At 42.0% G+C, this 576,716-nt stretch overlaps 6 protein-coding genes and 3 long non-coding RNA genes across 47 annotated transcripts; 3 read left to right on the plus strand and 6 right to left on the minus strand.

The window, feature by feature from the left end:
* Nucleotides 1-11,901: 11,901 nt before the first annotated feature.
* On the minus strand, nucleotides 11,902-17,478 carry LOC121232567. Of its 3 annotated transcripts, none has more exons than XR_005931230.1 (3): nucleotides 16,443-17,478; nucleotides 14,157-16,182; nucleotides 11,902-12,336 (listed from the first exon to the last, which is right to left on the minus strand). It is a non-coding gene; the product is annotated as an uncharacterized LOC121232567 (long non-coding RNA). The 3 variants fall into 3 exon arrangements; XR_005931229.1 differs by lacking the exon at nucleotides 11,902-12,336 and having other exon boundaries at nucleotides 13,674-15,397; nucleotides 16,126-16,182; XR_005931228.1 differs by lacking the exon at nucleotides 11,902-12,336 and having other exon boundaries at nucleotides 13,674-14,428; nucleotides 14,657-16,182.
* Nucleotides 17,479-228,401: 210,923 nt separating this feature from the next.
* On the minus strand, nucleotides 228,402-234,981 carry LOC115334682. Its single transcript, XR_003921219.1, has 3 exons — nucleotides 234,920-234,981; nucleotides 234,399-234,468; nucleotides 228,402-228,608 (listed from the first exon to the last, which is right to left on the minus strand). It is a non-coding gene; the product is annotated as an uncharacterized LOC115334682 (long non-coding RNA).
* A 141-nt stretch (nucleotides 234,982-235,122) lies between these two features.
* EGFL6 (EGF like domain multiple 6) lies at nucleotides 235,123-277,424 on the plus strand. The gene is made up of 12 exons (XM_029999173.1): nucleotides 235,123-235,270; nucleotides 241,182-241,294; nucleotides 243,445-243,537; nucleotides 246,408-246,527; nucleotides 250,297-250,416; nucleotides 253,190-253,324; nucleotides 255,084-255,206; nucleotides 263,266-263,592; nucleotides 271,925-272,005; nucleotides 273,914-274,000; nucleotides 275,357-275,622; nucleotides 276,785-277,424. The coding sequence occupies exons 1-12, from the start codon at nucleotides 235,200-235,202 to the stop codon at nucleotides 276,878-276,880; spliced, it is 1,632 nt and encodes a 543-aa protein (XP_029855033.1). The 5' UTR covers nucleotides 235,123-235,199; the 3' UTR covers nucleotides 276,881-277,424.
* A 7,830-nt stretch (nucleotides 277,425-285,254) lies between these two features.
* Nucleotides 285,255-318,324, plus strand: LOC115334508 (ras-related protein Rab-9A). Of its 17 annotated transcripts, XM_041119461.1 has the most exons (5): nucleotides 307,566-307,882; nucleotides 308,950-309,152; nucleotides 310,343-310,432; nucleotides 312,463-312,495; nucleotides 315,479-318,324. In XM_041119461.1, the coding sequence occupies exon 5, from the start codon at nucleotides 315,513-315,515 to the stop codon at nucleotides 316,116-316,118; it is 606 nt and encodes a 201-aa protein (XP_040975395.1). In that variant the 5' UTR covers nucleotides 307,566-307,882; nucleotides 308,950-309,152; nucleotides 310,343-310,432; nucleotides 312,463-312,495; nucleotides 315,479-315,512; the 3' UTR covers nucleotides 316,119-318,324. The 17 variants fall into 17 exon arrangements, with proteins under 17 accessions (XP_029854559.1, XP_029854556.1, XP_029854557.1 ...); XM_041119460.1 differs by lacking the exon at nucleotides 310,343-310,432; XM_029998696.2 differs by lacking the exons at nucleotides 307,566-307,882; nucleotides 308,950-309,152; nucleotides 310,343-310,432; nucleotides 312,463-312,495; nucleotides 315,479-318,324 and adding exons at nucleotides 285,505-285,771; nucleotides 292,586-292,658; nucleotides 297,578-304,826.
* Nucleotides 318,325-321,595: 3,271 nt separating this feature from the next.
* TRAPPC2 (trafficking protein particle complex subunit 2) lies at nucleotides 321,596-326,875 on the minus strand. 2 transcript variants are annotated; one of them, XM_029999329.2, is made up of 5 exons: nucleotides 326,819-326,875; nucleotides 326,096-326,205; nucleotides 323,857-324,001; nucleotides 322,963-323,048; nucleotides 321,596-322,272 (listed from the first exon to the last, which is right to left on the minus strand). In XM_029999329.2, the coding sequence occupies exons 2-5, from the start codon at nucleotides 326,186-326,188 to the stop codon at nucleotides 322,174-322,176; spliced, it is 423 nt and encodes a 140-aa protein (XP_029855189.1). In that variant the 5' UTR covers nucleotides 326,189-326,205; nucleotides 326,819-326,875; the 3' UTR covers nucleotides 321,596-322,173. The 2 variants fall into 2 exon arrangements, with proteins under 2 accessions (XP_029855189.1, XP_029855190.1); XM_029999330.2 differs by lacking the exon at nucleotides 326,819-326,875 and adding an exon at nucleotides 326,511-326,599.
* Nucleotides 326,876-326,957: 82 nt separating this feature from the next.
* On the plus strand, nucleotides 326,958-365,290 carry OFD1 (OFD1 centriole and centriolar satellite protein). Of its 10 annotated transcripts, none has more exons than XM_029999313.2 (23): nucleotides 326,958-327,025; nucleotides 327,248-327,349; nucleotides 329,970-330,170; nucleotides 331,018-331,086; nucleotides 331,171-331,198; nucleotides 331,999-332,106; nucleotides 332,844-332,980; nucleotides 334,744-334,917; nucleotides 336,897-337,003; nucleotides 337,902-338,021; nucleotides 340,493-340,566; nucleotides 341,254-341,345; nucleotides 341,495-341,684; nucleotides 342,347-342,477; nucleotides 342,858-342,969; nucleotides 344,411-345,022; nucleotides 349,609-349,741; nucleotides 354,224-354,324; nucleotides 357,847-357,966; nucleotides 359,076-359,224; nucleotides 360,177-360,335; nucleotides 360,968-361,038; nucleotides 362,033-362,205. In XM_029999313.2, exons 2-23 carry the CDS (start codon nucleotides 327,254-327,256, stop codon nucleotides 362,076-362,078), a joined length of 3,030 nt encoding a protein of 1,009 aa, XP_029855173.1. In that variant the 5' UTR covers nucleotides 326,958-327,025; nucleotides 327,248-327,253; the 3' UTR covers nucleotides 362,079-362,205. The 10 variants fall into 10 exon arrangements, with proteins under 10 accessions (XP_029855173.1, XP_029855174.1, XP_040975377.1 ...); XM_029999314.2 differs by lacking the exon at nucleotides 326,958-327,025 and adding an exon at nucleotides 362,212-365,290 and having other exon boundaries at nucleotides 327,126-327,349; nucleotides 362,033-362,084; XM_041119443.1 differs by lacking the exon at nucleotides 326,958-327,025 and adding an exon at nucleotides 362,283-365,290 and having other exon boundaries at nucleotides 327,126-327,349; nucleotides 362,033-362,084.
* GPM6B (glycoprotein M6B) lies at nucleotides 363,334-476,119 on the minus strand. 7 transcript variants are annotated; one of them, XM_029999327.2, is made up of 8 exons: nucleotides 475,894-476,119; nucleotides 388,060-388,179; nucleotides 377,101-377,287; nucleotides 373,303-373,459; nucleotides 369,925-370,096; nucleotides 367,939-368,012; nucleotides 367,567-367,632; nucleotides 363,334-365,203 (listed from the first exon to the last, which is right to left on the minus strand). In XM_029999327.2, the coding sequence occupies exons 1-8, from the start codon at nucleotides 475,895-475,897 to the stop codon at nucleotides 365,054-365,056; spliced, it is 930 nt and encodes a 309-aa protein (XP_029855187.1). In that variant the 5' UTR covers nucleotides 475,898-476,119; the 3' UTR covers nucleotides 363,334-365,053. The 7 variants fall into 7 exon arrangements, with proteins under 7 accessions (XP_029855187.1, XP_029855182.1, XP_029855181.1 ...); XM_029999322.2 differs by lacking the exon at nucleotides 475,894-476,119 and adding an exon at nucleotides 395,485-395,771 and having other exon boundaries at nucleotides 363,334-366,861; XM_029999321.2 differs by lacking the exon at nucleotides 475,894-476,119 and adding an exon at nucleotides 395,485-395,767.
* A 16,031-nt stretch (nucleotides 476,120-492,150) lies between these two features.
* Nucleotides 492,151-519,888, minus strand: GEMIN8 (gem nuclear organelle associated protein 8). 5 transcript variants are annotated; one of them, XM_029999101.2, is made up of 5 exons: nucleotides 519,735-519,888; nucleotides 518,853-518,900; nucleotides 515,197-515,233; nucleotides 511,963-512,389; nucleotides 492,151-494,174 (listed from the first exon to the last, which is right to left on the minus strand). In XM_029999101.2, the coding sequence occupies exons 3-5, from the start codon at nucleotides 515,197-515,199 to the stop codon at nucleotides 493,924-493,926; spliced, it is 681 nt and encodes a 226-aa protein (XP_029854961.1). In that variant the 5' UTR covers nucleotides 515,200-515,233; nucleotides 518,853-518,900; nucleotides 519,735-519,888; the 3' UTR covers nucleotides 492,151-493,923. The 5 variants fall into 5 exon arrangements, with proteins under 5 accessions (XP_029854961.1, XP_029854958.1, XP_029854959.1 ...); XM_029999098.2 differs by having other exon boundaries at nucleotides 518,849-518,900; nucleotides 519,735-519,887; XM_029999099.2 differs by having other exon boundaries at nucleotides 518,849-518,900; nucleotides 519,813-519,872.
* Nucleotides 510,735-511,956, minus strand: LOC121232560. The gene is made up of 2 exons (XR_005931213.1): nucleotides 511,352-511,956; nucleotides 510,735-510,907 (listed from the first exon to the last, which is right to left on the minus strand). It is a non-coding gene; the product is annotated as an uncharacterized LOC121232560 (long non-coding RNA).
* Nucleotides 519,889-576,716: the final 56,828 nt, after the last annotated feature.

Raw genomic sequence — 576,716 nt, forward strand, 5'->3', positions numbered from 1 at the left:
TCCAGCTAATTACTACTAGGCCCCAGCTCATGTTCCTCAATAAAAAAAAAAACTTTAATGCTCCGGGCTATAAAGGTCTGCAACTGAAATCACAGCTCAGCTGGTGGCAGGGTTCCTATTACCCACAGAGTCCCATAAAATCATGAGGACGTCTACTGTCCCGTCTTACACCTGCTTCTGGTGCACTGAACAACTCTGTCCTTGGTTTGTCTCTTGACTGGATTGCTTTGTGCTGGCTTCTGCACAGGCACTCTTAAAAATGAAACCCATTTGACTTCCAAGAAAACCAATTTAGATGTAATGATCTTCTGTTAATACAAGGTTTAGCCACGTCTAAATAGCTCATACCTGTTTGGCTATCAGGTATTGCGGTGAAGCTCTGGTTTTAATCACCAGGAAGTCTTCCTGTTATAGTTTCATGTTTAGCTTTGAACAAAGGAATTAGGATTCCTTGCACATATGGTCACTTCCCACTGTGCTCTTGAAACACAGATGTTTTGTCCAGCTGCATGCTCATATGGCTGCTGGCATTCATTTTCTGGAATGAGTTTTGTTCTAGTATAACAATAATACATCAAAGTGGGCCCACCTTTCCTTATCCTTTTCATAGAACTGCCCACTTCTGAAGACTGTATTTCCCACCAGTCAGGAAATGCAGGTGCCTAAAGAAAAGCTTGTTTCTGCTCTACCACCAAGATGGGATGAGGTTATATGAATTTCATCCTTTAGACTCCCAAGCTTCACAGAACTCCTTCTCATGTCCAGGACCTATTTCTACTGCAAAAACTTTTGGGAAGATTTACTATTAGAGGTTTTATACCCTGTCATTTTGCCATTTTTTTCATTCACCAAAATAACATTAATAACAGTAAACAAAAAACCGATGGAGGACTGTGTTCTGCATTGGTCCCCAGTAGGGATGGAAAGGCAATGTGACCTGCTGGTAATGGTGTAGACATGGTTAAGTCTTCCTTGCACTGGTGTAGTAAATCAGGCAGCTGAATTCTGCACTTGTGCTCATCTGGAGGGCTGGGACATGAGCAGCCCATAGCAGAGGGAGTTACAATAGTTGAGGCATGAAAAATACACTGCTACTTCTTGTGGTGTCCCTTGCCTCTTAGCTTTGCTAGGTAGAATCCTACATCCAAGTGATCTGTGGAAAAGGCATGTGTGGAAGGGCACCTAAATCCTAAATCATTTGCTTTCTATCGCAATGACATCTTCTATGCATATTGCAAAAGGGCTACATTAACTAGGACAAGCAAGGAGAGAGGAAGCTGTGTATCTAAATGTTTTGTGGCTTCCTGATGTTTTAGCAGAACTGTAGGGCCAGAATCTGCTTGAATATCAAGGGCAAATATTGCCTACCCTGATCAGCTGGTGGCTGATGCACTGTAGGGTGTTTTGCTATGCAAGATGTAAAAGTAGTCAGCAGCAATGATTGCTGAAATCATTTGAACCAGTCTTAGAACAAGATGATGGAGGAAAAGCCATCCCCAAAAGTCTATATGACAAGCAATGTTTTACCAGGGACATTTCTACAGTTTGACTCCCTCCACTCCTGTATTGCTCCCCAGTTATTCACCAGATCCAGCTGCCGTCTCTAGTCTTTTGTTATGGGGGTAAGCTGACGGCTGCATGCCAGCAGCAAATGATAGCTGTCCCTTGCCCAAGCTGCTGAAAGAGGCGTCGGATGGGCTAACAGCTCCTGCAGCACCTGTATGGAGGGGTGGTGTGACAAGGCAAGCCTCAGGTCTTGTTCCTTTTACAGCCAGACGTTGCTGAGGGAAATGCCAAAGCAAAGTCTGTTTTGCTCTGTATTCACAGATATGTTTTGTTATAAAAAGACTCCAGGTTTCCAGGTCCCGGTCTTTGGCCATATGACATCCCAAAGCTAGCACATTGCCAGTGCAATGTCTTCTTTGTCTGTTTACAAGGCAGGAGACACGAGCTTTTCAAAGGTATTTTGCTTACAATGAAAATGTACTTTCTAGTAGTTTTTCCATTCCTTGTGTTGAAAAACGCTTACAGCTATAATGGGCACTGTGTTTAGTGTGAGGCGCCCTTTAAATAAACCTGAAGTAAATGATGTTCATTCCAGTTCCTCTCACTATGTAGATAAAGTATATATTATTCAAAAAGCAAGTCAGCTTTCATTATGGTGACATGAATAAAAACACAAGGGAACGTATTACTCTACCAAACCCCAGAACCTAGGAGGCCAGTTCTGCGGAAGGTTTTTGTTTCAGATTTTAAAGGACCAAATATTTCAGCTAAACCTCCGGCTGGAGTTTGTGTATTTACATAAATTCCTTTTCTTTCCCCTGGAGCCTGACCCTGTTTCCTGAGGCTTGGGTGAGGGACAGGCTTGCTTTTTCTAGCTTTTGAAAGGCTTGTCTTTGCGCTCCTGCTTTCTTATTAAATATAAATCAGAGACCCTTAAAGTCAGTCTGCACCACTTCCACTTGGTAGAAGATTCCTACTTAAAGACCCTTTTCTCCGTCCTTAGAAATGAGTGTTCCTTAAATTACATGTTTTCATTAACAAATCACTTGCATAATACTAATGCTCCCCACTCAAATCCCTATATATCATGTGGCTTTGAGACTGCAGCAGGCTGGGGTCTTCTGGCTCCATTATTTATGTCTCTCACATATGAATAATAACTTCGCTGACACAAATTCATCTAATGGAGGCAACTTTATGCTCAATAAATATTGTGAATTCTTGCTGAGTATCACACACAGTAAGAATCTCCCCCTGTACTTCCCACCAAAGGAGAGAAGCTCTCTTGTGCGTGGAAATCACTTTAAGCCCCGCTCGGGTTTCAACCTGTCACTCTGTGCACTCAAGTGAGTGCAAGCCCTGTCCTGATACAAATTGGAAATGAAGGATGTTGACAAAAATTTCAGCTATGTGAGTAATGATTTATGACTGGTTTTGCCCAGGCACCTCAACAATGTTCATGAATAAAGCATTGGGGTTTGTGGTAGCAAATAACTCATTAGAAAGACAATTTCAACTTGAGTAGAGATTACTAAGAAAAGAAAAAGGAAAGGCCAGTACATTTTATGAATCAACATGCACTTCAGTTTCCCTTCTTTAAATATCTCTCGCAACGTGTAAAATTTGGGTCATGTCTTAAACCATAGGCACCTGCCTGTGGCATGTTGCCAATGCACAGTGCTGCTGTCAGCAGATTGTTTCTGCAGGGTTTTGGAGCATACTTTATATATTTAAATAGTTTGCTATGTGTGACTGGCAGATGTAGTATCACTATGTAGCTTTTACAGAAGAGCAAAATTCTCTTGTTTGTTGTCTAGCTGTCAACTGGAAGCTCCTTTTGTCATTAATAAGCATAATAGTTTGTACTGTGACCACGTCTGAGAGTCCCATTTTTGGGTTGGAACCCACTGTGATGTCCAAATATGAAACACATTCACATGACCCTGTAAGCTTCATGAGTTTTCCCTGTTCTGGACAGTCTTTATTATATAGAGAAACTTTTATTAGATGATAATATGCTAGAGAAAAGAAGGCCTGTTGTAGGCAGATGCTACATGATACTGAAAAGGTTTTGTACAGAACTCCTAAAATATCACTCTACCTCTGAAAAGAAAAACAAAATTTCCCTTGCCCTCAGAAAATAAAATTAAAATCTTTGAAATTATTGATGTGTCCATGTGCACCCTTGAAAATATGGCCTGTCCCAGACTTAAAGCCAAGTGTGTTCTCTTAAATCCTAGCATTTCTGTAGCATCTGCTAGCATCTGCAAAGCCAAACACCAAAAGCCCCACCCTGCAGGAAAATGGTCCCCCCAGATGCCCTTTCATTCCAGACATACCCATTCAGACACTCCTTTCACAGCCTTTTAATCAAATCAGCCCTTACAATCTTCCTTTCACATCACCACCCAGTCTGTCACGCACATACAAGCCAATTTTACACTGCAATTGTCCTCTGATTTCTGAGCATCGCATCAACCCCATTTTCACTCTAAAAAGCAAAATCCCTTTTTTAGACTGCATGAAGCTGAGAGGACTTTGTATAACCTGCATGTTGAGGAGGGAGCAGAAGATGCAATTACAGCAGAGCATGGAAGCTCCTAGTAGGAAGATTTTCTTCTGCTTTGAACTTTGTTTCCACCTTTCTTCAACCCCAGTTTGCAGGTGCAAGAAGGCATAAGTAGCTCTAAAGAGCAGTGGCAGATGTAAGGAAACCTAAATACTCTGCATGTGATCCTGCATCCCACATTTAGGAGATGCAGACCAGAATTTGAAGGGAGGCCTTAAAGTTTTTGGCGCCTAGAGCCATTTTTGCTCACTTTGAGTCCTGTTCACAAGAATAGTGCTCAGAAGGTTTTCATGTTTCTGCTTTCTACTATTAAAATCAGTGAGTACTAGGATGCCTTTACAACCTTCTGACCCTTTTATGTGGTGAATGGGGTCCAAACTGGGACAGTGACCCTTGTGCCCAGCTTTGCCATTTCTTCTTTGGGAACGGCTTGTTTTTCTAATGTGAGCATAAAATATGGTGTGGTGTTATTGTAGGTTTGCACACTGATGTGGCTAGTGACTTAATCAGAAACTGGGAACACTAATACTGCCCTGTGGTATATTCCTGCCAAGATGTAGTCTGAAAAACACAGATAAGGGAAATCATATGTGATGGATATGCAAAGAAGTTTTCGTAGCAATAACAAGCACATAAAAGCTCTCCAACTGATGCTCTAACAAGGAAATAGTTGATGAGAAGTGCTAATAGCACTGACGGAGTGAAATCAGAGAGAGCCTCATAGGCAAAATAAATTACATGAGCAGAATAAATGTCTGTTTTAAGCAGTTTCCAGACTATCTGGGAGTTCGAAAACCTTGACATAAATGGCTTTCTTGACATCAGCAGTGTACCTTCTGCTTAACACCACCAATGCTACTCCCTTGTATTTTAGCAACATACCAGTGCAGTTCATAACATAAAAGAGCAGTCATTATATGCAGTTCTGCATCGCGGTCCCTCTGAAGCTCTAGTCACACCTGAAAATGAAAGCAGTTCTCTTGACCCTGGAGGGAAATGAAGGTCTTGAGAGCCTGGAGTCTGCACGGTCATGACAGCGATGGCAATGGCAATGTGCTGGCTTCAGACGGCTGGTGTATGAGGTCAGCCGTGGGGTGCAGTGGGGCTACACAACCATAGGGAATCAGAGCAGGGCAGATGTGAAGGACACGGCTGTACCCTCCTGTCTCGGGATGCTCCCTGGCCAACCATGCCCCTTGGATGCCCAATAACCTCAGCAGGAGCGTGGACAGTGATAAATAGTTGTGAATCTTATACTGCAAGCCTACTGCAAAACATCAGGTTGAGTGAGCTGTACCACTCCAGAAATATTCTCAAAAAATTACTGAGGCATACCTCTTGGTTTAGTGAGCAGCCTAAGTGAGTCTGACCATGTATGGGATCCCAGGATCTCCATCTTCTCAATGCTTTTCCAGAGACCACAGCCCAGACTTCACCACTCTTGGCTACTGCGGGTTAATACAGCTATGTCATGTTCAACCAAATCAGCTGTCACATCAGCTCTCCATTTTCATGCAAACAGCCAACAATAGTTATTTCCACTTGCAGCACTCACCAGCTAAATCAAATTTTCCTCTAATATTTTAACACCAAGGTCATTTCGTTGACAGTAGCTAAAGGAAGCAAATTCTGAATTCTAAATAAACATTTTCTATCACATGAATGGGATCCTCTTGTTTATGCAGTTCACATTTAAAGCATCTCTAACAAATCATCAAATCTGTGATTTCTTTTCTGGTATGGATGACCTATCTTACATTGTAAGCTGCCTGTTTCACTGCATCCCACATGAGACAACATCAATTTAAAATATCACCTTTCTGCAACAGCACTCAATCATTTCTATGTATCTGTATGATTTTTACTAAATCAGTGGCTATGACTGGAAAGTCAGATGATTTCTTACTAGAGAAATACTAATGCTCTGTTATAACAATGCTGATTGCATTACTGGTGTTGGAGCTGTGCACAAAGCAAGTATTGTGCATTTCTTGTCAACTTAAGAATGGTAAACAAAAGACCAGGTTCTCTTTAAGCAGATATATGCTAGTAGTCATCTTAATGTTCTGCCTGACCGCCACTAAACTTAATGATAAGCAGACCGCTAAATTAGGTGGGTGTCTCTTAATCTCTTCTGGCAAAAATGTTCCGCTTGGTATAAATAATTAAATGCCCAAACAGGGATTTCAGTCTAACTATTCTGCCTCCCAAGCGAGTGCCTTCCCAAGCTAATCTTCTTGTGTGACCCAATAGCATTTAATTATTTATGCCAAGCAGAACAGTTTAGCTAGGAGAGCCTGCAATAGCGTGCCTGTCTACCAGCACTCTACAGCTCACGAGTTCCCATGTGCCGCTCAGGGTGGAAAGTCTATACAGTCCCATCCCTGCTTCTGTGTGCGGAAAGTATGGGAAGAGTTGTCACACTGCATGTGTGGGCTTCCCCACCGCTGCTGGGCTTAAGGTGGCATCGCATTCCTTTTATCCTCCTGTAAGTTTCTGCACTGGGTCCCAGAGGTGAAGCAGCCAAGGTTTGTGATTCCCACTTGTGCTCAAGCACGAGCTGTTGGCAAGGATGAGTATATGCACGTGTAGAGGGAGCAGCATAGATACCTCAATGATTTCACGGATGGAAACACGGACCCTGAGAGATCTGGCTTGCTTCCATGGTTATGTGCAGCTGAGCAGCAACGCGGAGATGTAAGACATCCATCAGACATCTGAATCCCCCTGGGGATGTGGCCCATGACTCATAACACTGCTCAGATGCTGACTCCCGTGTATGTTTTCAGCACCGGCCCTGTACCATGAGTAGCCACCCAAGCCTATTAGGGGTGTTGAATGAATTAGGTTTTGCTTGACAGGTGAGGAAAGAGGAATGTGGCCCCTTCTCAAATAACACTAATCGCATTTATCTAACCTGTCATATACAATGACAAATAATACAATATTATCAATAGTATTATACTACATCAGTCTTGGTGTAATAGAACAAAAATGAGCTGAACCAGAGAAGGACAGCAGCTGGCTATGTAGAACTGCGCAGTAGCAGCATTTTCTGCTTCCATTTAGGTTACACGAACAGTTAGTTTATTTCCTAACTTTCTTCATTCCCTTGTAGAGGAAGAGATCAAAAGACAGCAGATAAAATGACCCCACTGCTTTAATAAATTGGTGTCTTTTTTAACATTAACATTTTCATGGCACTTTACAAAAGGTCTCAGCACTGGGCTCTTTGGCACTTTGGTGTTAAAAGAGAGAGAAAAAGAGAAGGGATTTTGTTGCTTTTTTTTTTTTTCTCCTTTCCTTTTCCCTTCACATTTTCTTCCCCTTTACCTGGTTCTTGCTATCTAACCACCACTTCAGGTCTGCTGAATGCATCTAACGACAATGTTACTAATACATAATGTCTCAACACGCCCTCTCGTAAAACTACCAAAGTTACCAAGCAGAAATGTATAGGGCTAGATTGCAGTCCACCCTGTAAGCTCATTATATGGCAAGAGAGGGAGGGAGGTGATGCCTTCTCCCCTTCCTGCCAAGGGGGAAGGGGAAGGACCTGGCACAGCCCCATGGATGCAGCCCATACCGGGGGGGCTGGCAGGGCTCCCTGCCTCATGAGCGTGCTAAGGGATGGGGCAGCCATCGTGCCATTGAGCTTTACAAGCTGCTTTTCATAAAGAGACCTCACAGACCTGCCAAATCCAGGCAGTGCCTTTTGGTGCGGCCAAGGGCTGAGGCTCGCTCTGCTCCTTGCCCAGGGTCGTGCTGATCACCAGGGGAGGCCACAAGCTCTGCGTAGTGCATCGCCCACGTTGCGTGGGCAGCATGGGCTACAACTGCCTAAAAGTTCCCATTTGCCCTTGTGACCTGTGGCACCCTACAACATTTCTAAACATTTCTACAACATTCCGAAAACACTGGGCTGGCACCCTACCTTGGATGTCCCTCCTACCAGTAGCTGGTGTGACAGAAGCACACGTGATATGTGGGAGTAGACCAGGTAGGGAATAGCATGATTCTCCTGCCCTGTGCTGCAAGCAAGGAGCCTGGGCTAAAGGCAGTCTGAGATCAGCCAGCACACCTCAAACCTTGCTCAAAGGCTGCACCCAAATGTGGCTATGTCATGTAGATGAGGGGCAAGCTCAAATCTGTGCACCTTCTCACCATACAATATAGACGCAGTCAAGGTAGCTCTATATAAATAACATTTAAATAAAGCAAAGCCAAAGACCCTGAGCTTGCAGTTTTCTTACATATCCTCCTTTCGCGCATCAAAGCAAAGAGGCGACAGCTTCTGCACGTCACTGTGAATAACACTCTGTAGAAGCACCCCCCACTTCCTCCATACCAGAAACAAGAATGAGCCAAACACTAGAGTTACTTTCTCTTTCCCACCTCTCTTTGCTAATTTTCGGCGATGGGCAAAGGCCTGAAAATCAGTGGCACGTCTGTCTTCATGCTTGCGCTCCCCTTCTACAGCACACATGAGAAGACATGTTGCTATTTACTTGTGAGGCAATACACCCGTTGCGAGCCTGCTCCCCGCTCCCTGGAATACCTATAAGGCGGGAAATGCAATTAATTCTGGAAGGAATCCTTCCCGCTGGCAGGCAGCCAGAGATAGCAGAGCCGTAATAGCTTTTGGGCAGCCACAGCACAGAAATTACAGCCATTCACCAAGGACACTCCCTCTGAGCTTCTGCTTTCTTGAAGAAATTGCAAATAATATCACTTGGATTCAGATAGCCGGAGGGGGAAACTCAGGCACCGATGAAGCATGAAACAGCCTGGCCCGAGACCTAAAATAATCCTGCATAAAAATCCACAGCTGCCCGTTGTTAAAAATAAAAACAGAACCATAACCCTCCTCTGCTCTCCATCAATGAATTTCCTTTTGTTCCCCTTCTCCCATGGCCTGCCCTCCCCTTCCAACGCGGCTGCCTGCACCCTGCCAGATGCCCTCCCTCCACCCCGCAGCATCCCGGGGACCGGGTGCCAAAGGGTGGCTGCCTCCTCGGGACGGGGACCGCGGTGCCCGGCTGACGGCAGAGATGGTGGCCCCCGGTACGGGCAGCACCCACAGCTGCTCTCGTCACCGGCGTTTTGGGCTCCTCTGAGCACAATCCGTTTCGGCGCAGGGCATCCCCCCCCGGGGGATGTCGCCTGCTCGGGTTCGAGGCGTCTGGCTGCAGAGAAGCGGTGCAGAAACAGCCCGCGCCTCCGGCCAGGCGCTGCGTGGTCTCTTCTCAAGAGGTTGGCTGGTGTGTGGTGTCACAGACAACGTGGGGTTTGGCAGGAGGAAAATTCCAAATTTTTCTTGACCTCCCATCTTCATTTTCCAGAAAAGTCTCAGCTTTGAATCTCATCAGAGATTCAAAGCAATTATATCTTTGTTTCGGTATTCCGAACCGGACATCGTGGCTAAAATGCGTGATGGGAAGCAACCAGGAAGGAGAAGATGCAACAAAGTCCAGCAAGAATTAAGGTTAATAATGCCAATTCATTGATGGACTAAACTCTGATCCTTTTCTCACATTAAGTAACTGCTCACTCCACAAATTGGCCCATTAAACTAGCCATGGAGGAGGATGCAATGCCTCTTGAAAAAGAGAACACTGTAAGAGTCTAATCCATGAGATGACATACAAAAGCAAATGTCATACAACGGCACCCTGACGAAAGGGCCTTGCTGAGAGCAAGAGGCTGCTTTGAAGGAGGAAGGCTGGCAGAGTCCTATCTGTACAGAATATCTGCCCATCTTGTAATTCATATTATTGGCCAGAACAAAATCAGTTTCACTAACGGCCAGAACAAAATCAGTTTCACTGCCTTTGCCATTGCAGGTGTGCACAGTAACCTTGTCTCAGAGCCTTTACGATCCAAACTGATAAGAGACATCAGGAAGAAGGTGGGAGATGATACTCTCCTCTGTGTAAGGAATCTCAAAACCAGTTGGGATGTCCTCAGTCTTGTGACTGAGTCCTGCCTCCTAGCTCAGCAACTTCCTCATCAGATCATTTTTTTCTATAGAAATACATCACTGCATCTAATAACACCTTGCATTTCTCTAGCCTCCTCCATGCAAAGATCACAAAATAGCTCCCAAAGGAAGGGAATCACCTCACTGAACATGGCCAACTGCAGTGCAGATGTCTAAGCCTGAGCTAGGTCTCAGCCAGCAGAAAACCAGTTAATACAGTCAGCGGAGCACTGCCTACCAGCTCCACAATGGGATTCACCTCATCCCCTGACGACTCACAAGGCACTGGAAAGAAATCCTCATGGTGTTACATCTGCTGAGCATCCTCTACAGCCGCAGGCAGCCCTGCTCACAGCGGCTCTGGTGCAGTCCTGCTGGGTAAGGTCAGAGGAAGATAAGGTGCCTGCAGGGAAAGGCTTTGCCCCCTGCTTCCCCGGGACTGCCCAGGAGTAGAAAGCAAGGGAACGGCTTATTTCAGAATGACAGGTTTGGTCAAACTCCCTCTTTGGCTGCTCAGGAATCCGCTGTTTCTGGAAGCCACCAGGCACTGCATGCGTTCCCTGCCTCTGCCTCTGCTCCTGGGGTGCTGTGATGGTACAAAGGTAAAGAAAGGCAGTGGCTGAAAGAGTCTTGCGTAAGTATGAAGTCAGGGACACCGTACATTACCCAAGTTAGAGTGGGTAACCTCTTCATGAATTTTATCTATACTGTTGTGGTGCAAATTCCTTATCTAGCAGGCTGTCTGAGAGATGGTGGTCTGCGTCCCTACCCACAAGAGTCAGTACTGGCCTCCTGCTCTGCTCCTCGGTACCACCGCAGAAAGCAAAGCCTTCCTTTTCACCACTTAACTCTTCAGTGGCAGATGACATGCATGAGACGATGTACGTGCACACGCAATGCAATTGCACGTATATATACACATGCCCTGCACAGAAAACCAAGACCCAAGGCTTACGTAGTGGCATGAAAAGTAAATAGCTCTTGATACAAATAATATATGCTGTGTGTGTTCTCTGCCTCAGTTTCTTCACTATACTCAGACAGGGCAAAGTGACTTGCAGTGACCTCAGATTTGCCTTTACAACTCGTGTTTTGCATTCTCTGAGTTCAGGGACCCTGTTATAACTCCCCCCTCAAAATGCAAGCTTGGCTTTCCCATCCTCCTGGCTAAGGCTTCCCAGTTGTTTCTGCGATCCTTCCCTCTGATTATCCATTAACACCTGGCATTGTGCTGCTTCTGGTAACTTTCCACTCTTTTAAACCACACTCCTCACACACAACCTGGAAAAACTGGTTTGTATAAGCTTTGGCTAACCCTTTGTGCCAAGCCTATTTCTAACTCAATAGCTGCACATTATGATTTAAAGGCCAAGGATTGTTCCCAGCAGAGGAGTTAAAGAACATTTGGGGAGGAGAGGAGAGAGGGGAATTCGGGCTCGAGGTTACATTTGGCTAAAAACTTCCTATAAAGTATATGTTAAGATTCATATCATTCATTTACAGGGAGCTATTTGCAAGGAAGTGCACCAGGTGTACTAGCGTGTCATTACTAGCTAGAAAGCTTTTATTTGGCTTGGGATTGAGCTGTTCCAAAAACAGGTGGCTGGTGGCCGATCACGCGCTTGAGCAGGGAATCACTATTAATACTGTTATTAGGGACAAGTCGTGCGCTCACAGGATAAAGGCTGGAATAAGTCTGCGTAAACTGTGTGTGGAATGGTGCCAGCGGAGACCGAGTCTTGCTGTGGTTTTACAGTCCTGAGCCACTTGCCTTCACTCTCTCTACTTAAACACAAAGTCTGAGTCAACACTAAAAATCAAACAACAGACGTGTTACCGTATTTACAGGAGAGGTATTTGCCTTGGTCAGACAGGCACCGTTCATTTAGCAGAGTTTGCACCATCGTACAGGCGAGCCGAGTTCTCTGCGCGCTTGGCTACGGCGAAGCAGAAACCGGTCCTTCTGCTGTAGGAAGCACTCACAAGGAAACACAGCTAGAGGTTCACAGGATGCTGGTGAAGGGATGTCTGCGTGGGATGCAAGTAGCCTACAAAAGGCTACAAACACGCCGAATTCAAGGCAGGAAGCATCTGTGGGGGTCACCGAGGAGCCATGGAGAACTCAATCCATTTGACGTTCTCTGAGTCATGACATTTTTCAACGAAGTATAGGGCTAGCTTTTCACTAAAAATATTTCTACCTCTCTTTCATTTTATTCTTCTGTCATTGGTACTGCACTTGTTCAAATTAGATCCTATGTCAAGCAAACTGTCTTCAAAACTAAGGAAAAAAAGAAAAAAACAATTTGAATCTGAAACACAGGGGGGATCTAGACCTGTACCTATTAGATGCCTGAAGCTTGAGTGCTTTCAGTCTCTTGAGAGGCAAATGGCCTGGCATGGAGAGAGCAGACTTCAGAGTCACAGAGGGAGCGTGATCTGGAGGAAGTCTGGTAGCTGTGCAACTAAACCTCTGTGAAGTTCTCCAAGATGTTTCAAACTGGACACAAAAATAAGTGAAAGCATCCATTCCTTTAGCCATTCAGTTTTTTACCTTTAGACCCTTAACCTTTCTAATTTAGACATTTTCAACAGGCTTGCTTTTCTCTCCCATTCTGTCCCGTTTTAATCAAGCTGTGAGAACAGTCATGGCTAAGCACCAGCACAGCCCATAATACACTCCCGATTCTTCTGTGCAAGTTGTCCCATCAATGACCAGGCTGTAACCATTAGTGTTTGACTCTCAGGTTTTTAATTCAAGAAACATGCCTGGGCATTTTTATTTCTTGATAGTGGTGCTGTCTGTATTAAGTAGTACTGTCGCTGCTCAGGGTTAAACTGTCCATCCTTCCAATGCAATTAGCACCAGGAGCCAAGCAGTCTTTATCTGGGAAAAATGGGAGAAATGACCTGACATTAGGACAAAGGAAATTCAGGTTCCCCTCTCAGCTCTGAGTGAAAACCATTCTCTAGAAATGAACAAAGATTGCAACAAACAATAAATCCCTAGTCACCTTTAAAACAAATCTGGAGATAGCACCAGAAAATGTATTGCACAGAGCAAGCCTAAGCTGAGGTCAAGACGATCGAGTACATTTTTTCCATTTCTCACTTCCGTGGGTCTGTAGCACATGAGATCACCTTCCTTTTTATAAATAATATAAACTTCTGCATTGACTATGGTTTCCCCAAGGTCCACAGACTATACGCTTCTCAGAACTGATCTTAAGTTAACCCTGCGCTGCAAACGTGTCCTAGATTTGTTCAAGTTCTCCCATTTTTGATTCCCTGATTAGAACTATATCAGGAATGGATTCTTCTCCTTGTGTATAGTACAATCTTCATTATATAATGAAGACGTTGTTAAATCAGCAAGACTGTGCATACACAAAAAATAAATTAAGAGGTCAGTGAATAATGATGGATCCTGTCAGAAGGCTTCTTAAGAGAAGAAAAGCTATCAAGTAAGGCAAGAAAGCATAAGCTCTTATTCTAAAAAACCCAGCTTCTTTAAACAAGGCTGTTAGAAATCAACAGCAACAGCACAGAAACAGCAACAGCATCTATAATGGAGGTGGTACTGTTTTATGCATGTGAGGGCTATCTGACTTGATAAAAGTTTCACCCAAACCAGTCTCTTTTTATTAAGACTTGCAGAACAAAAAGAACACATCAGGGAGCCTAAAGTGATTTTGCTTTGAGTATATAGCGAAAGTGGCAGTATCTATGACTTGGTTTGTTTCCATAGGATTGTCAGTTTTGTACCTCAAAGAAGTAAGTGGGAAGAAGGTGACTGACTACATTTATTAGCTGTTATTTGGACAGGACACCTGTGCCCAGGATGTACAAGGTAGCATAGACACAGAGATCAGACACTGAGATCGGGGCATAGCAGGAGAGCAACAACTCAGATTCGGCTAAAACTCAGCATGATCAAAATCGGCGTGGAAACTAAAGGCGGTCATATTCAAAATCTGGAAAATAGATTGAAATCGGCTAAATAAAACTGGTGCTGGGTAACACACCGTTCCTGTAAGCTAATAATTCTGGTTTTGTTGTTGGTTTGGCTTCACAGGGGGCTGCTTTGATAATAGGAGTCACCCTGATGTCAGTAAACGCAGTTTCAGTATCTGACCTATGTTAGCTGCTAAGCCAAGGTGGTGACACAAAGGGATGGGCTGCACTGCAAGAAACATCTTGCAACACAGCGCTGAGGACACTTTCGGATCAAGATCAAAGGTAAAGCTTTAGTTTCAAATCACAGGCTTCCCATTCACATAAAAGATGTCTTGCAGAGAAGTCTTTACTAATTCAGTGCTTCATTCATTATATAGCCTGTTATCGTCCTTAGAAGTGCAGGTTCCATGATAAGCCTTTACAAATATATCTGATTATTAAGATACAATCATTACTCTATTTAAAATACTACTTCAAACAGGAGACTAGGAATAACTCACAGTATTCCTTGGTCTATTTCAGAGCCCAGCCTTTGCGAAGCATGGCCCTTGCACCTGAAATAACACCTGGCAGGCTGTCAGCTCAGTTGTCAAACATCATCACGACTGCTAAGGGCTATATTGACACAAGAATGAAGCGCTCACCTATTCCTTCCCACTGACTGCACACTAGCTGCTAGCCAGGCAGCCCCAGACAGTGGACAGGCCAGACACGGTTTGGGAACCGCAGATGCTAGTCTGATGTGAGCCACGAGTGTCCTTAGTGCCCCATCACAGCATATTTGACTTGTGCCAGAGGAACATAGCCCTTCTTGCTCACAATCTGCGCAGTGCTACTGCAGGTGGCTAGTGGAAGAACATGTACGAACAGCAGGATGTACATGGAATATCTGAAAACATGAGCTTGGACCAGAATAAAAATAATAGCCACATCCTTTCCGTGATCGACATCAAACCCAAAATGGAATGTACCTTTCAGAAATGATTGTTTGCCTTTATAGAAGTACATTTTGAGTCTCAAAACGCTACAGCCAGACTGAAATTCTAGAAATCAGATGCAATATCTGCTGTCTCAGTTCTGTACCCCATTCACGGATATACTTAAACATCTTGAAAACGTGTTTATCAAACCTAATATTTGTGATACAGGGCTCTAGCTTAAAATGAAAGGCTCGCCATTCACATAGCTGCAACTTGCAGAGAGCTCTTTATTCAGTGCTTCATTCATTAAGTTGCACGCGGTAGTCATTACAGGCAATTGTCTGCTAGTGCTACCCACACCTCGGCTGTTTGTGCAATATGAGTCACTCGCTGCGAGCTGCAATTCCAAGCAGAATTTCTTCATCCTGCAGTAACCACATACTTTGTTCCAGATTACCTCCTTTCCTTTTGAGTAGACAGAATTAGTAAAGTGCAATTAGTGATAATGCCATTTGTCCCCAGGCTGATAATTTTTCTTAAGCATTTATTCTTTCCAGTACCTCATATATTACATCAATAAAGCCGCCGGAGTACTGAATGTAGCATGTAATAGGCACAGACCCCAGAAGAAAGATGCATCCATCTCTCCTGCTGAAAGGAGGCCCACCAGACTTTGATTCAATATGTAAAAATATTTCTATGCAGATATCATGGAGTTCAGCCTAATTCCACTGCTCTTTTGTGAAAATAACTTGCTACGCTTTATCGGGAGGGAACAGATTATTCTGCACCTTTCTCTTTCTCTCCCAGTGCTGGAGTACGATGCTGGAGGAAAACAGACAATGCCTTGTGCTTTTCCTAAAACTAACTATTTGCCAGCCTTCGTTCTAAAACTCTGGGTGTTGGAGACAGCAGACTATCAGGCAGTTCATCTTCAGTTTCTGGTTAGACGCCATCTCTCTCCCTTTCCGTTTACTCCAAATATAAACAAAGTGGATGGATGTTTTTACTGAGCAAATCATTCCTAACACCTCAAATAAATGGGAGGGTGACTTTTCCTACTTTCCTCATGAGTAGAGTAGGGTAAAATACCTTTACATCCTTCTTGTGAAGCCACATTTCAGCTTTTTTATGATATTCTGACTCAGACTCAAACAATATATAGATTTATGTGGTGTTAATACACATTGTACCTCTTAATCCTGGCATCTGTCCTCACACAGATGCTTTTGGATAGCATTCTTTTAACCCTGTGGGTAAATTACAGAAAAGAAATCACAGTGCTCAGCTGATCTGTGTGTTTCCTTGGGCTTCCCCCCCCCCCGCCCCGAACTCTTCACTACAAAAGTACAAAAGCAATATTTGAAAGACAGATTTGCTCATGTGAAAAACTGAACCTGAAGATCAGCAATCTGTTCCCAGGTGGCAAAACACACCCGCTCCTCTGAGACGGTTGGGACTGGCCCATGAATGAAACTGCCCTTACCAACAGATAAGGCTGAAACCAAACCTGAAAATTTGCTCAAAACAAGGTGAACCGAGTACAGCTCTCATAATCTCTACCAAAGTGACATCATGATGGGAGGGGCAGTACTTTATCTGCGGTTCATCTTGAAAAGCATGTTAGCAGCAGAATTGCCACAGCTTCATCATTCCTTCATTTTTTTCCCTCTGTCAAATCACCCACAGTTTTGATGCAGAACAAGCATGTTCAGCAAGGACGGGTGGCTTTTACCAGTTTATCTCATGTTCCAAGGGTGCACACTGTTCTCTTCTTTAATCCTCTAAGGGAGGGTGGCAGTGCCTCGCAGAAGTAGATTGGCAGAAACAGAAGAATGAAGGAGGTTTTCTTTCCAAAAGTCACGTCCAAAAGGAGAATTACAGCTGTGCAGCACACAGCCAAACCGAGAGCTCCGCTGCCGCTGAAAAAAACTCCCGCTACGTGGCAGCTGGGTGGCAGAGCCATCTTCCTCCCTTAGAGCCTGCCCAGCCCTCTCATCACTGCCAGCGTCCCCTCCCTGTGGACCCCAAAACAGTCGTGCCCCGCACCAGATCTTCGCAGCTCCCCAGAGGAGCACTCCCTCCGGGCAGCCCGGAGGTGTTGGTGAGTATCAGCAGCATGGGGTGGATCACCATGGGGAAACAGCCTGCTCCAAATGCAGATGGGATCATCCATCCGCAGCCCAGCATGTCATTACGCCAAGATTCATTCTTGGTAGCTAAGGTGGTTTCGCTTGTGTAAGGAAACCAAGCACAAGTTCAGAGGTCCCGAGGGGTACCGGTGCCCGCCTCACACCAGGTTCGTAATGTTAATCAGAACCATCAGCTCCGCCTGTGGCTCCTTTTGCCTTCCTTACCTTGCGGTCATACTACAGTGCCCCGGCACTGCCGGGCTTTGACAGCAGGGTACCCAGGGGCAGCTACCGCATGGCAAAACCAGACTTTTTTTTTTTTTTGGCATGGAAGAGAAAGCAAACTGTAACTTGGAGAGATTTTTAATCTGGAGAGTCACTGAAACAAAACCCACTGGTGTAATTAAAACTGGTGAGTCCTGGCCCAGTTGGGGATAAATGGGAGGGACTGTAGGCAGTTCTGTGGGCTGAAGCTGTGCACTGCAGACAGATGTGTGCCAGCTGCTCACGCCGACCGGTCCGGGTGGTCCCTGCCAGGTCACTTCTGTGGGGAAGAAGGATTGCTGGACAAGTCAGATGTCCTCTGATGCAATCACACCTATTTACAAAGAATATAGTTTCAAATCTCCTTCAACCAGCCCTCAGCCATAACAAGTGCTCCCAGTTTTACTTTTCCAAGCCCATACCATCAGTCCTGGTCCAGGCAATGCCGGTGCTTGGGTTTTGTTTCTCTGTTTCTCAAGCATTTACTCTGTCTGTGAACGGGGAAAAAAAGAAACCCACGTCTCTTTCCCCTTTTCTGCCTCCCAGCGTCAGTGAAAACACTTTACCCACAATACAAGTTCAGGAATAACCTCAAATATACTTTTAAGTTTAGGCAGCAATTTAAGTGTGTTTTGGCTACGGGCCAAGCTGGGCAGGGAGGGCAGGATTCCTCTATCTGACTGCAGACGGTTACAAAGCGGGCACTGGTATCTGCATTAGTCACTCCGACTCCTCTTTATAGCAGAGAGGAGCAAATGTTTCCAGGGAAGGATTCATCTGACCTACTATTACACTGACCTATTATAGGTGAGATTAATCACACCCCTGAGATGTACTTCTCTCCCCGGTTGCAGAGGGAGCCCAGGGCAATTAGCTCAGCTGCTTTACAGACGTCTAAGGTCATCTGAAATGAACCTCTGCTGGGGAATCAGGCCTCAGATACAGCGGACCTCAGATATCTCTTACTTACCCTAATGTTGCTGAGGTGTCACCTTTTTGTATTTTGTTATGCTCCCATAATTTGCTGCGTCTATTCAGCCTGGTCTGAATACTACTAAGTCTCTGGTGCTTCCATACTGCCATTTTTGTGCCCCCCTACAGAGAAGGCTGCATTTATCGATAGGGTGAAATCTCTGAGCCTTACCTAGACAGACTTGTTGTGATGCTCTGGTGGCACATGAATGTTCCTGGGAACCAAGAACAAAAGGTGACAAGAAAGTGCAAAGCTAGCGCGGTGATTACTGATGTGTCAGGTAACACAGCACAGCCGGTAGCAAAGGAGAGATGTCCCCTGTGTAACTAATGACTGTCCCTGTAAATAAACCCTCAGGGAAAGGCACTCTGCACCTAAAGACTCCTCATTTCTGCCACTTACATTGGTTGGCTCAAGAAAACATTGCCATTCCTGACATACCTCTCACTGCACGTACCCTTAGGCCATCGCAGCTGTAATGACACTATACTACTGCTAAATCTTTTGGATGTGACCACACGCCCAGTGCGGGATCTTTTTCTCAAGAGCAGAGAAGGTGGAGGGAGACAAATGACACTCCCTACACAATGCTTGCAAGGAAAGGTGCATGTGGAGGTGATACCGGGGGAACAGTTAGGGCTCGGGAGCAATAGCCATTGCAGGTAAAGGCCTCTCTTCGTCAGTTAATTCACTCAGAGGAAGAAAAAAGAAACACGTAGAGGAAGAAAAAAGTAGTAGCAAAGGCTGGGACAGAGGACGTGAGGGTATTGACATGTGGAGAAGCTTTGACTGTTGAGAGAAATACACATTTCCATGAACTCCAGACCATGAAGCTGGAAAACTTCTGCTTGGGGCATCCTTTGGTCCAGTTACTGGACTGTGCAAGGCATTGCCAAGCCCAGCACCACCAGTGCCCACTGCTCCTTCTTTGGGGGAGCATTTCTGATTGTGCTTATTCGCAGCAACATTGAGAGAGGCCATCAGGGTAGGTCAGTAACGCTCCGTCACGTGCAAGGCACACAGGAATATAGCAACTCCTGCCCTGGGAGAGCTGTACTGACATTGCAAGGCAGGGTAATGTGGGCAAGAGAAAGCCCTGATTCATCCTTCCACAGCAGCTCCTTTACGAGTACTGCGCCCCAGCTTCAGACACCCTCTGCTGTCCCGTCTGCAAGCTGGTCCTTGCTCATTGCTGTAAAGCCTCCTTAGGGCTTCAGGAATGGGAGTGCTGCAAGAGCAACGCAGCCCATTATGAAAGAGTGGCCACAGCCGCTCACGAGATCACACTCCTCAGGCACCCCTGCAAGGATTTCTCTTCAAAGAGCAAGACATTTCAGCCATCTTGCAATAAGCTGCATTGGAAAATATCTGGTATTTCCTAACAGCTTTTTTTCAGCACACATCTTGTTGGGTTTTGATGTGTTTGATCTTGCTTGATTATTTGTTTCCATTCTACCAGCAATTTTATTATAACTCTTCTGATTTTGAAGTGCTTCTTTCTGACCAAACCTCTCCCTTGATTTCACTACACAGCTTTCCAGCTTTAATCTCTAAATGAGTTTGATGCAAGATATTTTTATCTGCTGGTGTTTAAAAGAGTCAAAGGAGTCAACATGTTGGGCTTTTTTTCCTTTCCTGAAAAATGCCGGTTCAATACAACTAGATTTGGGTTTGTGTTTTAATGGAAATCCTCTTGTAGAAGAGCTCTACAAGAATAGAAGATGTAATCAGTAGCCATTGAGAATAAATGTTGCTTGTAAATAACATCATCCTAGGCAGTTTTCTTCCTCCCAGGAATTAAAGACAAAGCAAGATGCAGTCCTGTCTCCATAAATACTGCTTTTTTTCAGCTTATTTAGAATACCCTGTATAAGTTTCAGCATCTATATTTCTTCACCTCTTTGGAGATTACAACAAAGCAGCTGTTAGCAGAGGTTGCCACATGTTTCCTGATGGAGTAAAATGTCTCCCTATGTGATGGCTCAGCTTTTTATCACTGGATTCTTTATTGCTATTTATTTTTTTTGTAGAATGCAGTTGTCTGATCACTATGAAGGGAGAGAGAAAAGTTCTGTGCCTTGATAAACTCAGTTGCACTCAGAAATGCTGTCAGCAGCAAGAGTATTGCAGAACAATGGCCACAGTGGGGGTCAAGGTCTTATTCTCACTCTACATACCCGCTGTTTTGTGCATCAACAAATAAGGAGACTGGGTAGAGTAGACTGGATATCTGACAAGCAGGTTATACTTGGATGAAGAAGACAGGAAAAGGAAATAGCATTCAACATTTATTTTATTAAATTGTCCCGCCTCCTACATGCTGATTCACCAGAAATGGTTGCAAGAGTATCCTGATGTCATCATTGTCCTTGCAACCTTAAAAAAATCCAGTTATCCAGGAACTCAGTTAGCCATGGGGAGGCAAAAAGTAAATTAGTGCAGTGTATGTCTATATTAATCCGATGTTGAAAGTATATGCAGTATGACCTCTAGCGCAGTTAGACATAGACACTAGATGTGCATTTAAAAACAGATGTTAGCGCTGAACTAATAAAAACCATGCCCAACAAGAATCTTGCCAATCACTGTGTAAGAAACGTGGCCTCCAGCAAATTAAAGGTTATACAGCGTGACATGGATCTTATAAGGCTGTCTGCCCCCATGTTGGGGGGTGCACACCCCGCTGCTTCCGAGCTGGGGGGCGGAGGAGGTGCAGACAGTGCGGCACCCCACAGTGCTCTGGTGGGGTCCTCAGCCCACCCAGACACAGGGCAGCACTATTGCATTTAGGAGGGACACTGTGCAACTTGAAGGGAAAAGAAGTCAGGCTGAATAGCTACATCTATTTCTGACCTGTGTGCACAAAACTTTTATGCTCCCCCTGCCCCAGCTATATCAGCTGGCCTGAAAAAAAGCTTTAAACTTTCTTCGCAGGGCTTGCTTCTAAGTCTTTAGGCCATCAAAGCTCCATCAATACTACTGCTTTAATGGCAGAGTCATTGTCCATCTTTTTTTAATTAATGGGGATGGCAGGAAAAAGTGTCAAATGCCAGGTTTGAAATGCCACTATCACCAGAAATTCCTCAACTGACCAGTGGTGTGGAAAGAGACAACTAATTCAAGACAGCAGGAAGGTGGTGGTAAGAGCTTATGAAGACTTTCAAGTGTCTAGTAATTTCTGGCGTTTCCATTTTTAAAAGGTCCTGATTTTAAGAATATGCAATTCCCCAATGTCCGAATTTCATGAAACTTTAAAAACTCTAGATGAAATACAGTAAAACTGAAGCAGTGAGAGATCATACCCTTTTTTAAAAAAAATGCTGTCAATATCACTGCATGTGTACGTTTGTTCTTACTACAGAACAAATGCAGCTTTACTAGCCTGGGTAACTCATGCACAGCACTGCCCTGTGCCAGAGAGACATAGGGTTTTTTTCTCCCCTGAACTAAAAGAACAAAGTGCCTAATATACCACTGGGGACAGATGTTATATTCATTTTAGAGCTGAGAGAAGTGAGGTTGCTAAGTATGTCAGTGATGAAATTGGGAACGTTCATCCTGGCTCCACACTTACTTTCTAATCGCCTCTTCCCAGTTCAAAAGGCAGCATCCAATTTATAACTCTTTTTGAAGAGGTACAGCATGCTCTTTACATCTTCCACCACTGTCACACCAGCACATAAACTGCAGCAGCAACATAGCTGCTCTACTGCAAGTATCTGCCGTTGCTGTGAGGGCCCTAACGGGCATCCATCATCTGACTCCTAAAATATTGATAAACACACCGTGGTTCTTCAGTTACTAGGCTGAGAGAGTGTTTTGTAAACGGCCATACCTGCAGGTGCGGATCTTTTAATGAGTGATCCTGCTCTGTTCAGCGGGGTGCTGTGGCTGTGTGCGTACCCCACGGAGAGGGTGCGGGAGGTGCAGGGATCCCTGTGCTGAAAGCCCAGCAGTGCCACCTCTCAGCTGCATCGCTTCTCTGGGGAAGCACTTTGTGGACAGCCTGTGGAGGTCTGCCTGGGCTGTGTCAGTCTGCGTAAAGCCTCCGTGCCCCAGGCAGCACGCCCTGGTCATACCAGGGGCCAGGTTTTCATTTTGCTACCTACATTCAGGGCACTCTGTTCTGGAGGGCAGCGCCAGAACCATTCTTGGTACAGAGGGCAAAGAGAATTAGAGGAATATTTCCCACCCTCCTAATCATCTTCTTAGGTCCAGCTGGTTGGAAACTTCAGTGCAGTTACAGTAGTTTATATTCGAGGGAAGGCAGATGCCCGCTCATACCTACCATGGATGAGATAATAGTCAGGGGAACAAAGCGTATTCTGCGCTTGACAGCTGTAGGGAGGGAAAGGGTTCGAAGCTCTTGCCTGACCACTTGGGGATGAACATCAGAACAGATTGTCAAGGAAATGATGGTATCTGCCTTGTGTTGATGGAGCCTTTTGGTCATTATTCTGCTTCAGAGAGAGTATTTTGTGAAAGGGAAGAAGAAAATATCTGTTCTCGTCCCTCGGAGGTCAAAGGCAATGGGAAAACTTGACAAGGACATGAAGACACATGAAACAGAAGCATGGTTAAGATTTTCCAGCTGAACTGTTCCGAGGAGTGTCTCATCTGAGTAGTTTGTTGAATGGTCTAAGAGACCTAATCTTACTAAAGTTTTGGCAAAAGAAGACATTTCTCTCACTTTTCTTAGAAAGGAAATAACTAGCTCAACAAAAAGTACAAATGAGAGAAACATCCAAAAGGAAAGGTCATGCATATGAACATGCTTATTGATACCCTATGAAACAGTTATGGTATACCATTTTTTTTTTAAATGGTGGCAAATAGCTTTTATGAAGCTGTACTCTGCTGGGTTTGGGGAACTGTTTAAGGTCTAGGAGGAGTTCTGGACAAGTGAGGGATGCTGTACTGGCATTGCCTGGATTTACAGCAGGTACGTTACCTTCACTACAGGTTTGTCTCACACTTAGTCTTTCCATAGAGACTTCACACAGATATTCACCCACCTTCACACTAGTGTCAGAGCTACAAAAAGCAAACTCCTCCATTTTATTTTGAGATTAAGGTTAGGCTCTTTTATTGCACGTTGTTGTCATAACACAGATGCATTGAGTTTTTGCAGCAAAGAGCACCTACGCAACTTTGAACACCAGAGTCCTTCAATCCTTTTCCATAACTGTACATTAACCAGCCTGTCCTTCCCATGTTTAGACTCCTGTTCAGACATGCCATGTCCTCATGTCCTTAAGTGAAATGAATTCATGTCTGCATCCACATCCATCCTGCCAGCTTTTTCAGGCTTGGCAGAGCCTTGAAGAAAATCGGTCTGTGGACCAGATTTTCCCTATTCTGAAACTCTCCAGTTACTGCACTGTTAATAGCTATGGCAATTATTTAATATATCCAGAAACCAATAGTGATGCTTTTATTTAATAATTCTACCTTACCATCTGATTAGCCTATTCTTAAAGTATTTCCTTATTAACCAGATTACAAAGAGCGTTACTTAATTTTTCCAGCTGACAGTTAGCATGTTGACACTGTCCCTGCTTAGTAACAGAAGTCACATGAGATTATCAGGAGCAGGAAGCAAACACATTTCTGCGAAGAGTGAGAAGAGGTCTGGCTTTGTTAGCAGTCCCAGAGCAGAGTCTCGCCCCTATTGACTGCTCTCCTCTGAGCTTTCTTGCATCAGCAACAGCCCTCTCGAATTTCTCCATCTCTTTTCAGATCTGATCCAAAAACCTCTTTGCGTTGCAACTAGCCAGTTACCATTTTAATCTTCTCATCCTTTCTTTGCATGTTCTCAAAAATACTGATTAAATCAGTAAAGCTTTTGGAGATATAATTTGAAAGCACAATACCAAATAAAACTGCACTGCCCTTGGTCTCACGCTAAATTAGGAAATTGTGTAAAACTGGCAGTCAAACAGAAGGGTATTTGAACTGCTCTTATCTCAAACCTAGAATAAGGACATCGTCAGGGACAGTTGTTGCTGGGAAGTCAGTGCTTGTCCTCATTTTAACTGACAATACACTACAATACCAAATTTGAATATGCTGAGAGCATGAATGATCTAACAGTAAGAAGGGCACCAACTATTCTCAGTGGCTTGAATGGAAATAGCAGGTGTCTGGTACTTTTCTGGCCCTAAGACTGTAATCAGTCACAGATAATTGATTACTTTCAGATCCAGAAAGTGATTTGCAGGGGATTATATTTTCAGTGTACTGTACTAGCTTAACATTAGCTGCACAGGAGGAACCATATTTCTGAAGCACCAACCATACAGCCAGTCATTTTTGATCATTTGAGCCATCCCTGTACCCAGTACAGTCGTATGTTCAAAATTCTGGGCAAATACTAATTATGCCTTCTAATTGCAACACAGCTGCTTCCATTCCCTCTATTAAACTCTATTCATCCCTTATTATTAAACAAAATGTAGGGCAGGAAAATAGAAAGACATTTTCCTATGCATCTGTCTCTTTCAGGACAAATTCCTTTCCTGAACAAGTACAGCCATGTCTATAATCATATATAATATAGAGTATCACAAGACTACTCACATTCATTCTGAAGACCTCTCTAGCAGTGTTTCTCCTGTTTTGTCAAAACGAGTATGACTGCACATTAAGCACAGCATGACTCACAGGCAGAGCAATATGGAAAACTGCCCTTTTGGAGGCTTATCTAGCTCCACAGAAGTGCCTGGAAAGAACCTCACCAGCTTTAGTAATGGTTTAAGAGCCGGAATCAGTTACCAAGAAGATAAGCGCTAATATAACATAGCAACATGCAACCAGTGACTAAGTCTGGGAAGCAAATGGGAGTCCTGCCACAGCGGGACCAGCATGGAGCAGCCCCAGCCCTTCTCCTGCCAACCAGGCACGGGGAGAGGTGCTTGTCTGGACCACTCCAGGAGTTGTTTCACTCTTTAACCCAGCTCAAAATCATTGCAGCAGAAAAGGTGGCCATTTTTCTGCGGGTGAATGAGTTAATCTAGCTCACGTAAGCTCACCTGTCAGCTCACGTATCTCCATCAGCCCAAGAGATGGCTAGGTTGTGTGGATGAAGAAGGTGGCGGTGTGAAGGAGGGGAAGTGAGACTTACCCCCTTCGGTAACAATCAGCTCTTAAATCGGCTCAGCTACATATGTCATGGCAGCCTCAGTTCTCAATCTAATTAAATAGAGATAACCAAGACAGTTCTCAATCTAATTAAACAGAGGTAACCAAGAGAGTTCTCAACTTTATCAGGAGAAAAAAAAAAACCAAAACAACCAAACACTCAGAACCTGTGAGAAGTTGTTTATAAGCACTGGTCTGATACTCTCTCTGTTCCTTCTCATTGATTTATCTACAGAAATGTATACAAGGTCGTTCACATTAATGTCCATGGAAAAGTATCTGTCCTAGCAAAAGGCTGTCATAAATGTATTCATGTACAAGAATCAGCTAGGAAATGACCTTTTATGGAGCTGATGGTCTCTTTGTGAAAAATGCCATTTTGTCTTTCTCAAAGTTGTTCTCGTCAAATTTAGGGAATAATTTGTGCTGAAATCAAATGCCAAGGGGTGTTCCGTGGAAGCCTAGGTTTAACTCCAGAGCCATTCCCTGAAAGCGGAGCTGTCTGCCACCCTGGAAAAAAGTGGTCCCTACCAGGCAAAGCAACTGGGTTAATCCCTTCCATGCCTCTGTCTCCAGTTAGGTCTGAAGACGAGTCGGGGAAGATGCTACACGCCTGTGTATCCTCTCTGGAGGGGCCGTCACTTGCTTCTTCAGCATGGGGTGGGTGAGGAACCTGCCGCTGCAAAGACAGGTCCCAGTGGGCAGAGGAGGGCTCTGCAACCTGGTCTCCCAGAAGAGTGCCCTACCCGGCAGGCGCTTTCGTAGGAGGTATGTTTGCATTTCCTCATCCGCTCTGTAGATGATGATTAAATCTGGCTTGTCTGTTCCAACAACCAGCTTTCCATCAGAAACAACCTGGCTGGGAAATTAACGGCTTTGTCTGAAGCTGAACAAGATATTTTGCTCAGCCCACAGACCAAAAAAAAGAAGAAAAAAAAAAAAAAAAAGCCCAACAAATTGAGCTGAGATGGACTAAATTATTTTTTCCCCTCAATTTTTTGGTTCAGCTGCCACACTGAAAAATCAATTATTTTCATAGCTCTACATCAGTCACTCCTATTTATAGAAATTCTAGTCATACAATCTGAGAACAGATTTCCCCTGCTGTTACATTGGCTTTAGCTTCCAGGGAAGCCAATGTAGATGAACTCTTTGGGAAAAATAAGTCCCTGGAGTAGAGCGCCTGACACTCCCCTACCATGAATAACAAACAGCAAGTGTTAGAACGATTAGTCACAGTGAACAGTTTATGCGAAATAACCACTGATTGAAATTTCCTTGCTTAAAAGAATTCAGAAATCTAACCAGTTCCAACTGCTATGACCTGTTGAAAGGACTTCTTGGGTTTTGACAGTAGACAAAAGTGTGTGCTGCTTTAATTTTAGTAGGTTTTATATGGTGCAACCCCCATACTGGGGATAGAGTTATCTGGTTATACTGGTATAGTTAATTCACCTGTAAAAAAATGCGTTAATTTATACAGGTTAGGCATCTTAAAACTGATCTGTGATTGGATTTTGTTTCCTGCACAGCCTCAAAGTCAACCAAAGTCAACAAATACGGCATTGCCTGTCTGTAGTAGCACTCTCCAGGACAGTACCACGCAAGCCCTGGTATTTCCAGTGAAAAATTACTGTATCCCTGGGGTTCAGAGCATCCCTGGAAGCTCATTTACCCATCTGCAGCACTGGCAGATCTTAACTTTTTTAGAGCCTCCCGTTAGCCTGGCTGGCCTTGCAATGATGGCAGCGGGCAGAATAGAGAGCTACGGCCCCTCTGGGCTCTCCTGCCTTTGAAGCAGCTGGGACTGGTGGTCAGGCTGGACCAGGCCAAGGGCTGCTGCCTACCAGAGACAATTTGTAGGCCAACTACCAAGTCCTGGGGTCATCGCTGAAGCTGCTTCCAGTGTGCGATAACAGCCATTGCATTGTGCGGCTGTGTTCAGGGTTGTATCACTGTTAGCTGAGTCCTCTCATAAAAGCCAACATTCCCCCAGAACTACATTTATGCTAGTTTATAGCCATGTGGGTACCGGGCCTAAAAGTTCATGTAGGTGATGTGTTGTACTTGTGTTGGCTTTCTATTTGTACTAATCCGTAAGAAGAGGCTTAGACCCCAGTCTAAGAATGCTTATTTTCTATTATTTTCTATTGTTCTATTTAAAATGAAGCAAAAAACCACCTCAACCAAACTAAACCATAAAACTCTCCATTAAGTCAAATAAAGGTTGATTGATGTGGCCTTTTGCAGCTGTTCACACCTTTAGAAGTCGCCTGCTTGGTTTACACTGGTTCACCTTCCTCGGAAGGCAGTGCCCCTCTTCTGAAATACATTTGAACTGAGATCTTCATCACGGGCAGCTCTGCGTAGTGAGCAGGAAACGAGCTGCATCCAGCAAATGATTTTATTTCATTACAAGTAGCATACCCAGAAAGCATTACGTTGGTTGTGCCTCTGTCAGTCATTGCCCAGAGGGTTCAATTAGTGCTAGGGAGGTTACCTGCTGACCTTTCGTTTTTCTCTACGCTTGGATTTTCATTCTGACTGATGAAGCCACGTGTCAGTATAATTTCACCAGCATTTGTAACAGGGTGCCTGCTGCAACCTCCACCTTACATTAGCCTCGTATTCTTCTCCTTTGATCTTTGACTGAAGCGTGCCACAACATCAAGCTAGAAAAAACAACCATTTCCTTCTTTGATCTGCACCCTCATGACCTGATGAGGAGAGTAAGTCTGCATTTTATAACATTATGGCCAAATCCCTTATGTGCCTAAGTCATTCCCATGGGGCTTTCATTCAATAGGACCTGACTTGTGGGAATTACACCTCACCTACACCAGTTCAGCCCCCCCATGTCTGGAGTCAGACAAATAACTGACCAAGCCTGCAACTGTAATAATGCAGTCTATCTTACAGAAAATGATCAAATGATTTGACAAAATTCAACTCAGTAGGCTAAAGATCAGTCTCACATATTATTTGACAATATGTTAAAACGCAGTGATAAAATATTTAAACATGAGCCTACAGTAGCCTCACAATGGAAGGCAAGTTCATTTCATCTTTCTGGCAGAAAAGAGTAGGAATAGCATTGTTGGAAAATATATCCCTAAAAGCTTATTTCTGTCACCCTAAGAATGGAACAACTGAACTGAACAAAGAGAGTCAAAGGGCTTATGGAGCAAAGGGATAGATCCTGGGATGCAAGTTACATTTATTGTTTTGTGCTATTTGTCTTAAATTCTCCCAATAGGTTCACTTGGACAGTGTTGGCAGGTAGTGAAAGAAGTTGTTGGGGTCTCCTTAAAGACAGTTTCTTGATTTTATTCTTTTTAATTTATTTATACCCTTGCCTTATTCAGGTTTTTTTTTTCTTAAGATGTCAGTTTTGATACCAGGTGACCTCAGATGGCAAGGCTCAGATTTTTAAGGCTATTTAGACTGTTTTCCATTTAGCTTTGTAAGACTAAGTAGCTTTCAATGGGACATAGGAGATGAAATGTCTAAGAAATGATGAAAATGGGACTCTGTTGTCAAAATCACTCGGGTCATGCAATGTTTTTATGATTTGTGGTTTTAAGAGCCTTTGGAAATGAGACCTTGATTTTGCTTTGTGTTAATACAGCACCCATCAAAAAGGGACCCTAGTCTATGATTGCTGCTGCTATGATACAACTGAAAAAAATGCTATGAGGAGGAAAGTTTTAAAATGTAAATCTTAAAGGTTCAAGTTTGTAAATAAATAAAGACTAAAACCCAATGCAGTAATATTTTCAAATCTTGAGGTCTTAAAATTCGTATCTCATACTTGATGTCTGATTTATGGAAACTGAATGCTTAGGGTTAGCGGTCCTGCTTTGCAGTGATCAGGCTGAGGTTCACAATGTGACTGAGGGGGTTCAAGAGGAGAGCTACACCTAACTGTGAGTTCTAATCACACCCAGACAGAAATAACCAGTTCTGCTTTTCCTGAGGTTTTCATCTTTGTTAGTTTTCCTCACGCAGCTCTCTTTCTGAGCTGGTCTCTGACCTGCTTCAAAATAACCAGGGCAAATGCACCACCTAAAAATTCAGTGATATTCTGCCTCATCCTTCCAGTTAACAACACCTTTCCAAGGGTGTCTTACAGTGCCTTAATAGTCTTCGCAGAACACCTAATGTGTTGTTTAAGCTAAACCAGTCCCCACTTAATCAGTCTAGCCAGTTTGCAAATCAATTCTCTGCCCACCACTAACATCGCTGCATCTAAAAGTTGTCGTAAAAATCTCTTTTAATGGTAACCCCAAGCTGGGGTCTTTCCATAGCTTCAAAGGCATGATGTCCCAATCTGAATTCCTTTGAAATATCTAATTTGAATAATAAACTACAGAAGCACCAGCATATTCAGGTTGTTATCAGTTAGCTCTGACCAGTAGAAACTTTGAAGTGTTAATTGTCTAGCTGGACAAAGCCGCAGACTTTACTGGTTTTGCAGGAAGCAAAACTTAACCCTTTTACAGCTTACTGAAGAGAGAAAATTTTAATAAAGAACTCAGAAAAATCCTAGGCATTATACACAAGACCCAAAGTGTTCGCAGAGATATAATGGGAAAAAAATTAAAATCCACCTTTTTTCATTTTTTATTTCCACAGAAACAATAGTTAGAGCCCATGACTACATTGGAGACCACAAAGTTTGCTTGCACAGTGACCTGCACGTTGCACTTCTTGTTCAGTCTGTACAGCACAAGCAGGAGGATGAGCTGATATTTATATGATGCATGCACTGAAATATGTTTGAATCTGTTGTTGGCTGCACAGTTGGCTTGATGGTGCCTCTTGGATGCTCTTCTCTTTGCTGCAGGTTCCCTCTCTGTAAAACTGAGATATCATCCTTCCCTGTGAGACGTAAGGATGAAAAAGCTCAAAAGAGAGCTTGGTACTATCGTTCATGATGGTTTGACATAAAGAATTACAGGGGTACACCTGTGTATGTAACAGAGGGCTGCTTTCCTGGAGTATTTCTGTGGGACTTGTTCTTCGAGAGGTTCCCACGTGCAGGGCATCCACCCCTCCTTCACGGTCACCCCTCATGGTTTCCCCCATTGCGGGCTTCAAGCTGCTCCAGCTGCGAGCGGGTAGCAATAACTGAGGCCTTCCCATAGGGAAAAGCAGACAAACAAACAAAACCCACACACGTGCTGTTCCTTGGCGCAGCCCTCGCCGTCTCCCCGCACCACCCAGCTGCTGGGGCTGGGGTGGGAGGCTCGTGCGGGGCGCGCACGGCTGCCGCTGCCCGGGGACAAAGAAACGTGGATGGGTGCCCTTGCCATAATCAGCTGGGCCAGCCGTACTTCTGAGGCAGAGCCATCGCTGGTCGTATCGCACCTTGGCTGTTGCTCTTGCTTCTTTTTCCCTTCTCTCTGGACAACCTGCCCAAGTATGCAATTGCCTGCTCTTCCCAGTGGTCACCTCCCATAGCTGCCTTTCAGCCCCTTGTCCCAGCAGAGCCCCACCACCCTCCGAGATGTCACCACACTGAAGTTTTACCCCACTTGGTGACACTGCACCGTGCTGTTACTCACCTGATCTCATCAGGAAGCAATAAACTCCGTCAGGAGTTTTGCTCGGAGAAAAAATTGGCCTTCCTCTTTCCCTCAAAGCGGTATCATTCAGCTTCAGTGACCTGATGGCATCTTTGTCCACACCAGCCTTTTTCAGCACAATTTGGAGGGTTGTGCCCTACCTTAAGTACATCTACTAGTGTGAGTAACAGGGATCGCTACACAGAGAGAGAGCACCAACATTTTTGCTACCAGACGATCTGCTCTAAGGACTCAAAACCCTTGTGTGAAAAACAGAGGAACTAGAAGTCAGGCATAGCCTGCTGACGGCTCTCACAACACCGTTACCATTTTTTCTTGCTAAACGACAGGGGTTTTGCATTCAGGAATTAACTCAGTTTAGTCCCAAATGATCCGGGCTTGGATTTCTCAGCACACCCTGCCACGACACAGTTGCCAGTTTAACATGGTCATCTGGCCATACTGAGAAATCTCTTACTTCTTGCAGGGAACAGTAAAGTCTCCCCACTCCCGCAGTGTTTTTTTCAAAGGATGAAAAAAACGTTATTTTCCTTTCTCCTCCGTCCATTATACCATCTGACAGGATGCAGAGTTCGCAATTCCTGACTCAAGTGACCTCTATATTCCCATTACCCATGGCTCCGTCTTACGGGATTTGCAGAGCTGTGCTTGTATCTAAAAGCAGTTTCTAAATCCTTGAATGGTACTAGTAAGGATTAATGGGAACGTCACTTTCCAGCAATTATCAGAAATCAAAACGTACCCTTCTGCAAAGGGCTACTACAAGGCCTAGACGTTTTTAAAAATGCAAGAATAAACTCTCAGTTTCTAATGAGGAGTTAAAAATAGAAGAGGTTTTGCAGCCCAGTAAATGACCTTGAGTGATCGCCTATCCGGGCTCCGAAGTTTCTTAAGTATTTCTTTGGAACAACCCACGCTCCGTTTACTCGGGGAACCCACGCGCCCGCCGTCCTCCGCGGACCGTCGAAGACGCTCGCTGCGCAGGCGTACGTCACAGCGCAAGCAGCTGCAGAGGCGCCGCGAGCGACAACCCAAGAAGGGTGAAGAAGTCCCCGAGCGCGCTGCTGGGGTCGGGAGCGGAGCAGCGGCCGTCGGGAAGGGGGCAGCTCAAGCCTGCCTGTGGGCAGGGCGGGCGGAGGTGGGGAGCACGGCCGGCAGAAGTCAGTTCTCGTTTCCAAAAGCTGGGAGCTAGGGAAAGGCAAATCGGCTGGCCCGGCACCGGGACCATAAGAATCCTTTCCTTCCTGCTTGAATTCAGAGGAATAGACACAGTTTTATAATTCGCAGTGCTGCACTATTATACCCAGTGCATTTTTGTGTTTGTATCGATGTATCTATTGCAATCTAGTGAACTAACTTTTTCCTCCCTTGTGTGACCTTTTGTTACTCCTGCTCTCAAAACACATTCAGTGTCTGCTATGGCCTGGCTTCAATCATCCCTCTGGGCAATGGAGGGAGTTCAATCAACTGCAGTAAGATTTGGACGCCACCATACAGCGTACAGAGAAGAATACCTGGCAAATGGCGTACGTGAGCCCAGAGCCAAAGGGAGACTCCTGCAGCCGGGGCAGTCACCGGCATACGTCCCCTCCACTTCGGGGCTCTGCGGGGAGAGCGAGCCGTCGGCTCCCTGCCACGGTGAAATGCCATCGTGCAAGCAGAGAGCTTTGTCGTCCCTCTGGTCGAAGCGGGTTCCTCTCTGCAGCAGCGTGTCTCCAAACCGCTGCCCCTAAACAGCGCAGCTGACCTCGGGTCCAGCCCTCTCCCAGCGTCTTTACCTGACGGACCTCTGGGAGAGGGATTAAATCGGGTCACTTGGCAGGGAAGGAGTATGCGCTACATGGCAGGTGAAGGACTGCAGTTTTGCATCTTCTCGTAGGGCCTTTCAACATGCTGGCACCCGCAGGTAGCTGAGCAGCGGCTTGCTCCCGGTTGTAGCACTTCTCCACTCCTTTGCCACCTCGGGTCTCACAAGACTGGAACTGCTGAGGAGCAGGGTCACGTCACTCAGCTGCGTCAGCTGCACGGGACCGTGAACAAAGAGCGAGGTGGCACTGCCGCAAATATCTGAGACGTGGTAAGTCTTGAGCAGAGCCTCGGCGGGACCTGTCCCCCGTTTTTTTTTTTGCATTTGCACAGCATAGGTGTGCAGCGCAAGGAGCCGCAGCACGGCAAGTCGGGCAGCTGTACGGCGCGGGCTCCCAGGAGGTGCGTGCAGTGTGTGTGGGGGGAGGCAGGAGCAGAGCAGGTTTGGGAGCCAGAGTATGAGGTTGGTTTGTCGGGTGAGATGGAGTTGGTCTCATGGAATAGCGACGGGCTGGCTTGAGGGAAGGGTGGGGTTAGCTGGCAGGTTGGAGTCGCAGTTTGGGAAGACGTTTGGTTTTGAAAGGAAAGCATAAGATGTTTTCGAGAGGGTTTATTGGGATCCTAAAGGTGGCCACTACACTGTTATGGGGAACTTTTAGTAGAACTTGATGAGTAGGTTTTGTATCCACACACAGACACTTCCAGCTTTTGGATTATACTGTCCTCATTGCACATGAGGTGAAAGAACTAATATAAACATCCTAATACGTGCAAAAAGATAATGCTTCTTTAGACTGTCTTTGCTTCATCAGTAAAAGAGGCTGTGATATTGGCACCTGGAGAAACTAAAATGAATTTCCAGGGCTCTGAAACCAGAAGTGCAATAAATTTACAAAGCCCCAGCAGCAAAGGTTCCCCAGCAACCCAAGAGGTGCATCCCATCTGACCTCAATAGAGACTTCTGTTACCTGAGCTCAAATCAACTCATATAATGACATTGCAGCTTTGTTGTAGCACAGTTCCAGGGAGACAGACCTCTTGCCTTTTATTACTCATCTCATGTTGTCACAAATGTTTTGTAACAGCTTACTTTTGCTCTAATTAGGGAAAAAAATCCAAGCCTTCAGAGCAGGCTGGTCTGAAAGTGCAGACTACTATGTGTGGAGATTCACAAGCCCTGCAGGCCTAACAAAGCCAATAAATCAGAGCTCACAAACCAGCTTTGTGCTGACATGATTTATCTTCCAGGGCTGACCTGCCTGGATACGATTTTATAATGATGGCAGCTTGAGTTGTGAACAACAGGCTAAAAGAAGCCATTCACACTGGTGAATCTGAGACTGAGTATTTATTTTATTATAAGCCCAGCACCAATCTGTGAGATAAATCTAAAATGCATGCAGGTAGCTGATCGGTGCAGGTGAATCAAAGGCCCAAGATTTGTCAAAAAGGACTTTCCCTCCCATCCCCCCAAACATTATCTCTAGTAGTTAAATAGTCTTAGAAGGAAAGTAACAGAGACATCAGATGCTGCAATGCCTGGAGGTGGTGGATACTCAGATTGAAAGAAGTAACCACGTGCATGCCCTGAAGTAGCTCACCATGGAGTTCATGTCAACACTGACCATAAACATCAGTAAGGAATACTGTACACGTGATTTTTAGCGCAAGTGTGTTTGCAGTATTCAGAGGCTGTCTGGCTGTCTCCACAATGCAGGAGCCAGTGATAACTCAATTCTGAGTGTTATAAAAAATAATAAACCACCTCGACTAGTGTTATAAAAAATAATAAACCACCTCCACTAGGGTCATTGCTATGGAAGCATTGTCTTTTTCTGAGACAAATGAAAATAAAGGTGGTGTTCTTCAGAAAGATGTGCTTTCTTAGTAACAAAGTTTTTGTTGTTTTCCTTTCTTCTGCTTCAAATTCAGTCCACAGAATCTTACTTATGGTTGTAGGAATTCCATCTGATACTGACAGGAACATGAGCATCCTGAAAAGCTTAAAATAAAGGATGGTTTTAAAAGTGGGGCATGTAGAAGGGGATTATTTTTTTCATTAGTGAAGGCAGATCTAAACCACCAGAACCACAGCAGCCTGAAACCCTGGTGGATTTTCAGGTCCTTGTTTTCTCTTTTCAGAAACAGAAAGAGAAAAAAAGAGAAATGAACACAGTGCTGCATTCAGAAAAACATAACTTTGAACCAAATATGCATTACTTCTTATTTGTGGGCATATGAAGGAATTTAATCTTAAAAAGAAAGAGGCAGCAACTCTAAATGCATAGGTTCTAAAAACTGTGATCATTTTCTTTGCACTGAGATGCAGATGTTTTTACTACGATATTATATGGGAATTCTATAGTCCACAGAGAGATGAAAGATTACCCGTGTCACACAAAAATGTGTTTCATTGGCATCCTAGAAGCTCTGTGCTACTTATAGAAATGAACGTCATAAACAGGTCTTAAGCATCAGATAAGCACTGACTGTCAAAGCATTCAGATACATGTCAGTAGTCTTTGCTCAACCATATTCAGAGACCAAATTATTCATATAAGGAAATGCTTGTTTACTGGAATGCTCATTATTGTTTCACATCGAAGTCTACCTACTATAGAGCATAGCTAGTATAGTCTAGCTCCTATATATAAGGAAATGCTTTTTAAACAGTTTTACAAATGCTTAAAGTGATAAATGTAATCAGTTAATGAGGTTATCCTTCATCTCCACTTCTGCATCTACTTTAGCCTCTAAGGTTCAGAAAGTCAACACAGAGCAAGGAGCCATGTTCAAGAGCCCTCTTTAAGGACATTTAAAATATTGCTGTGATTAGTGCTTTGGGAATAATTAAGAACAAAAAGAAAACTTTAAAACACATTTAACTTGTTTGCTTTCAACACAGTGTTTACAGAAAACTTGCATCCTCAAAAAATTTGTTTTTTCAGATGTGCTTGGTTAATGTCTATGTAACTATTTACTTGTAATTGGTCACAGAAGTCTGGTAATACAATTCCTCTGCACTGACTCGGTGAAAGTACTAACTCTTACAGAGCAAATATCCACATGGGTAAACTTCAAATCCAGCATCTGTGAATATTTATGAAGGCAAATTTGAATCTTACCATATTTACTCTGCCTGTAAAATATGCAAGCCTAGCTGTCGAAAATACCTTTACAAATTCAAACAAATATTTGAAAGGTTTTTTTCTTTCTTTGGCTGTACTTGGGGCAAAACTAGATCATTAGGCAGATGCCATTACATACACCAGCTCTGAGATCTTCTCCAGACTGCTGTCAGTCTCTCTGACCTTGGGCCCTCTGGCTGGACCAATTTGTAATTGGGCTTCAGTCTAAGTGATCCATTACAGTAAAGAGTCAAACTACTTATGCTGCCATCATGGCTGGCTTAAAGAACATTTCAATGTCAAACTAGTAAGGCTGTTACCCTGCTTCAAAGAGAACAGCGTTATACCAAAAAGATAATCAGAGACATGTTCTAGTGAAAAGTAGATTCATGATGGAAAAATCTCCCTATCTTTCTTCGACACCTGGTTTGGAATTGGGAAATTCCAAAATGTTTCACTTCCCGGTGAACAGACACCATGCTCTACGGTATCCTGGGAGCCTACTGGTGAATTGGCTTGAAGGGCAGGATTATCAGATTGAGACAATTGTCTCAAGAAGTGGAGCATACAAGACAAGAGGGAAAGGGGATGAAAATGAGTATTTGTCTAGGTGATAGAAGTCCAACTGAGTCTGAGAGTCCTACTGTCTATGTGAGAAGATCAGCCCAGGTACATGGGGTCCAGCTGCCCCAGGTCTTCTGTTTGTGCGCAGATGAGTTCTGCATCAGATCAGTGGTGACGGGTGCCAGCGAAGTGCAATGGGCTCAGTGTGCCTGCTCTGGTACGTGCAACGATCACAGCGTGTTCCAGGTGCACTGGGCATGGTGAACGCAGACAGGCTTAATGTCTCTTACACAGCGAGTCTCCTATGTCTGGGATATATTGGTCTCATTGTGCATGAGATGTGGGATGCCAGGGATGCTAGGCATCCAAAAATATGGTGGGTTACTATTCAAAGCCATACCCAGCATGTCAGAGTTAGTTGGCAGGAAACTGTTACAGAAATACTAACTAAAGAGAGTTCAGAAATGAAAAATACTACCTAAGGCTCCACAGCTACTCAATGACATTTTCGTTTTCCCCTCATCCTCCAGGACCATTGCCACTTTGTCTCCTGGGGAGTGTGCACTGTAGCTAGAAAGCCTGGAAAATGACTGCAAGTCAAAGACCGTTTTCATGAAGACAATTTGCAGAAAACAAAGAACAATAACTATAATAAGTGATTGTGGTAGAAAACCCGGGTTTATTTTCAAAGCCAACACTCTTATATCTTGTTTCATAATGCAGTTGCTATCAATTGCATATGGATGAGGACATGGAGGAAATCAGAGGTGAGGCAATCAAGTACAAAAATTTCTATGATCTTCTGAGAATTTCTATCAGTTTTTCAGTTTGTTTTACAAAAGGCTGTGGAATAATTCCAAGTGACAAAAATCTACATCCTAAGTTAGAATTGATACTGTACAACAGAAAGTGAATAACTGGAACAAAAAAGATACTCTCTCTCTCTCTCTCTGAAATCCTTGTGCTATAGTGATTGCTGCAGACACTGAGTAAACAGTAGCCAGGAATAGATCACATGGCAGAGCACCCCACTTTCTTTAACGATCCTTCATTGACACTGTGCTTTTTTAATTAGTAGATATTTTGTGGATAAGATAGATGCACTTGGAAAAGTTGACTAACGAATAATTGGAAGAAGTGGATAATTTATCATAATTTTTTATGTATTTTAAATAAATGCAATTTTAGAACAATTAGCTTTCCATATTCACGTGTTCTTCTCTCTCCCAGTGGTTGTCTCTTGTTTACTGCTGAGGCTCCTGTCCTTCACTGAGGTCTACGCATGGAGACCTTTGTGCCTTCCTGAGCACCCAGTGATTAACACACTCTGATTAAAATATTTCTGACTTAGAAAACCAACCACAGTCAATGATCTGCCCAAGCACGTGTCAGTGCAAAATTGGAAGGTTAACCTTACTTTCAGGTAAGAAAGATGGAGAAAATTTTAAATTATAAAAATACTTACCCATTTATATTTAAAAAAAAACCCAAACTGAATCCCATCTGTAAAGCAGCTTAGCTGCCTAACCTCCATGGAAATAACCTGTGGAAATATCTTAACAACTCTCTGTCTTTCCTCTTCCACACCCTCCAACTTCCAGGGAACTTGGTATCCAAAAGCCTTAGAAAATCCCAGTTGGCTTCTATCTTGACTTTGGGCTTAAAAATATCTCTGAAAGTTTCAGCTATGCCTATTCCCATTTGTACAGCAAAAAGCAGAATGAGACCTCAGTCCTCTGCTCACAGTCATTCATTGTTGAGGTGGAAGCAGAAGAGGGAGAGAAAGAAATGCCTCTTATTTAAGGGAATAGGGCTTGGATGGGCTCACCGCTGCCTAATCAACAGTTGCAATTGCAATGCAGCTCCATATGGGCTGGCACGCAAAGCTCAAGTGGCAAAAATGGATCTTACTCCGGCTGTATTATACCGCCGAACATTTTGATATGGGTTCCTCATTAACCAGTGACGGGTTAATGGCACCTAATTAAAGCAGGGGACAGCAAGAAGAATGGAGCGGTTGAGGAATTAGATACCGCAGAGCGTCCTGTCGTGCTGCTTGCCTTGACTGTGCGTTGTTGGTTGGGGTGACTAATAACACAAACCCAGGAATTAACTCTCCCAGCTGATGCTATTGTTTCTGGCAGAAAGCTCGCCTGTCACAAGGATTAATTCAATCTATACTGTTATTTAGTCAGCAACAACAGATGCTCATCCAGATATCTCAGCAGAAGAAGATGGCTCCACTCAACACCAGCGCTTGCGTGACACCTCGGGAGGGTCATTTCGCTGTCAGCTTCTGGTCCTCAGCACCCCTTCACGTCTCGTGCTCTCTTTATACGCATTTTATTCTGTGTGTGCGTGTGACATTTAAGATAGATATTTGGCAATAACATCTCGAAGAAAGCAGTACCCCTTCTGTGAAAATGCGGAAGATCATTCAGATGAGGAAAATGGAAAGTTGAGGAGAAACAAGTGATTTGTTCTCCTCCTGCCATGTCTCCCCCGCAAAAGCTGCCTGGCCAGCCATCCTGTCCCTTCAGCAAAGGAAGTAGGACTGCCAGCAGCCAGTTTTTCCGCCATGGTAAATGTCACTGCTGTCCTTTGATCAGGTCCTCAGCTCCCCTCAATAGCTGGCTGCCAGCCCACCACGCACAAAGGGCCTGCTCCATCCCTCATCGCCTCTGCCAGCCCCAGGAAGGTTTGGCTCGACTCAAATCCATGGAGTAAACCCGGTGCAAGTGCGAGGGGAAGGAGGCTTGGTATTATCAAATGAGTTAAAACAACTGTCGGGGTTTAACCCCAGCCAGCAAATCAGCACCACGCACTCACTTCCCCCCCCACCCAGTGGGATGGGGGAGAAAATCAGGAAAAAAAGTAAAACTTGTGGGTTGAGATATGAACGGTTTAATAGAACAGAAAAGAAGAAACTAGTAATGATAACACTAATAAAATGACAATAGTAATAATAAAAGGACTGGAATATACAAGTGATGCACAATGCAGTTGCTCACCACCTGCTGACCAACACCCAGTTAGTCCCCGAGTGGCGATACCCCCAGCCCCACTCCCCCCAGTTTATATACTGGACATGACGTCCCATGGTATGGAATACCCCGTTGGCCAGTTTGGGTCAGCTGTCCTGGCTGTGTCTTGTGCCAACTTCTCGTGCCCCTCCAGCCTTCTCGCTGGCTGGACATCAGAAGCTGAAAAATCCTTGACTTTAGACTCAACATTACTTAGCAACAACTGAAAACATCAGCGTTATCAACATTCTTCTCATACCTAGCTGAAAAACATAGTGCTGTACCAGCTGCTAGGAAGACAATTAACTCTATCCCAGCTGAAACCAGGACAACAACTCCAGGCCTGGCGTTTGGGGCTGCTGCATGTGGTGCCTCAGCTTCAAATTCCTCCGCACGTCTGAGACGGCTGTGTACCCCCGTGGCCGACAGACAGGATTTTTGCGGGCCGTAGTCTGCCTGGCAAGACCCAGCTCATGAGGGAAATTGCTTGAGGTCACACACTGATTCTCTGCTTTTAATAAAAATAATTCCCAGCCCAGGTGCTGGACTGAAGCTGGGTCACCAGGGATCTGCCATGTATGCTGAGCAGCTCCTGGCATCCCTCACATGTCCTCCTTGGCTGGGAGACCTTCTGGTGGGAGGAAGCTATGAGGACTGAGAGCCTCCCGCTGGGAAGCCATTGGGATAGGAAGGGATAAAACCTCCCACGAGTTTTATTTGGAGAGGCTTTTGCAGACCGTGCTATTTAAGGAGCAAGGCTCGGTTCCCCTGAGAGACCCCTTGGTCCATCCGACAGCCGTGCGCTGTCCCTGGGAAACCTCCGAGGTGCATGTCCCGCCGATTACTGCCTGCCAGATGGGGACAGGGTGGAAGGATATTGCAAAAAGCAAGACTAGATGTTTCCTTCCCTCACAGCAGGAGATGGCTGAGCACGGGAGAACTAGAAAAGGTGCAGAGAGCGAGATGTGCGATTAGGCGTAGGGGAAGGCAACGGTACTAGGAAAGACTAAACAGGCTGGGATTGCTGAGGCTGGAAAGGAGTCAAGGGAGGGATGGCTGGGGTGTATAAAACCTAAAAAGCTGTGGAGAAGGTGGGTGGGGAATAGCTGCCCCCTCCTGCCTCAGCACAGAACTAAGGGCACCCTTTGAAATTAGCAGGCAGCGAGCTTAAAACAAATAGAGGAAGTCCTCCTTCACACAGTGGAAATTAAACTGGAACTCATTGTTACAGGATGCTGCCAAGGCCAAAGCCCAACTGGATCCCAGAAGGGTTCTACGAGGGCTGCACCAGGGATGCTGCTGAACCTCGCAGCCTGCCTCAGCTCAGCAAGTCTGCCAGGCACAGGCAGCCAGATGCTGCACCAGGAGAGGGGAAGGATCACCCGAGAATGACCCGCATTTCCTACTCCCTTTCCCGAGTGTTTCTGGGAACATTAGGGAACTCCTCGTACCCGGCCAAAGTCCTGGAGACGGAGCACGGGGTCACCTGCACTATTGTTCTGACCCGGTCTTGCAGTTCTTTTGCATTCGTATAACAAATTAGGGGCATTGTCTTCTGAAGTGAACAGAGGCAGGCAAAGACGTTTGAGAAACTATTGCGCTTGCCAAAAATACCTTTCGGGGGACTACAATTGCTGTGAGTGATTTAGCCTGAATTCAGAAAACAGTGTTGCTACCAAAGAAAATACACGAAGAGAAGAACAGTGAAGTACCAGAACCACTCGTGTCAACCTGAATGATTTTTTTTTTTTTCCAGGAACATCAGCGTGAGCTAAAATCCTGACCTTCTTAAAATTAATTGTAACGAAACAAGCATTCTGTTAGGTTGAACACAGTTTGGGGGACAGCCTTGAGATCTTTCTTTTTCATGTTGCTAAAAGGAAAGAGGGAAGCTATAGTAAGAGCTCAAACAAGTGTGAAGCCCAGTGGCTACTCTGGGGAAAAAGAGTATTTGCACAGCTCCTCTGTGTTTGTATTTGCGAGCTCCCTTTTTGTGCTGGGAATTACAGCCATGTGCTTAGGCGTCCAACCTCGCCCCGCCTTTCCGGGATGTCTTTTACGGGAACGATGCCCGACACCGAAAGTGCTGTCGCGCGGAGTCCGTCCCAGCACAACCTGAAGGAGCTGCCGTGGGCGCTCCGCCAGCCACGGGCACGGGGACACGGGGAGGCTGGGATGGCGGGGCCGCACGCCTCCGGGTGCCAGCAGGCGGGAGCAGGGCTGGCCGGGGAGCGAGAAACCCGGCAGCGCGGCACTCGCTGAAGTAGAGCTATCTTCCCGGCCAAAGGACCGCAGGGATTTCCCGAGCGAGGGGAGGCTGCAGCCTCCTCCTTTCGAGGGTAAAGACCCCTCCGGGGGAGGCTGCGCGAGGCCGCGGAGCTCCGTCCCCCACGGTACGGGATTTCACAAGCCGGGGGGGGCTTCGTCGGCTCGGCTGCCAGCGGAGCCTTTGACGAGGACGTCGCGCTTCGCGACGCCTGCGCTGCTGCCCATAGCAAACACCAGGCGTAGGCGTTTCGCAGGGGAGAGGCCAAGGGAACAAAACTTATTTTTATGGACTGACGAAGGCTGCCAGGCGGGCTGCCGACCCAGCTGGGAGCCAGCAAGTGTCTTCTGGGGGCCTGCGGGCATAGACTGCGGATATGAGCGTCTGGGGAGAAATCCCCACCTTTGCTTTGAAACTACAGAGAGGCAAGTGACCCCTTACCCTTCGGTGTGAGAGAAGAAAGGTGATAATTCAATCCTCCAGGCAAAAGATGAGTGGAAGGCAATATGCATCCACACCAGAAGAACTCCTGAAGACATTCCCATCACCAAAATTATCAGCCAACTCAGAGCTGTCCGAACGGGAAGAATCACCAGGGTTTCCAACCCTAATTACCCGCTGGCTGAAACAATGACATAATCAGCGGGGGGTGAATCGCATTAGTGGTCATATCCTGAGAAGAAGAACTGGATGCTAGAAGTATCCTACTGAACTATAAACTACTTATAACAGCACTCTGCAAGAGTATTTACAAACACACTCCTGTTCAAAGCCGGACATGTTGTTTCAGAGGAACTGAAGAAACCAAAACAAGAAAAGAAATTATGTTGACAAGTGGGTTTTACTATAACGATGCCTTTGTTAAGCCTATAAAGAGGGCATCTATTGGCACCATCCGTTATCCATTGGAAAGTAGGGGATGGAGCAAACTAGTGAAATGATGGAACAGTCCAGATTTACATCAGCTAGCAATGACATTTCACCGGAAAAGCCAGAAAAGTCACAGGTTTAGCTAGCTAATCATGTGGAGCCTTGTGTAATCACATTAAGACCAAAGGGATCCTTCCATTGACTGCAGGAGGCAATAAATCAGGCCAGCAATTAAGAAAAAGAGCTGGAGCATCTTTGGCATTTGTTAATCACCACCAAGCAGATGAACTTTCTCCGTGCTCTTCCTCCTTGAAACCAGAGCACGGTGCCGAGCGCTCTGGCTGTCCTCCAGCAGAGCACTCTGACACGGGTAATCCAGCCGAAGCCCACGGGCCAGCTCAGGTGTTTAATGGTAAACACAAGTTTAAATGTGTTGCTGGATTAAGGCCAAGAGCGTTAGCACCTTGCAGCCCGCAGCTCTCTGCATCCCGAGGACGGTATTGCGATATGCCGTGCGGGCGGCAGTTTCTCAGCCCGCGGGTCGCTCCCTGGTGGTGCCCGAGATGCGGGGAGGTCCTGCGCAAAATATCATTGCTGTGGTTTTGTTCGGAGCTCGGCGTTTCCTATACACACAGAATGGGAAAGCAAACAGAAGAAAACCAGAGAAGTTTAACCTGGTTTGACTGGTTTGTTTGTAAATAAGAAGTATGTGGCAACACAGTGTTAAATGATCCCAATTTTCTCAGCGAGGGGGAGGTTTGTCCTTGGATTACAATTTTTCAGTCATTTGTGTTATCAGAAGTAATTAAAAATCAAACTGTAAGTAATTTCCTGTTGACTGACTCGTCACATGCCGGTCGAATCTCTGGAGGCTGTAGCTGTTCCTGTAAAAGAAAGAAGAAGAAAGCCTCGCTGGATTGTGAAAGCAGGTGAAAAAAAACTCAGAATTATTCCTTCTGCTCCCAGAATAGTAACCAGAATTAGACTATGACCTTTCCAGAGTGATGGGTGTAATTAAGGAAATCAAAGCTACTGCTATATCTCCAAGGCAAAAAAAAAAAAAAAAAAAAAAAAAAGTTTTGATCACATTTACTTCTTTTTATAAACCATGAAAGCCAGGATGTTCAGTGTTTAGACTGATGCTCCCCCTGCAAAAGAGGAAATGCACTACTGAACATAAAAAGGAATATGGGGCAAAAAAAACCCTGAATGAAATATCAGCTCCAATATACCTTTCTGATGTTTCGGCTTTCATAGTATTCAAATGTAGAGGTTATTTTCACCTCCTCCGCTGCCTCATGAATTCCCTCAGGGATTGTGATTTGAGCTTCAAACAGGGAAAAAAAAAATATTCTTTTTTATCATGGAAGCTGATAAAATGGACAGAGACAAGAAAAGCTCCTTTTGTTCTGATCTTTCAGGCCTCAAAACATATTTCAATTCATGCAAATATGTACTTAAACCTCTTAGAAAAGCAACGGTATACATTCTATTTACCTTTTTAAAAAATGCATTTTGATTTTAATATTACATGTATTATTTTCCTTTCTGGTATAGAAAAATGTTGCTGTTTTTATTTAGACAATGTCTGTTATTTCTGTCCTCTGTTACATGTTATTTATTGAAGCTTAAGAGGTTACAGTCTCTTACAGAAATCCTTCTTAGCATGTGGATTATTGATCTTATAATCCATAATAATGTTGTCTATTCTGTCACCCAGCTGCCAGCCATAAACACTAAAAATACACATGCTAAAATTTGTTGTGAGGTTACACTCAGAGAAATCCCAAAACAATTAACATGGTCAATGAATGGCATTTCTAAATAAATACTGTGATTTCTCTTAAAAAATGCCTAAGACAGTACACCATATTACTGGATTTATGGTCTCCTAAATTTCAGTTTTAAAAACAAAACAATTCTTCAGTCATGCAGACACCCTTTAATATTAACCTTGCTTTCATTGTGTACTTGTAGTATCATTTTAAATTATTTTCTTTTTGCACTTTTGAAGAAAGCACTTCTTTGGCTCAGGTTACTTTGAAGGGCTCAACCAAAACTGTAATGTAGGATAGTTAGACTAAACAGGAAAGTTGTAGCAGGGCTTCAGATTCTGCACCTCGCACTTAATCTCTGCCACGGGCAAGAGAGACATCCTGGATTTACAGTCCTGATTTTGAGGCTAGCTTGTGATGCCACCACCTGCCCAATTTCAGGTTGCTCCAGCGCGGATCTGGAAGACCCTCCCAATCTGTCCACATGGGCAAATTTTGCCATCGGAGGGGATGATGCTTCTCGGAGGGCTGCTGCAGGGTCACCCGTGGGAGGTTAGGCATCTCTCTGTTCAAACCCCATGTCCCTGCAGGTTGATGGGGTGTTGCAACCCGCACATCCAACTTTCAGTTTGGTCCCAAATCTGGATTTTTTTGCAAGTGCGGGCTAAATGTAAAGTTATCCCAAAAGCGAGCAGAATTCAGGTTTTGACAGTAAGCCTGCACAAGATTTCAGCTTCACGGAGATGTGAAGGGCACACTGAGCCACCTTCTAATGTCAGGTCCAGCTGCGATGCTGAGACCCTATGTCCGAGCAGTCGTCAGCGCCCTGTCCAGCACCACGCTCATTTATTTCCCTGCTTCTGGTGCTCTTCGAGTTAAAAAACAACCCACGAGCTGAGGAAAAAAAACCAAACCGTCCCAGTGACGATAGCCTCGCGGAGAGGCTGTTGTTTACTTGCATCCAACCCAGGAACTGGGTCATTTTTGAAAGCCTGAAAGCCCCAGCTGTGAGGAGGCTGCATCTCCCCGTGCCCGGGGCTTTGCAGCATCCCCGCTCACCCTGGTAGCCGGGAGGACCTCAGGACGCGGGACCGTGATGATCCCCATGCTGGCGGGTTTGGTTCGTGCCCCGTTGCGCACCGCTGGGTACGGTTCGGGGTCCGTGAGCCCCCCGATGCCCCGCAGCACCCCGAGGGTCAGCCTGGGAGCTCCCGACAAGGCACGGCTCCTCCGCTCAGCAAAGCAGAGCCTTGTGGCAGGGGAAGAGCAGGCACGGTTCCCGAGAGTAGCAGTTGCTCCTGGGCTTTCTTCCGGGGGTTTACGGGTTGCTAATTTGAAAGGTGCGGTCAAGGCTTCAGTAAAACACCCCGCTGAAGTTCCAGCAGTAGGCAAAACTGAAGAGACTACCCGAGTCTGCATGAAACCCATTCAAGTTTAGAAAACTTACGTATCCCAGTCTTATCATCTGTAGCAACACGTGGCTGTGGATAATGCCTGATTTATTCACATTATTTTTTGTTGGTTTAGCTGTTATAGTATGTGCCTCATAAATCGTCTGTGGTTGGGGAAAGTCCCTAAAATCACTTCTACCCTGGAAAAGACCCAAACCAGGTACCAATTTTTTCCTGCAAGCCAATAAATAATTTCTTCTGGCAAACCTGAATAGCTGGTTAGGTGGGTCCTGCCCCTGGCCATCAGTTCCCCCCTTCAGAGGCAGTTTCTCCTCGCCTGCACAGCACCTCCAGCTCACAGCGGTTTCCAAGCCCGTGGCCGTCATCCCACCATCCCTGCACTCCTGCAGTGCGCGTCGGGTCTTGGACGGGGCAGCACAGGACTGGTGAAGGACCTTACAGCTCAGACAGTTAGTCTACAAAAGTTTCAGATTCTTATTTTTCAGATAGATTGTGAAGTTCATTCATCTTTTTTTCACAGGGAAGAAAGATATGTCTTCACAGAAAATGTACATGCCTGCCCACTCCCACTTCGTAACTTTTTAGCCCATCGATTTCAACCATGCTTGATGGGGTGAAATTTGGTAGGATAATGCTCCTAAATATGTTGATTTTCTCAAAGTTTCAAAAAAAGGCATGGAAGATGGACCCAGTCAGTTCTTGTACTGGGAGATGAATGAGCCCAACTTGTATTAAATGGCAGAGAGTTCATACAGGAGAGCTATCATGACTGTCATAAATGTCAAAAATGCTTCGGTTAGAAATTGCACTGCATTGGATAGCTGAGACACAAAGCTTTAGGAAACCAGGCATCATTAGTCCTGCTGCTCGAGGACTTAGGCATTTGGGAAAGGGACACTGGGGAACAGGCTTACACAGGGATGGTCACTGACTTGGGTTGATTATGTCAGGAGACTGGCTCTGCTTGTGACAGATGAGGCAGAGGCAGTTGACGTAGCACTTTAATATACTATTCTGGCAAGTAAGAAAATGAATACTTGTAAAGAATGTATCGTGGTTTTGGTGGAGACTTTTATACATCTGCATAAATACTGCCAAGGTTTTTAAATCTAAAATACATGTATACTAGAGGGAGACCATATTCCCATTTCTCATTCATAACTTGTCTATATATCCCCCTTAGACACATAACCATGTTTTCTCCGCCAAATCCTTCCCTGTACTTGTGGATCAATTAGTATTATTTCTATACTGTCCCCATCCATATTCTTTCATTTTACAAAATCACAGAAGAGGAAATAAATCACATAAAACCCGCATTCAGCATGGTCGTATCACGATGGTTATGTTGCTATGGAAACATCTGTGTGAAGAGACTATGATGCTCTTGGAGATTAGCATTTTATCCCAGATTTCCAATTATGTCATCAGACTGGATTTGCAGTGGTCTAAACTGACATAACCACAAGAAAATGAAGTAATTTATTAACAGGTAAAGATCTGAGCTAGCAATTATTTGCGAAAAAAACCTAATAATTTACATGATGGGGAAGCTGAACCTAAAACTGCTGCTGCCCCATGCACATTTGAAAGGGTGGATTAAGTTCTGCTTGAATGACCCTGGAATAATTCTTGTTTCCTAATGAGTCCTAGGATTCAAGAGAGCAGCTGGGAGGCACCCGTTCTCTGACTTAGGCTGAGTTTAACGGGATAGGGTACTAACTGTGGTGCTGTGGCAGGGGTACGGCTGTTAGCACAGTCTACGCTGCGGCACGGGTGCCTGCCCAGGTTGTCCTCACGATGTCTGTGCGTGCTCAGACCTCGCCGTGCTCAGTCAAACCAGCTAGCTCCACGCCGTGTGCCTGGGCGTTATTCCACGTACAGCAGCCGTTCTTCCGCTCGTAGTCCCGTTGTTCCTCATGGTCAGTGTCCCCTCAACCTTCTCAGAAGCACTCCAGGTGTGACTGGGTTGTTTTCATCCGCCTGTTTCTGCTGGTGTCATGTGCTGAGTCACAGGCATTGAAGGTATATAGCAGCGATGTATCTGCAAAATACGTTGCAAAGTTTTGTGTAGTAGGTTTTTTGTACTGGCAAAACAATTGCATTTGATGTACGGCACAATCTCTCAAGAAAAGATGGACTCCGCTTTGCTTCCTTTCAATAAACCGCATAGCCTTTATGGAAGCAAAGTTCTTCAACACCACAAAGCAAAAAGAATTCATATGTAGCAAACCATCAAGGATATAAATTAAATTTACAAATGTGGCAGAACTATTTAAGAGGCTAAAAGTAAAATGTAAATAGTAAGAGGTGGGGCACAAGACTTAGTTTTGATCACATATATGAATGTCCTGGTGTTGGTAATAAAGCAGCATATTAATGACAGCATCAAAGCCCTTCAAAACAGACAAAAATATAACACTTCTTATATGAAGCATGGTATCAGTTCCTCTTCAGGAAAGATTCAGCTATGTTATTAAAAATTATCATAAAAAATCATGCTGATAAGTTCTAAGGACATAGCTTGGTATTTTCAAAGCTGAGATCCCAGAGTGAGGAACCTGAAGCAGAAGTGCACCTTCTTCAGTCTCCTGGCCCCATCCGCCCCGTGTATCCCAGAGCCCAGGCTGTGGGTCAGCTAAGGAGCCGGCTGCGGGCTGGACCAGGGACCAGGCTGGAGCACCAGCCTGAGTCTACTTACCGTCTCAGCCCATCCTTGCTGTGTGGGCACGGGATTGCTCTGGCAGGTCCAGCAAAATAGGGAGTTTTGTGCAAAATACATATATGCTTTCACATCTTTTGAAATATCATCCGATATTATGTATATGCTTGAATATAGCTGTAGATCTGTAGTACAATGATCTGAATTTGGATACACTGATGCCATATTTTACAGCACCCAAGCTTGTCCATGTCTAGCGAGTCCTACTGAAATGGGTGACTGCAGGCAGACCCTGAGGATTAACTCAAATCCAATAATTGCAGGGTGACTCCACCTACACCTATGAGTAAAACAGCCAGTCCTGAAAAACTTAATATGCAATTCCTTCAGAAGCCAATGGTACACCAAATAGGGTTGGCTCCAATGGTGTCACTTGTAAGAAATAACCTTTTTACCAATTAAACTTGAGATATTGAAAGTTTTAAATCAAAGGATCTAGTTTTCCTATTCCACTCACTCAACAAAACACGCTTCCGCCACACCTCACTGTAAATTACGTCCAGATTAAGTGCATGCCATTATTTTGAACATATTTCTCTAAAAAAGATGACAAGGAGTGGGAGAGTAGAGAATACTAAGAAGAAGCTGAAAATGAGGAGAGAAACTGTGGCTTTGCCTTTTTCTGCTCCATTAGGCAACAAAATGTGACAGGAGTTTCTTGTGAACTGTGTTACATATTATTTGCTACCGTGCCGGGTAAGGGAGGTGATCACAACAATATGCCCTTTGTGTCATCCGGACTGTACGGGGACTGGTAGGAACAGGGAGGAGGCAAATTATTTGTTTGCAAGCCAAAGTGAATGTGGTGCCAGTGCGATGAATTTATAACTGAAGGCACACAAACAGGGAAAGCTCCCATCAGATTCTATAGACCCCTTTGCTTTCTGTAGAGATTTTTCATCTGCCTGTGCACCAAAAGTTTTCTTTCAGTGCTGACGTTATGGTGACTCCCACCACAGATGTCTAATTTCTCCATCAGACTGGTGACCTTGTAGGAACAGGGGATACTAGCAGCAGACTCCAAAAGGTTATGGGAAGAGTGCTTCACATTTTACTTGCTTGATTTATTTCCAGCAGTAGCAGCAGAGTTCATTCTCCTGTTCATTATAATGCTGTAAATTCAATTGCAATTGTTTTTATTAATAATGTAAATAAGGTAACTAATTTTCCTCATGGCCCTGGTCTTGAGTTAAAATTTACATGAATAGATCATTGTATTCGGGGAGAGTACCCTTCAATGAGTCCATGAAAAATTATCTGTTTTTTCTTGTGAGGAACTGACTGTAGGACTGGCGATTGGCTTTGTATTTTGGGTAGCATCATTCCTATTCAGCCTGAGATTCAGATACTAAGCGGAATCTTTTGCAGCTTCTTAAGATGCCTGATGAATTAAACAGACATTCATAAAATGTCCAAAATTTAAATTCAATTAAATATATAATGTCTCCACGTAAGATATTTACATTACTCAAGGGCAATTAAGATAATGGTCATGGAAGATGGATAGTCTGCTACTTTTACTAGGCTTACTTTGGTTTCGAATCAACGCTATTCTTACCAAATAAGGCATCTTACGCCCAACATTTCAGCTATGCATTTGAAGGAAACAAGTCATTCCCATTAATCTTTGGAATGCACAAAAAAGACATGAGCAAAATGTTAGAAGGGTTAGGAAATGTTATTTTCATCCTGTCTTTTCTGTATTGTCTGCACTAGGATGATCCCTCCTTCTCACTGACACTGTTGGATGAACTCTTTGCAAAAGGGCATTTCTGTTTCAATAGCGACTGAGTGATATGGCCAAGCATGACAGTTTACTCCCTGCCAAGTTTGTATTTTCAGCTCAGTGGAGAAAAAGAAAATCCTTTCTTTTCAGCTAAGGTTCTCAAAATATTTGTTGTTTCCAAAATTCAGCCAGCATGACCCATGTTAAAGCCATACACAAACTAAAAGATAAGTTAAATCAGCCACCTGCAAAATTTCCACCAAAACTGCAAATGGGGAAAACACTTGCCTGATATGTGCTGGCATGAAACAGCTACTAGAGTGCACCCTTCTTTCTGATGCTAGCACATTTTAGTATTCCTGCCAACCGCATAGTAACCTCAAGGGCACCTTGAAAAAAAACAGAAACTGTTTAAAAAATCAGTGGTAAAAATACCCCTCTGCCAAAACAAAATAAATATTACTATTGTTGGAAAGGGTTGGTTTGTTTTCCTTTTTTAATTAATTTTTTAAAAGCAATTAATAGTCTAGGGATTTAAAGGGAAACAAAAATAGGGTTACATGTGCTCACAGTATGGTGTATCTTGCCATCTCAAAGGTTCCCAAACAGCTGGTCCACAGAGACTTGACGGGTCACATAGTTTTGACGCTTCCCTCTGTCTCCTACTGCTAAATCTCATTTGTAATACCTAAAAATACACATCTTGCTTTCCCAGTATAGCTTTCCCATGTAAATGGACTTGCTGCGTTACCCCAGGACGTGGTGATGTTCTGCAGGGTGGGAGAACGGGAGATGTGATCGCCAACTGGAAGGGAGACAGTTTCTGAACAGAAGGGGAGGATTTCCCTGAGATAATGTTTCTGTTCAGCTGGAAAATGATCAAGGACCCTGTGACTAAATAGTATTCAGAGTGGTTTCAGGCACCTCTGCGAGAGGAAATCTGCCCCCGTGGCCAGGGCGTTGGGCTCGGCAGTCCTCCTGGGAGGCAAGAAAGGGCTGAGGTGTCTGTGCCTGGGGCATTTCATGCTTATGTCAGCCCACCACTGGTTAAAAAACTGCAGCAGCCCGGAGAACTAAGACCCCTTACAGAGCACCTCAGGGAGTGCCATTGCCTGGAAGGGATATTTAAAGTTCTGCTCCAATCAGCTCATTCTTCGTTTTAGATATTTTGAGGACATAAGTATCTTGTTACAATAAAACACCAGTGACTTTAAAAGATGCTTCCAGTGACACATGCTATTTTTAGCACACAATTTTGCTTTAACTTGTTATTGTTTATAATGATCTTAGACTTCCCAAAGCACGCCCAGGCCTTTGGCAAAACTGTTTGCGTGCACAGAAATTTCTATAAGAATAATGTCCATTTCTCTCCATGAAGATTTAGTGCTGTCCTTTGCAAGAGTGTTGCTGGGGAAACAGTGACTCTTAGTCATATTTCACATGATGCCTAGAATTAATCTGTTAGCGATTCAGACTGGATGGCTCTTTCACTTGGTGCATCTGTTAAAAAAGTTCTTCAGATAGATAATTTATCTACACGTGTATTTTGAACAAAACAGAATCACATGTTAGGCCTCACTGACAGTTATTTTCCTTGAAAGTGATTTTTCATTTAACGTGCCCCAAAAGAGTTACATTTGGTCAGTCCCCTAGAGACAGTGTTTTAAATAGATTTATTACTATCTCTTAACCTCAGTTAATTTATATAAAAATATCTAGATTTCTAAAGAATGTTCTCTCAGCAGTTAGGTTGATTGCACTTTAAAGCATTTCTTATTTTATTACCTAAGCAACACGTGTGGAGGGAAAGAAAGTGGAATAGCTTACTGCCAAGGACAGAGTTGATAGAGATGGTGTGAACATGAAAATGAAGTTGTATCCATGCATTCAGTGAAGGAAAATAACCAGCATTCAGGTGAACTAGAAACTGGCAGTCAAGGAGAAGTCAATCTGTGTGAACTCGTCAGCATCAGATTGAAACTGGTTGTTGATTGTTTTGCTTCACATCTGGACTGTACAGATTCATGACTGAAGAGACTCCCGTATTTTCACCTCACTGTGAATCTCACAGTGAGATTCATTGAGTTCAAGCTCACCTAAGAAAAGTACACACCAGTTAACTGGGTCTCTGAATCTAACCTGCAATTTTAGTCAAAGCATTAGAAACTCCAGTGTCAGGGAACACTATCTCCCCCTGAGAAAATGAGCTACCATTACCCTGTAAGTCAAAAGAGGCAGTTGCAATGAGATAGTTGCCAGTAAACAGGGGGAACAGCTCTAATTTGATGAGGTAGTGATGCACGAGTCATCTGTGTCTTAGCGTGCGGACATAAGGGCTAGGGAGAGAGGAGAAAAAGGAATTCTGAATAAGAAATCTGTTAAGCTGGAGAACTGCATAAAAACGCAGTTTCTCTTTCAGAGAACCAAATGAAGATGGCCTCCGTAGACCTGAACTTTCTGATCACAGGGATACAGGTGTTCTTTCTGCTGCGTGACCTCACTCACTAAATCACCTTCAAGCTTTTTATAGACGTCCCTCTTCATACCCCACAGAAGTTGTTCCTATCAGATAAGGCAAGAAAACTTTTGCAGAGGTTTACAGACCATAGCAGCTTAGACATCATTCACAACCAAAAAGTGAGGCATCTGCTATTCTACTCAGGCACTTCACAAAAAATTAAGTACTCTTCCAAATAAGGACAGTTAACAGAATGAATTGCATTAGTCTTTCATCTCATCTAGATAGTTTTCATTATTAAGCAAAGAGTCATTAGCCTCTTACTACCAGCATAGTATCAATCACTTGTGCCAAAGAATTGGATTAAGGACACTTATGAACTCCTTGGCTTGCTCCCAATGTTTTTCAGTGCCCTCCGAGTAGGTGCAGTCAGGAGCAGGAAAAATTTACAGCTCACCCAAAGACTTCTCAGTGTTTCAGACCTATGAAAACAATGCTTTCTCTGCAAGACAGCGTTATCGTTTTTGTAAATGTTATTTTTAAAATTAGTATACTAAAAATAACACAGTACAGTCTAGTAGCAGAATACTCATTTTAGTTCCTTTATAAATGTGATACATTTTTCCAAATTAGAGACATTCTTGTCAGTCCAGAATAACTCGAAAGGTAGTTTGAGCTCGTTTGGAGACAGGTATATGAAAATGAATCTGACTCTACAGTTAAAAGCTAGAAGTCCAGAATTTGACCAGATATAGTCCAGCCCTACAAATGTTAGCATTTTTTTATACTGACACCTTGCAGCTAAATATGCAGATTTAAGCCTTAATGAAGCCTATAGAAACCAGTGGAAGTTCTTTCCACTGGATTTGTTCCTAAGTCTTTGAATAATTTAGAGTGTAAGTAGAATCAGATAAAAGGATATGGATGCTGGATTAGGCAAGCAGCAGATTACAAAACAGCATTAGCATTTGCCCTTTGCAAAGGTTGAATTATGTTCCTATCTTAAATATTGCATTGTCTATTCATGCTCCCATGGGGACTATCCATTTACAAATTTTGGCTGAAAGTGACAACAGGACCAGAATACTGTCAGAAAGAATTTTTTATTTTTTTCCCTCATGGTATGCTAGAACTTCAGGGCAGACGTTATTACAAATAAATAGCTCGGAAGGGTGTTGAAGAGTCATATGTCATAAGCAGTCCTGGAACAAAGTAGAATGCTTCATCCAATAATAAAGTAATTTAAAATTAAATGGAAGTGATATGTGTGTATTAAACTCTCCAGATTTCATGAAACTTGCACCTTGCTCGGTCCCATTACAAAGACAGCGCTCAGAGCAGCTTCAGTGGCCAGTTTCCCAGAGTGCACAAATCTTTTAAGAGCAACTAATTGCTTCATACATTTTCTTTCTTAAGCCACTGCAAAAGCAGAGGAAGCAAAATGTTCCTGATTTTGTTTCAATTTGAAACTCAGAGGAAGTTTAGGATATCTGGGGAGGGAGTCCTCCTATCTCAGATTAGACATCTGCCATGTGGATATATGAATTAGTGACCCTAGACTCTGTCTGTAGTCAGAGGTAAAAAAGTTCTTCATCTAACCTCTCTTGAGCAGGTACTATAGGATATGTCGGATATCACTACGGAAGTATCTGTTTCTTTCCACTGATCTGTGAAGAGAGTAGAGGCACCTGGCTCCTCTGTAGACACCTAGACTGCAAGGCGGTCGCATTCTCTCAGATGAATCCCAAGCTAGGCTGTTCTACTCTCCCATTAACAGCTTTGGGACTTCAGCTCTTTCTGGACCTCATGCAAGAATCACTTCGCTGGTGATGCAAAACAAATGAATTTCCCTATAAAGCCCAATTTGTCAGCTAGTGTGAATTAGCAAAGCCTTTACAGATTAAAAAGAACCCCACCCACCTGTTTTTATGGGCCACTAGTCATTTTTCACAGCTTCAACTGTGCTCAGAATTTCTTGTGCGAAAAATGAGTAAATGTAAAGGAAGGGAATGTGTAGATGCAGCTAAGCATGGGCTTGTAACCTCTGGAGAACCAAGGAGAAGGAGATAGAGTCAGGTATAGTACTGCAGGTGTGAATTACCTGCCAGAAATATCTTCAACTCTTGTTCACCACGAAGACTTTTACATACCACAAATGTGTGGTGAATTCCCTGAGCTTGATATACTATGCTATCACTGAAAATAAATAATACTGAATGATTCTAGATGACTCCCATAATCCCTTTGCAGGATTCAGAGTCGGTATCTCACAGCATACAGTGGACGTCGAAAAAGAGGAACCAGAGTATAGCTTTCCAGTAATGGGCATTTATGTGCTTATAAGAAACATGACTGGAACAAGCATAACTGAATGCAAGAAATTGCATGCAGATAGCAGCCTGGAAACAGCTGGGGAAAAAAAGCATAAGGGAAAATGAAACCATATTTTGGCACTCAACCATTGCATTGCAGAGACATTCTTTAAGTTTGCATGCAAAAGGAAAAAGCAAGCAGTATTATGCAAAGTAGTAGGTTCAAATATACAGTTTTGCTTGTTATTTGGTACAGTTACAAACTTCTTTTCACGGTTGCTTTATGCTCTTGGAGCAGGCCACTACAAATATTCTCACTATAGATATGTGGTAAGTAACCATTATAAAAAATTATTCTATGTTACCATTATAATACTATGTTTTAAGAGGCAGAGTAATACTTGTTAAGATAAATAAGTACCTCATAGATACATGAGAGAATAATATTTGTAATTAACATTGTCCATGCAAAATACTATAGATAGTGGAATTACAAAGCAAATCAAATTGTTCTGCATAACGGAATAGCTACTGAATTGTAAGGTGAAATTAAAGTAGAGGATTAAAAACCAAGGAGAAGATAAAAATAAAATTAGCAGCGCGCTTATTAAAGAACACATTTGGTAATAAAACGACTGTGTGTAAGGTGGCCGTCAGGTGCCCCCAAAGCCATCCTTCCTCCAGGCTGACCCAGCCCAGCTCCCCCAGCCTCTCCTGTGGGGCAAGTGCTCCAGCCCCTACTGCCTTGGGGGGCTCTCCCCTGAGCTCCCTCCAGTTTGTCCATGTCTTTCCTGCACTGGGGGCCCCAAACTGGATGCAATACTCTAGGGCTGGTCTTACAAGTGTTGCGCAGAAGAAATAAATTGCTTCCTTGGCCTATCGAATACACTTCTGTTGATACAGCTGAGGATGCTCTTCACCTTCATCGCTGCCAGGGCTCCCTGCTGGATCGTGTTTGGCCTAAAAGCCACCAGAACACCCGGGTCCTATCCAGAAGAGATGCTCCCTGGCCTAGCCCATACCAATGCAGGGGGTTAGTCCATGCCAAGTGCTGGGCTTTGCATTCGTCCTGGCTGAACGTCGTAAGGGTCCTCTTGGCCCATTCGTAGTGCTGGTCTGCCCTGTCCTCAAGCATATTTACTGGTCTCACCAGTCTGGCTTCATCAACAGACTCACCGAGGGTGCACGCTGTCATGTCCTCCAGGTCACTGATAAATGTATTAAAAATCGTCAATAGGTCCCAGGAGAGACCCCTGAGGATCTCCGTTTGTAACCAGTCTCCAGGTGGAGCGTGAACCATTAACCACCACCCTCTGAGCCCAACCCTGCAACCAGTTTTTCAAATGTCTAGTAGTCTGCTCAATTACTGCTGTTATAATTACTATTCTCTTCCACAAACCACCTCCCTCTGTGATTTCAGGACCACCATTGCAGATCTGAATAACAAAAATCAAGGTTTGCCACTACTTTTTACTACTAGTGACACCCCATAAAAACCACAGCTGTTAGAGACTGAACAGTAACTTATTCTCCCTTCAGCAGCAGACCCATTCACCAACCTTTCTTTGCTGAATTCTCATGGATATAGCTCACTGATGCATTTTTGCCAGAAGTAAAGCCAGTTTAAGACATTCTTGCCTCCTTTCCTACTGCCTCTTAACTATTAAGATGGCTTGCTGCCCTTGGCTGTGCTGGTATTGCTCTTTGTGGAACTCACTGAGGGCGTAGTAACAGTAATGTGGAGATGGGACCTAGAGTGAAGGTGGGACAAAGAGCTGGAAATGTCTGAAACTGGCATTCCACAAGAGAAAAACATACCACTGAATACTACATACTAGCCTCACTCCCAGCTTACCTGAAACAAAACCAGACAAACACACACAGTGTCTATAAGGTGATTTTCAGCTCCCAGGATTGTTTTCCAAATCTTGCCTGGCGATAGTAACAGTAAATATAAAACTCCATCCTGAATTCTTCTGTTCCCTGTACCATCCCTCCAGTAGCATTCAGGTCAGAATGAAACACAAGTGCTGGAAAACTCTCCAAGTTTGAGCTAATTTTCACAAAAAACTCCCCAAACCAAATGTTATTCAAGTTCCTGAACGGGACATTGAATAGTGAAGCTGGTGAACACACAAAAAAAGCATGACATCATCCTAACACTTGTATTTGTTCAACTCTCTCTGAGGGAACATTTGTGTTTTTTCAATAGTAAGGGTGCCATGGCTCTCAGGAGGGACAGAAGCTGTTTTCTCAGCGACCAGCAACCAAGGTTCATTTCTACTTTTCAGAAATGCCCTTTCAGTTCCTGATGGCAGTTATGTGCCAAAGGGGCCCAGCAGGCCTTTTTGGAGACTGTCACTGGTGTTCGAGGAATGTTGGAGCACTTCCTCTCCCTGAAATGCCTCTTTCCATTTCTTGAAACTGCTAAATCATCTCTGCCAGCAATGATTTATGCCTAGAGCTCATAAAATTATTCTGAGTCACAAATCACTTTCCATCCCATCGGACCAAATTGGACCCAGGGGGAATGATCATATAGTGTGGCTATGCTTTCTGGAGAAAAGTCTAAGACAGAGAGATAATAGTACACTCTCTTCTCAAGCAGTCTGTTCTCCTATATCCTCACAACTATTTTCACCTGAAGGCCTCTTGGGGTTGAAGTTTTAAGAAGCAAGGGTTGTCTACCTGAATGGCTCTTTCTGATGACTCAGAGGGACACTCTCAAGTCAATATCTTTTCTTTTAATTGTATACACATTTTTCATCAAAATGTAACTTTGATTAAGGTGTGTTAGTGAAATAATGGTGACCTTTCTTGAGGATAAAGAGAGTTAGGGGAGACATTGTTCATTTGACAAATTAAGAGCCCTCAATACTTGTTCCTTTGTCGTAAGCACATGTATATGTGGCCAGAAGGGTTTATTCAAGGCCTGAATCTAAAGTTTGTTGTAAGAGAGACCTGTTGCCATGTTAAAATGTGGCAATGAAAGGACTCCCAAGTAATGGAAAGATCAGAATCAGAGACCAATGAGGATAAATTAGATTAAGCTGGATGTGGATAGACTTTCTTTCTATACAAAAACATGCATAATTTTCCTTACAATAATTCATAGGATATAATGGCAAATTCAACCATTTTCTAGTGACGTGGAAATGTACTGCTTTATGCATACAAAGTGAACACAGTTTTCTGTGTCCACGGAGTTGCTGAATACCTTTTGTGTACTACACCAAATGCTAGTGATGGAAACAGAAATATCACACCGAAGTTGTGTGCAAAGGGAACTTCGCTCAGTCACAACCACTGGATTACACGCAATATGCTTGCACAGTCAAACTGCTTCACAAGAGTTGAGCATCACTACTGTAGATCAGCCGTTAACTTCCTTAACACTTAAATTCATGACCCCATCCACCCTATATTGGAGAGGAGAGGAGAGGAGAGGAGAGGAGAGGAGAGGAGAGGAGAGGAGAGGAGAGGAGAGGAGAGGAGAGGAGAGGAGAGGGGAGGAGAGGGGAGGAGAGGAGAGGAGAGGAGAGGAGAGGAGAGGAGAGGAGAGGAGAGGAGAGGAGAGGAGAGGAGGCAGAAGAGGCAGAAGCTGGGTTTATGCCACCAATCTGCCAACTCAGAGAATGCAGATTAACATTAACATCCCACCTACCCTTTGTTGCACACCCATGGTAAGGACCAGAACATGGGTGCAGGGTGAAAGGAGAAAAGAGTGAGTTGGAAAGAAACAAGGGAATAGCTCAGATAATTCAGATTCCTTAGGAAAAAAAAAAAAGGCAAGCAACAATATACTGCTCAATTATAGCAGTAAGTATAGCTGCGGAGGCTGACATCTCTACATCACACATGTAAGTACTACAAGAAGCAATTATGAAGAGCTAGGAAAGTACTTCCAGATATAACAATAGTTTGTTAAAGTCCATCTGGTGGTAAGCCAGCAAGAGGGAGTGTCAGTATGTGCCTAGAGAAAGTGATTAAAACATAAACAGGATGTGATGGAGGAGGTGGATAATCTGAAAGAATCATAGTAATGCAGAGTTTCATTAGTTAGCTTTTCTGATACAGCAGCTATATTTTGCTTACTGCCAGCTGCTGTATCGCTCTCCAGCCCAAACATATCCCTGATATTTAACTGTAAGTCTTCTAAAGCATAATTATTACTGTTTGTTAACTGAATGACACAAAGGGGAACAAATTAGAAGCCTAAGGTCTCAGTGGCCATCCCACTGCGGATAGGAGGCCACTAACACCTGACAGCATGGGCTGTGCTCCCACATTAGGTGATGCATGCATGGATATATAGCTCTATAGAACTTGCCCCCTGCTTCCCTCATATAGACTGAGGCAACATCCACCAGGTCTTCCTGAGGAAGCCCTAAATGCCCAAGCACACCTGCAAGAGCACCTCACTTCTCCAAATTCTCAAACAGGATAACGTAGCATGGAAACTGCTACCCATCATGACTGGGTAAAGTATGTCATTACTGGCCATTGGAGATAAAAGGGAATCTTCATCGTTCACCCAAACAGCCTTTAGAGATTCACATTAGCATTCATGATCACCATTTTTGCAGCTTTTGTTATCCAACACACCCCTCCCCGAAAAGCATGGTCTTTATCCTCATTGTCATCTACGCTACCCCTTATACATAAAATGTGCCGCCCTCCCCCATCCTCCAGTAGTCAGTGGATGTCTTGGGTTTTTTTGGAGCTCTCCACAGGTTTCATTTCTTTCCCCACTAGCCTTGGCCAGCTGTCTTATGGCACCATTAAAAGAATAATCCTCATCACCCATGCTCACATGCCTAGAACTGTCTTTTTGTGCCTTTAAGCCCTGTCTTAGACTCTCAGCCATCACGTGTGTGGAAAAAATGTCTAACCCTCCTCTCCTCTCCTCTCCTCTCCTCTCCTCTCCTCTCCTCTCCTCTCCTCTCCTCTCCTCTCCTCTCCTCTCCTCTCCTCTCCTCTCCTCTCCTCTCCTCTCCTCTCCTCTCCTCTCCTCTCCTCTCCTCTCCTGCCGCAGGTAACATTATTCTAAAAGTTATCAGAAGAATGTCAGCTATCTTCAATTAAACTAAAACCTATCATCATGACCACATCTTGTTGATGAAGGAGGTATCAAGGCTTAATGGAGATGGATGCTCCCATCTCTCCCCTTCTCCTGTATTCTGCTGTTGTACATTTTGTCAAAATCCATCTCTGTTCTGGCTTTATGGTGTCCCAGTGATGCTACTTTGGCATGTTGAACATCCTGGCTGGGGTCTGCACCTGCATCCTTTCTGTTTTTAGAGAGACAGATGCAAGAAAAACTGTTTTCATAAAGCAGTTCTTACATCTGGGTCTAGGCTGCTTACAACAGCAGCAGCAAACATCTATCACCAGCACTTTAAAGCGAGTGTGTTGCCTTAGATGAAATGTTGAAAGATTGTCTAGAGCTTAATAAAGCCACTACATTAACAGTAAACTATTCTAGTAATTAAAAGCATTTCCAGAGATGAAAGACTATAGAAAATGTCTTCTACCAAGTTAATTTTCATTCTTTTCCACTTTGATTCAGCTGAGTGTAGCCAAAATAAAGATATAAAAGGTAGACATAGAGGGGAAGATGAGATAAGTCAAGAAAGAAGTGACTGGTAATGGATCAATTCTGCACTGACCATTCGCAACCAATCAGTATTTTTTACTCATTTTGCAAAACTGATCTTCCCGTTTCAGTTCCAAAGCTATAAATCTGATTTTCACTTTAAAGATTGCTGAAAACCACAGTGCAAAAGTTTATCTTCACCATTAAAAAGGTAACTAACACAGCTATCATGAGATAGAAATGCAGTGAAGTCAAGGCAATTTTAGTTTTAGCATGAGGCAAACTTGCCGAGGTAGGCCTCAGGCAGGAGAATAGAGCTGATCTTGTTGTGATAATTGTCTTCACTGTGCTTTTATATCATGGTAATTCACACATGTTAGTTATCATATTGACTAAAAAAGAATAAAATTAAAAAGATGGGGGGAAAAAAGAAAGAATCATTTATAGCAGAGGAGCCCTGAGGAGCAGCATCACAAATGGATTCTCGCTTAACTTGCTGGTGGTTTTCCACTGCTCCTTGCCTCTGTTAATTTATTTTCCATCCATGGGCTATCAGAGTGTATCCAGGGAGCTGCATGCGCCTAGACCTACCCCAGCAGTCCAGTAGCAGTAAAACTGTTAATAATGCGTTCCTTTTTTTTCCATGTTTCTGAGTGACCTATGATGTTTGGCAACTCTGTATTCATGATTCACGAAAAGATATCTGTCCAAGGAAAAGCTTCATGACATGTCTTAGATTTTCTTTTATCATGATTCTCCTCCAGTTTTCTGTGGGGGTAGGGAGGGTGGGAAAGTCTGTCTGAATGCCTTGTGTTCACTGAGAGATTGTTACAGCATGCCAAGATTTTACAGGGGTGAAAATATTCCAGGAAGTTGTTATTTATCAATTCCCAAGGAAATTAGCTCACAGAATACAAAAATAAGCCTTAAGTAAATGAAAGTAAACAAAGTAATAAATGCCAAGGGGCATGTCATTTTGCTTTTATTTTCTGTTTCTGTTACACCGACACAAAAACCATCATCAGTTCTCGTCCTCTGTCCCATATGAACCCAGAACTGTGCAGGTTGCTCTGAAAAAACTCAAATCTGAGCTGTAAACATGGAGCCTAACAGCTCCCGCAACTGCTTCTTAAACAGTTGGAAATCACTGCTGCTTTTCATCCTAGCGTTACTGCAGTTCCTCATGACCTTGGTATTTATCATTTAAAAATGCACTCACAGTTTCATTACGATGCTGAAGCAGGGAGTTTCTCATAGTGTTTTACTCAAAGCTCCTTTGATGACTATTTTGGGTTCATCAAGGGGGTGTTCCTCTCTTTATCTGGCTCAAGTTCATGGAGCAAACAGCTGAGACACTTAAAAAGTCTGACGCTTCACACTTCTTCTTATTGCCTATTGAGTTAAAGCAACATCTCCACAGAAGAGTCAACAGTACTGGACACATACCCTTGCTGCAAGTGCAGCTCAGATACTCCATTTCACGGTCTGGTCTGCTTTCATCAGCAGGTTAAACTAATCCACCTGCATGTGAATTGCTGCACCTGCTGGGTGGTCTCCACTGGCTCTGCAGGTGTGTGTTGGGAAACTGGGAACCACAACACTGGAAAACACCCCGGAAGAAGTTGCTGGAAATCATTCTTCATGTTGGTAGCCCAGCTGGGAGATCCAGAGCAGAGGGTTGGGACTGTTTCACCTTGCCCAACAGCATGTCCCAACCTGGCCATCCTGGTCTTACACCGATATAACTGCCTCCCTGCCTGATGCTGTATGTATTTTACAGCCTCCTCTCTCCACGGACTTGGTTAATTTAGGGCAAAAACTCAGCGTAGTTGCCTTCCAAGAAAGTAAATACAGGAAGGTCGCACAAAGCGCGGGTTGTTTTTTAACGTGTCCTCATGACAATCCCCATGCGGGAATTCAGCTGGCCAGAGATGTCCAGGTGGCCTCTTGCCGAGCTGCAGGCTGTGAGATGAGTGGGCAGGGCTGCCCTGCCTCTGCGTGCAGAGACCCCCGGCGAGGGCAGCCGTCACGGCGCAGGGGACCAGCTCACCCCTTCCTGCACGGCAGCACCCTCCAGGATGCTGCTGCCCCTGGCAGCACTTGCACATCCCAGCTGGGATGCAGCGGGAGGCAGGACTGGCACCAGCGCCTGAGGTCCTGCTGCATTAGAGGCTGAAATTCGCTGCTGCAGTAAAAGAGACTGCAGCAGACAACATCCCGCTTCCCTCCTTTTCCCAAGAGATTAAAAATCATCCAATGCCTGTTCCCTGTGATTCACTTGTTGAAACGCCTTTGTCGATTCTCAGGAGAGAGAAACAAGATCACTAGAGCAAGGATTGCTCAATGGGAAAAAAATTGCACCCAGGGGAAGTGGAGCTGGAAGAGAGGACGAAACCCTGTCAATGCTCTATCCTTCCTGCAGAGCTCTGTCCTGTCAAGTTTTAAAGACTAGAAAAGAGAAATGCCTGCTGTGGGAAAAAGGATGTAAAACAGTTACACTTCTCCATCTTGATCGCCACCACACATGGGTGGACAGATGCTTCAAAACAATAGCGATAACGTCTTGTTAATAAGGCTCATATCTCCTAAATATCCCTGAAGTGGGTAATTTATGAAGGTACAGAACAGGGAGCCAAAGAACTTTTTATTTGCTGTACTATAATGAGCTATCTGGGCTATGTGATTAGCTATACGATAGCAGCGCTATCCAAAAAGTAGTTTAAAGGTATTCAATGGCTTAGCAGACCAACAGTAGCCATACGTTGCCAGATGATACGCAGAACTCAACAACAATTTAAATGAAACAGTTTTGGGAGGACAATACAGATGCAGTAACACAAAGCAATGTTGTGACTACTACATTTTCAAAGAGTATTGACAAATACCGAACACTCTCCAAATCACACTGGAGCCTTTTGTTTCAGACATTGTTTTGCTCAGCCTGAAGTTTTTCCCAATTTGTCCAAAACATGTTCACGGAATTGATTTCAGTTCCTCCAGAATGTTTCTTATTTATTTTTTAGGCAGCGTCAATAAACCAGAAGAATTAAAATTTCTCGCACAGTTTGAGCCATAAGCATCCTGTGAGGTGCCAAGTGAGAGCTATGGGTATTCAGCATCTCATAGCACAAAGCCCTGCAAGTGTCATGTTTCTAAGTGGTTCCTTTGGGAAACTTGAGAGGTTCTCCTTCTGGTTACTGCTGGGAACATGATAAAAGGCAAACGAATGTCTAGAAATAAAAAATTACCAAGTCAGCACGGGTCCTTTCAAGGCTTTGGGTTGGCTCAGCTGTAGAGTTGAGTAGAGTTGGAGGAGCTGGGCAGAGCCATTTGTCAGAAGTGAGAGACAGGGAGGAGGCTGTGAGGTACGTGCAAAAGCTCTGGGGAAAAGAGGGATGTCAGATAAAGAGAAAAAATAACCTCTGTGGGTAGTGGAGGAACTCAGACCGCTACAGGTTAGTCATTAAACTCAGAACAAGTTTTAACCCATGAGTCTTGTGAGCTATAGGTTTGCTTAGTTTTGTCTTGCACTCTCCTTCTCCTCTCCTAAGGATGCAAGTTGATCAGTTAGTGAGGAGGCAGTTTCTCTAACTGATGAGAGGCAAAAATTTCTAATTACCTCCATGTCCTGTGTTAACTAACTTGGACATTAACATCGATAAAATTCTGGCATGAACATCACTCAAGACGATTGCTCTTCCACGCAATCAAATGCTCCCAAATTACCCACAGAGCAATGTTGTCTTAGCAAGGGGCATATTCTTTACCATAATCGCCTCTTGCTTTGTCTCTCACCAGTTTTGACTAGAGAAGGCATCACCGTTATGGAGCATGAAACCACAAGAACTTCTGCAGCAGCACCAGTCGGCACAGGGACATGGCGCTGTGCCACACCACGGGTCGGAGCAAGCCACGGTGGGTACGGCAGCGGGGGCCAGGCAGCAGCGGGGGCAGCTCCACCTGAGAGACGAGCCCTGGAAAGCCGGAGGCGAGCCTTGGGCCACCGTTCTCTCTCCAAATGTGATGAGGGAGAGGGAGAAAATATTTTAAATCAGCCAGCAAAATGAAGGCATTGTAGAGCTGGGAAGAGATGTGTGCACTGCACCCTTTTAATGGGTGTCAATATTCTTTTCCTGTTATGTCCTCTTGCAAGCCAAAGCAGATTTTTCTTCTGTGTTCAGCAGATGCAGCTGAGGATTCATAGGGCTGTGTGGGCTCTGCACTTTCGTGGGTACATGCACGTATGCACACACCTTTCATTTTCTACATTAATACTGTATAAAACTCACAATGCAGGGTGCTGCTGAAAAGCTACCACGTATTCTCCAGTGCATACAGCATATTCAGCCATCTTTAAACACTTCTACTCCTGTTACCTTAGTAACAGCCCAAGGGAAATCCCTAAGTAATTAATCAAGCTGCTTAGCTGTTTAAGGTTTCTTATGAGGGAGGCTGTTGTCTAGCTTCTTTCTCACTGCTGGCAAAAATTCTATATTTAGAAAAGAAATGGCACACGGGCTGATTTAGGGAGCATCCTTTGTCTGTTATATGGGTGAAGGAGAGTGAGTGCCCATGTGTACCTTGTTAAGCCAGTTATTTGGCATGTGCGTACATGCTTAGTAACTGACACTGCAAGTAGTAGCTGAAGCATGAACCTCAAAGCATTTAGAGGTGCAGCTGGCAGGCTGGATTTCTTCAAACATTTCAATGTCCTTTCTGAGAGACCATCCTGGTTTCTCCCTCCAGTGCAACATTCAGAAATCACTTCCAGGTTCACTGGGTACGTAACCAAGTCAGACTGCAAGAAACCACTAGGATCATTTAGTCTGAGTTCCCATACAACCCATCCTATAGAAATTCACTGTTTTGTTTTCGTTTGTTTTTTTCTGCAGAAGGCAGTCTTCTTCCTTTGTACACTAAAGAGCATTACTGAGCTTGCTAGATTGTGGAGACCATAATGCCTGCCTTACAGAAAGATGTATCTGATGATCCTTTCCTCTAAAAACTTAATTCAGAGGCAACTGGAGAAAACTCTATGGGATATGGACTGTCCTTTCTCCTTTTAGGATAGCAGCTAACATAATAACATCAACTATTTTTCATGGTCTGGATCGCTAAGGATTTTCCCTTGGAGCTGTGGTTCCATGCAGAGTAACTGCAAACCAATTCACTTTCTTGAGTTACCTCCCAAGGTCATGCAGAGGAGCAGTCCATGGCCATCACAACAAAAGCATTACTTGGTCAGGTCACTAACTTTTCAATACAGCACTTTTCCTTCAAGAGGTACAAATCCAACAACAACAACAAACACCCCAAAATCTTCATAGGAACTTGCATCTTGGATCATTTTTCTTTAGCAAGTCTTTGCAGACTCTGCTGGCTGAGAGGCAGATCCCACCTGAGGAGAGCCAGCACGTGGAGTTTAGGGCATCGACCAGAGAAGAGGATGATGGTGAGGCAAGCCCTTGCTCTTCCTGAGCAAGCCTTGAGCTTCGCCACTCAATATCCTCTCTCAGTACTCTCAATACAGTGATACCAGCTAAAGGGTCTCTCCCATGTGTCATGACAGCCTTTGAAAGACTTGCGTTGTCTTTGTATGAGATAGGAAAATTTTTGAAGTCTCAAAAATGCTCAGAGGAGGAGATAACAGCAGCAGATGCCTTTCTGTGGCCTGTGTCATGCCAGAAGGATGCTGTTTAACCTCATTTTGCAAACTGAGCCTTGGCAGTACTGGGCCCCACGCTGACCTGCATGCTCTGCTCTTTAAGGCTCAGAGATTTGCATCTGTTTCACCAGCAGACACCATTTTATTTTTTGATTAGTCAGTCCTGGAGTAGTAAAGCACTTTATGCCTCTTAGAGACCATTTCTAACATCAGCGAAACCTAAGAAAAGAAGTTTACTCTAATAAAGCAACGGACATTTGAAAAACGAGAGGCAAAAGCTACAAAGCAGGAAAAATATATACCAGTAAAATGGAGTTACCAGTTACACTTAAACATTATAGTAGGTTTCTCCTAAATGCTCAGGGTCTCAGCTGACCTGGTGGTGGGCCAGCTGCCCTCTCCCCTCCATCTGTGTAGCATTTTGAGCTCTCCACAGCCCCCTCTCAAAACGCTCTCATGGCTTTCCTCTAGCAAAACCACAGTTCCTTATACTAAATACAGCTGTGGCAACTCTCAGCTTTCTCCTCCCATTTTCTCAGAGATTCATTTCTGAAATACTAACAGTGAAAGCAAAACACAGCTTATTTTCCCCTCCCCTAGGACTTTGCCTTTCCACTGCTATGCTGTGCCTGAACTAGCACATTTCTTCTACTTTAACCAGTCTTCTTGCTGGTTATGACTTTGCGGCATGGCTACAACCCTGTGTAAACTTTACGAGAAGGGTTCATTCTATAAGCAAGTTACCTAATCTCTCAGGATAAGATTCACCACACTAAATTTTATCTGTTTCTAAGTTAGGTAGCTAGTCTCAGTCATCATGGTGAAATGGAGACCTGGATGAACAGGGATGATGTGCCCGTTCAGCCTTTGCCTGTTTCTCTTCTCTGACTGAAGAGAAGACCTTAGTGACTGAGGCATGAGAGGCACCGACATTTCAGGTCCTTCAAGTTAGGTGAGATGAACCTCACCGGTGAACCCTAGGACCTATAGGAGCTTTCCCTGAGACCACACATTGCACCAGACATGACTTTTAATTATTCCACACTTAGCCCTCAAGGATTTAGTCCACTCTGTTCCACACCGGTGGAATAGGTGTTACAGTAGCATAAAAATATACAGTTAGTATTAATAACAATAGCAATGTGTTTGATGTTTATGTTTCTAAGGACAGTTTTCTCAATGTGGGAGTCATTCTTGGAGTAGACTCTTCCTCCATGAGTCTAATACAAAGGTCAAACATCCATGAGTTTTCAGAAGACCTGCAGTCATTTTGCTGTTGTCTGAAACTGGAGAAATATATATTCTTAATTGGGTTGTGCATTCTCACTGACCTCCCATATATACAGGGATGTGTATACCAACTCACAGGACTAATGGTATGGTGATGCAGAAAACTATGATTAGCAGTATCTGCTGCTGCCTGCTAAGGGCGGTTCACCTATGCTCAGATTGGGCTGCAAATTGTCTTGAAAATGAGTCTCCTTTGCCTTTTCCTTTCCCTTTTTCTTTTGATTTGATCTATATCTCACAGAAAGTGAAAGTGCTTGCTTTTGCACTCTGCAAACGAATACTAATGAGGTCATTAAACTTTGATGACTATCCATTTATGTGGCACACCTTCGGACAAAGCTACGTTTTGGTCTTGGGGGAAGGCAGTTTTTCAGCTCCAAACGCCAGACAGATTGTAGCCAGGCAACGCTTCGCTGGGCAGAAGGCTCGCTCAATGAGGCTGATTAGGAATTCACCTGCTGAAATTAGAAGGGAAATTAAGCATTTTGGAAAGAGAGAGGGGAAAAAAGAAATTGAAAAAAAAAAAAAAAGAAAAAAAAGCCAGCAGCAAGGGCTTGTCTTGCAGGAGTCAGCAAGGCACAAAGGAGAAGTGAGCAGTAAAAGCAGGGAGGAATAGGGCACTGCATAGGGCTTTGCTCTCACCATGAGAAAAGCCCTGGCCTACGGAGGAAACTGAAACAAGGAAATCTGTGCGGGTTTTGTCCAGATATCCACATCTCCTGTGTTAACTACATAAAGGATGATCAGAGCCTTGGCAATTTTTCGGAGTTGGTGTGTCTATCTGCTTGGGCTAGCACACTGTCTGAGGGGGGTGGCTTGTACACCAGCACTGCAGAAATCACAAGCTCTTGCAAGAGAAACCGGGATGTTAGCAGGCAGGAGGCAGATGCACCCTAACGTCCTGTTTCTGTGAAAGGGTCACAGGCAGACAGACAGACAGACAGTGTCCAGCACTCAGGCAAGGCAAGGAACAATGCTGCGCGGGCTGCAGTGGTTAGGGAGCTAAGAAGTTACCTAATTAGGCACTCTGGATTTTCATTTAAAGCTCATTGGAAACAAATGATCTTTGTTCTTTTTCCTGTAGGGATCAGAGGATTAGATCCCATACATAAACTGTGCCTTTGACAAACAAAAGAAAAATCAATATATAACATGACAGGTGTCTCACCAGTGGAATATGAAAACACAGCGCACCCCAGCAGAGGCTGCTTTTGCAGAAATGGCTAGTCATCAATCTTTGCCATCCTGCTCTCAGAAATGTGATGTAGGCTGTGAGGCTTATAACGGAGGATCACTAAACCTCTTGATTAAAATAAGAATGTTTATTTTTTTTCAAGACTGAGTTCAGGGGAAAAGAGACCCTGAGTGTCTTAAAATGGCTGCAGCTTTCCTCCAGCCTCCCTCCCGCAGACTCTCGCCCACGTGCAGCTCACCCTGCAGTCGTTCCACTCCTCATCGATTTTCCTTTTCTCTTCTGAGTGTAAATCAATATGTCGGCAACTGGAGGTAAAATCACAGCATCTCTAATGAGGAACGTGGGAGTGACAGAGTTCCTAAATCCTAATTCAGAAAACCCTTTGAAAATAGCCTTAATTTCAAGCGTGCGCTAAAATACATTGCTGTCAGTGATCTCAGTGAACTGTGAGCCCTTACGGAAACCACGGGACTTTGGGGAACGGATCCAGAATTAATGTCCTGGGGGAGGATCAGTAGTGGTGCTGCTCAGGCAGCCCTGCTGAACACGTCCGTGCCCGGCAGGAGACACTGCGCACGTACCACAGCTGGGCGACAGTGATTCACTGGGACAGGCTCCGGGTTAAAGACTTTTCCCCTAACCAAAGACAGACATCCAAACGGCAGTCTTGGGCAAGTCAGGCTCTTTGCTGTCCCTTGTAAATCACATGCAGGATCTTGTGAAGCCACTGAAAAAGCATTTGTGTGGGAGAAACACTTAGCATATCCTCTCTCATAAAGGCTTTCCATCACTGTTAACAGAGTCAAGGTCAGAGCTGGTCTTCTAGGTGGTGGAGGGGAAGTGTAGAATCCCAACCCCAAAGAGCTAGCTTCACTAGTCTATCCACAATCAGTAACTAATTGTAGCAAAATAACAGGCCTATTCAAATAACATCAACCCCTACATCCCCATTTAAGACACATAGTTAAAGAACACTCCAATCTTTTTCATTTTACAGCATCTTCACCTTGGATGATGGCTTGGAAAACCAGTCTGGCTGGAGTTCCTGGTGCGTCTCAGGCTGTACACTGACCTGAGATATCGTCCCAGGAGCACAGCCCACCAGTGCAATGCATTCACATCCATATACTTGCTATGTGTGCGCTGGGACATGATGAACTTCAGTTCTGGAAAGAGGTGCTGCAATAAGGTATGTTAAGGGAGAAAACTGACTATTTCCATTGTGACTCACCTGTTGAAAAACAATTTCAGAAAACCACAGAGGTCTGATTTGTGGACAGTCACATGTGAAGTGTTCAGAAATCATTTCAGGAGCCTTAGAGCATGACGGAGAGCAGAGCCACGCAAGCGGATTGCAGTGGTCAGCACACGCGATTACATCTGGGAATTGTGTGTGACCCCCCCCCCAGCTGATGAAGAACCACTATGCAAGGCAGAAAGGACACTCCAGAGGAAGAAGCTAGAGGCTACTCCAGAGGAAAGGGAAGAGCTGTTATTGTGACATGCAAAAAAAAAAATTAAAAAAAAATCAAAAGATGCCCCCAGAGGTCCCTTAATAGTAGTTGAAGACAATGGTAGTGAGCAGAAGAAAAAAGGATGTGAAGAAGCAGAATATCCAGGTGAGACTCAAGTTTCTGAAATCAGTCACCACTTTTGTGTTTGATGTTTTCCATATTCTTCAAAGAAAATGACACATTTGACTAGAGTACTCATGAAATCTACAACCACATCTACATTTGTTTACTTGCACATTCACTTTTTTGACTCCAGATGTTTTCACAGATCCGTACTCGGGAGTCACCGCCGAAGCTGTCCGTACAGATTCCCAGCCCATACCCTCGCCTGCCCCACCAGGTACCTGGGCCAGCAGCATCCCGTTCTGCCCTCACACAAACAGGTGGAAAAAAGTGCTCCGTTTCCCCAGTACTGTTTTCCCCTTAGATAACATTAGCCGCGAGACCGAGCACCAGCTCCTAGTATTGCTGCTACGCAGATGAGGAAAGGGCTGGCCCCCAGGTACCAAGGGCCACCCGTGACCACAGCACGTGCCAACTAACCGTCACCCAACTCTGCCTAGCCACCTCCTAGTTAGGAAGCAATTCAGACACTTAAACATTAGCAGCCAGTGACACTGTAAATGCTGTTTGTGGTCTGAGACAATCAAATGGCAAATACAACAAGGAATCTACAGAAGATCCGGGCTCTTTTGGAGCGACAGAAGATAGGTTATGGCACCTAAAATAGCACTATATGCCCACATTAGGCCCTTTCTTACTGTCAAGAAACTTCCATTGCCCCTCCCTTAGAAGGAGGAATGAGCTTGTTGCAAATTTATCTGACAGGATCTTGTACGTCTTCTGCAGCGACAGCCTAGATTTAGCAAAGATGACACACAATTTCTGTGCTGTATTCACTGAAAATGCTGATTAAAGAAAAACCAGAGGAGTGAGAGAGAACCCCTTGGGGAAAATCAAAGTTTTTCAGCAGCCTGTATGTTGTTTATCCTGATATTAACTGCGATATCTTTAATACTGCCCACATTCTAAGTTTGCAGAGTGCCACTGATTTTCTCCTTGATGAGATACAATTACATCTAAATTGTCTGGTGAAAAGATGTGAGTTTGTGCAGCTGGGCTTGAGAGCACATGCAGACACAAGAGGCAGTTCGATACCATGGAATAAGATGGATGCATCTTCTAAGTGATCAAAAGTAAAATAGCTCATCATGGTTCTACTTCAATTGCTCGCTCTAAACCCAGGGGGTAATAATCCCATTGAGATGCATGAGATTGTTCACTTCCCAAAGCTGCGGCTTCATGCCTTCTGCAAATTCGGCAAGACGTTACTATATTGGTTTTGCTCAATTCCCACGTAACCCACAGCGAGGGAGGCAGAGCACAGTTCCATGGCAGAGTCACCAGAAGCTCCTCCGCGTGAAACAAGAACTTAACAGATGTCTCCCGTTGTCCATCCCGGCAGTCACAAGACGTGCCATGCCCTGCCTGCCCCTGACCCGCAGACGCCCCGGAGTTGTCCTCCACTTCCATGGCTAAATCCTGCCCTTGAGCTGCGGCAGGCACAGGCTCGCGCAGCGTCGCGTTGGGGCACGGCGAGGGCTTCGCCAGGGGCAGCGCCTCTCAGCTGCCCACCGCTGCGGTGGGCTGAGGCTCTAGGAAAAGCCCTTCTTGACGTTTTCTGAAGCCGGAGGACTTTTTGCCACAGCCGGGTTTCCCATCTCTCAGCTCTCACAAGGGCATTTCCTGGCTCCCCATAGGCAGCCGAGGGTTGAATTCTCATCCAACAGCAACAACACGCGTATTAACTCCATCCCGGAGCCTTGAAAGGACTTGCTGGGTGTAGATCCTGTGGCAGTGCTGCTGCCTCGCTTCACCAACACGCTCCACCAGTTGAAAACACGGCCGCAGCTAAATGCGAGGTCATTGCTGTGGTCCTCCGGATGGGTTTGTCATGACTCTTTGTTGTTGTTGCTGCTGCTGTTGGCAATTCATTTCCTCCCCCGAAGGTGACCGCAGGACGTAAATTTACTGTACCTGTTAATTCACTGCCACTACGAGGCCAAACGTCCTTCTTCTTCCTCCTCCACGCCCCCACGTCCCATTTGTGGTCCGTCTGTGTGACTGATCCTCTTCTGCCACAGCCTTAGTATCTGCCTTTCCCACTACAGCATTTCTTACTTTTTTTCTACAAAGAAAAAAGTGTCTTCCTCACACCTTCAGTAAGATAACTTTCTCGTGTCTGCCACCTCCCCAGCTTTTACTCTCCCTACAAAGTAAATACACTTCGCACTCCCCCAGAAGGGCACAATAGCTGTGAAGAAACGAGTTCTTTTTCCTTAGATTTGGCAGTCAGATACTATAAGTACTCATGCCTGTTTTTCCCCCGGTGAGGAAACAACTACAAAGTGGCTAAAGCTGCTGTGCTGGCTGGCTGCAGCTCATGGCTTACCTGCATCTCCATTTCTAATTAAACAGGTTTTTCTCAATGAGGTTACAAAAAAAAATTAAAATCTGCAGAAAGAAGAGGAAGTGTTCATGGCTTGAGTTTGGTGGGTTGGGGGTGCCTCTTTATTTGTGCCTGTTTACCTGCTTTTGATGACAGGCTGGGGCCGGGTACAGTCAGAGCGATGGAGAAGGCAGCACGGGGCATCTCCACCGCGCTCCTGGTACGTAAGCAGAAGTGGCGGCTGGGCAGGGTGGAGGCTGCAGAAGGAGCTGCAGCTGCCTTCTCCTCCACCACGCACCTGCCCCTGCAAGAGAAAATGCAGGCATACAACAGGGCAGGTTTTAAGATTTCCCTGGGGAAACCTTAAGGTAAACATGAACGTTGCGCCCTGGTCTTGCCTTCACTTCGGTCCTGCCAAATAACCTCGGTTACGTTCATCCTCTTTCCCTCCTCACGCCTGTCTCATCTGTTTGGCGTGCAAGCTCAGCAGAGAAGAGCCTGCGTCACCACTGTGGTGCAAATCATTAATACTTGCCGAAGCAAGAAATCTCCAGGAATTTCCATGTCTTTGCTGGTCTCCCTGACATCTGTAAAATGCAAAGGAGGTGCAGGCTCCTGCCAGGGCGCTTGGGAGCGCAGAGATGCTGAAGGATCACATCCTCCGCTCTCTTCTGAAAGGCCATGGCTGATGGAATTAGCTTTTAATGACAGACAATTGTACTTAAAATACAAAAGAGGCAACAGCAGGGTTGTTTTCCCCTGCTACATTGGGAGATGCCGTTGGGCTTGTCCTAACACTTCACAGCCTGGTTCATCAGCTGCGCCCTGGTCCGAGAGCGAGGGAACCATCCCACGCTGTGCCCGCGGGGCTGGGATGTGGAACATGACCTTTACGGACCAGCTGATTTTGCCTCTTCAAAAGGGAACCCACAGGCCTGTTGTAACACTTTTAATTAACTTTTTGTGCTCAGAAATTCTCAGCTGACTTTGAAGGAAATAGGCCAGTTTATACAAGTGATGAATTTGGCCCCAAGAACATAAACAGTTATCTCAAAAATGTCAGTCTTCAGTAATTTCTCTGGACATGTCCTCACAGTGAACCAGACAACACCAGAAACGATCTCAGCCTTTTGAATGTCAGTGTGGGTGATGAATTAATTATCAGGAATTGTACGATCTTTTGTTAAGCATAAAAGATTATTTACAGCAAGCTATTTTAAGTTTGAGCTGTAATGGGAACAGTCTGACTCACCTGCACTGCCTCTTATAAAATCAATCCAAGTATCTAACGTGGTCATCACCTTTGTAGATGTTTTACGTGGAGGAGGAATACTTTTTAAAACTTGGCAACAGCAGTTATTAGCTGCAAATATGATCCTTCCAGGAGTGTTTGTGTACTGAATTTATTAAGGTTATTTTAAACTTGGATAATATCTTCAGCATCCTCCTCTGTATATTACACCTGTCTTTATCCAGGAATGCAGCTGGACTTCTCATCCTGGTCTTCAAGTCATGGTAACTCTGCACAACCAAATCAATAAATGCAGGTGGAGTTACGATGAAGCAGTATTCACATGATGATTCACAATTTAGGGTATCAGCTCATTTACTTCGACAGTGTCATTTTCAAAGGCCTTAGTCAAATGAAAGCCATTGCTTCTGAAGAAGGAGAGAGATGATTTTGCAACATTGTTTGATGCTTTTGAGATTCATATTTCAGGAAAACAACGGAGGACATTTGATCAAGGTGTAGTTTTGGCCGGTCCCTGCCTCCTGAAGGTACTGAGCACTGAAACCAGCCCGCTGCAGACGCAGGCAGCGGCGCACAGCGAAGCTCACCACGGCGCAGGTTTCTGTATTTCTGCTTTAAGTACGCTCAGTCGTACGCATCTGGTCTCTCCTGCGAGCGAATCTGTATGAGTCATCATAGCAATGAGTTGCAATGAAAAGAGACTGGCCTCTATTGTAGATGGCAATTCTACTGACTTAGAGGAGAGACATACAAAAGCCCTTCGTGGTCCCCTATTTCAAAGGGAATCTCTGAACAGGAGACGAAGGAGTTTTACAGACACACTGAGCAACTATAAAGCTGATTTTTCTAAATTACCTAGAAGCATAAGTATTGGCAGCCGGAAATATATTTAACCCCTCCATGTTCTCCCCCAATTCTTTCAGTCATTAATCCCATACAAATTAAACAGATGTACATAATCCTGCAAACATCTTATTTAATTCAAAACAGTATCTGTTTCCTTTTAAGGCAAAGTGAAGTATGTGCCAAAGATGCAGGACTAATTTCTTCTGTTGGAAAACATCCTTTTCCCCAGGCATGCAAGGATTTCAGTTGATAATAATTTTTTCTTTCCCTGCTTCAGTATGGCATGCTTACTAAGGTCTAACCTTCCTTCTCTGTACGAAAAGCATTATACACAATGCAAACATGACAATTCTGTCTCTCAACTAGTTTTCCTGTCAACCATTTAAAAACACAGTTTCCTTTAATGACAATCTCGGTCACCCAGCAGCATCTTTCACCAGAACAGCGTTAGGTACTGGTTTCCTGAGAGTCATTTCTGTCTGTATGAGAGTGTTCAAACAAAGTCTGACATGCAGCCAGATAAGGCAAGATACATACGAATTTTTTTTATTATCGTGTCTGTCTGAATAACAGTGCAAAAGATGCTGAGCATCAGGAGCATTGCAGTTGTGAGAAAAGATGACATCCCTAGGCCTAAGTGGGATTCGGCTGCAGGGCCCCTGCATTATAGAAAAGGGAAATGTAGCCACAGCAGTGTTTCTCATTAAACCCATGGCCTTGAGAACAGCTATTTAACATAATTTATTTTGGAGAGCAAAGAGATCAATAATTCAGAAACATCTATTTGCAGTCTTTCATGTCTCCCATTCAGTTTGGGAACATACTTATTAACCTGAAGCTATTTAAACAAAAAAACAAAACAAAACAAAACATAGCCCACAAAATTTTACCCAACTTTATTTTCAGGAATCCAGAGAGGGATCTGTCAAGGGAAACGACATCTGTTTTGAGCTAGGGAAAGGCATGTGTTACACATGAGCGGAGCTTGTCAGCGCCACGTGACTGAAACGCTCTGGTTCGGTTACGTGACATTTCACAGTCCTTGAACACAGCGCACACGTTGGTGGATGCACACACAGAGCCAGCAATTGGAGTGCTCGTAATGGAGAGGAGAGTATATAAATATTCTTTCTTTACATTTCACAAACCACTCAGACAAAAGAAACAGAAAGGGTCTTGATAAGAGAAAAGAAAGCAGAGTGAGATAGGAAGAAATTGCCAATAGAGCAGAGTTAATAGCACAAGTTGTCCTTTCTTCTCTGGCAGTGCTGTCCTCCATTATTCACAGACAAGAATCAGAGCAGGCATAAAACATCATCAAGTAAGATTACTATATGCTGCGCCTGATGGTGCGAATTACACCTAAACCTCTGGGCTGTCTCAGCTTTCCCAGTACAAGCCAGACCTTCCCTCTTCCTATTTTAGAGATACCACTGTGCCATTTACAAAAACATGAGCACTGCATGTTCTCATCCGCTACAGCCCCTCTTCTGTTACCTATAATAAAGTTTATATACCCAGGCCATCTGGTCTTTTAGCATTTGATATTCGTAGGGATAAACGGAGCAAAAAGAGAGAGAGATTTCATATCATGCCCAGGTGTGCAATTTCTTCTTTGAATGCTGGAAGCTGCACATAGGCAGCTACTGCTAGAAAAGCCACAAGAACAAAAGGAAGAGAGGGAGCGGAGCAGAGGTAAGTCAAGTGGATTCCTTGTTGCTTTGCGATGGCAATGAGAAATGAAAGCAAATACTGGGAAACTGGAGTTACTGTGGACAAGGTAGATTCCTCACAGGCGCTGTGCCTGGGATGGACAGCATCTCTCCAGAAACACGGAGGTGAACCTTGAAGCAGTAGTTGAAGAGGATTTTGGTCCTCAGCCTTCTGGTGATTCATCACCCTCTACCCATCTGCTCCTCCTGCGGCTGGGCTGGCAGAGGTCCACACACACTAGTGTCTCGGGCAAAATCCAGTATTAGACTGAAGCGGTGATTTGAGCTGAGGCAGCGATGCTCTGGCAGAGGGGCAGAGCAGGCAGCTGGCAGGGACTCTCTCTGCAAGATTTCCCACAGATGATGGGCCAGCACCCAAACACACTCTCCCCGGCTCAGGCCCCAGTATACCTGCCCCTGTTTGACAGGACAGGGCTTCTTACCCCCAGTGTCCGAAGCCCACAGGCCATTCCTGAATAAACACAGAATATTTGTTGCTCCAGTATAAATGTATCCTGAAAAGCCATACTGCAATTCTGTCTTGCTGAGCTGAGGTCTCAAAAACATCAGGTCTGATCCAAAGCCTGTGAAATAATAATAACAACAACAAGGAGAGTCTTATAGGCCTTCACTGGGTCTAGAATGAATTACACGTTGTTATATATGGGATCAAGCTATTGAAAAAGGCAGGATAACTGCCCTGCAAGAACAGTTTCATCCTGCTCACCCGATTTCCTGGACCTTTTCAACCAGTTCAGATCAAAGAGGTTGCAAAAGATGTGAGGCAAAAGGCTTCCTCTGCACAGCTCTGACTCTCCCGTGCCCACGGACACAGACAAACCCTGCCGGAGCCCCCAGGCACCCCATGCAGATCCCCAGCTCTGTCGGGTGCCTGGCCGACGCTGAATTGGTGGCTGCGAAGCCTTCTCGGAGCCTCCGTGTTTTCAGGAAAAATGATTTTGATTTGCCCAGTTGCTAAAATAAACATTTCCTCTCACCTCCCCAATATCCACTAAAATGGAAATTGGACTGAAGCCTGGTATTATGTATAACCTACAAAAGGAAAAGCAGGCTTCCGAAATTATTACACATCTTCATTTTGAAGTGTTATGCCTTATTTCACACCACAATAAAATGTATGCTGCTGCTTCAAATTTCAAGAGTAGGTTGAACAATTTAAATACACTTGCAATCTGTATTAAGTAGGAGAAGAAAAGAGAAGATTGTATATCTACTTGTTTGTTTTGCGTTCAGCTTATTGCTGGCGCAGTGTGACTGACTTCAGCATCTAACATGTGACTTTGTGCCCATAAGTCGGTTATTTTATTTCAGCTGTTCTCCATATTTGGGCTATATTTCTGATGTGTTTGATGGGAAAATATATGTATGTACACATATGCATACATACATGTTTGTATGCATCCTGTTCCCCACCTATTAGTCTTATAAACCTATGGGGAGGAAGGAAAATTGTTTGGGTTTTTTTGGTGAGGCTGCAGTAATTAGAACTATTGCAATTACAAACAAAGTAGAGGATTCAGTCCTTTCACGGATCAGACACATCTCTGTGGCCGTCCTATGAGCACAAAAATAGCATCCTCTGAAAAACAATAGGTTTCTCAGCTATGTACAAGGCTACTTTGTGGCTGGCCGGTGCTCAGCACCCTCTGCGCTACAGGCAACAAACAGCTGCTTCTTCCCACAGGTTTGGACTTTGTCTCGGATCCTGATTGGCACCTTCAGGCATTTTCCTGTCAAATAATGTTGTTGATGAGCTCAGGCTCTCTGCAAGACTAGCACTGTTAGGGATATTATTCAAGGATGGGAGGAGAGGTGCAGTTGTGCAGTGGCTCAGCCCTCTCTACTGCTCGCTTCTACTCCTTCCCCCCTTCCCTAGTGCCAGCTTGTATTCCAGTGGGACCTGGTCAGGCCAACATTGTGCCCCACACCCCAAGGTGCTAATTAAAAAAAAAAGGCAGATTCACAAGATATAATGGATCTGCTCCAGCTTTTGCTATGACAAAGCATGCTGCTATCAATCAATCAGAGTTGTTCTTTGGGGTGCAAATGGAAGAGGGCAGAAATGCACCTTTTTTTTCGCAAGCTGGTTGTAAAAGCCCACCTGAGGGGTGTGAGCTGTGAGTGCGGGTGGGTTTGTAAGGGTGGGGAAGCCCCACGCCAATGCCTGCTCAGGTCTCCTCGCAGCAGCCGCTGCAGGGCTGCCACGCAGCCCAGAGCGGTCCAGATCCCTGCGGACAGACCAGAGCCACCGGTGGGTCCCTGCAGTCCCATCCCACCTCGGCAACAGACGAGAAAGCTAAGGGAAAAAGAAGAAGAAGAGAAGAAAAGGAAGAAAAGGGAGACAGGCTCGCCACGCACCAGTGTCTGACTGATAAGTCCAGTACTGGACTTGCTCAGGTAGATCTAATTCGCCATTGTGAAGTGTAGGCAGACAGACGTGTACAAAGCAGCGTGAAATATGCCTGGAAGGAAAGAATTTGAACCTGCTCTGACTGCCATGCGTGCAGCATGGATGTATGAGCTGCGCAGCGGTGACCATCAGATGCGTCGCTTTCTCCGTGCCTGCGAGGAGGTACCACGCACGTAAACTGCAATGTGCAGGGCTGTGCCTGCCCAGGGGTGCAACTCTCCCAGAGGCTGCTTCGCGCGAGGCAGTTTGGGTTTTTTTCTGAAAGTCCGGCTGTGGTGGTGTACGACATAGATGAATTTCTGGTTTCACTGCTTTTAACGTACAAACTCTGTTTTGGTTGGGAGGTAGCTCTAACTGCAGCGTTGTGCTGGTTTTGGTTGGGGTAGGGTTAATTTTCATCATAGTAGCCAGTATGGGCTTGTGGTTTGGATTTGTGCTGAAACCAGTGTTGATAACACAGGGATGTTTTCATCACTGCTGAGCAGGGCTTACACAGAGCCAAGGGCTGTTCTGCTCCTCACCCCACCCCACCAGCGAGGAGACTGGGGGGGCACAAGGAATTGGGAGGGGACACAGCCGGGACAGCTGACCCCGACTGACCCAAGGGATATCCCAGACCATAGGACGTCATGATCAGCAGATAAAGCTGGGGGAAGAAGGAGGAAGGGCGGAGACATTCAGAGAGATGGTATTCATCTTCCCAAGTCCCCGTTAGGTGTGCTGGAGCCCTGCTGTCCTGGAGATGGCTGAACACCTGCCTGCCCATGGGAAGCGGTGAATGAATTCCTTGCTTTGCTTTGCTTGTGTGCGCAGCTTTTGCTTTCCCTATTAAACTGTCTTTATCTCAACCCATGAGTTTTCTCACTTTTCCGATTCTCTCCCCCATCCCACTGGATAGGGAGCAAGCAAGCGACTGCGTGGGGCTGAGTTGCCGGCTGGGGTTAAACCACAACAAGCATGAATGATGGGGAGGGGAAAAAAGGCAGCCAGGTACTGCTAGTGCAGGATGTAACCTGGAGCAGGACCTCCCTGTTGACTGGTGCTTCTGGAGAAGACTGGGTGACCAGTATTCCCCCTTCCTCAGGGCTGCTCCTTCATGCCATAAGTAAACCCACATCTATTTCAGGAAGCAGTCCAGAGGCTGTTTTTTGCCAGCTCCCAGAGGGGACACCTTCTCACGCAGAGTCTATTCAGACCTAAGGGATGAGTAGAGCAGATGCACAGGGTGATGCGGCTGAGACAACCTGCCTGCAAGTGAAAGGTGAGGGTCACTCGCTGGAGAAGTACAAGGTCCAACAAAAAGGAGGGGCCGTGCTCCAGCTGGGGAAGCCAGACCCACAGCCGTCACAGCATCATGAAGGTGCTGAGTTCTGCACACACATACACACTCCCCCACTCCAATTTCTTTTAGGGAAGCAAAGGCTAAGAAAGCTTATAGGTTTGAAAGCATTGCAGTAATAATCTATTAACAGAGATAAGCCATTTGACTGTTGATTTCCTCCAAATCTGTTTATCCACCACTAGCATTCAGTAGAGGGAAATGCTCATAATATTCAGAAGGGACAGCTGTTATTTTATTGTATTGGAGGGAAAGTTCATTATATGTCATTAACTGCTTATCTTGGTTATGAGTTTTGAGGTAGTATATGGTATATGGTGTGTGAGGCAATATGCCTGAATCCTTGAGAGATCAGCAAAGACTAGAGACTCGGCAACACTCTAAAAAAACCCCTCAGTTTTAGGTAGTTAGAGTAGTCAAACAAGCTAACAAAACTCATGAAAATTAAATATGAAATTTGAGCTTAATTTGAGCTTAATTTGAATGTGGTTTTCCACCTTTCTTTACCACAAACATACAGTGTCTGTCCCAGTCCAGTGCCTGGGCTTTAAAAAGGCTGCTGGCAAATTAAAGAAGTTTCAGGGAAGCGCCACAAAAGTGATTCCTGGCAGTGTGCCAGAGAGATTAAATTAAACTCAGTCTATTTAGTTTATCAAAGAAAAGCTTTGCGGACGATTTGAGCGGGTGCGGACTTACAGGGAATGGGAGAGGACCAAGGAAGACGGAGCCCACTTTCCAGAGCCCTGCCGGCTCCACAGGAGCTCACGCGTGCCCAGGCGGCCAGCCCACGCACCACTGGCCACTGGCAGCTGCTTCGTGGCCTTGGGGACCAGGACTGAAGCTGCGGGACAGGGGAGCAGTAGGGACTGTGAACCCGGGCGCTGATGTGGCAAAAGCCAGCAGCTAGAGTCTGAAGACAGAAAATGTCAGACCACAGATAAAGCAAGTTTTCCAACGCGAGTTGCAGCAAGCCACTGGGGCAGCGTACTTAGAGCTGCGTTGGAATTTCTGTCCTTTTGTCCACAAATCAGGCTTGGGTTTCTTTCATTAAAGTTACAAGCACAATCAGAAATTATGGTTCCGACCAAAAAGAGATTGAATGAAAATCTTTGGCCTCTGTCATGCAGAAAGTCAGCACAGAGGGTTGTCCTGATCTATACAGCCCGGGAGTCTAAAGCATTCCTTCATAAGAGCATAGGCAGGTGCAGCCAGGACAACGTGCAGCATATGACCAAAAAGAAATAATTTATTCTCTGTGATACCGGATGAATAGATTTTCACACCATTCAGATCCATTTTTTTTACCCATCCACCATATGCCAGGAACTGGAAAGGAGTGTGCAGAGCGAGCCTGCATCTGCTTCCTCCTTCACGCTGTGCCTGCTTTTTATAAAAGTCCTTCCCTGGAAAGCGGCAGAAGGCACCGCCGACAGCACTTCCCAGGGTCTGGGCGAACACTCCTTCAGGGGATGCACAGTGGTGGGAGCCGGTGCAAACGCACCAGAAAGAGCCGCAAGACCATGGCATAGGTGATACACAAGTGCCTCGCAGCACAGCCGGAACAGGGAAAGTTGACAAAAGAGGAACATCTTCTTCAAAAACGAGAAGAAAACGTTCATCTTGCTAATTCTCCTGTGTGGGAATAAATAAGTACAAGTCTTGACAGTGAGTTGGTTCTGGATCCAGGCAATCCACCTTTCTCTCACTGCTCACAAGCACACTTTAAGAAGAGGAGAGTAAAGCAACTTGTGGCAAAGGTCAGCTTTTATTACAGCACTGTTTACCATGCAGGCTATATTAAAATTGTAGTCTCATAAACAACACTCGCAACTATCGCCTTTTTCTTGGCTGGAGTATTCATCCAGCTTTACCCACATCTCTGCTCAGGGTCAACTGGAAGCCATCGAACTATCAGACTGCTTTGTTTATTCAGCTTTTACATTTCTTCAGCTTTTATCTCACATCATTGGGCCGTATGTCCAGCAGTTTTTAGAGGGTGCTTGCAGTCGACGCATTGGTATGTGTCATGGTTGTTTTGAGTAATGATGGCATATTACCATGCTTATAAACATTAGCTTGCTTGCAAAACTGCTTCAAATTTTACTGTCAAAGAACCTGCCAACTCACTAGTTTTTTTATAAAGCAATGATGGTATTAGTACAGCATCAGCAAAAGGAGTGGTGTATCATTCACAGCATTCACACTTAGTTCAGGTGACTAATTATAAACGATAAATACTTCAAAATCAATTTGTGACAGACTTACAAGCACCTTGTCTCGGGCGCTATAGCCCATTTCCCCTGGCACTTCCACAACATCAGTGAATGGGAAACTCGTCACCCAATAAACTCTGCAATTATTCTTCAACCAGATCGAGAATTACTACTTAAGTGCATTACTATTACTACACAATAAATAGGATTAGGTCATCAAGTTTGCTTTCTGTGTCCAGCATTGCATGTATGACAGGGTTTATTTTCTAAACAAAAGACTGTTTGTCAGTGTTACTTTTGCTCTAACGCATGCAAAGCCAACTGTGTAAACACAGAAGTATTTCCGTACCACCTAGCTGCTCTGTGGTGCTCCGAAGCGGAGAGGAGATGGTCCTCTCTCAGCTCCCAAATTGCATCTAGCAAGGCAGTAATTCGCGCTGGAAATCCCAGCCCGGCTCGTCACTTGTCAGTCCAGAAAGTATTCAAGGGGAGTATATCGTGTCATAATTTGTTCAGCTAAGTTTCTGGGCACCAAGACAGCCAGATGGTTAATTCCACTATTTTTTTTTTTTTTTTAAAAAGGCGGAGCAGGGGGGAGGGAAGTCCCTTGGCACCAGGTTCTGGTGCAGCAGGCTGAGCCCCGGCGCAGCAGTTGGGATTGTTGACCCAGTGAATGTGCCCAAAGATCCTTTTGAGCCACACAAAACCGTTCAGTTTTGCCATTAGCATATCAGAGGTGGAGCGGTGGTGGGAAATGGCGCAGGCGACAAAGCCGGGAGCTCGGTGGCTTTGTCTGACTGCAGCTTAGGGCGGCAGAAAAAAAAAAAAATTTATAATTGGCCATTTGCCGTGCAGTGACAGACAGATGTTGACATTTTTCTCCCTTGGCTGATCAAACCCCACCCTCGTCCCCGGGTCCGGAGGAATGCTGCCGTCTGCCCCATTCAGGCAGGCGGATTTCTGCCCCCTCTCCGGAGTGACGGGGCCGGTATTTGCATACAAACAGGTATAACCCGCGCAGAGAAAATGGAGAGGGTGAGAGAGATTGCCTCTGACTTGTTTTTTTCTTTTTTTCGTCACACTCTAAATCGGATCTCAAATAAGGTTTTAATTGCGATTCGAAGGGGCAGGCCATGTACATCAGTTAAATGCTGCACCCTAGATCACCTTTGCCCCATGGAAAATCTATGGGAAGAGGCCAACCTGCCTCAGACAGCCTTCCTTCGCTTCCTTGCCAGAAAGAGAGGTTTGAGGGCCCCATAGACTGCACAGAGAGTTCCCACTCCCACACACTGTACCATTCCCAGAGGGAGAAGTCCATTTTGCATCGATGGCAAAAGGCGACCGGGCAGTGTATACTACTGACATGGAATTAGCTCCCGCGCAGCCATCACCCTTCTGCTCTCATTCATCAGATGCACTTCCCACAAGCTGGGCCTTCACCTAGCTTTTGGCTATTTCCAGTAACAAATCATGGTTTCATAATGTTTTGGTTCTGCTTTAAAAGGCCATCATGAAGCCTGTACCTAATGCATCTGTTTAGAACATGCTTATGAGGGCAATGAGCCCATTAAATGCTGTCTGGAGCACAGAAAGTCAAGTCCGCATTTGAAGTCCACAGCTGAGCTTGGATTTAGGGTTTAATGTTGTCAGATTCGGCTTCTTAGGAGACCAAGGTCCCTGTCCTCAGCCTGACTGATGCGGAGGGGACGCCGTCTCGCTCCTGCTGGCCATGTTTACTTCGGAGCAGAGAAAGCCTCGGCTTGTAGAAAGGGCCTTTACACCATTCTGTATCTCAAAGTCAACTGACTCACCCAGCCTGGACAAAGCAACCACAGAGAGCTAAAGCTCTGCTAACTCACGCCTCAGGCCAGGCTGAGCCACTTGAGAGGTGAAAAGGCTTAAGTGGCCCCAAACATCCAGGGGTAGGGGGAATCAGACCTGTCAGCACACAGTTCAGCTCCTAGCTCAGCAGGTACTGGTGTCTTGGGAGGGTCTTGAGATTCAGGGCTGAGGTGCAAATCCACATTTAGCTTCAAAGATTTGTGCATGGTTGTTAAGTCCTTCGTTTGTTTACAGATATAATGCACTAAGTGAATATAAAACTAGATTTCAGTATGCTGGATAAATTATTTATTGCAAATTCATTGTAAATTCATGTAGTTCCTAGTAATTAGCCTAACCAAAGTGCAGTGGATATGAACAGTCATCATTCTTCTGCCTTGTCCCAAAGGAAAGATGCAACCCCAGCTGCCATTCATCATGGAGCACAGATCTCACATGCACAGTATCTCTTTACACATATATCTACAATCACATCTTGGAAATGAGCTTTTATTTGCTTCAGATGCACGGGGTCCTCAGAGAAGTTTATTCTGCTTTATGCTGGGTTCTTGCACTTTTACTAGGGCTCTGCAATGCAATCATTTCTCCATGGAGGCATTACTGTGTGGTAATTGTTCAGTTCTTTCTACACCAGAATACATGCTCTACAGCCAAAAGGGCCCCTTCTCAGCCGATCCAGACCCTGGGCTGGATCAGACTTACAACTTCTTATCACATATAAATAGTGAAAATATGCCTTGCTCTGCCCTACAGCACCAGGGTTATTAGATTCTCAGCTAAAGTCACCCCTTACAAGAGGCTTCATAGCAGTTACAGAGGTCCAAATTTGGCCTTGCAGAATTTTGACTGTGGGAGGAAAGGGTTGGGAAGGAAAGAGCAGTCTGACTCAAATCCCACAGAGAGATAGGTAGGTTTAGAAAGGAGTAGGGAGCTTGAAAGTTAACTTGATATTCAGTGGTCACTGTATCTAAATCAGAACTACTTTTCAGCTGTGGTGGAGTCTATTATAAACAGGAAACTCAATCCCTTCCCCATTGCCATCCCAATAGGGGTATTTGAAGACAACACTCATATTTTCCATTTAAACTCATAATCTTAGAGTTCAGTCTAGGTTATGTTCTGTGTTGGGAAGGGAATATTTGTACTTACACAGTTTATTGATCTGGTCTTAAGTTATTGCACTTACAAAAGTAATGAAAACAGGCTTTAAAAAAACAGAACAAGCAACCTTTAATAACCATTAACTTTAAAGTGATATCATACAATTCAAATTAGCAATGATGTTGGTGTGACACCTAAATATAAGTTTAGCTAGACATTTACAGCTGCCTTCTGTTCACATTAATAAGCCAAATTTACACTCAAGCAAACCAAACTCCCCTATACAGACGCAGACACTGCAGCATCTACTTGTTTTTTCTGAAAATAGCTGTAAACAAGTATGAGAATCTGGACAAAAAGATGGGCAAGAAAACCTTCTTTTAAAAACATCTTGCAGCTGTTGAAATTAATGCACCTTCCTTTTACACCTGTAGCAATGCAGTGCAAGAATCCCTTGCTTGATATGCGCAGTAAGGAAATGCTGCGCTCTTCACATTTCAGTGTCAAGGTTGTGTTATGACCCTGTATTCGTTGTATATGTCACCTTGCTGCAAAGGAATTAAAAATAAGACTTTCTAATGAGGGTGACAGAAACGTTAATAGCTGGCTTGATCTGAATTCAGATTAAGGAAGGACAATGGCTGATTTTTAACTAAGCAGCTGCTAAAGAAATCCCCAGATCAGCTCCTGTGCTTGTAGGAAATCTCTTAATGCTTGCTAAGAGGGAGCCTTGGAAGATCATTTAAAATGTGGCTGCTTTTCCAGGGCTCACCTCAACCATGCAAGGCTCCTCTGCTGCTGCTGCCGCCGCCTGCGGACCCAGACCCGCTCTCCCGTGGTCTCTCCCTCCCCAGCCCCGGCATTACGCAGTCTCCTGCTTATGGGGAAGGGCCTGGGGAGGGTCTCTCTCTGGCACTTTTCATAGGACCAGTCTTCCTTTGGCAACTCCTCCAGCAACCGCTCGGTTTTGTCAGGGAGCCGGCTTGACAGTCCGTCTGTCCGTTGTCTCCCCCCCTCCGCCCCCGTATAATTTGGCATTTCAAGTACAACCAGCAGCAACCACGATGAAAGAAGTACAGCGCTGGTTCATTTTAAGGTGACCACCTCATCATACATTTTTCAGGCACAAAAGCCTCTTTTTAGCACAGGAGGTGATCTGTGGCTTAAAAGCCCTTGCTTGATCAAACCCCTTCGTTTTCCGTGTTCATGGAGATGCAGCACGAGGAGCTGAAATCCCTTAACAAACTCAGTGCTGGAGGGTGGAAAGGCAATGAGCACACTAGCATGGGGGAAAGAGCTTGCTATACTCGATAATCAATGCCCAAAGGCTGGCGGAAGACAGCTAAATTATCACACATGAAATTCCCGTCTCCCTGGAGATGAGTTTTTCTGCTGAGGAGGCAGGAAGGATCAGTCACACTGCTCCTTTGAAGCATTTCTGGTACATACATAGATGAGACTGAAATCTGCACAGGGAGGACTCCTGCAGCACAGGGATGAGTGATTTCCACTGCAAGGCACCGGGCAAAGGCAGGCTTGGGTCGTCAGGCCCTCGGTAAGAAAGCCTCCTCTTGGATGGGACAGCGGGGGACTTTCCATTTTCTATTTTCTTCCTGTTGTGCTCCATAAGAGACCACGGGTACAAGGAAGATATGACAGCTGAAGAGGAGAGACCCAGACCGCCTTTCTCAGCCCCATGCTCCTACGACCTTCAGCAGAAAGGTCTCCAGAACCGAGCTGCTGAAACGGTGTGGTGATGGGAGGAGAGAGGTCTTGCTTTGCAGCCAACCCACTTGCCAGCCTTTCTCTTAAAGGTTCCTGCTTTATAGACGTCAGTCCTGGTCTGAACCACAACGATGACCAGTAATGGGTTTTCTTATTGTGTCTGAGCAGCATTTTTCCCTTCCCGTCTTCCAACATATTTACACAGACCTGTGACGTGGGAGACTTTAAAGTCCATAAAGCTGAACTGTGAAAACCACAGTCTGCTGGAAAAAGAAATCCCTGCCAGCATAACTGTATTTTTCCCCTTTTGGCCAAATGGGTAAGGAAGCGAGAGCTGCACTTGTTTTGATGGCAGAGATCCTGCAGGTGCCTTGGTGAGGATGGGGGGACACACAAGCCCTGCTCAGGCTCCTTTCTGAGATCCCAGCCAAGAAGAAAGCTGCCTCACACAACTGCTGAAGAAAAGAGCACATCCAGATTCAGTTATCTTCATGGCAGCATCTGCTAGAAAATACATGCAGAGCTAAACTTCAGCTGGGAAAAAATATTTTTAAAAGTTTGTGAACAAATGCCATTTGTTCATTAATGACATTTGCCTGTTAGTAACTTCTGGAATAAGAAATGTTTTCATTCTCCGTCTCTGCATTTTCTTCCTCCCTTTTGAGCCAACAGGAACTGAACCTGTAAGTCAAAATAGCTTTCTGTCTCCAAACAGACTGAGTCAGTACCGTGGTTTTAAAGAGATAGGGGAATGCTATTGACAGTTATGAGGCAAGAGACAGAATTTCCTGAAAAAAATGGGTTGCGATGCCATAAAACAGATACTGGAGCTTCAGAGCTAATCTTCACTTAAAGAAAACGTTACTGCTGTATGAATCAACCGGGCTGCTTCCACAGCTGATACGGCTGTGAGAATGTTTGCCTTTAAAGATGTAAAATGCTTTCTCACTTCACAGCTCTTGCACACCACTATTGCAGGAGCAAAATGAAAGGATAACATTCTGCCTCCGCGTTTTGTACTATTAGCTCTCCCCCTTCACGAGAAGATAGATTCTTTCAAACAAACCTGCCTACTGCCACACGTGTCTCTATCTCTGAATCTACTGTGGATATGGGAAATGCATTTACATACCTGCATTGCAATGGCATCTGCGTCTGTGCAGAGCAGTGCTTGTGGCGTATGTAACGGGAGAGAGATTGCCAACACCCAAAGCATCGCTGCTCATTTGTCGACATAGCTCTTCAGAGAAAAAGGTTAATTTTGACACTGATCCAACAGATTGTGGAGTCGGTCGGGGTCTTGTTCGTTCCGCCGTATAAAATGGCCCAGAAGAGGTGTGCCGGGGCGGTAACCCGTGCGGGGATTACGCTTATGGGACCGGGGTCTGAATCGCTCGGCAGCCGTGCCTGGGGTTGGCTTCACAGAGGTGGCGTTTCCACCTAATAGCTGGCTGCAGAAAACAGGCCAGTTATGTCAACCTTAAAAACGAGGGGGAATTCAGCGGTGAAGGTGACAACCTTAAAAACGAGGGGGAATTTAGCGGTGAAGGTGACATCTGTTACACAATAAAAATATTCAAAGAAGCAGTTTGGAATTTGGGGTAAAACAATTTGGTTTTCCCCACTTTACATCTCTTCTTTTATTTACTCCCTGCCATCTACAAAGACAAACCGCTCTGGAAAGCCGGTTGCCCCTAAAAAAATTAAATCCTGGGACGGTGTGAGAGATCAGGTCCCTTTGGGGTCAGAAGAAACGAGGGCAACAAACCACGCTGAGTAATCTTGGGGCTGGCAACGCCAGCCGGGATGACCCGGTCGCCGACTCTTTGCGCCTTGCTCTGCTCACTGAGCAGACCCAAGAAACAGCGTAAGCCCACCCAAAACTGCCCAGCTGAATTCAGAGCACAGCCCTGCTCTACTCAATCTAATTTTATCGGGACTGAATAAAATCACAGCTGGTTTAGATCTAAGGACCTCACGACGTGTTTGGAAGGCAGACAAGATACTCAGCAAAAAAAAAACCTGGTAGGGACAAGAGGAATCCAGAAGCAGCAGAAATGTTTAGGATGCCTTATTTGGCAAACAGGCTGCAGCCCCAGGAGGCTTCAAAGAAGCCGAGGCTATGGCAATCCCTCGGTCTGCATAGATAATGTTACCTTACACCAGAAAAAGAAACCTCGCCTATTTCGATGTTATTCAAAAAAAGGTCCAGATACCACTTTAAAGGGAAATTTCCAGGATGGAAATATTTTAGGTGCTCCACATTGATTACCAAACTGCACTTTGGGTGATGAAAGGCATTGGAAATTTAAAAGTCAACATTTTTTCATTATTTATTGTATCTGCTTTTCTCTGCTGCCATGAGGTTAGGCAATTAAACAAAACAGTTTATCATGGGGCTTCAATCAATTTTCCTCTCAGGTTCTCATGCATGGAGATTATGTTGAAGTGCTTAGCTTGTAAATACTGCAGGGTAATGTTTATTTGTTTAAAAGTGCTTTCATAAAACCCTGGAATGCTTTGTTAACCCTAGATCACTTATGAACAAACAACCATCCTCAGACTATGTCTTTTTACATATATATATATGATGGTTTAATCCTGTACTTAAAAGTGATTTTATAAAAAGTCCTGTGGTCCTTCAAATGCTTCCACTAACTTTTTTCTCACTAACCAACACACAGAGGTCACTTCTCTTCCTCTGCAGTCACTTTTCCATAGAATCCACTTCCCTCTTCCCATTTATTTTTAATACTAGCAGTTTCATCCACAGGAATATATTTGTTATAGAAACAAACCCCGATACTGCTGGAAACCAGAAACGGCTCTAAAAGGCAGTTGTGGCGGAAGAGTTTCCTGTCAGAAAATAGGTACAGCTTTAGCAGCAACCACTACTGCACACTGGCTTTGATGTTGTTCAGATTTATTTGCTTATTTTATTTTTTCTTCATATTTATTTATTTATTCCGTCATGGTGCTCAGCTGTCTGAGAGAGCCGCAGGGTTACGACCATGAGGGCTGCCACCATGGCTGGGTCTATGGGTTCTTTTATCTGGCTCTACAGTCAATCTTCCACGCATTTGTCAGTGTGGAGGTTGGTAGGTATCTTCTGGGCATCTTCTTTGTGTCCTAACATATTCTCGTCTGGTGCTGCTGGCTTCTTTTAAGGCCAGAAAGTTTTGTGAGCAACAGAATTGAGAGATTTGGCTCCCCCATCATATATTTTAATGAATGTGTTAGAAAATTAATAGCCCTGAGATATTTCTGCCAGCTGAAATTGGCCAGTGGGTCTAAGTACGAAGCACACCTGCGCATACAAGGCACGTCTGCACCAGGCTGATTCTTGGTAGGAAACCAAACTGAAGATACATGTTTCCAAGCCCCTCAGTCAGTCGGTCCCTTCACACGGTCAACCCTGCCCCTCTCCTCGGCAGAGTCCCCAGCCCTTTCTGGGTGTCCGTGGAACAAAAAGCCTGAAGATCATCCCCTTCCCGGCCACTCTCCCGGGGATTCCTGCGGAATTGCCGTGTGGGAAGGAAGATGCTCCAGTTGCCCAGTGACACAGCCTGCGCTCTGATAGCCAACTGGCTTGTCTAAGGAGACCGATACGACCTCCCACTGATGTCCTCCTTTCAGAAGGACAAGAGGAAATGGCCTCAAGTTGAGGCAAGGGAGATTTAGGTTAGATATTAGGAAAAATTTCTTTACTGAGAGGGTTGTTAAACATTGGAATGGGCTACCCAGGGAAGTGGTTGAGTCATCATCCCTGGAGATATTCAAAAAGCGAGTGGACAGGGTACTTAAGGACATGGTTTAGTGGGCATGGTTAATGGTTGGACTCGATGATCTTGAAGGTCTTTTCCAACCTAAATGATTCCATCATTCTATGATTCTATGATCTGAGGAGACGTGAGGCTGGCCCACCCTTCCCGTCTGCCATTGCCCCGCGGCGCTGCTGTTAACCACAGTCGGGGAATGAGGGCACTGGGAGCAAGAGCTGGCCCCCTCGTAAGCCCAGCAAGGACCCAAATGTTCTCTCAGAGGGATCCCTCCACCACTTGCCTCGCTCCTAGATGGCCACTGCTGGGGCTGGACAGCCACCAGCGTTAAACTGCAAAACACTGTTGAGGAGGGAGCACCAAGTGGACATGAAATCACGAATTCAGGTGGCGGTTTGCTCTTTTTTTGCCTCATAAAACTACCACTGTGAGGATCCACTGCCCATTACTTGGTGACAGTCTTTCCTGAAATGCAGTTAATTGCAAACAGAGATGGGAAATGATGTGCTTTGGTCCTGGATTTCAGGGTCCTCCTCGGTTGACGCTGCTCAGAAAGCAGACCCCGCCGCGGCCCACCTCCTTGTACAAACCTGCCTTCATGCAACTACGGAGACAGTGCGGAGGTAGGCATCCCAAAAGCAAACGAAAAAACACTGCAGTGAACGCGCTGCCGCTGCGCAAGCACGAAGGCCAAAGGCTGCAGCATTGTCAAACGCGTGGGTGTTTCGGTGTCGCCTCTGATGTTTTGGCGAAGGAAACTCATGCTCTCTGCCTTGCGGCTTTCTATTGGAAAGGTGGTTGGTTTCCTCCTAAAACTGTTCTGATACCACGTGGTGGTTACCTGAGAAAGCCTCATTCATAAACTCTGGGTGGGTAATCGGGGAGGGGGGGAGGTCTGTTTTTCTCCCCGTAGAGAGAAGGCTCTTACAGTTCTGCTTTGTTCTGGACTAAACAAGAGGAACAGCGCACATGTGGTCTTCATTAGTGACGCTCCTTTGAAATGTCTCCAAGTCCTTGGGTTGTAACTTTAGCACACAAAGGGGTGGGGGAGCAAAGAAGGGAGGAAGGGAAGGAGGGAAGAATGAGGCTGCTGGAGCCATCCCTCTGAAATCCAGACATGGACAGACTTTTTCTTTTTTTCCTCCCCCCGCCCCCCCGCCTTTCTTTCTTGTTCTTTTCTTTCTTTCCCCCCACAGGCACAGAATTGTTCTTAACCTTCTGAACTGGGAAAATATATTTAAAAAAAAATCCACCACTCTTCTGTCAAAGCAAAACCATGATGAATAATCTCTTCTAAATTACAAGCATTAAATGACAGAGTGAAACAGTTATCATTTCATTGCTCTTTATGCATATGTGCTTGCATATATGTTTTTGTGGTTGTGTGAAGCCTGTGAGTCTCCAGCAGCCTGGAGTTTAAAAAATGCTTTTGAAGGAGTGGTTAGAGAGCAAGCAGGAGAGTGGGGACTGATCTGGCAAGCTGAAGTAATGGATGTTGATTCCCGCTCATTAGGAACCATGTCACAGAACTGCAGCCTGATCAACATACCTTCCCTCCAACTGCCTGGTGCTTCCTCATGCTTTAAAACTGTACACCTCTTCTCCTTCCCGGGAACGCTAATGAAGAAGGAAGTAATTTGGAAAAAGCCATACTAACTCTGCATATATTATTTTTCTGTGGTGGTGCCCATCAATTAATAGCATTTGGATTTCAGCCCCCTTAAATTCACAGCTGCACACACATGGCTTTCCATACCGGAAATCAATTAGAAACTGATGAAAGCTAAAGAATATTAGCAGAAAAATAACCAACAGCAAATACAAAGTGTGTCAATTAAACCCAGGGGCGATTTGGATCCCTCCCCGCAGCCTGCGGGAAATGAGAATATTTCACGGCACTGAGAAAATGACACCCACATTTCTGGTAGTGAATGGCTGCTGCAGCATCCCTTTTACCCCTGTGTGGGTTTGGGAACATCGATGTGTCCAGCTGGCCAGACGTAAAGCATGAAACTCTCTTACACGCTCACCCACCCCCTTTCCCACTCATGCTGCTTCCCCGGGGAGCCTGAATTTCCCAGGTAACGGACATTCAGGTGAGAAGGATGACAGCCCTGTCGCACAGGCTGGACTGAAAACTTGCCGACACGGGCGAGGCTCACTCGCACAAGTGCAGGAAGGCAACAGCCCAGACCTGCATCAGAAACAGCTCTCCTTCCGTGGCAGGGTCGGAGGAGACCGCCAGGTCAGTCTATAGGAACAGCTTCTCTCTGCGCAGTCCTCGCCATAACTGCTGGAACAGAGATATTTCTGCCCAAGCGAAAACTACTGTTAGTGATTGCAGGACAGTCTACTCAGAGCTGCGGTTCGCAGTCGTAAGCTGGGGGGTTGATGCCTGGGCTTCTCCACAGTCTCTCAGAAGGCGTTTTGCCTTTGTAGTCCTTTTTGTCCATCCTTTCCTTTCTACCAGTATTATAATATACAGCAATATATCAAGGGTATATCATGCTGTAATAGCACTATTGCCAAAAGCACAGTCCAGACACTGTTTAACAAATGAGCCTTGTACAACGGAAGGAATGCCATACGTAGCTATGAGTTACTCAACTGGGCAATGCTTTTCGCCTTGCCTACAAAAGCATTTGCCATTTAACATCAACATGAGGCTGCATAACATCACTCGGTTTAGCATATAAGAATGCTGGAGTCTCGGGTTAAATCACATGGCGTCAAAGTGGATCTTTGGCAAATGCTGCTTTGGTCCATCTGCACCTGCCCAGCGCTGTGTACAGAGGTGACATGGCCAGTCCTCTGCTTCTCCTTGAGCACAGGGCAGAGGGGCTCCGGCACTTGGGCAGAGCTGGGCTCTCATCATCCTCCACAGGGCTTCTTGCTGACTGTGAAACCATCTTGTGAAATGTCAGAATGTGCCAAGGGTGCACGAGTGAATGGTACAGGCTATTATTTCATGCTCACAATATATTAATCCAGAAAAAAAATACTTTGCTGGCCTTCATTAAGCACAAGCGCTCACAGGCTAGATATTAAGATGTGGGAGTCACCTCCTCTTGTTCCTCTTTCTGTACAGGGTAATAAAATGCAGGAAGATATTACTCTCCCTGTGACCCAAAACCTGTTATCTATAGAATGAAATACTGAAAACTCCCTAACTTTCAGGTGGGCAGATAACTTTCTTTAAGATATTAAAAAAATGCTTAGAAGAACGGGTGTAGTGTTTTGAAGCATGATTATGACTAATCACATATTTTAGGAAATCAGTGCACAAACAGCCTCACTCTAATCTCCCAGCAGGTTCACAGCAAGGCCGCTCTCCCAGTTGATAACCAGGGAGATCAGAATCAGGCCCAAGACAGTCATTTTTATACCACTTGGTATCCTAGTAATGGCTACAAAAAGGGAATATAAACCTTTTGTCTCTGTACTTCTACAGACACATTTCCTGTGTATTTATTGCACTCCATTCACAGGCATTTCTAAAAGCCTGGGATCACTCCTGCTCCTGTAGCTCTTTAAATACTCGTTCGTGGCAGAAAAACAGCTCTGAACAACACAGGTTTCCCATTGCCTGCTTCTTATCTCACCTTCCCCAGCCTAATCCTCTCATAATGCCATTGGCTTCAATAGACACAACCCTGATGAATGACACTGTAAATAAGATCAAATCAGACTATAGCCCATGTTGTTCTATGAAAAGACATGCAAAATAGTTGAAGATAGCCAACTGAAATCTTCTATGCAATAACAGAACTAGATATCTTTTTATTCTAATTAGTCAAAAAGGTTGGCTTAGGTAAACGCCAATTACCAAATAAGTCAAATGGATTAGCATCAATATACACCTGAAAGTCAGTAAACAGGTTAATACAAGCTCAACATGTATGATGCTGGTTTGTTTCAGACCAGGTCACTAATGGCCACAGATACAACTGCATGTTCACCTTGGAGGTGTGGTCCCAGATGGGCACTCCTTACCCATTTTCAGTACCAGGTAAAATGTGCCATATAAAATATTGCTGTACTCCACCTGCGCTCTTAGAGCTCTTGCTTTCCTGGTTGGCCAAGTGGCCCACTTCCTAATGCACATGGGCTCCTATAAAAAACCTGTGTGTTTGCCAGAGCCTCCTGATGCAAAGGCAAGGAGTTTTGGTGAGCAAGGGGTTAGAAAAATTTAAAATTCAGATCGTGAGAAGTAATAAAGTAGTTCAGCATTTCAGTCTATCTTTGAGAGTAAACTCATGAACCATTCTTTTGATTCCTTTCCTGTTGCATGTAAAATAATCCAAGCAAAACGGAAAATGTGCTCTAAAAAAGGCTCTAGTAGCAAGACCTTAAAAGCTAAAGCTCATACATTCATCACAAAAGTTCACAAAGTAAATCTGTCAGTGTTGTTGCAAACTGTGCTGGCCGCCAGACAGCTTTTTTTTTACTTTTACTGAGGATTATATCTGTAGCGTGCAGAGGTACACTTTAGATTAGCATGCACTGAATGATGAATCACATTATATTTCAGAAGACCACATATTTTTTGAGATATATGCATGGCTCTGTTTGTATAAGTATACCGATGATGTCAGTTCTTCCCTGTGTTATTTTGAATATTTCTGTTGCCTATAGGGACTAGAAATTGCAGATGCAGGCAGAGATTTTTTTTCTGAGTTAAATAAACATTCTCAACCAGTTCGAAGTTCGGTTTCAGGTTTCAAGTTCAAATTGGTTCTTATGTTATCCATATGTTTGCCCACTCTTAACAATAGAGACTTTCTATAAGCTATATAAATTTCCTTTAATAAAATGCTCTGATCTAAATTTTTGTAATGTGATGACTGATTTCACATGTCAAATTGAACGTATGTTATTTTCAGAAAGTAAGGGCTTAGCACATTCTAAAACTTAAGCACCTAATTGTGTCTCAAGTGGGAAATCCGAATACCATCAAGCTCTTTACAAAAATCACTTCTTCCTTCTGTAATGGGGCTGTTCATAGTAGAAACACAAAATTATTGCTTTCTCCAGGCATTTTGGAGGCACTTATTTTTACTACATGGTTCATGATATGCCTAACATATATTTAGTGTTTATTAACCTGAAAAAAATACATTCGTTATTGAGCATTTTGAGACCCACTGATAGAAAAATTGCTACAAAAGAGCCTGGAATTAATAACAATAACAATAAGCTGCGAGTGCCAAATAATCATTCAGATCTTACCATCCCATCCATGAAAATGGGAATAACTTATCTAACCCATTCATTGCTTTCTATACTTCCAGCATGTTTCTCATGCTGACTTTTTCTCTGTGATAAAACAGCCTCAGCCTTTCCAGTGTCTCTTCAAGGGGACTGTAAAAGTCCTTGCGTTCTGCCTCTGCACCTTTCCTCCTTCTCCTCTTCTGCAGGGTTCCTTCTGCCCCAGGACCGAGCACGGTGTCACAGCTGTAGCCACTGCTGTCTCTAAAGGCCCCGTGATATTGTCCCATCATGATTCCACTTTCCCGAGTAGCTGCATTGAATTTACACAGCTTTAAAGGTCTAGTTTTTGAACGTGCCACGGCATTAATGGTGATAAATTGAAGCAAGGCCTTAGAGAAGGACATGTCAATGTGCAAGGGCTTGCTTGATCAGAGGTGTGGAAAGGCTGGGCACGTGAAAGCACCTCTCCTCCTCCTCCTCTCCACGTCCCCGAGGGAGAAGCTCGCCGAGCACACATACAGCACAGCCCCTAGAGCTGCTCCCGCAGCTGCATCCCAGGGAGACTCCAAACGGACCGCGTGAAGACGAATGGACCAAAGGGACCATGGCTCGGGGAAGCTGGTGCTGAAAGGGGCCCCGTGAGGTGAGGAGAGAGGTTTTGCCATGGGTGTTGGAGAGGGTCAGCAGAATGCAGTGAGTTTTTCCACGCGTGGCAGAGCTGAAGGCGAATACAGGTATGGGAGAGGGAGCGAACGTGAACACGACGAGGCACTGCACTGTTTGCCTTTACAATGCACTGTCAACAGTGACTGCTCGTAGGCAGATGCCAAAATATTGGTTTCACATACTATTCAGAAATGAACCTGCATTTTTCTGGTTTAAATTGTCTTTAAACGTGGGAGAGAATAGTTGCCTCCTGGCTGCAAGTTTATTAACCAAGACAGTAATAATGCCGCTAACCCCCAGACCTGCAAGGTTAGTTAAAAATATGAGCCCTGCAGGTTTCACTGGGTTAGGAGAATTCAAGGATCCTATATCTGTGATAAAAATCTACTTATTTACAAAAACCACCTAATGCTCAGTTTCCTTGAAGACAGCAGGCATCAAAGAGCAAGAAACCTTCTCTTTCCTCGCTGCGCCAAGGCCCTTTCGCGGTCAGCACTTTGTCCAAAAGCTCTCTGCATCTTCTAGGTGATATTCCCAGGCCATGTTTTCTATATGCAGTGTTGCTACTTTCTTTCTCTGACATGTCTGCTGCTTCACTTTCTTTCCTTTCTTCTCATTTGCTCATGAATCATCATTAAACAACAGCCACCAAAACACCATATGCCGTGGAGATGTCATTGCTTTGGACTGCGTGTTCCTGTGTTGGGGCGGAGAGCACGCCGGTTTCTGCTGCCTTGTTCTACCATGATTTTGTAAGCTGTTTCTTGACACTGTCTTAAAGGATGAGGGCTGCACCCTTCCACTTGTATTTTTCACCGAGGTTTGGTGCAAACCAGCAACCAGAGTCTTGAAAACACCTATTTAATGAGTTTTGGCATCCCCGGACAAGCAAATGGAACGGCAGGCTGTACTCTGTTTTCCTATGCTACCTGAACCTGTAGCTGAACTGCAAATAGTGTTTATCCTAATAACAATCTGCAAAGTGCAACACTATGTTGTCATAATTGGAGGATCAAAAGGTAGAGGAACTCTGGCACGTTGGCCTTCTCAAGATGCTGCTCACACCAGTAGGCTGGATATATTGGATCACTTTTTGCCTCTCTTCTAATTACTGTTCTGTGCTGCATTGCAAAGCAACAAATGAGGCATTGCTCCCTTGTTGGTCACATTTTACTCGACTGGTTATCACCATTTGACATCATAAAAAAATAACTATGGTAAAACTAGAAGCTACACTGGATAAGTTAATTATATTTAATGAAACAGGCGACTTTGAATGTTCCAGGAGCTCCGGTTTTGTGACAGCAACTGCTCATAAAGATCCTTCCCCTATGCAAGCAACAGTAATTTTTATTTACAGTGTGTACCTTTGAGGAAAAGATTTCCTTCTTTCCCATTTCTCTCTCTCTTTCATTAAAGACCACCTGAAGACAAAAAGGCTAAAATATTTGAAAGGAACCTGTGTCAGTCTCCCTTTAATGAACTGTGCAGGCTCCTTTGTGGTAAGATAATTTCAATTATACAGAAGTCAAGCTTCAGCGAATTCTCAGCTCTTCTAAATGAGGTAATGGTGCAACTTCCCAGGTAGTGATTTTCTGATGCCTGAGAACTGTGTTTGGATAAATAACTCAAAATAAAAGCTCCCACGAGTGTTGATGGCTGGTTCTGCAGCAGTAACTTCAGCATCCCATATGCATTTACCTTTCCCCAGAAATCTAGCAAATTAGGTCACTGGCAGAAACACTTGTCAGAATACCAAACTGCAAACAAATGCTGCTTAATATTCACAGAAGGCAGATGTTACATTTGGAATTGATAGCATGCATACAAGAAACCTGATTCCAGATGTTATGCCTATGCAGCGAGAGGAAGAAAAGTGTAACATGACCTCCATACCCAGTCAAGCCAGCTCTGAATCAGACTGAATAGTTGCAACTGAGTACTGGCAAGCATGGATTCTTTTTGGTGGAATTAGAACATAATTTTTGGACCAAAAATGACAAAATTGCAGGAAAAAGGCAAAATCTGCAAACAGAAAGGAAGAGATATAATGCAAGTGAAGATTCATTTGATGATGTGAAATTTTAAGAGCAGCTGAGTAAATAACATAAGACGATTCTAAATGTTCTTCCTCATATTATAATTAATTAAGGTTTAACACCAACCAGAAATGAAAGACAGTGCTTTAATATAACTTACAGGGAGATAATGTAGAATGTGTTCAGATTTAGTCTAAAATAATGAGTATCTCTTATCAAAGGCTCAGTGTTTGGGTTACAAGATGCTTCAGAGCAAGAGGCTCTGCTCATATTTAGAAGTGCTGAAAGCTTCCAAGCATTTTCAGTGTGATTCTGGGCCCTGACAGCCTAAGTCCATGGTGATCAGCAGCTGTGGCTATCTTGTGAGTGCTCTTATGAAAATACATTACCATTCACTTGAGAACTGAAATTGAAACTCTCTGTTTTAAAGGCCCTTTCAACCTGAGTGATAAAATCCCAGAAAAAAACTAAGCCAGCCCAGTAAACCCAAATTCTTGAGAACTGTAGGGGTTTAGATTCAAGATTCTGGGGCGTTTTCACATTTTAAATATCAGTTGCCCTCATGCAATATGCAGCAGACAGAAAATAGCCAAGACTGCAGTAGCCAAGGAATTCCCAACTCCAAAACACTCCCCGGGCTACATTGCATCCACTCTTGTGCCCAGCAGCTAGGGGCAATAGTGACGCTGCACACAGGACAGCCAAAAATTGGCAGCAAGAGCTGGAACATATAACAGGAGTGGTTGCCAGAGTCACCCGTGGTGCCAGCAACCTTACAGAAAATGTGCTTGTGTCAGAGGGAGCCTGCTGGGCTACACCTGTTGTACCAGTATAGCCAGTCTCTGTTCCCAGAGGCCCCAGAGCCCACTCATTTACGGTGAGTCAGTGGAAGAAGACAAAGCAAATTATATACAAACCAAAAGAAGTAGGAAAGAGCTGTGTTTTGTGTACCCTCATAAGCAGTAACGAATGGAGGACAGAGACCTTATGTCTATAAGAGACATAAGTACTCATGAACTCTGGCAGTAAAGCATTATGCACAACCTCCTGAAAAGGAGATGTGGGAAAAGTCAAAAAACAGTAGCCATATTGCTCCCCATTTGGAAGTAGCCCAAAGGAAATAAATGCAGCAAGTATATTCAAGCAAGCAACAGTTCTCCCCCCTTGTTTTCCACTTGGAGGGAGAACCGCAGTGACCTGGTATGCACAGAGCATCCTTAATCCTTCTCTGGTCTTGTATTCAGTGGACAGACAAAGCTGCATCAGGATGAATTAGCTTCACACTGGTGAGAGCTTGTTTTCTTCTGAATATACGGTGTTCACCATTCACTTTTGAGGCACTGTGCTGGGGCACCGTTTCTGTGGCTGACTCTTTCCCTAGTAGGAGTATTTCTTCTGCATGTATGATTGCTGTTCCTTAGTTACTATCCGTGATAACCAGCTAAAAAATAACTTTGTGCTCTCTAGTCAGTTTTCAGCCTAGCAGTTCCTTCCAGTTTGTTTTCTGGGTACACGTACGTGGCCAGCACAAGGGAAGGGCATTGGAAAGGCCAGACTGGAAGGCAGGAGAAAGACCATGACTCCTTCTTTTGATGGCAGTACTGTTTCATGCCTGCTTAAAATGTTCATCAGGTAACAGCCTGCACCTTAGGTTGTGGTTTCCTTAGCTGTGAAGTGAATCTAATGGCCCTGAAACAGGTAAATGTATCCGTCCTCCAAATTATCCCTCTTTTACCTCTTCCTCTCCCACGCTCTCAGCTACGTGGTCTGTCACGTCCCAGTTTCTCAGGATGACGACTCAGGTTTGCCGATTCCGAGGTCAGGATCAAGGTGAAATGACAGCAGGGATCCTTTAACTCACAAAACTCAACTTTTATTCACTCTCAACAAGAATTGGCATGAAACTACACCACTAAACTGTGTAACGTGCTAACTATGCTTCACCAAACATATACTACAGGCCTTGCTTATTTGGGGATCAGTTCAGGGAAGACAATAAGGAGAGCCCTCCTGTTGGGTCAGGAGGTTCAGAGCAGACCCCCTCGCTTTCCAGACTCCTTCTCACAGAGGAGCCGAGGGGCGGCTGGATCTGCTCCTAGTCCCAGACTTGGTCGACGGTTTATGTCTGAAGGGATGAGATGTAGGGATTACGGGGGGAAAAAAAAGAGAGACAGAGAAAAGAGAAAGATTTCACTGGTCCTGGGTCTAGTGTTGGTCCAGTCAGCCGAAGGGTCCAGTTCTGGTGGTCATGCGCACGTGGGGCTTCAGTTCATGTCCTTTTATCATCTCCTTGCCCCTCCTTCAGGCGGGCACTCAAACTCGTTAGGCTAATTAGGGGTCATGTGCAATTTGTGCTTCCAGAACCTTCGGGAGATGGATCAGTGGGCTCGGGGGTCGTTTGGGGAGGAACTTCTCCCTCCCTGCAAGTACAACCAGTCTTGGACCTTTGGCCATATATGGTGAGCTGCCCCGCTCAGCCTATCAGAACACAGAACCGCGCACCCTCCGGCCCGCCCTCCGTGCCCTACTGCCAATCAACTTCTTCGGTTCGTTGCTAGGCAGAGTTCGTTGTTCTCCAGAACGTGCCATTACTCAGAACTTGCCCCACCACAACGTTTGAGACATTAACTCCTGCAGTCTCTGACATGGTCCCACCTTAGTCTTCATCACAGCTTTGGGGCTCACTGGACCTTCCATAAACCCATCCAGTTCATTAGCTCAGCACAAAGTTGCTGGGTGGATTATGTTGGGTGGAAAGAGGGAGCTGGTGGGCTGCCTCCACTCACAGGTGGTCTGGCCAGACTCAAGGCAAGGGAAGTGGCAGGATCATTAAGGTAAGAGCAGGACTTGCCAGTTTGGACAGTAGGAGCTTAAGTTCAGTTCACTGCCTCTCCTGAAAGCCTTAGATAAACCGCATAAAGTAATACGTAACTCCCACAAGTATCTAAAATTCAACCACTGCCTCCACTTTGAGCCAAGGAGCTGACTTACCTTGGGCTTCTACCCCTGCTCAGAAGCATTCAACTCTTAAGTCAAGCAGGGATGAACCCAACTACAGAACCAACTTTCAGCAGGAATTGGCCTCCTCATCAGGTTGCAGAAGCAGGCTTACGTTTTCTTGTGTACTCTTTGACTCCTGGACTCTTCTTGATTCTTGGTTGCACAGTGACAAATAGTCTTCCCTTTGCCCAGGTGACTATAAGTCTTGTCTGAAAACCTGAGAGTCAATTGCCTTCTAGTGGAAGATGACGACCTAGAAAGTAAGGTCTCTTGATTCCCATGGAAGTGTCATTGTTGCAAAAAGGGTCTTTCTCTTCCCCATACTACCCCTAGAAAAAGCTGGATTGTCTTGAGTTACCTGGTCTGCAGCTTGGAGGCAGCCATCCATCCAAGGCCCTATGGTCAACTTTAGCCCAAGCTGGTACTGCATTGACTCATTCCATCAGATCCTAGCTTTAACGTTTCTGCACAGAGGTGGCATGCAAGATCCTTGCCCTGTTTCATTACTCAAAAGCATTACGGAATTCGTGAGGTTTTGAGCCTTGAGAAAAAATGAATGAGCCAGCTTTTTAGCAGTTTGGTAAAACTCCTTCATTGTGTTTTGCTGGAATTCCTCTACTTGCTGAAAAGACATCCAGCAATGACAAATTGCAGAGGACTGCTGTTAATGGAGAGCTTTCTCCTCAGCAGCACAGGCTAGATGGGCTGCACCAAGCTTGCATCAGCTCCTGACATTAACTTCCCACAAACTATCTATGCAATGGCGAAACCTTCAAGGTAGTTAGCAGCTCAAGCTGAGCAAATCCAAAAGCTCAGCTAAACCTCCGGAGTGAAAACTGCAGCTAACATCATGGCTTAAGCAGAAAGGAATTTTGTAGCAGAGGATAATGCCTCCCTCTCTGCAGGGGAGAGCTCTCCCGGGGATAGCGCACAGACCATGGAATGAACTTCCTCAGGAACTTACAACTGACCACAGCAAAGCATGCTTTTTTTTGACCTTGCTGTCTCTAAGGTAAACACGTATCACCATTAAAAAACAGGAAAAGAAAAACCACAGTAAAAGCCTAACTACCTTACTAAGCCAAATCACCGTACTGAAACATAACACCTCCCCTGAAGAATGGGCTCCACACGACAGATTTCAGCGGCACCAAAGGCACAAGCGTAAGTACTTTGACATTACAGAGATGAAGGAGAAGCAAGGTAAAGCTTCATTTAATACCTCTGCATTGCAATATACCTGCAGTATCAGATTTGAAGGGATGCAGATCTGCATGTATGTGAGATTCTCACACACCGGAAGAATCCAGAAGTTTTAAGAAAATAAAGTCACAAAGCACACAGTAAGTTCACGAGCCGTTCTAACAATGCTTTGCCTTGAAAAGGTATGCTTTGAAACGGTCACTGTCTGTGCACAAATGGAACAACCAGTATTTTTCTCTAGTGCGCTCTGGACAAAATATAAACTCTTTCTCTGGATTGCCAGTATTGCTAGTATTGCCAGTACATAAGCTCTTCGAGATGCAGAACCTTATGTCTAACAGGAAAAAAATTATGCCTGACCAAGGTCTACCTTATTACACTAAAAAAAGCACCACTAGACTCCTTTGTTCATGGATGATGAGGCAATTTTTCCTCTGAAAACAGAAAAGTATTTTGTTTGAAAAAAATAAAAATTGACAGATTAATGGATGAATGACAGCATGAGGAGACTAGGAATTTGCATATGAACTCCTACTCCTTGAGGTTTGTGTTAGATTGGGCAAGAGCAAGTAAAAAAAAATGCCCACTTTAATTTGTTGTTGGAAAATAAAGAGTTTCTACCTTTTAAGTTTTCCAGGTGTGGGGGTTTTTTTCACTGCTGCAGCTGCGTACAAGAGTTTCTTGCTTTCTATTGAACAGGTGTTGACTTTTGCTAATGGATTTGTATAGCCGTACTCTGTCAACACATCAGTATTACTCAGTGTTTCAAGAAATGGACTGACTGAGACTTGGAGCCACATTCAGAGACATTTTAATTCAAACCTCCAATTGCTTTTAAGAAGCCATATCTAAAAGCTCCCTTCCAAGACACTGGAATGTGAAGTATGTGGGAAATGTTATCTTATTGGCCTCATGTCTGCCAGTGATTGTGAAACAGCTTCATTATTCTGGGAAAAAACAACTATGATTCCAGGCAAAGAGATTCATGTAAACTTGTTAAATCTTTAGGGAATACAAATAATACAGAGCCTGGAGAAAATCTTTAATGCTCCATCATGTGAAGATAGGATTGGTGTGAAAGACTGCCATTTGTAAACACTTTGTATAAAAACATGCACTTAGAATAACCGTATATCTAGTACAGCTTGTTGGACCTAATTCATCTTCAGATCATTTGTGCACACACTTAGAGCTAGAAATTCAATCCTGGGTGCTTCTCAGGTCTTCATTTCAGTCACTTCTAGATGGCCCCAGAGAATGGTATAGTAGGTACATCCACTCTGCATCATGCAGTGCTTGTGAAGAGATACTAGCTGTGGAGCTAGGCTTGAGGGTTACCATACTTTTGCCTGGGAAATCCCAGCATCCTTCATCACAGAAGAGAGAGATTTCCCTGACAGACACTCAAACAAATATTTCTGTACAAGTATTTCCTTTTCAGGCTAGGTGTAAAGCAAATAAGCAGTGAGAATTTTTGCTCAGAGAGCTAATGCAGGTCTTAAATGAAATGAACTTTTCTCTGGGCGTAATTTTAAAGTTCTCTTAATATTTACACAGTCAAGTAAAAGCTATGTTATGCTGTGGAGCTATTTCCACTTCAGTAGTTTGATCTTTTCAGGGGTGTTAGGACATAATTTGGGAAGTTTCCCAAATTTGCCTTGAAAATCATGTTGAGCTCCATATCAGCTACACAATGTCAATACACAATGCATTACGTACATGCTGGTTGCTGGCCAGCTGTCATTTTAAACGAGTAGTTCAGGGAAAAGCAATTTTGGTGAGGGCTGACCACAGCTGGCTTGACATTAGACTAAATTTTCAGGATTTAGCATTGCCAAGCCTCCAAAGTCTTAAAGACTTACTTAACATTATTTTAAACTTTGTCAGACTCAACAGCTTCAGAAAATAAAGTGGGGGTGAAGGATCCTAGCATGTCAAATCCCTGCATATATAACTCCATGTATTTAATTCGCTTATTGAATACATGTATTTTATACTATATCTGGGTTTTGCACAATGATTTGAGTATAATTCTTATTCTTGCCACAAAGTAAGTGTGGTAGCTGAAATGCTTCCTTGAACAGATGTGACCACCACACAATGTAAATATTGCCAAATGTTGCCTCTTGGCCTTTGGAAGACCATTAAAGGAATATAAATCTGCAGAGAATAGTGTGGCTATACAGTGTAACTAAGCTTGTAGTACACTAAAAATGGTCTGGACTTGTCAGAAAGAAGCTGTAATGGAGAAATTAGAAGGTAGGGTGTTTTAATCACCTTCTGCACATGGGTATTTCACCCCCAAATACACCAAAGTAGATACTACTAAGATTTTTGTGATTTAAAATATGGCCCTGCAGGAAATAGTAGTTGAAACAGAATTATAGATCACTGTTTTCTGGTAGGGATTCTAGCACCATTTCCAGCTTCAGCTTAATTTCACTTAATTCTTCAGGAAAAAAGTCCTATTTGAAACCATTTGACTGGAATATGTCAAACAAAGTACAGTGTTTATAAAGACATTAAGTTGTTCTAACTTTAAAATAATATTCCTGCATTATACAAAACTTTCTGTAAGTCATAAAATGTTGGAAGAAAATCAGAACTCTATTTCTTTTAGAGATTTGTTCAGAAACAGTTCAGTACAGGTCTCGATGCATCATTTTCCAATGACCTCTAGTGAGCAATAATATTTAAAAGACTTCCAAATAATAATACTTTTCTCTCCTACACAGTTTATAGCTTCAAATGTTAATTGATCTTTTTAAACTGTGAAGGAGACTTTGGAAAAACTGTTGTCCTCGTGTACAGACTGAATGAGAAACAGGCATATCTTCCAGTAAATCAATAACCAAGCTGTGACAAGAACTCAGAAATACTAAGCTCAGAACTTGGCAGATGTCTTCTGTCCAAAAGGACAAGAGAAAAAAAAGATCTGAACAATATATCTGAAAATACATTTCAAATACATTCAACAAGAGATACACGGTGACTAAGAAAGCAATTACAATTAAAGCATGTCAATAGTTAATAATTAATGATTAAAGTGTGGCATATCATTTACTTTCCCAACATTGCATCTTAAGAACTCACAAAAATCAGTACATCATCATGTAGTTAACAATGCAAAGAGCCTTAAATATGACTTTTCCTAATTTTTGAATGCCTAACTCCTGAGCTTTTTAATATTCTTACTCCAAAAGCTTAATCATATCACATAAGTAAAGAAGAAGTGATTGATTCAGGAAGTTACTGATGCAAAGGACTGTCAAAATTTAAAAAATATGCAGTCATTTACATTCATTAGGATAGCCATGAAAATTTCACAGACGCAGAAATGTTACATCAGTTCTCGTGTGGATGGACATGTCAACAGCAACTGGGTGAAGAAGAGCTCCCACCCCTCTGCTGCCCCTCCAGCCCATTCCCCCTCCAGCAGGGAAGCTATCGCTCCGGGAGGAAGCTGGGTGATCATTGAGGAAGACTCTGCTTCCTCCCAAAGACGCAACAGTGGTGCAGACTCAGGCAGGGTAACGGTAGCTGGAATAATCATACGTTTAGAACTTCTCTCAGAGTGGATCACATCTTCATGCAGAGTTGGTATGGTGCACACACCTCCATTTCTCATTGCAAACATTTTTCTGACTACCTCAGTAGCTTCCTTGAGAAAGTAATATTGGGAAAGCTGCAAATGGGATTTTCAGTTTTTGCAAGCTTTATTTAGCAGTGAAAAATAAGGAGGAGAGCTCAGAAACAGTGTCAGAGTGCAGTATGGTCTGACCAGGTTCTTCTTTATATTCTGCACAGAGAGGGCTTAATGTTTAATACCACATTTACATATCTGAAGATACGTGATGTTACTCAGGTTTTTGATTTAGCAGAGTGATACATCAATGTGCTGAAATCAGAATACAAGCACAATATAGCAATTGCGACATACAATTGGATCACAATACACATGTGATTGCCATTTCCAGTCTCTATGCTCACTTTCATGATGTCAGGCATCCCCAGTCACTGGGAAGGAATACATGGGTTGAAGCCAGTTCAAGCATGTTGCTCTCTTTGAAGTTCATTTTATTGATCGTTCAGTTTTCATACTCTGTCCTGAGCCGTGTATATACACTTTCCCCATACTGGTCTCACTAAATTAAGAAGACACTCACACTCTTCTGATTAACTCAGGCAAAACTCAGTGTATCAGCTGATCCACTCAACTGATACAGCCCTTTATCAAAAACAAACGGCACCCTCCAGTCCCCTTTGTGTTGAGATGAGGTCAGCTGTTACGTGCAATAGCTGTGGTCACTCCCTACATTCTTCCCTGGGCTCCATGAGCACATCGCCTGCCCCCTGAGCCTTCTTCCATTGTAGGGGTTCATCCATCAGTCCCAAGCACATGATGCCAAAGAGCTCATCAGAGATAATCAGCAATTGCTGCATAGACTACAGCTAGGAAATAATTGAAATATCGTAATTGCTCTAGTGCCATGAAGCCAATTCCAAAAACAAGGGTCAGGCTTCACTTGAAAGTGATTTTGTAAGTTATTCTGTGGGATGGGGACTAGAGAAAGAGAAGTATAGAAAGCAAACACCCTCCTCCCCTGTCCAGAGCATAAGTGTTATTTTTTTTTCTAAAATGAAGTAGAGAAGAAAAGTAATTGCATGGAATCCTTTTCCTTTATTCCCCTCATTTTTCCATTTTTACCTAGTAAATGCATTTAACACAATCATGACTCAGGAAAAATATGCCTGGACTTTGTAAGTGCAGTATGCCCCTCTTCCTGCAGCTAGCAGGGGATATCAGTTTTCCAGCCACGGCTGAACGATGCCCGCTGCGTTTGGCTTCGGAGGGCCGAAACGGAGCGCCTGGGCTCACTGTACTGCTCTCCCCATTTTCAGAAAGCTTGACTTATGCATCACAGAGCCTCCTTCTACATCACACTAAGAGCAGAATCTTATTTTGGTGTGTGCTTACACAGCGACTTGCCCGGAGGAAAACCCTTAGAAAGAGGAATGGTACTAAACCCATGCTCTCACATTTGCTAAGGTTGGGACTGTTAGAATATCTGGATTTTTAGATCTAAAGCCAGAAGAAAACACACAAATAAAGCTTTTTTTTTCCCCTTTGGATCAAAATGAATTAAAAGCTTCCTTTTTCTTGCCAAATAAAGCAAAAAACCAGAAGGTGGATGGAACACTTGAAGGTTTTCCATGCAATCTAAAAAAAACAACCTTATTGTTTTTGAAAGGCATTTGTAAGAAAGGCAAAAGAGCAGAAGGTTTAAGTTGAGAAAGCTGTTGGACAGTAGCTGTAATCTCGCTCAGTAATTCAGTGATTTTTAGACTCTTTGCCCAGGGCTTAAGAGATCTAGGTCCATCTTATTCCCTGCCTGTGACAGTGTGAATTTACATCTCTCACCTCCCAAAAAAGGATTTTAACCACCAAGCCATAGGATATATGCTGGATTGCTTCTTTTCTGTTGCAGTCGTCTTAGGTTTGATCATGCTTAGTCTTTTCAGCCAAAAGTGGGTGAGAATAACACCTTAGGCTACTGGCAGGAGTCTTAAGGCGACGTGGCCACAGGTAGTAGGAGGAAACTCCGGCCCCCAGGCTGCATGTCCCCACTTGGGTTCCAGCTGAAGGAGTGTGCAAGGCGTGAGACACCGGACTTCTAGTTCCTGGTCAGCTGCACCTCTAACCACGTACGTGAAGCACAACTGTAACCATCGGAGAGCAAAAGTTTGCACACACGTGTTTACACAGCTGAATAGTCCAGAAGCGTGGTTTTACAGGCACAAAGAGGACTTGAATCCAGCTCTCCCAGATGAAGAATGAGTTGATCCAAGGGGACATTCAACTTATTTTTAATAGCCAAAAGTAACAATCCAATTCACCTTCAATTCATAACTTTTTTCAGGAAAGCATATTTTTCAGTAAATTATTGAAAAAAATGTAATTTCATCCAGCTCTATGCCTGGCATTGTGCTGATATGCAAAATCACATTATACAATGCATTAGAGCAGAATATCTGATGGTTCAAGAAATAATGATGGAGAAGAGAACCGTAACAACAGCTGTTTTATAAGCTTCTCCTTGATAAATATGAATGGGCAATATAACAATGTATATATATCCTGGCTAATAATTTTCATGTCCTAGCTATCCATCTTCTATCTGGGAGAATATTGACCCAACGGTCTTCCCCAAAACCCAAATATTGCTATTCTTCTGCATTGTTATCAAGTTAATTAGGGAATAGGGTAATTCTCCCACTTCAGTACTTCCATCTGTTTCTGATTTACTAGTTTCACATATTATGAAAATGCGCCAGACAGCAGCTCCGTCCAATATGTTTCATGTTCACAGTATATATATGAAAGATGGTTTAGTATCAGTAATTAAGCATTTACTGGCCTTCGTTTTAGCTCAATATTTCTTCTGTGGAGGGGAAAAGATCCAGCTCCTGAACAATTTGTCACAGTGACTCTGCAGCATGCATATGGCATAAGGAAAATTGCGTTTCAGCCCCCCACTGGGGCGTGCCAGTGAATTGCTAAATGATAAAATCCTGATTCATATAAAACAGTCTTGTTTACATGATTATGTTCCTAGAGGTTCCAAAAAATATCTAGATTGCATCATGCTTTATCTTGTCCAAATATTTAGTCAAAGGCAGCCCCTATCTCAAAGAGCTTATACCCAACATAGATAAGAGAAGGAGCAGAGGAGGCTACAGCGTGCTGGGCAGGGAGAGGCCAGGCAGCAGATTTCCCCCAGTAAGCAAGAAATCTGTGGCACTGCCTCAATCCCAAGTCATTGCTCTAATGACAGAAAAATCCAGCTGCCTACAAGGCTAACAACGTTTCCAGCTATACAGTTTCCTGTACACAGTAATACTTTAGGTTTGAAGAAAAAAAAAGGAAAGAAAAGGAAATACCACAGATTAAAAATACGGTCAATTGCTACATGACACACACAAAAGAATATGCTGTCTTTCATAGGGCTGGAATGAAACGGCAGCCCAAATCATTGTAGACAAAGGAAAAGACACCTACACAAAAACAGTAATCAATGGATTTCTGGAGTCATTGGTCCCCAGGGTCGGGAGCTGTCCCAGTCTTACTGGTGATTTTCTGTCACGGGTAAAATGAGGCATCAGAATGAGGCAAAATAGTCCACAGGATGCAGAGTATTTATAGGGTCATATGGGGAAGCAGAGGAAATGCCTTTGTATAAGAAGGCAGCCTACACTGAAGAAACCAGGTGACAAAACAGAGACCTGCTTAGGAGTGTACACTCTTCTCATACTCTTTTAAGTTACAGTACTTACACTCTTTTTCATTTCTATGACCTCAGAGGACCAAGTGTTATATGGTATGTTACAATGTTTCTGGCTCATATAGAATACTAAAATGCCCAGAATTAGATTGCATGGTGTACCTTATCAGCAGCTGATAAAACACAAAAACTAGTCTAAATCATCTGATGTTGAACTTTTTTTTTTTTTTTTTTTTTTAAGTCAAATTGCGACATAAAGGAATTCTTCTGCTTCTTCTCCCCTACTAGCTGCCAATTACATTGAAGACCTTGAAAGGCCCCAGACAGACTGGTGGGTCTGCAAACTCATACTCAAACACAACTGGTATTTGTCAAAGTGAGTACTGTAGTTATGAGAAGTATACATTCCTTGCAGATGTCTTATCCATATAAGGAATATTTTTATCTGACAGTGGCACACTAATAAATATTAGGATTAAGCAGTCCTCCAAATTGCAAGAGATCACCTGAATATCTATGCTTACCAGAACCTTACTCTCTGAAAGAAAATAACATTTATTGGTATAAATGGCAGGCTTCTTCATTATGCAAGAGCCTGATTCTGCAAAAGTAGCTGGTATGCATGCTTTCCAAAATTTAATTAAAAAAAAAAAGTCTTTAATAAAACATACCAGAAAATGTAGTCAGCATCTGCAAACTGATTCGGATTCAAAATGGGAAAATTCTTCTGATCTGAGAAGTGGAGCTTTTCACCTTTGTATGTGAGCTCCCCATTCATTTGATGTACCCTAAGATTCCTGAAGTTTCTCTCTTAACTCCGTATTTGTCCACCAGTAGGAACAGCCCAATTTGCAGGGGCTCTGGATACTCACAAAAGCCCACAGCACTAAAGTGTGCTTAGGAACTTTTTAAAACCAATTTACATTTTGTCTCTAGTGAAGACAGTCACATTGGCATGCACAGTGGATTTACTTACTTTGGAAAAAAAACCCAATGAACCTACAATATACCTACAGAAGGTCACCATGTGTCAACATTAACTCACTGGGTCTTTTTTTCAGTGCAAGTATATATTTTGTTCAAACAATCCTATTTATCTTGGAGTACCTAGTGATAAAGTAAGCTAGAAAAGCAGAACTTTTAAAACTGTGGACCAAACCAGCAGAAACACACCTTGCACTTCAGTGAAATACGGGTACAAGTGGTTTTTCTCCCAGCCGCGCCTGTGCCAGTGGAAGAAGTTTCAAACCCTGCTCCTAGCTGCTTACCATCGTCTCGCCATGCAATCCACCAGCCATCCCATCTGCCAGCTCTGCTGCCACCAAAGCCTCTCTCACCTGCTTCCCTCAAAATGAATCAAGTTATTTAAATACCTTAAATATTGGGACTTAGAGTCATTTGGACAGGGCACCCCTCCACCATGGCAGGCAGCAGCCTCCAGCTAAGGAGAAGCAAAAAAGGAGCAGCAAGGGCAGTATAGGCGGAGGCAGGAGCAGAGGAGGATGCTCGCCCAGAGCTAAAGTTCCCACTCCTGCACTTAAAAGCATTTCATCCATTTTCCCATCAGAAGTCCTGAACAGAAGTAACAGCTGTAAGTCCACTCTGTCACCTGACTTTTTGTATTGGATACTTTTTAAAGAGCTGCAGAATTTTTATTTTGTATTTTTTAAAATAGTTCATAAAAATCAAAGTGAAGTACTTCGGGTTTGGGTGGTTAGATACAAATCAGAAAGTGTTTGTGGTCTGAATGACTCCAAAGGTTTGTTTGGTTTGGGGTTTTTTTCGAGTTGACATGAATAAGCAAATGCATAGTGACCTTTTCCTAATGTTTTATGCCTTCTGTGGTCTATAGCTGCGGACTTCCTTTCTCTTGCGCTTTTGCTGAAATTATCCGTTTCCTGTAATGCACATAACGCCTTTCTGAACAAAACTGTAGGATTTATCTTGGAAGCCCTGTGATTCAGAGTGCATTACAGAAGATGGAGTCAAGCCAGGGACCCTGCTCACAGTGTGGGAATGAATGAGATTTGGTGCTACAGCTCCCTCAAGACGATGCACAGTCGTGATCTGCAGTTCAGTGTTGAAATGAATCAACGCAAACCATTGTGATGCTTTGAATAAGAAAAATAAAACATTTCAATGAATTCCAGATTTTTTTTTAATAATATTTTTTCCTAAGAATTTTAGAATTTCCATTCTAAGGAAGGTTTTGAAGTCTCTGGATTTTGTCCTGTTGTGAAACGAAATTAAGTGTTGAGGTGCCAGCAATTTCTATGGCAACTCTAAAATTAACGTGGCTTTAAACATGCATAGTATTTTTTGTACTATATTGAAACAGACTCTTGGGTATAACTGCAGATGTGCGGGGATTCTTACGAGACTAATACCTTCAACTTTCCCAGTAAGCCACACGATGACTATGTAAGTATACAGCAATTCCTATGGGGGTTATTTTATTCAGTAACATCAGAAAGAGGTTTTCTCATTTATATTTCTGTATCTTGATTCCCATGTACTGTAATCCCAATTGTAAATACAATCCACCTAGTTATAACAAAACGTCTTTGTTGAGCACACTTAGTCTTTGTTTCAGGGCCTGATGTTAGAGGAGTATAAAGGCTACATTCAAGGCACTCCAGTCTGCAGCTGGAAAAATGGCTGGAAAATTACTTCCTGGCCCACAGCCAGCACTAAGTTTGCTCAGGACATAATGCAATACGGGACGTGCAAGGCTCTGATCCATATCTGGTTTTAATCCGAAATGGGGAAACCCCGCTCCTTCTCGATCTACAGTTTGTTACCGGTCACTTATGGACAGCCCAGCACATAATGACCACGTTGCTGGTGGGGGTGCTGAGGGCACCCCTGTGGCCATCCCAGGGCCATGTCTCACCCCGGTCCCCATCGCCAGGCCCGATCCTGATCCTCGCACATGGACCCACAGCCCGTCCCAGCCCCAGCCTATCCCCGTCCCCAAGGAGGTGCCCGATGCCCAGGACTGGGGCTGCCCCAGTGCCCCCCAGCCGCCCTGCTCCTGGCTGTGGGCATGGGCCATGGCTGACGGGACTTGCCCTGACCCACCACGGGGACCCCCCAGTGCTCCCAGACTCCAAGGGGTCCCCAGCCCCCCCCCAGGGCCCTGGCATCTCCGCGCTTAGTCTTTTTGTGAGGCTCAAGGTAGGTCAAAGGACAGGGAAGAGGAAGCCTCATTACAGGAGAGTGAATTACCACTTAAAATGGTTTAGATGGTAGAGCAAAAACCAGAACTAACGAATATCCAGGTCACTAAGGCAGAGATCTGCTGTAGAATAATCTAAAATTCAACTGCATTGAAAGGATTTCCAAGGCCGTGTTGTAGCACCTACCTACAAGCACGGGAAGCATCTGAAGTTGGTGTGCGTTTGTGTGTGTGGAAGAGGGCAACGGCAGGGGACGTCTGTGTCCCAGGAGGGGGATTCTGAGCCCTTCACATTGCGCGTTACATCCAGTATTACACCTGCGGATGAAATCGGTGTCCGAGCACTACCCAGACACCTGCCTGTCTGGCGGACTGCTGTGCCGTGCAGAGATGGGCCAGCTACCCGCTGCTACAGCAGGAACCAGCCCTGCCAGCCTCAGTGGAGTCCCTCCTATCTACACACAGCGCACAGCCACCAGGGAAGAGACACCTCCGTGTAGACAACGCGGAAAGAAGAGGGAAGGGCACGGTCGTAAGAAGTGCCTCCTTCTTGAAATACTTCAACTTCTGCTTTCACAACTCTGCAATGGTAGTGTCCTCTCTTGCAGCGAGAGACGGGCAGGTAATGTGAGCACTGCCACCTGTGTTTAGCTCCATAATATGAGCGGCACGAGTGGCAACATGATGATCAACTGATCAACTGGTGATCGTGTGCTCCAGCACATGAGCACCTCAGATAAGCATTGTCCCCTCCAATCCTCCTCTTTGATCCATTTAATGCCCAGAGGCTAAACAAACATTAGAAGCTTCTAGTTCAGAAAAAAAAAAAAATTACTAATGTGACTGAGAGGCACTGACACGTGCTTTTTTGAAGACTAGCTCCACATTCCTTTCCTCTACGGATGAGTCCTCTTTGGTGTCAATATCTGTATTAAAAGATTTTAAATGAGCTCAGATCACCGAGAAGGAGTAATTGATGGGGAAGTGGGGTCACAAACAAGTAGGAAAAATCTTTGCAGGAGACAGAAACAAGCAATGGGGCTTTTGCATAAAACCCCCCAAACTCAGAGCTAATTCTGACAAAGTGGAACTCTTATTTCTGAAGGAACTAGCTTAGAAAAAAACCTCAAAATGTATCTATTTTTTCAACTGGTCCCTCTTTGCACTCCAGTATAAGGCTTTTGTTAATTAACCAGCGGGGTGGTGGTGGTATTTCAATATATCATTTAAATGAAAAAGTTCTCTTCTGAGGCCAAGAACTTAAGAAGAATGCAATTTGCAAGCTCATTTACTACTATGAATATATATTTTTCCTATTATTCTTGGTTATTGTTTCAGCTCTGATGGGGCTAACCCTAGCAGAACACTAGCCAGGTTGCTGTACTGGGACCTCAAGGACAGACATGAGTTTCATCTTCTCTTGGTCTACTGGTCTTTGTCCCATCCTTGGCACCTCTGACACACTTCCTAGATAAAACATGGATATCTGTTCTCTCTTTACAGAAATTGGGCTAAATGGCCCCTAGGCTGTCCTAGGATGTCCCAGGCTTCCAGACACCAGTGATTTAAACACACTGAATTCCTTAAATCTAGCCCGCAGCATGCTGGATTTACGTGCTACTCTTCAGTGATACAGGACAGATGAAAGTTAACAGATGCCCAAGATGTATATGGGTTTCTAAATACAATTATCCTCCACTTCAGTTAGCACAGGAAGGATACAGAACTAGACAAAATAATAAACACACATGCTTCTGTTTCCTTCCCCCGATTTTTTGGGATATGTCAGGATCTTTTTTGTCTTTTCTATCTGAACTGTGCGTGATTTGGGGTGGTAGTTGTTCTTTGGATCCTTTTTTGAATATTCTTAAATATCTTGCGCTCGCTCTCTCCTCTTTATACAGCCATTTTTCTTCTTCCTTGGCTAATCCTACTTTGAGAGAAGCATTACCTTCTCTCCTGCAAAAAGTCCTGAGGTTTGAAATCATCTAATTCCTTTGTTCTGCCTCAGGGAGAAATTCCACTGCTCTGAGCTCCAGCTCCCTGAAAAGAAGTCAGACAAAACTTACCCTGGCAAGCTTTAGCTATTGCATTGCCCCATTTAGTTTCATTTGAATGAGATTTCCTCAGGTTAACGACTTTCCATTATTAGAGCTGTGTCATCATCCCATTGGATTTCAGCCAAATATGGCAGTAGAAAGACAGTAGTGAAGGCACCCAGCGCTACATTCACACTGCAGTATAGAAATCTCACACAGAAGCTTCTAATTCAAATCAGAATTCATAAGCTCCGCATCAACCATCTCCTCTAGTTTGTCGTAGTTACTCTTAATTTATTTTGTGCTTTTTAGAAGCCCAATCTTTACCACAGCAACAAAACAACAAGGCCATCACCATACCTACCTATTGCTAAACTCAAACTCGGTTAAACAGACACGCTGCAGTCTAATTAAACCTGTGGGTGCCACACTCCAGCGCTGATCAGGGATGATACTGGATGATACAGGGATGATACTCAGGAGCCCAGCACATGATGGGATGACTCAGCCCAGGCCAAGTATTTAGCTAATGGGAAGTGCAGTTTGCATTTGTTTGATCTTTGATAAAGTGTTTCAGATCATTTTTCAATCGCACACTGACAAGGCCATTCTAAGCAAAAGCAGGTACTTTTTGAAATATGAGATTCTGCAAATCTTGAAAGTAGATTAATTACTTTTGCTTTAGGAGAGGAGGAATACAGCTACAGTCAACTAGTTATGGCTGGGAGGGAGAGGTCAAAGGAGTAAAAGAGATAAAGCACTCTCTTTTAATGATATTTTCCCGCAAAGTCAACAGTGCATTTTTATATCGTGGTTCTAATATAACAGCAAGGAAGGGACATACTCCAGAGTACAACTTTAAAAGGATGTGACACCATTAAGTGAATTACAGTCTTAGTGGTGATGACATTTATTACTTTGGATTTGTAAAATGACAAAAGTTGCTGCAATTATTAATATGATAGTACAGTTTTGCGCACAAGTCACCATATGAAATATTGCAAAAACCTCAGTCCAGAAGGGCTAAATCCCCTTCAAAAGCCAAGCAGTTGGGACAGTTTTCAAATAGCTCTGTTGATAGCCTTGTAAAAAAATTGCTGGAGATAATGATGGATGTTTGTCATTTTACCTGTTGCAAATTATCTTACTGCAACACCTTGAGACCCCAGCTGAGACCACAGCACTGAGCTGAAACGACAGTAAAAAACAACTATCACCCCCAAACCATGCAGTTCAAATAGAAAATAGCCTGGAAGGAGAAAGGGAGTGTGTGTGGTAAAGAATTGCAACTGTACGTCTTCTCTGACAAGCTACGTTCCCTCATTTCTGCTAAACTGAAAAAAACCTCTGTTTTGTGATGTTTCTTCTTTTGAATATTCTCACAAGGTTTGTTTATACAGGTCTTGCTTAGGCTGTAGCTTTTCAGTATTAATGAAAAATAAATTATTATTACTATTATTATTATTACTACTACTACTACTACTATTATTTCTGGAATGTGCATGTTTTTCTTCTCTTTTTTATACTATAAAGAAACTCCAATAGAACAAAAGAAAGTACAATATTGGGGGAGAGTTGAAGAAGGGGACTGTTTTGCAAATGGCAAATATTTTAAATATTACATTTTAAAAACAATAAGGGAAAATGCTATGTAAAAGTTCACTCTTACCCAAGAGCTTTACAAAAATAGATACATAAAGCAGAATAATGCATATTTTAGAGCTTGGTCAATAACAAAATAAAAAAAAAAACCACAAGAATTATATCTATTTGTAAAGAATAGATAACCAATGCCAATCTCTTTTACACTTTAGGTTATTTTAATTTGGAATTATCTTTGAAATCCATAAAAAAGGCAGAATCAGAAAGGATATACTAAGCAGCTCCTCACTGTTGTATAACAAGCTTACTGAGGCGCTGTAATAGAATAATCAATTGGGGGGGGGGGGGGGCAGGAGGAATGTGGTAAAGTGGATCTACTTTCGAGTAGTAACCAAACCTATCACTTACAAGTCTGTCTGCGTATGTGGAGGGAATATTTCGTGTCATATGTATCGCATCAGTTAAAACTGTTAAATCAATAAAGAAATAAAGCATTTCTCCACTTTTTCAGCTATAGCATGTGAAGTGTTAAGTGCATCCTGGAAACATATCTTGTTTGCTTGTTTGCTTCAGCAGATGTGGTGGAGATAAGAAAAATAGACCAGAAAGATTAAAGACATCTATGCTACCCTCCCAAGGTCTCCTCTCCTGCTCTCATTAACTGCTCTGTTAAACTGGCTAAAAATGTTTTAGGAGCTTAATGGAAATGGCTTTTCATAATTGTTCTCCTTCTCTAAACTTCCTCTTACTTGAAGTCTAAATAATTTGGAGTGAGAGGAGATCAGAGGCGAGTCATAGGTTAGGGATTATGAGATTATCGGGGCATCCGCGGGAGGGTCTAATCCTCAGCAGGACCCTGCAGGGGAGATTTCTCTCTTGCCGGTCTATGGGGCCACACGGAACCCCTTTGGGCTCTCTTCCCTGATTGAGCTCAGGCATTTCTGTAGGTCCCACGAGATGGCCGATTTCTGTTGCAGGGCCCCAGCATGGTGCGTCCACCTGACTAATAAACAAATCACAGCAATAAACAAACTACATGGGAAACAACGTCAACAAAAGCAGGAAGTCCTGCTTTTTGTGTGCATGTGTGCAGTGGCTATGCCTGTAATGTCAGATTAATTTACGTGCTTTTGGACATGACAAAGTCTCATTACATTATCTATTTCTATTCTGTGCAGAAGTTAAATACTCTTGGTTTAGCTTTACTTTGCATATAGCTGCTTGACTGATTAAGCTCATAAAATTTACCAACCACAGACTATCAGCAATAAAGCAAAATTGGTGAGTCATAGTTCAAAATACCATGGTTACAAACTCAAATATGGGACACAAAAACCGGAGGGTGTGGAAAGAATGCTTTCTTATTACAGGCTCTGTCCTTTGCCTCTGTACTGGCTGGTTTTTCCACAGCTCAGCAATTCAAACCTGCCCTAAACGGACCCTGAGAACGCCCCTCCCTGACAAGAGGAGGGTATCAGGCAGGACATGGGACAGGGCTAAAACATAATCAAGGTGGCTGTGATGAGACTGGATGGTTCAGAAAGAAAGACAGAGCTGCTCGCCTGACCTTCAGCCCAGTCATGGTATATCTATCTGGTACAAAGATCCCCGAATTAGTTTTAAACAAGCTTGCCTGGGTGCAGAAGCAGCCCTAATGTGGAAATGCAGAGTTCCCTGGGATGCTTACCACTCTGGAACTTAAAAAGAAATTAAAAATTATTTGGAATTCTGAAGCAGAAGATTAAGGCCCTTGGCGACACACACTGGGAACAAGCTATGATGTGTCCCATCTTGACTGCTAATGGTGCTAAGTGTTATCTTGGATCATGCAATACAGCAGAACCAGATGGGATGCGTCACTGTAAATCCAGAGCAAAAAGCAAACAAAGGGGCTTGGAAAAGGGGGAGAAAATATGCAGGATCTGACCAGCATCCGTAGTTCTGCTTTCCTGCAAAACTATCAGATGTTGAAATACAAAAGAGAAAAAGAAAAGATAGTTACTTGTAGAAGAAGGTCAGGCAGCCCACAACTATGTAGACGTATCAAAATCATCCAAGCTTCAGAATATGTATTCCTTTCACCAAAGGCCCATGTCTGGAGAGGGACACTACCCAAGGTTCTAGCCTTATCGTTATTATTATCTCTTTACTGCTTCTGCATAAGAAATTAAAACCTTTTACTCCTGTTGCAATTTTATTTACCCCAAGGCCTCACTGTGCAGAATGCACTGCAATCCCCATCCAGCACTGACAGACTTGCAAAGAGTCAAATCCTCCAGAATTTCTTGGGGAAACAAAACACATTGCCTGCTGTTCTTCTCTTTGCTTTTTAGTCACATACTACCTCTTCTGCTCCCTGTTTTTTCTCTTCTGTTGTTGACCCAGGCTTGTGCCCTGCCTTCATAAAGCTTTTACTCTCTCATGTCCATATCGCCTAATACTCTTTATCAGCCACAAACAGAATTTTGCAAGACTCATTCATACTGTGATAGAAACAATATTAGTTGTCAGGCAGGAGTTTAGGGAATTTTCTGCACCAGAGCCAACCTTTATTGGAGAAGAAGGGAGAATGGTCTTACATTTTTTGCCATAAACAATGCAATGCTTTTACTCCATTTTCTCTGAACTGCCACATTGCATTCAGCTTTGTTGTTCAGATTAACTACATAAAAATAAACCAATTCTCAGGGGATTAATGAAATCAACATATTGAATAAAATGTACAGACCCAGATCTGTTTTTTTTAAGATGGTGGAAGGTTTTCCAATGACTTCTGCTGGCTTCTATTCCATGCAACTTCAGATATTAAAATGCAGGTGGACTGTAAACCCTTCAAGACCGAAATACCCTCCTTTTATGTGGCTAATACAAACTGACCATGACCATCAGTCTTCATTTGGCTCCTGTTCCAAACCAGACCATATGAGTAAGGAGAAGCCTAGACACACAGCCAGTCATAGGATTAGTAACTTAGTCAGAAACCCCTTCAAAGCAAAGGAAGTCTTGCAAAGGCTAAGTATGAAATACCACATATGATATTGTAACTTTTTTTTTTAAGACTAAAACTCTTCAAGCAGGATGTGTAGATTGCCCTTCAGCACTGAGAAGGGAGGTTATCTGCAGTGTGCCCTCTATTACTAGCACAAGTGAATTCAAGCTACGTGAGTGAATCTAATTAATCTGTTATGTCTTGTGTATATAAAGAAAACTGACCAGGTATGAAGAGTAAATGGATTCATTTTCTTCTTACATCTGTGACTATTCCATCCATCCACTTAGAACAGCATCTTCTTTCAGTCGTGGCTTTAGTACACAGCAACACCAGAAGCTGTACTGTAGATCAGTTCCAGATATTTTCATCAGTGTCATCTGTGTTACCAGTGAAAAAAAGTTTTCTACTATACTCTCGTTTACACTACACTCAAGATGAACAGAGCTTTTGTCTTCCACTATAGATGGCAGAAAAATGCTGGCCAGCTGAACAGTTCTAGAACCTGCACACTTTGATTCATCTGAGAGTATTTGCTCTGGGAATTGAGACCCTCACTCTTTGCATTTGGAAATAATTCTTGAATTTGGGATAGACCCATCTGGTTCCATATAACATCACTTTCGTTATGGGGACCAACAAATTACTTCTGTTTGATTTCCACAGGTCAGCTCTGAATTTACACAGGTGTTGAGAAAGGATGCATTATTATGCATAAATGTTTGTACCTAAAAATCTTCATTACAGAGTAGAAACAAGCTGAAAGGCAATATTGTTTCCATTTGAAAAAATTGCTAATGATTACTCAAAGGAAGTGCAGTGATTTCTGAAGAATTTGACTACATTCTAGAAAGCATCTCTGAACAGTATCTCCAACTACTGTCTGGTTTGAATCACATTTTAGAATAAAATCATCGGATAGACTGTAGTGAGAGTACTCCAGAATACTTGGGGTCCTGTCTATGCAGCATATGTATAATGATTTACCAGGTAAATTGTTAGCATACCATCATTTCTCTGTCATATAAGAAGGTCAAGTGGCCAAAGTAATCCAGTTAGTCTATGGACCTGTTTTCTGTGATACTGGGCCAGACACCAGTTATTCATAGAACAGCTGGGATGGAGAGTTCCCATGTTCTGCATTTCCCCTCTGTTGGTGTCGTACCTGCTCTATGTCCAGCTGTATTCCAAAAGATGCCTACATTTTACATGTGTGAGAGAGATACATCTGATAACAGGATGGGGACAGAACATATGACTCTTGAGAGATTATGTGACCCAGCCTGCACAAATGATTTGGCATTATTAACCTAAAAGGCTGTAATTGGTCATTTTTCCAAGCAACTACACCTTTTCTTCTAACCATATCACAATGTTTCCTAGTTGGATCAGTTTCCAAGCTTGCGACACCCTGTGGCCTTGCCTCCATCTTAGAGCACACCTATCTGATTGTACTCAGTATCTTGTTCTCATTTTTGTCCTGTTGGAAAAAAAGTCCTCATGTGTACTCACATTTGTACTGATGAAGTACCTGCCTATGCTTTTGCTTAGTAGAACGTTTCATCCTTAAAATTGAGTTGTAAATGTAGAGGGATAGTGATGGATGAAATCCCCTTTATGAATATGATCTTCAATATTGAAAACAAAAGTGCACTTGGAAAGGAAAATGAAAAACATACTCAACTGATAGAGAAATGCAATGATATAGGCACATGAAGTTAAAAAAAAATCTTATCGTCCCTTTCTTCTCTTCAGATAAGAACAATTTGGGTTGCTCTGACGCCAACGGTTTAGTTATATTCTTGATGATAATATCATGACAAAGTATAGGTAGGCAAATATATCTGTAGTCTATAGCCTCAAGATAAATCAGTCCGAGTAAAAGCAGGACTAAGAAAGCCAGGATTGTACTGTAACAAAAAACCCCATGAGAAGCTTGGTTTTGCTGTTATGGACCTCACCTTTGCAGTGATTCATAAAATCTGTTAGTATAAATGTGTTATGGCAGTAAGACATAAAATATCATCGGTCAATTGACTTTTGGTAGCATTTCTGCAACTAAGTATATCCATCTATAAAAAGGCAGGCACCTGGCCTGGTCAGTGGAGGGAGACAGGCACTTCTGAAAGATATTCACTGCCTCATAGGTTAGGTGTCCAGCAGAGGCAGTAAGACAATAAAAAACCCTCTGATGTTTTTTAAGGGCTAGTTACCATTAGAAGTTTGATCCTTCACCACCACAGAAGACTAAGCTTTGACTGGTAGTGATATAGAAGAGAAATGGGGTAGAAGACAACTAGAGGGAACTGGAAGCCAGGGTATAGCAAGCGAAGCTACAGTCAGCGCCGGGGCTCAAGGCTGTAGGGCTAAGGAAGGCAGACTGGGAACTATCGGTCAAACAGGCACAGGGTGGGCTCCTTTCTGTTCACCTACACCCTGCTGACTCCACTGCGTTAGAGAAAGGAAAATATTTCATTCTAGAGATTTTCATCAGTCTGTCGTTAGCTCCCAATTTAACCCACAGATTGGGGAAAATGAAGCATCCAAAGCATCCTCAGCCCTAGACTTTCAGTTAGGAATAGATTCCTCCCACAATTCCTAACGTGAAAATAGGCAAAGATGTTGCTTAGTATGGTCCCTTTTTAAAGTAAAATCCAGGCAACAGATCTTAATCAAGACACCTTACTATATCATAAGTTATATGTGGCAGAACCACAGGACATCTTTAACAATCTATATAAAATTGTTTGCATAACTAGCCCTGACAAAAATGGATTCACCTTACTGAATATATATTTCAGAGTGTTTCCAATGCTTTTCTTCTAACAGATGTTTTTCTCAGGCATGTACTCTAGTTGAAACCTTACTAAATTAGTCATCTTCCTTGACTTGTATAGTCTAATTTTAAAAGCTTTTAAGTTTTCCTCTTCTTCCGTGGGGAACTCCTCCTTCATCCATAATCAAACTCGCTTGCTTCAGCCAGGTTGATGGCAAGTGTGCAAAGCAAAGCTGTTCCAGCCTTCACATGGGCCCAGTAAGAAACCTGGGTCTCCTCTCCATAGGCCCTTCCAAGACAGTGCTAGGTCCTGCCACTCAACCTAACGTTTTTTCCTTTAGGGGCTTTTTGAAACCACTCTGCAAAATGTTTTTTTTTTTTTTAAAGCTGCTCTTCAAAACAAAAACAAAGTGCAAAGGGCTGCTCAATAGTTAATGTAAGCCATATTTCCACATTTTTGCTAAGACCAGCCATTTCCTCAGAAGTGGAGTCCTGCAATTTCCTCAAGCTTCAGCCGTCCTTCCTCTGGGGCAACAGTTTCCCCTGTGAAAAAATCCATTCCTAGACTGAGTTTCACCATCAGGTGAAATTTGGTCAAATTTGATTCTCCAAATCCAATTCCTAAGGAAACCATTTACAAGTGAGTGAAAAAGCACAGATAGGGATGAGCCCAAATTGCCGAAAAAGTCACTTCAACCCATACATGCAAACCCCTTTTCTTTATATCTCAGTTTGTATGGATTTACACTCTCATGCCCTTGCAGGGTCAAAGTCCTGCTGCCAGTGCAACTCATTAGCACTCCTGCAAGGCTCACCCTTAACACAGCTATTCCCAGGGAAGTGGTAGGACAAATGTCTGGGAAAGGATGGTCTTAGTCTGCTTTCCACGACATGCTAGGGTTGATCCTTCCCTGTACCCTACTCCCCTTTCTTTCTCTTGGCTGCTGAGCTGACAGTTCCTGCGTACTAGCTCTAAACCTAAATGTTCACTGGAGTTGGAGGGGAAAAAAATGAGTTTGTCCATATCAGAGAGAAGGAAAGAATATAAATTGAGTCCTATCAGCCTTACAAAAAAAAAAAAAGGAAAAAAAAAAAACCAGAAATGAACAACAGTCCCACCCGCAAACTAACAGCTGAGTGGGCTTCAAGCTGACCCAGTCAGACTCCTTGCTTTATCAATAAATTTCATTATCTCTGCCTTGATTATTTCCACTACAGAGGGTATCTGCAAGGTTATCAAGACCCAAGTGACATAATAAGATCACTACGAGATACAGCTGATAATTGTTTTCTGACAGGTTTATGTCCGCAACTGATGCGTCTTTTAAGGGCTTGATATTTTTGCAGACAAGTCTAAGGAGAAACATATGCTGTGCCTTATCGCATGTGGAGTCTAGGGCGGTGCGGGGGAGAGGCAGAGGGGGAGGTGGCATCGATTTGAAGCAAGGAAGCCCCTTCTTGTCACTCAGCCTTGAGAGCTTCTTAGTGCCTTGTTAAATACACTGATAAATGCATATCTCAGTGAAGCTCCGGGAGGACTACTTCACGTTAGGAGATTTTATTTTACAGATTGCCCTCTAGACAAGAGAAATCTGATTTCTGAACTGACACAAAAGGCTTGCTGTGCTTTGTGGCTGTATTGATCTGGCAGCGCTACAGCAGCTGTGAGCTCCAATGTCTGTGCTGCCGGCATAATCAGAAACACGCTGCATGCAGGATGCAGCAAGCTTCAAGAGCTTAACAAGCCGGACAGGGGGCCTGTCAATTCCTTTCAGGGCTAACAGCAGGGTAAAGAAGCGGTATATATGGGGAACTATCAAAGCTATTGCAACAAAAAAGGGATGAGGAAATGACTAAAGAAAATTAAAAACCACAAGAAAATCACTGAAAGGTACAAAGTACCAGTTTTTTCACCTATTGTACAGGTATGTTAGATTTACGCTACTCACGCAAATCCAATATGCAGCCCAATTACAGTCTGAAAACCAAAAACCTGCTTTCAAAATGTCTGGGTGATATCATTGTACTGTGTTTACCTTTCTCATATTTTCCAGCAGTCATGAAGCCCTCCTGTGTTGAGCAAAGCTTTTTTATGGTAGGAAAGAATCTGCTTTGTTATTCTTAATGTTTTTCAAGCATCTTTCATCGTAACAGAACATCATACTTTTGGCTTGTGGATACATTGATATATTATTTTTATCTTGTTTTCAGTACATATACGTTTTCTCCTAATGGCTTTCTGGTAAATGTATGAGCCGACTTTCCACAGTTTGCTTCTTGATACAATACTTGTACCTGACATTTTCTGAAATGATGGGGTTTGTTCAGGCAATAACACAGTGCACAAAAGAAAGGTAACACTGGTGGTTTATAGCATGTGGACTTGGCTTTGAGGTTAGTAAGTAAGTCATTAACATATGGTCTATTCTTGCAAATGCTCACACACAGAGCGCCTTCAGGCGTGCAAGGAAGCACAATGAGCTGGGAGCACTTCCTCCGCATGACTTTGCAGAATGCCTCTCCGTTTTCTTTTTGCAGAGACATACTATGGAGATAGAGGCTGAAAACCTGTCTGTTCTGGTCAGAGTTAATGCTGCTGGAATGATGAAGTGTGCTTTTGTTTGCTCCCTATGCTTGTTATTTGTAAATCATGTTAAAAGTACAGTAATCTCAGTTCTGCTTTCTCATCTAGTATGTGAGTTTTCTAAGTGTTCACTAACCATGCTTTGTTAGGCAGCTACCCTCACTACACTTTCATAATGCTCAGAATCATTCAGGCTTTCAAAACAGCTTTTGTTTGTCTTTCTTTTGTGTAATTAAATGTAGAAACTAGTTTCATAATTTTTAATTAATGAAAAGGAAGGTTCAGAGGAGAATTCAATTTAAACAGAGAGTGGGAGCAAGTGGCACTGACCACAGTGGTAACATCTGGAAACCAGCAATTATCTCTCTTGGTAGCTGTGCAATTACTACAGAAAGTACCTACCAATGCAAATCCTCAGCAATGCATCACTCTTCTCAAATGGCTGGGTCACAGAAAGCATCCTTTAACAGGAACACTGGATCTTATTCATCCAGGAGCACCAAGATGAATCAGACCTAACTATGTACTAGAAATACATCATTCCACTATCTTTGCTTTGGTAATTAAGAATTTAGAAATGTAGTTGTATTAAGTAATTTAGAAAGATCGATGTATTCACCACACATCTAAATAAACCCTTCACATATTCATGGACTAGCCTACCTTCACTCTGAAATATAGATATGAGTCATTTTAAAATGTATTTTCAAGGCTTAGGTGTCAAAATCGTGGCTGTCAGCCACAGAGCTCTTTTGAGCTGACAGAGCCTTGACCAGTAAGCTGCAGAGCCCACAAAGCCAAGTCACTAAACCTTTCTGTTCTCTAGTTATTCAGCTGGAAAATACGGCCACTATTGAAGACTCATTCTTTAATGGGTAAGGCATGGGTAAGGCAGAGGGCTCCAGAGCTCCAGGAGTCTTTGCTCAGCAACCACCATAACTAGAACTAATTCAGACAGCCCTGAACATACCAAGTGTGCCTTCGTTTCGCATCATTTTTGCCTCATACATTAGCTATTACAACATCACTTCTTCCAACCAAGAGCTAGAGAAGGGTGGCAAAGCCATGGGATTTCTTCCTACCTTTGGTATCAAAGAACTCACAACCTAGGGCAGGTAGGGTCTTCCTCCAAAGGGTAACCCGTATGCCTTCATCAACTCAGCATGGAAGTCGGACACTTGTTTGAGGAGGACTGCTTCATGAGACATCAGAAATGCAGGTGGACTCAATCTCATTCCAAGTTCTACTTTACTTCTGCTAATGGAAAAGTAGCATTAGCTGCAGAAAAAACCTTTCCTTGTTTTACGTGGTCTCACTCATGCCCATACTACATCCAGATTTTGGTCAGAGACAATGGATGTAACCTTTCTTATTGCAGAAGTATATGAAACAGCAGTTCAGAGTCAGGCACGGCTGGGCTGCTGATGGGCAGATAAGCTATACTGCAGTCTCTCCTTTCTCATGAGACTGGACTACAAGCAGTACTAGGCAGAGCTAATGGAGGGATGGCTCCAGCCCTCTTGCTTCTTCCACTTCCCTCTGATAAGCCTGAACAAATGCAATTGTAATAGCTGCCAATTTACTTAACACACCGTTTCATCTGTCTCTTCTCCTTTTCTATTCCTCTCACTGCCTCTCATCTCTCACTACATGTTGAAATCATCAGGTCATTGAGAGAAGGACTGATATTTGTTTTGTGTTTATAACATCTAGTCCTGTGAGGTGTTAAACAGCATCTGTAGGCACTTTCAAAAAAACAAGCAAGTAATATAATGCCTTTTGAGCAATTACTGTGGCAATGTTAATACGTATTTGCCCCATTGAACAAAATGATGCTTACAGAGCAAATGCAATTTACTCTGTAACGTGAATGGTGGTAAATCAAAGTAAGAGGAGACGAATATTTCAACTTGGCTAATCTTAGCGACTCAAAACAACTTAGGCCTGCTCAGCATTCAGTACAGTTGCTGGAAATTAGTCATGTTGCTTTTTTACCTCTTCTCCAGGTTTCTTTTACCACTGCAATACCATTGATCCCAGTGCAGCCTGTAACAATGGAGGCTCAAGTTGCACTGTACTGACACAGAGACGTCTTGCTCTGATTGGGGATTAAAACATATAACAACCTGATTAACCTTAATAACAGCATATCTTTATGTATAAGAAGTGCTTTAAAGATCTGACCTAGATCTGGAACTCGGTTCCAATATCTAAGGAGCAATTTTAAATCTTGAAATCACTGAGATTTTTCAAATCATTGACAAATGCAATGCCTTTGTGCCAGGTAATAACTTAATAAAAGAATTGGGATTGGTTTTTTTTCAATTTGATACTGTCAGGAAAAGGTTGGGACACTGTAAACTGGGAAAATTCACAGGCTGCTCCAGTTTGTGGGGCCTAACTTCACATCTGTGAAGACAGCTGTAGCAACAGACTGTCTTTAGGTTCAAACACAGGTTTGACACCCAAATTGCCTGGTACTTCAAGCAACTAGACCTAAAACATTACAGGAGAGAACACCGTGACTGGATCCATTTATAACAATGGCCACAAATATCTAAAGAGAATAAAAAGGATTGATGAACAAACTTTTCTATTTTGCTATGACTATTCCAAAACACATAAATGTGGAGGCAGTGACAAGGATTTATCCAATAATATTTTCTTTAAGTAGTATCTTTAGCACGTACATTTAATAGAATAAAGTGACCACTAAACCTGCTCAAAATCTTTTTTCTGCAGTGATCTACACAAACCTACCCTAAAAGTATGGTCTGTAGTCATCACCCTTTTAAATTACATTCACAGAGAGAGGGCAAATGCATGATATTGCTTCATTTCTTCTTTATTCCTTCCCCAGACCAGGCAAAGAACTTCTAAAAGGAAAAGGTAAAAATATTTATTTGTTCCACTAGGATTTAAATGGTTTTCCAGGAGAACAGTTTCCAGTTACTACTCTCTATTTGCAGAAATGGGACTCTTATTCAGGGATTGCCCGAGATTTCAACTGAAACTCCAAGAGTGACCAGGAAATAAAAGACTTCTAGGGAATACACTGATACCCTGGGCTAGCCAGTTGCCCTCCAGACCCCGTGCTAGTTTTATATCTGGTTGTGGTTATCTACGCTTTTTTTGTTCAGACCTCAGCATCTGTTATGTCCTCACACAAGCACACACTAAACTCTTCTTCCTACAATATTTAAGTAAAGACTCTTGCCTTCCAGAGCTTTCTCAACATTGCAGCTCAGATACATACAAAATATCAGAAAAAGTTGAAGACTGTGCTCTAAAGTCTTTAACAGTTTTATCAAGGCCTTCCAGCTCAGCAGAAGTCAGAGCTTCTTTTTTCTTTGCCAAATGTAGGACCTGGTCACAATGGCTTATAACCAATTACCACTCATCAGTTAAGTCATACCTTTTAGGTAGTGGCAGTTGATATGAATGGAATTAATCTAACTTCTGCCCCTTGGGCATTATCCCTGAAGACTTCAGTGAGAACTTGACAGACCCATTAGTTAACAGTGCACTCATGGCTTCTTAATATCATTTTGGCTTATTAATTAATGAACCATGTAAATCACGTTCAATATAGTGATGAGGTAGCCTCAAATCAAATCAGTGTGGAGGTCAAGGAAGGAAGGTGAATAAGCTCCAGGGTTTTGTAGCCTTTGACTGTATGTGCTTTCTCTTCTCCTTTGACATACCTGACTAGTTTATACAGCTAGCACTGGCAGGGCCATCTCTGTCAGCGTGGAAATCGCACGAATCTTTCCTCATCTCAGAGAACAGCTAAGAATGACCCCTGGAACAATCTGCAGAAGTAGCGTTATCAGAAACCACCTTTTTCTTCTTTCCAGATATCAAAGGATTCATTGTGTATCTGACCACTTGGGCTTGGAGAGGATCCAACGAGAAGAAAGCTTTCTCCTTGTGCTATTTGCTCAGCCTAGGCCTGGCAATGTAAAAAACATGGAGTTGGACACATCATGCTCTTCAGGCTACATAAAAAAAAAAAGGTAATAAACACATCTGTCTCAGAGGGGAATAGCATCCTCACGTATTGCAGAGGACTCAAAGCTAGCAGATCTACCAGGGCATGCCACTAGAGAGCAAAAGGCTCCCTCCCCCAGGCTAAAAGACAGAGACTAAAAAATAAAACCATAGGAAGAAAAAAAAAAAAAAGTACAGATTGTGAATTATCAAACAAATTACAGCAAAGGCTGCTAGGGTTATCCCAAGTAGAGCACAAGAAACCACACGGAGCTCTGAAGGGGTCACCTGGTTGACGGGAGCTCTGAGAAAGGTCTGTCCTCCGTCCCTGCCGCTGGAGGGATGCAAGGGGAAGGCAGCACCGCTGCAAGGGAGGCTGCTAGCTCCCAAAAAGTCTCCTGCCCAAGAGGCTGCCTGCACCCTGGCTCTCCTCTACGCTGCGAAATTTCTTCTAGTGAGAACGGACTGCGAAGCCAAAAAGGACATTACAGGAGTATGCAAAGTGGGAGCGCCTTCACCAGTCCCAGGCAAAGGTAAGCCGCGGTGGATAGAAGCAGCCACGTAGGCTGTTGTTGTGTCAATATTTTTTTTTCCCTGAATGCATCATCTAATAAATATTTTCCGGGAGTCTGGCTGTTTCCGAGTTCTGCCTGGGCACCTTCGGAGCACACCAGCGCAGATGCTGAGCGTGACTCACGGCTGCCGACGTGATCCCCGTCAGCACGGGGAAACTGCAGCGCAGGCCACGGGAGGGAGGATCACGTCGCTGCATCCCGTGCGAGCGATATCCCCGGCAAGGCCATAAACCCCAGGTTGCTCAGGGCATACCTGAGATATCATTAGCTAGGACAGCCTATATGTAATGAAAGCTTGACTCTTTAGTCTCAAGCCATTCACAGGGCTATTTCACCAGCATAAGAAAATCTCCACTTTTCTTTTTCTTTTTTTCTTTTTTTTCTTTGAGAGCAGAGGTGGTTGAATACCTGGACTGATAGCAAAACCACTGAGTTCTTATACTGCCTTTGCCAACTTGTTGTTTGACTGACAGCATGTCATTTCACTTTTTTATCTCACTTTTCTACTAGTATATGAGGATAACAATAGTCCAAGTGGTTCTGAGAGAATAAATTCACTAGTGTCCTAAGCCAAAGCCCACTGAAGTCAATGGAAAAGCTCTCAATTACCTTGAAGGGCTTCGGGCCAGACCTTGCTTATTCAGCATTATAAGAAACATTTGAAAACCCTTTAAACAGTGCCATATGTGTGCAAAGGTATTGGTTATTACAGGACTGAGGAACAAACTTTTCAACTGATACAAGTACACATGAATAACACCTTTTCACAGTCTCATTTTTAGCGACCTTTGCTCCTTCTGAAAAAACCCACCATATAATACAAAAAATGTCAATAGTCACAGTTGTCTTCAATACTCTATCAGACAAAGCACTTCTTATTCCGTTAACCACAGGCTCCTTTTAATTTGCAAAAAATGCAGATTTGGACAGACCTGAAGGCAATGCAGTCTTGTACAATAGCTGTCATTCTTTAGCAATTTACGGTCAGTCTTTGTAAACCTTTGTGACAGGTTTCAGTTGATTGACAGCTTGTGGGCCAGAGCCCCACAAACAAGCTTTAAAGCTCCAAGACAGACCTAATTTTCCCTAATAAGATTAGATGCCGCAGTTCAAGACTGCCCTATGAATAAAAAGCCATCATTTATAATGGTCTATCTACTGTTATGCTCTACAGAGACTGACAAACTTTACTGAAGCTCTGGTCTGAGGTCAATAATCTCTTAGATCTGTTGAGAGCCTTTATGGTCCCTAGGATCAACCTGATGTCAAGGTCAAGGTCATTACCGCATCCAGGTAATTTGGTACAGAAGCTTAGCAACAAACTGATGTGCAACAGACAGAAAGCACCAGGGCTGATAGGGATGATGGTGTTTAACCCTATTCTGTTCAGGCAAGAGTGGGATAAACCCACAGACTAGGCAGTTCATGTTGAATAAAACAAAGAGCAGAAGGGAGACAGATGCCATTCTGAAAGCACTTGGAGATGACTAGCATGAAAATCCTGGGCTATGTGATATTTTTTAAATGAAACCATTTTTGGAGGGAAAAAAAAAGCACAAGCAGTGACACTAAACTCATTTACATACAATCAAATTATTCACTTAAGTTACAGACCACAATGAAAAAAATAAGTCAAATGTTTCAGTGTTTTCTACAAAAAGGTGTCCTGTTTCTTTGGTACAGAATAACTTTGTGGCAAACTTTAACTCACTGTTACTAGAAATCTTCAAAATCTGCTTGAAAAGATTGTAAAACATCAGAACAAAGCACTTTCTGTTGAAGTGAAATGCATTATTCAGAACAGCTTGCTTGTCCCTCTGAATTTTCAAAATGATCAACAAATTAGAAAACAAAACAAAAACCATCATTCATCCAGTCCTAATAAAATAATTGCTTAACACAGTTGTGCTCGAGGGTTCGGAGTCCCCAGCAGTTACAGGGTATAAAAAGAGAAAGTGGGAAAAAGAAGGTTGCAGGGGAACTCTAACCCAATAACCCAGACATTTTGCAGGCAGTAAATGCTAAAGTATTATCATAGTAATTGACATCACAAATGCTCCAAGCTAAATATATTGATTGCTAAGGTCAGCATTTTAGGCAGCAACAGCAGACGTCCTCATCCATTAGCCCTGAAATATTGATTTCAGTCAGGAAAATAGAAGCCAGAAAGAGGAAAATACTTGAGCAATAAAATGATCTTTCTCTATCTTTGTCTTCCAGACATGGGAACAGACACCCTGTTCAGAGTATGTCAGCACTTATAGGATTGTTGAAGACTCACATGGATTTCCCATTCCTCAGCCTATTCAACATGCATTTGTATTCAAAATAAGGAAAAAAAAAAGACCTCTTCAAATGTAGAAACCAGAAAACAGACAAGGGCATAGCTTTGGCTTTACCTTGCTTGATAGAGCAGGAAGTATCTCAAAATTGCAAGTTCTCTTCTTAATACCATTAGAGAAGGTACAAAGAAAGTGCTTTGTAAATGAAATCTGGTAAGTGCCAAATGCTTAATTATATAGCAAACACCAACCATTAAGAAAGTCTCCCAAGGCTAGAAACTTTCTGTAAAATTGCTTTCTCAGTGATTATTGCCTCAGCTTTTTAGCTGTATTACTTAAAATGAAAAACAGTGTGATGAAACACAATGAACTAGATTTTATAAACCTGGACAGAAGTGAAAATTTTTCCCAAACACTTAAACAGTTCACAGCATGTATTTTTTTAAGACAGAAATAATTGTCCATGTCTTCTTTGGCTATGTGTGTGAGTAAATGTTGTTTAATGCTAACTCATATGACTGGGTGAAACCATGTTGTAAAAAGGTGCTTTATGAGGATGACTGTTTTCTAAATCCATATCTAGAAGGCAAAGGTAAACATGATTCTCAGAATAACTGACTCTCCAGGGGTATGATCTTCAGGAGGCGTGAAGCCACTCAGGCTTGAATAAGCAGTTCTAGGGCTCCCAATCTACCTGAATCTGTCCTGAGAACTTACTTATTTAGAGAGAAGGAGGGAGGGAACGAAAAGTAGAGGAGACATTACTAAATCCCCTTTTTTCAGAGTACATCAAGCTTCAATATAATGGTGGAAATAGAATAAATTGAAGATGCTGCCTACAAGGCTGGGCACAAACAGCTCGGCGTCTGCTCTACCCGTGCCCCAAAGCAGCCAGGTGCAGAGCAGGATTGGTCTGTGCAGTCCCGACGCCTACAGATACAGCCAGCTTAGAGCGAGGGTGGAAAAACCACACAGCCCCACTCATTTATGTGCCAAGGTCCAGTTGCAGCTGGTAGCAAGTGGCAATGCCTGGTGCAGAGGGATGGCTACAACAGGAGAGAGAAGGGAAGCTCTGCCTTCAGGGAGCGTTACAGCACTCCGGCCCGCGCCATGAGCGTGATGACCAGGCTGAGATGGCTTTATTTCATCCTTCCTCAAGGCCAGAGCTCACGTGCTGTCCCCAGAGACCAGTGCCCGCATTATCAGAACCTGATCTAAAGAGAGGGGAAATTAATGGGACCTTTAATTTCAACAGTCTTTAGGACGGGCTTTCCCGTAGAAAAGATCTTTTTCTCTGGTCCTTAGTCTTCCTAGCCTATCCATTGGTTCTCATCAGTGAGACAACTACCGACTGCTCTGGCTAAAAACCAGCCTCACCCACGGAATAGTGGTGATTTTTCAAAACTGATTTTTAAGAAGGAATTTGAAAACAAAGAGTGACAGATCAATAATCAAAGCAGGACAGCTACCTTACAACACTCATCCCTAACATGGGCAAATAAAACGGAGTAAAAGAAAACTGGCCAACTGCTATAGCTGGCCTACATGTTAAATCCAAAAGAGAAGCCCCTCGATATATAATACTACAGTGATTTGTATTATTATGTAATATCTATTAGGTATTGATTTCCAACACAACTGGCAGGACTCAGTACAAATTAGTCAGGACTGCTGCTTGCACACAGGTTCAGCGGTTCCTGTCCTCCCTTGTCTCCAAGGCTCTTAGATGAGATAAAGCTATCCAAAGTTATCGTTGTTTCCACTTTTATACTATCATGGGCCAAATAATCCTGTGGAAATGATCTAATCGGCTCTCACACCAGTTTTACAGCAGACAGTCAGACGACTTTGCTTATACTTTCCAAATGTATGTCTTCATAAAGGAGAGCAAAATTTCATCCACTATTCAGAAATTCAGATTACCAACAGACAGAAACTATCTGCCCTCTTTTACTAATTTATCTGTCAAACATCAGGTTTAGCAGTTCAGCTCAGGTGGAAAATATCTTACAAGACAATTCACGGATTCTTCTTTGTCTTCAGAAAAACTGAGGAAAAACTTAAGAAAAACTTTAAGAGAAAAGGGAACCACTTCCCATTTCTCAGAGAATCAGTCTAGATAAACAACATAACCATCAGCAGTATTTGCAAGTGAGACAAGTAACAAATGATTAAACATTTAATGCCTTTAAATTGGAGCAATTTCCTTCAAGGGAATAGAACATTCACTTCCCTGGAGCAACTGGCTTAAACAGAAAGCTCAACTTTATCAATATCATAAATTTTTTCTACCTCTAAATGACTGCAAAGTAACTAGAATTAGTGGAGCCTGTAGCCTAATTTCATCAGGTACATATTAAACCAACCTTTCAAGGACAGAAATATAAAAATCGATGAATTTTGTGCACATCACAGCAGGCTGAAAATCCCAGAAATCTTGTCTCTACTATCCACCAGAGTCCTGGCTGGCTGAAGTGTCGCAGAGGCTTTTGGCTCTTACTCTCATGTCCTGCTCTAAACCAAATGTGGTCCAACAATGTAAAATTATTTGTACATTAAAAAAAATAGGAAAAAATTACTTGAAGCAGAGTGAATGACTGTGCTGGTTTTGGCTGGGGTAGAGTTAATTTTCTTCATAGTAGCCAGTACAGGGCTATGTGCTGGATTTGTGCTGAAACCAGTGTTGATAACACAGGGATGTTTTCATCACTGCTGAGCAGTGCTTGCACAGAGCCAAGGGCTGTTCTGCTCCTCACCCCACCCCACCAGTGAGGAGACTGGGGGGGCACAAGGAATTGGGAGGGGACACAGCCGGGACAGCTGACCCCGACTGACCCAAGGGATATCCCAGACCATAGGACGTCATGCTCAGCAGATAAAGCTGGGGAAGAAGGAGGAAGGGCGGAGACATTCAGAGAGATGGCATTCTTCTTCCCAAGTCACCGTTAGGTGTGATGGAGCCCTGCTGTCCTGGAGATGGCTGAACACCTGCCTGCCCATGGGAAGTGGGGAATGAATTCCTTGTTTTGCTTTGCTTGCATGTGCAGCTTTTGCTTTCCCTGTTAAACTGTCTTTATCTCAGCCCACGAGTTTTCTCACTTTTACTCTTCTGATTCTCTCCCCCATCCCGCTGGGGGGGGGTAAGCGAGCGGCTGCATGGGGCTGAGTGGCCAGCTGGGGTTAAACCACGACAATGACAAATATTGGAACTGAATGAAATCAAACTCTAACACGCAGTCTACGTAGCTGCAGGTTGGTCTGCTCCTGGAGTGGACTGGGAAGAACAAACATCCTTTGAGAAAGACTCCTGTGGAGATTCAAGGACATTTGAGGAATACACAAGTACGGGAGGAAGGAGCTGCGCAGAAAGCACTCCTAATAACCACCGATTTAGCTCTTGAGAGATAAAAGTAAGAAAACAAAATACTCTAGGCTGGGCTCCTGCCTGCTAAAAGAGACATTTTTTTGTCAGTTCTTGCACAGAGCCAGATTTTTGTGTTAGCACTTGCGTATAACACACATCCTCTATAAATATTAGGAAATGTCTGGGTCTTTTTGACAGTCATTGACCTCTCATTTCTGGTTTAGAAAAATGTTAAGCATATATTGAAAAAACAATGCATATAACTTGGGAAATAAAACATTTTTCAGACATACATACCACAAACATAGCGTGACTGCAAATCCAAACATGTTTACAGCAGTAACTATATAGTTACGGGTATTGTTTCCTAAACTCTCATTCCCTAGACCAGACTCTGTTGAGGCTAATGAGACTACATTAATATATGAGGAAAGTTTAACCCAAATCTTTTAAAGGACCAGCTCATGCTGTGACAACACCTAAAGAACAATCTAATCATAACCAAGCTGTTATTCACGGAAAACATACAGACCTTTCCTGCCATCAAATGTGAAAAACCACTGTAGATGTAGCATGAGCAGTTCTCTCCCCTTGTGCAAAAGTGTCATCTGTCAGCCAGATCTAGGAGCAACTGAATACTGAGTAGTCTGGTCTAGTACCTCTTTCACAGATAAAACAGAACAGGACTTGAAAAAAACCCAAACAAACAGAAAAGGTAATTGAAGTGCCGGAAGACAATTCATGTCTAGCCATAGGAATTTCTCTGCTGACCCCCTCAGACCAACCTAAATAATTTATTTCCACAAGTATAATGTCACTGCACATCAAACACATACTACGGTTGCAAGAACTAGGCCAATTCTTTCCACATTGCCCTTTTGCATCAATCCCATTAGCTTTCCAGCACATCAGGTCTCTAGTACAGGAGATGAGTATTTGTGCATTACCATGCGCCTTTGTCCACCCTCCCCTACAAACTGGGATCTCACAGTCTCTGGGAGTATTTATGTTTGCTAATCCATTCTGGATTGACTCTCTTTTGTTTTACACCTAAATATGATACTTCCTTGGAAACTGGATTAGTAGGAAAACACCTTTTATAAAGGACTTCAATAATTCCAATCTTTATTCCTTAGAAAATGAGAAAGCCACAGAAACAAAGACATAGATTATATTCTATTAGGGGGTTTATGGTGCAACATTCATCTATAAATTCATGTTTCCTCATGTCAAATTCATAAAAAATAGCAATTAATATTTTGTTAGGTACTGTACTATAGATACTTGTGCAGAAATAGTGTGAAATTATCATCTGTCCCCACATAAAATTGTGACAGCTTGTATGACACATTAGGAAGATATTTTAATATCAACAACATAAGCTATACTACCTGGCCCAGAATCTAAGTGGAATGACTCCCTATGATTTATTTGGCCTTTAGGTTGGACTTCAACCCAGCTGACTAGCAGTCAAATAACTACACTGTTATTTTTGATGACTCTACTATCTTTAAATTGATATTGAAAACAAAACAAAGCAAAACAAAACAAAACATACCAAAACAGCTGGCTGTCAATACAGTATGTTACTCCCATGCTGGCAAAATGAATCAGCTCCAGTGAAACCAGGTGAGTTTAAAACATCTTCATATGAGAGGGTGGTAACTGTTTTATCCATTGCAATATAAATAGATACACATCTGGTCACAACGCTTTAAGTAGCCTTTGTAGAAGCACTAGTATTGAGTTCTGGTCATTCTGCTATTCTTCAAGATAAAATCCTTTTCTTTTTATTTCCATTTTCCTTCTGTAGACAAGATTCAGGAACATGGGCTTCCTCTGCTGGCAAACTCTGTCCCCTCTCCAGGTTTGCTTCTGAAAACCTGCAATTCAAGTTATAACAAACTGCGCCTGCAAATTCACCAGGATCCTCACAGTTCCAGGAATCTCATCAGCAAGAAGACAGAGGAAATATGTTAAGAAACTGGAGAACAAAAGCAAAATGATCGGCATAGAAAGCAAGGCTCAGGGCTAGATGTGAAAAGGGTCTCAAGCGCTGTGATAATGAATAGCACGACACCTAGCACTCAGGTGCCTGGCCCCAGGAGCAGCAGCCTCCGTCTTGAGTCAGATGTTTATTGTTTGACACAACATGAGGAACAGGAGGTACCTGGGAACATGACTCAGCTGTGAAGACTGTGTTAACAGTTTTTAATTAGATTTTCTTTTTCAAAACAACTTCTTTGCATGCTGGTGCAAGGAAAAGATAAAGCTGTCTTTTCTTCTAGCAGACTGAAAGCCTATCTCTCCTGAAAAGGCATGAAATTCAGTATTTCTGAACATCACAAATGAGCTAGATTTTTGTACTGATTAAGTGGGAAGCCCTCGGCACAAGATTATAGCACCAGTCTTGTTCTTTTTCTCTGGTGTCACCCACCCAATTACAGGGTTAGAAGAGGAGCTCCCAAACCCAGGTCAGTCACAATGTGCCTGTTAGCACCACACACCCCTCCGTACTCAAGAGGTGTCAACCGTTGCCCTGCTTTTGGCAATTTCCTACCTGTCAGAGCTAGAAGCCAGTAACTAACAACCGAAAGCCAGTGAATAAAGCTTTGCAGGGCTCTTTATTGCTGTGCTGAATGAGATGGCTGGCACAGCCTCTCCAGCACAGGGCAAAATGAGAGAGGCTATCGGTGGAGGTCAGAGATCATTGTGGAGATTTGAAGATCGTACAGTTCATGAAGCTATGAAAGAGGTGTAAGTCATCTCTAAGCCTGAAGCATGCTGAATTGCTTTGAATAAAGACTACTTAAATAAACACTATTATCAGGAAGTAATTTTTTAAACTGATTTTAAGTTTCTTTGAGAGAAAAAAAAGTATTTGCAAGCAGATGGTAATGAACTCCATTTTAAGCAACAGCTTAATTCATTGCTTCAGATTCTGACCTCCTAAGTCATATGGGCTAGTCACTCCTCAGCAGAAGTGCTGTGCCTGCAGGCTCCTGCGGTCCGGAGCAGTAACAAGACTTGAAGCAAATCCTCCACCTGGCCCAACTTACCATACATGGGTCTAGCCTGCAGAAAGTTCCTGGTACATGTAACCCAGGTTCCTTTCAGAGGAAACTGAAGCAGAACTTCTACTCCAGATACTTTATTCCTATGTAGGTTACTGCAACCCCTGATGGGGACACTGAGGTCTGAACCAAGAAGTGAGCCACATCACCACTAGGTCTTATAGCATTTATCAAACGTGCACAGGCCTAAGAAAGGTCTCAAACCATCAGGGGACCCTCCTGCAATGGCTCCCACACCGCATAAACGGCTGAGTGCTGCATGTGCTTCCTATTTGCTCATGATTGGTGATCCTCAACTCATCTTTGCTGCTCCTTCTCTCCCCACGAATTAATGTGGCTGTCTTTACCTAATGTATCTTCTGTTGCACTCTCCCCCCCTTGCTGAACACCTTTGTTTCTCCTAATGTCCTTTTTATTCTCCCCCCTTTCTATTGCTTTCTTCTACAAGAATGGCAATGGCAAGTTTCAGCATCCCCGAAAATCCAAGCGCAGCCTAAGCCCAAGCTCCACTGTAAATCTGCACTGTAAGCGCGCTGAAAATTTCTTGAGCAGCTGCACAAGCCCGTGCCAGACCCAGAAGGCTGTTAAGCTCTCCGTGGGCTGTAAAAGGATTGGCAATCAATGCCACAATAAATTAGCAGTGATAAAGCAGTGCTCTTAAACCTCTGTTACGCCACCTCTCCCCTACCCACGACAGCGGGCAGTGCAGTGGACCGCTTCCATCCCTAGTTTTGGCATACGGACGCATGCATCCTGTACCCTGACTCACTCCTATGGCACCACGTCCCTTGCTAGCGCAGAGACTGCTGTTCCTTGCCAGCAGTCTGCTCTTAAATTTGAGGGCAGCTCAGAAAGTTAGAAGTAAGGGCTTCTGAGCCATTGCTTCTTATAAATCTCTCTTAGACGGGCAACAGGTTTTTGAGGAAAAAGAAGTAAAAATCCTGAAATCATTTGGATCAACAACAGGTTAGGAATATGTCAGCAGCACAGATAAAAAGAGAATTAGGTCTCCCAGAGAGCAGTTTCTAAAAAGTAATTAATTTTATTCAGGAGAGTCAATTCAGGAGAGTCAGGAAAATTCACGACAATTTGTCCTTACAGCACAGGAGGTTAAAAGAGAAAAGACACCTGCCTTATTAAATTTTAATCTCCAGAAGCAGTTTGCAAATTATTAATTATACAAATACATTAATCAGGAGAATTGTGTGTCTTTTTTGACATCACATGACCATTCTCATGTGCCAAAAATTTAATTTTTTTCACAAATACAGAACCATCGGCAGTATGCATAAGTGCTTCTATTAGAGATAACAAGACCTCAGAACTGGGGAAAAGATGGACAAGCGAAATGAAATAGCCAAGAGTGTTCATATCGGTCATGCTGGCTCCCATATACATCTCCCCACCCCTTTGGCAACAGATTTAAAAACTGAAACTTGAAGGCATCTAGCAATATCTAGTACTCATCTAAGCTAAACAAACAACAGCAGAGACCATAATCTCTCCTCCTCTTTCCTCAGATTGATCTGATTTACTGCATCTTCTCACAGATAAGCAACAGCTAAGGTGCAGCTAGTTGTTCTTAATAAACCTGTTTTGTTTTCTTATGGTTCTGGCTAGGAAAATTGGTTAGGCCAGACTTGAGACTTGTTTTGTTTCCCGTGACAGCAAGTGAGGATGAGGAGTTTTTCTCAGGTTTTGTGGGAACGGCTAGGTTGGGTTTTCAAGCCGGTGCCAGGTCCCCTCTGCATCCCCCAGCACTACCCGCTCTCACCGGTGCCCGCTCCCCTCCTGCAGCCCCGGCTGGGCATCCCGGAGCTGCTGCCCTTGCATCCCCTCCTGGGGCCAGGCAGGGGCTGCAGCTTGCTCATACACACAGGCTATTCCTAATTAGCCATAACGCCCTAACGGGGAGGCAACGAAAGCCTTCGTTGACTCCTTCTGGACAGTGCTGATGGGGAGAGGAGGGAGGGAAAGGACCTACCCTGGGAGGGCATGCAGAGCACCCAGGCCTTGAAGGTGTCCTTTTTGGTTACTGCTTGTCTTTATCTAGGATCAAACGAAATGGAAAAATAAAAGGAATAATAATGGAATGAGAATGGAGTAAGAATAAGAATGATAAACCAATAGATGCCTTGACATCACGGGCTGATGTGAAGAACAGTTCTTAAAAACGCTGCTGCTTTCATACTGACGCCCACAGCTGCCTCCTTCCCCTCTAGATCTTCCCCCCGGGCGCCCTGCGTCGCTTTGTGGCACCAGGTCTCCTTCCAGCGGGGCTGAGCCCCGGCTCCTGCAGGCTCCCCTCGCCCGGCCCTTTGCTGTTCTCAGCCCCCTCCTGCCCCAGCACGCCCGCAGCTTCCCGGCGTGATGCTCTAGCTTTCCCCAGCAGACGCGGCCGATGTCGTCATTTCCACAAGAACGTCTTGTTTCATTTCCACGACTTCCCCCGCTTGATGGAAGACAGGGATGATCGCTGCTAATGTTAACATCTCGCCGGGGCCTAATGTTACAAACCTCCCCTTACACGTAACGTTACACTTCGGCTACAGTCCTTAGATGAATAATGAAAATTTAACCAAGTAAAGGAGGTACAAGATCAGGCCCATAGTGAGTTTTATAAACACAGTAAATGCCTTAAATTTTCTACATCGAGTCTTCTGTTATTTTTTACCGTGGAAGTACTGAGATCGCATAAGCCAGGGCAAATGCAGGTCACAAAGATTGATACAGAGATTTATCATGTCTATAGTACACAAATGTACATTCTGGATGACCCAGAAAATAATGAAACCTAAGACAAAAGTACTCACAATAAGGGAATTTTGATACTTTAAACAGCTCTGCTTTGTTTTATAATGTTCCATTACCTCACAAATAATGTAGTTGTCATAACAAATAGTAACAGTGATAGATACTAAGAAAAGCTGGATGTGTGCAAGACTGTGGATACAGCTCCAGTGTTCAGATCTGAATTGACTTTAAACTTAATATTACTTGGATTTCGCAGCCTGGGCAAGGGCCACTACAATATTTCTCAATTTACAAATCTAATCTGTATCAAATAGCATATAGTAAAACGTAACATTGCATTGACCTGAGCACAGCTGTTTAAGACCGTATATGGTTTTTACACAGATGAATCTGTGTGGTTAGGTTTCTACTTGGATGACTCACCCAGACCTCACAAGCTTCTCGAATACCTTTAAAAAGCGACAAAGGAAGAATATGGTGCCCCATCCTTTGCCGGCTGGATGCAGTCCATCACATCTGCAATGAGAGCGGTCTGATCTCAGGCTCAGCGCAGCTGCTCTAGGCAGCATCGGCAGCACTACCATTTGTTAAGTGTCTTTAGAGCAGAACCCCATTTTCAGTTGATTAAGATCAGAGGACGATAGGCTAAATCAGGCTGGGAGGGACCAAGTCTACCCTCCTGGCCCAAAACAGGGCCAGCGTTGGGGTCAGACCAGGCTGCTCAGGGCTTGGACCAGTCGGGGCTTGAAACCCTCCAAGGATGCAGACTGCTTAGGGTGACCTGTTCCACTGTCTCATGGGGAAAGTTTCTCCCTGTACTCAGTCTGAAGCTCTCTCATTTCAACTTGTGCCCATTGCTTCTCACCCTCCCACCCTGCACCGCTGACCCAGCCCAGCTCCCCCAGCCTCTCCTCCTGGGGCAACTGCTCCAGCTCCTACTGCCTTGGGGGGCTCTCCCCTGAGCTCCCTCCAGTTTGTCCACAACTTTTCTGTGTCAGGTCCCCAAACCGGACTCGGTGCCTAGACGTGGTCTGACAAGTGCCACACAAAGGGAGACAACCCCTTCCCTTGATCTTTGGACCATGCCCTTGGTCACCCAGCTCAGGAGCCGCTGGCTGCCTTTGCTGCCAGGGCACGCCGCAGGCTGAGGTTCAGCTAGCTGCCCACCACCACCCTAAAGCAGCTCCCCAGCCCCTCCGTCCCCTGACAGTGTCGTTGCAGGGGGTCATCCTTCCCGGGCGCCAGGCAAGTATCTGCCTCAAAGAAAGATGCTTCAGAACATTGCAGGTAAATCATTTTAATTATTTCTGCGAACAAGGAACAAAGATGGGTTTGCCCAAGTTTAAAAAACTCCAGCAACATTTTCTCCAAGCGACAGTCATTCCCCGGTTCTTGGGATCCAGGGTATGCATTTTGCCATCTTCTGAAAAAAGCCCTAATTGTAGCCAAGGTGCCTGTGAAGAATTGCAGGCTGCAGAAGGTTGAAGGGTAGCACGATCAAGTCAGAATGCTTTTGGCAGAACAAGCTGTATCATGAAACCAAAATGTTTCGTTGAGCATTGAGTTCCTGCAGAGCTCTGCAGAAACGCCTCCCTAGTCTGTAGCGCTGCACTCTGGCCAGGCAATCCCTCCTCCAACCATCCTCACCACTGTGCTGCAAAGTGCTGTAACCTGGGCAAAACCTAATCCGAGCCATCTCTTTTAGGAATACGCATCTGACACTAGGATTTGGAAGGGTATAGTTCAGGTTTCCTCATTTTCATGCAAACTGGATTTGTCTTGAGGAGAAATTCTCTGTTCCTCCTGATTTCTGCTATTTCATAGGACTGAGGGCTTCTGATTCCCTGCAGCACCCACTTCGATAGTAGTTCAGCCATAAGACGCCGCATTTTATTTGGGCTGGATAAGTGTCATTCCTGAACATAACCAGGGGGTTGCCTGCAGAGATTTGAGTTTCACTGGAGAGAGGAAACCATCACTCCAAAACCTGAGAGGAAATTGGTTGGGCACTGGCCGATGCTGGTCCAGCCAGCTGGAACTGAGGGACATCAGCCCGGTATCAGCAGAAATACTGCAGATCACAGAAATTGGGCCTCTGGCGTCAGGAGCTCACACGTGCTTCAGGGACTGCAGCGAACAGCTCTCAGCTCACGAGGGACAGATGCATCTGGCTGAGGCTGTTGGCTTTGCTCAAGGTAACAGAACATTAGGCTGCGTATTTAGGCTCTGTGAACATTTATTTGTGATGCTGGGAATCGTGCGTAGCTTATCCTAGGGGTCTCCTGGTATTACTGCATGACATCCGCTGCGCGTATGCCCTGCTTACATTGAAGTGTTCGGGTAGCCAATTCAAGCTCTCAAAAGTTAGGAAATGCCAAAATTCATGCAATTCTCCTTCACCTCTCTCATGCTTGGGGTCATGTTGTCTTTTACTGCCTACACATCAAGCAAAGCATTAATTAGTTCAAGCTATGCAAATTGTTTTAAAAAGCTAAAAAGCCTAGTTTGCAATTTAAAATGGGATCCAGATGCCCTCATCACTTCAAGTGAGAAAAAAAAGCATTAAGTGGTAACTGTTTTTTTGTGTTACATGGCATGCACCCAAGTTGAACTTGCATATAAAAATAAACCTTATGAGTTCATTGTTCTGAACTTACAGCCAAATGTCCTGTTTGTCTTCTGCTAAGTTTAAATGTTTTGTGACTAAGTTGTATAAAACATACTTTAAAAAAAAAAAAAAAACCAAAACAGTAACAGTAACTAGCAAAATCTAAATAATATAATGGTTTATTTCTTTGTATACTTCTAGCCATTGCACAACCTTTGGATCTTCTGACAGAATTAATTTGAAAATAGCCTAAATATTCATTTATTTCTCCGTTCCCGTAGAAACTCTGACAGCAATGATTCATTTCTAAGAATTAAGTCCCTGACCATGCAATTCATACCGTTCTTCTCCACAAGGCTCCAATAGCTAGCACACTGTACTGCAAAGAAAGCTCACCTGAAGGACAGATTATCTATTTTTGTTTCTCTGATTCGCTTTCTTGGAAACAGCCTTGCTTTTCCACCACAGGTGATTTGCAAAAAAACCTAAGCATCACAACTGGTATGTTCTGCCATGGTGAGGAGAGGAAAGAACTGGATTTGCTCTGCCAAACTGGAAGAACGTGGGATGAATACAACCCTGCTGCAAATGGGCAGGGACCCTGCAGCCTAGCAGAGCAATTGTTTCCTACACCATGAGAAGGGACAACGCACCAGCTGGGCATGGGCTGAGGGGGGTAAGGACCTGACAGCCTTTTTCCAGACCCAGGTTGGTCCTTGCCTGACTAAAAGTGTACAGTGTATGGCGAAAGAGTGACTTCCCCAGAACAACTGGAAAAATGAGTGAAAACAATGACTGACACAAAAACATAAGGCAATAAATGGACTCCTCACCTCCAATCTAGACACATATCCTGTCTATGTAATTAGCCCTTCATACTCACCGTTCCTCTGGAAGTTTGGCTTCAACTTCTGCTTCCAGACCTTTTCAGTCCTTAGCCTCTGTGCCAAGACCATCAACGCATGTTGCACTAATTTTGATAGTACTTTGGTGTTCAAGCACTTGTTTGGTGAAGCTACCTAGGAAAATCAGCTTTGTCCCACTGCAGGGCAGCTAAGGGTCAGCACTTACCACCTCAGCAACACAGTAGTTGTTAAAGGAAACACAATGAATGGCTTCTCTGGCAGGAAGAGGTGAGGTGGTTGCAGCTCATGAGGGTTGTGCACCCTCAGAATTACAACACAAAAGCAGAAAAAGATACGTCAGCTCCACTATGCGCAAACGTGCGAATCAATTTCTGTCGTAAGGATGTGGTAGCGTGGCTAGCTCAATGGTGCACAATGCACACTCAAACTGAAAGACTATTTTTGCTCCCAAGGTTGACCAAGTAGATGTTGGCAGGTGAGAAACAGATGCAGAAAACACCCCACAACTGCTGCCTGTGAAGTGACTATCAAGCTGTTCTGCAGCGCTGAAGACCAGCTCTGCCAATGATATTCATAAAGAAATACCCAGAAGTTTAAAATGGTTCCTAGGCTGCATGGACAAGTCAAGAATCATAAACAGTTATCTTCGATTTCCAGATTACACCACAGAGTAATCTGGAAATTGGGTGATGGAAGGGAAAGCCGCACAGGGTCAACTAATTCCTTTCCAGCTACCAGGGTAGAAAATAGGCACTGGTCTTCCTTCATAGAGCAGTGGGGCAGCCATGCTGCAACCCCATCAAATCAAAGGACTGAACCCATAGAAACTTCAAAGGTTTCATTCTTAAATAACTGCAAAAGAAAATTCAATCATGTAAAAGGGAAAAATAAATAATAAATAAATAAACTAACTTTAAAAAAACCCTATCATTTGGTAATGATGCTCATTTAGGTAATGCTACAATTAAGCGTTTCGTATCCACATTAAAGTACATTTGTGGCTTTCATATAAACATACTAGAGAGTTGTAGGTAATAAATTAACGTAAATGATACACCCATTTACAGATGCATTAGAAAACTAATCTACCAGGGCAATAGAAACTAAAATGACATTTGCAGGGATTTCTCCCACTCTCAAAATCCATAAATGCAGTCAGGTTGGCAGCTTGCAGTTTGCACTGTGGCCCACAAGTTCTGGTGGAAGCGTCCTGCGAGTAACTGTCAGCAGGGTGAGGGATGGAGGGGAAGAGACAAGGGGCACGAGTGGAGTTCATTAACGAACGTGAGATTGAGCATACACCAAGCACGAGTTCCTAATGAGTATGTAGATCTCTGCGTGCACTGTTAGTCAGACTAGTAAAAAACACCCGGTAAGAAGTAACTTCAAGATCAAGAGCAGAACTGAACAGTGAGCTCTGTTACTCTTATGAATGATGCATGGAAGTGTTTTGGAGCAGCTTTTGCTCTTGCTATTATTAGGCCTTACTTATGTATCATTTAGGTGTACAAGGTAATTTACAAGAGGCAGAATTTGTCAAACACAACATAATTCTTGTCACATGGTGCTGAGAGCACAGGAGCAGTGGCAGCTTCAATACAGTAAAAACAACTCAAGAAGGCGTCACTTGGGCTCTGCACTCTGACAGACGATCGCACCATTCTGCCCACTGCAGCAGATTGCGTGGGTCAGGCAGAAGGAAAGTATTTTCACTCAATGACCAAATGCAGAAAGGAAAAGCCCTGTGGATTTGATCCTGATGTAGTAAGGAAAGGTAACGTCCAAGTTGGAAGCATAATTTCAAGCATGAACACTGTAATTTCAGTATCAGCAGTATAATTTAAACTCCTCGTGGACTGCAAGCATTGCTTTTGGCTATGGTTAAAACTAGGAGATAAAATGGAGAAAGATTAAATGGAGGGTAAATTACCAACCAGGAATGACCAACACAGACAAGATATCTAACTAGCTATGTGGTATGTTGATATGGCAGCTTCTACCATGCCTGAGAAATCCAAAGCAAAGGTGTCTGAGACACCAGAAAACAGTTGCTGTAGGCTGAAAATACAGAGCTTTTCGTCCAGAACATGGGCTGCTTGGCTGTATCTACTGTAGTATATCTATTACGGTGCCAAGGTATGTTCCTAGTTCCCGAAACTTGATCATCTGTATTGTTATTTTATTAGAACAGTTTTCTGGCAAGCCTTTGGCACATCCTAAATATCACAGTCCACAGGTGTGGTCTGGGAGTTAGCAGAGCCTGGAGACCATTCCCAGCTGGCTGTTTGCCTGCAGCCACTCTGCAATGTGGGGAGAGAGAGGGTAATACTGTGGGTGGAGGTGGCTCATCCCCCACCAGCTGCCAAAAACAGTCCCAGGGGTGCTTAGTCCAGCGGTACGTTTGTCGCCCTTTCATCCTGTGAACAGTGAGCCAGCTGGGGAGAAGTGATCAAGAAGTTTCATTTCAGATTTTTTTCTTCTTGCCACCGCTGATTTTTCAGGGATCCAAATTTCTAAGGAAGAATAGGTTCCACCTCTTCAGTTTGGACTGCTGCATCTATCATTGGAAGTCAATACATTGACCATTTGTGGTTTAATTAAGTAAAGAATTTTGACTGAATGATGCCACAGAAATTGCTTGGATTTAACGACCATTAGTCAGGCACAGGCAAAATACACAGAAGATGGCATGGCCATACCTTTTTGTATGCAGCCTAGATCTGCCTGGTCTCTGGCACGTAATACAGGACAAAATACAACACATTCATGCAATTGCTGAGAGGAGCCCATCTTTTGTAGGAATAACACCTGGTATGGCCAGCCCCTGAGTTCAGTGCGTCTCATGGGGCTGACACGCCGTGCCCCTTTATAAGTTTCTAGTTCCCACGACTCAGCAGGATTAGACTGAGAGAGCAGGAGGAATCCAAAGCTCAGCCCACACAAGAGAGAGCCACTGCCGACAGGCTTGGAAAAGAGCTTGAAACTGGCAGGGTTTGCACTGACCAGCCAACCAAGACTGTGCGTCTGCTGCCTGTTCATGGTTTCCAGCTTTTTATTGCTTTTTATAGCAACAGATGCTTTTAGTGGCAGCTTCAGCCAAACCAGTGTTTTCTCACCTCTGCTTGGTCAAAACCTACAGACTTTCCTTTCAGGTGTGGATCTTGCTAATGATGCCCAGGCTGTAGCCACCTCTAGAGAAGGTCACTGCAATATTTTTGGCAGAGGAGGGAGATACACATTGCATTAAAACTATCTGAAGATGTAAACTGACAACTGGTTGATGATGGATGTCTTATCAGAAGCATGAAACCAGTGATCTGCAAGAGGGACCAATTACCTTTCTGTATAAATTATTGCCCCTCTCTCCAACCGTGCTGCAGAAGGCTGAGCTGTAGATCTCAGACTACCAGCAGGAAGGGAGACCCAAAGGCAGGTTACAATGTTGGAATTCAGCCTGCTGCTTTATCCAAAATCAGCTAGTTCACTATATACAAGTCTGCTGATGTTCAAAACATATAATTTCTGAGATTTGGATAGAGGTCAGGCAAAAAAAAAAAAAAGAATTGGGAAGGTTCTAAGGGAGAATGTGGTATTCTTACCTGATTATCACTGGGGGTTTTTTTAGGGTTCATCTTTGTAAGCTGTTGTCTTCTGTCTTAGAACTCTGTACAAGTCTTTAAAGGATGAGAGGAAACTTTAAATGATAGTAGAGGTTAGGAGAAGTACAGATTTTTTTTTTAAATTCTGTTTAAATATAGTGGACAACAATGAAAACAGCTGGGGCCACACTAGAGTACATACCAGACTGAAATAGGGGAAGGGTAATAGTTTCTCAAGGTTTCCTTCATTTCTGTTAGGAAATACTGTTGAATGTCCTTGAAGGAAAGACATCGGTGGCTTCAGAGCAGCAGATGGTTTGAGCTAGATGGACAGATGCAGCAGGGATGTGTCTAGGAGAGGCTGGCTGCTGCAACAGTACAGTAACATCCCCCAGCCTCACCGCAGTTACATGCTGTAGTGTGCACGTGTGTGCACTCACACACACACATGGCAAAGCTACAGCACGCTCACAATGTCTCATAACTCCAGCAAACCAACCCTCGAGCAAGAAAGGATAACAACCAGCCATGCAGTGAGGTTGCTGAAAGCTGTTGGGGTCTTTTGGTGCCCACCCCGGTGCCTGGGCATCCCTTCCAGATGTAAGGGTTCAGGGCAAATGCTTAACTTGGCAGTAGAAGATGGAAGGAAGAGGATGCACACACTCACATCTGTGCTTGGACACCAGGCATAGCTTTAGGATAAAACAAAAATAATGAAGAAAAAGCTATTTTTTTAAAAGCTTGCATCGACTCATTTTCATCTGTCCATCCTGTTCTTTCCTACTTACTTCATCTTTTCCAATCAGTAGAGAGATTAGATACGTAACAGTTTTTGGGCTGGAACTGATAACTGTAGCTTGCCAAACAGATTTGGATGAAGGCTTTTTTTAGGCACACTGAAGATATAGAATTGCTGCAAATAAGCCACAGGAAGGACTTTTAGGGTCACTTTCCTCTTGCCATCCCTTTCCTTTCACAGAGCAAGACATGAGGTGTTTGCTGTCCTTGTAGCCAGGGCAGTATATACAGCCCAGCGGCAGCAAGCAGCAGGGGACTTTCCATGGAAGTCCTCTCTCCAAGGCACACAGCACATTTCTGGGGCTCGGGCAGGCAGCAACGAGCATCGTGCCAGAGCAGCTGCACGGGTTATTGGATTTTTCAGAGCATGGCAGAGGAGCATTACCACAACAGGGTCACTCTGTCACTGGTGACCACAAGAGTTAAATACGGCAATTTAGTAAATTATCTGTACTCCAGGATAACCAAAAACACATTTTCACTTAACGTATTCCCTGAAGTCTCTAATTGCTCCTCTCCAGCTTTTTACTAGAATAAACACTTTTGTTAGTAATGTAAAGGAAACAATCTGTCTTTGGGTGTGCTTTTTTGTTTTCTTCCAAAGGCCATCCACAGGGAGGAATTAGCCTGATCCAAAGCTAAACGGTGCCCTCATTTGCAAGAGTACAACTCCACTGACACCAGAAGCCTTTGATTCCCCCACCTCCTCCATGCGGGAAGATTGGAATAAATTATCAAAATGCCAGTCCTGTGCTTTCCTTTCCACTGATGTGGGAGAAATGGGGCTTGAAGTGGACAGAGCATGCCTGCTCTTCTGGAGCCATGAGACTGAGAAAAAAAGGGAAGGGAAAGGTCAGAAACACACTCATGGATGGGGTCCATATAAATTAGAGCCTGGGAACTAAGAAGAATTCACTGGATGTCACAAGCTTTGTCTCCAATGGGTCGTGTCCTGACCCCGTCCCCCCCCCACACCCGGACGCACAAAGACAATAACATTGGTCAATAATTTAGCCAAGGTGTTGCAGGTGACTGACAGCATGTGCCTTTGTCTAGAAAAGCAAAGCGTGCCAGCATTATTACATATCCTTTTAGGTGATCAGTGGAGCAGTTCACGCAGCTAGGATTGCCTATTGATGGGGAGGAGATCATATGTTCAGAAACAAAGTTAGCCACACATTAAGATCAAGTAGTCCCATTATATGCTAATTAAACCACTAAAAGATCTTGTGACCTTCATGTAATGTTCCCCTATTTATATCCACTACTGCACAATCTGTTGAACTCCATGTAAAATATTATTATGCAGTTTCTGATTAATTACTAATATGTTGTAATAAAAACCTGTTAACACGCTTACATTGGGCTTTCTGTTATTAACTATTAAACAGGAAAGCTTCTCTCTCATCCCATTGAAACTGAGGGCCAAATCCAACTTCAGAGGTTCCTGTTTGTGTACCTGTTTTGTTCTCTCATTGCTCCTAGCTTTACTAAAATAATTTTCTTAGGTGAGTGCTACTGTAAATGCTTTTATAGGTATCACTAATGACTCATCATCATCCCTCCCAACTACCCGGCTGTACCTCTACTGGCATCACAAGAGAACTCTAAGGCAACTGAAAAACAAAACCAATACTGGAAAAATAATCGAGTTCTGCTCATTTCCAGTCTGCTTTGATTTCCCTTCTTTTTGCATTTATCAGAGGACTGGTGTATACCTCTGCCGAAGGGGAGATGTGCTGTGGGTGGAACAAATGTGAGCAGGCAGGGATGGGATAAGGTATGTGCAGTGTCTGCTCACAACATGAAGCCAACCTCCTGGCCTCTCGGCAAGGCTGCTTTCTTACATCCATGCTCATCGCGGTGATACCTGCAGTCTCTTTGAGGTCGTGCCACTGTGGGACTGCTTCCCCCATCTGACCCTACCTGAACACAGCTATATATAAGGAGGTTTAAAATGCAGCATAGACCATAACCAGTTTCTTTCCAAGATCAACTAACTGAGGCATTTATTTTCAACTATATGACGCCTCTGTAAACGAGCATGCTGGAAGCAGATAGATTAAGCAAGAGAGGAGAGAGATGGAGAAAGGGGTAAAGAGAGCTAGGGAAATGAGAGTCTGGAAAGGAAGGGAGATGCAGAGAGAGAATCATGCGGAAAAACTGCCTGCCGTTTCTCTGAGAGATGGATGCTGTTCAGCAACAGCACTGATCCTCATGCAAGCAGGCAATGCAGTTACTGCTCGCTGAAGGAATCTGTCATCAAGCAGGCAAATATGGAAAAAACCCACCAAACTTTGTACTTTTATGTAAGTTTTTCGGGGTTTTTTTAAACAACCATGTCAGGGCCCTTGCCTGCCAGCTATTGTTGTCCACAGTGACTCTCCATCTGTCTCAGATGCACACAGGGAACAAACCACATTCATCATTATTGATTACTTTTGGTCTTGAAGGGCTTTGTAATGGAAAGGCCGATGTCAGTGTAAGACAATAGATATGGTGAGACCTTCCCCAGGCTTCTTTGTTTAGGCTCAGCGGGTGCATCAGGCACTTTGTGTATATGTCTAAACCAAACATCAGTCAGAAACCTGCCATGTCCATTGGATACAAAAAGCTGGTATCTCAATGCGTGAGAGAATTCCATAGACAGGGTCAAGTTTACTTTGAAGACTATGTTGTGAGGGGAGAAATGCCTTGGAGTTTTAAGAGGACAAAAGTCAGTGTTCATTTCTAGGGTCTCAGATTGTCTTAAAACTAGGGATAGGATCCAGAGCTGTGTTGCAGCTGGGACTTTTACATTATGAACTCTCATGAACACTGCAAATCACCTACACTCACTGCTTGAAGAACTGTAAGAACTCACTACTGTAAGAACCCAGAGAAGCGCCGTGGCTAGATTCCCTGCATTGTAAACTGATGCAGAATCAAGGTTAAAAGGCTTTACCTTTTGCTGTTTTTCTTCCAAAACAATTACAAAAAGTCATTCCATTTTGGGAAGGCAAAGTGAGTGAGAAGTGGGAACAAATATTTAGAAACATACAGAGAGATTAAGCGAAGAGATTTCTTGCACAAGTTGTTTTCTTTCCTTGCCCCCCATTGTTCTTTATATAAAATAAACCCAGCATATGTAACTTCATTTAACTTCATGAGCAGTGAAAGCTTTTAAACATTTCCTTCTTTCTGTTTCTGATTTTATCTGAAAATAAAACATGGCGTTTTGCTATCTTGAAATTTCAGCTTACGCAACAGAAAGCTCCAAAGGAGATCCAACAGTAATAAACACTAATGGATAACTCTCTGCATTGAAGAGATCAGCTCTCTCTGCAGAGAAATACAAATTATCTAATTAGAAATATAGATCTAGCTCTTGCACACTTCTAGACTATCAGCCTGAGATTGTGTGAGTAGCTTGAGCTACTTACAGAGAAACTAGAGCAAATGTGGAAACACAAAGAAAGCTGAAGATGGTAACCTAAAGACCTACCTTAAGTCTACCTGCAGGTCAGTCACCGAAAAAGCTGTCTGTGGAGTAAAACAGGCTCTCAGTCAAGAGGAAACAGCTGTAGCAGACGTTGTATTGGGTTTTTGTGAGTTACACCTTCCAAGATTAATTTCTGAACTATATTAGTTCACTGAAAAAGTCAGGTTTCTGAAGACAGCACCACCACCCCCAGCAGAATATAAGAAAAGTGTAAGTAAACAGTGTTTTGCTAACAGCAGCTCCATGATTCAGAATGTCTCCAACTGGATTCATCAGATGGTATAAAGGCTTACCTCACAGACTGACCAGCAAATTTCCTGTATTCGAGTGACTTGCTACATCATGAGAGGCTCTCAGACCTGCGCTAGCCAACCAGTGAGATGAGGGATGAGCCCGCCTCTCAGAAGACAAAGAAGGGATCTAAAAAAAATGGAAAAAATTTTAGGTAGTTTAGTAGCTGGTTTACAGTGTTCATGCAGGGTGTTCTCCTCTGTGACACTATGCTATGTTTGGCCAAGTGCTCCCACTCACATAAACCCCACAGTAGTGGCTACAGCAGTATAAGGAGTAAGCCGTGGCCCTGTCTGTAAGCTTAGCCGTTCCTCTTCAGGTGTTCTGAAGTGCTTTGCACTACTATCACTGTGAAACTTTCTTGGAAGAGCACTGAAGCCAAGGACTCACAGGGTAGCATTTAGATATTTGCATCCAAGAAAGAAATCCGTACCAAAAAAAAAAAAATCTCCCAAAGTCCATCTTTAATTGGAAGTCCATAATGCTAGGCATTTTTTCAGCCATGCCTACCCAAAAGCCATTGACTCTGCAGGGCACCTCAGCACCTTGGGACTTGCAGGCTGTCACCCTCACTCCAAGTATGGTGACGTTTCCAAGGTTTTCATTAGTAAATGAAACAGTGCGTGGGAACATTTCTGGCCACTGGGATGGGTTTGTCTAGACTAATAAACTCTGAGTATGGCCGCTGGCATGAGACATACCCACATCAACCAGCCTTCTCCCAGGCAATTCCTGAGCATGGTTTGGGAGTTGGAGGGTCCGAGGGACCTCTCCCCATAGGCAGCGTGCATGCAGTCACCCAGCTGCCAGGTGAAAAAAATGGTAGCGCCATAGATGTGGGCTATTCTGTGGGCCAGTTGACTTCAGCGCCCATTTAATTTATTAATGCAGATCTAGCTGAAGGCAGCCCAATCCAGTATATGATTGGGTTTACCTAACACTCATCTGTACTGACGTCAGTGCGCTGAAGCCACATCAGCATGCAGGAAAGAGCGATAGATCGATAAAGTCAGGGAAAGAGAGTAAGTAAAAAAGTATCTGCATTTAGCCTGTCGCCTAGAGTACTCCCATGGTTTGGTGAGCGGGTTCTTGTTCCCGCTGAGGAGTTGATTGTGCGTTTTTATCTAATGACTCTTTAATGGATATACATTCCCCTGGAGCTGGAACAGGAAAACAGCTGTAATTGTGTCACAACAGAACAAGCTCTATGAAGCTCGATTTCCATTTGAAGGGAGGAATTTTTAATTATATTTATGAAGGACAAACCTCATGCAAGCCATTAATTTCTCCAGTCAATGACTAAAGAAAGTAGTATATAATTTAAATATACATTTGAAAAAAATATGGATGAATCAATACTAAATTAATTTTTAACAATGGCAAACTTCCAGGAATGATTAACTGGTTAGGCTTATATATAAGATAACAAAGGCTGGCATATCCAAACTAGAGCTGGATATAATTTGAAAAATAATTTAAAAAATAATTCCCCCAAATACTGATTCAAATCAACTGCAGTTAGTAAAAAATTAATGCTTATTCAGCAAATATTTAGTCTCTTTAAAAAGGGGAAAATAACTTTTTGTTACAAATAAGCTCAGTGGTTTAAAATAAAAGGTAAAGCTGCCCAGTCTCTAGAGAAAGTAAATTAAGTTTTATGTATCAGTTAATTAATTAATTAAGTTTATTCAAGTTTTAAATTTGGAATTAAAAGATAAAAAGCAAGCCTTATGATCATCCAAATAAAAAAAAAAAATTAACTATTGCACATCTTTCTTTCAAACATGCTTATACAGTTTAATGTGATTTTTGATACATGTGTTCAAAGCTATTTTTGGAAGACATGGGAAGACTAAGATGTGGGCCATGTTAGATTCCATTTCAATGTACTCAGAGTTTATATTGCACTAGCTCTTATTTTTATTAATTAATTCTTTTTCATACTTTTTCAATGTTCTAGTCTTAATGTTTTTCTGGCATTATTTTTCTAGGTTGTTGATCAAAACTACAAAGGAGATGAATTGTGCACTCAAATGTTCACATGCAACTCCTACTGAAAATTGTGTCTACTTTTATGGCATCTGTTATTGTAATGTCAGACACAAATAAATACAATACCCTCATTCTTAAAAGGCAGAGACTTTAAGTGGTAGAGATCTGAGAAAAAGACTAAGAATGGAGCTATCTGCAGACTAAGGGAATAGTAGGGGTTAAGGGAGGGCAGAATCAAACAGGTGAAAGATCTCTCAGGACAACTACAGAAGAAATAGGAGGGACCATAAGGTTTCCAAATCCAAAAACACAGCTGCAGTTATAAGGTGATCTTTCAGTCAACAATATATTTGACTGTACTTTTTCTTCCTTTTTTTTTTAAACAGAGACTTGAAATTCCTACCTTTGTCAAGACTCAGGCTTGAACATGTTCACCTCAAAATTATGAGAGTGCTTATGTGACAAGATGCTGCTTGGTAGATACAAAGAATGAAAAAACAACTAATAGAGTGTCTGTGATTTTAACTCCTGCTGAAACTGAATACAAGAATAACTGAAAGAATTTACTTTTCACATTGCTTACCTAGAATAATGCTAACAAGCGGTAATGCTAATTTGTGTGAGCTATTCCAACATAAAACCAGAAGGAAGCTCTAGTTGTACTTCAAGATAATTCAATAACTGTCAATGAGGACAACAGAATTGATTTTGCTGAGTTTGCCTCATGTTAAAATTGAAGTACTTTGTCTTCACTGAGTTTTTTCCAATGCTATAGAAAAGCACATTATCTATCCTGAGGTAAAAATACATCTCTTTCAATAAAAACATTACTTCTGTTTTTTTACGGTGAGTTCTGAAAATTATATATCCCTTCTCATGCTTTTCCAGCCATTATATTGATTGCTACATAAAATTACTGAGTTATTTCAGCTGTCACTGTCTTTTGAAGGTTATGCAACTTAAAATAGTTAAACTAACCTTTAGTTTGACCTTTGTAAGCCATCAAAACATTCTTGGAAGCAGATCTGTTTAACCATTGGTGATTTTTAGGCATATTTAAAGTAATATCTGAAAACTGAAGGCCAGTGTCTCCTTTGGGAAGATTAAATTCCACTTCCCACACAGTATTTTCTAACATTTTTAAACTTTGAAAATAAATCAGTCATTGACTGAAGAACATTTTCTACTATTTATTAAATGAACAAGCCAAGCAAGCAAAAACCGTTAGTTAGCCACCAGTTTCCTCATCCATCTGACCCCCCCAATGACAGATTCTTTACTAAGCAATTCAGATATTATATACACTCTCAAAAGCAGCCTGAAGAAACAGTTGTGGGAGTGGCTGCAGCCCAAAGGCATGAGGTAACAAACCAAACTATGGTGGGGACGATCTAGTCACCAAAATGGGAGCCTTCAACCTTTTAACAAGCTCTGGAGAAAACAAGCAAAATTCAAGGGAGTACCAGAGTAGGGCAAGAAGAAGGGAATCCATCTGAAATGCTGAATATTTTGTTCAGATAAACAAATTAATTGCATATTCAACATTAGATGTCAGGTAGTTGGGATACGTTCTTGTAAACTGGAAAAAAAAAAAAAGATGACTTTTAGAGTTGGTCTTGTGCACAATGATTTAACGGGAAGGGAGTGGTGGCCCTTTGCAGAGCGGCGATCTGGAACTGTGGACGTGGTGGAGAGGGGCTGGCAAGGGTTGCAGGCTGATGTCATTGCTGCCTGACAGCACTTTCCTGGCTCCCCTTGGTATTTCTCTCGGTATTTCTCGCTGGACTGACTATGTTCCATTTGTCACCATTCCCTGGATTGTGCAGCAACAAACATATGTAAAATTAATTTACTAATATTGCATATTTAACCTTAGAGCATACAAGCCTGGACGTCTTATTTTGCCTTATTCTAGTGCTATTGTTGATATTATGTAATTATTCCATTTCCCGTCCATATGACTCAATTTAAAAGTTTTTTTGGATAACACCATTAAGCATTTTAAGCCTCGATGTACAAACATTTTCAGAGAAGAAGAGGCTAACCAAGAGTCTTGTTCCAAAAGGAGCCTAAAGAAGAGGTGTGATTTGTGCCAGAGTATCACAGCTTCACCAGGCTCTGCTCTGAATTCGGAAACACAATTTATTGGCTCGGTCGTAACCATGTGCTTAGTGCTGGGGCAACAAGACAACTTTTCTAACACTATGTGCTATGTAAGGCGTGAGATGAGAAAGATAGTGATCTCTTCTGGTCTCCCAAGCTATAAAGCTGTCCACAAAAATTAACTGGAATAGTAAAATTAGGATATGAACTTCAGGAAGGTTTAAGGGTTATTACACACCCCTGTTGCCTTAGAGCAGAATTTCCTCTTCTCCAGTTGAAGACTCACATGCCTCTTCTTACTGAAGAGAAAATATCTCAAGGTTAAACCCTACCTGCACTGAACAGGAGATGTCTTAATGAGACAGATGTTACAAAGAGAAGAGACCCATCTTTTACCTTTCCTCTTTTATTGAAGGATAAAGTGAAAGAGATGATGATGAGAAGATGACAAAGTGAAAAAATAGAGCTACCAGATTTTCATGCACTGTTACTTTAAACATGTTTCTTTGTACGTTCCATGCTAGCCACACCTCGGTGATTATTTACACAGGACAGTCTCTCTTCTTGCTCTCAGAAATGTCCCGCAAAGTCATCTATAGCTTCTAGCAAAGGGTAAACAAGGCCTAAAAAATTACTTCTGACAATATGAGTAAAGTAAAAGAAAGTTTGTCATTTTAAAGGACAAGTTCCTTTTGTTTATTACAAATAAAAACAATGTAAAAGAGTAAGAAGATAACATTTGATCCAGTAAGACATAATTTCCATTTACTCTTTGCTCTGTGCAGGTGGGGGGAATTATGTGCATGAGGACTTGCCAGTTCAAGTATGATTGTTTCTCTGTGTTGTTCCCCTGTATACACTAAGCTTGCCTGCCAACAAGTGTAAAACTGGGAATTTGCTGTCAGCACAGCTCCTGCGGGCAGGTGAGCTGCATGTGCAATGCAGCCATGTGTACAAAGTGGCATGATTTTTGGCAATTTTAGCCCTGTCCTACAGTTCAAACATGGAGACTTGGCTAACGAGTTCCTACTTCGCTGCCCATTATCTGCTACACTGATTAAAGCCAGTGTTTTAATTTGGACCCCAATTTCTACAGAATGTTCTTCACATAAATCTGTCCACCTCAATGAGGCAGTTTTCTACTTGGAGGAGGATCAGGAGACTGAGACCCAAAGTGGATCCACAGCACGTGACAGTCTTTGTTCCCTTTTTTCCCAGAGGTGTTTAAACTTTTTAAAAGGATGGAAACACTCCATGGCATTTAATACCTAGATGGCCAATGATAATAGGTATCTAATTAAAAAACAGAGGTATTTGTTGGGCCAGTGGTTTGAAATGTGTACTTAAGTACCTACCTATAGATGGAATTATACCATATAATTCCATATTATACCATATAATATACCATATACCATAGTGAAATTCTGGAGGCAGATAAGTATAGAGGATTACTTAGTAAAATCATTTGCCCTCAGTTTGTATTGAGACAGAGCAAAAATTTACTGCTACAGAGGCAAGTTAATTCAGCTTTGGGTGGGAGTAATTGAGTTTGGCAGGAATTCTATTAATGCTGAGCAAGGAGACTTAAAACACTGTGTGAATTATCTTGGGTTGCAGTCCTGCAGCTCAGCTGCTCCATTCTCCATTCTCAGGCTCCAGTGCTGCAGCGTTAACACTGAAGAGAGAAAATACAAACCAGAGAATTTTCCACAGATTTGTCTGCAACCAGTTAGTCTGATAGCCACGTAATAACTTCAGTAGCTCAAGTGCATCACCATTTCTGCAAAACAGCTTGCCACATACAGAAGCCTTAGTGCTCAGGCCTCTGCTAGGAAGCTGGGATTTAGTCTTTGTACATCAAAGGGAGAGTATCAACAAGCTGGATAGAGCTGGACTGTTAAAATGAGTTTGTGGAGGCTGGAGAGCAAATAGATTGAGCTTGTTTGTTCATTTTGGTTGCGTTTTAAAAAGCAGGAGGAGCACCCTTTAGTCTACAGGTGTTGCCAAGCAGAGGTTCTTCAGCCCTAGGCAGGTATTTGAAGGAGTGGTGCTTAACACAGCTTTCTCGCCAGTGTGACACTCCATGACCACAGCCACCGTACTGGCAACAGGGGCTGCCGGTTAATTCAATCCTGATGGAGCGAGTAGGGTGAGTCATTGCTAATATCACTAAGTTGCTCTGCATTCACCCCGGCACAGTCCCATCCCTCATGGAGCCATGGGACCCTGGGGGAGCCATTGGCTCATCCTGCCCGTGAATCGCTCCTGGAGCTCTCCCTCCACTTGGCATCCTGGACCATGGGGCGCACGCCTTGTAGCTGTTTGACAGCTGAAGATTTTGGTATGTGGCTTGTGAGCTCAGGAAGATCAGCTGCCCTAGTTTAAAACAGTAACTTATTGCAGGGTCACAACATACAATACAGGCAAGAACGGTTACCATGGGGCAAGCTGGGACAGTGACCCAAAGCATTGGCTCTTCTGAGGCAATGTCCACGCTCTTATCCCATGGATAATGGCAAGAAGCTGCCCCACTTGCATGGAAGGATCAGTTTTATTGAGTTCCCTCATAGGGGATGACTGTTGGAGTAGCCCACATGATGCACCCACTTTACCATGAGGGAAATTCCCTTTGTGGCCCTGCTGTAAGCGCATGGCAAGGGGGAGACAGGTTTGAGTCTACTACCTACAGTCATCCTCCTTACCAGAAATGCAGAGCTCTGAAATCATTGTGGTGATCAATACACTACAACTGAGCAATCTAAATACATATCTATTCCAGACGAGTGAACTTGAAAATGTTTCTCGTGACCTTTCTCAAATGCCATTCTTTATCATTGCCAAGTAGAATTCCAAGCAGTTTAATCAGAGGAAGATTTGGAGTGGTGATGGATGTGTTTGGGGTTTGTTACTATTTTTCAGTTTTGTGGATCTTTTCAGCACAAGCTGAGCAATGTTTTTTAAGACTCCTAGATGTCTGATCAACTCAGAGAGTTGTTCCCCTTCACCACATCGTCCTCATCATATTAAGGAAGTCGCAAGTGGCTTTCTGTTTTATTCTAGTCCAGCGGGACACATTTCATCTTGTCACGCAAAGCACCAGAGGGAAGGCAAGTGAGGTGGTGAGGGAGGATAGTGAATTTACTCCACTTGCCTAAGCCCACAGGTAGATTATGCATGTCATTCTCACTGGAACGTGACCCAGCACAGCACCAATGTGAAGCAATTTAATAGGTGGTAGAACTGTGGTGGTACAAAGCAAACACTGTACCAGTGATTTCAACCTGTGTTTGCATGCACAGGTGTCATGGTTGAGCCCTTCCATTTCAGGAGGCACTCCTGATCCTAAGCACCCTTCATTTATCAAAGATAATGAGTAGAAACTGTGAAATGAAAGTTAGAAGCTAATTGCTATAACAGCCCTTCTTATAGACAAATGCCAATGACACCCTTTATTTGCCTTCACCAGCCAAAAAGAACAAAGCCAGTTCCAGCCATGGCTTCATCCCACATTTAAACAGCCACAAATGCTTTTCCTACCAGCCAGCCATCAGACAGATATTTCACCCCACAAACCTTAGAGAGAATACCTATTTACACATAAAGCGTACATCTTCTCTCTGTAACCAATTGGCACACAACCACAAGGATGCCTTTGGTATCCTGAACTCCAGATCGGAGCCCTGTGGATGTCAGTCAACACACTCCTGAGACAGCATCGCTGTGCGCTCCCAGCCAGGCCACTGGGACACTTGGAATAAGCAGTTTGTGACAAAGCCCTTCCAGCTCCCCTCTGCACCTGTGCGTTGGGGAAGTTTTTTTTGTGGAAGGACAAGTGGGTGCCCTTCTCCACACTGCAATTGTTTTTCTGAAGCCCTTACGGGTTTTTACAGCAGCAAGGAGCTTAGGGAGCCTCTCTTTTTAGTCTCTGTACACCTCTAGGCTGAGGCAAGGCACTTCAGATTGCAGGCAGGTAACTCACAATGCAAAGTAGTTCTGAAGGTATCTTTTTTTTTTCCTTTGACTTAATTCCGAATCCCAGACTTGTTAGGCACTTAACAACCTAGGAGACAATACATGCTTCTCAGCTGATGCTATCAAAGGCAGACAGAGAGACAATTACTCTAGAGCACTGGGAGCAGCGTTATTATTTAAAGATAGCATTAAGAGGAGCCTGCTACGTGAATTCTGTTCTCATCATGTCAATTAGTCATTACACTAGCAGAGAAACCCTAAGAGTTGTGTGTGTGCCATCTCTTTCAGGCAGATTACTCTTGTACAGTATGCTGTCCTCCTGCTTTGCTCCTGTAATAGCAGGCATATTAAATTGAACAAAAATTAGGGAAAAAAAATTTACCTTATCTGTCTTGTTCCCTCTTGGAGACAGAAGGGGAAGCCATGACAGTAAGCAAGAATGCATCATGCTTATAAAAGCTTTGGTAGATCCTTAATTAGAAAAAGCACTGTGATTCAATACCATGGTGTATGACGCACTTCCCACTTAAGAGTCTCACTGGGAGCCATTGGCTCCAAATGAAGAGCAGCAATTCTGCTGAGCCAGAGAGGAAGAAAAAGACTAGAGAATAATGCTAATGAACTACATTTAAAGGCATCTGCATTTCTTAAGAAAACAATAACTTATGGGGGACTAAGCTTTTAAACTGCATAACTGCATAATAAATTGTAGGCATTTTACTACTAGGTTTTGTGCTGGTTTCATGGCTAACGGCTCTGCGATCTGTGTAAATTGTAAAAGAGGGGGGAAATCAGTTTTTTTCATTTAATATATATCCAAATACAAAGAAGCATCTAATCAGTGAGCAACATGTGAAGATGGCTTAGTAGAGATGTCCTTTCCAAAGAACATGGAGTGAAATCAAGTTTCCTCTATTTGAGACTGATGCTTAAAAAGAAAGGTTTTAATTGAGGGTTTTTTTGTGCGGGCTTCTTTGTATTTACATAGAGAACAAGTCTTGAAGAGCTAGCTTACTTTTAAGCATACAAAAGGAAAATTTCATCCTGCATCAAGTTCTTTATGACTGGTGACCCTCTTAAATCATGTAGCTAGTTCTCAACACTTAGATTTGCATTGTATGTAGTACTTAGTGTGGAGCAAGAGCAAGGAGCATTCTAGCTAGAGGATGTACTACACAGGAAAATTCTCCACCTATGTCTTTTTCTTCTGTCTTCACAACAACAACTGCCAACCTTATGCATTTCAAAAAGACTGAGAGAAATTGAAAGGTTTTTTAGCCTCTTGTGAATTTAAAAAAAAAAGTCATTTTCCCAAACACCTCATAAGTATCACTCAAACTTTTACAGATGGATAATAATGTATGTGATATTTTGGGGCCTAGTGTTTAAAAGATCTCCCACCCATTTTTTTTTCATAATAACTTTTTGAAGTGAAAACTATGTTTCGCCAAAACCATACTTTTGTCTGCAAAGTTCCTGATTTTATCAGTGTTCTCCATGCAACTATCAAGTTTAGAAATATCCCTTTGTTTTATTCACACCCTCCACTTTTTTCTTTCATTCACCAGAAGGAATTTGCATTTGCACCAGAACAAATGAAATCTAAGTTTTCCCTTTTCCCCTCTAATTCAGAGAGGAAAAGAAAAAGTAAAGAAAAAAGAATAGTCTTTATTGATCAATGACTCACTATAGAACTGTTTTTGTGCACTCTCGGAGTAAATTCATGAGCCGCAGGAAAAGGTGGGTTAAACTAAATTGTCTTGTAGCCAATGGAAAGTCCAGCTGTGCTGTGCAATGGTTACAGACCAAGAGCAGCTACTGTGATTTAAAAGAAATTTGCCATGTCAGACAAATCCAGTTCTGTTCTCTGAGACTGCAAGTTTCATTCAAAAAGCAAGTAGGAAGATTTCACACACTTAGTTAAGTGCCCAGCACATGATTTCATATTACACTTGTGCCATTCTATACTAACTACAGGAAAAACGCAATCCTATAAGCCATCACTGGAGCACATGTTAAGTTGAATAAGGACTGGTTGATTCACAGATCTTTAAAACATAAGTTCAAAATTGCTGATAAAATATGCAGGTATCACGAAGGTTAGAAGAGCAGTCAGAGCAATTTGTCTGCCCTGTACACCATGCCCAGTCAAGCAAAGCATGTTTTCTAAACAAAAGCTTGGGCAGCTGGGAAGAAAGAATGGAGATCAGCCCTCCGCAATGGGGAACTGCCTCGGGGCTCTACAAGGCAGCTAATTGAGCAGAACAGCTCATATTTAAAAGCATAATAGATATTTGGATGAAGAAACAGGGAGATAATACTGAGTGGCAAAGGGATGGTACTTTCTCTGCATATGTCATCAGTGAGCTCATTGCTAGAGCATGGTGTCCTTTGGGGGAATCCACGCTTCAAAAAAGGAGGTTGAAAATCTGCAAAGGGCTTAGGGGAGAATGGTTAAAGCAGGAAAATACAGCTGTTAGGTGGAGACTGAAGAAACAATCTATTTAAGTTTATTCAAGAGGTTAAGAAATTACTTGATTACAGCCTATGTACATTTACAGTGAGGAAGAGATTTAACAAAAATAATGCCTAATGAGACACAGTAGTTAGAAGATGAAATTCAGTGAATACAGCCTCGAACTATAAAGTTCAGTGAAGATAACAAACCACTAATTATTAGATGCATAACAGATTTTCCATCACTTAAAGTTTTGAGGACAAAAGTGAACGCGGGATCCAGTTTTCTTCACGTAGCCCCCTGTGGAACATGGCATTGCTGAAATAAAAGAGAATTTGCCCAGAAATGGGCTTCTGCTTGTCCACACCACCAAACCCTTAGCTCACTCTCTGGCCCTGCTTTGGGCCACTCCAAGTAGCTCTCCCTGAAATAGTACACGCTCATCATGGCCACTTGTCCTGGTTTCAGCTGGGATAGAGTTAATTGTCTTCCTAGCAGCTGGTACAGCACTATGTTTTTCAGCTAGGTATGAGAAGAATGTTGATAACGCTGATGTTTTCAGTTGTTGCTAAGTAATGTTGAGTCTAAAGTCAAGGATTTTTCAGCTTCTGATGTTCAGCCAGCGAGAAAGCTGGAGGGGCATAAGAAGTTGTGAGGGGACACAGCCAGGACAGCTGACCCAAACTGGCCAACGGGGTATTCCATACCATGGGACGTCATGTCCAGTATACAAACTGGGGGGAGTGGGGGCAGGGGGATCGCCGCTCGGGGACTAACTGGGCGTCAATCGGCGGGTGGTGAGCAACTGCATTGTGCATCATTTGTATATTCCAATCCTTGTATTATTACTATTGTCATTTTATTAGTGTCATCATTATCATTATTAGTTTCCTCTTTTCTGTTCTATTAAACCATTCTTATCTCAACCCACAAGTTTTACTTCTTTTCCCAATTTTCTCCCCCACCCCACTGGGTGGGGGGGAAGCGAGTGAGCAGCTGTGTGGTGCTTAGTTGCTGGCTGGGTTAAGCCACGACACCAGTTCACAACCATACAGGCGCACACTCCTGTGTTCTGTAATATCCTCAGTAGAGAAATCGGTACGCTTTCTCTAATGGTAATGGAGTGATGCAAATTTACCTCAGCTGAGGAACTATTACATAGAACAAATAAATCCATCAGTTTCAGCCTAGTTTCCCTTATCTATGCTCGTGGTAATTTTTTCCCCACTGTTTTACACTACTGCACCTTTCACAGTTTTAGCTTATTGCACATAATACACCAGCTCTGGCTACCTCCTTGCAACTGTTCTGTTAACCATTCAGACACAACAAATTCAGGATGATTTCAAATGCTAAATAAAAATGCCTCTGCAGCAAGGAGTCTGATGCTATAAAATACATATAAATATATATAAAAATATATAAGTGTATAATAATATATATTATCTTTGTATTATATATTATATGCTATATTTTATATCTAGTTTATATATTTATATTTCTATTCATATGATGTTACATATATATATATAAATATACATATGTAATATGATGTGTTAGATAAAACCTGCCAAGAACCCTTTCTCTGTGGCAGGAAACTTGGCTCATCTTGTTTTCACATGTTATCAAGTGTGCATTTCCTTTAATGACTAAAAAAGTTATTAATGATCTTTGAATCAGCCAAAGCCTCTGTAAGTAAAAGTGTAATTTCATATCATGGCAAGGCTTCTTAAAAGAATTTTTCTTTGAAAAATGCAAGCATAAAGGAAATATATTTAGAGGCCTGTAAATTGTCTAAAATTACAAGGAAACAATTTTCACATGCTTTCTTTTTAGCCCATTCCCAGATGCGCGATGGTCCTCCCATGAGCTCCATGAATACTGATCACCAGTCATTCACACCTGACCCCTACGCACCGTACTGTACCATCATTAACGTTTCTACGCAAATCATCTTGCTCTCAGGTGGCCATTAATCCCAAAGTCACTGACATGACAGATCGTGAGAATTGAAACTCAACTCTTTGAACTAGCACGGGGCCCTTAATCTTCCAGCTGACACGCATTGTCCTATAATTGCTTCCTCCAAGAGATGATAGCCTATCTTGTGAGTCTATACATTTGGATATATAATTGGTGGGTTGTCAGTATGATGGGGCAGGATATTGGAATTTGTGTTACTAATTGTTTAAGGCAACAGGCAGGATAATAATTCATAACATGGTAAGGATAGTAAAAGTCATCACAAAATACATTAGTTACCAGAGATGGCTGACTGTCAGAGCTGGTTGGAGTATTTTATTCCATTTGTGTTATGGCAGATACATATAATGACAGAGAAATGTCTTGAATGCCTCAGCCTGCGTGACTTCTATTCATAGCACTGCAGAGTGATGTGTAATGCAGACCACATTTCTGGCCAAATAATCATAATGTGCTCACTATTATCAACAAAGCTTAAATTCACTGACGTAGAGATATAAAAATAAAAAAATAGCAAATATATTCCCAGCATGCAAATAACTATTGACGTTGCTGGCATCTTTAATTTTGTAACACCTACATCCGATTTACAGGAAAGTCTCTTCTGAGGGGGAGCACTCCATCCAGTAGTGATGCCTGAAGTTCAGGATTAGTTCTGCAGCTCATGAAACAATTCAGGAAAGTTGGTTTCCTATGAAATTGCATCCTTTGTCTCCTTACTCCTCTGCCACTTATGCCATAGCCCAGTTCTGCCCCTAAAGTGCTTTTTGCTGTCTCCTCACTATCGCCCCGAGGAAAGAGCTGACGCAGATGCTGGCTGGGCAGCCCAGGGGCGCACACTGGCTGGCCAGTTGGCTGAGCTCTAGCTGCCTTGCCTTTCGCAGTAGCACAGATGCATCTCACCTCCTCCCGGCACAACAATTTCCATAAAACTTTAAATATGCAGACTGTAATGGATCTGAGACTGCTACCTCTCTGACGGTTTGGACTTAAACTGGCCAAAGATTCAGTAAGATATAAGAAAACAGAATGGGAAGGAGCTGGACGGACACTGTGTTCACATAAGTCACATTTCCTTCAGAAATCATGCTAGTAATTTCATGGGAGTGCTATAAGAGGCACAGAAAATATTCCTTGGCTGTAGAACTTGCCTTACCAAGACACCTACAGAGCTTCCTCTGCTCAATTTATCAAAATGGACACTGAGAGGTAATACAGTTACAGTGAATAAATGCTGTCAACAAGAGGAAAATAAAGATTTTTTGATGTAGTAGAATAAACTGTAACAAGAACCAATAGTTTCAAGCTGTAAAGACAGATAAATCTGAAGAAATAAGTAGGTTAACAATGAAGAGGATTAATTTTTGGCACGTAGGGGGCAAGTTTGGGGTTCAGCATCCCTCAGCGTGCTCAGGTCGGGGACTGGTGACTTTACCGTAGGACACAATTTGGTCAGAGACGATACATTGGGCTCAGTGTAAAGACTGGCTAAGTAATAATTGAGAATCCAAATCACTGAAAATGTCATTTTGGATGATCCTATGGCTCTTTTGGACTTTAAAAGTCATTGAGTAAAAAATTAAATGCCAAGTTAAAGATGTCTGAAATCATGAAATATGATGTAAGTGACAACCTTGAGTTATGAGTACAAGGACTAGTTGTACACACCATTACTGAATTATAATAGCACATCTTCCTCCCTTTCTCCTTTCTTGCTGAAGTGCCATTTACAGGGATTCATAAACTGACTAATGTATTAAAAGCCTAAAGTTTTGGCCACATTAGCCATAGACTCTCACAAAGGTCAGAGCGAACATTGCAAGAATGCCCATATTAGAACATAACTTTTCTGTTGTAACAAATCATGATGCTGCAGCTCACAACAGCAATAAAACTGCAGTGCTTATAAATCACTGCATAAAACAGAGTGATTTTTTTTTTTTTTCCATAATAGCAAGGCTAGGAATATTTGGGTCCCAATTGACTAAAACAATTCTTTGTTTAAATAGGAAGGAAGCTTGGGAAAAAATCAAGGAAAGCTGGATATGCTGCACTTAGAGGGAGAGCGTTGTAAGTCACTAATGACAATGTATTATTTTGAATGAGGAGAGGAAAGGGAAAACAGTGACATAGCAAAGAGATGTTTTAACAATAACACTTTGGAAGTCTTATGAATAGACTCCTGACCCTTGCTGCACAACACTGAGACACAAGGGCCCTACAGAGTTCTGCATTCATTTCACAAAAATAAATAGTATCAAGGCATTGTTTTAACCAGTCAGAGCAAACACACACGAGAGGCTTAGTGCTTCAGTGTTGTAATTCACGCAAACACGAACATACCTCAGAACAGAAAAAAGTGAAACAAAATGGAGAGGAGATAATAAGCGGGAGTTTCATTCAGTCCCTCCTGATTCTTCTCAGTTCCATTAACAGGTTTTCCATGTTTTTAGAGTGGTGAAGGAAGGAGTTTCAGCTAATACTGTTTCCTTCATGCAGCTTGTGTGCCGTAGATTTCTCACAATCAGTCTATCCTACCTTGATGTAGCACACAGCATCTGTCTAACATGTGGTCCCCTCGATAAGGTGGGAAGCTGCACAATAGTAGAGCTGAATGGTACGTGCAGAAATAATGAGCTACATTTCCATATGCATGTAAACACCTCAGTCATCAGTACACTATTGCCTCAGTTAAACAGACACACATCTCCTGCTCCTTTTTATATGCAGGCAGTATTAAACTGTGTAGTCTCTGGGATGTTACAAACATGCAAAACCTTACAGGCTAGACGAACACGTTACAGACAGAAGTTCTTTTACGTGTATACAAGTAACTTCCTTGGCTGAAATACTATCAGCTTCCAGGAGTTACAGACCCACTTTGCAGTAAAAATGGGACAAAATGTGAAACGGAAATAATGTGCATTGAACCCACAGCCTGTGTTAACTCACGTCTGGTAGACCACAACACACACTTTGGTATGAGTTGTACAGTCTCCAGGCTTTAGCAAAGATCTGACTTTTCAAGGCGAGAGAAGCCAAACCAAGGTGATATTTGCAATCAGCAATACAGTCCTAGGCTACACATTACGTGCTACTATGCCCTTTAAAATAAACAAGGGGCCATAGGGGAAGAGTTTGTGGAAAGCAGTTGATTTGTTTGCGCCGCAGCCCACAAGCAGTGCTGGAAAGCAGCAAAGGAAAAGCATCCCTCAACGTGGCACAGAAAGCTCATTGTAACGCGAGCACGAGTGACTCAGGGCACTGGAATGGGATATGGCACCTTTCACCTCCAGGTCACCGGTTTCCATCCATTTTCAGCTAGCTGGGACTAGAAGTTATTACCATCAGAGGGGCGTTCAGTGAAACGAGTCGGTTGTCTCAGCGCAGCCTGGAAGGGACAGCTGCCCAGATCACACAGACCAGCCCCGCAGTTATTACCCAACACGTACTGTTCTCCCAGGCTCCAGCCATGGTCGTTCAATAATCATCCAAATGGCCTGAAGCTCTGAGGGCCACCAGGCATACACTGCTGCCTTCTGTTTCACACAATGACAGGCATGTTCACCCACTGAGAAGGAGACAAAGACCTTCTCATGTCCCCTTTGTTCCTCTGTTCTTTCTTCCCTTAGAAAGATCTGCAAGAAATGTTGTCCACACTTTTCTGTAATTTTTCCACTTTTGCCAAGCCCAAGCATTGAAAAGTGATTAGCCATGCCGCAAAAATCATGAGCATTAAAAAGCATATTCCATTTTATATTGTTCAGTTCTCTTTTGATTTTTGCATTTGGTTCATATTTTCAACTTCTTTTTCTTTCTTTCTTTTTTGCTCCTCTTTAAGGAATTTTGAGATACTAACACTCACCCGGATCCAGAAGCAGAGTCTTCAAGGAATATTTCAGATATTGGGATTTTTTCTTAATAAAAAATAGGAGCTGGCAACACTGTATGCTAGTGCTGATTTAACACGCTGATACTCACATTCCATGCACAGTGCAAGTGTCAGTAACTGGCTCCCAGTGGAGCTCAGAGGAGGTTAGTAAGATGGAGAATCAACTATAACATGCTTGGTTCAGGGCCAGAGAGACTAATATTGGGTCTTTGTCTATTGCAAGTCTCACAAAAAGCCCTGTAAAGAAATTAAGACTCTCTGGTACAAACTCGACAGAGCTGTGGTCCCCATTGCTTCTTACCCCTCCCTGCAGAGGCAGTTGGAGGCTAAATCTTTGTGCTCTCTTAGAGAGCATAAAGATCCGTTGATCATTTCACAAAAAATATTTTGCACTTTTTGTTTCGACTCTGAAAGTTAGTTTTCTCCTCTGTGCCATTATCCACCCTACAAGAGGATTCATATAAAAGATTATGGCAAAGAACACTGTGCCTTCAGAACGTGAATTTTTTTATTGCATTTTCACATATGCTGTTCGATTTCTTTGCCCATTATCTGCTTCCTCCATGTCCTTGTGCTTCCTGTACTTCCAGGCTGCCCACTGCAGCTTCCCAGTGTTGCTGGCCACCAGCCAGGACCACAGCAACTGGCTAAATCAATCACTTCAGCAGTTTAATCACACCCTTCCTCTGGTTTTCCCCCTTACATCAAGGAAATGGCCTGCAATTCTCATAGCTGACACATTCAGGAATGAAAACCTAATCAGTGCTCAGTTGAGCCGTAACAGGACAGCGCTGGACCCTTCCACGCAGCAGCCAGGCATCGGCAGGGCACTGCAGCAATACACTAGGGCAGCAAACCCAGCCCTGCTTATCTGGTAATCCAAGGTCCCATCTCAGCTCTCCTTCGGCTTCAAGACCTGCAAGCTGTTCACTGGAAGCTTTGTCTGACATCAGAGTAGGCAAAAACATTTTACCTCCCTTTTGACTCCAGAGACACAAACCAGACTGTAACTATAAAAGGATTTAGGCACTGGATCCTAGGAATGGATGTCATAGTCTAAAATCCTTACACAGCGTTAAACACTTAGAAATTCAGTTTCATAATACACAACACTCAGCAGCAAAAAGCAAAGAGTGAAAAGAAGGATGCGAATTTTTCTGCCGCCCTGCCAGAGATGCCAGTGCAGAAGAAAGATTCCTCACACAACGTCTACAAATACGCCTGGATACCTGTTAACCCTTTATATATGCATATCTTTACTCTTTAAAACTCTTTAAAATGCATATCTTTACTCTTTAGCTCAAGAAGGAGCTGCTGCCATTCACCTTTAAGCTCCCTGTGAGCCATCAAGGCAAATGGCATTCAGAAGAGCACCTGGTACTTCAGAAGACATACCTTAGCCACGACCTTATGCACTCTGTTGGGTAAAGTGAAAGAACAAAGATGATATTTAACCCTTTTCAAACTGGGCACCCATGAAGTCAGGACTGTAAGATTCAAAGGACCAGAAAGAGAATATATCATCAGCAAATCTGCCACCATAACCCGCAACGAACTGAGTGTTATGGGCTCCAGTCCCGGCTCCCAGGACTCTGGGGGCGTTTGCTGATAGTGATTGGAGATGATAATGGAAACCAACATCTAAGGCATTATATGGATTTTTTTATAGATCACACTCACAGAGTTAAGTGTCTACAGTAAAATTTAAGTCTCATGTGTCTGAGCCTCAGTCAATAATAGGCCTTGTATTTATCACTATATTACACATGAAGTATGCATTAATGGGTGTTTATGTGCTCTCTAGAGGCTTGAACAAATATCTGAGCCAAAGTTACTAGGATCAGTGATTTTTCAGTCCAGTAGTCTGTTTGAAATAATTATTTCAGGGTGATTCAAGACTGAATTTTTTTTTTTTTCTGGCTTTCTAATAAATGCAAAGACCTAGATTACTAAGGAACTTAGATAACACTCAAAAAGTTGAGGTACTGCTAATTACATTCTCCTGGAATGCAGGACACTGGTTTAACTCTTTCTGCTGCCTGACAGCTGAACTGGGGCAATCGAACCCCACTGATTTGAACAGAACAAACAAATAAAAGCAAGCTAAAATATAACCCCACTCTTTTAGATTCTTCTCCCTAGTTTAAACCGAACTGCTTTGTCCTCTGAGATCCACTTATTGCTTGTAATAATAATGAGATTTTTTTTTTATTGTACCAGAACTGCTTGAAGCTATATTCTTGTTTCTAATAAAATAAAGCTTTAAATATAGCAGATTATTTTCTCCACCCTGTCTGACATGAGCTATAATCTGATTTTTTTTTTCTCCTTTTCATGAACACCATCTGTTTGTGACCATTAAAATCCATTTTCTATGCTGAAGGGACGGGAATTCAGAGGGATGTGTTCAGCCACTGTCCAAACAGTACTGTCATTCCTAAGGGATCCATTACAGTCTGACACACCCAAGTATTTATGAGCCATAAACCGCCTGCCTAAAATGGCGATTCATCACCCCGTGCATGGGAGACACTGACAATGACAGAGCATGTTGTAGCTGCAAAGGGAGGGGGAGTGTATGGGTTTTAAGATTTTTTTTGAACCAGCAGTGTTATATAGCATCAGGTTTTTTCCCACTATGGCACCTCATTTCCAAGCCATTTGCTCTGACAGTCCTCACAGCCAATGTTAAATTAACAGATGTCTTGGAACTGGACCCCGAATGAGACAGCTACAAGGTCACCACTTTGCATCATTGTCTGCTCTGGACTCGGCACTCACTTGGTGTCAAAGCAGAGCGTCTTGCTGCTCTTCTTGGTGCAAGGCTCCCTCCAGGGCTGGTTGAGGGACAGGGTGCAGCTCCCACACTGCCGTGACTGAGCACCCCTCTCACCGCATCCTGGTGCACTCAGTGCAAAGAGCCACAGGAATGAGATTCCTACAGACTTTTTTGCCTGTTACCTCTGAGGCAAATTGTATCCCCCCCATTACAAAAGTGATGTTGTTAGAAAGCTGATTAGAGAAGCAGCACTGCCTCTGAAGAAGTCAGATAAGGCAGCAAATGGGGTTTTTCAGCTGAGATTTAATACAGAAGACAGATAAATTCAAGACTTTTGCTCCATATGGCAGTTGGAGCATATCACACAGTTCTCACACCCACATGAGAAACTGCATAAAGGAACAAGGAAAAGGAAATACAAATACTGGTAAGAAAATATAAGTGCAAGGACTGTCTCATATGAAAACTGGCTCTGAACACTCCTGAAGCTTTGTGAACTAAACAGACTACTGTAAAATTTAGATGGAATTTATATACCAGCACCCAAAAAATCACAACCACTGTAGAAGCCATTTTATTTTTATACTTGCCAGCCCAATATTCTAGCACTGCGCATGCCCAGATAAGCAACTGTTTTGGCTAAGCTGTGATTCTCAGTGCCTACCACCCTTTGGAGATTTACAAACGAGGCTCCTGCTGCTTACATTCCCCGGGGGACCCAAGCTGACAGGCATGCTTAGCGAACACCAGCACAGAGCGACAGCATTTTGTTAAGCACCACAGACACACTTCTATTTCATTAAAAAGAAAATAAAAAACTGGGAAAATGAAGGCCAAGCTGAAGCAGGAGATCTTAATTGTGGTCCCAGATTTAATAACCGCTGTGCACTGAGTAAGGCATTAAATGACAGACACATAGACACTTGGGCCTGAAAATGCGCTCCCCATCCCTCGCTAAGTGTTTTCACCAGTGGATTGCAGAGCCTGAACTACAAAGCCTGCTCCCACACATTCCTCCTCTCTGAACCTTCAACCGCTTTTTCCACAGTGGGACAGCCTCAGCGGTGTCCCGAGCCTCCCAGCGGCAGCCTGGGCATTCCCCCTCAGGCCCCAGCTCTCCCATTTTCCAGGCAAGTTCTCCCAGGCAGGTAGGGAGATGCTGTACAAAACCACCATTACCTCCAGTTACTTTGAAAATAAATGCATGATTTTACCACCTGCATCCAGTGGGGTGACATTAAGCCCCCGCTGAGTCCTGTTTTGGTCTGAGCATCCTGCAGGGTATGTGAGCTGGTGATAGGTACCTAGACTTCATAGCGTCTATCAGCTAACTTTCAGGTACCTTCCCACTTAACACACAGTTCTGATTGCCATCTCCAAGCACCTCTGTTACCTGTACTGGCAATTTAGGTGCCCAATTCATATTGAGAAATCCCAGGCCCAAAACCAGGGGCCTAAGAGCATCACCCTTCTTCAGTCCTGTACTGGATCTGAGCCCTTAGCTCCCTATGGCAGTACACCTTAAAGACAAATAACAGGATAATCTTTATCAGACCATTAGTGAGATGCCATTGAAACGGGAGTACCCTAAACACCAAGAAAAAGGAGACAAAGAAAAAGCACACAAGGCTCCTTCAGCAGGCTAGAGGAGAAAATGTTTGCTGGCCTACTGCAGTCAGTTTCTATCTTTCAGTAAGTACCATTTCGCCTCACTCACAGGAAACGTGGATCAGAGAGCAGCTTATGCTTTTTGCTTAAATTCCAGTACATAGAATAGTTGAAAAACGTCTTAGAAATTTTCTCCCTATTCTTGGGTTATACCTCAAGGACTAAGTAATAACTGTAGACCTCTAGAGTAGCTGAGTAGCTCTTTCAGTTGTATTATATGAGATCAAAAAGCTATATGCAAGTGAGCCTTAGTAAAGAAAGGCAATGCATTCCTTGGTTGCTCCCAAATACTGCAAGCTCCCTGGTTTTCTCTGCTGCATTAGGCAAATGAAGAGGAAATAGGACCAACTCACAGAGTTTGGTTCTAGCTCTAAATTCTCCAGTTCAGATATTCAGAGGTTTGGGGGATTAACACAGGTATTAATGAGGCCATCGAGCTTAGGTAATCAGAAAAATATCACAGCGCTTGCTAGTCTTAACAAATGCTATTCAAGGGCAGAGTGTAAATATGTTGATGAAAAAGTCAGCAGTTAAAAAAAACAATCTGCCACCTCACAAAACACGCAAACTATTTGCTTTCAGGGGCTTTGGCCAGAGATGTAAACAAAAGTCTGAAGGAATTCGCATTTAAAAATTGTGCCTTTTCTTGGCACGCTTAGTACTGAGACACGCTGAAATTCTCATACTCGGGGGAAAGAAGGCAGCTTGCAAAGCTTGTGGCTTTCTGGTTTTTGGCTCGCTGACAACGACCACGCCGAGAGGGCGGGCAGCGATGGCCGTCGAGCGCTCCTGGGTGCCGGTTCCAGGACAGGGTGAATCGCTGGACGCCGTCGCTCGCTGGAGTGACGAGCAACTTTCGTGGGGTACCCCGAGTAGGGGCACCCCTCCTCGGCGACACCAGCCGGGGCTCTGGGGGGTGGTGGCAGGGCGTCTGCTGGATTCTAGGCATCACCACTAAATAAAAGGGAGGCCACTCGCCGCGGTTCTCGTTGCGTGGACGCGATTTTCCTTCAGCGGCCAGCCTGCGCAGACACGAACGTCTGCCTGTGCCTGGGCACATCCAGCCACCTCGGTACTTCTCTGCGGGGGGGGTTGTTCAGGCATGCCGCCTCAGGTGGGCCAGCACTCCTCCCAAAATCGTCCCCGGACGCTGCTGCTGGGGGAAGGCGGCGGCGGTTCCCCCTTCCTCCTTCCCCCGCGGGCACCGTCTCCCTTCTCTCCCTCACAACGCCCCGCCGGCGGCAGGACAGAGGCCCGCAGCAGGCCGCACCCCCGCTCCCACAGCCGGCGCCGCCATCTCCCTCCCGCCTCCCCCGGGGCGCCGGGACGGGTCCCCTTTGTCCAAGTGTCCCGGGGGTGGCCTAGCCCACCCCTCCTTCGCCCGCCTCCGTGCCCGCTTCGGGGCCGGGCAGCGGGTGGTGGGAAGGACCGAGGGGGTCGGGCCGGAGGCCGCCGGCGGGGCCGCGGGCTTGCGCGCCACCTGCTGCCCGGCACGGCTGCGCCCGACCCGGGCGGGCCTGGCTCCCACCCCCGCCCCGGCCCCGGCCCTCTCTCTCTCTCTCTCTCTCTCAAGGAAAAGTCGGTTCCCGAGGCATTTCCGAGCGCCGGTTTGGGGCTGCCCGCCCCGCTCCGTGTTCTCTCAGCGGGGGCTCTGCGACCGCCCGCATGGCGGGGGGGTGGCGAGGCCCGGCCGCGGGGAGGGAGCGGCGGGGCGGCCCGTCCGGCTCCCTTCTGAGGGGGAGGCGATGGCGGGTGTCCGTACCGCGGGGTGCTGGAGGAGAGGAAACTGCCTCCAGCGGGACGTTTTCTTCTGAGAGGAAGACAGCTTGCTTCCCGCCATTTTTTTTTTTTTTTTTTTTTTTTTTTGGGCGTAATACATCAGCTGCACGTCTCCCCGGAGAAGGAAGGCATCGGGTGAGGAGAGCAGGCTGCGTTCCTCAGCGATACACGCTGACTGGAATCAGCTATGCTGGATTTTATGCGTGGCTTTAAATAAAGACGAGCTGCCCGCTCCAGGAGGATCTGAATGACAGGGGATCTGCTCCGAGCTTCCCATCCCAAGAGATCGGCGAAAGCTAGTTTTCCTTCCCAGACATTTCCTCTGAAGTCACTGAGAAACCCTGAACAAAGAGCACCAAGGTGCTGTGAAACACCCCTTTTCTTTGCAAATAAAAACATCTCGGAAAGAGTCTGAGCTCCAGCTCAGAACCTCCGCTCCGAACATTCACTCCTTGCTTTGCTATTTGTGCCGCAAAACATCCTCCTCGCGCTCAGAAAGCAGGAGCTGCCATGCCCTTCCTACCGGGAAGAGCCCTTGGGCTGAGCATCCTGGTGCCACTTCATTCAGAGACCTAGAAAAGCCTGGGGCAATGCTCCCCAGCTGAGCAAACGCAGGAACCTCCTCTTGCTAAGGGAAAATGGGAAAATCAGAAGGCCAGCCTTTCCTATGCCTAGCCCGTGATTGTGACAAGTTACACACGTACACACAGCTGTGAGCAGGAAAGCAATTTTCTGTGCAGCCACGTATGACAAGGACACAAGTAAAACAGTCCCTTAAATTACACAGACGGTATCACTCCACGCCATGGATTCACCACAACAGTCTAGCAGTCTTCAGCTTAAGTGGTATCCTCCTCTCTTTTTCCCCAGTCCAGTTCCTACTTACATAATGAACAGCAACACCCCAGAGCTATTTACTCACATGTTCTTGGGGAGGGGGTGATTATTATTGCTGGTGGCCCTCAGAAAAAAGGCATGTTAGATAAGATCTAAGGAGAAAATGAAAAGAAACAGCGGTCATTTGGTAACAGACACTTTCAAGCGAGTGTTGACTTCTGGGTTCAGTGAGAAGCTGAGATGGGTGGGAAGAAGGTTGATATAAATAAAATGCACATAATGTCAGGCTTGACCAAAGTTGAAAAGTTTAAGGGCTTCCTCATAAAATTTCCACTACTCCCTTGTTACAGGCCACATTGGAAAGGTCATATAAGGAGCCTATCGTGAAAGAGTTCATGTCACTGGTTTCTCATCCTGACAAAAAAGCAGAAGAATCCATCATTTTAAGCCAACTCTAAGTTTTGAACCGAAAGGGGGGGGGGGGGGGGGTCTTAAAAGTAACCTATTTGAAGAGAATGATGTTAAAGAGAAAACACGCATCACACCACGAACGCAGACACCAGTATTTGAAATATGAACAGTTCATGGCTGTTAAACCAGGCATTCAGTGTGGATACTCCGTTTTCCCACTTTCCTTTTTGTGCTAATCTCGTCTCTGCGCCTGGAGCCCACAGGGTGACTCGCACACCTGCAAGGACACACTGCATCCACCCTCCCCTGTTCCTGGAAGGCACAGCTAGTGGCACTGCTCCTAAGCAGAGACCGCTGCCTGCTGCCAGGACAGAAATGAAGGAGGACGCTTGCACAGATGGGCTCCTGTCTCAGCCAGGAAGCATACGGCCGAGAGGCAGCTAGAAACTGTTTCTTAAACCCCTTCTCAGCTGTGATTTGCCATTCAACCCACAGGCAGGTAGCGTAGCTCCCCTGTGAGTTCCAGGGGCTCTGGGAGGGCTCCAAAGGCAAGTAAAGGGGTGTCACGGGCCTTTGGGGTCTGCAGAAGGACCTGCCCAAAAGCCTTTGAAGAGATTGCACAGTAAATTGGCAGGGCAAGATATTTGTGTTTCGTTACTGGTTCTGCCACTGTATTACTGGCTGACATATTTCAGCCCCTGTGCTTCAGTTTTCCCCATCTGCAGAACAATATTACTATTCACCTTTTATTGCATGTCACATTTTTTAAACATATATTTCAAGGATCAAATCCATGGGCAGGATTCCCAGTGTGGCAGTGTTCTTTTTTCCTCTTTTAAGTACCTAACATCACACCTAGTGCACGTTTTGGCTAGGGTGGCATCAGCACGGACATCCACTTTCTTCTCTTTTTTGGCAGAATATTAGTTTCATCTATGTGAATTTTCATGATGTGATTGATCTAAGTGTATGTTTTTACAGAGCATGTGCACTACTGCAATATCCAGATGTTATGGGCAGTAATTAGGAATTAATTGGAACTAGTTATAGTAGAGCTTACAAAGAAATTAATTCAAGTAGTTTGTAATTAAAAGAATATATTAATACAATTTTGGAAGACACTTTTGCTTTTATTTTAAAGAAACAAGTAATAGCAAAATAACTAGCTTTATTAGATCATCTTGGTTGTAGTAAGACAGTAATTAAAACCCAACTGTGTTCTTTATAACACTGATGGGAATCTTGAAATTAAGCCACAAAATATTCAGCTGCTTTTTTTGCCTGTTTTGCAACACAAGCCACATAATCATTCTTAGGCATCAGATTTTTGAAAACTGAAATGTGATTTTCCTTGAACTCTCTTTCAGTGGTGAAGATGCATGAAGAAAAAGGAAAGACAGATGGATCTTCTTGAGCTAAAAAGGTTATTAAGCACCAAACACATTTTTACCAGATACACATCCATGTTTTCTGGCTGAGAGGTAGAGGCAACTAAAATACATGATAAGCCAGGCACTGTTCAGTGAAGCTTCTGTTAATTTGAGTAGGGTCTATCTAATACTGTTCATCTATAATATGTGAAGATTATACACCCTGAGCCACTGTTCTGAAGATGAATCACGTTTCCAAAAGGTTGGTTTAAACTTAAACAAAAGCAAGGAAGTACAACAGAGGTATTTGGGGATCTATCTATATTATTTTTGCTTTTCACAATACATTTTTAGTGAACTTTTTGTTCCATCAAAATGTCGGATTGCCCATAAGGCTCTATTCCCATGTTCAAGCCTCCAGAAACTTCTTTTAAAAACTTGGTATGTCCCAATTTATTTAATTTTTTAATATTGTAGTCTTCAGAATTAAAACAGCCCAACTAAATGGGGTATAATTAAAGGGAATATTTCGTGGGTCAAAAGGAAACACAAGATGTGTGAAGACTGTAGCAGATGTGCTCTTATGCTTGAAGTGAAGATTAACAAAATTCATTCCGCAAGCGCAGCCAGAACAGTGAACTTCAGGAAAAATTCACCACTTCATACACATACACCATTGTCACTGAGTCAGAAATCGGGAGTAATGACACCAATATGTATGTCTTAAAAATGTTTGGTATGAAAGCTCTTTCCTTTCCCTTTGCCTCACAGTTCCTGAAAATGCAACTCTCTTGAATTTGAATATCTTCCAATGAACTGCCTCCTCTGAGTAATATAATAATTCATGCTGTAAGGTACTGCCACGCTGAAAGAGAGGATCAGGTTAGACTCATGAAAGACCCTAGGCTGATATGTAGCACTCTCTCTAAACCCTCCTGCTCGCTGTCTTCGCTTCTTGCTGCCAAACAGCTGTTCAGTGCATGCCCACCAAGCCCATTTCCACCGGAGGCACAGGAGGCCAATTCATTGTCCACATTCCCCAGTCAGCCATGTGCTTTCTGTGTGATTCCAACCAAGTGACGCTCAGAGCCTCCGACACATGGAGGAATTTCTGCCATGTAGGAGTCAGGCACCTCACTTGTGTTTGAGAATCTGAGCCGTAGAATCTCTGTGCTTCTGGCCTCTCCCCATGCAACTAGGATTTGAAAACAAAAAAACCACAAAGCCTTCCCCTTGTCATATGGAAACCTAAAGAAAAAAAAAATCATCTAAGACTGAGACACTCAAATATTGTAGTGATGGAAATCTGAAGCAGTGTTAAAAACAAATACCTGAGCAAAAAAAAGTCTGTGTGGAAAACAAAAGTATCGGTATAAGGGCACATTCTATAAGGCTTGGCAAGGATCCTGCCCCACTGGGAACCTAGTTATTAAAATAAAGGGGTAGGAGTGGACTGGCACAAGCAAGGGCAAATGGTGGCTATCATCTCATACGTATGCTCAAAGCTGCTTTTCCAGCTCAGTTCCTGCATTAGCAAAGCAATAATCACTAGGATTCCTGTGGAAGAAAACTGAGGTGTAGGTAAGAGTTTCTCTGCCCAGATCTACTCCTTGGGTTATTTTCCTAAGGCATTTGCCTCTTATAAGAACAGAAAATAAATGCGTAAAGGAAATACAAAATATTGATCTTTAGTAGCATATGTGAAGCTAGTGTAAGGCTTTTTCCCCCACAAACCCACAGGGAGAAAAGCTCCATAATCTCTATGCAGTAGATTTCTTCTTGCATACATAGAGAAACTCCAGTTTCTTTGCTGTTAGCTGCTTAGTGAGTTTATCCACTGGTCAAATAGGATTGATTATGCCTTAGCATTAATTGGCTTGACTTACATATATGGATTTCTTTGCTTTGAAATGTATTTTTAATATCTGTTTGGCTTTCAGTCCACACTCCATCATAAACAGAAGAAATTGGGTTGCACACTACTGATGTATTGCAAATTACAGCAGTTCTAATACAGGTTTTTACAAAGTCTCCAAATCTGGAAGTGTTGCAAAAAGGTAAAATCATAGAATCATAGAATAGTTTGTGTTGGAAGGGAGCTTTAAAGCTCATCTAGTCCAACCCCCCCTGCAACGAGCAGGGGTATCTTCAGCTAGATCAGGTTGCTCAATAAATACCTTATTCTAGAAGAATGGTGAAGAAATCACTCATCAGTAGAGGAGCAAATAGAATACATTGTTTACTGGCAAGCATCTTAATGGATGCCTGGAGACTTAGTTCTGAGCTGCATGTGCTGAGCACCAGCCACCACCAATCAAACCAACCACAGTTCACTCAATCAGAGGGGAGACACTCAGGCACCCGCATGTCTCCGCGGGTCTTGGCTGATAATATAACTTACTCATTCTGTAATGTTAACTTCCAGATGTTGCAACTGGGTGCAAATTCCACCACATTAAACATGCTCCAGTGAATTATCATCTCATTTAATACAAAAAGTTTTATCAAAAAGAAAAAAAAGTGGTCATCACCATGGTCCTTGAGCATAAGATGCTAGTCGTACAACAGTCATTGGTTAGAGATAGTCTGACTGAGCTTGTATTGACCCCTACTTCTATGTATGCTTCCCTGAAAGAAGGAGAAATCCATTCAGAAGTGGCATTTTGTATGCATCTGCAGCCTGTTGCACAGATATTGTGTGCTCTCTTAAGGTGTGTTAACACTTCTAAATAAAAGAAAAAAACAGGCTAAGCAGGCTCAAGCACTGGACTTCACACCGCTTAACTGGCAGCCTCCTCCTCCTATCCGGTTTGCACCTCCCCAACTATCTGGCTCCAAGACACTTGCTATGGAGGGGGCTGGCCATAAGCAGTTCGGACGTGAGCCTGTCTATACTCTTGGCCACAGAGCTAAGGTTCAGAAAGCTGGTCCTGTTTGGTTTAGCAAACTAGACACACCCTTGCGTAGTCTATTTTTGTTCTTTGTGGTAGCATGAAATAGCTTGGAATGAAAGTCTCAGAGAATTAGTGGGACAAGGGAGCAAAAATGCACCATTAGTCACCTGCTATCCATAGAAAACCTACAAAGAGGTTTATCTAAAAAGCAAATACCTGAACTTGGAAAGTGCAACACTTTCAGAGGCAAAAGCCTGAATGCACAATTGCAATCTCAATCATCCCTTAAAGTGAGGGGTTTTGCATTCCTAAGAACCCCTAGAAAAATGAATTCCCAAATAAAAAGATCATGCATTGAGACCGTTCTGCTATCAGGTGCCCAAGACACAATCTGGGCTGTTACCTCTAGATCATCAGCCTATATGGACGTCCATCCTAGTTAGACAGTATGCTGTGCGGTTTATTAAAGGTCATCTTTCATCCCCTGCGATCTCGTGTAAACTGTCACTTCTCCAGGGCTTTCCAAAGTGTGAATTCAAGCATGCAAACTCCTAACTGTACAGCAGGAACTTGTACCAACACAATCTGGCTGCTGCTTTAAGGTCAGGCAAGGAGCTCACTGTCATACTGTCAGAGATACCAGTAATCAGCAAACTCCCAAATAATGTGTTAATTGGGGTATAAAATAAAAGAAAACTCACTTCATTGACAGGAGATACCGTGTGACTCTTTCACAATGTTTACATATATTCCAGTACCGTCAAGTACTGAAACACAATAAAAGGCTGTGGAAATGGGGTATGTAAGGGTCTTTTCTCCACCAGCTGAATTTGCACTGAGGTCAACAGCTCACAGTGAAGTCTGTAGCAGAAAGAAGAAGAGAAATCCTTACCTCCTGCACCTCCCTGACATATAACTGCATTTCCCCCCCTCCCTAGACACAGATGCCCCACCCACATCTGCCTGCTCTGATCCACCCTTTGTGCAGAGAAAAGCAGTTGCGCTAGTTAATTTTGCTATAGCTTGGTAGCAGACACATTTAGTATGGTAACAATACCCTAGCACTGTTCTCTATTACCCCTCTCCAAATCCTCATTTATGATGAGGATTTATTTATTCTCTGCTTGAAAATGTTTACTCGACGAGCAATAATGATTCTGCGCTGCCAACTGTCCATGTCATTTGTGGCACTTTCACGGGAACCATAATTTCCTTTCAAAAAAAAGGAAGACTTCTGGCAGTATGGCTCAGCAAGGGAGATCATCTTTTCTGCAAGACAAACTGCCTGGGGAAGAGTATCCCCATTTTGTGAATAGGTTTGAGATTTTTTTCTCTCCAAAATTCTCAATGTTTTCAATGAAAAAAAATTAAGACTATCAGTGATAAATTTGTAGTAAAATCCTGGAATAATGCAAGCTTTGTGTTTATGGTATACAGCAGGGATATAAAGAATCAGTGTTTAGTCCTGAAAAAGAGACTTTGGATACTGTCTTTCCCAGTCCCCTCCAAATGCCTTTACAGCCCCGTGTTCAGATCCTTCATATAGGACAGAGGAGAGTCATGTTCAACTCTTTGCTCCAATGTATTTAAACTATTTAAACTTAAAGACGTCCAACAGGAGCAGTAAAAGAAGTCTGACACACAAAAAAAAGTAGTTTTTGTGGTCAAAGTAACTTTCAATGCCCTCTGCAAACTGCGTCAGAGCAAGTGTTGAACGTGGGACTTACACCAAGCAAACATCCTATTCACCGTATCAGTGACTTTTTCTGAAATGTGGCTGTGAGACACTTGCTTTTCCAGCATGAAGCGAAGAAGCCCCTCCTGGCTAAACTGGCAAAAAATATAGCCTGTTCCCATGAAACACTTCTTTTGAGGTATGAGCCATTTTCAATTTTCATAAGAGAAGCCCTGGGTCAGCTCTACTACCACCTGTTTTCACACTTGCTGTTATACATAGCTAAGCTAAAGGCAAACCAGATTTGTCAAGGATTCTGATGCTCTCTAATTTTTTTTGCTCCCACATTGATTTTACCCTTATCCTAGATGGGGCCAGCTTCTCTGTGTCCCCACCATCCATGAGAAGAGCTTAGCTCCTGGGACAATAAAACCCTTCAGCTTTTCGCTCCTGTCCCTGCAGGTGTAGAGCAGCAGCCACGATGGGGTCATTGGTACCACTACAAAAGTTAAAGGCCATCCTCTGTTTTGAAAGATGCAATTTTGGACTGCTGAGAATAGGACAGACTGAATTCGTCTGAAATTCACAGCAGACTCTCTATAGCATCCTACGTAACATTTTAGTACAAATAATTTTGTTGTTAAGAGCTCTCCATGCCATTTGCAGAACCCTGCGGGAACTTGTCAGGGCCCTGCCGGGGCCGGGGGGGTCCCCGTGGTGGGTCAGGGCAGAGCCTGGCAGCCAGGGCCCATCTCACCCCCCCAGGAGCCAGGGGCACCGGGGCAGCCCCAGCCCTGGGTATCGGGCACCTCCACGGGGACGGGGACGGGACAGAGCCGGGATGGGACCTGCGGAGCTGGAGACCGGCCCTGCTGTGGCCTCGCTGGGGCAGGGGCTGACGGCCCTGGGGGTCTGGCGTGGGGTCTGAGGTCCTGGGCAGGGTGGGGGGAGCCGGGCAGCGACAGGCAGGGCTCATGGTGCTCTCAAGGCACTGATACATATTTGAAATCTTTTCTGTTTTGGGTATAGGCAAGCGTGATGAATGAATGCACACCTCTCGTTGCCTTACTTACCTGGAGACTTGCATGGAGGGTTACAAATTTTTTTAAATTTTAATAATTTTTATGAAACATACGCAGCGTGCTAAGAATCACATTAAGGACTCATATTAAGATAACCATACACTCACAGAAAAAACTATATTGAAAGGGACCTCTGGAGGTCACCTAGTGCAGTCTACTCAAAGCAGGGCCAACTTCAGGTTAGAGAAGTCAAGTTTCAAAAATCTCTAAGCATGGAGTTTCCTAAGCCTCTTTGGGCATCTGTTCTTGGGCTTAACCCCTCTCATGGTGAAAAATTCCTCCCTACCTCCAGTCAGAGTATTTTTGCTGCAACTTGTGTCCATCATCACTTGTCCAACTTTTCTGCAACTATCCATTAGGTAGCTGAAGACAGCAATTAGACACACTGACCCTTACCCTTGTTCAGGTGAAACAATTACAGTTCTCTGCTTCTCCTGGTACATCACACACTCCCACTTTGTCAATATTTCACTGGTACTAAGGAACCTGAAGCTAGGAAATGTATTTCAAATGTGGTCTCACAAGTGAAAGGGGAGTAATCACTTCCTTCAGGTTCCTGGCTAAGATTTTGCTCCTGTAGTCCAGTATATGATTGCTGTAAGGGTACAATGCTGCCTCGTGTTCAACTTGTCTGCAGTGTCCCTTTCTGTAGTATTTATCCCTACTGATGCATGAAGTCGCTCCATCACAGGTGCAGGACTTTGTTTACCTTCATGTTTCTGCCAGCCCATTTCTCTAGCTGTCAAGTTCCCTCTGAATGACAGTCCAGCCCTACAGTGTACAGTGTCCAGCTTGGAGTAATCCATGAATGCGATGACTGTGCATCCCATCAACTACTTTGTTGAGGAAGATGTTAAAAAGCAACATAATCCCTAGCATCAACCCTTGAATGCCTCTTGTAACGGGCTGTCAATTTAGCTTCTAAATACTGACCTCCACACTTTTAACCAAACAATCCGCCACTTCATAGTCCAGCCATCCAGTTCGTGTCTCCTCCATGTGGCTATAAGGATTTCTAATGAACTGTATCAAGAACCTAGTTAGAATCAACATAATCTACAGCTACTGCTCTCATCCACAGAGCCAATCATCTCACCATAAAAGGTAATTAGGCTGGTCAGGCACAATTTGCCCTTGGTAAATCCACATTGCCTCTTCCCACTCACCTTCCTTTCCTTCATGTGACTGAAGTGGCATCCAGGATTTTCTCCTTAATTTTCTAATAGGCTGAGGTAAGGCTCATCAGCCTGCAGTTTCCCAGATCCTCTTTCTCACCATTCTTGAAGCTGGGCATGACATTTCTCTTTTTCAAGTCACCCAGGTGATGCTTCCATATTTCTTATGGGTAGCTTCACCCTGCTTCCACCTTCTATACATTTCATTTTTGTGTTTAGGCTCAGTCCAGGGTTCCCTGTTCAGCCTAGATGACTTCTTGCTATATCTACTCATTTTCTTTAAGCTTTTTTCTTTTCTTCTGATTTAAAGAGAATATTCTTGATGGTCAACCAGTTCTCTCTCCTGGGTTCACTTGCCCTTCAGCCTCTTATGAAATCCCTCCTACTAGTTCCCTGAACAAGCCCCTGAAGTCCAGGGTCTTTAGACTGCTATTGCCCTTACTTAAGTCCATCAGGATCTTTTTATAGTCACTGCAGCCAAGACTGCTATCAGCCTTCCCATTCTGTACCAGTTCTTACATATTCAGGAGAGAAGGTCAGCAGAGTACCTCATCAAGTTGGTCTATCCAGCACCTGAATCAAAAATTTGCCCCACAGGTACTCCAGAAATCTCACTACTTGCTTGTGCCCTGCTATGGTTTCCACCCTGCAGATGTCAGAGTGGTTCAAGACCCACCATGAGAAGCAGGGCCTGTGATCAGGGGACTTCTTCCAGTTTTTTAAGGAAGACTTTGTTCACCAGGGCCTGTGATCAGGGGACTTCTTCCAGTTTTTTAAGGAAGACTTTGTTCACCCTGTCTTCTTGACTAGGCAGTCCATAGCAGAGTCCTACCACTGTGTCTCTCTTTGTGACTTCCCTTCTGATCCCATAAACTGTTGACAGACTTATCGTTCTTTCCATAGCAAAGCTCCATGCATCTGAGCTGCTTCTTTGTGTAGAGCACAACCCATCACAGCACTTTAGTCATGGGGGCTATCCTACAACATCATGACAGAAGCACTAATTGAAGAAGGAGCTTTGATGAATTGTTGCGACTGGGCAAATGTTTGACTACCCAAATGGTTTTCTTACAAGTCTTACCTGCTTCCTCACTCTGACCCAGAGCTAATCAGTCTGGTAACCGGTTTGATAAAACCATGCAGGGAGATGGCACTTCTATCCATCTCTCTCCTTATGAAGCAGTAATCAACTCCTGTGAGATAGGTCACTTTTTAGACACAGTTCCTACAGTAGTTCAGCAAATGGGAGATGTTCATTTTCTCATTCTCTAGCTAGTGGAAATGTAACTTTTCTCAGTTGCTTTAAGGTTGTGAAGTAGCATTTTAAAAGAGCATCTTAATCCACTGTTTGGCATTGCAAGTTTCACACATGGACCATCTGCCTCTTGTTTATCCTCTTCTCTCATGGACATTCTCTTTCATTCTCACCTCATATTAAATTTCTGGCTGAAGATATGATGAACAGTTGGTCCAAACAGCAGAGCCACCTGATGTCTATTTGCAGAAAAGAAAACTAATCAGTTGACAAGTCAAGGACCAGACCTTTGTTTTTCACATGCACTTCTGAGCAGTTACTGACACCAGTGTTGCCAAAAACTCCGGACACAATGCTTTATGAGAGTAATGTCTCACGAGTCTGAGAAAACACCTCATGACTTTGTCCTAAGCACGCCTCAGCATTACAGCTATTATACTTTCATAAGTATACCATATACAAACCCTTCCTTCTTTATATCCTATAGATAATAACATTCTGCATCATCCACAGAAAATAAAGGTAATTTTATCTCTTATGTGATATTGTATCTACACTCCCAGTGTGCATACATATGCGTATCTACAGCTTTCTGGTATCTCTCTCAATACAAGTACAAAAGCATACATACATGGTATAGAAAGAGAGGTCTTGGGAAAGTATTTGTTCATAGCCGCTTTAGAACACATCATAAATTTGTATGTAACATAAGGAAAAATGTTCAGAAGTTCCTAATGAGATAATATATAGAATACATAGAAGACTAGGAGACTAGAACTTAAGTTTAATCCCAGCTCTGACTGCTCTGACAAATGACTGCCTGCCTGCACAGCAGGTACTTCAACTATAAAGCTGAGAATACACTTGGTAAGACTCTTGGGGACTGAGTTAGTTTGTAAGGCTCAAAGCTAACATGGACACCGAAACATGAGCCGGATAGCTGCCTTAGTTTACTAGATTAAATAGCTATTGCCACCTACTGGCTATATTGCGGTATTACTATAACAAACAGGTGATTTCAAGCATACAAAATCAACCACCTGTGTTTTCTCTGTATGAAAATTATACACACTAATAACGGAATAATGAATAGTTTTTATTTTTTCAGTAAGGAAATGATACTTAATAGTGTTTTCTCTTTTTACAAGGTATATCGATAATGTAGTTTTGTACATTTAGAGGTTCCATCATGTGGCCGTATTTGGCTCTGCTTAAAGGGTATAACATGACTATTCATAAGTGTAATTAGTGTCCTGGTCTGGCTGTACACGCCTGTTTTCTTAGACACACAAGATGTCTGAGGCAGGAAGACATATTTTTATCCTGTTTGACTAAAGCAGGATAGATCCCTGGCTGGGTGTAGGTGCTAGAAATATCACCATATTTAAGCAAGGCTATGGTCATGGTGTAACTCAAGAATGGGCATGCATCAATAAATATATTGCATCATTTCTGCTGTTAGCAATCAATCAATTTAATTGCGCTCAAAGCACTTCTAATTATCCTACATCTATGCAACATCAAAGCAGACTGGCATCACATTCTGAAGAAAAAAAATCCATTATATGAGCACAGTTAATCATGTTTGCAACAGTAGTTTTCCAAGAAAATTCAAAGCACAAGAACAAGATGTAATTCAAGGAATTTTGGTAAATGATAAAGAGAAGTTGCTTTTAATTCTGGTCCCACCCCAGCTTTGGCAGTAAAAATCTAAGAACTACACAGGATGAAGAAATTCACCTTCATTCACAGCAGCACAAATTTTTATCTGCTGCCTTTCTCCAGCTGATTGTTGCTGTATCATCTAATGAATGTTATTCTACCAATTCAGCCAATCAAGTGCTTTTTCAAAGCTTCAACTTAGTTAAATTACATGTCTTTTAGTTAAAAAAAAAAGTATAAATGTGGTTTGCCTAAATTTGTACTGAAACAGGTCAGAGAGTGCTCGTCCAACCTGCACCAACTGTATGGATAAAGACAGCAACTTTTGACTGCTGAATGGTGATGAGTAGTTGGGGAAAGTAGTTTCTTAGTTAAGTCTAATCAGAATCACAAGAGGATGTTTTCACACTTACTGAATTAAAGCCTATTACATAGTGTTGTGAAGTAATTTTACCATTTGGCTTGGTGTGCAGTAAACTGAAACGACTCTACTCAGGAAGAAATTATCCACAAGGGAGTTTAAGATACAGTAATTTAGGTGTATTGACTTTATATGTTCAGCTATTTCCTTACATTTATACGCTGTTCCTGTGCAGACCAGCCCTCTTAAGTTTCACATATGGACATGTCTTCAGATTTCATTAGTGTGAAGCACAATGCAGTCAAGGAAAATTATGGATTCAGCAGAGACCTGTTTTAGGTAATTACATAAATGCTCTGCAAAAATTGGCAGCAGCAGTCAACATTTCAATTGGGACACATACCAACAACCAGTTTCAAACAAACAGCTACTCGATTTTCATAAACAGAAAACTGCTCAGTCCTTTCCTCCAGTTGTTGGGGTTTATTTTGAGGATTTCTATTGAGAACAGAAACTGTAGCTTTGGGTTAAGAGAGCTCTGAAGCCATTCTACAGACAATGCTTGCGGAACAAGCAGTTGATGTTATCTTATTTTAGAAAGCATCTGTAAAAATGTCTATGAAGGATAAGCTATCATGGGTCCCTAAACAATGTTAGGTATTAGACCATCTCCTGCGAGAAACTACAGCATACTGAAGTACTATGGTAATATGTAATTACTGTAGCCTCACAGTTTGTCTCTTTACCAAGTAAAGTTAAGGTTCAAGAATGAACTTGGCCATAGCCCTGCTACAGCATTTAGCTTGGCAAGCAAAGATCCAGCAGCATCCAAAATACTTCCTTTATGATGCCAAAATTACTATTATTTTTTAGCCTGGGGGACTATACTACAGGTTCATTTTGATCTGGCTAAGCCACACTTCTGTTTTAATCTGTTCCCTGCGGTCTCCTCCCCTGCAGTAACTTTTCAGAGCTATGAGAGTTACCTGCCATAGGCAACTAAAGTTGCAGATTTTTGGCAGCTGGGAAGAAGTTTAACACAACGCACAGCATGGCAAAACACAGTATTTAAAATATGGTGAGGACAACGTGTTATCTTTTGTTTAAGGACAGCCACCCTGCAAAGAGAGATGGTGAGGGGTACAGCCGTTGTTTGCTGGAATCTCCATGAAAACTAATCTGTGAGCAGCCATGGGATGGCGGTCTTGATTCACACAAGTACAGCTTCACCACCACACCGTGGAAAGACTTGCAGAGCCACAAAATAAGCACATCCAGTCAGTTGCTCTTCATCCAAATCCGTAGCAAGTTAATCAATTCCTTTTCTCTCAGCTAGGCTTGGTGTTAGTAATGCTACCAAGACCCACAGGCTGAGAAGTCTAATGTTTATCCACCATGCAACAGGGAGTCCTTTTCAAGAAAATTCTGATTAAAGACTTCAGATGCATGCTAAAGACACAAGCATTCAAAGAGAATTTAATAAACTGAAATGGTTTAAGGTACCATAAATCCAGTGGCGTAAATAATAATGGTACTTTGTAAAAAGTAATAAATTTTATGTTCAGATTCTCTTTACTCTAAATTCTAATTTGTATACTATCTTCTATTTCAGGTTCATTAAGTTTTTTCTCAGGCATCAGATTAAACTTCAGGGTAGCTACTGTAGAACAGGTACAATCATAAGTATTTTATCGGGTAGAGAAACTGAGCTGTAGTATTCAAGATGGCAGTAGAATAAACGAAGATAATATTTTTTTTAATTCAAAATCTTGTCACACAACGATGGTGATAGCCTTGTAGTTGCCAGTCCACAGATCTGATTCAGATGAGTTTAATAAAGCAGGAGCTGAATTGTCTTCAGGTACGTCACAGACAACCCGAGGTCTCTACGTAAAAGCGGACGGTCAGGCAAACATGAATCACATCAGCAAAACCATAAACAAATAACAAACCCACAAAGCACCTTAAAAAATATTTGAAGTTTCAGCTCTACATTCTGAAACCATACTAGGTTTCCCAAGTGCTTTCCATCTCTAGACCTATTTGAATTAAAATTCACTTTGTGAAAGAACAGCAGACATCAGAATAAGAAATTACAACCTGTAATTTTGTGGGGACAGGCTATCACTCATTAACATATAGCACTACAGTAGATTATATAAACAGTGAAAAATGCTTCATGATACACTTCAAACTCATTGACTTGCAGGAACGTATTTCAGACTTGCTTGATTGCTTCCCAGTCCCTGTCTGCTAGGGGATATGAAAGTGCACACATTGAGGCACATAAAATTAGCAAAAGCTCTAACAGATTTAAAGTCCAAAGACTTTACTCTGTCTTTTCAGTCAGCTGGAATTTCCCTCAGCCTTCTCTGAAGGTTAAAGCAAGTTAAAACAAACACCTTTATTAAATTCTGAGACTATATCCAGCCTCTACATTTCCTCAAAGGGGACTTCCAACCAATAGCTCAAGCAAAAGAGCCCAGAGAATAGCCAAAGGTGTTTCTCTGAGAGCTGTTGGACACTGCATGCTGCTGGTGGTGCATTCAGATTTTCAGAAGAACTGCACCTTTGAGAAATGCTCCTACAGTGTGGATGCAGCTAACCCCATCAGTGAACTGGCTTTACTTGTAGCATCCTACAGTTAAGACTATGTTGAAAACAGTAGAAAGGTTGAATTTCTCTGTCACGTCCTGGATGTTTAATTTTTGGTAAGTTCACAAGTTCTCTGATGACCATTTATTTTTTGGCTTGTCCACACAGGAAAGTTAAAATACAGGTAAAGAAGTGTGTGGATTTACAGCCTGTTATCCACTGTACACTTGGAGTAGCTCTTCGTATTTTTTAAGGTAAGTTGCCTGATATAGTGCTCTGTAGGTGTTCAAGCAGAGAAATAGCATAAAATCTCTGGACGGTTATTAAGTTCACAGCTTAATTTACTGTGCACTGACTTCTCTATGTGAACAAGCCCTATAGCTTGAGCAAGATCAAGAGAAGAGCGTGTCTAATCGACAAGTGAGATTTTCTCTGAAGACTCTACTCCAGGAACCTGAAGCTAGCAGACAAAATATCTTCCTTTTAAAAATGGCAGCAGTTAAGGGTGAGTGGCTGAGGCCTTGTGGGAAACCCCACTCAAATGGCCTGGTTTTTAAAACAAATGAACTCATAAGCATATTTGGTGATGGTGCCATAGTACTGAATAGAGCTCTAGACCTTCGTCCGAACTAAGGCTTCAGTTGTGCTGGGAGTTCTGTTAACAAACTGGCATTGATCCTGTCACAAATACCATACATGTGTTTAAATGTGCTGTGCAGATACCTGGCTGCATTGAAATAAAAGATTGATTCTAGTGTGGCTTGCTTGCCACCTACCGCATGTACCCTGTTTCTACAAAAATGCAATATTCACAAATGCATGTTACTAAAACCATGGTCTCATTGCTTTCAAACAGAGAAGTCCATATCACGAGGCAGGTGGGGATTTCTGTATTTTAATGTCACCCAAAATACCTGCCTGCCTCAAACTGAACCCGTAGTTCAAATTAGAGGCTGCATTATTTCACTTGATGGATCGCAAAATACCAAAGCAAATGAACATGAGCGGTGTAGCTATCCCTCAGACTAGTGACATTTAGAGAGGTTAAAAGCATGACAAGCCCAAATAAGATACCACAAGCATTTAGTACCATTTCTCTGTTCCGTAGCTAATAGCAAAATACTTGTTTTGAAAAAGTTTTGTACATTTGATAGCTTACTATCATTTTTGTGATTGCATTCATGTTGTATCTGCTGAAGAAAATTTTTCCTTTTGTTCAATAGCTGTCTTGTTTGAAGGTGTGAAGTGTAGCTCCGAGTAACATTTTTTCTGTAACTCCTTGACATGGAGAGAGCTTTTATGTACCACTTAGTAATCCATCACTGTGTATGTAATGAAATATTTTTTAATTACATCAAATTTTCATTTTAATCAGCCATTGGTAGATGTTACCTTTTCAACGGAGGAAAGCACATGCCCCAAAACTTGAAGATTTAAACATTTATGTAAAGGCAAAGCAGAGGAGAAGGCATGTACCAACACAACCTCAGCCACCACTGTGTATATAGTTAACATTTTATAGCTTAATGTTTCTGTTATATAACTACACTCTATTCAGAGGCTCATATCTCAAGTTGAACAGTTGGTTCTCCAGACAATCATGCAGTAGACTAATTATGGAGAATATGTGCATCCCAATAAACACACATCTCTTGCCTGCATTCCAAGTTCTTAGACGCATAGAAAATATATAGGTCTATCAGACCTAGTATAATAACAGGAACATTTTTCCCCTCCTTGATTTTAAGATGCTGAATCAGGAACAGAGGAGGGTATGTATTCTGTCATGCATTTTAAGTTGCTTGGGTGCTCACAGAATGTATTTCCTTGCTTTTCTTTCATCCACAGAGTTGTCCTTACTTTGCATCTGAAAATCCTTACTGTTAATTTGTAAATCCTGTTAGTGTTGCCATAATCAAAGGCAATACACCTTAACATTCTGTTTCCATATACTCAAGCAAACATTAATGCAGACCAGTATGTGTCACCATATCTCTCTGCTTAATCAGTAGAGATGAAATGCTTTGACATTTCAAAATCATTCGGTAGAAACTTGGAAAAATGCTGGTTTTCAAAAATATAAGTGTTTCCAAAATTTATGTTAGCACATAAAAAATACTCCATCACAATTCTGAGCAAAATGATAACCTTAAGAAATAATCTTTGCCATTTAAGGCACTCAACTATACCTCAACTCAGGTGTTATTATTGTAAGTCAGAAAACAAGCAAGGTGAAAAATTAGGAACAGTGAAATGTTTTTTTTTCCCAGTTATTTTTTGCTTTTTCATTAGCACTTTATCAAATAGTAGGGAGATTGAAGCAGAGGAGATATTCATTTTGGCATGTATTTATTAGGTGTTTCTTGATGATGAGCACAGCCTCTGCATCCTAGGCAGGATAGAGAGTCAAACTAGATCAGTCAGTCATTACTGTATAGATCTCATTTTCTCATATTCTTAGAAAGCAAAGGTGTTTGTTTTGTAAGAGCAGAGATCACCACTTCAGTTCCTGCTATTCCATTGCTAATGCTTAAGAAATCTCCTATGAAATTAAGCAAATGAGTAGATGACAAAGTATTTGTTGGATTCACCAGCCCTCTGCAAAACTTTAGGGTGAAGGACAAAGCTTGTGGCCATAAATCCCTTTCCCTACAGCTCAGCAAAGCACTACTCCCTGAAGAAGAGTTATCCGTTACACTGAGATCTTTACAAGGGATCTTGTGCCCAAAAGCTCCTCTAACTTTTCCAATTATACCAAGTAATCTAGAAAAAGGTATTATCTCTACCTACAAATGTTATCCTACACACTTCCTCAGAACAACGTGCTACAATAAAATACCACTACTACATATTTCATTCGGCATTTGTTGATGATTATAATTAAACAGCTACAAAATCATTGTTAAGCCATTAAGGCTTATGTCAGCTGAATAGATCAACCTCGGGAATACCTTTTCATGCAGAAACAAAAACTGATATCACAGTCTTCTACCATGGCAGTGCTCAGCACAACTCCTAAATCACCACTCTGCCTCATAGCTTTTCCCCAATTGCAAGGAAATAGCGTTCATCCTATTGGCTTTTTAAAAATTATTTTTCATGTGACAGCTGGCTGGCTGCTGCCCAGACTTTCAGAGTTCAATGCCATAAACAAAAGCAAGAAGATTCCCTGATCTAATTCCTTGAAGCTCTCTAAATACAAATGATCACTGACAAGCAAATCAAAGGGTCTTTCCTTATCGAGGAACTCGAAAAGAAGGGAAAGGAGCAAAAGAGAAAGTTACAACTAATGTGAGACAAAGTTCTCTTGGCGGGGTGGGGCAGGAATAGCTCTGGAAATACTCAGAAAGGGTCAGTACAGCTTAGGCAGATTAGTCTCCCTTGTTTCCAGTTATGGCAGAGGCTTTCAACATATGGTCTGTGGAGCACCGATGCTCTGCAAAATGCTTGAAATAGGACTGCAAACGTATCTGAGAAAAGTGAGCCTAATGTTAGGAGGCTGAATTTCCACTGGGGAAATGAACAGGCTCTTCAAGCTGGTGAAAGACTGCAAAGCAGTGCTCCAGTACTGGGGAGAGGCTCTTACAGGACACCTGGACAATTAACAGAGTTAAACAGCTGTTTAAGAGTAACCTGACTGTCACCCTTGACTGTAAACAGAACCCAAAGACACCATCCTCCCTGGACCAAAGCTAATATTTGTGAATATCCATTTTGAGACTCAACATTTAAGTTTTTCTTTGTGTTTACAGGCCTTGTAGAAGGAGTATTAATAAGCAAATCATCTAATGGAGCAATGCAGATCTGTAATCACTCAGACCTCATTGCTATACTACAGCTCTACATTATTTCCCATGATCCACCAATTAGCGCGCTTCTTTATTTTCCCCAGATTTTGCTGTGGAAGATAGATGTATCTGAATAAGACTGTTTTAATAACTGGAGGTATATTACTATTCCAAATTCATGTCATCACAGCCTATTGTTATGAAAATATGTCATAATGTACAATACAAAGATACCACAGATTCTTCAACAAGGATTTAGTCCACAATCAAGTAAGAGGAGAAGATATTTTACTGATTTACTGCAGTCTAAACAGATAAGAACTGATGAAAAAAATACATGGGAGCATGTTTCATGACTGCAAAAAGGCAGAATGTAACATCTCTTGTGTGTGATCACAAAGGATCGGTTTACTACCAATACTAATGAAAAAATTCCTTGAATTTAGGTGGCAGAAATCTAAATCAGGGTATTGTACACTATTAACTTAATGCAGACCACAAATATGGCAATCCTTACAAAGACCAACAACTCTGTATTTGCTGTGTGGGGTTATCAAGACCATAGACAGAAGCCTGTGTTTTATAGAGAATTGGTCTCTTATCCATTCATACCCTAACTTGCTCTGTGCTTACCTCTGTCCCCTATAGCTTCATCTACCTATATAGTCAATACCATTACAACAAAAAAGGTACAATTTTACAACTGCTGACTTTGCAATCTATGCAAGACCCCTCTGAGCAGGCTGCTCTGTGTTAATGGATAAATGGGCTTACAGTACATGCACAGATTTAAAATACAGCTTCAAAAAGTTTCTGGGTAAGGAAAAATAAACCAAAGTAGGAAGACCTGAATATATGATAACCCTATTCATACATCAATTTCATTTTGACATATCAGATTATGTTGCACCTGGATGTTTGATGTTGTCAAGGATGATTTAAAATAAGGTTGTGCAGCTTATCTGTTAACACAAACCCTCACATTCCCTCAGACTCTTCAGTGCAAAGATCATATCTTTGACTCCTGTTAAAAGCCAAAAGAGAACCCTAAAAAGCCAGGAAAAATATGAATATTATCTTCAGAAACAATAATGTGGTATATGAAGTGAACTAACATTGAGTATATAAGGAAAAGTTGTCTATATTTAAGCACAAGATAATAAAAGCAAATACAAACATGATAATTCTTTTTTTTTTCCCATGAGTTCAACCCACACAGTGAAGATACATTTCAGCTAAGCTGATGTCATGTTCATACCATAGGAAAAAAGTTTCAGTGTAAGGAAGTGAAAACTGCAATTTCCAGCCATTATATTAAAAACCTGACTCCAAATTCCATTAATCTATGATGAATGTTTTTGCTTGCTATAAAAAAAAAAAAAAAAAAAAATCTCTGCTTTAATCTGGTGATTCTATTTATTAAAAACTCTAATGTGCCAAAATCATGTTGCCTCTGGAGACTAGAAAAAACTTTATAATCACTCTAAATATGAATTGCTCTTTTACACTTGCCATGTTTTAGAGTACTGAAAGCTTAATCCTTACATTAAAAGACCTAGTCTGCCCCAAAAATCTCATCCCTGAGGCCAAACAACTTTAAGAATTCATGGAGCATGATATGAACACTAGCATATTTAACACATTTTAAAACTTTATCAGATGGCCATAGCAGATGCCATCAAAAGCGGAGTAGAACAAGCTATGTATAGTAGTATTTGAACAAACACTTTCCAATCAGGAACCAGTTGTGATTTGTAGAAAATCTGTAACAGCCTGCTTTAAAACAGATGGATCATACCAGTATTCCAGTTTCCATTCCTACCGTATCCCCACACTGTTATTTTGTGGTATTTACAACAACAAATTCTCACCAGCACATTCAGAAATTGCAGCGCTGGACCTTTACAAGGAAACATAAATACTGCTGATGTTCCTCCTCAAGCAAAGAATTCAACCAGAAGAGTACCAGATCTCTCTTGACACTCAAAAATGCTGCTGGCAACCCATAAGGCAGTTTCATAGACAAACAAGGAAAGACCAACACGTCGAGTAGGATAGTATACACCAGCAGGAATGCTTTTTGGTTTTTCATACATTAACTTCATTAGAGAACTTCATTAAAAAGGTTAAGTAAAGAGGAGACCTAAGTGTATGCGAATATAAATACATGTTATGCAATGCATCTAAAAAGATATGTTAGAATATTATTTTATGGGAGAGATTTTTAAGTTTTAAGACATCCTCCTTAAGAATATGACCTATAGTCATATTCCAAAGTGTACTCAGATAGCGAGTAGGATGAAAGCGCATGAAGTGAGGGGAAAGAAATTTGCTACACTAGTGATGAGTTAATGATGCCTTGTGGGTACTTGAAGTGACTCGTGCAGCTTTTGGTGAAATCAAGATCAGAAAATAAACAGGGACCACTCAATCACTCCTGCAAACTTCCTCATTTTCCTGCTTTTTGGTCTTTTTTTTTTTAATTTGAGTGAAATTTACTTCTTTAGGAAAGGCCACAGAAAGAACATTAAAGCCTCAAGTGTCTTGATGACCCACACTAATCAGGGACTCTGTCCTGCGGCCACCTCACAAGATGAGGGCTGAGGGCACCAGCCAAGTCACGTGAGAGGTCATCATGCACTCGCATGATACCCCCAAAATCTGCACTGAAGCTGAATTCCTCTCTTCCCACTGTTCTGGAAGGAGCGCAGCACCAGGCTTGACTTTTAACAGTTTAGGCTGAAATCAACAGGATTGTGGTGTTTTTTCTCTCTAACTGTGATTCTTGGGATAACTTTTCCATGAGGCGTTGGTGAATTCCAGACTCTCCGGCAATAGTAGTCTCCTAGCCAGGATTGTAATTATCTGGGAGAAAAATGAAAGGTGTTTTCCACTGCCTATGGTTACCTACAAGGCAAAGAACTGCTACCACTAACACCTTGTCACAACACAAGACCCTTGCTCAACTCCTCAGTTGAGACTTAGGGCAGAAGCAAAGGGTCAATAGTGTCAAATGCTACTCCTGCCTCTGAGCAGGAAACCTGGGGGACAGAGAGACTGAGCACAGGATCCCTGGCAGGGGGAATATGGTGAATTTGGGAGTGAAGGAAGAAAACAGAGCCTCTCACATGACTGTCTGCTCTTAGGAAAAAGAGAATAGGAAGAAGTGGGCAGGAAGAAAGATCAGAGACAGTGGATATACACAGTGTCTCACAGATAGAGGAGTGTCCTTTCCACAGAGAGAAATGGGAAGTTGCTGTCAGGGAGCTCGTGCAGTGGGATGGTGAAGGTACGCGCAGAGGGGGCTCTTAGCGAGCCAAGGAGCATGAACACATTTTGCTTTATCTCAGAGAGAGAGGAAAGCTATAGCTGAAGTTATGTTGCCATGGAAGCACAGGAAAAAACAGAGCAAAAGACCTCTCCTATATGAGATCGGTTATTCTTTATTCCAAGGTGTTGGTCAACGGAATGCAGCTCTGCTGTACTTACACAGCAGTGCAGCTGTTAGCATTGTATTTCAGGAATACTCAGAACCTGATAAGGACCTCCTGGGGTCCTTTCCAGCCCTGTTTACTACTGTTTTGTGGGAGATTTTGTGCTTTCTGATCACATTTTTTATCTGCCATCTGGGAATTTATTTATCCACTTACTGTGCCAATTCAAAGCAATTGTGGGCAATCGAGTTGAATGAACCCTGAGAACTCCTGAGAGCTCTCACTTTTATAAAGCCACATACAGAGCCCTTCACTGGAGTAAAGTCACATTTTGACAGAAATATGAAGGGGTTAATGGCTTTGTTCCATCATACATAATGGGGCCACAGAGAGTTGAGATATAAAGAAACTCTTTTAATAGCAAAGCAGAATGAAGGCTGGTAATTGCTTCAGCCCACTGCAGCGTGAGGACTGCAATTTTTGTTACAGTGAAATCATACATAGCAAGTTTATTCTATGCTTTGGGGCTGACGCAGGGAAAGTGAAGGGAGACGTCCCTACTCTGTTTTCTTCTTTAGTCAATATATTTTTAGGTACTTCAAGGTCTGTTAGATAATTCTCCTCTTGGCTGAAATGTTTTTTAAGTCTTGTCCTTCCTATGACATTCAGACACGGGTATTTTTCAACATCGCTTTTGAGGACTTGTGATCTTTGCATTACTGAGTATGAACCCATTTAAAGACTAACAAACAAATCACTACCACTAGGATGAATCCTCTAAACCTGTTTCCACTTGTGCCATTTCTTTCACTTTCATACACATCTGTGTCCTGTTACTACTTCTGATGTGGGAAATGCATCCACTAGCATATCAAAAGAGTACGTTATGCATATGTGTACGTTATAGGTTTTTTTTTTTTTTTAAAAGGAAGTTACTGGAGTAACTGGTAATACTGGAGTTAAGCTATATATTGCTTTATTCATAATCATAATATGCTTGACAAAAACCTGCAAATATCACAAGGTGTATGTCTGTTTGTAAAATGACCATATCTTTCAATGCAATAATGTGCACATTTTCTAGATCAGGCAGAGCTAGAGATAAGCATTTTTCTGTTAAGTACAGAGTGACCGAGAATGAAGAGACTGAACGGCTCAACTTCATTAACTTGCCTTTCATAAATTTTTTTAACCATTATTATACTCAATTTATCAGTATCAATTTTCAGCAAATGACCATTTCATTTAAACTGGAAGCAGCTGTATAAATACAAGCAAGAAAAATGACCTTTCTGAAAGCCGAACTGCACATCCTTGTAGATGACAGCATGTGCTAACACTCATGAGCTTCCTTCTTTCCTGCTTCCCATTTTTTCTGATTCTTGCACAATTTTCCTCTCACAACTGCCTCTGAAATAAGCTTAAGTAAGTGTAACAGTTGTTCTAGTTTATCCTTCGACAAGACACGGTACAGAGCTACAGAATGGCAGCACCAAGGGACCCTGTGTGAACAGTGACAAAGAAGAAACAAACCTTTCTTCGTGTCAAGCTTAATCCTTCTTTTCCTTCTCACCAGTTTCATAACATTCCTCCTCATTCACAATGTGTTTGCGAATGTTAGAGGTTCATATTAATAACAAGAATATCCCAGGATGTTACGAGCAACTGAGCCCAGAGAATCTTGTTTTACTCTGTCAGACTGCCTAACTGGGATCCCAAACTACCTCCTATTAATTAATGAATAAAGCTGTCACTGATATCAATGGAAGCAGACCAAGAATTCACATTTGAATAGTAGAGTTCAAATTAAACTTTTACATATTATTTTGAACATATGGAAATTTTCCATCATTTTAGCATTTCAGTGTTTTAGAGGTAACATAATAACAGCATGTATGCACAGAAGAGGTATTTATAAACAAGCTATTTACTATCTTATGCCTGTACTTTAATTTTCCCTTTCTTCATAACCCAGTCCTTTCATACATTTCCCTTTTCTCTTCCAGGCTTTCCCTGCAACATGTTCTCCTGTTAAAACAGATTGAAAGAAGTTTGAAGGAGTAAGTGGGAGGAGGCTTTATGCTCTCTGTTTCATATTAATTTCAATTTCATATAATTAACACTGTAATAGGTCATAGTTGTCCCAAATAAGCCCCCTATATAGCAAGTGTCATGACTTTGAGAAAGAGGGAAATATGAAGAAGAAAAATAAGATTTTTAAATTGTGTTTTCTAATTCGTCTCAGACTACTGGTCTGAGATGAACTCTTAAGGTAAATTCTGAAGACTCTGAAGAGCAACCGAGAATGAAGAAAAAAGTAAACTAAACAAGCAATGGAATAGGAGTATTCTTTCACAAAGCACTGACACAAACGGATACAGCAGAAATTAAACTGAAAAAAGATAAGAGGCTTTTCTTTGGGGCCCTAAGGGAGTCTAATTAACTTATTTCTAGAAATGGGATAGAAGCATCATACTGATTTTACTGTCAGATATTTGGCTAGAAATCAAGAGCTTCAAAAGGCATTAATGGGGAAAAAGGTAACATCTGACGATGAAGCAGACAGACTCATATAAACTGTGGCCTCCTTAATTTAAGAATTCCTGAGGACATACTGAGAGCAGACAAGTGATGGACTGCAAAAAAGAATCTTAAGTAAGTACCAAAGATGAATCGTAACAAAAATAGATTATCAGCAAAACAGCAATTTCCTTTCCATGTAGTAAGAGCTGCTACTACCAGTCTGAAAAATGAGCAATAATGCTCAGAAGATAGGTTACAGGGTTTGCTCTGACCTGCTGCGGCTGCTATAGGATTCAGACCATCAGCATATCAGCATTTCATGTGAAGTACATGAAATCGTTCCTGGCATGTAGGCACTCTCCCTCCTCATTTCCATTTATTACTTTTTTTGCCAAGGTCATGAAAGAATTTCTGATGAAGGTACAGTATTCCAGATGATGTGACAACTAACAGAGCAGGCTACGTGCAAGCCTTCATTTATTTGATATCGCTTACTGACTGACACTCTTTTCAAAGGTCAATTTAGGTCAGTGTTACTTTCTGTGATATTCTACTTTTGATTAGCATTGTCAGAGCCACCTCCTACAGGCAAAAAAGGTCCATCATCTTCAGGAATTTACCATATGTAAGCTAGAAAACTTAAACTATTATCTTTTTTTTTCCTGAAAAAAAATAAATCAGAAAGGGAGAAAGTTGTTAATGGTACTATATGCAGTTCTCTTGAGACAATAAGCTTTCTAAAGGAGCGATATATAAAAATACGGTCTACTGTACTATACTTATTAGATCTGTTCAAGTACAGCCCCTTTCCAAACTTATATATAGTGTAAATGTAAGCATCTAAATTCTCTAAGAAAAGTAGTTTTGGGGGCAGAAATTCCAAAACTAAGATATTTCAGAACTATGATAGAGATACTGTGGTTTTCAGCAATACTCTACAAAGAAGCATGGAAACTATTTTTTTCTGTTATAAAACATAATTTCAATTAGAGCTGTAAGCAAGAAACTGTTCTTCTAATTGTAATTTTCGTGAATGGTCACCAGTTTACCTTTAGACGATGGTTTTCAGTGATTCCCATACTACCTGTTTCCCCCTTACTGGATGTTTCTGCTCCCTCAGGGCACACACTGGATTGGACACATGGGACCACAACAGAAATAGAAAACCCCAACAGCAAATAAATTTCTGAAAGAATTCAGATTTCATCTATTCGTCTAAGATCCACTTCAGGTAGTTGCCTGCTCCCTTAACTCTCACCTGCTTTTTCTTTCCCATGCAGATGTCTTCACACCCTCAAACGTGCCAAATCCCAATGCTGCTGTTTCTATAACCATACTATAACTGGGGTGGTAAAAACTTCTGGCAAGGAGACAATAGCAATAACTGGGGTTAATATTACCCAAGCTTTTTTTTTTTTTTTCCACTTCCCCCCCACAACAATAGGCAATACTACAGGGACCAACAAGTATTTCTGGTTTCAATAGATGTAACTCCAGTTTTAACATATAATTTCTAAATAGTCCTGTTACTTCAACCATAGCTGCTAGGATTCTAGCTCTCTCTCCTCCTACTTGTAATTAAATTCTTATGCTGTTTAAAATCATTAGCCCTTAGAGCAATAGAATACAAAAATTATGTAAAAGAAGATCCCTTGAGACCTACAAAGTCACAATGACTACGAAGCAGAAGTCAGAATGATACTCAAGGACAGAACTTAATGTAAATTGCTATTGTAAATGACAGAACATTTCAGTAAATTGCTGTCTCTATGTGGCAATGTAATGACTTTAAGAGAACAGAAAAAAAATACTTTTGGATAAAATCACTATGAATGTAGTTTCTGTTTCAGGAAAACAAAGTAGATTATAAAAATAAATATCACTACTGGCCTCTTTAAAAGGTGGAAAAAAAAAAAAAAAAAAAAAAAAGGAGGAAAAACCCCAACTGATTGACTTCATGTATTCCACAGCACTACTTCTAGGATAACTCGATATGTAAGCTAATTGCAAAAAAACTGGCTGACTACTCAGCAAGAATAAATCAGTGTAGCTCCTCTAACATCAGCTGAGTGTTGTGAACATGTAATTTCTCTCAGTTTGATTCTGCGACACACCTAGAGCATTTTTGGCTAACTCTGGAACTACATACCAGCTGAGGAAACAGCCTTGAGCAGTGCCGATCATAACATCTTTTACGTTGTGAAAAACTTAAAATATCACCCAGGTCTAGCACTGAGTGAAGTCGTATGAATCACTGTATGACTTCCCCCCTCTTTCTCATATTCTACACAGGGGACAGGTTTCCAGTGACTTGCCCAGAGTTACACCATGTCTTTTAGCAGAGTAGGAACCAAAGACAACTTCTAGCCAACTCCCTTAAACTATGGTCAGTTCTTTTTTTCCAAGACAACAGAACTGCAGTTTCAAAAGCACTTAGCCTTGAGCATTCCTGGACACACTCCTCTGCACCTGGAGCTGGAAGGATGTTTGCTGTTACAAAATACATTCTTTCCAGGCTTTAAATTTCAAAATTATGTGAATAGCGATAAAAGATATGAATGTGCCTGTGAGTAACTGACAACCACTAACCTTACGCCTGCAAGAGATGTAGATACATATATGGATACAGAGTTGAAACATATGCCATATATTCCCACGTGAAATATTTAGCAGTCCATTCTCACCCCCCTCAGGAATCCAGCCATGGTTAGGCAACAGTGTAAAGGAAAGAAGGGGACATTCACAGATTGCTGTGGGAAATTTAAATTATATGACATTTTTCTAGTTAAAGCAGCAACGATCTTCTAGTTACATTCAAAATTGCCAGGTCCATTTTTAGATTTGGCTTCTCCACTTCATACCAGCAATTCTGTGGATGCTAATGATAGTGCCATTAGCATCTCACGGCATCATTGGTATCCATATCTCTGAGCATGACTCTGAAAGAACAGACTGCCAAGGTAGCTTACAAGAATAACTAAGCAGCAAGTGGTTTGTGTGTCACAGAGGTTATTTGGTAGTTCCCAAATCCCCACTTTGGTGTCTTCAGGTCCCATGACCTGAGAGCTGCTTTCTGTAGTGCTGAAACCCAAGGAAGAGCAGCACGGAGGAGGCTGGGAGAAGACATTCACTGCAATGAAGACGTGTGCAGCTTTCAACTCGGAGCATGAATAGCAAAGCTACAGTTTCATCATAAACTTAAGTCAAAATAAACTAAATTTACATAGGAGTCATTCTATTGACTTTAAGGAGCTTTGGGTTAGGAACAATCCTTTAGAAAGTATCAAATTCAGCTCTCCAGGTCTGATGACAGTCAGTGGGTCCAAGATACAAGAAATGCAAAATATTCAGTTTTGTGTGTTTGCACAGAACTGAGTCCCAGTCTTGATGGGTCTGCAGGTACCACCGTAATAAGAAAGATTAATAATAAAATCTCACTCATCCCAATTATTTTGCAATATTTCTGTTTTCTTATATAGTTTCACAGAAAGAGCATACATGTTGTAAAGTGCAGTTCTCTCTAACAGTTGGTCAGGTACCTATAGCTGTAAAACAGAAAAATTGTTCAGGCTTATCAGGTCACTTGAGTGTCCTATCTGAAATCAGACTGCTGCACTTGGACAGGAAACAGGTCCCAAAATGCATAATTCTTGAGAATACTCATGCCTGCACTAGCTCAGCAAGCTAATGGCAAATGGGAAGGGGAAGGATGAAGGTATTTCAGTTCAGAAGAGATGTACAGATGTTTACAAATATTTCACAGTAGTGAGGCAGCCTCAAAGCTAAGACTTATTCTTCAGACCAGTAATTCAAAAATATTACCAGCTGTTTTATAAACCAGGCAAAAGTATTTTATCAACATTTTCTTTGCTAAAAATGCTAAGCTGGATCAAGACACATTTCACAGATTGATATGGTTCACAGTTGAAGCACGCTGCCAAGTACAGTGCTGGAAATATATTCTCTGTGCTTTACAGGTACTTTCTATGACGACAGCCAGACTCTATTTTTTCTACAATGTGAAACATCACATTTTCTTTGTTAAAAATGTTCAGCACTACTGACATCTTCTCAAAGCTTTTGATTTGAAATGTGATAACATGTTTTTTGGATATAAATTTGCACACTCAGTAAAAATCTATCTTTTAAATGTTGTAGTTGGAATTATTTGTCACTGTTAAATTCAGCTGATAATTTCACACAAGCCCAGGCCTCTTTTAGGCAAGAACAGCTAGCCAAAAAAAAAAAAAAAATATTCAAGGTCTTGTAGGTAGAAACTGAGACTGCCAGGAGGCAGATGTTGCTCCCATGCAATGCTGTAAAAGTATTTGCAAATCATTTCAAAAGTTCTGGTTTCCCAAACTCAGAAAAAAAATCAAGCTTTGCTGATGGTTCCAAGCACCTTTTCCTGACAGCACTTAGCTCAAAGGTTCTTTCTATTCTTTATCATGTTCCTAAACAAAATGCTTTTTCAGACTGTTTTGGGCTTTTTTTGCTCCTTCTTTTACTACTTTGATTTTTCTTCTCCCCTTTCACTAGCTTTTACTTACAGCTAACCCGGACTCACTCACTGTCCCTTAGTGTGCTATACGTTCATGTCTGTGTTTGCTCTTGAGAATAATATTATTTCAGGTATCTTATAAATGAGCTTAAATTTTCCTGCACTTACGTTAACAGAAAGGCTATGGTCACATACAATCTTTAACAAAATATTACTACTGCAGAAGTAGTAAGCTGGAGGCATACATTTGTAGGTTACTCTGAGGTTCTTGGTACTTCTTGGTTCCTAAAAAAACTATTTGTTGTTACAATTTCATGACACTTAGCATGCCTAGCAGCCAGCAGTAAAGAATAATTTACTCTGTACAGACAGGAGAGTTTCTTATCCGGAAAACAATTCACAAATATCCGAGGATATCGTGTTGCAAAATGGTCTGAAGTCGTCTTTTAATCTATTTTTGCTCATAAAGTTACAGTGTCAAAGTACTTTTCAGCAGCATATAAATTACATGTGAAAGCTTTGGTAGAAATATTAACATTCCTTAGCTAATCAGCGAAAAGTGAGGAAATGTTAAAACTAAGAGTTCTTGCAGCCACCAAACTGCACTGCATTGACAAGGCCTTAATTTCTCTAGTTATGAGGCCATGTAACACTACAGTTCAAAGAACTGTTTTTACTCTTCCACAGCCCAGCTTAAATCCAGAAGTTCCCTCTTAGCTTTTCACCATCTCCTTCCACTGCAGAGGTTGCTGCAGCTATTTCGTGGTTCCCTAATCAAAGTTCAATCAGATTTATCTTGTGTATCCCCCAAGACCACCTTTCTCAAGGTGCCTCCTATAGGTCCGCTACAGTGAACAAAAAAAAGGCCTCCACAGCAGTTCACATGGGTGACATGAAGACTAAATGAAATGCCAGATGCATGATAAATTTAGAATTTGTGAGTCTTTTACTACAATCTAATCAAAACACACAGAGTACACCTACAGCTATTTATGTATGAGTGAAAATAGTGCCATCAGTGAAGACATTTCTTTCAGAGAAGTAAGCAAATACCACTACTGACATCATCCTCAAGGACTATTTCGTGTATTTGTAGTATTCAACCTCATTTACATCTTATTTTAAGAAAAGAAAGGATACAAGCTGCATTTTGAGCCAGTGGAAATCCTAAATAACTCTATCACAAACTAGGTGCAAGTGTCTGGTGCCTGGAATACTGCCATTCTGTGGGGAGAGAGTAGTTCTTCATCAGTTTAAATTTGTTGGATTATACCAGAGAAGGTGTATATGGAAATATGTTAGAAGCCCCCCTTTCTTCTGTGGACTTTGGACAGATATTGCCCAAAGGTCCAGATGAGACTGTCTATTTCATTTAATAACGTGCATGATCCGGATATTGAGATTATGATGATTTGGGTCTACCAGAAACTTAGCAGTAACTGATACGTGTAGAGGAGGTGGTTTAAACCGGTTTCTGGAGTACAATGAAGGAGAGTAGTAGCTGAGAGTCACCTGCCCTAGTTGGGGTGTCTCAAAGCCTATGCACAAGGTAGTCATCCTTGGTTCACTTTACAGTGAGGACAGAGTCACCTCCAGAGAGCTACACGTCCCAACCTAAGATTGGTCCGATATAGTTAGATAAGGTGAATCCCGCTTTTACCCCCAATTATGTGTTTCCATACAACTTCATAAGAATCAAACCACCACCCATCAGTCAGAGATCGGGGGTTATTTAACAGAACATGTGTGGGAGCTCAGCAGCTAACGCCAGATGATTATCCAAGTGATTATCTGATCATTCAGCAGTTACCTCAGTCAGAAAGCTTCTCTGTACTTGGGTAATAGGTGCTCAGGGGGTCTCTTTCTGACAGGCTCCTTCTTGCAGTAAAAGCAAATTCATAGATCTTTAGACTGTGCATCTTTACTTAGAAGCTTTTATTGTACAGTAGACCTATGCAGTAACTTCCTTCAGCTATCCCATTTCTGACTTAAGAATCTTGTCTTTAAGCTTGTTAAATGTATGACCACGCATAAGCTATTAGCAATTTAACCTCAAAGCCAAAGCAATATGAATGAAAGGCTCATTATTTATTCCTTATTTTACATTCCAACAGAAGAAAGTAATTACTATACTGCTCCCCCACTTGATGTAAGTAGAATTTTTCAACAACAGAAATTCAATAGGCAAATGTTTATCACCAAAATCAAGGGTAAGACCTACACCGCCCATGGAGAATAACAAGTTTCAGCTCCCTTTCTGTGGCAGTAGATTTTGTACACTACCTCACAGACTTACTACACTTACGACATACTACCTTTTCTCTTTGTCCAAAGTACTAAGTTCTGACAAAGTATTGCAGGACTTGAGGCAGAGAAATTACTTCAGTGCTGCAAGCATTCACTTCTAGTTATTTTCAAGAAAATGCTTAAAGAAGTTAGAGCTATGATTTTAGCAGAGGGCATCCAGTAGCAATCACATTGACAGGGATTGTCGCACTCCAGCTTCTTTTCTAGGTATTAAGCCACAGCTAAATGCTGTAAGTTAACACAAATGTAATGGAGACAAACCCACATCCCACAGCATGTGGTGCCACCACCAGATAAAACCAAATATGAGGTTGCAACTTTCAGTTGGCTCTCTCCAGAAAAACTTCTAAGTATTAAAGAACGGTCTCCTCATACAATGGCTTTGCAAGAGTAATGGGCCACCTCTCTACAACTTCTTTCAAACAGTGTAACTGGTGTGCATGATATATCTAAACCCAATACTTCTAAGGAAGAAAGAACTGTCTGTTAGGTTCCTTTTAACAGCCTTTTGAGTATGCAAGTCCCATCATCATTTCTGGGATACCAAAACAAGGCCTGGCAACATAAAGGCGGCAAATATTCAGGAACTTTCAAGAGCTGAAAGAAATATCGTTTTATGTTTTGGAACAGTACAGAAGAAGTCTAACCGCTAGGGAGAGGAAAAAGCAATAGAGACAAAGAAGTGTCTCAAACCCCTTTTTACTAAGTTGGAGAAAAAATGATTGCACAGATGAGAATAGGGGTGAGAAACATGTTTTGGTTTGATTTTTTTTCAAGAAGCGTAGTCCCACAACAGGCACAATATAGTTCATGTTTTCGTCTCAGGAGGCTGGTCATACAGCCAGGTCTGAAAAACCCTGCTGCAAAGCCAAGTTCCTCCCTTAGATGCACATACTTAGTTTCCATTGAGAAGACAAACCATAATATATCCCAGACTAGGATCTGATCCTTTTCTGTTCTCTGGTCTCCAGGTGGCTATTAATGGGTGGACTAGAACCGGAACACCCTTTACTAATTACCAAAGTTTCCTGCTTACATGCCAGACTTGTGTGGAATTAATACATTTCAATGATAATGTTTCATTTCTCTTACTTTAAAAGTTTGTTACAAATTAACCCCTATACAAACGCACATACACCCTTAACAGCATCATAACATAATACCACAAGAAACAGGCATTGCACAAAAGCATGAATGTATTTGAACTAGTCTCTATTAGTTTCTGTATCCCCAACACAGTAATACTATGAACACAGTCCTTCCTGTTCTGGTGCTTAAGAGAGGGTAAATGGTACCTTGAGACCTGTATTTTACTACAGAGACACAGAAATGTAGACATTTGCAATATTAAACATGTGCTCATGTGTTCATAATTACCATGAAATGTGGGGTTTTTTGTACCTGGGGAAAGCAGCATCCCCCTCTGTTTAAAGACTGCGTTCACGAGACCCATTAAGAGCTCTGGCAAACCCTGACTGTGACAGACTTAGTGTGGTCCAACAGAACAGGGAGAAGCAAGAATTAACACAGCCATGTATCCAGTTTTATGTATGCCACCACACACAGTCTGACAGTAGCATTCTCCTCAGAAAGCTCAGCGTGTGTGAAGCAATTCTCTCTAAAAGCTAACTAACAGGACTTGGGTCAGATTCAGCCTGAAACGTGTCACTCAGCTGATAACACACAGGCACTGTGGCCAATTATCTGCTGTCAAGCCAAGCAAAGAACAGGATACGGGCTTCTCATTTAGCTCATCATCTGCAGTACATTTCCACTGTGCTGTGGACACTGCCACCATGTATCCTGAAGGAGAGGTAGTAAGGGTAGCTCTTTGGTTTTGGCTGGGGATCAAGAAGACTAACAGCTTTGTAGACTTTAGAACAACCATACTCAAACGCATAATTTTATTGACAACTATTTTAAAAAAAAAAATCTATATCTATTCTACTCTCCTTGTTCAGACAGGAAAAGGAATCTAAAGCATTGTTATAATCCCAGTTTTTTAAATTTTCAGGCATGATTCACCATTTACTAACTTTAGTATATTCTTACTCTGAAATACTTTGGATGCTAAGAATGACAATGATTCTGGCCATGAAATTCTTACTGTTTTTTTTAATTATTATTATAACTAGAGTCCCCAAGCTTGTTTTTTGTTGGGACCTATCCTCTGAAGGCTTTTCTGGAGACACTGTAAGAGCAGATCTTAGAATAGAGAACTTGGTTTCAATTCAAAAAAGGCAGAGATAATGTTATTTTAGCACTGTAAAAGGAATAAACCAATGTAAACATCAGTCTATACAGAGTTTAGACATAATGAAATAGCATTTATGCAACCATGCCATTAACAATGAAAGAACGAACTTTTGTGACCACATAATTTTCTCATGTGGTTTACCCAGCATCGTACCAGGAACAAATGGTAGAGCCAGGTTCTAAAACCGCAAAATTTCCAAATTTCAGTCCAAGAGCTTTAGCAAAATACTCTACTTCCTTTTACTAAACTAGATATGGGCCTGAACATCCCTTCACTCTGAATTCAGACCAGATTCAAGGTCCATTTTTATAAGCTGCCTAGTCAGAATTTTTGATTTTTATTTCTCTTCATAACATGCTAGCATAGGCTCAGCTCTGCTGTGGCAGGCAACTGTAATATGAAGAAAAGGCTATTTTTAAGGTCTCCCCACAAACCTGGGAGATAGCCTGCTGAGCTGTAAAATTGTTTCCACCCTTTGTTTCCTCCTTCCAGCCCTATAGCTCTTTCTAGAAATAATCCACACAGAGATAAGCAATAATGTAGGAGCAGGTTTACACACATACTGTCAAAATGTGGGGCATATATTCAATATGCAATGTCCTGATTTAATAGAAAGATTATCTCAATTTGACAATTTTAATGTTATAACTTTGAAGTTATGAAATGCCTCCAATTCTACAAAGGCAGCATTTGCTATACAAACTCATTTTGCAAGTGATTGCTTTGTAGTTGTAATAATCCTCTTGACAGATTTAATGGTAATTTTCAAAGCTGAGGAAACAACACTTTATTCCTTTTACCATTATTTGAACAGAGGATTAAAAAAGAAAAAAAGGTATGTGTTCAGCTTAGTATCTCTCAGATTTCAAGCGTATTTCATTACAGCTGGCATCTTTAAGAAAACCCTAAAAATGCATTTTTGAGAGTGATGTGGAAGAAATGAGATAATAATAATTCCCCCTTTAGCAACAAAGGGAAAATAGTTTTCCACCTCTTCTCAGCCTCTGTTACATCTTAGCTACTCCCAGTGTCTTTCCAAAGTGAAGTTAATGAGAAAGATGTACCTATTTAAAGTCTATCAAAACCACAAAAGTAAAGCTAATATGATTACCAAATTAGGTATGCAACCACCATTTTGCTCACTAAGCAGGCTGCAGGAAAAAAAAATGAAGCTATAGTGATAGTTAATTAGGGCTTTACATTTTTCTATACCATGAGATTTTCTTCTCCCTTGTTGGTACTATGAAGCAATGTTAAGTGTAAAAGTACATAGTTTTCCTTACAATTCTGGCAGTTTTTCTTGCAACATTTTGTAACGAAGCAGAGGGAGACCTAATTCAAAAGAAACAAAGCGAAACCTTGCATATAAGTATCTTTGAGGAGACAACTCATTAATCTGTCTGTAACTGAAAACCTGACTCTCGCTTTCTCTCCATATTAATAACTTACAGGAAAAAAGTCAGATATTTGCAAAACAACTGTAACAGCACAATAGGGTGGCTCTGAAGACAAGAATGAACAGATGGGATGGAAAACGTTCAACCCAAAACTGCTGACAGAAAAACACACATCAAATTACTCTCCAAAAGCGCTCCAAAAGTTAGAAGCCTCCTATAAGCCTGAAGTGGTTATGGCCATGGTTTGGGGTGTTCTGAAGTCCTGCAGCATGAATGCAAGCAAACTGGAAAAAGAATATGACCTGCCTCTGGTGTTTCCCCGATTTAGTGAACTAAAACCTAATTCTAAAATCCTGACCCCTTTTGGAAAGCTTTGGCTTTCTCCATCCTTTAAGAAAAGCATTTGACTGTGATAGAATTTGGAGAGGAAGAAGTTTTGCCAGGTTTGAATACGCTAGATTTTCTTATGGTCTATGAATAAACTATGCCTAGGTGCCCTCTTTCTCCAAAGACTACTGATATGGCACATCAAATACAAGCACATCTGTGCTTATGTGTATCTATTCATATATTTATATCCATAGATATATGTGAGTATATGTAAAAGGACCAGCTTGAGTGCATGGAGCATTGTCTTGGTGACAAAACAGCAGAGAAATCACACTGAACCAACCGGATTGTTTTCTGTGAAAAGGTGACTAACCCTGACGGCTAGTCAAAGCACAACCTTTGCCACAGTCCCCTTATCACCAAATTAGTGGTCAATAAGGCAGGTAGAGAATTGGACAGATTGGTGTCTCAAGGAGTTGTGGTGAGCAGTGCAAAGTCCAGCTGGCAGCCAGTAACTGGTGGCATCCCTCAGGTATACATACTGGGGTCCAGACTGCTTAATGTCAATGGCAGGACAGAGTGAATTCTCAGCTAGCTTACAGATGACACTTAACTGGGATGAGTGGGCAAGATGCTAGAGGGCAGGGTTGCTGTTCAAAGGATCCTGAACAGGCTGAAGAAATGGGTTGAGAAGAACCTCATGAAGTTCAGTAAAAGCAAATACAAGTTCTTGCATCTGGGATGGAATACCACCATGCAGCAATACAGGTTGGGAGAAACAGCTTTGCAGAAGGACCTGGGCGTCCTCATGGGCAACAAGCTGGCAAGAAACAGTAGTGTGCCCTGGCACCAAAGAAGGCCAATGCATCCTTGACTGCATTAGCCAAGAGTGTGGCCAGTAGATTAAAGGAGGTGATAATTTCTATCTACTCAGCACTTGTGAGACCAAATCTGGAGTCATGTGTCCACTTCTACATTCCCCCGTACAAGAAAGACAGTGACATACTGGAGTGAATTCAGTGGAGGGCCACCAAGCTGGTCAGGGGGCTGGAGCACATGACATATGTGAAAAGGCTGACAGAACTGAGTTCATTCAGCCTTAACAGGAAAAGGCTAAAGGGAGACCTTACTCATGAGTTACAACTACCTGACTGGAAGATATAGAGAAGATGGAGCCAGGCTTCTTCTGAGAGGTACACCGGAATAAGACAAGAGGCAACGGACACAACTTGGAACATGGGAAATTCCAATTAGGTATAAGGAATACATTTTTTTCTTTCAATAAGTACAGTCAAATACTGGAACAGGTGTCCAGAGAGGCTGTGGGATATCCCATCCTTGGTCGTGTTCAAGACTTGACAGAGCACAGCCCTCAATAATCTAATCTAATTAGAGCTGCTCCAAGCCAGGGAGTAGAATAGATAACCTCCAGATGTCCCTTCCAACCTAACTTATTTTGTGATTCAATAGATCAATTGATCTAACTAACTAACTATTAATAGACACACATAACCTATATCCAAAGTCTGAGGATGGATGGAGTGAGTAGAGGTAGGTTTCCTCCAGAATGCAAGCTGGGATTAGTATTAGTAAAAAAATTATCTCTGATGATATGCAAAAGTGGTATTTGGTTGTTCCCTAGATTCCCATTTTAATTTGCCTTTTCCTTCTCTTCCTCAAAAATATTTACTGTAATTGAAAGGAATCATTTATTACACAGCTCATCAGTAGGGTGTTGTAAAAGGACAGATTAGTGAGTTTTATTGCTGCGCGTCTTGTAAAAGAATGAGACAAGAGAAATAATAACCCAGAGCTTTTGTAGCAATGGAAAAGGAGATAGTCTTCAGGGTGACCTATTTGGTGATTCTGAAACACAGAGTAAAGGAAGATACCCTTCTGAGCTATGGAGTGCCAAATAGAAGATATGCAATTTCTTTGCTACAAGTCATTTATATGCATTGATTTTTATACCAATTTTATTTAAGGCATTTAGTCACTGTTCTATGTGCCATACTATCTTTTGAGAGAAATAAATTCAAAAATTAAATCAAGTGTTTTGATGTCTGGAGGAGAATTTCCCCAAGTTACCAAAACTTATTTTCTCTTCTGCTCAGGTAACTATAACAATGCCACTGTCCCAGCAGGAAAAGACTGGAAGTCTTTGCAGAATCATACTGAAAAATCACCAAGTTAGGTTATGTTAGATCAGAGAAGGTGGAGAAAAGGAACAGTAACATCAAGGCATCAAATTAAAGACAACCTGCAACCAATCTCTTCGTATTTAAGGAATGTCACTAACCAGTGTGATACAGTGAGACAGAGTTCGGTGTCATCATGACCATAAACTTTGGGTTAAGTTGCCTACCGAAGGCAATGGACCACTCCCCAATTATCTTTGAAGTGTCTGTGATCACAACCTGTAAGTCAAAATCAATACCTTTTCTCAGAAACAAATTAGAAGCTAGTACAGACTATATCTGCTGGTTTATGCTGTCACCCCAACCCTGAGTATCTAAACAACATTATCAGGCTGTACCACCCCAAGAGAGGAATCCAGCCTATGCATAAACTATGTATCATCATGAAAAAAAAAAAAAAAAAAAAGTAGTGTGTGTTTCCAAAGTTGTGGCTGTTTATTTTTTTTGCCATCAGTAGATTCCTCTTGGCCTGATGGTGCTGCCACATTTTCACATGTCAAATTCCAGAGTGGCAAAAGCAGCAAACTTACAGCTGAATAATGGTCATGGTGGGACTTCTGCTGCTGGCCTGCCTGAAGAAACCTTCAGGTGCTGTAATTGCACTAGCAAATGATAGCTTAAGGGTGTATTCATACCTCTCTGCCAACTTGTCCCCACCTTGATTGCCTGCATCATGTTTATACCCAGAACGGTAGATAGACTGGCAGTACACATTCCCTAAGTATCAAACTTCTAAACTGAGTTTGTACCACATGAATTCATCAGTGATTTAATTTTGTGTTTTGTTGAATGTGAGACTTGTTAGAAGAGACAAGGAGGATTTCACATTTTCATTTCCTGCAGAAATCCTCCTCAGCCAGAAGTACAAGTCAATCTAGTCCTCAAGGAGAAAGGATCAAAAAGAAAAATTTGTGAGAACCTAGGGAAAAAAGAAATTTTCTGATGAGTGACCCCTTCAGTAAATTAGTTGTTCAAGAAATCTAGTGTAGCATTCCTACTTGGACCCAAGTCACAAAATCCATGGTCAGCCATTTAGTTCCTGTCATAGCCCAGCGCTCAAAGGCTGAAGTTTCTCAGGAATGCCCCCAACATACAGGGACTGACCTACTCACTTCTAAATCAAGAGCTGCATCCTAGGCAAATAAAACACATGCAGTTATGAAACAGAAAAAAGAATGCAACACATTGTGCACAGCACAGAAGAGCACAGGTTTTGTGGTGAGATGGCTGGGATTTCTCCACTTTGTATTTCCTGTCGTTCTTTCTCACATGGGGCTCTTATCAATTAGCAGCACACCTATGAAATAAACGTTCAGTTAAAGAGAATCAGCACAAACATGCACATTAAAACACAGACAGACACTGGCATTTATTCAGTATTATAATTCTGCTCCAGAAACCAGTGAACATTCTGCGACACAAAGCCATACAGTTCTCTTTCTAGAGAAGAGATCTCTCCAGAGACTACTCTTGTTCAAGACGGGAGATGTAACTGAACTCTCTTAAACAGATTGCTGGGGAGAAGCAGGGCACTGTACATTGGTTTCTGATTCCAAAAGATGCAAACACAATGTTGCCTTTCTGTACATTAACTGCTCAGACTTATACTGTAAACAGTATTAATTTCAAGAACAGAAGAGCCCATCTCCTACAGGTCAAGGACAAAGACAGCCCACTTCAAACACTGAACCATAATGTTTCTAGCCCTCTTACTTATTCCTTCCCTCTTCTGAGCAAAGCACCAAGTCTACCCCAGGCAGACAGAAGTTCTGAATCACAACTCATCTTTTTCCTTTTATTCCTCCTTCTCCATGCATCCTGCTGTTCACATAGCCCACAGGGTCTGCACAGCCTCCCCTGTCACCAGAGCTCATGATTACTCCACTGACTAACACACTGGATGCCTCCCGTCAGCCAGACTCTCCTTTTTAATAAACAGCATATTTAAGTTTAACAAACATGTCCATTTTACTGATAATGGTATTGGAAATGGAAGACTGCTGCAAAATGTTAGACAGCTTCCTGCTGGCCTCAGAATCATACAGACACAGAAGGATTCACTAGCTGCTAGGGCAATTCCCAACCATGGCATATCAGCTTCTGCTGCTTCTAGCAAGAAGATACTCAATTTCTTTGATATGCTGATTGAAATTAATGATAAAGAAATTAAATTCCAAATTATTGAGAAAGCTAGATGATTGATACAGCTTTCTGGAAAGGAGCAGTTTGCCTTTTCCATCTCCTGTCAGAACATTTTTGTTAAGATATGATCAATGGCCAAAGAATCAACTCCTACTTTTGGGATTTTTTTCCAGAAAATGGTGATTATATGATTTAAAAAGTAAAATGCAGCAAGAAAAGATAGACAGAGTTGGCCTTGAAAAAGACAAGTATCTTTCAAAAGGATAGCACTTGGATGATAACCGGTTCTCCATCTGTGCTTTGCTATAGCACTGCTTCTTGCTGTAGATGACCAAGCATCATTCCAAAAGCATCAAGAGTTAGCTCTGAAGACTTCAAAATGAATGAAGCCTTTGAAAAGATCTCTGGCACTTCTGCTTCAGAAAAGCAAATATGCTGTTTATACAGAAGACTAAAGTACTTTTCCTGTAGTGATCCAGTTTTAGTAATTAATGTACACCACCAAGCTGCTAACAGAAGGGACAGGATTAAGGGAACCACTGAACAAGGCGCTAAGGGGATTGCAGGTATAATCTATGAAATTTGGATCAGACCTTCGTGCAGCAGTTCCCAACTGGAGACTAGGGTCGTACTGGTGAGGTGCTACTGAAGCACACTAGAGATGGGACATGACAAGATAGCCAAACTAACAGGCTTTGCTCTCCTGTGCAGGTTCCTTAGTGTACCACGAGGTGCAGAACACTCCTCTCAGGGTTAAGGTGCAGAAAAGCTAGGAACCACTGTCACAAAGGACTGAACTACCTAGAAATGTCATATAAATATACTTCAGATTTCCCATTCACATACAGACCTTTAGTGGGAAAGGAGAATTGATACTGTAAGAAGCACAGAGAGAGCTGAAGTCAATAAACATTTCCAGCCCTCAGTTTCATCTTGAAAGCTTCTGAAATCTGTGCACTTCATCTGCTTAGAAACTGCATTATCGGCATGCAGGAGGTGGCATTAGAAAACACTTGTTACAATGAGCGCAATCCTACACTAGTATTTTACCCATATGGATTGAAAACATTTGCATGCATCAGTTTGTTAAGGAACATCCCACTGTCCAATCCCACATGGCAGCCACTTCCAGGAGAACTGATTACACAGTACAGGGCAATGTGACAGCCAAACACAATTACAGAGCAGTGACAAAGCACCCAACCTAAATTGGATTTTTCTTTAGCAGAGCAGGATTAGCCATTACTCATTCTTATAAACCACCTGAAGTTACTATGCATGGTCAAGAATGATGATACACGAAACACATGGTGCCCAGTAACATCACACTGGGGCAATTATTGTAACTGCTAACATGAGGGCTGTGAGTCTGTTTTTGTTATTAGCACTGTTGAGCTCTGCAGATTACATCACACAGACTGTTTCTGGCATCCATTCAACCTGCATGTACACTTACCCACCTCCACCTGTCTGCTTAGACAAATCAGCAATGGAAAAAAAAAAAGCCAGACAGCATATAAATCCATCTGCACTGAATTACAGAAGAGTTAATATTAAATGCTGTGCAATGGAGAAGTACTTTACATTTTGAAACGGAACAACTCCCATCTAGAGAAGCAGGGAACCCAGTCCACAGTAGGAACAGAAAAACTGAACCCTCTTACATGTTTAAGCACAGCAGATACCAGTGGGATACATTACAAAACAAAACCAGCAAGTATGCAGCTGTCTACTAAATCCTACCATCAATCAGTATTGCCTCCCACCATTAGTCTACAATGTCTGTTTTATTTAAGTATTTGTTATGAGGTTCCAGTTTCCCAAACACAGTGGCATGAAAGTCCCACAGTCCGTTGCAAGGGGATATAAATGAGGCCACAGAGGAAGCACCTACTCCGAATTATGAAACAGGCCAGTGCTGAAAATGTAAAAAAAAAAATAAAATCATTATACTCAAGGGATAGTGATATCATTCTTTTTCTCCTCAAAAGAAAGATAATCTTCAAGCTGGAGGTTAAAAGCTTTCTCAGCTTTAGCATTATCACACATGACCTGGTGGTATTTGAATGGGACAGAGACATGGCCTCTCCTTGTCAAATATTGCATTCACACTGGTACATTTTTTTTCATATGTAGCTATAAGTAGGAGCAGATGTGGGTTTTGGTTATATTCTGCTTTCCTATAAGCTTTAGAGTTATGCAGCTTTCTGAGTTGTGTTTGCCATAATATGTTCTCATAATGAACCACATACAACTCTTGCCTTTTCATGGTATGGGGAGAGCACCAGTTATTCACAATGCCCAAGTCCTGCACAGCTGTAATTCCAAGTTTTTCCTAGAACTGTAACCAGGACGTAGAAACTTGTAACAGAAGTATTGTGGTTGGTAAGAATTAAATATGAATGGAAATGTGCAAGAGAGAAAGCGCCAGAAGAAACAGCAGAACAAGGGTTAAAAAAAATAACCTAATGAAGGCAGTTCCTAGTCAATCACGCTGAGGAATATGTCAAATGCAGAGAACATGCAGTGTGATAAGACCACAGCAGAAATGACTCCTTAATGGAAGATGCTTTGAGAACAGGAGAATGGATGGTAACAAGGCTGTAGAGCATCATATACACCATTCCCTCCTGTTACCACAACAGAAGGATAATAGCAAAACACTATTCCTAAATGGATATGAAATATTTGTCCAAAAACTAGTTCATCACTGCCAATCATGAAGAACCCCAGAGCTGTGACAAGGACTCAGCAGCCAGTGTCCCTGGTTCTTTGTGTCTCACACAGTGCCAAACTACTCAAACACGCTTGGTGCTTGTGAGTAAGTGGAAGTAAGAGTGTGAATGAAGACAAGCAATGAGAGAATGAGTGTAAGTAAAATCAACTTACTCAGAGCTTTTGCAAAGAACTTTCACCTTCCCCTTCCTTTTAGATCTGATCTGGTTTGCTACGTCACTTACCAAGTTTCTGTGTATAAGCATCTATACTAACACTGTACAGCCAGGTCCACAAGGGTGACCTGTCCTATAAGGAATGAAAGGAGTTCAAAAGCCTTTATGCCAGGTGATAAAGTCATCTAGGAATTAACATTCATCAATATAATGTTATTAACTTCCTTTTCCATTAAGGACTTTTTCTTATAACACACATTCCTCAACACTTCTTGGACAATGGGAAAGAGCAGAGCTTTTCCATCTTCCTGAACCCAGACCACACGTAACTGTGGATGAAATGAAAGAACACCTACCAAGCATGCTGAAACACTGATTGCTTTCAAGCTTTCATCAGCTGGCTGGGTTAATTTAGAACCATGCTATGCATTCATGGGAACAAACTGCTTGTTAGTGCTGTGAACAAGGAGGTTCTGAAATATTGCATAAGTTTAAAACAACAGCTATTATTTTAAGAGCAGTCATTTTCCAGTTACTGTGGTAAGCACACCACCCAATGTGACTTGAAGACTGAAGAGTCTAAGAACGGGGTATTTCAGGAGGTCAAGCTTCCAGGCAAGCAACCAAGCATCACGGAAGAGCTGCCGAAAGCCTTCTTGAGAGTTTATGGTGAGAAAATAACAGGAAAAAAGCTGGGAGGTCCTCTTTCTCTGAGAGTTGCCATGCAAAGGTTAAACATAGAAACTTCTTAATGAGCACTGTGATTGTTTTCTGTTTGACTCAGAGTAATAGAAAGCAGATGTTTCTGAATAGCCACCTTTAAGGAAAGGAGAGCAGGGATGGATGAGGGAGAGAGGCAGTTGGACATAAATGCTATGGCTTCAGAGTACAAATTTATTTACAGTATGTACACAGCTGAGAAGCAAAAAAAAAATGCAGCAAAAATATTTTCAAGGAGGGACTTAAGGCATACACTTAGCTTTACATTGTTCATATTAGTAACAGATAGATGTTAAACAGATGTTTGTTGTAAAAATATCTGTAATAATACATCTCCACATATAAGCTTAAGAAATACCTGGCTCACATGCAAAATTTAAAGGAGATGAATACATGTTGGAGGAAAAAGTTTCAAGACAGAGTGGTTATGACCAAAGAGATGGATGTCTACTCTGCAATGCAAATGCAGCAATAAGATTAAGTACCACTCTAGAAGACAGAGTGACATGGTACAAAAGTGATGAGTGGTAAAAGATGTCTGTACTACCTAAGGAAATTAATAGTTTTGAACTCCAAAAGCCTGTAAAGATTTCTAGCCCTGGGAGAAAGACAGCAGATCAACTTCAAGAGGACAGTCCTGATTCTGTGTGAAATACAACCCAGAGATCTTCTACCTGGATCTCAGACTGGGACTAAAGCCAATGATAACAGTTTCAAAACCACTGACACAACAAAGAATGAAATGTGTGCACTTGTAAATATGAAACTATCAACTGAACGTTTACGTGAACAATCATTACTGAAAAACAAAGTTTTATAAAATATTGCATATTTAGACATTTTTTAATTTAACTTAATTCTGCAATGCTTCTATTTTTGTTGGATCTTCCCTAGATTAAGATTTGTATGAAGGCAGGAATAGTCATAACATTTATGAGAAAAGGAAGTAAAGGACACTAATCAAGTGTTAAGGGAATTCAGAAAGTTCAGCTGAAGAGTAAGAACATCTCCAAAACTCTCATTTGACATTTCAGTATCTTACTTGACTGGACTCCAAACTCCTGAACGACTCCTGCATGGCTGCTAGGCAGTGGCTAGAGCATTAAAGCAATAAAACCCCTGTGAGGCTCTTCCTTTCCAAGTACAATTTTAATCAGAAAATGTTTGCATGCTTTTCGTCTTTTTCCATCTCATAATTTATAGATGGTGCACAAATGTTTGGTTAGTTTATAGCCAGCTTTATAAGCATCAGAAGATGCCAGGAGAAGGATTACAAAGTATGTTGTACTAGAAAGTCATTGCATACTCAGGGGCTGAGAGACATTTTTGCAGGAGTTCCTAGGAGCCCAGAAACTTAGCAGATACCATTTTTTTTGCATCACTTTACCCTCCTCCCTGTTTTTTTTAATACTTCTGAGCCAAATCAGAAGGAGAAAGCATGCAAAATATTAATCAATGGTTTCTGTTCTGCCCACAATACATATGAATAAGGAATTGAGCATCCATCAGAGCAATGTGCCAAAATCATCTCACAGACGCTTCTTGTTCTGGCCTGATGTTTGGGATGACCCCAGTAATATCAGCAAAGAACTAGGAACAAATTACAGGAATCTGACTGCAGAAGTGAAAGATTAGTATCACAAGTGTTGTTTCTAGAGGTGTATCAGTGGGTTTGAAGAACAGAGTCTGTGGGTGAAACAGTGGTGTCAGTGGGTGACTTCAAAGCAAAGGGCTAGAAACTAGATATCCCAGAAGAAAACAAAACAGAAAGAATGAAACATCCCATTCTAGAGGAGGTGACAGACATATAAAATGATCAGAAACATAAAGGATACAATCTCATTCCAAGTAGGATGCACTACTGGAAATGACAGTTTCCACTTAAGAACAGTTTGATCACTAACAATAAAAGCCATATTGAGATTATGTCGGCTGACAAGAGAAGCAAACAAAGCAAGAAATCATTTGTCATCCAGAGGAAGGCACTGTGTACTACTCTCTGTTTTGTGACAGAGTGACACAGACCAAAAAGTTCACCTAGACAATATCTAGAAGTGAAAAACACTTTCTACACATGTGACATCTTGTATGTGACAAGATGGTTCTTTCAGGAGCAGAGATCAGGAAGGGGATTATTTTCAGAGAAATGATATAGCCACATTTTTAAGCCTTGAAAATTAAGGTCTAGGGAAGAGGAAAGAGCTTATGAAAGGAGTCACATAAAGACAAGGGTAGACAGCCAGATAAAAAAACTGAGGGTTTGAAGGAGTCCCTTTGGAAAGATTTTTTCCAAAAAGCAAGTATTTATTTATTGTAATACCAGTACTATACATAATGCAGACACAGATGGTGTGTCTACATCTGCATTTTAGTTCAAATTATAATTGCACTTAAGTAAATCTCATGACTGACTCTGTTTAGCATGCTTAGGTTCACACAGATCTTGTAAAACCGACTTCATGGATTTTAGCTCAAACCTTAAGATGCACGCCAAAAGTATACCTGATGCAACTGAAACTATAACAAACATCCATGCCAGAGAACCAGACTGCAGCAAAGAAAACCTTGACATTTCCCCACATATTTTTATCCATGATCCCCTCAGATTTTTCCATATTGTCTTCCTTTTGTTTAATGACCTTTGTCTTAGCTGACAAAAACTTTGTTGGCTTTGAGTTCTTCTTCATGTTCTCCTGAACAAGTCATCAAATATGCATACATATCCTCCCATTCAGTCACTACTGCCAAATAACGTTATAACGTCACTTGGAAATCCAGACTGTGGAATTTAAACCTAACATGTGAAGCCTCTTACTTATATGTTTAGAAAAGTGAACTACTGCCTGATGGTATAATTTTAACAGGCTCTTGTTAATGTTGTGTTAGGCCACCCACCACCTTGAATGCATGATTTTTAATTATTTAAATATAATAAAATACAAATCATTTCCTAAAGACTAAGCTTTTATGGTTGCCATTATTTTGGCCAGAAGTAAGGATTCCCTCACATAAACCAGAATTTGGTTAGATGTACTGATCCCTTCTTGGGGGTAACTGGGATCCATGGTGATCTTGTCAATGGATTCATACCCTCAGCTACACAGAAGACAGCAAGTATTGCCCCATGAACCACAAGGTTGAGTTTAACCATGATAGCAATCTGAAAAATGTTATCACAGAGATGCAAACAGCCCACTTTGGGGGGTATTTTGTAATTTAGCTGGAAAAGAAGGTTGAGGTTCCATCTAAATTTTCCTCGTGGCAGAGATTTGTTAATACTGGTGCTCTACCTTTAACAGTCTAGTCTGCCAATTTTTCCTCATGCGCATAGTCTCAGCGAAGCAACGTTACCAGGTCTCATAAATCTCTGGATATTTGATAGTTTTCCTAAAGCCTCAGATCATAGTTAAATAACTGCAAGGATTTCAACTTAATTTTGTTTCTCAAGATAGCCTGAAGCAATACTAAATGAATGATTTCTGAGACTCAAGCAGCCAGAACAAAAAATAGGCACAATTCATTTTATAATCATGATTCTAACACAATTCAGAAGTTCCATTCATGACTTTTTAGTGTTTCAAAATGGTCTGTTAAAGCTGATAGAATGATTCATGGGAACAAGAAACAAATGGTTTGCTTTTATTCCTCTGTTTATTCTACTGCATGAAAACTCTATAAAATGACTTGATCTGAAACTTCCTGGCAATACAAATGGAAACTTCAGTTACCTAAAAAAAGGGACATAATCGGGATTGCTATTGTAGCAATATTTCAGTCCTTAATGCTCTGAGCTATTTTTCATTCTATCCAAAGCTTAATGGAAATGTCTTAGCTAAAGTATTTCTATTTCAACTTCATCAGTCCTTCGTGACTCCTAATTAGAGATTAGATAATCGATATTTGCAGCATAAGAAAAACTAGAATCTTAAACCAACACCTACTCCCAATAATAAGACACAGAGAGAACCTGCAACTCACATAACAGAAGTGTACTCTTGGCAGTTAGCATTGTAACTACAACAGTCTGTCAGCTGAGAATACAGGACCAAACACCTTTGTGATGTGCAACCGTGAGGATCCTCAAAACCAACAATAAACCTTTGCATGGGGAAATCAGTCCCTGGCCACTCACAAAGTGGACTTACCCTGCTGTGGATCGAGCTTTCTGTCCAAAGCTATTTAGACGGCCATACACATAGCAGATTGTCTTTACACATAACTTAATTACCTCAATGGACTAAATGGATTTCACTGTTTTAACAGATATAAACCTTCATTCAGTCTACAAGTAACTTCAGCTGCAACATGAGAAAATACCTGCTCTAAGAACTGAGTACTTTAACATGCAGAGGGGCTTGATGAATTCTGCAAAGCAGCTCTGCATCCTGGCTTGCAAAAATATAGTGGCTCTCAAGCTAGATATGGTCATTTAAAAAAATACAGGCAGAGAAGAGTCTTTAGACCCTTGGCTTCCTCCTGTAAATGCAGAGCCCAGCTGCCCCATTCTTCTCACTCCTGTCATCCTGGGTGCCTCATGACCACTGAGTTTCCCTAAAATGTCAGGTGATAATGAAAAGATGTAGCTGTAATTTTTAAAAGCATTTCCCATACCTCTTATCTGAAGATAAGCTTTCATTCTAAAAGCCCTAACAGGAAAAAAAAAATATACATTACTGATTTTAAGTCTGTCTTATAATTTAAATTTTTAAATTGGTATGATTATGGTAAAGAGTACTTCCTATGATAGTGTTTGTAAAACACCTTATGGATGGCTGTGGTTTTTAAGCAGTACTGCAACTGAAATGTTAAATGATAATAATCATTATAGTAAAAGTAGTAATAATCCTAACAGGGTTGTATCATTATAGATTTTCAAGAAAATCCCTAGAATTGTTTTATTTAATTAAAAGTGTTTGGAGTTTTTAAAAATTAGATAAAATGTCAGACCTATGAATTTCAGATTGCTACAGTCTCCTTCCTCTATTTCTATAAAGTCACAACTGTTACCTGGGGGTCGGTCTTGTGCTTCCCCACTAAGCTAAGATTTTTGCACTGTTACTGAGCATGCCAGTACTGAGATGCTCAAGGGGAACAAGCAAGGCTGCATCCTGAGGATCCAAGTTAGCAGAAATCTACTGCTATTCTCCATCCAGTAATCTCAAAGGGCAGCAGCAAATTAGCAAAAGCTGAAAAGCAGCAACTGTGGACCCATGATAAGTTCAGTTTGGCCCCATCTGGTTTAATCCTAACTTTTTTTCCATTCTTTTGCCACATGCTGAACTGTTACATTTTGATGGTTCAAGTAAAAAGGACAAATTGTTAAAGTTTAAAGCTTCAAAGCACTGAATTACAGGACAGTCAATTAACATTTAACACTTATTGATATGATAAAATAAAGGTATACATTACATGAGCTTTTCATTTTTTAAATGTAGTATTACTGAACAAACTTTAAAATCACCGGTTTTTTCTGTCAGAAAAAAAATAAACTACCAAGACAAAGGTACCATGTTATTGGGCTACCATACAGAAAGCGTTACATAAAGAGGATCAACAGTGACTGAATTAGTTTTGTTACAGGCTAATGTAGTCAAGCAGCAGAAGATTTGTGCTTTAGTATGCAGGGAAATAATGAGGAAAAAAAATGTCTAAATCTTTTTGGCAGGAGACCTGAAACTAAAGAAAATCATGTCAAAAGCCAGGAAGTTAAACTTACAAAATTCCTAAGTAAAAACCACACAGCGATCTCTTATTACATTCATTCACAGAGCTGTTGGAAACTTCAATCCCCAATACATACATGGCTTGTGTAGGTATCAATTAAAACAGGCCAGGTGGGAAACAAGGGCTCACATGGGGGGCATTATGTATTGGATATTTGGTGTTGAGTTCTTCGTGCGGGACTTGTGGCACTTTTCAGAGTTCAAGGTTTAATTTGAAAATGTAACCCCTTCCTTTCTATCGGAAGGAATACTTGAAGTGAGGGGAAAATAAGGGGCAAACCTAGCTCAGCTCTTCCACAGCCTCAGTAAGCCATCTTCCAGCCCACCCTTCCATCCCTTTGAGTATGAGTGCTACTGCCTCAGGGGAAAAAGCATAGTAAATCATGGTACAGCCAGAGCCGCCTCAGTGCCTGTACTTCATGTACCTCCAGCATGCTGGGGAGACTTAATCTCCTCCCTGGCGTGGGAGGTCCAGGGTCTGCGAGTCTACAGAGCAGTTCCGCAGTAACTTTCAGAGGGGAAGTAGCAAGTAGGAAAAGTAGGAAAAACCTAAGCAAATACTAATTTGGTGAATTTCCCAGCACTTTGCAAAATATGCCATGAGGAGACTGAAGTGCATGAAGAGACTTGAGGTCTTAATTGCCTGGATGTATCAATCTGAAGAAATAATTTTTCCACCCAGAATCTGGCTTCAAAGATTATAGAAAAGGAAACAGTCACGCGAGAGACACAAGCCTTCTCATAATTACCATAACTACTTTATAGCATAGCTAACTTTTAAATCCTGGTGAAAAAATAGCAGGAATATTGACAGTCATATAAGGGCCTCAAAAATAATTTCACTTGTTAAAAATGATCAGCTTTGGTTTTCCTTTTTTTTTTTTTCCCCCCCCCCTCTTTTTTGTGTTTTCTTTCTCTTTGCTGTCACTACCATTCACCTGGAGCCATTCAACATGAAAGCCAAGAAGGCAACATCTGCAAAAAAACTCGCTCTTTATCCATGAGGAACCTGACCAGTTCCTGCCAAGAGCAGTCAGTAAGGGCCTTTGCAAACCTCTGCCAAAGCAACTGAGTTGCCACTGTAAGTAGGTGTCGTGGTTTCAGCCCAGCCGGTAACAAAGCACCACACAGCCGCTCGGTCACTCCCCCGCCATCCCGGCCACGGTGGGATGAGGAGAAAATATAAAGGCAGGCTCACAGGTCGAGACAAGGACAGGGAGGGATCACTCCCCACTTATGGTCACGGGCAAAAGACAGGCTCAACTTGGGGAAGAAGCAACATCGATTTAACTTACTACCAATCAAACCAAAACAAGGACACTGAGCAGTAAAACCCAGCCTGCGAACGCCTTCCCCCCAGCCCTCCCTCCTGCCCGCCTCAGCCCCACTCCCGGTTCTCTCTCCCTCCTCCCCCCGGCGGCGCAGGGGAACAGGGGATGGGATCAGTCCGTCATACCTGGTCTCTGCCGCTCCTTCCTCCTCAGGGGGAGGAGGACTCCTCCGCACTCGTTCCTGCTCCACCGTGGGGGGTCTCCCGCGGGAGACAGTCCTCCACCAACTGCTCCAAGGTGGGTCCTTCCCACAGGCTGCAGTTCTTCACAAACTTCCCTGCCGTGGGTCCCTCCCACGGGCTGCAGTCCTTCAGGCACAGCCTGCTCCACCGCAGGCTTTCCCATGGAGTGGTGGCCATCTTGGGGGGCATCTGACTGCTCCAGCACAGGCTTCCCCCCAGGCTGCAGGTGGGCATCTGCTCCCCCACTCCCCTCCATGGCTGGGGGGGACAGCCTGCCGCCTCACCGCGGGCTGCGGGGGCATCCCCTCCTGCCTTCCTCCCTGACCTCGGTACCCACAGAGGGGTTCCTCTCCCATCCCAATCCCCCACTCCCTGCAGGTTTCCCCTCTTAAATCTGCTCTCCCACAGGTGTTTCCACTGTCCCTGACGGGCTCGGCCTGGGCCAGCGGCGGGTCCGGCTCGGAGCCGGGGGAGCTTCCAGCAGCTTCTCACAGGAGCCGGCCCTGCGGACCCTACCCTGCTGCCAAAACCCCACCACACAAACCCAGAACAGTGGGAAACAGATGCTAACTTCCCGCTAGTTTTTAATAAAGGAGAGCATGTGTGTTTCACTTGTGCCTTTAAAAATCACTTAATGGGCATTTTCAAAAAGTATGTTTGAAATTTGAACCCTAGGAAATCTTAGGTTCTTGAAGGCTGGAGATATCTTTCTGTAGAGATTCTGAAAATGGTTCTCTATGCCAGCTCAGTCCCAGTTTAATAGGAGTTGTCATTGATAATGATGATGATGACAGCTAATGATGATGAGTTATAAAAGAACAGTGACTTTCTTTAGTAGCTCATCTGATCTATACATCGGGGCTCAAACCCACTTAACCTTACTCGTAGGAACTGTGCAAATGACCTAAAATGGAAGCACTCGTGATTACTGAGAGCAACATCTGATTCTTAAATTCATAACCATAAGGGTTGTGACAAGTTTACTGTAAGGTTATTTCTGATTAAGCTAAAATCTGTACACTAAAATTGCCTTAAAATATCTTTTAAATTTTGAAGGCAAAATATATATCATTTAGTTTAGCATTTGTATTGTAAATAATTGCAATCTTTATGACCTGTAAACCAAATGAGAGTAAGTTTTTCCATTATGTGTTATTGACCAGGCAATTTTACTGGCAGTATTTTATGCATGGCTGAAAGCAGCCTGTTAAGCATAGTGATGGTAATCATTTCATATAACTGACAAGGGAAATACAGGGGGATTATTTTGTGTTAGTAAGAAACCTAGTTAATCTCAAAGCCCTATCTCCTTATGGGTTAAAACTATCTTGCGGTATTTTTAATTATTATTTTATACATGTAATACTTGCTTTAAATACAAAAGCAATTTCATACCCATGATAAAACAAGGATTTAATTTCATTGAGATAGAGGCCACTGAGTTGCAGGAGGTGCAATTTAAAATTCTGTGTTTTCTTACCTCCTCTTGCAAAGCCCAAGCCTTTAATGCAATCAGCTGCAAAGCGCTGCAATGTTGTAGCAAGAGCAGAAACAGGCTTGCAGAGTATGTCACATTTTCAGGCTTTTCACTTTGTCAGCATAAGCTCATTTTCACACGTATCTCCATGGAGGACATGATGGTACAGCTGTAGAGATAAAATACTCAAGTCAAGCAGACATAAACCTGATCAGAGGTTTTAATTTGAAATGTCAACAGCTCCATGCCAGTAGTCTGCTTACACACATGCAGTTTAGCACAAACACAGCACTGGGGGGCTCAGGATTTAGTTTGCTGGGCAAGCTCACCACCAAGTTCTCCCCTGCCAGGAGAAAGACATCTTGTTCCCCTGCTCCTCCCTCCCACCTCCAACATGGATGCTGGCCCTGGTGCTCACTGGAGGTCTTACTAAACCAATTTATCTAACTAAAACTGCAGATTACCATTTTTTTTTCCTTCTTTTTTTTTTTCTTTTGTTTTGGATACATTTTAGTGAGTTCCAGCATCGTGTTAGCAGTCAGACAGGCAGCAGTGGGGGCCAGTGATGTTAGTGCGTGGCTAGGAGTCAGGCAAAGGAGGAAATGAGAGGTGTCAGCAGGACAGCCCCCCCCCCCCCCCAAATTCAGAGCTGTTACGTCTGCTCATCCAATTTTGGGAAACTGCATCCTCAGTGGGCAAAGCAGTCCTGTCATGGGGCCTCACCTCAGTCCAGAGATGTCAAACATAGGTAAGTAAAACATAGCTAAGACCCAAAAACTAGGGGCAGCATTTCATGAAACAGTAACAAGACCTGTGTTCAATCTAGCAACAGGATTAATGATTGCCATCCCATTAATTTCCCATTTTGCATTCTAGACCTCAAGAAAATATATAGACAACAGGAGCCATGAGGTCTGCTTTGGAATCAGGATTATATGCAGTAAAAAAGGGGTTTTCTAAAAGCTGAGGGAGATTCCTGTAAGACATGTTATATATGACTCGCGAAGCCCCGGGGCCACTCATGTCAGCGTGGTATGAAACAGCCCCCGTGAGAGCTCAGGGCAAGATTGGGAGGGTGGTCCAAAAACTGCCCATTAGCTTTCACTCAGGAGACAGCCATGACTACAACCTCTATAAATAGCTCCCTAATAAATCACAGGGAATGGAGGAGACCCAGGGCCAGTCCCGTTCCAGCGGGCATTGCTGTGAAATACTACTTAGCAGGGACCACCAGGGCTGACAGACCATGGGGAAGAAGATCATGCCAACTTTTGGGAGCAGCCCAGAAACACAGTGTGTTCCCCTGAGCCCTGCCGCAGGATTTTTCCTCTCATTTGTACAGGTGTGAATGAAGAGTTATTCCACTGAAATTTGCTACTATAAAATAAATACAGATTCACTTGTACAAAATGGCAGTATTGACAAAAATAAAAACATATTCTGCAGATGGCCAAGGAATATACAGAAGTTTGTACTAGGTAGTGTGTTTCCAGAGGATTCCTGCCTCTTCCAGCTGAAATGGTACAAGTGGCACCAAAACCGTACATATTTGCTACGTATATGTATGGCTTACAGCATCCTATCGTTATTTTGGAATTGATTTTTAAAGAAAAACAAAGACATTATAACAGAGTATTACTTGTGTTTATGACTTTACTGACATTGATCAGTAGGCTGGGTCTCCTAATGAGTGAAAAGAAGCAAAACCTTTGTCAGGCAAGAAGTCCTTTATTAGAAAAAAAAATCTCAGAAGCTTTCCTTTTCAGATACCTCTCTTTTAAGTGATAAAGCTCTTTCACATCTTCTCTTTTCTTTCCAAAATTATTTTCTAGTGTTTTTTTCTGCTACACTTTTTTGTGTTGCTGCTCCCTGGAAACAAGTTGTTGTGATATCAGGGCTCTGCAGCTGTGCTAGTGATTATGTGCTGCCATTTATATGTCTATTGCAAAAGCACATTTCTTCTTCATAACTGCCTTTTGGGAAAAATATATATGTATTTTTAAATGCATTGAAATATACAAGCTTAAAATCACACATTTTCCAAACAAATGTCAAAATAACTTAGTTTTTGCAATAAATTTGTAAATATTTTGCATACTCATAAAAATGTATGTTGAAATAACAGACTCCCTGTACCTCATTCTTCAGCTAGTAGTCCCATTTAACACATTAACCCATCAAATGCTTCCTGGCCATGAGCCTGGTAAAAACTGGTATGTGTAAAGCATAGGCTTGGCATTTTGTGTGTCATTTACTCAGTGCAGCCTAGCTCTGTTTGCTGTGATAATCTCTCAGCATTACTGCTTCTTCTGCTTCACCTTCTGCCAGCAGTACTTTTCATACTCAGAGGAATATAGATTATATATATATAACTATATTCTATATATAAATCTGTCACATCAGGAAGTTAAATCGAGCCTGTGTGTTTTGCTTGTAACTGAAAAAAATTCAAAAGTCTAGGTGGAGCCTTTTTATCACCTCACAACTTCTTTTCTCTATTTCTACACACTAGAGATTAAAAGCATGTAGAGATTAGTAGTGTAGAAGGTCAACACTGGCAATTGTCGCTGGGGATAAGGTGGAGCGCGAAATCATAAATGTGTTAAAATATGCTCCACCTTGGGTTTAACAAGCGCTCTGCTCTGGTGGGTTAATGTTGCACCCCACGAGAAAGTAAAATGTTGTAACATCCACAAGCACTTCCAAAAATGGTCTGCAACACACATGCTGTTTTCTCATCTGTTTTTTCAGTAAAAATTACTTTTCTATCTAAAATTATCCCAAATAAGAAGGACTGAAGACTCTTCTCAACTCTTCTGTCTTGTACTACTGTGTCACCGTTTCCACTGCTACTGACAAGCTTTGTAGAAGGCATTCCCAAATTCAGATCCCTCTGACTAGCCAAATTAAAAAAAAAAAACAAGAAACAAACAACAAACAAGAAAACCTACTCTGCAGTTAAGTCTGAACTTTAATGTTAGTGTGTTTGAATGGAAGAAAGAACAAAGACAAGGCAGAAGTCGTATTGAAAGAAACTCTTGGCTTTTTTCCCCTTGTCCTCTGAATGAACTGTCCACAGTATGGACAAGTACAAGTGGTCCTTTGGCAGTTGAGTAAACATTTACAGTGGGCAAACCTGAGTTTGTCTTCCACTGCAAGGCAACAGCGAGGTGGCTTCTACAGCCAGCAAGCGGACGGGCTCCAGACCGTGAGCTGAGCAGAAGCTGCGCTGCTCTAGAGCCAGCTCGGAAGGGACCCTTGGGTAGAGCACAGCAGGGTGGGACATGGAGCATGTGCCACGCTGGCCAGTGTGAACAGAGGAGAGAGATTCAGGTACGAGACTAAAATTTCTCTAGTGTCCCAATAAATCTGCATTTCCTACTGGTAAATCAGCATGCTTAAACCCTGATGGAAATCATGATTTACACGCTGTGGCTCAGGTTGATTACAACAGGTGATTAAAACATTTGCATTCCTGTTATAACCAGGTCAGGCAAGTGTAATTTCAGAACTTTCCCAAAAACATACGTAATAAAAGTATAGTTGGAGCCTTGATCTCTTCTGTGGCAAAGTTACGCATGTAACTTTTTGGATGGTTAAAGCAAAACCAAATTAAAATGGTGTGAATAATATCTGTGTCCTGTTTCACTCCGTCCCATCTTTTCAAGGATGGATCATGACCTGAGACGAGAATTTCTCACCTTGGGAATCATACAGCAAAATGCTGTGTGACAGGGGATCTCAGGAAAGCTTGGTATCTTGCAGCCTAGAAAGGCTAAACAATGCAAATATTAATATCGTAGCAAACATAGTTGTGCTCTATGAAATCCACTGCTCTTATTTCTCTAATTATTGTTCTAAATGAAGGACAGCGTTTCAGGTAATCATTTTATTATCTATCCACAAGTCATTCTTTAAAAAAAAAGAAATATTTTTGAGGAAATAATTATGGCTCATAACAGACTACATGCACTACAATTCAGAACTGAATTCTCTTCTGACCGACAAAACTTGTCCTGAATACCGATCAATATTTTAAGGGCAAGCCCAGCATCAAATGATACATTTGTATCTATTTGTTGGAATAAATGTTTGTAATGAAAACCGTGTGTCTTTGAAAACAGACATAAGTAATTGGAATGCTTTCTACACAGCGCTGGTTTAACTAAAATGGAAAGAGTACTCCTCCCATACAGGAAGACAAGTCTAATGAAGAGAGTTGGAGAGTCTCAAGGTACTACTGCATTTCGGAAAGACAGCAGAACAGCTGCAAACCGGCAATGGCTTTTGTGTCCAGCAGCCAGGGAAAAAAAAAGAAAAGCGTCTTTACCATCCTGTACAGCACATAATCAGCATTGCACATGTTTTTTTTTAATTAGATGTCATTTGAATCCTGGGGCTAAATTTGCCATCTTTTAATGCAGTTTTTGTACAGCTCCACTCTTTAAGGTGACTTAAACTTATTTTGGGTGATATCTGTAGTTTCAGGAGTCAAAAGAAATGAGTGGCAGATGACGGCCTGGCACACACTCAAAACCAAAAGTAGATGGACAATGCAGGAAAACATCTGATTGTTTTAGGACCATTGGAAAAGTTATCTTATTCAAAATGTTTTGATACAACCATTGTGGAAACTCCTGGAAAACCTTTTTGCAGAGATTTTAGGCTGACCCAAATAGTTACCGCTGCTTCAGATACCTGTCTTGAGTGTAGGTGTTGTTATTGCTCCAGAGAGTCACTGCTGGAGTCACTAAAACAGTTGGCATCCCAGGTTTCCTGGACATTCCCATTTCCATGGCAAAGATGACAGAAGAAAAAGCTGGCCAAAGACTTAAAACGCTGAATTCAATATGCCAGCCTACAAACGCTCTCCTGCAGCATTCCTGGCAATCCCTGGGGACCACAGACAGCCAGCGGCACTGACTGTGTCAGCCATCCCAGCCTAACCTGCTGAGGCATGCTTGCTGACACCTGCTGAAGCGAGTGGGGTGACCCATGGCAAGTGACCTTGCAAGAGGCTCTCTTTTCTTTTCCTGCCTTTACCACAGACTTCCTGGGTGATCCCAGGTAAGTCACTTATTCCTCAGCTTTCCGTTCTCTCGGAAAAGGAAAACTAGTCCCTTCAAACCCCCAGCGATGTTCCAGGACTGACCTCACGCTCACAAAGGTCTATGGTGTGATTCAAATGCAAACAGTCAAGAGCAATAAAAGCTTTCCCTATTTTATTTTGTGTTAGACACCTTATCACTGCAATCAGAGCTATTGTAGGTATTTCATCAGAAATTTACCCAGCAAACAATGTTGGCTGGTGGTAGTGGTGGGTACTTTCACTCCAGAATTGTCCTTGTAGGTCAGAATTCTCTCAACTTCAACATTCAAATTTGTTTCAACACTACTTTTATAAATATTTCTGCTTTCTGAATCAACTCACTGATTGTGAACATTACATTGCACCTGGGATTTTTAAGTATGAATTACTACTTCCTTGTGATTACTCAGGTTGTAACCTTCCATCAAGCTGGCCTTTGTAACAGCTGCTCTTTACACTCCCTGGTCTAATTCTAGATGTGTCCAACGCCGAATGGGCTCAGAATCCAACATCCAGATACTTTTGATAAGAACACTAAATCTGACTCGATAGCTCCCGCTTTGTACCAGTGATATGTTGTCTCTGCTGATTCTGGCTGCCCTCTCCATATGCTCAATACAGCGGAGTTGCTTCCAACAGGAACAACTCTCCAGAGCTTGGGATTGGGAAAACTGTGGAAACTGGGAACAGAGTCAATGCTTTTTGACACAATACCCTTTAGTATTTAGCATAAACAGTGTCTAGCAAGTAGGCTAGTGTGAGCATCGGCATGAAAAAAAAAAAAAAAAACCAAACCACACCTTCCTGCTGGGTGCTTTTATAGTATGAGGAAGGCATCAAGGGATGCAACACAGGCAGAACACAGCTTACCAGTATTGCACTGAAAATTTTTTCATTTGCTGGCAAACATCGGTCACATCTTTCCCAAGTTTCTCCATCACTGCAAGAAAAGATAAGAGTTCTTAATTAATCTTGGGGGAATGGGGGAAAAAAAACCGCCTAATACGAAACCCAGCACCCCCCCCACATGCAAGCATTGTCCCGCAGGATATACGGGGCGGGGGGGGGGGGGGCTGCAACACCAAAAGCCGAAGGACCAGCTAGCGAGAAACGAACGCTGTCACCAAACCGCATCAGCAGCTCCAGCAAGAGCTTAGCGCAGGGGCGGCTGCCTCGGCACTTCCCCGCCGTTCGGCCACGGAAGGTCCGGCCGCCGAGAGGCAAGTCCCGACGGTCTCTCAGGGGAAATGTCACCTCCCTGTGAGGGGAACCCACCGCAGAGGTGCCGCGACCGCGCCTGCTCTCGGGACGGGGCTGGGGCGGGGGGGAGACCCGCAGCTCCCCGCCGGGCTACCGCGGCTTTTACCGCGGCTTTTACCGCGGCTCCGCACCCGCGGGGCGGCGTTTCCCGATCTGCGGCCTGCCCTCCTCCCGGCCGCGGCGGCCCGGCGCCCGCCTTTCCCGCCCGCCGCCCCGCTCCCTGTGGGACGCCTGAGGCGAGCGCGGCCGGAGGCGGGCCCGCCCCGCCCCGCCCCGCCCGGGTTATTCATCCCCCGTCCCGCCGCCCGCCCGCCCGCTCTCCGATCCTCCCGCCCCGCCGGCCGGTCAGCCGCCGCCTCAGAGCCGCGGGGCCGGAGCCGGGGACCGGGGCCGGCTCCCCGCGGCCGGGCGATGGTGCCGGCGCCCGGGGGAGCGCTGCTGGCCGCCCTCCTGGCCGCCGCCGGGCTGGCCGCCGCGGGCAGGTGAGCGGGGGCGGCGGGGAGGCGGCGGCGGTCGGGAACCGGGGCCGGGCTCCGCGGGTGTGAGGGAGTGTCTCCTCCACCCGTGTCCGAGGGGCTCGCCCCGGCGGCGGCGGGGCCGTGGGGTACAGCCCGGGCCGATATAGAGAACGAACTGCCGCTGCCTGCAGCGCCGAACGGGGAGCGGGTCCCGCGGCGCCCGGGCTCTGCGGTGCTGAACGCCGTTCGGCGCAGGGGTAAGGCTTTCTGGCTGGCCCGGGTGCCGCTTCTCTTGCAGCGGTCACACCAAAGCCCCGGGGCTTTTTTTTCCTCTGGTAAAAAAAAAAAAAAATGGTAATTTCAGGGCGCTGGTGAAGATCCAAACGATGCGGGCAGCTGCACCACGTACGGAAAGGTGCGAGCTGCGCTCGTCTTTGGGTTGCTCGTGCGAACAGATGCTTTAAAACCAGCCTGCCGTGGCAGCTGTTGTGTTCTGCAGAGACAGGTACGCCCCAAACAGAATGAGATTTTGAGTGGGGATAAATAAAACTGTTTGCTCCAGGTGAAGCCCTTCCAGTGTTCTCCCTCCCAGTTCTCCAGAAGCAAAGAAAAGGCCACAAGTGCTGTGGCAAAGGAGTAGCTAGTAAAAGGAGAATTCACAGCAGCTGGAGATGAAGTCTGCAAGATGTTGTGTGGTTTATTTGCTTAGTGTCAGATTTGCGAATGGGAATGTTTATGATCAACAAGTGGCAGTGTGTTGTTCCAGCACATGCAGGGCTATCAAGTGGTCAGCTCCTCAGGAACTGGAAGTTTATGAACTCCAGACCTGCTCTTACGGAAAACACATTTGCTCTCAAAGCAGATCTCTGTTTAAATACTTGTGTTAGTTATTTCTTGATGTTGCGTATTTGCATTTCAAACACTTCGAAAGGTGTCAAACCGTAAAAGAAGAGCTTTATCTCCTTCTAGACCAAAGTATGGCCTGGAGTTAGCTGAAGCCAAGAGTCATATGTTTGGTAAAAGTGATATTTCACAGTAAGTCAGGAAACGTATGGGAAAGCTACAACTGCTGTAAGACTGATTGCTTTACAGCATGTCTTGTCCAAGTTGATGTTGGATGATGGTGATGGCATCTCTCTTTTCCACTAAGACTGTCACTCTGCCTTTTCCGTTGGGAGGAAGGGGAAAGAAGAGATTTTCAAACATCTTGATGGAAGTCGTGGATGACAAGGGATCCTAATTTAAGAGGACAAAGAAATCCTATCTGCTCTGAATGGCTAGGAAGGAGGAACAGGAAACAGTAAAAATTAGAATCAGTTTTGAAAGACTGAATTAATTATGATTGGTTTTGTCTCTCAGAAGTATAGCTTTCATACCTGGACTTTTAACTTTTCTGCTCTGAGCACTTTCTTTAAGGAGTTCCGTGGGCACGTGAAGCCTGACAGAAGAAACTTCTGCAAGCCCAAGCTAAACTTCATTTGGTGTTTTGGGAGGGACTCACAGTGAAGCAGGACTGTTGTCATGTCCAGTGCCTGAAACTGGCTGATGGGATATCTAAGACAGTTATTAGAAGAAAATAGGTGACACTTTTTTGGTTTTATTTGATATGACTACAGGTGAACTTTTCTCCAGAAGGAAGTCATCCTTCAAATAAAACTCTGTAAAAACAAACAAACAAACAAAACCAAAAAAACCAACCAACCAACACAACAAAACCCCCTATGCCTTCATTTGGCAAACTGTTCCAATGTATCTCTGTGTGACATACACTCCCAATAGAGTTTTTAGAAATTTCTTTCAAATTGCTAAGTGGTGAGATACCATATTTTTGTCCTTCTGAATACACCAGTTGGTCAAAATTTCAGGTTTGGTGCTGGTTGTTTCTTGCTAGCAACAATGCCCAGAATTTTTTTCAGAGGAAAATGAAAGAAATGGATAATATCCTATCTTTGAAATTATTTGGAAGCTGCTAATAATATAATTGAGACCTTTCCTCCATCCCCCCCCCACACCGCCCCCAGCAGCAGGCAGCTATTGTGTGCACAAGAGCTGACCGAAAGCATCCTGTAGAGATCTTATGGAAACAGTGCACTAAATGTATACAGCAGCTGTGTCTTGAAGCAAAAAAAAAAAAAAAAAAAAAAAAAAAAAAAAAAAAAAAAAAAAAAAGTAGGTAAAAGCTCATAAATGTTCCTTCCCAGAGCAAACTTTAGGAAAAGACAGAATATTGATAGGACCTGAAAACAAAGAACTGTATTAACTTAAACCATACCAGACTTTGTTATCTACCTAGCTGGTTAAATCAGGTTTTTGAAGACTTGTTCACTCATCCTCTGCAGCTGCTACTGTCACATAACTGTTCAGGCAGGTCTTACGCCACTCATGATCACTGGTCAGGAGAACACGACAAGTAACTTTTTTCACTGTTGGGATTTTTACTTCTTTTTATTTTAGCTGTTACTGGTAAAATGGCTGCTAGTGAGGATTATAGTCCAGCACAGCTATCAGCCCAGTTATTATATTTGAAATTTTTGACTGCCCATTGGTATAGAAACATTTTTAGTAGCTTGGATTTGGCCTAGGTCATAAACTAATTTTGAGAAAATGATGCAATGTAAAACTGTTTTCTTATTTTGTAGAATGAAACAACAAAGCGGGGGTAAGGGGTGGCAGGGACAGAGTGTTGGACAAGTAAGTCCCAACATTCAGGTGTGCTTTATTCCCCCCTTTTCACCCATTATTGTACTTGTAATATTTTCCTTTGCAGTTGTTTGTGCATTTAAGCTATTGGGGATATCAGTCCTACCCTATCAATCAACTTCGCTCTGCTGAAAGATCTACCTAGCCAACTGATCAGTGGAGCAGGTGAACTTTCTGAACATGTTTTATTGTAAATACATGTTTTCTTTTTTAAATATCAAATTGAGTAAATCACTGCAAGAAGTCAAAGGTACTGTGTAGTAGTTTAAGGTCTGTCCTCCCATCACACACCAGATTTATTCTGTCTGCTGCTCACGCTGCTGTAGGTATAGAGTTTTATACTTACCTGGTCCTGGCCAGTACCTGAATGCTTTGCTCTGAATTGGTCCAACTTCTTTTGGGACAGGATTTGTAATCTTCATATTATGCCAGAGAGGAATAATTTTTTTCAGCAGCAGCTGAATGAGTGGGATGTCACTTCGTTCAGGCCTATGTTTGTATCATTACAGGCAACATTAGATCTTTATCAGTTTGTGAAAGAGACTGTGTATCTTAAAATTAGGTGGGAGTTGTTCCCCTAGTTCTTCAATGCTCTTCAAGACTCTCACCCCTCTTGTGGCTGTGTTCGTACTCTTGTATCCCCCCCAGAGGATTAATGGACAGCAGCACAAGAGCAGATGGATATAAATTGGCCTTTCTCTTAAAAAGCTCTTCTCTCTCTCTTTTGGAGCTGCCTGACATGTAGTAGGAAGCAATCAGATCCCCTCTCAGCTTTTGGTTTGTTCAACTGAAGCCAAGTTCTTCTCATCCTCTGTAAAATAGGTCATTCTTCATAGCTTTTATCATCATATATACCATATATAATTCACATTTCTCCACCATGTACACAATACAACCTGATACAGCAGCAGTAAAACTTTCCTGGAATTTTAACTGAAACACCTGAGAGTCCTACTTATTTTATAATGGTGCTATTGGCTCACAGTGATCCTGTGACAGCTAATAACGGCCAGCTCGCTCTTTCTGTCACCTCAGCTAAGGAGGCCTTGGCTTACTGTAGAAGTTCTTGTTATTCATCTTCAAGGTTCTTTGCTAAATGCCATCCTACTGGTTTCAGCAATGTCATGGCCGCATAACATTCATTACTCCTCTCCTGCCTGGGCACCCTGAGCGGCTCAGTCTGCCACTTGTTACCGTTAGCACCAGTGCTGTAAGCTGCTGGCTCTCGGAGGACAGAGTTCTTTTTGCTAGAAATGCGGAGACCGCTCTTGCCACTGACCTGCACAGCGATCTGACCTGCACAGTCTACCTTTTCTTGCCTTTCTTCTTCAGTCACATATTTAGGCTGCAGGTTCTTCAAGGCCAGGTATTGTTTGCACACTGAGCAGATAAGTGATAAGCACAGAAGGCTTCTAGGTACTCCCTGTGAAATCCTACATGAATATCATATAGGGAGGGATTGGAAGCGTCCTGTGCCTCCAGTCTGCATTACTTCTCCCCCAACATTCAGGAGGGTCCCTGTGACATTCTCCTGGAAAGGATCTGCCTGCCTGAAAGGATCTCCTCTTTTTAAATTTCTTTCTTTTGCACAAAACGCTGAACTCCTGACAGCAATAGCTGAGCTGATGGCTCGTGGTTCTTCACAGGTTGGAGGGACTAACCTGGCAAAACTGGTTTTCCTCCCAGATTTTGGGATCCAGGTGGGCTGTCAATGATCTAGTTGACTTTCTCACTGCCAAAGGTAGGCTTTAACTTGATGCTCATTGTGGAAGTCAGAACAAGTGAAAGACCTTGTCCGGGGCAGTATCTATAAAGTTCAGCTGTGTTCATTTTAATTGGAGTTTTATGGAACATTTCCCAGTTTTAAGACAAGTTTGTACTGAAATCTTGTAAGATATCATATACTTTGTAAAGACACTTTCATTTGATTTTGAATTATTAAATAAAACATTACTGAATAAGTTTGTCTTCCTGTGAAAATGAGCACCTTTTGGAAAGTAATGAGATCCTGCTTCCTCCAAGCTTTAGGCATTTAAACCTTCCAGGGGAGTCATAGCACTATCCAGCTGCATTCAAGGGAATTTTCTGGGATGTAAACAGAATATACGTTTACTATCCAGGTGAATTCAAGGGCACTTTCTAGCATGCGAGGAGAACATTATGTGCAAAGCACTGCTGTAAGGTGATAAAGCAATGCCTTTATTGTGCATCAGACTAAAAAAATGCCAAAGTTCCTTTTCCATTTTTTTCCCCACCATGGGGATGTTTGTTGCTGCATATTGTCCCCCTCAATACCCCAAATCCCTGACTATGAAGCTCTCGCAGATAAGGTATTTTCTGTGTGAGAAACACCACTTTGGACTCTTTGAAGAAAGTGCATTTTAAATTATGGCCTGGAAAAAGCAGTGGGGACAGAGGAGTTTGGATAAACAAGAGAATTTCATAAAGGGGACAGGCATGTGGTAATGGAGAACTTAAGTTTAACAGCAAGCAGAGGGAGAAGAGAACTGGAGTCACAGCACCCGGTGCAGCATAGAGTAGGTCTAAAAGACTTACACAGTTGTAGATTTCCATCAGATTTATAATTTTGGCTACTAATGTTGCAGGTTTTCCAACTCTTGCACCTGTTGATCTGCGCAGTGACTTTGAACCCTCTGGGCTTATTGGCAGATTAAATTAACATTAATTTGTATGGTCAGGCAGTCCTGTGCAACCAGAATGCACAGGACTGCACTTAATCAATTTGCACGCATGCAGTGGCTATGAACCTGCAAGTCAGTAGCTTTTATGGGGCTGACTGATGTTCAGAAAGCCGCTTTTCTGTAGAATCAGTATTTCATCATCCAAAGCAATAGCGCTGTCAGGTATAGCATCATATATTTGATCCAAATTCTTCACATGACGCAAGCTAGAGCAGCCCCATTGACTTCACCGATACTAAAAATGACTTATTCTAGCAGGGGACCTGGCTGTGTTCTTTGCCTTTCCCATGTTTCTCATTAGAAAGGATTTAAGTTGCACAGTTAATTTGTTGCAGGTGGAACGTTCCCGTCTCCCTTGTTTCTACAACCAAATGCAACTTTGCATTCCTGTCTAGGAACACTGCCCTAGGTTTGGTGAAATGAAAATGCCTGATGGTGGATAAAACATAAGGGAACTGTACAAAGGAGTATACGGAGCAATGGATTAAAGTACGTTTGCCTGCTGGAGCTAGTGTTTATCCTTCCTTACGCAGCTCGAGAGCTCGTGGGCAGCTGGTGGCTGTGAGCCAGCCTGGGGTGTGTCGCTATGGTTCTAGGTTGGATTGCTGTTATGGCTGGAAAAAGAACAACAAGGGCCACTGCGAAGGTAACATTAACACTTTATGCTTGTTTCCTCTCCACGGCGGTGTACTTGGTACTAATAAAGGGATTTCGTATGTCTGCCAGAAGTTACAGAAAGGAACCTTCTGAGGAGTGAAATCTCTTAACTCTGTGAGAGAGTGAATAAAACATGTTTGAGAGACCACCTCCTCAAAAAAGCAGAGCTTTGGGTAAATAACACCAAACCACAAAATACATATTCAAAAATTTGTAGGTCTGGAAGGGACCGTCTGTTCTAACCTCCCGCACAGCCCTGGTCAGTGCCTATACTGTTACAGCTGTCAAGTAAGTGCAAAAAATGCAGTGTTTTCTAATGCTATATATGGACCCCTAAAATGGTTTTCTATCAGTTGGTATCCTTTATCTTCAGAGTACACAGCCTCTGAGAACCAGAAGGTTTTAACTTTCTAAAAATATAAATAAACCCCGAGCAATAAGTGCACCTGGCTTGAGCTTGGGTAGCCAGCCGGCATTCTGGTCTGTGGATTGTTGGCTTAATGAAGACTCCATGACTCTTAAGACATTTCTAATTTGTAAAAGGTCTACAGATCCTAAGGAGAAGGTGATGTGGAATCTCTCTCTAGTTGTACTTGGGCAAAACACAACAAAATCATAAAATACGTGTTTTAGGAATCTTTGAGATATTGCACCTGTTGTCCCAGAGAGTTTGGCATTGTATATGTGGTGAATTTGATTAGAGGCTTAGGGTTATTCATTGCTGAAAATCAACATACGGGTATCTAAAAGGGTAAGATGCCAAAATATCTCTGCTCTGTATATATAGCATGTCAGTTTAAAAAAGGAAAAAGTGATGAATACCATTATTAATATTTCTGCATTGCTTAATAGCACCTTAGTTTTGAGGCAAATGAACACCTGGGGGGACAACTGGCAAATGTAACTTTGATCAGCCAGTGCAGTAGGTTGTCTTATTTTAAAGCAAGAGGTTGCTTTCATACTATAACACAGTTTTCATAAACTTTTAAGATTCTTCTTTGGCACATTACTTTAAGCCAACTATGATGTAATTCTGCACTGTAAATCCAGATGCAGCGGTGTTCTCTGCTTCAGTGCTGAAACTCAGCTGGTCTTGCAGTATCACATGTTGCATTCAGGGATAGAGGTAGTGTAGAAAAATGCCTTATTCTGCAGAGTTAGAGGATCAGTATGTCTGAATGAATCTTTAAATGTAGGGAAGATATTTGAATTCAGAAGTACAAATTTTAATTATGAATTTTACTATATAGTAACTAACACTGTGACTTTCCTATTTCCTACAGTTTGCCTAGCAGCTTAATTACACAAGGTAGCGAGATGTACATTCTGGTGCATGCTCTTTTGCTGTTTTTCCAGAGCTAGTACTGATTTAAGTGCATGTTTGGTTTGCTTTTTCCTGAATAACCCTCATGTTGACAATCACATTGACTTTAGACGCCTGAAGCCTTATAAAAGTCAGCATTTAACTACTGACTAATGATCCAGAGCGCTGAGAGTTAGAAAATTTTTACTTTTTAAAGCATCCAGGCTAAGCATAGCCCTCTCAAATCATTGTAAACCTGATGCAATTATACTTATTGGGTTGTGTGGTAAGGATAGTTGCCTGATCGTTTGATAGATGTGCTCTGAATGTTCCATCATGGGATGGACACATTCCTCAGCTGTAACTGAGGAGATCCAAGACTGGAAAACTGCTGCAGGGTAATGTGTCTCCTTTGGCTGCAGAAGAGTGCTGCTACCTCTTTGCTACTCCAGATGCCAAGCATAGCAAGTCAAGCTGCTGGCTCGCTGGTTTTCACACAGGCTACTTAAAAACAGGAAAAAGGCAAGAGTACAAAACTAAATGTGAATCATAAGCATGGCAGAAAAAGCATAAGGGAGAGAGCTAAAAGGAGTCCCTTCTTCTCCAGGTCTTTACAAATCTGGAAAAGCATGCACTCATGTAATCCATGCTAGTGTCACTTTTCTCAAGCAGAAATCAAGTGCTGATCAGTAGCTACCATGCCCAAACTAGAGGGAAAAGTATGGAGGACATTGAACTTGTGCAATAAGTTTTTAGGCAACTAAGTAGGGCAAAAGTTCTCAGAGTATTTCTAACTTTTTCTTTTTCTCTCTCCTTTCTCTGCCTGACTCCGCCAGCTATCTGTGGACATGGCTGCAAGTATGGCGAGTGCATGGGACCAAACAAATGCAAATGTTTCCCTGGATTTACAGGGAAAACCTGTAATCAAGGTTTGTGCACATGGGGATATTACTCCAGAAAGCAGACTGTTCGTGTTCTGTCTCCTTATCTCGTACTATGTGTCATCTTGCAAAATAGTAAACCAAGATATTTTCTTGTTTACATAGAAAAGCTTAGAGTTGAAGGCTCTTGCATCTCCAGCATCCCAGGCAAGCTCTAAGCCTCCTTCAGCACACAGAAGTTTGAACCTATATCACGTATCTCCTGTGGGCTGATGACAAGGGCAAACTGTCATATTTATAGTCAGAGGATTAAGGCATGGAGACATTTTATAGGAAATTATTAGAAGAGACAGGAGTCAGATCCAGAACCCGTGTTATTTTCTTAACTAGCAACCCATGTTAATTTCTTAACTAACCTTTTCATCAGAAAGACATGTAACTATGTGCTAGATGTGTAATTTCTCAAGCTGCCTGGGCCAATGCCATTTGTTTGCATATGCTGATTGGTATTTCTGAGAACCAGAATTGGGGGTCTTTAGAATTGCATATTCAGAAACTTTGAATGCGCCACTGCCTTCATAAACTTGCAATTAGACATGGAAATATTTCGGCTAACACGTTGGTGAGAACTGAGCTTTTTTTCTCTGTTCTGATATATGAGACCCTTGTGTTGGATCAGATGAAAGGAGCAGGTCACTGTGCGTGGAGAGAGGCAATCCTACTGCAGTGCAGATGAGTGAACTGCAGGTGCTGTGAGAGAAGCATGACATAAAGGCCACACAAATGGACAGGTCTATCCTTGCTACCTTCCTGAGCACCTGCAGCCTTTGCTTGAAAACATTGCATTGACATACTAAAGACATTTTTCAGAGTCAAAACAACCCATTTATTACACAATATCTTTCAAACAGTATACTATAAAGCTATACTGTTAAGTATTTTGGAAAACTCCATCTTCTACGCTTTTGATGTTGCTCACAGGGAAAGAAGTCGATTCCTCAGTAGCACTAAGAGAGAGAGGTAAATGAAACAACAGCCCTGGTTGTGTGTAATAGATACGTAGGTACCTCTAACAACTTCAGCCTCTAAATCCAGAAGTTTAATCTCAAAAATGATTTCGCAGCTTAAATGTTACCAAAAGGCAACAGAGAAGCCCTCAGCTTTTAGGTGTTTTCTGTGCAGTAACTCCTGATGCATTTGATATGCCCTGCGTAGGCAAGCAGATCAGTTCTGCGCACTTGCAGTAGTTTCAGAGTCTGGGGCTTGGTGGAAGCACCGCACAGAACTACACGTGCAAATAGCCTGTTAGTTCCCTGGGCTGTTCTACCTTCTGAAGCATGGCCAGGAATTTTTTAGTAAAGTGGTGGCTGGCACAGGCCAGAAATGTCCCAGAGCTATTTCAATAGTATAGCCATATAGGTGGTCATGTTCCAGCAGCCAGGAATGCTCAGAGCCATTTTTAATTTACTGGCAGATGTAGTCTTGCTCTGTCCTTAGAGCAGAATGCCCTGCTGAGGCAAGCTCAACATGAGCTAACTGAAGTAACAGGGATAAGACGACTGCATTAGTCTGCCACCAAGTATGAGCTAAATTAGCCTTATCTCTGTAGGTTCTCTTTCAGAGCTGTATATCCTATCTGTGCATTACTGTGCATTGTGCAAGATAGGTGCAGCTAAGCACTTTTGAAAATGTATGGTCTAAGTGGAATAACTTTTGTTCCCTAGTTTGCTCTTTTGTTTCTTTAAGAGAGTCTTGGTTATTTAGTGGAGCCACAGTAGCACAAAAATCCAATGTGATTTGCAAGCTGATAGGTTGTCCTTTTTCAAACAGACTCTATGTTTAAATAATAGAATGCAACCCTCTTTTTCTTCGCTGGACTGAGCTGTAACAAACACTTCTGCACATGTATAACCCCCACAAAGTTTACGCTTTTTCTGTGGTCTGCAGAGCGCATAGACTTGAGAACAGATGCTTCTCCCATTAGAAGTGGGGCTGCGCAAGCTCAGTACTTGCTTGGAGAGTTGCGTCTTTATTGAAATTATATTATTGATCACATGTGCCGTTAAACACACGTTGAATGGGCTGCGTGTGCTGGTGCATTCTGTTAATGAGTTCTGTCTGTTTACTAATCAGGTTTCAAAATACAAGCGGTAGAGGTGTCAGTTCACAGAAGTCACAAGCACAGATGTTGTCCCCTTGTCATAGGACCAATACTGTTGTCAGCTCTGCTTTGCCTACGCCACGCAAATTAAAATTTTTAGGATTCTAGTTTTCTCCCTGTGAAGGATAGCTATTGGGAATTTGAAATTAATTTAGTTTCTGCAAAGCCTTTTAAATCCTGGATTTTGAGAAGGATTTAGGGTGCTTTTATTCTCAGGATTTTGAGATTTTTGAGGTTTGTCCTTTTATTCTTAAAGTCACATAATTCTTATATTGTATTTAATTTCTGCTGCTGATAACCTTGGTACCAATATGTAGCTCAGAAAAAAAAAAAATATCTTTGTTTCACTTTATCTCAAGCCAATTTGCTGTTCTTCGTCTCATGTTTATGCCTTTCTAGTACAGAGGTCAACTGGAGGGCTAAAATCTCCAGCTAGAATCAGAGAAATCCAGAAAAACAACTCCCAGAAGAGAGACTAACTGCAATTCTGTCCCCCTCCACCTCTTCCTAACAAGCTGCCAGATGTGGCCAGAGTTTGCATTAGTTTTTCAGGTGTAGAAGTCTGCCTATGTTAGTTTTGCTAGCAGTCTTTCAGCCAGATGGCCTGCTAAACTCTCATCTTGCAAGGGGCTGGCTCATTTTCAATCCAGGCGATTTTACTGTGGAGAATTCAAGGCATTAGGCAGTATTATCCACCTATATGTATGAATATATGTATACAAACCCAGCACTCACTTCATTCCAATGACTTCTGCAGATCTGAACGAGTGTGGACTGAAACCACGTCCCTGTGAACACAGATGTATGAATACACATGGCAGCTACAAGTGCTATTGTCTCAACGGGTACATGCTTATGCCAGATGGCACGTGTGCAAGTAAGTAATAGAGCTGATAGGACAGGCACACCAAAATCATCTTAATTGCATTTGATCCAGCAGATTTTCTTCTTGTGATGAACGGGTTTAGCTTATTCAGGATAGGGTCTTTGCCGCAGCTCTCTGGTACTGTCAGCAGCTGAGAGAGGCTTTCTATTTGGCGGTACCTGGATAAAGTAAACTGGGTCATACTTGTATTTTGGTGTTCAGAGGAATTTTTGTCCTGCTAGAAGTAAAAATCTATGATAGTGTTGCTTCAGATGAAGGACAGCTAGTGTAACCTTGGTGCATAATCCTGCCAGTTCATCTGTTGAGTAAGGATGAATGAACCTATCCAAGCAAAGCACCAATACATACTACTTTGTACTGTGCTGAATTTCATGCCATTATTCCTTGCTTTATCTTTCTGTGCTCCTTGACTAATTTATTTTATCTGTGTGTCGATATGCTTCTCACAGTTGCCGCCAGCTTCTTGCAAACACTTGTTCATTGAGCTAAGGCTTATCTAAACTATATTTCTACCTATTTTCTTTGTCTTTAAGCCAGTATGTAGTGGAAAGCATTCTGCTTTCTAAGCCAACCTGATTTTTCAGACCTGAGGAAGCTTCTTATTTTTCAATGACACTGTTTTGTTTGTAGAAAATGCTTTTTTTTCTTCACCTGAGCTGTGCCATACAGGTATTTTTGGCTTTGAATTTCACAAAACCCTAGGGAACATGGGGACAGCCCTTTATGGAGTACACTGGACCAGAGCAGATGCATCAGCTGGACAAGGAATATAGTTGGTCTCAGCAGTGGAACAATCTGCTTGAGAGGTCCGTCCTAAACCAATGGACCTAGCTGTATGGGGTGCAGCACAATCTTTCCCATGGATATGACAGAAAACCACAAACTCTGAAAGGCTTTGATCTCCAGACCTTGGAGACAACCATTCACCAGGCAGGGTGTCCATCTGGCAAGTTTGCTGTCAGTCTCGGGATAATTGGAAAAAATACCCAGCCTTGGCAAACACTCTCAGGAGTGCAGGGTCTGCAGCTCAGGGCAGAGCTCCTATTCTCTCTCTCTTATGGGAGGGGGACAGAAATTGCTGCGAAAAGTGCCTGGGGCCAGAGCTTTTGGAGGGTTTCCCTTCCCTGCATCACAGCTCAGGGATGTACCTCTGCATTACTAAGCATGGTGTGTATCACCAGCAGCCAACAGCTGCGGAGCCCTGAGATCCCTGAGAAATGGATATATATTCCTTCCATTTCATCAAGATAATTTGTGTATCTGCTGACATCATACGCCGAGCAGTTTTCAGTAAGGCCACTGTCTTTAGGACAGCTGAAGTTGGCAGAAGCCAGAACTGCAGTCAAAAGAAACTATCCTTTGAGCCCAGCAGCAGCTTTTCCCCTCCATCCCTCCCTCCTGCTCCTCTGAGCACAAACGCTTGCTGCAGCCATGCTTCTGAACCAACTCAGAATACTGGATCCAGACTGTAACTTAATATTTCTGCTGCATCAGTTTTAAGCCAGTCCTAGTTCAGGACTCATTTCCAGATTTAAGAAACTCCGCATTTGTTCCAAATGCTCAGTTGCACTATCCCTTGCTTAAGCCAGCACAAAATGCTGAATTTCTCAGCAGCAGTGGTGGCCAGTGTCAAGTGTATATGAAAAAATTGCCTGAGCAGCTGTGAGCCCTGAAGCTTGCATTTCACTTTGGCACACGGGAACATTATTTCTCAGTAGAGCCCTGACAAACACTGACACAGAATGAAACAAAATTTCAGGGGGGAAACCTGGTTTCCCCCAGAAGGGAAATAAGTCTTCATTCTTCACAGCTCTAGTTAAGGAGGCAAAAAATGTTCATCCAGCCTGTGCTTCATTAACACAACCCATCTGCCACCTTCCAGTTCCGAAGAGCCTTTATTTTCTTAAGCAGAAACTATGATTATGAAATGAAGTAGTAAATTATTTGCTTAAGTAGAAATTATTCTTGTTTAAGTTTAGTAGCCTCCCCTTTCACCTGAAGCTGACTTAAGCTTGTGCTCAGATGAAATGCCAGGTTATTTCACCAACTGTATAATTCTCATCATTTTATTCAGGCAAATATTTTGAGCATATTGTTGCTTCTTTTGAATCAAATTCACCATGATGTAAGTCACCTTAGCAAGATGAAGTCCACCTAGTCTGAGCAGTCAGGCTTCCCTGCGACCACACCGAGGGACCATGGGGCTGGAAGAAGGGTATCAGAAGACTGTGGCTTTGGACCACAGAGAACCATTGCTTAAAATAGTTAGTAGGTTAGTACCTAACACAAAATCACCCAAACTCTGCAGGAATTACTATAATAGATCTAATTAGCCGTTCATCTAAGCCAATATTATGTCTAACCAAAGCCAGGAATAGGAGCTTCAAACAAAAGAGAAAACAGACAATTACCAATTAGAGAGGAATAATTTTTAGTAAGTTTATTCATTCCCACTTAGGAAGTAGATGATGTGCCAAAGTATTATGATTTACAGTCTGTCTTTTTTTAACCCTTACCTCCTGTATGTTCCCATTCATACAAAAGTAAAATGCTTTTGCAAATACAGTAAATTCTTGGCCTTGTATATTCATCACAGCCACAGATTCTAAACAAACCAGCCTCAGAAAAATAATTTTAAACAGATTAATTTTAAAAGCACACAGAACTAATATGCATTATATTTTATATTCAAATCACAAATAATATGGCTGTAGCTATATATGCACCCGCACATTTCATTGTCTTTTCTACACACTCTGTTACTGTGCACCATTCTGAAAGTGCTGGTACCTCTGACAATAAACATGTTGCATTTTAAAATAAAATTCATATATTTTTCTACCTAAGCGGTGAGCGAGTTTCAAGTTCTTGCAGTTGGTTTCTGTCTCTAATTAGTTGACAACGGCTCCAAGCTTTCCACTTATAAAGAACCTATATACATTTCTGTTTCTCTAAACACAACCAGAGTGAAGTAGCTGGAAGTACTTTCTTTGCACACACCTCCATTTGTTCCAGTAAACACTTCCAAATGCTACTTCTCTCCCTGGCATCATAACACTAACGCTTCCTCGATATCTTCAGGATTTTAGAAATATCTCCCTACATACTTAATACATTTCTCCTACTTTTCTAGTCTCACGTAGGTCTCTCAGACAGGATCTAGATCCCTACATTTCTGTTTAGAGGCTAATCAAAATCATCTCCAATAATTCAGACTCCTAACCAACCCGTGGTGACCAAGACTTGTGTTCTGGCTAGTGCCTCATTGGATTCAGATATCTGTTCCATAAAGGGTCAAAAGAAAGGGCAGTTTCTAAGTCCATCAGGCTAAATAGTTTTTAAAATCAGATTCTGTACTAGAAGAATATTTGATGGTAAGCAATAAAACCATTTCACTACTGAATAGCAGTTTTCTGTAAGGTAAAATTGTTTCAATAGAAAATGTAAAAAACACCTTTTTTTCTACTTTGAGCCGTTCTGTCTCTGAATCTAAAAGGTGGTAGTAAGAAGTCACAGTACTGGATCAGAGAAAAAAGGAGGAATAAGGGCAGATAAAGAAAGAACAAAGTGAAGGGGAGTGTAAAATCTGTCTCATGGACCCCTGAATTGTTAATATGTTAATGTATAAACAGCTTGATTTATGATGAATGCAATGTTGTTCTGGTTAATTTTCTATGTTCATTCAGATCTAACTTAATTTTAAGTGCATGATCCCAGCCTAGAATTTTGCTCTTTTTGTTATTTTAAATACCGTTTTCAGGTTCTAGGACATGTGCCGTGGTGAATTGCCAATATGGATGTGAAGAAGTCAAAGGGGAGGTGCAGTGTCTTTGTCCATCAGGTGGCCTTCAGTTGGGACCAAACAGAAGGACATGCATTGGTATGATTAGAGAGCTCACTCTCAGCTTCTTTTCTACAGGATCCCAAAAAACTTCAGGTTCTGGGTAAAGGTTAAGAAGTAGTTAGCCCTCCTCATTGGCTTGAATAATGCTTCTTGTTACTCGCAGTGTGGTGTAAAGTTTGCATGCTTTTTTTTAATAACTGTTCTGGTAATATTGGCCATGTAATTCTTTGGGCCAGTCCCATCCCCAATAAATAATTGAATGTTTTGACATGATCTGGAGTCATTAGCAGGTTCAGTTTCTCCCTATTGCTATGAGGCTGTTAAATACAATGCTTTGCCTGCAGGAAGCTGTCCTACTGACATAATGTGTTATAGGATTTGGGCGTTGTGTTTGAATGGGTTTTTCTTTTATTGTGATGACCCACAATACAAACTTCTGCATTTTTCTTCAGAAGCCTCAACATCACGTCAACGTTTCTTCCTGCGATGAAGAAAGCATTGCTTATAACACTTGGTACTGTTCTCTGATAATGTTTTACACTGTCATCTGACAAAGCAGTGCTACAGCATTGTAACCTAATGCTGAAATCGTATCCATTTGGATATTGAAGTTAAATGAGCTCCTTCCAAAACCCGATAGATGTGAAACAAACCCTCCAAAGCAGTGACCGCTCCAACAACCAGAGCAGAAGGGGCAGTGAAGTGCATGTCAGGGAGTAGCAGGAGCAGGGCAACCAGCTCTAGGTGTCCCCGCTTGAGCAGGGGGTTGGTCAAGATGACCTCCAGAGGTCCCTTCCAGCTTCAACCATTCTGTGATTCTGTGAAAAAACTTTTTGCAACAAGTGCTATTTACTAAAATGTCTTTAGCAACATATGTAATAATATTGACGATTTCACATATTTTACATTCTTTCTGTCACAATGGTGCAAGTCCTTCAGATCATAAAGGGCAGCTTGCACATGGTATGGCCTGGGACTACTTTATTGCTTTTAGGAGCTATCAGATAAACCCATATGGATACTTGGCTCAACTTCCAAACTATAAAGACTCCAATGTGAGAAAGGTATTTCTTTCTTTCAAATGAAATGAGTTTGTAATTGGAACTGTCCTGCTTTGAGTAATCAGCAAGGGTCTCGGACTACCACCAGTCACAGTTAACATTTGTTTGAATTATTTAAGAGCTATGTGAAGGCAAACATTGTAGACATATGTATTTAAATACAATAGACAAGATGATTGGTTCTCTTAAATCTCTTACTGAATTATTCAGGCAATTTTTTTTATTCTTTTGTATTGAGTTTATTTTTATTTACCTTGTCTGCTCAAATAGATTTGGAAGAATGCTGATACATATGATAAAAGGTAAAATAGACAAAAAGGTATGTCCAGTGGTTGGAAATATCAGATCCCTTCTTTCTGCATGACTTGTGGTATGTCATCCATTCTCCATCTCTAAAATGAGATAGCATCTTCCTGCTGTATAGCATAATAGATGCTTACTATATTATAAGATACTTTAATACTCTAGTATTAGTCACAGAAACACTATAAACAGATAAGCGTTTGAAGATCCATGGCTGTTAGTCTTAGCTTAATCCTCCTAAGAACCTGCATTATTCCTGGACCCGCAGAGCAGCATATTGATGTGTTTCACTTTGCTTCTTCTACATGTGCATTGGTGAAGGAAAAAAATAACAATTATAGATGACAATTTTTAATTAAACCTCAACCTGTTGTTTCTAAGAGTACAGTGAGTCTTCAGAGTTCACTGCAGACACAAGCTTCATGCTAGGTTCGAGTGCAGCAGGCTTGTCCTTTAGCTTGTGACAGACCCTGGTCCTGGCAGAGGGATGGGGAAATGAGAACCTGGAGAGGTCTGGGAATGGAGGCTGGGAAACAGAAGCCCTCATCAGAAGTGTGTAACATGGGCAGAAAGAGGGATTTTGACTACAGGTTTGTTTAAATATTTTTCTGTTGTTGTCCACTTCCCTTTGATCACCTAAGCGCTGTAAAAGAATGGTAGAAATGATAAAAAGTCTGACTGTGGTGTCCAGCAGCACTTCACAGCAGTTCTAAGCTGTAAAGGGCAGCAGTGTGGCATGATGAATTATGTGCAAAGTCACTGCTATGTGCTAAAATGTGATAGGGAGGGACAAATACCGAATATCATAATTGGCACTATTTTAAATTTGATGTTACAATAAACCAAATCAAATTAGCAACATTTAATTACAGTGGTTGTTGAATATGTTCTTAGGCCCTTCCCATACCAGCCTTCCTCCTTCTCTCTCCGAAATGTCTGTCCCTGTCATCTACCTTGCTGGGCAGACCACTCGCAGTCTGGAAACTCCGCGTTATGCCTTGACTTGGCCCAGCAAGGGGAGGTGCAGAGATTCAGTAGAAGAGCTGCTGCTGCTCTCCGTTTCCTTCTTTCTGGGACTTTCTCTTAAACAATTCTCTGTCATTTCCTTTCTCAGGGGAAATAATGGAATTTGTGGAGTTCCTTCTGACCTTGCTCCATGACCTGAGGTCAAATCATTGTCCCCGGTGGGGACAATCCCCACTGCCAGTTACCCTAGCTTTTACCATGCCAGGTCTCAAAATCTTCCATAAAGTTAGTTCACGTTTTGCTGCTTCATTCATGTAAGCACATGCAAAAGCCAACTGCAAGTGTGTAATTATAGGACTTATTTATTAAACAACTTGTGATAACCAAGACCAAACCATTCCTGTGCAAATCCCAACTAGTTCTTGCTTTCCCATTTTACCTTCTCATGGATCTGACCAGCATACCTTCTCCTGCTCTAGACATTGATGAATGTTCTGCCGGCAAAGCTGTCTGCTCTTACAACCGCAGATGCATCAACACGTTTGGAAGCTACTACTGCAAGTGCCAGCTTGGTTATGAACTGAAATACGTCAGTGGCCGTTATGACTGTGTAGGTAAGATTTAGCCCATGAATTTTCCTTCTTCATTCTTTTTGATTCCCACACTGTGCATCTTTCCTGTCATTGCCTGAAGCATGTTGGCCTAGTCTGGAGATACTGCCTCAGAAACGGATAAAAGATGTCACACTAAGAATATTCTCAATGGCACGTTGAATTTTTCTCTGGGTTTTTCTCTGTGGCCTTATGAAAAACCTAATCACTGGCACTTGCAAATTAAATTGCTTCATTGTACCAAGTCAAGATGTGCAAGGGCTTGTAGTAAGTTAGCAACAATCGACTACAAAGAAGGGCTACTTCTGGTACAGGTTTAGTTAAAGAGCCATTTTTTGTCCTCTTGACTTTCAACTTGTGATGAACGAGGAGTCCCACAATCTTTTTTTTCTTTTTTTTTTGTCATTAATGAGGAATGTGAATCAAGTGCCTTCATGACTGTAAAAACACTTGTTTGGATGGACAGTACAGAACTTTAAAAAAGAGGTATGAAAATAGTAGGTTTTAATCACTTTTCAAGTCTCTCTTGCATGCCTAAGTTTCTCCCAAACAAAAATAAATATAGGCAAAAAATTATCTTGAAATGCCCAGGTGTTAAAACAAATGTCAAAACACCTTCACTCCTGTTTCAATCCATTAGCTGAATGGTGGAAGAACAGCAAAGTGTAAGTTACCGCAGCAGGCACTGCAGCAGTATTGTTCAAGCAGTTGACTACACGAGGGCCTGCAAGGGTTGGAACTACTACAAGAAGCACATACAAAAGAGAATTCATGGGATTTGTTTATGTTTGCTTGGTATTGGGAGTTAGTGGTGGGAGGAAGATTATAAGGCAGGTTTTGGAGAGTCGAGTTTGCAATTCCTGTTGTGTGCAAACCCTGAGAGTCTTAAAGTGGAAAAAATACTTACTTTTTCATACAATATGTGTGCATGGAGGAAAAACTGGAGAGGTATCAGTAGTCAGGATTTTATCTGCAAACCTGAATCTCACTCTCAGACACACCGTATTTTTGAGTCAGTCTTCCTGCTACTTGTCTCCTAGCTGACTTACATTATGAGAGGACCTGTCAGCTGCTAAAAATGAAGCAATCTGGATAAAATATAAGTGGTGCAAAAATTCCTGCACCAACTTGTCTCCCTCATGTGGGAGAAATCAGAACCATCTTTGTGATGTAGCAAAATAAGGGAAAAGGAGCACAAAATCAGTTACTCTTGGTGCCTGTACATTTTGCTGTCAGTTGAACGTAGTATTTTCTACTGAATTTTTCCTGATTATATTTTCATACAGCATCATATGTATGCTGGAATGTTAGAGGTAGACAGAAGATCTCAACATCTTGGCATGCTCAGGGTTACTTTCTATTGCATTTCTTCTAGAGTGAATGAAAGAATGAGACAGATTTGGTGAATTTTTTTTAACTGATGCCACACATTCTCTTGTTGCCTTTTGCATTTTGTTAATAGAAGAGCATCTACAACCTACAGTTTGAATCCTGTTCTCAGTCAGAAAATCACTATGTTCACTTTGTCTTTACTGGGATGCTCTACATTTTCCATGGACGCATATGCCATTAGTTGTGCAGTTGGAGCTGACATTAAGCATTCTCTCCTAGTGTGAATTATTCTGCCTCCGATGGTCTCTGGACCGTCTTGGTCTAATACTAGTGCTTACAATACCTGGAAATGGACAGCTGGCACAAACAGGCTGTCATGAAGCTTGGGTTTCAACACAGTTTTCACTGAAGTGTTTATATCTTTCCCTAGATATAAATGAATGTGTGACAAATACACACAGGTGTAACCTCCATGCAGAGTGCCTCAACACCGAAGGATCCTTCAAGTGCAAATGCAAACAGGGCTACCGAGGAAGTGGATTTGATTGTGCCGGTGAGTACCATTGGATATCAGGAATAGTGCTATATTGTTTTTCTCCAATAATTTATGGTTATAAGGCATTTTCTAGCAAATGTCATGCTGAACAGTGCTGCAATACCAAACAAGCAAGACCTGTCCACAAAATAACATATTGATTGTACAAGGCATTGCATAGTTAATACAAGTATTATTTGTTCAAATTCATTTTGCCTATGAGTCTCCAAGTCTCATAGTATCACTAGGAATTGCAAGTAGAATAGAGACGAGAATTTGTCCTGAAGAAACAGAGAAAATAGCTTTAAAATTCTACTGTATTTTCCTTGAACTCCCACGGCTAGCCCCTTGGAGGGCTGTGCAGTCCCTTCCAGAAGAGTTTCAAGCTAACTTAGCAGAAAGTGAGAGAACAGAGGAAAGCTGTGACTTCTGTTCCAAACTATTTTCACTTATAATTTTGCCTTTGTTTGTCTATTGAGTGTTGAAGACCTCCTATAAAGATGTCATTTCCCTGTTCTAACTGAATATGACCCTCCAAGAAGAAGAAAGAAAGAAAGGCTGTTCTTGTCTTTATATTTAAAATGAACCTTTTTATTTAAAGTTTTTATTAAACTTGGCAGAGGTTTCTCCTGCAACATCGTTAGAGATGTTTTCCTCAGGAGGACATCTGAGTCCTACTCAGATTTTTTGAATAAAAGATATTGTGAAAACATTTTAAAAGTTCTTGTCTATAGCAGCTGAAGTCTACATAATATATAAACCTTTTTTCCTGGGTCTTTTTCAAGTAATCCTTGATCAGATACATATTATGATTATACCTCCTGGTCACAGATGTTCCATGAGTATCTCTATTATTCATGTTCCTACTCCCATTATAATAGTAACTGAAACCTCCAATATCACATCGATAAGTTAAACTTTTGTTAAGTTTCTACTTCCAGTAAAAAATGTTGATTTTTAACAAGAAAAACTAAACACACAAATACCTGACTGGTACTGAAAGTCTGGATTTGGACACAGATTGCCACAGCAAGGCTGTTAAGAAGGTTCTTCATGCTCAAATTCAATGTTATGAGCCAGTTTCCTTGCTAGACCACATCCCTTGTGATGTGTCACTGCAGCTTACTGCAACAGAATGATGCGATCAGGCTTGAGACCTGACTGAATATCAAAGCAAACTGACATGACACATCTTGATATGGTTCTGTTAAAACAGAATGTACCACAGATGAAATGTTAAACAAATACATCTCTGAGCAAAAAGGTCTGGGGGTTTTTTGGGTTTTGTTTCTTTTTAATGAGAAGCTGAAAAGGTCAAACGAAAATCTCGTTTTGACCAAGTCTATGTAGAAAATATCCTTTCCTCAAGCAGAAACAATTCAACAGGAATGCTTGCTTAAATATGAACAAAGGAAATATTTTAGCTTGTGGAGGGGCTATGACACATTTTTTAATGTCTAGCCCTGTAAAAAAATCAGTGCCGAAGACAGATGATTTCTATCTTCTCAACGCTGTTTCTATTAAATTGTTTGCTCGCTCTCTGCATACTTCTTCATGTCATATTTCCAATTACTGAAGTCCATTAGTTGTTTAGAAGAGGAAGGAGCCATGCATTCATAAACTTAGTAGAGCACACTAAACGGAAAAGAGATTTAATAGAAGACAGGATAGAGGAATAACACACAGTAATGAGAGAAATCAGAGCCATAGGCAGAAGGTCAAAAGGCAAGGGTGTAGCTAGAAAGATGTATACAACAATAGAGGGGAAGAAAAAATACAGAGTCAGTGGTAGGTAAAACCTGAAAAGCAGTGGTGCTAAAAAGAGACTGGTTTCTCTGGTGGTAATTCCCACGCATACACCTTTTTTTAAAGAGAAGAGGAGGAGGTTCTTTTAACCTGGAATGTTTCAATAGCTGATTTTTACTGCAATCCTCAAAAAAGTCTGATCAGTGTAACTGAGGCAGGACATACGTTTTGCTATCGGGGAAAATGTTTTTTCAAACAGCGACACAAACACCAGTTAAATGTACCAGCCTACATTGAAACACTAAGTATTCTCCATGTCATACAGCAATTGTGGAAAAACTTTGGCTTCAGTAAAGTGTTGCTGTTGGGTTTAATAGGATGAGAACTCCATCCTAGGAATTTCGGGGCTGGAGGCTCTGGCTTCACATTTCTTTCGGTGGCAGAGGCTGCAACTCCTGCAGCCCATAGCAGCTCCCCAGAGATGGGCCTGGGGTTGTGCTGCAGCTAAACAAAAGGCTTCTTAAATATGTCCTCAGTACTCCACATAATTATTCCCACAGGGTGGGAATCCCGTTTTCACAGGGAAGCATTAATTCTCTATAGCAATTGTTTCTAGTATATAACAAACTGGCTACCATGGCAACAGTATTAGCTTTTTATAACAAATGAAAAACATTTTAATATATAGCTTAATTTTCAGAGCATGAAATGAGAGTAACTAAGCACATTGTTCATAATAAAACTTCCATGGCTTCATCTCCTCATGCTACCAAATAACCTAATAAGCAAGGTAATGTAAAATTCACCTTTGCACAGAAGGTGAGGGAAATTCTTTCATGTAATTTGTATGTCAACGTACTAACTGAGGAGAAAGCTGTTGAAACATCAGGCTGCAAACAGTGCTGCTTTTATGGATATGACCTGTGATTGTTCAGGCACCCTTTTGCCATTCAACACTCCTATATGCATGAAACGTTGGAGGCTGTTTCTGAACTGTCTCTAGCACACATTTCTTTTGAGAATCTATAGAGATGTAACCTTTCAAATGCTCCCTAAAAGGGTCCTAGCCATTTCCACATCTGGCCTCTATCTTGCTGTAATCTGTTGTTCTCAGGTTCATGTGTTTCCTGATTTCCTATTGTGCATTGAAAAACCACATTTCCCTCACCACATGCTTCTATGTGTATTTCAGCTTTTATTTAAGAATAGAGTCTCATGAGGTTCCATAAGCAATTAAGATTCCTGGGGGGAAAATGAACCTATTTTTGATTCACTCTTTTGGTAGGAAACTACAAAATAACAGGAAAAAGCAGTACTAACTTAGAGCCTACGAGCTTCAGACATCACTCTAAGGAGCTCAACAATGACACTCTTGTTATTGCCCAGCTGGAGGCAGAGGTTACTATTCTTAATTATGCTTTACTGGATATCTAAATGGCAATACAAAGTCATGCCAACTCTCTCTGTGCCTCTTGTATTACTCATGTTCCTTTTTTGCTCATAGGGTAACGCCTAAATCCCATATATGATTTGTTCTTTTGTTAACTTGCCAGTCCTGAGAAAAGTCGGGTTTGACATAATAAAATTTCAAAGCTTAAAAAGTGATTCTGGTCATATCAGCAGTGAGATTCTTACAATTCAAATCAGTATGAAGCCAAATACTGCTGTCATCCTTTAATGAATAACACTTAGGCTTTTGTCATCCCACTTTTCCTACTGGAAGCATTGCTGGCTGGTGTAGTCATGTATTAAGCACAGTCTAGCGTGATGAACTTGCCCTGATTTCTCAAAGCATCTTTCCCTAAATAAGGTGGTAAGAATTTTAGAAATTAAACAGGTGAGGAATATATGTTGGTAGATGATATTCCATGGTGCTTAAAAGAGAATGATAGTCTAGAATCTGTGTTTTAACCTATCTATGAAAGTTTTCAGACTCTCTTAAGATTATCTGAAAGAGGTTGAGAACTTTTAGAATGATTTCTGAAACTATGTCCTGCTGATCTAGTCTTTACTCACGTCTACAGACTCCCCCTAAATGTGGTAAATAGTTGTCTGTATCCCTCATCCCCTCTCCAGCTTCTGTACACAGAAGCTACAAAGGGAGCTACAAAAGGATTTGTAAGCCAATCTCCTAGGCTTGTCTCTCACCAGGTTTTTAAATATATTGCTAGGTGTGAAGGTGGAAGCAGTGGGGTGCCTGCTGGCGTGCAGAGCAAGCTGTCTCCTATTGCAGCCCCCTTACGTCCAGAGCCCCAGCCAGCGCCGGCTGCGGTCACAGGTGTGTGGGAGGCAAACAGATCGCTGTCTGCCCCTCTCCTGTATCATCCCCTAAGTATTTCCCTTTACACAGTGCAGCAGAGACAGGGGGTTGGCATCTGCTCTCTATATTTTTTCCAACTCAACTTTCACAACTTAGTCATTAGACATCCTACACCAAGCCATTTCTGTGGTCTTATAATCTTGTACAGCAACCGATGACAGAAAAGATTTACTTTTAGCTCTCAGCCAGCATTCGCCTTTGTTTTTCCACCTTTTGCTTTAATTCTCTCTAATTCAAAGAAATAAAATACCTTTGAAAGCTGAGATATTTTCTTACTAGGGCAATAAACACAAACTGTACAAGAGCAGGAGGCATTAATCTGCATGCTTCCTGATGGAAGGTACGTAAAGAAGTGCTGGGATGAAATGCACTACGTTTCTTTTCACTTTCCAAAATTCTCTATGCAGTCACGTGGATGGATAAATGCACAAATGTTTGTGAGCAACACCTGTGCATTTATATACATGTCTTGGGGCGAAGGGTCCTGAAAAATCACTGCCTCAGCTGTAGCACCCCAGATTGTCAGAGAAGGGGAGCTGTTCATTCAGGCAAGTCCACAGGCAGGGGATTCAACAGAACAGACACAGTTTAAGGTGGTCTATCCTTACACTGCATTATTCCTCCTGCAATTTATGGGTAGACATAAAAAGCCTTAAATCCACACCTCCAGCTACTCTAAAGCTGCATGCAGATTAGAAAGGTACTAGTGATATATCCTAAAATATGCTTGGTGTCTAGTCCCTCTTTGTCCCCATGAGCATGCAGATTTTCATATTGCAGCAGCAAACTGGGGTCTGCAAGCACGTGGGGATTTATACACTTTCATCCCCCAATTTTTGTCACTCCTGTCAGTTGATTTTCTGCACTGCTTAGTTTTGCACATACAAGGAAATTGATTTTCTGACACCACAGAGGTTATGATGTTGAGCTGTAAGAATTTTTTCATTTCACTAGGAAGACTTCAAAGCAGAAACTAAAAGCAGATGTTCAGGTTTGCTGAGCAGTCAGTCCTGGCTTGAAAATCTCCATAGCCTCTTCAATAACAGCCTGTAGTTTCTTGTTACTGATTGTCAAGAGGATATTTGTTTGGAATGGAGCTTTCCTGTTAATTTTTATTGCTGCATTCTGAGTTTAGACCCAGAGAACCTTACATCCTTAATGACATCATCCTCCAGAGGAAAGGCTCACTTAGTGGAGTATTAGTAAAGAGTTTACTTGGAAGTATCTGACAAGCAGGGCTACAAGTTTTATCCAAAGGAAAAGAAAGACATAATCCTCAATTTTTATTTTTTTTTTTGATTGGCATCCCTTTACTTTATACCTCAACTGCAGCCTCAAAAAACCTGAATGCTCCAGTGAGCACACCAAGAGAGTCTGATTCTGTTCCTGGGATACTAAATAACATGTAGTTGCATTTGCCACAAATTAAACGTGACAAATTCACAGTGATAGGATTGTATTTTCCAGGAGTGAATATAAATTCAGGGAACTTTCCCCTTTTCCTACTAGACTACAGTTCTATTTTATTAACTGGTGTTTTTTCTTCTGCTATGTTTCTATGAAAAGAAATACACAGAAAAAAAGTACTACCCAAGGTTACAAGTCCAGTCCATCTGTCCCAAAATATTACTATAAAGTTATTATTACAAAGTGAGGAGCAAAAATGGGAACATATTCTTGTCCTGATAATGCAATCACTAGACAGCAAAAGCAGAGGGAAATAAAAATAGCTGACTTCCCCCACCATTTGCAATCCAAAAAGACTGTAGGCACTGCAGCATCAATACTGATTGAGAACCAAAGGTAGGAAGCAGCATATAAGGCTATTCTGACCCGTTGGTGGAAATAGTCTCCATCTACAGAAGAGCTTTTCTACAGCACACTGGAACTGCCCAGCTCTCATTATTTCCTAGGTACTTCACAAAAAGGACTCAGACTGCAGAAGGCTGTCAGTAGCTTATGACATGGTTGCTCTATCCTACCTACCAGTTCTTCCTCACCCACAGATTCAGGCTGTGGCCAACACTAGAGGGCTGAGTATATAATTGCATACTGACTGGTCATGTCATAGCAGTCATGAAATCCTGAGTTGATTCAAAAGCCTCACTGTCTCAAGCCTCAAAGTCCATTGCCATGGACTTTAAACCCCAAGGACACTCCTTCCCTCAGGAGCTCTGGTACTATGACAGGTAGGGACTTGGTTAACTCCAGTGGAGTCCTTATGGTGGGATGGGATCATCTCTTAAACTAGAACTCCCCAGATTTATGTCTTCTCTAAAACTTGCATATTTGTCACACAAACCCTTGCAGACCTAGTTTTGGCACAGTGGTGTTCCTCGACTGATGTTGAGCAGCAACTGCTGTTGCTGATAAAAAACACCACCTGCAGTATTGCCATAATTTCTCCTTTGAATTTGCTTTGTACTTTACACATACCTTGAACAAACTGATCTGAAGTAGTCCTGGCTTTAACCCTCAGTTATGATTTGGCCATCAGCACAAAGACCCATCAGTCTTTGTCAGATGACAGAAGAGTACATCTGGAAGGGACTAAAAAAGATCAGTTAGTCTGTTCTTTTGCTCTGAGGCAGATCATATCCAGCATATTAATGACAGATGGTAGCCTAACAATTTTTTAAAAATTCCAGTGATACAGTTCAAATAATCTAAGTGGCTTGCTCCTCTGTTTTACTATCCTATAGCAAGGATAGTAAGCAAGTTTTTCATGATATGTAACAAAAATCTCCCCTCATTTCACGTAAACTGAGACTTTTCCTATCTTAAGAGAACACGGAGAAGAGCTGGCCAACATACTGTCTCAAAGGAGCCCTTTGTGCTCCTACTGGGTCCCACCACTGGTGGAAAATCAGTCCTTCCTCCCCACATCCCTAGAAATGCATCTTCAAATGGGTTCCTATGAAATATGTCCCTTATTCAAGAATCCAAACATAGTGTGATGATTGTAGAGAGAGAAAAATTGGATTTTAAAAGAAATAAAAGGCTTGTGTCTTGAAACTCATTACAATGACAAGGAAAGCATGATTTGAAAATCAGGGCTGCCATGTAAATGCAAAAATGTCCTCTTACCAGTGAATGTTTTGAATTTTTTGCCTAGATATAAAGGATATTTGACTTCATTATACTTCATAATAGGGAAAACCCCAAATTCAGATTTTTTCTTTTGTTTTACAGGTTTGAACAATCTTGATTGACTTTTACCCTACTCTTAAGTTTTTCACTTCTGGCAGCCTTTGTGTTTCTGAGCAGAATCCAAAGTTGCAAGATACGACAAGGCTGGTTATCCTTTTAGTATTTTGTAGCCAAGAGGAATCATAAACCAGTGAAAATCTCATGAAAATTTACATTTATGTTCTAGTCCGCCTTGGAATTGCAAGAAGATAATAATTTGGCGTTTTTGGATGTCTCTCTGAATTTTGGGGGTTTACCCCTTAGAACTAAATATACCTTGGAGGTAAATGAAATGTGACCGAGCAGGTTGATGTATCTCCTCTCAAAATACGCTCCATTTCAGCGGCTTTCAGCCTGGTGTGCAAGAAAAGTTAGGCCAGAGAAGTTCACAAAAGATAGCTAAGAAAAATGCTCATTGCTAGTAGGCTGACATTTGTTATGCAGGGAATCACACCTCCATGGACAATTTTTAGTAGTCCACAGATTGAAGAATGATAATTTTTTTTTACCCAAGCTCCAGTGTAAAAATAATTAATGTAAGGGGCTCTATGGCCTGTGTTACACAGGAGTCCAAATGAGCTTATGACAGAGGGTTGCTTTGGTCTTCTCACTGTAACTCAAACAGAAGGTTGTCTGCACAACAGAGCTAAACAAGTGCATGTGTATTCAGTTCTGTGCAGAGCTGAACTTACATCTCATAGTAGAGAATTTGGCTACATGGGTCTCTGGACATTGTAAAGGACACCACAGTGCCATTTATAAATGTAATCATTGCAGAATGATTCCTTAGATGAATATTTAATATTTTCTTCTTGGTTCTAGTTATCCCTGAAAAGTCAGTGAAGGAAATTGCAAGAATCCCTGGAACAGCTAAGGACAGAATTAAGAAACTTCTTGCACATAAAAACAGCGTGAAGAAGCATGAAACAATCAAGAATGCAATCCCAGAAGCAGCCGTGACACCGTCTTCTAAGACCCACTCGCAGTTATTGGACTATGAAGGCGGTATTGATCTTGGTGGGAGCTACAATGAGGAAGAGAAAGAAACTGAAGCTACTGCAGAAAAGGAGGCAGAAGAGTCAGACGAAGAGAAGGAAGATTTTGAGAATCAAATTGCGCATGAGCGAAGCCTTAGAGGAGATGTCTTTTGTAAGTTTCTTCATTTTTTAAAAAATCTGGTTTCCATGTAAACACTAACAAAACCATCAAGACAGCCATTTTATCAGAATTTACTTGTAGAAAATGAAAAGCAACCTAACATACCTACTGGTGAGACTAAAGGTATCGAATCTCCCTTTTAGGGGAATCTGTCTGCAGTCAATGTGAGCAGAGGAGTGCACCACCCTGGCAGGCGCTCTGCAGGCTGTGCTTTCAGAGCAGCTTAGACATAGCACCTAGCTTCTCCCCATTTTCTTCACAGAACCCCCAGTAAAACAAGATAGTGTGCTGCTTCATTATGAGTAAGACAATAATTAGCTTTGATTCATGATAGGCATACTCATCACCCTAAGTAGTGTGCATTGTTCAGAGGAAAAACATAGACTTTGGTGTCTTAGTGTTTCAAATTATATAGACCATATAATAGGTACCACTGTTGTGCATGCCATTCCCAACTAAAAAATAACTCTGTGAATCACAGAGGGTTTTTTTTATCCCTTTTGTTTAAATATGAGAGTTTATCTGAATGGACACTCTCAAATTTAAAGCATTTGATGGTATTTGAGCAGGAGTCTTGCTTTATTTCTGACATTAGTCATTTATCAGGAAGATTGACAGAGGGTTCCTCAGTCTGCTTTCAGGTCTTTCCTTCCAACTATTATCTTGTATGCTATGCAGTTTCTTGCTGTGTTCTTTAAAGTTTTCAGCTGCATTTTAATTGGTTTTTTGTACATCTGGCTCAGACAAACATTCTTGAAGGTAGTGGCAAAAACATGTAATGTGAAAAATACACCCTGCTAATAGTTTATTCATGATACTCTCTCTTTTCAGAAGTATAGAAAAATAATAAATACTATCCCACAAGAATTAAAATTATGCACCATATTTCATAATGATAAAAATGAACACAAATGAAGTTTAAGTTAGCATTCAAATTGTTGCTCTTTGATTTGAAAAGATACATAATTTTTTTAAAGGAAAGATCATTTTAAAGTCCTTTGGAAAAAATGGTCTATAATATTGCTACTGTAAGAAAGCCAAGAAAAAATGTGATTATTCATCTAAATACATTTGAGAATACTTCTTTGCCAAAGGCACAGTTCTCCTGAAACTGCCTTTTTTTGGTTTTCAGCAGTAATTGGCCTTTTTCAGTTCAGGCTAAGGGTATAGACTAACACGGCTTCCCCAAATTATGCTAGTGAGCTGACAAACAGGGTGAAGTCAGGGCTTTTTTCACCAACCTCCCCCCTTCCTGCAAATATTAACAGTGAGTGCTTATGGCGTATTTCAATTTTGCTGACAATACCAAACCGGGGAGAGCGACCCGTACGCTCAAGGGCAGCGCTGCTATTAAGAGGGACCTGGCCAGGCTGTGGAAATGGGCTGACAGGAACGTTGTGAAGTTCAACAAAAGCAAATGCAAGGGGAGAGAAAAGCCTCGTGCACCATTACGGACATGGGGGGACTGCTTAGGAAGAGGCTTTGCAGAAAAAGGGAAGCGGTTCTTCCCCTCTATTTGGCGCTTCAGAGGCCACATCTGAGGCGCTGCGTCTGGGTTTGGGCTCCCCGAGACAAGACAGATGCGGACACGCTGTCCCGGGCTACGTGACGTGACGCGACTGCAAAGGGTGGATCATGTAACCTTCCCTTTGAGTACTCGGTGCTACGCTATTTGGAATGCATTCATCTCCCAGACTTCAGTTTGAGTGAGGGCACACGGGGAAAATCCTCTGTCCATAGGACAAGCCAAACAATATACAAGAGATTTTTGTCATGATGCTTGGTAAGATTCTTTTTCAAGGATTTTCTCAACCAAACCAGGACATTTGAACACCGTATACCTGGGCTAGGCAGAGACTACTTGTCTCTACAAAATTGCCACTACAACTGACAGCAGTGACAGCACTGAATATTATTGCTTGAAAACATTAAAGCACTGTGTTTTATCTGTATTTTTGCCTATGCTGCCTTTGTTCCAGTCACATTTGGCTGGAATTTTCCATTATTAATATAAGGGATTTTATGCTGAACATGCTGGAGAGATTTTATTTTGCCAGGGGATACTGGCAGAAGGTTGGGTGCTTATTGATACAGGGATACTAGTATGCCCAAGATGTAGTTTCCTTAAGTATGTGAACCCTGTATGATTTACGGCTTTCTTGTTTGATACCAACTGTGTATAGGACTTAAGGCACTGTTCCATTCGCATTTTTCTTTCAGGATGGGTTGCTTATGTTAACAGTGTTTCCTTTCCTTTTACATTTCAATATGCTATACTTGATCCTTGTAATTATAAAAATTCAGTCATGATTTAGGCACTTAATTGCTTGAACATTTGGCTTTAAAAACACTTTCATTTTTAATGATACTGAATGATCCTTTGGAGTACATGATTAGCTCAAATTTACAGCTCGTAAATTTACACATCAGTTTTTTTCCTCCTCTGCTGATGTCTAATTAGCAGTGATTCCTTTACTACCACATTAAGTTCATCCATATAATCCCCTCAAGTATTCACATAGCATCTGCTTTTTGTATTATTAATATTGGTATTGTTTGTCTTCCAGGAAGAGTAGTTAATTAGGAAAAATGGATAGGTCACACTTTTCAGAGATCCTAATTATTATTTTAAAATTTATGTATTGTTTTATCATAGTAGTTTTACTACATAATAAATATATAGGGAGCCACAGAAAAATACTGTCAGGAAAAAAGTAATTATTATACGGAGATTGAAATTATTAAAATAGGCCAACTATCAAAATACAGGACCTTCATGAAAACTACTACTCAGTTTTTTTTAAAAACACAGTAGTTAAAGATAGCAAAGTGAAGCCCCCAACATTTAAGAAATGTCAAAATTAAGGTCATCAGTGAAAACTAAGATATTTTTCTTATGATACAGTCTGTAATGACTTTAAATGCCTATTTTCCATGGGATCCTTATCTTGTTCAGTGTGAAGGAAGGACCTGTCCTGCTGTGAAAGGTGCAGTGTAATGAATAGGACTCTGTCCTATTGATTGCAGAAATTGCAGATGTATAGGAAATGAGAGTAAACCAAAGTTTTGGAAAGCTCCTTGCTGTGCGAGAAATGTCCTTTTTGTACATGGAAGAAGACAGAAAGAGGTGGACCAAAGTGCTTGGTTATATAAGCAATGACTGTACAGCTGCTACACTCAAGCTAGAGGTGAATTTATAGTGCACAACCTTAATTCTGTCACCTTCTAACCTTTCAGTGCTTTTCGTATACCATTCATAATCCAGAATGGTATTGCCAACTGTAACTAAATTCCATATTCTGTACTTTATCAGTTTATGAAACTTATATCACGCTTAAAACACTCCTGTAGTATCATGCAGCCAGCTGGAATGATAAAGAGGTTTTGGTTTTCTGATTTATTTGGCAATACTAAAAGTGGACTGTTGCCCTTATGGGTTCTAGGCTCTTCATTCTGAACAAGAGCACTCCCTCAGTTAATCAGGATGTTTGCTCATAATCTTATTCTTTTCTGATAATTACACCACTGTGTGAGCGAATAATGCTCAGTCCACAGCTATAGACAAAAGGCTTAAAAGATGTCAGACATCTGGCAAAGGTAATTCTTTCAGAGGAGGATGTGGTAGCAGAGATGTGGTATATGCCTTTGAGTCCTACATAGTGATATAGTGTATATATGGTAAGCCAGTCTTCATTTTACTACCTCTTATATTCTGCTTGAATTTTTTACAGTACCCACTGTGGTTTTCTGGGGGTTTTTTATAGTCTTTGAACATCAGAGAGCAGTGTTAGAAAGACAGCGAGTACCATTTTTGTGAGAGTTTCCACATGCTGCAGTTTCAGACACTTTAGAATTCTACATGTTAGAATTACTAACAGTGAGTTACTTTTCCCAAATTTTGCATGCTATTTTTACATTTAGACTAAGTAGACTACCTAGGCAAAACCAGGCATAGGCATTTTCCAGGGGAGAGAAAAATCAAACAGCTATAACAAGAAATAAAAATATACCACATTGCCCACAGCTAGCACACTTAAACACATGGGTGCTTATATTCTACTATATACCTGTTCTTCCAGTATAGCTGCCTCAGCAAAAGCTCAGTGTAATGCCACAGATGATTTATAAGGAATACAATCCCACTAACAGGGAAAAAAAAGGAATTAAAGCTTTAAGGACAGCACATGCATTACTGCAGACAAATAGAAAATTACTTCCAAGCTATAAACCAAGCCATATTTTTTCAGACAAAAAACATCATTTCCAAATGCACTATAAGTAATTTTATATACAGCAGTTGACAAAATATATACAGTAGTTGGCAAACCAGAGAGGTGAAACCAAGTGCACATAAAGGAAGATCTATCAGTGTTTTCAGTAAGCTCCTTTAGCACCACAGAGTCACTTACCGGTGCTTTTGTACTGTTTCTGAAGGGTGCCCATATAACAGTGCTCCACAGACCTATTCTACTGAGCTCTGCTTGTTGGGTTTGGGATTTTGGCTTCTTTTTTTTAATTTATTTTTCACTTTGAACCTTTTAATATTGCAGCTCAGTCCAAGCAGTGCTTTTCCAGATGTGCTCCTCAAGCTTCCTATTGCTTTCATGATCTCTTTGGCCCTTATTTGACATACAGTCAGGCTTGAGGGTCTGTCTTCGTGGTACTTTTCAGGCAGACCTGAGCTCACTCCAGTTGTGCTCCAAGCAAGCCATGTGCAAGCCAGCTCCCAACAAGAACTCATGCAGTCAGAGCTGGTGCAACTGGCAGACCCGTGCCAGCAAACCTGTTTGACAGGCGGAGTGAACTGGTGTCTGCCTGCACTTCTAGGAGGACACTGCTGTGCGCTGTACGAAAGAATATGCTTGAACCTAACTAGCTCTTTTGCTGTGTTTTTTAGTGGCAGTCTGTTATCTTTCTTTACTTTATTGTCTGAAGGTCCCCGGGCAGGGGGATGGCTAGGAGGTGGCTCTCAAACCTCACCTATTCCATTATGCGCAGCACTCCCTGTAAGCCTGGTGGTTTTAAAGTGGAATTCTAGTTTCATGTATAAATGTGTTTCTAAACCCCCTTCATGGCACTCTATTTAGCCACGTTTATACTAGAACAATGTCTGAATGCTTCTTTTCAGCACTACTTTCTCATTTTCTGAGGTTATTGCTAAGAAGTGTTTCCATGATTGCAGACATCCTCAGTAGTTTCAGAGTCGTTTTATATGAGTCCTATTATTTTTAGGGAAGTACTTTCAGCCAGACAGAGCTGGCTGGGGCTGTTCTATTTTGCAGAGTTTCTTTCCTTGCTGCAGTTCCTGATATATAATACAATTGACAAACTGCATCTAACATAGCTCAGAGATTCCCCCTCCTCAGAACAGGGGCATTACTCAGACACATGTCACAGATAGCAACACTGAATTTCTTGCAGATGCAAGAACCTGTGTCACCAACACGGTGGCTGTTCTCAGGATCAGAACATCACCAGTTTATTGACGCTCAGCTCATCATAGACATTCATAGACACAAATCCTATGGAAATTGGGGGTAGTTAGTTACACAGGTACCGAAGACCTGGGCATTAGTTCTCTCTGCCACTAATTCCTGCTGATAAGATCAACCTATCTTACCTCTAAGAGTATCATGATGACATCAACAGTTTAGAATGTATGGCACCATGGTACAAAGGGTTTTATATGTAGAGATTATATAGTACCTAGTGCTGCAGATAAGTAGATGGGTGGGCACTAGCAGTACAGAAAGAAGGATAGACTCTGCTGTCCCTGAAGTGGGACGTATATGAGCTTTTGTTGGTGACAGTATGTTCTTAGGGAACATGAGACAAGGCCTGCCTTTCTGCAAGCACCACTTGACAGCAGAAGAGCTGAAAAGAGCAATCCTGACTCCTGCTTAGTACTTAGGAGGCGGTAAACTTTGGACCCTGTCTATGTCCAATGATGGTCTGATGTAAAATGTAGGCACATTCCGAGTAGTAAGGTTTCTTGGAAAGCTTTCTGTAAGCTGAAGCTTACAGTTTCTCATAATATGCAGCTGATACCTTCCAGTAAGTGGAGAACTGGAGTGTAATGCCTGACACTGAAAACAAAAATAGATTTGGCTACAAAATTTGGCTTTTTTTATGTGCATGACAGTTCTTCACTTGAAGAATCTGCAGCTACACCTGCATGTATATCCCTCAAGTGAATTCAAGTGTAATTCAATAACTCAATAAATAAATCATTCTGGCAGCTGTTGTCTTCTGTTAAACCACTCCACTCTTTCCAGAACTGATCACATTTTAATAGCTCTCTTCATTTTGGCAAGGGTTTTCACAGCCTGAGCCTCTTTCACTAAGTATGAGGCAAATTTTATGGCATGACAGTAAACTTGACACCTAATCTCTATGTGGCTGTTCCTAAATGTGTATCTGTAGACATGTATTAATTTGGAGAAAGATATATTAATCCTTGCCTTAAGTAAGAATATTATCCAGGTGATTGAAGCAATGGTCTGGGTGAGGGGAAGGCTGCAAGGGCAACAAGAGAGGACATGCTCCTGGCAATTCATCAGAAAGCTTGTAAGATTGCACGAGTCTCCTTTCTTGGCTCAATTCAGCACCTCTGGAAGTGCCTCCAGGGCCTCTTCATCAGCGTGTGTTTTCTCTGTGTACACACAGAGCAATTTTTGACAGTTTTGAAGGAGAAGAAAGGTTAAGGAGATGGCACTGTCTTTATGGTGCTAGGAGGCTCTGGATTGCAGTGGGTTTTAAGTATATTCTTAAAACGGAGTATGTGTTTACGACTGTGAGTATGTTGCAGTATTTCGATGGAAAGCCCTAGGTCAGTGGAACTCATGGGAACAAACTTTCCTCTGAACAAATGTGCGTGCATGTGAAAGTAATGACTTGTAAAATATTTGGCATTTGCAACTTTCTAATAGCATGTATGATACAATGCTGAGTAGTGAAAAGTCATTTCCATAGCTCCTATCATTTGGCACTGTTGAGGAAGTCTGAGCTTTTCTTAGCGTTGCTGCCCACGTGGTGTGCTTGAAAAGTGAACTTCAGTCTGTCAGGCTTTCCACTAACACCTTCTGTAAGCAGTAAACCAAAGGATCCTCCCTCACTCCTCCTCTAAAATGGCACATTTCAGCTCCTTCTGTTTTCATAGGTGTGTATGTATATATCATAGGTATCATCTGCGTATGTGTTTGCAAAGGATAGAATCCTCTCCCAGTGAAAGCAGATCTTCCCCTTATCTCATGTGTGATTAGTCACTTACACAGGCTCTGCACAAAGAAGTTGAGACTATAATTTTTTTTTAGTGAGTGCACTTCTCTGTTAATCACTTCAAATAGTACAAAAGAAGCTTAATCACAGAGCTTTAAAAATACTTAAGAGTATTTTAGAGTATTATTTAGAGTAAATAAGAGTTTGCAAGCTTCTCTATCTTTGTAGCTCATCAGACGGGAGAAGTTTTGCCTTGGTCTCAGAGGCTGCTGCTGAAAAACAGTGCTTCTTGAGTAACTACCTCCTTTAGGCCAGTATCTTAGGGAATGCACCTAACATTCATTGACTGTGCTGCTGTACCGACTCTTCCAGTTTGGCACAAGACATGTCAACCAATTTTTACAAAAGAACTTGTTCAGGGGTTCCCACCAGGATTGGTTATCAAAACATCAGGCTGTGCTTGCCAGCTGTTGCAGGGAGGGTGAGGAAGAGGTCGGGCAGTCGCTGCACCCTTCCTTCCCAACAGACAGCAGAGCTGACCAGCTTTGCAGGACAACATGTACCCCAGCAGAGAGTACGGCTTCAGAAAAATAATTTCCTGGGGCTTCTGTTACAGCAGCACCAGTTATCACTTACCTGAATACAGACCTGTGGGCCTTTGAACTCCCAATGTTTATAGCTTTTATGAAGTCTCTGATATTACCCATTTTTTGAGGCTGCTTTTGGCGAAGTGCTGCCAAGCCGTTGAGCCGTTGTCTTCACTGTCTGGTAGAGTTCAGGTACTTTGATTATTAGTTGAAGTTTTGTAGCAGGAAAGCAGATCACGACGCCAAAGAAAGACCATGTTCACCATTTTATGACCTTGTGAATCTTGTAGCTCCGTTGCCCACAGCTTAGAAGGCACAGTGCTGTGGAAAACAGCAATTAAACAAAGTCTTAAAATTCAGAGTTAGTATCTAACTGGGGTTAGGAATGTGAGTTTGGTGGTGGAGTGGAAAACACATACACTGAGTTATTCAAATAAATGATGGCAACTGGTATAAGGAATAAAGTTCCATCTTCTGTTCCCGTGATGACTCAGCACTTGACAAGTTGCTTTCCCTAGTTCCCAAGGTGAAAGAAGCAGCTGCCTTCAGCCCTCTCCTGGCACAGAGGAAAGTTCCAGTGTCGAGACCAGAGCAAGAAGGTACATTATTTTTATTCTACAGTATTTATTTTCCTGTGTATTGTGTGTTTTCATGACAACCTATATTAGCCAAGCCAGAACCAGTTTAAAAGCCTTTAACATAAAGCAAAGGTTTGGTGAGTGCGTTAGAGACAGTATCTGGCTAAACCGTTCTGCCAGTTCCAATGTGAGAAGCTGTTTTTGTGTCCTTTTCAAAACATACTTTAACTGTTTATAAGCCGTGTATAGAAAGTTCCCCTGCATTGAAACTTGACTTGTAATTGAATTTCACATGATTTATTTCATAGTAATGAAAAAATAAAGTAATTTCTATAGTCTATAAAATGAAACCATGTTAGAAGAGCATTGCATAGCACGCAACAATATGCAATGTCCTTCAGCCATATTCTCTTGGTTTTTCTCCTGGTCCTCTGTCCGAAGTCAATAGGAGTTTCCCCTGAGCAAGACTGAATAAATATTTATTCTGAAATCTTAAATAGCCTGGCTATGAATTTATGATAGTTCCCATTTAATCAGTAAGTCCTGCAGATATCAGAGTAAGATGATACTACCTGTTCTTTCCCACATTAAAAAAATTGTTGCAAAATCACTCAGGGGAGCATACAAGGTCCAAGACCTGTCAATTTATGTACACAACTTAAGCTTCTGCCATGCCTTAGGAAACTGCTTCATGCACTTTCAAACAGAAAGCTTCACTGCCTCTTGGAAACTATATATATACTTGTAGCTCTGGTCAAAGCAGAGGATAAAGGCAGATCAAAGGGCACTCTACCCCTCTGCTGGTGGGAGACAGATTCCCTGTGATGGACAGAATCATGGACCTGCTTACAAGAGCCATGGAAAAAACGAGAATCCAAAAGTGGGGACTGAGAGATTGTATTGAGCTGATGCATTTACAGGGCAGCAGCATCCTCCTGGGGAGTTCCCAGGCAAGTGGGCAGGGGCTGAAATGCTGGGATTGGCTGTAGCTGAGATTATTTTTAGGACAAAACCAATCCACAAATCCTTCCAAATCTTAAAGAAAACAAACCAACACAAAATAGACAGATATGCTGGCTGACATTAAGGGTAAGATACTGTTTTTTTTCCAATTCAGAAAGCAGTAGTCTCAGAAACAATGGATTTATACAGTAAAGCTCTCTAAATGCCATGTACTGCACTTCTTTGTCTCATGATAAAATACATGAAAAGAACAAGGATGCTTCTTTCTGAGGAAATTCAGATGGCTGACGTATTATTCTTAATCTGATCTGTCATGCTTGCATTGCACAGTGTTTCTTTCTTTGTGTATGTAATGCTTTTCATCTGCCCAGTCATGATGGCTGTGGTGTGCTCTCGGTGACACCCTTTTTCAGCGTGCTCTAAAGGCCAAGTGATTTGCGCTATTCCCAGCTCCACGTAGTGTGAGTATCAACTCCTGACTTACTTAAAGTATTCCTCTCACGGGAAGCCAGCTTCTCTCTTTCAATGGACAGAACTGGAGCTTAAGCATCTCAGCTGATTACAACTACAGCAGTGTAACAAATGGAGAGAGGAAAGCTCCAAAGTTGGCAGATCCCAAACCATTTATGATGCTAGAGTTCAAAACTAACACCTCCAACTATACTTGGTGATCAGCAGGCACTCAGTATAGAGAAGTCACAGCATATAAACTCATGTGCACATGGGAGATTGGCAGTGAAAAGACAACAGATTTTCCTGTGAGTTAGAGAAAGAATTACTACATAAATTCTAATGTTTTGCTTTTTTGCAATTTAATCTAGGTCAGCACTATCTGAACTCAGTAGATAATTTTAGAATTACCTATACATTAATAACTGGGTGAATAAAGAGCAAATTATTTTTATCAGTACTTATGGTATAGTGCTCCTCTTATCTCTGAGTCTCCATTGCCCATTTCTTTTTCAGTTGATTGCAGCTTCAGCCGAGGGGTCTGCGACTGGAAGCAAGATGCTGATGATGACTTTGACTGGAATCCTGCTGATCGAGATAGAGGTATTTAAATATCTGTCCTCTAGCTATGCTTTGATTTGATGGCTCACCCCCTCCAAAAAAAGGGGGGACAGAGGGGAACACAGAATCAAGAATTAGCTTTCCTATCAGTGGCTTATCTTTATAAAAGAAGAAAGGAGGCAGAGAATGCTCGGAGTAGAAATTGTTTCTTTGAAATATCCAGTGGCAACTGGTAATCAGCAATGTATTTCAACAGAAACAAATCAAAAGATGAGAAAAATTATTAGAATATAACTGTTGGGAATTGCAAGGTACAAGACAATGGAAACCTTATTAGTTACGCGTTGTGTCTCTCCAAGACTGGCAGGGCATTTAATCACACATCTGCCATTTAGATGGATGTGGCGGTGTAGTCACTCACATGGCTTAGGGAGCACTGTGATAACTGCTCAGAAATCTCAAACTCTGCAAGGCAAACCAGTGATGGCATTCCTCAGAATGAGCCAAGGGCAGCGGGCTCTTCAGGAACAACCGATACCTGACCTGGTACCAATGGCAGGCCTGCTAAAACCTGAGGAAGAGCTCCACGGGTGCGATGTGTGACTGCTGTGCGGGTGTCTATCAAAAGGGGTGGCTGAAGAAACTCGTTTGAGAGGATGTCTCTTCCCCCGTGATACGGGAAATGTTGCAGAAGCTGCAGCAGTAGGGACCAGTGGATCCTGCAGGTCCTGCAGGCCGCTTGCTCCAGTTCCTCCACAGGCAATCTCTTCCTCTTCCCTCACAGTCTTTCCATCCCAGTCTTTCTTCACTAATCCTTCCTCTCCTGCTCCGTATATTTCCTTTTCCCCAAGTCCCTTCTCTGTGCTGTCACTTCCAGGAAGACCTTACCCTGACCTTACCCCGTCTCCCCAAACTTACATCTGCTGATTATGACTTTATTTATGGGCCCAGATGTTTTAGCCCTTTATCACTTTGTGTGTCTCCATAATTTCATTGGTCCTCCAGGGTTTGGGGAATAAGTTATCAGTTCCTTTATGAGTTTGTCATCACTGCAGAGGACAGTGGAAATGGTCTGACCACAGAGGCGCAGCAGCACGTTTCAGGCTGTTGCATTTGAAAAACTGAGATGGTTTTGCCTTTGAAAGGTAGCGCAAGGAAGAATGACTGTAACTGCCAGTGAAATATGAACTCATCTCGTCTGTAAATCTGACTTCCAGATCAGAGAAGCTTATTCCTTGAAAAGTACACTTCCCTGCTGCTTTTCTCCAGTCCGATTTTAAATTATTCCAGTAACACAGCTTCCACGTATTTTCTTAGCAAATATGTGTTCAATTTGCTAATAAATAACACAAGTCCGTTAAAGATGCATTTTCCTTTTTTTTTTTTTTTTGTTACAAGGTGATGGGTACTACATGGCAGTTCCAGCTTTTGTGGGGCACAAGAAGGATATGGGGCGTCTAAAACTTCTCCTCACCGACCTCAAACCGAAGAGCAGCTACTGCTTGATTTTCAGTTATCGGCTTGCTGGTGAGAGAGTGGGGAAACTTCGAGTGTTCCTGGCAAACAAAAAAACTGCTCCTGTCTGGGAGCAGAACAAAGGAAAAGATGAAAGGTGGAGAACTGGAAAAGTAGAGATATTTCAGGGGGCTGAAACAACCAACAGTGTAAGTATAACACAATTTATAAGCCAAATACCCTAATCAACAGCTTAATTTCCGAATCCTCAAGTGTTCCACCAACTGTTTTCTAGGCATAGCTTACTGGCAATTGAAAGGCTTATCTGAAAGGGGAAATGGGAACACTGATTTTAGGAGGCAGAAGTTATTACTGGCTGTAATTTCAGAACTGAATTACCCCAGTTGGTTAGAACATTGATGCCAGTAATCCTGTCATTTTGTAAAAACTGCATCAGATCATAAATTAACACAAACAATGAAAATCTCTGTTTAATATCTCATGCAAGAGAAGCATATATATATTCCTGGAAAAATGAAAATTATCCCTGTTTCATAGAAGAGGATGCTCTCAAACCACACTAAACCAGGTAATTAGTGCAAAAGGACACATCATGTATAATCAAGGATGGGCATTCGCCCTAGGAGCAGGACATACTAGCCAACAGGGAACACTGTGCACAGAAAACTGCCTCCATCAGGGATTCAGCAAGTTTCTCCTTGAAATGCTAGGGCCTGGTTTTCATTTATGTGACTGAACATTTTCAGTGCTGTGTAAAGGCTTCTACTGTATAACTGAATACTGGGAGTATAAATGAAATGCAAGCTCTTTCAAGGTTCTTTGCACTACTGGAAAGATGTAGAAAAACCCTTACACAGATGAGAATCAGACTATAAAATAAAAGCCCAGGCATCCTATTCATAAAAATGAACATACTCTCCATATATAGTATACACACTATACTATATATAGAGAAAGAATAAATATATATATAGTATATACACCCAAAACCCAAGGATCGAAATAGATGGAAAATGAACAGTTGTAATGTCTTCAAGAAAAGGAGTGCACCAACGTTACATACTGTGATAAAACTACACTATTGTAATAGGATTTAACTCAATTTGCATTTTGTCAATGAAAATAAGTAATCTTGTTAAAGGAATCCATTTGGTATTGTAAATCTGTGCAGAGGATTATCAGTCTAGTTCAATAATGCACAGAAACACTAAAACCAGCAAGGATTTAAGTCATTAAGTCCTGTATTGTGATAAAACATTCCTCAGACATAGCACTATAACTAATTAAGAGTTGCTAAACGGTTGGATAAACTACATTTTCACTGTTAATACATCTCTTTTCTTATGACAGGTCACTTTTGAATCAGAACGTGGGAAGGGCAAAACTGGAGAAATTGCAGTGGACAATGTTATACTAATTTCTGGTCTATGCCCAGAAGATACCTGATAATGGATATTTGAGTATACTGGATTTAATCCTATTTTTAATATTTGCCTTACTAGTAGTGTATTTTTGTATCATTTTCTTTATAAAAAAACAAAACCATAAAGACTGTGCCTTGAATTTAATGCAGCAATGAAAAGAGAAAAACTGACATGCAGAGTACAATTTTTTATGAGTTATTCTAATACATGCTTTGAGTGTAGCACTACTGTATTTTATAATTCAAGGTCAGGGTTTCTGAAGTATTATTTGTCTAGCTTTTTTACAAATTCTACATACTTTTATTCCTTGAAGTTCTTTTCAAGGCTATTCTTAAGTCTTCTATTTCATTTCTTCTACTCTACGAGAACATGAAGCAGTATTTAAGAGGATGTTACTACTTCTGGTGACGTAATTTTAACTTCCTACTTAGTGTGTAGATATTCAACCTATTCAAGTAAGAGGAAAGAGAGAAGCTTTATTTCCTTCTTGATGGAGCTACGCAAGTTGTAAGTGGAGTCATGTCTTTGAGGAGTATTTTCATTACTAATAAAGTATGTAAAATATCTTGTTTGTCATCAGTGTCTGAGTCTGTTACGGAGGCTCACACAATCAAATTCAACAGGTGTTAAAAGTCAGATTTATTCTTCAGTAAAAAGTTAGTTAGAACTCCAGTAACATTTGTGAACCACAGGCTCAATGATGTAAGGGGAATTAGTACCACACAGCCGACTTAAGAATTCTTAAGACTTAAAACCGATGACTCAAAATGCGCATATCGCTCGCCTAAAAGATGAGGGAGGCTCTCAGCCTCGAGGAGCTACCTAGGGCAGCGTCCCGACCCAAGGGCAGAGTCCCCGGCTGCAGACCCGCTGCTCCGAGGAGGACCGACAGACTCAAAACGTCCTCCGGCGGGACCCCGCTTAGACCCTTGTCGCGTCTGACCCGGGGTCGTTTTAATCCCCATTGGCCAAAAGGTCAACACTTCGTCTACCTGCGCGTGTCAGACCTGTCAGTTCCATTTTCAACCTGCGGCCTCGGGGGTTTGGGGTTTTTTCCCCCTCTCCTCCCTGCCCGGAGAAGTTTTGTTTCCTGTCGGGGCGGGTGTACCTGCCAGAGAGTCACACAAATCACTACTTAGAAATTATCCCTTTATAGTGTTATAAGCATTTAATGTTCATCATTAACAGACGATGTTACCAACTGATACTTAAAAAAAGACACTTATGAAACTTCACATTATGTACTGACCTTCAGGAACAAATTGGTGCCTGCTGGATTGCAGGCCTACTTTACCCCCCAGAGGTGTGAAAGAACGGTTTTCATTTTCCAGCAGGCAGTGGTCACACAATAAGGCTCCTTCTTATTCAACTGAAAAAAAATATCTTTGTTTTGAGTCCCTCTATGTCTCTTCAAACTTCGGCAAAAGGACTTGAGAAAACCAAACTCTCTTTATTCTCAGAGCAAAGACCCTGGGAGTTCCAAAGTGAGGGGCAAGTTCCCTCAGTAGCGGATGGGATGCTGACTGTGATCTCAGGATGCCTGAAGAACCTGGTCACAATGAGGCAGAAAAGTGAAACAAGTATTTTTCTGGACTCACTCCTCCTCATCTGACTCTCTGAAGTTGAACTACCCTTACTGAAGACCGAGAAAATGAAAGATCAATTTTATTGAAATCAAATTCTGTCTAGCTTCAAACAGCAATAATTTACACATACACAGTGCCCCTAAAGCCTAAGAAGCCTAAGAATCATTACAGTCTTGAGCATTTAGAGTGCAAATGATATATTTGAAATATGTATGTGGAGCAAACTGAGTCTACCTAAAAAAGTACAGCTAGGCATTTATTGCACGTGCAGTTATTTGGCATGCAAAGATAAATACTGCCCGTGGAAGGCATAATATCTAAAGATTATTTGCTCAATACACAAACAATAGAGAGTAAACACAATGAACATGGTCTGATATGGAGCCAGATATGCTGACATTCATTCGTTGTTGGTTGAATCGTAGCCCACCATGAATCACGACTGTGACAATTACTTTAGTAGTAGCATCCCATCCAAAAGACAAGACAAAAAGAAAGGATTTTTCATTCCATGGAATGAGTAAGAAAATTACTTGCAGAGATCAGTACAGACTGCAGTAGCTGCCATAAGGCTTTCTGTAGTAGATGCAGAAGTTGTTTCTCATTTGTTTGCAATAGATTGTCAGACACAAGATAGCTTGCATCACAGCAGATCATAAAAATAATTCTACCATAATACGATCTGAAGAGCAAAACCGAAACCTTTTTTGTTGTGAATAAATTCAAAGATAGCTTCTGCAGAAGCAACAAAATAAATCCATTATGTATAGACACTCGTATAAACCACATCAGTGCATCAGCAAATTAACTGGTATTGTGTGCAACATTCATTCAAAAGATGCAACTGCTCAGGGCAAAAGCTACATGTTTCTCCTTCAGATGAAAACAGTTAAAGGGCATATTATGCCCACACTCATTAATGCTTCAAAATGTTCCTGACAGTTTTCCATTACTGTGAAATGTGAAAACCATTATCTGCTTGATTATTTTAGACAGCAAGGAAACTGCACTGGGAGTATTTGAAAATGTTACAAGTATGCTATAATCAAGTGGCTTGAACTTTGATAACATCATTTGCAACTCTTAAGTCTGATAATAAACTTGGGAGACAGCACTCTGCCTACAAATTAATGGAAAAAAAGAGCTTCTAGCCAATTACCCAAATCTATACTACATCCTTCAAAAACTACTCAACAGATGTGATCACTTAATCTTGAAGGTTGTATAACAAAAGGTTTCGATCACTTTTCTTCATCTGCCAAAAGAATTAAAGGAGACATTTCGTCAGCCGTGAATACATGGAAATGCTGAGGCATGTTCCCACAAGATGATTATCTTGTAACCTGCAACTGAAAGGAACTTAAAACATTTTCCAGCTATTAGGTGTTACTTTTATACATTAAATACAGATTCCCCACCGCAATTTTTCAGGATCATAAAGATGAAGGTAATGGAGAGATGCTTTCAATGACTGATTGCCACTCATATTTACTTCATAATTGCTATATTTTTTAGGACAGAGTCATACACTTGCTGTGTACTGGCGGTATTGAAATTCATGACAATATATTAATGAAAATGTAAATAACAAGAAAGTGTGGATAATAATTTATTAGGACATATGTGTACTGTTACATAAAAGCTCATCACAGCAAAAGATTTTTGATGGAAAAGAATTTCTAATTTCGATAGTTATTAACCTCTCAAATACCTGACTTTAAAGTTTGATTTTAACAAAGTTAGACATTCAGTCTCTGTGATCCTCCTCCTTCCAAACCCCAGCTCTTCAGGAAGTACGCATTATACAACTGTTGAGAAAACAGAAGCTCCGGGGAAGCTTCTAGCAATCAAGGATACCTTAGACGAGCTGCCTCCTGTCTGAGGGCCATCACACAGTGTTCTTGAAGTAGTAACTAGATGTCAAAGAAGAGAGATCCCAAACTGTGATGACCACCCGTAAGTCCACTGACTCTTCTCCTGAAGGAACCAGCAAGTAAATCAACTACAAAGTGGTCCTGTGTTCCACCGCTGCAGAACAGGGTGGACAGCAATGTCAGTACAGGAAATATGGGAAAAATATATGGGAATTGGGTATGGACATGGGGCATTTACATGCTTGATGTGCTTTTTTTTGTCTTTTTGAGTGCAAGTGAGCATTTCAAAGCAAAATGCAATCATTCTCAGATCATCTTCCTTAGAGGTAGGAGCTAACTTGGAGCCACTGACTACATAGATATAAGGAAGATTTTTTTATTCCTAGTCCACTGCTTTGCAGTCACCCACAATTAATTTTCGCATCCCATTTTCTTGCACAGTTGCTCAGTAACTCTCCTCCTCCTCCTCCTCCTCCTCCTCCTCCTCTCCCACAGGTGTTTCCACTGTCCCTGACGGGCTCAGCCTGGGCCAGCGGCGGGTCCGGCTCGGAGCTGGGGGAGCTTCCAGCAGCTTCTCACAGGAGCTGCCCCTGCAGCCCCTCTCCCACTACCAAAAAAACCCGCCACACAAACCCAAAACATGAGCACTAGGCCATCTGACGTCCTTGTCTTTACTAGGTCAGTGCCATGATTAATAATTATTGATTTTCTAGATTTTCAAGGATAATGTGATCTAATTCTTCCTAGGCAGGAAATATAAAAATCAGGTTTTAAAGTCAGTGCCAGAAAATGTTAATAAGTCTGAACAAATCCACTTTATTCAGCCATGCTAATAAGTGTTTCTGAACTGTCGTCTCCTTTCATTTTGTCTTCACAGTCATATTAGTATGGAGATTTAATAGGAAACTATCCTGTGGCCAATTCAGTGCTTTACAAACCTATAAAAAAAGGCTTCATGAGGTATAAATCAAAAAAGATGATGGTTCTCTATAGGATTAATGGTACTTTTAATAATGATATTTGTAATTCTGCCTTTCGTTGATTTTCAGTCAGGAGGCAAGAACATTTTTTAATCATCTATCACAACTTTGGCATTCAAGCTTTTTGCTGAAGATACAGAGACACATTCTGTTCTCAGCCATGTTTATGTAAATCTTTTACTCATCTGATTTCATTACTGACACTGTGATTTATGCTGGTGTATGAAGAGCTGACATTGACTTTGCCTCCCTGTCTAGGAGCATTTCTAGCAAGTGACCATTTACCAGTTCTCCTTCAGGTTTTGAGGGAGGGTACAATTTCCTTGATTCCACTTCGTAAGGAACAGCTGCTGCCATTACCTGTGCACAAGGTTTCAGAAAGCTCAAACCACAGCTCCCATGCCTGTACCCAGGGATTTTAGAGGAAACGCCTGTCCGTCAGTCCTTCCCGCCACAACACGTTTTGCCTGAGCTATTCTGAAGAGGCAGTTGTTACAATTCCAAGAACGGACAATAAAAAGGAGAGACTAAAGCTTATCCTTTGAAAAACAAATTGAAGAAAGAAGACTTTAAGGGAACTCACACATATTTTGTTTCAAATAACTACATTACAAATATTTTATGAATGGGAGTACATCTCTGCAATATTTCATTGCTAATGTGTTATCAACACACAACATCTTCAAAACTGGTAAAAAAAGCTTTTTATTTCATTGAAAGAAACTGCGTATCACTGTTCTACTTTCAGTGACTGTGATCTCCTTCATAGATACAGGTGTAAGTTAATAAATAAAGTAATAATTGTGGCAATTTTGCAAGATGTTTCCTGCTTGATGTCAAGCCAGAACTGTTAACATGCGTTCTTATGCTAACGTTGTCTTTTATGTAGATCACATGTGGAAAATGCAAACCTACAGCTCATTTAAACTCAGAAATGTTAAATTTCTATAGTATGTCCAAAATGATGTGTTGTACCATTGTGGGACTATATGACAAAGCATTAAATTACGTGATAAAATAGCAGCCTGATATGACATTATGATATGACATAATTTTAAAAATAAAATAAAAAATATAAAAAATAATTTCATAGAATAAATATACCCAGCCATTTTTTTTAATTTTGTTTTTCTTTAAATAGAACCATTGTTTCAGAAAAAAAATTTTTTTTTTAGGGAAGCTTATTTGAAACTGATACTATTCTGTGCAATAACCTTATGATGAACATTGTTTAACCAGCATTTTTCCAGCTAGTTCTGTGGATATTTAACACTTTATCAGCTGGCAGAATATCTCACTGTTGAATAGAAGCCTGTGTTTTTAGAGAAGCAGATACTTATCACAGCCAATCCTGAAGTCTCAAGGAAGTTGTTGCTGTTAGAGTAGCGCTGATTTAATCCTAAAAAACCATGCAAACACAAAGATATACATATATATCATTACACACATATACACATATGTATGAATATAATGCGTATATAATTTTTATCTTTTTTTTTGTTTTGTTTTACTTCAGGGGTAATTGAGAAAGCATTATTGTCTCTGTTTTATAAATGGGAAACTGGAATAATGACCCCTTATTCATTAGATTGAAAACGATTTAATGGAGACGCCCCAGCAGTCCTTTAAGTAAGGAACCCGTGTCCAGGAGAGGCATCCTCAGTTCTGACCCCTGCTCAAAGGAGGGCTAATCACGAGGAGCAAGTCACGCTCCTTGTGCCTTCCTGACGAGGGAGCTCTGTGCCTCTGCAGTAGGCAAGGCACTTTCAGCTGAGGATATAAGGAATCCTACGTGTACTGTGCTCACAACTGTACAGATAGAGAGAGGTTAAAGAAAACTAGCATTCAAAAGTCTTACCCTCGGAGCCCCAAACTGAGACTAAACTGCGAACTCTTGAATGTTGCAATGATAGCTGCTGCTGAGCTCATGACATACGTATGCTGCAAAAATACTTAAAAATACGCAAGACAGGCCATTGGAGGACATGCCACATTTGGACCTGGAAGGCTTGGACTGCATTCCTGTTCTGCTGCTATTTTCTTGTGCCAGTTCTGTAAAGTCATGTCATCTGCTTCCAATTCTTGATCTCCTGTTTCATAAAACTATGGACTCTTTGGGATAGCTTTCGCTATCTTTGTTGCCGTATGAGCCACAAAGAAGAGGCAAAAAGGAAGCCCGATCTCAACTGTGGCCTCCAGCTAGCCAGGGCTGACCATCACACCACACATTCAGTCACTGACGAATTTGTGAGCTTGGCACAAATACATTGCGAGTAGAGTATTAAGCAGAATTAGCAATCATTTCGGGTTCTTTGTTATCAGTGCATAATACAACCACTGCAGCACTAGCAAGGAAAGGTTTGACACCACTCAATAATGAACACGGATCACTGGGTCATTACAGTAATTTAACAAATTGCTTACATGATTTTTTACATCCTATATAACAATGCAAGGCTTTCTTTTTCTTTGTGATTAGTACTGGTGATGTTCATTATGTGAAAATAGGGCAAAAGAGGTGTGTCTGCTGTACACGATATTCACGCTGAAAAATTATTCGGTAAGTTCAGTTTACTGTCAGCAGAGGGCAACACAGGCCTCATTAGTGAATAAAACCAAAAACATTTACTAAAAAATCACACCGACTTTTTACTGTAATTGAGAATAAACCCCACGATACAGTTGTAGATTTGCTGTAGAACTGAAGTTCTGGAAGTATTAATCTTTTACAAAATTATTTTGAATGCCCTATGTAAAACATGTATGAAAGAGGAAAGCACGGCAATAAAGGCAATGACAAACACCTTTGCTTTGACCAAAATACAGCAACTTTTAGGTGTTTACTGCCTGATCTGATATGTCCAGCACACTTCATTATATCCAAAAGCAGCTACCCCATGAAGTAAGTTTTACAGTATTTGTTTTCTTTAACCCTGTGTATACCAATAGCTCCATTTGTCATCCAAAACACTAGTTGGTTATGCCAACAGTAATGCAGTACAGTATTGAAAATGGCAAGTTTTACAATGTTTTTTCTGTTCTCCACTAGCCTTAGGCACGATGCTCATTTACCCCACTTGGTGTGTCGCGCTGTCTTTCCCGAGCTGCGTTTGCTCAAGGACCATGCCATGACCAAGGCTGAAGTTTCAAAATCACCAGAGTATTTATATAGAGAACGAACTGCTTATTGCTTAATGATTGTCTCTCTGTAAATTTACGTACCAAGGACTGGTGTTTGTCAAGGATTAAGCCTGTCAGAAACTGGTACTTGGGAGTGATGAGCAAGAAGGAGCCATGAGCAATCACAAAACTTAATTAAATGTTTGATGAATTTACGATCTTGTTGAGAAGGCACAAGCAGAGGCCTGGCTTGAATAGATAGGGCCGGAAAAGATAAGAACTCCTGCCTTTGTTCCTGTCCTTGTAGATAATTTAGCTTAAACTAGCCATATGGTTTTACACCACTAATGAAAACTTAGATAATAAGAGCACTAACAAGCACTGATGTATCAAAACATGTAAATGACCATACTGCGCAGAATCACCTGAGGAGGGTCAAGTAGCAGACAAGTGAGGAAGACTATGGAAGACCACCAGAGGACTCCTGAAGACCACCAGAGACCTTCACTGTGCCTTCGTAAAGGACATTTGCATATGCTAATAGTTTCCCGGAAAACTAATGAATATGTATAACATTTCTCGGAAATCTAGTGAATATGTATGTAGAACACGTACCTAACCTGCACAATTAGGCCTGACGGTGTGCACGATAGGTGGAGCGATCCCCCGTGCATCCAGCACTGCCAATAAAGAATTCCTACTTAATAGTTAATCAAACTATTGTGTTAAGTTTCTTTGAATCAGTATCACCTACTTCTTCGTCCGCCTCAGGGCTGAGGGGAACCAAAGAGCTTTTCCAGCCTTGCCAAGCAGAGCGCTCCCGAGGCCCGTGTCCAGCATCCCGGCGCCCCTTTCACCTCACAGCCCTGTCAGACGCCATGAGGGAACAATGCCCACAACATGGCGGCAGCCTCAGCCGGACGCCGCGCCTTCACACCTGAGGCCGCTTAGGAAAGCAAGTTATTTCCACGGCTGTTGCTTTCACCGGTTGGTTTTTTTGTTTGTTGGTTTGTTTGTTTTTTGAGCCCCGCAGCGGCTCCGGGGGGCAGCGCAGGAGCTCACACTCCTTCAGTGTGAGCTCACACTGAATTCCCACACAACCGCCCGGCTACCTGACAACGGGACGTGGCTCCTCAGCCCGGGGCCAGCTCCCGCCCACTAGCGGGAGCAAGCGGGCTCTGAGGCGAGCGGCCAGTGCCGGGGCTCGCAGGGAGCCGGGGGCCAGCGCGAAACCGCTCAACCCCGTCGCAGTCCGGCCCGTCCGCTCGATCGCTCGCTCAGCGGAGATGGCGGCGCGGCCCGGCGCGGAGCAGGAAGCGGCCGGGAGGCGCCATGTTGAGGCCCGCGGCGGAGGTAAGGGCGCCGGCCCCGCCGCCGGGGTACGGGGCGGGGGTGGTAGCAGCGCTGTGCGTTTCGCCAGGGGCTGCGAGAGTGAGGCACTCTCACCCCCTCCTCCGTGTTGCCCGTCGGGTGATGCCGGGGAGACCCTTCCCCATGCGCTGGGGCGAGGTCCGGGGGGGTCTCCCCGCAGCGCCAGGAAATGGCGCCCGGCGGCGGGCCGGACCCCCGCGGGGCCTCGACTCCCCCCCACCCCGGGAGGCGTAAACCGGCCCGCTTCTGCCCGGGTCCGGTTTGCCCGCTAGCGCGGTTGCTAGCCCCGGCGCGGGCCTCGGGGGTGGGCAAAGGGGAACGGGTGCGGCGGAGACGGCTCCCTGAGGAGCGGGGGACGCTGGTGGGTAGGCCCGTGCTTGCTTCTCTTTCTGCCCGGGGTGTGCCCGGAGTCTGAGGAGGGGCCGCATTTCGCCCCTAAGCCATACGGCAGCGGATCAAACTGAAGCTAGACGGGCCCGGGGAGGTTCTTGTGAAGGATTTGGACAAAAACCACAAAGTTAGCATATCCATGGCATTACCGAGTGGCGTTTTGGAGCACGGTTACTGTGCGAACTGGCCCGCCCGTGCTGTGGGAGTGGTTGCAGGCTGATCTCCAGGTAGTTTCTTGGGCTGGTGTCTGAGGTGCAGGTTGCGGTGGTGCCGGTCAGCTGCTGGTATCGTGAGGCCGACTCCAAACCTCTGGCAGACAAGCCGTCACCTGCGGCTGGCTTCCACGACAGGCACACGCCAGCTGCTTTCAGACAAGTACGTGCTGCTGGGCTGCTTCTCCTAGCTGTTGTAATTAACCTACTGATTTGTGTCATAAGTGGCTGTAATTCCCACTCACAGAAAAGGCTGGCCCTGAAAATTGCAGGATGGATATCTGTGGTGGTAGTATTGTGGAATTTTTGGGGTATTTGTTATATTGGTCCCTATGCAGCATTGGTGTCTGGAGACAAGTCAAATGCTGGCATAAATATAGAAAGGAATGGGAGAGTTCACACTTTTCAATGTAGTATTGTTTTTAATAATTAGATATATAAAAATCCATTTCGTTTCAAGAGTATTTCACATCTTATTTCAACCAGTACATTAGGTGTCATGATCAAGACTCTCAAATGTCTAGACGTTGTGTACTTTCATATTTAAGTATTAATGTTTTAGCAGAAGGAATTGTACCAGGCACTAGCAATATCTTATAAATACCCCTTGATTACATTACACACTTTCTCTGTAGAGGAGTCAGGAACATATGTGCTCTTCTGCATACAAAGGATTTATTTTTCAGTGGAACACCTGTAAAAGAATGATAAAGCAATACCTAATGTAGGTATGTCCCTGACAGCGTAATAACAAATAGAAATATTATTGAGCTGAGGCTTAACTAGAAACTGAACGTTAAAGCAATAGAAAGTCTATGTTCATCTGAAAAATGATCAAAAGCTCACAAAAGTTGATAAAATATGTTTTTATTACTTACATGTTCCATTTTTTTTATTGTCAGCCCAACCTGCCATAAAAAGACATTACAGACTGAACATTTACTTTTGCTTGTAGTGTGCTAGAATTTAAGTCTTTGCTAGCTCTACATGAGTAAGAATAATCTTTAAAGCTATTTTGTCAAGGAAATGTATTCAAGAGAAAGAATTGCTTGTTCATCTCCAAAATTATTCCTATTTTGTTTCTAAAGGATTAAGTGAACAAATGTACTTTGAATAGATACTTCTTAAGTATGTTTTTACTTGTTGATTTAGGCTCCTCTCTGCAAGCCAGTCTGTTCTGTTGGACTTCTGTGCCAATGCAGAAAGGAGGATATGAGATCCACCTTAGGAAAGCTTTGTTCAGATTGAGGCTGTCCAGGTTTCAAATCAGTACATCTGCAAGAGGATATAAACAGTTTTTATGGAGACTGAAAAATAAGTAGACTTGCAACAATGTCAGATGAGATCTGTCAGTTAAAAGCCAATTTTAAACCTGGAGCTCACAACAAGTTCTTCACTTCAGTAGGTTTAAAAAAACTCACCCAATTAATTCTTTCTAGGTAAATGAACAAGAAATTCAAAAGGAAGTTAGAAAATAGTGGAGGAAAGCTCAAATACCAAGAAGGAACGTGACAGGTAACATCATCATCATTATAGGTGAACAGGGAAAGTATTGTCAGTCTTTTACAGTTAAAATAGAATGCTCAAAACTCTTGATTTCTTCAAGTACTGGTCCTTGGAGCCATGTTGTACATGGTAGTGTAACTTTTTCAAAAAAGTAAACCCCTAATCGTTTTGTCTGTGGTGGAAAGATGGGAACACTAGAGACTTAATGGCCTTAAAAGAAATGCAGAACAGCTTCCAGTTTTTTACTTCTAAAAGTATTATAGTGTATAAGCCAATCTCAGTGTATTGGGGATTTTGAGTTATGATTTCCCAGTGTTTAGAGGACAGCATTATGAATGCTTCTGCTGCACAGACATTGAGCAGAGGGAGCAGTCCAGATGTCTGATACAATCCCAATGGTGTCGAGAGAGAGGGAGCGTGCGCTTCATGAACTGGAACTGTTAGCATTACCTATATAAGGCAATACAGTTAATGTATGTTGAAGAAACCAGCTTCCCCTTGGAAGATGTCACAGCCTTGCTGAAATTATTTGGCTGGTCTGCTGTCCTAAGTGATTGGAAGTATTAATATGATCATTGGCATCCATCCAGATGAACAGTTTAGGAGACTAAACTGTATTGAAGTAGTTAATTAATAAACAATGACACTAAGCTGCTTAAATCATATTGGTATTGCCTGGTATGTTTCTAGAGTGAGGACAAATGTTTATAGCATCCTCTTGCTGTGGGAAAATAATGAAATATTCTTCATATTGTCTTTCACATTTAACAACAATAATAATAAAGTCTTTTTGGTTTAAAATCTGTTACTATTGGAAAAGCAGGAATGTTAGGAAATGAAGTAATCGTTTTAGAAAGTGCAAATAATTTCACACAGTGAAGTTTTGATTGGGTACTAAGGTAGGTGATGTTATAGGAATGGTATTAGCATTTTCTACTTGTCCCAGGTTAAGCTTTGCTCTTCATGACAGAGGCATGTCGGGAAGGTGCCAAATGTACTTCTAGCAAGCTTGGGTTTTCTGTGCAGATGATAAGCTGTACTCTTTAGTTTGCAAGAAACTCTGTTGATTTATAATCACAAAAATTATTGTATGATTTGTGAAAAATTCTGTGCAGCCCCCCCAAAAAGCCTGAACCCCTTGATAAACTTCACTCTAGCAGGTCAGCTTAATTAGCGGAAAATACATATGTCACAATCTGTCCCTACCATAGCTAGGTAGCATTAATTCATGTCTGAGTCATCTGCTTAAATTTCATTCAACACTCTTGCTATGTGTATTTGTCACTTGTGGCCAAAATGGTAGTTTATGTTTTGAAAATGTACCCCGTGTGTCAAAAGCCTGACTTTTGACCTGCTGGAAGCTCCAGCTAGTACCTCATACTGGCAAGTAGTGGCAGGTGGCTAGGAGAAAAGGTATTCCTCTGCCAGCTTTGATAAGGCTTTGTCATAAAAATTTGAAAAACCAGAGAGCCCCATGGAAAATTCATGTGACCGTGTGCTCAAACTTGAAAGCATGATTTTTGAATAAAATTGGTTAATGCTGAAAAATAATCTGGTTGTAGATTAGAGAAACCACGTAAGTGTTTTTTATGTGAAATGGTGCAATTTTTAAACCAAATAAAGCACATGTTATTTACACATAATTTCAAATGAAACTGTTAATGACAAATCTCTCTGAACTATATATACACTTTATTATTGCTCTGTTGAATCTTAATGTATTAGAATGTATTGTGAATCTGTATAGCTGTCCTATTGTGGAAGAGATTAACCAATACCTCCACTTGATACTTGCAGTCTAACTTCTTAAAAGTAGATTTTGTCCTTTTTTCTAACTCTTTGGAAGTATTTTATTAAAAAGCTCAACCATATCAATAGAAATAAAGATTTCCAATCAGTGGAATAATGCATTACTTGTAACCTTTTCAGGGTTTAAGGTGTTTGTCTAACTCGGATAACCAGTCAGTTCAGTATAAAAATTCACATGAGTAAGGCAGACAAGATACAGGAAAAGCTAAAATATCTTCCACTGAGAATCAGTTTAATTGTAAACTAAATTATTAAAAGAAACTGTTAGCAAGGTAACACCTCTGCTGGGATGCGTGCGTCCACTGTAACATCAGCTGGAGCTCCTAGAACTCAAACCAGCTGTAGCTGTTGAAGTCATAAAGAATTCTCTCGGCTACTTTTTGCCATGAGATAATTCAGAGGTGTTATTTGTTTGGTGTAGCTGCAATATTGTGAGTCTTTTCCTGAGCTCCGGCTTATATACTGAGGTCAAACGAAGCCGGTGGCTAAGCAGTCTGGTAAGGGCAACAGCTTTTCCTATCTCATTAAATCCATGCATGTTTGATCTTATTAGAAAAATGTGCCGACAACTCTACTTTGGGGTTGATCCCTGAGGCTTGATGACTTCATTATGCAGTCTATTGATTTTTTTTAAATTATTTTTTTAAGGAAATAAGAATTCTATTTTAATTAAAAACGGGGTTTCTAGGAGAAGCAACTCCAAATCAGGATTAAAAATTTGCCTTGTAAAAGAGGCTACTGTGTGCATCTTCACATGAATGCAATGTGCTCTGCCCTCTCTCCCTGGCAAACTCCTTCTCTTGGGAAGAAAGCTGTGGAATAATGGTTCCAGTGAGAGAAAAGCAGGGCAGAGACAGTATAGCTCCAGATTAGTTAAGAGCACTGTAGTTCAAGCAGTCACTGATGTAAAAAATGCAGAACAAAGCTATTGTTCTATCAGACTACTTTCCATTATGCACAAACTCTTTCACCAGATGTTGTCCTGGAAAATTTCTTGAAACAATGTTTTATGTAGTATTCTTAATTTTCCTTTTCTTGCTCACTGTGGCTCTATTCTGTTGTGTGCAGAAGAATAAAAGATGCATTTTGCCTCTGGCACTACAGTGATGGTGTTCTGCAAGTGGAGATTTTTGGGTAATGGTTTTGCAACAATCCTGAGCTCACGTACTCTGCTGCTTCTGGATCTTTGACTGAGAGGTGACTCTCTTGGTCAGTGAGGTGTCAGTGGTCATGGACATCTGGCAATAGTGCTGTTGTATTGTCTCAGTTATTATTGTATTAACTTAGCTTTATTCGTATGGATATTCTTAGAAGATGAATTTCTGTATAGTTCAGAAATTTATAGGGGTAGGAGGCAGTCTGGCTGAGAGGCAGGAAGAGTTCTGATTTTTGCGAAGATGGAATAAAAGCCCTGGAACATTGTTTCTTGGTGACATCTTTGGTATCTGCTCTCCCACTGTAGGTAGGATGAAGGAAAGTTTTTGGGTCTGGAGGCTGGCTGTGAGAATTCTCTGATTTTCTCTTAGGCTCTGAGTTTAAAATAACATTTGATAATTTTCATTGTTTATATGGAATTTAGGTTGCCCAAAGGATGAAATCTGGTGTTTCCAGGACTGTGCTATGCACCGTCTCTGCTATAGCATTAACCACATTTTTGGCAGAGAATTTATTACACCATTAGGAGTACTTGGCTTCTGATCTTTATCTTGGCTGCGGTCTGCATTTTCTTCTGATTACATAGAATTCCTTGGAGAAAAAAAATCTACATCTGAGGTTCGGATGAGGGAGAAGAGGACTGGTGTTCAGCCCTTCCAAGACATTCATCCATACTTACTTGAATGCATCCTGAGTTTGTCTTGGTTTATCAGTGGGAGTTAGCTGTGCTAATGCAAAATAGGCTGTGGCTTTGAACCAAGTAAGGCATATAGCAAAGACAAGGCATTTACCCCAAATGGTTTTGGAGAGGGCAGTGTTTTTTCCAGGGACTGGCTTTGCAGTTAGCACCAAGTGTCTCAGGCTGGGGTTTTTTGTTTGTTTGTTTGTTTTCCCCTGCTTAGTTGTTTTACTGTTTAAAAAAGTTCTGACTCAACTCGGTATTATTACAGGATGACAATATTTTAAACCTGAGGTAGCCTGATCTTTTTTCCTTAGGAGCAAACTGACTGACAAGATTTTTATTGATCACCATCATTTATTCTTGTATACACAAGTGACTCATTATACCATGCAGGCAGTGTGAGAGCTCCTAATGACTTGACCAGAAAGTACCTCATCAGTATAGTATTACAGAGTCTTATTGTAAATACGAGTCAATCTCTACCTTGTAACCTTCAAAGGACACTTGGAATTCAAACGGATGTTCTCCTGGATTGCCGAAGTTAAGCAGGATGGAAATGCCTTGTGTAGTTGTAGGAGGGATGAGGGTGTTGATTTTGTACTGCACAAAATTGTGATACTATCATTTGTACTTTTGTTCTTGCATCTCTACAATAACAAAAATGCATGATTCATTTCATAACTTAAGAAAAAAAAATCCTTTTTCTTGGATTTCTTACCTCTTGGAACTAGGAAGACAGCAGAACAGTGCTGACTGAGCACGATTCAGTTAATTTTACAAATATTTGTTCAGCAGCATTTGCCAAATAGCATGAAATCTGGTAGAAAAGTGGTCAAATTCCAAATTTAGAAAAATCTTGAATGAAAGAGCAATGTACGGGAGGACAATGACTGGTTAAGGGATGCGCTCTTTCCCTCCTGTCTGTATCCCAGCACCTTTGGACTTACAGGGGGTTTTTTTGCCAGATTTAGGCAAATAGGTACCTTAAAACCGTGAAGTCTCCTAAAGGTCATAGGGAAATTTTCATCTTTTTTCTTAACAGGCTGGAGTTTCTCATTATGCACATTTATTTCACAAGACTCCGTGGGTTTGCTGTGCTACAGCTCCCTCAAGTGGTAAAACAATTTCCCATTTGGAATTGCAGTTTGGTTTCTGTGAAACACTTGCTTTCTCTTCGGAAAGTTTGGAGACTTCTCCCAACCTCCTCTTTGTTGTATCTTTTTTTCTTCTTTCAAGGAAGCAAGCAGAAGTAAAATGAACCATTTCATAACCTTATATGTTCTTTGTAAGTTCAGGAATCTGTTTAATTTCTGATCCTGTAAAATAACAGTCTCTGTCAACCTTGGTGATAAATCCAGTCCTTGCTTGATTTACAGGCCAACAAATGCACAAACAACTTTTTTTTTTTTCTTTCCCCACCACACTGCCTTTTAATTTGGAAGCTGAGATGAAATTTATGATTGAGCAGTTAGCGTAGTATTTCAGATGTATGTATTATTTTTCATCTTGAAGGATCTTAAAATCCTTTGCAAACTAGGTACACACAATGAAGCCAGTGCCACTCCAAGAATGCTTTCCCCACAGAAGCCTCGCTATTGTCACTGATAAAAACATGTTTATTACCCTTATTTAGTGGTTTCTCTGCTGGCTGTTTCTTGTGCTTCTGCTAGCTACCAGTGACTATCCTACTCCATTGAAGTAATTAATTATGGATTTGGTTCTGTTCTTGTCATATATTTTTGATGACTTGCTTTTTCTGTTATTTTTACCTAGCTTTGCTTAATAAGTTTGAAGGGAGTCACTCAGTCCTACCTTTTTGCTATATGTTGTACACGTTGAGGAAAGCATTCCTTCAGAAGTGATTGTTTTGACTTAAATGCGAGTAGTCTGTTAGGTGGTTGAGTTTCCAAAATTATTTTAAAATCATTGTTCATATTTTGATTTCCATATTCTGTTTTCAGTTTGTTTAACTTCTGCCATAACATTTAGGTACTTGGAATTTAATGTTGCGTAAACCTGAAAAAGTCAATGCGTGACTAAGAAGATCTTAACATTTCTAATAATTTAATTTATTGCCTTAGCGCACATGTGGAAAAAGTCTTAAGGTAGAACATATATACTGCATTTAATCCAATCTAAACCAGCCTTTTATATATCTGGTAGAGGGTTAAAAAAAAAACCCAACCCAAACCAGTTGTCTTAGATCTGCCTGTTAGAAGAAAAACATCTTAGTGTGGGGTGATGAGTTAGCATATGTTAGCTCCTTCTCAGCAGCTGTAGGTGTCCAGTAAGCGTAAGGTAGTTCACTGTGAGCGTGTGGCAGAATGGCTGCGTTCTCGCTGCAGATGCCAACACGTGGGCTCCAGCTCCCCTCAGAAGCTTTGTGTTAGTCACCCTGGCTGTCAGTGCCTACTCATAGCTGTGGAGCCGAAGGAGTGTTTTTTAGCCATGTAATTTTCTTGTGTGAGATTGGCCACAGAAACAGGCATGTCTTCACCTTGCCACCCTGGTGGGCTACCTAGAGTCAGGTGGATAACCATGAGCAAGGACCACTCCCATAAAGCAGATGATATCTGTGGACTTTATGCACCATTTCTTATGTGCAGATCCTCACCCTGCAATATTAGAGAGGAAACTTTCTATGAAGCATAGTCCTCAATGAAAGATCAAAATGCCTCCATTACCTTTGTCGCAGGGTAAAAGTATATGCATGGACAAATTATCAGCAGAGCACTTTGTGTGTAGTAATTTCTTTGCATGTCCATAGTCCTGTATACTAAATACTGAGAATTCATGAAGTCGTCTTGCATTTCAATAAGTATATTTTATGGGATGTGTAGCTTAATACAATACATACAGATAGGTACAAGGACTGAAGAAAATTATGTTTCAAGTGGAGTATGTGGGAAGGAGCAGAACTGATTCTAAGGCATAGGGCAATCATACTGGCTGAGCATATAACTGTATCACCAACTCTGCCCTAGACTGCATGAAAAACAGTAGATCAACAGATCATAATTTTCTAATGTCAGCTACTTAGTGTTCAGGAGATGGGGAACCATCCTGCTATAGTGATGGCTGCCCTACGAAAGAAAACATCTCTTTTCACTTCCACAGCCTCTGCGTGTTCCTGCAGCAGAACAGATGAGTGGATGCAATTAAATGTGCTTTTCAGTATGACAATGCATAGAGTTCAACTTAAGTATTTGAAAAATTCATCCTGTTTCTCTGATTCTGCAACTTCTTGAGGAGTAAATCAGTTTCTGTAATAGCCATTATTGAGGTTTCGCAGGATTTCAAAATGTCAGACAAGAATGAGCTGTTTAAATACAGGTTAAGTGAATGCACAGAGCATTCACTGTGGAGGTCAGCTTGGTCTATAGAAACGGATGAAGGTTTATGCTCACTTTCTCTGTCTCTGTCCTTTCCTTTTGTGGAGCTCTGAGGCCCTATCTACAGTTTGAACTTAGTTCTGTCATGCAGAAAACAAGTTAGCTGGGCTGGTCCTCATAGAAAGCAACAGAGCATGCAAATTACCCAGCTGTATCACTTGTCTCTCCTCTCCCCCCATTCTCTGGAAATTTCATCACGGAAATGGTGATTGTGCAAGAAATCTGCTTATGAGTTCCTTTAAATATGGACATGTGTAGCTAGCTTTGTATCAGTCTCTATCAGGCAGATGTCTTTTTCTGGAGTAGAATTGGGTTGTGTGCAACTTCAGACAAAACACTGGTTTTGTGCACAAATTTAGAAGACTAACTCCTAAGAAGAGACAAACGCTTAACACTCACAGCATACCATTCAATTTTGCATTCTACATTTAATTCTCCTTTTCAGCAAACAGGAGAAGTAACATTAGTAGTATTAACACTCTGTGTGTGTAAATTTGCATATAGCAATGCACTGAGCATCTTTTGTTTAAAGGGCTTGATAAAGAGGAATTGAAATCTTACTCAAGCCATGAGAGACTGCATTCTGAAATCCCCTTTTTCTTTTGTTTAATGCATCAGAATATATGGGAGCATGCTTTAATAACGCTATGGCTGTAAGAAAGTAGGTACTTTTTAGGATATAGAGGGATGTGTCTTTAAAGAATTTCCAAAAATAGCAATTAGGAGTTTGTAGATGTCGCTGTTTTGAAACTGTTTTGCAGGTATCGCTATTTTTGAGCTGCCCTGCCCTGATTGGTAATCAAACTGTAATATGATGCCAGCACTAGCAAGGGAAAGGGCAGTGGTGGGGACCTCAGTTAAAAGTTTAGTAGTCCGCCTTGCTTCTCTGTTAGCAGCTATAAAGAGAAACGTTGGGAAGAGATATAACGTGATCTCTTGCATAGCAAGTGAAAGGTTGAGGGTCATGTAGGAACCAGAATGGCATTTGGGTCTTAAGATCCACTGAGTTATGTCAGGCTCACTTAAACTTGCTGCAGAGTAGCCCCAACCTTTGCTTTGCAGCTCCCAATAAAATGTGTTCAGCTGCTTACTGTTTAGTAATTGAAGAAATCTCTAATATCAAGTTATGGTGACGTATAAAAGTTCCTCAAAAGGCCTGAAAACTTGTGACATCTCCACCAGGTGCTTGAAAAAGTAATTTAGATCAGTGGTTTTTGGTCAGATACCATGTCCACATTAGCTGTTTAATTTTATTCATTTGAAGTAACAAAGGCTTTAGGAAAAAGTCTGAAATGAAAAAAAAATAAGGATTTGTGAAAAAATCTTGGTAAGTTAAGGTATAGTTACAGGAGTGACTGGCTTTAAAAAAACCAAAACAAAACAAACCCCCAACAACCACCAAAAAAGCACCTACAATGTGGAGGTTTTGGACCCACTTTGATTTTTGTATTATTGTGTATCATTGCAACTTGTACTGAGTTCATGTGTAGTCAGATGATTGAAAACTGTGAAAAATGGAAAGAGAGGTTTAAATACATGTTTCCAAAAGTTGAAACGTAAGTCAGTTTTTCTGAGGAAGGTTATTTTGCATATGTGTTCTGGAAGGGTGACAGCAATGATCTCCCTGCATCTGGAGTCTTGCAGTAAACTTCCATGTCATTGCAACTTTCAGATTAAATTAGTGCAGTGTTTACTTACAAATCTGCCTTTATAGATTATTGGGAAGCTATTAGAGAATGTATTCAACAGTGTGAAATCATTAGGTTATTCAAGTACTTGTTATAGCAGAAGGTCCCAGACATGGTTTTTAACAGACTTTAAATTTCTGTAGTAGAAAAACAAACTGATTTTCTGAAAACAGCATTCTTATTAAATTCAGTTTGTTGACACCAATACTGTAAAAGCCTGACAAATATTTTTATTATTTCTCTGTATGTGTGAGGAGGGGGAGATATGTTTCCTATAAGGCCTCCTTTTTATTTTTTTGGAAAGCATATCATTTGATAACTGTCTAGATTTTGAACATCAATGGGTGATCATCTAGTGCTTTTGGTGAAAATTGCTGAATTTCAGAACTTGTTGCTGCTTGGTAGTCCAGTGGTACTAGAGTGTACTAATGCGCAAACACTGGCAAGTCTACCTGTAATCTCATGCAGCAGAGCGGTTTTGTAGTTACCTACCTTCTTGTAGTAGTTGAGAATCTCCCTGTGAACTTCTGTAGTGGTGTGCATGTGTAGAAGAACAAGTATGACAAACATTTTTATTATGCTAGTAGTGTCTTTGTTAGCATGGTTTTTGGCAAGACACTGTGCTTTTCCTTAAAAATTAGTGTCATACCCTACTTTTTAAATTGTCAACCCTACCCCAGCAGAAGTCTTTGTGGGCTCTCCTTTCCACGAGTATTTTCCTTGGATGAGTGAAGACTAGGGTGCCCACTTGCATTTTTCCAGGACCCAGGCTCCTCTGCATTTTGTATTTGCTCTACTAACTCTACTGTACACCATTTAAAGAAAAAGCTGCCAAAACCAGTGATGTGTACAAATAAAATAGTGTAAAATAAAAAGAAAACCTTGTGAGAGTATACAGAAAATGAATTAACATCATAACTGCAATAAATATGATAAACATTTTTTCGCTTTCAGGTTTAAAAATGTCTGACCAGAAAAATATTGTACACAGAGCCCACTGTATTGAAAAACTACTGTCTGAGAACAATTTCCAAGATATTGAGGATCATCTTAAAGAACTTGAAGATGTTGATATGACTATAGAGTATCTTCAGGGGACTGAAGTTGCCAAGGCTGTATACAGAGTACTCAAGAGCTGCCCTTCAGCAGAGTTGAAAAAGAAAGCAAAGCAGTTACTGTCAAGGTGGAAAGCACTTTACAAGAATAACTGTGTTCAGTCAATGCAAGTTAAAAAGTCAGTTTCTGTGTATGCGGAAGAGGAAAGTAAACATCTCAGTGTGGTTCCTAGAGAGCAGTTGCTGTCTGAAGGACCGTGTCAGCAGGAGTCATTAGATGCTGCTGGTTCTAAAACTTTGGTCCCATCGCAAACTGTTAGAAATGTGGTAGGTAACAATGCAGAAGGCAGCGTGAATCAGCTTGCTTCTTTTGAGGAACAACACACTGATAATGAAGATTCTAAACCTCCTGTTAAGGAAGCAAGTCTACAGCAGGATCTGATGAGAGCTCTGAGGTGTAAATGTACGGATCTTCTTTATAAAGCTTTGACCGGTTCTCCCAAAGACAAAGAAGAAACTGATAAATGGCTAGAGCTATCTAAAGAAATTGAAGAACATATTTTTGCTCTTCATGCTAAAAATGACAAAAAATACAAAAATTGCATCAGAAGCAAAATCTCTAACCTGAAGAACCCTAAAAGTTGCCACTTAAAACATAAACTTTTTTCAGGGACTTTGAGTCCAAAGGCTTTTGCTGAGATGACAGTGATGGAAATGGCCAGCGATGAACTGAAACAGCTCAGGGCTCTGTATGCAGAATCATCTGTTCGGGAACATCAGCTTCCACAAGTTATTAATGGCACACAGACAAACAAAATAAAGTGTAGGCGCTGTGAAAAATTTGATTGCACTGTCACTATGATAGCCAGAGGAACTCTATTTCTTCCAGGTTGGGTGCGAAACACAAATCCAGATGAACAAATGTTGACTTACGTTATTTGTAATGAATGTGGAGAGCAGTGGTATCACAGCAGATGGATTTGTTTGTAATGCTATCCTCCTTTAATAAGTGGTTTAGAAACATAGATATGAGAAGGTATCTCTGTTGAAACTGTATAATTTAAAATTTTTTATTGATATTATGTAGATGCTGCCACTAAAGTGCAAAATCAGTTTTAAAAGTTATTTTTGAAGATGACTTGAATAAATTATGTGGTTTTAAGTAATGTCAATACGTAAAGAAATAAAAGGGAAAAAATGGTAACACTACATCTGAGAGGAATATTCACTAGTAACTCCATTAAAAATATTCCAAGTGCTGCAATTTTTTTCCCCAAGGTACTGAGTACTTGGAATTTTCATTATGTTCAGCAGGAGTTCTTTCACAGAACATAAGTTTCATTTACAGTAAACAGACTGTTTCCAAAACTGCAGTTCACATACTTGTGTGCATTGCAGAATGTTCAGCATGGACTCATTCCTTAAATAAATCACTTCTTGCAAGTAAGTGTGAGATTATTAAGTTGTTTTGAGAGCTAATGTCATAACAGGAAAAAAGGAATGAAAAATAGAGTGTAAAAGAGGGAGAAGGCAGCTAGGAAATGAAAGAAAAAATGAAGTTCTGCTTTAGCTTTTTAAAGCTATTGGAAAATAGGACTTGTGACAATCTCTCAGTTTGGAGTTCAGATTTGCAATGTAAGATGATGTGTCCTGCAACTGTTAAGAAATTAAGGCAGGATCAGACAAGTGTTTATTTCAGGCAATTATGTAAATACATTATTTAAATTTATATCTTTACTTAATAAATAAAGGCCTGAAGCTAATATCTGAATGGATATCCTCTCTTGAACTGGGACATCTGTCCTGAACTGAGCAAATTAATGTTTTTATGTAGTGCAGATTACCCAGAAAAATGAATAGAAGGAAATCTAATAGCTAAAGCTTGTATACCTGTTTTTGTTCCAGAGTCAACAGGATTCCCAGTGGCTGTATGCTAGAAGCATTTCTTTTTCAAAAATTACCACCTTAGTGTTCTTCTCACTCGAGTAATAGCCCTGTTGTTTTTTTCTGGAAAACTTAAAATTACTTTAAAATCAACTATCTGAATACTTTGAATGGAGTATATATCAGAAGTCAAGGAGATGTTTCTTCTGTCAGCTGGGAAAACCACCTGAATCTGGGTATCTTTCACAGCTGTCTGTTGGTCTGTAGAAGACTATGTTCATACTGTGTGTCCCTGTTTTGGTTTCTTCATTGGTTTTGAGCTACTGTGAATGTTTAAATGAGAGGAAATGGGCCTTGCATTGAGTCCTGACAGACCTAAGGAAATGCACGGAAGAATGTCTGCCCTGCCTGAGAGGTTAGGTTCTTGCAGCAAAGCAGTAGTACTGTTTGGAAACATAACCTCCTTCATCATGAATTTCCTTGTTGGAGTATGGACTAGATGGTGAAATGGGTCAATAAATTGCCAAAGTCATGCTTTAGGCACAGAGGAAAGTGTTTTGTTTCACCCTATTGTATAAACCCAATAAAACTGCATACTTGGCATTAATGGCGATACCTTTTACAAATGCACAGCAGGCATTTTGCAGTTCAAGGCTAAAATGTATCAGCTGAGCAGAGAACCTGGTGAGTATTTGCTGGATGAATTAAGGACAGTTCCTGTGCCCATCCAGCTGTAACACAGCTGAGGCTGGTCAGCTTCTCTGGGCTGAGGCTCTGCCCTGAAGCTCTCCAGCCACATGATCTGTCAGAGGTAGGAGTTAGGGGCATGAGATGAGAAAGTAGCTCTTGGTGAACTAAAAGCCAGCCAGGACTAAAAAGCGAAGACAGGCTTTTATCTGTATATGGTGGAAATGGTGTGTAAGCCGATGTTACAAAGAGGCGCTTACTATTATTCCACTGAAAAAACTCCGAGAAAAATCTTTTCCATTCTGTGAAGTGTTAACAGTTAACTTTCAGCAGTGTGATTTACTGTGGTATTATGTACATTTTTATCATGTGAAAATGTGTGGTTTAGTGGAATTGCACTGATACAAAACAAATATTAAAGCATTAGGCCAGACCCGCAGTGTTCAACTGTGTAACCAATCAGTTAATATCTGACCTTCCTTCCCAGCCCTTACCCTTGTGCTGGAATTGATGCTTACAAGTAGGCCTGCTTGTTTAAGTTCAAGTACTTCTGTGTAAAGTATTCTTTTTAGTTTTCAATAAAACTACAGGAAAGCAAACACTTCTGTGTTACTGGTTCACAGTAAGCACAGAGTTGTGTGCTGTCATTTTGGAGGTCATGGTCCTGTTGAGGAGAGCTATATGCCTGTACTGTGCTGTGTCAGAACACTGTGTAGCAGGAGGTTTTATTTTAGCTGTGAGCAACAGACACTTATAAATAATTTCTGCCTGCAGATAGTTTTGAAGCCATTCCAGTAATGTATAGCTCATCCACGTTTTGTCTTGGGGAAGGGAAATGTTACAAGGCATGGATGGTGTTTTTGACAGAATGTGTTTCAAGGGTAAACTTTGTAGCTGTAATACTGACTACATTTCTGACATATTGTGTAACATCATCTTCTTTTGAACTGTCTCCATCACTAAATGTATAGTGCTAAGCTATATGCCCCAACATGACTGGGATTTTCTACAGATCCATATTTACTGAGGAGCTAAGAAAATGTAAACAGCAGATATCTTAAAACTTTTTCAAATCATTAAGCAAGCCTGCCTCACTGCAGATCTGAGTGAGCTGTGCCTGCAGCAGTAAGAGGGTTGTTTCATTCTAGGCTTTCACATCTTGCTCTTTCTCCTAAGATGGGGAAATAATAAAATCCAGTTACTAACAACTGCAGTTGCAGCTTATGGTATAGAAACAACTGTCAGTAACTACAAATAGTCAAAAAGTGGATTATAACTGTGCCCCTTTTACAGCTGTCCCTTAACTTTATTCCATCTGTTTCAAACCAAGAGCAGTCAGAACTCTTAGGGCAAGTCCTTGGTGCCCTTGCAGTTGTAAACTCAGTATTTTAAAGTGGTTTTCCATGGTAATACATTGTGAGCAGGCATTCCTCCATTGCCTTCCTTCCCAGTAACAATTCAACCTGAGAGCTGGCTTTGTAACAAATCCAGTTAAAGCTAGACATTAAAAGCTGAGAATGTATTTGTAAATTTTCTGAAATCCAGGAATCATGGAAAGAATTTCTGTTCATATTGAAAGAGATGGAACCCTTACCTTTATTCAGGAGTTACCTAGTCTAAGCTGCTGGCTGCTGGTTCAACACACAAATAGTTGCTAGGTTCTTAGCATGACCTAAAAGCTGGGTACAAAATACACTGCTGCTTGCTCAGATAGTCTGTGAGACAAGGACGAGATCTGGGAATATTGGCAGAAAGGAGCAGAAGGTATTGGGAGGCAGGGAGAGCGAACTGGGCCTGTTTTAAGTATGCTGAGGACACAGATCTGTAGGGAATGAGGCTTTGTTGTTTCAGGGCTGGTGAAAAAGCTCATCTAGGTTCGGTTTCATTTTATGCCTAGTTCATGCTGATAAACATGCTGCCCACAACTTCACATTTAACAGTTAATGAAAGTGTATACAAAATCATGAATTATTGTATTACCTTCTTGATCATCTTACGCCGTTGGTTATTTTTGCCTAACACAGTTCATTACCACTTTGGCCATTTTTCCATTTGTGTCTGTATCCGATGCTCGTTACTTGAAAGGTTTAGTAGAAAGCAGATGTCATGTGTAGCATCATGTGCCACTATATATCAGAATACTGTAGAGACATAAGTGCCAAATAGGAGAGACGGTCATTCAAGTAAATCATTGCTCTTATTTAAAAAGGCGTGGTCGTAGTTTCACTAAGCAAAGTACTGCTCTAGGCCACAGTGTGTCAATAGGTTCTATTGCCCCTGCCCTGATTGTGTAACTGCACAGGCTTAAAATGTTTGACTGGATAAGATTGTGTGCTTTGGCTGAAAATGGCTCTAAAAAGTCAACTTGCAACTACACAGCGTATGCGCCAGCAGGAGTTTCTAGATTACTGGAGTACAGGGAGTGTCAGAGTCCAGAAACAAGAATAAAAGGAAAGCTTTGAAAAGTGAGATTCTTTTATGTTGTTGAAGTTGTCTTTTTTCAGTTTGTTCCAGATGGGAAGAAGATCTCTTAACTTTTTTAAGCAGAGACAGTTAGTTTTGGTACAATATTTAGCATATCCATGATGCTACTCCACAAAGGAGCGTGACATTAGAGGTGATCCACACAGACATAGGACAAATGTATGCCGAATAAGGCTAAAGTCTCTATTTGTTTACACTGGGTGTTCCAGAGACACTGTAAATTCAGCTGCTGCTTGAATCCTATGATTTAATAGTAGCAATAAGGTCTTAAACATAGATTGCACTCAAAGCTCAAGCAGCCTGCAGCTGCAGAAGTTGTAATACATGTCTTAAGAAGATGAGAGCTAAATTAACAATGAATTTCACACAACTTTCAGTGTGAAAGCAAAGATACTATTCTGAGAAGTGCTCTATTAATTGGAGTCGATGTTGCTCTCTTAACACCAGTGACAAAACTCCTGGTTGCTGGAGATCCACTGCCAGATCCATTTAATTTCCTTCTTTTGAGGGCCTTTTGTATCCCCCTCATAACCCTCTTACTGTAACACTTTTCAGGGAGGCACTCGGCTGCCATTTTTTGTTTATAACTCTTTCTTCCTTTCCAAGCCAAAAGGAAATTTGTGCTGTTTATTGTTTATTTAAACTGTATTCCTTTCAGTCTGCTGTGCTATGTATGTTTGTTACTAAAGCCAAGAACTGCAACTCTTTAAGCAAATAAAGAACAGCTCTTTTTCTGGCAAAAAAGAAAAGTTACCTGGTAACAGGCTGTGGTTAAGGAGCAGATATGTTGAATTACTGTCCTTCAGGGAATCTTCAGGGTGTAACGGCCCAGTTCATTGAGTGCGTGGAAGATAAGGAAAGAAACGAGCACTTTGATAATTTCTTGGATTGCTTGGGGGCTGGCTTGCTGCATTCTGGTATTAGCAGAGCCATAAAGGCAGATGACTTCATATCCCCTGATTTTGTACTGCTGTAATTCAGCCAGGAGGTGACAAAGTCATGTTTTATTGAGGCCACGTCATTGCTTGCCAGGATGGCACAAAGTCTCCTTGCCAACTACAGATGGTAAAAAGCATTTTTCACAGGCTCTATTATACGAGAGCTTTGCTTATACAGAACTTTCTCATACACACACACACACACACACAGACACAAAATTGCCCTTTATTTGCCATTGGGACGGTATTTGCGCCGTTTGCTAGCACGTGACATAACAGCAATTGTCTCTTCATGAATACAGCTCTGTGAATAAAATCCTTGAGGTGCAAAGTCAGCTCTCAGATGAACGTGCCCATGAGGGAGCAGCAAGGGTGGGTTGCTGCGCAAGAGGAGGCGAGCCAGGAGCGGAGGGTGGGTGACAAGGAGTGCAGGGACAGTGACTTCACTAAAAAGGGTCACTGTCCCGCAGCACCCAAACAAGAAGGGCATGGCAGGTTTGGTGACATTAATCGGCCAAAACCCCAGTGCGCAGCAGACGAGTCCGTGGGGAGGAAGCCGTGCTGAGGTGGGGCTGGCTGTTGAATGGGGTTTGGGGCGTGAGGTGGGCTGCAGGACCGGGGCCACCGGGCTCAGACAGGGCCTGAGCCGAAACGTGGCCCCCGCTGGCGTCGGGACCCTGAGGCAGAGCGGGGCGGTCAGGCAGCGGCCTCGGGCAGGAGCAGAGCCCGCGGCGCCCGCTGTCAGGACCCTACGCTGTCTGCGGAATTTAAAACCGGAGCAATGTTGGTGTATGCGTTTCAAACCACGTCTCAGCTGGGCATTTTCTTCTGTCTGTTCCTAAGAACTGGCAGGTATACTTCATGTGACCGGCCTTATGAGTGGCATTATTTGTTCTACAGATTTTGATCATTCTACAGCAACTATTAGTTTTGTTACATACATGAGTAATAGTAACAGTGTGGACACAAGGGAAAAGGGCCTTCAGTTCCTGATACAAAAGCATGCATGTGTGTGTTTTAACCATAAGAGTAACTCTATTGATACTCCATTATGCCTATAAAATCATAAGCATAATACGCCGTGGTTACGGCATGGTCCTTTTCTATTTTCTTTTATGTTCCCATGTAAAAGAAATAAAAATACATCCTATGTCAGAAGCTTAAGAATTTTGTTTCTAACTGGAATTTTAAAAATTTGAGGGACCTGGACAAGCTTGAGAAGTGGGCTCTTGTGAGCTTCATGAGGTTCAATAAGGCCAAGTGCAAGGTCCTGCGCCTGGGTCGGGGCAATCCCCAGTATCAGTACAGGCTGGGGGATGAAGGGATTGAGAGCAGCCCTGTTGAGAGGGACTTGGGGGTACTGGTGGATGAAAAACTGGACATTGAGCCGGCAATGTGCGCTCACAGCCCAGAAAGCCAACTGTATCCTAGGCTGCATCACAAGAACTGTGGCCAGCAAATCGAGGGAGGTGATTCTCCCCATTTACTCTGTTCTGGTGAGAGCCCACCTGCAGTACTGCATCCAGCTCTGGGGTCCTCAGCACAGGAGAGACATGGACCTGTTGGAGGGGGTACAGAGGAGGGACACAAAAAAGATCAGAGGGCTGGAACACCTCTGCTGTGAAGAAAGGCTGAGAGAGTTGGGGTTGATCAGCCTGGAGAAGAGGAGACTCTGGAGAGACCTTATTGCAGCCTTTCAGTACTTAAAGGGGGCTTATAAGAAAGGTGGGGATGAACTTTTTAGCAGGGCCCGTTGTGATAGGACAAGGGGTAATGGTATTAAACTGAAAGAAGGTAGATTCAGACTAGATACAAGGAAGAAATTTTTTTACAATGAAGGGGATGAAACCCTGGCCCACGTTGCCCAGAGAGATGGCAGATGCCCCATCCCTGGAAACATTCAAGGTCAGGTTGGACGGGGCTCTGAGCAACTTGATCTAGTTGAAGATGTCCCAGCTCGTTGCAGGGGGCTTGGACTAGGTGACCTTTAAAGGTCCCGTCCAACCCAAACTATGCTATGATTCTATGATTCTAAATTTCCTTAAATGTATCCAAATGTCTGAGAACCAGTGTTGTCTCAAGAAAAAAAGATGGTAGCTTCATCCGACAAGGTATCAAGTGCAAAATAGAGTAATTATTTCCTCCACTTCTAAATGCAGATTTTTTTTTTCTTTTTAAATCACAAAATAATGCCGTAGCTGGTCAGAGCTTATGTCTTAGAATTACCATCACTTAAAGAGGTCATTTTTCTACCCCTCCAGCACTTACTTGTATTTTACTTTAGCATTGGATGAAAGCAGATCCCAGGAAAAAAGTACTTAAAAAATTTCAAAGTCCAGCTTTGTTAAATAAGAATGGGTCTAGTATCATCAGATTTGCCTCTAGCACGGACTGCCTTTTAATAATCCCGCTCCTGTGAGTAGGAGACATTTCCTTCTGGTGATACTGAGATCTTGTTTTCCATTCCTCGGGCCGCGTTGTAAATCTAATCCAAAACAAGATGACTCTGCAAGTGGCAATTCCCGTCCAATTGCATCTCCCTTATGATCGGGAGCATGTGATGACTGCTCGAGCAAACGAGTGCATTTCAAATGCTCTTTCCTTATGCCTGTCATCGCCTATTCCTCTTGATGATGTGGGAACCTCTTTAAATACACTTAAATAATTTCCGCTCTTTTCATTTTAATTACATTTCGCCCTATCCTCGTGATGAGTTGTAAGAGCACAGAAAAGACTCGGTCACCGGCTTCTTTAGACTTTTCTTCCTGTGATCTTGTTTAAACAGTCACGTTGATGTTACCCTGAATTCCTATAGAAAAAGGTGTCTGAGTACTCTTTTTAGATAGCGTTCTTTGGATTTTGGTTAGTTCCTTTGCTGACACGCCTATGTCTTTAGATGTCTCTCCCTGTAAAGCAAAGCTGCCTTACAATCCTGAGTTTGCGTGGAGCACAGCGAGAGTACTGCCTTTAATAAATAACTCCGACCTGCAAATACTACATAAAGGCGTTTTAAAGCTTAATAATTCAGAGCCTTCCGGAGCAAATAAAAGTCGTGCCCTCTTGCAGTAGGGCAGTGCTGCTTCTTTTCAGCGTTACACGCTAGCAGTGAGCGGTGAGCGGTGTGGCCCTCGGCGGACGGACGGACGGACGGACGGACACACGGACATCGCCCCCCGCTCGGGGGCGGGGCCTCGGGTGGGTGGGGCGAGCCACGCCCCCGCCCCTCCTCCCCGAAAGGCGGGGCCGGGTGCCCGGGGCTGGGCTCACGTGATCCCCCGCAGCCCCCGCCCCCTCCCCGCTCCGCCATGTTGTTTCTTCCTTCCACAGCGCCCGGCGGCGGTGGCAGCGGCGCAGCCCGGGCTCGGGAGCGGCGGCAGCCCCCTTCCCCGCGGGCAGGTATCGGCCGCCGTGGCGGGATCCCCTCCCTTTCCCTCAGCAGGCGCGGGCGAGCAGTCGGCCGGTGGCTGAGGGCTTTCTCCGGGCCCGCCGTTGGCGGCGAGGGGCTCGCTCTCCCCCGGCGCCGCGCTCCTACCCCGGCAGCCTTGAGGCGGCGGCGGTGGCGGTGTGGGGCTGACCGGGGTTCGCGTTATTCTCCTTCCTCCTCGCTCTCCGCTTGGCTGCTCCGTTCCCCGCTCCGCCGGCTCCCGCTGCTTGCTCGGGAGCCGCCGGCTGCCGAGCCTTCCCGGCCCGGCCCGGCCCGGCCTGGCCCGGCCCGGCCCTGCGGAGCGCCCCGTGAGGGGGCCGCGGCGGGGGAGGGCGGCGTGACAGGGCGGCGTGACGGGGGATCCCGTGACTCCGGGACCGGCGGCTGCTCCGCCGGCGCAGGGCCCGCTCTGCGACCCCGCGGTGCTTCCTCGGCTACGGTAACGATCTCCGGGGTGTTGGGGTGGAACTCGGTTTCGTACCTGTCTCCTCACCACCCTTCAAACCGGGGGAAAAAAAAAAAAAAAAAATCCCTTTGTCGCCTTTTCCTGTTTGCTGTCTGCTGAAGAAGGACTTCTGTGTCCCAAGGGGACCCTGAGCAAATGGTGGGGTTTAGTTCTTCTTTTTCGAACCAGCGACTGGATTTAGCTCTGCTCTGCAGCGGCCGGTTGCTTTTCTCATTGTGGCAGACGGCTGTCCGAACTTGGATGTGGTGATGGCTGGAGAACCAAAAGGGTTAGGTTAAGATTGTTGACTCACGTCCAAGTGGTTAGTGAGCAGTTTCCAGTGTAAGTATTCCATGTTAAATGTACCTCGTGCAAAATAATCGAATGAATAACAGAATAGTGCAAGAAAACTAGTTTTAAAAACCTGTGTTACTGGCCTTTATAGGAAGGTTGCATATAACTAGATACATAGAGAGCCCTTAATTTTACTAACTTGGGTGGGACAGGCAAGCAGGGAACTCCTTGGCTAAATTTTCTTTTGGAATTAAAACACTTGCCTGGCTGCAGATAGCTGTCATGCACTCTGCCACCCCACATGTTGTTTTCCTTCTTTCCTTGTCCATAATAATTTACAGCTCTACTGAATAAGCATGTGGTTTTTATTTGTCTTTACTTTTAAAGTGTTGTACAATGCTGAAGTTGTCAGTGATTGCTTTTTTTAGAGCAAGGGTGGTTGTGTGTGACTGGGCTTTTTAGGGGATTTTTTGGTGGCTTTTTAGTAGCTTATAAGGTAACAAGCTGTAATGGCAGACTGGAGGGAGAGCTGTTTCTCAGACATACCCAAAATAAATCCAAACCTCTTTTTTCCTACCACTTTTTATTTCTAGAGAAGCCTAACCAAAGGATGGTATCTGTGTTTCAGTATCAACATGGAATTTATAATAAGCTTATTTTTCTCTGTCTTCTTTCAGGTTGTATGGAGCTCTGTTTGTTGCCTTAATTTTAGTAGAGCCTCTTCCGTTAGGTTAAATATAGGGAGTGTGCAGTAAAAAAAAAAAAAAAAAAAAGGCTCTAGCAGTCCTTGTTTTGCTTTTGAGTGCTCAAACAAACCATCAGTTTCCTTAAATTAAGAATATGTGAAAAAAACTGCAGAGGGTCAAATGAGGTATTTGGATTTCAAGCTGTATTTTATTTTGTGTCAATTTAGTAATAAATCGTGAGAAACAGATCTTTCAGCTCCTTAGGATTGGAATTTCACATAAATGTTTCACAATGAATAAAAACTTCCTAGCAAAAAGTCTTAGAAGAATTCCTTAAGTTTTGTGTTTGTGTGGTTTTTTTTTTTTTTTTTTTTTTTTTTAGAACGTTCATTCTCCTTGGTGTTTTGTTTTTATTTTCATTCTCCACAGAGCAGGCCGTATGTTGGCCTGGTGCAGTGCAACCCACTTAATCCCTTAGGGATGGGCTTTGGTCACATAGTTACATTGCGAAGAATATGAATGCACAATGTAGCCTGACCAACAGAGGCTGCTACTGCTAAGAGTCCCTGGAGGAAAAGGGAAGCTAATGCAAGGGAGAAAGATGAGCACATATGAGCAGAAATAATTGCTTGGTAAGTTATTGAAAGAGTGGGAAGCAGTAACAGAGAAGTAGGTTGCAAGGAGGATGTCAATTAACTCATGAATTGTTAGAAATGTAGGACCAAGAGGAGCAGCACCTAAGGGTGTTTTGAAGTTGGCTGAAAGTAATAGAATATTTAAGTTGGGAAATGCTCAGCTGTGAGCTGCTGAGAAATGTCAACTCTGATTAAATCAGAATAAATGATAGTTTGTTCATTCTGCTTGAATGTGGGGAACGTGATGGAAAGGGAAGGCCAGATCTCTGCAAGATTAAACTAGCAGAGGTATAAATGTAGGTATTTCTCCAGACAAGTTTTGCTGATTGAGTTTGTGGCTAGATTTAAGTTAGAATAAATTGTTTCAGACAGTAGGTACTGGGATGATTTCATGATCCAGGGGTTATGTGGACTTAAGGATTCCTTCCCTTGGCTGCTGCTTCTTTCATAGTCCTGAGTCATGCCAGGCAACTGTTTGAACTAGAGTCCTGAACTACATAGGAGTTAAAAATAACCTTGTAAACAAACCCCCAAATACAGCTTTTTGGTAATCAAATGAGTGGCAACAGCTGTATGTCAGTTCAGTTTGGGTTGTGTTCATATTACAAATTACTATGAATAAACTCTAGTGATGTTCTGGTGTTTGATAAAGTGTGTCTAGTCTGCTATTTTCAGATAACCTGTCATCAAATTATTAAAGATCTGTCCAACAGGAAGCACAAACTACCTTTGCAGTGCAATGGTGAAATCCTAGATAAAGGAAGGAAGACTTAAAAGATGATTAGGATCTCAGTAGCTTGAGCCATATGATTGAAGGGCTTCCAGGCTTCTGGAGATCTAGGCAGCTGACAAGTGGCCATCAGTAAAGGGGTGTTCCTGATCCACAGCTCTTACAACAGTACCCTGTGGAGGGGAGGGTCAGTTTGGAGGCTGACTGATGTCTGAGCTTGTAATGCATTCAAAAGTACAAAGTGTGTAGCATCTTGACTTCATATCTGTATGTTTCCCTTTGAATGGAGAGCAAAATCTTTCAAGGTCAAACAGGCTTGTGGCCCCTTACCCACTGAAAAACCGTTCTTGTGCCACTTAATTGGCCAAGGTGTAATCCAGTACCTTCTAAATACAAGAACAAGGATTGGCTAAGTAGAGAAAAGGGAGAAAATTTGCTTCTGTCCTTTTCTTTCGAGATTTCTGGAAACTTGCAAATCTGCTATAGGTGACAAGTGTAACTATTCTGTAGTTATTCAGGGCTGAGAGATGTAAAAACTCCACAAACAGTAAGTGTTGAAAACTGCTTTACGTAGTTCTGGATTCTGCTCCTTCTGCTGCAACTCTGATAGTTCTTGGAACTTTTTTTTCCCCAGACATTTTACAGAGAAGGAATTTATGTCATTTTTTTGATGAGCCACTGCAACTAACAAACCGCAAGAAACAACTTTTTTCTATGGTAGCCTGGTAAATACTGTCAAGTGCTTTGTTAGTGTTAAGGAAAAAAAAAATTGCTAATGAGGGAGTAAGTTTACATTATGTTATTGAAAGGCCAGTGTTTTTGTCAGAAAAAATACTTGAAGTGTTTGTGTGCCTTTTTAAAGTATTCATGTCTGATGCCTGTGGTTTAACAAAATAAGATGGCTTAGCAAAGAAAACTGTGAATAAGCTTCAAAGCTGAAATGGATGTGTTGTATATGTGTGAATTTGAGGATAGGAAGTTATGAAACATGGTCAGTGTTATTGTTGTACTAGTTATGGGACTGCTAATTCTGCTTCTGAGTAACTCTGAGAGAGTGTTTATTCTTAAATCTTTAACAAAGATGGCCCCTTTTTTTTTAAGTCCTGGGTGAAAGCATATTAGGCTGTAAATAAACGTGATTAGTTGGAACAAACTTGAGTCTGCCTTACCTTGGATTTTTTTCCTTCTCCAAGTCAAATGGGTGCTCTTTAACAACTTTAACTAAAGGACAGTGTACCACATATCTTCAAGGAAACCTTTGGGTTTAGTCTTGATTTCATATAGCAAGTGACCACTGGATGTAAATGGTGATTGAAATAAATTTTCTTGCCTTTTTCCAAGTTAGAAAGTAGGTACAAGTGGAGAAGCAATAGTCTGGAAATTTGAAGTGTCCCTTACATCTGTTTGTTCAAGAATACTGAAGGAATTCAGTGGTGCTATTGCAAAAGACCCAGTTTTAGGTGTCTTTCATTAAAAAAAAAAAGGGGGGGGGGGGGCTAGAGGTGTGATTTCAGTTGCTATGTGGTTTGGTTGGTTTTTTGTTTTTGGTTTTTTTTTTTTTTTATGGCATGCTGCTGTACCTGGTATTCGTATGGTAAAAGTGAAACTAAGTTGGTCCAATTGACTCAGTTTGCTTAATAGTTTAAGTGTGCTTGCTGACATCATAGATAAAATGCAATTACTGTGTTGGCTAACAGTATTTTTCCACAGATATAACTTGAGTTCAGCACCTGTCTTCAGCCTTCAGTACTCTGGTATGAGCAGGTCCTCCTTAATCTATTAAATGATTTTTTTATAGTAAAAAAGACAAATTCCTAGATTAAGTTTGTGTGTTGCTGCTATGTTTTTTTAGACCAAGAATCTCGCTTTTCTTTGAGTGCTGCCTCAGTACCTAAGTGTTAAAAGAGGTAATTGCACTCAAAAAGGCAGCTATGAAGCTGAGTCATGGAATTAAGAAAATCTAGATGGATGGATTGGACAAGGCAGTGGTGTTTCTCTAAGCTTTGAGGGGCTTGAATCAAAGATTTTGTAATGCACGCTGATTTTTTTGAAGTTGCTTAGCATGTTGTTTTTAGTCTTGCCAGCAAATGTTTGGACTGCTAATGGAAACATTTCAGATTTGTAATTCAGCTCACTGTTTAAAAGGGACATTCTGGGAGGTGACAATTAAATTACTATTTGTGTTATGGTATATGATGGTGTTAGAAATGACACTTAGAAACCATTCCCTGCTTTTAACAGGAATACTGAAGTCAGTGGTCTAAGAGCTTGAGTCCTCATAAATTGGTGGAGGCAATTCAGAGATCGTTATCAAAATGGGCCAGAGTGGGGCTGCTTTTTATTTGCTCTGAGTTTCTTTGAATATTGAAATGATAGAGGAACATGAGGGAAAAATCTTTTCTTTAGAGACTCCGTGTACTAGGTTGAGACTACCCTTACTGTGCTGCACAATTAGTTTAATGTAAGAAATAACTGGAACAAATAGTTATCTGTAGTTCTGTGGTGTCTTAAAAGTTCTTGATGTTGGTTAAAACAATCAGGTGCACATTGGAAATTGAGTTTTTGTTTTATTTTCAGATGCTGAGTGATGATTTAAACTGAACTATTAAGGTAATAAATTTTCAGTAATATCAGATGTTGACTGTTCATTCTGAAAACATTGTCAAAAAGCACATTATACAGATAAGTTCAAAGAATGTAATAGGCGAAATAACATTAATTCTCCAGGCATCTTAAGGATTTTATTGTTACTTTATTTGTTGGAGTATTAAGGCTTCATATCTTTGGGTAAAAAAAAAAAAACAACCAAACAAAACCCACAGTTACAAAAATTGAGCTCTTTAAAAATCTTAACTTATTTAAAGATGTGTAAATGAATAAAATGCAGCAGCCTGTGGTGCTGAAAACTACTGTCCTGGTTCTGCAGATACTCTAAATCACATAATCAGTGGGGCTACAGATGAGTCCCTTACATAGTCAGAAAAACTGTAATTGTATAAAGTCTTTGCTGTTTCCAAACAAAAATGCTTCTTAATGCCTTTAAACATGCTTCTTTGCTGTTTCAGATCCAGCTTGTAAGTATGTACTTAAATGACTGAACATATATCCCATTTATTTTGGATTAAAAACTTTACAAAAACATTAACTGCTAGCTAGAGCATGACAGCTGCTACTGTGGAACCTGAATGTTCTGAAGAGTGACATTGCCTGCAACATCGCATTGAGATAGTTGCTTATCGGTCCTGGGAAGAGTGTTTCTCTAGCTTTTCTGTAGAAGGACCAGTTTGGTTCTAGTTGAAAAGACACTTCTAATGGTTTGTGGCTGATCTATAATTGTCTGCCCAGTGGAAGTATTTTTATGGTCATCAGGCTCCTAGACCTCACTGTAATGGTCCACGTAGTTGAAACTGCAAATTAACTTCTCGGGTTCTGGATGCACAAAAGTACTAGATACTGTTAACAGAGTTTCCTTACTTGTATTTTGTTTAAAATGTGACTTCATGGAGAATTTAATGATAATTGCAGTTCTTCAAACTGTAGAAGCTAAAGAAACAAGTGCATAGTACCAGTCAGAACTACGTAAGTCAGTTTTTTATTCACATTGTCTTCTAGGGAACTTGTGATTTCAGTAGGACGGAAAAAAAAATATAATTGTAACTTGTTCCTACACTGAAGTGGAAGAACAGGGAAACATTCAGTACCCTCTGTTCTCATGAATGCATTATTTACTAAGATGATGCTACTATCTAATGGCGTAGCTCAAATAACTTACTCGTTAACCGATAGTAGGAATTAGGGAAATAAGTGAAGACACTGAACCATTTTAATTATTTCAGCATGAACGTGGAAATCATGTGCGAGTAGGCTAGTGACTCTAATAAGGCTTTTCACATACATAAAAAGCTATGTGTTCATATCCTGAGCCATAGCAATTATCCCATAGCACTGTGAAAGTTAAATGAACAATCCACTTGCAGTTCTCTAAGCAGTTTTAACATTGTTGTGATACAAACCTGTAGAAATATTAAGGATTTATAAACATTGTTTTTTAATTACAAAGTACAAATGAATAAAATTACTTGCTCTGAAGAATTTTTTTAATGGAAGCAGCCACTGTTCCTTATATTTTGAAATTTCTTTGTGTTGAGGCTTCAGCTGTAGAATATGTCTAACAAATAATCAAAGATGGAAAGTTAAAGACAAAAAAAAATTCCTGAAATTTCTTGCTTCTAATGTAGGCCTTGATTCTAAGGCAGCACAGAGTCATATGACTCTCATGCCAGCTTCTATCAGGTGTTAATTCCATAACCATACTCTGTGGGTGATGTATATGCCAGTAACACTAATTACAACTAGCAAGACTGCATTCCTTCCTTCAGAGAAGGAGATGGACTAGGCGACTTATGACCCATTTCCATTTTAAATAGATGCTATTTTCAGAGAAGCCTGTTTTGGCTGAATTACTTTCAGCTCTTTTAGTAATAGAGCAGTACAGGGACAGCAGTTCTCCTCATGCAGAAACTTTTAAGTTTGGGCTCTTTAAAAAGAAACTTTACCCCCAAGCAATTAAAACACTTTTTTACATTATTAGGTGACACTATGGTAATGACAGCAAACCTTGGGCTGGCACAAAACAGTAATGAGCTAACTACTTTAAAAAAAAAATAATAATCCTTTAACACTAAAATCTGACAGTAAAAAAGCTTCATTTGTGCCACTACTTTACCATCCCTGTGCTTGCAGCCAGGCTCTTCACTAGCACTTTCAGGCTTTTTGACAGTTTTACCATGGGAAGTTGACACCTACTGACTGAACTGTCAGCGTAGACTTGGCCTCAGTATTTGGCATCGTAAGTATCATTTGAAGCAGCAACAGTGAATTCGCTTTTGTAGTAGTTGTAATAGTATTCCATTCATCATGGCTGTTCTGCAAGGAGTAAACTAAAATACCAAATGTTTGTGTACCAATACCTAGTCACCTGACTTTTAAAATAAAATTACAGTATTTGCATTTGTTCCGTAGAGAACTGTTCCGTGTGACTTGATTTAAAATTCCTTGTTTGATTGCAGTTTGGGGTGAAGCGCAGCAGTTACTCCAGTATAACGGAGAGTGTCCTGCTTTATTCCTAAAGCTACCTCTTCACTTTTGCATATTAAAAAATAACTTTACTAATGAAATAAGGCACTGAAGTGACTAGTTCAAGGCATGTGCTCTGCAAAACTCTATTACTCCACTTCCATGGATCTTTTTCAGTGAACATAAATGAATTGTTGCCTTCGCTGACTGTGATGCGATACCCCTCCTGCACAAACATTGAAGGGTTTGGGGGTTTTAAGTGACAGATGGGTAATTCAGTAATGCAGCGTACTGCTTAGACTGCCATACAGACTGCAGTCTGTGGCAGAGACACCTCTTAAACATGTGGTATTCTTGAGTGGGTATTCTTACTATGAGTATCTACGCTTCATCTGTTCAGCATAGTCCTCCTTTTGTACATGAAATTTGGTGTTGTTGGACTTTAACACTTTCTAGATATTTATGTGTGTGAAATTTTCTGCTCACAACTCTTTAATGATTTTCTTAATCTTTACAGGTCTAGGAAACCAGGAGGATCTATTCCCATAAAAATGGCAGCAAAATCATCACTCCTTAAAGTAATACTGCTAGGAGATGGTGGAGTTGGGAAGAGTTCCCTTATGAACAGATACGTCACCAACAAGTTTGATGCACAGCTGTTTCATACAATAGGTGTGGAATTCTTAAATAAAGAGTTGGAAGTTGATGGACATTTTGTTACAATGCAGATATGGGACACAGCAGGTCAGGAACGTTTTAGGAGCTTGCGGACTCCTTTCTATAGAGGTTCTGACTGTTGCCTGCTAACCTTCAGCGTGGATGACTCTCAAAGCTTCCAAAACTTAAGCAACTGGAAGAAAGAATTCATTTATTATGCAGATGTCAAGGAGCCTGAAAGTTTTCCGTTTGTGATACTGGGTAACAAAGTTGATATCGATGAAAGGCAAGTGTCTACAGAAGAAGCCCAAGACTGGTGCAGGAATAACGGCAACCATCCCTATTTTGAAACCAGTGCAAAAGATGCCACTAATGTTGCAGCAGCCTTTGAAGAAGCTGTTAGGAGGGTTCTAGCCTCTGAGGATAGATCAGATCACTTTATTCAAACAGATACAGTAAACCTTCATCGGAAACCGAAACCCAGTTCATCTTGTTGTTGACTTAAATTTTTTTTTTTGGCCAAATTACTTTTGACTAGCTTGCTCTATAAAAGGATGGGGAAGGTGTACTAGATAAAATAACAAATGGGTTTCACTCCAATATTAAAATTGTAATGCTGTGCTGCTTTCTTGGGGGAGCAAAAGAAAAATTTCCATTTGTGAGTGACCCATTATTGAATTAGTGACACTTTCTGTTTAGGAAGGTGTCAAGTAAAAACAATATAAGAATGTAATTTGCCAACTTTATTCAAATGATAAATACTTTGAATATAATTAAAACTTGAAAGTTCTAGAAGCACTACTTTGGAGAAACTGTTTTGGAATTCAGGCACAAAGATACTTTTATATGTGTATATTTTTATGAAATCGGCATTCCATTTTTGTTTCACTAGAAGTCAGTTTCTTAACAATGCTAGATATTAAACTTCAGTCTCACTACATTCCTTTTGCTGTGACTGGTACTTCATCTCTAACATGTTTATTATAAGTTAATATAAATTACCTTCGGGTCTTCTCTAATTACATGATGTTGCTATAATCTGTGTAGGTTTTTAAGTAGGAAATAAATTTCCTACATATTTAATGTCCATTTTCCTTTCATTTACTATTCTAATGCTGTACTAATTTTCCAGCAGTTTAATGCAAGATACTGATGATTTTTTTTTTTAAGGTGATACATGTCTTTGCCTTAAGTCCCATACTAGCATGTTTCTGATCAATAAGGTAAAAAATCTGAATAACTGAAGTTATAATCATTTTTAGTTATGGAAAAGATATACTTTATTCAGTCAGCTTTAATAGCACTTGAAGGGATCCACATTATGACACATTTGCAAGAGAACTTTTAGTATATAGCCTTAAAGTTCCAAACTTCTTGTTCCTGTTAACCTGAGCTATGAATGTGTTTACCAGTAATCTCTGCACTGTGAAACGAAGGATTGGCAATACATAGAGAACTCAGGAAGCTCTTGACGTACAGTAGATTGTGACAGCTTTCAGCCCTAATACGAGTAAATACCTGCAGCTAGTGTTTGAGCTGAATTTGATCCTTATTTAATTTGCTATTTTAGGATACGGACTTAAACATTTAAGACAATGTCTTTTATATTACTGTACCCATTACATGATGATGAACAGAAGCAAATTCTGTATTTAATGGACAGTCCTTCTGCAGTAATGCAGATGAAACCACAGAAGGTGTACTTGAGGCTCTCCGTTGCAGTTAAATGGTAGAATACTTGTATGAGAAATTGTTGAATGTTGGCTCTCAAGAATACCCACTGTCTTTGTAATAGCTACCTTGATAGCACGCTATTGCTTCAATGTGTAATCTGACTGCTGACAGGCATGCACGTACACACGTTATGGACTTCAAAAGGAAGTCCGAGGCCTATGGGACAGGCCATGTTACTCACTAAACTACACAGACTCTGCTTTCTGTACAGCAACTTTTTTGTTCCAATAGAAAAGCCTTTCTTGAGAGTACAGTTAACAGCGAGAGCTTTCTCCTAACCTGTCTGTTCCGTCTGTACCAGGTGTAATTATTTGGAAGTAAAGCTTGCAAAACAAATCCTTCTTGTCACTCTTAATACACTTTTCTGACTGTATTGTATTCTTGCTTGAACCTGTCCAGGACAACTTTACTCCGTAGATCTGCTGCTCCTGCTTAAAAGTGAGATCTTTTTATCTTTTGTACATTCCTCAGTCTAATTCACTCTTACAGTCCTGCATATACAGCAACAGAACTGTGTTTTAAGCTTCAGTCACCTAACAGCTAAATATAGGTTCAGCTGCTACTTCTGTTATGTTTAATTTCTAGTCAATGAATGAAAAGATCTGTGAAGAAAATGTTAGCTAAATTCTTCTTAAGCTTTAAAAATGAAGACTGCTTGCATTGGGGGTTACTATGCTAGTGACATGGAATTGTTGTAAAACTGCTACGTTACTACTTAAAGCTTCCTTTAACGTTCATTTTAACAGAGGTTGAGGATGAAACAACAGGAGATGAAGTTACTGTGATTAGAATGCTATAGACAGGATTCAAATAAGATTGCTAAAAGGAAACAATTAAGGATGAGAACCGTTGTGGTCTGTCTTGTGCTTAAGCATGCATCTGTGTTTTCCCATCTGTCCCCTTTCCATGTAACATCATGGTTACCAAGCCTCCATCTGAGAATCAGGCTTAATAAAGTTAAATAAAACTTAATACAATAGAAGCGTATTACTTGTGCCCTGGGAGCTGCTGTACCACAACTGTCTGCTAATCACAAAAGTGGCTAGTAAAGATGAACGGGGGCTTACATGCTATCATAAATAAGACAGTATAGGAATTAGGTTGTGGTCAGGATTTGGTCTCAGAGGGAGACTATCAAGTACTTGAAAGAAGCAAAAGTCCTATGACAAGCAGATATAGATGATAGGTACAAAAAAAATCATAATGCTTAATAACAGAGGCATTTCTGTACTTTGTGAAAGCCTAGTGTCTGTCATTTAATACAGAGGTAAGGTAGGCACCTGTGGCTTAGGTTTCAATTCACTGATGCATTTCAAGTAGTAATGTACCTCAAGTATTAGGGGGTCCTGTTAGCAATATCTAGAGTTCTGTAGCGTGACAGAGCGTACTATGTAATATATATGCAAAGTTCCAGATGTTCTTTAAAATGTGGAGCAAAAAATACTGCCATGGCAAATAGGTGGGATTGATGAAAGCTATGCTTATTAGAACAGACAGCAAAATGGGAATGGGAAGAAACTAGCTAGGACAGTTATAGTATAGTATATAGATGCTTTGTGTCAGACTGCTGCCAGAACCAGGCTGCTTGCTTTAACGGTTGCTCTGTACCTTAAACTGATCTTACTTTAAGTCAAGTTGTATGAGGGGTTACCTAAACAGTAACAGAACCATGCAGAGAGTTGTGTCTAAGTTGCATTTCCAGCCTAGATTTATTAAGGTTGGTTCATGTTCTTAGCTTGTGTTAATGTTCCCATTTCCTTATGTTTGAATTTTGTATCATCTAGAGTAATTCCAGTCCCTTTAACTCCTAAACCTTTGTTGCCTTTATTGCATAATACAGGTTATCTGCTGCTTTCTCACATTGCAACAGATTTCATTTGAATTCTTATTCCTAAGCCTCTCGGATGGGGCACAAACACCATAGTTGGAAAGGAGGTCTCTCTTCTGCCTTGTCCATTGAGGAACTGTTCGTTGTTTGAAGCATGCTAGAACTGCATCTTTCAGACCCAGTGCAGATTTGTGACTATAGCTGATCACAAGGTAACTTTCACCCGTTGCTTCCAGATAGTAGTGTTTCAGCTGATTGCAAAGTCACAAACCAAACATAAACAAGTGTTCCTCCATACACAGGGAAATCACAGTGACCTAGCCAAGGTCCTTCAGAATTCTGTCATGAGACAACATTCCTCACCGCAACCTCTATAATGATTAATGTAATGAGTTAGCACATAATTCTCCCTTCCCTCTGGCCAGTAACAGCCTGTTTTCATAAAGTCTAGATGGACCCATGAGACTGCATTTCCCATTTACAATTCCTATATTCAGAACAAATGGGGAAGGATGTATGGGGGGCATAGGAACAGGCACCGTTTGGCTAACTGCCTTCAGAGATCAGGCAAGAGAGAAAACTTCCTACTGTGTGCTGGCAGAAAATACAATTGTCCCACAGTTTCTGAAAGTGGTGGAAACTCTTAGCACTAATCCTTCATCTTTGCCAAAACTTTTATTACTGCCACGTACACAATTATTTAATGTAAGTATTTCCTCAGTGAATCTTAACTGTTAGTGTTTTTCCAACCATGCTGCTACTGGGGAGGAGGCAGAAAACAGCACAACAGCCCCAACTCAGTGGCTCCTTGTATGAACGAGAACGCTTCACCTCAAGTGTGTTTCTGTTGCTTTCACGTAGATAGCAAAGAAAAATAAAAATCGGTTGATTTATGTAAGATTACATGACATTATCAAAATGCTGTACAATGCAGTTTTTATGAAATAATAATGCAAAGACAAGTATTCCCATTTTCACTTGCCACCCCACCAATAAAGGTAGCCTTACCATGAGTTCTCTCCTAAATCATTTCAAGTATACTCAACAGGCATCAATACTGCATCATTCCATGTTTTATTTAAGGTAAATATTGCAACCTTTATATCGTGTTCTTTTTCTCATGGAATATTTTACAGTGACAGTTTAGCAGTAAGTGTAAATTACAAAGAAATAATGACTGATGATACATTTAAAGCACATACACCTGTGGTCCCTTTAATTGTACAGACTATGCAAAAACGCACTTCCGAGAACAGCCTGCCACTTCCTTTGGAAATTACTTTTCAGACATTTAAAAAAAGTCCAAAAAGATAGCTTATACAGATTTGCTGCGAAGGGAAACTGACCACTTAAAAGACTGTGAAACCAACAAAAATATTAAGTACATATATGTGTTGTGGTTTAACCCCAGCTGCCAACTGGGCACCATGCAGCTGCTCACTCACTCCCCCCCCCCCCCCCCCCGCAGTGGGATGGGGGAGAGAATTGAGGAAAAAGTAAAACTCATGGGTTGAGATAAAGACAGTTTAATAGGACAGAAGAGAAGAAAATAATAATGATGATAGTAGAATGACAATAATAACAATAAAGGGATTGGAATATACAAACCAAGTGATGCACAATGCAATTGCTCACCACTCACTGACCAATGCCCAGTTAGTTCCTGAGCAGTGATCCCTCCCAGGCCAACTCCCCCCAGTTTATATACTGGGCATGACATCCCATGGTATGGAATACCCCTTTGGTCAGTTTGGGTCGGCTGTCCTGGCTGTGTCCCCTCACAACTCCTTGTGCCCCTCCAGCCTTCTTGCTGGCTGGGCATGAGAAGCTGAAAGATCCTTGACAGTCTAAGCACTACGTAGCAACAACTGAAAACATCAGTGTGTTATCAACATTCTTCTCATGCTGAACCCAAAACATAACACTATAGCAGCTACTAGAAAGAAGATTAACTCTATGCCAGCCGAAACCAGGACAATATGCCAAATGACCTATTTAAAAATTACTGTTTTGGAATGATGGTAAGTTTTGCAAAAGGGTCCCTAACCACATTTTATTATGGAATAGTAGCGAAACAGGCCAAATAATGCCTTTCTGAAACCTCAACAAATAAGAGTTCCATGGTTCAAATATCCTACTCTAAATACATTTTCAAAAAGAAAATGTCAGCACTTGCAGAGATAATGGAAAGAAGTGGGTTCAGACATGTAACTTTAGTTTGGGTTTTTTCCATGCGTGAATCAGAATTAAAGTCAGGGCAGACAGAGCTGTTCTGGTCTACTTTATTCATTCATTTCATTGATGTAACACTGCAGCTAAACATGTATTGCACTAAACTTCTGGTAAATTTGAAATTTTAAGCTTTAAAACTGAAAGGATTTTTATCAAAACTTCTTGAAATACTGCAGACAAAGCTTTGCTGATATATCCTCTTTTCTTTTTATTGAGCACTTTATAATACATACATTACACATTACAATATAAACATAGACCTGATTTAATACCACAAAGAGTAAGGTTAGTCTGTTTAGTCTGCAGAGTAAGTTCTCTAGCGAAAGACTGTAAGTAGGAAAGTTTGTAACAAAATTAACCACTTAGGCCAAACAGACAAGAATTCCCTTCTGCTTAAATTAAATCACATGACTGGAGGTGTATTTTGCATTTAGATCAGATTTCCTCCTACCCTGTAAAGAGCCTTACATTTTGCACATGCATTGACACCCACATGTCTCAGTTTGTACCTGTTCAGCCCCTGACATTTTTAAACTTAGTTTTCATAGCACATAAAAGGAAACTTATTAAGATACATGTTTTAACCAGAGAAGCTTGGATGTTCTTATCTGTATTGGCAAAAAAAAAAAAAAAAGCTTCTTCAGCATCCAATTTGTTAATCTTCAGAAGATGAGTATCAAACATGCCGAGAACTAACCAGAACTACTGTTCAAATAATCAGGAAGGTACGGAAAAAGCACTCACTTGGGAAATTTATTTATTCAGCTTAAAAGGTGTTTCTTCCCAAGGAACTGTACTTTCCTTTCAAAGGCACTGGATCGAATAGGAGAATTGAGTTCATAAAACGGATTCATTGCAAACTGCGGAAAGAAGAAAAACTCATCAATAAGCACAATGCCCAGCACTGGAAAACGTTATTTCAAATGGCAACTATATTATTCGCTTTCAGCCTACTTAGTGCCACTTACGAGCACGGAGCGCCTGAACAGTCACTTGCTTTCCAAGCCCTTGCATTCTCCCCATATATGTGCACAGCCACCCCTTCGCACCAGCTCCTCAGAGCAAATCCATCACGACACTGGTGGAAATTTCGGGTTTGGAAATGAGCACCATTTGAGCCCCCGTGGGAGGCCGAGAGGGCCGTCTCCCAGCCAGCGCTTGCGAGCGCCCGTCTAGCGGGAGCAGCGCCCGGCGGCGAGAACACGGGCTGCTTGTTCTGAGCGCGAAGCGCTTCCACCAGCCTTCTGGAGAACAGCCCTTTGCTTTTGTTATCACCGCTACTGATACAAGACTGACGAAAATCACTGGACTAAAATGGAAAGAAATTCTGAAAGACCACAGTTTATATTAATTTATAAAAATCTGTTCTGTTCGTGGAAAATCCAGCCCTTATGTCAAGTTACCAACTCTGGCTAATGTGGAGAGCATGGGTGCTTCTCCGCTTACACAGGCCCCCCACGCTAAAACGTGCTAGTACAGGCACGCCTGAGCACGTACAGCAGAACACACTTAAAAGTACTGCAGTAAGACCGTAAGAAGTGGGTTCTTACCTTTATATACAAGTCATATACATCATTAAAGAAGTTCTTAATTCCGTCTTCTTGCCTTACATCGTGAAGCATTATAAATCTCATATGTAAAGCAATTAAGGAAAATTTTAACTTCTACAAGGAAGAGACATCTAGCATATCCCGAGATAAGCATTTACACCTAATTCTCCATATACTTAAAATGTTTAGCTGTACATGAAATAGCAGTCACTATAGGAGGAAGCATTAAAAAAAGTAACTAAAGCAGTGAAATTTAGAAAGCATTACCTTTATATTTTAAAATAATTCCCCATTTGAAAATAAAAATAATTACCTCTCCATTCAAGGTTATTCTTTTTAAAGCTAGACAATTCTGAATATGGACAATGCTCTCAGCACGTTTGCCATATACCCCTGAAGTTGAAATGACATTCAGTGTTACTTGCTACGTATAACAAATGTTTCACAACAAACAATTCTAGGACTATCTGTACATAAGCTCTAGCCTTAATACCACATTTTCAAGACGGGTGTGATTGACTCCAAGCGGGTTTATCCCTGCTTCTCCTCTCTAGCACTATCTGATACTATTCAAAGAGAATGGTATCAGCTTGCTCAGACCCTCTCAAATTATTCCCCTCTCATTCCTCTCTCCTCCACTCCATGTGAGCTCTGCATTTCATTAGGCTACTTCAGCTCCTCCAAAAGGAAAAATCCATCTTTCCAATTGGTCCCAATTTTCAACAACTGCTGTGCCTCCCAACTTACTTCATCCTGAAGCTGGTGATTCTCTCTAGCAATAATAGTGGTGAATAGCCAGAGAAATCTGTTCCAAAGTCACTCCATCTAACTTAACCCTTTCTGGCAAAAGGCTTTTCCTACACAAATATAAGAAAAGAGAAGAGGGAAGGATATGTCCAGCTGTGACAAAAGCAGAAACAAACCATTCATTAAACTTGTCCACAGTCTTCAGATACATGTTGTTAGAAAGCCACATGTTCTCATCTACTAGGTCAAGAGCAGCATGGGCGATGAACTGGTTGAGGTGGCGATGATCATCCTAAGGTATTTCCAGAAGACAGAGGATTAGTAATTCAGTGAAAGGAGTGAAATATAAACAATAATTTGCTCAAGTTGCTAAGCAACTAGTGCTCAAGTTACGTAAAGTTACATATAGCCTTCTTTTCTGCCACCTATGTGCCATCCTGTAATTAAATGAAACTAGTACATATTGTCACGATACTTGGTTTCAAGGGAGAAAAAAGGTCACAATAAAAAGGTCATCACAAAACAGTCTTCAGAGCAGCAAAACCAATAAAGCCTTTATTTATAGCTCAGAAATCTATTAAAGCATAAAGTGGGTAATCTCCCACTGCAAACTTACTCCACACAGGGGCCCTGATAAAAGTCTTTTTCTCTGCTTTCCAGTCACCTGTTTTTGTGACATTTAGAGCAATTTAGCATTTTTGGGGCCATAACATTTCTCTCAAATTTAGCAGAAATTGAACAACAGGTTACGGTGTGCAAAAGTTGGGGGCCAGGTGGGGAAAGCAGAGAGATACAGAGGACAGATGCACTGGTAACATTCTCACCTGAAGAGAAGATTCTGTTTTTCCAGGTAATTTGCCTAGAAACATAGGATCTTTTAATTGTTTTGGGGGTTTTCTTTTTTGTAAGAGCCTAGTGCAGAAAAACATCCTGCAACTGGTATTAAATATATGCTTGCAGATGTAAATTACACCTCTTCCTATAACAAACACGAATGGCCTTCATAGAGAGTAATTGCAGCATCTGGCCCTAACACTACACGAGTCGTGTGGGGAAAGAGCCATTTACTTTGTATACGACTAGAATACTGGAGGACATCCTCCAACAAGAAACACAGGACTAAATCATACTGTAAGCTTCTACTGGCCTGGAAACACAAGTAGTCTTGCACTGTTTCTCATAATATAGGGATGCTTTTAATGCCACTCTCACACCTCTTGGTGTACTGTGTTTTTCCCCCAAATGAAGTTTTGCTCCAGGCATTAACAGCTTTGCCAGTTCCATTAAGCCATGCTGAGGAAGAGACTAAGTAGTAAAGTTTAAGGGGCAAAAGCTCGTGCTGATTTACCACGTGCATTATGCAAACCACATACTTCAGGCAGCTGCGCATCTGCACTGAATTCACTTTTAAATGGCACATCTCAGAAACAGAAGCGATAGCTGCCAAAACATCCCAATGCCTACTAGTTCTCCTTCAGTGCACGTCAAGTGTAGATTCTCTCTTAGGAGAAAATTTAGTACTTCTACCTCAACCAGAGAAGAAGCTTACCCAAGCTAAGTTACTTCCATTAGCAGAATGCAGAAAATGAATTTTTCGACTATCTGACACATCCTCATACTAAGTCTAGTCCAACTAGCCTTATTTACGATCTTTTATGGGACACTAGTTCAAAATACAGATGACGCCATGCTGTTCAAATCAGTGACAGCGCATGCTTCCATTTTTGGACGCACTCGCAGATCCACGCACTTTTACTCTGAAGTCTATTCTTTCTTTGATGTAATAGCACAATGGATAGATTTGTTCTTTTCCCACCGGAAACACTACTTATGAGGAGTCTTACATTTCTCACGCTTTCAAACTCATATTTATCAATTCAAGTTTTAAACCTTTCTTACTTAAAAGCAAGAGTGACTACTGAAGATGATTAAAATATAAGAACTTTTTATAGCATTAAAAACAAATGACCGAATAGAGCTTTCAAATTTACGTTCCTTACTTTAGCTCATTACTGTATACAGATGCTGTAAAACAGAGAATGACAGTAAGTAGCATTAAATAATGAACAGCTCTTATAAAAGCTCTGCACACTAAGAGCAATGCCCAATGCATGACTAGCATATATATTCTTCACCATACAGCATCAAATAATTAAGGAAACCATGTTTTAGGAAGAACTAGTATGATCTGGCAAAGAATTTTTAAGAGACTCAAGAACTCCAGAGTTCTCCTCCCTATGACAAAGTTTCTGTAAAAACCCAGAAAACAGTAGATACTAGTAACACTTTTAACAACGTGTTGGTCATGCTTCTAATACACGGTAAAATTACAAAAAGAAACATGCCGTAATTACACCACGGGAGTATCGCAGGGGAAAAAACACACCTTGGACTCTACTTTTCCAGGAGGCAGAAATTCCATTTCAAATATGGGATTATCATGATGACCAACTATCACAAAGTAGAAACTGCCAGACATTCTTCGGTGTAGTGCTCCTTAGAAGAACAGAGAGAGACAGGCTTTAGTGATGGGTCTACATACAAACTCTTAATCCCCCTGAAAATGCTCCTAAAGATCAGCCAACATGCTTCCTCTTCGCATTTACCACAGGCTAAAGAGAAACAAACACTTCTGTGAGTATGCGCATTTACACTGAAAAACGGGGGGGAGAGGGGGGAACCCCAAACCACCCTTAGAAAGCGGCACATCCCCCGGGCGCGGACCTCGCCACCACCACCCAAACCCTCTCACTCCACCGCCGACTGACGAGCGGTCCCCCCTCGGCGCTCCCGTGAGGTACCGCGGCCTTCCAGCCGCCGAGGAACCTCCTCACCCGCCTTCCCCCGCGCCGGTCCCACACACGGGCGGCAGAAAGGGCAAGACGGACAGATGGCGGGCACCGTCCTCCCTCACACGCACGGGCGGCCCGGCCCCATCCCCTGGGGACTCCCAGCGCAGCCTTCGGGCCCGCCCGGGCTACCGGCGGCTTGCCCCCGAGGCCGAGGGGGCCGGGGGCCGAGGGCGGGATGCCTCAGGGGCCGCCCGCGACCGCGGGGCGGGGAGGGAGGCGCCGGGGAGGGCGGTGCGGCCCCGGGCCCGCCGCCTTACCCTGCGCCGGCCGCTCTCCGACGGCCCCGCCGCCCGCCCGGAAGCGGCCCCGCCGCCCGCCTCGGCATCCGGCGCCTCCGTGACGCCTCAGCGGCCGCCGCCGCTCTCAGGCGCCGCCGCCGCCGCCCGCTCCGCCCGCTCCTCCCGCTCCCGCAGCCCGGCCGGGCCCTTCTTCGGCGGCCCCGGGGAGCGCCCGCCGCCGCTCAGGCAGGAGCCAGAGGGCTGAGGCGAGGGGCCGGGGCGGGCCGGCTCGGTCTGGGGCGAGGGGGTGGCGGGGAGGCTGCCGCCGGGCAAGCCTGGGCCTGTGTGAGGGGAGCGGAGGGGGCCGCGGCAGCTTGGGCTCGGCTCGGCGGCCCTGGGTCGAGCCGGGAGTCAATAATGCCTCTTTTTTTTTTTTTTTTCCCCCTCTTTTTTTCCCTGGTGTCGTAGGGCAGGATGGCTTCGGTTGAACGGGAGACGCTGTCCCAAGACGAACTCCGGAAAAGGCTCTATCAGACCTTTAAGAACCGAGGCGTGCTGGACACGCTTAAGGTGTGCTTCATTTTCGGCAGGTGCTAGCTACGATTCGCTGCACTGCTTAACACTGAAAGCAGCGAAAGTCAAGCCGAATAAGCGTGTTTCCCACTCCCCCCAAATGTATTATTTTTGTCGCAGCCTAATTCATATTCGGCTGGTTTTTGTTTTGTTTTGTTTTTTCCCCCCAGATACGAGGTTCTTCCTAAACAGAAGTGCTTTTTGTTGTGGTTTAGTCTCAGAGCCTTTTCCAGGAAGGTTAAAGGCCTGTATTAGGTCTTTGAAAATTTCCATGCTTGAGAAGAAAGTCAAGCAGGGAAGAGAGGAATAAATGAGAATACAGGCTTGGAAAGGATCTCCTAGGTCACTGACTCTGTTTATTACCTACTACAAGTAAACACACTATATGAATTATTCTCCTAAAATATTCCAGTTCTGTTTTGAAACTATTTGAGCTGTTTTCTCCCTGTCTGCTCGTTCAGGAGAATGTCTTAGAATATGGTGGTGTTCAAGAGTGAAACTTTGTTCTGATTTGTAGTCTGGGTTTATTTATGGTTCCTCTGGCCTTTCATCTTGTGCTGAAAGTGTTCTTCAGTTTAAGTAGCTCTCACTCCTCTTGATGATTTATAGGCAGCGGTCATACCTTTTCTTCAGTGTTCTGTTCTACAACGCTAAGCAAGTCAAGGTGCAGTAGTCTTATTGCTGGTTACCACAGTAGTGCTCTGCATCGCTTTGAAATCTTTCCCCCTTTTTTTAAAGGAAGTATACCATGATCATTGTGAGCTTTCCAGGCAAAGTTTAGAATGGTATTAATCCTTCCCTATTTTTGTGGGAAAGTCTGTGGGAGTCTGTGTATGTCTCTTTTTGAGGCGTGTTACATTTGTAGTGCTTGTCATTGTTTGGTTGACACATCCACATCTTGCTTTTTCCAAACAATAAATCCCTTGTGTTATAGCGGAAATTCATATCAGGCCTTAAATGCTGAAATGGTGTAGTTCATGCAGTTTCAGTTTTGCTAGTCTTTAAACAGCATCTGATCACATTTTTTTATGACGTCTTGATCCTTCTATACTTCTATATGTGTCTCTATGTCACCAGCAAATTTTTGTAGCTCCTGCATGTTATGTCAAATTCATTAAAGTAAAAAAAAATTAAAAAATCAAGATCTATATTTTAAGAATAGCATTAATAATCTTATAGCCAGTAATTCCCTGTTCAGGACAACTTGTTTCTCCCTCAGTGATTTCCATACCAAGCTTCCAATGCTTGAACCATTTCTTGTCTTGTTTGACTTAGCATGCCACCTGACAGACTATTAAAGTCCATTTTACTGCTTCATTTTCCTTGTCTAGAAGATTATACATCGTATTAAAGATTTTGTAGCTTTTCTGTGCTGAAAAATTAATACAGTTGGGTTTCTTACTGATTTCTTATGGATTACATCTTCTAATGAGAATACTCTCAACTTTCTCGTGGTCTTATCTGTCTGCCTGTGCCGCTAAGAGGCAGAGCGAATCTGGAGCTACAGGTATGCTGGGTGGCCAACATACAACAACTGATTTCCGCCTTCATTTCTCATAGTAGAGATGGAGATTTAGCCCTGTGTTTTCCACCTCCACTTGGTCACAAGATGTATAAGAGGTTGCTGGTCTTGCTTATTTTTGAGATGTCATCTCTGTCAAAGTTGGTTGAAACTGGAGAAGTTCAGAAATTAGTAAGGAAAGCAGTTTTTTTCAGTTGTCTTCATTTCTCTGTATTGTCGGCCTAATTTCTGTAGAAGGCCGTGCTAAAATATCAGGCTAGTCTGATGATCTAAGTTTGTTAAGTTTTGGTAAGTATTTTGTCCCGTTTTTGGTAACACGCTGCTTCTTTAATCAACTTTGTCAGTGTTGCATACCTGCTGTTGAAAGCTTAAAACGCTGTTTGTGTCATGATCTTTTAGTACGCTATAAACAATTTGTATAATTATATAATGAAAATTATTGTTTCTTCCTTGTACAGGGGGGAGACTTTCTGATTTTAGGTTACTTTTTTTCTCTGCTGTAACTCATAGAATGCAAATAAATAATAACAAATTCAATTTAATTATTATGAGTGCTTGTAGGCTTTTCTGATTAGTACTCTTTTGCTTCTGTACAAAATAATTGATACTAAAGACATTGAATTTCCTGTGTATTTTCCCATCTGCTTTTGTGATGGCATTGGCAGCTTCTTGATATGAGACTCAGAAGAGGACGAGTGAGTTTTCCAACTACGCCTGATATTGAGGCCACATCAGGCAGGCTTTGTTTAAGCCAGGGAGAAGGAGAACAGGAAAGCAATGGTCTAAAAATGAAGCTGGGGGTACTAGAGTGGAGTTTATGTGAGTCCTTGACTGAGAACAGTACTTCTTTTCAGTCCTGTATTTGATACATCTTGAGGGAAATTCAAAGATCACTGTAGCCACTGTTAGAGCGTTTTGAAGAAAGGTGCGGTGTTCCAAGCACTGTTCTAAATTTTGCCAGTTAGTCTGCCCATTTCTGTTATGTAGGTTGTGATATAACATGTACAAGTAAAATGAGACTCCCTGTGAATTTTGAAAAAAAACCTCTCATTGAATAACATGTAAACTAAGAATATAATGTCTTTTCTGTGTCAGACACAGCTCCGAAACCAGCTAATCCATGAACTAATGCACCCGATTTTAAGTGGAGAACTTCAGCCACAGGTTGTTCCAAGTGAGGACAGTTCACTTTTGATCACAGCTTCCAACAGTTTGGTGGCAGATCATCTACAGAGATGTGGCTATGAGTATTCACTTTCTGTTTTCTTTCCAGAAAGTGGATTAGAGAAGAAGAAGGTAAGTTTCAGTAATTTAGCTCTTCTGAGACTTCTAGGAGCTTTGCTTGCTGGGAGTTGTCATATTCCAACAAAAGTGAAAAAAGTCCCCTTTTGTGATAGTGAAATACAAGTACAGCTTCTGATCATCTCCATAAAAGATTTCATTATTCAGGGCCATTTTCATGAATACTTTAAATTGGCAATAAGCTAATGATGCTGTTCTGGAAAGACATAGCAGAAGCCTCTTAACTTCGTGCTTGCTTCATCCATAGCTGTAGTCTGGCACGACCATTTGTGAGGCTGTGTGGCAGAGCACTTGGGGAACTGATCCCAATTAAAGCAAGCCTTTTGTTTGGCCATTCAGTTCCCTGCAAGTGTGGTTCATGGTCAGTTTAAGTTGTTCTAACTACAAGCTGTGGCTGAAAAGGGCAGTCCTTGCCATCTCTTTGTTTCTTTATGAGTTTGTCATAGGGTGAGGGTATTTCTAACTGAAAATTAGTTTTTTGACCTGGTGAGTAGTTAGTGTCATTTTGGTTAGTGAGCTCATCTGATTTGTATGATAAATCAAGAAAAGAGGCAAGGAAAGTAGCAAGAACATGTATCCAGGGTGGGGAGGAAACAAAACTCTCTCTTTTCACAGCTTCAGTTGATCATGAAACCGCATGTTGGCTGCCTTATGTCTTAGGTAGTGGAGATAAGTAAATGTAGTACTAGAACACCAGACCTCTGAAAATGTTTTTACAAGGCAATAAATAGATCTTTCTTGAATGGAAGATATTCTACAACTGTAAAATATTGCCTATTACATATTTGAAATTATTTTAAATTAGTTAACCTTTTCTAACTTACCTTTTTTTCCCCTAAAGCTGTGGACTGTGCAAGATCTTCTTCAATTAATGAGAATCAATCCAAAATCCAGTCTTTACAAATCACTGGTAAAGTTATTTTGATTTTGAAAATAAGCTTGAATTACAGTTGTGATGAAATAGACTGGCTAAAACATCTTTTATTTCTTACAGACTTCGGGAACTCGGAAGGAGAATAAAGGTACAAGATGTTTATACAGGATGCAGACAAGGATAATTGTGTCAGCTTCATTTTTATTAAGATGCGAGCAATAGGAATTCAGATTTCTTGGGTGTATGTTGGTATGCAATAATAAGGATTCAGTCAGACTTTGAAACTTGCAGTACACCAGGATGACGAATATTATGTTTCAGGATTATCCAACTCCTATTCGTGTGGATTAAGCGTTAACATTCACCTACAAAATAAATTACTTGGAACATTAGAAATATGAAAAAAAATCTCTAATCAGTTATTAAATATGATGCTCTTTGGAAGCTTTTCACACTAACTTTGGCAAACTCAGATTTTGGTTTGTGTTTACAACTGAATGTATTGGCTTGCATAATGTACTTCAAAAACTAGTTAAAGATTTAATTGACTTTCCATTGGTTTATATAAGAAATAATTCTTATGTCTGCATGATGAAACCTAGCTATATTGTATAGCCTAAAGGAGCTTGATCTTCAGAAACCCCTGTTGCCTAATGACCTCATAATTAAAGTAGTAATAATCTGCTCTCTCAAATGACCTCAGAAGTCAAAGAGACATGGGTGAAAGGAAAAGTTGCAAAAGGACAGCTGTTGCAGAATGAGATGGACTTGGATTATGCTTATAATAAAATCGTAACAGTTTACTAGTATTGATTTTTACTTAAATACTTGGTTCTTTCCGTAAATCGAATAGGTTTTCTTGTACAGTGAAAATGACTTAATTAGTTACAGGCTCAAATTCAGTTTTGGTATGAAGTCAGAACTAATTAATATATTGGATCTTGATAGGTTTTCTTATGCAGATTTTAATCGGACTTACAGAGCATCATCTAAGTAGGGAAACTCATGACACAGAGACTCAGACAACCTCAGTGCCTCCTTACAGAGAATCTCTTGGTAAGTGCAGCCTCTGCAAGCAAGTCTCCCCAGATATTTTCATATTGGTAAATGGTATGGATTTATAAATTGTATGAAAGGTTCATACAATTGTGAACATTCATATTCATCACTTGCTCAAATGTAGCCTAAAGTAATAGTAAGTAAAGGTCATACCTATCATTAGTACATTGATTTTCTAACCTTTCTTAAAATAAGATGAAAGTCCTGTTATGATTTTTTTTTTAATCACTCAGATATTTTCTTAGGCATTTAGCTAAGAGCTGTAACATCTTAGATGGACTGTGAATTTTATGTGCTGAAATACGTTCTGGAAAACGTAATTGTAAATGCATACCTTGCTTCTCTTTCTATGATAGTGTTTCAGTGAAAGTTAAGCATAGATTGGGAGCTCTTGAATTATAATGTGCTTGCTGTTAGTAATACAAAAAACCTAAAACTTGCATGCAAAAGAAAATTCTTGTGCATCCATGATACAGACGATGAATGACTATGTAATACCACAAATAGTGCCTAAACAGTCAAGTGCTGCCTCCTAGTTATATGTTGTGTGGCATAAAGCTGATAAATGACATTTCTGTGCTGCCTCTGCTTTTGTACCACACAAGTCTTTCTATGACAGGGCTACTTAGGTAAACTAAGGAACTTCCTACAGAGAGACAGGTTCCTATAGTTTTTGGTAGGATAACTGTGGTGACTGTTTTTCGATGATGATGGATATATTGCTCTTTTTATAGCTGAGAAGCTTCAGCTGATTGATGAACAGTTTGCAGACTCTTATCCCCAGCATCAGAAATACGAATCTTTAGAAGTAAAACTTCATGAATATAGAAAAGAAATAGAGAAGCAGCTTCAAGCAGAAATGTGTCAAAAGGTATAACTGGTCATTGAATTTGAAAGGGACATTTGTTAATTTTGACTTCTCATGTTATAAACTTTTAATACTTAAGGTAAATTGAAGGAAAAGATCTAATAGCGAGTTACAACAAACACAAAAGGCTATGTTAATCCAATATCAATTGTTAATTTGATGATATAGCATGTGTATATTTTCCATTCCCCTTTTTTGTTAAATGTGCGTAGGATGTTAAGCTTTTTATTCTGATGTTAATTTGTAACACAACTTTTTCTTAATTTGATTGTCTTAATTTGGTAAATTTTATTTGCTCTTTGATTTCTTAGTTTTATGGAGAAATGTTTACTCTGCTTAGTCGTACTATTAATTTTCCTTCCCCATTAAGATTTTGAAGCTTAAATTTCAGTATAATGCATAGCAAATGACAGGCGTGAATTGCAGCTGTGTAGCTTAACAGATAGTTGAGTTTATGTTTGAAAAATGGAGCAGAGAGAATATACTGCAGTTCATTTAAATATGGGGGGGGGGGTCCATAAATTTGATATAAACTGTTTGAGGAAATCAGTTTAGTCATATTTATTCAGCTAGACAAGTAGAAGGATGGAGAGTTACAACTGCCAATGTATTTTACCTTCATTTTTCATCTAGTGTTTATTCACCAACAGGCACTGTCTTTATAGTACGTGAAACATGTTAATTCATGTGTTAAGTTTGTCTCAGTTTAAGCGAAGCCATTGTAACAAAGGAGATTGGAATCTTAACCAGATATAAATCACTTCTAAATTCAATTAACTTTACACAGATTCCTTAGCAATGTGACGTGAATTGCTGTAAGACATTTCTAATCCAATTTGTGTATGTACAAGTGATACTGTACTGTCTCACCATTTCTTTCATTTTTCACAAAATTTATGCCCGCAGACCTGAATTCCTTGATCAGGTGTTCCTACTGTGCTTTTCCCCCTCTCTTTAACCTCATTTTCTCCAGTCTCTCAATTTTTCTGTCATTCTCTTTTTATTCTTTTGCTCATTTTTTTTTCTCATATTTTTTGTCTTGTATGCTTGCTTTCCATTTTGTTCCAGATTTTTGTTATCATTCTTTATAACTCTGTTTGTTCTTGCATATATTGTACTTCACACATTGTATGGTGGCGTGTTCCTTACAGTTCTTCTGTGCAGTTGAAAGATGTGTACTTTCTTGTTTGTATGCATTTACTTTTTTTCAGTTGTGCTAAGAAGTCCGTGAATCAGGACTTCTGTTTCTGTAACCCTCTTTATGTGGAGTTACATGTTCTATATTTTTTTTACATTTGGCACTTCTTTTTGTGTCCAGTTGTATTTCTGTTGTTCCTGAGCGGTTCAGGACGGGTCTGCTTCTGCCATTTCTTGCATCACCAGTCAAAAGTGGTTCTTTGGGAAAGGGACAAGAATAGAGACAGTGTCAGAGGAGGAATTAAAGAGTGTGGCCGTTTCTTAATTGCAAACAGAGTAGCACTCCTGCAGTGTGTTTTTCTTCATAGGCCTCTGTTTTGCTCTTGTCTAAAGCTATTAGTTTTGTGTAAGATCCGCTTTGGGATGCGAGATAAATGCATGAAAACTATGTGAGACATGCAAATAGTATGTGCTGCTAAGATACTTTATCACAGTAATTTATTTTCGTCGAATTATCGTACACTTCCTAACAAGAGTTTCTAAGTGAAATTTAGAATTGTCTGAGGAGGGATTGTCTTTGTTGATTTGAAGATGGCCCTACTTACCCCACTGTTTCTCCTTTATGTAAGCTAGAACATTTTAAAGAAGTTGAAATAGCAAAGATTAAAATGGAGGAGAAAGTGCAGACCCAGAAAGAAATCTCTGAGCTGCGTCATGAGTTGGAGAGGACACATCAGGCAAAGTCTGAAGCCTTGATTTCTCGTGAAAAGAATGCTATTGAGAGGCTTCAAAAGCAACAAGAGGTAAAGTTCCAAATATTTTTTCTTAATCTAGTACAAAACGATTCAGTGAGTTGATTAAATTGTTCTTTTATCTTCAGGAGATTTACCTTCAGATCGTACTTGGCTTATTAGTGAAAACGTTGAATTTACTTTTGTTCTCAGGGGAGCTCATTTAGCAACTGCAAGAAAGAGTATGGGTAAATATCTAAGTAGAGCTGGCTGGAAAAGGAACAGTTCTGCAGGCTAGGATTGATGGATTTAAATGTAATAAATACTTTTTAATTTGTTTTAATAACTTTGCTGAATTCAGATCACTGAGTTTTTTTTTAAGAGAAAGTTGAACATAGCTTTTTAGTTATACTATAAATTCTTTCAGTTGCTAAGAAGGACTGTAAACTAAATGGAATATGTAGTCTGTATGGTACAGATATGCCATTTCTGTATGTCACTGTTGAATATTATTAATAGCCACTGTCTTTACTGTAAGCTGACATCTCGTTTCGTTTCTTTGAACGCTTTTTTGATGAGTTATTCCTTTGGGCTGTTAACTTTGTGTTTTGCCAGAGTAGTAACTGTTACTGCAGCACACAATAATTTGTATATAGTTCTAAATTGCTTCTCCCAATCTCTATTACTTTTAAGTTTTTGGAAGAATAGTTTGCTTGCTATTCTGTTGCCTGTTTGCTTAGCCATCCCTCTGCTGTCTGCAGTAGACCTTCCTATCCAAATAATAGTCAACCACAAATGCTAACCACATTTTTGTGGTGAGGTTTTTTGTTGTGGTGGTGGGTTTTTTTGGTTTTTGGTTTTTCCGCCCTGGAGAGCACATGGTGTTGGTTAACAGAGCAATCATACAGGTCTCTATATAGTTTATTATATACTGGTCTTTACTGTTGACCTCATTCCAATCTGAAAGTTAAACATTTTATCATTACGCTATGAATTTCTTTCATGGTTATGTCCTTAGAAGCTTACAAGAAAACCTTCTATTTTATGCTATCAATCTTCTTCTGTGGGTATGAAATTAATTCAGTAATTTAAAAAAAAAAAAAAAAAGACAACTAGATCAGCATATCCGTCAGGTATTGTGTATGAATATCTGGTTGCTCTTGTTAGCTTACGCACTTCCCTGAAAAGTATATGTGTCATTTACCTGGGGACTCTTAACAGAGACTAGGAGCTCTACTGAGTTGAAGTATATTTACAATAAAGGTAGAAGGTCATTTAACCCTTTACTAAGATAACTTTATGCCCAGGTAATATGGCTTGACAAACTGTTCTGGTTTTTGCACCAGGAACAGCAACTCACTCTTTCAGCACTGTCAAATGCACGTGGCTTGCAAACTTGATATGAGTATCTATATGGCAAAATCATAATTTTCTTCTTCTTAGGCACTTATTATTTCTTTGGAGAGAAATAATGACTTGTGTGCTTAAGGACAAGAAAAGCTATTTTTTATTAATAAGAAGGTATGTGACTTTTGGTATTAGCATGTTTGGAGAATCCCTTTTACAGTTTGTTTGATTTCTATGAGTTAAACTGCAAAAACTGAAAGACTGCTGGTTTACTCAGTTTTAGTTTTAAATCATGTTTTATCATGGGGTTTTGGCATTTGTTTTTTCAATTTTGTTTTTATGAAGAACATATGAAACTACTGTTTATTAAAAAAAGTCAAGTGTTTGAACATGTTTATTCTGTAAATTTTTTAAAACAATTTTTCCTTGTACATAAGTTTTAATCAGTGCTATTTCTTAAAAGAAAAGTGTTTACAGGAAGCCAGTAGTGACTCCATCTAAAACATTTTCACTCAGGGTAAAAGGAGAAAGGGAACAAAAAAAGATAATTACAATCAATTCTGGATATTATTTCAAATTATGACTATATATTTATTGGAGTAAGACCAGTTCCTGAAGAAGGTCCTTGAAAGTTTGAACATGTTAAACAGTAGATACCTGTATAAAGTGTGAAGTAAAACTAGAGATAATATTTTGTGATTCAGATAGAAGCAAAGGAAGTATACGCTCAGAGACAAAGTCTACTGAAAGACATTGAAGTCGTAAGGACCAGAGAGGCGGAACTGAAGCAAAGAATTGAGGCATTTGAAGTGTAAGTTGCTGAAGGGCATATACAATGCTAAAATACGCTGTTGTCCTTTTTCTGGAAAGCGCACTTCAAGATGTTGCTGCTTCTATGACATTGAAATGGATTATATATTCCGGAAGTTGTATTTTGCATTTTCAGCAGTGTTGTATACTGTCTCTAGTAGCAGGGATACCCCATACAAAAAGATGTTTGGGTTTTTTTTCTATTCCACCTCATCCAACCAAAACAGCGCAGCATCACTTTGGAGGCAAGGAACCAGATGTTTGCTTTGAAGTGCTTAAATTAAAAAAAAAAAAACAAAAAACAAAACAACAAACCCCAGACAACACACTGTGTAACCCTAACACTCATGAGGCATGTATGTGATATTTTGCTTCTTTACTCCTGGGTTGGTTTTTTTTTTTTTTTTGACTTGTCCTTGGAAGATCAGTTTTCTTTGGTTAAATAAAAAAATAACTAAACCATTTTTGGCCAGCTTTTCAATACTACTTAATGTCATTACTTTGTCATCTTTCTTTTTATAGGAAAATGAGTATCCTGCTAACAAAAACTTGGGTTTTTTTTTAACAACCCAGCAGAGGGTGCTGATAGAATACCATGCTCAGCACTATCTCCTCTGAAGCCTTTCTGGTGTAGGAAACTGAGCTAGGGTTAACCTGGGATAGCTGTGCAATTGATTGGTACTGGATTTTAAATAGGGCAATTTAGTTTGTGTCACATCTCTTTGTTCTTAATGAATTACAATGACAGATTCTGATGATAATTTTAAATTGCTACAGTGTTCCAAGCAAGCACATTATCCTTTGATCTCCCTAAATGTTATTTTAAAAAAACACAAAACAAACCCTAAAGTTTTCAACATTATAACTGGTCATTGTCTGTATATTTATGGTTATTTCAGCTCTCAGAAACTTCAGGAAGAGAAAAATAAAGCTATTGATGATGCACTTCGACGTCGGGAGGTTGCTGTGAAGAGCATAGAGGAGACGTATGATCAAAAGCTTAAGACAGAACTCTTAAAGTAAATTTTTCTTTTGTCTCTAATAGGACGCATGCTACTTCCTATGAAAACAGAATAATAACTTCTATAGGATTTCTTTTGAAAAGTGTAACAAAGCAAGGACTTTGAAAATGTGCACTCGTGTTTTTGTCAGTTTGAATTCTTTACATCATTGCTTAGCTCTTTGCTAGTATGACAGAATGTTCTGTCACATTCAGAAAAAGCTTGCTATGGAAAATAACTCTCTTTTGATTATAGGTTATATTATTGTTGTAGTTTAAATTCTGTGTTGTTTTCTGGGAAAGAGATGTGACATTAGTTGAGTGTTTAGACAAGAGGATTTGAAGCGGTATTAGTGACTTCCTTTGACCACAATTAAAAGAACTGACCATTTTATGAATGCAGAAAAGCCATGGAGGGGAAATCAGCATTAAAAAGATGTTATAGGTTTCTTGGAAAAAGGGTGAGAGGCACACTAGCCCATTGTACAGTTAGAGTGGCTCTTACCTTAACCCCTTCCCATTTTTGGAGAGGGATTCTCTGATACAGATCACCCTCTTTTATTGACTACCATCTGCTTGAACATGGTTTCAAGGAATTTGCTTAGAAATGCTCTTTGAAAGCGTAAGACATCATCTGTGACTGCTTTTGACGTGCTGCAGTGGGTATATCCTAACTTTGCTATTGTACTTTCTTGGAGTGCCTTGGTCAATTGAAGGGTTACGTGATGCTTCAATGCAGGCACATGCTCTTGGCATGTTATTATTCTTGTGTATTTGATGCCATGAACCAGTCTTCCAGTTAGGCAGTAAACCAAATGACTGATGTATCAGTACTTGTTATTGCAAACCAGTGTACAATAAGTATTACCTGTGTTAGTGTGTCTTTATTTAAATTACAGAGGAAAGGTGTAAAGAGTAGGTCTTGATAAGAATGATGCCTCAGCTGAATCTGAGTAGATTTGAGGGTTTTGTCAGGGAACAGTGAAATGCAACTAATGACCCAACTTGGTATCTTACTTTATCTAGTCCATAACAGCTAGTTACAAATAAGGCCTGTAGAGTGCTTTTGGTTCATGAGGAGAAGCAAATTATTTTAAGGATGAACTGCTGCTTAGCTTATTTTACCAACATACAAAATATTTTAGACATTCTGCAAATGCTCGGAAAGATAAAATCCGTGTTGTTTTGTCCCAAATGCTTGATGAAAAGTAGCAAAGAGCTATTATTTATTATATAGATATAATGATGCTGGTTAGGAAAGGAATCTTTTTTTATTTCTACAGTAAATGTTAAATGCCATAAGTGGGAGAAGGATCTGAGTGGTCTGGACCATTTGCAAAAATGCAGGAGGATGGATGTGGCAATATCTGAAAACATTTATAATCTATGTCCTAGTCATGCAAAATGTTGAGCTTTCTTAGCTCCTGTAAATTCCAGTAAAATTGAATGGTAAAGTTGGATGGCTGCTGGGCTGTGAATAGTGGTGTACCTGGGCAGTGCTCAGTGTCTAGCTGGTGGCCGATGATGAGCAGAGAACCCTTGGGGTCACTACTGGGACCCATACTGTCCAACACCTTCATCCATGATCTGGATGTTGACACAGGGCATCCTCAACAGCTTTGAACATGAGGCTTAATTAAGGGGAATGGCTTCCACAACAAATGGGAGAGGTTCAGTTCAGACAGGCTTTGATAAGCTTGGGGATTGTGCCAACACAAATCTTAGGAATTTTAACAAGGAGAACTGCAAAGCTCTGTGCTCGGGGCAGAATATCCCTATGAAGCAGTATAATGCGGAAAAGGAGTTGCCTGAGGAGCTGCGTTTCTGAAGAGGACATGGGAGTACAGTGAGTGCCAGGCTGACTGTGAGCCAGCAGCACGCTCTGGCGAATAAGGCAAACAGCATGATGGGTGACGGTAGGTAGCAGCATGGCCAACAGACTGAGGGAAGTTGTTATCCTCTTCAGGTATTGGTAAAGGCTGTGCTAGGAATACCATGCCCAGGTTTGGGCTCCCCAATTCAAGAAAGTCACGAAGAAACTGGAGAGGGACTAGTAAAGGTCTGTCAGGATAGTTATGGGACTATCAGACGTGACCTCTCAGTTCATATGGTAGGGGCCATAAATTGTGGCTTGGGAGATTCAGCTTGGACATGGGGGAAAAAAATTTTTACTGGGCAGGTAGTGCAGCATTGCCACAGGTCATCCAGGGAGCTAGTGGAATATACATCCTTTGAGGTTTTCAAGACTTAGCTAAGAGCCACAGCTGACCTTCTCTGGAGTTAGTGGTAGTCTTGCTTTTTGAGCAGGTGGTTGAATGAGGTGATTGGCAAGGCCCCTTCCAACTGTTTCAGTGGCTCTGCAATAACTAATTTTGTTAATAAATAATTGTGTGATCATAGTTTAGTCTGGGAAAGACTGGAATTTGCACAAATGCATGCACATGTGCGCGCACACATACTCTGGGAATACATAATTCTTTTTACTTCTAGATATCAGCTTGAATTAAAAGAAGAACACATAGCCAGATCCAATAAAGTTACTGAAGATGAGAAAAAAAATAAAGGTAACCATCTCTTTGAGATTAATAAAGTAGCTGTTTATCTCTAGAGCTTTTACTAACAGGTATCAAAACACTGTAGTTACTAAACAGTTATGGTGTTCAGTAACAGTGGTATAAGTGACAGAAAAACCATCAGAATAGATTTTTGAAAACATGTAGCAGGATCCAGGGACAGGTCAGCAACTCCTTGCTTTTCAGAATGCAGTGGGAACCATGAGCTGCTGCTTTGCACAGAGGCTGCAAAGCATTTTGCTTTTTCAGTTTCCCATCTCCTTCTGAAGTCTTAATAGCTCATTCATTCTCTGATTGAACTCTGGTACACTCTGGTATCATACTCTTGAATGGTTGCCAGTTTTTACGTTTATTGTGCACAAGATGTTTAATTGGACCTTGAGGAAAAGAGCTGGGACAGATAACGTTGAGACTTTTAAGTTAGGGACATGTGAAAGAAATGATATATCATGTGCATATGAATTTGATTTACTTAATTCTGAAGGAGTGTATGTATGCATATGTATATATGCACACAGTGTGACTTACATAATTTTGAAGGAGTGTGTATGACAGTCATTTTTATGTCTTGAATTAAATTGAATGTTGGGCTTAGCAGCTTAAACTTTTTTTTGCTGATACAATTTTTTACTCTACTACGCTACTAATTTAATTCAGCATTTGTAATCCTCCCTGCAGAGAAAGCTATGCTTTTGCATGAAGAAACCATTGCTGTTAATTCAAAAAAGGAGGAACTCAAGCAAGCTATATCACGCACGAGAGAGCTTGAGGTAATTGTAAACATGAATTTAAAGAAGCTGTATTCTAATTAGTATTCTAATTAGTGCTTTTGAGGTACATTTAAAAAAAAGAAAATGTGAAATAAAAAAGATTAGTAGTACAACAGTTCATAAGCTTCTGAACTATTCTTTTTCTGCAGCTGGATTTGGAGTCAGCAAAGGCCCAGGTTGTCTTGGTAAATAAACAGAATCAGTTGTTGACAGAAAAACTGAAAGAGGTATCAGACTATCCTTTGCTAAAGGAGGAGAAATTGGAGCTCCAAGTGCAGAATAAACTACTTAGGCAACAGTTGGATGAGAGTCGCAGTGAGAACCAGCATCTTCGAGACAGTCAGTGTCAATGATTTAATAATTTTCTTGTTCATGTTTCCCTACAAGTATTTGTTGAGAAGTAAATTTTCATTAAAATACATTCTTTGTATTATGTTTACTAGTAGTTTTTATTAAACCCCAATTAATGTTTATGTAAAATGCAACAGTCTTTGACATTATAAGTTTATTTTCTGTAATATGTCTGTATTGTAGAAATCCTGAATTGTGGTAGCTATAATAATATGAAGAATATCCCTTTCACCCTTTGAAAAAAGCAGAGCAATGTTTCTAACCATAGCATTAGTATGGTTAATAATGGTAAAAGAATATTGCACTATTATTTTTAAGTGCTTGCCTGACTATAGTCGTAAAATGCCAAGTATTTTTAATGTGCATTTGAGATTACAGGAGAGTAGAGATGTACACCCAGTTAGGTAGGTAAGGATATGTATTTTTCTTCCAGAGTAGGACAGTCTGCGTCTAGTTCTTAGATGACTACACCAACAAAAATTTCGGTCCTTTGTAAAAGGAGGAAAAAAAATCCTTAAGTACTTTATTCAAACAAAGCCTTGTTACATTTTTCAAACCAAATCAGCTTTACATTTTGAAGGGGTATCGTGTAGACAAGTGCACACTCGTTATTCTACGGCTGAGTGTCTAGTATTTCTCTTTCTGGGTAGAGCTATCGCAGCCCTCGGCGGAGCACCTGGCCTGCCAAGTGGAGCTGAGGAGAGTGGAACATTCTAGGAAGCTGGCACTGGATGAATTTGAAAGTCATAGGCAGATTTTGGAAAAGCAGCTACAAAGTGAGGTAAATTATTGTTTCTAAATAATTTGAATCCTTTCTTTTTCCTGTCATCCTGTTCACATTTATCTATGTACCTGTGCAGGCCGTTTAGCATGTAGTTAGGGGGATTGTTTGTACTCCACTTATTTTTATGTAAACAACTCTAAAGAAAACAAATCAAAACAACACCAAAAAGCAACCAAAAAAAAAAAAAATCACTAACCCAACATAAACAAAGTAAATCTTTCCAAGTCATTAAGTTGTCAGCACTGACTTTCAGTAGGATACTATGTATATGGTTTGACTGGACCTGAAAACCATTTAGAAACAAGTATTCAGCCAGTTGAGATTACTCTTTGTGTTTGAATTATGCTGTTTTTTGTTTTCCTCTCGATCTCCTATAGGTTGAGCGTTGTGCCCAGTTAAAGACCCAACTGTTGGAGTCGGAAGCTACTGTCAGGAAGTTAAATGTGCAGGTTGAGGAACTGAAACTGCAGGTGAAACAAACACAGGCAGGTTTGTATCTTACACCAGAGCAGTCCTTTATGAAGTTCACTTACCTAACTAGTATAAGAATTTCCAGAAGCTTAAAAAAGCTGCAGTTGCATAGAACTAATATACCACCAGTGAGTAGACTTCAAGTTTAAAATCAAAATCTATTTAAAAGCCCAATGTAAAAAGCAGACTCATTACAACTTCCCATCCTTTCAGAAATCATACACATAAGAGGAAGGGAAAACATTTCTCCCTGAATACTTGCATGTTTTTATTGTCTGTTTTTCCTCAGTATGAAGACATTAGTGTTTGGTGATAACATAATCACTGTTTTCCAGGAGGCGAGTTGTGTTTTAATGCCTTTTGATTCTTGAATGTTCATAATAAGAGTAATCAATTTGAAATTGTATTGTGTACTTCACAAATTTAAATCTAACTTTTAAACAGTTGTTCTCAAGGCTAACAGCTTATGCACCTCATATAGGCATTAGAAAGAGAGAGACACTTGTGTAAAGCAATTCAGCCTGCTGAAGAAATGTATTTCTAAAGATGCCTATCGGTCTTGCTAATATCAAGTATGATAAATAAAAGTTTGGGGATGTATATTTAATCTAAAAATATGGAATTGAATTCTGCAATGGTTGTACATTGTATACAGCATGTTTTGCACCACAGTTCAGTATATGCAGTATTTTATTCACGATCCCAATGTGTACATTTTCATATATGGTACAAGTATCGGTACCATTTGGAATTGGAAATTTGTTAGTATCAAAATAGCAAATATATATTTTAATTAAATGACTGAAAGTACTGCAGGGACTTTTAGTTTGCATCAGAGTTAAGGATGTCATTGAAGAAACATTTATGTAGAATAAAAACACGGTGGTGGTTTTGCTGAGAAAGATACAGCCCTATAGATTGGTCTTGGGCTTGCTGAAGCACATACAAGTGCAAGCCAGGAAGCAGACAGCCCTGAAACATTCAATTTAACTGACAATTTTGGAGAAGTACTTTGTTTTTTTAAAAACAACAATTTGTCTCCAAATTTCTTTTTTTATCTAAATAGAAGGAAGCTGTTAAGACTTGTGGCCTGCCCTGTGTCCCTCACCTTTTAACAGTGTGATTGGATATAATGTGTCCAAAGTGGTGATGTTTTAATTTTTATTCATTTCTTTAAATGTAATTTAAGCAGTAACATTGTAGAGGGCATACTTCAGGTAGTTGTACACGGAAGGATTATATAATAAAAAAATAATATCAGCGACAATTTGCAGCTATGCAACTACATTAAAAATACATTTAAGTCAAACCATTAAATTCTCACAATTTGAGCCAATTCCATGTTAAAATAATTTTGATCAAACTGAAATTTACATGCTGTGTTTTACTGTTTCTGTTTCATTATGGGTCTCCCTCTCTCACTCTTTACTGTCACTCACTTTCTCTTGCTATCTTTTAGCTCTAGAAAATGAAGTGTATCGGAATCCAAAGCCTTCATTTGTCGATCGCTCTGTCCTTGACTTCACTGGTGACAGAATTGTACCCCATGATATTTATGTGGATAGCACATTCCTAAAGAATCAGGTTATGACTGATGTGATGAAGGTAAATGCTGTGCCGAGATTTGGCTATCAGCAGCAGTTACAGCCACGCAGTGCTTCTCCAGATTCTGACCTAGAGTGTATGGCACAAACCCGGGCTAGAATAAAAGAACTAGAAAAAGAGGCAGAGTATTTGGAAGAAGCCTACAGGAACTACCAACACAGAGTCATGCAGGATGCAGCTGCAAGCAGAACGCCAAGAAAGATGCAGTCTCCTTTACTCCTACAGTGTGCTGTTAGCAGACCCCCCTTGACGACCCAGCATGAACTTCTAGAGGATAATCCCAGCTCCCAGCACTCCCCCCTGAGCAGTCCAAGAGGTGAAAAACACATCAAAAAATCTGGGCAGGTTGAGGTCTTTAAAAATCCGTTAACGCCACCGTGCAGAGGAGCATCTTCTTCAAGACGCCTTTCTTCTACTCCCATTTCGAAATTGGAAAGAGATCTTGGTAACAAGAAAACTTCAGATGGTAAGTCACAATTTTTAATCTGGTGTTGTATTCAGTTTTTACTTACTGTTCCTCTTGTGCTATGGGAAAAGAAAGATTTAGTAGTGATAGTCTTTCACTTATTAGTTATTTGCTAAGAGGCAGAAGTCAGAGACAAAATATGCTAGCTGCTTGGAGTATTGCTTCTTCATGGAAACAAGTACTGGAGAAGTATGTTGAGGGAGGCTAAACATACTGCACTTAGTTCAGGTAGCTTTATAGAGAAGACTACGCTATATAATTCAATACAGGTGTAACCTTATGATGTGCAGTTTCATTCAAAAGTTGCTATGAAGTATAACTATGTTGTAACATTAACTGTAATTTCCCAGGTTTAATAACCCTCCCTTTGTATTCCTATCCTTTCATTTAGCTATTGTAGTTAACGTGTGCAGCAGAAGGCTGCTTTGTCTGGCTTCTCTTAAATTGAGTTTTCCAGTCTGAAAGGTCCAGATTTGCTTTTGTTTGTTCTTTTTTGCTGTGACATCTTTATCAGATATTCCTGAGCAATTGTGAGAGGGAGGGGATTAGTGTCTGGTCATGATTGGAAAATTGTAATTTGCTATTAATTTCACAGTGTCTTATAATTACTTAGTTGTTTTTTTTAAAGGGGCAGTACTCAGAAAAGCAAGCAAAATAGAAAAGAATTGAAAATTAAAAAAACATTATACTGTTTCAAATCTGCAGTAGGTCTGCTTCTTGAGTCATGCAATTCTTGTCACCCTAGCTCAAAGTGGTTTTAACAGGATGAAAAAAAGAGATAGTACCAAAAAAAAAAGATAGTCATCAACTTGTGCTTGAAGGAAGGTTAAATACAAGAAGGGCAGCTTAGTTTGGAAAAGAGTTGGCTGAGGTGGGCTGTGGGAAATCTGGAAAGCAATGAGTGATGTGGAAAAGGTGAAAAGGGATCAATAAATCACTGCTTCACAGACCCCAGAATCCTGTGAAATTGCAAGGAAAGAGGTGGAAGTACTTTTTCATACCATGAGTAAGTTGTGGAATTTATTGCTTCTGTGGCAACAAATATAGATGCAGGAATAAAACTGCCCTGTCAGGAGAACCCAAAAAAGTATTGATTGAGGAAAGGCTGGGGTGGGTGTTGCCAGAAGTAAGATTTAAGTATGCTCCTTTTTTAACTTGAGTTTTGTATAGTTATGGGCACTGCTAGAAACAGGTTACAAACAGTCTGATCTATTGAGGCTGTCGCTGTGCTTCTGCATGTAGAATGTCATGCTCTGTTACTGAAAACATATTTGAGAACTTGAACTTCCAAAGCAGTCTTTTATGTTTTAAGTTTTCTCTGTCAGCTTCTGTATAAAGTACCTACAGGCTATTTAATACTGCACACACACACGAAATCTTCCATAAAAGTAGGGTTTTGTTGTAAAATCAGGAAATGTAAAAATTAAAGCTGTGTGCATAATCTTAACAATCCTTCCTGTCTTTGTACCTGTCATAAGCTAGTTACATGATGGCTGATTTCTTTTTTCCATTGGATCTGTTCTTTGCTTAATGCACAAGACTGACTTGTTCTGGAGAGGGATAAGAGCGGAATAACACAGGGCATTACCTGACTTAGGTGTTACAGAAAATGAGCGCTATGTAAGCGTAGGAAGCTGGGTTACAGCTAGTTGGTTAGGTTCTCAAGGTAAACTGATGCAGTACTTGCCCCAGTAAGCATGGTAGCTTCAGTGCTAATGTGCTGTGGAGTGATTTATCTGCTTCCAGTTAGATTGCTTCCCCACTGATATGTCACCTCCATTTCAAGAGTCTTCTGAGGAGGAGTGCTGTTATTGGTATATATGTTATCCTTTGTGCTAGAGATGGCTGAAGCACCAGATTTGTTTTTGCTAGAAAACCGTAAGTCATTCTGGAAGCTTCCATGGAGCTTTTCAGTGCTGTTGAAGATGCCAGTCTGAACAGCTCAGAATAAATTTTAAGAGCTAAAAGCTATCATGTGCGTGAGTCTGAGATTTGTTTTTCCTTTAAGTGAGGTATACCTCAGTGACAGCTCCAGCTTAGTCATCAGCACATGTCTTCCTTCGAAGGATGAAAGGAAGAAGTGTGTCCTCCTGTAAAATACTTGTAGTTGGCAGATCTAGCAGCTGCTTTACTGTATAATCTGCCAATGGAAGGGTATGTGGTTTTCTCTCTTCCTTTAAATTAGCTCATGCATTTGACTGTTTTCCTTCCCAAGCCCATGCATATTGGACATCTTTCAGGCTTTGACTTTCTACTGGGAAGGAGTAAGCCCATTTCTTTAAGAGCAACTAAAAGTAGGAGAGGAGCCTTTGCTGTTTTCCCCTGCTTGCTGTCTCCAATCTCGGGTATCGTGGTTTCAGCCCAGCCGGTAACAAAGCACCACGCAGCCGCTCGGTCACTCCCCCCCACCCCGGCCACGGTGGGATGAGGAGAAAATATAAAGGCAGGCTCATGGGTTGAGACAAGGACAGGGAGGGATCACTCCCCACTTACGGTCACGGGCAAAAGACAGGCTCAACTTGGGGAAGAAACAACATCAATTTAACTTACTACCAATCAAATCAAAACAAGAATTCTGAGAAGTAAACCCAAACCTTAGAACACCTTCCCCCCAGCCCTCCCTGCTTCCCGCCTCAACTCCGCTCCTGGTTCTGGGAATGGGGGTTGGGGTCAGCTCGCCACCCCTTGTCTCTGCCGCTCCTTCCTCCTCAGGGGGAGGAGGACTCCTCACACTCTTCCTCCACGAACTTCTCCAAGGTGAGTCCTTTCTGTGGGCTGCAGTCCTTCAGTCCCAGCCTGCTCCCGCACGGGCTTTACCACAGAGCCCCGGCCATCTTGGGCGGCCTCCGCTCCCCTCCATGGCTGGGGGGGACAGCCTGCCGCCTCACCGCGGGCTGCGGGGGCATCCCCTCCTGCCTTCCTCCCTGCCCTCGGTACCCACAGAGGGGTTCCTCTCCCATCCCAATCCCCCACTCCCTGCAGGTTTCCCCTCTTAAATCTGCTCTCCCACAGGTGTTTCCACTGTCCCTGACGGGCTCGGCCTGGGCCAGCGGCGGGTCCGGCTCGGAGCCGGGGGAGCTCCCAGCAGCTTCTCACAGGAGCCGGCCCTGTGGACCCTACCCCGTTACCAAAAAACCCTGCCACAAACCCATAGCATCAGGCCAGTCATATGGATCAAGAAACAGTCACAGACAGCATACTGTGAGCCAAAGACCTCAGCTATTTGTCTTTTAGTAGAAAATCAGTAAGTTCAGTCCTAGATGATTTCTAAATAGTAGTAGGCTGTAGTAAATTATCGTATGAGCTGGCTGGTGTGCCACCTGTGTCCTGACATGCAGTATGTGTTATGCTGAGGAGGTGCATGCAGTAAGTACTACGTGCTGTTCTTGTCCATTTGCTCTGCACGTGAAAATTTGACAAGTTACTTTATGAAAAGATTGGATGTGGGTGGGCTGAGGGTTCCCTTCATGAACAGGTACTGCTGATACACGAGTACGGTGTAACTGCTGGGTCCTGTTCTGTTAGCGCTCACCTTCCTTAGAGGATGTTCACATCTGTTGGATGGGCATAAGGGCTGTCTGGAGATAAAAATCCATGGGCAACCCCTAGTCTGAAGCATCCTTACTTCTGCAGTGTGATGTGTGCCATGAACAGAGTGCACTTCTATGTGACCACCTGAAAGAACTTCAGGCATAGGAGTGTTAATAATGGCTTTTTGTCTTATCTCTTGAGCCAGATTAGCACTGACTACAGTAAAAGTTATTTGGTCAATAAAGAGAAGAAAAACAGCAGTGCCTGCTTACTGAGTGAATACCATATCTTGTGGAAAAAATAATAATTCATAGTCTAATAATGAAAGACCTGTGCCACTGCACAGGAAAGGAAAATTAAGATTGCAAAGCAAAATTTAACCAAAGCGCTGGGCTTTGCAAGTTTGATTAAAAGCCTTTTTAATGCAGGGGTTTTGTTTTTTACCTTGGTTTCTTAGGAAACTCAAGACTTCTCTAGTCATACTGTCTGTTTTCTTCCCTGATAACTTTACAGCTGTTGGTAAGAGGATAAAATCTTCAAAGATTTTCTTCTTTGCTTCATCACGCATTTTCACAAATCCGTAGAAATTGAAACCTCCAGGTTAAATTTCCTAATGAAGAATGGCCTTTGGGAGACCTCAAGCATTATCTTTTGCTGGCTAGTAAGCACATCCCTAGTTTGAAATCCAGGTCCATAAATGTTTCCTCTAATGCCCAACACGGGAGAAATTATTTGGTGTTTGGGAGAGGTGCTGCAGTTTGTGGGGAACATGGACATATTACAGGGTGATCGTAATCATAGGCTTTGTGAGGAGTAAGTTTATGATGGTGAAGGCTTGTAGAGGAGAATTCCCATACACGAGAGGTAAAAAAAAAAGAAAAGAAAGAAATAACCAGTACAAGAAAGTTCATGTTAAGATCTAGATGTTAGTTGGGCTATAGTGGTGATGCCGCCTGCACAGTCCAATTATGCATGTGTTGTAAAAACCAGCCTTGTCCGAGAAATCGTAGGACAAATTACTGACTAATACAAATTGTGGGATTTTTATTCTGCAGACATCAGCGGCTCATACCTTGCCTCTTCACAGCAGAGTGTTGACCAGGTGCTTTCTCCTATTTCAAAGCCACATCTACTTTCATCTTCTGAGTCTGTTTCTTCCTCACCATCCAGTCGTGGCCAGAAAATCAGGTAACATTGTTTACAAAGCAATATTTTTAACTTGCTTTTTAAAGAAACATCTAACTGTTCATGGCAGTAGCTGCTTTTACAATTCAAGTAAGCCATTCATTTTGTAAGTGAGAACTTTTCTGAAGAGGGATAAGGATTTCCATTCTTGAATATCATGCCTAAAGAGGAACATAGCTATAAAAAACCCAAACACCCCCCTTCTCCCAAATCCAAAAACCTTTGGCAAATATGATTTGACATTTTCACCTCAGTTAAATTTGTGCTTCCTTACAGTGCAAAGTTATGTGCAGTGAAATACTTAAACTTCAAGTGCATTGGAAACTTCAGATGAATGCAACATTTAAAAAAAAAAGTCTTGTCCTATGACAAAATAAAACTTGATTTACAACGTGTTCTGTAAAGTCATTTCACTGTTGTAATTGAGCAAAGATGAAAGGTTATTCCAAAGATTCCCTCTGTTGGGGAGAAACGGTAACGGCAGCACTAGCTCCAGAGCCTAAAAAATCCACTGCCGTGGAAAAAGTGCTAGGCAACGGACTAAAAAGCCTGGAGAGTGAGAATGTGAGGCATCCTAAGCGCATGTCGCTTTAATGCAGATGTAGCAAACCGATAAATACCCATCACTGAAACTTAGCTCAAATTCTGCTGTTTAAGGATATTAATTAATGTTTAGAACTGTGCTTCTCAGCACTTTCAGTTTGTGCTACTTAACCAATATAAGTATGGCTTTGTTACCATGTGTGGCTTCAAAGATAGAAGGTGGTTCCTTTGGTGTGAACTGTCACCAGTAAGGCACACCTGACAAATACAAGTCATACAAAGTTTAGATGTTCCTGGGCTCAGGTCAGGCTGATTTACTTTGTTGGTTTTCAGACTGCTGTAGATATCTCCGTAGATATAGCTCTAGATTTAACAATAAACTTTTGCTTTTGCCCTTCTTTGGTTTTCTATTTTTCATGTGTCAGAGTTCTGACAAACTTTTGAGAGCAAGGTGTCGTGTGATCCTTGTATTTCAAGAGAGCTGCAAGTTCTGCAGCTCTTGAAATCTATTGTATCAGTGTAGACCTTATTTTTCATTGTATTTCCTTACACAGTAGACCACTTTCAGACAGCTGAATGATTCATTATTAATAAATAAATATTCTGTTAATCACTGATTTCAGAAAACATGTTTTCTAAAAGTTTCCTAAAAATGTAAAATCTGCTGTTTAACTCAGATTTACTTTTAGGAACCACTGACTTGCATGCCTATGTATAATATCTATGAAAAAAATCTTATTTTTTAAACATGTGAGGAATGCTGACATTGTAGACTGATTTGAGAACAAACCATTTCAGAAGACAAAGTTGGGTCTTTAGAGGAGTAAACTTCTTTTTTCAATGACTTGAAATTATTTTTCAAGAAAAAGGTAAAACTACAAGCTCATCACAAATTCCTGTCCAAAGTAGTGATAATCTCTCATCTTTCCCATATTAGAACAGGCCATTTGAATATGCTTGATGTTCAAAAGCTATTGAGGTTGTATTTAATGCACACAAAAACCCCTAGTAAAAAAAAGGCCACTAATTCCTTGACCAAAGCTATGTCTCTTTTATTGTGTCTATTTTTCACATCTGTCATCTGACTGATGAGCTTTTGCTAATTGAAGCTCAGTAGTTTCTGGTCCCTGTTTAAGTATTTAAATCAAGGCAGTTGTACATTCTCGCTTCATTCATTAACAAGCTGTAACGCTAACTTTTTTTTCCTTCTCTGAAGAGCTTGTTCATGTGCCTATAACTGTTTTCAGAATAGGAATCTCCAGTCTCCTTTACATGTGGGAATGGGTTGGGTAGCAGAACTTTTCTCTTCTCCCTTGTTTTTTTTTTTAAGATCTCTTTTAAGTAAATGAATAAGTTAGCAAAATTAAGCTGCATAAAAATGACTTCTCTTTCCTCTCTGTATTTCCTATTTCCATGTATGAAATTCTTCTGTTCTTAATGGTCACTGGTGGTTCTACTCTCCAAAACTGAGAATCCTGAATAGGTATCTTCAGAAAAAGCTTGAGTATTTAATTTTTAATGTTTCTTTCCTAAAAAGAGACACTTGAGTTGGCCTTAAACTGTTAGCCATCGTTCCAGATTTGATGGCTGAAGAAAGACAGCTTGTCCTGGGGCAGGTCTAGCAGGCATTCATAGGCTTTTTTTATTTTGTTGTTATCAAGTCCTCAATATACATTTAATGTAGAGAGGGTCTTTTTTGTGGTTAGAATTTGGAGAGAGCCTTTATGTTCTTGGCCTTGAAAAGAAGCTGTTGGGATTCCTAGGGACCATGAGGTTTGTTCCTTTAAGTGGCTGTCTCTTCTTTCCCTGCTCATTCACATTTCCTACACTATTTCTCAGATTTCTTGTAATCCTGTGACAGACCTTACAAAGTGAAGGTTGAATGTTAACCTGCATGTTAAGGTGATATGGAAAAATGCTCTAATACTGCGAGGGACTGTACTTCTTTGAAGGATGTTGTAGAGTCCATGCTGCCTGAAGAGTGAACAGTATAAGCAAGTTGTGTTGCAGAGAACAGGCCAGGGTCCGGGCAGGCAGCTCTGGCTTGTAATTGCTTTCTTGGGTTCCTTGTGACAAAGCAAGGGTATGAGGTCCCAATAATTTTCTTGAACTTGCTGCTTTCCCAAGACTTTCTTAAAGGGAAAACATTCTTTTGATGAGTATTTTTTTTTAATTTCTTGTGCCTTGGACTGTTTTCTGTTACATAAAATATTTCAGAAATGCATGTGTGGGCTTTTCCAGTTATTTACTCTCATTATTAGGCAAATGCCAGATCATTGATGTGTATTGTGGGATTAGTTTATGACCTGTAGATTTTAAGTGGCAATGGGAACTTCTTTAAAAGGAAAAGAAAAGAAAATATGATGCTGTAACACCAGCAAGCCATTACAAGTTAGACCTCTGTCAGTGGGGAAGAACAATTGCTTCTGTGACTACAGGAGCTCTTTGTTTATTTATGTTTCAAGATATGAGTGGTATGAAGGAAGCCAATAAACATAGACAGGAAGACTAGAATTATGAGGCAGATTATTATCTAAACCATTCCTTTTTTTGTTTAGGGCTGAAGAAACCGATTGTGAGGGGTGTTACCAGTTTTGGGCTAAAAAAGTAATTTCGGACATTAACAAAATAGTTTAGATGGTGGTGGTTGTTTTTTGTTTAAGCTTTAATGGTAATTTTAAGCATAACTCATGCAATTTAATCATTTGGTGTTGATTGGCACACCAGTACTGTTTTATGGAGTATTGACATTAGGTACAGTCTGGGGTTTGGTTGCCAACTTTGTATGATGGAATGAATTTTGAAAACTCTTTGGAAATACATGTGTTTACTTGTCTTCATGAGGCAGACCTCTTCAGTTTGCTGAATCTGAGGCAGTGTATTGACTGTCTTTCTAGCAGTGTTGTAGGACACAGTATTGAAGAAAGTGGCATGCATGTCCTTGAACCTTGCATCCTTGACAACTGTTTAACACTTAACCATTTCTGTGAAGGAAGGACTAAAAACATGAAGTAGACTTCCAAAAACTTGAAGTTCCATTTGCTCTGTCATATTTAATTTACAGGGTATTTTTCCCCACTGACATTACTGAACTATCCGTTCTGACAATGCAGATTTATTCATTTGTTCCCCAGACTAACATTTTTTTTTTATTGGACATGTCTCATTGTGGGGGTATGTGTTGTTTGTTCTCCACTTTTGCCCCATAGAAGACCTGAATTCCTTAGAAATTGTAAGCACAAACACATTTATGCCATGGTGAAGAGCACGAGCTGGTGTGAAGTAAGCCCCTTTATGAAGTGCTGCTGCTGAATTTCATTAGTGACCTGCACTCCTTTTGCTGTTCTGGTTCTGGTCAGAGTTTAGTAGCTGGGTCATGTGGGAGATATTGTTCTTTCACATTATCTTTTCGATGAGATAAACAAGGGCAGTAAACTCATTTTTCATAGAACCCAGATTTTCACCCCTGCATGTATGTTTTGCGAGGCATCTAATACACCTCAAACACATCTGTTAAGATGACATCACAGTGGGGATTAGACTAACACAGAGCCTAAAAAGGCAAATTTCTTAATTTTGATTGACTAAGTGTCACAATTCTTTGTATTTCTCCTTTTTTTCTTTTTCTTACTCCTTTCTATGCCTTTTGAGAGTGTATCTTGTTTTAATGTAATGCCTTTATGTCATATATAGGCCTTGGGGAAAGGCTGCAGGGAGATGACTATCAGAGAGATGGAGCTGACTTTTGGTAAAAGTTAGAGAACTGTATTTAAATACCTTAACTTTTGAGTCAGAAAGTTACAGCATTTTGGTTGCATGGTTTTTACGTTTGGTTTAGTCTGTTGCTAAGCATGTGAGTAATCCTTGTATTTAAATCTCAGCTATTTGCTTAAAAGTTTAGCATTTCTATTTGTTAAATTGTGTTCTTCCTTCTTCTTTCAGACTTCATAATGAAAGAACAGATAAACAAGATTTCAGTGATATCCCCAAACCAGAGAAACTAATGTATGAGGACCTTGAAGAACGCATTTCTTCTCTTGAATGTAAGTTTTAGTGCATTTTAGACAGTTTGTTTAACACCTTATGGCTTAACAGTTGTAAGACAATTGTCTTCACAGTTTAAGACTGTAGCTGGAGAGAAAAAATTGTCTGATGTTGGAAATAAAAACAAACTGTCTCAGATGATGAGAGATTAATTTTCTTCATATTTGCATCATTAGAGGAGAAGGGTTTGTAGTAGAAAGTAGACACTGAAATCAAGTTGGCTCTGAAATTTGGGAACATACTTTTTGTTCAGAAATCTTGCATAACCTTGTTGTGATTAATGCATGTAGGTCTGACAGTTGTTTCAGAATGTTTTAAAATTGTGTAGGATTTTTTTTTTTAAAACAGCAAAGTGTACTAGTATATGAACTAACTTGAGGCTCTATTATATTTGCTGCATAAAGTAAAACTCCAAGGAGTGTTCATCATGGACCAATATCAGAGCAGTATTACTAAGATGTTAATTCTGAAGATAAGTTTCTATAGCCATTACATATACTCTTGTTGATTTTTCCTTCAATAACTGAGGCTTCAATAGTATGAATTAGAAGTTACTTTAGAAGTGTGTGTAAATGTGTGAAGAACACTTGCAATTATGTCATTAATCAGCATCTCTGAGTAGTTTTGGAACATATGGTTCAGTTACTGAAACACGAATTTTATCGTAATTGTTTTTTTTCTCTGAGGTCAGCATTTTGTTTATTTGCATTTCTGTTCTCTGTTGATTGGAGGAAGAACTTTGTCGTTATGTGGTGTTTTGCATTGCGTGCTATAAAATGTTTCCCTCTATATGCTGCAGTCAAGCCTGCAGGGTCAGTTTTCAAAAATTTTTGGTTTAACTAAGGTACTGTAGAAAGAGGAGGATAATAAAAGTTAATGCACTTCATAGCCATTTGTATATGGAGAGAGACATAGAAGCACAGTTACTGGCTTTATTTCCTAGTTTTTCAGCATTTGAGTGACATCTTAATGTTGGACCTGAGCAGCCATATCTCCCATGAAACTGGGGGTTTAAAGCAAGTGAAATTGTCAATGAGAAAGATGTGAACAGCAAGCTGAACACCTTTCTCATTTCCAAATTTTGTTAGGTCTGTAAAGTCTTGAGACTGGGGGAGATATGTCATGGGGTGGTACAATTAAATTCATAGTTGGTGAAGACATTATAATTATTGTATGGGAGAGTTAGAATCACTGATTTAAAAGAAAATACCTCTAATTGGTGTGAGTCTTTTCCTAGGTCCAAGAATGGCTTGTTCTCTTGGTTATAGTTACCTCATATGGAAGATGGAGTGATGCCCTTGCTCACTCTCCTGAACCTGTGAGAATATGGCTTTTAGTATTTTAAAAACCAACCAACCAACCAAAAAAGATAGTTTGTTTAAACAGCAAATGTGCTGATAGTGTTTAGTGATAACTAGCAGAAGCTGATGGCTCATCTATGCATTTCTCTGTGAAGTTTTACTCAGTACATTTGTTGTTTTTTAATTTACTTCATTTAGTTTTCTTTTTATAAGCTTTAAATGCATTATTTGAATGTGAACTGAGCCTGTAGCTACTAATGGTTTTTACTTATCTCATATTTTAATTAGATTTAGATTTATTTGTTTAATTTCGTATTAGAGACTTTTAGGAATACATTACATATTTCACATTTATTTTATCACATTTAAGAATAGACTGGCATTTTCTTGGCAATTAGGCCTGAGTAGATGCTGTGTCCAAGTAAGTTACCACTGTATCATTTAGTGACGTGTGGTAGTACATTAAGGGTTTGCATATGCTGATGATTTCTCAATCAACAGTAATTCAGTTGGATCAGACTGCATCAAAAGATAATCTCAGTATGTAGAATGAAATCAGAATGGCTAACAATGGGTGAAGGTAACCCAGGATGAATTGGAGAGGGAATAAGAATGTAAAATCTAAAAAGTAAATGTAGAATAAGATATAATGAAGGAAGAAGTTGATAAGAGTAGAAAAAAAACAATGGAGTGAAGGAGATACCAGAAAATGTGGAAGCCTTTTAATCCAACTGTGAGTGAGCTTTGGCAAGAAAAGATGGAATTTCTGTTGGCAGTAATTGCTTTTAATTGATGTGCTTGTGTTAAGGAAATAATGCATCTTTTGCTGTCTACCCTTACCTAAAGGACTGAAGGTGTACAGAGTGTTACTTCTTTTTCCTTTGCAGAAGGGTTAATGTAAAGATGTTTTGTACTATATTGGTTTGGGTTTGGGTTGGTTGGTTTGTTTGTGTAGTTAGCAGACCTTTGGAAGTTAGATAGAATACTTAACAGGAACCTATTTGTGAAAGGAATTTTTTGACTATTTAAATATTACATACCCTGAAACATACTGATGCCTCGTATGTAAATTATGTTGTTGTCGATAAGGTTATAATTTAAACCTAAAGTTAAAGAGAGAGCAAAAAACCAGAATAGATTTTCTCTTGAGTGTGATAACCCATTATTATTTTGGTCTTACACATAAGACATATATCGAATTTACTTTCCTAGGCGAAGCTGCTAGGACTTCCTGTTGCTTTTGTAAGAAACTGAAAACATTCTCATAACTTTGCTAGACTGACAGTTTGAAAGAAATTTTCTGTGGTGCCTTCATCTATACTTCCTTTAAAATAATTTTAATTTAAAGAGATCCAGACCATTCTGAGAGAGAAGCTGATCGGTTTGGGTGTCTTGTTTTTCTTCATGCAAAATATTTCAGTTTTATTATAACATGGGAAAGAAAAATGCTTGAAACCTTGATAATATTTGAAGGCTGGGAAATTGATATTTTCTAAATGTTTACCCAAAACTTAAGGAGGTGTATAGGGTTATCTGTACTATCTTACACTAAATGCTTAGAAAAATGGTCCTGTGTATTTCAGGTTGTCTACCTAGAGATAATGGCTACATGTGACCTTTTATCTCTTTTTGTGTTCTCCCATAAAACTGAGATAATAGAAGCAGTTGCGTGTCATAGCAATGATCACAGAGGAAGTATAGTAGTTGTGTGTTTGTAAATTCAGCGCCACATTGCGCAGGGAGAAGAAAATATAATGTAGACTATCCAAGTTAGCAGTATCCATCCTGTGCACTGAAGAAGGCAAGGATCCTAATAAAGAAATAGTATGTGATCGAAGCATTAGAGGTTGTTTTACATGCATAGAAAGGATAAGCTAAGCTTGGACATGTAATTGTTCTGTGACCTGTATCTTGATTATGTAAAGAAATGAAAACATTTTGGTTTTCTGTTGTATATTTATTCATGAACCTGTTTTGGCTTTGTAAACAGATGTGTTCCAAAAGCTAGTTTCAAAACTAACAATTCTGTAATTAAAGAAGCAAGTACAGCCTATGATAATTCTTAATCCTCAGGGAAATGGTCAAGGTAAAGGGAAAATGCTCAATTAGTACTGGTATTTATGTGTTCTAATTCAGCCATTCCCACACTTTGTGTCCATTGCTGTGCTCCACTATTGTAATTACAAAATAATGAAGCCATTGTTCAAATTTCTTCTCCAGATCAGGGGGACATTCCAGAGCAGTGTGAAAGTGATGCCTTGCATCCATCTGGGGACATCGTCAATGGAAACCATGTCACAGCCACTGTGCCAGCAACAGCCACTTCACTGCAGGACTTAAGTGAGTTCTCAGCTCAGAAACAAAAGTGAATACCCTTCTTAATGTCAAATGTATAAAACAAAAAGCCAAATATTTAACATTCTTTAGGTATGTGTGCTGGTGTGATTGAAAAATTTTTCCCAGAGGGCAAATTATGTAATAAAGAGGAAGGAATGTTTTCATTTTTTTTACTGTATGAGGATGACTTTTGCACCCTGGTTTTGGTTAAATTTGTTTTTAATTTAAACACTTTTGCTACCTGTCCCACCCTCCTGTCCAGCTTCTGGAGAGATGATTTTGGTTTTTTCTTTTCTCTTTAGGATAATTATTAAATATTATTTCTGCTCTTGATAGAAATAAGACTTGAAAGGTTTTGGTTTGTTGGTTTGCTTGTTGGTTTTGTTTTTTTTTTTTTTTTAAGTATTTTAGGTACTGCTTGTCTAGATTTTTTTCATTTTTCTTGACTCTGTTCGCAAACCGTATTATCACAATGCTGTTTTAATTCTTTGCGTAGATGAGGATGGTTTCAGTGCAGCATATGCTGCTTTTTAAATTGTTCTAGATAGAAGCATTATGATCATTTTTATTTAGAGAAGAGCTTTCTAGCTTCTAACAATTCCCAGTATATAGTTTGCCCATCTAATTACTATCTGAATACTGTTCTGCTTACATAGCTTTTTAAATACACTGGTCACATCAGCAGTATGTCCTGCAATAATTTCCAAAGGTTTTTTAAGTACTTTGCTTTATAGATACAAAGAATTGTATCCACCCATATTGCAGAGGGGGAAAGAATATAGCAACATGAACTTTAGGATAACAGACATTTAATAAGAAAGTCCATGGTAGGAATGAGAAGTGCATAGAGAGGTTTGTCAACTCTCTGGCCTCTACTTTGGCTCTACCTTTTAACACTAGTGAGTCATGTACCAGCCTAAAAATGTTTAGAGGTGGGAAGAAACATTACCAGATACCTAAGAATAACATTAGTATATGTATAAACAATATATCCAGTTGTTTTTCATTTATTATTAATGTTATACGTGAACCTGTTACTTATTTGTATGCTACTGTAGTAGATTACTGAACTACATAAATCAAATCACAGATGTTGAAATAATTTTTCACAGCGGTGCTGGATCAAAGACAGATTGAAGAACAGAATAGAGAAGTTGAGAAAAACTTAGAAGAAAGGAAAGTAAGAGAAGAAAGGAGAGAGAAAGAACAACAGGAAGCTTTGGAAAGAGAGCAAAAAGAAGCGGAAAAGCTTAACAAAGAGGTGGTGATGTAGTGTTTAAGTATCTGACAGTAATGCAGCTTTGTAGTGCCATGTATTTTAGGATTGCTGTGTGTGTTACTTGGTTGAAAATAGCTTTTATTCTTTAAGTGAAAGGAGTAGAGGCTAAGTTCTTTTATGTACTTGTGCAATTAACCAAAGAGTCTTGCTAGAATTTCTCCGTATGCCAGGTAACTTCTTCACAGGAAACAGATGCTTTTTCTTCCATGCTTCATGTAACTGGAAGCTACAGTTTCATGGCCAGAACTTAGAAGGCAGCTGAGCTGTCACGAGGCTATTGGAACAAGCGATACATTCCCTGTCTTTCTGGTCTGGACCGCTGCTGGTCAGACAACACCAGAACATGTTCATGTCCATCTGTTCATTAGCCTGTATCAGGGTATCTAGGGTACTTTCTTGGAAATAGAAGTTATAAGGAGACCTTAAGGAGTTTGCTTAAATCCCTTTGAGCTGATGTGGCACATGTTGAAGTAGTGTTCTGGACTTCTAGAACTTGTGTAAAACTTTTTTGCTCCCTCCCATTTTGTCTTCCTCTTCCAACCCTTAAATCTTGGTTTATTTATTTGATTCAGTGTAGTGGTACTGATCAGATGTGCTCATGCTACCCTTCACACCAGCAAACTAGGCCCTTCAAGAAACTTGCATACCTGCGTCAGCTCATCTTCAGTTCACATGTTGATGATGTCATACATAGAAGCCTCAGGCCTCACAGCCTCTCAGACATCCAGACAGGGTTAGAGTGGGATTTCTTGAATGTCACTTTTTGAATTGAAGCAATAGCTTAACATTTGATCTTGAACTGCATGTAACAAGTTTAATGCTGTTTAGACTGGCATGTTTTACCGAGGTTAACATGAAATCCTGTGTGTAGTGCAGGTATTCAGGTATTTTTCTTGAGCTGATTGGTATTTAATTTTGATTTTGTGTCTTAAAGCAGATCCAAGACTCAATGAAAATAGATGAAGATGAGGGAGTAAAATCTGAAAACAGTAATGCTGGTGCTGAAGATAATGTAAAGGTTCCTACTCCAAATCCATTAGAAAAATACATGAGAATAATTCAACAGCGCAGAGAGGAGGAACTGGCAAACAAGGTGATGATTATTCTCAAACCAGGGTCCCAAAAATATTGACTGAATTTGTGTCTTGCTAAGTATGCTTAGAAGCTTTATGTAACAACCTGCAGAGATGAGTGTTTGGATTTGTATTGCAAAAATGTGTTGATTCAAAAGAAAAAAACCTGAAAACTTTCTTCCAAAAGGGTTTTTGTTCTGGTATTCTGTGGGAGGGGGTTGGTTTGTTTGTCGCTTTTTTAGGTACTGGGACAGTATTTAAATTTAAATGTCCTCAATTTTTAGTTTAAAATGTGTTTAAGTACAGTTTGAACCTCTACATAGGTCAGTTTGTGTTCCACTAACACAACTGATGATTGATAGGATTTATCCTGGCAAAATGGAAAACTTGACCTGAACAGCTACATACATGGGTGAACATTACTTCGATGAAGGAATGCAGCAGCATACTTTTGTTCAGACATTACCCAAACCCAATCTTCCAAAGCATCATTATTCTAGATGCAGCGTAGCATTTGTAGAAATAGGGTGGCTCCTTCAAAAGATTTTTATTTTCAGTTGGGTGCCATAAAATACAGATACTATTATTAGAGTCACTTAAACCTTGACTTAAGAACCAGTTATAGAAAATGTATTTTCCTCTTTGTTGCCAGGATTCAAAAAAAGAAGAAATAGGAGAAGTATCACTTACAGAGGGACTTCTATCTAGTGAAAAGGATGACAGGTAAGGCTCATATATGACTATTAATCATCACTTCTGTTACAACATATTAATAGTTACAGTTTGAAATGTGGTTGAGAGACATCTGCCTCCTTAAAAAGCAAAATACACTAGTCATCAAAAGCAAATGTGTTGGAAAAATTGAGGGTCCTCCCAATTCTTATACAGGTAAGTTTATGGACTGTATGGAATTCGGATCTGGGAATTACGTTCAAGGATCTGTTTCAATAGCTGTTGCAATTAGAACTTTTTATCTGCAACTGAGTAGCATCTCAGTTCCTTCACAGTGGGCTGAAGCATGAGGGATTCTTCTTGGCTAATGACCTTGTGAAGGTTTGTCTGCGCTGCACCTTGCAGATAGTCTGTTATTAGCATGGAATCTAGCTTTGATTGATCGGTAGCATCATGGACTTTTAACAAACTAGTTCACACACTTTTTTCAGATGTTACCACAGCTAGGGCATTTCCCCTGGTTCTCTCTAGACAGGGATAAATACAGATATGTAGTTTTTAGTTACTTGAGAGAAAAAAAAACAATAACCCTCTATCAATCTGTATTGGAAGCTGTAGAAATGAAAATATATATATAAGCAAAAAAAATGGAGCAGTTGTTAAAAAAAATATATATAAATTGCTCACTGTAATCATTACTATGGTTCCGTATTACCGGGGCCTCTAAAGCGCTGTTTTACCTACCAGGCCCTACCCTCGTGCTCCTGAATTGGTATCTGTATAGTGTTCTTTTTCACTGGGTAAGCACTACAACAGTACTGGATAGATAGTACTGCTTTTTGATAGATTTGAGATGGCTTTCTGTTCATGAAGGCCCAAATCCTCATCCTTAAAGGCTTGCTGATTTCCTTCAGTTCACTGAAACAGCAAGAGAATTGCAGTGGGGGCAGTCTCCTAACTTTCTTTTAAAACAAGTATTTTTATTTAAGATAAGAAACTACTTCGGGCTCATACCACTTTCTTTTCCCTCCTATCCTTAATACAGCACTGCAGGCATTTCTCATGGAGACATGGATGAAAACTTCTGGTGAACAACAGTACTGAGTTTTACTATTATTATTTTTTACCAAAAAAAATGTTTTTAAAGCAGCTTTCTGCCTGTAAAAAGTTGTAATAAATGTTAGACACCAAGATTGCAGGCTATATAATTATAAATTAATAAAGCTGATTTTGAGTTGTCTCAGCACTTCAGTCATTGACTTCAAATAGCAAGCCCTGATGTGGTGTTAATCCAGGAGGCCCTTGAGTGGGGTGAGAGAAAGGACAAAGCAGTGCAAAGAAATTAATCCATATGTTCAGGTAAGTTGGCTTTGGCACTGAATTCCTATAAACTTGGACGGCTTTTCAAGTGGTGCTCCCCACACCCCAAACCCTTCCCCTCCAACTGTTAGAACCTGTAGATTAAAGAAACCATGGGCAGGTAACAAAAAATTCAGTCATCATCACAGGTTTTTAAAGATGTCCCGTGGAAGGCCTTGGCTTGCGCAGCTTCAGAGAGCCACGTGTGACAGACCCAAGCTGACTTGCTCCTTTTACTGCTACGGCAGGGGAAGCAAACACTTTCAAAAGCAGCCTTAGCTCATGTATCACCTTGTTGGCATTAACCAGCCCAGAACGGAGAGATTCAAATAAAAATGCTATTTAACTCACTCATCTTTATTTAAGCTTTGTATTTTGTAGGTAGGTTATAGGCAAGATCATTAAACTTTATTTACAGTATAAAATACAGTAATTTTTTAATCAATGAAGTAATTTTGGGTGGCAGCATATATTACAACTTGCACTGCATTGGAGGCTGCTCATCTTGACCTAACTACAAGAACATGAAGCCAAGTTTGACAGAATTTAGGGGCAAAACCCATAGCTCTATCTTGAATTCATTGGATGTTGAAACACGACATACCAAAAATGTGACAGATATAAACTTTCCTTTAGGAATTAAGCTAAAATGTGATTTGGTGGCTAGTCTAATTTTACACACTGCTTAATTTGGTCTTGCAGCAACACTGGATTTACAGCTTGGTGGTTGATGTCCGGAATGGGATGGATAGCACTTGTTGCGTTATGCTGGCCTGGAACAACTACCAATACTTCACGCTAGAAACACTCGCTGACTTACCACGCTGACACGGACACCTACAGGGCATCCCTGCCCCGTACAGGGGCAAGTGGATTGATACTACGGAACAAAAACGTGTGTAACTTCAGAGAGAGACATGAAGCAGAGAGATGCACTAGTATGGAGTAGCTGAAGGTCTGTTTTCAAATAAGCGTACACAAGTGGTGTCTATTATCTACAAATATTTATTTTAACACTTGGATGTAACTACAGGAAGCCCTTGGCACTGATAGAAAATATTGATTCACTGTTAGGTTACAAAAATTTATACATAGCAAAATTTAATGCTCTTTACATAAAAATATTAGACTACTTAAACAAAACTTCAAAAACTCCCAGTAATAGCTACACTGAATTAGAAAAGAATTAGGCTTTAAGACACTGCCTCCATTATTACCCTTATGCAAACACTGGGCTAGAACATCACCTGCATTGCTGTAGAAATGTCTCCTTCATGCAACAGGTAAGAACATACACTAGGCTATTTTGTCATATTTGCTCTACATTGATCAACTTTGCCCCTTTTTTGAAACTGTCAAATTAGACTCCAATATTTAACAAAAAAATTATATTTGAAATTAATACCCCCCAAAATACCTTTTCTCTTAATACTGACTTGAAGAAATTTGTGCTTCCTTTGATTTATATTCAGCAAACAGTCAAAACTATCAAACCACACGTCAGCTTAACATGGGTATGACTTAAATATTTAATTTTTTTAAATGACTGATGCATTTTACTTTTTCCCCCCAACATTTATATATATATATATATATCATATAGAACAAACACCAAATATACCATCACTAATACTCAAGATATCACTGAATGCTTCTGAAAAAAACATTAATTAGAAGGCAGACTTCTATGGGAAATGACTTTTAAAATGGCACCAGTTTGTTGTTTGTTTTTTTCTGAACACCACGTTTTCTTCATGTGCTAATTAATTTGTAAAAAGGAAAACACATAAGCACTGACTATAAATTTGCTAAGCACCAAGATAGAGAAAGGTGGACATCCTGTATTCTGGTTTATGGCTGTAATTTTTATTGTTTGTGTAAAACTCTGCAAACTTTCTCATCCACTCATTTGGAATAGTCAGATCAGTGTCATTTTAATAAGGTAACACTTTTCACTTACTTAAAATGTAGGATAATGGTCTCCTGCCACTATATAAATGCTAAGACATTTATAGAAAATAAATATTAAGGCAAAGCTGACATTTATTTTCAAAGAAGGGGATCATTATCCAGATCCAGGGATCTACATTCCATTAAATAGTTAATAAAAAGATTAAAACTCAGGACGTCTGCTCAGCACTCAGGTAAGCACAGGAGTGTGACTGCTTCATCATAAAAAAGTGTGGCACAAAAGCAGAGTGCTGTTCCTGTGGCCCGTGTAAATAGTGTTCAAAGACGGCCCCGTTGCAACTTCAAACTGCTGCAACTGTGCTGTCACGTAAGCACGAGCTGTCAGAAATCCTAGCCGGCCACGGTTTCATTTGGTATATAAACGGAGATACTAAATCACGTGCAGAGATCTACTGCCTGCTGGTTTGGAGCACCTGCCACAGTTTTGTGCAGGACGTCATGCTGTAGAACTTGTCAAATATTAAATACCAAAAGTCTCAAAGAGGAATAATTTGGTCACTTATTGTGAAGTGTTGCCTTTTAAAATGCCTGGAATAAACCCTCCATTCTCTCTATGAAAGGATGGAAGATTACCCTTGGGAAGATTTCCCTGTGAAAGCGTTCCAGGAGCTGGAACGTGAAGCTTTTGCACTTCTCTCTAATTTTGTTTGGTAGACACACATCTGTACTGCAGAGCAGCTATTTGTTGATTTGTCAGAGCTACAGAATTCTTCTGCTGAATTACTGTGGCATACATTTATGTGTAAGAATTGAGTTGCTCTTTTGACCGAGACTGGATATCCTGAAGCTCCTGCTCTTCTTTTGCTTTGATATCTTGGTAGGCCTGCATTTTGCTTGCATCCTTTAAGTAGGCCCAGTTAGAAGACAGTATCATGAGGAAGTGGATCTGGAAGAGAAGGGTGAGCATGATGGCTAGTGAGCATGTCAAGAGGCAAAGCAAGCTGCTAGTTAGATTAATAGACGCTCTTTAAAATAACGACCAAAAAAAAAAGTTATTCTACGTTAATAAGCATTCTGTTATTATAACAAGCACAGAGGCTATTTTCAAAGATCTCTAGAATTTGGCATGCTAATACTTCAGTCGGTTATTCACAACTTAGAGAAAGTTAGTATAACAGTAATAAAATGAGCTACAGAGTTGTACGGATCAATTAAAATGCAGAATGGGGGGAAGCAGGAAAAAAGTTTTGTACATGGCGATATACATAATTGTAAACTACAAGGTGCTCAGAAGAACCGCTTTCTACAGTTGTGGTGTTTATGCATATCCAAGCCCAGGTCCTGGTAAGTCTTTTCCCCCAACAAGCAGATGAGAATTCCACCCCACCCCCCACCCCCAAAAAACCTGAAACTGTAAACAGTTTTATTTACGTGAACAAGGCTACATTAACATATTGAAAAATTAAACAGCAAAACATGAGTCCAAAACTAAGCAAAAGCATGCAATCTCTGGGTTAAGAAGTATATTTTTATAACTACATTTTAAACTTCCATTGTCCAACCTCAGGTGAAGAGTTTTATATCATATGTAGCAACTTGCTCATTTTTATTATTATTATTATTATTATTATGTGGATTTTTTCTAGTTTGTGCATTCATCTCTTCCCAACTTCTTTTCACCATACTTCTTGCAAAAAAAATCTACATCTGAAAACACTGATTCACTTCTCTTTGTTTTTAATCCCAACAGTGTAAAAAGGTCTCTAGGATCTATGCATGGTTTTGCTTCCCGTGCAGTCATACTTACAGTTTTGAGATCTGGCTACTGAGAAATCAGTTACTAAAGTGCAAGCCATACAAGAACAGAAGCTGTTCATACGCTGTTTCTTACTAGTTCAGGGTCCAAAAGAAAGAATGTGATTGTTTTACGCAGAGCTAATACAAGGATATATTTCCTTCCAGAGAGAGTGTGATTTGGCAATTGCGTAAAAATGAAGTAAAAGAAAATAATCAACTTTATCATCAGTGCACTGGAAACACAAGCCAACTAATAGATAATACCTGGGCTTCTGATTTCTGCCGAAAGAGACTGGCACTACTTCACTATTCCTTTTCTTTTGTATCATATATATTTTGTACTCAGGGGGTGGGGGGGTGGTTGTATTTGGTGTTCAGGATGAAGAATAAATTAGTAATTCTGACCCTGAACCATTCCAGTATTTGTTTTAGAGATGACTGTTAGAAAGCAAATGGAGACTTCAAATGGAAACACCCCATCTTCAGAAGGATGCTTTACAAATACCCCTACAGTAACTGAATCCTCTCGACATGAAAAAATAGCCAGATCTCATCCACATCATAGTTCATATACACGAAGTCATTTTATTAATCTGATAAGCTAAATGATGCTTACTGAAGCTATTTACAATTACTGTAACAAAATTCAGAAAGCTAGACTTTTAGCCTAGGGTGTCAGTGGTATTTCAAGCTACGCAATGCAGCTCTTTACTGGGCTTATACAATTTAGAATTTAGTGCAGCAATCTTCCCGACTCTTAAACTTCAAAACAGCATAGTTATATGTAGTAGCCATCATGTAGATCAGCTGGTGGAAGAGAACAAAATACAGCAGAGTAAGATACAACAAGGTGACGGCTCAAGCCCATTTGGGCAACTGTCGATACTTTTACAACAGACGTTATTCTGAGCTTCTTCCAGGGTGAAGATGCAAGATAAATAACTTGCCATTTATCTGGAGAGGTAATCTACATACAGACTTAAGGCTATTTCGTCAACAAATAGTGACTGTTACACCTGGATTTGGCTGACATGAAGTTAGAACCTGGCAGCTAGAGGAAGCGTTAAGACATATGAAGCAAGTCATCTTGTTAACATCCCTTTTTCCAACTGCTACCTGTAATTGGCATTGCAGAGTTGGACTAGTCAAACGGCCTGGGTCCAGACAAAAAACCCAAGAGGTTACAAGCCATTCATCAAATAAACTACAAAAATGAAAAGAAATAGTGGACATAAAAACAGAAATAGTGGGTAGAAGTAGGATTTTCAAAGGACATGCAAAGAATTTTTTTTCTAAAGATGGAGGAGGTGGGTTAAGATGACTTCTTAAAGCAAAAGTTCAGGACCTGCTGACTTGTAGTGACCAAACCATCGCAGCAAATAATGGCGATTACAGCTTGCCCTCCTTAATGTCTACTATCACTATTTTTAAGATACACAAAATTTAATCTTAAAGCATCTTAAGCCTGAAAGGAACATGTTGCACAATAAAACAACAAAAAATGCTACCCACCAATGCTATGACAGTGGCACCAGCTCCAGCACAAGCCACAATGAACAGGTGGTAAGACATGTAGAACTAAAGAAAAAACAAGTTAAAAACATTGAGGCAATTGAGGATAGTATAAAATGCATTTCAACTGTTCTAGAGAATAAGGATAGTAAAACCAACTTTGTAGCAAGGTATTCAAAGCTTCAGAAAAGAAAAATGTTCTGAAGTAACTTCCATTTTCTGGGTGACCTAACACAATTTCAGTGTTGGGTTTAAATCAATCTCTTTATACTACTAGTATTGATTTTCTTTAAAAACTTTCATCAAGTTATTTATTACATGGTGCCCAAGCGACTTGTAGGCAAAAGCTGCACACAGGTTACGTGTCTGTACCTCATTCGTGTTGCAGATGTTCTCTAAAATCGGACCACAGGCTTTGCCAGGTACAGCATTCCAAGGGATAATACCTGAAATACCACAGCAAAAGAAACCACTAATTTTAGCAATCAACACATGCTTTCTGTTATTCTCTCATCTTTTCTGCCCACTTGCCAGTTGTGTTCCCGTTCTGGCATCCACGCGTTGACCAGTACAGCTTTGAGTTGGTGGGAGGAATTAAAACAACTCGCTCGAGTTGTGCTTTCTCCTTATACCGAGGCTTGCTGCCAAGGCATGTTCTCAGATGTGGTTTTCCCATATGGCAGCCAAATGGTTGGTTGGGTTTTTGCACTTCAGGTCCAGTCACATACTGCCTACTCCCCCACTCAGCACTGAAAGGGATAATCTGCATCTCGGAGGTACTTGGCACCTTTCAGGATAGCACTTACAAGATTAAGTTCTACTTGAACAAGTAACTACTGTAGAAGAGTGTGAATATGGAGCTAGAGGGAAGAATTACAGAAGGACTTATTCTGTTCTAGTTCCAATAGGTACAAAAGCATTAAGTGAACACTGCTACAAGAAAACTTGGTCTGCCGTACCTCATGTACTCCCAATTACTTTTCTTACACGATTGAAAAATCTGAAAAGCCGACAGGACCTAGAAAGTTTAAAATAACCTCAACTTTCAGGCCCGTAACAGATGTAAAGCTTAAGCAAAAGCCATTTGAAACGAGAAAAACAGTCTGTCTCCTCCATACTACTCGCATTTCAAACTCAGCTGGTTGGATTTAGCAACTCTGTAAAGGGCAGCTCATTGAAATTATCTTGGGATGGTATGGTTTGCAGAAAGATTTTAGGATTTACTTTAAAGCCAGCTTCTTCTCTGCAACTGCAATACACACTTGAAGCCTTTTAGCTACTGCTTCCACCCAAAAATGTGAGGACAGTTCAGTGACGCAAATTGCCTGTTAAGGAGCTGCTCTCTCCCATCGCTCATTGAAACCCAAATGATTTTACTGATCAGAGGAACGGCACAGCCCTACACTCATACAGCTGCAAAACAACCAGGAGAAGCAGAAAGGTGGAGGACCGCATCTTCTCCCTGCACTCCTAAACTTTGCTGCTGAAGAAAACGTCTTCCCAGCCTCTTGCTGTCAGTTGCTAAAATAGGATGCAAACATTTAACTGATTTGGGACTCTCTGCTTTTAAAATTAGTATATCTTATCTTCTACTGGATTTATGGCCCAGATAAGGAAAGCAAAACCAAGCTTTCTTACTTTTTCAATTCTGAATTTGTTTTTTCAGCTTTGAATGACTTAGTCCAAAGAAAGAAACATTACTAGAAAATGCTAGCTAAAATGAAGCCAGAAGTAATGGTGACAAAAGCTCTTCTGCGCAAGGGAAGCTGAAAAGATAAACTTCAGGAAAATTCACCTGAAGGAATGAAAAGCCTGACCCTATTTTAAGGCATTGTCCCACTCCTCTGCTACCTGCTCCCCCCTTGGATTTCTGTGTGTCATCAGAAAGCAGTATTAATTCATTAATAGTTAAGGCAGACTCCTGAATGCAGGTTTTTGGTCTTTTAACTGAAAGTAATTGTTAGAGCAAAGGTTGGGTGTCAACTTCATATTTAAATGTAAAAACAGCTTCTTGAAAGGAAAGAATATATGCATATGGGTTCAAAAACCAGAATCTGGTTATCTATTTCTCAGCCCTGTTTCTAAGCAGTTTATTTTGAGGCTGATCTATTTTTAAATCTAATATTATAGTACTGGAAACCACTACAAAATCAGTTTAGATAAATGACTTGCCAGTTCAGTTAAATTGATTGCATCTGGAAAGAGATCAGTGTAATCTGAATTAATTAGAAAAGTAATAGCACATTCAGAGACACAAGATACTTTTGCATTTGGTTCATTTGATAAGACTGAGACAAAACTACTGAAGACAGACCAAGGAGAAAGGATAAAGCATTTAATCAGGATTAAAATGAGTACCGTATTGCCTGATATCCACGCAGATCTGGTCCCCTGGAACTGTCACATTTGTCTGAAGAGATTTGATGACTTCGCAAGTTGACCATATGTTATAGAACATAAAGACAGGCACAGCAGAGAAGCCAAAGACCCCAAGCCAGGCCACTCCAAGCACATAGGTGAGGAAAACAAACTGGACAGAAAAAACACATGCACTTGAGGTTTATTCATTGAGAAGAATACTTCAATTTTCCTTAAAAATACTTCAAAATAATCTTTAAGCATACTTTGAAGAAATCAAGTAATAAAACTTTTGATTTCCAAGCACAAATAAAATCAGTATTCTCATTGCTTATAAATACTTGGGTAGTTTAAGTGCTGTTGAGAAAATAATTCAGACATTGCCTTTTTCATCAGCCTGCTTGAGTAAACAGCTTGACCTCCTGAAAGAACAGTCCATTAATTTCTCAAGATTCTCACTAAGCAGGGATGCTGGTTGTAAGCTAAAAGCAATAAAATTCCACTAAAAATCAATTTAAGGACTTTTTTTAATTAACTGTAACATACTAGTATTTCTATGCGACTTGCAAATCAAAACAATAGAGTGAATCAATGTTCACAGAGCTCTCCCATACTCCCCGATTTATTGAAATCAATTTTGAATGTAACATTTCAGAATACCTGTTTTTGAAAACATACCACAACCTTTACAGCACATCAGGAAGGTTCGATTAATCTAATACACGGTGCCAAGAAGAAAATTAGTTACTTCACTTTAGAGAATCATGGATTTTCCATTGAAATTTGCTGGTTTGGGTTTGCTCTTTAAAAAAAAAAAAAAAAAAACAACCTCCAAAAAAGTGTTTTCTTTGATGAGATTATAAGGTATGGCACTCATTGCTTTGGAAATCTCCAGCTTCCCCCTCCCACCGGAGCTCTTTCCCTTTTCTCTCTTCTTCTAAGTTTTATGGTGAAACAGTAGCTCTGGCATCAGTCCTAGCTCCCTCCTCCTAGGGAGACCAGGATTTGGATCCTACTTGGAAAGCGGGGGAATGCTGTTACATCTTGTGTGTTCCCTTTTCACCGTTATTTAACTGTCGGTGGCCTGGAAAGGCTTTACTGATGCCGTACTATCTCACTTGAAACTTGTGTGCCAGAGAACAGCAGCAAGGGTGGGAAAGGCTCCGAGGGGGCAGGTTGTCTCAGCCTGACCCAAAACCGATGGACTGAACTAACGCTGCAGGGGTGGAAGTTTGCACCCTCGTAGGTTTTTGTCCAGACGTGCTGAGCAACACCGCACACGTTACAGCAAAGGCTGAGCAACCGGTTAGGTTTTACAGTCAACAAAGGTTGTACGTGTGGGGAGGTGGGAGTGCTTCCAAAACTAAGGCCCATGAAAAACCCAGCTAGCCTCTAATTTATACAAAACTGAACTGAAATACCCTATTTCGTATTAGATAGTGCCATACACCAGACCTGTATGTTTTATGCGAGAATTGAGAATTCTCTCTTTGGATTTTGGTAAGGACCAAGTGGACCAGTGTAAAGGATTTCTATAGACAGACTATACATAAAATGTGGGTTTGCCTATGTCTATGTGGAAGTGTGCACGAGAGGAAGTACACAAAGCCTTTAACTCCTAAAATAGCCAGGAAAAAACACACTCGCTCTCATTTAATGCGGTAACTGTGGGAAATGGCTATTCTGCATCACCACAGCCCACAGAAATAATTTAGGAAAGTTGGGAGTCTGTCTTCTCTAATAACCTTATGCAAGATGGAAGGGACTGCCTTTCAGGACCTTGCTTGGTAATGTAATGGAGGAAGAAGTAGAGGAGCTCTTAATCAAAGAGACAAAAAAAAATAAAAAAAAAAAAAATCACCATATATCCAAAAGCTTGTTGTCCAAAACCCAGCTGCATCCACCAGTCTGCTAAGGTATATCGACTCACAAACCTTGTTCCAACCCTGATGTTTTAAGCAGCTCTACCACTACACAGCAGCATACACGCATTTACGCCATGACTGTCACCAGTGAATACTGATGCATCTTACCAGAGCTCCAAGCCATTACTCAGCTGCTAAATTCTGTCCTTCATTGTGTGGACAAATATGGGCAAACATGAAAACACATTTTTCTGTCTTATTTCCATGTGTCACACTGGTATTTGTATAAGCAACCGACAATCATGTGCCTGCAACTACTCAACTGCACAAGCAATTGTCTGCGCTGAAGAAATGCACGTACGTGTATGCTTCTACTGTATTTTGGATCTTTGGAAAACACTGCTTTGGATCTAATTTTGCTCCTCACTGAAGATCATACTTGCTAGAAAAAGAGCAAGCGAATAGCTGCTTAACTGGAAAATGATCGGATGTCTTATTTTTATTAGCTCTTCAAAAATTCAGTAAGTATCCAACAACACAGTGGAAAATTGTTAATCCTCTTGAAAATAAACATGCATCTCTGGTATTTAACCAGCTGAAAGTACATATTTTTTGAGTACAGGATATAGATTGTATATTAAAATGCAACAATCACATCAAAAGCCTCTTCTCTTTTCACCCACACTTTCCCGTGGGCGATCTGTCATACTGCTTAGCTTCTTCCATAACTATGAGCTTTGAATTCAGATTTTCAGAAATAGCTTTGAAATCCTGTCTCAGAAACATAGTTATGTTTCTGTTCTTGCAGAGTGCGCCCTAGGGGGCAACGTGGGTGAGAATCTGAAGTTTTATTTTTAGTTAAACTTTGTTTAAAATTTTGTTCTAATACAGAAGTAAACTGAAGGGAAGACGGCTTGTGACTTTAAGGCTTTAAGTGTTTCAGCTTTGCGAAAAAGACTCACTATTATATCTGTATGGCTTTTGCCATCTGCAAACCCAAGACAGCAATACTTGATTGAAGTGCAAAGTTGTTGTGAAGCTTCATTCATTACTGTTTGTCTGAAGGTTCCAGACATCCTTAAGCAGAATTGACTATGGAAGTCAGAGGCATTACAGTTTGTTATTTAAATAGCTCTGCAAAGCACAGCCATTTCACAGTCTGACTTTAAGCATCACTAGTGTGCTCCATGTTTAAAAGCACAAATTTCATTTGGTCTCGCATTGAGTGTTTTAAAATTAGCAGTCTCCATCAACCTAGTTCAGACCAGTGGGTTCAGCTTTATGATAAGGGAGGCCACGGTAGCACCCCAACAGTCCATCTGCAGAATTTGGATTTGACCAAGCATCCTCGAAGATCAAAGACGGACCAGCAACAGGGATTGACTCTGACCACCCATAAGGAGTTAAACAAAGGCGGCAGCAAAATATTGTTGTTCAAAAACACAGGAGTCTAACCAAGCCCAACAGGTTTTAGCAAGCAAAGACTACTATTCCCACTTCTGATGCTACTTACCATTCCACTGATGCAGCGGCCACAGGCTGTCGTTTTGAACTCTCCATGCAGCTCCTTCACAGCACTTGTCGTATAAAAACCTTCTGCCAAAAGGATTATTCCATATAAGAAGAAAAATGATGCAATGCCATAAATTACATACTGCATTAGCTGTATTCTAAAATGGAAAAGAAAAAAAGATGTAATTAGATTTCAGCCCTATAAAAACAAAGCCAGTCCTCCCAAATCATAATAGGTATGAGATAACTCCTTTTCTAGAAATACAGTTCAAGGCTCCTTAATGCATTTTAAGCAAGCAGGCTGCAGGAGAGCACCGGTACGACTATCCCGCTTCTACAGTTAAGCAATACTGATGTGCTTTAGTCTTGCATCTGCTCGAGCATCCCGTTTGTGCTGCAGTTCTTACTCGGACTGGTATTAGTCACAAGCTTGAAGCCACAATTTCATGTCTCCACTATGGAGATTTTTTGGTTTTTTTTCCTGTTATGGATCCTGACACCTAACTCAGGGAATGTCTGACAGGAGCAACACAGGGCTTTGAAATGGCAAAGGCTGGAGCTAAACTACTGGCTGAACTACCAGGCTCTGTGGCGATTCCTTTGGCTTTGGGAAAGGAAGCAGCCCCTGAAATTCACCGTTTCCACCTGTAAAATCCAGTTAATGTACATTTGCAAAAGTCTGTAAATTCAGTGATACTTGTCTGATACAAAACCCAGGAAACGTGCAGTGATTTCTCCTGAGGAGGAACGGTTTGCTCTGCAGCCTAGGATGGTACTTCCAAGTGAGCAGGTAGTTTCAGTGCCTTAAGTCATGGCAGTGTTGAGCTCCCCAAAGTGTAATTCAATTTTTAAAAAATAAAAGAAATATTTAGGAAATGCTTTCATTTGAGGTACTATGGAACCATCCAGAGGAAGATGATCTCAGGGCACATGGTATAAGCACTGCCCTCAGATATTATTTGAGAAAGTTCTCGATTCCTTAAAAATCTACAATCTGCAATGACACTTGTATGGTATTTTTACTCTGGCTAGAATAGGTAAATGGAAAGAATAATTTCTCAATACTATCAATCAGATTCAGTATCTGAAGCTAATTGTTTCGGAAGACCAGAATGCCAGATCTTCCATACAATACTTCTGGTCTCCAAAAGTCATACTTCGTTATTAGCACAACTTCTCCAGAAATTACGCCTTCTTAAAAATAGTTTGATTGTTGAGATGATATTTTGGATGAAGCTATTCACAGAACAGAGAGGTTAATTTTATACATCCATAGTGCCAGTTTTCTAAGGATAAATATATTTTTCCTCAGATGTTTTTTTCAATTCTTACCAGTCTCCACTAAGTAGCTGCTAGCAGAGATCGCTAAGGAGAATCTGCATGTTCTAGCTTAATTTAAAGAAAATTGATGACTACCATCGATACAGTTAAATGTTATCCAGACAGTAGCATGTCCCTTGTATCAAAATACAATATTGCTCATTTAAAATTTGATGTGGGAAGTGTTATGTTTGTTTTCCAAACTGATTAAAAATAACAGGATCAATGTTGCACCTGTGCTGTGAAGCACAAAAAAAATTAAGTCAGGATTTGAGAGAGTATAGAAGAATTCACTTCAGCATCATTAATAGCCTAGGAGAGACTCAATGCATGTTACCAGAAATCGGTAATATGAAACCCGGTTCAAAAAAATCTGTTCCAAAGGGTGCCTTACTAGCATATTTTTCATTTAATGTCTCTGTGGCCTTAAATTATTTTGCCCCTTTCTAGCACCTCTTCTCCCTTGCCTTTCTTGTTTGGCCTCCACAGAGTCTGAGACCTCAGCTGCTTTGGTAGGAATTATGCGTTTCCCCAGCTGCTGATGCTGACTTGACAAGAAACGTTGTCAACAATTCTCCAAAATTTAAAACTTGCTGCTTGTTACAGCTGCTTTGGCAATTTCTTCTATTTTCCTCAGACGAAGACTGACAGAAGAACAGGGTGTTTTTGCTACTCAGCTGCTGAAGAACAGCCGCTCACAGTTTCTCGCTATATTCTGTGGCTAACTGCAGGGTCCTCGTGGCTCGTGCGCTGGGGACGCCGTGCCGAGCCGCAGCCGGGGTGCGACGGTGGGCGGCCCTGGGGTGGGGGACCCCGGTGGGGTGAGGTCCCACAGCCACGCGGCAGGCCTGGGCACAGAGGATCCTGAAACGGGGCTGCAGGACCGACACCCGCGATCCCCGGGGATGGGAAGGGGTCAGTGGCGCACGTGAACTGGCAGGTCTACGTCTGCGAGCCCATAAAGGGAGGCGGCGAGGAAAGAAAAGAAAAAAACGGGAGGGTTTCGGCTGCCCTTCCTCACGCCGCCCCCGGGACGGAGACGTCTCCAGGGGCCGGCCCTGGGCAAGAGGCCGAACCCAGACCCGGTCGGCATCCCGACGCGGGCGCGCCGTCGTTGTGAATCACAGCTCGCGCAAAATTCCTCGCTGCCGCCGGACACAAGCCTTTTCAAAGCCCGGCAGTTCAGCCGGAGGGCCTGCGCGATGCCCAGCGCGCTCAGACCAGCGGCACAGAGCCGGGGACCCGCGCGTCCCTCAGCGTCGAGGGGAACGCGAGGCTCACGCCGGAGCGGCTGGGCGCCGAGCCCGGGACCTAGTGCAGGCCTCCAGGCCTTCCTCTGTCTTCATGGAGAAGCCTCCGGAACACAAAAGCCCCAGATATTTCACCGGGGGTTATTTCCAAAGGCTACGGTTGCAGGGACAAACATTTAAGCTCTTTCCAGTCTTTTCTCTCTCTTTTTCCCCGTTCGTACTATACCGGTCCACGTTCTTCTGAGGGGGTCATGGAAAGAACAACACTTCCCTGTTATTCCTGTCATCCTTCAAACTTAGTGTCACCAACAAACACTAAATCTACCCTCTTTCAGATTAAAACAGTTGCCCCTTGTCCTGTCACTACAGGCCCCAGTAAAAAGTCTCTCTCGACCTTTCTTTTAAGCCCCTTTAGGTACTGGAAGGCTGCTGTAAGGTCTCCCCAGACCCTTTTCTCCAGGCTGATCAACCCCAACTCTCTCAGCCTTTCTTCACAGCAGAGGTGTTCCAGCCCTCTGATCACTTTTGTGTCCCTCCTCTGGACCCGCTCCGACAGGTCCATGTCTCTCCTGTGCTGAGGACCCCAGAGCTGGACGCAGTACTGCAGGTGGGCTCTCACCAGAACAGAGTAAATGGGGAGAATCACCTCCCTCGACTTGCTGGCCACGCTTCTTGTGATGCAGCCCAGGATACAGTTGGCTTTCTGGGCTGTGAGCGCACATTGCCGGCTCAATGTCCAGTTTTTCATCCACCAGTACCCCCAAGTCCTTCTCAACAGGGCTGCTCTCAATCCCTTCATCCCCCAGCCTGTACTGATACTGGGGATTGCCCCGACCCAGGCACAGGACCTGGCACTTGGCCTTGCTGAACCTCATGAGGTTTGCAGGGGCCCACTCCTCAAAGCCGTAAGGTCCCTCTGGGTCGCGTCCCTCCCCTCAAGTGAACTGACTGCATCACTCAGCTTGGTGTCATCTGCGAACCTGCTGAGGGTTCATTCGGTCCCGCTGTCTATGGCACTGATGAAGATATTAAATAGTATCACAACATAAACAGGTTAAGCAGGATACACACTCTGGTTCTTTGTGCGTGAACACCAAAAAAAGCCACTGAGTGCTGTTGAACAAATAGGCAACCTAATACTCAAGGATGGAGACGAAGGTTTTAATCCACCTCTACTCATTTAGCATGAGGGTGTTACGAGGATTGATGGAAATCGGAGGCATACTTACACTTCACTCAGCAAAGCATGGTCACTGGCAGTCGTGGAGAAGTGCTGCTCAAGGATAGTCACGGTTCCCGTGAGCGCCACGTGGCCACAGCCACAAAACAACGCTACCCCCGAGAAGCAGAGAATGGTTGCCACGAGCGAAGCATATGGCACTCCTCCTAGGCACTTAATGCAACATTCAAAGCAACCTAAGCAGAAGAGAGAAAGCAAAAGAAACGTTATGAGCAAAAAGCAAATTATGAGGAAAAAAATATCTGTCCTCCACTTGGTAAAAGCCACAGGGACTAAAATGCCCAGGCATTGACATGCTAAGCAAAAATCTATAAGTAGTGCAAGACAGCATCACCCTCTAAAGCAGTGACCTACAGATCTGTTGGTATGGACTCAAAGCCCAGAAAGTGGGCTGAGTGCTCCTATCTTTACAGGATCAAGAGGAGATCAATGAGACAGCCTACGAAATGGAAAAAGAAAAAAAAAAATCACTTGTCTAAAGTGATTCATTGCGATTCAGCTGCTCATACAGAGCTAACCACATTTCAGCATTACTAACGGCAGGAGCACCAGCTACGCTGGCACCATTCAGGAAGCCAGAGAAGCAAATACTCAAGACAATGAAGCCTTTTGGACAAGTAAGAGATACTTTGCACTTTCATTGGAAGAGGGACACATTCAGGTCCACAAAACTTAACTACCCTACGCTCTCCCATGGCTCCTGAATATCTTTTTGTATAAATCCGCATGAGGTTATAGAGATACAGATATTTTAACAACAGAAAACCTGAATGGGAGCCAAAGAGTAGCAATTTTGATCAAGAGCAGTGAGATGAAGCTGTACTACACACAGACAATACATTTCCAGTTTTATAGGATACACTGGATTTACAGTGATCCCTGAATACAGGCTGCAGTAGCATAATCAGTTTTAATGAAATGTATTGTTTAAGCAGTCTGAGTTAACAAAACACGCCCCCCCCCCCCCCCAAACTGCTGTTCTACAAACACTGTAATAAGGAGGTTGCAGCTGAATTGCCAGGTTCCTCCCAACCGCGTGGCCTGAAAACCCATCTGCTTGCAGAGCTGGGAAATGTAAATGGGCAACAAACACAGCTTTTAACTGCGCTATAATGGTAATGGCAATCCATACCAATTCATTACTTCAGGGTGATGGCATTAAGCTGTCTCCATTAATGTGCATTTCATACAACTGCGCAAAACACAAGCCATTAAGACAACGCTTAATGGAGCTACCAGCGTTGGATGTCGCAGGAACAGCCCGCTGCTTCTACAGGAAGGTGCTAAATGGACAAAGCGTTTGAAGGCAGGGAGACAGCTGGCAAGTACGTACATCACATCACATCTTCGCACCCCCAAAATTCCTCACAAAGATCAGCAAGTCTCCATCCGCCACACAAGGCAAGTTTATTTTTATCCCCCTCCCTTTCCCACTAATGAATGAGTTGCAGAGCAGGCACTTCCATGAAGCACTGGGGAATAATACGCATCTGGTAATTGAAACCCTTCCCATTTCATAAGTGGGAAACTCTTGTTTTAGAGAGTCACTAGCAAGTGTCCTAGTCAGGCTTAAGCAGCTATCACCACTGAAATGACTTATGAAACGCCACTTTGCTAACTGCAGACAAGATTTAATTGTACAGAAACAAGCCTGGGAAGCTTTTACAGTCAAGCCCACAGCTGGAGTCTACTCAGTAGGAGCTACCTTCATGACAAGAACACTGCCGAAGGAACAAACACTGCAGCTTAGCAGTGACAGGGCAAACAAAATCCAAATTCACGCTATCAGAGGAAATCATCTCTGGTTTTCGTCTTAACACAGAGGTCAGGAGTCAAGTTCAGACACCAGACCTTGCAGAGCGATCCTCTGCTTCGGGGAATCTGCCTGAACGCAGCTCACAAGCCACACACCGGGCGCAATGGCAGTTGTACACATGAGGCTGGCTCGCCTCCGCAGCATCTGCTCCCGGGTCAGGCCCAAACCTCCGAGAGTTAATCCAAGAAACGCTTGCACCTGGTGCAGGATTTGCAGTGAAGGATTATCCAAGAGTAACCATGCTCTGATCCAGCAGGCAACACTCAACACACACGTGGTCACAGCCGCATAAAACAAACAGCCTTTCAGGCTGCACTCCTAAAGGGGAAGGTGACTTAACGCTAGATCATTGCTTGGTGCAGAGCAGGTTGATCACCTAATCGTGCTGATCCACAGATTGCTTCGCAGAAGGATCCCCTCAAAGACAGGAAATAAAAACAGCTGGAAGCAAAGCCAATGGACTGACAAGGTCCAAAAGAAAAGCTGCTGGTTTCAGAAAATGGGAGCAGCCTGCTTGACAAAACTAAAAATTGGCGCATACCCAGGATTGACGATTAACACCCCTGAACAAGGCACTTGTCCTCCCAGTACCCCACACTGCACAGCCGGCTTTCCAGGCCACTGGCGGAACATTCGCCCTGGAGTCTGTCAGATCTCTTACCCGAACACATGACAATATCTGCCACTAATCCACAGACACCAGAGCATAAGCCAACCCCCTCTCACCTCCCAGCGACTGGCAGCTGCACATAGCATCTTTGTGCAGATACTCTTTACGTCTTCCTCTACAGCCCAAGTCAAAAGCCATCACAGTATTTGGGTGATCAGTGCAGACCACGGCCAAGGTACGCCCTAAGAGGTGTCTAAAGCAACCGCGCTATTTTGAACGAGACAGAGAAAACTGCCCGAATGTGGAACTGCAGAAACTGCTCACCTTCACGGCAAGGCTAAAGCAGAGAGACTTCAATGCCCAGGGAAATAGCGCGCTGCCAACTTGCAAGTGCAGGAAGCATCCCAAACCAGCACGTTTCCGAGAGACAGCACCCATCCATACACAGTCATTCTGCACCCAAATTGACAGCAGAGCTGCACAGCCTCCTGCCAGAGGGTAACTAACTGCAGGACACAGCCTCATCACAGTGCTGGGGCTGTCAGACCCCCCACAGATCCCACTGTGAACACTCTTTATGAGCAGCTTAAATCCATGCCTAGCCTGAGCAATATAGTCGGTTTTATAATTTTGTTTTAAAGCAAGCCTAAAATAGTACTGCCAAGAGCAGCTTTCAAAACCAGCTAAAATTTGAAGCTCATCAAGCACTAAGATACGCTTACCAATCTTCCCAAACAAGAACTGAAACAAATCAGAGGATTTCTGAAAAAAATGAAAGCTTTCCAGGAAACCTGCTTTATGGTCTCTCTCTGTAACCCCAAGTCAGCAAGTATCTTCATACAGTACAACTGAAAACCCATGATGATGTTCACCTAGTTCATGTTCACAAAATAACTTGCTAACACAGTGATGACAACTGCAGGCTGAAGGCCTGCGAACTCAGGCTGACAAAAGTAAGTAGTATTAAAATAAGTTTAGTTCCAATTTTCTGCTAGTTTTACTTTCCATATGGCCAACACGCTGAACTTCTCAGCTGTATATCCCACTTCCAACACAACAGTGTAAAATGATTTAAATATGAAACTGTACAGCACAAACACACATCACTGCATCTCCCCTTTCAATGGCCATTTTGTGCAAGGCATCACTAGAACCTTTTGTGCAACTCAGCAGAATAAAAACATTTTTTGTCCTCAGGCTGGCGAGCAGCAGTTGCCATGGAGGCAGGTTAATAACAGCCCAATGATTTGCCCAGAGCTGCCTCTGATCTTGGCTACAGATTTAACACACTCTCAGAAGGAGGCCAGCTAAAACAAGGACTGAGATTATTCTCTAGGGAATGAATGCTATTAAAAACACACACACACACAAATATTCTTGCTAAAGGACAAAAATAAAGAGAAGAGAAAAAACAGGAACCGGCTATTCTTTTAATCTCCTGGAAACTATCAGTCACAGGAAATTGGTAAAGGATGAACCTACATATGTACACAAATCGGCAATTGGTTGCTTAATGTATGAAGAACAATTATACAATTTACCCAGCAGTGTACAAGCTATTGCATATATGCAGGAGCTTAGCCATTCAATTTCCCATGTCAAATGGCAATTGTGTGGCTAAATCTTCTTTGGGACTTTAAGTATGGCTTTAAGATTTAAACTTAGAAAAGCAAGGTAATGCAGAATTAATGGAAAGCAGTCTTTAACAAAAAAAAAAAAAAAAAAAAAAAAGGCAATTCTCAGACTCTAACTCACCCTACTAAGGTCAAGATGGAGTGGAATGACAAAATCTGTGCTTTGGAAATGACAAGAGACAATGGGATCAGGTAGCTGTCTTGAATGCTCCTAGGGCTTGCTCTAAGAAGTTTACACATCAGCTCTTGAAGCCCAGACTTGAAAAGCTGACACAAACACATCCCTCAAAACGAAGCACTGAAAACATGATGTAAGGAAAGAGTGTCCACACCTCCTGGACAGAAAACCAGCCTGTCCTCTAATGTCCCAAACTCCTCCTAGGTTGAATTTGTGCCTCCAGGTATCTCAGGTACGAACCATTGATCTCATAGTCAAGGTCAGTATAGAACAAAAACCAAAGGAACAAAGAAAACCTGAAAGGAGGTTCGAAAAGCTCTCCATTTCAGGGAGATAAACCTCCAGGCTCCCATGGCTGTTTTCTGAGTTAGTTCCCACTCTCTTTTCCTTAGAAGTTTCGTTTCTTCCCCTCCCATAAATCTGTCTTGCTGTTCTGAAAGATGAAGCAATGGGCACCATTTTTTTCTCATCACTTACTTCCTGTAATTGTGCAATGCATTTTTAGAAATCCTGGCATGTTGGACACCTGTCTAGTTAATATGTGGTAGAAACTACACTGCATGTTCAACCACAGAACCACTATCTCCATTGGCTTCAGCACCACAGCTCAGGGAGCATGTGTGGAGGAACTGTTTTAACAAAAAGAAGGTTGCAAGAGACCCAAGGAAAGAAAAAGCACTAGGTAACATCTTAAATGCAGCCATCGTATGTAAATCAGGCTCATTATTACACATACACGGGAGCCTGGTGTTGGCAGCATTACTACCAATTCACAAATAAATGTAAGAGAACTCAATACTTTACATTCAGCCCGCTTCCCCAGTACTGAAGATTACCCAATACCAAGTGTGCATAATACCATCGGAGTCCTAAACCACCATGGATCTTTGTCAGAAAAAGAACTTTATGTCAATGGAAGCAAATGCCAATTTTACTTTCTGCCACCTACTGTATTTTTAAAAATCTCCATTCTGAATAGTTTATGCATGCTAGGATGTACCTTTTCATACGTTACAGCATGACTGACAGCTAGGGGGAAGCAGTGAGGAACGCAGGAATACATTAATACCTCAGAAGCAAAAATGGAATTTACCTCCTTCTTCTGTGAGAATAAGCCAGTAAGAATAAGTGTTATTCTTACGGTAAGATAACTTTACTTCTCACATCTATCACCCACACCAGCAGCCGAGGGTCAGTGGCAACAGTACAATAAGATAAAACATTTAATCTTACAAGGGTAAGTTTGAAGCATGTGACAAATTTCTCTCCATACTTTAATAGAAGCACTAAAATAAAAAGGCTGTGTGTTAAATCACTTGGAAGTCTTTGCTGAAGCTCTATTCTTACCTATTACTGTTCATCTTAAATTCTGCTAATTTACAAAACATGACACAAAGCTAAAACCTCTGTCATGAATTACAATAAATGCTCACTCACCACACTTTTGGATTAAGTGCATTAAACAGACTAAGTAAGTGATGAGCTCAAATAGAGAAAATCCTTTATTTTCCTCCCACAAACCTCTTAAAGCTCTTCCACAGAAAACTTCCTTTCAGGTTCAACCTTCCTTAATTTTGCCTTTTTGTCCTCTCCAAATCAGTACTTGTGAAATTAACTTATACTGAAAATGAACTTGTCGTGAGAGCAAGAAAACTTCATGTGAGGGTACTTTAGTCTAGCCAGATCAGTAACCTCCTCCCCTGCATTCGCATCCCCCTCTCCCAGAGTTGTAAATCAATAAATAAGCCTTCTTAGCCAGCATAGTATCTGTGATGGAGAAGACGTGACCTTTGGAGACCACAGCCACCAGGGCTGCCAGAAAGGGTGAGACCTGAAATCCAGCAAGATCACCGCGCTCATCCTTCACAGCGGCTAGCATGAGATGCTTCAAGTGAAATGCAGTGAGATCTGGGGTACTCTGATTCATTCAGTAAATCTCACCCAATCTCTACTATTTAAGAGCTACTCAAAGAACAAGTAGCTCCTTTCTGAAGGTTATCAGCATTCATTACAACTTCTCCAGATACTCGACACATATATAAGATACTTGGTTTCAGCACTGCCATACAGCCAGTTCCCCGCTTCGGAGAAGGTATTTATTGTCCATTATCAGTTTTAAGCCTGCCATCTTTAAACTTCATTAGATGCTTCCATATTCTTGTGTAGCATAGAACTACAAGTCCTTGCTCATGCTTCCTGTGCTGGAAGAGGCGCAGAGAGACCAGGAGAACTGGTGCGCACTACGAACAAGCATCTCACAGCCTGGGAGCACCATTAGCAGACCCCTTTTTAAATCCACAAAGCACCAAGTATCTCTGTGGTACTGTATGAGTAACGATAATAAGCTGCTCCTCCTAATACTCCAGCAAAAACCCAGTAAGCATAAGTTTAAAATCAAGCACATTTTCTTCTAACACGATTAACAAAACAAAAAAAAAAAAAAACCCTTGCAGAGGTTACCAACGTTCATCAACAGAGACAGTAAATTTTTTCCTTTCACTAAAGAAAACATGACGTTCAAATTGGAGAAAAGGCTATTTTACCAAGGCAAGATTTCTCTTTTCCGGATGCTGTTAAGTGACACAGAGAAGACTCTAAGAACAGACAGCAGTAAACACAACCCCCTTTTTTCTTCAAATCTCAGGTCCACACTGGCAGTTCTTGTAGAAAAAAAAAATTAGCATTCCCACTGCAGGAATCAAACCTGTTTCATGCGAGGACAGATGATCCAAACGGTCTTTTACAGGCCTTATCTAACTTACCTTCTTCAAATTTACTGAAATACACACACTCCCCATCTATATCACTCCCAGCCTCTGCAAGGCTCATTAAGCTCACAGGTGTTCTGAAGGCGTCTTTTTCAGACAGTGCAATCTATGAAACATGAATCACTACATCCATGCTTATTGCAAGCGCCCACCTCAGGGGGTTGCTGCATGAGAGCAAGGAGTCAGACCTGCATGGGAAGAATGCCGCTGCCCCATCAGACAGTGGGATGACAGAATCGCTCTCGTCCAGCTTTTATTGCTTTTGGACAATGGTCAGGGAAAAGTTTGTTTATTTTAATTCATGTCTTCTCTGTTTTACTTTTGGCCCACGAAACAGGGGAAACCGCAGCAGAAGAAAAATACCCAATTTATACTTTGGACAAGACCTTACTTTGAACAGGTTTATATGGGAATCCTTCCTGATGCATATTTTTTAACTGTAAGCCGCTTCTACAGAAAAAAAATTAAGTATGTGATTTAAAAAGAGACTTCTCGCATAAGGAATAGCTAAGCAGTATTGATATAAGCTTTGGCATTATTCCTCCTGGAGACTTGTTCTAGTGTTTTACTATCCAAAATAACCCTTGGGACTTTTGCACAGCCTGAGCATGTGGAAGGGCTCATTGACACGCAGAGCTCAAAAGTGCAAACACGCTGCACCAGAAAGGGCAGCCTCTGGTCCAAACCGCAGCTTTAACTCTCAGCTGACGTATCAACAACTCACTGCTCAACGTGCCTGAAGACATTCCTCCTTTTTGCCCTCACCCTGACCTCCCTTCCCCTTGCTTCACCTATTTTTGCCTTCTTGGAGAAACACTCAGTAGGGTCAACATGCAAGAGTTGCTGCTCCAGTAGGTGCCAGCTCAGGTGATTATTTCGGACAAACTCAAGCCAAAGAGGTAAAACAGAAGAACTGATGGGCAGACTGCCAAAGATATTAAAATACATGAAGGTCCAGACAGGCTCCCTGGGGGAGGTCCAAAAGCACCTAAGCACTTCGGTCCCGTGGGCTACTTCAGCAGTTCTGTGAAACCTTCTGTAAGGACACCTGGGCTTCCTAGATTCAACCATCCTCCAGACCCACCTGTATTTGGCTGATACCATTTTTAAAGCTGATTTTACTTTAATCAAGGGCAAGTATCTTACCTGGAAGACTGGAGTTGAGACTCTTAGCTCCACCCTTCTGGCGGCTGTAACTCACCTCACTCTCCATCAGCCTTCAGCACTCATCGGGAGAGCAAGACTTTTGCCACACTGGATTTCAGCCACCGCTACCGATTGCTTCCCCAGTTGACTCCTCCCTAGCTACAAAGAAGCAAACAGAAACACAACCTCTCTCCCTAGAGCTGAGGACCAAAACCAGTGAGTGTGGGGATTTCAGCCTGGCAGATCTAAGATTCAGAAGGTAAATTCTCCATTTCAAAGATAACTGAAGCTGCCAAGATCTTCCCAGACGTTTACCCAACTATGAAACTAGAGAAGCGGTAAGAAACGTGAACCACAACTGCACAAGTCCTTTGCCCTGCAGCAGCTTTCATGCAGGTTATTTCCCAAGTTGAGTCCCCACCACACCATTTTCAAAACTTAAGCTTGCTTCAGTAAGGGAGCAGGCTGTTTCAGTGAGATACTCTGCATTCGCACTCACAAAACAGCTGAAACACCTCCCAGCATCTGGGGGAAGCACGTTAAGAAAAAAAAAAAAAAAAAAAAAAAGATTCCCATAAAGCAAACAACGCCCACCCAGCCTGGAAGAGTGCCTACAGCTAAGCTCATGTTAAACAACCATTGCTATGTTTCTCTTACTAAAGAAAAAGATGGTACTTTTGCTTCCTGGGAAAAAATTGTTTTAGGCATTTTGAAAGGCTCATTAATGTTGCAGGTGTTCTGGGGATGTCTTGGCTCCAGCACCACAGCGAATATCCCACGCTGACTCTTCCCTTGTTGCTCAAGTGCCAGATTAAAGCTTAAAATGGGGGACGGAGATCATGTCGTACACGGAGACCCTGGGAGAAGAGGTGGACGCCACAAGGACTGTCACAGAGGTGCTCTCCTACTGATTTCCATTCGGACACTGACAGAAGAGGCAAAGTAGAAATACCCGTACTGCAAAGGCACCCAAGAAATGATGTGGCTTGTCAAAGAAACAGAGAGTTTATGTCAGCTCAGTAGCCAATGCCACCCAGCAGCGGGGAGCTGTATGCCAGTACTGAGGGGAGACGTGTTACAGCTGTGACTTGTGCTGTGTCTGAAGTGACATTTTCCCTCCAATCTAAAGGAAAGGAGCAAAGACCAGTATTTTCACTGTGGCTAATCCATCACTGGCAGATTGATCTTACCCAAGACCTGTTCAGAGCAGTTTCACTGCTGCCTAAAAACCTTTTAATTTCTTGAAGTGCAGCCATTTAAAGCACCTTCCCTTGAACTGGCATATTTGGGCTTTGTTGGTGGGTTTTTTTTACCCCCATCAGCAAGAACCCATTCATCTTCAGCTCCTCCACGACAGGCACCACATTCACCTGCATGTTATTTCAGGAAGATTCCCAAGGCAGCCTGAACAGGGTTCAGTTGCCTAAACAAGGGTTTCTAGCACCATTTTAGGTGGCAGACTCCCAGCTGCTGCGACAGAAGGCTGTGTGTCTCCTCTGCTCATCTGTGCCAGCACATACGGACGTGTCTCATCACTGGGGACAGCTGAAGGGGCACAAGACCCTGAAACTGGGCACCTGGCCTGCTCCCTCCATGTCCTGCACAGCCCAGGAAGGCAGCGTTCGTAATCTACTGTTCCTTCCTGAAGCATTTCTCTGGTGTATAAAATATCCCATGTGCACTGATCTGAAGTTTGGGAATGTCTTCTAGAAGCACCGAGTCTGTCACCCAGGTCATTTATCATAAAATATGGCCAAAATGAATACTGATATTGAAGATGGAGATCATGATTTGCAACTTAAGTATTTGCAAAAAAAAAAAAAAAAAAAATCCCAAACAACCCAAAACCAAAAACCCACCCCATTCTGAAATACATAAACATTTGAATCCTAAAGAACAAACGTGTGCAAATATGATGGAAAAGGGAAGGATTAAGCAGCAAGCTTTGGTCAGTATTTCCCTGCAGTTGCTGTTAAAGTCTCTGATGCGGAGGCAGGCATCTCCAGCAAACAAGCTGTCAAGCAGGCTTCAGTCAATCAGCTCCATAAAGAGAAGAGGATTGCTGGATAGAGCTAGCTGCAAATGGTATCTCTGAGCATTTATATCCTTTGCTGTGCTAACTCTCAGTCAGACTGGAATTTTCCAATGCAATCAATCGGGTGCTTGATTTCAGGTGCCTCTCTGAGATGCTTCAAATCAAAATCCCCCCCAAACTCTTAAAATGAAGCTTCAGGAAAATAAAATAGGATCTTTTGAGGACTCGAGCCAGATATCAAAAGGACAGGCATGTGGAATCACCAAAGAATCTTTAAAGCCTCAGCTGAAATCCTCCTTTAGGCTCTGACATATGCACTTACTGCTTCTAGCAAGAGAAAAATGCAACAAAACCACGGAACATTGTCTAGGAAGCATATTGTAGGAGACCGGTGAATCAGATGTGCTGTCACTGCTTTAGTGTCAATTACTGCATTTGTGGCTGATCAGTTTGATAGATAGATTCACCTGCATACAAAACCCATACTGTGCCATCTCATCTGTAAACAGTTTTGAAGCAATCGGGCAGCACAGTTAAAAGGGAGGTGTCCCTCACCACACATTATTGTCTTTCAAGCATTAGCAATGACATTTAAATTTATATTCATATGCAAGAACTAGACTCCTTACATCCTTAACAAACAAACCAAGAAAAATAGAAGAACATTTATCTTAAATTGTTAGGACTAGTGCAAAGCATTAGGTTTATGCTACTACCATTTCTGAACTCTCCATTTCCCTTTCACCCAGCCCTTTATTTACCTTGAATCCCCAAAGGACTAATATTGCCTCTCAATGCTGGCACATGATGGTACCGGTGTGGCCTTGAACTCCTGTACATCCAGTGGTACCTGCCAATTTCCATTTCTGGTCTGGTGATCACTGCCAATTTTAGGTGGTAAAAAGTCAGTGTCACCAGCAAGTTTTAGTTCAGTACTTTCAGTCATTTAACTTTAAAAATAAGAGCCCAGAAAAACACGCTGCAGTTTCAGAAACAATATAACCTTATAAACCAAGGGAGGGGGTGGAAAGGACTATGGACAGGGAAATGCTCACACAGGTGTTAAGAAAGGTTGAATAGCTAAAACTCCACCTAGGATTTGAATTAAACACATAAGGAAGGACTCCCTATTCCGCCCCCCACCCCACACTCTCACGTCTCTCTTTATCCATGGCAAAGAGCTCTGCTCCAGAAGTAAAGGAAGAAGACAAAGTCATGGAAAACCACATTACCTGCTTTTTTAAAAGACCCTAAATCTGTCAAAGAAAATGGTTATTGTCATGTGTAGAGGTAGGGCAAACAGGAGTTTGCTGCATTACTTTCTTACATAAAAAACAACAAAAAAATTCATGGGCTTTAATGCACATAGGCTCTGCTCACGTATGTTGCAACAGACTTGTCCCAAGTGTACAATGAAGTAGAGCAGTTATCCTTCTCCTAATCTTTTCAGAGGACTGACGAAGCTCAGCAATGAGACCCCACATGCTGTAACACACTTGACCAACTCGCACACTCGTTGCACACTCATCAGCACAGGCTTCCGAGCTCCCTGGAAGAGGCCAATGGCAAAACATCAAACTACTTTTGAACCTACATGCCCTCCCTCGGCACTGCTATGGCTTTGTTAGGCTGTCAGAGCAAGACAGACAGGCAAAAAAAGTAATTGTCATCTCCAGCCAAAATAAATCCAACTCAGCAGCATCTCGCCAGGTGGAGGAAGTGAAGGTTACAATGCTGAAAACCCATCTGCTGTAGACTTGGTCAGAGATGAATTTTGGAGGGCAGGGGGAGTAGGAATGCCATAAACTTCTGGCCTGTGAGGGGCCAGGAAGGTCCTGGACCTGGTCCCTCTCTCATGGTTTTGCTGCTGGTGCAATGACGAGTCTGGCACAGCTACATTTACATACGTCAAGAAGAGAAAAAACCTTGGCCTCAAATCTAAATGTTGGATGTAGAGATTTGAAACAATAATTTGTTTGTCTCCTACACCAGCAAATGAATTCCAATACTAAAACAGTCTTTTGGGTTCGGGATGCAAACTTAGCATCAATGGCTCCCTAGAGGACACTTGTGGCTTGGTATTTCTCCCCTCTCTGCTACTCACGCACAAACCAGCAAGCAGGTATCAGGTAGCATATTTTTCCTAAAAGACATTATTCTGTTTTGTATGCTTTACCCTTCCTTTTAGGAAAGGCAAATTCCACTTCTTATGAGCATAACCAAATTCAAAATGTGTTGAAAGTATTGTTCCAAATGACTGTGCATGCTCAGGATGGTATCATCTCCTTTTGCTTACACAGGAACAATCCTGTCTGTGAGATCACAAGGAACGCCATAATAATTGAACTGGACACAAAATGGAAAACAACAGAATTCTTGCTAGTTCTGCATATTGTCTCCCTGCTTCATCCCAACTCTCTGCTCCCTGCTTTTTTGAAGCTACTTACTGGACATCGGTAACAGATTCAGATTTAAAAATAAATAAATTAAAAAACAACCAGCTGCAAAGTCTTCCAGGAAGAAAAAGAGTCTTCATTTGCACTGCAGCATCTAGACCAAACCCTTGACACCAAAAGGATTTTATCCTACCAGGCCTGAACCCAGAATGTGAGATTTCTCCTGCAGTGGCTATGAAACCACTTGCTCAGAGCAGCAGCGCAGGCAGCTGGCTGTCTCCCTTAGCTGGGGGGGCACCGGTGAAGTCACCGCTCTCTGCTGTGGGACCAACATCAAACCCTGAAATGTGGAGACAGCACGTAAACTTTGTAGCATCATTTCTGTAAGTGAAAATATTCTATGAAGTTGGGTTTTTTTAATTAGCAATTTCTGGTTTTGCAGTAACAGGGCTCCCCCCTTTAGGAGCTGGTTCAAACTCCGTAAGGGATCTCAGTTTTTCCACTGCTCTGCAAAGAGCCACTTAGCAATGGCTGTTTGGGAGCCCTTACTGCACGTCTGGCATGACCTCTGAAGTTGAAGAGCATCTTCTGGTGATTTCGCTGGGACCCACCCAGGCCCACTCATGCAAAATCATCACCAGGACAAAAACCCCACAGGCTTCAGTGGCATAACAACTCCTGCACACAGTACGTATGAATTAGAGTTTAACTCTGTACCCTGAATAGTTAGGAAAGGAAACAGCTTTAAATTACTTATTTATCTTTTGCTTTTTGAGGAACTAACTACACTAATTGCATTCCCAGGTCTAGGTTGCAACACCCTCCGCGCACAGCCCAGCTCACGCATCTCGAGACCTCCTGGCTGAAGCAGGTTGTGCTCAACCCGGCACAGACGCACCAGCTACGGAACCGACGTTTTCATGTCACGGCACGCGGGCACACCGATGGCGACCGTGGGGTTCAATAGTTATTGGGACGAATCATCTTGCACACCTGTAATAAAATCCCCAGCGCCCAACACCCTCGTGCTTGCTGCCTTTAGCCTATGGTTTTAGAGGAAACAAACAGTTAGGACGTTCATCTGTCGCAGCTGACAAAGCGGGAGCAAAGAGAGGGTTGTCCTTCGGTCATTTATGACCTGGTGATGAATACTGCATTAGGAGCAAGGCTGGCCAGAAAATGGGGAAGGGTCAGAGAAACCAAAGGGGACTTCCCCAGCCCTCCTCGCTCCCCTCTTCAGCCCCGTTGCTCCCACTGCGGAGTCCACTGTGTACATGCAGTGCCATCTGGGCTGCCCCCCACCCCCATTACCGTATCCAGTGGCACATATGTCTAGGTTTTCTGCTTTCATGAGGTCATTCAGACCAGTATGAGTACGTTCGCCGAGTGTTTTTCAACCCCCTCCTATTTAGAAACCAAATCCTATTCATTAAAACCTAAATCACTAAGCCTGCCAAATTATTATCCCCAGAATATCGCGTGTCCCAGATTCTCCCTGGGCTGGACCTCTCTTTCTACAGTCGTATTCTTCAGGGACTTATACTTAAAGCACTTGCTGTTTTCAGGGGATCTAAAACACCAATAAACTGCTTGAAACGGGAAAAAATATGCAGTATACTAAAAATCTTTAAACGGCTTGACAGCTCTGATATCACTGTGTGAGCCTAACATTAAGGGGGTACATTTTGGTTAATAACTGTAACACATATATTAAAAAAGTCATTTTTTTCAATTTGCTGTAACGAAAAATACATCTATCTGTGATGCATCAAAATGTCATAAGCTCACTGTGTAGAAAGAACTTCACTAAAAGTAAAATAAACTGCTGATTAATTCACTCCTTTCTTACGCCGCACTTTCAGCTTCACTTACACTACCGCACAGAGTTGTACAGTTGTCTTGAGAAGTATTTTCTTTCTATTTTTGACTAGCATATATTTGTCTATTTAGAGTTTAAAAGCAGAAAGGTTGCTTCATATACGATGAAAATAATAAAGCTCACAACCATTCCTGAGCACGAGGTTTTCTTTCATCGAGAGCTCATTAGTAGGGAAGAGCCAATTAAAAGGAACCTTTGGTACAGCTGGTCAGGCTGGCTTTCATTATTCCTCAGGACAGCATATGCAATTTGAATATCGTATGCATTCATACAAGGAACCTATATCCTAGTGTAATAGCCTTCTTCCATCCTCCCATGTGTAACTGGTGAATTCACCATGGTCATCCACAGTTGGGTTTTACTTTGTCTTTTGAATTTTGCAACTTGGTAGTATTTCTCATAGTTAAATTAAAAGGGAAACTTCTTGTCTCTGTTAATGTATATCAGGATCTATATCCTTCACTGCTGATGCAAAACGGCATTTCGTTTTTCTTATTTATTCCACCTCAGTAAATCTGCCTGCCCAGTCCTCACATTTTGATTTAATTTAATGGCTGCAAGATAAACCCTGTCATTTGTAATAATTTGTAAACCTTCATCTTTAAAATGCATCCAATCTGTCCTGCAGCCCTGTAAAGTATCTGTTAAACATTTTGCTTCAGCTTGCTCATGGTGTTCTCCTCTGATAAGGGCTGCTGATACGCAGTATAAAGCTGACTTATTTCTTATCTGCATCAACATGGGTGTTGTTCCATTTCCAATTAAAAAAACTGGGGCAGCAGCCACTCATCTGGGTGCAGAGAAACAAATGTCTGATAAACACTGAATCCATCAGCTGGGTAATATCACTGCCTGAATCAGGCAGGGGATTCATGAAAATAATTACTAAAATACAAAACTGGAATTCATATACAATTTAGCAAACTTTAAAAATCTAAGTAAGTTCAATGATTTTCATTTATCAATCAGTAATTATTCATAAAGCACATTAGCTTGCGTAAATTGTCTCAGCTACACTGCAATCCAAAATAGCTGGCCATCCACATTTGCCACAGGGATGGGAAACATAAACCAGTACCTATGTGACACCACTGTTCAGATCTGGCTGTATTAAGTGCTCGAACTGAAAATAGATCTCGCTGCTCATTCCAAGTGCTTGAGCAGTGTTGCTCTCCAGCATTCTCCTGAGTACAGGGAGCCCTGTATAGGCAGCATGTAGTCCCATCCCAACTTCCTCCAAGTATTTATTCTATACAATTACAGTACGTCCTTGAGGAGGTCCTTGCATTCAAAAACACAACCGGGAAACCTGTAGTTTAAAATTCTGGTAAAGGGAAAAACCCTCTTAGCTTAAAAGTATGATTTGCTATTATTTAAATGCAGATACTTTCCCCAGAACTCAGCAGTGCAAAGCATACTGTGTGTGAACCTGAATACCCAAAGTGAAACGCTCAGGATCTTCTCTTACTCAGTCTTAGCAATAGCGACATCCCCTGAACTCCTTCAGATGTCGTTTTATCTCCTTAGAGTTTGCAATTCATTTCTGGGAGGAAATGTTAAAAGACTTTGTGATAACACTTCGATTGCTTCAAGCTGTGGCAGTTGCCTTGCAATCACTGGGTCTAGGGCATCTCATCAAGGACGCCCATTACACTCAGCCCAGGTGGGATCTTAGAGGAAGAAGCAAATGTTGCAAGCCTGGCAAGCATGTAAGGCACAGCAAGCAAGAGATCCAGTCCAGACAGTAAATGGACACATTTTTAAAGGGGTCAGCTTCTGTTTTGTACCCCAAAATGAAGCAGCAGCATTTTCCTGGAAGTTCTTCACACAGAGAAAAAGCTCATTTTCCTCCATGAGAATTGCTGGTGAAAGAGCCCTTTTGAAAAATCCTGCCATTTCAGAGGTACCTGATGCCTGCTGAGCCTATCTAAAAACCCGACTAGGCTCAACAGTCTTAGCACTTTGGGAAATCTGTCCCCCAAAACCAAATCACCGCTTCATGGCAGTAACTTTGCAGGGGGATTTGGGCTATTTATTTCGCTATTGAAACTAGGAGTAGGGCTGCTTCAGCTTTCTGCATTTTAATTTGCTGTGAAACATATTGGGAATTTAAGTGAATAGAAATAAAGAGCATAATGTGAGAGACCATGTGTTGCTTTCAGAAATTAGGAAACTGGCAAGAACAAAGCCTTGAAGTGTTACATACACATACCTATGTAACAGATCCACAGCATAAAATTATCACAGAAAAACTAGGAAAGGGTGGTAAAATTAAGACAGAAGTTCCCCTGCTTGCATCCTATGAAAGGAACAGATCAACCACCTTGACTTAGTAACAGATTTACTGTTCTACATGTTGTGCTTTCATCCTTGCCAAAATAAAAGGGAAACCATAAACTCATCATAAACACACTCAGCAACACATTTCATTTTGCACAGCTGCTAATGCATACAGATAACTTACTTTGGTGTTTATGGTACATGAGTTCTATCAGTTTAAAAGAAACTCATCAGTCAGAAGAAAAAATTGCTGTAATTTTTGAAGAATGATCTATGAGTTCAAGGTGGTTTTATAGTCAAGGCATTTAGGACATTTTGTACATTAATTACTCAAAATCTGCAGTGAGGTGGGTTATTGTCCACATACACTAATGGCTTTCAGAGTTTAATCTCTCATCAGTGGACCTCCTTCTGTGAAATCCCTAAGGGATTATGTAGTACTATGTCTAATCACTTGACAAATTTCATTTACTTGAAACTGAAGCTAGGTTTGAATTATACAAAGTGTGTAGGAGGAATCAGATTCAAAGTAGGAAAACAAAATCTGGTACTGGACAGTACTGGGGTTTATCATTACATTCATATCTGAACTGTTTAACAATAAATGAAACCAATTCTACTTGAGGAAATGTATTAGTTGTGTATCAGCTGCTTATGCCTGTGAGATACTCAGATTGGTTATAAATGACACACAACAGGTTCAAAAGTATAATATGACTCCTGTAAAAGGGCAGTGGGAATTGTAATAGTTTTGTTACTGCTCCATCATTTAGCAAAAAGATCTTGCTATGATTAATACAGTAGTCTGCTACACTGAAGAGGGACATTTATTTGGCACAAATTATATGATGCAGAAAAAACCCCATCCTTTGCTAGTTCAGTTTACCCTCTGAAGTTCAGCACTCCAGACCAAATAAATCACCTGTAAGGCTGGGATGGATGAAGCACCTCTCCTGCACTGCTGTCTCCCTACCGCAGAACCACTACCATGGAATTGTTCTCTCCAAAAAGCAGCAATTCTCGGTGATTAACACATCCTGAAATCTAATGTTGTGAAACTCATTGCATTATTCCCTATTATCATAGCACAGGCAGATGTCTACAAAAGCAAAATTTGCCAGACAACACCATAGAAAAGGAAAAGGAATTTAAAAATAAGAGTAGCATTTGGCATCAAGCTAAATACACGAAGGTTGTGTGGTATTATAATCTATTATATGTTATTATAACCTAGGTCTCCCACACTGCATTGCAAAGCCTTGCTACATGGCTAGTCTTGATGAAAACAACAGATTACGGCTCTGAAAATGACATGCAAACACACAGGCACACGCTACCTCTGTAAACCAAATTTTCCAAAATCCGTCAAAGACGCAGCAATTACAAGACTTCTTTCGCAAACATAATTTTGGGCAGGGTTAGGACAGATTCAGAGCAAATACAGACGCAGACAGAAAGATTGTTGCTCTATTAATTTGTTGTCAAGCCATGCAGGAAAGGACAGCTGAAAGCCCGAAGATGCAGTAATGATTGTTTAAGAGCTATTCGAAAAAGTGACAAAACTGGCCTAAACCTCTTTAAGCCCCCTGAATGAAAAGATTTAAACAGGCTATTGTTAGACCCCTGGGTACCTTTTTTCTCTTGGCTTTGTTCTGCATTTTCCTCCGCTGCAGTTTCCATGGCTGGCTTCATACCATCCACCAAAAATGCCGCCCCCCCCCCCCCCCCCCAGCAAGCACTTTTTCTCTTCGCCTCCTTTCTCACTCCCTTCCGTCTCCTATTTACGGCGGCGGTGATTGAGTGGCTCTGTTCTCCCCTACAGTAGATTACAGTCCTTTCCAAAATGCCAGAAAAGTCTTGTCAGCTTCAATTTCGCTCCGCTGACTGGTCCACGAGGAGCCGTGCCAGCGAGCGCTCAGCCATACGTCACCGCGGTCCCCAGCTATAAAATAGCCATCCTGCGCCCGACTGTGCCCCGGCTCACCGCGACGCGGGAACCGGCATCACCGGCTCGCACCCCCTTCCCCTCGCCCTCCGCTCTCCCCCTCTTTCACCCCGTCTCCCAAGGCTCCCGACGAATGTTAATCAATTCTCTTGGCGGTGAATGGATTGGCGACGTTGGGAGGGGAGATGCGGGCGAGAAAGAAAGGAGCCCCCCCAGCCGCCGTGGGGCGAGCCCCCCGGCCGCCGTCTCTAAGGGGAGTGCACGCCGGCACACAATCGCAAGGCTGCCTTTCCCATGGGATCTTGTTATTATGCTTTGCATTTTGATTTATTCCACATGCCCTCTGCTCTTTCAAGGGGCGGGGGGCGACGGGTCTGTTCTCTCTGTTTGCTTTCTTTGCCGAGTAAGTTCCGCTCACCCACGGCAAAAGGCTGCGTGAGAGAAGCATAAAAGCAAAAGTGGGCATATGTATACCTACGTGGAAAATTTAAATTCTTTCTCTGACTGGCAATTGGAATGGAAAAAAACGCACAAAAAAATCCAAGCAAGCAGAAAGGAAGCAAGCTCAAGTGACCTAAAATGCACATGCAATACTTTAAAGGATAAGATGTTTAAGAAAACACAACTTGGGTTTTAAAAGGATGCCTGCCATTGGAGACCTAAAGCCACGCTTAGAAGCAAGTGCAGAGCTGCTGTTAAGCACATGTTTGATCACTCCCCTAAATCCAGGCGGACTGCAGCACGATCTAACAAGCTGTATTAACCTGGCTCTGGGAGCAACAAAACCAGGACATGTCTATGTTGCACTGCGTGAGGTGACTTTAAGTGTCCCCAGGCCGCTCTGAGCAGCCCTGTGCTCACCACATAGGGGTATTATACACCTTCCAAACCCCGAGATAACTGACATATTTAAGGCTGTACTGTTCTGATGCTAATTAACCTTGCCTATCACTTTGCTTGTCTGAATGGCCTCACAGTACGCCACACTGCACAGGGCAGACATGCCCAAAGGCACCCCTTTTTGTGCGTAGGATGATGGAGCAACCATGGAGTAACGGCCTTTGCGGTCTGGCAGGCTTCGCTGGTCCAGCCGCCGCAGCCGATTCTGCAGGCTGCAAAGACTCCTAGCAGATTCAGCAAACGCTGGGGATGTTAAAACCTACACGCTGCATGTTCCATATAACAGATTCAACCGGGAGAGTGGGAAGAGGGAAGCAGTCCAAAGATTTGTAGCTGCAGTTCAGTCTCTTCTGGTTAAAGTTACTACACCCACAATTTTACTGTGCATTTTTATTTCTATAGATGCCTAGTGAAAAGCACAAAAAGCCTCAGACCCAACCTTTAGAGAAAGTTCCCTTCTCTTGCAAGAAATCAGAGCATAAATCGTCTTCTCTCACCATGGTCACCACCATTGTTACTTTGCTTTGGCATTACTGCTCAGACACATGCTTCAGCCCAGCTGCCAAGAGGTCTTGGACTTATCCTAAGATTTCATATCATAGCATCAAAACTTGATGTCAAGCATTTCCCTAAAAAGCTTTCTTGGAGTCCAGGAAAAGTCCGCAGTTGAAGCTCCCACCTCAGCAGACCTTTTTATAAGCAGGATGAAGTTAATTTGTAGAGGAGATGAAGTATCCTCAGGAACCAACATGAGGCAATGGGTTGGGTTCCTGAAGGTAATCAAATCAGCAGGTCCAGCAGATACCTCAACCCAGGTGCAAGGCGTATTTCTCCAGTCTCCCTCTCCAATGCCCACACAGCACTCCACACACATACTGGAATCCTGCCCAGCAAGACCATGTACTGCAAACGCACTCCCTCAAGGAAGCAGCTGAAAGGTGAAACCATAGGTGATGTTTGCTGTATTCTTTTAACCATTACTAAAAGTTGTTCAAATCCCACAGTCAAGAAAGGACAGACAACTTCTTTACATTTGGGATAATGATTATACAAAGAAAATGTTCTACAAAGAGTGTTTTTTTCCCCATTTAGCATCAGTAAGATTGAAAATCCATAGCAAATACACCCTGCTTGCTGAAAGTCACACTAATTTTAGTCATTGGTCAAAACAGTTGATTGTCTCTGACATTAAAATTCCCTTCTTGGAACTTCTCATTGTTCAGTCGGTACTACTGCTTGCTGCTGTCACAGTCTACATCTCCATTTCTTAATGACCTTTGTTTACTTTGGAAGGTTTAAAAGGTTGAAACCTCTCTTCTGACTACCCCGAGTTACAGAAGGCTGGTTCAAAAACTAATTCAGGTGGTATAATATTAATGCACTTATCAGTATAAATACACAGAAAATACAAACGTCATCTGGAATTTCCTTTCTTTAAACAGCAAATATATTAGACAAAACCTATGGTTACAGACTGTCCCCGGAGGAAACCCACTAACGAAGCCCTCCACTCTGCATCAGGGAGGCCTGCTCCTCCAAACAGCTGCATGCTTTCCTGCTGGCAAGCAGAATTTGTTAGGCAGGCTCAGGACTTCAGAGCAGATGTTTTACAAACACAAAACTAACAGGCTCGGAGACTATTCCCCTACTTTCTCCCAGGATAACCCCTTCCCCAAACAAGCAACAAAAAAGTCAGGGCACAATATCAGAATCAACTCCACAAGAGCTTGAAGTGAAGACTTCAGAAGCCATCAATCCCAACTATTCAAAAGCATTAATTCTACCCTACTAAATCATCCTCTAAAAGCTTCAAGTGATGCATGAGTGTAAAGTTCTCCCCCCCCCCCCTTCTTACTGCGTTCCAGACTGATGTAATAATATATGATGGGGTTTAAGCACTTATCATCTTAAGTAATTTCTTAATCTTCAAACCTCTGTCCCATCATTGATAAACACAGCAGATAAAACAAACTATATGCTTTTCCTCCAGTGCTAACATGGGTGCTGATCTTGTGCTTCGAGCATTAATCTCAGCCAGCAAACTGTCTCATCCAATGCTCTCTCCCTTAATCAGATACATCCTTTTCATAATACGTGATGAGACTGGGAGACATCAAGCCTATGCCTATGACAACACGGCAAAAGACAAACCCACAAAGGCAGAAATTACAAAAGATTCTTTGAAGACTGATACTCAGCAAAACATGCTGTACAGACCAGGCTGATTTAGATAACCAGCAACCAGGGAAGGTGGCTAGTTACGTTTCAGGAGTTCAGCCCAGCGTTTTATTTGTAGACCAAAATGAAAATGCGGAGGGGGGCTGAGCAGTAAGGGCTTCTGCTGCTAAAGCACAGCTGAGTCTACAGCCAAACCTCAAGATGAATAGCAGTGGAGCAAAGTATTTGAAGACACTGCAGACTAAGACACATTTGCTGCAAAATAGTTTTAAAAAAAGAGGTTTTAATCTATTTTATCTAGGTTTTCAAAAAACATTTAATCATTTTGCTCAGTCAAGTAAAATAGCACAATCGCACAAGTTAAAAAAGGTATTAAAAACCCAACTCTGTTCGTGTGCCAATTCCTTTTGAACATCTATCTTTAATGTCACTGAATCTAGTTTACATTCCTGAAGGCTGAGGAGCTCTATCATAACCTACAGCAAATTCTTCACAAGCTTTCAGGAGATGAATACACACTTGCCACTTCTACAAAGGCTTCACAGAGCTGTAATAAAGAGTGTTCTCACATAGTTCAAGAGCAATTTGAGATTAGCCTATGAGATCCAAGACTCAAAAGTTAAAACAGAGACTGTCCCTCAAACAAAACTGACATGTATTCCAAACAACTAATTTTAAAGACAACTTGTAGGATACTTTTTCTTTTTTTTTTTTTTAAGAATATATGCAAAAATATTCAAGAGAAAGAACAAACAAACATGCAGTCACTTGGTGTGTGTCTCAACATAATTGCTTATGTTCAGACCAGCTTTAGACCAGCTACCTAAGACTTGAGTATAAAACCCAATCTGAATGCTTATGCAAAAGCAGGCAAATTTTCCTGTTTGGAAAAGCAGGCAAATTTTATCCACATGATAAAATCAAAGCATGACAACAAGCTTTTAGTTGTGCAGCAGTCATATACCTGGCAAGTACGTTAAAAAAAAATTGGGGGCCTGTTCTTTCAGACATACTAAATTACTAGGTAAATTAAATCCAAATTAATGAACAAATAACAGTGGAAAACCCCTGCACTTTTACCACAGTACAAAATACCGTATAAAATACTTAAAACCATGAGTCTGCACTGCACTTCGGGATCTCAGTGTTGGATTTCTGTAGAAATGGCAAAACTAAAGGCTGAAGCGTGGACAGTGGTTATCTTTGCAACGAAAGAAAATCACCAAGTTAACTGATGCAGGTAAGTCCAAGAGGGTGAGCAGACCTTAAGAGTGTGAAGGTGCCAGTCCTGTGACCCCCTTAGTAAAGCCACAAGAAGATGGCAATAACTGCTGCCAATCTAAATGCCTGGCAGCAAGCAGGCAGGCAAAGTAGATGTCGTTCAGTTGTCGGGTTTCATACATTTCTCTGGCCATCCTGCGAGCTTCCAGCTGGACCACTGCTTTAGTCCACTGCAGTAACAGTCACTGGTGAGAATCAAAGGCAATAAACAGGCTAAATCCAGAACATACATGGATGGCTAACCTTTATTTGGAACATAAAGGGAAAAAAAAAAACAACAAAAAAACAACTTAAAGAGTGAATAGATGGTTCTGTACAGCTTTTCCAGTAGCTAAGTCTCATCAAGTCCTAGTCTCAAAGATGACTCAAATGGCAGAGATGTGAAAGCTACCAAAGAAAAGAGCCTGAAGAACTATAACCAAAGTCAAAACGAAAGCAAAAGTTGGTGGTGTTCTTAAGCAGCTGGGAGGTCCATTTCTGCTTATGAAAGGCAGTCAACAGCACAGAAGTAATTAAAAAAAATGCTATTATTTCTTTATCCTAACTAATGGCTTTAGTAAGGTTTTCTTGGGTGTAAGAAACCTGTATTTAAAAAAGAGACCGGGGGAAATAATTCAGAACCCTGACAGACAGAACACGGCAACCTCAAGCACGCCAAGGACTTTTGAGGAAAAGCAATAAAAGTGAAAACAAAATAGGCTACATTTGAAACTGAGCTGGAAGCAACATCACCTCCTGCACCCTTCTCCTGCGAGGTTGCCTGGAGTAGCACCACACTCTTGGCAAGCCAGAAAGAAATATGCTGACAATATGGAGCCCATTTATACTACAGCTGAAAGCACGGAAATCTAGGAAACAAAAGAAAAGACATCCTAGCATCTCCCCCAGAAGTAGCTTTCATTCAGCAAGCGACATTTTAGAGCACCAGCCCCGATGGTCGTCTTCAGCTTCTACTCCAGCTCAACAATTTTATGGCAATATGTATAGTTTCCTACAAGTGTAATGCATGGTAAGTTTCAAATACTTTAAATTTAAAACTGGGCAGTGCAGCAGGAAGACGACATGCTCAGCTCTTTTGTCTTCATTCCCTTAATTCTGCGCCTTGAAGACAAGCCAACCTACTTAGCTTTTGCTATGAACCCTCTTCTCCAATATTGTTGCCAAAACCTACTGCCATCTCAGAAGACTAACAAAAGTTCCTAAATACTTGGACATACTGAAATAGCATCCTAGATATTTATGTTGAACTTCCTAGCGCTTAAGTAGAAGTGCCTTTTGTACCTGTAGAAGAGCTATTCCTGCCAGAGTTTCAGAAGGCAGCAAAGGTATCATTATAATACACTCCTGCTAATACAGCTGCTTAGTCTCAAAACACATGAGAGTTTGAGACAGGATTGGTATTGGGAGGCTACCTGTTGAATTTTTTTTCTCTATCTACCTATAAATAAATCTAAACTTCACTGAGTTCAGCCTTGACACAAACTTATTCTTCTGCTCCACAAAGTCAGATTTAATCAGACAATCCTGTGTTAACTTCACATCCAGTTCTGATTTTCAAAATTGCCCTCCCACTCTTCGCATAGACTTCAGCATCCCACCTACAATCTCTCATCTATTCAGTGCTCGTTTTGTTCTTCAGTCTTGGCCTCAGTCCAGTCTTTTCACAAAGCATGGAAAAAAGCAGGGAAATATAAAGAAGTACAAAACCCTACAGCTCCCCAAAAAGAAACCAGGGGGACTCATTATAAAAAAGTACCCCACAGTGGAGTGGCATGGGGAGAGACAGGGATGAAGACTTGTCCTGAATTTCATGAGGGATTCCATGCATAAATCATAAGTAGAGATATGTGCGTGTATACATATATACATAAACATATGCATATGATTATATACATATTTTTATGGAGCAGAAAACTTTATTGGCATCATCAGAACCACAACGAGGAATGCAAACTAATGTAGAGAGTCATGCAACAGGTATTAAGTTTGATAGCGAATGCACAACTAAGCACCATCGCAGTGCTACAGCCTCCTCCAGCTCAAGATTTCAGGGCCGAGGACCAAGTTACCCAGTGTCAGACTGGAGTTTGTGGCAGAGCTAATCCACGCAGCGAGAGCACCATTTCTTAGGCACCATTATCCGCTCACCTCAGTATTGTGGGTTGAAAGGCTGGCCCCACCAACGCTAGGCTCAGCCGTATGTCACTCCAAGACCCACTCATAGATTACTGGGCAGTTGTGTGTCAATGTTTTGAAAAGCCCATGTAATTCAGCAGTCAAAATGTTGACATAAAAGAAACCATCAAAATAATGATTGGTACAAGGTACTGAAATTAATTGTTTAAAGTTTCAGCACCCTGTAAGTCACCATTTTTGTAGCTGTTTCCCTGATACTGAAAATTCCCATTTCAGTGTAATTAAACTGTACTTTGGGAAAGATCCTGGACAGGTTCTGTCATGCAGCCCTGGACCGCCTGTTGAATTGCAAATATAGTTTCTGTTCACACACAAGACACTAGTCGTGAAATCCTCAGTTAAGACACTGACGAAAGGGTCCCCAATTAATCATTGTATTCTTTGCAAGAGCAGATATCCTCATTAGGAAAGCGGCAGGACATTAACAAGTTCCACTTTGAGGGTATCCAATTAACTCATCGGCTAAATATGTGCCAGGCAACTTCGACCGGCCTAGCTTTTCCAATCCCCCCTTTCTAGCTGCATCAATTGGGATCCCAGTCATGTATAAAGTAGCGGTTCTTTCTGCGCTTTACAATGCCTTTGAGAACGCCGCCGGTGGACAACAAACAACGGCCGCTGAAGTGTTTAACAGGTCTTTCACTTGCGCCCATAAAAAGTTAAGTGTGCACTTGGAGAGTTCAGCGCAATTAAAAAAAAAAAAAAAACAACACCACCCTCTACCTTATAAACAGGGAATGACTTAACCTGCCAACAACAAGCACGGTTGGAGCTCCGTCTGGATCATGTCACGCCTCGATTTTTGCCGAACCTCAGCAGTGGGTGATCCTGCATACAAAGCGAGCTCCAAGACAAAAGCGCTATAGGGTGAGTTAAGGACAAAGTAGCGGCTTTCAGCCTAGATTCCCAGATAGGCTGTCAAGTAAAATCCCTTGCCAGGACAGGATTATTCCCTAGAGTATACATTTCCAACACTTTGTCTCGCCTAATTTTTTAAGCGTCTCGAGCTTGGAGCCTTTCAGTCGTTTCGCGGGAAGAGCCATTCTGCCACCCGGCAGGTTTTGAGGCTCGGCACAAAGGAGGGTTTGCACAATGGCCAGGCCCCCGCCGCAGTCAATGCAGAAGGAGCAGCTTCTCCAGGAGCAGGATCCCGGCCTCCCAAATGGCCTCCAGTCCCACTGCCTGAAAACCACCCAGAATCCAGACTCTCTTTTGAGCAATCCCACCCTGACACTGCCTAGTTACATCCCCATTTCTCTGTTTCTCTCCAAACACGACGTTCACTTGTTTTAAATGGCTGAAAGGCATCATTTCTGCACTTTGTCATGAGTCAGACTAAAATTAATTTTGCATCTACTGCTTCTTCATCTGTTCCTTGTACCATTCCCATCCCATTTAATTTCTGCTCTCTGGGTTTCAGCACATTTGTAACCATTTCTCTTGCACTCGGTGCTTCCCAAGTGTAAACACTAAGCATTATCATTATGTGTTTGCTCTGGAGACCCTCACATTCATTATTCAAAATGGCACTGGGCATTTCTGCTCTCAGTGGTACTACAGACACATCTTGTATATGTATCACCACTACCAATTTCTGAAGTACCATCATCTGCTCCACCCTCCTGCACCATTTGGAGAGAAAAAGAAAGGAGCTAAGGAACCAGGAAAAGGGAGAAGGAATAGATATATTGGAAAAAAAAATCCCCAACAACAAAACAATGGAGAAAAGCACAAGGCAAAAACAACATCCAAGCCTCTGGCTAAGGTTCTTTCTTTGGTCCACACAGGAGCTGTGTCTCTGTATCAAAAAAACTGTACTACGTCAAGTGTGTGCTTGCCGTCCTGAAGATGACCGAAAGCATGTTGCTCGACGTGTGATAGAGGTCCTCTCATTGCAGATCAGAGACTCGCCCACAGGTTGCAGAAAAAGATTGCAGCTTCTCACACCCAGCCAAAATCAGCCAGCCCGATTTGCCTGTTCACAAGTTTACTAGTACAGGGAAGAAACTGAAGACCAACCACAGCTTTAAAAGTATTTCCAAGCACTTAATTCCAGCTATGGTCCTCAGAAATATTTAAACTAATTGTGTGTTTGAGCGTAGCACATACTTCTATCGCAGACAGAACATCACCAGATTGCAAATGCAATCAAAAGCCCATTTTCCTAGTTTAATTTGCCATTACTACACCACAGGTTTATAGAGCCAAACAAACAACTACAACTAAATTCTCATTGCCATTTCAAACAGTTTCCAAGCAAATATCATAGCAACATTATCAGAACCTCGAGTTCATTTAATTCCAAATGCTCTACAATAAAACAGTACTAGCACCTGTTAAAAAGAAAACAGAAAATGTAGTCCTCCTGGGTAAACCGAGCACCTCCCCAGCTCCAGACCAACAGGGTCAGACTCCTGAGACAAAATCCACCATTTAAAGATCTTTTCGGGACTTTAAGAAAGAGAAAGAAAAAACAAAACCCTAGGTTTTTATATATGTCATGCAGCATTTAAAGAATAGCACTTACAGATTGTTCACGCATACCACTTATGAATGTATTTATTTCAACCTAAAATATAATCATATAAATGAGTGGTAACAGACTAAGTAGCATTTCACAGATTCCCTTCTGTTTCATAACTGTGAAGAAAAAGACCAGCCTGATTGCGGCAGCACCCATTTCCCGAGCTGAAGACGCCTCTTTACTGAGGGAGCTCAGCGCTGCGCAGCCAGCGAGCACCGCTGCCCTGCAAGCACCAGCAACTTAGAAAGGAAGCGACGGAGGCCTTGTCAGAAAAAAAGAAGAAAAAAAAAAAAAAAAAATCAATTATTTCAGCTTAAACTGCACTTAAAGTCAACAGAAAGTAGCTGTCCGCATTACCCAGAAGGAAATACCGGGTTATAGGGCTGCAGGACGGGTGACGGCAGCCCCTCCGCTCCCGTCCTGGCCGACGCGAGGGGAGCCCCTGAAGCCCCCTGCCCTGGTGGCAGTGGCAGGGGGTCCCGGTGGGGCCAGCACCCATGGGAACCCGCGTGGCCCCGGGGCCACGGGGCTTCACGGGTGACTGGGCTCGTCAGCTCTATTCAGCCGCGCTCCCTGCGCACAATAACCAGCAGCCGCGCTCCCATAATACGGGCCTCCCCCTTCTCCCCGCTTTTATCATCCTTCATATCTCAACGATGACAGGACTGAAAGGGCTTCTGATGGGAAATGTGCTTCGAATTAGCATATTTCCCCCTGCGTACAATGGAGGCATTAAGCTGCTGTGTTTTGAAAGTCCAAACAAAAGCAGCCCAGGCTGTTTTTAGCAGTGCTGTTTGAAGTTTTATTCCCCCTCTCTCTCTCCCAAGTTGCAAGCATATTTAACAAATTTTCACTCTTTCTGAAAAGATGGAACCGTGACCAATAAAATCTTTTTAGTAAATTATATATTATTCGATATGTTTCAGACTTTAAAAGAAAAAAAAAGCCACTCTTTCAATGTGGCAAAGAGCAACATGGTGTCTGTGCAGTGTTTCCACTGAACCGCAGGCTCCGGGTCCATCCCCCAGTGAGCTCGTCTGGCTGCCCCCAGCACTTGCATGGACCATGTCATCGAGGATTTTGGAACTCCAATACATTCACAGTAACCCAATATAAAGGGTCCTGTACCCACAGCTCAATTTTCCCCCGCACCAGGGGCACACTGCTGAAAATACCAGTTTTCAATGAGCAACTAAACCGCTGTGCTGCAAGGAAAAACAAACCAACCCCCCCACACACTGCTGGGATTATCCTTTGGTTTAACTTGAGGGTTATGAACAGGAGAGATGAACCTCCAAAGTACAACCTTTAATGAAATGGCTTCAAATTAGGAAGTGAATAGCTATTTACCAGGGAAAGGAGGACAGGAGGAAGGAGAGGGAAATGACACGAGTTCAACACAGGGAGGAAAGGAGAAAAAACAGACTCCCGTATCAAAACATCTCTGGGCAACAACTGCTAGGAGAACAAATCTACCTCAGCTCAGTGTGTTGGTCTGTAATTGCTCATTAGCACAGCTGGACAATTAGGAAGCCAGTTTGTGACTTTCTTGGTAAAGAGGCATGCCTGCCTTCCTCCTATGTTAAACAGAATTTTCTCTGAGAGGAAGACATAAGATTACACAGTCAAAATGTTTCTCAGAGGAAAGGTTTTGTGGTTTTTTGGTGGGTTTTTTTTCCTTCTTCTTCCCTCTCCCAAGACTTCCAGGGTATTTATGTAATCTTCTATATGAGGCAAAGCTAAGAACAAAAATCACACTCCTTAACAACATGAGATTACAGCAGAAAAGCAGAATGCCAATGAGATCCCAGGCAGGCAGCTTGCAAGTGAGGTGGATATAAAAACTGTTCAGAAGAAAAGCCCAGGATGCAGACTGCAGAAGGAGTCTTGTAGGAGAAGTGTCTGCTTTGTTCAGACTCTTCTGTTCTGTTTCAGGAAATTTTCCTGAGGATCAGGTTCCATCTCCACTCCTTGATTTCTTTAGCAGCAATGCTCAAGATACTCAACAGTCTCTGCTGTGCACACGCACTTTGCTCTCAACCATTCGCTTTTACTCTGCCACGTGCCAAGCAGCCCACACAGCACCGTGCTCCCTCCCATAGCATGCCAACCCAACTGGTTTTTGCAGATCTACATGACCTAGCAGGAGAGGCGTTTCACTTACTGACTTCCACCAGAACCAAAGAGTTCCCGGCGCTGATGCGGTATGGTGTCCATACGGCAACTGCACAGCAGTGACTGAGGTCTAACCACAGACATATTCCTCCCTCTGGCAGATGTTCTCACACCCTTCTCACCAAAACATCCTGTGCAGCATCAAACGCCTACAGCCCAAGGGTCTGTCTGCTAATGACTCACACTCTCCCCTGATGCACCAGCTCAGCCAGTAACAAGTCAACTTTCCCCCCAGGAAAGCTTTTTCACAGTCTCCAATAGCCACATATTTGCTTTAACAATGTGTTTGCTTTACTTGGGGCCACACATGACTGGATGGCGACTTTCTGACTAAAGGGGGCTAAAGAAATCTGGTTGGAGAGTAGTATGCATTATTTGGCAGTATTTCTCTACCACCACCTGTAAATTGCCTTTAAAGGCCGGACATGCATTTTCCCATGCTCTGAGGCACTTCACAACTTGGTACCAAAACAGTGGACGAGACCTCCACATGTCACCACAGAAAGGTCTCACGTCAAAGCAAAAGGAGGAAGGACTTATGATGCTTTTCAGAGGTCTTCATGCAGTCATTAACAGATAGATGAGAGTAATAAAGCAGTCTAGGCAGGAGACAGAGGAATTAAAGACCAAAATGGAGATTGGTTTTCTTACTCATACTAGGATGAGCAGAACTTGACTTTGTAAGGACATCTTCTGAGATGAGTCCTTTGGAAGTGTTGTTCAATGAACTGCCATGACAGCTTGGCACAGAAAACGAAATAAAACAGATTTCAGCTTCATTTACAAAGAGATGTACTTGCACCAATGCAGTTCTTATAGGTCACAAATCATAGAATCGTTTAGGTTGGAAAAGACGTTTAAGATCATCGAGTCCAACCGTCAACCATGCCCACTAAACCATGTCCTGAAGTGCCTTGTCTATGCGCTTTTTGAATACCTCCGGGGATGGTGACTCAACCACTTCCCTGGGCAGCCTGTTCCAATGCCTGACAACCCTTTCAGTAAAGAAATTTTTCCTAATATCCAACCTATACCTCCCCTGCCGCAACTTGAGGCCATTTCCTCTCGTCCTATCACTAGTTACTTGATAGAAGAGACCAGCACCCACCTTGCTACAACCTCCTTTCAGGTAGTTGCAGAGAGCGATCAGGTCTCCCCTCAGCCTCCTCTTCTCCAGGCTAAACCACCCCAGTTCCCTCAGCCGCTCCTCACGGGACTTGTGCTCTAGACCCTTCACCAACTTGGTTGCCCTTCTCTGGACACGCTCCAGCACCTCCGTGTCTCTCCTGTAGTGAGGGGCCCAAAACTGAACACAGGACTCGAGGTGCGGCCTCACTAGTGCCCAGTACAGGGGAACAATCACCTCCCTGCTCCTGCTGGCCACACCATTTCTGATACAGGCCAGGATGCCGTTGGCCTTCTTGGCCACCTGGGCACACTGCTGGCTCATATTCAGCCGGCTGTCAACCAGCACACCCAGGTCTTTCTCTGCCGGGCAGCTTTCCAGCCGCTCTTCCCCAAGCCTGCAGCGTTGCACGGGGTTGTTGTGACCCAAGTGCAGGACCCGGCACTTGGCCTTGTTGAACTTCATACAAATGGCCTCAGTCCATTGATCCAGCCTGTCCAGATCCCTCTGAAGAGCCTTCCTACCCTCGAGCAGATCAACACTCCCTCCCAACTTGGTGTCATCTGCAAACTTGCTGAAGGTGCACTCGATCCCCTCGTCCAGATCATTAATAAAGATATTAAAGAGAACTGGCCCCAGTACTGAGCCCTGGGGAACACCACTTGTGACCAGCTGCCAACTGGATTTAACTCTATTCACCACAACCCTCGGGGCTCGTCCATCCAGCCAGTTTTTTACCCAGTGAAGAGAGCATTTGTCTAAGCCATGAGATGCCAGCTTCTCAAAGACTATGCCATGAGAGACAGTGTCAAAGGCCTTGCTAAAGTCCAGGCAGACAACATCCACAGCCTTCCCCTCATCTACTAGGCGGGTCACCTGGTTGTGCATTGGGTTTGTGTGGCAAGGTTTTGGTAGCAGGGTGAGCTACAGGGATAGCTTCTGTGAGAAGCACTGAAGAAGAAGGAGGAGGAGAAGCTCCAGGTGCCGGAGCAGAGATTCCCCTGCAGCCCGTGGGGAAGACCATGGTGAGGCAGGCTGTCCCCCTGCAGCCCAGGGAGGTCCACGCTGGAGCAGATCTCCACCTGCAGCCTGGGGAGGACCCCACGCTGGAGCAGGGGGATGCCCGAAGGAGGCTGTGACCCCATGGGAAGCCCACGCTGGAGCAGGCTCCTGGCAGGACCTGCGGACCTGTGGAGAGAGGAGCCCATGCTGGAGCAGGTTTGCTTGGCAGGACTAGTGACCCCGCGGGGGACCCACGCTGGGGCAGTCTGTGCCTGAAGGACTGCAGCCCATGGGAAGGATCCAGGTTGGAGAAGTTGGTGGAGGACTGTCTCCCGCGGGAGACACCCCACGGCAGAGCAGGGGCCGAGTGCGGAGGAGTCCTCCTCCCCCTGAGGACGAAAGAGCGGCAGAGACAAGGTGTCGTGAGCTGACCCCAAGCCCCATTCCCCGTTGAGGCGGGAAGGAGGGAGGGCTGGGGGGAAGGTGTTCTCAGGTTTGGTTTTATTTCTCAGTATCCTACTCTGATTTGATTGGTAATAAATGAAACTAACTTCCCCAAGTCGAGTGTATTTTGCCCATGACGGTAACTGCTGAGTGATCTCTCCCTGTCCTTATCTCGACGCATCAGCTTTTTGTTGTATTTTCTCTCCCCTGTCCAGTTGAGGAGGAGAGTGATAAAGCAGCTTTGGTGGGCACCTGGCCTCCAGCCAGGGTCAACCCACCACAGGTGGTATGAGAAATGCCAACTAAAAAGGTCCAGTAAACTCAGCAATGAGATTTTAGGCTTCTTGGGGATGGGATCTATCAACAGAAACTTCAAGTAAAATAGTATCATAACTTTGAATTTAGATCAAGAAAAGAGAAGGCTGAGAAAAAAAGCCCTCCACTGATTAGGAGATATTAAGTCTCACCTGTGGAATGTCTCTTGATGGTTAGGGTATGGAGAAGAACGGAAGTGAAAGAAGTCAGAGCAGGGTAAAGAAGTGCCTTTCATATTGCTTATGCCCCAAAGGGACCTTGCCACAGTACTTCACCAATCAAGGAAATATTCTCAAATTCCAGTTATTCTTCAGATTCACTGGATTCAGACCAACGATGAATACACAGCACATGCTGCCATCCGCTGTGGCGTTCTGGCACAGGGCAGCACCCTACCAACAATGGCACCACTCTTCCTTTCAAAAAGCCCCAGAAAGAGCACTCTGTATTCTCATGCGATGAGATGGGCTTTTACAACTTGGATCACTACAGGGTATTGAACACTGACAGTATTCCTAACAAAGGTTCTCTTGCTTTTTCTTAGATCTCAACAGGTATGTATGATATCTAAGCTAAAATAAGCCATCCTCATTACATTCATTTTGGCATCATGAGTCACTATCTTGCTGAAACAGAACTATCTTCTCACGTCCACATTGAGCAAGTGCTATTAACTTTTCCAGTATCCCACCTACTGCTATTTTCTTCTGTGCAAGTGCACAACATAGCTCTATCTCAGAATATGCTTCATGCTACAGCTTTCAGTGAGAAAAGAAAGCCACAGAATATGTTAAGGACATACTATGCCTGCTCCTGCAGGCAGAAATAGCTTCTGGCCTTCTATATTAATCTCATGAAAAAACAAACCCCAAAACTACCGGCACTCAAACAGAGATTGATTTGCTATGAAGCGGGACAAGTCCCTCAGGTCTCCTTTCCTGTCCTTTTAACTCAGTCTAACAAAATTGACTTCCTGGATCATTACTATTTTTACTACTTTCTAAACACTGCCCTGACTTGGAGAATCTGGCTGAAGGTATCAAATTAAGGCAGAGGTGATTTTTGGTCTTCTCAGGGTATGGCAGAAATTCGCTAGTCTAGTATTTCTGCTCTAAATGTGAGAGCCCCAGCACTCGTTCAGACACACACACACACGTTAAAGAAAAAAAGCATCCTAGGCTCCCAAGGCTGCCCTGGGACAGAGGAACAGGGCCCCATAAAATAGAAAACTCCTTTCAAGCCAAAGCTGGAGAGCTGGGAACACCAAATACTGGAGGTGGGCCACTGGCCACATCATGACCAAGTTCGGGAGAGCGATTCAAGTAGGCACAGAGCAGGGTGAGATGAGAACGAAGTGCTTCCTCACATTTCATCCTACGCATCCTGCTCCATCCTCGTTGGAGTGCGGTGCCTGGACAGAGCCCATCATTCACAGCACTGAAGATCCTTCATGGGATGGATCCACAGGTATCCTTCATGGTCCCAGGCATGCCGCACAAGCTGATCCCAGACTGAGGTGGAATATCCTGTGTCCTGCTACAGAGGGGCTTCCTCATGGAGATGTACCTCTGAAGCGTAACAACTTGAGAAACACTGAAGTGCCTGCATGCTTAAAAACATACAAACAAACATACAATCCCTTCTCTCCATGAAAGCCACACTCCTCTTTCCCTTCTACCTATGCTATACCTGCAATATAGCATCACCACAGGTGTTGACAAAATTTCATCTCTCTCCTAAATATTTCAAAGAGAAAGGGTTTAGAGCTTCATACAACCCCCCCAATTAATGCAAGATGTAGCAGCCAAGTATGTGAGATGCCCTACAGAAGTCAAATGTAATTTTCCCACAGTTTTGAATCACCTGATGTAGTGTTAGACATGCTGGTCCATCCTGGTAACTATTGTTTGAGATTTTTCCTCAGGACACAAAATACCTACTAACAATACATAGAGGGTCCCACTTTCCACCCCTACAAGTTGAAGCACTGTTATGAATATGCTGTCCAAATAAGCCCTGTGCAATCTCATGGAAAAAAGAAATTGCACACCTAAAGCTGAGCAGATATTCAGAACTGCAACAGAGAGGGAAGACATAAAAGCAGCTATTTCCATCTTAAAATATTTGTAATTTCTACTACACAACTTGTCATTTTCTTTTCAAAAAGCCTTTGCTTCTCAGCACTGGTGTAAACCCTAAATTTAGAGACACGTGAAAAGAATTTCTATTCCTCTACAGTAAGCATTATAGAAGGAGTTTCTGCCTCCACCTCTCCTTTGGACCACATTTCAGCCTGAATTTAACCTTTCTTTCCTATATAGAATAGTTGATGTGCATGTAAGTGAATGAGATTAGAGGGGAAAGCGTGGTTTTGCTTGGAAACATGCCATTACAACACAGTGTTGGAGAACGAAGTACATAAACCAAATAGATGGTCCTTTTGTGTTTGCAGAGATACTTCACAAATGTAGGACAGGTGTATTATCCTTTTTAATGCATAAACTAGGCCAGAAAAATTGCTTTCACAAACACTAAAATCACTTTATTGATCTTTCACAGTATGTGCCTAGATTTCCAGATGGACTCTAAACTACAGGGGTCAATTAAATACAACAGATATCTTTAAACATACCAAATTATCCGAACAGAAAATGTTAACAAACAAAATAGGTTACCATTCACGTGTGCTACATCTTTCAGGTGCAGGAAAGCTACTTTCAAGTTATCCCCAAGGAACAGTTCAGTAATACTTCTCAGAATTTTTAGCTAAGCTATTTCTTTCTTTCACATACCATTTTTGAAACTTTACAGAAGTTTCCTAAATTCTTCATGCTAATTAGATTCTAATCCAATTCACCAGATGTGGGCAGTCATCAGTACTCTCTGCATTAAGGACTTGTGATTCCAAAAAAAAAAAAACAACCCCCCAAAAAACCAACCAAAAAACAAACAACAACAACAAAAAAAAACCCCAAACCAAAACCTCCCCAAAAAACCAAAACCAAAGTTGCTTCAGTTCCTCCTTGGCAAGGGAGCACTCTGCAGCATTTTGCTCTGACAAAAGTATCAGCCAGGGACTGAAGCGAGCATCACAGGTTACATTTCTACCTTATACCAAGTTTCTCCTCTCAACAGCTTTCGTATCATTTACCACTTATGCTTTTGCCTAAATGCAACATAAAAAGCATGAACTGTTTTCAGCTGCAACAGCAGTATTTTACCTCTTACCAATTTATTCGACAATGTTCCTTTTTAGAGAGGATTTTACAGAGTCAGAGGCAAATGGAAATGCAGTTTTAAAACTGAGATGGTTAAGACTTATACTGTACTTAGGAAATATTGATGCAGCAGGGACAATAACTAGCAACTATGACATTACATTTAAACACTGGTACCCAATACTTACTCATTAGTGTCCTTCTGGAATTCTGCTCCTTTTAAGAAGTTTCGTTCTTTTGCCTTCAAAATAGCTATGATTTGCTAATACACGATATGCCTTAAACCCCCTCTGACAAGCTCTACTGACACAGTCATATTTTTCCCACTTGCATTTTCACATCATTTGAATGCATGCATTGTCAGCCTCCTCTGCCTCCACCTCTCCTTTCCCACATTATGTGCAGCACCCATTTGTTTCAGATTATAAAAAGCACTAGTGGATTCTGAAGCCACTAAAAAGAAGTAGCCAGCATATGGGATCTGTGGGAAATTTGATCTGGTAAGTGAAATAAGACTCAACTTTAGAATTAACTGATAAATAGGAGAGAAGTTTCAAACATTATTACTATTGGACGGGTTGCATTTTCCTTTTAAAGTTATACAGAAGAACTGTGGCCACTGCCCTTGCAGAAAACTGCAAAAAAAAAAAAAAAAGGTCAGGTTTTTTTTTGGTTTTTTTTTTTTTTTTAGGAATGAGGCAGATGGCCCTGGCTTCAAATATAGAAGGCCTTCCTACACAGAACAGAGGTGCTGGCACATGATACATGGGTAGGATTTTTCTGGGTACTTTCCCAGGAATATGCGCACCCAAGAGGTGAAATAGCAGGATAAGAGAGAAAAGAGGGGAAAAAAACCAAAGCTGAGAAGGAAGAGGGAAGAAGGAATCACCAAAGCAGCAGGCTCAGAAGGCACGGTGACACCATGTTTGTGACAGAGGAAAATGCAAAAAACATAGCTTTCTGAGCAGATGGGGAGTGCAAGCGTACCTTTACATGGGGATTCAGATTACCGCGTTGATCATTATTTCTGAACGACTAAAGGGGACTTGAGATGGTGAGCAAAGAAATGACTTCAATTCAGAAGCAGGAGGTGGCAGAGCTCCGTCAGGCTCCATCCACCTCCCACGAGTGGGAAAGCAGTGCTTCCAGTCCCGCAAGCAGGCAGGGTCGTGCCCAACCCACGGTGGGTTTCCCCGTCACTGGACCACTTCGGGAACCCAAACTGGAGACTCTCCCATCCAAGCAGCAACTACCAGCAGTCATCTTCTTGCTCATGATCTTCCTGCCCTGTCGCCTGCCATGGCCACGGAGTCGCTTTCTTTGTCTCCCTCCCAAATAACTCCTCCTGCTTTCAGCCTGTCCTTAATCCTCCAGGAAACCTCACTCTCCCGAGAAGAAGAGTGCTTCTGTACGTAATCTCCAGACAGCAGCTGTGACCCTGGCACCCAGAAAGGGGATCATTGTGCAGAACCGTGGTATCAGGGATGAACTTCCCCTCTCCCCCCACCCGCCACCATTTATTTAAGGGCCGCTGGAAGCGCAGTTAGTTTATGCGCACACACTGCCAGCTGCGATTTTCGCCAGCAGCTGTGGGGTGCTTGTCCCTTTGCCCTCGTTGCAGGCTACCCTCAGAATCCGCACAACCATCTACTTTATTATTTTTAATTTCGCATTTTAAGGGATAGAACTTCCCACCTGCCAACAGAAGGAGGACTTGTTTTTTGCCTTCAGTCCTCGAGGCTACAACAGTATTACTGAAAAGTCACTTTGTCCATTTTTAATATCCAGAAATACTGAACAGCTGTGGTTTCTTGTAGTCCTTTTGTGTAAGAGTGGCTCAGAGACAATACTAAATTGAAGGCTGCCAAGGCTCAGACCTGAAGTGCCTGGAAAAAATGCCCTTTTTTTTTTTTTTCTTTTTCTTTTTTTCTCTTTTCACACTTTATACTAGTTCTCAAGACACACCATCATACCAGCACCAGTCAGTAAAGCAACAGGTGTTATTTTAAGGCAGAAGAATTTGAACAACGTAATTCTTCATGGCAGGTTTATCAACCTTTTAGCACACTCAGCTTTTATTATTCTGACACGAGATAAACTTACGTAACAGCACAGAACATACTAATTTACAGGCTAACAACATGAATGTTGAGTTCGGGACGCTGCACTTTTGTTTCAGACTGTGGATATTTCCCATACTGCTAAGAGAGGCATATGCTGCGCAAACACTTTTAAAAGCATCCAAGTGGAATTCAATATATTGAAAGAAGCTAAAGTACTCTGGAGTGATTAACAAACGTGCTTCAGCAGAATGGCACAGAAGGATAATTAAGGACTAAACGCACAGAGATACTGAGACAACTAAAATCTCTCCAATTTCTTCTGCAATTGATCAGAAAAGCCCACTTGCCCATTGATGGTGTACAGGTGGATGTAAAAGTGGTTCCAGATCACTGCAAGTAACTATAAACCTTCCCATGTTCTAATGCAAATCATCACTTCTAGAGGATTTAAGTGCTCCTGTTTGGAGACAGTGAGGATTTATGTGACCATGAAGCTGAACAATACCCCTTCTCTGCCTTGGCTAATGTTTCTCCCTCACGTGCAGAAGAGCCCTGGAAGCCATCCACTCAAGAGCTAGTCTCTGGCAGAGTAAGAGTCAGAGCAAAAATGGTATTAGAAAGACAAAATTGTCTGAAATGGCAAAGATGCCAGGGGAAAAAAATTGCCAAGACTTCTTAGTTTTCCAAAATTAGCCTGTTTGACCTATCCTTCATCCCAGAGGATGAATACAAAACACCTCAAGGACAAAGAAGTGCCTTTTTTCCTCCAGCTCAAGAAAGGTTTTCCAGACTCTGCCTATGCAATCCAAGGCATCATCTCCACACTGAAACAATGCAACTCTGGTGAAAGGTAAATGGTCACCATTCATCTTACCGAACTGGATCATGGCAAAACTATTTTCTTTGCTCTGGTCCTTCCCAAAGTCTCCTATTCACTCCTTGAACTACTGTTGATACCAAAGTCCTCAAGCAGAAAAGAAAAACAACCAAAAAGCACTCACAGTACTTTCTCAAAGGCTGAGACAGATTTCCAGAAGGGATTTTATACTGAGCTACTATTTGCCCATCATTAAAACACACCTTCCCTTCCCTTCTTGGAGGGAATTATACTTAAAAAAAGGTACATGCATGTACACATTCCCGCTAGCTTTGGCACACATCTTCATGATTTGTGGACCTGGTGATGAAAGACGCTTTGCTAGCATGGGCTGGAGAAAAGCTCCCAGCTGTAACTCCATGTCTGGTTTAACCCCAGCCAGCAACTAAGCACCACACAGCCACTCACTCACCCCCAACCAGTGGGATGGGGGAGAGAATCATGAAAAAAGTGAAACTCATGGGTTGAGATAAAGACAGTTTAATAGCACAGAAAGGAAGAAAAAAAAATAATACAATAGCAACAATAATAAAGTAAGGATTGGAATATACAAAACAAGTGAGGCACAATGTAATTGCTCACCCCTCACCGACCAATGCCCAGTTAGTCCCCGGGGCAGCGATCTGCACCCACCCAGGCCAACTCCCCCCAGTTTATATACTGGGCATGACATCCCATGGTATGGAATACCCCTTTGGCCACTTTGGGTCAGCTGTCCTGGCTGTGTCCCCTCACAACTTCTTGTGCCCCTCCAGTCTTCTCGCTGGCTGGGCATGAGAAGCTGAAAGATCCTTCACTTACTCTAAACACTACTTAGGAATAACTGAAAACACCAGTGTGTTATCAACACTATTCTCATACTAAATCCAAAATATAACACTATACCAGCTATTAGAAATAAAATTAACTCTAACCCAGCTGAAACCAGGACACTGCACATAGGTGAGCCCTTCCCACTCACGCCTGCTCCCTTCTCTCTTGAAACAGAAGCACTTGCTTATAAACTATCTGCATGCTAGTGCTGCATACATAGGCTGCTCTGAGTAGCCAAGCATTTATGCAACGATCCAGCCCTTGTACAGATGAGGTGCCTCCAACCAGTCAACAGGCTGAGGACCCCATCCCACAGCGACAAAACGCTGCAGGCAGCAATGGGCCATGAATATTCATATATTGCTATATTTGTTCATGTATCATCAGTGAGCATCAGTGCTACTTCAGGTGGTTGGCACTAGCACTGCCTTCCTCATCAAGTGCTTTGCAGTGAGTAAGCAGCTCTGAGGCAGATATGTAATCACTGCAGATGCTGTTTGCCTGTCTTCACCGTGTCTACATGAGTGAACATACGGCCTTCTAGCACAAGGCCAGCTTATACAGTCATTAATTAGATATAATTTCAGCCTGTTCAACATGTCGGATACAAAAATCTGTCCTCTGGCAGGAACAGCCCCTGTACTGTAGAAACTTTCTCTCTGTGAATTACCTCATCTGATGAGGAAGAGTTAACTCCTTTGCCTGTGAGCAGATAAATTTCTGTTTATTACAAATGCAGGTACAGCAGTGTAAACACACCTGAACTTGCCAGTGGGTTTCTTCTCACTTTTTCTACTTCTCACCACAAGCAGAAGATGGGTGGTCCCCCCTCTCCCTCCAGCATGTGATACCCAAGATATTCTCCAAAAGCACCATCACAGCCCAGCAAGGCATTATGATGCCAGCAATTCAGTCCTGCTGCCAGGCTTAGAGAGCTAGTCACCAAACTCAAGGACAGCTCGTGGAAGAAATCATCCCATATGTAGACATACCTCATGCCTCTAGATCGCGAAGTGGACTTAGTGAATTGTTGGAGTTTGCTTGTTTTTGAATAATCAGAAAGAGGATTAATTAAGGCTGAAGACTCAGAGAAGTTAGTATGTAAAATACATTTTCGGTAAAAGAAGGTAAAATTTTGCTCAGATTGTTTCTCACTGTCTCATTTTCTCACACAGCAACACTAAACAGCAGAAGGCACATACACAGCCCCAGACTGAGCTGCTACTCAGAAGTAACCAGAGCTCATGAGAACCTCACTGGGGTTTCCTCATCAACCCACGTGTGAAAGAGGACTTTAAGTCATGCTCTCTTCCTTCATCCCTCACAGCACCATGCAGAAGTTTGCAATACAGCACCGTTTGCAGGAAAGCACAGCAAATTCATGGAGCTTGTGAGAATTTCCTAAGATCAGATGAGGTGCAAACTGCCAGTTTATAAGGTGAAAGACCTGGCCTACAGGCACAGCCTGGAGTTAGTGGGGGAGACGACCTTCCATCTGAAACGTGGGGAGTTTTCAGCAAAGCAAAGCAGGTATTTTACAGAAAGGAGTGAGGATTTAACAGCAACGACAAAAAAGGCATTTGAGGAATAGCATCCAATTCAATTACTCTTCTCTGATGGTACTGAACTATTCCTGAATTACTATAAAAGAATTTTTTAACTTCTCTTAGCTCTTGATTAGACACCAGTTACAGAATAAAGAGACACCAACAATAGTGGCCCTTCAAAATAGTGATGGGTAGAGGTGCTTTTCTGTAGAAACAGATGGGCAACAAAATCTTCCCTTTAGAAGCTATCTGGTTCACTGGTTTCCCCTTGAACCCTGTAATGTTTGCATATGCTTATTTTTAGCTGAACAAATAAACTGCCTTGAAAGTGCATTGAACCTCTCTTTCATGTGAACCCTGCCAGCTTTACTGAATTGTTTTGCTAGAGATACAAGTCTCTCAGACCTGAGTAGTCACAAATTACATATATCTACTGATTATAATGAGAGGAAACTAATTCTAACGTCTTTGTTGTGCTTCATTGCAATGGATTATTTTTTAAGACTGACTTCCAGCAGATTGTCAGTGTTAGTAGAAGAGTTATATTTTAAATACCTATGGTATATGAATAATGCTGTGCTAATGTAGTATATTCATCCTTTCTCAATTCCTGCTTTCCAGCTGATTAGGATTTACATAGTAGTCACTATTTTAATATAATTCTTCAGTACCAACTTCTGAAGTTGGGAATCACTGCCAGCTGATGGCTGTTGGCAAGCATAGGTATCTTCCTCATGCCTCTCTCCAGATGAGGCATCTTCAAGCAGGAACAAGGCAGGACTTAGTGGTCTATGTACATACAATATAGGATTCCTTATTATTAGTTATTTTTACATCCATAGACTATATCAAGATCTCTACAAACTGAGGAGTTGTTTGTTTGACATCTTTGCCATCTCTATCCCTTTCTGAAAAGAAAGTTGCAAAGAGTGATGACAACAAGCTGGCAATGAAGAATCACTGAACATAGTTGATATTCACGTAGAAGGCTCTAGAGAAAGATTTGGCACCTGGAGATCTCAGTCTGCCAGCTAATAGGCTGGAGACAAATCACTTGAACCGGCCCGATAGCTGGTGATAAAGTCTATAGTAGGTCAGGGTGTCGCAAGACAGGTAGGGGAACAAGACTGACTGCAACATCAGAAGATAACTTTCTTATTGGCACTTAATTGGAGGTAATACGTACCACATAGAGACTTGCCAAGCTAGACAGAATCTGGTACTCCTAAAACCTACAGGACATACGCTTAAATAGTACTGCAGAGTAGTGAAGAAAATGAAGAGAAAAGATTCGGAGGGTGAGAGATTTCAGTTTCCCTCTCAACATTTGCATGGTCTACATTTTGCATCTCAAAGCATGTGCACCTGCCATGAGAGGAACAGAGTCCTTAGGAGGTCGGGTTTGGGAAAAGGGGACACCTAAATCAGCATGAGGTCAGCACCCATTTGGGTGTAAAGGATGATGATATTCAGCTCTGACAGTGGCGAAAGGGCACTAGCCCCAAACTGGCACAATCTAAGCAAAGAGAAGAAAGGCTTGCTGGACAACAGGAATATAAAAGCAGACAAATTTTCCATCTATAACCTTGGTGAGTCCAGCAGAAGCTACTCTCAAGCAGTGATGCGTACAGCTTCAAACAAGTCAGAACTGTCAACAGAAAATATTACATGATTTAGTAAGCTGCTTCTAAAAGTTTCCTGAAGAGTGGAACTTAACTGCACTTAAACACCTCCAAGATCTATTCTTGCCCATTTTTCTCCACAGGGCACTGATCTGGATTTCTGTTCTGTATTTTCTTTCGTTTCCTCTGATGCCCAAACAAATGCTCTGCTAAAACAGATTATAATGTGCATCATCCATTCCTGTGGTGAAAAGGCTACGAAGCAAGCCCACATCTCCTTCCACTGCCAAAACCACTTAGACATTTTGGCAATGCTGGACACATTCTTTATGTTAACTGGCAGCTACTGTCTGACAGCTGTTCAGCAGCCTATCTGAAAAAAACCTGATGGCCTCAATCCAGTTCCTGACAGACTTATTCCAGATACAAAGCTTCCAGATTATTATAGCCCACAAGACTTCATCCAGCAAGTCCTCCATCATCTAACTGTCTTCTACCTTTGCTACAAAGCTCCACCATTTCTTCCGGAGAAAGACAGCTAATTTGATGCCTTTAAAGACTTGGCCAGATGGGGAACCTACCAAATTTATGGCTTAGTTCTTTCATAAATGAATCATCAGCATAATAAAGAGTATTACTTATTAGTAGCATGCATTTTGTGTTCCAACTTCCAGACATCAAATCTTGTTATGCCATTGCCTTATGAATCAAATCTCTGTCCGCTCGTAGAAGTATTCTCCCACATAGAGACTGAGCTGTCAACATCTTAACCTTCTCTTGGATCAAAGCAAAAGCTCACTCCCTCACAGCTTTTCTAGACTTACTGTTCTCCTTGCAACTCTTGTGAATCAAACTCTTTCACGCAGTACTGAATCTTCACCACTCCTGTCACCGGGGATCACCTGTGGTCCTTTATTGAGCAGTCTACACTGAGACCTCACGTTCCGTTATCCATCACAAACCGTACGTGCCTCTCCAACTGCAGTTCTTACCCCTCTTGGATTGTGACCTACATTTGGTTTCTAGATACAATCTCTTTTTCAACTGTATCAATACTCCGTGTTCATCAATAGTCTGTCTTCATCACCTATGGCTGGTTGAATTAATTAAAAAAAAGATTTACCTCTAAACCTAAATGATCACCCCTAAACCTAACACTAAACCTAACCCTAACTAAGATTTTCTTATGCATTTTTTTTTCTTTATTGGTTAAGAAGAATGTAACAGTCACCCTTAAATAGACTTGTTGCAGGTCAGGTACTCCAGGGACAGCTAACATTAAATTAGTTACTTTTCCACTTCCAGGGGTGATGGGAAGGAGGAAGAAAAATCCAGGTATTGCTTTCTGAGTCACAGCTACAAAGATTTTCATCTCAGCTCAGAAGCGTGACAGTTTTAAATGGCTTCTGCAACTTTGCGCAGTATAGAAGATACATCTCAAGACTACTTGGCTGAGTCCTTCCCAGACAAAAAATGACTCTTCAGAAGCATCTCAAAACAAGAGACTTTGTTTTTCAGTGAACATCACCTAGTGCTTCCTAAGGCCTGTACCCTTCCTCAAGTCACCTACCACTTTAAAAAAATAAGCGTAAGGACACCAATACGCACAATGTAACAGGAAACCAAATTCTCTTACCTATCTCCTTCCAGCCTGGACCACACACCTACCTCATTTAGAGGTTCTTTGACACCGATGGGCCAGAATTTCTATGGACCCTCAACAGGATAGTACTGACACATCTGTGTTAAAAACTAAGATATCTGAATTAATTAGTTACTTCAGAACAGCAAGAAAGGAAACATCTAGAATAGAGAGCACAACATTTTCTGGAAGCCATATTTATTTTCTGCTGAAACATTTAAAGTTAGTTAATGCCAAGGAATTTTCCCTTTCTGACCTATTGGGTTGGAAAGCATCTACAATACCACGTCTTTTTGCTCATCTTGAATCCCTCTGGCAACAGGCAATCAATATCCTCTCCAATAACCATAAAGTAAATCAAAAGGCTTACAGAGGATTAGAACTGAATATCCCTGCTACTTTATGTGTTTAGTTTAAGCCATGTGAAAATTTAACATTTAAGCATGTTTTGAAACAAGTGCTTACTTGGAAAAAGTCCTGGAGTTTTGCTGGGAGGAGACAGGTGTTTGAAATCACTGCTATTTGTTTTTCTCAGCATTCAGGGACTAGTGCTCTGAGACTGGATTCTTCTAAACTGGTCCTGGCAAAGGGTCTATACTAGGGAAAGTAAAGCTATACAGTACTTTAAACTTACTATTTTCATTCACCAGCACGTTTTTACGCACATAATGAAAATCAATCCTGGGCATACCTCTTCACAGCTACTTACAGCATGACAATCCTCAGACAGTTGCCAAGAAGTAATGTACACGCACCCTCCACCATTCCATGGCTGCAGGATTATATCCTGAACGCCCGCAGCTTGCTGCACTGGACTCCTGACCTCGAGCTACTCACTGACTAGTTGCTGCTGTAGACTACCGACCTCTACCGAGACCATCCCCGCTCCATTTCTTTGCAGTTGTCACCAATCATACAGAAAAAACAATCATATAATAGAAGAACAAACTCATGCAATACCATAGATATTGCACATACAGTGAAGATTAATTTCACAGAGTCATAGAATAATTTAGGTTGGGAGGGATTCATGGTGGTTTCTGGTTCAACACCCTGGCCAAAGCAGGGTCAGTTAAAGCAGATTGCTCATGGCTTTGTCCAGTTCCATACTGAGTATCTCCAAGGATGGAGTGTCCACAGCCTCCCTGGGCAACCTCTTCCAGTGCTTAACCACCCTTACAGGGAAAAAATTTCCTTGGATCTCACTGGAAATTCCTGTGTTCCAGCTTGAGGATGTGGCTTCTCATCCTAATACCACACACCTTCAAGGCGAGCCTGGCTTCTCCAAACCCTTCCATTAGGGCATGAAAGACTACCCTCCATAAAAAAAATACATATATACTTGCTTTCTTTCCCGCACGTAAAACATTTTAGCCAAATACAAAACTGATACAGCCTTCAAAGCATTTTGCAATCACACAATTTTTATGGAGGAGCTGAAAATATTTGTAAAAAAAATACACTTTGAGAGGATGCTTCAGAAAGAGCCCCGTCTAAGACCTTATTCTGCGCATTCACCAATTTCAAAAGAAAACTGACTACTCAGTATTAAAGAAAAAGCAGAGAAGAGGGAGAAAAATTTCCTTTGTTAGTGCCAAAATCTTCAACTCTTTCAAAAAAAAAGGAAATCACATCCTGTAGTTCTAAAAGCTGCTGCAAGAACCAACATGGTATTTTTTTCTTCCAGGAAGAAGAAAGTTAGTTTCCCATCAGGCGATCACGGCTGAAACAATTCATCCGCATTGTGATTAAATGAAACTTTTAAAATGTACTCAAAAGCTACATTCATTCCTGTAAGGAAGAATGACCTCCCTCATAATGAGCTCTGAGGCTGGCAGCCAGCTTACAGAGGTTTTATAATGACCAGTTTTGGCTTCAGAGTAGCTGGTAGCTTCATTTTGCATGTAGCATAGCAGATTTGGGGGCCTGCTGAGACACTGAAGAACTGGACTCAAAAGTTTACAGTTGGGGCTTGAAAATGCTATTTTTATGTTAAAGTAATATAATATAAACCTCAAATTTAGCTTTTATTTTAATTTCATATCTTCAGATAGGCACTAGAACTTGATTACTTAAGGCAATCTCAAACGCTGTTATTTTAAAGTAAGTGTGACATGAGAATAAAGCTCCTTATATACTAAAGAACATGAGTTGGATCAAGGGATGGACAACATTCCTGAATGCAGTTTGCCTCCTAAACTCCTAATCCATGTAAGAGCCAAAAGACATTCTACCTGCACCACAGCAAAAGGTTACCTGTGAAGGAGAGCTGAGGAAAAACTAAGGCGACGGACAAGACCAAAGGGTTGCAGAGATCTCCCGCAAAACGGACGCGCTATGCAAGGAGCACAGCGGGGTCCCCCTGCACCCCACCGCTGTGCACCTCTACTCCCAGCACTGCCTTGCTGCTGGTAACACAACAAATTGAACAAGTAAACATGTATAGCTGCTGTACGCGGCTAACAGCTGCGGTTGGTCCATCCTGGCCTAGACAAAGCAGCGGGACAACTTTTAGGTACCTGGCTGAATTCGGTACTTTGAGCTGGGCAGTGAGGCTCTGCAGAAGATGGCTGTTGCATACAGGCTGGCAGCCAGGCTGGGACCCAGAAGCATGGTCACACTGCATGACAAGAGAAGAACCTTGGCTCTAAGCTTTTTCGGATCTCAGGCAAGGACTTCTGCACGCTCCAGACCCAGGTGTGGAAAACTGCCCAAGGAAAACTTCTTGAGACCCTCTCTTCCAAAACCTGCTGGCCCTGTGGAACAAAGGCAACGGCTGGGGTGACAGCAGTGGGAGCCATTATGTACCAAGCAAGAACAGACGCATCCGTGTGAGAGTACGGTCCATGTCTGGAGCTCTTCTGCATCCCTCCGTGCCTTTGGTACAACATAGCTCAGGACTAGGAAGAGGGACTGAGCTTGCCCAGAGCTCCAGATTTAAACAGAAGAAAACCCCCTTGGTTTCCCTGCACAAAGATGGGGTCCCACAAGTTTTCTGAATTTAATCAGGAAGGGATTTTCACATTTGTAAACTCAGCCTTAGGTAGCTGAAGCCTGTGCTGGTGTGGGGTTGGGCCTGAAGTTAGTGTACCTTACAATAATACTGCTACAGCACCAGTCTTTGTTTCAGATTCAAGGTATCAGACACATTATTGCTGCATTAAATCTAAATAGAACATACGGAGCTCAGACGTGTGCCTGCAAATACAATTAAATGCTAAGAGCCCAATAACCATCCTACAGATGGATGCACAACTGGCAAAGTTGGGAAAGCAGTTTGCTAGTGAAAGACCTCCCTGAACCAAACCTCTGTTCCTTTGGGGTCAACATCAAACCTACAGTCCTATTCCAGAGACCCTTTTAAAAGGATATGCCTGTTTAATCTTAATTATCAAGAGGGCATTCCATTCATTCAAAAAGGATCAAAACCAAAAGAGCTTTGTTTGCATTCTAATACTCAATGCCTATGTTTGTGGGACTCCTGGCTAGAATAATATAACCAAGCTAAGAATATAACAGGAGTAAACTGGGAGGGGGATCAACTGGAAGAATTCATACTGACCCATACAGTTTGCATACATTTTTCTCCAGCACACGTTATTGTCAGAGGCACAATGGTAGCATAGGAAGACATGCCCAAATTAGCTTCTCTCTAGCTAGCATAGTTATTAACCACAAGTGTCCTGGTTTCAGCTGGGACTGAGTTAATTGTCTTCCTAGGAGCTGGTATAGTGTTATGTTTTGGATTTAGTAGGAGGGTAATGTTGATAACACACTGATGTTTTCAGTTGTTCCTAAGCAGCATTTATACTAAGACAAGGATTTTTCAGCTTCTCATGCCCGGCCAGCAAGAAGGCTGGAGGGGCACAAGAAACTGGGAGGGGACACAGCCAGGACAGCTGACCCAAACTGGCCAAAGGGGTATTCCATACCATGGGATGTCATGCCCAGTATATAAACTGGGGGGAGTTGGCTGCAGGATGCAGATTGCTGTTTGGGAACTAACTGGGCATCAGTCGGTGAGTAATTGCATTGTGCCTCACTTGTTTTGTTTATTCCAATTCTTTTATTGTTATTGTCATTTTATTATTGTTATTATTATTATTATTATTTTCTTCCTTTCTGTCCTATTAAACTGTTCTTACCTCGACCCATGTGTTTTACCTTTTTTTATCCCTGATTCTCTCCCCCATCCCACCGGGTGGGGGGGAAGTGAGTGAGCGGCTGCGTGGTGCTTAGTTGCTGGCTGGGGCTAAACCCCGACAACAAGCCAAGTCATAAGGAAAGAGATGCAAGGACAAGCTGTACGAATTCAAGTACATGGGCATTTCATCTGAAACGAAGGGCAAAGCACCACAATTTCACTGCAGCCCCCATGAAACCAAATCTACTTTGACAAGTCTGACTGGACGCCCCTCAGTCTTGCCTGCACTTTCTCTACAGCCATATCCAGCAACAGGGATGGCCACAGCCCTGCAGGCACGCGGTCCTTTCCTCCGCTGCCCTGTATGTGCATCTGTGTTACTAGTAATAGAGATATGCAACATATAGGCCATTTTCTTTCCTCTGTAATTTAAATCTACTTTTGGGCTGCAGCAGCCAGTGTATGTTACACACTTAAGCACCGTAAAAGCTCTAAGACTTAGGCACAATGAACTCAAGGGAAGAATGGTATCCTGCACTAGCACAAAGTACAGTATGCAATTATGATGACTACAAATATTTTATGCAGAAGGTTTACTGGCAAACCTCCACAGGGCCTGTAATCCCTCACACAATTTCCTGTTCTCTTATTAAAGCAAGGTAACCTTTAGGCAATTGTTTTTTATAAGACGACAGTAATTGCTCATGATAAGGAGCTTAATTAGCGAAAGATAAAGTATTTAATTGAAGAAAATGACAGCAAACTACATTCTGTATAATTCTCAATTTTTCTAATACTTGATAAAATGAAAAAAGTCTTAAATTTAGCACAAGAAAATATTTCAGAAACATAGGATGGGGATTGGAAAACACTTCCCAGCCAGCTGCAGATAGCTGGACAACAGCTTACACATATTCGACTTTCCCATGGGTCGTTTGTGGGTTTCTTCTTGGAAATGGAAGTAACTGTGATATACACAGACTTCTAATGAAATGTTGTAATGGAATCCTTTGTTACCATGTGACTGGGACACTGCATGACCACATGCTTCGTTCTACTCAGAAACGAAGCCTGAGGAATTTTAATCAAACACAAACGCAACACAACACGCAGTGCAGCCAAAAGTAACCTAAGACATCTTGTCTTAGACAAATGCCATCCTAAAAAGTTAGCGGTTTCTAGCCTTGAACAAAAGAACCCCCAAACCCTACAACACGCAATAAACGGAGAGGCATAGAAATATGAGGATTATGAAGCATGAAGGCAAGGATAGGCGACAACTGCTCCGTGCCTGTAGGTGCTCAGCGTTGCCACAGCAACAAGAGATGGACTGGAGGAGGCAGGAAGCAGCAAGGAGATATCTAGGACCACATTGCTCACACCCTTCCAGCCCGCCGCTCGTACACACCACCAAGCATTAGCAGTTCCGAGACATCTCAACTGCAGAGGAAAGACCACCAGGAAATATGCAGACAGACCAAAAAATCATCCGCCAAATATTAAGTGGACTTTGCGCTGGCTTGACCTCTGTAAATACCAGCTCCTGGATCGATTTCTAGACACTTCCATCCACCAAAAGCAAAACATAGGAACAGGGCACTGAACAGCACACCTCAGCCAGCAGTTACACATGGATCCCAGCTCTGTGCCAGGCTGAGCTTTTCCTACCAAACCACACCAGTTTGCATATAGGTGCCGTCAGGGGCACACTCGCACAGAGCACCGTGAAGGGTGAGAAGTTGCACCGGAGCGACATCCTAAGCTCTCCCTCAACAAGGAAGACCAAGACAGATGCTTTGAACATAAACATCTACTGGGCAGCCAGTGAAGTGACAGAATACAAACAAGTCACAGCTCACCATGTTCTACCCTGCCCCTTAATTACATGTAGACAGCACACGCTAATGAAACACTTAGGGCTCAATGCCTTTTCAGGTAGAAGCAACTGCTGCTCCAGGGTAGTGAAACAGAGTAAAGCCAATCCATGTCTGGGAGCAGAAGCCCTAGGATTAAACAGAAACAAGCAAAGGAACCACGTTGTGCATTTGACTGTAGGGAAAACGTTAAAAACTCCCTTCAAAACAAGAAAGGAAAGTCAGGAACAGCAAAAGGTTAACTCGTCCCAGAAGAGGAGATGACATGCACAAGAGATCCTCACAGCTGATGACTACCTGCAGGGCTGGCAAAGGGAGTGAAACCAGCCTGACATGGGAAAGCACCAAACTTCAGGGAAGTGAAGTCAAAATTATGCAGCTGAGATCTGTTTTTCATTATTTAGATCTTGAATTGGAAAGGTGTGAAAGCACAAGAACAGACCCTAGACACTTTGGACACTTAGGTCAGGCATGTGCATAGGCCTCATCAGCAAGGTAATTTATGCAGCAATTTATACAGTACTCAGTCACCAATAGAAATACCACCATGTTCACTATGTGTCACTTATCTGGTGGTCTGGAAAATTAATCTTAGGCACACCTAGAGGTAACAGAAGATGCAGACAAACGTCCCTTCCTGGTCCAGCTACGAAGACGTGCTTGCCCTGAAGCGCTCATCACCCCGTGTCTAAGCAGGAGGGGTGCTGCTCCCCCAGGTCTGCCACTGCAAACCCCACGGGAGCCAGGGGCTCTCAGACGAGCCGCTGAGCAGACAGCGACGAACATCCGCGTGCTGGTATGTGGCTTGTATGCAGGGTCCACATCTGCCTCTGCCCAAAGGGAATAAACATTTCATGGAAGCATTTTCTCCAGATGTAAAAGTAGTTTCAAAAGCCAAAGAGAAGCCGGAAACATATCGCTTTGCTGGGCCTGGCCTCAGAGCCTCATGCGAGACACTCATGGCAAACCTGGGCTCGTGCCAGCAGTTTGAACACAGAGCTTTCTCCTCCTTTCCACAGCAATCAGCTTGAGAGGTTTACATTCGCGATCCTAAGCATGCAGGGATAAAAAAAAAAGGAATGAGGAAACTAACCTTTAGGACAGTTATGAAAGGTGGCAGAAAGAATTGGCATCTCATCCGTCCTCCTGCACAGAGTCACCAGGTCTCCGAGAAAACGAACTGATCATCTAAGGCAACATGCAAGCCTTGAGACAACATGCATTTTGAGCACAGGTACTGGAACAACACTTTCAAAGGACCAAATCCAAGCCCTGCTGAAGCCCAGGTGAGTCCTGTAAGGCTACTAACAGCTAAGTGTGCACACCTGTGAACATCTCCAAGCTCTAGCAAGACTTCGATCTACAACAAATAGAAGAAATCCTGCTCACCTCTGTGTGAAGTTTAAGGGCAGGCAGTCATATAAAGGACAATATTGCGTATGCGTCCAGCTAGTTTTCATTCAGCTGCTTTCTTCTAACTAAATACATTTTGTGTTCATTGGCAACTATCCAGGAAACAGGTCATAGATAAGCACTGTTACTAGAAACCACAAGAATGAGACACTTTTGAAATACAGGATAAACATTTCAAGGCCCTGTTATAGCACATGTGCATGCACATGTACACAGATATGAAGAAATTATTTGTTTAGGGACTAATCAGAAGTAGTAAATAACATCTACACAGCACTCAGCTGGACCGAGTGCTTTCCAATTCCCCTCTTTTCCTCCCCTCCAGTCAAGAATCTGTTCAGAGCAATTAACTGAGAGGGATCCCAGTTGAAAAAGCTCTCTCCTCTTTGTAGTGCATCCTTAAGTGCTACCCTTGAATCACGCTCGCTGAAATGCTTTGCCAGCTCAGAGGCATACCAGCCAAGCACAGGACAGCAACATCCTCGGTCTGCATGTGGCACTCTGTACATCAGCTGGGTAACATATGGCCCAAACGTGAAAAGCCAGTAGTGCAGAAACCATCTCCTGCGCACCTGAAGAATTTGCAAGTTGGGCTCCTGTGAATGCACCGAAAGCTACAGGAGGTCACAGAGACAGTTTCACAAGACCCCACTTGCCTAATTGGAAACAGAAGCATATTTTTCTTATCAACTGACATCTCATGAGACTCACTGCTTTCTGAAATACAAAGCATGTGTGCAGGGAAATACGAGGTCTGTCATATGACCTTTATGTCTTTCATAATCATTTTGGGAAAAAAAATGCATCAGCACTTGGCACGTCAGGTGTCCTTTTTCTGACTAAAATGTGATGTCTGTTTTGCTTTCTTCTAACAACTGAAAATCATCTTTACAAGCAACTGGTGGCATAATCATTTGCACAAAGTGTCCTTGTTGCCTGTATCTTAAGTCTCTACAGAGATAAAGCAATGGCAGGTAAGTCTACGGAAGTATTAAATCCATTACTATCCCCAACCCAAACCAGTTGAAATCATTTATACTTGCACTGAGCTTGGCTCTCCTCCTCAAAAAAATTAAACCAGCATTTTAATTTATTAATTCTCACAATTTATACTGTGCTATTTGTCACAAGCACTACCAAATACCTTTTTGAAACACTACCCTGCAAAGTGCAAGTGGTTGAATGAAGTATTTCACTTGCATACAGCCCCGTCTTAGATTAAAACTTAATGGCCATACTCCTCCACTGTTCATATACTGTGTGCTGAGGCAATGCCTATCATAAAATGGCCCACGCATAAGACAAAGGGCAAATAAAATAGCCATAAATATAAATGATGTTCTAACTGCACAATTTAAGATGGGTTGTTTATGAGCCTTCACTGAAGAAACAGGCCATTGTTTTAAACACTGAAAAAAACAGATCTGCTTAAGAAACATATTTTCCTTATTTTAAGGTGTATTGGGTTTGCGTGAGAAGCTGCTGGAAGCTCCCCTGGCTCCGAGCCGGACCCGCCGCTGGCCCAGGCCGAGCCCGTCAGGGACAGTGGAAACACCTGTGGGAGAGCAGATTTAAGAGGGGAAACCTGCAGGGAGTGGGGGATTGGGATGGGAGAGGAACCCCTCTGTGGGTACCGAGGGCAGGGAGGAAGGCAGGAGGGGATGCCCCCGCAGCCCGCGGTGAGGCAGCAGGCTGTCCCCCCCAGCCATGGAGGGGAGCGGAGGCCGCCCAAGATGGCCGGGGCTCTGTGGTAAAGCCCGCGCGGGAGCAGGCTGGGACTGAAGGACTGCAGCCCGCAGAAAGGACTCACCTTGGAGAAGTTCGTGGAGGAAGAGTGTGCGGAGTCCTCCTCCCCCTGAGGAGGAAGGAGCGGCAGAGACCAGGTATGACGGACTGACCCCATCCCCTGTTCCCCTGCGCCGCCGGGGGGAGGAGGGAGAGAGAACCGGGAGTGGGGCTGAGGCGGGCAGGAGGGAGGGCTGGGGGGAAGGCGTTCGCAGGCCGGGTTTTACCTCTCAGTATCCTTGTTTTGATTGGATTTGTAGTAAATGAAATTGATTTTGCTCCTTCCCCCAGTTGAGCCTGTCTTTTGCCCGTGCCCATAAGTGGGGAGTGATCCCTCTGGGAGGAGTGACCAAGTGGCTTCGTGGTGCTTTGTTACCGGCTGGGCCTAAACCATGACATAAGGTCAGCTTTTCAACATCTGCATCTGATAAACATTTTATTTCCACAATATGGCATACAAAACACTAATGATGGATCTAGTTGCTATTTTAGTCCACTTCAGGGCTTTAACATATGGCCCTATTTTGATACAATAATACATACTCATGTTTGTTAGGAAGATCATTAGCAATGCTAAGGGAGCATTTCTATAGCTCTAAAGCAAGCGTTGAAGCTCTTCAAAGCAGGTAGAATATGTAATATACTGGGCTGTTCATCTTTACATCAGCAAGTAATATTTTTCAGTAGGCTACCATACAACTTAACCACCATCCATCCTTAGTTTAATCCTGTAGAGGACAAAACTTTTGAACTTCTTGATACCGGTATCAAACTTTTCACTTTGGCCACCATGATCTATTGCCCTCATCACTGTAATTTCACATCTGAGTGATGTCAAGAGGAACAGCCAGTACATACATCTATGGGAACCAAAACACCGTGGCATGCCTGTACTGGGCATCTGCTTGTTAAAACCGTAAGGAAGACATGCCACTGTTCAGCCATTTGTTCATCAAGTTAAGAGAGGAGGAGGTGAGCTATCTTCACTTTCCTTACATTAACTTAGCACTTTCATAATGCAGCAAGTCAATACAGGACACAGAACATTACCATGTGCAAATGTGGCTCACACTGTTGAGTAATACCGCTATTTTAAACCCTCTGCTGCTAAGCAACACTGACAGTACGGTTAGAACATTTTGGAAATACCGAATGCTTCAGTTCTTACCCCCACACACATGTACAAAAGCTGCTCCCGCACTGTACATATATCCAGAAGCTATTCAAAGACAGGGCTTCATTTTTTATCGGCCTAGCTCTCCACAGCATTGCAAGGACACTGGTCATATTTGCACAGAAGCAGACCCTTAAGAGATGTACAGACGTGGCCCTTTGATTTGTATTTAAGCATCCCAAAGGCACCATTCTCAGAAAGGCTTGGTAGTCAGCTGCTCGTGTTGGACGTTCACAGCTAGCAAAGAAACAAAAAAAACGTTCAGTCCCCTTAATTTGAGAACAACACAGGCTGGGATCACCTCCAAATATTGTGCTTACCTGAACTGTCCAAAAAAGGGCAGTTTATGTCCCTTCTTTTAAGAGCCAGAAGGGTATTTGTGACCAGCACTACAACCCAAAGTGTAATTGCTGACTGCTAATGTGAAAAATTTCCAACGCTTGCAGAGCAACAGGGACAGAAGAGAGCATGGGGAAAGTACAACATTTAATGTTTTAGGAGGCAGCCAAGATGTGGGAAGACTTTGGTGAAACTGCACTTACTACACTGAAGAACACTTACTTTAAACTTCTCTATTTACCTACACTTCAGTAGGAGAAGGGGTGGAACTGAGCTTGGGGGGCTCTAGCCCTGGGGCTGCCAGCAGTTAGTCCCTTTAAACTGGTCTCACTGGTATGGAGGACTTTTGCACTCCTCTCTTTACCAAGCAACCGGCGCAGAATGGCCTGGCGCCCATTAACTCGGTTTCCTCTTGGATGGACTGTTTCACAAGGCTTGTCCGTGTTTGCTCAGGCAGAAGTGTACCTCTGAGATATGCCCGATTAAGAAATGTTGCCCAATTTTGACAGAACATACTTCAAACTTTTCATATGCTTACTCCTCTCATTGTTATTCTAATTTATTCAAGAGTACTTTGTTTTGCCACAGACATTACCGAGGTTACAAATATTCATGTCTTTCAAACTATTAATTTTATGGCATCTTCCACTTCATTGTGTATTTACCCATCTATTAACTTACATGGATGATTTCATTGCTAATCATTTCTACTAACACCCTTTTAGACATTTGTGACTTCAATACTGAAGATGTAGGTGGCTGCAAAGACTTGTTTGTCTTCCTCCTCCCTCCTGCGATCTAAAATTAAAATGATGTGACCAGGACAGCGTGCCTCACACATCCTATACTACTTTGACAGATAGCACAGGTCTAGACCCAATTTCCACGCAAAAAGTGAATCACTGAAGAATGGCAAGGCAAAGCTTCTCGTAAGTAGGCACGCTACAGCCTCCTGGGGAGAGAGCAACATTAGATAGATGTAGAACCCAAATTTAGGTATCATAAAGGTACCATTAAGTAAGATGCTTTGAATAAAAATTGTGTTTATCTGCCAGTTGACTGATTTTTACTGGAACAGACCCTAATTTGGTCAGATGAGAACTATAGTATTATATGATTATGCTGTAGTTGAAAAAGGTCTTCCTACCTACAGAAAATGCATTTAAGATAGCATCTCTTTGAACCCTTCTCTGCTTATTCCAAAATAAGGTCCAGCAGTCCACTTTCCATAATTAACAGAACCTGGTAATCCTAATCCCATCACATATGTCTCCCTGATCTGCAACACTACTATCTCCATGATCAACTGCTATAGAAGACAACATCATTCAAGCACAGCGGCCTTCAGCCTGCAGTATTTAAAAGCCCTCTTCAGCTATCGAAAGGCAACTCTTTTCTCTCTTTTCATCACGACACACTGCAAAACATGAGACTACAGCATGACTAATGAATCCCTGAATTCCCATCTGCCAACACAAGTCAGCCAGTGTTTCACCCGCTCGCCCCCAACTACTTAGCACTCCGAAGCGTCTGTTGAGCACTGCACCTGATCCACCTCAAAATGGGATGGCTGAGAACCACAGCACACGCCATGCAAGCACAGCACTGAACACCTCTCGCTTGCTTATGCTGTTAGACAAAAGGGTATTTTTGATAGCTTTCTCTTCTTTTGTTCCACTGTCAAGTTTCATTGGCTGTAAATCACAGGAAGACCACAAAGACAGTTCATTTCAATTTCCACATTCAGGATCAAGGTTTACCTTCACAACTGCTGGAGTACGAGACAGGCACAAATCATTATCTAGTATGTAATTTAATGATTTGCTTGCAATTTTCTGTTCTCATTAGAAGCCTCTTATTTACATTAAAACCCTCAATATCAAAGAAATTAAAATGCTTCTTTCTGGAGCATTTCCTGCCGAGTTTAAACATCAGGATGAAAAATTGAGCAATTAATTTAGATATGCTTAAAACAGTGTACCTTCAAGGTCCAAACTATTGAAAGGGGGAGACAGACTGGAAGCAAGGGAGCTCATTCTCCTCTGCCTACTTCAGTTGTCACTCAGTGAACTGGTTCGTGAGCCCAGTAAGTCAAAATGATCCTAATCTCCTCTGTTCTCTCTTCCTTTTCCTCAGTCTACCGAGAGTGGGTCCCACTAAATCTGAAATCAAACACTGCTACAACTTTGCTGACAGGTAAAACCTAGACCACAGATACTCAGCAACAGCAGAATAAGAATCGATTAAAGGTAGCATGGAGAGGAATCCACAGCCATTTTGATGCAAGTTTGCTCCACGTGGAGAAATGCAGAAATGCAACCGACCTGCTGAGGGTACCTTGCCCACCCTGCAGCCCTGTTGTGTGAGGGTATTCTTGTTCTGCTGAAAAACAACCATATGCTGTAAGCTGTCACAATCAGCAAAAGTATTACTGCATTAGCACCTACAAGGCTCAATTAGGGGGAAGGCTCCTGCTGTGCTAGGCATGTCAGAAACGAAGCAAGCACTGCTGTAATCCTAGACTGAATTCTCTGCTAGATAGACAAGTTGCAGGAGCTGAACAAAAGAAACAGATGGGAGGGAATATCCCTCGACTAAAAGGATAAAGCAATAGTGAAATCAGGGCACATTTTATCAAAATCTGAGACTTCAATCAGATGTTTGAGATCATGGCCAGCCTGATACTAGGCGCACTCGAAACGAATGTTTAGCTAAGCATCACTTTTCCAGGCAGGGAGCTCTTTCCACATGCACCCAGCAGCACTATGAAGAACCAGAAAGTGCATGCAAAAAAATGCACGATGAAAGTCAACAGAGTTGTTTGAGTAAGGATTCATATCCAGACCAAGCTGGTGTCAGAATACCTTGTTTGTTCACACGCATAAAAAAGGAAAAATTATTTAATCCATTTTTGAGCTTTTGGGAACATACTTAGTAAGAATCCAGCAGCAGATTAGCTCAGAGCAGGCAAAAGTCGGCATTGTACCACCATATATCATTACAAAATCCCACTAGTGTATGCATAGGATACTGCAATTACGAAAGGGGTTGTTTTTTTCCCCTCATCGCTTCTTGTTCACAAGGATGCAAAGGTCAAATGTGGCTTAAATAAGTAGCGACCACTCAATGTTGTCAGAGAAAAAGTCAATGGGAACACACTAGTCATACTGTCATGAAGATGCAAAGGATGGGGGAAAGACAATGGCAGTCATTCATTTTTTAAAATGATGTGTTGCAGCAAGACTTTTGGGCAGCACTTCCCTTAACAGAAAGCAGCAAATATGATAGAATACCCATCCCCCCCTTCTTTCACTTGATTTTCCAAATAGAACAAACAACACATGTTAAGTAGCATCACCCATCCTTTACTCCTCCAAACACTCTTCCAAGAGCACCTGGTTATAGAGAACGATGCCTGGCCTCTCAATTTCTGATGCATCATAACTAAAGCTGTCACAGAAAAAGAAAATATTCTTCCTATGAAACTGGGAACAATTTGTTTCCATGACAGCAAGGACACTGATAAGCAGCTCTGGCAAATAGCTTGAGAATTATTAGGACCACAAAGTGGATCAGATGATTTACATACAACATAAATAGTGCAGGAGATGACAAGAGCAAGCAATAGCCTTTGAAGTATAAGAATGATAGAGCCAATCATCAGATCTAGACTTTTGTCTTTCCCTTTCATCCCTGTGCAGAGTCAGAAGAAAACTGTCAGCGCAGATGGATAAACAGCACTGGAGGAGATATGATGGCATCTCTGAATCATAACGCTGTAATCCCAAAGTGGGCTTGCAACAGCCAACATCTGTGTGAAAACTGCAGTAATTTTATTAATTTTCAAAGTGAGCTGTAAACTTTGTTTAATCTACTCTCTGCAACACTGTCAACTGTTACCTGAAACAGTCTGACAGACACTGTACTACTGGTTTGTGGAAGTCACACATCTAAAAGAACATCCACTCAAAACTCATTTTCATCAGTGAATTGAGTGTTATCCATCCTCAGCTTTGAGGAGACTGACACATAAATTCAAGGTGTTAACCAACCCATGAGGAGAAGCCAAGTCAGGCTCCCAATCATCTGTCCTGAGCACAGGATTTCACTCCCTCCCTCCACCTGTTTGTCCATAAATGCCCTAAGTTATTAGAGGATCCCACCTTAATATTGTCGTGTCTCGGCTCTTTAAAACCTTGAACTAGAATTTTGGTTCCAAAACTAACTGAACTAGTCACACTGATAGCCAACCAGCTGCAACAGTTTCTGAAACAGGACATTTGCTAAAAAAAACCAAATTCCATCACTTTTAAAATACAAAAAGTTGCACATCAGCTAAACGTTTCTACACTGTGATAGAAGATCAAACTCCCTGTAAAGTTTTTCTACGTGGATTCACTTCATTTTATTATTAATACTGAAGACTGCTAGTAGGTGCATTTTGAGAGCAATATTGCTAATGCTGTTATGACACTGCAACCTTGAAGACACCTTGAAGACTGAGTAGCATAGGAGCTATGCCAAAGCTAATCCACTTAAGAAAATCAAGATGAAAATTCTCACTTGACATTTCTGAGAACAAGGTGACAAAGTTTTAACAAACCTATCATTGAAGGTACTCCGTATAAGACAACTCAGAGAGTTTTCATGGAGATTATATCGAGTCTCCAGTATAGATTATATCCTTATAGCTTGATGCAAATACCTAACTGAAAAAATTAGGTGGAGCAATTGGGTGGAGAAAATTTTCTTCTTCTATGTGGAGCAAAAAACCATTCTGCTGTCCCCTTCAGGTTCCTCAGCCCCACATCACACAACAAGAAACCTCCTCTCAACTAAGGAGAAGTGTGCCAGAGACAAGCTTTGAAAGAAGCTAGACCTGACATCTTCCTGTTCGGGGAATTATCTTTTGCAGCCATCAACTAGTCTTGAAATAATAGCATGGGAAGATAAGCATTATGAGAGTGCATCCATCCCCCAGGAAATAAACACGTCCATATGTATACACAGAGAAAAAAAACATCTATAACATGATATTTGTGGGAACACGGGAACAGGAATTTCGCGTTGCTTAAAAATATAAGTAATGATGCCCAGCTGTGTCAGTGCAATAACAATCTAGCCCAGAATTCTGACTCAGAGAATGACAAAAGCAGATGCCATTTAGAAAGATCATGTCAGTCTGGCCATTTTTGCAGCTCTTTCCCCTCATGCTCCCTGAGGATTTGGAATTGCTATATTAAAGAAGCTAGTGGGTACTTGGAACTTACCACTGAAATTTTCCCTGAAATCCTGAATCCTTTCCTACCTGTAAATTACCGCCTTCCAAAATTAACCCTCACTGTGACAGATGCTGCAGAGTTTGATCAACAGCAACACACAGATTTCAGTTGACACAAAAAAGCCTCAAAACAAGACACAGGCAGGTATCTGCAACTCAGTATCTATAAGGATTTTTCCTTTTATTAGCTGTGTATTTCAAAGGGAGAAAAGTCCTTCTTTAAGTTAGTTCAATTCCTATTTTTTCATTTGGGAGCACTTAAGTTGAATTCTCTTAAAAATTACTGAAGTCAAGCCAATGTGCACTGGGGATCCTGGCAGATGAACGTAGGTGCCGCCTTTATTTCCTTTCTAAATGACATGAAGGCCCTTTCTAGGAAAGAGTATTTTTACATTTCAATGCTCTATTTTAACCCACCATTTTTGTAATTGTTCCTCCTGCGTTCACACTCTTAGACCACATTTCATTGCTTCCACAGTATTACAGCACTACAAGGGACCAAGAGGCCACCACCACATCATGCAAAGTCAAGCTCAGTCACCTGAGTTTACCGTAGCTCTGAAGCAGCTGCTACCACCGCACTTAGCCTCAGCCAAGAGCCAATAACAAACCCCAGGCCTTATTCTCATGAACACATTTGCATAAAGTAAGACTGTTGATTTCTATGCAAAAAAGTCACATATTAAATTCCCACCCTTGCAGTCCATGGAGAAGGCTGCCCACACAGCAAAGCAAGCTGTTTAAAAGCTAATCCCTGTGCCAGTTTGGTTCACTGTCTAGCCAGGAAATGCTTCTGCCTTCCCCTGCTCAAAGGGCATGAGTGTTATTCAAGTTTAGCGAGAGCAACCATTATTCTGGCTGAAAGCAACAGAACGTCACCCTTTGAGTACACTAACTGCAGGAAAGCTTTGGGGTGAGAAGAAAAGCCCAGGGGAAAAACAAGTACGCAAAGGGTGTAGTTACCCTTCAATCCACGAAGAAAGATCTTGCTTGGGACTGGATCCTAGTTAAAGGGCTGCATAAGTATGCTGACACCTCTTTTAAGCTCGATATGGAAGCATTGTGGTGTTGCTACGATAAGCAAGCGACATGTGACATCGGCTTCACAGAAACCTCTTCTGGCAGCAAGTGTTAGCTGAGTTTTGATGTACCTGGCAAGCCCAAGGAGGCAGGGTCTTAAACGTTTCAATCTCAAACGCTTAAACACAAGCTTATAAAGCACTGCCTGAATTAGCCTGACATAGCGTACTTGCTCCAGATGAAGGATACCCCCACACCCACCGGCAATGCCCTCCTCCACAGCGTGCCTGAATAGGCGCAGGCTAAAAGCTAAGCAGAGAAGCAGCCAGAAGGAGCTGAAGGATCACTTGAACTTGTCAGGGCAAGCTCCCTGGTTGCTGTTAGGCCAACGATGCCCTTCTGGTTGAAACGGGTTGGATTAAATTGAATCGCATCAGTCAAGAGGCCAGTCCCTTCAGGCTCCCTCGACAGCCAGCACTGCCAGGGCATGCCTGACTCCGGCTGCTGTCTCCAAAGGGCTCTTCTGTGAGCTCCCTCCTGCCACCAGCATGGTTAGGTAGAGAAAGCCTCCTCAGCTACAAGGCTAAAGTTAGCTGGTAACATAGAAACGTGTTCTCACTACCCACATCTCCAGATGTCAGATTAATTTAAGCATATTTAACCATATTCAAAAATCTATGCATTGCCAGGAAAACAAGTGCACTAATTTGTGCCTGTGAGAACTTCAGCTGGCAAATCCAGAAGCAACACAGAAGTGATAAACAGGTTAGGTAGGAGAAATAATCGTGCATTTAGTCTTGGCTGTAATTTGTCAATATAGGGCTTTTAGCAAGCAAAAAGCATTTGCACAGAGACCTAGAAAATGAAGCACTGCCAAAAAGATCAGCTGCTAGAAGCAACACTGCCATCTCATGATTTTATTTCAAGTCTCATGATATTCAGTGCTTTTATCAGGGCTTCAGCTTCTCAACTGTTAAACCTCGGATGTAAGCTGTTTAAAAACCAAACCAAAACAAAACCAAATTTTCCAGCCTCCATGTTTTCTGAGAAAAAGCCTAAGAACATAACCTTTAACAATTCACAAACAGTCAAAATCGATGAACCCAAAGCACACAATTTAAAAACAAACCGGGTGATTTTGGGTCATGATTTCCAACAGCCTGACCCTCTGCATCAGGCCGCCGTCCTCATGAGCTAGGTAAGCGTAGCTGGAAACCCAGCAGATGAGTTCACAGACCGATATGAGAAGGTCTGACCCACCTGATGGACGAAACACCCACAGGTCCCCTTTTCCCCAGTGACAATTTACTGGCAAAGGGGTTTTACAAACAGGCCATGGTTTGGTGTTCACAAGCACGTGAAGAGTCATTTAAACCTGAAGCAAAAAGGCCTTTTGCTGTTCAGAGCAATGCCTTGCTCTTCAGCTGAAAAGGATGGAGGCACAACCTAGACACTGATTCCTCTCCGTGACGTCTCTCACCCCAGCTCCAGCTTCTCCCCACCATGCAAACACTCTCCATGCTCTCCCTGGCATGCAAACCCGCTGACCTGCTTTCTCTGGAGCCCTGCTACCTACATCAATTCAAAGCATCCTCTCAGTGATAAACACAAGGCTTCTCACTAACAGCTCAAGGCCTTTTCTTGATTTTAACCATTTTATTTCATCCATGACAGCTGGAAGGCTTCTAAATAGCTTTAACTACTTGTGGGATTGAATTATTCTGGAAGGATAGGAAGAGGTTAAGCCAGACTGCAGATACCCCTGAACTGAAGCAAGCAAGCCTCATCAGGGAGAACATGGGGCACGGCACCCCAAGTATGCCCGGCTGCCCAACCCCAACCAGCCTGCAGCTGCAACCCAGAGCCAAAGCCAGCAGGAGCTGCGGTGTGCTTTGAGGCTCAGGATGAGTTTCTTCCAGGCCACATCTGCTCATGGAGGCAACTAAACCGTAATGCTCAGCAGAGGAACGCGTGCAGCTTTGAGAGCTATACTCTTGGTGGTAGGTCTTGATTTGAAGGGCTCCCCACAACAGCAGATGCCCTAGAAGGGGGTTTTTTTCATTCTTCCCCCACCACAACTTCACTTACAAAGCAGAGATTTTCTGGAATATTAGGATTCTGAAGGAGCAAACTTGAATGGCAGAGCTCGTGATTCCTTTCCTTTGCAGAGGAGCACCAGCAGAGGCCACCACAAACCCAACTGAGCAGGTTTTCAGTTGCACGGGCAGGCGCGTGAGTTCACCCGCACTGAAGGGAAAAGGGACTGGAGATGGGATCAGGGCTTCAGCTATGTCTCAACCAGTGTTTGAACAAGGCATCAAAGCAAGTCTCATCACTGGCAGCCATCAGAAGCTCTTCATGTATTATTCACAGTTTTGTTTTTATTCCCCTCTTCAGTTTGAAGCTCATTATTACACTCAGAAGAGCACAAGTGAAAAAAAATGGTAAATAATACAACAGCATTTCCTGAGGATCATGCAAAGTGCTGTGGAATTCAGCAAGGAGAAATCCCAATGAATCTTCACCAAGAGGCTGGGGTTAAGCTGTCATCCCTATATCCTCTTGTGCTTCACAATAAAGCCTCATCTACTGATGTCAAATCCCGTTTCTGCTAGGAGAAGCTAATACAGGCCAGCCATTTTTCTTCTCAGTTTCCTCCCCAGTTAAGTCATCACCTCAAACTCCCATATATACGAAGGCCTTATACCCCCCTCTTTCTCAGGAACAGCTACCAGCTGAACAACGTACGCAGAGAACATAAAAAGTTGCTTCAATTTAACAGTTATAAATTGCCACTGGACTAACAAATGTAGTGTGACCAGGCCAGCTCAAACCAAGACTTGTTTCAGAGCTCATACACACCAACATAAACTCCAGTCTGAAATGCAAGCTAATTTTGCATGGTCACCAAGCATACATTTTCTGTAGGTGAGGAGTTGTGGAAGGGAGATACATCGATTGAGTGTATTTTTGGCTGATGTTCTTGAAGGAAGACAACTGGAGTTAAGGGCAGGGTGACTTAAAAATTACTAAAAGGTTAACTAACTAGCTACAAACAAGGTGATCTGGTCCTTGTTATTACTGAAATACTTCAGCAATATTGCAATTTCAAATACCGCAGCAATCTTCCAACTCTCCCTTTTCTACCTATGTGCACTTCCATGTTGTGGCTTGAGGGTGGATCAGCAGATGAGCCTGTATGCCTGTAAGTTTACAGAGACCATTTATTTTACCACAACACTTGAATACGAGTCCTTTTTTCTTACTGCTTTTCCATAACATTCCTCATGGAAAACCCCTCCCTCTTAGTAGTATTTTTTATTTCTATTATACTATTGACTATAGATCCCAAATAAGATAAAGCTACATGCTGATTATTGCACATATGGTCATTATTTACAAGACACATCTCAGCTGTAGGTGTCAAGGTGAGGAGAAGTCCCAGTAATAGTTCAGAGACTGTTTCCTGGGAGTCTCATTTTTTATGTAGGACAGACCTTTCCTCAGCATCCATCAACCCACAGTAACCAAACAACACTGAGAGCAGGGGATCACTTCCTCCCACAGCCAGAAGTTTTAGCACCTAGCAATTCCTGTACTAGCACAGCCCCGAGACTGGTCACACACAACACCTTTAAGTCGCTTGCTACTGTGGACCAGTAAATAGAAACTCCTAAAATCATGTGTTTTCCGACTTGTGCTAGAAAGCATCATCCAGCAACCTCTTCTAAAACATATGCAAGTTTATTTTAAAAGTGTGTGTAAAAAAGAAGAGTAAAAATACAACAGTACAAAACTGTTGAAATACCAACCATGCAGCTTTACACAATCAGTGGCATGTTCTGCAAAGACACTGCATAGAAAACATTCTCCAGTGGATGCACATATATGAGCTCATCAGGCTTGAAGAAGGAAGCTTAGGAATATCTTAAGCTCTTGCTTAATCGAAAAGCTTTCATTAAAAAGCCATTTTTTATTTCCTGAACAGGAATGCTTTCAGGCAATGCCATCTAGAACTTCTGTAAGCAGAGTGCACAGTTCACCTCATTAATATACTTTTAAAAGAAACCATAAAAACACAAACCCTCAACCCTGGCTCTCCAGCACTGCTCCTGGATCTTGGATGGGGGCATTAACCGGAACCAGCAGGCCCTCTGGAACTAAAACAGGAGAAAGGCCTCTCTTTGCCCTTTGCACTCCATAAAAAGGAGAACAGCAGCCTTCAAGGGAGGCCAGATTAAAATCCCCCGCTCAGGCTCAAGCAGAGGGGTGTTTCGTCACAGATTCTGTGGAGACTGACCCAGGCATCAAGAGGTGCCTGGGTCCGGGCTGGGCACACATCAGAGTCACAAAACCCAGCTATGGCAAAGCAAGCCCACGTTTCCAGTTCGCCCACAGGCAGTGCTTGGACCCGACCGGCAAGAATAAACCAGTAACTGTAGCTAACTACTGCTGCCAGCTAGTTCTAAGTAATTCTTCACTGTCTAGTTATGTGTTATTGAGCATTACGGGTCATTAATTGAGCATTAGGGGTTAAAGCCACCTAAATCAAGGTTAGAGTGATAAACAGGAAGAAAGTGTACATGTACTTTCTCCCAACTGCTTCTGCTACGTATTTCCTACGGAACACACCCATGGGTTCACAGATATCTTTATTTTTTAGACTCAGATAGACCTCCATCTGTCATTAGATCAATAGTCTATAAAGAAAAGAAGGAAGCATGACAAAAGATTTAAACATCTGAAAGGTTTCCGCAAAGAGGATGAGAGCGTATCATCCTCCCCTATTCACCAGGGACAGACAGTACAGTTGGTTTAAAACGATGATAAAAAGAAATTTGGACTGGTTATTAGGAAACTGTGGGGAGGCGGTGGTTGAGGGAAGAGGAACAATGGAAAAAAACAAAGACAAACCCCCACCCCAGGTGTAAGGACCAGAACAGGTCACCTAGAGCTGCCCACAGCATCAGTCCCTGGAGGCTTTTCAGAACAGGCAAGACAAATGCGTGCTGGGAGTTGCACGAAGACTTTGAGGAGCTGGGGGAGAACCAACAGGATGATAGATATCAGTGTGCTTTCTTACAGCGTCATGATTACCAGACTTAATTCACTTTCTTTTTGTCTGAAAAGTCCTTTCACCAACAACCATGTATCTATTAGATAGCTGACAGGAGATTACCACTTAGAGGAAACGCACTCACCAGAAGTGAACGGCAATCTAAGACTTTTTAAAAGGTCTGAAGAGAGGAGGAGAAGCTCTTACCTTCAACAATTCACACTGCCCCGTCTTATGACTTTGAACTACCCCCTTGACAACACCTCCTGCATTTCAAAGCAATGCAAAGACCCATCCGAGGGGATTTTACAGGTTTTTAGGAACAGGGACACTGCAATTTCCTTTTTGATCCAAGGAGTGAGAGGCAATAAAGTTTATTTCACCAATTTCAGCTACCCAGTTATCTTTTACTACATGGTATGTGACAGAAAAGAATAATTCCTTTGGTATTTTGTTGTTCAGTCATAAAGATCAATATTCTGAAAGCTTAACAATTATTTCTCCAGGTCAGTAAATGAAGGTTGATCATGCTGGGTTTTTTATTGACTCAAGGACAGTACAACTAAGCTCTTTTCTTCCCTCTTCATGTTCATATATATTAATCCTTTAAAATGAAATTTTGAAGAAGTTGCTTTTCTTTGTTTAACTGTGTAGTTAAATAAATGGTACCGTAATGCTCTGGATAATGCATAACAGCTTTTATCCACAGATTTTTGGCATCTGTGTCCTTAAATCTGTCACAGAAAGCAATAGAAAATTTAAAAACAGTACCAGGAATTTCTGAAAATCTTTTATAGTTCATTAGTGACCAGATCTTTCCAGTATCTCCTAAGACTTATGCAATTCTTTCCACACATTGGTATTGGCTGCACTCCACAAACGTAACTACTCAACATATGTATTTGCTCTGTTTGGCCATCAGCTTTTTAGAAGCAATTTTTCCATTCAGGAAAAGCCCGGTTATGAACCTACACTACAATAACCTCAACCACATAACGATGATAAGTTTTGATGACAGTTTGCCTAAAAAACACTAGATATATTTTCAGCTCACTTTTACAAGGAGGTAAAACCCATTATCAATGGTTTCAAAACATTCAACAGCGCTCTTCAATGTCAGAAAACACTTAAATGAGTGTCTAAGGAAACATCTCAAAAATCTGTACTGCTTTTAATCCAATAACATGGAATAATAATTTCAAACATCTTACGCATGCTTATAAAATCGGTTACGTTCACACTCGCACTCGTACATAGAAGTAGTTGTAGAGTTGGGCAATTCTATGGTGACACACAGAAGATCCACGGAGGGCAGAGGACCGAGGGGCACCCACAGCTCCCTGGTTTCTCCCCTTACTAGCTACCTAATGTGCTTAATGAGAGAATGGTGGCACTGAGAACCAAGGCGCTGACAACTGTGATGTAAGGGAGCATGGTCCTGTTACCATTGATCCTTGATACACTGAGAATACACAAATAAGTGTGTGATTGAGCAGGGCTAACAAGTTCTTAGCTCCCAACCACATTTCTTGACTTCCAAACAGCATTGTAGTAGGCATCCTGCTTCTTTTTTGGGGGTTTTTTTCTTTTTGTTTTTAACTGAAATACAACAGTCACTGATTATTCAAAGTGGCAGAAAATAAAAATCCCTTAGCTTAAATACAGTATTTCTTCAAGCTGGGGAAAATGCCTAAAACTGGCTGTACTATTTATTCTGGCTTCTTAAAATGGTGATCTGATCTTTGAGCAAAGACAGTAACAGGCGAACCAATTAATTGGACTAGCTAATGGAGAGAGAGGCAATTAAAATTTCACCAATCCTTTAAAATAAATGTTTGCTACTTCAAGGTGAAAATGAAAAATTGTCTTGTGTTGACTGATGCCACTTCTATCTTCCATCTAAGGTTGCCCAGTCTTTGCGTTATGCAGTGATCACATAGTCAACCATAAATTGTCATAAAATGGCCTGCTTAAACAACAGGCACTCATACTAAATCTTCCATTAATGAAGTATTCAGAAGGTGTTGGCCATCAACAAAAAATAGTAACAGGCTATAAGACTACATCATAAGGGTGGAGGAGAGGACAAATGTGTATTAAATGAGAGCTGAAACTTGACCTCATTGCAGAGTCTTCACCCCACAGCAGAACATTCCAAAAAGTTATGTACTACACTACCTGGTCACATACAGTTGCTAAGAGTTACAGGAACACATTCCCACTGATATTTAGTATCTATTTAAAATTTGACTTGGGTCTTTTTAATCAAGAAAGTAGTGACAAATCACAGACGAATTAAGTTTCCTTGTAAAGTTTGGCAGTCATTTGAAAGACCAGTTGTCTGACAGGATGTTCTCAAGTAACTCAGATAACAAGCATACAAAGTCTTTCTCATGTCAGGGATTTCTCTCCTACAGTTATGTATCCATATTTCCCTGGAGGGGTGCAGGAGAAATGAGTGAAGAAACAGGACCATACACACCCCACAAAGGCGTCTTATGAACTGTGTAAATTAAGCCAGAGTCATTTGGAAGGGACCTCGGGAGGTGAACTAGTCCAACCTCCTGCTTATAAAAGGGCTAGCTTCCAAGTTAGACCAGGTTGCTCAGGGCCTTGGCCAGCTGAGTTCTGAAAATCTCCAAGGTCAGAGTTTCCACAACCTCTCTGAGTGACTTCCAGCACTTAACCTCTCTCACTGCAGTTTTTTCTCCTTATGTCCAATTTAAAAAATCTCTCTTATTGCAACAATTGCCCCCTGTCCTTTTGGCATGCACATCTGAGAAGTATTTATCTCCACCTTCTCTGCTACACCTGCATTATGATTTGGGGATTAGACCTACCCCTCAACCCCCGCCTTCTTCCTTCCCTCAGCCTCTTTTCTCATATGCTCCAGTCCCCTAAACATTTCACTGGGTTTCTGCTGGACTTCCCTCTCTGACCTCACAATCCAAGATAAAGCAGTTACAAAGAAGTGGCAGCTCAAGGAGCAACAAGTCACTATTAATCTGCTTTGAACATTTTGGTGGTTCTTACACTGACAGGACATGAAAAAAAGCACCAACAAATCCTGTTCTGAACAAGCAGTGACCATAACAAAGTACCCAAAAGGCATGCTCTTCTTTTCCTGCAACAGTTAGGTTGGTCAACAACTTCAGTCTCATTGACCTCTTGCTAAGAGCCACCACCCTTGCCAAAAGTCTTCTACCATAACAGACAAAAAAAAAAAAAAAAAAAAAAATCTAATTGCACTGTAAAAACAATCATGATACATCAAGACAGCATTTGGATAAAAACCAAACTTGCTGGACAGTAAGAGGTTACTACTTTTAATTATGAGCTGTAACAGATACCTAGCAAGTTCAACAGGAATTTTCATAAAATATTCCAGCAAATTAACACATGCATTTCATGTTAAGAGAAGACAGAGGGATTATAATACTAGATAAATACTCTGCCCATGTAGAAAAGGTTTTTTATATTTATATGTGTATACATATGTGCGTGTGCACATAGGTGCATTAAGTACTTTCACTGGCTTACAGGAAGGAAAACCCAAAGAAGTCTGTGTTCCGACTGATTGTATAGAAGCAGTAGTCTCCTGCAAACAAATACAATTTAACAGTCCAAGCACCAACACAGCTCCATAAAGCAATCTGAGAAACAGCATTCTGCCTCCCTCCCAGTAAACAAAACATGACCTTCCACACTGGTGTAGCATCTTTTCAGCTCAAAACAAAAAAGAAATTTCTCGATAAGTGCTTCTCTTCACATGAACCACCTCCCCATCAGAAGCCTGCAAAAAGCATGCAGCTTCAAGCTGATTTACACCAAATGGAAAACATGTAGTAGTCATTTATGGGGTTTTTTTTTAAGAGTGAAGTACCTTTGAGGGATTTATTTAGAAAGTGCATTTTAACCATTTTAAGTTAGCAGTTTGCTAACTTAGTTAGCTAAATTAAGTTAGCAAAGAGAAAACAGGTAAGTGTATAATGCTAAAGATACCATAGTGAATGCACTCATGTTGTTTTGAGGCAGAGGGGAAAATGCCTGCACAACAGAAATAACTTTTACACTGGTATGAAGTTTGTCAAGAGATTACAGTGCACAGCGATACATGTCCAGCGAGGAATTGAAGTACATAGCTTCTTCCATACACTGCCTGATCAGTTTTTCTTATGGGGGTACAAAGCAAGCACATCTGTGTTTCCACTTCAGCTATCCATCTTCCTAATGGTACAACCAATAAACAACTAGGTGGCTTCCTCTTTGCTGGAACTGGATGATGTATTTTTCAAAGTCATTTTAGAAAGCAGAATAAAATGGAGAGGGTTTTTAGATAAGACTATAGATAAATGGCAGCATGTTCTCCTGCATCCCAAGGAAAAAGCAGCAATACTGTGCAACAACTCAGGTCAGGTGATAAATAGCAAGTTATCATCACCTGCACTTCCCATGCTCTCTCTGTCTAATACTTAGCATCAGTTTTGACTGGTCCTGGTAACACCACGTCTTTTCTGCATAGTATCCCAAGAACTGCTAAAGCAGCAAACTGATAATTACAAGGAAACAACTTGTGCCAGCTGGTTCTAGCAACAAAGCAGGTAGGAAACGACTGGGGGGAGGTGGGACAAAAAGCATTCTTAACCAGTCAACTGAGAACTGAAGAAGTAGTCCAACAACTCACTGTAAAAGACATTTTGTACCTTAATCCCAGAACATTCATACCTCCACAATACAGGTAACTATCAGTGCTCAAGTTCTTTGCTCAAATTTAATGAATAAATGATACTTCCCTCTTACGATGATTTAAAACCAAATTAATACGGGTCGATCATTACTAAAGAAAAACAAAGTAGCCTGATCCTCTTAGAAACTGCAAATAGTAAAACAGGTACAGCCTTATCATCCTCACTCAGAACAGATGAAAGATGCAAAGACACTACCAATGACAAGGTCAAAAGCTGAGCAGAGTAAAAAATACAACCATGGCAAAAAGGCACCCTCCATTTCTCCTTCTTTGCTTATTGCTTAGAAAGAAATATCAACATCTGAGCCTGCAAGGGAGAACAACTACTTCCAGTTTATTATCGTAAGTCCTGAAAATTGAGCTTTGCTAAATCTGAGCATCACTGAGACCTGTGCCAGATCAGTAATTATCTTCACACACACCCCCTGGAAAATGGCCTTCCTAATCAAAACACATTCAAGTGCAATTCTACATGGGGAAAAAAAAAAAAAAAAAATAAAAATAAAAAAAAAAAATCTAATTTTGCTTGCCCAGAATCAATTTCTGGCTCTCCAGGAGAGTGAAAGCCCCTTTTCCTAGTTTTATTTCAGAGAGTACTGAAACAGATTACAAAAACATTCCTCAAGTGCAGGACAGACAAGTTGCTGGTACTCATCTGCAAAAGTTCAATTTTTCATTCTTCTCAGTTTCTACAACTGCCAAAAGGTATGCAATTTAAATTTCTATTTCAGTTTATTGCTTTAATTATACAGTCCATATCTTCAGCTTACGTAATAATTATATACTTAGCAAGCAGATGCAAAAACTAACACGCAAGTTGCAGGATGTCAGACTCCAGGCATGTTGTGGAAGAAGAGAAAGAAACATATCAGGATACAGAGTATTCCCATAAATCATTTTCACAAAGCAGTCACAAAGAAAGCATTTATCTGAAACTGAATAATTTAGTGTTGCACTGGTCTGCTTTCCAGCTGCAAATTAAACTCTAGCACTGAAAGGAATGTACTAAACCTGTTCCAAAATGACCAGATGTGCACACTCAAACACCATTCACACCACTCTGGTGAACAGCTGGAGCCAAGTTTTGACAAGGGCAACACTGCAGTTTAGTACTGGCAAACAGTACCACCTGAATTATAACCAAGTGATATGCTCCAGCCAAAAATGAACCGGGGGAAAAAAAAAAAAAAAAAAAAAGCTAGGGACATTGCAGGAACACATTCAATAGCCAGGGAACATTAATGCTGAATTGAACAGGCAAAATCAGCACTGTCCTCTTACAAAAACACACAGAGATTGAACAGCTAGGGAGCATCTATATTGCAAAACCCTAAAAATTAGTATTTAGATGAAATGACAAGTGCACTTCTGACACAAATCTCCCAGTCATCCCCCCTTACCATACCTTGTCCAACATTGCAGTGTAGTCTCAGAGCACACAAACTGGCTTTCTTTTTAATGAAACTAAACCAAAACCAATGCTCCAGGAGCACACTTAATGTTCCCCAACTGTGTAAACGCACTTAGTTTTCAGGCTCAGACCAGAGCTAATTTGACATGACCCTCCACCCTCCAGTAACATGTTCAGCAAGGACACTGGGACCTCATCAACAGCAGTTTCACCCTACACATTCAACCTTAATGAGCCGCACTACTTGCTCACATATGACACAGTCACCTCAGGCTACGTCTACCCCTTGTGCAGAGCCGCCCCTCCGTGCGGACCTGGACCTGGCGCAGGAGAGCCACAGCCCTCATCAGGCCCAGCAAGAGATGCGGGTTTCACCTACTGGGCTGCAACAAGCTGTGGTACGTGTCCAGTTTGCCTAAAAATATTCAAGTATTTCCTTTGATATTCTTCCTGAACAAGCTCTCTAGAAGCTCAGAAGTTATGCTACAGCCTATTCAACACCACCATTTTAGCATCACTTCATTGTCTTCCTTCTTCCTGAAGTCTGCTCTGTCAAACCTGAACGCAATTTAGAGAGGGAACTACAGAAACGAATACAAATCAAAAAAAGCATCACACAGCTAAAAGCCAATGTGAAATAAATCACAGTAACTTCACTCCCTTGTGGCATACCTTTTACCTTCTGACTTTTCATACTTCACATGCACCATTTCCTCGGCACAGACACCACTCTGAACCACGGTCCGCTATCCAAGCACGGCTGGGGAGCTGTGTGCTGGGTGGGGAGGGATGTACCACAGAAGCAAATCAAAAGCACACCGCCATACTGCATTAGACAGCCCAAGTACAAGTCGTCTCACCTCACCGGCCCCGCAGCAGGCTGGAGCCCTCAGGACGCTGCCACAGGCAGCCAGGAGACAAGGTGAGGCCATGCCTGCCCCCGCCCTGGTACCCACAGCCCACCTGCGCTGCAGAAAGGAGGGAGGCAGGGACGGCACGGAGGGGGCACGAGCACGAGCTCCTCTGCTCCCCCACCTCCGCAGGAGGGCTCCCCAACTCTCCGGCTTCCCTCAGACCCCTACCTTCTCATAAAGACTTGCGTCAAAACAAGCGTGGATCGCTGGCGGCTTGTCAGAGATCGCATGCAGGTTTAAAATCCAGCACACATGTAGTCAAGAGCGATCAGATGCAACCACTTCTGCTTACTAGCTGCACATACACATGCCTTTCTAAGGCAGGTTTGGTATACAGCTTTATTTAACCTTTGTATTGGGTTTGCACGGCAAGGTTTTGGTAGCAGGGGGGGCTACGGGGGTGGCTTCTGTGAGAAGCTGCTAGAAGCTTCCCCTGTGTCCGACAGAGCCCATGCCAGCCGGCTCCAAGATGGACCCACCGGTGGCCAAGGCTGAGCCCATCAGTGACGGTGGCAGCGCCTCTGGGAGAACAGATTTAATAAGGGGGAAAAGTTGCTGCGCAACAGCAACTCCAGCGGGAGAGGGGAGTGAGAATACGTGAGAGAAACAGCCCTGCAGACCCCCAGGTCAGTGCAGAAGGAGGAGGAGGAGATGCCCCAGGTGCCAGAGCAGAGATTCCCCTGCAGCCCGTGGGGAAGACCATGGTGAGGCAGGCTGTCCCCCTGCAGCCCAGGGAGGTCCACGCTGGAGCAGATCTCCACCTGCAGCCCATGGAGGACCCCACGCCGGAGCAGGTGGGTGCCCGAAGGAGGCTGTGACCCCATGGGAAGCCCACGCTGGAGCAGGCTCCTGGCAGGACCTGCGGCCCCGTGGAGAGAGGAGCCCACGCTGGAACAGGTTTGCTGGCAGGACTTGTGACCCCGCGGGGGACCCACGCTGGAGCAGTCTGTGCCTGAAGGACTGCAGCCCATGGAAGGGACCCACGCTGGAGCAGCTCATGAGGAACTGCAGCCCGTGGGAAGGACCCACACTGGAGAAGTTGGTGGAGGACTGTCTCCCACGGGAGACACCCCACAGCGGAGCAGGGGCCGAGCGCGGAGTCCTCCTCCCCCTGAGGAGGAAGGAGCAGCAGAGACCAGGTGTGAGGAACCGACCCCAGCCCCCATTCCCCGTCCCCCTGCGCCGCCGGGGGAGGAGGGAGAGAGAACTGGGAGTGGGGCTGAGCCGGGAAGGAGGGAAGGGTGGGGGGAAGGTGTTCGAAGGTTGGGTTTTACTTCTCATTATCCTACTCTGATTGGATTAGTAATAAATTAAATTAACTTTCCCCAAGTCAAGTCTGTTTTGCCCATGATGGTGATCGAGTGATCTCTCCCTGTCCTTATCTCGATCCACGAGCCTTTCATTGTATTTTCTCTCCCCTGTCCAGTTGAGGAGAGTGGGCACCCAGCCTCCAGCCAGGGTCAACCCACCACAACCTTGTTTTAGTGAACTAATAAATACTGAAGGTGTGCATTAAAGGGATGTGCTCTTCATTCAAAGTGTGACTTATTAAATCAGCAAACTGATTTATTGTTTAAAAACAGTCATCCTCCATCTTCTAATAAATTAAAAAACTCAGATTATGTATCAACTTAAAAGACCTGCATATTGTATGCATGACAAAACCACGTGCAAATTTATCACAAAGGCTATCTATAGCTCAGTCAACATGTTTTAAGTAGTCACTGGAGAGCCAACTGAGAAATAAATTTGCAAAGCCACAGCAGCAGACTTGCAGGGCGAATGGTTGCTGCTGAGCTCTCAGTACCCACAGAACATGCACTTCCAGAGGAGAGGTGACTTCAAGCCAGCCAGATCCCATGAACTGAGCAACCCTCAGTGGTGGAAACTTTCCAGGTGCCCTCCTGGAGGGCAGGTTTCAGTCCACTTTCATCCAAAAGGAACCCATGTTGTGGACTCCAGGACTGCTCTGAGATTCGAAGCAAAGCACAGTGTATAAGGATAAATGAGATTTGCTTCAGAGCCTCATCCCTGGGTCAAAAATAAAACACAAATGCAGAAACACCCGCCATCTGTTATGGCCGTTTACTTGATGACGGATTTCCCTTCGCTCTCTAAATTGAAAATATTTGAGTTTATACATTCCTCTGGTACAATTTTCACTGTGAAATAATTTTGCCTGCAGTTCAAAAGAATTACAAAAATTCCCTTCAGCTTCACAGCTCTCAATTTTCAGCTTTGCCTGGTGACCCCAGCTCCTACGAATATAGCACAGCTGGGGAGCACAGAGGGCTGCCGCCTCTGTACTCCCCTCTCTCCTTCCCTCTCTCATTAAAGGGTTAGCTTATTTGCACGCTTATTCACAATTCCTTCCTCTTCAGAACGCAGTACTGGGTGCAGCTGCTGCAGGACAGTGAATTTTAGGAATATAACCTCATTTAAATAAAAAATTCTGCTCTGTAGGTAGGCGGAAACAACATGCTGCATCAAATGTTGCAGACAAACATTTTTCAGCTGAGCAAAAATGGTACCTTAATGGTGATTTGCAATCAATCACACTGCTTGACCTAACTAAAATGGGGTACCGGGGAGTGGGAAGGAGGTCTTCGCCTACTGTTTCATCAATAAGTTTACAACAATCTTACCAACAGTAGGACAGTACTTTTCTTCACAGGTTACTTTCTTTCAGGTCATGAGATATATTTTCACAGATCTCTTTCAAGGAAAATAGTCCTTTGAACTTGACACTTCCATTTATCCTTTGGCAAATTAAAAAAAAGAAATGCAGCACAAACTTTAATGTTTAATAAAATACAATCTTAACATGTACCTTAAAGTCTGTCAAAGCTTTACCTTGCTACTATGCTCAATAATAATCTATATTCCTCACCACAGTAGATCTCCAACTGCACACACATGAAGAAAAAAGCATGCGTTAGTGTCAAATATTCACATGCTCATGCCTGGGTTCAAAGTCCTGGTAAATGAGCATTCAAATATTCTGCTAAAAATTGAGCTGCATTCTGTACAAAAAAGTTGTGTTGCATCTACATTGCACCTAATGTTAAAAAAAAATTATACATATGTAATCAGATACTCAGGAGCGTGACTAACTTGAAAATTATGTCCGGCTCTTTTGACAAATTTGACAGCTGTTCTGGAATACATCTTTTCTCCTCTTTTCATCCCTTCTTTCTTCCCCATTTTCACTCTAACAGATGCTTTTATTCTGTTTGGGGTTTTTTTGTTTCTCCTCTCTTCAGTGGCAGCGTCAGGGGGAGGGAAGGAGGAAGCGTAGGGTGCTAATGCACAAAGCAGCGCTTGTTAAAAACTGAACATATCCAGGCAATTCGCCAAATTTACTTCCAAAGACCCCGCTTGTGATTCGATGCTAAAATGGAATATAGCATTGTTCTGTCTGTCTGTAAGACACTGTGTCTTCTATGGAAGAGGGGTTAAAAACAAAAGGACAAAAACCAGTTTGACACTCCTCCCAGCCTCCAAACACACACTTCATTCCAGAAAATACCATATTCATTGGCCTTCAGAGTTGTTAGAAATAAATCAAGCAGCAAAAAAATGGGATTATCTCACAAACATCGTGAAAAAACATTACTGAAGTTCACAGAGGACACGGTAAGAGCTAAATAGGGGTCAAATTCTGCTGCTTTCATCAGATCTGCTACATTCAACATTTGGATTTGGACCTTGTTGCAGTGAAAACTATTCATTAACAAGGGCTATCAGAATCTGGCCTGAAAATACTGTGCCCTGTGTCCTTGAAAAGTGTAAAGTATTGACAAAGCTTCCCAAATTCTTTTGAATTGGACTGCGAATCCTGTATTTATTTCATGAGCAATCGTTACCTGAGGCTAGAGGAGAGGCTGCTCAGGTGAGAAACTGCTCATACATGTAAATTGGTGGCTCTGAAACCAAGACAGATTAGTTTATGAAATGGGGAGGAAGAAAGATAGACTGCTTATGCTTAAAATTGTAATGAGTAATAGTCACACACGCTTTCTCTCCCACAATTTGCCATGTAGCCTGATTTGTCCCAACAGATAATAAACTACAACTCATAATAATTTAACAGTGGAAAGGAGTACTAAATTGTGAAATGGGCACAACATGAGTTTAAATTCCAGGTGATTTATGCCACATTCCATTACTAGCCTTACGTACCCAAAATAAAATGCATATACTGACATCCATAGAAGTAATAATACACTAAACTATATACGCAAGTTACATGCAGATGTAAATCAGTATTTGACTGACAGGGTCCCAAGCACAAATTTGAACTCACTTCTCATTTAGACGATTTTTTTATTTTTTAACTTCGTATGCAAGAAGTGGCTCTTTTCCCACGACTTTCCTCTTTTCCCCCTTGTACAGCCTTTCCCACTTCTGCCGCGATTCCCCTGCTCATCGCCCGCTCCCTCTCCTCTTCAACCCAGGTCAGTGTCACCAGTTGAGCAGGGACTGGTGCCTTGTAAGGGCTCACAGCAGATGTTCCTCTTCCCTGCTCCAGCTGTGGGGTCTCTGTCTTCCTCTGAATGACCACTAACAGGGTACAGCTAACTTTACTTGCAGAGTGCAAGGAAAAATTCTTTAAAGATGGGTAGACAAAGCAGGAAGGGACTGCGTGTCTCGAGGCCAGGAAAGAATAGAAGAGCTTCTCCATTCAAGAGCCATCAAGCATGCAAACTCTAGGAAATGAGGTTACTCTTCTCAAAACCCTAAACCCTGTCAGCCAGCTCTTGCTCAATCATGTAGTGGAGGCAGAGGTCCCTCCGTCGCCTGGATGACTGTGCAACTCGGTCTTCCCACGTAAACGCAGAAAACAACCACAGGCTGGTTTGCAGCCAGGGCATGCTTCTTATTTCTGAAGCTCCAGAGGTGGCAGAGCCACAGAGAGCTCCAAATCAAAAATCTGAAGTGCCAATGGGCTTTTCCAGGGTTTTTTCTTGCTTAAGTTTTTGGGGTTTGTTTTGTGGACTTTTTTTCCCCTCTTAAACGATAAAAAACTCAAAGTCTTTCATATTTGGACAAACATACATGGAAAGGCAGGGAAGAAAGAATACATGCCGGGAGAGTGCTGGAAGGAAACTGAACTGCAGGAAAAAAACCTGACATTGGTTTCTGAAAGCCAAGGCAATGCCTCTTTCCTCAGCCACAGCCTGCTCCTTCTTCCAGTCTTCTGCTTTATGGTTTCAACAGGTGAAACCAAAGGCACAGGATTTATGAGCCTTTTCGGACATCGCTCTTTTGAAGGGTGCAGACACAATTAAAAAAAAAAAAAGCCTCTCTATGTTTTTTCCATAGAGAAACCTCTTCAGCATCACCCTCCCTTTAGGCACCGAAGCATTTAGAAGATAATAATTACCCATTAAGCATCCTGAATACATAAGCAAACGAAAGAGAAGTGAGCTAAAAGAATTCAACTCTTTTGCTCAAAGCCATAAAACCAAGAAACAGGTACAGATATGACTTAAAATTCACGTAAATCACATGATGTTTGCCACTACAGCATATTGCCTTAATGAATAGCGTAGCATTTTCCTCAGTCAATATGCTTGTTCCTGTAAAAAACTCACTTGGGAAGATTCTCAAGAACATTTTCATAAGACAGCACTTTCTGTAGTCAAAAACATAATGCTCTCTCAATAATGTTAATGTGCAAAATTGACATTAAAAAGCAAAGGTGACTGAAAGGGCTGTACAGTAACCCCACAAAGTATTCAACTGCTGCATAAGACTCGTGTTCCTCAATGTTTCAATACATGTAAGATCCACTGATTCCTCTCATTACTGTTTAGTACACCACGCTCTCAACAATTTTAGCTGCTAGGAAAACTTGCATGTTGTCTTCGGAGTCTAGTAAAATTACATTATCCTATTTAGTGTCACATTTAATGAAGTTTAAACATCACAACAAGTGAACTATCTTGCAGCTCTTATGTTCCAAATTCCCACAGACCTGGCCGTTAAGGAACCAAGCTTTCTAGAAATTTAAGAGTTAAGAGACCTGTTGTACACAGTGTTCATTTGGAGAGGACGTAAGTTCTGCATCCTCAAGCATTTTCTTAAACACCCCAATTGTAACAAGTCATTTATTTCCCAACCCGTCACACAAAATAACCTGGTAGTTCTTCAGTAACTTTACTGCACTTCTTAAAACAAACTAGCTTGTGTAATTTGATAGGATGCAGCACTCCAAAGTACTTTTTGTGCTGTTGACACAGCACGGGTAGCTTGCAGACTAGCAAATCTGCTGTAATGAACGGAGTCTGAAGATAGACAGCCCTTTCACACATTGCTGACCCAATGTTTTACACAGAGGAAAAACCCAGCAAGACTGGGCCACCATTGCTCATAAACTGTTGGGTTTTTTTTTTTTTTTTGCTTTGTGTTTTAACAGTTCCTCTAATCAAAGCACATGACTGTTCTTTGTTTTGCTGATACGACCACGTAACTGAAAAACCCTAAAGAAGCTTCTTACTCACACAGGAAACCAAGGGTTTCATCCTAACCACTTTAATGTTTTAGTCTAATAGCTGCCAGCCCTAATGATGGCTCTGTCTCAAAGTTCAGAGATATATGCAGAGTTGAGCTTGAGTCTTCTCAGGCTCCCTATCTGAACCACAGTGGCCATCAGCCAGATAAAACAAAGAAAAGGTTGGAAGGTCAAAGAATTTAAAGCAGCACACCAAAATGACTTACCACCTCTGCAGGTAAGCAGTGCCCAGCAAAGGACTGAACATGCCATAGGTGGAATTGCAGTCATCAACTGAGTTTAGAGAATTTCCTAGAAGGGCACAGTGTTTGTTGCTAGTTGCACTTCCATTTTAGGTTGATTCACTTTTAAGAGAGAAGGCATTCTTTTTGAAACAGTAGCATATCTTAAAATAGAGAAAACTTTTTCCCCATTTTGTTCCCCATAATTGCTGCATTATAAAAGGAGCCAGACCATATAATTAGGGTGAGCTTCGGGTCTAATGAGTGATACACAAACCCACAACAGTCCCTGCTTCCAAATACTTACACCCTAAGCTGTTCTACACAGCCACACTCACATACCAAACCTTCTTTCACAAGAACAGTTTAATTGGTGTATGTATATAGTTGTACAAGGTGTGACAGGTAAATGACTTGACAGCAGAAGGTAAGAAAGCCACAGTGGTAGAAGCACAAAGTGACAACTCTTAGCTATTTTTATTTTAAAATCACGTAGATGGTAGATATGCAACAGAAGAATCTATTTCTGACCATTTAGACACCTAGAGAATAGATGCCATAAATAAAACAGAAGGAAGTTGCTTACTTTTGTCTTCTCAAAGGACACATTTCTGGCAATACAAAGGTATTGCAAAATTCTTTCTTTTAAAGAAACTGAACAGTCACTACAAAGCAACACTGCCGCATTTATAGTATCGCCTTATTTTAAAAAGGCACAGTTTCTGCCACCTAGCTGCTGCATGTAGGTTTATGTATGCCTATATCTAGAGGAGTTTCAGCATTTCAGAGATGAAATTTTATTCACAATGTAATGCAGTTTTGAAATAGTGTATGTATTACAGCATTAGTTTATACCATTAAATGCACATATAAGGGGAGCTATCTATGTAAGAGAAATCACCCAGGCAGGCTGCAATTAAATTGTTAGCACTTCATTACCGAAACATTAACAGGCATTTGGGGTTGTCTTTGCATTTTTTACAGAAGACTGAAAAATGCAACTCAGAAAGCCCAACCAGCATGTTCCCCTGCAGTCCTGGCAATCAATTCAGCACCTCCCAACACATCTGTGACTCTGTCAGAAGCCCTGTTTTCAATTAAGTATAAGCACGTTTACCGTATTTTGCAACTATGAAACAGTATAAACTTTGCAATTATACTTACAATCTCCACCACAGACCAAATTCTTACTTATTACAATGCATTTGATTGCTAGATGGAAAACAGTGGTAACAACAGTTGCAAAAAGCCTTGTGTGGTTCTGGGAAAAAAAAGTTCCGAGTCAAAGCTTCTATGCATGTTACCCCACCGGTAGCCTGAAACATCTGTTAGAAGCCAGTAATCCTGCTTTCATGTGTTACTTCCCTACATAAGCTTAATCATTTGAATCCAAGTTGCAGTGTACTTCATTTCCATGAGAGCTATCTCCTACCATGGTAGCGATCTTCAATCACAATTTCCAAGATCGTGCTCATAGCATGAAACACGTTTTGTAGATCTTACTATAATCAAAAGCTGTTTCCTGGATTATCAAATAGCAATGCATATTTCTGTGATTACTCACCTGAAAGATGAAGCTAAGGAAGTGTTTCATTTGGTCTTTAATGTAATGTGCCAGCCAAACCAAAATCATTCCAAGTCATGGTTTATGAACAACCCCAAACCATTTTTTTCTTAAGTCTAATACAAAATATGACTTTTCCTGCCTGCTAAAGCAAGCATTTGCAATGGTAATAAAACACTGCTGCAAAGTCTCAAATCAGCTAAATTTTACCTGCTGTGTATACGTATTTTGCTACGTGTCTTGTTAACACTAACATGCACATACAGACCCTGACCTAGAGACTACTTATACGTTCTACACCAAAGTACGCTCAGTATTGCCTCTTGAGCTCATGGGGCTGCTTGTCGATGCGTCTAGGGATAAGTGCATATACCAGTGCATTTCTGAACTGGGACAAAATTTTGTATTAATGAGCATGTGCCACTAACAGACTGCACCCTGAGACACAGTTCCCCTCTGACAATTAGTTATTTAAATAAGCATGCATTTGGTTTCACATTTTAGCCTATTTTTTTCAAACAGACACTTCATACTTCCATTTGCACCCACTGCTGCTCTGCAGCTTGCCATGTAATGGGGGAAGCAGGGGCCAACCCTGAGCATTACAAGAGGACAACTAGTCCTAGGTCTCCAGAGATGAGCTATCCACTTCAGAGTAATCTTCATTACTTTTAAAACTACTTGTATTTGGAAGTTTCAGGAGAAAGTCATCCACTAATGTAATATTTTGTAGAAAACAACCCTCTAAAAATAATTCTTTTAGTTTTTAAGCTCTTCACCCAAAACCAAGTTAACTCTCCTGTTCTTTGCAACATTAAGGCAACATCACCTGGCTCTAGATCCTCCTATTTCTTCCCATGGAAGATAGTGAATTCCCTCAGAACTTTAAAAAAGAAAATCACCATTTTTTGCTCTTAGGTTCCTTTATAGCAACCCCCAATAAGTATCCAATAAATCACAGTTAATTTTTAACTTTAAATACAGCACTGACTCAGCTTGCTTTGGCTGAAGGGTTTAATAAACTCCTACTAATTAGAAGTTCAGCTGAATGTAAAATCTTCAAATCAAAGACACCTGCAATAAGGCTCTTTTACCACAATGGACTTTTAAAAAATGAAATTGGCCTGCATGAAGCCTTTTGTCAAAAAAAGACCTATATCAAGGCAAACTGAAACTTCTCAGGATAGCCTAACACAGGGTCTACAGTAGACAATATACAAGCCATTTAGACAAGAAAGTCCAAAGCCTCCAGCATTTCTACCACCATACTAATTACATTTACTGGAGACTGAACAGGTGGCAGCAGTGAGATTTAAAAAAACAGTTTCTTAATGTGAAGAAGCCTAACACCTATGCAGGCTGTACACGGTGAAAAAAATCTATGCAATTATTTCACAGCACTGTAAATTAATTGCACTTCCAATTTTCAGGACACATTTCTATTGGAATTTTGCACCTTGTTGTAAAAATGCTGCACGAAACGTGAAAGAAAACTCTCCTCTTCCTTCTAAAGGGAGTTGGAGGACCGTGCACAGATCTTTGTTGACAGTACTGCTTGTACCAGATCACCAAAGCCATGGTGGCAAAATGATGCTCTAACAGCAGCTATAGGCAGCTTCTCTCCCCTCACTGTGGCAACTCCGGAACTGTTTCAGTAAAGGGCAGATGTTGTGCATGACCCAATTGAATACCCATTTTTATTTTGTTATGGCTTTGGGGAAGGAAGAGAGTGTTGCACGCAGAATTCAGCGTTGATTAAAAAGCACTAACATTTGGCTGAACAAAACCCAATTTAGCCCCCTGGGCCTGTCTGACCCACTAACCACTGCTTCCTAACTGCTCTGTTATGACAAAGTTTGCCTGAAAAATGCAGAGCTTGCAGAGCAAAAAAATATGACACTTACGTCAGGTTTGCAACATTTCCTTAATGACATTACTGTGAAAATCCCCACTCCCCCACCCTCAAATTGATTGTTTTTACATTAAACATTTTTAGGAAAGACAAAACAACTGATGGAGCCTCTTTAGTGACCGAACAGGGAATGCACAGAAGTATCAGATAGACATACTACATCGCTCAAATGTGGACAATAAATTTATAGCAAGATCTTGTTTCACTACAGGGAAAAGCTGGTGGAAGAACCACAGAGTATTTTGAGAATTTAAAATGTACCATCCCTATATTACAGGACAACACTTTTCATCCAGGCACTCTAAGTCTATCCCAATAGGTATCCCCTACCAAAAAAAATGATCCCCATTTTGCTTCCACAGTTTTCTTTCTTCCTTAAAACGTAGGTCTTTCATATGTGTTGTAGGCTCAGGGTTTGCCTAGGGTTTGTGCCTTCCTATAGATCTGCAACAGTAAACCCTATACAGAAGAGAAGAGCATAAAAAGCAGAGGCAGGTAGTGTGGAACATTATTTAGCCTTTTTTTCCCCAAGCAAGAGCAAAGGTACTAGTGTCATGCAGGAAGAGAGGCATGCTAGCTACACTTGAACTGTCTCTTGTAATACCATCACTGAGTTTATCAAGATCTGTTGGCAAACCTAAATCCCAGTTCTAAAGTATGCATGAAAAACTGCATCTTTCATTATGGGGGATAAAAAAAAAAAGCAGATTTCCATTTATCACCATGGAAGAGGGAAAATTTGAAATAAGTACCAGCCACTAAGTGCTCAGAAACCAAACAGTAAACAAAAGCCTCCAAAATAATAGCAGGTCTTGTGATTTTTTCAGCATTCAAGGATAACAACGGACAATGGCTGGATAGGAGCAGAAACCAAGAGCAAAGATTTTGTGGTGCTTCAGAACGAGACGCCTGCAGCTCTCCAAAGGATACTGATCCACCTCCTACACAGAAAGTAAGGAGACAGCAGAGAGACCCTCTCTAAAGAGCATGGGACATCTTACTGGTAGCGGTGGTTAATGTTATCTTGCAAAAATGTGTTTCTTAGAAAGAGAGAAGGGACTGTCACGTTTAGAGATTATGAACGGTTAATCATTTTACAGGACTAAAGAAAATAATGTTTAGTGACTTGTAATTTCTCGGGCCTTCCAAAGATAAATCAGAACTTCAGAAGAAGAAACAGGGAAAAATCAGCACAGCCCGAAACACAGCCTCTCTGTACAACTCATACATTTGCTTTCCTTTCCAATCGCTCCCAAGCTGAGGGGATGTCCAATACGAGCCTTCAAACTAAGGACTGGTTTCATTTCACAGCAGAGACAATTCTTTCAGAGGCGGGGGGGGGAAGCAGCATACCACAATGTACATTTCAAACATTCTTTCCACAAAAGAGATTTCAATTTCTTATGAGAGAAAGGCCTTTCTAGTATAAGTATCCTGCTTGTCTGGATTAAAAAAAAAAATTCCTACTGTTTTTTGTTCTTCTGCCAACATCAACTTCTTAAAACACTGTAAAAAGAAACAACAGTGAAAAAAGAAGAATATTCACTCCATCACCAGAGGTCATAGACATGGAGGGCCTTACCACACTGCTGTATGGCACAGCAGAACAAGGCAGGGGCATCAGGGCATCCAGGCACTATACTGGAAAAGAATTTGGGAAACCATTTCAGCAGCTCACAGTGGATCCTGTCTGAAAAATGCCTTGGAAAACAAGTTGCACAGCTGTAACATGAGAGACTTTGAAACTAGTGCTCCATAGTTGTGACCTGATGATAAAGACAACCTGACACAAAACACTTCTTTTCAAAAAAACTTTACTGCATTTTTTTGATTAAAACCCATGTTCACAGTTTACCATCCCCACAAAGAGGGCTTGAAGATACTCTTTTAAATGGTGTCATCTACATATAAAGAAAAAATAGGCACATCATCTAGCTCATGTGAAAGAAAACTATAAGCAAGGGACTCTGAGCCCTCAAATTGACAGAGCTTCCATGGTTTGAGATTAAAACTCCATTGTACCCCTGCTTTTTCCTGAATTTCCCACGCATACAAAAGGCAATGCCCTTAAAGCCCAAAGGACTTGGATTTAATGCAGTAACTCCAAGCAGTCTGATTTTTTTTAACTAACTATTTCAGATGCCCATGGGAGGAACAGCATTCAGTACAGTTATGCACGCAATAGAGTTACCTTTTCACTCCCCATTTTCTGCTCCCATAGTCCTGGCTTTCTGGAGATGGGCTAACACAAGACCCTGTCAGCCATCAGCAAGCTCTGCAGCGGGCACCGCACCCCTGACAGAGTCCCACCTCGACTTGCGGTACGTGTTAGCTAAGCCCTTGTTTTCTGTACAGAGATGAAGGGTCTCACCTAAACAGATACTACCGCAGCAGACGTATCTGAGCTGATGGAGTGGCAAGGGACTGAACGGCATGGAAGGAAATGGAAAGATTTAGCAAAGCCAAAATACTGCTAGAGTTAATAATCATGCCCTAATTCAAACCAGGCTCCTCTAAAGCAGTTCAGGTTCGTTTTAATTACTATGCAGGTTTTTTTCTTGGCATAAGCCAAGGAGGTTCACATCAGAACCGCTGCAACTACTTGGGAGGCAGGAAGTGGCTGTGCTTATCCTATGAGTATCATGACCTGAATTAATTAGTATGTAGTGCTGCACATTTCCTTAAATCATCTCCCGCGCATACATTCCTGGTCTCACATCCAGGGTCACCATAGCTATGAGGGAAGCAAAAGACAGTGGTGAAGCTTGCTGGCACTGCTGCCCTGCCTCTTCCACGTGCCTCCGCAGGGGCACAGCTGCCAGGGATAACATTTGGGAAGGTATTTCCTCGTGCTAACTCCTACCGTGCATGCTACAGGTAAGCCCACACACAGCTTCATGAAAAGAGACAGCAGGAGACAGAGCTCCCAAGCAAAGCTGGAAATGAAGAAGTCTGCATGCTAAAGTGTGAGACAGCGAGTTAATAGCCAATTTAAAGCCATCCCAACAGAAGCAAGTTTGGGTTACTATACAAACCTTGATAGGAAAGAAGCTATACGGCCCAGACAGAACACTACCAGACATCCCCACTGAGCAATTTTTGCCCTAGTGCATACAGGGGCTTTGTGATTACCCTCAGATGCAAAGCCACCTAGTCCACTGGGCTTATTATAGATGAAGCATATGTCAGCAGTATACACAAACACAAGGAAGACCCTTTTATGCAATATTACTTTTACATCTGCAAAAAGTCTTTGCTATTGCATCCATTGCATTCCATAAACAACAACAAAAAGACAAACAAACAAAAAAAAAACCAACAAAAAAAAGGCAGACACAAGGGGAAAAAAGAAAAAAAAAAAAAAAAAGAAAAAAGAAAGCTTGCCTTGTTTCACACTAAGCCCAGAAAGGCCGTAGGAGCACCATCCTCAAAAACCCCTTGCGGAAAGGATCGCAGATGCCCAAGTCATGCCTTACACTTTGTCCTGCAGCCACAAAAGCCCCTGATCATCCTGCCCTCCCACACAAGGGACGCTAGCAGTGGGTACACAGCGAAGAGCAGCTATAATCCTGCTCTCCTCCTCTCAAGCTTCATGTTTTCTATCATTAACTTCAGCGCTTAAGAGAAACACAGCTGTCTTGGCAGGTCATGCTCAGGGAAGAAAGGCCGTTTCTGAGATAATAAGCGCAAAAGCTCCTTAAAAGCCGCAGTGACCTAAGGGAAGGATTTTAAATTAATTGCCAGTATCTCCTAGCAGGAAGCACTGGCATGGTACATCCCAAGTGCTGCAGGAGGCCTGGGATGCAGGCTGTACCGAGGTGCTCTTCCCAGCTGTCCCCTTCAAGACAAAGCGGGGCACGCAGCAGCTGCCAAACCTGAAGGCTTTCAGCATCACAGCTCCAGCCACGTCTGCCACCAAAGAGCGAAGGCTCCTGCTGCAAGTCCACTCGTGACTATGGAATTCATCCAAGTGCCCAAGAGGAAAAGCCTGAATGTCTCTGGGACCACGCGGAGCAGCTCAGGATCAATTCAGTTTTGGGATACTGCTGTGACGTCAGTGATTCAGCCTGACACAAGAAAATACTATTAAAATGGCAAATAAGTGCAAGTTCAACAAGGCCAAGGCCATGTTCCTGCACATGGGTCGGGGCAATCCCAAGCACAAGTACAGGCTGGGCGACGAGTGGATTGAGAGCAGTCCTGAGGAGGAGGACTTGGCGGTACTGGTGGATGAAAGAACTGTATATAAGCCAGCAATGTGCACTCACAGCCCAGAAAGCCAACTGTATCCTGGGCCGCTCGAGGGAGGTGATTCTCCCCCTCTACTCTGCTCTCTTGAGACCCCACCTGGAGTACTGCATTCAGCTCTGGGGCTCCCAACAAAAGGAGGACATGGACCCGTTGGAGCGAGTCCAGAGGAGGGCCATGAAGATGATCAGAGGGCTGGAGCACCTCTCCTATGAAGACAGGCCAAGAGAGTTGGGGTTGTTCAGCCTGGAGAAGAGAAGGCTCCAGGGAGACCTTATAGCAGCCTTCCAGTACCTAAAGGGGGTCTACAAGAAATATGGGGGGGCGGCTTTTTACAAGGGCTTTAAACTGAGAGATGGTAGATTTAGATGAGATGTAAGGAAGAAGTTCTTCACTGTGAGGGTGGTGAGGCACTGGAACAGGTTGCCCAGAGAGGTTGTCCTCATCCCTGGCAGTGTTCAAGGCCAGGTTGGATGGGGCTTTCAGCAACCTGGTCTAGTGGAAGGTGTCCCTGCCCATGGCAGGGGGGTTGGAACTAGGTGATCTTTAAGGTCCCTTCCAACCCAAACCATTCTGTGATTCCATGATTTCTCTCCTATGTTTAAACCTGGGTAAAGAGAAGAAATCTCTCTCCGCAGAGATCTAATAACCAGATGCAAATGCAAAGCACAAGTCTCAGAGCAATGAAGCATATGCAGCGAAAAGCTTGACATATTTTCTGAGTAAGGCAACAGAAAACACTTACTTTATTTACAAGGTACAGGAGCTAACATAAGGGACGTTTCACACATGCAGAAGAAGACAGACTACTGCCCATGTGGGAAGTGGGCACAGCAGTCACGCTCGCTAACGCATATGGAAGGAAAAAGGCATGCTTCCCTCCTACTAATCCTAGCACCCTCTTCCTTAAAAAACAAAGGGTTAAGGATCAAGTATTTTAAGAAGGATTACAGTAGATGAGAACTTAAGCAAGCATAATGGCATTTTTTGAATCCATAAACCTGCCTTATACGACAGGAAAGAGAAAGGAATGCTTTGGAAACTCACATTTTGGCTGGATAACTGCTTCTCCCCTTCTGTCTCATCTTACGAAGTTCATAGACTCTCCTCAGGAGTCCTGCACAGGGACCCATTTAGCATGCCAGAGGAATAACTGATGAACAGAGATACCACCTTTCCAAGTAGCTGGTGGGGTTTCTTTGGTTTTTTAACAGAAACTCAGGTATTGTTTCCATTCTCATCCTTCAGTTAAACTCTAACAACCATGTTGCAAACAAGGAATATTCTTAATTCTCTAACCCGTTCGAACAGAATTCTTTCTAAGAGGGTAGGTGAACTTCAGAAAGTAGATTGCCATCCTACAGCCAGCATACTGAACAATTTGGCAAGTACCTCTACATACAAAAAATAGCAATGCTATCTAAAATCAACTAATCAAGCATGAAACAAAATAGTTTCACCAACTAAATGCATTTTGTAAGGGGAAGAAGTAGCTAGCGCTGACTGTAACTACACTGATATTTTCCTGAATTTTTTTCTTTGCATGTTCTTATAAGAACAAAACAAAAAAAAGATTCAGTGTGCGGTAATTAACACATTTATATGTGAGGTTTTAACAGCAGCTGGGACATTCCCATTAGCCTTGGCAACAACATTTAATATTCCACGTGTGCCGTGCCCTTCTGTTACTGTGGGAACAGAAAGCCAAGCCTCCAACTTCCCTCCAGTAAAGCACTTTGCTTTAAGAGAGTGTCTCCTGACTTTATTTTAAAGCTGTTTCTCACAATGTCCCCACTGTTTTCTATCTCTAGGAGGGGTACACCACTTACTTTGAAACAGATAAAAGCTAGCAGCTATCACAGACAGACATTGTCCATGGAAAACACACCTGCACATGCCCAGTGCACCATCGGATAGTGTCACAGCCATGCTCCTCTACCACATACGAATCGCATGCACGCAAAACCTGCAAGCGCTCTCGGCCACCGTTTCAGGGAGAAAGCCTTCAATGGAGGATCCAATGCCAACAGGAATAAGGGGGGGCAGGGAACTATCTACCCCCACGCATCCCCTGCCCACAAAACCTGGTAGAAAACAGCCTAGAGGGAGGGAAGGACGAGGTTCGACCATGAGGTCCAGCAGTTCCTCTCTGTGAGGATGATGGAAAGAGCCTAAACCGTGCCGGGTTATGCTGGGCAGCTGACCGTAATGGGGAAAACAGTCAGCAGTTTTAATGACGACAGCCATGGGAAACCTAAGAAAATCCAGAAATAAAGTTTTACAGGAAAATAAAATCATTTTAATGAAATCTGCAGACTGTTTAAGGCTAAAATCATTTGAGTCTTGACTCATGCTGCTACCTCATTTGTGTTTTGTTTCAGTTCCACCCACTCCCCAAATACTTACCTTCAATCTGCCATGGCTACCTTAAATTAGCGTTTTCAAGAGGTTTTTTTACTCCTTCCTGGTTCTTTTCTGCCTCCCTGAGGTTTCCACTGAGGAATAAGAGGAATTTAATAGGTGGCAGATAACAACAATTTCTCAAACACAGCATTGCAAGCATATTAGTGGCCGATAAGATGAAAAATCTCAAAGAATTTCAGGAGGAGGTTAAGGATTAAGTACCTATTATATGCCACTCATAGCTCAAGTTTGAGGAGTATAACAGGTATTTTCAAACTGTTTAAAAATAATTTAAAGGGAGGGACTAAAAATTTCAGGCTATAAAAAGCAAAATGACTTAACTGGCTATTTTTCATTCCACGTCGTTGTTTCTTTAAGTTTCCAGGCATTATCTGAAATGGGGGATTTTCATCAGACAGTTATCAAGCATGAGAAATTGCCACTTTAATTTCAGCACAGAATGGGAGAAACATCTATGAAGTGAAGGTATACACTGCATGAGGGAAATAATGACTAACACAGGCTACATCAGTCACACATAGCCAAGCCCCCTCTGCATTGCATTCCTTGTATTTGCTTACGTAAAACTCTGGCTCAGTGAAAGAGTTATCAGCTTTAGTACCTAATAACTTCACTGGCTGGGGAGCAGGCAATAATAGATGATACACTAGATTCTGTTATATTCCCCTGACACGGTATGACAAATATCTCGGAGATTTCAAGGCTTTTGTACCAGCGCCCATCACAGAGCCTAAGCAGATGTTGCATGAAGTGTTATTGTTCGTTACACCTTGCAAGTCATTAGCTCTTGACAGATGTTTTGGTACAAGCACAGGGATCTGCTCCAGAAGTTCTCAGCTTCAAATATTCCCACTAGTCATCTCTCTTTCCTCCTGACTTTTTTTTTTTTTTTTTTTTTTTTTTTTTTTTAAATACATGCCTAAGCAGCTCAAGAAAAGCGTTTAATTTCCCACAAGGGAAGTTCCATGGGGCAAACTTATTTTCAGCTGTGTGCCTAACAAATACAACAACTCATTTTATACTTTTGTTTGGGAAAGCACATGACATCTATGTTAACACAGTTCTGGTAACAGAAGTGTAAAGGTTACACACAAACAGCAATCATTTAACACCTTTGAAAAGTTATTCCTTAACAAAAACCTACCCCAAAACCAAGATACAGAAAACACAACCAACAAGAAAATGAAAATTACTTTAAGTAGAGAAGTTAGGAAAAAGTACTTAAGATCCAGCCAGAGCTCCACACTAATTCAGACTTGTAGGGCATTTGTCAGCACAGTGCATGCCCAGGACTTCATTCCAGCAAATCCTGACAGAGGTTCCCAGAACCTAGACTTAAGAAGCTTTAAAAAGATGTCTTCAGTTGATGAAAGCACTCTCTTAATGTCATGAAACACTTGTGTCCCACCAGAAAGCAAAACACATATAAGCCCCGAGATTTTAAAAAAGACCAGCGGGAAATCTCTCCTGAAGAGATACTAAGACGCAACAGGAGCCGCTCTCCTGAGCGGGCTCACAAAGAGTGCAGGCAACCAATGCTCACCTTCACCCAGCAGCTTCACCCATGCACACTCAGCCTTAGGACTGAAAAGACTCAATGAATTTTCTAGCATGCAAGCTGACAAAAACGTAGACTAAAAGGCAAAGCGAAAACCAGACATTGGAGAGTCCCAGTTAGCTGTGCCTTGCTGGCAACACGAGGGAGTCGGATTCCTCCTCCGTTAGCCATCAGCGGCAGGCTCCACGGCTCCAGCTCAGCGAAACTGCCAATAAGCCCAGATGTACGTTTCCAATGTTAAAAAAAAAAACAGCACACTTCTCAAAACGTAATCCTCTCCTGGCCGAACTCCCATCATTTACTCTGGTTTTTGGATCTCCAGACCGGCTGCATTGTTAACACAAGGTGTCCTTTCTGCCTGCCAGCCCACAAACCAGCACCTGGAAGGCAAGCCAGCTGCTTCCTTACTGCTTCCTTACTCCTGAGCCACTAACGGAGCAAGTTTCGCCCTGTTTGCCTTCAGTGCAACCCCACTCTCCAATTTAGACCGGGACAATTCTTATATTTTCATTGGCATTGAAGGAATGCATACAAAGACAGAGTTTTAGGCTGCAATATGCAATGATTGTTCTTAATAAAACAGTAAAAAAAACCCACAAAATTATGAAGGCTTTATCTTATGATGGATACTCCAAATCAGTTTCTAACTTCAAGAAGTCCAGTCTTCTTCATGACCCCGGTACCAGCTATCTTTGAACCACAGTCCTTTTCAACATTCTTGGCCCCAGGCAAAAAAAACCCCAAACACTAAGTACAAACACATTCCTGAAAGTCGTTTTCTGTACATATAACTTTAGGCTAAAACTTCAAGTGTCACACGCACTGAAGTATCAAAGCATAAAACGAACACACACAAAACTGACGCACAGCAAAGCACCGAGGTTTGTACCACGCAATAGCTCTGCATCAAGCACATCTTTCTATTAATGAAACATAAGCTCCATTCACATTTTGAAATTGCTGCTAGTCAAACAGCTCCCAAACCAGGGAGAACAAAAGATGTCGAATTCTCATAGTTCTTTGTGTTGCTTGTAAATGTTTCCCAAGCCACAACTCTGCATGCAAGCTTTTGAGCCTAAAACCCAAGAGACAAATAATTATGGGGAGGGAGACTGCCAAAGCACCAAGACAGAGCAGCAATAGAAAGTAACAAACAGCTGAGGACTAAGTGGTACGTACATACGATGCTATCTATTTGTTACACTGCATGGTAAAGTCTCCTCCACTGTTCCCTGTGTTTACAGGGGAGGGGTGACGAGGAACTTTGATAGGCACAGCCATCCCGGCACCCCAGCTGTCAGAGGTTCATGCCTGCCTGCAGAAGAAAAGTTGGGAGAGGACAGGGGATGTGGATTCCTCCCCCAGTACTGTCACGCTGAGCTTGCCTCCTCCAGGTTACAGGCTGCGTTGCTCACGACCTGGAAGAAGCCACCTTACAAGATGGATGCGATGGACAAGAGCCACCATGGCTCTGTTTCATCCTTTGCCCATTGTGGGTATTGACGCAGTAACCCTCCCAGCGCAGGCTTCTGCATCTGTATGGAGCCTCGCAGGCTCAGCTGAGACCCATATTACTTTAATACAACCACCTTTGATGTCCCTCCCACATGGAGACTAAACTACCTTTCCTTACATTTGCTCACCACAACTCAAACCCAGAGGCACTCGTACCCAAACAGATTTTAAAGAACCAGCCGGGAGAACAGAAAGGATTTTGATTTCCCTGGATGGCTCAAACCAATCCGGCCACAAGCATGCCGAGGTGAACGCTGGAGAACAACCCCCCAAACATGCCACCACACACCCCACCAGACCGGCACCCCGGCAAGATGCCACACGCTCCATCGGGAGCGATCCTCCACCCCATGCTCCAGGGTAAAAAGCACCTACGTTAAAAGTACACTAGAAGCAAATACATACATCCTCCGCAGCGTTAACACCGTGGTGCCACGAAGGGTTCGAATTTTTTGCGGGTGGACCTGAGCAACTGGTGGGGACCATTCACTGGGGACACATTCACAGGGACCAGTATACACCTGTGTGTCTGAGGAGAGGTGAAGGGCAGACGGAGCTGGGGTGCACATGGGGGAGGTCAAAAAGAAGAGAAATCTAGGAGCTTTCAGTGGGAAGAACAGCCATCGTGGGGAGTGTGGTAACGTAACAACCCACAGCAGCTCCCTCTGCAAATGCTTTACCCCAGTGAAATTTCACCGGATGCAATGCGCTCGCGCTTCTAGAAAGATAACAATGCATTTACGTCCAAATACCATCAGTGGAAGTACAATATGTGCAGTGATTCTGCATCTGGCTGTACCAGCTGTATATCTCAGAGAAAACAAAATCCCCGCTACAAGAATGCACACCCACTCAGGGACGACACGATGCCGCTGCACAAAGAATAAAAAAGATACCAAGAAGCAGACTTCACTGGGTTTCTTTTATTTTAACCTTATCCCAAAATGGACTTTGGACTTATTTTTTAGAGCAGTGACTTTAGGTATTACTAAATATTGCTCAGAGAAGTTGTAGATGCCCCATCCCTGAAAGTGTTCAAGGTCACGCTGGATGGGGCTTTGAGCAAGGGAGAAGATGTCCCTGCCCATGGCAGGGGGTTGGACCAGATAACCTTCAAAGGACCCTTCCAACCCAAACCATTCTGTGATTGGATAGCAATAATCTTGAAAAACAAAGGCTATAGAAAAAATACCGTATTAAAAAACCCAAGGCTTACAACACGACTACTGCTGGAATAACAACACATGGAAGCAAACTTTAAAAAATGAGATCTGGCTTGAGAAAAATAAAGTCCTTTAAACACTGAAAGTGACCTGCAGATTTCAATTGGTTTAAGAAATTACAAAAACACTCTGAAAAAGACAGATAATCGGGCACTGCCACAGCTCAGTCCTCCCAGGGATATAATCTATAATCCAGTATGTTTTTGCGAAATGTAACATTTCAAGATCTATCAGACATACCATAATTCACACAGGGGACAGCAGATTTCCTATATTACTGAACCACACATTTAGAAAGAGAGCAAGAGGGAGAATCTGTAAATGTGGTAAAACCAAATTGTTTAGGATACTGGGAAATATCTGAAATGCACAACATTTTCTCCTCCGCCTCCTTCTCAGACAAGAAGGATTACAGTGAGAAGGCAAAATTAAGTACTTTTTAATAGCCTAAGCAGGTGGTGTGGAGAGAGAGGGAGGGCAGCAGTATAAAATTTTGTATTTCACAGGTTTTAAGAGAAGATAAACTTAATATTAGTTTCTTTTCTTACAGGAACAAGGTTAAATATATTTAAGAGGTGCAAGATCTAACATAATATGGACTACACCACTTGGCAATTGAAATCCAGCCACCCTTGATGACGGATGCTAATCGGATTTTACTATTACTGTGACACACAAAAGATTTCAGCTCCCGCCTGAACAAAGTGTATAGCTGAATAGAAAGAAAGAGGACTGATTCTCTTTCAGGATTTGCCCCCAGCTGTTTCTATGAAGAAAGCCTGGTTTAGGGAATATTTGAACCTACTTTGGACACATTTCACATAAAAGCGAGGACCATTTCTATGGGTGGTAGTAGCCCCTAAGGTGGAACTCCTGAGGTTACTGCCTACGAGGAAGGGACGGTTTGCTCTGGGATGCAGGAGCAAGTACTGGTGGGGGAGCTGGATGTGCTGCAGAAGGCATGAAGGACAGGGAATGGCCCCAGGGTGGCACAGCGTGATGCCCCTGGGAACTCCTGGGTTTGCAGGTTCTGCGAGGCAGCAGTTCCTGCACAGGCACCGCAGGGAGACGGGATGCAAACCCACGTGAAGACGGGCATCATTTCGTCCCGTTTGTGCGCAGCGTTCTCCTCAGTATGACTTTTTTAAAAAAACAACCAACCAAAACATAATACACGGACCCACTCCGCTCCAACCACTTTTCTTATCTGAAAGCAACAGTTTGGGGAATACAAAGAAGAAAAGGTGTAAAATTATGAAAACACACAGTTCCCAAGAGATGTCACTCTATCAGGCTTTTCAAACTTCTAGGAACAAAAACCTTTTGCATTTTTTGTTCCACTCTAAAATAACAGCCCCCTCCCCACCTCCTAGACAAGACACTACGTTTGGGAGAGTGTGAGCCACGAGGCAAGATGCCAACGGGTGGGTCTTCTCACACCAGTTGCACCAGGCACTGTGCTGGTTATTATTGACGACCCTCCCAGCCGACACAAACCCTCACTGGTGTTGAGCACATGCCCGACTTTCAGAATCACTGAGGGAGACAAAAGACCGATGAACATCAACAGCCGCAATGGGCTCTCAGCACCTCCGGAAAGAAAAAAAAAAAAAAAAAAGTAACCAACAGCCTCAGCAGGCCAGTCCTACGCAAAAGTTTTGTGTGAGCAAGGACAACTCAAACAGTCCTAATGAGAACCAGTCAAATACATCCTTGCCACTGGATCAGGAAGCTCAATACAGCACCAGGGCTCCAAACAAGTCCCGGTTAGACGGTCACATCAGCCTCAGCCTACCTAACGCCAAGGCAGCAGTTACGCAATGGCAGAAACAAAACGTCGTATTCATGAGGGACTGGATCCCCAGCTGACAAAAGCTTCTTTCTGTGACTTCTTTTTGAAGTATTTCATCTGAAATTGGTGCTAGAAGTTCCCTCTCCTGACTGACCATGCTGCCATTACCCAGTCAGGCACGGCTTGATCATCCAACAATGCTTCTAAGCAAAGAAGCCAACAGACCTTGAGGTTTTGTGCTATCATCATCATTATTAGCAAAACGCTCAAGAAACATTTTCTTCTCTCCACTCCCCTTTTCCCAACTGTTACATTTAGGACAAGACATTCTATACGGACATAAAACACACATTTCACACGCTGTTGCAGACCCACAACTTGCGAGACTAACTTTAGTGTTTTTCCAAGACTTTTAGGACTAAAATAAAGATTTGCTTCTCCTCAAGATGAATCACCCACAAAGATTTCAAACAACTTTTTGATTTCAAACCCCAAGCAACTTAATTTACTGAAGGAAAATCAATTCCCTAGACTTAGCAGCAAAGACACTTAAAAACAATTTTACACACGTTATCTAATAAACTTTATTCCCCCCCAAAATAAGATGTTGCAATCCAAAGATACACTTCTCTTAATAAGACACTGGAAAACATGCCTTTCTCTCCTTCCCTCTTCCATCCCCTTTCCAAGATTTATTTGACATCAATGCAAGGCAGTAAAGTGTATGTTAAGAGGGGGATACCAAGATGTAGACATGGGAGAGGCTGTCAACTTCACAGTTTCATTTAATATCAGAAGTTCACATAGGGGAAGCACAATCCAAAGAGTGAGTATCAGAATATGCACGCAAAAAAACGGTGCCGGTAATACAGCCAGTTTGTTTCAGCCTTCAGCGCTGCAGAGGCAGTAGGAATCCATACTTTTAACGTGCCTTGAAAGGGGTGTTGGGAACTTCAAAAAAGCTTAGTAAAAAGACCGTAATACTACAGGAGCCTGATCTTCACTAAGCTAGGGAACAAACCAGTTAATAAGCATTTAGAAATTAAGGAATTAGGTGATGCGAATTAATTTAACAAAGTAGCAACCATAGGAATTCTGTCAGCTTCCTTTGGCTTTGGCTGAGTAATTAATTCTTTTTTTTTTTCCTCCTTCTTAATTAAAACCAGAGACAGTGCCAGCATCAGCATGTGCATATTAACACACGGGCACGCACCGATAGCTCTGCTTTAGCAGCTGCAACCTCCAAGCAGTAACACGCCACCGGCAAGCCGGACCACAGATACAGCTGTATTTTTCTATCTTTTTTTTTTTTCTCCTTTCCCCCCCCCCCCCCCCAAAACTCATAACTTTCATTACTGCTTAATTCATGCGGGTCCATTGTTGGCTGAAAGCAAAGCTCGCAGGAAAGCAGCCCAGGCTAAAAGGCCCCGAAGGCTGAAGGCGTGCGGTGACTACCGAGCGACCCACGCGGGCGACGAACCCTCCCCTCGAACCCAACACCTCCCACCTCCACCAGGCACCTCCGCTCTCCCCCCCGGACCACTCCTCACCCCCCCGGGGACCCGTCTTTGGCGCAAAGGGGCTGACCGGGACCCCCCCCCCCCCATAATCCTCCTCCATCCCCGAGTCGCTGCGGGCGCCGGCCCCGAGCCCCCACCGGGGCGCAGGGACGGGACCCCGCGGCCGCCCCCCGCCCCGGGCTCAGCCCCCACCCCGGCCGCACCGCTTCCCCGGCTTCAGCGGCACCGGGGGGGGGGGGGAGCAGAGACAACGCTCCGGGCCGGCTGCGTACAACCGCCGCCCAGAAACTACAGCCCCAGGACCCCGTAGTAGCAAATAATGTGGTTCCCGAAGGAAGGGAGCGCTCTGCGGCTGCCGGGGTGCCGCCGCTCTCCCCGCCACGCCACGCCGCTCGGGAAGAGGCCGGACCGGGGCCGGGGCCGCCGCGACCCCCGGGGCTGCCCCGCACCTGCCCTCCTCCCTCCCCGCAGCCGCGGCCCCGGAGGGCACGAGGGCTCCGCCGCAGCCCGGCTGGCTTACCCATGGCCGGTTCTCGTCGCCCGGGCGGTGCTCGCTCTGCCGTGCCTCGCTGGGCTGGGCGGGACGCGCGGTGGCGGTGGCGGCGGCGGCGGCGGCGGCTCCTCTCACACTGGCGGGCTCGGCTCGCCTCAGGCGGCTGCGGCGCGGCGATGAGGGGCGGGGACGGCCCCGCCCGGCCCGGCCCGGCCTGGCCCGGCCCGGCCCGGCCCGCCGCGGGGCAGGGGTGGCGGAGCGCCGCCCCGCGGCCCGGCGGGGGGGAACCCCGGAGGCGGGAAAGCCCGCGGCGGCCTCGTTCGCCTCAGCCCCGCCGCGGGGCCGGGGCGTCCCCCGAAAGCAGGGCTCGCGTTTCGACCGTGGCCCCTGCGTTCCCCGCCGGCGTTAGTTTACCCTTCGTCCTCAGGCGGCTTCCAGGAGGGAGCGGCCCGGGGCGGGCAGGAGCCCTGTCCCTCGCCGCCTCAGGTGCTGCTCGCCTGGGACAGACGGCCATAAGGGCACCCTTGACCTTCAGAGGCGCCAGCTCGGTGAGGTTCTTCGCGGCAGCGGCGAGGGCGCCGCGTGCCCGAACGCGACGTTGTCCCGTTAACGCCTGTCTTCGTGTTCGACAACCGCCCGCAGCCTCCCCTCAACCCGCGGACGCGGCGGCCGCCGCTCGAGCCATGTTCCGGCCACGCAACCTGGCGGCTTTCTCATTTCTTTAAAGCCTGTGAGAAACGCGCCTTAGCTTTTGGGGAAAACCAGCCAAGGGGACCCCTAAGTAAGAGGCTGGGCGGTCTGGGGACATAGCGGTGGCTTCTGCACCAGGAGCTGACCGGTAAAACCCCTCCATGCCTGGACATGTCGGAGGCAAAAACAATGGTGTCGCACAGGAGCGAGCCCTCGCAGATGCGGATGACGGGCGTGGAAGAGAGTAGCAAAGTCCGCTTTTTCGGGGCAGTTTTCTAAGTTGGGCTCTTACCATCAGAGTGAGTTGATTGCTTGAGGCGCAAAGGCCAGCTCCTTAGTCGGAATAAATGCATCTACAGTGACTAGTATCAGTCAGGTTGTGCCGATTTACATTAATGGGGTACTTGGCATGCACTTCCTTCGCCTTTGGCACAATAATAGTATCCTAATTTTCTGTTATTTACGTGAAGTATAAGGATACATTTCATCTTCTCCCATGATTATTAACAAATTGATCTATTAAATTATGTAACCGTATTATTCCCCTCTAAATGAGATTGATTGCTTAAGAACATATTAATAAAACACGAAGGCAAAGGAGTGACGAAAGTGTGAACACTAATGTTCAGGGAAATTAGTTCGTACTTTGCAATTTCAGGCCTCTGCTCCCAAAGCAGTGTGTGTCTGCGCTCACCTATGAAGTTGCAATGTTAAAGCTGTGGTTTGTTTTCCATTCAAAGAAAAATCCCAGTCGCTTGGGCCAAAATCATCCGAGGCTTTCGCATTGATTAAGGAACGCAGACGTTTTTCCAGCAAGGACTACGGGCCCAACACCCTGCAAGCACCGTGGGATCAGGGAGTAAATGCCTCTTCTCTAAGAGGTAGTAAGTAAGTGGATTGATTGAGTAAGGCATTTTGCAAAGATAGGGGAAAAAAATCATACCGAAGCTGATCCAGCAAGCTGCTTCCAGTGCCCACTGGGAATTAAATCAGATGAGCTATGCACCTTTGAAAAATGAGATTAATTACAGAAATAGCACATGACCCTTAACTAGAGTGGCACTAAATAGCACTGAAATTATGGTGGGAACTGAAGGCAAATGGGAACAGCGCCCCGCTGTGTGCAGCACTATGTGCTGGTGAGGGTATAAATTAATTTTATTTTTTAAAATAAATTATTTAGTTAAATTTATATTCTGTGACGCTCTTGCAGCATCCTGCTTGACTAATATTAGGATCAGCTGAAAAATATGTCCTTGATTCTTGCACTTACGGGTAACTTTGCATCATTGAAATCCGTGGGACTAGTTGCTCCAGGGAAGTTGGTCGACATGGTCAGTGCTGTCCGGATTGGGTTTACGTACTTGCACCAAAGTACGGGGTAGACATTCCGATGGTAGTGCAGAAGGAGTTGTCCATATTAACGCGTATGCAGTGAGAGGAGGGACTCGCTGTCCTTTATTAGCTTTCTGTCATCCTCAGAAAGGTTGGTCATTTTTCTCTCCAAAGAGTAAAGCAAAGAACAGCTGTCCAAATATTGGTTATATGTATGGCTCAGCAGTCAGTGGGGCTTTCCACTCACAGAGATACCGAGTCTCTGACAAGTGAGGAGAGAAGCTGACAGGGCTGATGTTAGAAGTTTCGGTTCCTTGAGCAAAGCTGCATTACAATACTCCAGTGAGGTCAAGATGGCAGGAATACTTGGCTGGAATTTCTACTAGGAATAGAAAGGAACGGATTTCATTTCAGAACTACGATGTCTGTAGAAACAGGCACTTCCCTAGTTCGGAAAGGCTTACGACTGGGTTCTGGTCCATGCTCTTACTCTCTTATCTAGTACATAACGAAAGGAGAAAGGCTGGAGAGTGCAGCGTTTCCACGAGTCTCAGTAGCTGAATGGCTCCTTGGGTGCTATAGCTGGTAGCTGTAAGGTAGGGCTAAAGGCCTGCTGTAAATCACGCTGGAAGCCAGACTGATGCAGACAACCTTGGCATCAAGGGGTTATAAAACAACCTGGTGCCATTGCAGATTTGATCTATAAAAGAGAAGGTGAAGGTTAGAATTCTGCATTGATTAATGTCATTCATCGTCTACGCTGGGTGCTCGAAACATTTTCCATAGCTTGGGTAACCACCTGCAAACGTTCCTCTATTTGGAGTGTTACCCTAATACTAGTGTGATGATACCAGCTATTTCAAGAAACACCTTCACTCCCTATAGCGATATGCTTGGTGTATCTCCTAACCTAGTCTGGACCAGTGTGTTCTTCCCTGGAGGTGTTTTAAAGAGGCCATTTGACTTGCAGAAGAGAATTTAACTTCAAGATCAATCAAGGAGAGGTAAGATGGAAAGGGAGGGTCTCACCAGTTGTAACTGAGGGCACGGTATCAGTCTGAAACGCTGTATTTTGCTGCTGTTTGACAATTTCCAGCAATCAGCGGTGAAACAGATTTCGGGAGCGAGTGAAAGCTGGTTGCACATAATTCTTCATTATTTTTGTTTCAATTTACCAGGCTCCATCTGTTTCCCCACTTTTTCAGTGGAGAACATCCTAGCTCTAAAATGAATCCCTATTTTCTTCGCGGACAGAACGGTGTGGTAGCTGCCACTACCTGTTTGCTTGTCTCCGTTTTCCACTCCTACTGTCTTTCCTCAGGCTGTCGAATGAGACAGATTGCCCTAGATATGGAGACCTTCCCAATTAAAAACAGAATCAAAGGCAGTATGTTTCCACTTAATGTTTTAGCTTTGACTAAACATTTAGTTGCATTACACACAGTGGTTTAATAAAAAAATGTTCTAGTGGGACGCCTGCTTCAGTGGGTTCTCAGCTCACACCGTGTCCCACCGTTGGCTGTATGTGAGCCCTCCTCCCATGGCTCCCTCTGTGAATAGCGAAACTAATGGTTAATGGTAAATATTACTTCTTCTGACCACGACACAGGCAGTGCCAGTGAGTAGCAGTCATTGCCAGTTTCCAGAGGATTAGAGTGAGTGTATAGGGTGCCACTCCTATGCTTGATTTTGCAAAAATCCTGCAAATCTCCAAAACCTTATAAAATCAGGGACTCATAAACCAGCCTCCGTTTGAATGTTAACAAGGGTGTATTTTAGGGAATCAGAAGCGATAAAATCTGCTTTTAGTTGGAGTGAGTGTTCTCTGTAGCCTTTCTCAAGGGGGTTCATCCATCCTCTCTGTCTTGAGCTTCTGTGATTCCACGTACAGTTGAGGCATGCTGGGGTTTTTCTCTCCCATGTGATCTTCTGTTCAAAGTGGTGTTACAGAGGCCATGGATGTTAAAGAGAAATAAGGTGACAATTGGATCACTTTATACTGTCATCTGCGTGTAAAGAAGTGACCTTTTCGTGTTTTGAACTCAGCATCTCAGTGTAGATTAAGGGGAATGTCTCATGCTCTCCTGCGTCGTTTGTACCTTTTATGTGAAGCTGATCCGCTTTAGACTCCAACTGCTGCTACCAAAACCCCTTCTCAGTGCTCACTGCAGAGAGCTGTTTGCAAAGTTCGTCCAACAAAATGCTGAACAAAATTGTTCAGATCATTGGTACTGTGTAGTCTGGGGGAAAAGAGAGAAAGGAAAAGATAAAAAATGAGAAGTAATTTGATATAGTTTAGCCAGATACTCCTCCCAGAATTTAACATACGGGTACGATAGTGTAAGGAATAAATATTCTTCAAAATCAAAACTGTTTATTACCAAGTAGGTCATATTTCCAGCAACCGTTTCTCAATATGTAAATATGAGCAGTGATTGCTTTAGAATAGATATAATTATATATTCAACAGAATGCATAATTTTTCCCAATGAACCATAGTTAATTTTATCCGAAAATTAGTGATTACCATTTTGGTGTTAATTACGGAGTACTAAATACATCTTCAGTGTTAAAAGATAGACTCATCTCTGTTTCATATACCCTGAGTCACTTCTGGAATAACCAATGTCACTTTGTGATTTTAAAGGTGAAAAAAAAAATATTAGAAGTTACCGTTGAAAATGAAAGATTAATGTTTAGATTAGGACTTTTGGTAACTGAAGAACCATCATTCACTTAGCTCTACGTGAGGGACCTTACCCTAAGCACAGCATTTTGCACTTATGCGTGTGGATATTCTGCGAGTGTCCATGAGAGATCCGGGTTCGGGGGGGAGACCAGAGGGAAGAGGATGGTATTAGCTGGTTTTATTCTGGATGCGCATGCTTGCTTCTGTGCCTTTCTCTCTCTGCATGCCACGTAGGTAACCCACACCTGGTAGGGAACCACGTAGGAAGTAATGTGAGGTCTGAAAGAGCGTGGATGGTCTCAGTAAAGCATTACACAGAGCAGAAAGCTCATGAGTGAAAGAGTAAATTAACATCTCTGAAAACGGATGCCTGTTATACAGAGAAAATACAAGTCGGTACAACCTTTCCTTCCATGTGCAGCCCACCTTGTTTCATCCTCCTTGATGGATCTGTGAAATGTGGATGAGAAATGCTGACAACACTTTCTCCAAGTGAGGGAGAAAAAAGTCTTACCTCCTGCTATGTAAGTCACGATAAAATGATCCTGGTGAAGGCATTCTTCCACATGCCTCATTCTGAAACATTTAGGCTCAAAAATGCACTTGAGTTTGGTCAGAGATGAAGGGTTCAGTCTAGCAGGCTTGGATATAAACATTTACTGAAGTGCTTTCTAAGTTCCTGTTGTGGGGTAGGATTGTGTGGGCTGGAGAGGCCAGCTTAGTGTCTTTAGGAGGAGCTGACCCCAATGTATGGATTATCCAACATTTTCATTAGTACCAGTGGGGAGATTTGAATGTGGAATAATTTGCAAATGAAGAAACCAGACAGGGGCAAAATGCATACCCATGGAACATTAGTATTCAGCGTCAGAGCGACTTCTGTGGGAGTGTATATGTACGCATTGCAATATCCTGAAAATAATTGCATACATATGTATGTTAGCCCCACCCTCCAGTGGTATCAATAGACTTAACCTAAGTTTTATGTTGAGTTGCAAATTAAGGGAATAGACTTTATTTTAAGAGTGTCGAACACATGGCTGCCATCCAATAACTTCAGCGTGGCACCCACCCAAGAAAGTGCTCCAAGGCAGCCTAATCAGGACAGAATTCCTGGCAAAAGTACATTTTGAGACAAGGCTCGCTCTCTTTTTCCAAAGTAGAAAACTCCTTTGATGGCAGGCACAGAGAGCATTTAAGAACATTCTCAGGTGCCTTTTTTTGCAAACTGAAAATCAAACTCAAAGAGCTGGGAAGGAAATTTGCAGGACTCATTTTAACACTTTTCCTGATCCAGCTGGGCAGTGGAGGCTGAGTAACAGCCAGCTGATTTCATTTTAGTTCTCATTTTTTCACTTCTGTCAATAGGCACAAGCTTGTAACTTATTACAGGTTTTAATTCTGCTCTGTAAACATGAATGGTGCCTGAGACTTAAACTGTATTACAAAGCTGAGTTAAATTCTCTCATAATGGGCTACCCAGCTTTAGTTTGCTCCCAATACACATTTAAAAATGCTGGTTTAAGGTTTATGTTGGGGTTCCCCCCCGCCCTGCACGCTAGGTTCTGATGCTTCTGTACTGGTCTTCACGCTTCGCACGGTCCAGTTCGAGCAAACGGCTACGCTCAGAGCTGTGGTTTGTGGCAAAAAATGTGATGTGTTGGAGAAAAGATGGGCATGACTCAGTAACTCAGCAGTGGTGTAACTCGCTCGGTGCGCCCAGCAGTGCAGCAGCATAGCGCAAACAGGCTGCAGGGGATGGGTGTCCTGGGCTGCGGGAGCTACGGCGGCTGGTGCGACCCTGCAGGTTCTTCACTGGTGGATAATGGAAATGGGACTACGGCACAACGTCCTCCATCAGCTCTGTGGGGCGTGGGTTTGGAAGGGAGCTGTGGCTTCAGGTCTGCTGGCATCACGGAAACGCTTCGCCTCCTTCTGACTTCACAGAAAGCCAAACACATTAGAACTGCCAGAACTGTGACATTCAGGAACAAAAAAAACACGAGCCACTTTGGTCAGGTGAGTGAGAGCCCTCCAGCAAAGCCCAACCAGGATGAATGCAACTGAGGAACTTGAAAAATAACAATGAGATGATGTTTGATATTATATCTTGGTTTTGGGAGATTAGTTTAACATCTCATTCCCTACACTAATAAACATGGTGGGTTTTTCTTAAAAAAATTCAAACAGCTATTCTAAACATAAGCATTTTCCTCCTATTTTCAGTCCAGACACTGAATTTTTGCAAATGCATGAGCATATGATTAAAAATAAAAAAGCAGAACACTCTAGTCACCCATATAGATCCATCCTCCAATTAGGAGAGATGAAAAAGTAAATAAATTAAAGCGTCAAGTATCTTACATAGTAATCATTTTATCTTTCATTTATAGCATATATAAGCGAGATTGGAGAGCCAGTATTTTTTAAAGAAAGGTGTCTTTTTAAGACTTCTGTTGTCTGATTCTTGTTACCTTGGACATCATGTTCAGCAAGCAGAAGAATAATACCATTCCAAGAGAGGAATTAATAAAGCTTTTTATTAAAGCTGTATTAAACATGGGCTACTGACACAGGTGGATTTGGATTCTTACTTCTTGTACATTTGTTTTTTTAAATTAAGTTCAGGCCAAAAGCAAGTGTTTCTGAGCTGCCATATAGCCCAGAACATTGATTCTGGCCTCACATATTCCAAGGAAATAACTTCTTTGTATTTAAAAGATGAAAGGTCCACAGGCAAACCAAATGTCACATGAACCTGGCAGACAAAATGACCCAGGACCCTTAAAGAAGTTACGGAAACTGCAGCTTGGGAAATTATGCCCAAAAGGCAACGGCACTTCCAACTCCCTTCGGGCTTTGCCTGTTTGGAGCCCACCTTGAAAAGGACGCAGAAGTGCGTGCCCAGGCCTTGAAACCGTGTGTAAGGGCTCATGTATACGAAAGCAGCATCGGGATGATGCCGTGATGAGCTCGGCGGTGACCGCCTGGAACCCTGGTGGTAGATGATGTGCAGGAGGAACAGGAGACAACACCTAGCACTGGTCTTCAGAGCTGCTGCATTTCTGCAGAAGAGGGGCTGGAGCAGAGGTAAATGAGCCCTGCAGGCTGGCAGTTAAGGCAACAAAGCAAGCAGGAGCCAGGGAAAGGTACAGAGAGGGAGGCAAGGCTCTGGAGGCAAGCCCACTGAGGGAAATAGGGAGAGGAAGTGATGAGCAAAACAGGAGACAATGGTTGTATTTCAGAAAGGAAAAAAAAAAAGGTCTTATTACAGCAATTTTTTAAGGCACCAGGTGCTGCTTCATCTGCACTTACATGAGCTCTAGCAACTGGGTACACATTCTGGGCTTGTGTCCTTTCTTTCCTATGGCTCCCACAGGTTTTGGACCCTACTATTACAGATTTTCAGGCTGAAAAATTCCAGCGGTAAAGTTAGAAACCTGTAGCCATTAGAATAATGGGAGATCCCTAGAGAGAGCAAACACTGCTATGTAGAGAATTTATTAGCAGCAGGAATAGAAGCCTGTATCAGCACTTTCCTGGTGGATAAATCAGTGGGTTTGCTAATGATGTTTCAGTTCTCTTGATTGAATTGGATTTGTAAGAGAGAAATGCAGCTGCAGACTGAATTGCTTTGTATGACAAGAGAATAATGAATAGCCAATCCTGAACACCCAGGGTTTCTGTATATATGGGATAATTTAGCTTCCGTTGTTATTATTTTATATGCAAATGAAATTATCAACGCCTTTATGTAATTGCTTCCTGGATCACATTTATTCTAGAGTTTTCGCCTGTTTGTGTGCAAGAGAAATTTCTTCCCTCGTTTTTAGCCAGGGTTTAACACTAAATTCTAGTCCTGCTGGAGCCTGTGGGAGTTTTATTATATTATAGATATGACCCATTCAGAGGACATTGAAAGTGAACAGAAAATACTGGAACTGCCTCTGGTTATGAGAGTGCTATTACTTATTTGGAGATAGGGCCCATTACCTTATGCTATTATCTGCATGTTACATGTGCTGGGTTTTGCATATTTGATGTTTACTTAACATGCATATCAGGTTCTTTTAACAATAGTGTTTTGGAGATGATTTGGCTAAATGCCCTCATCAGCTTCTTGCTAGGTTGTTCTCCTGGGTTCCAGCCACTAAATCTCTGTGTGTTTTAAGCTCTAAATAGGCTACTGCTCCCCCTCCGAAGGATCACGCTGAGCTGAAGCAATGCCCGCTGGAAAAGCAGAAAACGGGATGCCAGCTGGCAAAGAGGGCTGAAAAGAGAAAAAAAGAAAAAATCATTCTTAAATTGAGAAATTGCCTTAGCAATGTCCTCATCTGCTGGGTGGGAATAGATCACGGTTGCCTGGTTGGTCTTTCAAATGGCTGAGCTCCTAAATTACAGTTACGCCTTACCGTTGGAGAGATGGAGTTGACAGAGATGTACTGTTGAGACACACTATAAATTAAGCAGATGGATTGTGAAGTCCAGCCTCTGCATCCAGTAATTGTTCCTCCCACTAGGGGAAAGTCTTACAAAAGCTTCCCCTGGTGCTAAACAGGATCGTGGGGGTTTCATTGCACTGCAGCTTTAGAAAGGCTTTGGTCAGTTGTTAAGAGAAGTGGGGATGTTTACTCTGGGTGATTGACAGGAGTCTACCCAGAGTGGGGAGATACGAACTGGCAGTGACACCCTTCCCACCACTGGCACAGCAGTGACGAGGTTTTGTGGTTTCATTAGGAAAAGAGGAGAGAGTGGTCTTCCCTCAGCTGCCGACAGGTCAGGGACAACGCTGTGGGCAGGCTCTTGGCACTTTCTGTTTTCAGCGTTTACGGTGCCAGAGGCACTGACCTTTTCCTGGTCATCTAGATTAGTCCTTCTCATTTGCTCTGCTTGCTACTGAGTGTCCGGGCAACTTTTCGTGCCCTGCATGTGGGAGGCGGACAGGAATGTAGGAGCTGAGAGCTGAGAGCGCAGAATCGGGCTGCAGAAGAGCATGCGTTGGGGTGGAGGGATACAAGCCAGGCAGGAGCCTTTGTGAAAAAGATGAGGGAGCAAGAAGAGAGGATAGGTGGACTGAAAATGACTGAGGTAAGAGAAACCCTGGAAACCGCTCAGCTGGATCCTTGGAGATCTAAATTATGACAGACATTGCCAGAAAAATGCATCACAGTGCATATCCATTTAATTCCAGGTAGCTTTGTGGGGATGGCAGCAGTGGGAGAGGCAGTGTAGGCATTTTTCCTACATTCTGTATGCATTCGGATGTTATTTCAAGCCCTGCAAAGTGAGGCTGCTAAGCCGTTCAACATTTTAAAGGTTGCTCAGCTAAGAAGTATAAAAAACCCCCTCAAATTTTATTTCTGGGAACCAGGAAATTAAAATAATATTGGAATATCAACAAACTCAACAAAAATTTTTTTTTGCCACTTTTTCTTCACAATTATTATAATTTTGGGCACCCTACTACCAAAAAAAAAAAAATATCTGTATTGTACTTGAGATTCTGCTGCATGTTTTCTAGCATTATAGTGGGTTTACATCATTTCACGCTTCAAAAGCCTGGCATGAAGGAAGTTAAACTAGCAAAACAAAACTGTTCAATTACTGGTTTTTAATACAGTATTTTAAAGTTTCAACAATATAAACCGTTGGTATGTTTTATTCCAGTAGGATGTGGTTATCTTCTTGGACTGAAGTGAACAATTCTGTCACATAGATGGGAACTATCGCACTGCAGGCTATGCCTGGCATGACAGTTTCCACAATGTAACGCAAGCCACTAGTGCAGTTAAATTATTATCACTGTATTTACTACAAAAAACCTTTAGCCGTAGCCATGCTGTAGAAACAGATTTCATTTTGCTAGACTTGACTAATGCAAGTAACACTGATAGACTAAAACAGCTATTGAAGGGAGGAGACTACAATAAGGCAGCTCTTTTTCTCCTTCCAAACAAGATTTAACTGCTGTTGACAGGGGAAGTATAGGACATCTTTCTAGAGCAGGTCTGCATAGTGAAACACATTTGTGAAGGACAAATAACTAATCTCTTTGAAAGTTCTCTATAGAAGCACTTTTGCACTCCGAAGATACACGTTCATGCTCTCACACTGGAGCTGTAGATGACCTGAAGCGGGATCCGCTCAACAGAACAAGCAAATGAGGGAGCACTGTGCACTTTTGTCAGTCATTTTCTCTATTTTCTTTGCTGGTAGAGGAGAGCAGTTCTGGAGGAAGGACTTTCTGTAGCACAATGCAGCTGTTCTTTCTGGTGTGTCCCAGAAATGAATTAATCATCTGGCATTTATGATATCACAGCCCATTGCCATGGCACCCACTCATGTCACACATATCACATGCTCAGCATCATGGCTTTCAGAGCAAGAGCAAGCCTCAAAACGGGCAGTAGGGTTTGCATGTTCTGAGTTTAACAGCCAGCAAAAAAAGATAACATAATGAAGACCACAGGACCGGTATATAATGATAAAAACAGCCACTGTGAGTGCTGCTCAGCTGCAGGGCTTCTCAGAAGAGGTGCTAAGGAAGGACTTCATGCGTGTCCCAGGAACACCCAGGGTGGTGACACCAAAACAGGACCACAAACCAGCCGTGGCACTGCTGAGACAGCTCTGTGGCAGAGCAGTAGAAAGGAAAACGTCACGTTATGATCCAGAAGACTCCATGTAACAAATACTTTCTTGTCTCTAGCGCAGGGTGATCTGGCATTACTGGAAATCCTAAATACATCAACAGATATATAGAAAATTGTGAAAAAGTCACAAATGTTACCATCTTCCCAGATGTAATAATTATGTAATGCCTATTATTTTTTTGATTGCTTTTGGTTTACAGTCCATTTCAGATTTATATTCTGCAGTCACGTAAGGATTATTCCGTTTGGAGCAACTCATCAAACTTTTGTGTTTCAAGTGCATTGCAGCGTTATTGGCTAAAGTTTTAGCTCAATGTCAGCACTTTGCATGAAAGGAGGATAGTGGGATGGGAGCCTTCAGTTATTACTCAACCATTTCATGGAATATGCTACAGACCAGAAGCGTGGCCTTTGATGAATTATTTCTTAAGTAAAAACATACTTCAAGCATTTACTTCTGTCACAGCAAATAACTCCTTTCCTTCTGTCCAGGGGGAGGATATTACAGTATCATAATTAGTACAACAGAACCCAAGATACATAATCTGGACCTGCACTTAGATTTTTGGAGCGCTCTGACAAAGGACAACTTAAACTTGTGGCAGTCTCAATATTTTATTATGCTTTGCAAGTGAGAAGTGGGCCATGCAGTCTTAACTAGCAGAAGTGGGGGTGGAAATGGGATTTGTTTTAAAGTAGAGACTAATTAGTTTCCAAAATGTATTAGATGATGCGGTTGCTGGAGGTAGCAAAAACTAGACATGATGACCCAGGAGATCTTTTCCTGTCCAGTGCAAAGGATGGGAATAAGACTTTGCTATGCGAGACTCAAAATTAATGAAATACAAGGCATGGACTTTTTCTTGCTGGATGCTTGTACATGACTAGACTAAAAGGACTGACTGAACCTTGGGCCTCCAATTCCTGCTACAGTTCACATTGAAGCAAAGGGTATGAACCTGACTTGCAAGTATGCTCCTTGACACAGTGTCTGCAAACCTGCTAACTCAAGATGCTAACTTACACAGAAAGTCGCAATGAAAAAAATCATTAGAAATCTTGGGATAAACCCTTCCATGGGTTTGCCCAAAATGAGCATTACCTTCTGTGTTCAACAAGGAAAATAAACGCGTGCTTTTCTAGATGTTTTGTAATAGAAAAAGCTGGCTAACATGCCTGATGAAAGAAATGCAAGGGGATTGTTTTTATACCAAAGCAGGAAAAATCCTTGAAGGCTCCGAGTACTATGACAATGTGCTCACATGTTCTCTTCTAGCAGTGGCAACATTGCCTTACAAATGCTTACGCCTGTGGAGTTTGCCACCTCTAGACCTGCTCATCCAATTGCACAAGCGAGTGCTTCCCTTAATCCTTTTCTTGACAAATAAACTGGGTTACATTAAACAGCTTAAAGTAGGGCTCTTCCAACTCGACTCCTTTTGACTTATAGTGAGGGAGTGATCACACAGTTAAGAGCTGCTGGCAGACCTCAACTGCAGTAAACTTTGGTGGAGTTGAGCCACAGGGGCAATTTCTGTACCTAGGAAAAAGGATGCATGGGATAGCTGAAAGCTGAACCTCAGGACTGATATTTCAATCTTGAGCTTCAGTATAAGCATGTAGAAAGAGTCTAAAAATCACTGTAAACAGATCAGAAGTCTAGTTAGCTTCCTATGCCATCACCCAATGGCAGCTCTCTAGAGGACAGTATAAGAAAATTCCATGATTAATGCAATATTTTGTTACCCCTTCCCAGCTTCCAGTAAGGTGCAGCTTAGGGACATCCCAAGACAGTGGTGTAACTTAATTTTTAACAGCCCCTGATAGACTTTTGCCTCACAACTTTATTGAACCCAGATTTTGGTAAACGGTTGCTTTTATTTAAAACAAAGTCTAAAAATTAAGGAGGGCCATTTTGAACTCTATTTGGAAAAAATCCCTACCAATCCTTTCGACTTTTCTCATCCCTTCCTCCTCACAAAGGTATTTCTTTGGGATGGCTGTAAACAGCAGTCATGGGGATAGCAGTTTTGTGTATTTTGGCTTTTCAAAAGGCTTTGTAGGCAAAAGATCTCAGCGTAGTTTATGGAACCAGCAGTGGTACTGGCACAATTAGGCTGAAAAGTATTTTCTTTTCAAAAACTATGTATGTTCTCACTTACTCTGTTTGCTTGCTTTCTTAGAAGAAAATGATTCATGATTAAAAGGAAAAAAAAAAATCCTTCTGTGACTGTGTAATTAATAGAATCCATGCACAGAGGTTTACGAAAGAATCTCGATTACACAAAGATCAAGATGAGCAAGTCTTTCTCCACTTTTGAAGAAGCAAAACTTCCACGCTGCTCCTGCCCTGCTGAAATGAATAGTTGAGGCTGATGCATGTCAGCTCACCTACTTCAGAGAATGGACTGAGTCCAAGTAATTCTTCCCCCATGATAGCCAGGTCTCCAAGAGAATACCCGAATAGCAACGTCATGGTCTATCACCTACTCACCCAGAGCTCCACTGCATGTCTCTGCATACCAGCTCAGCAATTCCAGCTATGCAAGAATATACGAAGGGATGTGAGGCCTTGAACTTCACACTCTGGCTATAACCACCCTTCAGGAGCAGCTGAGACTCCCTCACAGGCTGCTATTCTACCTAGGAGAAAGGCCATGAGAGTTTCTTTCCTTTGGACTATCCAGACAGGATCACAGGAGACAACAGAGCAGGTTAGACAAGGTAGATGGTTGATGAATTAGCACACGAACACGAAGACAGAATTTTGTCACAGCATGAATGTATTATTTATCAAATAGAATATTCCCCAGTAACTTACACTTTTAAGAAACCAGAAGGAAAACAGGGTTCTGGATGATTCATTCCTTTTGACAGACTGTATTTCACATTTTCGGCAATAACCTTGGCCCCTCTGTAATTCTTTCAGCCAAAATATTCAGACCAGCATGCCAAAAATCATACTTAAAAATCCAAACTGAAGCAGCTGTATCAGTCTCTTGCTTTTCTCAATTTCTATTCAAAGAGCTGGACTCCTATTAATGCAACAAGAGATGAAGATGCCAATATTTGAAAGATATTTCATGTAATGAATGAGTGAGCTTTTGCAAAGAGAAAAAGACATGAGTGAACAAATCCATATGGATTATATACATTTTTATCCTTCACAAAGGCTGTTACAGAAATTTAGGTTGCTTTTTATTAAAACTTCTTCTAAGTAAAAGATGTTTGCAGCTAGCCATTATACAAGACTACCATCAAAAAGGGTGAATACTTACCAATAAGGTTGATTAAAAGAAAAGTTATGTTCATCAAAATTGTTTAGTCTCTTCTCAGTTTGGCTTTACAGACAGGCATACTAACTGTCAGCTGCTTTATGGGGTAATAATTCTAAAAGGACGAGCGTTCTTGACAATGTCACCAATGCATAAGAGTAAGCAGCTTCTCTTTCAGTAGGAAACATAGAGGTCATTGCTTCATTTGTACGTTAAATTTATACTGTGCCAGTTCGGAAAGGTTTTTTGATTTCTTTTAAGAAATGCTTTCAGTAGAAAAGACCTATGATGATTTTTCTCCAATCTTCCAAGTGTCTTCAACCGATCACAAACTCTTCTTCTGAAGATGAGGCTGATCTGCATATTTGCATGTAGCAAATGAGCAAACCAGTTTCTGAAATTAAGACTTAATTGTTTGTATGACAACTTGTACTTGTGACTTCAGGGTGTAATTCCTTCTACTGGAGCTGGGAAAAGCTCATGAGAAACAGCACCACCAGCAAGTGAAGAATTCCCTTTGGGCAGGACTGTACAAGCAGCTGGCATAACTGAAAGCAAAGGTGCAACTTTTTGGACAAGGAAGAATCAAGTCCGCAGCATCACAGTTGCGTTCTAGCCAAGAGGCTGGCCTAACATTGTATTTGGGGGAAAAAAACCAAGTGTACGTGGTCCCACGATTGAGGATTGCAGCATAATACATACGTGCAAGAAAGGTGAATGTTACAGACATTCTGACTGAACAGGCATTTTTGAGTTGCAGTTGCATTGCTTCCACGATCACGTTTTTATGAGATGTTTCTTCAAAGTGTAAAATGACATGGGAGATGGAGTAAAAGAACCACAGCACAAAATCTCCAAGTTTCACTGAACTACCAGCAAAATGGGACATCTGGCCAACTACCAGCAACAGCCCATCTCCTGAAATTCAGGAGCAGCATAGAGATTATTTGGCAGCAATTCTAAGTCTGCAGTAGCGTATTCCTCCCTTGCAGGCCTTAGTACATAGTTCCTAGGGAACACTTCATCCAGTTCTCTCTACTTCCAACCTCATTAAGCATATTAAACCCTCTTAGAAATAGCTAAAAGAACCAAAGGCAAGGAAATTTCTTGAATGTTTTAGACGAAGTAGGAAAGGAATTCAACTTTTGTCTTGTAAGAAGTCTCTACAAATACTTTTGGAGACCAGAATTTTTGCTTCTGCTCGGAGAACCAGCTGGATGCAGAAACAACCACAGTAAGAACTGGGAATTGGGTTGAAAAGTAAGAACAGCCCGGTCCTACCCATCCTTTCTTTCTTCTGTACTGAACTGCACGGGGGAGACACCATCACCATCACCACACTGGAAACATTTCAAATTGGAAGAGAGACCTACGCATGTTAATCTGAGACAGGGTTTTCCCCCAGCAGATGCAACAGCCCTCCCATTCATTTTGTAGCATACCACGCATGTGGTATTGACTAGCATTCCTGTGAAAGTCCTGTCAACACTCTTCATGCTTCTGAATATGTTAGAACTGTCCTTGCTTTAAGTTCCATCTTCCTTAAACAATACAGCAGCTAAAAGAAAGCTTTAGCATATAAGAACTGGAGTGCTGGAGTATGGAAGTTTGTTTATAAAAAAATAAAAAATAAATTACAAGGTGTTATGAAGAGAATTTATTTGGTCAACAAATGGAAACCCAAACAAAACACTGAATTTCTGACAAAACCCGCCAAAAACAAGAGTGAAGACAAATGCAGGACTGTTCATAACCCTTTTCCCTCTCCTGTCTCACACAAGTTATTTGGATTAATCACACCAGTAATAAGTCATGGAGACTGGGGGCTTTTAATTTCCGTGTTCAATTTAACTCCATCTCATCACATCTAAAGTGAAGGAGGTGGAACTGAAATGAAAAAGCTGCTTTGAAAAAACATAGTAACTACTAGCAAACCCAAAGATACTTTAAACTGCACCACAGACTTGTTTTAGTGCAGCTGGCTGCTGCAGAGGGCACAGCAACTGCTGGTGGGTATGACAAACTACACATGCTACAGAGATACACCAGATGCAGCGGGCATGAACTGAAGTTAGAATTTTAGTTGTGACCTTCCTCTGTTGCCAGATAGGCACATGAATGTTTGTCACAATTAAAACAGTATAAGGTTCCTTTGCACTGGCATGGAGATGCTGCTTAATACAAACTACAGCCCTTCAGCACACAATGATCTGTAGCAGCAGTGCTTCACAGAAAGTCCTTGGAAGTGTTTAGGGTACCATTTTCTAAGGAGTCACCAGTATTGAGGGGGCAACTTTGCCTCTCTTACACAGACCATTTGTGTGCCTCACTCAGCCTGGTCGGCTATCAGTGGGGCAAGCACAACTGACCAAAAGTAAAGAGTGACAGAAGTGGAGCCAAACAGCCTGTGCAGATGGTGAGTACGCACAGAGGCACATCTAACTTGCCTATGTTTAAGCTTTGTGCATGTAATATGCAGGTGGCCATCAGAGAGCTGCACCTAAAATAAACATAGCCCTCAGGGGTACATGGCTTCCACACCCCGATATACAGCGTACAGATGTACCCTTAGTCTATCAAACTAATACATCTTCTTTAAAGCTTGAAACCAACTAGATGCTTTTTATTAGAATGGCAAAAATCACTGTAGGCACTGGCCCCAAGAGTGCTTTGTCCTCTTAAGTTTCTCTTCTGCTAAACAGATCTCTAACAGACAGGGCCACATCAGGCTTCTCGCCGACTACCCCGCTTCCCCCTTCATTAAAACATTTTTCTATGTAATGTTGCTTCAGAGTCAAACTTGTGCCAGACAAGTATCAGTCTGGAAGAAAAACTTCCTGCTTTATTATAAACCTCTGAAAAAGAATTCAAATGGCTGGGCTATGGTAATTTGATATGTTGTATCTTGGCCAGTGGGCTCCCGGTTCTCAAAAAAAATCCAAGATTAGCAGACATAACACTTCAAGCTGTGCTGTGTTAAACAGGATCCAAATGCTGCTACGTTAAACAAGACTAAAAAATGGGATCATTCAATTTCCTAAATGGGAAGAACAGACAATTTGTATAGTCTTTTTCTTTTTCACATCACTTTAAGTTTTCCCAGTTCACTGAGTATAGACGCTTATGTTCCTTGCAAGCAAGGCAGGCGGGTATCAAATGAGTGAAACTATGACTTTAGACAGGTTTGATGTTACTGTCCCTCCTATTACTACTTGACAACTCTATGTAGGTAGAATGGACCGTGACCATTGCTGACAGACAATGTAAAAGGAACACAGGGCAAAGAAACATGCTGCCCTTGCCAGCCTCTGCCCCAAAGCCCAACCAAAACCAAAACTTTGCAGTTCTTTCAGCAGCACAACCTGAGGCAGCTGCCCCTACAGCCCTGTGCCATGGCAGAGCACAGTCCAGGTACTCACAGCTTGAGGGGAATAATGGGCCAGTATTTGGGCTGCTTTTTATCACAGTTTCTATCAAAGATAAGCTGCATGGCAGCCTCCATTGCCTGGATTTTGGCAGCTTCAGCACCATACAGTTTCTTCATTTCTGCCATTCGCCTCTCTCCAGGTCTTTCTGCAGGTGGCTGCACAGAACGCCCCATCCTTTTGTGAAGGTCTTGATCAGCCTCCACGTACTGGTGCTCAGCTTCCAGCTGCTGCTGTCTCCCTAGACAAACAAACCACAAGAGATGTAAATTATTGAGCTATGAAACCAATCACATTTTATTTTAACTTTTTAAATATTTCATATTCAAATTTGTGCTGGGTCTAGACGGCCGAGAGCCACACATTCTAGGCTCAGCCAACTTCTGAAACTTACAAAAAATTGCATGTTACTCGTCCTGCTGTGCTCATTATGCATAGTGACAAATTCCTACTAAATAACAAGATAAAGCCAGGCTGGAAGAAGTGGGGAAAAAGGAGGAAGCTCCTGGAATTGAATCCTAAAACTGTAGAAAACCTCTGTATTAATAATAACAAGTAGAAATCAGCATTGCTTCATTTCTTCCCAGCATACACATGCCCTGAAAAGCAGAAGAAAAACCAAAAAACCCAAAACAAAACCAAAACCAACCCGGCCAATCCCAAACAAGAGAGTTGTTTCCAAAGTAGTGACTTAGCAGCTGAGATAAGGAAACAATGCACAGGACAATGCACCTTTAGCTGAACCATAGCCAAGAGAAAATGTAATCAGTTACTACTCTGAAAATGAACAAATCAGTCTGTCATGCAAGTGTTTGCCATTAAGTGCATCCAATGAAACACAGCTGTAAGCACTGCGTTTAGATAAACTATCCAACCTCATACATTTCTCAAGACTTGCAAAGTTCAAAACTGGCAGCCTTACTACTATTGCTCTGAAGGCAAACCAAAACAGCACCCAACATAAAGCCCTGCACCACGTCTTTTAAAGAGGATTTAAAACAGTTCAGAGAGGTGAAACATTTGGACCAATCTGTCATCAAAAATCCTCTTTGGTAAGCCCTATCAGGAAGCAAGAACTTGATTTTGTGTGCCCAAACTTACCTCCACTTCCTGGGTGCTGCTCTGATGGAACAAATAATGCTCTGTGCCATTAAAACAGCTAAGTGCTATACAAGACTCTCCTCTTATGGGGATATTTCTGCAAGATGAAGAAAATCACCTGGCAGTTGAACTCCTTTGCCTACCAAGGACAAATGAGGGTTCTCAAAACTGCATCACTGAAACAGTTCACTACTAGTGACAGCTTTTCTTTTTTTTTTTTTTTTTTTTTTAAACATCAAAAGGGACAGAGTGTCCACAGGTCAGGATGCATTAGTCACATACAGGACATGCTTCTCAGCGTTTGGTGCCATGTACCTCTTCCCTCCTTTCCCTAAGGCAGAGATTTAGCTTCCACAAAACACGTAACATCTGCAAACCCTAACCCAAAGTTAAGTATCCTGACGTATCTGTGTCAAACATCTGCCGTTTATTTTTACACTGGAAAGTACTGTACAGAGCAGCCAACTGACTGTCTGTCAGCCTTCCTAAATGAATTATCCCCCATACCTCATTTCCAGAAAATAGATATGTTAAACAGTATAATCAGAAATGTCAATTTTGGCATCTGTTTGTCTTGACAGGGATACAGAAAGCTTTTGTCCTATCACTTCAAACACCATCCACAGTTTTGTGTTGGTAGTCGAAGGACAGGAGGGCTTGAGGGCTTAGCAATTTATTCCAGAGCGCCATTTCACTTTATATGATTTTGCTTTAAGGGCACACCCCTGAAGTGGGCTGCACTGCCAGAATTCACAAGGAAACATACATTAGAGTCCATATGTGTTTTCGGAAGAGTCAGATTTATTTGGTGTCAGGCCATTTTAACCAGAAGGTCTGAATTAAAAGAACTAACATTGCCTACAGAGGGCCCAGCACTATGAGGACAGGCTATAGCACCCAGGCTGTGACTACACAGGTCACTTACATCCCATTGAAACAAACTTCCTGGGACACCAGACTGTCCACAACTAGGTAACATGTTTTTAAGCATGAACTTGATGCAAATTACACTGAATAGCGTTAGACAGAAAACAAGAATCTATACGGGAAAAAAAATGTCCCCCACTGTAGGTTACACAGCAAAACTCTGGCAGGGCAATGAATTGAACCCATATTTGTTGACTCTCTTGGGCCACAAAGAGAATTCCTTGTACTTCTGTACTGCCCATGGAAATTTTTTTATTCATTAGTTCCATAGCTGCACGCTAGAGACAGCTGCTTCCTCGCCTGCTTGCTGTAGAATGCCCTCTAATAGCTCATTGCACACAATAACACTTAAGAAAAATTAATTTATCTGGAGACAGATAATGAATTCTACTGTTTGGAAATTAAATGGGTCTCTAGCAGAAGCTTTAGGATGGATGAGTGGATTACAGTTTAGTGTGCATCAATCTCCATTTTGTAGCACAGAGTAGTTCATAAACCTGCAGATCCTAATGTTAACAATCAAAATAATAATACCAATTTGAATTCCATTCTCAAAATTACCTAACAAATGTCTGGAGTATATGTTTTACTTTACACTAATCAGATGTACTGCCCTTAACTTTCTAACCTGACTTTTACTCTTCTATAGCTACTGGTTAAAATATTCCCAGAGTAACTCTATTACAGAGTCTCGGACACGTAAATCAGGTCTCCAGAGTCCAGGCAGAGGCTGGGGACAGAAATCTGCTATGGAGACCCACATTTTTTTGTACCAAAGGCTGAATTTGAGCATAAAACATGGCAGCTGTTGCTGGTAGTACCACTGTAGCTGTGTGGTTGCAGCTTCAAATGGGTTATTTGTGGAGAGATAGTCCCATGACAAACTGCACTGTCAGTGATGCCACTATTTGTTGTCATGGACAATCAAGGAAAGAGAAGCCATGGAACTAAACGGGTATGTAAACTACTGATTTTCCAAAAGCAGTATTTCCAGCCAAACACAGAGATAAGAAATAGATGACAGCAGAGAAAGTTTTGTCCCATTGAGATGCACACTAAACTCTCTTTGTTGGGGCAGGGGCTGGGAAGTAGAGCTGCTCTTATTTCCAGCAGTCTGGGTTCTTTCCATTATCTCAAAATTTACTTTAAAAACAATACAAAGCAATGCACCTTGAGCTAAATGTGCAACTACCCCTTCATCAAAAGGATGACAACAAGCATCTGACAATGGAAAAAACAAACAAACAAAATTATAAACTGTCTATAGACCTAAACCTATAGAGGCAACCGGAATTTCTCTGAAGCAAGCACCAAATATTCATCCATGAGTTAGGTATCAAGGTTTATCAAAACACTAATTCCCAGCCTGGAGCAATGAAGTCCCCAGCTTCAGAACAGATTCTCAAATCAGTTTCACACTCCAAATTCGTAAGTCATTGTGCTGCCAAGTTATAAATATGAAACAAATAATTTTTACACAATTCTAAGTAGGTCCTCCTTCCACTTCACACAGACTAAAATAAACGTGCTTTCTTTTAAAGCGTTCAGCTTCAACTACTGGCAAGCTTCCTCCAATCATCAAACAGTGTTGTGCAAATGTTCAGAAGGCAGGCAGGCAGCTGCAGTGGTGGCTGGCTCCTGCACAAAGGAAAAGCATTGCTGACATTTTCCTAATTGGTCAGTTCCATTTGTTCCCAAAGATGCTCTTCCTCTCTTGAAGCTCTTTTCAGAATTAACTTATTCCTACCAAGTCCAGTCCTGCTGGGAAGTCATCATTATCTGGCCAAAACCAGTTGAGAGATCTTTTTCCAAATGCAGTTAATAGCCTTTTTTCTTCATATTTAAGGAATACTGAGATCTCTACCTAGCTCACACTGCATCCTGGGATATCATCAGTGATTCCAGGCCTTTTGAAAGAAAGTTTTGGGTTGTTGTTTCCCTCCCCCCCCCCCCCCGCCCCGCCACTTTTCCCACCCTTCATGGATGACTCTTAATCTGGGGTATACTAGCTGAAAAGTGAACAAGTATAGACAACTACCTCCATCCTCAGGGACTGCCAAAAGCAGGATAAACAGTAACTAGCACCTTATCATTCACTGCATTTGGGGCTTCATGGACACACAAATGCCCTCTTACATACTTTCAGCAAAACTATGACCTAAGCCCTTCAACACAAGCTATTTTCCTCACAGGCCCTTAGAAACTCAGCTGTCTTGTTTCTCTTATTTTACAAAAAGGAAAATGTCATATACTTTCCGCAAGTTTGATCCACTTTGCTCTTCCTTCTTTGTAATATCCTTTGAGAAGCTTAAGTAGTAATAAAAAAAAATTCCTCTCTGAAATTCATCCTTTTCTTATTAGAAGAAAAAAAAGAAAACAAAAACAAAACAAGGAGAAAAACAACCTCAAAACCAAAACCCAAATGAATTTCCTTATTTGTAGAGAAGTCCCCATGGAGACTTTTCAACATTAAAAGGAGATGAAAGTAGAGAACGTAATTATCTATGTTGGATTTTTAATGAAAGATTCATTTGTATGGTTTCTTCTACCATTTTTAGCTCTTAATATTTATACACCCAACCCTTAGCTCCCTGTAGCCAGTGATCACATGCAACCTGATGACGTTTCTTATACAGGCAGCCTTCTCCACAGTTCTCTAGGTGCACACACTCTGCAGTCTGCCATGTTCTGCCCCACACGACGGTAGTTATGGCAAGAGACCGAGGGCTTGCTCCTCCTAAGTGTCAAATGGCCTTTACTGACTGTGTTTCTTGCTTAGTTAGCACATTATTCTTCAAGGAAATATTGCACTTTCCCCAGCCTTGGTCTGTTTTTTCTTTTCCTTGAGACTGACCTATACCCCTGTTCACATATTTGTCTGCTTATTTCAGATGGTGAATGATTTTCTGTTACTGCTGCATATGCACTTTCTGAGCTTTCTCGTCTTAAATGATACCTGAGCTGATCTTGAGCAGCCCACACTAACAGTTAAAAACACTACCCATTTCTACTGATTAAAAACTCCTAGTTCTCTCTTTGAATGCCACTTCCCACAAGCCTATCTGCTGTGTTAAATGTTCTGCCCACACAGGCTTCTCAACGCAAAATGCCAGCTTCTTCATCTCTCTAAAAAAGCTAAGTACCTTTACCATAAACTTACGTGTGAATTTTTCTGAAGTGATAGCATCAGACCATTTTATTATGCCCGTACTTGCATGAACCAGGCATGGTTTCCATGGGGAAACCCAAAATCTTTGCCTAAAGGAATTCCAACAAAATAAGGATTTAAATCTGAGGATTTGTAAACAGGATATTCAAGGAGTTTAATTTCTACAGAGCTCTACAGAGCTCTGGATTTCAGAGGGCTGACATCTTAAGCATTACTCTTTATCAAGGGCAAAGCTTTGCAGGGCAAGAGTTACCATCAGTGGGAGCCTGTGAGATACAAACAATTGTGACTTACACCCACATCTGTAAAGATAAAATATTCCAGGTTGCTGAAAACAGCACGGTCTTCCTTGCTGGAGGGTTACTTTGGAACACTAAGCAACTTACAGAAATTGTGGAAATGTACTGAAAGAAGAGAGACACGATTTTATAGCGGAATGAACAGCCTCATTCTAGCTGTGAGTTGGCTTGGGGAAAATAGACTTATGTTTAAACTTCTCCTTAAATTTAAAACTTTGTGCTTGCAAAAAGTGTAAAAAAAGGATTACAGATGACACAATGTAACTTCTCCCTTCCCATTTTTAAAGAGAAGTCTGATCTTGAAAGAAATGGAGACAGCTAGGCGGTATCTTACTGTGCCAGCAGTCTAACCTACGTAGAAAAAAATCAAATGCTGTAGCTGGCTTGAAAACACTGATTTGGAATATAAGTAACTTTTTGGGGGAGTAATTGCCTGCAATGATAACGTCTCAGTCACCAGAGTCACAACCACCATGAAAGAGAACTACCAAAAATGCTGAAAGTATTAAAACCCCAAGTATCTACACTGACAAGTTTTCCATCTGCTAGTTGAGAAGGGAATGAGTTAAAAAAAATTGAATATTTCACCACATACATCTACAAGCAATGCAATATTCTCAAGAAAAAAGAAAATGTTCTGTTACAGGCTTTGAAGTAAGAGCAGATGTGATTCCTTGGCAAGCTTGTGGCAGTCTGAAACCATGGTTCCATGGACATTTTTATTTCCTCAGCTACAAAACCAGCTTATGCAGTTTCTGCTTCCTTCCTCCCTTAGCTGCACGCTCCAGCTCCCAGGCCCCTCAAGGATGCCACTACAATTGTCTAAGGGGCCACACAGTGAACCCTACAAAAAAACCCCAACAAGTTATATTTAATCCCAGTACACTTCAGTGTCTTGGCACCACACATGCTGAACTAAAGGGGCAGCAATAAAAACTGCTTAACCTGGCTTTGGCACTGAGATGTGTTCACTGAAGCACAGCCTGACTGAAAACGTATTGGTAAAAGAAGGAAACAGTCTAAGGCAAGAGAGTGTGCTCCTTAAGACAGACACAGTTGCAACAAGCTGTCTAAGCAGACAGCAAACAGATTTTGCAAATATGAAGTCCTCAGTTTGATACCTTCTCTTTCACTGTAATACAGATTTTCTATACATTTTGAAGAGGACAGCTCTGTAGAAACAGGGCAAAATTACTTACCAAGACAGCAAGTGAAGAGAAACTACCTTTGAAATCAAAATTAATTGAAAGCCAGGAAGTAAGGTTAGAACCAAGGTGTTCCACTTCCAGATAGTATGGTTAGTACTAGGTAGTATGTATCACTCTCAAGTTAATGAAACACATGCCTCACTAATGAATCTGTAAAATTAATCTAATACTTTCCTACCTGACAGAGTTTTAAAGAATTAATTATCTCACATTGTTTTGAAATCTGTGGGTTAAGTTACTGGCAGAAAGTGACACAGTTAACCAGAGAACAAAGAAGCCGATTTCTGTTTTAGAAACAGGATTAAAAACCAAGAAGGGTTGTCTTGTGGTCTCCAAAACAAACTGCCAAAGATCCTAGATGGAAACAATACAAGCGTTCATGTCCATATTTACTCCAGCAGTAGGCTACATTGGTTACTGCCCAGATAAACAACAAATCACCTTTCTTTTATTTTCTTCTATTACCTTCCACAATGAAACCCTTAAGAAGGGATATTCTTATCCCGACCAGAAAATGAACTGAAACAATCAAACCCCATAAACATGAAGCAATCATCTAGCCCAGTGGAACCTCAAGTGAAAGCCTGCTCTAGAAATCTGAATGATCTAAATGTAATCCATAATCAGGTATACATGCAACTAGGATAGAAAACACACAGGCAAGCCCAGCGTAACCATGGGTCTGTATCACACCAGAGACAACAAGGTGTCCAGACTGTACGCTTGTGCCATCAGACAGAATTAAACAGCCAGGAAGTTCCTGACTGACCACTGCTTAAAAATTAGTACAGGATCAGGCACTGGCAGCTGCCTTTAGTAAGGATCAAGTCTACAGCAGTAAGATTAAATACAGACCAGCTGACTCTGCACTCCCATCCCCCAAAACAACTCCAATCTGTCACTGATGGCAACAATGCTGACGCCAGACAAAGACACCAGTGCTAGAGTAAACAGAAAGATTACTGAAATCTATATATAACTGTATCCATATATACACATACATTTATGGCACAGAGGAGACTGAACAAGGAAGCGTTCATATTTAAAAATGCTTCTTTAAAAGCAAACCAGCACATTGAAGAAACATGAGTTTCACAACAATTTTTCCACATGTGCCCTGAATAGGAATCAAGCACATGCACTTGGAAGAAATTGTTCCATGATGTACAGAGCGCTAGACAGCTAAATAATACTGAAAGTTTGGTGCTTTCAGGAAAAAAAAAAAAAAAAAAAAAAAAGGAAGTAGCCTGTGTCAGTCTGCTAAAACAAACTCGCACATTCCAACTTTACATTCAAATTTCTTTCTTGAATCCAGCCACAGACTACACTGCTGAATTCAAGTTGGTTTATTGTATGACATGAGAAAGTAACTCGGTGATATATGCAGGAAAATCTGCTAGTTTATCAAAAACATTTGAAAAACAGGGGGTTTTGAGAGCAACCTGTAAACATGTAAATGATTTTCTGGAAGGAAGCATACTCTAGATATGAACTGACCTTTCAGTTAACCAACAGGTCCATAATTTTTTTTTTTTACCATGGACATGCAGAATTAAATAACAATCTCTGATCCAGGTAAACTTATTTTCAGCAAGTAAATATGCATTTTTTCCATGCTGTTAGTAAACTATAGTGTGCTGCCTGACCAATTGTTTTGAAAGAGACATCTGGAAAGAAGGTCAAACTAAAGGAATCCGCAAAATATGTCACAACTTGTGAAAGAAAGGGCTGAGGGGTAGAGCTTTGGAAACTTAGTTTACCTCTGACCTTCTCCTTGCTCATTTCAGCATTCTAGTAAATTAAATGAAATGTACTTAAATACATAAGGATAATTGCTATGCCTGGTATTAAAAACACAACAAAAAAACATCGGGAAAATATGCCACAGAAAACCTGCAGACGTGCCTCTATCGTACCTTCCACAAAACGGAAAGGTTTGACACTAGAACTAGTTCCAGATTCGGTTGCTGGAGCAGAAGTCTGAGTGCTGCCTCCTTTCAAATAGGCAGCTGGCATCCTGCGCTTCAGAAAGTTAAGTTGTACTTCTTAGCAAGTGGGAGCTCCACACCTCCCCTCTGTCTCTTCAATGGGGCAATTCACACGTGAAGGAAGTGTTTAAGTGACTTGATGAAGACAAGACTTCAGAGAAGCAGAGCCATCAGACTAAAAGCCCATCTAGCCTGACAGCCTGTTCATGACAGAGGTCAGTAACTTATGCCAAGGGAAGAATGCAAAAAGCAGGGAATGCAAATAACTACACATCACCAGCTTTACCTACTGAGAAATGGAGAGATCAGAAAAAGGCAGATACTTCTTCCTGCACTCCTCCAAAGCCAGCCAGATGCTCTGCATCTACCACCTCAACACCTCCTCCACCAACATGTCACACATGATGCAGTCTCCATAGTCTGGACTCTTCTACAATTTTTCAACCTCCTTCCCACCATACCAGTGGCCAAAAATTCCAAAGCAATAACAACTGATGAAGTTTAAAGCGAGTCTTCCAACCCTTCTGCTCAGCAACCATATCAGAAATTGCAGACCTCCTAGAAATGAAGGTGCTCTGCAAGGCTTGTGCAGAGTGAGAGAACGGCAGCATTGGCTTGTTAGTATTTGAACAACCATATTAAAATTGAGGCCCAGCACGCTCTTTGGAGACCTACATTCCTTGGCAAAGTTTCTCCAATTTCTGTGAATACAAAGCTGACTTTTAGACCAACAACCACCACTTCAGCAACTACAAATGCAATTAAACCCAGGAGATTCTTATCCAGCTAAATGTGAACAATAACAATCAATAGTATAACACCCATGTTATTTATTTCCATACAAATATCAATTTAAGATTTATTCTTCATTTTACATGGCCTCCATGATTTCAGCGTACTGCAGAGCAGTGTTATGTCCGTGAAAATATCAGGGGGAAGCTCTGATACCTGGATAAATGGGTTTAGGTACTTTGGAGGCCAATAATGGTTGTAATACTGATGAACAGCTGGATCAATCTGTACTGAGTACTTCATATGGCTGCAGCACAACTGTTTCTCGGTGTGTTGTCGTATCAACCTTCTCTATTTTCCTGAGAGGCAGGGAAGTGCTATCACCCCTGTATTACAGGTCCAAATAAAAAGAAAATGGACACGAATTCCTAGAGCAGGAGGTGCTTTAGATTCCTTGGAATGGGCTTCAGAGCAGATCACATCACAAGGTGGCACAGGTGCTCAACCCAGCCACTGGAAAAGATAAGAGTGACAATGTTCCCTCGCACCTTGTGGTTTAAGATGCATCATCCTTTAGGTATAAGTGACTGCTCCCTTCTTCCTGGAAGGCATGGCTGGAAGAGAAAGATTATTATTTTGGATATCTGTTGCTAAATTCTACCTATGTTGAAAGCTTTTGTGGATCTAGTCCCAAATGGCATGTCCAAGGTAGTGATGGAAGTCTGTAAAGGCCACCCAAGTCTGAGATGGGTAGCCTAACGCCTCTGTCTGTCTCTCTTGATTTTGAGCATGTGAGGAAATGAGTTTCGAAAAGACCCGGGCAGATGGAAGTCTCCGAACTCTTAGTTTCTGCCTCCACAGCACCCCATGTTTCCCTAATGACGATGGACATGAATTCCATCTGGACACTTCTTATAAAACTGAGGCACAGTGAGAGACATTTAAAAGCAAATGGTGCTTCTGAAGTCTTGGCATTAACAACACCCCATTAAAATTAGCAGAGGTAAACTATGTGTCTCCAAGCAAACCTGTACAAGTGGATTGCTTTATAACAGAGATGCTTGAGATATTTTGCTGCCATGCTCTGTTGTAGATTCTAAGCAGATTTTGTAGATAAAGAGCATAGAAAGCACACAACATCATTACATCCATTTCCACCTCGGTCTCCGACATCTGCTTTTCACAATTACTCCAGTGCTGTACACCCTGAAGCTTTAAACATTTTTGCTACAGCAACGGTTCCCCCAGGTCGATACAAAAAAGGTTGTGTTAGAAAATGCTTAACTCGTAGCCCACACTGTCACTGTCCAGTTACAACATTGAGAGTATCATGCTAAAGGCAGATGAATTCAGATTTATCAGCATAGAACTGAGACAGAGCTCTCTCCTAAGTAAATTTAGGAGATCCAGAAATGCTGCATGTGGCATGTAGATGGAACCAGAAGACAGACTGCCCAAGTCGAGCCATTAGCACAGAGCAGCTTTTATGCCACTTTTCCCTAGAGCTGTGTCTGTCAGCATGGTCTCACCTGCTCTTTTCCACAGCAGCTGCAGCTACTTTCACAGGCTCCCCTGCAGGGACAAAGAATGAAGAGAAGACTAGAGGAGCCACTCAGAGCAGCTGCAGATGCTAATGGCATAAGCAAGCAGGCAGACCTGCCTTCAAAAAAACCTACCAGCACCAGTTTTGAGTGTAAGTAGTGTCTGTGTCTTCCCACACCAAACTGTTCCCATATGAAGCAATGACGGCAGGACGACTGGGGAAGGATTCCTTGTTCCACACGTGGCCTCTCAGCCCTGGGGTCCACCTGGTGGTTCTTTGCCAAAGCTTTGCAGAGCCCAGGTACGTCACAGCAATGTCCTCAAGCCTTGGAAACTGCATGAACACAGAACAGGCACTGATGCTCTGCTTGTCTGATCTAAAACTGAGTTACCACGTGTATTTTCTTTGTAAAGATAAAGTTCCAATAGCTAATCCATCACAACAAGCTACTGACCTGTTTCAGGGATCCTTCTGAGACCAATAACCATCAAGAAACAGCTATCAAAAGCAGATCTAGCACACGGATGGTGAGGGACAGGGCAGCTGAGAGGAGCAATGATCTGTCTCTGTCCTGCACATCTTATTCTCATATCCTCAAGACAAGTCCAGTCAGAAGGAATTTTACCACAGCACTGACTTACTAAGACCAGCAACAATACAAGATTACCAGACTTCTCTTACTGATTCATGAATAACTTAGGGATAATAGCTCTCTGGGAGAAAGGGTAGCTCAAATCCCATATTTGTTCAGCAAAGATGATGTCAACAGGATGCGTTTTGGTCACAGGGATGACATCTAATTTAACTGTTAAGCAAAAGGTCTGGAATGAACAATTCTTCTCAGATTGTATTGTTCATTCTTCTACCACTGAGGCTTTTGCTTACTTCCTGCTGAGGTACTCAAAATCCCTTATAAATATGAATAAATCGAACCTCTCAACAAGCCACCTGAGGTATGTACTATCTTCGCTCTAACAACAAGAACACATTAGACAGACAAATAAAGGGTGACAAGTTCAAACACAGGTTTCCAAAGTTTAATACATTTTTTCATATTAAGACAGCATTCTTCATTTCCATCAAATGTAAGAGGAAATAGAGGTGTTTGACATCTTGGCATTTCTCTTAAAGCCATGTCTACACTACAGTTACAGTGAACCACATGAACTTCTTTTCCCATGCTCCTAGCTATAAACTTGCTATAACTCAAATACCCGTACTCCACAGCATGCTTAGGAAGAACCAAGCCCAGTACAGCCGCTGGCAGACAGGGAAGCAGCATCCCAGGCCCTGGCTCCACTTGACTGTCCAGGCTGCACGCATGGGAGCATGGTCCACAGCATCCCCAGGTGCCACCTAGGAGCTGAAACCCAGGGCATCCCTCAGCAGCAAAACAAGCCTGGCCTTGCACTTGCATACTTTCAGGGGTTGCCAATGCTGCCAAAGAGTCTCAGCCTGAGGCACATAACAAATAAGAAGGACTTGACATACAATTTCCAGTTCTATATATTAACCCTCACAAAACTCTCCTGAGCATGCAGTAGAGGATATCCGTTTCTGACTGTATCTGGTCCAGTGATACAGAAAGTGCACTCTTTCCTCAGCAGCACCTCAAGCCTTCTAGTGTCCCTCTCCCATTAATTCCTGTAGCAGCAAAGTACACCCGTACAGCATAACGTCCATTCATTGCAAAATGTGTTGGGATTGATAGGCCAGACATAGGTCCACACAGCAAAGCTATACATTCTTCTAAGCTCAGATTCTGTCTCTAGTATGAGATTCAAGGACATTTTCTTGACTATCACATATTCTACGAATGGATGTGTTCCCAAATTGATACACTTAGTACAAAGACAACCTTGTCTGTTATGAAACAGATATAAAACTGTGCCCAGCTGTTGCTCTCCAAACACAATTCAGACCCTCTATTTTTGCAAGTACAGATTAGTTTTCAATATTAAAAGAGTGAAAATTGTGGCACTTTTCCTTGTTTCTCTAGCAAGAAGGCATTTTCTCAGTTGTTGTCTTCCAGTACCAAATAACACTGTCTCTACATTGGACACAGTGTGTGCACTTGAGAAGATTCTGCTGCTACACAATAAAAGGTTCAATCATCAAGAGCAGAGATGTGGTCCAAAAGGAGAGCCTTTCACATTTTTCCTTCAGTTCACAAAAGGACACGCTTCAAAAGCATCTCTCAAGCACCCACACATATTGCAGAGAGCACTCTTATTTCACAGACATTTCTCAGAAGCTTCAGCAATTCAACTTCTAAAGAGAGTGGTAAAAGTTCATGTGACAACAAGGCTGACAAAGCCAAGGAAGTTGAGCAGGTATTTGTAAGTTCACCATCCACACTGCTTTGACAGTTTAGGGTAGGGAAGAAGAAACAAAAAAGATGCTGGTGACCAAGAGTAAAAATCTGAATTACAGTCTGATGGAGAAAAAGACAGATGAAGAACAGGGAGAAGCATTTACCAAAAGCGAAGGAAAGAAGGAAAACACAGAGGCAAAAAACCTGCATCAAAGTCCAAAGAAGCACATAGGCCTTAAACAAAACCAAAAGCTTCGTGGATCTGGTACTATTCAAACAAGTTGCAAAACATGGAAAATTCCATTACTCCCTCTTCACAGAAGAGGCAGTGGCAACCGTCATCTTTCAGAGAAAAAGAAACCCAAGGTAAAAAAACCCTACGGATTTGAAACAAACATCTTCATTCACTATTTCCTTTCAATTTTTTTAAAAGGTTTTCCATCTAGCATGAAAATTTTAAGTTGAGACAACATTATTTTGGGAAAAGCTGGAGGGTATGTGTGTGCAATACAAACAGAGGCTTTAATGGAAAAAACTAGCATTAACAATTGACAGACTATTATCCTTCAGTAATGAACTGACATGATGGTACTTTCCTTTGCTTTTCTTTGTTTTTAAATAAAGGACACTGTCTCATTGCCTGTTGACTACTACAGAATGGCTCTGAATATACTTGCAATGCCATATTCACTCAATTACAGTAGTCATTTTCTCTTATATGTAAAAAGGGAACAAAGAAAAACTGCATAAGGACAAACTACGTTTCAAAGGCTAAATTTGAAAGTGTAATAAATATGTGCCATTAGACAATTTACAGAACTGTTAGGCTTGTGAATCTTCCTTTCTTCGTTTTTGTCCTTTTAATTCTTGCAAATATAAAAAAGCAACTTACTGTATTCTGTCCTTTACATCTAGGATGCTCGGAGAATTCAGTACACTACCTAGGTCTGACAGGTATCGTAATGCAGAAAAATAACTACATCCTTTTCAACAGCCAGAGGGAAGACTTTTAAATGCAACTAAAAACATCCCCAAGAAGCACAGTATATTAGGATCACCAGTTACATGAAGAACCAGAACAACAGACTAGCCTGACAAGAAAATCCCCTAAAAAATAGAATCACTAGATAATTATGATTGCATATAAAGAGACAACCAAAGAGGGAAGATATTAAAACTGTCTGTAAGGGATTTTAACCAAAGGCACCATATAGCTAGAATACAAGATAAGTTTGTAGTGCATTAATAGGTCTGAGTTCATACAGCCTCAGCAAAACTCTGCTCACTACTACTTCAGGGCATTCCAGGAACACATAACTTGACTGCAACACGACATGAATATAAAAACTAGTAAGAATTTGACATGAATTCAAAGACAAAAAAAAGAGATTGTTTTAAAGGAGGTTGTTTGTGAACAACTGTATCACTGCTGAAGTGTTAAATCATGCAGCAAGGCTCAGAGTTTGCCAGTTTCAAAGGCTTTACTGTGCAAGTCAGCCCATCTCTGCAAATGCCCACTGTGAAAACAAAACCAACCAACCAAACAAAAAAAGTCGCTAAAGAAGTTACAAATGTGCTTGTTCTTCAAGTTTGTGGCAGTTATCAAAAAATGGAATAAACCTGAAGTTTTCTTTTTTGGCTAGTCTGATACAATGGCTTGCTTATCTTTGAAACTTTTTGCAATTAGCATTAATGCTTGTATGTCACCATCCAGACACAAATGCCTTTCCCACCTACATCTCAGGCCTATTTAAGTCTTCCACAGTTAAAATTCGCAAGATTTTATCCTCTGATGTCTGTGATCATGTTTATCTTCAGCAGACTCTAGATGCGGCATTAGAAGTGAAGAGTCTGACATCAGCTAGGATTCATTTTAGTCCACTTGATTACCCTTCTACATGTTGATGAGACATGGATCATGTGCGGGAACCACCTTATATCTTTCTTGGTAAATCAAGACTCTCATTATACATGTCCAAAATAGCTGCATTAATGCTGCATAGTATTTCCTAATTTTGCAGGGCTTGAAAAACACCAGACTAATGGAAGTCATCATTCACAAAGATAAATCAGACCTTCACCCTCTGTACTAATATTGCCTTACTTATGTGCCAAATTCCCCTTTTTATTTGTCCCCTTCTCTTCCCATGTGTCTCATACTTCAGTAAGCTGCCAGTAAACATATATCAAACTCCTGCATAGCATTCGTTTTAAAAGAAGAGCAAGCCCTTGGAGTCTTCTCCCAAGTGTGTAACAAGGTGCAGGGGTCAAAGGCTGTGAACTCCACCTGGAGCCCCTTATTTATGCCAGAGAAAGAAAACATGAGATACAGCCTTACCCTTAATGTTCCCTAACAGCTGCCTTATACTTCAACTGATCAAGGTCACTATTGGTATTCTGCTTTGACATACCTAAACATTCTCATTCAGTTTAGAGAAAATTTAAAACTCTTACCTCAACATGACCAATGTCTCTTCCAGACACAGATGCCTAAATTTCAGGCATTCAGCTTTATAGTGTCCAACTTTCCCTACAAATCTGATCCTAAGGTGAGGGGAGACAGTCCAGAACATACAGTTTGGGATTAAAAGGAAAAGACATCAGAGAGGAAATACTTAAGTAACTGCAGGTTTCTTCTGTGGATGCATTATCTCCATCTTCTTGAGCATTGATACAGAACGACTGTCATTCTTCAGCACAGTATGAAAGATATAACATGATAGCATCATTATGGATCGCAGCTTAATGAACCCCTAAGTTTCATTTTGTTCAGAAACAGCATCCAGGAAAATTAGTAACACTACCTCCTGAAGTAGAGTGATACTGCCTTCAACACAGTCTCCATACCAGCTCATTTCCACACCATCAGGGAAACAATGATTTTCCCCTCCTCCTGCTGCTTATGTTTCTTCTTTTGAGAAACTTCAACAGAATTAAAAGTTTATTCTGTTTTCCTTTTCCCCGACTGCACAAGAAAAAATTATTTCTGAACCAAGATCATACTGTATTTTTAATTACTCACAAAATTAGCATTTAGATAGCACCATTCACCCAAGAGTTCTGTGGCACTTTTAAATTTCAATTAAATCAAGTACTTGCTTACTTTTTCATGCTTTGAGGAATTACAGATGATTATTATTACTATCCTCACTTTATCAGAGAAACTACTAAAGAAAGTGAGGCATGCAGTAGGTAAAGACCAGATTCTGCTTAAACTTGCATGAAGATCTGGAATAGTGCTGCTGAAACGACTGGAGTTACACTTACCCAAAACCAGGCTAGTACATGGCACACAGCAGAGACCTAATTATTCCAAAAGGCTCCAAATACCACTGTGGTGGAAGGAACAAAAGTAAAATCTGTGTTCTGAGTCGCAAACCTCTTCCCAATTCACCTGCTCATCATAAAGAATCAAACCATATTTTTAGCAAGAACAGCCAGTGAGGGGTCAGGAAGAGATTAAATAGCTATACCAAGGTCATATAGGATATTTGCAACAGAGAACAACTCTGAGCCCAGATTTCCCAATTTCCAGGATACCACTTTAATCACTCGCATACCTTTAAACACTACTAACCATAAAGACAAAATAAATCCAAAGAAAATGTACTGCGTTTCCAGAAGTAGCCGAGCAGCTTAAAGCATCCTGTACCTCGCCAAAGGAACATTTCAACAGAGAACACCAAGCTGATTCTGCAAAAGCATGATGAGAAAGGGATGCATGTCAGGCACCACCACCAAGCTCCTTAACTCACTTTCCTCTGCTAACTAGATCAACTGTGCATCATACTGATGGGAAGTGTGAAGTTAGGCTGAGATGTTTCAGCTCACCAGATACCCTCTGATCAAAGAACTTAAAATAACACAATTTTTCTCTCTCCCTCCCAACCATTGCCTTTATTATGCATTTTTAGAACATCTCCCTCTTTCAGAGAAAGCAGAGAAAGCTCTATTAAACATTCATTCTGGGTATTTCCTATTGGAGTCAAGTGGGAAAAGTTATTTTCATCATGCTGCTTTTTTAAAACAGATACTAAATCTACCTACAACATTTGTATGTGCAGTAAAGTGTCAATAAAGTACAGCATGATCTTCTATTTCTTTTAAGGATTCCAAAGAAACAAAGATGACCAATACCTCTGAGGATCAAGACCTGAGAAAAATCTTAAGTCTTTGGCTTATATTCCCTGCTTAAGGACTTGGGTCCAGATCAAGATGCAAAACAAAGAGAAACGTGTGGTATAGTACAGAATGAAGACTACCCTAGGGATGCAAGGGGAGAAGAAAAAGGTCATGAAATTTTGCTGTTGGGTTAGCCAAAGAATAACAAACAAAATGGCTGCTCCATGTTATAAAATACGTTGAGGCTTACTCTAGGGTTCAGTGATGTAGTAAAGCACTTCCTCTGTGTTCCCCTTTCAGACATACAGCAAGTTAGCAAGATTTAACCATAAAAATTCTGGAGTTTTTCCTTCGGCACTAAAAATGAATATTGTCATCTGGACAAATGTGTTATTCTCCTCTTTACAGACATAATTTTCTCTCTCTCTTACCAAAAAACCTTCAAACATTTTCTGAGACTTATTTCTAATGAATGGTGCTTAAGTGCACCCATCGGTTTTGCCTACTTCATTCTGTTTGCCTTGCTCACTTGCAGTGCCTGTTTCTGTGAATTCTTACAAAACCTGTAAATGTTGAAGCCATCCATCACCCAATCTTATGTACCAGAAAACACAGAATGGACTTACGCAGTTCTTCCCGGTGCCTCTCTGTCTGTGCAAAAAACTGGCGAAGCTCCTCTGTGATCTCCATGTTACTCAAGTCATATTCTATCTCCCCTTCAGACTCAGAGTCCTCCTCCATTTTGGCGTCCCTGTCATCATCCTCCCTCCCTTGGTGTGCATCTGTGTACTGCTGAGCTCCCCCATGGTATGGAGCTCTGCCAAGGGAGCTATAGCTGGAAGAATAGTTTGGGGTACGTGGGAGATCATTCCCATCCCAATCTGAGTAGCGGCTACTTGGTGAGGCTGCAGAAGGATGCCACGGTAGGTGATAAAAGGATTCCATGGCTTTCCTGTAGGCTTTCTGGTGTCTACGCATCCAGCGCATGGCTAAGTCATAGTGCTTCCAGTATCTTGCGTACACTTGCTGAGAATACCACGGCTCAGTGTCTTCCTGTGGCCAAAACATGGGGGAGAAGGAAAGAACACAAAGTAAAAAAAAAAAAAAAAAAAAAAAAAAAAAGAAGGACAAAAATAGGAAAAAAGAAAAAAAAAGGAAAAAAAAAGAGAAAACAAATGGTAATGGAGGGGAGAAACACTGTAAATGCAAGCACAAAGCCTGCCTTTTAATCATTAGTCATCCTTTTCCTATGATAAACCATATAGATCTGAAAGAGGACAAGTATTAACACACTGCAAGTACAATACACTTCATTACTCTTACAAGAGATTGTTTTTGCATCCACACAACTACCAGTGAAGAATTAGCAACAGAGAAGTTGTAGTGTCCAGAAGGTATTTTCCAAGTGTTCAGGCAGTTCTTTTCAGTTCCTTCTAGGGGCTATGCTGTGTGGATATATTCCACAATTCCTTAGCTGCTCATGTGAGTTCTAAGAACTGAATCATTCCAAGGTGTATGTATTACAACCTACACCTGATTTCCAAATCCGCAGACAGAAAACACAAGAGATTAAAATTCCTCCATATTAAACAAAGGCATTCATTTTATCCAGTAACATATTTCCTCCATCTGCCTGCCAAAATAAGTTTCTCAGAAAAGGTCAAATGGCAATTCAGCCAAGTTCATATATCCATCATGGCCTCGATCAAAAAAAAGATTGTATTTAGCCAAGTGCAAGCTGCCAGTAAATCTCCCTTTTGTACTCATCAGCAACCAACATATGAAAAAGGGTAATAAAGTACTACTGATAAAGTACACGGAAAAATAGTTCTATAGAATGAAACATACTGTAACACACCTTCTCCTATCTTCTAGCTAATCTGTTTTCCTAAAAAAACAGTTTAATGCTGTTCAGATTTCACTAGCAACTACAAAGCCCCACAGTTCCCCTAGCCTTAAGACCCCTTCCTGCAGGCCATTTCATCTCCCTCATCCTACTCTCAAAAAGAAGGGATAATAGAGGATCTTAAAAGAAGGCCATAAAGTAAACCAGAGCCTAGAACAAGTAAAATAAATAGCAAATGTTTTTTTCTTTCCTCCACATCTTAATTTCCATAGAAAATCTTTTATCTGGGCCAAAACAGAATGCTTGTACTTTAAATTGGAAGAATTTTAATTAAGCCATGTTTTGGCAAATACTTAAAGCTACGGCAAGATTAGCTGAGGTTTTCAGAGATGAATGTGACATTTACAGTCCTTTATTAGGTTTGTTTTGTTTTTTTTAAAAAGGGCATACAAGACAAAAATCTTTCTTTAAGCATGTTTTCTTGATCTGCACTGGCACCATTCCGTAGCCTTAAAAGAATGATTTTCTGGGAAAAAAAAAAAATCCCAAAACAAAATAGAGAAAACAAACCTAAGAAATACTTTCCATTTAATGCTAACAATATCAAGAGAGGTTAACTGTATTTACTTACATTTGTTTTCACTTTCTGATTCTCAGGCAATAATGCAAATGCTAGACAGTTTGGAATAATACTTTTAACTCTCATGTTTCCCTTCTTTCTGCAAAATTGAGCCCATTATCCCATAAGAGATCTATAAATGCTATCGCTTTTTAAGGTCATTGGTAAGTGCTCTCAGAAACGAAATATCTCCAGCTAATAGAGTCCATAAAGAAAACCCACCACAATAAATCTGCATTCCTTAAGACATTCCTGATCAAAAATTGCACCCTATTTATGAAGGGCTCTAGGGGTCAGCTATGTGATTTAGAAGTCCAAACAAATTATCTTTCCTCAAAAGTAACAATTCATGGAGGTGAAACTTCACTCTGATTCTCCTCTTGGTCTAACATTGCACTGCTACAAGACCATGCATTTCAAAATATTTATTCCTAAAATGAGTGGGTGCAAGAAAAGCATCTGCCTTCCATATGGTATTTCTTCATCCTTTATCATCCAACCACCTAAAAGCTAGGATGAACAATGTTTTATTTACTGTTCTTGCTTTGCTTAAGAATGTCACACTGACTCCTCATCCTTCAGCAGCCAGATAAGAATGTCCTCTTGTCAAGTCTGATACATTCACAGGTTACTTTTAGAACATTTTGTCTATTTTTTCCACTACTTAAAAATCCAGTTTTGAAACATCATGAAGCTTGACAAAAGCAGGTATCTCCTACATTCTATGTATTTCCAAAGTAGACAACATATTCTTTTAAAGCTCAAAAATTATCTCCAGTTCTTCTAAAATGTTTCTAAAAAGGGCCTTCATGACTTTACTGAAAGCTCTGGAATCCAGCTGGCTGATCTGTCTAGCTGACTAGCTCCAGTTGTTAATTTAGGGGAAAGGAAGACAAAAAGCCAGTTCATGTAGACAGGACTGTGATGCTGGTGCCTGTCCAACTACTTTTTGTAGCTTTTTTGTTGAAAATGACCCTTGAAAATCCATTTTACATTTGAATTTTAAAACTACATCTGTTAAAAAAGAAATACAGAAATGTTTTACATTGGGGTGGAAAAGGGAAAGGAGCACTTTAAAGTTTAACTTAGTTCTATGTCTGTGCTTTTTCAGCTGTGGAATAAATGGAAATGAGATTTCCTCAAGGAAACAAAAGCTATAAATCTAAGGCAAATGATCAGAGTCGTCTGTTATTTTCCTGTTATGTCTCTGGAGTCTTCCCAGAAGTAGACAAATCATTCACTGTTGTAACATGAATTCTATTTTCAAAGCAATTTAGCTACTTTCACATCTAATTTTTACATGTCTGCACTGACAGTTCAATAAAAGTGTTTATACGCATTTTGTATATAAAATGTGACTAAGTTATCACATAGAAACCCATAAAGACCGCTTACCATCTCTTGTGGAGTTTGTTCTGGTGATCAAGATGAACTAGAAAAGAAAACAGTAGTTTTTAATACATAAAAATATATGTATTAAGATGGTCACAAGCACTGAATATATTTTTGTTAAACTTGAGTACTATTGCCTACAGCTATTAAATATCCCTCCTCTGTTGTGGCTAGTTGAAGTCTCTTATTTATAGTTTTTGTTTGGCATCAGTAAAAATCCCATTCCTTAAAATTCTGCACTACAATAAGGTTAAAAGGGAGCCTTCTACACCATGCAGCCTAAAATGCTGGGAGTGAACAGTTTTTTTTCCCCATTACCCTTTTCTATTTTCTCTCACCCTTCTACAACCTTTACTTTCCAACTTAATGCCAAACAAAAATCATAAACTTAAATGAAACACACTGTTCTCACTTTTTAGTGGTGTCTGCACAGTGACATCTATAAAAGGAGCAATTACCATAAAATGATTAAACCCATCTTGACTCCATTCAAGTAGTAGGGTTTCTGTTTAAACCTATGGTGCACTTATAACCACATACAATCCCTTCTTTCACTTTATTTCTCTTTTTTTTTTTTTTCCCCCGGACATTTGATCCTGCCTCCCATAAAGAAAACACAAGCCAATTCAGGCTGCAATCACATTTTAAACGTGAGGAAAAGGCTAAAGGAAGAGGGGCAACTGGAGGGGGTGCGGAGAACAAGGTACCTATAACCACCAGGCAGGATTTATAATTACCATCATTTTCAGTGTGATTTACCAGCATGAATCACTGAGAAATATTCTGAATCCCCTCCCTACTTGACAATTATTTTATTACATTAAGACGTCAGCTGCTTCATTCACATACTTCTCCTGACACTCACCCTCAACTTGAACTTTGTTAGGCAAGTGCCAGTGAAAGGTAACAGAAACTTAGCACACTAAACTACCACTGCTACCCCTAAGACATGGTCAAATGCTATTCCCAGCAACACTAAAATACAGCTAAGACAGCACTTACAAATGTTTCAGATTTATACCAGCATAAAACTAGAATTTTTCAAAATGTATATGAATACAGTGTACCAGTTGTGTTCTCCCTCATATTTAACAATGCCGATTAAACAGCAACCTTTTGCCTAAGACAAGCCGTATTGTGTGAAAAGAGAAAGGGGATGGGCCACATTCAAAGAAAATGCTAATCATGCAGCTACCACAAAGGCAAATTAGTGTCCTTTGCAAAGCCTACACTAAGCTCAAACCCATAAACCCTTGGTCATACCAACCTACCTACAAGAAGTCCTACATAGAGGAGCAGTCCTATTGCAATCAATGGGATGACTCATGCAAGCGAAGGATTGCAGGATCAGGCATTAGGCAACCAAAGTGCGTGAGCTCATTGTATTCTCTCCTGCCTGCTTGGAGGAAGAAGAAAACCTAGCACTGAGGTCACTGTAAAACACTGCGGTGACTTGTAACACTTGAAACCCACACATACATAAAAGACTCCTGGGCTATCCCTCTTTGTTCTTTTTAAACATCTCATTTCCCATGCTAGCCCTCTTCAAAACTTTTATCTCCATTCCCATGACATACACATACTTTTTGTCCCTTTCCCTTATACATCTGGATACTGTCAAAATTGCCATAACGTCTTGTTCTCATACTTAAAAACCTAAGTCCATCATAGCCAATTCTTCCATTTTCTACTTCAGGAAAAGTATGTGTATTTCATTTTCATGTTGACTCTAATTCCTACATGATGAAAGATTCTTTGAACTAGCTTCAGCATAAACAGAAATCAGGTTCAGAGCTTAATGTAAATACACTTTTTAAAGCAGTAAGTGGTGAAGTCTGATACTTTATTATTAATATGCAACATGTACATATGCTCTCTGAAGGGAAAGGAGGGGAAAAACCCTGGCAAAACTACCCAACTATATTAGTTTACCAAATATGAAAAAGCTGTTTTGCCAAACACAGAAACTTTAATTATTTTCATAAATTATTCATGAAACATTAGATTACAAAAATAAAGCAGAGCGTAATAATGTTGCAAGCCGGGGCACTAAATTACCAATGAGTTTGTTTTATTTTCAGCTGAATGTCTTCCAAAAAAGCCTACATAAAATTGAAACATGACAAGAAGCAGAAAATAAATGTGATAGCTCTACTTCTATAATTTATACTTTTAAAAATAAAATAAGAAAGCAATTGAACATCTGAAACTCACCAGCAAATGCAGAATTTAAAATGAGGAAGAGATTTGTTTGCCTATGCTGACCATTAATGATTGAAAAGTTATTTTTTGATAAATGTTATTACACCCTTTTCTCAGTTTTAAAATATTTCTTCAGTGATGATTAAATATGGACATACTCCCTTTCATCAAAACATGCCTGTCTCCTTACCAACTCGAGGCAAGTAAGCATTAGTAAAAATAAATAAATCTGATCAAAGCAATGACAGCATTTAATTCCACTGGAGTCAAAAGAAGTTGAGACAATGTCTGTCATACTGTGAGACACAACCATGAAATACTGTTTTTTATAACTTTGTAATTTAATTCACTCCCTGGGAGCTAAGCCCCTCTAGTGGCGTGCTGGATATAGTGCTGCCATATGGGAGGCGACAGGTACAGCTCAGGAAGACCAATGGGGGATTAAGCAAGGTTTGACTTTATTCAGAAGACTGATGAGCACAAGATTAATTAACCTGTTGCATGGTATTAAGGTAAAAATATATGTTATTAAATGAAGATGAAAATTCAATAAATTCAGCAGATTTAAAAAAAAAATTACATAAAGCCTTCCTGAAAAAAGCAAGCTATGTTTAAGTCAGAAATGCCCAAAACAACAGACAGCTGACCACATCCTTCACCCACTGCTGCTTTTGTCCCTGCTCCTTTAGTCTGTGAGAATTGCCTTCTTCAGTCAGGCCAGAGATGTCCCTAACTCAGTATCTGGTTTCTGGCAATGGGTAGGAAGAGATGCTCAGTAAAATATAACACTAGAGTATGCATACAGGATTTATTTTTCCAGGTACATTTCTCCTGATTTCAGCAAGTGGCAGTTCAGATACTTTGTTTAGCTCCAAACTGGTTTTGGCATTTAAAGCCAGAATGTGCCATTTCTCTGAACCCATGAATACTAAGTGTTTTCACGACATCCCATGTCAGTAAGTTTCAGTTTAAGGTGTTAAACATCAATTTTGAACTCACCCTACTACATACTCCAAAAATATTTGAAGAGTTCAGTAAGAAAAGCATACCATGTAACATCAATAGTGTGCATCTTCCTACAAACACCTATTTTATTTTATACTTCTAATGCTCACTCTTGCTGCAGAATTACCACCAGAAGAGGGAAATGTCTGAAAAGTGTTTTGACACTCTGTGCTTCAGATTAATACTGTGCACTGCTGGTGTATGACGTTAACTTTAATACCGAAGCGCCCTAGTTCCAGTCACGCAGAAATATAAGCCTGTGATTGCTGAAGCAGTTGGCAGTACAAGTTATACCCCTCAAAAAGAAGAAAGGGTAAAGAATCCCAACACTATACACTGCATTCTTGTTTGTGAATGGCTGCAAATAAAAGACCTGTCCAGCACTTAGGAGACAGTTATGGCTGTTCATCATCCCAACAGGAGAGTCAGTTGAGCTATGAAGACCTACCTACCACTATGATGTCTTCACACCAATGTCCTTACACAAACAGTAGTAATTCCTGCAAACGGAAGGGAAACAAATTACATGTAAGACAAAACTATGTTCATTGCAGAGACAATCCACATTTAACTAGTGGTTATGCAAAAAAAGCATGCAGATCAAACTTTAGAATATGTGTTATGGCTCTCTTGACCCAAGCAGAGCCTGAGACAGTGTAACCCTCTGCTGCTCCCAAAACCAGGGTCTTTCTTCTCTGAGATCCAGGACACAAACCCAAAAGCTATTTGGGCCCAAAATCAGAGGTCAACAGTTAAGTGCTAAAAGCTGTACAATTATTATTAGCTCCAGTTAGCTTATGGTTCATATATGGCTTGTCAGCTTAGTCATAAACGAGGAAACTTCTACGCTATTTATTTTGAAGGCAAAATTCACTTCCTGGTCTCACAGATGCGGTACCCAGACTCTGGTCAGTGACTTTAAGGATCACAAAACCGATGAGCAGCTCTCGCCTCTGCCAAACAATTAAATCTAAGGGCTGGCAGGAAGAGAAGCCCTTCTGCCCAAGCTCACCCCGGCCCCAAGCCCCAGCACACGGAGGACCCCCTCTCCGCCTGAGCTCCCGCACCCCCGCCTCAAGCCGGAGGCCGACATTTTGCAGAGCAAAGGAAAAGGTAAAGCCCGGAGCCCGTTCGCCCGATTTACGTGCCACGACCACCACCTTTCCGCCCCTGCCAGGCGCCCGGGCTCCAAAAGCAAAACTCCCTCCCGAGCTGTTCGCTTTCCCGCTCACGCTACCGCTCGCCCCGGCTGTCCGCCCTCCCTCCCTCAGCCGTCCGGCCGCGGCCCAGCGAGGCGGGAGGCCTGGACCGCAGCGGCGGATCCCCGCACCCACCCGGACAGCCTGTGGCTCCAGTGGGCGAGGGGAGCCGAAGGGAGCCGAGGGGAGCCGAGGGGAGCCGAGGGGAGCCACCTCCGGTGCCGTCTCCCTCCCTCCTTTCCGGCCAAGATGAGCGGAGCGCGGCAAGCGGCGCTTCCTCCCGCCGCTTCCGCCCGGCCCCTCCTCAGTCCCGCGGCGCCATCTTGTGGGGCTGAGGGGAGGCGCCGGCGGGGGCCCGGCTCCCCGGGGGCGGTCGGGGGTTCCCGACGCCGCAACCGTCTTTTTCGGGGAGGGGGCTGCCCCACGTAGCCCCCTGCCCCTCTCAGAGAGGGTGGTGCGAATTCCTACTGTCCCGTTTGCCCCCTCGGTACCTCCTCCAGTCCCAGAGCATGTACAGTTCTCAACAAGGTGAATTGTTACTCAGAGCCTGGGTGTGCTGCGATGGGTGGCAGTGTGATACTTTATCCTCTGATTTCTTTTTTTTCCCCCCCAGTTTATTTCTAAATTTTCTGTTCAGGTTCGGCACCGCTACTGAACTAGTATTTTCAAGGGACTGTGTGTGAGCAGCCCATTGGGGCCTGTTACGGCCAGTGGAGCAGGGAGTGCTTTTTCCCTTATGTAGCATTTTACCCTATCTATGTTAAATTTGCCTGCTGTTACCTGGTGCTGTAATGTTCCGTGTTTCTTCATGGTCGCATGAAGAGCACAGTAACCTCGCCAGACGGTGCCACCCCATCATCTGTGCCCTTCTCCGGACAGCTCATGGATGGGCTGTGCAGCACGAGCATGGCTCCCACCACCCGTCCTGGCAGGGAGAGCTCCCCCGGGGCTCCTCTCTCTCCGCCAGAGCTAATGGTTATTTCTCCTCTCTACTTTCCTCATTTTTAACTAATAATTCCAGTACAAGAAACTCACATTTTGTTCCCATTTTTCAGTTCTCCTGGTGTGCTTACTGCCCTAGCTGCTTGCCTGCCGAAAATCCCAGCAGACCACCATATCGAGACAATTTCCCTTTGTTACCTGCTTGAATTAAAAAACTCCATTGTGAAACATTTCACTTTAAAAAACACACATATTGAGTCTCCTTCATAGAGCAAATTTCTACATTTATCTCCCATATATCTAATCAAGTTATTCTTTGAAATAATTTCTACTAATTTGCTTGGTATAGGCATCAGATTTAATAGTTCATAAGATCTTCAGATGTTTTTAGCAACCTGTTTCACTAATGTCAAGTTAGATACCTTGTGCTCTTGTACTAAGAACTTTAACTGATGCAACTGTTGATACTTGAGTTCAAGATAATTCAGGATTAATTCAGTTTTGTGTTCCTTTCAGAACTCTTGGGGAAATACTCTCTGGCCCTGCAGATCTGCTGTTGCTAAATTTCTCTGTTTTGTCACCTGCTCGACAAACACTTCAGGTGAGAGACATCCTCTAATGCACCTCTCAACATGCTAGCATAGGAACTTCTCCAAGTTTCTCTGTGGAATACAGATGCAAAAAAACCCCAAACCCCAACAAACCAACTTACTAGCCAAACCTTCTGAATGTTCAAATCAGAACAGGCAGCAGTAAGGCCCAATAAGTCAAGATGTGAATTGATCCCTTTTTTATTGCTGTTGTATCCTTTACCCAGTATACTGTTCCTTCCCAAGATCATTCTGATTCTGTTTACGGCTCCTGCAACAGCAACAATGGACCAGTTCACATACCTATCACTTTGAATTGTCTAATCAATCATACTTGTAGTGGATAGATCTAAAACAATTTGTATGTATGTACTGAATTTGATCACCTTCCCACCAAGCTGCATGGCAGTGCAGTTGCTGGTCATCATGTTGAGATGCACGTTTTTTCATGAACAGCATTTGGATAATACCATTATATCTGGTCTCTTCAGATAATTAAATTATAGACAAAATTGGACATTGCTTTATTTGCTATCATCGGTATAAAATCTCAGATTTGAGTAAGTATACACTTTGCTGCAGTGGTTTACTGCTTTAGCACAAATATGGTAGGAGTGCTAAAGGAGGTAGTCTGGCGATGATGGCCTTGCAGTAAAACACTCGAGTTTAATTGTAAGAAGTAAATATACTGAATGTTCTCAGCATGTTAAGATCAGTAAATCACGCCTCTTAAAAAGCTGGTGGCTTCTCCATCATCTTTGCATTCTTTTCCTCCAGCTAGTGTGTCACTGTATGGTTTCCTATGGGAGTTAGCCTGTCAGAGACAGAAGGAATTAATGTCTCAAACGTTGTGGTGGGGCAAGTTCTGCATAATGGCGGGCTCTGGAGAACAATGAACTCCGCCTAGCAACGAGCCGAAGAAGTTGATTGGCAGCAGGGTGCGGAGGGCGGGCCGGAGGGGGGCGCGGTTCTGTGTTCTGATAGGCTGAGCGGGGCAGCTCACCATATATGGCCAAAGGTCCAAGACTGGTTGTACTTGCAGGGAGGGAGAAGTTCCTCCCCAAACGACCCCCGAGCCCACTGACTCATTTCCCGAAGGTTCTGGAAGCACAAATTGCACATGACCCCTAATTAGCCTAACGAGTTTGAGTGCACACCTGAAGGAGGGGCAAGGAGATGATAAAAGGACACAACCTAAAGCCCCACGTGCGTGTGCCCGCTGGAGTTGGACTTCTAGGCTGACTGGACCCTTTGGCTGACCGGACCAACGCTGGACCCAGAACCGGTGAAGTCTTTCTTTTCTCTCTCTTTTTTTTTGTAATCCCTACACCTCATCCATTTAGGCATAAACTGTCGACCAAGTCTGGGACTAGGAGTGGATCTGGCCACGCTTTGGCTCCTTTCTGAGAAGGAGTCTAGAAAGCAAGGGGGTCTGCTCTGAACCTCAGGACTGAACAGGAGGGCTCTCCTTATTGTCTTCCCTGAACTGATCCCCAAATAAGCAAGGCCTGTAGTATATATTTGGTGATGTATGGGTTACCACATTACACAGTTTACTGATGTAGTTTCATGCCAGTTTCTGTTGTGAGCATACCAGTTTCTGTTGTGAGCATGCCATTTCTTGTTGTGAGCGAATAAAAGTTGAGGTTTGTGAGTTAAAGGATCCCTGCTGTCGTTTCACCTTAATCCTGACCTGAGAATCAGCAAACCTGAGTCGTACTGAGAAATTGAGATGTGACATAGCCACCCGTGTAGAGCTGAGAAGTCTGGATACTACAGTGGACTTAAACTGTGGTCCTGTCCAGCCCCTGCATCACAAATGTTTTGTGATTTCCCCGTGTGTGGCCAAAAAATTCGTAGACAGCCTGTCTGTCTCCAAGGCAGGTGTATTATGCAATTGCCAGCCTGCTTTTTATCATGAGCACCCATTGCACTCAAAGACTCAGCTTTTCTTGCTCCCTTCTGATCTGTGTATTTGTATAGATAGATCTGTGTTGCTTTATGCTCACACATTGGTGCCTGCTTTTACACATGGCAAACTGATGGCTGAGAAGTTGTGGACAGCAGAATATCTAGGTTAGTTTGGAGAGTCAGTAGGTTAAAGAAAGGTATTAGGCAAATCATACAAGCAGTATCTGTTAGTCATCGGGATACAGTTTCTGCCTTAGGAAGTCCCTGTGCACTAAGAAAGAGCTGCTGTATGTTTGCCCTCTTCATTCCTAAGGACTCTGACACTGGCCACTCTCAGACAATGTAATGGACTGGATAGACCTTTAGTTGGACTCAGTGAAGTGATTCTTATGTTACATATGTATTAAAAAGAAGGCATGCATTACAGTTGAACTGCTGTACTTTGTATGGGAGAAAGGCATCAAGGCAAACTGCACAAAGGTATGACGTGTTGGTTCTATTAAGATTATTAATCTCAAGCAAAGACTTCAAGTAACGCATTACTGATGCTGCTATGTAGATTTTGAAAATGTGATTGTGCTGTTCGTAGTTTTGTAATATTTCAGTTTAAAAGATGACTTTTTTGGGTAGTGTTACTTATTATGAAATGTATGTTCTCTTCGATCACTGCTTCCTATTTATTCCTGCCTTACTTATGCGTATTTGTGATTGCACAGTTACTGTCTGTGCGGAAGCACATAAAAAGTTATCTATCTTACAGGATATACACAAATACCACGTTAAATAAACCTCTGATTATATGCATTTTGTAAGCAGTGAGATCAGTACTTTCTGCCTGCTGAAGGCTGATTTCTTTCTTCATATTTCACCTGATCACTTTCATTGTATCACTTGTGAAGTGAAAGATTCAGGAAATACGTGCTGCCATAAGAGCTGTGTTTTCCTTGGAAGCCAGTGTAGTTCTTTCATGTATTTAAAGTCTACCTTTTATCAGAGGAGAAGGAGCAGCTTGGCAGAAAGGTTTGCTTTTAAAGGCAACTCCCTTACATGGTCCCTTACAACCCAACAGTAGAGAAGGTCTCATGTTAATTCTTGATTTGTAAATCCTTTTCTTCTACACCCATGAAACATGAAAATGTGAACTGGGTCTAGAACGCAAGTGAGTACCCCTGCAATTTTTTTCCCAAAGCTAACGCTGGTGAGGAAAGAGTGGCTCCTGTTGATTCCAACGTGAGATCTTCCCTCCCGGGTTTGGGGCCAGAAGCATCACAGGGGAGGCTTGGTTTTATTGATCAGTTTTATCCGTGGTGTCCCATAATGCAGCATGTCCCTCTTGAACTACTTTCTCCCATGGCTGTGTTCCTTGCAGCTTTCAGTGTTGCTCCAATGGTTGAACATTAATCTTGAACCAGGCTGAAAATAAGGATGTTTCCTAGCAAGAGAATGAAATGTTAGAGTGGAACAGTTATTAGAGTAGGAAAATTTCCTCCTCAGAAACAGCATTTGCAGTTGTCAAGTCTAGACATCTTAGCATGTTAGCTACTCAGATTCATTAATTAGCCAATTAATTTAATTAACTTATGCTTTAAGAAGCAAGGAGCGTAATGACTGCAAGTTTGTAAAAAAAAAAAAAAAAAAAAGTAGAAAGTTTAAATCTGCAACTGTCCTGGTTTCAGCTGGGACAGAGTTAATTTTCTTCCTAGTAGCTGGTACAGTGTTATGTTTTGGATTCAGCATGAGAAGAATGTTGTTGACAAACTGATATTTTCAGCTGTTGCCATGTAGCGTTCAGACTAAGTCAAGGATCTTTCAGCTTCTCATGCCCAGCCAGCAAGAAGGCTGGAGGGGTGCAAGAAGTTGTGAGGGGACACAGCCAGGACAGCTGACCCAAACTGGCCAAAGGGGTATTCTATAGCATGGGATGTCATGCCCAGTATACAAACTGGGGGGAGCTGGCCAGGGTGGGGGGTGGATTGCTGCTCAGGAACTAACTGGGTATTGGTGAGTGAGTGGTGAGCAATTACGTTGTGCATCACTTGTTTTGTATATTCCAGTCCTTTTATTGTTATTATTGTATTTTATTATTATTGTTTATTATTATTATGTTCTTCTGTCCTTTTAAATTGTCTTTATCTCAACCCATGAGTTTTACTTGTTTTGATTCTCTCCCATCCCACTGGGTGGGGCAGGAGTGAGCAAGGGGCTGCCTGGTGCTTAGCTGCCAGCTGGGGTTAAACCATGACAGTGACACACTTTACTGTTTATATAAGGTGAAAAGAGCATTCAAGGCATCAGACCTGAAAGGGTGGTAGTTCCCAGCACAGAGAGGTGATGACAGGAAGTTGGAAATTAGTTAGTAACCTCTTTTTCTTGTACCACTGTTCAAGAAGTATACATCTGTCACACCCAAATGTGTGGTTCTGTTAAACTTGTGCAAATTTGCATGTAGACCGTTATTTTGCAAAGATTGTATTATTGTAGTGTTGCTGTACTGAGTTAAGCATAATCCAAAATAAGTCACCCTTAGAACTGTAGGCTAATAATTGACTGGCCAAAGTGTTGAAATTATTGACTCTACTTGTCCTTTGTTAAGACAAAATCATATTTAACATTACATTATTTGTAGCAGATTTTCAACCATGATGCAAATTCTATTTTTGGGTTAAAACAAATCCTGCTTAGCTCTAGATCTTGTATAATCTGAATCTAGAATTCGTAAAATCTACAGGAAAAGATTGATGCCCCATTCTGGACTGTGTGTGTGTTCGTGTGGAGGAAACTACATGTGAGATTTCTCTTGCTTAACTCTAGCTTTCTGAGAAGGGAAAGGGACAGGCTGCTGGAGGCAGAGTGGGGGGGAAAGGTAGAAACATGTTAAAGATAATTTTACTGCCAAAGAGAATGTGAACTGGAGCTGGACTTCTGGACCAAAAGTCATCACTCTTATCCAAAATTAAATGTAGTTAATTTCTTCTGTAGTACCTGTAGCCTCATTGTGTGTTCATACAAGTTAATGAATTAAAAATCAGCAGCACCTCTGAAGAGTTTCCCTGCTGGATAAGGGGGTAGTACTCCTTTTGCTGTCTTTCTGTGATTGCTTACAGTGTGACAGTGATCCCTACACCTGAGCTAGTAACTCTTCAGATCCCATTATAGCCATGGGCAAAGCACAGTAATGCTTTTTGGGTGCTGTTCATCTGTTTTGTGTTGGTTATGTACTTTGGGGTAAAATGAATCACACCCCCGAAGTGCTTGTTTCTTCCACTGATTTTCAAGGAAGCCTGAGGCAATTCTCACGAGGTGCTCTTATTGCAGGTGTGCATGTTTAGCCAGATAAATCCCACCGAGAAAAACAATAAAAGGGCAAAAAGTTGATAAAGGAAGATGTGGCAACACCGATTATAAAAGATAAAAGCCCACCTAAGCCAATAGATGGCAGCATTGTAAATGGTAATGCAGGACCCTCTGCCTGAGACAGTGGTGCTGGCAAGTCTGAACTGGTTGCTCTGGAGGAGTAAAAGATCTGCCAAATATCGCTGAGTCGTGTACCTCTGGCTTGCTAAAATATGCTGTCTTCTCTTAGATTTCAGATGGCACAAAGTCTCCCTTTTTCATGAAGACTAAGAAAGGGATCTTGTGCTGTCCAGATTTCCAGAGTCCAAAAAGCAAAAAAGGACTGAGCACTCACCTAATTCTTAAATATCTACTTCTCAATGCTTAACACTGGAACATTTGGCATAGCAGCTTACAATGATTTAGATCAGAATTTTATGTGGTAATTTCATGCAGTATATACACACAATAAAACATTATAATGATACATTTTCATCTTGTCTTTGAATTTTATTCTGTTGGTCTTTAGTAATTGGATTTATTTTATGTATCTTTGTTAATTTTGGCATTATTATATAGCAACAGCACTTAAAGTTTTTAATTAGGAAATACAGATGACATTATGCTGTTTCTCTTGTATAGAAAAAAATGAAATTGTTTCACATTTGTCATCAGTTATTTTTAATTCAGAAAACTCATTAATTATGTCAGACGTACTTTAAATGCAGGCAGTCAGCAGGTAATGTGTGAAGAGGCCACAGTAGGAGTGAAGGCATCAGAAGATGTGGGCCAGGTTTTGATTCCTTTGCCCAAGGAGAGACCCAGTGTCCTGACTGGATCAGGAAAGAGTTGTGTAGCCAAACAGCTATGACCACAGTGGTGAGAGAAGGGACCGGGTCTCCTGGTAAATCCTGTGCTTGTTCTGTCTAGGTGGAATAGCTTCCATCCCATCAGCAATTCTCCTGTCTGCAGTGCTACTGTGTACAAAATAAGTGTCTGTTTGATGTGAGCTCCTTGCACCTGAATGTGGCCCCAAGAAAGTTTGTTGAATCAAACTGCATGTGGGTTAAACTGGTACCATACCTGGCTTCATTATTCTCCTTCCCCTTCTGTGTTGTGTAACATTAACCAAGCCTCAAAAGATTCCCAAATGCATATGGGACACTGTCCTGGTTTTGTCTGGGATAGAGTTAACTTTCTTTCTAGTAGCTGGTATAATGTTATGTTTTGGATTCAGCATGAGAAGAATGTTGTTAACAAACTGATATTTTTAGCTGTTGCCATGTAGCATTTAGACTAAGTCAAGGTTCTTTCAGCTTCTCATGCCCAGCCAGCATGAAGGCTGGAGGGGCACAAAGAGTTGTGAGGGGACACAGCCAGGACAGCTGACCCAAACTGGCCAAAGGGGTATTCTATAGCATGGGATGTCATGCCCAGTATACAAACTGGGGGGAGTTGGCCTGGGGGGGAATCGCTGCTCGGGAACTAACCGGGCATTGGTCAGTGAGAGGTGAGCAACTGCATTGTGCATCACTTGTATATTCCAATCCTTTTATTGTTATTGTCATTTTATTATTGTTATTATCATTATTAGTTTCTTCCTTTCTGTTCTATTAAACTGTTCTTATCTCAGCCTATGAGTTTTACCTTTTTCCTTTCGATTCTCTCCTCCATCCCACTGGGTTAGGGGGGCGTGAGTGAGCAGCTGCATGGTGCTTAGTTGCTGGCTGGGGTTAAACCACGACAGACCCACACATAGGTATACTGAAATACCAGTAAGCCAATTGTATCCTGGGCCACTCAAGGGAGGTGATTCTCCCCCACTCCGCTCTCATGAGACCCCACCTGGAGTACTGCATTCAGCTCTGGGGCTTCCCACATAAGAAGGACATGGACCTGTTGGAGCGAGTCCAGAGGAGGGCCATGAAGATGATCAGAGGGCTGGAGCACCTCTCCTATGAAGACAGGCTGAGAGAGTTGAGGTTGTTCAGCCAGAGAAAAGAAGGCTCTGGGGAGACCTTATTGTGGCCTTGCAGTACCTAAAGGGGGCCTACAAGAAAGCTGGAGAGGGACTTTTTACAAGGGCATGTAGTGATAGGACAAGGAGTAATGGCTTTAAATTGGAAGGTGATAGATTTAGATGAGATATTAGGAATAAATGCTTTACTGTGAGGGTAGTGAGGCACTGGAACAGGTTGCCTAGAGAAGTTGTGGATGCCCCATCCCTGGCAGTGTTCAAGGTCAGGTTGGATGAGGCTTTGAGCGACCTGATCTAGTGGAAGGTGTCCCTGCCCATGGCAGGGTGGTTGGAACTAGATGATCTTTAAGGTCCCTTCCAACCCAAACCATTCTATGATTCTAAAATCACTCAGCTATGTACTTTGTCAGGCCGTGTAGCTCTTTGATTTATTAGTATTGCCCTCCATCATCTTTCTTCTTTTCTTCCTTTCTTCTGTTATTTTTTTACCTACGTGTTGTGTCCACCGCTATTAATGCTGGCTGCTTGTTTGTGAGCCATAGCTTGCTCTTACTTTGAGTTGTTATTGCAGACTGCCTCACTGATGGTATTTCCATGACCTCTTGAATTTCCACAATCGTAAATGGCTGTGCTCAGTAGAGTAGCTGATAAAAATTCTACACATAGCTGCCTCTAGACCCTGAGACAGACCACAGCATGCTGACCGATCTTCCTGCTACAAGAGGGCTTTGAGAAAGCAAAAGGCTTTCTCTGTGTTATCTATATCCTCTGCTATAAAAGGCTTTAGTCACAGACACTTTGAACTGAGACTAGAAGTGTACTGAGAAGCAGTGCAGAATATAGATTAGGTGTGTACTCACATCGACCTGCCCCAAATACGGGGAGGCTGCCTGATCCTGCAAAGGCATTGCTCAGTCTCCACAGGACTGAGAACGACAAGATGCCTGTTAACACCACTCAAAGAGCTACAGAAAGTTCTGGACAGAAGGACCGGAGACAGCAATGGCTCTTGAGTTAGGTGCACAGCTGGATTGCAACCCAGCAAAGTCAGTCTCAGCAGCTGCTTCTAGCAGCCAAGGATTTAGATGACCCACTGGCTGTGGGGCCAGCACAACCCTGAGAGGTACGGCTGTGATGGAAGAGCCACATCTGAACTGCTCATAAGTCTCCTGTAGTTGAGGAGCTACATGTGGCTCTTTAGTATCAGGGTTTCTGAGGTTTTCCAGGATAATTCCTTAGGGGTCAAAATTAGATCTGTGAAACCTGAAACTGGCTCAGGAGCTGACTAACAGGAGGGAGAGGGAGAAAAAGACAGCTGTAGTAGAGGGTGTAAGTGCATGACTTTTAGGCACTTAATCCACAAGGTGGGATCCAAAGCTGAAAGCCATGTCTGAGGTTTTCTGTTCAACCCAGGGAGGCAATTGGGTGCCCTAGAGAGGGCACCCAATTTTTTACCTGAAAAACTGTTGTACTGGTACCTGTGTTTATTCTACCATCTTTAAGCTTCCAGCTGAAGTGCCTGTACTTCCTTTATAGTCAGCAAAGACCCACATCTCCAGGAGACAGAGGTCCTACCTAGCATCTGAGCTAAGCTCTCTGGAAATGGCTGCCTCCATTGACCTTAGACCAAAACTAGATACAAGTTTAGGTACTTCTGCTGTGTATTTAAATAAAGGTAGGTGAAAAGAAGCTGCAGCTGTTCTCTCAAAAAAACTACATGTCTCTCTTTTAGGTGGCAATGAAAAATCACGATGAATGTGTCCCCTCTGATTATAGAATAGCTTGCCGAGTACATCACTTCCTTAGAAAATGAGACATCTGGGTTTAATTCCCTTCTAAGCCTCAGAGGCTTAATACTTACCCCCAGGAGAACAAACAAACCACTTACCTCTCGCTGACCTTGAAAGCCCGACTCCTGTTTGTAGGCCAGCATCAACATTTTGTTTTTCATTCCAGCTTTTGTATGTGTCCACAGACATTATTTGGCAAGCCATTCTGCTGGCTTTGCCAGAGATGTTGCAGTGCTCCAGACAAATATTGTGGCCAATTTAGAGAAAAAAAACAGGCGAAGTGACTTGAAATTTAAGGGAATAAATAGCATGTTTGTTGCAATAGGAATGAGTAATCATGAAAAAAATATTAGGTAGGTTCATAGATGTTAAATATTTCGAGCATCAACAGTTTGTTTTATTTTATTTGTCTAATCACGGATTGGACCCAGTTTCTCTGTATAATTACGTCCATTATGTTATTTCAGTGAGAATGCTCTCCTGGGTTGATGTTTTCATGGAAACATTTGCTATTGCTCGCACAGTAGTTTGTTCTTGCACAGAAGTACCCCCACAGTGGGGTCTCCCTAGGAATGGGGGCATAAGAAGGGAAACAACTTTCCTCAAGAAAATTTTTGTGAGGGCTGAGGGAGGTGGGTCACGTTGGCCTCGCCTTCAGTACATTCTCTGCTCTCGCCCGTGGGACCTGACTATTGGTGATCTATGGGAAGCTGATTCTGCTTCTGGGCAGGAGAGGTGAAATCTGAGTCTTGGAAATGTCAGGCAGAAGTATGTGTTTATACATTGTATGGTAAATGAGCAGCCTCTGCTATTGAGGAAGGTCAGGTCCACTGTTATGGGGGTACCACTGATTTGCTTATGTATAGGAAAACCAAGGCAGCTTGGACATAGGAGATTTGTTCTACAGCAAATATGCTACTTCTCCAGCAGCCCTATCTAGTTCTAGAGTTAGCTAAGCAGGTGCTGTTGAGTTGGGTTATGCATAGGCAACAAAACCGCTGAGCCGCCTCATATACAGCAGTCCAGAAACTGGACAAATGGATATATCCCTCAGATTTCCTCCACTGAAATTCCCAAATCAGAAGAAAGCTTGTCCAGGACAACCTAGCTGCATGCAAGTCCAAAGGTGTGGCCTACATGCAACATGTAGATACTGCTGATTTGGGAGACACAAATTCCCACTGAGCATCAAATCCTGAAAGCTTCACTTCATTTTCTCTCCTCAGTCCTGGATTCAAACTGAATAAAAGTTGAATGCGAACCTCAGGATATGGCAAACATTGATACAGAATAGTGTTGGAAACACTCAAAATATTTTTGGTAAATGTAAATAAAATGTGTTTGTACAGAAACTAGCTTTGTAACATTGAAAGCAAATGTATTTTCCTTTGAGAATTCACTAATTGCTGCTTCTGGGTCTCATTATCTGGGTTGTGTTTGACTGAGACATTCTGGCTTGAAGTCCCAGCTAAATTCTGAGAATCCTGAAGGATGCAAAAAATGTGAACTTTGAACCAAGCTTTTTAAAGAAGCTGGGTACATGTCACACTGCTGGGTTGGCTCCTGTTGATCCTGTGTACTTAAAGCTTTCTGCCACTTGGATAATTCTGATATTGTTTTCTTGGTCTCTTCAGTAAACAACTTAGGCAAAGCCTGGTCATCTTTCTCAGAAACAGGGTGTCCTGGTTTTGGCTGGGATAGAGTTAATTTTCTTCTTAGTAGCTGGTACAGTGTGTTTTGGATTTAGTGTGAGAATAATGCTGATAACACACTGATGTTTTAGTTGTTGCTAAGTAGTGCTTATCCTAAGTTAAGGACTTTCAGTTTCCCATGCTCTGCCAGCAAGTAGGTGCACAAGAAGCTTGGAGGGAGTGTGGCCAGGACAGCTGACCTGAACTAGCCAAAGGGCTATTCCATACCACAGGACATCATGCTCAGTATATAAACTGGGGGGAGTTGGCTGTGAGGGGAAGTATTGCTGCTCGGGCATCGTTCGGCAGGTGGTGAGCATTTGCATTGTGTATCACTTGTCTTTTCCTGGTTTTTTTGGTTTGTTTGTTTGTTTTTTTAAATTTTATTATATTCCTTTTCATTACTATTATTATCATTGTTATATTTTATTTTACTGTACTTATTATATCATACTTATCTCAGCCCATGAGTTCTACTTTTTTTTTTTTAATTCTCTTCTGCAACCCACTGGGAGGGAGGGAGTGAGCCAGAGGATGTGTGGTGCTTAGTTGCTGGCTGGGGTTAAACCACAACACAGGGCTTTAATGAGTAGAAGCCTGAACTAGCTAGGAGCAATGGTGATCCCTTGGTGTCCTTTGCACACAGTTGCTCACTCTTTCTCAGAGCTCTGACTGTGTGGGGATGCAGTTCTGGTAAGCGTTCCAGAAAATGATAATTCTTTATATTACCTTGAAAGAAATCAGAACCAGAGTGTCTTCACATATACCCGTACACCAGTTTTCTACTTGCTCTGAAACTGTCCTTGGGCTTGGAGTGCCCAGAATTCTCTTTCTGCAGCAATATCTCCACTCCTTATAGGGTTTCTGCTTTAGCATGTAGTTAGCTTTCTGCCTCCTCTCCTGGCCTCTCCTCTGCTCCTCTACTTAGACCAAAGTTCTCTGTGTCAAATAAAACTTCTATTGGCCTTCTCAGATGATCCAGGTGCCCACTCAATAGTCCCTTGCTTGGTTACTTCTCTCTTGAAATTTAGGTTTAGAGGAAAGCAGCTGGCCAGTGTGATAGTGAACATTTTGTCCCATGAAATTTCAATGTGAACAGAGGATGACAAAAATTTAATGACTAGAAGAGTTCAGCTGGTCTGTGGACCGCATGCTGACTCCTCCTTTCCTGGGGGTAGCCTGGAGATGAGGAGACAGCCTGAAGTGGGCTGGATGAATTGCTGTGGGAGCTCACAGCCTCTTCCCTGTCGTTCTCCCTCCTGAAGACTCAGTGGGCTTTTCCTTCGTAAGACTGGGGATGAAATGTATTTTTTGCAGCTGACATGCTCAGGACCTTCTTGCTGTGGTCTGAAATGTGCATGTGAAGTCACTTAGGAGACCTGATGCATGTACACAGTCCCACCACATGGCCAGAAGTGATGTATGTGATGGTGATAGTGACATGGTAGAGGAAGGACCTTGTTAATGCTCTTAAAATGCTGCATCTGTGAGTATATGAGTGAGAAAGTTAGCAGTGAGTAGCTGCCGAATGTCTCCATAACAGGTTATGTGACACATGCTGGCAGAAAGATGGCATCACTGCTCAGCCATTAGTCCTGGATCACCATCCTTAGGAATTTCAGTACAAAATAAAACTGAGGAGGTAAAACAACCAATGGAGAAGGAAGACAAACTCTGTATGAAGTGAAATTGCAGTCTTCACAAATTAAACACAGGGAATTCATAATATCAAACTGTTTTTAAATTGTACATACGGAGATGCCACAAATCATTGCATAACCGTTTACGGCCAGTCACACTGAAGTGATAGGCACAAGCTTTGAAACTCCTGATTCTTTCGTCCCCGAAGAAGCTGAGCATTTTATTTATTGCTGACATCATCCTTCGTACAATTTTTGTGGAGAAGTCAATGAAGGACTAATGACTTGACTATATCAGTCATACTGGAATGGATTGGGCCAGCATTCAGTAGTTATCCTATAAAGACAGTAAAAGTCATACGAGTGCATGTACTGCCTTTGCAAATACTTGATGATAAATTGAGGTGGCATTCATTCCCAAATAACTAATTATGAATTGTTCATCCATTCTCTGTTAATTTAAAAGTTCTTCGAGAGTTTTATCTTCCCAGTTTGGTATCCTGTGATTTACAACTGAAGCATCTCCCTGTTAAAAGAGAGCTTGCTATTTCTAGAGACACTCCTATAGAATGAATAATGAAGTAGTTTTTATTAAATGACTGAAAATCAAAATCTCACTACCAGTATCTCATGGAGGGTTTATCTTACAAGGAGATGCACACGGGATTAAACTAGTATGCCAAGAAATCTTCAGGAGTAGAGATGATAATCTGCCTCTACAAAATGAGAGAAATGCTGATGTGATAAATAGTGACTCACTTTCAAAAGCAAATGCAGTATTTACCTGTTGAATTTCCCAACCCTTGTATATACACACAATATTACCGGACAAACCAGCTATTACTTCACGTCTGTTATTTCCTGTTATACTGACTGTACGTTGTACCCAGAGACACCGGACAAACTGTGATATATGCTATACAGACACCACATACACAAACCAACTAATCTGCTAGCATAGATATAAATATGAATGTAATCCTATTGTGGGAAAGGAGACGGAGATTGTTATTTGTATTGTAAGTAGTTGGAAGGTGTTCAAATGCTGCTGTAGTGGATACAGTATGACATAAGTGGATAGATCCAGAGGTGGTTCCAGAGATTTATTCCTGAGAACATAATTCCCCTCTACACACTAGCATTCTGTGATACACTTAACCAAAAAAATAAAAATGCTTGTGTGTTTGCATTGTTGTTTTATGGGTTTATGAGGGCACCGTAAAACTCCTTAGTTGAGATTTTTTTGTTATATTTAGAATACTATTCCTAGGAAGTAACAATTAGTTCATGAGAATACAAACACCGAAAATCCTTCTCAGAATCCTTCTGGCTGGCTTAGCTTGCACAGAATTACCAAGGCTTATTTTATTACCTTTGGTTTAATGGTATTAGGTTTTCAGAATATTTTTTCATGAACTAATGCAACCATTCTAGTTTTTATCCTTTTTCAGAACACCTATGACCTGTCGTTACTCTGAACAAGGAGGCCAAGCTGTCCTCAGCCAAGATCATTACAGTTTCCATAACATCTTTGCAGTACTGCGTTAGTCTTCAGGTAGGGTAGTCACCTTTGCAGCCACAGTTACTCTGAGCTTATGCCATTTACCTCAGTGGAAACACTCTCACTGCTTCAGAACGTGTATGGGTGAGCCAACATTGAGGATTAGGCAGGAGACAGCAAGAGGAGAGGCATGTTTGCTTGCAAGCATGAGCATTTAGAGGAGGAAAAGGCAGCAGTATGACAGGATATTTGTAGGGCAGCAGTAGGAGATGGCAACTATTGGTGCATGTGGTGCTGAGACAAGGTCTGAGTTATCTGAGTACAGGCTGATCCTCAGAACAGTTTGTTCTACCACATGCAGTTGCTGGCTTCATAAAAATAATTTTTGATGCATCAGTCTGGTGCCAGCCCTGTGGGTTGTTAACAGAATAAAGTCTGCACTACATACTTTCATTAACTTTGTATCCAAGAGTGTCAGGGGTTGTGTAGCCTAAGGGTACCTCTGATCACTTTGTTGGCTAGAGGAAAGACTGCCATTTTTACACACTTCCATGCTATTACCAAGGGCAGGTGCAGCTGCAGTGAAGATGGGGTAGTGACGGTCGTACAACACGCATTGTGCTGAGCAATGATAATGTGCAGGGTTACTGCCTCTCCCTGGCTGTCAATCCAGCCTGGAGGTGGGCAGTCTTATTGCTTTCAAAGCACTTTTTACTGTTTTCAAAGGAACCCCCACTTGTTTCTGGCAACAGTGGGATGTGAAAGTGGCCAAGGGAAACTCGCGTCTTGTGTGAGGTTGTTCTAAGTGAGACAGTGCTTCTGCCACAGCATCTCCTGTGGTCAGAAAATTGTGTCCCCAAAGGTGAGTTTCAAAGGCAGGAAACTTCTTGGGTGCTGCTCCAGCTTCCCTGTAGGCATGTTCTTCCTGTTCTTCCCAGAGTCTTTATTGCAGCATGCCTTTCTAGACGAAAAAGTGCTGTACAGCATATGCTAACATCTTCCCAGAATTCCTTAAGCCTCAGTCAATATCATTCAGGAATTCAGAGAAAGTAAACAATCAAAATAGCAGTGGTGGATGAGCCAAAAGAAGAACAGTGTGCAAGTCGCAGAAAAATGCTGGCAAAACCAGAAGAACTGCATGCAAAGCTTTGTATTATAAGGGTCTAAGAAATTAATTTCTTCCCCTTTCGTTCCTTTGCTCTCATTTATCTCATTACTATTCTCATTGCTCTAGAATTTACAGAAATCCGTAATTTGTTATTTTTCATTTTGAAGTAGAGTGCTCTGCCTTTTCTTGGCATCTAAATACTATTCTAAATTCATTGTGTTAGATTGTCTGGACATTGCTCATAGGACATTACATTTTTCAAACTGTCAAGACACATAGCCTTCAAATTTTTTAGTTTAGATTAATTTTGGCTCATTTTATCTTCCTAGAATAGATTTAACTGAGATCACAATGTCTTCATTGTCTAGTAATGATTATAGAAGTCTTTCCTTAGCACATTAATAGAAATTATAGTCTTTGACACATTTATAAGAGTTATCAACTGATGAGATAGAGTTTTCATGTGTATACAACCGGGCCACATTCCATCAACCTTCATTAAACAAGAAAAATAGAAGGAGCACAATACTAGCTGGGCTGTGCTGGTGCACAGCCAGAAGTTTTTCTCTTAGTATTTTCTCTCTCTGCCGCTTCAGGAATTTTGATGACAGAGCTTGGAAGATAATAATATGATGTATATTACTCATAAAACATTTTAAAACCATTGTGAATACCACTTTATTTAAAACTTTCAAGTCAGGTGAGAGTGGACAACCCTGGCAGGAGCAGTGAGGGGCAGCGCAGGTGTAGGGTGGTGGTGGCAGGGGTGCACAGTTGGGGGATGTTGGTCTAGCTTATGGGGCACCAGAAATGGAAGCAGGAAGGGATAAGCCCCAGCGATACCTAGAAGAGAGTGGGTTTTGGGGTGATCTGGGTAGATGTGGAGGGAGCTGGCTAACAAATGAGAAGATACTGAGGTCTGGGTGAGGCAAAGTGCCAGGAACAACTTTGGGAGGCTGTGGTCCTGACTGCGATACAGAGAGCTGGGGTGAACAGGGTTGGCATGGCTTGGGCTGCAAGGATTTGTTTGGAAAAAAAGAGGTAGTAGTTACTACGTTTAGGAGGGCTGGGAGAGAGCCTGCAATTTGGAGGGGCAGGAGCGTAGGGCTGAGTAAAGGTAACCATATTCATAAAGGAGGTGGAAGCAGGAGGGTAGACAAGCTAATGCAAGAAAAGTGGAATGGGACCCTGATATAAATGTTAGATAACTTTGGAAATACAGTTGTCAGCTACTTAATGCTGTTGCTATAGCTGTAGAAATAATAGCATTCTAGTTTTCATCAAAACTTTTCTTGTTACACATTTTGACAACAACTGAACTTCTGCAGTCGTTTAATTTCTTTAAACTGGTCATCTCGCTGCTATCTCTTTGTACTTTTCAAAATGTGATGAAAATGTCCAGTCCGTATGTAGGCTATTATAGGTCAAAGACATTGACATAGGCCAACTTACATTGACAAATTTTCAGCTCTGATGGTAATTCACACAAATTATTGTATGACCCTGCAACAAAAATTGCTGTAAAATATGCCAGCTGTTCACAGCTGTTTCCTTGACCATGAACAACAGAGCTTTCATGATCATGCTCTGTAACATAACAAATAAGCTGAACTGCAAACTACAAGAAATAATGACATCAGAGAAGAACAGCTGTAGAAAATTCTTTCTCTTCCAAAGCTTTATTACATTTAATCTGCTGTTCAAGTGCTTGAAAACTGTGTGATATATAGCTAATGTTTAAATACCCTTGACCTGTGCCTTTTCAAAGAAGTGCATCAGTGTGTGTTCCTATGTCAAATTCAGGGACTCTCCCACAAATAGACAAAAACCCCAAGGTGATTCTCAACCTAACTAGCTGGGGGAAAAGTTTTACAAAATATCTGTGGGAACAGCTTCCAGTCTGGGTAGTGGGAAGAAGACACTTATGCAATGGTCATTTGTTTTTCTCTGTATTCTGCCTTCTGGTTTCTGAAGAGTTTGTCTGCAGCAGAGATATTACTGGGGCAGATTGATAAAGTCTGACTGTTTCAAAGCAAACAAACACTGGGAATTTCTCTCATAGATGATTATTTTTTTTTTCCAGTAAAGGCATTCAAACTAAAATGGCATGATTCCTTTTTGTGGATAAAAACCCCATAGCAATTAGAATTTTTTAGATGATTATGGTTCCTGGCAAGGACATACTGGGGTTTTTATATTTCAGTCAGGTATAATCAGGCACTGCAGCAAACACTTGAAAGATAATCTGCTCTAGAGCAGTAAGACAAAACAGAAATCACCCCCATCAGAATATTGTGCAACACAACCTGGTTTACTGGCAATACCTATAGCAGTGGGTGCAGCTCATTTAGAAGTGCAAGTGGGAAGCTGAGCTACATCAGATATCAAATGCTGGAAAATCTGAGTTATTTCCAAATGTTGCAGTGCAGAGTAATTGCTCTGACTATGCTGTGTCAAGGTCTGGTTTTCACTTTTGTTTATAATGGGTGATGATTAAAAAAAAAAAAAAAAAAAAAAAAATCTCCATTTGCACCAGATAAGCACATCATTGGTTCTGAAGAGCTCCAGTTTTCCACCCAAGCAGGTGATTTCCTTAATAAATATTTGATTTACTTTGGCAAACATCAACATTTAAGTGGCAATCCCTCTACATCTATAAAAAGCGCAGCAACTCAGGGCTTGTTTTTCTCCTATGTCCCCTCCTGGACCTAGCCTACTTTTTTCTCTGTTCTTGCCTTGCTTCTCTTAGTAATAACTTCTAGCTCCTCAGAAAATCAGGCTTATTCCACAGATCTTTCTCTCTGCTCTTTAAAGAGGGAGGAGAGGCCATGGTCAGCACAATGTACAGCATCCTCTTGAGCAAACTGTCTTGCCTGCAGACTGGCCCCTGCAGCATGGAGGCACCTGAGAACAGAGATGCTGATGAAAACAGCACAGCTGAGTGCTTACTTGGAAGTGGGAACATTGAAAACAGGCAAGATCAGGGGATGGAAGGGAATAAGGTTAATGTCCCCAAATGCATCAGTCCCCACTCTTTTGAATCTTGTGTTATCATTTTTGCTATGAGAAGGGTGCAAAATACTGAGGAGCTGACTTTCTTCTTACTAATACTGATGAATATCAGAAAATCAGAATCAGACCTTTATTACTTTACCATGTTAGATAGAACATTTTGGTCTGGACCATTTTTTGCTGTGCTTTGTGGTGATAATTACAGTAGGAAGATGATGAGGGGAAACTTTGCCTGAAGCATTTTTCTCCCTTTCTTTTTTTCTCCCTCTTTTTATTTAGCACCTTTCTACAAACACTGACTATTACATGGTGAATTTTAAACAGCCAAAGAAAGGCTTGTTTAGCATGGGAAGTCTCAAGAGAACAGTATTTATGTGGCAGAGTAACGTATACCTGTTCAATAAACACTCAACCAAAGGTCCTGGCTGCATGTGGAAGAGGGGTAGGTGGACACACTAAAAGTTCAAAAATCAGAAAAGATCCTCTGAAGGCTGCAAAGCACAATTTTTTTGAAAGCCAAGGATTATTTTCTCCCCAGCTCTCCACAACAACTTTAAGAGTACTATTAACCCTAATAAATTTCTCTAAAAATGTAATTTGAGAGAGAATATGAGGAGTTGTGTTTACCCACTGTGCATTTATTTTAATAGCGTTTCACTTCTCCCATGAGTACTGAAGTAAGTGATTCTCCTTCTTGGTGTTGGATTTGATTTTGTCTGCTCCCTAAAGAGGGAGTTCAAATTTATCTTAATAACATTCTGACTTGAGGACTTCATATGGAGTCCAAAGTACTTTGTGTTCTCAAGAGCTGATCTGAAATCCAAGTAAACCAAATGAAATAAAGATGACCATGCAAATAATCTTGTGACACATTTCAGCTGAGAGTTTTTCTGGGTTTGATTTAATTTCTTGTAAAAGCTCTGACCGTACTCCCAGAACTCAGCAATTTGCGTACTGCAACAAAAGCCAGTATCCTGCACTCTCAAGCAGTGACTTGGGGTGGAAATTCATCCCCTCCTGCTCTTTCCCTTCAGGAGCAGAAATGAGGCCAGGTACAACTATGACTGGAGCAACAGAGATGGACCTTTTAGGTATATCTACATCAATGAATTGAAACTGGCTGGGAGTGCTGCCTGGTGCTGTTACTGAATGACATGGGACACGCCACATCCACACTGCTAAACCATCCTCCTCTCCAATACAAGGTGCTGCATGCTGACTGCCTGTCCGTGCTAACTGTTGAACCATAACTGGAAATTTTTGTTAGTGTTTGTTGAAATGGTCCTGAACTATACCAGGGATCACTAACAATTTAATGGTATGAGGAATGGAGCCTGGCAGTGTTGAGTCTGAAATGTGCCTTGGTGCTGTTTGATTTACAAGTATAGGCATAGCCTTTCTGCTATTCAGCTAGCCACCATTTAAATGCATCATCAGTTATAAGTTGGATTTATTTGGTCATGCTTTACTTCAGAACTCAGGACCTTCCTGCCCTGTTTCTTTTCCCGTAAACATGGCTCTTTCTCTTGTAGACTCTAACCCCAGTTCACCTGTTCTCATTCTACTTTGGTAACTTCCTTAGAGATTGTTGAAGTAAGGAAATAATCCTTCTTCTACATCCCTTAAAGCATTGCCATGACCCATGGATGGAGCTGAACTCTGCCCTTCATTCACCAATAGTTGCCTAGTTCTCAGTTTATGAGAATGCTGCTGGTTTGGGTTTGTGTGGCGGGCTTTTGGTAGCATGGGACGGGCCGCAGGGCTGGCTCCTGTGAGAAGCTGCTGGAAGCTCCCCCGGCTCCGAGCCGGACCCGCCGCTGGCCCAGGCCGAGCCCGTCAGGGACAGTGGAAACACCTGTGGGAGAGCAGATTTAAGAGGGGAAACCTGCAGGGAGTGGGGGATTGGGATGGGAGAGGAACCCCTCTGTGGGTACCGAGGGCAGGGAGGAAGGCAGGAGGGGATGCCCCCGCAGCCCGCGGTGAGGCAGCAGGCTGTCCCCCCCAGCCATGGAGGGGAGCGGGGCAGCAGATGCCCACCTGCAGCCCGGGGAGAGAGGAGCCCACGCCGGAGCAGGGGGATGGATGCCCCCCAAGATGGCCGGGACTCCATGGGGAAGCCCGCGCTGGAGCAGGCTGGGACTGAAGGACTGCAGCCCGCGGGAGGGACCCATGCCGGGGAGGTTCTCCCCACCTTGGAGAAGTTGGTGGAGGACTGTCTCCTGCGGGAGACCCCCCACGGCGGAGCAGGAACGAGTGCGGAGGAGTCCTCCTCCCCCTGAGGAGGAAGGAGCGGCAGAGACCAGGTGTGAGGAACCGACCCCAGCCCCCATTCCCCATTCAGGTGGGCAGGAGGGAGGGGTGGGGGCAAGGTGTTCTAAGGTTTGGTTTTACTTCCTCATATCCTTGTTTTGATTTGCTTGGTAGTAAATGAAATGGATTTTGTTTCTTCCCCCAGTTGAGCCTGTCTTTTGCCTGTGCCCATATGTGGGGAGTGATCCCTCCCAGTCCTTATCTTGACCTACCAGTGTTTCTTTATATTTTCTCCTCATCCCACTGGGGCCAGGGGGGAGTGAGCAAGCGGCTGCGTGGTGCTTTGTTGCCGGCTGGGTCTAAACCACAGCAGCTGCAAAACTCGTATTTTCCTTTTCTTCTCTGGTACCAGTGAAGGGGAGGCTGAAAGAGACAGAGACATGGCTTTTATTTAGGCTATCATTTTTTATTGCTGATTAGACTCATCCAGAGTGCAAGACAAGCTCCCTTTTAGGACTTTAAATAAATAACGGCACTCAATAGCCCAGCCCATCATCGTTAAACACACTTTTCATAGAGGGTCGTGAACTGCATACTGGCCTCATTAAAGCTGTGGAAATTCCATCAGTGCTTATGTTTCTGTGTAATGATTTAATTGAATTTTCTTATTTCTGGAGCTTGTCATTATGCCAGTGATTTTCATGCTGGCTCCCTAAACTCACAAAATTTTTGCTCAAGTCTAAATAATCCAAAATTGCTTTTATCAGTGTGTAGTCTGCTGGCAACATACGAGGCCTGAATGAGCAAGCTCTTAATTGGAGGGTTGGGGAATTTTCTTATTTTTGTCTTTTTACTTAAGGACTTAATTTTCAACTCTGCTTTTTTCATCCTTTCTTTTAAACAGAATACACAGTAGACTTTCCAACCTGTAACATAAGCTGTAGGAAACTCCCAACATGTAAACAGAAGAAGCTTGGACTCATTAGTATGTACTAGGTAAAGCTGGATTTAATTTGGGGGGTGGGGTGGGGAAGGCATGCGACAAGAAGCTGGGTGATAGAAAAGTGTTAAGCTCTAATAACATTGTTCTGGGAAGGCACAAACCTATTCAAGACACAATACCTTCTACATTAACACAGGATTGTGGCTGAGAATTTAAATGCCACAAAGCCAGAGGAATTCCCACAACAATCAAATTTCAGGCCTCTGTGGTACTGAAGATTAATTTTAGTCTGGGCAATGTTTTTGTATGATAAACCCATTAAAAGCTTTGATGAGGAAAGGCAGCCATGAAGGGGAGGAATTGGAGGGCTTGTGGTGACTTGTGAGCAAGCAGAGATCACTGGCACAGGATACTGACACTGAGGTACATGTATTGTGGCATAAAATGTGTGTCAGTGAGGAGTTGATCCCCAATGACAAGGTGATGCATGCCTCAGCTGAGCATGGCTGAAAAGGCAAATAAGCAAGATCAAAATCTACGGCCCACTATATTTTATATCTTGGAGTATGAGCTGTGCATTTCAACTGACTCTGCGTAATGACCAGTTTTCATCTCACCTCAGCTATTGTATACTGCTTTGGACACCAGTGGTACCATGAAATTACGCAGGATTGAATAGTAAATGCCAATCATCTTACATTTGTGACTTAATGTTCGAAGGTAATTTTGTCTTTTTACAAGCTCTGTAATTTGAATTGCATGATTTTATAACTATAAGTCGTAGCCTTCTCTCTACAGTACACTTGCTAGTTTTTGAGGGTAAAGCAACTTGTGCTGCCAAGCATGTGCACAGCTGTATTTTCTATCATCCAAAGTTTTCTTCATGACCTCCGGTTACTGTCCTTGATATAACGAGTTTTATTTATGGTGCTTAGAAGACATCGAGTCCACAAATGATTATGGCCAGATCTGCGGGATGTCTGTACTTGACAACCAGACTTTTATGACATCTGGGCATTTGGGGTTTTTCTACTTGCTGATGAGGCTGGGGCCAAGCAGGTAGCATCCTGGGAGAGAAGATAATCTGTGGTCAAAACCCATAAAATCCCACAAAACACTTTCTGATACTGCCCCAGATGTGCTGATATTTTTGCTGTAAAAAAAAAATCAGCCTCACAAGGGAAGGAAGTGCTATTTCATGGGAAAAAAGAAACACGAAGAAGACAAGTTCTAGAAAAGATGCAGTGGAAAGACTCCTGGGGTGAATATAAGGACTGACACAGGTCAGAGGATATAAGGTCACATTTTGCATACTGTTGTTCTTGAAGAAAAGGGCTGTGGGTCTCAGTCGTCTTCTGGCACACCAATGACAACCTGAAAAATGTTTGTGACTTCATCAAAATGATGGCAAAATACTGCTAAAGCTTTCTTAATAGTATTCAGTGGTAATCCACATTCTGTACTTGCTTGTGATGATATAAGCTCAGTGTATCCACCGATTCCAGTAGCAGAGTAAAATTCACCCTGATATTTTTACAGGCTATTTTATTTGGCAGATCAGCTTAGCTTTAGTGTGACTTGCTGTAACTATGAATGGAATTTATTTGTATGTTTTACCATTTTTTAATGTACAATGCCTGTATGTTGCACTGATTTAGACTAGCAATACTGGGAAAACCAAGTCACGAAAGGAAGCAGTTCAGTTAGAAACTAGGGAGACAGGACTGGAGATGCTGCAAGAGTTACAATTGTTCTACATTCGTGCTACATTTATTCATGCTTAAAAATGGAAGCAGAGGAAGTTGAGGTTCAATTTGGCTGATTGCCTTTACATCATTCAACTCTTGATGAGATTTTCAGTACAACACTGTATTTTTGTTGCACCCCTTTATTAAATTTATTCATCCCATTCTGGGGTTAAAGGTCTTCTTGCAGTGGTAGATGCTGTAAAGAATGCAGCCCAGAAAGCCTGAAAAAACCTTTGAATTATAATTTTCCTGAATGAGTAAGATTTCAGTTTATATCTATTACTTACATAGAATATATAATTATTTATAATAAATGGAGTTGTTTGTAACATGTATGACATATTATAGATTATATAAATATATAGCATATGTGTATTCATATTTTATGGTGCATCTGTATATATACACATGTATATCTCATAGTATATATGAAGACAAAGTTTCACTGTGTTGCCAGCAGTGCATCAGCTCTTAGTTTGCAGCTGGAGGCTAGAATATAGGCCATTTCACTTAACTAATGAATGGCTCAGGGAACTGTATCTGCTGTGCTGCCTTGGTATGTGAGATTGAGCAAAGATGAGCTATGCTAGACGACCTCTAAGGCGGCAGCAAACAGCATGTTCCTGGGAAAAGAGGGTGAGGGGCTCAGCTCCCTGCTGACCCCGGGTTTGGGGCTGGAAGGCAGCAGGTCTTGCTCATCCCAAGTTGGGGCTCTGCTTGCTGGGGCAGCACGAGAAGGGGGCACCTCGGCGATGTGGTGCCCACAGGAGAGGTCGCATAGTTCCAGACTGCCCTGGTTTTGGCTGGGATAGAGTTAATTTTCTTCTTAGTAGCTGGTACAGTGTGTTTTGGATTTAGTGTGAGAATAATGCTGATAACACACTGATGTTTTAGTTGTTGCTAAGTAGTGCTTATCCTAAGTTAAGGACTTTCAGTTTCCCATGCTCTGCCAGCAAGTAGGTGCACAAGAAGCTGGGAGGGAGTGTGGCCAGGACAGCTGACCCAAACTAGCCAAAGGGCTATTCCATACCACAGGACATCATGCTCAGTATATAAACTGGGGGGAGTTGGCTGTGAGAGGAAGGATTGCTGCTCGGGCATCGTTCGGCAGGTGGTGAGCATTTGCATTGTGTATCACTTCTTTTCTTGGGTCTAATTTCTCCCTTTTTGTTATATTCCTTTTCATTACTATTATTCTTATTGTCATTATTATATTTTTTTATTTTAGTTATTAAACTGTTCTTATCTCAGCCCATGAGTCTTACTTTTATTTCCCCCCAATTCTCCTCCCCATCCCACTGGGAGTGGGGAGGAGTGAATGAGTGCCTGTGTGGTGCTTAGTTGCTGGCTGGGGTTAAACCACAACACAAACTGATGCAGACACAAACATTTAATGCACGACTTTCAGAGAAGCACCTGCTGGAAGCCCACCTTCTCCTCTCCTTTGGACAGTTGTCTATTCAGCGATGTGCTAGCGCTCCCAAGGAAACTTTTGGGATTATTTCTTCATTGTTGAGGGGCTTCCAGGCAGCAGGGGGAAGTTGGCATCTTCTTTACAGCTTTGAATCATTCTTCAGGGGCCTCCTTTCAGGCCTGGCTCTTTCCACAGGCTAAGTAGCCCTAAGCTGGGTACTCTGAATTATTTTATTATTGATGCCTGCTGTGGCCAGGCATCAGGTTTTGAGATGTTCAGCACTTGTGTTAGGCAACAAAAGTAAGCAGTCTGAATAAATGCCATTGTGCCAGAGGACTGCAGGGAGAACAAGTGCCAAATTTAAGATTATATTCTACAAACAGAAAGCTTATTGCTGCTCTCTACCTCAGCAAGCCAATTCAAAGCCAATCCCTTGAGCCAAAAGTGAACCAGCTCTACTTATTTATAATTTTGAGTCCAAGCACAGAAGGCAAGTAATTTGTTTTGGACTTGGATTTGCAGATGGGAAGACTGATGTTCTGCGTGTGGATGTTTACCTTACATATTTGTCATTTTATTTATGAAAAGTCATGGAATCTGAACAACCAGTTAGTGAATTGCTTGCAAAGCTTTCTTTAAATTTTATATGTATTTTTTCTAAGTACCCAAGTATGGGTTTCAGCATGTTCCTTTTTCTGTTTTCATTGCTTTGATTTATTCTGTAAGAAGTTCTGTTTGCTTGTCCTATAAAACCATGCATTTGGAAGTCTTTTTGGCATGCTTTCAACATTAACCTTTTGTTTTCCGTTTTACGTGCTTATGACTGTCAACGCACATTGTGAAAATAAACTGGCTTCTTCAAAAGGATTTGTCCTTTCTCTGTCCGCATGTTCTTGACTCTTTTGGGAAAGAGGACATTGATGAGGAGGGAAAATAAACTGGAGCACACAATTAATAAACCTACTTGAACTCTTTTGCCTTCTTCAGTGGGCTGAATCACTTTTAGCCTGACATAGGAGAATCCTTGGGAGAGGCTGCATGCTTTTGAATAAACTGGTGTTAGCTGGCCTTCCTCAGCTCTCTTTCTCTCAGTGCTGTAAAGCATCAACTATGAAATGTGGGAAATAGCGCAATCTGACCTCAACACTGAATCCAGTTCTGCACTGTAGCATCCTGTATGGAGGTGACAGACCCAGACTTTCGTACCCTTTTTTCCTCTGCCTTTCAGTAGAAGCACTGCAGTCCTTTCTCTCCTATTCAGAACTGTTCAAGCTCTCCAGATCCCCAAAGCTTTGTTTTGTTTCCTGTGTACAAATATGTATCATTATTCTTGTGCAAATGATGTAGCTGGCATTATTGGCCCTCTCTCTTTGCAGGTCATAGAGTCAACTTTTTTTGGAGGGAGCAGTAGTGGCTTGAGGGCAAGTTAGAGCTACAGCATAAGCTCCAGAAGGAAACATAGCCACATGCTTGCAAAGGTGGGCTAGCAGGAGAGTTGTCTGAAAACACCAGATCCTTTGAAGAGGAGGGTGAGGATACAGTCATTGTGGCTTCTAGACAGCTGAGTTTATATTTAAAAAAAAAAAATACTGGAAGAATTGTTGTACTGCTGGAAGCCTTTTTTTGCTGGTGCAGACAATTCCCCATTTACATGGGCATGGTATCACTGGATTGTGCTATGAGAAGACAAGTGCTATCCAGGAGTATTTGGCCTGAGCTGAGGGTTTGGTGAATGGGACTCACAACTGAATTTGGATGCTCGAACAGAGGGGGATAGTGTAAGGCAGAAAAACTTGGAAGGGCAAATCAGGCCTCTGACATAATCAAGAAACTCTTTCCAAATGGAAAAACAGTCTAATTTTTTTAAGGGATCTCTGTAAAATCAAACCCTAACAACTTCCTTGCTTAAGTTTCTAGACATTTGCAATCCTTCTAAAAACAATGTAGACGTGAAGTGTTGCAAAAGAATTTGAGGTGAAATATGTTCTACTGTGGAATCAATAGCTGGACATTGTATTGGTTTTAGTGCTTTCTATGCAATAATTTGAAGGGGCGAGAAGGATTGTCTTGCGGTTACTCTATCGCTCTGCTGCCTTTCTAATTTGCTGTTGTGGGAACACAAAATTACTTGTCCAGTGTGTCACTCAATGTATAGCAAGTAGCTTGAAATGACTTCTATTGAAAAAGCAATTACCTCTCTAGCAGCAAAGAAAAGCATGTAGATATCATGGCCTTTTTTCTAGGAAAGCTGCTTAATGACACAGGACATGTACATAAAAAAGTACTAAGTCTATTTTACAGCCTCGTTGTATATTGGACTTTTCACATTTCAGAATTCTCACTCCTTAGCTTTTGCGTATGTGTGGGCGTACGTGTGTGGGTGTGTGTGAGAATCAAAGGAACATGATGTCCTTTGCTTTAATAGTTTATTTTATGTTACTGCTTTGTGTTTTGCAGTCCCTCTAGCCAATCTGCTTTTATGAACTGAAGAGAATAGGAGCCAGGGGCCTAATATTACAGTAAATTAGGTCCTGAATTTCTACTCGAGTGATTTAATTTTGAATTTAGCCTTTATTCTAACTAGTTAATGTACAGAGATATCATATTGGGAGTTAGGAGACTTGCCTCTTTCCTCAGCAACAAGAAGATGGTAGTCAAGGAGTGAAGAAGAATGCTTCCCTTTTAAACTCTGCTCCGGACTTTTGGGATGTTTCTCAGACCTTTATAGGGCCTGCCTCAGACATTCAGTAGCCCAGTTGCTAGGGCTACCGGGATTTTTAATTGTGAACTAGAGCAGGAGCAGAATTATTTCTATCCATACAGAGGAAAATGCAGTGGCTACACTTTTCAGATTCATTTGGAACAAGAGACAGTTTATGTTACCAGTCTCAAAAAAAAAAATTTTATTCTTTGATAATTTTATTTTCTACCATTGCTAAAACCAAACTGGGTTAGCAGAGAGGAAATTCATAGAGTTTACCTCTTCCTGTTTCACAGTTTGAGACACTTACTCTCTGTTGGAAATATGATTTGATTAGACTGCTGCTTCTGTTTCTTTTTCAGTGAATGTAGTAACATGTTTATGGTCCTGAATTTATTCAGATTCCTAGGAATATAGCCTTTTTTAAGGAAAATTGTGCTCTGGTGCCACTGAGAGGGATCGGACTAATCCTCTGAATAATTGCCTCCTCTTTTTATACTGTAAATATTGTAAAATCAGCTGTGTCAACAATTGACTACTTTTGATTTTTCAGTGATATTGTGCATCCAGATTTGAATTTTCACAATAAATTGTGATGGATATTTAACATAAATATTGTTACAGCTCTTCATCTTCTCACCCCCAGTCATCCTAACTTCTAGGGCTTGTGTCAACAGGAGGTTTAATTGTATGGGATTTTCAGGAATTGCAGTAGCATGTTTCTGCTGGGATGATGAGGGAGTGTGGTTAAAAAGATAGTGTCATCCCATGTAACAGGCAGATGCTTCCAGGTGCACTCTCAGGAATGCAGTCCCAAACTAAAAGCTAACTGCTTAGGTGAGAGCAGCCCTCTTGCCTCACATGAGTGCAGGTATCCTGGCTAGCAAATCCCCTGGAGCTGTCCCAGGATATCATCCTGGAACTCCAGAGAACGGCTTGAGCACCTGCATGTTTGGGCTTTTCCTTCTTTCCAATTGACTTACATTGGTAAGGCTTTCTGTTGTGGTATTTATTTTCCTGTTTGGAAGCCATGCTGTTCTGTATTAGGCTCAGTGAAAAATGACATCATATGTGAGGTTGGCAACCCAGAGGAGTTTCTTCATGACACCTTTATAGCCACAGTTACTTTGATGAAACACAGAAGACAGCAATAAAATATAAAGGCTAGGCAGCTGATGTTGAAACTGCTGATTTTTATACCAAAACACCAGTATCTCACTGTCAACTCATGTTTGCCTACCTGCTTTTGGTACTCATGCAATACCTCCTGTTACCTAAGTTTCTTCTTTTGAAGCAGGGACTACCTTGTTTCACTAGGTATGTGATGGTTGCTGTGCTCCTGCTAGGAAAACAAACAGTTCCTAAAGGAAAAGACTGTAGTGATCTGTGCAACATGCTGTTTAGATTGTCATGAGATTACAAGCCTATTGTCATGCCTGAAAAAATAATGTGATATACTTTACTAAAACTTTCAGTAAAACCCTAGTGATGAGGGTCAGCCCTCAGTGGTGACCAGGAGCTTGGAATGCCAATCTTAACTGATGGTTGAGAAAGAGTTGAGGCCCATGGCATGTGTCTCATCCATGGAGGCTTCACAGCTGAGTGCTGCAAGGCAAATGAGGAACGACTGCTGAGTTCTTTAGGGCTGCCTATTTTCCTTCTAGACATAAACAGAGGGACAGACACAAAATAGTTGCATTTTGAATCTCACATTGGGAGCTAGTCTGTGTATGGCTGCATGGGTTTCTTTTAATTTTTTATGTCATTTAAATGTTTGTGGTTTGGTTCATTACAATTCTTAAAACAAGACTCTTAAAGAAGAAGTTGCGTGTTATCCAGTGACCTACAAAAAGTAATGGCTGCCTTTCCAGACATTCTGTTTAAAAATTAATGATCAGAGTAGTCCAGTAGTGAAACTATTCTCTTAAAAAGGAGATAATTTTTTTAAAAAGCACACCAAAGACACTTATGCTACTTCTCAGGAGCAAAACATGCCACCTGTTTTGAGAACTGCACTAAGAAATGTAAATTGCAGTACGTAGTGCAGCCCCTCCTGTAAGCCTGCTTGTGGTTTTTGCTGCAGTAAGGTGGCTTGTTCTCCCGCACAGCCCCGCAGGGGAGGGAGGCAGTGGTGCTGGACAGCAGCAGCTCTGCTACCAGCATAAGCCCTGGCTCGCTCTGCATGGCACGGGTTTCCTCTGGCCCCTGGTGAAGCGCTGCATATGCTTCGGCATGCTCCCGGCACCCCTGCTTGAAGAGGAGAGCAGTCCAAGGCCATCTGTGCTTTTTCTGTGCTATTAAGGGATCGGCAGCTGGCTGTGTCAGCTGTGTCTGCTCTAATAAATTAAGCAGTGCCAGGGCACATCACTGGACTTGATTATTTATATTGTTAAATTATTGAAATGCCCCCTGGCTTGCTTTTGGCCAAGTAGTGCTCTCCCAGATGATTCTCGGACACAGTTCAGAAGTTAGCTTAGGCCAGGGACTGCTCCCAAGTGCGGTGTAGCTGCAGCCACCCTATTTTACAGGGTAAGAGTGTTAAATAGTATGGCTACAGGCTGTTCCATGCCACTTGGCCTTAGTGTCAGGGAGCAGCTTCAGGCAAGCTTCATTCAGCAATCTAGGCATAGCTTTTGGGTCCAAACCTCCTTCATGCCATCAGAGCAGCAAGAGCTTAAAAATCCAGTCCTGAAAAAGAAATCCATCTTGTACAAACAACTGTGAGGTTTTTTTTCTCGTATCTGTTCCTGAAATATCTGGCCTATTCACTGTGTTTGAAAACACTTTTTTTCTCCAGCTGCTCGTATTACTGTGCTGTTTCTAAAAGTCACACAGAGGCATTAGATTTTGCTCTTAGAGTTTTAGGGGACCTCTTCTAGGATGGAAAAAGAAGTGCTAAAGCTGCAAAAAGAGTTTAAGTGTTTTGTCCCATCTTGGTAGAAAAATCCATAAATAATTGCTCTCTGAAAAGCCTGTTCCAAACACATCATGTATCAATACACCCACATTATGTATATATGCATACACACATAACATTTGATAACTTACTTTCCTTTAAAGATGAAAAACATCCTACGATCTCAGTATTCCAGTGAGCACCTTAATGTCCTTACAAGTAGTCAGAGCTGTAAATTTTTCTTGTATTTCCTTCTGCCTTTTATTTCTCTGTTAATTTCTTTTTCCCATGGATTAAATATTTCTCTGCAACACAGACATTTTTTATAAACAATAAATTTAATTTATTCTCCGTGGAATCAAACCAAATGTTCAAGCTTTGCATTCTTCATTACTGTTTCAAGTCTAATATTAGCTGTGAAAACTGAAGTCTTAAACACCTGCTGTTTCTTGGACAAACTTAATATCTTCCTGTATTCCAATCCAGAGACTACAAAGTAAGAGAAAACATCTCTGCTTGTATCCTTACTCGCAGCTGGAGTCACAGAAGCATGCATTTTGGGGCTTGTGAACATTTTGATGGGAATTTCATCCTTAGTTTAGGCTTACATTTAGAAAACATTCAACAGTGGTTGAGACTGCGTCTTCTCGAGCCACAGCAGAGCATGCCCTTGGTATTCCTGTCTAAGCCTCTTCCTCTGCCCTGACCCAGAGGAAAAGCTTCATATCAAAAACCCTGATGAAATAATTAAATGGCAAGCATGAGCTCAGTTCTGGTTTGCTGCATTGCCACAGAAGAAACATGGGTCTGAATAACAATGCTGGGATGAAAGAGGCCACTTGCTATTTGCCTTGATTTTCCCTGGGTTCAGTTGAGAAGGGAAAGGCTTTTAAACCTACACTCTTGCTGTTTGAGTTTACCAGCAGGTAACAGTAAGGCTTTTCAACAACATTCTGATTTTGCCAGGAAGAATTATTCCATTGCAAAGATGGAACCAGGTGTCAATTTTAGCTTTAGATCTTTACTTATTTTTTACAATGTCATGTATCTTACTTTCATTATGAGACTCATGTCTGAAACCATTAGAAACTACTTTCAGCCCTGTGGACTTGGATCTCATCTTGTAGTGCTTCTGCTCTTGGCAATGGCAGTGGTGGAGGGCCATAGGAAGCAGAAGATGAGGACTTCTGGCAGAAATGTTGAGCTTGAGAACGAAGTTCCATGCAGCTTACAAGAGAAAAGCAAAGGCAGTAACTTCCTTGATGATAGTGCACTGGAGAGCAAAAAATATGTCATGAGACAAGGCAGATTTTAAGATGTATTTCAACAAGCAGCCAGTTGTAGAATGGAGTGCTTGGGGGAAAAAAACCCAAACAACAAAACCAAGAGCTTGCTTCAGACTTTGAGTCATGCTGTGGAATAAAGTTATACCTGTACTGACTGACAAAGGGGAAGAGAGAGAAAGGAAACAGAGACAGAAGGTGGAGCAGAGGATTAGGAAGGAGTCATGCTCAATAGAAACCAATGAAGTTAAATCACAGAGTAAATTCCAAATATTAAGATAGTCTGGGGGATTTCACTGATTTAAAGCCTTTAGAAATCTGTATAATATACTCACTTATTCTCACAAATGACAACAGAGTGAATGGTTTTATAATTTGACAAAGGATTGGTCCCAAGTTCTCTAGACCCTTTATAGTTTTCCTGCAACTAATTCACTTCATCTGAACTCAGTGAAAATCATCGTTCAAAAAAAAAACCAAAACTATTTCAATCTTTGAGCAATTGGAAGGGGAAACTTTTTATATCCTATCTAAAATGCCTGTTATTGCACAATTTTGTCTTCCTTTATAAATCAGAGCATAGCCTTGTCTAATAGCAGATATAAATCCATGACATCCATTTATCTTATAAGAAAAACATAATGAAAAGATTAAAGAAAAGTATCACTGAGGTTTATTGGAAGTGATTAAAAGACAAAGAAAGTTAGACTGATAGATTAAAAGCAGAAAAGCAGATAATTAGATTTTGCTGGTGCTGCATAGCAGGGCACTATGTCTATTCCTCCCTGTCTTGTCCAATCCAATCTAATTCAATCCCTTCAAAGTTAATCCACCCCAGTGGACATGTTGTGGCTGTGGGTAGGCAGATGTCAGCCCATGGTGGTCAAAGTCTGAAAAATGTTTTTTCGTGCACTGTTTTCATGGTGAAGTCTCTGACCTCCATTCTCCCACTGTGTATAAGGTCAGGACCGAGCTCCCAGTGGCCGTGTAACTCTTGCTCCTGAGCTCCTAGGTGTGGGTACCTGCCCCTGGCCCCTCGCTGGGGTGGCATGTGTGCAGCTCAGACACAGCCACTGTAAGCATGGTTGTTAGAGGGAACGTGAGCAATGAATGACAAGTGTTGAGTCTTGACCTAACAGCCTTGGAGCCGTGGAATGGATTAAATGCAGTGTATTTTATAGAATCAGTGGGACAGTGGCCATTTCTCCCCTTCCACTCCCCCCGGGGTTTCACTAGCCAAAGGTTCGAGGTGGAGTGAAGTGGGAACAGAGGGATGCTCCGAAACCTCTATTAGCAGAGGTGCTCTCCACCACATGATGGGGAAATGACAAAGCGATTGTACAGCCCTCATCCAAGTTGTAGTTACAGCTAGAGCTGGGTAAAGACATTCAGCTCTGTCGGGAAAGCTCAGTATCTGCAAAGAGGGCTCCAGGTGGGTAACGGGAAGAGAAAAGGAAAGAGGGAATATGGCGGCTTTAGATAACTCTGAGTACATGAAACAGATGTATGAATGACATAGGCTGGGAGAGAACAGTGAAGGTTTTGGGAAGCTTGGAGAAAGAATTGGAGTTTTGGAGAGCAGAGGTGGGGGCAGGAGCCTGCAGTTTCTTTCCTCCTTCTCCTGTTTCCCCTTGGGATATGGGACTTCCCCTTCCCCCTGCGACCTGTCAGACAGCGGAGCATCCCCCCTGCCTCATGTGGTGACCTGCTCCCTCTCCAGTCCCCTTGCAGGCATCCCACGCTGCTTCCCCACCTGTGCATCTTGGTCTCCTGGGGAGGGAAAGGATGGGACCCTTACGAGATCCTAGAGCAGGGGCTGGGAAACCAGGGCTTCCCACTTCTCCTGTTGCAGGAAAAGGCCACCTTCTCTAGCCCCTAACCCCTCCTAGAGTATCGGCTGGAGATATCTTACCTTCAACAACTCATTTCTATGCAAGCAGCTGCCAATTTGCCTTTGTCTGAAGCTGAGGGCACCAGGGCAAAGGCAGTCATCATCGACTCTGGCAAGATCTGCCACCTTTGTAAGGTGTGGGTGGTTTGGGTTTTTTTTTCCTATCAGGAAGAGTTTGACTGTAGTTTGATGCTCAGGTGTTGAGCAATTTATTTTGCTCTTAGAATAAATGGAAGTAGTTCCAAGTTTCAGAGGAACACAGAATATGTGCAACAGAAAACTGTGCGATTATGTTTGTGGATAGACAGAAATAACAGGGGTGCTTTGGAGACTTCGAGTCACTTTTTTGTCCAAAGTAAAATCAAAGAGCATGTTGGTATTACCAGAGAACAGAAAACTTGCTGCTTTTCTCACTGCTTTACTCTTACTGTAAATTCTTACCGCTTCTCTCATTTAGATTTGTAAGACGACAGAGCCAATGACTCTTGGAGACAATGAACTAACCCAGTTAGCTTTGCATCAAAGCCAATATAAAGCATCTGATTGTATTTCCGCCCCCTGCAACATGGGTTTGGAAGTCTTTGAGTTTGATTTGACAGATGGCTCAAAAATAATATCATCATTCCATGTACAAAATCTGCCCACCTTAATGTTGTTTTGATTCTTTTGAAATTCTTTCTTCAGCTTTGTTGCTAACTTTAGGTAATATGCCCATTTCCAATTGCCTTTAACAGCTGTCATGACTCCAGCTTCACAAAAGATCAGAGACTGGTCATTTCTACTGTGTCCGCTTTGACTTCTGTTATGACAAAACACCTCCTGGTAGTCAGATACATAATTAATGGTAATACGAGGCAGCTATTTCTCCTTTAATATTTCTAGGCTTCTGCAGAAAGCATTGTTAGCCTTTTTTTTTTTTTCTTCCCCCATTTAGTTCTGCTTCTGTGCTTATAGAAATAACAATATTTCATTTGTTCTTTAAAAGGATTGAAAACCTCTTTCATCTGAGATCTAAGAGCCAGATTGTTATTTACATCAGAAACTATGTCATGGACCAAGATGCCATTGTGCTTGATGCTTTACAGACAGGCATAAAAAATGGTCCTTGACCAAAAGAGCTTACAACCCAAGTAAAAGGAGAGGCACTAGACAAACAAATTGCCAGGGTGGCACATGGTGGAACGGATAAAATACCATTGGTCATCATGGTAAGTGGGGCTTGCACACCTGTATACAGCAAAGAACCTTTCTTTTCTCTGAGATTTTGTGCTTAGAAGATCTTACGACAAGGGTATGAAAAAAATCACAACTACAGTTCCAAAACAAGTATGTATAGACAGAAGAGTATTTGCAAACATTTCAAGTATCTCTAGTTTTTATTATAATCCCTTTAAATTGGGAGACTGCATTACTGAGAGGATGAAATCCTGGTACACTCAGTTTTCATTTGCGCTGCAACTATTTTGTTCATCCTGTACCTTTGATAAGACGTGTAAGCTCCTAGCTTCCTAATCAACTTTTGCAACGGGTAGTTAGGAGCTTAAATCTTTAATTGAATCTGGCTTTTGATGGACTAGTAGTTTCACAGTACAGTGTGGTAGATGCTGTATACAATGTGATTATAACCCCTTGTGTTGTTTGACTGAGGCAGAAAGTTCTTCAAAACGTTTATTTCCTTTGTCTCTCAATTAGTACTCATAGTACAACCTGTAAAACTGTGGGTAACATGATCTAACTAAACACTGAGGTAAGACAATACAAGACAGAGCCTGCATTCATGATGTTTGACCATTTTCAGTTTTGCGGGATGAATTACATGTCTGAAAGTTAATGTTTGTTACATATTACACTGGTAATACAAGTTTGAATTAGACAGATCTAGTCATGTATTCAGAAAGCCAAAAGTAGAGTTCAGTTATTTTTCAGAGAAAGATGACAGCCAGACTCCTTTCTCCAAGGTAGAATGCCAAAACCAACATCACAGTCAATCAGATCAGTTGATTGATGGTTCCCTGCTTTATGTGGTTTTGATATTGCTCCCTTAAGAATTATATCATCTGCCCTGCCTGAGCCACTTGGCTGGTGCTGCTTGTCTCAGGTACTTGCAGACTAGTGTGCCAGCTATGGTGCCTAGGTCCTTTTGGACTACACTAGAGAATAAATGCACAACAGCCGCAACACAGGAATGGCAAAAGGAAAGCTAATACCCTCTAATAACTAGCAAACTTGACTCCTTTGGGAAAGTACCCAAGAACCAAGAATAAAATGCTCTAAAGAACAGCAGATTATAATAGTTTAGTGGGTTGGTCTAGAAATAAAGTCTGAAATAAATGCAAAAAATTTGCTGTACAGTTTCTAGTGACTAGAGGGAAAGAAATGATTATGTGTTTATATGGGATTAGTGGCAAATTTAGAGTGATATCTTTAATTAAACTTGCAACTGCTTGGGCATGACTAAAGGAAATAGATATGATCCTAGTATTTTTCAAGTGTGCATTGTGATTTTTATTAGCATAGCTATAGGATTGACATCTCCCAAAATTAAAAATCCTGAATAAATTACCCAAGCTTATGAGACTGGCTTGCAGATAATGATATCTTAGCTGTACTTCTTGATTTTTTTATCATCTGAAACCATTCAGGAACACAGTTAATAGTTTTTGAGTTTCTCAATAACCCAAAGAGCTCAATTTTGTTCTGAATAAAAGCTGTATCCTGATGTAACAAGCTGGCTCTAGTGTCAGATATTGCAAGACTCACGATAAAGTCGGGAGACTGACATCTTTCAGAATGAGGTGTGCTGATGAAAGTGCTGAGATGCAAGCAGATAAAATTATAGCATTTTCCCACACCACTCTTGTAGAAGATCTGATCTATGCTGGGAGAGTGACTAACTGTTTTCCAGCTGAAAGTTTCAGACAGGAAAGGGAAGCCATCATTCTCCAAACAGCTATAGCGTCTGAGTTTCTCTTAACAAAGTCCCTCACAAATGTAGGCCTTATTCTGCCAGCAGTCAACAAGGTCACAACCAGAGGTAGACCAGTGACAGAACAACCAACCAACTTGAGTTTGTCTTGGTGGCATAGTGTCTGACATGTCACATAATGTTGCAGCACACACCGAAACAATACAAAGTAGAATATTTGATTTCAAAAGACAAGATTTGGTTGGTTGTCAGTATTCTCTTGGAAACAGAGGTTGTAAAAGCCAGGCCAAGCTGTTCATGAATTGGCAGACAGTCAGATTTACCAACTAGCCTAATTATATTCTAGTTTCTGAGCTTGTCTTCTGTGGTGACTTCATCTATTCTGTCTGCCTGATGGTGGCATAGAGCAGTTCTAGGTCTACATACAAAACAGCATGCTGTAATTCATATGGTTTATTGGTCTGCCTTACATTAAAAGCATCAGTTTTTTAATGTGACTAGAAAGCACAGATGCTGCAGCGGCAATTTACTGAACTAATCAATCTTCACAATGGTTTCATTCCCATCAAATGATCCTGAAAGCTACTTGCTGTATGTACTGCATTTCTGTTTTGAACATCCTTCCCCAGAGACTAATATGTATGAAGAGGACTTCACAGAACGTGAAAATGGAGCATCTATGATAGCCATTCCTGAAGTCAGTGATTAAAAAGAAAACACAGCTATCTCATATGAAGTGGACCCAGCTGACAGAACAGATTGAATTTTCTTTTTAAATTATAGTGGGCAGCTGCAATATTTGTGTTTAACATAACTTTTCACAATGTAGTAGTTATGGAACTATACCTATCCAGTGATTTCCAGAGAGAAGAGAAATTCAACAACAGGCAGATTGCATGCTTTCAATTTCAACTTGCATGCTTCTCTTTTTCCAGTTATGATCAGAGACTATAAAGGAAATAGCTCACTCATATTTTGGGGAAGTGTAAAAGAAAACCAAACCTCTTCTCAGTGCCTTTGGTTTGCATGGTGCTTTTGAAGAGTAAACAGGGAAGTTTTTATGTCTGTGTAAGTCGGGGACAGCCAGCTGTGAGTTACTTGACACCACAGATCTGAAGCCTCCTTCAGTGGAGGCTTCAGAAAAAACAGGGAGGCACCAATAATTTATAAATCAGGGCTAAGGAGCACTACCCAGAGTACTTAGAAAAATATGCTTATTCAGTACCTCACTGGGGAGCTTTTATTATGGCCAAGACCACAGAGAATTCCAGTTTGATTGAACTTCTGAAACCCTGTGTCATTCTGCATCAGAGCAAGACACTCTTTTGAGTGCTTTGTTACAGGGAAAGGCTTGGGAAAAGCTCTAAAAGAGAGCCAACAGTCCAGTGATTTGGCTCCTTATTTAGGATGTGCCAGCTCCATCTAAGTTAGGTTGAAGACATGCTGACCTGTGATGTCCACAGCAATCACTTAAGACATGTGTGACTGGCTACTCCCAGAGCTGGTGTCTTTGAAAAGCTCTGTTGGGAACTTACACTGGAAAAATCTTTCTGAGGAAATCTCTGTGTTGACCATGTTCTGCACAAAGATTTAACTTTGCTTACCACTCTCCAAAGAGAGCAAAAAGTCTAGTTTTTCCCAGCTGGTTCTGTTCTTCTGGTAGCATCCTATCCAGATGGTAAAAGTATTCTCTGGTGGGTATAGAGCATGAAGTCTGCCCTACTGAACTGAACCAGATAAAGTACATGAAAGGACACGACATGCAGATGTTCTCTGCATCCTTTAGTAGCTGGTGTCTGCAGCAGTGATTTAGCTAGAGATGAGCTAAATAAAGAAAGAGAGTGTATCTGCTCATTACTTTGAAGCAGTTGAAACTCACTTTGCTAATAAATTAAATCTGATTAAGTGTTAGCAGTCTAGAAGGGAGGCAAGAGCAGAGAATGACAAGTAATTGTGAAAGGCTTGCGAAAAAATCTGAGAACTTCACAGTGGAGGTTGAGCTAAACAGCCTAGTAGTCTAAGAAAACTATTCTGGGGGAAAATCTATGGCTTTAAGGCTACAGCCTCCTTTCTCTCTGCCAACTCTTCTATAAAAACTATATTGTTTACTTCTCTCAGTGCTCTGTAGGGCTTAGTGTCCCTGTCCTTAGTTGCATCCTCACTGATTACTGTTGGTTTTTTTTTAATTCAGAACATGTCTTCCTCTCCCCTCAGCAAGTCAGTCTAGGTCGAGATGATGCAAGAGGCAACATCCTCTTATACTTCCCTCTAAGAAATACCATGAGTGAAGAAGTTTCCCCCTCTCTTCCTGCTTTTCCCACCAGCTCTCTGACCCAGTTTATAAAGTTGTCCTTGACCACTTCGCTGGACACAGCAGTGGGATTGCATGCCGCAGACAGTGTAGCATTTTATTACAGTGGTATTCGTCCCAAGGGTCTGCAAAACTAAAGTAGGTCTCAGATCCCTTAATCCCCTGTCTTGGGATATCTGGCTCCTCTCAGCAGCACTGTGTCTCCTCTTTCATGTAATTCTTTGTGCCTGTTGATCAATAGTTATAATCTCAGTCAAAGATTTCTCATCATTAAATGTTGAAGGACACTACGGCTCTGCCTTTTTCTCATTACATTTGTTTTGTCCCATTTTGTTCTCTTCTGTTCCTCTGCCACCTTCATTTTCTTTCTCTCCCTCCTCCTCCTGTGAGTTTCCTCTTTCCAAATGCTGCCTGACTTATCAGTGCAGTGTCTGCAGCCAACAATGCTGTTTGGATATCCTTTGTTCTTTACAGACACCTCCGCTCTGATCTCCAGACTAGTCTCCTTGTTGCCTTCTTCCCCGTTGTGCTTGGCAGGCTACAGCAGAACTCCAGCTGGGAGACCGATTTAAGTTTAACACCACGTTTATTCGTTATTCTTTCAGTCTGGCTGCAACTCTAGTGTAGTACTTGGCTATTGTCATTTTTGCAGTTACCGTGAGCCTGAGAGGTAGGAGTGGGGTATTTCCACACAACAATCCTATTATCTGGTGAAGTTTTATATGCCCAGCATGTGTTTGTTGAACAACCTTTCTCTCATATCTTTCCTGGTTGCTCAGGAATGCCTCAGATCTCCTCCGTGCTTAACGTCTGCTGCGTGCTCATCCTGGGAATGGGACTGCCAGAGGGCACAGCAGAGAGCAGAGATGTCCAGGTGCCTCTTCTCAAACTGGATGAAGTAAAAGTATAGAGGATGTGTATGGAAACAGCATATAGCATCACTCGGACCCATATAAAAGCTTTCACCGCCATTGCAATTAATTAAACCAATTTTAAAAGATAGGTCTAACGAAGGAAGCTGTCGGTTAAATCTAAACACACCTCTGGTCTGCTCCTTGGTAGATGGGATATATAGGAATTCTGGGATTCCCCAGACTACATTCAGATTCAGATATGTCTTGTTTCCCTCTGGCCTTAGCTTGCTGCTACATGATCTATGTACCCACAAAACGCTTTCATGGGTGGGATGTGGCTAGTTAGGGAATTCTGCAGCTAAGAAACCAGTAAAGGGACATGTGACCTCTCAAATACATAAATACACATGTACATATACATAAATGTATACGTATATATGCAAATATCTGTAAGTGTATATATTGATATATGTGATGTGTCTGTGGGGACTGAGTGAAACACAGGGGAATGGATGCCAACATGAAGATAGTTTCAGGCAGGTGAAGTGGTGGCAATTGAAACCAAGGTCCTTAGTTAGAAGGTTAAATGGAAAAAGTTGCTGAGAGCTATAATAAGAACTTCACTTTTTAGCACTCTTAATCATCGTCTGAAAGAGGAGCTTTCTGAAACTGGGAACTTCAGTGTAGATGGTCCAGGCATGTCCGTGGTTGGTTGATTTGGAATGATGCCAGTATAAAGCATAAATTGATGTTGTTATTGACATTATTGTTAGCAACACTGATAATAACAATAACGTTACTGTAGTGCTAAAACATGTGACAAGCTCGTTGTGCTTATGCTACAGCACTTGATGCAGGCATTGTCCTTGTAAAGGGCAATGTAAGAATTCAAGTATCAACATGACTTTTTAAACTAATGTGACCAAAAAGACAAATGTACACTTAATACAGTATGTAAAGTAAATGATTACTTACAAAGAGTTACAAAAAACACATTTAAATAGAGTTCTGTTTGTAAAATATTGACAACAGTAAGCAATGTCAACCCCCAACCCTAAGTGTACTGGTTTATTGTTACCTTAGGTAGGATGAATGCTATATAAGAGCAATTATAAAGTCCTCTTTAAAATGATCTGCCTGTAAAAATGCAGTTAGGAGATGCTGAAGAAATAAACCTTCTTTATAATGTTAAAAAGCTTGCTTTCAGTAAAAATATGTAATTTGGAAGAAGTCTATGGTATTGCTAATTGCACTTTGGTTACTTTTTTGTGTCCATTGGTGTAATCTAGTCATACTTCCCCGTTTTTCTGTCATTAACAAAAGCAGGACAGTGGCATTGCTTTGTCAGTTCTTCAAAGCCTCTGAGGTTTAAAAATGGTAGCAAAGACAAAAAAGGATTCCATGGGAATGTGCTCCTAACAAGAATTAGATTTAGTTAAAACAACTGTTGGTATTGATTTGACTTTTATCCACACAGGTTTCTGCAAGGTAAAGAAACAACTTGGTGCTTTAACATAAGAATACCCATTTTCTTTCTTGATGTAGATGCAACCAGATTAACCAACTTCTCTCTGTGCAGAAGCACTCTGTTAACCTATTACTGCAGTAAAAGTGAATGTTGTGTCAAGATAACAAGTATACAATTTCTAAGAAAGAGCAGAGTGCGTTCCTCAAATGTCTATATACTTTAAACAAGGTCTATGAGAAATAGGATGATCTATCCCTCACATTATCATGTTCTCCATCACAATGAAACAAAACTCTTAAAAATGTAAAGTGTAAAGGATAAAATGTTTTATAAAATTTATTTTAAAAATCAGCAATAAGAAAAGCAGATAATTTTATTATCTAAAAATTGCCTATTTTTCATCAATGTATCGTATGTACCACCTCTGTACTTAAACCGCCATAATGTAATGTTAGTTATGGGTGTCTTTGGCTTACAATAAGTGCAGATCTCTTTCAGAAGAGGACTGAAGACTGTATTTCAAAAACCAAGTGTCCTTTAAACAGTAATACATACAGTAAATGCTGGATTTCAGATATTTTTTCTACATGCATTTTCTCAAAGTCAGGAGTCCAGGGCATTTTTATCTGTGGTAAGTAGAGCAGATGTTGTTTCACCAGTGCCTAGATATGTCGAGTTTAAAAAGCAGCAACTGGAAGGGAAAAACTTCAAAGATTTAAATTCACATTAATACCAGGAAGAGGAAATACGTATTACATTGTCTACTGCTTTGGAACACATGGAGAATCTCCAGGGATGGCTGAGAGAAATTTCTGCAGGGAGAGTGTCATTTGTCACTATTTCTGACCTTTTCTTTCCCTCTTGCTTGAGATCCCATTTTAATTTCCCATAATAAACAATAAAGGTTTTATTCCTCATGGTAGCAGACCAGCCTGCACTCAGTATAGCCTCACAGGACTTGGAGGAGAGCCTTGAAGATCCTGGGGTTTTAGTCATTCATTTGCTGTTAGCAGGCAAAATTGATGGTTTTACTTTTACAAAGAAAAATGTTCTTATTGCTATGTGTGATAAATAAGCCCACTGCTGGAACAGTGATCTCCTCTGTGCCCTAGGGACAAAACAGGTTTGGCTCATCCTACTTGCAAGAATGTAATATTGTTTCTTGAGACACAAGTAGGACTTGGACTTCAGTATCCTGTTACAAACTGTAAAAACTGCAGCTTTAAGTGGATTGATTTCTCTGCATCTTAAAACACAGCCTCCTGACAGAAAGATGGCTGCTTCTACAGACTCTGAAACAAGGCTACCTATTTTTTATAACTACTTTTATGTGTATAAATGTTTCTGGTTTAATATGCTGCCCCAGTCCTTGGGGTTCATGCTCCGCTTACAGGCTTATTTTTCTAATTGCTGAACAGCAGAAGCTTTCTGTGATTCACTCAGAGGGGGTATAAGGCTTTCAGAACAGCGTTTTGTAATAAGTACTTCTTTTAGTGCTACACTTAAGACAGTAGTCGCATTGGTGATATGATTGCCTAACTTGTATTGTTGAATTTTTTTTTAATAGCATAAATTTTCATTAAGAACAGGTTTAAATAGTTGTAGTGGAAAACCAGGAAAAAAATCCCCACCAAACCCTTTCTCTAGCCTATGGGAAAAATAAAATTTTGGGGAGCCTCTAGATTTGTTTGCAGTAGTGGGCTTTGGATGTATATACACGTTAAGCATTCTATGTTTGTTTTGTAAAAGTATTTTGTTTAGATATGGGTAAAAAATAATTTTTGAACTGTAAATCTTGTCTTTTTGGAAGGAAAACAAAACATGCCAACATTGAATTTGGCGTATGTTTTGGACTACTTTGTAATAAGGTGATCTGTACACTTCTGCTGAAATCAGAGACACCTCTAGTATTAATAAACTTACAAAGAATAAAAGGGCCTCAGAGAAGGAACTTTCCCCGTCTTTGAAAACTAGAAAACTGAAGAGTCCTAGTAAATGCATTTTAAGGGTTATTGCTTGCTGGAAAGTCTTTGCTTTGTATGCTGACAAAACCTTTGTAGCTAGGAGGAGTAGAGATATGTTTAGATACCTGGAGTACTGCATCCAGCTCTGGGGCTCCCAACAAAAGAAGGACATGGACCTGTTAGAGCAGGTCCAGAGGAGGGCCACAAAGAAGATCAGAGGGCTGGAGCACCTCTCCTGTGAAGACAGGCTGAGAGAGTTGAGGTTATTCAGCCTGGAGAAGAGAAGGCTCCGGAGAGACCTTATAGCAGCCTTCTAGTACCCAAAGGGGACCTACAGGAAAGATGGGGAGGGACTCTTTATCAGGGAGTGTAGTGATACGATGAGGGGGTAACAGTTTTAAACTGAAAGAAGGTAGATTTAGACTAGATATAAGGACGACATTTTTTATGCTGAGGGTGGTGAAACACTGGCACAGGTTGCCCAGAGAGGTGGCAGATGCCCCATCCCTGGAAACGTTGAAGTTCAGGTTGGACGGGGCTCTGAGCAACTTGATCTAGTTGAAGATGTCCCAGCTTGTTGCAGGGGGGTTGGACTAGATGACCTTTAAAGGTCCCTTCCAACCCAAACTCTTCTATGATTCTATGATTAAATAAAGGGTCAGCAGCTTCTTCTTGTGAAAACCCCTATGTTTGTTGGATGCGGAATTTTGTTCTGTCCTTTACATATGCACATGGGGTCATCTTATGTATAAAATAATCAGCATCCCATAGCATAAAGTCTGCAGAGCACCAGAGGGCCATGAAGCGGTATCAGAGACCTTTACATTGACAAAATATCAGGAGAGAGTCTGCAAAAATCTCTACAGCTCTTTGCACTGCAAACACCTATCTGAAAGACACCACCACGAGCAACAATTTCCTTATGTACGTGTCTCTAGATCTTTTTTGGTCTACCATCCTGTGCCCTGGAAGAACAGATGATACTCACGTGAGAATTATTGCTCCCAACCTTCAGTGGCAGCAAACAGGAGTTAGGCCTGAAAATGTACAAACTGCTGAGAAGCAGGGTACTTGGAGCCAGCACTTTGTTATAACTGCTTTGAAAAGACACCAAGTTTTCATATGGTTTTGAAAGAAGAGAATATATGGAAAACAGAGCCTCTGACTATGGGTCCTGATAAGATATGGCTTCACTGGGGATATTGTGATGCTGTGAGTGTTTATGGGAGAAAAAAATGTCTGTGGTTCTAGGGGGAAAAAAACCTCACTTTAAGAAGTGCCTAGCTGAATTTACCATAGCTGTTCAGAGGAGAAGTGGGCTGGACAGTGTGGAGCAGTGGCAGTCATGCCTCTGGGGAAAACAGGGCGAGGGAACAAAACGCTCTAGAAAGGGTGTTTAAGGGACTTAATAAGGGAAGGGCACAAAGGTAAAATATTGGGGGTTGGTTGTGAAAGTGGGAAATAGTAAGAAATGTTTGTAGATAAAGAGAAATGCTAATGGAGCCACTGAAATGAAATGATTTGAATACAAAAGCCTTACGTCCTTTCTTGAGAGAGGCCCTTGTTGCCTACTTTAAATTGCGGTAGTGGGTCTTAGCAGTGTTACACCTGCTGCATGTATAGAACAAATGCAATAATAACTGTGGTGAAGGACCACAGTTTCATTCTCAAGTAAGTATGAGAGGAAATGGTTGTGCAAAACAGTACTGTACCCTGTAATATGCCTCTCTGTATAAAGAGGAGGTATTTGGTAGGTCTGAACTGCACAGATAACATGGACCTGCAAGAACATGTTGTAGCCTGTCATATGTGTCCCTCTTGTCTGCTGGCAACCGCAGCCACAGAAAGGAAAAGAGATGTGCAAGAAACTGGAGTGGCTTGGCTAAGAAAAACATTTCTCCCTGAGGCAACAGGGATGGAAAAAAATTTATGGGTCAGAGTTTGAGTGCATTTGTTCACTGCTTCAGGATTCTGGAAACACTTGAAAATGTATGACACTCCTAAACATTCCCAGACCTGTTTCATTCTGCAACATCATAATTATTGCAGAATTCTGAAAGGAAAAAAAATCATTTGGAAAAAGAAATTATTTTGAAGCATAGTCGATAGTATATTTGAAGTTGTCACTTCAAATGCTGGTGTTGCTCGACTGTGACATGTGGACACTATGTTAGCTGTCTATGAAATTGTAGGTGATACTGCTGTTCTAAAAAGTGGCTAGAGGCTTATGCTGTTCTGGCATTTTTATCAGGGTCAAATATTCATATAAACTTCCAGGGATAAATGCTATTTGTGTGTGGACAAAAATTTCAAGTCAGAAGACAGAAGTGTGTGTTGAGCTGCCCGTTGATGTAGAAAGTCATTTATGTTTATGTCCACTTAAAACAAAAATTAAACAAAACCTAGAATCAAAAAGTTACATTTTTAGGGTTCTGAATTGAAGCAGAAATGTGTATTCCTAATTACACTTTTCCAGTGAACATAAAGCTGGCAAAAGTGTCCAGAATGTAAAAAAAAAAGTATGTTTATCAACCTTGAAGGTTTTTATGGACATCAGATTAGTGTGGCATGGATAAGGGGATGACATGGATCACCGAGACTCAATGTGCGTAAAAGTGGAGTCTGTATCTCGTAAACTCAGAATATTTTAATCCATGAAATTTAGCAAGCATCCTCCAGTATGGGTTTGAATTTGTAAAGGATATGCCTCCCATTTTTTAAATGTACCGAAGTATCAGTATTAGGTAAGATCTTTGCCTGGAGTGGGTAAAAACAGAATTTCTAAATGGCTTTGGAAGAGCAGGGGCAGGTTATTTACCTTGAAGGAGGAGCTGCCCTGCTGCAGTCTGCAGGAGATAGCTGATCTGAAGTGCAATCCTGATTTCTTTCCAGTAAAGAGTTTAAGATGATGACAAAGAAATCCTTCGGTCTACAAGCAAAGCCAAAATAAAAAATGGAAAATCCCCAGTCTGTTCCACTGTATAACCTTGGCATCTGCCTGTATGACTACACGTAGGTTTAAATTCTTAGGGACCTGAAACAAACTGCTTCTTCCTTCAGGCTGCTGTAGCCAACAGACGACTGGTAGCCAACTCCATCCGTACGGTGGCTCTCGCATCCTTCACACACTGAACCCACAGAGCTGCTGAGGAGTGGGGAGCTATTCTGCAGGATTTGTGGAGTCTGTGATGGGAAATGCACAGTCATTGAATTTAATAGGTTTTTTTGGTTGTGGATTTTGTTCTGTGGGTTTTGGTTTTGGGATTTTTTTTTTGTAATGGGTGTATCTGTTACTGTAAAACAGAGAGCATGACCTGTTGGAAACAACAGATGGTTTTCTTTATATCAGACAGAAGATGTGACTGATTACCTCTGAAGATAAGGGGTACACCATCAGCACTGTTTGGGAACATGAGTGGAAGACGTCTATGATAGCAGAAGATAAAGTACTGTGGATTTTTTTATCAAAACCCATCTGCCATTGTTTTTGAAGCATAGGGATGCTCTTTTCTCGTGAGGAGTCAGAGAACTGTCCCTCTGCGTAACAGAACTAAACCTACCCATGAAATACGATTGTGCCTTTCTGAGTACATAGTTTCACCCTGGGCAGAAATTATATACATATACACACACACAGACTTGAACTGCACATGGGAATATTTTGGAAGTAAACTGAAGTGAAACACACTGGTAAATCAGATTTCATTTACTGTAGCCATCTCTTTCTTCCCTTTGACCTTCAATGTCATCAACACAATGCTTTCCATGAGTTGATATGTATCTGTGCCTCATTCACTGATGTTTTCAGAAAGATTTTCCTCCATGGCTTGGCCATGCTTGTGGTGGACACTGCTGGCTGAGGCTCTGGTACCGGGCCTGAGGCTCAGGAAGACTTTCTGGCTTCTGCCTACCCAGGATCTAGCTTTGATTTCCTGTGTTTCCAAAAAAGACTGGGCCAGGGGACTCCTCAGCCTGACGTAACGTTTTCTTCGCAGTGCTCTGAAAGCCCCGAGCAGCCTAATAAATTCCTGTATCTCACAGGCTGCCAGAGAAATCCATGTTTCCAACTTCCTGAGCCACAGAAAGCTCAGAAAAATCTTTGCCCCCTTATCACCTCCTTGCGAAGAGGCACTGCTCGGGGCAGCACCCACGGCTCAGCGCGGGGCGTGCTGTGGCAAGTGCCCAGCGGAGTCACCCCTCTTCTGTGGACCATCAGGAAAACGTTTATCAGGTTTTAAAAACTGGGTGCTGGAGGTAGTTCTGATGGCTTGAATGTCAATATAAAACACCTGTCAAGGGGTGGATTGCATGCCCGCTTACTTGTTGATTGATTAAACTTCTTTAATTAAATGTAATTCCTTGCGGTAGGAGCAGCAACTAGGCTTCACGAGGGCTTGAGTGATATTAACCCCTTACTCTAGCACAGGACAGAGAGTATTTAAATGTGTCCTGAGAAAATGAAAACGTACTGCATACAAGACATGCAGTTTCCAAAGAAGCAGTTTTGGGGAAGCCCCAGGAGTGTGATATGAGAAGGAGTTGAAGCCAAATGGGAACGTGGCATTTTAAACTCCTTGCATTAGTAAGGCAGTGTTCCCCCACCTCTGTAAAACAGCCTCCCCCCTGCACTCCCCCGCTCACCTGTCTCTTCCTGATCCTACCACTGGCCAAACTGGGTGCTCTCTCCAACGTGCTGCCATGTCACTGGAAGCTCCCTGCTTTCTGGTGGGGTCCTTATTCCAACAGCCACCCGGGATGAACCGAAACACAGATTTGTGCCACCTGCCTCCCTCAGGGCCACAACTGTTTCTTTCAGTGCCTGTCTCGCTCCTCGTCGTTCTCTCACCTCCCCGTCCCTGTCCGTCTGACTGCAAAGTGCCCAGGAAGCCTCCCCAGGTCCCTACATGTCATCCCAAACACCCTATTCCTGGTGTAGGAGCAAAGGAGGGACCATGTCTGGGTTCAGCCTGGCCTCCCTTCTGCAGACTGCCCCAGGGGATGGGACTTCTCCCATCTGGCCGGTTTCCCGAGCCTCTCTCCTGTGTGGGTCCTCCACTTCCAACAAAACAGGCCCTGGCAGAAGGGCCCTCCTCCGTCTCGGCACACTTCTGGGGTGTTCATCCCGTGTGGGGACTGCGATTTGGCAAGGATGGGCTTTGGATGGCTTTCGGTCTCTCACAGGTCATCTGTCAGTGTTTCTCCTGTGGGGACTCTTGTTTTGATTTCACCATAGATCTGTGGCCTCTCCTGCTGCCCGGCCAGGGGAGCTGGTGTATTCATTTATTGCTGAGACAGCTCTTATGTTAAGCTCTTCTCCCATTTCAAATGTTTATGCAGCATCCTTGAGGTGAATTTGTTCATGCTGTCTCGGGCAGCATCTCCAATTCCTCTACAATGGCTGTTTATGCAAAGTTTCTCCTTGGGGAAGATCCCCCAGTGCTGAGAAGCTTCTGAGCTGCAGATTTTACTTCGGTTATAACACAGATTTGATCCCTCTCCTGTGCAATAGCTGTCGTGATCAGGGGCACCTTTGTGAATACTTTTAATGCTGAACTGTTTTATCTGATTCCTCCTTGGAGAGCATCTTTGCTGCTCCTCAGAGCTGTATTCACACTGACAGTCTTCCCAATACCATCCCTTGGGGAATTTTAATTTTCAATTGTCTTGGTAATGTGTGTATGCATGTTTTAATTCCTTGAAAATTTCCTCTTGTAGGTCCTCGTTCTTCTCGCTCGGAGCGTGCAGTCAGTGAAGAACCCAGGTTTGCATCAAGTGCCAGACAGGAATGGCAAAAACATACGTGTCCTGAAAATCCTCCTCCAGACCCTGCCCACCTGCCCAGCTAAATCCATATAGGCTCCACTGATGCTCCAAATACTCCAGAAGAATCAGCAAACCAGTCTCCCAATGAGATAAGAAGAAACAGGATGTTCTTCCACTTGCCAGGTGAAGTCTCAGGGAGAAAAAATTATAATGTTACTTCTAGAAAGTATTCATGATCATTAAAAAAACAGTAGGAGGCTGAAGAAATCTGACCAAGTTTCTGCTGCAAGAGAAGGCAGCCATAAATGACCTAGAAGTCCTTCCTCACCTCATCAGGGTATCAGTTTCCTGATGCACAAATTCTGTAGTCAGACCCTGGGGATCTAATCCTCCCAGTCAATTGTCACAACTAATTTATTCCCACAATTTCACTTTTAATCCAGTGTCTCAGCAGCCAAACAGTGCAACTTGAGCGTAGTTTGCACTGAGTGGCTGTAAAGGAGTAAATGCTGGTTTTGCTAATTCGCTGAGAATTGCTGGTGTGGGCGTAGAGCTGATGGGGGACAGACTCCTTTGGGTTTCCCAGGGAGAAGAGGGGGTCTTGAAAGCAAGAAGCAGGGCTGTGGCCATTACCAGCAGTTAGCTGGTAATGCTGTTTATGCAGCCTGATTAGCTGTAAAATTTTGGGCAGTGACTTTCTGAGATTGTATTAACCTTTGGTATCTGAAATGTATACTTGAAATAAATGTTTAGGTGCCTTTGTTGATCAGTGGCAAAACTGGATCAGATTAAAAGTGTATGCTGCAAATGTCCAAGCCCTGTTGGATGAATCGCACTTGCTGTAACTTTTACCTGTAGAGAGTCCACCTTTGGTTAGAAAATAAAAAGCCCATCCTAGCTGTGAAATAGCCCATGTCCCTTTATCTCTGTAAAGATGCCAGAGAATGAATGTTCTGTTCCCCAAACTTTTGGCGTTGCTGTTGTGCATGAATGATCATCTGACCAACTTTGAGTGATTACTCAAGCATTTAAAAGAACTGTTTATGGAAAATGAGATGCTCTGATGAAGAATACCCTTAGGACAGAGAGCTGACATGAACTGAACAAGCAGTGCAGCCCAGGCTCACCAAGCTGTGCCAACCCCACTTGACCCCAGAGGGTTGTTAAACTTGGGGTCAGGAGAGCTGTGGCTCAGGGCTGGTAACCAAACCTAATGCAAGGTGAAGTGGGGTGTCAAAACCAGGAGTCCAGTACACAGTAACAAGATTGTCACTGGTGCATGCACAGGAGGCAGATCCACTTCAGCCCTACTTTCACTAGTTTGCCAAATTTAAACATCAGGCTGAAATTTTTCTTAGTTTCTCAACCCTGCCCCCTCTGCCATTACTCACCCCCACTTTGCTTCCCTGTCCTTCTCTTTCTTCGATTCCTTTCCTTGGTACAGAAAAGTCATGGAGGGGCTGAACAGATGGAAATTATCTCAGCTTTTCTGGCCTGTTCAGTCCTTTCGTGGTTTACAAACAGGCGGTCAATGAGGTTTCTCAAGCAACATGTAAGCTGACATAGACCACCCACCAAAGCCAAGTTTCTGCTGAAGTTCAGGCAGACCCCTGCCTACACCACCTGGCTCTACCCAAATCCTGCAATAGGTTGGACATCTCCCCGTGAGCTGCCGGCTCCCGAGCACAGGGAATTTGTGTAGGGTAAACGCAGTATCCCGTTTGTGTACGTCTTGCCCTCCTGCAGTCCTGGCTGCAGGACACGGGCCTGGCAGTGGTCACAGGAGTGATTTCTAACCTCCATTTGAGGTTGCCCCAGTTAGTGCAGACACCTTTGGTACAGCTGCCAAAATTCAGCAGATGACGAGAAAACACTACCGACTGCCTTAAACGTCATGGGAGACAAACCCATAGGATGATTTTTCATTTAATCTTTATTCTCTCTCTCGTCTTGCCCTCACTGAAGCTGGTGGAAAATGCAGGTGTTCTGCACATTTTAAAACCAGTCCACTTTATTTTAGCCTATTGACACACAGGCTGGAATCTGTATCTTCACATTCTGAGTAAATCTAAAGCCTGTTGCATTCAATGAAAATGTTCTGGTTGACTTTTTTTGAAAAGGCAGTTTGCAAAGGACCAAGCTACATATAAAAACCATGCAGAAGTGAGAACCGTAATATCAAAGTATAAATACTTCTCCCAGCATGTTTTTTGTTTTGTTTTGAAAAATTATGTAGTGTTTTATTGGTATTTAATAAGTGCAAGTGAAGGGACTTCTTCCCATTTTGGGAGACTTAGCCTATTGGATGTCAGCTTCGGGAAAATTTCTCCTCATATTTTCTCCTGGATTTTTTGCCACTTTCTCTATACCTCCTATTTAAACAATCTGTCTTTTTCATAGTCCTCCTGGTCTTTCATACCCTTTAATGTAAAAAATCTAGTGTGATCTCATCTCAGTAAACACCTATCTTAAAAAAATTTCCAGCACTCCTTAAGATATCCTCGAAATCCTGTCTCCATGTATAACATATACTTGCTGCTTCTGTACTTTCATTATTTTCCCTCCCTCCAGATCTTTAGCCCTTTTTGTTCTGTTTCTCTGAACTCCCTCTGGCTGCCTCAACTTTTCTGGGTAATAAAATGGATACCACTGAAAGCCATGGGCCACAGGGGTGTTTTCCAGCACCACACAGAAAACAGCTGCCCTGCCCCTGCTAAGCTGCTCAGACACGGTTCAAAATTATCCTGTCTGGTTTTGTTGTTGCTTCTTATCATGTCAGATTTAAGTTCACATAGTGGGGACAGCTAGGATGGGCTTTTTATTTTCTAACCAAAGGTGGACTCTCTACAGGTAAAAGTTACAGCAAGTGCGATTCATCCAACAGGGCTTGGACATTTGCAGCGTACACTTTTAATCTGATCCAGTTTTGCCTTTTTCTTCCATTGATCATCAAAGGCACCTAAATATTTAGCTCAAGTATATGTTTTAGATACCGGAAGTGAATACAGTTAATAAATCTGTTGACAATTTCCATGTTTTACCTTTTCCTGGGATAGCTCCATTTTGGCTATCATTTCCCCCAGCTGTATGTTTATGTGATGCGTGTCTCCTTCGTCTGCTGGAGCTGAAACAGTGTGGTACCTGCAGCATCACCACTGGGAAAAATCCCTCTGCCCTAGTTCAGGTGCTTTCTCCTCTTCCGTTTCCTGCCTTCCATTGTTTCACAGCTCTTCTCTACTCCTGAATTTGAAACCTGCTACCTTTTGCTTCATCCATGGCAAAAAGGGGAAAGAGAATTGATTAGTTTGGCTGAATTTTGAGTCCTCTTAATTACAGAGGGAAAAATAGTGTTTGTTTTATTTGAAAAGGTAGTGTCGGGTTAAAAAATGTCCCTTGACAGCCTGAGGGGGATTCAGCTGACCACAGTCCTCTGTATCAGTGCTTGTTGTCTAATCTCCCTCTGTGGTCAAGGGAGAAAAGCGGGCAATTCTCCTAATCCTAAAGGAAATATCTAAAACAGATGATGGAGGGCCCCTAGTATAACTAGTGGTGATGTCTGGTGTTAGGTGTTATCATCTCACCTCAGCTGTCTTTCACTGTCTTATAGAGAGGTTGTATTCTCAGGAAAATGTTTTAAATAGTAACTTCAACAGCATTTCACCAGATACAAATTTGTTCTCACTGTTTACCCTCTTGCTCATTGTTTGAATTTCCCTCAGACTAGACAAGCAGTTTTCATTTTGCCTACAGTAAATCTCTTTTTGCAGCTCTGGTGCACACTAGCACAGTGCTGTAATCCTACCATCCAGAAGATGTTATTGCTTTTCCTCCCTGCGTGTAAAGTTCATTTCCTTCACCCTTGGTCTGAACTTTGTGCAGGCCAAGTCAGAGTGCTGCCTGCTTTGGATTCACCATCCGTGGTTCCTACAAGAATGATATTTTGGGGCAAAGGTCACTCAAAATGTAACACTCAGAAATTCTTACGGAAATTGTCAAAACAGTATGGGGCTCTTGCCTGCAGGACACAGCCTAAATGCCCATGTGATATCGGAGCCTTTCAGACAAGTGCTTCTCCTGCATAACGATTCTTGCTGAAAAGGGCATCAGAGTCACTAGAGGAAAGAAAGAAGCAGAACCAAATTCTGTCCTGGTGGAGTATGAAGAAGGCCCACTGATTTTATACGTTTTTAACAGGGTTTAGCTGAATGCTGCTGGCAGGAATGCATTCCCCGGGGTGGCTGAGTAAAATCAGGTTGAACTCTCACTTCTTTAGCTGACGAGACAGTAGGAATAAACCGGTACTGATGGCAGGGAAAAGAAAATGCAGGCAAACACAGATTATACTTTTGCCTTAAAATTTGAAGCGGGGCACTTTGCACTTGCTTTTTCTATTACTTGGAGTCCCCTATAATTAATCTGCTGTCAGAAGAATTTTGTTTGTTGTTGCTAGGCATGAAGAGCATCTACAGGGAGCTACTAAAGTAGCACCTGTGTTCCTGGCAAAGACTGGAGCCAGCAAGAAATACATTTTCAGCCACTGAGCTTTTGAGTACCCGTGGGGAAATGGAGCTGAAGGGGGGTTGAGTAGGGGTAAAATACATTTGCAAAGCACTTGAGAGCTGTGTAAATGCTAATTGTAGGTTGCTGCATGGCCTGTGGCTTAGGTGGCTGCCTCCTGCTTTCAGCCTGCCACGGCTCTGTGAGCGGGCATCTTGTCTCTGCTCAGGGACCAGCTGAATAGTCTCTTGCCTCCAGATCTTTTTTCTGCCTTGAGTGTTGTGACTGGAAAAGTGGAAAACTTGTGGGCCTTTTGGACAGCAGAGTTCATCTCCTGCCAGCAGCCCATGGTGTGCATTACCTTACTGGCCCAGGATGGCGATCCTCTTCTTTAGAGGAGCCAGAGCAGTTGTTTTAGCCGAAAGCTGACCAGAGAAAACAGGCTTCCCAGGGTCTGAAAGTCTCCGTATTGCTCCTGGCTCTGTCTATAAACAGCCGTAAACACAGTAGGACATCTCTGTTTTCTGAAGAGTTACTGTAGTTCAGAGGGGTGAGACTGGGAAGTCACATTTCAGGTCCCACTCACTGTAGTATGGACCCAGATACGGACTGTCAAATGCTGAGTGTGTTTTACTTTACCCTCTCCTTGTGTACTTCTTGAGTATGATCCCATCCAGCCTGGATGAGGTGGTCATCCTCTTGGCTCTCTAGGGCTAGCTGGATGACCCAAAGACACTTGTGTTTGTGTCTCTCTCCAACACTTAATCAAAACTCATAGCTCATGGCAAGCCTCAGCGTTGACACTTAACTTTTGAGCACTGAAGGCCTATCCTCCTTTTTTCAGGCAGGAACTTGGAGGAATTTGTGTATTTGTCCAGACTGGCATATGTCTGGTAGCTCCAGACACATCCTTAGCAGGCGTGGCGGGTGACTGTGCTCTCAAGGGCAGCAAAGCTAACACTTGCAGTAAACATCAGCCAGCCTCTGGGCATATTGTGTGAGCTGTTGGAGCTTAAATCCCCACGTCCTGAAAGCATAGGCTCACTGCATGCACAGATCATCTATAGGGTAGCGTAGACACATCCCCACAGCTTTGGATTTGTTGCATGCGCTCTGCAAAGGGCATATTCATCATTTCCTAGCAAATGTTTGCAGTATTTAGCTGTGATGGTCTAGGGATACAGGCAGGGCAAAGATCGCAGGTAGAGCTAGCACGCTGTGCTAGACTGGCTGTCAGAGCTGGACGAGCTTTCTGGGGCATGAGCCCTTCTTGAGGTCTGCAGTAGAAGCAACTGCTGTAGATACCAGCTGACAGCAACTGTTCTGTTAATTAGGTATTTACCAGATTACCTCTGGCAAAGAAATAGTTGACAGCCAGAAACTATCGGAGATCTCTGTGTGTGTGTGGTGGGTTCCTGTCTTAAGAAGCTGTAACCAGAGCACAGCTGCAGATGTTTGTCTGAGTATTGTCCTCAGAGAAGGGTGCATTGAAGCATATGCTGAAATGTTTCTTGAATCCAGGGGTTCGGTATACTGAAAAAGAAAAGAAAAAAGAAAAGAAAAGGGCGGGGGGGGAGCACGGAAGGAAGGAAAGAAGGCTGCCTTTAGGTTTGTGAGAATGAAATACCTATATTGCATAGAGGACTGAGGACAGATGTTTATCTTTTCAATACATTCACACTCATAAATTAAGCGTACTTATTTCTAGAAGCTACTGGATGGCATTCAACATCAGGAACAATTGTGTATATTATCCAGAACACAGGGACTTTCGCATTAGGATGCAGATTCCAGTACAAATACTGCAGATGTTTGTCCAAAACCAGTGTTTAGCTAAAGGAGTGTGAAAATAACTAATCAGACTGAGTGTCAGTTTTAGCTCATGCCCATCACAAGTTTAGAGAGGACTGATGTCACTTAAGTGTCTAAACTCTTCTGACTTTTCTTCTCCTCTTTAAAAGCCTTTTTTCACATTTCTTTTTGGTGCTTTTGATATCAGATACTGTTTACCAGCTCTAGGTACAAACTCTCTTTAAAAATAACCTGTTTACAAAATCACATCTTGATATTTCTGTATTCTTATCAGGAGGAGAAAGGTACTGTGTATTTGCTCTACTTTATCAGCAGAACCATAAATCAAGAAAGCCATTATTAATGCTGAATAAATATACTGGTGTGCTGCTGTGCATTTCAGTCTGAAATCAGACTTTAAAGTATTCAGCTGATGGTTTTATTATTGAGACCTCAGCTGAATAGAAATCCTTAAGAACATTTTTATATACAGAATTCTAGACTCAAGTTCACTGACATTCAGTGGCACGATCCTCTAATGCCTCTAACTGTACAGAGACAGTCAGCAAACACATTGCCTTTCATCTCATGGAAACCAAACATGTACCTAATTTTCATTGTTAATTACTATTGGTAAGTTAGGTGGGATATATGGGAGGGGAGCCAGAATTCATGTATGTTAATTTTATTATCAGCTTTTATTCTCCCCTCCTGTCATTTAGAGATATCCTATCACATGGTGCACCTTGTTTCATGAAGAAGAGGTAAGAAAGGAACTAATAAAGCATCATTTTTCTTTATACAGGTCACCTTTACTTTCAGGGATGCCACCACTACCTGATTTTCCTGACAGGGCTAAGGTCTCTAACCATCTTTAAAGGGTGCTGTAACAGTAGGTATCCTTTTATCCAGTGATCACTT

This window comes from Aquila chrysaetos, chromosome 23 (genome assembly GCF_900496995.4).
Source record: "Aquila chrysaetos chrysaetos chromosome 23, bAquChr1.4, whole genome shotgun sequence".
Classification (NCBI taxonomy): Eukaryota; Metazoa; Chordata; class Aves; order Accipitriformes; family Accipitridae; genus Aquila; species Aquila chrysaetos.

Coding starts and splice junctions, on each gene's coding strand:
- EGFL6 (XM_029999173.1), top strand. CDS start 235,200: ATGGTGCCGGCGCCCGGGGGAGCGCTGCTGGCCGCCCTCCTGGCCGCC. Junction 272,006..273,913: donor GTCGAGACCAGAGCAAGAAG/GTACATTATTTT, acceptor TTTCTTTTTCAG/TTGATTGCAGCTTCAGCCGA. Junction 274,001..275,356: donor TCCTGCTGATCGAGATAGAG/GTATTTAAATAT, acceptor TTTTGTTACAAG/GTGATGGGTACTACATGGCA.
- LOC115334508 (XM_029998696.2), top strand. CDS start 285,751: ATGTTGAGGCCCGCGGCGGAG. Junction 285,772..292,585: donor TGTTGAGGCCCGCGGCGGAG/GTAAGGGCGCCG, acceptor TTTTCTTAACAG/GCTGGAGTTTCTCATTATGC. Junction 292,659..297,577: donor TGCTACAGCTCCCTCAAGTG/GTAAAACAATTT, acceptor TTTCGCTTTCAG/GTTTAAAAATGTCTGACCAG.
- TRAPPC2 (XM_029999329.2), bottom strand. CDS start 326,188: ATGTCTGGCAGTTTCTACTTTGTGATAGTTGGTCATCATGATAATCCC. Junction 323,049..323,856: donor TGCTTTTGTCACAGCTGGAC/ATATCCTTCCCT, acceptor TAATTGCTTTAC/ATATGAGATTTATAATGCTT. Junction 322,273..322,962: donor TATATGACTTGTATATAAAG/GTAAGAACCCAC, acceptor TTCTTTCCGCAG/TTTGCAATGAATCCGTTTTA.
- OFD1 (XM_029999313.2), top strand. CDS start 327,254: ATGGCTTCGGTTGAACGGGAGACGCTGTCCCAAGACGAACTCCGGAAA. Junction 340,567..341,253: donor AGATGAGAAAAAAAATAAAG/GTAACCATCTCT, acceptor TCCTCCCTGCAG/AGAAAGCTATGCTTTTGCAT. Junction 359,225..360,176: donor CGGAAAAGCTTAACAAAGAG/GTGGTGATGTAG, acceptor TGTGTCTTAAAG/CAGATCCAAGACTCAATGAA.
- GPM6B (XM_029999321.2), bottom strand. CDS start 395,545: ATGAAGCCAGCCATGGAAACTGCAGCGGAGGAAAATGCAGAACAAAGC. Junction 370,097..373,302: donor GCCGCTGCATCAGTGGAATG/GTAAGTAGCATC, acceptor TTTTCTGTCCAG/TTTGTTTTCCTCACCTATGT. Junction 367,633..367,938: donor ACATCTGCAACACGAATGAG/GTACAGACACGT, acceptor TTTTTTCTTTAG/TTCTACATGTCTTACCACCT.
- GEMIN8 (XM_029999101.2), bottom strand. Junction 494,175..511,962: donor GAGGCACCGGGAAGAACTGC/GTAAGTCCATTC, acceptor TTGTTTGTCTAG/GGAGACAGCAGCAGCTGGAA.